Source organism: Chlorocebus sabaeus, chromosome 5 (genome assembly GCF_047675955.1).
Source record: "Chlorocebus sabaeus isolate Y175 chromosome 5, mChlSab1.0.hap1, whole genome shotgun sequence".
Taxonomy (NCBI): domain Eukaryota; kingdom Metazoa; phylum Chordata; class Mammalia; order Primates; family Cercopithecidae; genus Chlorocebus; species Chlorocebus sabaeus.
The window spans coordinates 9,393,891-9,970,606 of record NC_132908.1 but is presented as its reverse complement, the minus strand read 5'-3'; the positions used below and the strand labels follow the sequence as shown (position 1 = coordinate 9,970,606).

The 576,716-nt window shown below is 42.8% G+C and overlaps 1 protein-coding gene and 1 pseudogene across 2 annotated transcripts; one reads left to right on the top strand and one right to left on the bottom strand.

Annotated features, from left to right (window-relative positions):
- Nucleotides 1-106,935: 106,935 nt before the first annotated feature.
- On the top strand, nt 106,936-533,271 carry GRIN2A (glutamate ionotropic receptor NMDA type subunit 2A). Of its 2 annotated transcripts, XM_007985424.3 has the most exons (15): nt 106,936-107,040; nt 107,624-107,814; nt 109,280-109,711; nt 351,470-352,062; nt 400,624-400,738; nt 441,493-441,698; nt 450,054-450,222; nt 450,374-450,527; nt 456,920-457,045; nt 461,447-461,676; nt 468,652-468,812; nt 492,232-492,419; nt 519,958-520,196; nt 526,842-528,018; nt 528,362-533,271. In XM_007985424.3, the coding sequence occupies exons 3-15, from the start codon at nt 109,298-109,300 to the stop codon at nt 528,433-528,435; spliced, it is 3,846 nt and encodes a 1,281-aa protein (XP_007983615.1). In that variant the 5' UTR covers nt 106,936-107,040; nt 107,624-107,814; nt 109,280-109,297; the 3' UTR covers nt 528,436-533,271. The 2 variants fall into 2 exon arrangements, with proteins under 2 accessions (XP_007983615.1, XP_007983587.1); XM_007985396.3 differs by having other exon boundaries at nt 526,842-533,271.
- On the bottom strand, nt 177,649-179,618 carry LOC103228068 (inosine-5'-monophosphate dehydrogenase 1-like; annotated as a pseudogene).
- Nucleotides 533,272-576,716: the final 43,445 nt, after the last annotated feature.

The window sequence follows — 576,716 nt, the reverse complement described above, 5'->3', positions numbered from 1 at the left end:
AATGTAAGGAAGAATCATAGATAGGTTAGAGGAAGGCAGTGGCGATGTCAAATGGAATTGTGGGGATGGGGGCATGCAGAACTCAACCTCTGGAAAGAGGAATAGAAAAGAGAAACTATAACTTCTCATTCTTAGGCTGCCCTTTCTTTTGTGACAGCTTCTATCTTGTACCTTCCACTCATTGGTACTTTGCTACATAAACAAAGGTTTTATGCTGTTCTGGTGATTAAAAAGTTCATGATAATTGTAATAATTTCCTTTGGTTCTCTTGAAATTAGTCTAGATATGAGATTTCATTTGATGTACCTTTTATTCAATTATACCAAGCTGGCTTTGATGATGCTAAACACAAAATAGTTAATTATCAATTATAAAGCACATTTACATAATTACCAAGCAGATTGAGTTCATCCTTTTAGAATGAACTTCAAAAGGTAGCCTTGAGTTTCCGTATGATTTTCTTTACTTCCCCAGTTCCCTCAAAATAAAATTGTGTTACCCTTATAATGGCATTTTGAAAAAAATAGACTGAAAAAATAAATCAATGATATATGTAACTTTTTCTGTTCTAATCACTCTAAAAGTTTTGGGCCAATTGCGTATCACCAATTGAAGAAAAAAAAAACAAAAAACAAAAAGAGAATTTCCCCTGTTACCACAAAAGAAAAGAGACCATATCCTCCTCCTCTTAGAGTATTCCTGAGAGAAACCAAGTGGTCGTAAATTCTTATTTTATTCTTGTGGTGTCTCTATAAATCTCTTCGGAGGCAAGTAAGCCTCTTGCCAGCTTTGCAACCCAGAAACATTTTTTCAAAGGTCTTGGATTTATCCCCTTTGAAATGTAAATGTCTGAGGAAACAATATCTTGGTCACCCAGTCACTGTGGGCCCCTTTCTCTGAACTAGTGGAGGTGGTCATGAGAGAGGAGATCACTCCTCATATTGTCTTATACTTAATTTCTTGTTTGCTGAAAAGGTAGAAGTTAAAACAATAAGCAGAAGTGAAATTCATAGTCAGACAGCCTGCTGCCACATTTCGGGCCTGGTAGCTAAAATTCAATCCCTGACCTTACTGCTTGTGTTATCTATAGATTCTAGACATTGTAGGAGGAAGCATTGTGAAACTTTCCATTCTGTTCTGTTTCGTTGTAGTTACTGGTGCATGCAGCCCTTAGTCACGTACCCCTTGCTTGTCCAATCGATCACAACCCCTCCTTCATGCAGCCCCTTTAGAGTTGTGAGCCCTTAAAAGGAATAGGAATTACTTATTCAGGGAGCTCAGTTTCTAAGACTTGAGTCTGCTGATGCTCCCAGATGAATAAAGCTCTTTCCTTCCACGATCCAGTGTCTGAGAGATTTTTGTCTACGACTCCTCCTGCTACAGTTAAAGAAATTTTACTAACTTTCCAGTCCACTTCAAGCCCAATTTCTTCGCCATTGTTGGGAGTCAGAAACCGATACCCCAAAATAGGGCACTTTGACGGACCGAACTGAGGAAGACCCAAGGTCTCTCCAGCCTCACCCCACCCACTTCTCAGCACTCAATCCTCCGTGTCTCCCAAAACACAGGATGAAGTTGTCCTCTGAATTTCCCTTATCTACCTAAAGCCCGAACCTGCAAAAGAAGAAAACAATGACCCCAGTCCCTGAGTTTTCATTAGCTGAACTCACACCACAGGAAGACTGACTGAAGTCTGCCAACACACCTGAACAGACTTGTCACAAACCATCTTCTGCTCTGCAGACCCAACAGACTTTGTTCCAAGCCATTGTGTGTTCTCAAAGCCCACTGAATTCCCCTAAAAATCCTTGCGGCTGGACACTGTGGCTCACGTCTGTAATCCCAGCACTTTGGGAGGCCGAGGTGGGTGGATCACCTGAGGTCAGGAGTTGGAGACTAGCCTGCCCAACACGGTGTAACCCCATCTCTACTAAAAATACAAAAATTATCTGGGCGTGGTGGCGGGCACCTGTAATCTCAGCTACTCAGGAGGCTTAGGCAGGAGAATCTCCTGAACCCAGGAGGCAGAGGTTGCAGTGAGCAGAGATCACGCCACTGCACTCCAGACTGGGTGACAAGAGCAAAACTCCATCTGAAAATAATAATAATAATAATAATAATAATAATCCTTTGCTACCCTTCTAAAATCATTCACACTTCCCCATGATCCTTTCCCCTAAGAAGTTGGATATAGAAGCATCTGTATCCCTTTGGCATACCAGGCCATCACTCTGAGATCTTCCCCAGCACACAGTAATAAATGTGTATACCTTTTCTTCTATAATTTACCTTTTGTTAGTTGATTTTCAGGGAACTTTCAGAAGGCGAAGGTTTTATTTGAATGGATAATATACCTTAGCTCATACATGATCTATTGGAATAAAAAAACTTCAGCCCCTAAATATAATGTCAAACTCCCACATAGTCAACGCCATCTGGATAGGGATGAGATTCTGTACACTACTTCTAGAGGTTGAATTTTTTTTTTTTTTTTTTTGAGACAGAGTCTCACTCTGTTGCCCAGGCTAGAGGGCAGTGGCATGATCTTGGCTCACTGCAACCTCCACCTCCCAGGACCAAGAAATCCTCCCACCTCAGCCTCCTGAGTAGCTGGGACCACCATGTCCAGCTAATTTTTGTATTTTTTGTAGAGATGGGATTTCGTCATGTTGCCCAGCCTGGTCTCAAACTCCTGGTCTCAAGTGATCTGCCCACCTTGGCCTCCCCAAGTGCTGGAATGATAGGTGAGCCACCATGCCCAGTCTCAAAGTTTGAACCCTTCAGGCAAAGATAGAGAACACCTACACTTGAGATTCCTAAGGTTTACCTGAGAACCAGGAGTCCTGGGCAGTAGTTTCAGCCCAGCCACTGAGGAAGGGTGGGAACAGACCCTCAGGCTCATTACCTCTCAAAGGTGATCAGTTTCATCCTTCAGGAAGAATTGGTTAATCCTTTCCATGTAAATTACCATCACATTCACTTACCCTTAGCTGGGCCAGTGTTCCTGGGATCTTTTCTTTCCACTTCAAGAAAACAATGGATCAAATCCCCAACCAACATTAATATCCTACAAATCTCTGCCAAAAATTTGATTAATTCCTACCCCAAAGCACCACAGACAAATAGTGCAAGAAGAATGCCTTGGAGGGTTGAAGCCACTTTGATGAAACCTCCCACTCTGGATCGTGTCTTTTTGAATACACAAATAAGGCCATTACGCCAAATAGATGGCAGATTTCCTTTCTTGTGCAAAACCTTAGACAGTAATTCTTGGCCAAAAGACGCAAAAAGAAAGCATGAAAGGTGGCATCGTTCAGATTGTGTCTGCAAAGCCAGCACTTGGTGATAAGTGAGCTCATTAATGCCGTTATAAATATTCATTGTGTTTCTGGAAAATCCAATGTAGGAGAAATACAAAAAAACAACAGTTGCTAAAATTCTGGACTCGGTAGTTTCACTCGTGTCCGTGTGAAGAGACCACCAAACAGGCTTTGTGTGAGCAGCAAGGCTGTTTATTTCACCTGGGTGCAGGTGGGCTGAGTCCAAAAAGAGAGTCAGCAAAGGCAGATGGTGGGGAGGCGGTGTGTTTTATAGGATTTGGGTAGGTAAAGGACAATTACAGTCAAAGGGGGTTGTTCTCTGGTGGGCAGGGGCGGGGGTCACAAGGTGCTCAGCAGGGGAGCTTTTGAGCCAGGATGAGCCAGGAGAAGGAATTTCACAAGGCAGTGTCATCAGTTAAGGCAGGAACAGGTCGTTTTCACTTCTCCTGTGGTAGAATGTCATCAGTTAGGGCAGGAACCGGTCATCTGGATGTGTATGTGCAGGTCACAGGGGATATGATGGCTTAGCTTGGGCTCAGAGGCCTGACATTCCTGTCTTCTTATATTAAGAAAAATAAAACGAAATAGTGGTAAAGTGTTGGGGTGGCCAAAATGTTTGGGGGTGGTATGGAGAGACAGTAGGCAATGTTTCTCAGGGCTGCTTCAAGTGGGATAGGGGCGGCGCGGGAACATAGAGTGGGAGAGATGAAGCTGAAGGAGGATTTTGGGGTCAGGGGTGATATTGTGGGGTTGTTAAAACGAGCATTTGTCGTATAGAGTGATTGGTGACGGCCTGGATGTGGTTTTGTATGAATTGAGAAACTAAACGGAAGACACGAGGTCCAAATTAAGAGAAGGAGAAAAACAGGTATTAGATGACTAAGAATTGGGAGGACCCAGGACACCCAATTAGAGAGTGCTCAAGGGGGTTCGGCATAGCCCTGCCAGCAAAGATTATTTATTTACTTTAAGAGGGAGTTAAGAGTGGAGGTTTGGGGATAGTACCAGGAGATATCAGCTGTGATGGCTTGGAGAAACAGTGTAAACCTGCAGTGTAAACAAGAGCAGGGCATTTATGAGTAGTTGAGAACGGTGAATAGGAGTATGACTAGACAGCAGAAAGTAGGGATGACAAGTGTTTTGGGGAACAGTCCAAGTTGGTCTGGTGTCTGGAATGAGACTGGGATCTAATAAAAAGGAGCATCCATGCAGGAGCTCAAATAGGCTGTACCCTGTAGCATTCTGAGGACAGGCCCGAGTTCTGAGAAGGGAAAGTGGTAAAAGTATTGTCTAGTCCTTTTTAAGTTGGTGGCTGAGCTTGGTGAGGTGTGTTTTTAAAAGACCATTAGTTCACTGAATACCAAGAGCCTGAGAAACTGCTTGGGTCATTTGACTAATAAAGGCCGGTCTGTTATCGGACAGTATAGAGGTGGGAAGGCCAAACCGAGGAATTATGTCTGACAGATGGGAAGAAATGACCGCGGTGGCCTTCTCAGACCCTGTAGGAAAGGCCTCTACCCATCCAGTGAAAGTGTCTACCCAGACCAAGAGGTATTTTAGTTTCCTGACTGGAGGCATGTGAGTAAAGTCAATTTGCCAGTCCTGGGCGGGGCAAATCCCCGAGCCTGATGTGTAGGGAAGGGAGGGGGCCTGAACAATCCCTGAATAGTAGTAGAATAGCAGATGGAACACTGAGAAGTGATTTCCTTGAGGATCGATTTCCACGATGGAAAGGAAATGAGAGGTTCTAAGAGGTGGGCTAGCGGCTTGTAACCTACATGGAAGAGGTTATGAAATGACGACAGAATAGAATGGGCCTGTGAGGCTGGAAGGAGATATTTTCCTTGGTCGAAGAACCATTTGCCTTGTGTGGGAAGAGATTGATAGGTGGAAGTTTCAGCAGGGGAATATGTGGGAGTGGCCAGATGAGAAGGAGAAAAACTGCCATGAGGGATAGAAGTTGGAATGCTAGCTGCTTTTTAAGCTAACTTATTAGCAGAAGCATTGTCCTGAGCGATGGGATCTGATGTCTTTTGATGGCCTTTGTAGTGAGTGACTTCAGCGGCTTTCAGAAATGTTTTTATTAAAGAGGCATTAATGATGGAGGACCCTTGCATAGTGAGGAAATTTCTTTCAGCCCATATACCAGCGTGGTGGTGCAGGATATGGAGGGCATATTTAGAGTCAGTATAAATATTGATGCGTAGTCCTTTTGCAAGAGTGACGGCTTGAGTTAAGGCAATGAGTTCGGCTTGCTGAGAGGTAGTGGAGAGGGGCAGAAAGATAGGTCCATTGAAAAGGAAGATTCAAAAGACTCAGCGATGCTTGGGGTTGGGACTGAGAGGACAGGCAGGAGGGAAAGAAGGAGGATTTGGGATGAGTTACATTGGGAACAGAGAGTAGGGAGGGACCCATGTGTAAAAGAATGCCTGGACATCAGGCACCTCAGATCGTTTGCCCATTTTACGACAAGAATTATTTAGGTCTTGTAGGATAGAGAAATCCAAAGTGCCATTTTCTGGCCATTTAGAGCCATTATCGAGTTTGTATTGGGGTTAAGCAGTATTGCAGAAGAAAACAAGGCGTTTAGGTTTTAGGTTAGGCGAGAGTTGAAGAGGTTTTAAGTTCTTGAGAACACAGGCTAAGGGAGAAGGAGGAGGAATGGAGGGTGGAAGGTTGCCTATAGTGAAGGAGGCAAGTCCAGAGAAAACAGAGGGTAGCGACACAGACAGAAGGTGTGGGTGCTTGCCCCCCAAGAAAGTGGAGACGGGGTAGGAGGTGCTTGCTCCCCCCCACTGAAAGCGGAAAAGGGGTGGGTAGAGACATGGAGAGAAGGGGTGGGTGAGCAGCCAAAGCAGGCGTCCCCGCAATTGACTTGCCACCAAGAGAATGTGGGTGAATGACCAGGGCAGGCGTCCCTGCAGTGGTCAGACACCAGTGAAATGTGGGTGAATAATCAGGCAGGCGTCCCCATGTGATTAAACACCAAGGGAAGGCTGCCTTCCCCAGTCCGTGACCAGCGCCAGAGTTTGGGGTTCATGCATAAAATGCGCCTCCTTTGACTCTACCAGAAAAGGAAAGGAACTGAAATTAAGAGAAGGGAGAGATTGAAGGGTGGCGCCAAGATTGAAAGGAGAAAGAGGTTGAGGGATAGTAAGAGAGGTTGGAGAAGAGAGTAAAAAGAGGCCGCTTACCCGATGTAAAACTGGTGAGATGTTCCTTGGGCTGGTTGGTCTGAGGACCCGAAGTCGTAGGTGGATCTTTCTCACAAAGCAAAGAGCAGGAGGACGGGAGATTGATCTCCCAAAGGAGGTCCCCGATCCGAGTCACGGCACGAAAATTTCACTTGTGTCCGTGTGAAGAGACCACGAAACAGGCTTTGTGTGAGCAACAAGGCTGTTTATTTCACCTGGGTGCAGGTGGGCTGAGTCCGAAAAGAGAGTCAGCAAAGGGAGATGGGGCGGGGCGGTGGGTGGCGTTTTACAGGATTTGGGTAGGTAAAGGACAATTACAGTCAAAGGGGGTTGTTCTCTGGCAGGCAGGGGCGGGGGTCACAAGGTGCTCAGCAGGGGAGCTTTTGAGCCAGGATGAGCCAGGAGAAAGAATTTCACAAGGTAATGTCATCAGTTAAGGCAGGAACCGGCCATCTGGATGTGTACATGCACGTCACAGGGGATATGATGGCTTAGCTTGGGCTCAGAGGCCTGACAGGTAGGGGTGAGGAAAAACTTCCATTTGGCCCTCTGAAGGTTCAATGAAAATCAACTGACCAAATGCAGATTAATAGGAGAAAAGGCGACTCGGTGTGGTGGCTCACACCTGTAATCCCAGCACTTTGGGAGGCTGAGGCAGGCGGATCTTTTGAGGTCAGGAGTTTGAGACCAGCCTGACCAACATGGTGAAACCCTGGCTCTACTAAAACTACAAAAATTAGCTGGGCATGGTGGTGCACGTCTATAATCCCAGCTACTCGGGAGACTGAGGCAGGAGAATCACTTGAATCCAGAAGACAGAGGTTGCAGTGAGCCAAGATCACACCACTGCACTCCAGCCTGGGCAACAAAGCGAGAGTCTGTCTCAATCAATCAATCCATCCATTTTTAAAAAGATTTTTAAAAAATCAAAGGGGAATGTTATGTGTGGTCCTGAAAGAAAGCTCATTGGCATTAGTAAAGCAACAGGCAGCTGACAAGCACCAATTGGTAGGTGACTCCTGTGGGCAAAATGAGTTCTAGAGTTGTAGCAAGTTATCTCAGCAGCTATAGATAAAACTGGCTTCAAGTTACAACAGGCAGTTTCAGCCACCGGACTTGCAGAGAATAACATTTCTAGAGAAATATTAGGTGCCCTGAGTGCTTTTTGTCCCTGGCCCATTGACTCTGATTTAGTGGGGTATGACAAGAATGACCCAGTTTGTATAGCCCATTTTCAGATGACCTACAATCTAGCAAGGTAGGTCAGACGATTTCTTTGTGGCCAGTTCTTACATGGAAGTGGAGTTGGGAGAGGTAGAGTAATACCTGTAGGTTTTATGGCTGGCTTTAGAAAGAAGGAGTTCTGGTTTCTGTGACCTACTTTGGGGAAGAGAGAATCCAGTTTCTTTCTTTCTTTTTTTCTTTTTCTTTTTTAAATTTTAGTGGAAGCATGGTTTTCACCATGTTGGCCAGGGTAGTCTCGATCTCCCCACCTCGTGATCTGTCCACCTCGGCCTCCCAAAGTGCTGGTGAAAAGAAATCAGGCACATTCCTCAGCCCCGGGCTCAAAACAAACAAGCCCAGTACAAACACATCCCATCCTCCCATCCCACCACATATCGCCATATATCTCTCAAACTTCCTGAGCCCAGTACAAACACATCCCATCCTCCCATCCCACCACATATCGCCATATATCTCTCAAACTTCCTGAGCCCAGTACAAACACCACCTGGAAAGTCTCCGATAAGGAGGCAGCCGTTCAAAGTTTTACTGAAAGCGCGGGAACCAAAAGAATTCCTTTGTTCCCCTGTAACTTTCGGGCTATAAAAAGCAAACACTCGCATTGTTCAGGGCCCTCTTGTATGCTGTGGAATGGAGGGACCAGGTTCGAACTTGTAGTAAAGATCCTTGCCGCTTGGCTTTGACTCTGGACTCTGGTGGTCTTCTTTGGGGAACAAACGGTCTGGGCACAACACTGGGATTACAGATGTGAGCCACCGCACCTGACCGGGAATCCAGTTTCTATGGGGGAAAATGAGGGGAGAGAGACAGGAGGGCAGAAGAAGGGCAGAGGGAGACTTTTTCTGAGGTTGTTTGTAGGGCCTTCATTTTAGGGTATCATTTTCTGAGCCCCAACATCTCTTTCCTCAGGTTAGTGGTCTTTGTAATAAAAACCACAAAAAAAGAAATAAATGACAATAGACTGGGCACAGTGGCTCACGCCTGTAATCCTAGCACTTTGGGAGGCCAAGGCAGGCGGATCACCTGAGGTCAGGAGTTTGAGACCAGCTTGCCCAACGTGGCAAAACCCCGTCTCTACTAAAAATACAAAAATTAGCCCAGCGTGATGGCGGGTGCCTGTAATCCCAGCTACTGAGGAGGCTGAGGCAGGATAATCACTTGAACCCGGGAGGCGGAGGTTGCAGGGAGCCAAGGTTGTGTCACTGCACTCCAGCCTAGGCTATGAGAGCGAAACTCTGTCTCAAAAAAAAAAGAAAAAGAAAAAGAAAAAGAAATACATGACAATAGAAAGAATGAGGGAAGGTCAGGTGCTGTGGCTCACACCTGTAATCCCAAAACTTTGGGAGACTGAGGAGGGCAGATCACTTGAGGTCAGCAGTTTGAGACCATCCTGGCCAACATGGTGAAACGCCATCTCTACAAAAATGAAAAATTAGCCAGGCATTGTGGTGGGTGCCTGTAATCTCAGCTACTTGGGAGGCTGAGGCAGGAGAATCACTTGAACCCAGGAGGTGGAGGTTACAGTGAGCCCAGTTTGTGGCAGGACATATCTCATTAACTCAGGCCTCCATATCAGCACTCAGTGGTTAAGTTAAATATTAAAAGCCAGTGCCCTTATGCAAAGACTGGAATGTAGCAAAAGCCCTAAGAGTTTTGCCTGGGCCTTTCCTGGGCCTTAAAGCATGACAAAATAATGAAGGACAGCCTGGCCAACATGGTGAAACCCGAACTCTACTAAAAATACAAAAATTAGCTGGGTGTGGTGGCATGTGCCTATAGTCCCAGCTACTCAGGAGGCTGAGGCAGGAGAATTGCTTGACCCAAGAGGCGGAAGTTGCAGTGAGCTGAGATCGTGCCACTGTACTCCAGCTTGGGCAACAGAATGAGACTCTGTCTTAAAAAAAAAAATAGATAAATAAATAAAAATAAAAAATATAACAAAGGAATTCTTAACAGGACCCGTTTAGGATTAAACAAGTTTTACTGAGGGTTTGAAGAAACTCTCCAGGCCTCCATAAATAAGTTTATTGGGGGGTCTGAGGGCACTCCCCAAACCTTCGTGATTTAGCAGGAGACAAGAAAAGGGTAATCACCCCAGGACCTGGACCCATTTAGATTAAGTAAATTTACTGAGGATCCAGAGGAAGGTCTTCCGGACTCAGACTTTAGTTACAGATTAAAGGAAGTTAGGCTGGGCATCCCAGCACTTCGGGAGGCTGAGGCAGGCTGATCACCTGGGGTCAGGAGTTTGAGACCAGCCTGGCCAACATGGTAAAACCCCGTCTCTACTAAAAATACAAAATTAGCCAGGCGTGGTGGTGGGCACCTGTAATCCCAGCTACTTCGAAGGCTGAGGCAGGAGAATTGCTTGAACCCAGGAGGTGGAGGTTGCAGAGAACCGAGATTGTGCCACTATACTCTAGCCTGGGCAACAAGAGTGAAACTCTGTCTCAAAAAAAAAAAAAAAAAAAAGGCACTGTCAACTAATGAGAAATAAAACTAACACCGTGGAGCCACAAACAAAACAGAAAATGTTTTAATCAGCGTTTTTACAAATTGCAATTCGTTTTTACAAATTGCAAATCTAGCAAGTAGCTAAATTGTGTTCGGTCCAGGTGAGGTAGGCAGGGGTTTGTAAAGGTTTACTGCAAGTTTACACAAGTGGAAGATTTTAGCACAGCCCAGAATTGATAATAGCTGGTTGACAGCTTAGAAAGTCTCTAGGCCATGATCAGCTTAATTCGGCACAGCTGTCTCCTTGGGCGCTTCGTGATCTGCCCCGGTGTGAGCAGCTCAAATCCAATGCAGCTGCTTCTCCAGGACGTTTGCGATTTGGCCCAGTTCAAACAGGTGAAATCCCATCTGGTTATGTGCATGATGCGTGACGAGGGGCTAGCTTCTCCTGCCCTCCTGGCTCCTTTGTAGAGACCTCTACATAATCATCTCCATTTCTGATTTGTTTACATAGCAGCCACGCTCATATGTGCCAGGAATTTTGCAAGACACAATGAAGTGTAGAGGTCTCCCCACCCCCATTCCCACCTCCAACCCTCTCCAGGTTTCTCGGGTCTCCACCTGCAGAGCCAGTCACAGGAAGTCTTTTCTAAGGCTCCAGGAGGAGAGAAGGAGGAGACACGTTCAGCATAATGAAGCCCAGGTGTTGGGAAGTGACCACGTCTGGCCTCCTGAAAGGTCTCACTGTTCAGATGCTTTCCCAGGAAATGGGATGGAGGCTTCTTTTCTTCATGCTCCAAGGGGTCCCAAGTCCCCTCCACATCTATCCTAGGTAACCAGATGCCATGAAAGCAGTGAAAACTGGCCCAAGGCAGAGAAGACACGGTCACAGGTAGGTTTGGGGAGCAGAGCGGGCAGAGGTAAGATTGCCAGATACACTGAGGTGGGTCACCCAGGACCAAGAAGCCAGGCCAGAGAGAGGGAGCCTCTGGGTCTAGATCTCAAGGTGAGTGAGTGACAGAGGCTGGATTTGAATCTATTCACTGAGAGCGCGGAAAAAAGCAGAGAAGGGACTCTCGTGACCTTCCCTTGTCTGATTTGCAGAGCGCTACTGGGTGCTCTAGAAAAGAGCTGCTGCTTTGCATTCTTTGAGACCTGAAAACACATTTTGTTTTTTGAGATGGAGTCTCGCTCCAAAAGCAAGTACAAGTATTCCTCACTATCTAAGTTTATTTGCATAGCAGGTGTTTGGACAGAATGGGATACCAGTTATCTGAAGTCAGACCAGCCTGAGTTCAAACTCTGGCCCTCCTACTTCTAACTGGGTGATATCAGACAATGTATTCAACTTACCTGAGCCTTAGTTTCTTTATCTATAAAATGGGAATAAAACCTACTTCAAGAAGATATTACAGTGAGAAAATGCATTTGAAGGGCTCGGGAAGTTTTCAGTAAATGTTAACTATGCTTATTGAGTTATAAACTACTTAATGCAACTACATGGGGCTGGCCTTACAGTTCAAGCTGCCAGTGCAGTATAAGCTGCTGTCTGTTAGGAGACAGTTCTCCACAGGCCTCTTTTATGAAGCAAAGTACTGACTGCCTTTCCAGAAGAGTTCTGAACTTTTTCTTTTCTGAGACAGGGTCTCACTCTGGCACCCAGGCCGAGTGCAGTGGTGTGATCACAGCTCACTGCAGCATCAACCTTCTGGGCTCAAGCAATCCTCCCAACTCAGCCTTCTGAGTAGCTGGGACTATGGGCGTGTGCCACCATACCTGGGTAACATACATTTTTTGTAGAGATGGGGGAGGTCTCACTATGTTCCCCAGGCTGATCTTGAACTCCTAGACTCAAGTAATTCTCCCACTTTGGCCTCCCAGATTGCTGGGATTATAGGCGTGAGTCCCTGCATCTGGCCAAGCTCTGAACTTTTCAAGGATGTTTGTGTAATGAGTAGCTTTGAAAAACTGAGACAGGGCCAGGCACGGTGGCTCATGCCTGTAATCCCAGCACTTTAGGAGGCCAAGGTGGGAGGATCATGAAGTCAGGAGATAGAGACTCTCCTGGCTAACACAGTGAAACCCTGTCTCTACTAAAAATACAAAAAATTAGCCGGGCGTGGTGGTGGGCACCTGTAGTCCCAACTACTTGGGAGGCTGAGGCAGTAGAATGATGTGAATCTGGGAGGCGGAGCTTGCAGTGAGCCAAGATCACGCCACTGCACTCCAGCCTGGGTGACAGAGCAAGACTCCATCTCAAAAAAAAAAAAAAAAAAAAAAAGAGAGACAGTATCTTCCTCCAGAGCAAAGTTTAGGTTTGCTTACTGCCTATTATAAAAGATTCAGGATCCCTAAGCTCAGGGTTCCTCTCCTATATTGCAACCTAGCGTGTGTACAGCAATCATTGGACCCTTTTGGTGTTACTCTTTGGAAACTGGGGCTTGGGGAATGGGCACAAAAAGTGCTGGCTACTGCTATTGCTGTGAGTAATAAACTGTCTTTTATCTCTGACCCAGGAGCCTCATGTCTTTTTACCAACATCCATAGTCTACCCAGTAGGGCAGGCTAATTTGTTAACATGCAAGTAGGGCAAAATCTGAGATCCCTCACAGTCCTTGATGCTGTGATCATACTAGACAGGAGAAGAGGGGGAAGTAGGAGGGCAAATCTTCCTCTTCCTGGAATCTTTAGTCAGTGCTATATTTCTTTCTAGAAGGCCCTGCTTTCTCTCCAGGGCCTGCAATTGTTCTGGAACAATTGGTGAAAGGGAGAATGAGAGATGTAGGACAATATATCAGCTTTCACCTTTGCATAGAAAAATGTTTCCTGGCCGGGCACGGTGGCTCACACCTGTAATCCCAGCACTGTGGGAGGCCAAGGAGAGCGGATCACTGAGGTCAGGAGTTCAAGACCACCCTGGGCAACGTGGCAAAACCCTGTCTCTACTAAAAATACAAAAATTAGCTGGGTATTGCGGCACACGCCTGTAATCCCAGTTATTCAGGAGGCTGAGGCAGGAGAACTGCTTGAACCCGGGAGGCAGAGGTTGCAGTGAGCTGAGATCACGCCACTGTACTCCAACTTGGGCAACAGAGTGAGCCTCTATCTTAAAAAAAAAAAAAAAGTTTCCCAAATGCCAGCCATTTGGGTACCACCTTGATTTTTATTTTTATCATATCTACCTACAATCTACATAATTACTTTCATAATATCATTTTTAATGGACTTTCCCTTTTATTTACGTAGATAATTCTGAAATCTTTTTTGAGACAGGATCTCACTGTGTTACCCAGGCTGGTCTCAAATTCCTGGGCTCAAGCAATCTTCCCACCTTAGCCTCTTGAGTAGCTGAGATTACAGGCAAAAGCCACTGCCCCCAGCCTAGATAATTCTTTTGCAAAGAAATCTCATATCACTGATAAATGGAAAACTCACAATTACTCTGTAATTGGAAGACAACTTTGCAAGCAAATGCCATGGAAATAAAAATAATGCTATCAAATAATTGCCAGATATGGTTATCTGAAGACCTTGGTCCTATTCTTAATGTTACAAAGGGATATTACCCAGGATTTGAGAAGTCTTACAGATGGAATACCACCAAACTTTCTCTTTGATGTAATGAGCAGTATTGGAAGATAAATAAAAAACTAGGACCATCTTAATTATAAGGGCTCAGGGAAAACTTCCTCTTCACCCTCTGGAGGTTCATTGAAAATCAACTGATGAAAGGCAGATGAATAGGAGAAAAGGCATATACATTTATTAATGTGCACAGGAGAGAATCACAGAGCAATGACCCTGCCATGCAGTGAGGTACAGGTGGTTATATACACTTCTTAGGGCAAAGGGAGATGGAGACGTGTGGATGATTTTAGGGGATAGTGGTAGTAAATGCATTATCAAGGGGCTTGCAGAACATACAACATGCCTGGGACAAAGTCTACTGGGCCTGCAGATCAGACAATGGTTTGTGACAAAATTCTGTCCAGGAATGTTGATAGACTTCATAGAGTTCAGTCTTTCTTCCTGTGATAGGAGTTCAATTAATTAGAGCTCAGGGAGGGGATCAGAGGTCATTGGGTCTTCTCTGGCAGGTCTGGACTTTAGGTAGCTAAAGGAACTTCACAGAACAACTTCATCCTGTGCTTTGGGAGACACAGAGAAATGAGAGACAGGAAGTGGGAGGGAGGAAGTTAGAGGGCCTTCGCAGCTGCTGCTTCTTCCATTCAGCATGTCAGAGTGCCACATTTTGGGGTATCGGTTTATTTATTTATTTATTTTTGAGATGGAGTTTCACTGTTGTTGCCCAGGCTGGAGTGCAATGGCGTGATCTTAGCTCACCGCAACCTCCGCCTCCCGGGTTCAAGTGATTCTCCTGCCTCAGCCTCCCAAGTAGCCGGGATTACAGGCATGTGCCACCACGCCCGGCTAATTTTGTATTTTTAGTAGAGACGGAGTTTCTTCATGTTGGTCAGGCTGGTCTCGAACTCCTGATCTCAGGTGATCTGCCCACCCCGGCCTCCCAAAGTGCTGGGATTACAGGCGTGAGCCACCGCGCCTGGCCCAGTTTCTTTTTTTTTTGAGATGAAGTCTCATTCTGTCTCCTAGGCTGGAGTCCAGTGATGCGATCTTAGCTCACTGGGTTCAAGCGATTCTCCCACCTCAGCCTCCTGAGTAGCTGGGATTACAGGCACCTGCCACAACACCAGGCTAATTTTTATATTTTTAGTAGAGCCGAGGTTTCACCATGTTGGCCAGGCTGCTCTCAAACCCTTGACCTCAAGTCTTCTGCCCGCCTCAGCCTCCCAAAGTGCTAGGATTACAGGTGGGAGCCACCACACCTGGCCTCACCCGGCTAATTTTTAATTTTTTATAGAGATGGGATCTCTTTATGTTGCCCAGGCTGGTCTCGAACCCCGGGTCTTCGGTGATCCTCCCACCTCAGCCTTGGCTTTCTTTGGAATTGTTCTAAGGGTGGCTGCAACCAGGCCCAGAGTACAAACCAACTTATCCAACCTTTACCCTCCAAGGCTTCAAAACTGCATGCTGTAATATCCAGCACCTGAATTTGGCCAGAAAGCAATCCCGTGTTTGTTTTTCCTATGCAACACGCTCTAATTGCTGGGAATTGAAAGACTACTAGCCTGAAAATAGAATGTTAATGACTAGAGGAGAGACTACAGCAGAATAAATAACCCAGCAGACTGGAGGCCCGTTTCAGGCGGGGGAAAACAGTGATTTCCTCAGTGTTTGATTGAGTGCCCTTTGAGTCCTTTGGAGAGAGCTGCAGGGGCAGTACTGAAATAGGCAGGTCCATAGTCTTTTAAAGCTCAGGCCACCTACTGACTTCTGGTTTTCTTTTTCCTTTTCTTTTTTCAGACAGAGTCTCGCTCTGTTGCCCAAGCTGGAGTGCAGTGGGGTGATTTCGTAGAGACGGGGTTTCATGATGTTGGCCAGGCTGGTCTCGAACTCCTGACCTCAGGTGATCCACCTGCCTCGGCCTCCCGAAGTGCTGGTATTATGGGCATGAACCACAGAGCCCAGTCACCTACTACTGGCTTCTTACATTGTGTGGTAAATATTTACAGAGCAACCATGGTGTGTGAGACGCTGTTGCTGGGGTAGAAATAATGGCTGGGCTGAAAGGAAGCCTCCCTAGGTGACTTTCTCCTTCACCCAGGGGATAGAAGTCCAGGGTATTTTCACAGCATGCTCTTATTCTGCTGTGTTACTAGTTCCTTATCCATTCCCCGAAGTTACCTGCACATTAAAAAATTTCTTTTTAATTTTTTAATTTTTAATTTTTTTGTAGTGATGAAGTCTCTGCAAGGAGTCCTCCTGCCTCAGCCTTCCAAAGTCCTGGGATTAAAGACGTGAGCCACCGTGCCTGGCCTAGCTGCACTTTTCTTTGAGGTAAGACAGCACTTGTATACCCTTCTATCGTAACACCTTGTCAGATACATGGCAGATGCTCAATAAATCTTTATTAGAGGCCAGGAGCAGTGGCTCACGCTTGTAATCCCAGCACTTTAGATGTGCGGATCACTTGAGGCCAGGAGTTCAACACCAGCCTGACCAACATGGTAAAACCCTGTCTCTACTAAAAATACAAAAAGGCCAGGCGTGGTGGCTCACGCCTGTCATCCCAGCACTTTGGGAGGCCGAGGTGGGCGGATCACGAGGTCAGGAGTTTGAGACCAGCCTGGTCAACATAGTGAAACACCATCTATACTAAAAATACAAAAATTGACTGGGCATGGTGGTGTGCACCTGTAGTCCCAGCTACTAGGGAGGCTGAGGCAGGAGAATCGCTTAAACCCAAGAGGTGGAAGTTGTGGTGAGCCGAGATCGTGTCACTGTACTCCAGCCCGGACAACAGCAAGACTCTGTCTCAAAAATAAATAAAATAAAATTAGCCAGGTGTGGTGGCACACACCTGACATCCCAACCACTTGGGAGACCGAGGCAGGAGAATCGCTTGACTCCACAGGGCGGAGGTTGCATTGAGCCAAGATTGCACCACTGCACTCCAGCCTGGGTGACAGAGTGAGATTCTAGCTCAAAAAAACAAAACAAAACGTCTTTATTAGAGGAATGCCCGGAATTCTACCACTATTCATTTATTCCATTTGGTTAAACATTGCATTCTTTCAAGAGGCCTCTTAAAATACAAACCACTTCAGTGACAGAACTATATTCAGGTCCTAGGTACTTAGATATTTAATTTTGTTAGTTTATTTAAAATAGGTGATTTATTCTCATGGATCAAAGCTGTAAATGGATTTAGATAACTCAGCATCCTGATAATATTAGGTATCTATTAAAAAAGGGCCTGAAAGTAGAGAGAGAGAAAACAGGGAAAGAGTTGGCTGGAGTACGAATGTATGTGCCTTCATTATTTTGCTGTCTTTTCTTTTTTCTCCTACTCTGTCTCTATGTTATAGCATGTGGTTAAGTAAGTAAAAAACCAACAACACGCTTACTATCTTACCAAAAGTCATTGGTCTCATTACATGATTAGACATGGTAGGACACCTTTGTATTAGTCATATGTTTCTAAGTTGCAAGTAACACAAATCCAAATATTAAAAAAACACATAGGCCAGGCACGGTGGCTCATGCCTGTGGTCCCAGCTCTTTGGGAGGCCAAAGCAGGAGGATAACTTGAGCCCAGAAGTATGAGACCAGCCTGGGCAACATAGTGAGACCCCGTCTCCACAAAAAGAAAAAAAAACTGCCAGGCACAGTGGCTCATGCCTGTAAGCCCAGCACTTTGGGAGGCTGAGGCAGATGGATCACTTGAGGTTGGGAGTTCAAGCCCAGCTTGGCCAACATGGTGAAACTCCATCTCTACTAAAAATACAAAAAATTAGCCAGGCTTAGTGGTGCATGTCTGTATTCCTAGCTACTGGGAGGCTGAGACAGGAGAATCACTTGAACCCGGGAGGCGGAGGTTGCAGTGAGCTGAGGCTGAGCCATTGAACTCCAGCCTGGGTAACAGAGGGAGATTCTGCCTCAAAAACAATAAGAAAAAAAAATTAGCTGGGCATAGTGGTGCATTCCTGTGGTCCCAGTTACTTGGGAGGCTGAGGTGGGAGAATTGCTTGAGCCTGGGAGTTAGGGGCTGCAGTAAGCTGTGACTGAGCCACTACACTCCAGCCTGGGTACAGGACCAAGACCCAATCTCAATAAATAAATAAAAATAAAAAAGGCCTACATAAAAATAGCACTGACTGGCTGGGCGCGGTGGCCCATGCCTGTAATCTCAACACTTTGGGAGGCCGAGGCAGGTGGATCACGAGGTCAGGAGTTCAAGACCAGCCTGGCCAACATGGTGAAACCCCATCTCTACTAAGAATACAAAAATTAGCTGGGTGTGGTGGCGTGCATCTGTAATCCCAGCTACTAGGGGGGCTGATGCAGGAGAATTGCTTGAACCTGGAAGGTGGAGGTTGCAGTGAGCTGAGATCACACCTCTGCACTCCAGCCTGGGGGAAAAAGCAAGACTCCATCTCAAAAAAATAAAATAAAATAAAATAGCACTGACTAACCTAACCAAAAAAAATTTTTTTTTTTTGAGACGGAGTCTCACTGTGTCACCCAGGTTGGAGCACAGTAGCGTGATTTCGGCTCACTGCAGCCTCTGCCTCCTGGATTCAAGCAATTTTGATGCCTCAGCCTCCCAAGTAGCTGGGATTACAGGCATGTGCCACCATGCCCGGCTAATTTTTATATTTTTAGTAGAGACAGGGTTTCACCATGTTGGCCAGGCTGGTCTTGAACTCCTGACCTCAGGTGATCTGTTCACCTTGGCCTCCCAAAGTGCTGGGATTCCAGGCGTAAGCCACCACGCCTAGCTCCTAACCAAAATGTTTATGAAGCTTCAGGCACGGCTGGATCTTGGTGCTTAGGCAATGTAAAAAACTATTATCAGCATTAGTCTTTGTGTTCCAGGCTGGGAAACCTAGAACAACATATGTATTTCCCAATAATTTCATGAATAATTTCAAACCTGGTACTAACATGAATTATTTCTGGTTGGCCAAGCCTGGATCTTATATTCATTCTTAGAGACAGAGCAAGGGAAAATCAGGATGCTGTTAGCAGAAGAAGGATGGATTCTGGAAAGGCAAAACTACATTCTTCCGTGACATCTTAACACTCATAAAACTCATCCAAGGCCTGGGTCAAAGCCTAACCATCCATTTGGCTTTCGATGTACTTTCTGAGTGCTCATAGATCAGACATGACTCAAAATTGCTGACACATCATTAGGAAAATTAAATTACAAATTCATAGTAGAGAGAAGTATTGATTAAATAAGTTGATTTATTACCAACGAGCCCAACTTCTCTTCAAATCAGAGCGTGGAAAGGAGGGTAGGGATAGCCTGGTTGGATTCACTCCCAAGCCATCACTCTACGGATGTCATTTTTACTGTAAATGTGTTGGTGTTTCTCACCTCCCTACTTTGTTTTCCATCATTGCATCCCACTTTCCCTCTAGGGACAGTACACAGCGTTTTTGGCAGCTTCCTTGGTCATGTGTGGACATATGACCCACCCCAGGAGATAATATTCTTTTCTTTTGCTTTTTTTTTTTTTTGGAGAAAGAGTTTCACTCTGATGAGTGCAGTGGCACAATCTTGGCTCACTTGAACCTCCGCTGCCCAGGTTCAAGCAATTCCCCAAAAAAGATATTCTGACACTTGTTGAAGAATAGTACGAAAGTCTTTGTCCAAGAAACCACTGCAATGGGGTTTTGCAGTAGGGGAATGAGATTGGGATCACTTTCAAATACAACAAGGAAAAATGGGGGTTTATAGCCAGAGGGCAGGGTCGTGGTGGGAAGGATTAGTGGATGGAAAATTACTATTAATAAGAGGATAGAGTATTTCTTGCTAAAATGACCTAACAGGGTTCTTGCTAAAGCCAGGCTACGGTGATCAGACATCACCTGGGGGTGGTGGGGAGGACGACTTTGATTAAGTATTTGAGGATTGTCAGCGATCACAGGTGGGGATGCTGGCTAAACCACCATGACAGGAATTTTACTAAAACTGGGAGATGCAAAGACAAACAGGGAAGTCCAAAGGTCAAGGCCAGTTAAGAAGCGGGTTCAGAGGAGCCTGACTAGAGTTTGGTCAAGGAGAGAATCTTTGTCAACAGCTCAGGGCAATACATTCTGAGGACAGTAATATAAAGTTTGCAATAAAAATAGGGCTGTAGAGCTACTCTGATTTCTACTGTTTCAAGCCCCAATTTCCCAGCCTTTTTTTTTTTTTTTTGGAGACAGGGTCTTGTTGCCCAGGCTGGAGTGCGGTGGCATAATCACAGCCCACTGCAGACTTGAACTCCCGGGTCCAAGCCATCCTCCCACCTCAGCCTCCTAAGTAGCTGGGACCACAGACATGTGCCACTGAGCCTGGGCTGATTTTTAAAATTTTTGTAGACATGGACCCCATGTTGCCCAGGCTGAAGCTTCCCCTCTTGTTGACAGTCTGGTTTCTCCAAAGTTGTTGCCAGGCATAATGGGATGGGTGGTCAGCAGGTGTCTACAGATAAATCATTGGGAAGGCAGATGTAGAGAAATGGCTGATAGGCTGAGCGCGGTGGCTCACACCTGTAATCCCAGCACTTTGGGAAGCTGAGGCGGGTGGATCACCTGAGGTCAGGAGTTCGAGACCAGCTGGACCAACATGGAGAAACCCCATCTCTACTAAAAATACAAAATTAGCTGGGCATGGTGGCACATGCCTGTAATCCCTGCTACTCGGGAGACTGAGGTAGGAGAATCGCTTGAACCCGGGAGGTGGAAGTTGCAGTGAGTCGAAATCATGCCATTGCACTCCAGCCTGGGCAACGAGAATGAAACTCCATCTCAAAAAAATAAAAATAAAAATAAAATAAAGAAATGGCTGATAGACGGTTGGTGCATTCTTCCAACCCCCTCTGAGCAAATGGCATCCTAGTTTGGGGGGACTTGACTGATTTCTCTTCCCCAGACTGTGTAATTACCATTGCTACATAAACGAGTGCTTTTATTTTCCACTGATTGTGGTGGTAAGAATGATACAGAGCCTAGATTGGTGTCTGGGCAGGTGTGAAGGTGGCACACTCATGCTGTGTGTGTGTGATTGAAAGTGAAAATGTCTCTGAAGGGAGGACAGTTTGACAATGTGAATCAGAATTTTAAGAATGAATACCTGTTTTATTTTACTTTCAAATATTCAATTAATTTCAGAAAGATTTCTTTCACTTTCAAAATTTCAAGTAATTCTCATTTGGGAGAAAATTTTTTAAAGAAAACTGTGTTGACATGAGGAATTGACTTGTCAAATTAGATTTGTGAATCATGCATCTAATCTAACACTAAACCTAACCAATGATTAAAAATTACAAGCAAGGTTGGGCACTGTGGTTTATGCTTGTAATCTTAGCAGTTTGGGAGGCTGAGGTAGGAGGATCACTTGACGTCAGGAGTTCAAGACCACCCTGGGCAGAAAAGTGAGACCCCATCTCTACAAATAATTTTAAAATTAGCCACGTGTGGCAGCATGCACCTGTAGTCTCAGCTACTTGGGAGGCTAAGGCAGGAAGATTGCTTGTGCCCAGGAGTTAAAGGCTGCAGTGAGCCATGATCACACCACTGCATTCCAGCGTGGGCAACAGAGTAAGACTCTGTTTTAAGAAAAAAAAAAAAAATTACAAGCAGGATGTAGCAAGAGGTGGGCACAAACATGGCATTCCCTTATATGAGATCCCGTATCTGTCAGATGCTGCTTTCTACTTATTCTGAGTTGTTTTGGATTAATCAGTGAGTACCAATGATGACTATGGGTCATTATCTTCAGAGGAAGCAATTATGGAATAATATTGATTTGTTTGTTTATTTATATATATATTTAAGGATGGTGTCTTATTCTGTTACCCAAGCTGGAGTGTAGTGGTGCAATCACAGTTCACTGTAGCCTTGGCTTCCTGGGCTTAAGCCATCCTCCTGCCTCAGCCTCCTGAGTAGCTGAGACCACAGGCTTGCTACCATGCCCAGGTAATTATTTATTTTCTCTAAAGATGGGGTCTTACTATGTTGCCCAGGCTAGTCTTGAACTCCTGGCTTCAAGTGATCCTCCCACAGCAGCCTCCTAAAGTGTTGGGATTACAGAAATAAGTCACCATGCCTGCCCATAATTTTCCAGTTTTATCCTCCATTAATTACATGGATACAAATGTCTTGGTGATTACTTCCCATTCTCTAGCCAGCCATTATCCACAAGTTGGCATTGCAGGCAGGCGAAATACAACCTGCTAAAAGCATTTTAGAGATAGGTACTCCCTGGCCTCTTTCTTCTAGTCACTACCTGTTTTCAAGGAGGTATAGTGGAGGCCATTCACTTCCAGGTATTCTCTGGTTGGGAAAGAGTAGGTTATGGGCTGTTGTATTTCCCTTCTTCCCAGAAGTAATCTGGAAAGTGTAAAAAGTAATATGTAGGAGGGTGGTTGTATTAGTCTGTTTTTGAGCTGGTGATAAAGACATACCTGAGACTGGGTAATTTATTAAAAAAGAAAAAAAAAAAGAGGTTTAATAGACTCACAGTTCCACATGGCTGGGAAGGCCTCACAATCATGGCAAAAGTTGAAAGGCACGTCTTACATGGCAGCAGACGAGAAAAAATGAGAAGCAAGTGAAAAGGGTTTCCCCTTATAAAACCGTCACATCTCTTGAGACTTATTCACTACCACGAGAACAGTATGGGGGAAACGCCCCCACAATTCAATTGTCTCCCACAGGGGTCCCTCCCACAACACATGGAATTGTGGGAGTTACAATTCAAGATGAGATTTGGGTGAGGACATGGCCAAACCATATCAGTGGTGATTGATATATTCTTTATAATTGTTAAAATGTAATTCTCAAAATGTTAGAAAGCATAGTTGTCATACAAATGCATCATAAACATGTGTAGAATTTTATTTAATCAATTAATTCATTTATTTTTGAGACAGAGTTTCGCTCTTTTTGCTCAGGCTGGAGTGCAATGGACCAATCTTGACTCACCGCAACCTCTGCCTCCCAGGTTCAAGAGATTGTCCTGCCTCAGCCTCCTGAGTAGCTGGGATTACAGGCATGTACTACCATGTCTGGCTAATTTTGTATTTTTAGTAGAGACGGGGTTTCTCCATGTTGGTCAGGCTGGTCTCAAACTCTCGACCTCAGGTGATCCACCTACCTCGGCCTCCCAAAGTGCTGGGATTTTTTTTTCTTATTTACTTATTTTTTTTTTTTCCAGACAGGGTCTTGCTCTTTTGGCCAGGCTGGAGTGCAGGGGTGCTATCATGGCTCACTGCAGCCTCAACCTCACAGGCTCAAGCTATCCTCCCACCTCAGCCTCCCAAGTAGCTGGGACCACAGGTACATGCCACCACACCCAGCTAATTTTTAAATTTTTTGTAGAGACAGGGTTTTACCATGTTGCCCTGGCTGGTCTCGAACTCCTGGGCTCAAATGACCCTCCCACCTCAGTCTTCCAAAGGGCCGGGATTACAGGCATGAGTCACCGCGCCCGGCCTCCTCCTTTTATAAAGGGATCCATCAGTCTCTGATTTTAAGGCCCACCGAATCCGGTATAACCTCATCTTGCCTTGATTATATCTATAAAGACTTTATTTTCCAATAAGGTCACCAGGGGTTAGGACTTGACTATATCCTTTTGGGGGACACAATTCTACCCATTCCAAATGTTAATTCGTTTATTTAATTTATCTTTTAAAAATCTTTCTTCCTGCCCCACTAGGATATAAGCTCTGTGGAAGCCACCTTGGTCCTTTTTCCCTGGTCTAGCTCTAGTGTTAAGGGCAGTGTTTGAGACAAAAAAGTTGTTCAAAACCAGTTCATTGTGCCAGGCATGGTGGTTCACACCTGTAATCCCAACACTTTGGGAGGCTGAGGCAGGGGAAATTGGCTGACGTCAGCAGTTCAAGACCAGCCTGGCCAAAATGGTTAAATACTGTCTCTACTAAAAATGCAAAAATTAGCTGGGCGTGGTGGCTCATGCCTGTAATCCCAACTTTTTGGGAGGCTGAGGCGGGCGGATCACGAGGTCAGGAGATCGAGATCATCCTGGCCAACATGGTGAAACCCTGTCTCTACTAAAAATATAAAAATTAGCTGAGTGTGGGGGCACGCGCCTGTAATCCCAGCTACTTGGGAGGCTGAGACAGGAGAATCATTGGAACTTGGGAGGTGGAGATTACAGTGAGCCAAGATTGCGTCACTGCACTCCAGCCTGGTGAAAGAGAGAGACTCCGTCTCCCCCCAAAAAAGCAAAAATTAGCTGGGCATGGTGGTGTGCACCTGTAATCCCAGCTACTCAGGAGGCTGAGGCACAAGAATTGTTTGAACCTAGGAGGTGGAGGTTGAAGTGAGCTGAGGTCACCCCACTGCACTCCAGCCTGGGCAACACAGTGAGGCTGTGTCTCAAAAACAAACAAACAACAACAACAACAACAAAAAACCCAAAAAACAAACAAGCAGAAAAACCCAAAAAACAAAAACAGTTCGCTGACTTAATAAACGAATTTTAGGCTAGGCTCTGTGGCTCACGCCTGTAATCCCAGCACTTTGGGAGGCCGAGGCAGGTGGATTACGAGGACAGGAGCTTGAAACCAGCTTGGCCAACATGGTGAAACCCCTTCTCTACTAAAAATACAAAAATTAGCTGGGTGTGGTGGCGCATGCCTGTAATCCCAGCTACTCAGGAAGCTTAGGCAGAAGAATTGCTTGAACCCAGGAGGCAGAGGTTGTAGTAAGCTGAGATTGTGCCACTGCACTCCAGCCTGGGCCGCAGAGTGAAACTTTGTGTCAGAAAAAAAAAAAAAAGAATTTTAAACTCTGACTCATATATTCAGATGAACATTCTGGCATCAACACATTTCTAACACTACTCTCACCTCCGCAGTTTGGGACTAGTGCGCTAGAAAACAGCAGTGACCTTGTAAAAATCCTGGAAGAAAAGCTTCACCTAGGGAGTCACAAATTTTCAGCCAGAACAAGAAATAGCTTGTAGCAGTCAATGCATTATTATTAGCCTTTCATGAGCAAGCATTGGTCACAGAGATTTTGTGTTTGAAAATGGCAAAATGTGCCTGTCTCCCAAAGAAATGAAACCCGCAGAGAGGTTTTATGTCTGTACTTGATCTGTATTAATATGGAAAAAATAATAAACTTATTTTTGCATGTCACACTGGTCGACTGGGAGGATCCCAGAAATGTCGCTACTAACACAATTCTTAAAAGTGCTGGCTGTTGGGAACAGGCCCCTCAAAATCTGGCCATAAACTGGCCCCAAAACTGGCCATAAAGAAATCTCTGCAGCACTGTGCCATGTTCATGATGACCGTAACACCCACGCTGGAAGGTTGTGAGTTTACCAGAATGAGGGCAAGGAACACCTGGCCCACCCAGGGCAGAAAACTGCTTAAAGGCATTCTTAAGCCACAAACAACAGCATGAGCGATCTGTGCCTTAAGGACATTCTCCTGCTGCAGATAACTAGCCCAACTCATCCCTTTATTTCAGCCCATCCCTTCTTTCCCATCAGGGATACTTTTAGTTAATCTAATATCTATAGAAACAATGCTAATGACTGACTTGCTGTTAATAAATACGTGGGTAAATCTCTGTTTGAGGCTTTCAGCTCTGAAGATGTGAGACCCCTGATTTCCCACTTCATACCTCTATATTTCTGTATGTGTGTGTCTTTAATTCCTCTAGCGCCGCTGGGTTAGGGTCTCCCTGACTGACTGAGCTGGCCTCACCGCTGAGCCCCCCACCCATAGTGAAGTACCATTATCTGTTCTTTTCGTCTGAGAGTCTTAGCATTATGGCTCAAAGCGCTGATCTGCCAATCTCATCAACAGGCCGGATGCAGCTCAGAACAGAGGAAATAGCTATTTAATTGGTCAGAGTTCTCAACTAGCAGCACTCAAGTTTAATAACATTTATACTATTTCCAGTTCTTTTTTTAAAATTAAAATGAATTTTTTTGTTGTTGTTTTGAAACAGAGTCTTGCTGTATTGTCCAGGCTGGAATGCAGTAGCACGATCTCAGCTCACTACAGACAGCATCTGCCTCCGGGGCTCAAGCCATCCTCCCACCTCAGCCTCCCAAATAGCTGGGACTACAGGTAGGCATGACCATACCAAGCTAGTTTTTGTGTTTTTGGTAGAGACAGGGTTTCAGCCTGTTGCCCAGGCTGGTCTTGAACTCCTGAGCTCAAGCAGTCCTCCTGCTTTGGCCTCCCGAAGTGCTGGGATTACAAGCATGAGCATGGCATCCGGCCTCCAGTTCTTGTAAGGACATTGGAATGTAACCGTTTTGGGTTTTTTTGTTGTTGTTTGTTTGTTTTTCCTTCTGAGGTTTGGGGGATTTCTCTGGTGAAACCACCTTGAAATACAGAAGGCAGCAGAACCTGGAGATTTTGAAAACAGACCTGTTTTAGAACCCTCTTCATGTCCTTGACTAGGTATGTGACCTTGGGCAAGACACTGAACCACTATGAACCTCAGTCTCCTCGTTTGTAAGATGAGAACTAATATATTTGCTTCTCAGTTTAAGCTAGGGATTAAATGAGATATTATAAGTGAAGTTCCTAATCCAGTGTTTGTAAAGGGATCAAGTCTCCTTTTTTTGGAGTAGGGGTGGGCCTGGAGGAAGTAAGGGTGAGGATATTACTGCTTTGAATGTTGTTTGGAATTGATTCATTAGAATTATGCAAGTTGAGCTGGCATTGCAGTTTACTCTTTGTTTTAAGCCTCTTCAGCAAATACAAGGAGCATGAAAAAAGGCAGTAAGAGGTATATTTGGAATAATATGGAATTGCTAAATGGTAGCTATTTCTTGCCTTTCATATCATTTAGTGTCCTAGGGTCTGGGAGTTAAGTGCCTCAGGAAAGGCTCTAATGTGTCTTGGATGTAGACACTTTTTCTCTCCATACCTCCTATACTTCTACCAGATAATTCACTTTATTTTTTTACTTTTTATTTTATTTTTTTGAGACGGAATCTCACTCTGTCACCCAGGCTGGAGTGCTGTGGTGCAACCTCGGCTCACTGCAACCTCCGCCTCTTGGGTTCAAGCAATTCTCCTACCTCAGCGTCTCGAGTAGCTGGGACTACAGGTGTGTGCCACCATGCCTGGCTAATTTTTGTGTTAACTACGGGCATGAGCCACAACTGGCCTTGTGATAATTAACTTTAGTATTAAAGTTATAAATGGATAACCAAAGTGCATATTAAAACTTCTTAAAAGTAGCATTGGTGATTACTGCAAATTGTTGAGGTTGTGGAGTGTAGGGTTAATGTGATACCCTACCTTGTTTTAACCTGATTGACTCTCACGTAGCTGAGAGAGCTGGACAGACTCCATTTTGGTTTCTTGCACCATTTTGGTTTGCTTGCAGCCCCTTATCCCCCTCCCTTAAGGACATAACTGGTGCAAGCTGACTCCAAGCACATCCAGGAATGCACTTACTGATAAGATACTGAGGCAAGCTGTACCAGCAGCTCCTGGGAATGTGCTCGGTTGATAGTACCCAAAGCCCTTGCATTTATCTCTTTGTGATACTTTAAACCCCTGCACCTAGAACTGCTTATTTTTCTGTAACTGTTTCTGTAACCATTTATCTTTTAACTTTTTGCCTGTTCTGCTTCTGTAAAATTACTTCAGCTAGGCTCCCCCTCCCCCTTTTAATCCAAGATATAAAAGGAAATCTAGCCCCTTCATTGAGGCTGAGAGAATTTTTGAGCTCTAGCCATCTCTTGGTCACTGGCAATAAAGGACTCCTGAATTAGTCTCAGAGTGTGGCGTTTCTCTATAACTCACTTGGTTATGACATTAAGACTATGATCCAATGCCAACTCCCACCCTTACTGGCCGTGTGTCAAGGGTCCAGTCACTCTACCTCTCTGAGCTGCGATGTGCTCATCTGTAAGACAGGAATCATAATAAGATCCACCCCCTAATTAGATGAGTTTGCCTGTGAGAAGTACGTAGAAGAGTATGTGACATGGAATGGGCACATTGCAAATATAAGCCCTCATTTTGGCTAAGGCTTCCCCCATTGCTATCGAAAAGTCTTTTGTGCCTCTTGAGTATGTTTTTCCACGATGACATATTTTGCTTACCGTTCATCTGGATGGAAATTTTAGATGCAAACAAGGGGGGCAGTAGTCTAAACACATCCCTTAAAAATCAGAAACTGGAATTGAGTTTGCAATAGGCAATTTTCTTGACTTTTGCCATAAGCATCGTTGGATACAATCTGTATGGAATAGAATCACGACTTGAGACAAATTTAATATTTTGGGGTGTGGGAGCTACAACCTTTGCAGTGACAGACATTTCTTAGGATGTGAGGAGTGAGACTGATGTCACTGTTAGCCCTCTGAGCCCAAGCTAAGCTATCATATCCCCTGTGACCTGCACGTATACATCCAGATGGCCTGAAGCAACTGAAGATGCACAGAAGAAGTGAAAATAGCCTTCACCGATGACATTCCACCACTGTGATTTGTTCCTGTACCACCTTAACTGATACATAGATTCTCCCCCACCCTTAAGAAGGTACTTTGTAATATTCTCCCCGCCCTTAAGAATATACTTTGTACACCTATCCTAAACCTGTAAGAACTAATGATAATCCCACCATCCTTTGCTGACTCCTTTTTGGACTCAGCCTACCCTCACCCAGCTGAAATAAACAGCCTTGTTGCTCACACAAAGCCTGTTTGATGGACTGTCTTCACACGGACACACGTGACAGTCACCTCTGTGGGGGATGTTTGCTTTACTGCTTTACTGCACACAAAATGGCACCAGAGATTGCTATATTTCTCTTTAAAATATAGAGTCTACTTGGCCAAGAATGCTTTTGCTTTTTCATCTCTTAGGGCTCATTTTGGAGCTGAATTAAATGTTTTAAATTAGGCCAGCCATGGTGGCTTATGCCTGCAATCCTAGCACTTTGGGAGGCTGAGGATGGCAGATCGCTTGAGGTCAGGAGTTCGAGACCAGCCTGGCGGACATGGTGAAACCCTGTCTCTACTAAAAACACAAAAATTAGCTGGGTGTGGTGGCATATGCCTGTAATCTCAGCTACCGGGGAGGCTGAGGCAAGAGAATTGCTTGAAACTGGGAGGCAGGGGTTGTAGTGGGCAAAGATCGAGCCACTGCACTCCAGCCTGGGCAACAGAACGAGACTCTGATTAAAAAAAAAAAGTTTTAAATTAATGTTAGCTGAAGATGAAACCTCTGTGAAACTCAGATCCCAGAAATGTGTCCTGTCATCGTCCTTGCTTCTCAGTCACTCAGTTTTGCTGTACCATTCTGGGAAAGGGTTACATTTTCCAAAGTGTATATATATATATTTAATTTTTTTATTTTTTATTTTTGTCTCTACTTTTTTTCTAAAGCACATCTGTACGGCTCCAGTCCTTGGGATCTGTGTGGTGCAGTGGTGGTCCATAGAGCTTGGAAAACACTGAGTTAAACTCAGCTAAGCTGACTTCTGTAATTAACAAGTTCACTCATGTAAATATTCAGTTAATTTATTCATTTATTGTAGGGTCCAGCCCTACGGGGCTTAGCAGGTGTTCTCCCCGTGTGTGGAGATGAGAGATCATAAGAAATAAACACATAAGACAAAGAGATAAAGAGAGAAACAGCTGGGCCCGGGAGACCACTACCACCAAGGTGCAGAGACCAGCAGTGGCCCCGAATGGCTGGGCGCGCTGATATTTATTGTATACAAGACAAGGGGCAGGGTAAGGAGGGTGAGTCATCCAAGTGATTGATAAGGTTGAGCAAGTCACGTGATCATGGGACAGCGGGCCCTTCCCTTTTAGGTAGCCGAAGCAGAGAGGGAAGGCAGCATATGTCAGCATTTTCTTCTATGCACTTATCAGAAAGATCACAGACTTTGAGACTTTCACTGTTTCTTCTACTACTATCTTCTAAGAACTTCAAAGAGGAACCAGGAGTACAGGAGGAACATGAAAATGGACAAGGAGCATGACCACTGAAGCATAGCACCACAGGGAGTGGTTTAGGCCTTCAGATGACTGCGGGCCTGCGTAATATCCAGCCTCCCACAAGAAGCTGGTGGAGCAGAGTGTTCTCTGACTCCTCCCAGTAAAGGGAGACTCCCTTTCACGGTCTGCGAAGTAACGGGTGCCTTCCCAGGCACTGGCATTACCGCTTGACCAAGAAGCCCTCAAGCAGGCATGACAGAGGGCTCACCTCTTGCCTTCTAGGTCGCTTCTCACAATGTCCCTTCAGCACCTGATCCTATACCTGCCGGTTATTCCTTTGTTATATCAGTAATAAAACAAACAGTAATATTAAAGGCCAATGATTAATAATGTCTATACTAATGATCGATAATGTCCATGATCCTCTCTATATCTAATTTGTATTACAACTATTCTTATTCGAACTGTTTTCTTTATTATACTGAAACTGTGTGGGCCTTCAGTCTCTTGCGTCGGCACCTGGGTAATCCTCGGCCCACAATTTATCACATTTTTATTGAGTGCTCCTCAGCATTATGCTAGGAAGGGGGATACTGTAATGAGCTAGATTTGACTCCTCATTTCCCAGAGCTTAAAATCTGATAATGATGACTGCAGGCCTTCTCAGAGTCTTAATTAACTGAATATACCTAATTTGCTCAAAAAGGAATTGGGTGTCCTGCATTTTCTGGCCTGAAAACCTTTTTAAATAAAAATACTTTTTGAGTTCAGTATTCCTTGGAACACATCTTTGGGGAATTCTTGAATTAGGCTGTAGTTGCTGACACTGAGGATACCGTAACCATTACTATCCCTTGTGTCCTCAGAGGCCTGGTGTTCAGTGAGTGTTTACCTTGTGGCCTTCGCATGTGTCATTGTCTTTATTATTTATTTTTATTTTTTGAGATGGAGTCTTGCTCTGTCACCAGGCTGGAGTGTAGTGGCACGATTTTGGCTCACTGCGGTATCTATCTCCTGGGTTCAAGCAATTCTTGTGCTTCAGCCTCCTGAGCAGCTGGGATTACAGGGACCCGCCACCACGCCCAGCTAACGTTTATATTTTTAGTAGAGACAGGTTTTAGCATGTTGACCAGGCTGGTCTCAAACTCCTGACCTCAGGTGATCCTCCCGCCTCGGCCTCTCAAAGTGCTTGGATTACAGGCGTGAGCCACTGGGCCCAGCCTTGTATTTATTTTTATTATTTATTAATTTATTATCTCTATTTTTAGAGACAAGGGCTTCCTCTGTTGCCCAGGCTAGAGTGCAGTGAATGATCATAGCTCACTGTAACCTTGAGCTCCTGGCTCAAGTGATCCTCCTGCCTCAGCCTCATGTAGCTGGGATTACAGGTGCACCACCACACTTGGCTAATATTTTTTTGTTGTTGTTTTCTATAGAGATAGGGTCTTGCTCTGTAGCTCAGGCTGGTCTAAAACTCCTGGGCTTAAGCAGTCCTCCTGCCTCAGCCTCCCAAAGGGCTGGGATTACAGGTATGCACCACTGTGCCTGGCTGGATCGCTGTGTTTAATTCTTACACTGATGGTAATGTCAATATTTAAAAATCCCTTCTTGATATATGAGAAAATGGAGGCACAGAGGAGTGATGTAGTCTGCCCAAAATCACCCAGTTGGGAAGTGGCAGAGCCGAGATTTGGATCCTGCTAGAGCCTGCAGAACCCCTTTAACCTAATGGTTTGCCACTGAGGGTGATTTTGCTCCCCACGGGACAGTTGGCAATGTCAGGAGACATTTTTGCTTGTCACTAGTTGAGATGGAAGTGCCATTGGCATGTGAGTGGAAACCAGGGACGCTGCTAAATACCCTAACATGCCCAGAACAACCTCCCATAACACAGAGTTATTCATCCCAAATGTCAACAGTTCCAAGGTTGAGAAACCCTGCTTCAGCTCATACATTATATGGGTGTTAGTTCTATGAGTACCTCACAATTCAGTAGGGAGACGGGACAAAGGCATATGTGAATTCTAGTACAAGCAAGAGGCATGCTACAGAAAGGGTATAAATCATCCTTATGGCCCTCATCAGACCTTTTAATTTCCTTATAAGCTCTTTATTGCCATGGCCACATCCTTGCTAACCCTGCTCAGGGCTGTTTTAGGCAGAGGGAAGTTACTGAACCAGTCCCCCCACTTGGCCTCTGGCGCCTTCTGGTGGCCTCAGGAGAAACTCCATCTTCCTCAGATACCCCACAAAGCCCTTCCCCCTCACCTGCCCCAACTCCAACCTCAGCCACATCTCCCTGTGGCCCCTCTGCACCCCGATATAGTCACTGCCTCCCGTTGGTGGTCACCTACTGGCCGCAGCCCAGGACCTCTCACAGGAGCTGCCCTCTCAACCTGGGACTTTCTCCATTCTATTTTTTTCCCCCAGCTTCTACATTGGGTACAGACTTCTTTTTTTTTTTTAACTCTCCACTGTATTAATGAGGACCATTCTTCTTTTGCTTTGCAAGCCCTGCTCACCCCTTCAGACGATGCTTAAAGACCCTCTTCTCCTGGACATCTTTCTGATTCTCCCAGCAAAAGTGAATGGCAGGGTCTTTTGTGCTTTCAGCCCCGGAATTTATGGTTAGGTTATAACTTACTAATTTGTGTCTCTCTGTTCATCCATCTGTGTGTCTGTCTCTCCACCTGTGGCTTCTAAGCCTGACTACAAAATGTCCTGGAGGGATTGCTAAAAACCAATAAACAAACAAGCAAGCAAGCAATCTCCACCACTGTATTTCAACACAATAGATCTAAGATGAAGCTCAAGAATTTGCATTTATTTTTACATTCCCAACAGGTTCTGAAGTGCCCTAACATCTGAAAACCACTCTGTAATGTTGCTCTTTCTTTTTCAGATCTAGCTGAAATGTCACCTCCTATAAGAAGCATTCCCTGATCATTCGTAGTATTAACGACAAGGTTGGAAGAGGTGGCTCAAGGATTTATCATTGGAGGCTTTGAATGCCAGGTTAGGCAAGGCATTGGGACGTGGCTCTGTGGGCTTCCTAGGGTTTTTGCCAGAGGGAGGGAGGTGATTCCTGGTGAGTGTTGGTGGTATTAGTCCAGCAGGTTGGTGCAAGATGGGTGCAGGAGAGGTGAAGGCTAGATGTGGGGAGTTCCTATTAAGAGTTCTTGCAGCAACTTGGGAATGAGGAAACCAGGGCTTGGGCTGGCTTCAAGGCTGTGAGCATGGAGCTTTGGGGAGAGGAGAGAATGGGACAATGTCAACACGTCTTGGACAGGTCCAGGCACTGAGTAGCTATGGGGATGGCTATGATGGATGAGTCAGACATGGCACTCAGAGTTCTAGCCTTGGCACCAGAAGGCTGGTGCTACTGCCAGAGTTAGAGAAGGCAGGGGAGAGCTCCTCTCCCGAGAGTGGATGATGAATCAACACTAGGACTCACTGAGTTTGAGATCCTAAGAGGATCATCTAAGAGTGGACTGAGAAGAAAGTCAAAAGAGGGGGAAACTAGAGAGGAATCCCTGGAAACACATGATGCCTCATTTCCTGAATTCAAGAAATAGTTCTTCCGGCATCTCCTACGTGCAGGCCGCCATGCCAAGTGAGCGGGTGAAGTGATGGATTAAACAGATGCCATTATTGCCCTCATGGAACTTCCCCTGTAGTGAGGGAGAGAGAGGAAAAAAATGTCCCAAACATTTTCCAAAATTAATAATGACTGGGCGCAGTGGCTCACACCTGTAATCCCAGCACTTTGAAAGGCCGAGGTGGGAGGATTACTTGAGACCAGCATGGGCAACATAGACCTCGCTAAAAAATAAAAAATATTGGCTGGGTGCAGTGGCTCACGCCTGTATTCCTAGCACTTTGGGAGGCTGAGGCGGGTGGATTGCGTGAGCTCAGAAGTTCAAGACCAGCCTGGGCAACACCGTGAAACCCCGTCTCTACTAAAATACAAAAAATTAGCCAGGTGTGGTGGTGTGTGCCTGTAGTTCCAGCTACTAGGGAGGCTGAGGCAGGAGAATTGCTTGAACCTAGGAGGCGGAGGTTGCAGTGAGCTGAGATTGTGCTACTGCACTCCAGCCTGGGAGAGACAGCGAGACTCCGTCTCAAAAAAAAAAAAAAAAAAAAAAAAAAAAAGTAGCCAGGCATGGTGGTGTGTGCCTGCAGGCTAAGGTGGGAGGATTACTTGAAACCAGGAGGCAGAGGTTGCAGTGAGCCGAGATTGTGCCACTGCACTCCAGCCTGGGTGAGTGAGACTCTGTGTCAAAAAATAAAATAAAATAAAATAAAAGTTAGCCAGGTATGGTGTCATGTACCTGTAGTCATGAGTCTCCTGAGGTGGGAAAATCTTTTGAGTCCAGGGTTCAAGGCTACAGTGAGCCATGATTGTGCCACTGCACTCCAAACTGGATGACAGTGTGAGATCCTATTTTTTTTTTTTTTTTTGAGACAGAGTCTCAGTCTGTCGCCCAGGCTGCAGTGCAGTGGCGCGACCTCAGCTCACTGTAACCTCCACCTCCCGGGTTTGAGAGATTCTCCTGCCCCAGTCTTCCGAGTAGTTGGGATCACAGGCATCTGCCACCATGCCCAGCTAATTTTTGTATTTTTAGTAGAGACAGGGTTTCACCATGTTGGCCAGTCTGGTCTTGAACGCCTGACTTCAAGTGATCCTCTCACTTTGACCTCCCAAAGTGCTGGGATTACAGGAGTGAGCCACTGCACCTGGTGAGACCCTGTGTTAAAATAATAATAATAATAATAATAATAATAATAATAATAATAACAACAACAACAACAACAACAACTGCTCTGAAAGAAACCAAGATAAAGAAAAAAATATATATCTTAAGTTCAGTTCCCTAGAGGCAGTCTGAGATGGCAACTCTTGTGCCGGTGGTTTATTGAGGGGCTGCCCTTAGTGAAAGGAGAGTCAGGGAAGCCAGGTAGATAATCCTTTAGAGAAGGTTTCAGGTATGAGCCCTAAGCAGCTGATACCTGCAGCAGTTGGGGGTGGGTCCACTGGCCTGGTGACAAGGATCTGAGTGGGACATCGACAGTATCTGCTCCCTGTGGTCAGGGAAGGCCTGAGGAGGTGGCATAGAAGCTGAGACCTGAAGGATGGGAAGGAAAGAAAACCCGGGGGGCACGTAGTTGATGGAGAGAAGGCAGGTCTCCGCATTCCAAGTGGAGGGGGTAGCACCGTAGTAGTCCTAGTGTAGAAATGAGCTTGATGTATTCTATATTAAATTTTAAATGAAATTATTTAATTTAGGTATTCAATATTAAATTTTAAATGAAATTATTTAATTTAGTACATTAAATAATTTATTCTTTATATTTTAATGATTTAAAATGAAATTTAATATTAAAGAAAGCCAGGGTGGCTGGGATTTCTGAACCAAGGGAAGCGTAACCCAACATGAGGTCAGAGTGTCGCCAGGGTCTTGTAAACATCATGTAGAGCCTCGATTTTATGCTAAGGGCAATGAGAAACCTTAAGAGAGGTTTTAGGCGAGCAGTTGACAAGGTCTGATTTATGTTTCAAGATCATTCTGGCTACTGTGCAGAAAACAGAGTAGTAGGGTGAGGCAGTCATGCAAGTCACAGTGCTAAACACTTCACAAGCATTCATGCAAATCCCACAGTGATCCTCGTTTCACAAGGGGTAACTGCCACCCAGTGAGGGTAAGCTGTCTGCCCAAAGACACACAGCTAGCAAGGCGGCAGAACCAGGATTTAAAAAAAAAAAAAAAAAAACAACTTTCATTTTTAGAGACAGGATCTCACTCTGTCAGCCAGGCTGAAATGCAGTGGTGAGATCATAGCTCACTGCAGCCTTGAATTCCCAGGCTCAAACCATCCTTCCACCTCAGCCCCCTGAGAAGCCAGGACTACAGGTGAGGCCACCACGCCATGCTAATTTCATTTGCAGTTTTTCATAGAGACAGGGGTCTCGCTATGTTCCCAGGCTCGTATCAAACTCCTGGGCTCAAGTGATCCTCCTGCCTCAGCCTCCCAAGTAGTTTGGACCACAGCTGTCACCATGCCCGGCTAATTTCGTTTAAAGTTTTTGTAGAGATGGGGTCTTGCAGCAAGAGTTAGGGTTAGGGTTAGGGTTAGGTTAGGGTTAGGGTCTCGCAGCAAGACCCATCTCCATGAAAAATTTAAATGAAATGAGCAGGGCCAATTGGCCTCTTGGATTGCTTAAGCCCAGGAGTTTTTTGTATTTAAATGAAATTTAATTTAATGAAATTTAAAGATAAAAAATGTAAAGGTTGGTATTTAACTGCTGGGCTCAAGCAATCCTGCCTCAACTTCCCAAAGTGTTGGGATTACAGGCTGAGCCACTGAGCCTGGCCAGGAGCTGGGAACCGATCGCAGGCCAGTGATGCTGCAGTCAGAGCCCCCACTGTAGAAGCTCACCATCTCCTTCAGGGTCCTCCTGCTCCTCTTCATGTCACAGGGCAGGAGCTCCATAAATGCTCATTGGGCGGAAGAGTGTGGGAGTGAGAGAATCTGAACAGGAAGGGCACACAATGGAGCGAGGAAGGCACAGAGGGGAGCAGGCAGGGTTCGAGGAGGAGGGAGTTAGCGGAGGGAGTGCTGCTGGGGTGGTGGTGGTCATCAAAATCAAACGTTCCCAAGTGACACACACGGACCAGACTGTAGAAAAGATGCTGGACTTGGTGCGTGGGAATCGTCAGCGACCCCGGCTTGGGCAGGTTTGGGCAGCGTAGGGAGGAAGCCAGATTGCAATGGATTAAGGAGTGAGGGGGTGGCGAGATTTGCTGTCCTGATTCAGCCGCCGCGGCAGCCCGGGCTGGCTCTCCTCCCACAGGTGCGGGCTCCACATGCGACGGGAACACGTGTGCCCACTCGTGCCACAGGCATGCAGGTGGGTGGAGGGGGCATCTGGGGAGGACTGAGGCCCGGGGAGTGCGGACAGCCAGGGTGCACAGTCTGAAATGGAGAGCAGAGGGCTGTGAGCTGCCGTGGGACCACGCACACAAGACCCCACGCACACAAGACCCCACGCGTGGGCTCCGCCTAGGGGGAGTGGAGCAGAGCGCAAGGGGTTCACTTGGGGGCTGGGATGCTTCTCTTTGGAGGTGGCAGAGAGAAGGAGGAAGTGAAATGGGAGAGAAAATGGTGAGCTGGGCAAAGAGGCCAGCCCCGTGTGGTTTTTGGAAAGGACCTGGTACGCCTGGCATGGTGGCGCACGCCTGTGATCCCAGTGCTTTGGAAGGCACAAGCGGGAGGATCGCTTGAGCTCTGGAGTTCGAGGCCAGCCTGGGTAACATTGTGAGACCCTGTCTCTACTAAAAATAATTTTTAAAAATGAAAAGCTTGCAGTATAAGTAGTAATGAATAACAGGGCCCATTTATTGAGGGCCTGCTCTGTGCCCAGCACTGTGCAAAGTAGGCTTAATTGTCCCGAGACTCTCACTCTGATGAAGAACATGTTAGTGGTATTATCGTCATGTTATGGATGAGGAAACTGAGCCTCAGGTTAAGTGACTTGATCAAGGAGTACTAGAATGGAACTTGGGCTGGACAGACCCAAAGCTCCTGCCCTTAACCCCTTTTTGGTGCTTCTGTCTACAGCTTCCTGGGAAGGGGTGACAAGTGGAGTTTTGAGCCAGGCAGACCTGTGTACCCGTCACTGCCCTGTGACTTTGGGTCATTTCCACCCCATAGGGTTCAGTTTCCTTTTTTGCAAAGCAGGGATACGGAGAAATTTTGGGAAGGCTAAGGTGAGAAGCATCTAGGTAAGGGCAATTCATTCATTCATCCGTTCATTTGTTCATTCAGCAACAGGTGTTTTGAGCATCTGCTGTGTGCCTGATGCTATGCTAGTTGCTGGGAATCAATAGTCATGAGCTAGATGAAGTCTGTGATTTCATGGAGCTTAAATCCAGGGGAGAGATATGGATAATAAATGAGTAAGTAAATTGACTAGGTAATTCTGGATCATAATAGATGTTACAAGGGAGAAAATGCAGTGTAATGAGAGAGCATGATGGCTGGGGGCCTCTGCAAACTGTTATCCATGTGGCAAGTGGCGGTAGCCAGTATGATGCTCCAATTTCTGCTCCAACAGAAGGTTCCAGAAACCTTAGCCAAAAGATGCCTGGAATCACTGGGGAACCAAATCAAAATGTGGATACCTGGGGATTTGGAATAAGACTCCCTGCCTTTCTGTTGGTTATGTTATCCTTGGCACGAAGAAACAGGCTCAGAGAGGTTAAGCAACCTGCCTGAAATCACAGAGCTAATACATGACAGGGCCAGGATTTGAACCTGAACGATTGGATTCAGGAACCTGTATACTTCATCAGTAGGCTGCTGGAGAGTGCAGACACTTTTTGTTAAAATGCAAACACCAACCCTGGGAAGAGTAACACACAGGCTCTTTGTTGCTGTTACATGGAATTTCCGTGTATGAGGGCCCTTAGAGATCATTTAGAGGAGTGAAGATCAGAGAGGTGATGTCCCTGCCCAAGGGCACACAGCCAGGCAGCCACAGAGCTGGGTTAGGAGCCTGAGGACAGATGTCTCTAGAGGGTATAGCACTGTCTGTCTCCAGCCCGAAGCTCGTTTCAGGTGGTGTTTGTCAGCTGATCACCCTGGCTCCATCAGCCATGCTGGCACTGCACAGCAGTCGGTCTTTATGGACATGGACATTTTTATGTCCTTTATTCAGGCAAAACTCATTCCAGAATTTGAGTAACTTTGCATCTGGGGACACGCTTCACCGAGCCCCGAGTGGCTGAGTTGGCTCATGCTGGGTAACAATGACTCACTTTTATTGCCCCGTTGCTTTTGAGCCTGTGCCCGCCACAGATAACCTTGCAGGAGGCTGCAGCTGCCCTGGAGGTAGCAGCTCTCCAATGCTCCCCCTCGCCTAGTCTGCAGCAAAGGTGCTGTGCAGCTTCCCCTCCTGCCCTCCTCAGCTTCCCCCTACCCATCTCTCTCTTCTGGCTTCTGCAATCTATCCTCTTGGGGAAGGAAACCTGCCACTATTTGGGCCCAGGAAGAGTAACTGGTACTTAGAAGACAAATAAAGATGCCAAACAGGTCCACACATTTGTCTGAGCGGCTCGGTTGTTCTTTCAGACCCTGATTCCACATGGCCCGGGGCACCCTGACTTGCTTTCTCAAGCACCATTTTCCACATTCCTTCGGGGGTTGGAGATGGTTGGGAACGAGAGAGACAAAGCGGACCCCTTAGCACTGAGGCACGAGATGATGAAGGTAAGCCGACAGAAGAAAAGCTGACCCCTCGGAAGGTGATGATGTAGCCCAGATATTTAAAGGCAGCTTTGATTTCAGCAGTCCTCTGGGCATCTCATATGTCACAGCCTCATTTGTTGGGATCCTGGTTCAGATAGTGCAGTTATTACTTACAGTCGTTTATTCATTCAACAAACAAGTAATGAGCACCCCAGCTCATTGTTGGAGATGCTGCGGTGGGCAGGACACGCAGGGGGCAGCTGGCATGGAATTTATGTTCCATGGGGGGAAATAGTCCTTAGATGATGATACCAATTGTTACTGAATTATAGTTGGAACAAGTGCTATGCAGAAGAGCAGGGTGTGTATAATCCCCGTCTCCCCTTCTTCCTCATTGGAAGTCTTCAGGGAGTGTGTCTCCATTCCCACTCTTTTCTGGGCATCTCCTTGACCCTACTTTCTTTTTTTGAGTTGGAGTCTCCCTCTGTCACCCAAGCTGGAGTGCAATGGCGTGATCTTGGCTCACTACAGCCTCCACCTCCCGGGCTCAATTGATTCTCCCATCTCAGCCTCTCGAGTTGCTGGGATTACTGGTGGGTGCTACCACACCAGCTAATTTTTGTATTTTTAGTAAAGACAGGGTTTTACCATGTTGGCCAGCTGGTCTCAAACTCCTGACCTCAGGTGATCCACCTGCCTCGGCCTCCCAAAGTGCTGGGATTACAGGCGTGAGCCACCGCACCCGGTCGACCTTACTTTCTTTAGACATGTAACAGAGACAAATGGAAATAAGACCACAGAGTGGCTTAACCACAGAGCCACTCGCCAGCAGCTCTTATGCCTAGTATGTGATCACATTTTTCTCCTGCAAGATTGTGTAACTCAGCTGGGTGTGGTGGCTCAGGCCTGTAATCCCAGCACTTTGGGAGGTTGAGGTGGGAGGGTCACCTGAGGTCAGGAGTTTGAGACCAGCCTGGCCAACATGGTGAAATCCCATCTCTACTAAAAATACAAAAATTAGCTGGGTGTGGTGGCACGTGCCTATAATCCCAGGTACTTGGGAGGCTGAGGCAGGAGAATTTCTTGAACCCAGGAGGCAGAGGTCACAGTGAGCCAAGATTGAGCCACTGCACTCCAGCCCGGGTGACACAGTGAAACTCCATCTCAAAAAAAAAAAAAAAAAAAAAAAAATTGTGTTACTCTGTTGGGGATGTGCTTGGTCCTCAAAGTAAAGTGTGAGATGGCTTGAGCTGGAAGTTTCTCTGTCCTTGTAAGTTGGTGACTGATGGCATTGGAGCTACCTGTGTTTCTTTCTATCAATCAATCAAATATCTATCTGTCATCTACCTATCTATCTATACATCCTTCCATCCACCCATTCATCTCTATTTTATCTTTCTACCTCTTCCCTGCCACACACTTAAAAAAAAAAAAAAAAATTAAACATATTGGGCACATTGGCTCATGCCTGAAATTCCAGTACTTTAGGAGGTTTAGGCAGGAGAACCACTTGAGGCCAGGACTTTGAACCAGCCTGGGCAACATAGCGAGGCCTCCATCTCTACGAAAAATTTGAAAAATAGCCAAGCATGGTGGCATGCGTCTATAATCCCACCTACTTGGGAGACTGGAGTGGGAGGATTGCTTGAGGCCAGGAGTTTGAGACCAACCTGGTCAACATGGTGAAATCCTGTCTCTACTAGAAAATACAAAAATTGGCTGGGCATGGTTGTGCATGCCTGTGATCCCAGTTACTTGGGTGGCTGAGGCAGAAGAATTGCTTGAATCTGGGAGGTGGAAGTTGCAGTAAGCTGAGATCACGCCACTGCGCTCCAGCCTGGGTGACAGAGGGAGACTCTGTCTCAAAAAAAAAAAAAAATGCTCTTGATGATAAGATGCACCAATAATTTAAACGTGGCCTTTGGCGGTTATGATAAAGGTAGGAGCTTGTCATGGTGGCTCATGCTGGTAATCCCAGCCCTTTGGGAAGCTGAGGCAGGAGGATTGCTTGAGCCCAGGAATTTGAAATCAGACTGGGTGATAAAGTGAGACCCTGTCTCTACCAAAAGTTTTAAAATTAGCTGGGTATGGTGGTATGCACCTGTGGTCCCAGCTTCTCGGGAGCCTGACATGGGAATAATCACACTTCTGCACTGCAGCCTGGATAACAGGGTGAGACCCTGTTTCTTTAAAAAAAAAAAAAGAAAGGAAGTCAGATTATATGAAATGTGTATACCTGAGGTAGGAAATTTCAGAAACAGGAAAATACGGTAAACTTTGATTTGGGGGTAAGGGGCTGAAAATACATGCCTAGAGCTGCAAAAATGCAACATGATTAGCAGCAGTATCCCCAAAAGTGCAGTAGCTGGAATTTTGTGAAAGCAGGTGTATTGGTTTCCTAGGGCTAAGGTAACAAGGTGTGATGAGCTTGGTGGCTTAAAACAACAGAAATGTATGGTCTTACAGTTCTGGAGGCCAGAAGATCAAGGTGTTCGCAGGGCCACACCCCCTCTGAATCCTCCCTTGCCTCTTTCTAGCTTCCCGTGGTTTCTGCAGCAATCTTTGGTGTTCTTTGGCTTGCAGCTGCAGAACTCCAGTCTCTGCCTCAGGACATCCTCCCCATGTGTCTCCTCCTTCAAGTGGCTGCCCCTTATAATAACACCAGTCATATCAGATTAGGGATGCAACGTATGCCACTAAGACCTCATATTAACTAATTATATTTGCAATGACTGTAGTTTCCAAATAAGGTCACATTCAGAGGTATTGGGGGTTAGGACTTCCATATATCTTTTATAAAAAAATTAAATTAAATTAAAAATAATTAGCCAGGCATGGAGATGCGTGCCTATAGTTCTAACTTCTCAGGAGGCTGAGGTGGAGGGTCTTGCTCTGTTGCCCAGGCTGTTCTTGAACTCCTGGCCTCCAATGATCCTCCTGCCTTGGCCTCCCTAAATTCTGGGATTATAGTCATGAGCCACCACATCCCATATATCTTTTTAATGGAGGTGGGGCAGCATATACAATTCAGTGCTCATAACAGTAGCTATCTGTTGTCTTCTGTTATTCCTATTTGTATTTATATCTGTTTCTCTGTCTCTTCTTTCACACTGCTTCCTTCTTCACATCTCCTCTTTTTTTTTTTTTTGAGACAGAGTCTCGCTCTGTCACCCAGGCTGGAGTGCAGTGGCGCAATCTTGGCTCACTGCAACCTCCACCTCCCGGGTTCAAGTGATTCTCTTACCTCAGCCTCCTGAGGAGCTGAAACCACAGGCACCCACCACCACGCACAGCAAATTTTTTGGTATTTTTAGTAGAGACAGGGTTTTACCATATTGGCCAGGCTGGTCTCAAACCCCTGACCTCAGGTGATCCACTCGCCTCGGCCTCCCAAAGTGCTGGGATTACGGGCGTGAGCCACCGTGGCTGGCCTACATCTTCTCTTGCATGAATGTAACACAGACCCAAAATATCTTTTTATTTGCTATTTTGTGAAGTACAGTTTTATCTTATCTTATCTTAGGCTAAGAAGCCCATTGTGTTATTTTCCTTTTGTTGCTGTGACAAATTAGCACAAACTTAGTGGTTTAAAACAGCAGGAGTTCATTGCCCCACAGTTCTGGAGGTTGGAACTCCAAAGTGAGTCTGAACAGGGTTAAAATTAAGGTGTTAGGCAGCTGTGGTGTCCTGTCTCAAAAAAAAAAAAAAAAAAAAAAAAAAAAGGGAGAGAGACTGATAATTCCTATTCCAAATAACTGAGTGACTTAGAGCAATTTTTATTTAATGTCTGGGAACTTCAGCTGCCTCATCTACAAAAGTGAATGGTAGAGATATGTTTTATATTCTTCATAGATATTTTCACCTCATCCTCTCTCTCTCTTTCTCCATCTCCATCCATCCATCTATTATCCATCTATCCATCCATCTATTATCATTTTTTAAAATTTTTTTATTTTTTGGGATGGTGTTTCACTCTTGTTGCTCAGGCTGGAGTGCAATGGTGTGATCTCGGCTCACTGGAACCTCCACCTCCTGGGTTCAAGTGATCCTCCTGCCTCAGCCTCCTGAGTAGCTGGGACTATAGGTATGTGCCACCACACCCAGCTAATTTTTATATTTTTAGTAGAGATGGGTTTTCACCATGTTGGCCAGGTTGGTCTCGAACTCCCGACCTCAGGTGATCTGCTCACCTCGGCCTCCCAGATTGCTGGGATTACACGTGTGAGCCAATGCACCTGACCTGATCCATCTATTATTGAGAGGTACAGGTGAACAATTGTTTGGCAGGAAGCTGAGTATAGTGGAAGAGTTCAGATGTCAGAGGGGCCTGGCTTTTAATCATGATTCTGCTGTTTTATCTTGTGCGACCTTGGGGGAAGTTACTGAACCTATTTGAGCCTCACTTTACTCACCCATAAAAATGGAGACACTAATAGTACCAGAAGAATTGAATGGAATTTTATATATATAAAGCACAGAGCCAGGACAGAGTAGCCGCTTTAAAAATGATAGTAATTAGCATTGCTATTATTAAAAACACTGGACAAGATAAAGTCCATGGCAGATACTTTTTTCCCTTTCAGAGACCTGTTCTCGGGCAGAGCAATGTGGTTTCCTTCCTACTATCCTAAACTCCTTCTCTCCATCAGTTCCCTATTCCCCAGCACTTGTTCTGTTCCGGAAACTTGGCAGATAGTGTGTGCAGTTATTTTCAGAGGAATGAGTGGGTAAAATCGGCAGCGTTTCCCCCGGAGTGTCTGTGCCCAGGGAGTATGAGTTTATGGCGCATCTGCTTTGTGTATAAAAGCCTTGTCCTCCCCCAGCACCACCCCCTTGCCTCAGAGTCAGAACAAGCAGGGACCCGGCTACTGCCTGCACCCCTCATTTCCTGCCGGTCAGCGGAGTCTTTGCCAGCCAGCCGCATGGTTGCTGGGGTGGTAAACAGCAACAATGGCTTTCCTTCCAGGTGCCTGGCTGGTCAGGGAAAAGTGGTCATTGCTGGAGGGGCAGCAGCTTTGGAGGGACTTGGGAGCAGAGTTCAGAGGATCCCTCACTAGTCTGCAGCCCAGCCTGAGATGATGATGAAAATGATAATGATGGCTGGGCATGGTGGCTCATGCCTGTAATCCCAGCACTTTGGGAGGCTGAGGCAGGAGGCTTGCTTGAGCTCAAGAGTTTGAGACCAGCCTGGGCAACATACTGAGACCCTGTCTCTACAAAACAGAAACAAAATTAGCCAGGTGCGGTGGCACACACCTGTGGTCCCAGCTACATGGGAGGCTGAGGTGGGAGTGACCCATGATCGTGCCACTGCATTTCAGCCTGGGTGACAGAGTGAGACCTTGTCTCAAAAAATAAAATAAATAAAATAAGAGAGATACTGACAACAACAATAGCTAATAGAATAGTAGCATCTGCTCCTCTCACTGTCCTAGCTCAGAATGCCTGTGTAGGCTCCCCTTTCCCCCCTATATAGGGGTGGGCGTCTTCCTCACTGCCCTACTTGGCATCCAGAGGTTGCCTTGGGTCTTATGGTTGTCTGGGGTGGTGGCGTGTTGTTGTTGTTGAGGGAGGTTACGTGCCCTTGGAGCATCTGTACAATGGTGGCAATGAAGACCTTGACCATGGGGCAGAGCCTCTTCTTCCCTCAATTGAGAAGGAGTGGTTGTCACCAGGAGACCCTTTCATATAGCAGAGACCCGGGGCATGCCAGTTGTTCCTGTCTGCACTCTCTCCACCTCTCACCTGGCATTTCCTGGGCATTGGTCTCATTTGAGATCTACGCTTGGCTCAAGGCGTCTGGTGTTGAATTTCCTCCGTCTCCTCTCCAGTCTGTCCTTTCCACCCTAGCCTTTTTCTCCCTCTATACCCCAGTCTTGCTAATGTCTTGTCTCTCGTAGCAGCCTTTGTGGCAGATCAAGAGGATCCTCACTGACCATTAACAACAGAGCTAATGTATTATTAGCAATAGAAAGTTCTTTCCTCTTTTCTTTTTTCTTGAAATGAAGTTTCGCTCTTGTTGCCCAGGCTGGAGTGCAATGGTGCAATCTCTGCTCACCACAATCTCTGCCTCCCGGGTTCAAGCCATTCTCCTACCTCACCTCCCGAATAGCTGGGATTACAGGCATGCACCACCATGCCCGGCTAATTTTTGGTATTTTTAGTGGAGATGGGGTTTCTCCATGTTGGTCAGGCTGGTCTCAAACTCCCGCCTCCCAAAGTGCGGGGATTACAGGCGGGAGTCACCACGCCCGGCCAGTTCTTTCCTCTTTTCTTAAGGGCAGGGAGGATTCTATCTTCAGAAAACACAGAACATCTAACCTCTACTTCCTGAACTCTAGAGCTGAGTTTTTAATGAAAAAACAAAAACAATCAGGTCGAATCATTACTTTAACCTGTTTTTTAAAATTTTTATTATTATTATTTTTAGTTTGGGCCTCATTCTGTCACAGGGTGTGAATATGGCTCACTACAGCCTTGACTTCCCAGGCTCAGGTGATCCTCTCACCTCAGCCTCCCAGGTGGCTGGGACTACAGGCATGCACCACCACGCTTGGCTAATTTTTGTATTTTTTGTAGAGACGAGACCTCGTTGTATTGCCCAGGCTGGTCTCGAACTTTTGGGCTTGAGTGAACCTCCCGCCTCAGCCTCCCAAAGTGCTGGGATTACAGGTGTCAGCCACTGAGCCTGACCTAACTTGTATTTGAATCTACTTCTTCATTTTGCAGGAGAAAAAACTGAAAGCTCAGAAGGGGAAGGAACTTCCCCAAGTGGGCATGTGGTTACTAAACAGCCACATCAAAATTTGAACAGTGGCCACTGACGCCGAAGCCTGTTGGTTTAGCCACTGGACTATTCCACCTTTTTGGCGATCTTGGGCAAATCCCCCTCTCGGAGCCTCAGTTTACCCTACTGTTCTCTGAAGATAAACACTTCTCTTGCAGGATGGCAGTCATAGTGATAGTTGTAGTAATAACGGATGATGGTGGTGACCGGTGCTTATGTATTCCTATTTGTCCACTATGAAACATATTTTATATGTTGACATGCAGGCCTCTGAATGGGCACACTGATGACCGGGATGGGAGAGGACGCATGGAATGCAATTGTTACAGTGTGTGACACACAGTGGGCTCTAAGTGGTGGGTCTTATTATTATTACTGTTATTAGTAGAAACATGAAGAGATTGATGCTGGTCTTGGGGGTCTGAGAGGCCTCATGAAAGCCCTGCCCTCAGCAGCAACAGCTCCCATGTTTTGGAAACTTTTCTAGCATGTTCTCTCCACTTTGGCATTGCATTCTCTTAGCACCTTCCAAAAGATAGGCAGTCCTAGACAGTTAGGAGAGAGAAATCATTTTTCTCTTTAAAGAATTCTGTTCTTCCTTTGGCTTTCCTCCCGTGTTGGGTAAGAGTCTCTGAGGGCAGCATGAATCCGGGGCGGGTCCAGTGGATGACTGGTTTCTGCAGTGAAGGACCCTGTACTTCTCAATGGAGGAAACAGGGAGAATGGCTCCCTGGGGAGAGGGGAAACAGCCTGTGTGGCCCAGCCGCCTGCTCCAGGTCATGTTCGCGCCTCTGGCTCCTAGCAGTGAGGCCCTGAGCAACACATGTCTTCCCCTGGGAACTGCTGCAGTTTCCCAAAGCACCGGCTCCCTTCTGTAAGAGAGAAATCTGGCATTGGGAAGGCAGCATCTCACTGGTTTCTGAGTGCCAGCTGGCGCCCTGGGACCAGCTACCAAACTGAGTTCTTGTTTCCTTAGGATCAGGTGGGAGGGAATCTGGGCCTCCAGCACCAAGGCAATGGGAATTATAATAGTGATGTGGATGATGACAACAATAACAACAGCAGCTACCATTTAGTGAGTGTTAGATAATCTGTTGGGGGCTTCGTGTTCATTGTCAGATTTTACCTGTGACGACCCTACGAAGTGGACGTCATTCCCCCGTTTTACAGATAGGGAGATGGAAGCTTAGAGAGCTTCAGGACACTGTGCCCAAGATCACATGTGATATGGTTCGGCTGGGTCCCCACCCAAATCTCACCGGAATTGTAATAATCCCCACGTGTCAAGGGCGAGGCCAGGTGGAGATAATTGAATCGTGGGGGTTTTCCCCCATACTGTTCTCATGGTAGTGAATAAGTCTCATGAGAGGTTTATAAAACTGATAGTTTTATAAATGGGAGTTCCCCAGCACACACTCTCTGGCCCGCTGCCATGGAAGAAGTCCCTCTGTTCTTCCTTCATCTTCCACCATGATTGTGAGGCCTCCCCAGCCATGTGGAAGTGTGAGTCCATCAAAACCTCTTTCCTTTATCGATTACCCAGTCTCGGTATGTCTTTATTAGCAGCATAAGAACAGACTAACATACGTGGCCACTGAGCAACCAAGCGAGGGTTCCAACCCCAGGTCTAGTTGATGACAGAAGCAGGGTTCTCACTGCGACACCATGTGGCTGTGTTGGTCCCAATAGATGGTAGCCCCTGAGAGCATGCCACCTGTGTTTGAATCAAGTCTCTGCCACACTTTTCTTTGTTTTCTTTCTTTCTTTCTTTTTTTTTTTTTTTGGAGACAGGGTGTCGCTCTGTTATCCTAAGTCATCATGGCTCACTGGAGCCTCCATCTCCCTGGCTCAAGCGATCCTCCAACCTCAGCCCACTGGGTAGCTGGACTACTGGCATATACCACCACACTCAGTAAATTTTGTAGTTTTTGTAAAAACAGGGTTTCACCATGTCGCTCAGGCTGGACTCAAACTCCTGACCTCAAACATGCTTCTCTCCTTAGCCTCTCAAAATGCTGTGATTACAGGCATAAGACACCGCTCCTGGCCTTTCTGGTACTTTCTTGCTATATGACCTTGGGCAGTTTGCATACCTGAGCTTTAGTGTCCTCTTTCGGAAAATGGGGCGATGGTGTTAATAATAGTGCCTCACTCATAACATCAGTATGGAGATTAAATGAGATAACACAGTCCTCAATGCCTTGGAATGCAACAGGGTTTCTCAGCCTTGACATTGACATTTTGAGTGAGATAATGCCTTATTGTGGGGGCTGTCCTGGGCAGTGTGGGATGTTTAGTAGCAATCTTGGCCTCTGGCTGCTAGATGACAGTAGGAGCCCACTCCCTTCCCCCCAGTGTGATACACAAAAATGTGATAAACGTCCACAGGGTGTATGTGTGGGGGGATTGCCTCCCTTTGAGAATCAATGACACATAGTAAGTGCCCAATCCATGTTAGGCATTTTATGATTATAATTCTGACAGGACCTTAAGCTGTCTCAAAGCTGGTCTGATAATGGAAGTACTTTGCGGAAGTCTTTAACCATGCTCGAAGCTAGGAGGGCAACCTCTTAAGCGAATATGGAGTTGTTGCCTGGCTAGGATTGTCTGAAGGGAAAACTATCCCAGACACAGACCTATACTTCCTCCTTGGTGATAATAAGCAGTTTTGTTTCCAGTTCCTTTAGTGGTGACCACTTAGAAGTGCCTGGGTCTTCTGTGGCACCATGACAAATCATGGGGGTCTTTTTAAAAACTAGTTTGAGTTTCCTATCATTTTACTAATCCAGACAGCAATAACTGAGCACCTCTTGTGTGCCAGATCTCGCAATATAAAGATCAACAGAGGCCGGGTGCGGTGGCTCACGCCTGTAATCCCAGCACATTGGGAGGCCGAGGCAGGTGGATCACCTGAGGTCAGGAGTTTGAGACCAGCCTGGCCAACATGGCAAAACCCCATCTCTACTAAAAATACAAAACTTATCCAGGCAAGGTGGTGCATGCCTGTAGTCCAAGCTTGGGAGGCTGAGGCAGGAGAATTGCTTGAACCTGGAAGGCAGAGGTTGCAGTGAGCCAAGACAATGCCATTGCACTCCAGCCAGGGTGACAGAGCAAGACTCCGTCTCAAAAAAAAAAAAGAAAAAAGATCAATATGATCAACAACTAACACTCAGCAGGCCTTTAAAGGGTGCCAGGCTCTGTTCTAAGTTTCCTAGCCGTGTCATCTCAGTTCAGCCTCTGTGATAGTTTTACATGTCGACTTGACTGGATCAGGAGTGTCCAGATATGTGGTAGAACATTATTTCTGACTGCGAGTGTTTCCGGAAGAGATTAGCATTTGAATCAGTAGCCTGAGTGAAGAAGATCCGCCTTCCCCAGTGTGAGTGGGCAGCATCCGATCTGTTGAGAGCTCAAATAGAACCAAAGGTGGAGGGAGGAGGGATTTGCCCCTTCTCATTCCCATCTTCTCCTGCCTCCGACTGGCATTCACTCAGCTCCTCTGGTTCTCAGGTCGTCCAGTTTGGACTGAATTACAGCACCGACTTTCCTGAGCCTCCAGCCTGCGGATGGCCAGGAGTGGGACTTATCAGCCTCTGAATCACTCGAGCCAATTTCTTCTTGTGCATCTCCTTTTTTTCTTTTTTCTTTTTGAAATGGAGTCTCGCTCTGCCGCCCAGGCTGGAGTGCAGTGGTGCAATCTCAGCTCACTGCAACCTCCGTCTCCTGGATTCAAGTGATTGTCCTGCCTCAGCCTCTGGAGTAGCTGGGACTACAGGTGCCCACCACCATACCAGGCTAATTTTTGTATTTTTAGTAGAGATGGGGTTTCATCATGTTAACCAGGCTGGTCTCAAACTCCTGACCTCAAGTGATCCCCCCACCTCGGGCTTCCAAAGTGCTGGGATTACAGGCATGAGCCACCTCGCCTGGCCCCCTTTTTAACATTTAACCTATGGTTCTGTTTCTCTGGAGAATCCTTATTAATATATTCACAAAATATCCCGATTTTCTTTTTCTTTTTAGAGATAGGGTCTCACTCTGTCACCTAGGCTAGAGTGCAGTGATGTGAGCACAATTCACTGCAACCTTAAACTCCTGGGCACCAGCAATCCTCCCACATCAGCCTGCTGAGTAGCTGGGACTGAAAGTGTACACCACCATGCCTGGCAATTTTAAAATATTTTGCAGAGACAGGGTCTCACTATGTTGCCCAGGCTGGTCTCAAACTCCTGGCCTTAAGCGATCCTCCCTCCTCGGCCTCCCAAAGTGCTGGGATTACAGGTGTGAGCCACTGCACCTGGCCAGAACGCCCACATAATATTATCCCCATTTTACAAATGAGAAAAATGAGGTACAGAAAAGTTAAAGCACTTTGTCTATGAGTACACAGCCAACAAGTGGAGGAAAAGACGTTCACACGCAGGTGGGTCTGGCTCCAGGGCCACTTTAATGATCTGAATTAGACAAGATGTTCTGCTCTTTGGGAGCCCACAGCCTGGAAGGGAAGCCAGAGGATGGTAGCAAAGAGGTGAGGATAAAAGTAAGCCAGGGGAACTGTGGGGCCCGAGAGTGGAGGAGAAGCATCTGCGTCAGTGTCGTCAGGGAAAGCATCTTTCAGAGGGCAGGCTGGGAAATCAGCTTTAAAAGTGCAGGTGACAGATGGGACAGTAGCATTCTGGCTTCAGGGACCAGATATCCAAAGGTCCCAAAGTTGGCTGGGTGTGGTGGTGCACGCCCATAATTCCAGCTACTAGGAAGGCTGAGGTGGGAGGATCACTTGAGCCCAAGGCTTCGAGCCTGCAGTGAGCTGTGTTCATGCCACTGCACTCCAGCCTGGGTGACAGAGCAATACCTCATCAATTAAAAAAACAAATCTCTCAAAGTCCAGAGCCATAGAACAACACAATATGCATATGGTGAACCACAAATGACTGCAGCCAAGAGTGTGAGGCAAGGAGAATTGGGAGATGAGAACCAAGAGGTGCTTCAGGACCAGATCACAAAGGCTGCCACACATAGGAACTAGAACATCAAAGAAACCCATTACTTTGCAAAAAATATCCAGGATGGATTGTGTTTGCAGGACCTGGTTAAAGTAGAAGAATAGCAGGTATGCGTTTATTAAGTTGAAAGAATGAAAAAAGCAAATGCCCTTAGAATCGCTGACCAAAAGCACAGACGGAATTGTAGTGAGCTCCAGGAGACCTGGGCATGAGTGATCTGGCTCGTTGTGTCAGGATTGCTGGATTGTACAGCTCCAGGGAGCACCATCCAGTCTGGGTCAGTAGCGCTCTCTGGAGCCATGCTGTCCACTAGCACTTTTTGCAAAGGCAGACCTGTTCTGTTTATGCTGTTCATTACAACAACCACTGGCTACACGTGGGAATTAAGTACTTGAAATGTAGCTAGTGTGACTGAGGAACAGAATTTTAAAATTTTATTTATTTTTAACTAATTAACATTTAAATACAAATAGCTGCCTGTGCCTAGTGGCTAGCATTTGGACAGCACAGCCCTGGAGTCTTGCAGTGCCCTGTCAGTGTGGCTGCACGCTGTGGCATTGAACTATATGCTCCTTGGGGAAATCACTTGCCTTCCAGAACGCTGTTATTTTTCTTTGTGTCTTTGAGACTCTGCTACAGTGAAACATGAAACAGAACAAATTAGCAGGCATCTCAGAGATAATTAATGGTTTGAATGATATGAAAAAGACAAAACCAACCAACCAACAAACCAAACAATAAACAACTCAAATGACCAGTCAGTGGGAAAGTTGGCATGCTTGATATCCATGGAACAAAAAGTCTTGGCTGGACCAGGCGTAATGGCTCACATCTGTGAACCCAACACTTTGGTAGACTGAGGTGGGCAGATCACCTGAGGTCAAGAGTTCAAGACCAGCCTGGCCAACATGGCGAAACTCTGTCTCTACTAAAAATTACAAAAATTAGCCAGGTGTAGTGGCAGGTGCCTAAAATGCCAGCTACTTGGGAGGCTGAGGCAGGGAGAATTGCTGGAACCTGGGAGGCGGAGGTTGCAGTGAGCCAAGATCGCGCCATTGCACTCTAGCCTGGGCAACACAGTGAGACTCCGTCTCAAAAAAAAAAAAAAAAGTCTTGGGTGGGTGGTTTTGAAGATGGAGTTGGAGGAATCTGTCTCTAACTGAATAAGAGGCCTATGAAGTCATGATTTCCAACTCACAATATATGCAAGCATCTTTCCCCTAGGATAGTGACCACTGGCAAATTGAGTGAATGGCTCAGTTTTTCATTCTTCTCTGTAACCATGATCTTTGACTTATCCCCTTGCAGTTTCTGCCATTGGAGGCAGGACTGCCCCTTAATTTTGGGTTTGATCATGTGATTCACGTTAGCCTATGGGACAGCAGCAGGTTTGATACCACCAAAAGCTTGAAAAGCAGTTGCATGATGGGGCTTGCTGTCTTGTGCCTCTTTCATCACCATGAGAAGAACTTGGATGGCCACCTGCCCCCTGGTCCTGGGAGAGGATGGGAAGCAAGTGGAACAAGACACTACACCACCCAGCCCAACCCACCCTAGTCCCAGCCTAGCCAGAGATACACCAGTGAGAGCTCAGCCTAGATCAGACAGCTCCAGTCAATTACAGACACATGAGCTTTTTCTTTCTTCAGTGGAGATTTTGTAATTGTTATATAGCAGAGGTTAACTGATACATGACTGTTAATTTGATTTGAAATGTCATCATTCTCCTGGATAATTGAAATTGCAGTATATAATGGTTTATATTACCATGTGTCTGCCCTTTCAAACTCTGGTTTCTCTTGATGACATTTACAGGTTAAATATTTCTTTTTGGGCTTTTAAGGCCATTACATACTCAATTTAGAAAGTGATATGGAAAAGCAAGAAAATTTAAAAATTATGTATAATATCGACCCCTAGACATAATCACTGTTAACATCTTGTTGCATATTTTTTTCTGATATAAACCAAGATAGATACATACCTGTACAGGCATATACAAACATGCACACAACTATAAATGGGATCATATTATATAGAGAACTGTGTTCTGCATTATTTTACTTAGCTCAACATTACAACATCAGCATTTCCCTATGTCCTTAAATTTCTCCAGGCACATGATTCTTAGCAGCTGCATATTAATATTCTATGGTATGGCTGTATCATATTTTATTTAAGCATTTCCTACTTTTGGACATTTAAATTCTTTGCAATTTTTCACCATTACAAATGATGCTACAATGTTCATCTTTGTACATAAATCTCAGTGTGCTTCTGTGATTGTTCCCTTAGGCTGTGTTCCTAGAAGTGAAATTCCTTGGTGAAAAGGTTCAAACAATTTTAATAAGGCATTGCCAAAAAAAATTTAAAAAAGGCAATTTATCGCCCTGCCAGCAGAGTAAGAAAGAGTCTGGTATTTGTAATTTTCAAAAGCACACTGGGGACATTTTAAAGTGGACAGATTGGGACTGGGGTCTCTACACAGGACCATCAACTTGGAATCATGTGAACTCCATTAAATGTGACATTGAGGGGTGACCTTGAAATGAATCATAGGACCCCAGCGTTCTTTTTTGTTTTCCTCGAGACGAAGTCTTGCTCTTTTGCCCAGGCTGCAGTGCAGTGGCATGATCTTGGCTCACTGCAATCTCCTCCTCCTGGGTTCAAGAGATTATCCTGCCTTAGCTTCCTGAGTAGCTGGGATTACAGGTGTGAGCCACCATGCCTGGCAAATTTTTGTATTTTTAGTAGAAATGGGGTTTCACCATGTTGGCGAGGCTGGTCTTGAACTCCTGACCTCGTGATTTGCCTGCCTCAGCCTCCCAGAGTGCTGGGATTCCAGATGTCAGCCATTGCTCCCAGTCAACCCCAGTGTTCTTGACCTGCCCAGTCACTTCTAGCTGTGTGATTTCTGGCTAAAACCTGAGTAGTACTGTTTAGAGAAGGTAGACACAATCTGATTTTTAAAGTTCAGGATAATGGCCCAGGAGATATCTTCCATGTGGACAGTACCTGCGTCTGTTAAATATCCCAGTCACCTAAGAGCAAACTCCAGATCCATTCCTTTGTAACCTTGAGACTTTGCCAATCCACATATTTTCTCTGAACACAGGATTCCTTGTCAGTAAAATGGGAGCAAAGCTATGATTTAAACTGGCAAATTATCTAGCAAACCCAGTCATTTCCAAACTGGTTTTTTGACTCTTGCATTTCCCAGAGGGAATTTTCACGGGGCTGTGAAAAACAATGATGTAGGCTATTATGAATGGAGAGACATATGTCTGTAAAGGCTTGTTCCATACTATGACATACGTTTTCTTACGAGCTAAACACCCTTTTAAAGAGAAATGTGGAATTTTGCTTCTGATAATGGCCAAGTAGGTGCGTATTGGGCGGACCTTCCCTCAGATAACAAATATAATGCCTGAAAAAAAAAAAAATCTCAACTACCTAATGGATGGGTGTTGGTGGCTAAAACTCCAACAGAAGATCTGCACTCTATCTGGCCTGAAGAGCCAGAGAACATGGTTACAGACATCTGTTCTCATGGGAGAATGAACTGGAGATGGCAAGGTTTAACTCTGTGTGTAAATTCTGCCCCAATCTCTGGGTGATTTCTGAAGTATCTATGCACCAGGCAAACCATAAGTAGCCCAGATAAAGCTAAAAGAGATGGTCTGAGAACTAAGCTGCTGCCCTACTGGTAGAATTTGCAATTTGAGTCCAACCAAGTTAATTGCCTCCAAAAACAAATTAAAAAATCAACACTCTTCAGAGAAATAGCACAGAATCCAGAGTCTCTACAATGCAATATTCACAATATCTAGGATACAGTCTACTCTAAATGCAAACAAATGGGAAAACGAGGCCCATTCTTGAGCAAAAAGACAATGAATGGAAGCTGACTCCAAGGTGACCCAGACTTTGGAATTAGCAGACAAGTTTTTTTTTTTTTTTTTTTCAGATGGAGTTTCGCTCTTTTGCCCAGCTGGAGTGCAGTGGTGTGATCTTGGCTCACTGCAACCTCCACCTCCTGGGTTCAAGTGATTCTCCTGCCTCAGCCTCCTGAGTAGCTGGAATTACAGGTGCCTGCCACCACATCTAGCTAATTTTTACATTTTCAGTAGAGATGGGGTTTCGCCACGTTAGCTAGGCTTGTCTCGAAATCCTGACCTCAGGTGATCCACCAGCCTTGGTCTCCCAAAATGCTGAAATTAGAGGTGTGAGCCACCATGCCTTGCGCAGACAAGGGTTTTTAAAGCAGCTATTCTAACAATACTTAGTGATGTAAGGGAAACTCTGCTCACAATAAATGAAAAGATAAGAAATTTCAGCCTCAAATAGAACAATAAGAAAGAAACAATGGGAACTTCTAGGTCTAGAACATACAATGTTTAAAATAAAACATTCACAGGAGGGGGTTTATTGCAGAATAAAGATGACAAAGGAATGAATTATGAATTTGAAGATGTCAATAGTATTTTTTGAAATATTCATTGATGTACTTTCTCCTTGTCTTCCTTTTTTTTCTCCATGATCCCTTCAGTCCCAATCTAAGCAGATGGCTGGGCTCATTGCATAAGGGAGGAGATGGGACTATACAAAAAAAAAAAGAAAGTCTGCAAGTACCTGTCTTTAGTGTCCCAAAGTCTAAGTCCTTAGGAAAATTAAAAAGATTAGGGATTCTGTAATGTTTATCATTAGAATTAGAGTTTAAGAAGAGTGAGGCTTTTCCCTAGATTGAGGAGGAAGGAGAGAAAGGAGAGAAAAGGGAGTTGAGCAGAAACATTGGTGCCTCCTGGAGAAAGACAATGCTATGCAGAGCTCCGGAGGGTCTTGCACTGCCACATAGATGCTCCAGACAGGAGTGACACAGATCACTCTGCTCACAGCTCACTGAGCAGAACTAGTCACATGGCCCCACTCGACTGCACAGGGCCCAGGGAATAGTATCCCATTATGAGCCTAGAAAGCTGAAAATATTGCTAAGCAGTGCTGATGATTACCGTGGTATGCATCTTTGGGACTCAAATCTTCTCCCACTGGAATGATCATAAATGCCTCCTGCATGGACTGAATATGTACCCTGCTAATTCATATCTTGATGCTCTAACTCACAGTGTGATGGGAGATAGGGCCTTTGGGAGTTAATTAGGGTTGGATGAGGTCAAGAGGGTGGGGCCCCTATGATGAGATTAGTGCCCTTGTAAGAACAGACATGTGAGAGCTTGCTCCCTCTCTCCCTCTCTGCCATGTGAGGTCCCAGTGAGAAGGTGGTTATCTATAAACCAGGAAACAGGCCCTCCCTGGAAACCAACCATGCTGCACCTTGATCTTGGACTTCCAGGCTCCAGAACCACAAGAAAACAAGTTTATGTTGTTTAAGCCACTCAGGCTATGGTATTTTGTCAGGGCAACCTGAGCTGACTAATAAAACTCTCCCAGGGTCTCCCTGGCCAGAGTCTCCTGACCTTTAAGCATTCTTCATCCAATCATCCTTCTCCAGAAAGCCATTATCATGGGAACAAACTAGGCAGTCTCAAACAAGACAACTTCACCTAACTCATTTGGTTTTCTTTGTGGATCTCTTTTGGGTTGAGCATGCTTCCTGGTCTGCTGGTCCAGACCTACAGTGGTCCTCAATTCATCATAGGAAACAATCGTTCACTCTTTCTTTATCTTTTGCCTTCTTGGCACGTGGGAGGTTTCTTCCCTTTGGCAGCTACAGAGAATCATTCTTCTCTTATCTCAGGAAACCCTGGAAAAACCAAACCTACTGCTTCCTTCATCACTCAAGGAATGCAGGTGCAGAGGAGAGTTGTGGGGACCTGTCCAGTTGGCAGGGAAAACAGGGATAATGGAAAACTGCATCCAAGTGTCCCATCTCCTTGCCTCTCCTACCCATCTCATGCCTTTTCTGCCCATACACATTGTTCTCTTAGCATACCAAACAATTTGTGACTCTCCAAGGGCATCAGTATTTTCTGTGTCAAACTCTGCTGGGAGACAGGGCCTTTGGGAGTCAGTCAGAGTTAGATGAGGTCATGAGGGTGGGGCCTCCATGATGAGATTAGTGCCTTTATAAGAAGAGACATGTGGCCAGGTGAGGTGGCTCATGCCTGTAATCCCAGCACTTAGGGAGACCATGGCAGGCAGATTACCTGAGGTTGGGAGTTTGAGACCAGCCTGATCAACATGTTGAAACCCTGTCTCTACTAAAAATACAAAATTAGCCAGGCATGGTGGCACATGTCTGTAATCCCAGCTACTCGGGAGGCTGAGGCAGGAAAATCACTTGAATCTGGGAGGCGGAGGTTGTGGTGAGCTGAGATCGGGCCATTGCACTCCAGCCCGGGCAACAAGAGTGAAACTCTGTCAAACAAAACAAAACAAAACAAAACAAAAAGACATCTGAGAGCTTACTCCCTCTCTGCCATGTGAGGTCCCAATGAGAAAGTGGTTATCTATAAACCAGGAAGGGGGCCCTTGCCAGAACCCAGCCATGCTGCACCTTGATCTTGGACTGCTGGTCTCCAGAACTGCGTGAAAATACATTGTTTAAGTCACCCAGGAAGGCAGAGTCTGGGCACAGTGACTCATGTCTGTAATCCCAACACTTTGGAAGGCTGAGGCAGGCAGATCACTTGAGGTCAGGAGTTCGAGACCAGCCTGGCCAACATGGCAAAACCCTGTCTCTACTAAAAATACAAAAATTAGCTGGGTGTGGTGGTGCATGCCTGTAATCCTAGCTACTCAGGAGGCTGAGGCATGCCCTTCTCCTCTGTCTTCTGTTTCTTCCATGAATAAATCTGTCCACAGATTTATTCACCAACAAATATTTACTGAACCCCTACTGAGTGTTAGGCACCCACGCTAGGGTACAGTGATGAAGAGGACAGAAGTAGTCCCTGCCCTCATGGAGCTTACAGTCTAGTGGGGGAAACCCAAAGAGTGGGTGCTAAGACAGGATGCTTACAGAAAGATCAGCAAGAAGGACCTAATTTGGATGAGAGTGGATCTGGGAATGCTTGGCTTGAGTAAGCGGTGCTTAAGCTGAAACCTGAAGTGTGGGCAGAAATGAGCCAGGTGAAGAATGAAGTGTTTTATAGAGAGAGAGAGAGAGAGAGAGAGAGAAAGAGAAAGAGAGAGAGAGAGAACATCATCTAAAAATCAGAGCATCCGGAGTCATAAGGAGCCTAGAGTTGTTGAGAAACAGTAAAGGCACCCTAAACAAGAGGAAGGCCAGCCCGTCAAGGCTCAGCTCAAATATCCTCTCTTCTCTGGAACCTTCTCTACCACCTCTGGGGTCTCACAGCATTTGGTACACCCTTCCCTCATGCACACTTATGTCAACATCACTTGTTTGTGTCATCCAAATGCCTGTTGGAGGTCCCCTGTCACTCAGGGGCTCATTGGGTCACTCCACAAATGTTTGTTGACCTACGATAGGCCAGATTCTGTAGACACTTTGGTAAATAGAAAAAGGCCCCCACCTTCATGAGGCTTATGTTCTTGGAGGAGAGAGAAAACAAACATATGAATGCATGAACCAACAGTTCAAGTTCAGGGGATGATAAGTGCTATGAAGAAACTGATGTAGGATTGTGTGGATAAATTGAGGCAGGGGCTCAGAGTAGTGGCTCATGCATTTTGGGAGGCTGAGGCAGGCAGATCACTTGAGGCCAGGAGTTTCAGACCAGCCTGGCCAACATGGCGAAACCCTATCCTACTGAAAATACGAAAGTTAACTAAGCATGGTGACACACGCCTGTAATCCCAGTTACTCAGGAGGCTGAGGCATGAGTATTGCTTGAACCTGGGAGGTGGAGGTTGCAGTGAGCTGAGATCATGCCACTGCCCTCCAGTCTAGGCGACAGAGCAAGACTCTGTCTCAAAAATAAATAAATAAATAAATCGAGGCAGGTGCTAAAATTCACAGTGGTAAGGAAAGACTTGAGTGAGGAGATGATATTTGAACTGAGAGCTGCATAATGAGAAGGACCCCACCGTGCGGAGATTGGGGTAGGGGTGAGAGAGTTGTCTAAGCAGAGCAAACAGCCAGTGCAAAGGCCCTGGGGTCAGAAAAAGATGGGTATGTTCAGAAGATCAGAAAGACAGATCTTACAGAGTCCATAAAGGCGGGGTAAGAAACGTGGATTTTGTTCAAAATGCAATGGGAAGCTATTGGAGGATTTAATTTAATTATTTAATTAATTAATTAATTTAGAGACAGAGTTTTGCTCTTGTCACCTAGGCTGGAGTGCAATGGCGGGATCTCGGCTCACTGTCTCCACCTCCCAGGTTCAAGTGATTCTCTTGCCTCGGCCTCCCAACTAGCTGAGATTACAGGTGTGCACCACCATGCCTGGCTAATTTTGTATTTTTAATAGAGACACGGTTTCACCATGTTGGCCAGGCTGGTCTCCTGACCTCAAGTGATCTGCCATCCTCAGCCTCCCAAAGTGCTGGGATTACAGGCGTGAGCCACCACGCCTGGCTTTGAAGCTATTGGAGGATTTTAGAGGCACAAAATGACCTGGCCTCGAGAACTGAATACATTTAGGTGTCAAGACCTAGTTGCATTTTAAAGGCTCACTCTGGCTGCTGGTGGGGAGTCCATAGTGTGGGAGGGGGCAGGCATAGAAGCAGGACACCATGTAGGAGGCTGCTGTAGTCTTCCTGGTGGGCGTGGGTGGCAGCTTGCAAACTGGCCTCAAATGTCCCTGATTCTATGGCTTGAGATACTCCAAATCCCTCCTTTAGATTTCTCAAGAGGTCAGTTCCTAACTGTCTCTTCCATCTCCAGTCCCTGTGCCTGCGTGCTGTTCACCACCTCACTGAAGATGAGAGGTTTCACATCACACCACGCATGTCCTGGCCTCCCCTCCAGGTCCCGGCACTCCCCTTCCTGTTCTGCTCTGGGGAACAAACAAATCCCTCTCATTTTCACACACAGAGCAGTTTCCTCCTCTTCCCTTGAAGTCTTGGCATCAGCAGCATTCATACCCTTAGGGAATCAATTTTGCCCTCAGTGAACTTTTTAAAACATCCTCCCAAACAAATACAGCACTTTCCCCAAAACTACGTCTGGCAAATGAAGCATTATCTGATTTGTGACACATCAGCCTCTCCAGATAGCTGGAGAGCTCCCCGAGGGCAGGGCTGTGTATGGATAATAACAATGTCTGTGCCCTAGGTCAAGTTTCTCCAGAATCAGGCCCTGAGATGAGGGTTCATCGGCAAGTGATTTATTAGGAAAGTGCTTCCAAGAGAAACTGACAAAAAGATCAGAATGGGCAGTAGCCAAGCAAGGGTGAGTTTTCAGATCAAGTTCAGCCTCAGCCTGATTCTGCAGGATGCTCTGGGAGGGGGGTGGGTACCTGACACCTTAGAGTTTGTGCCACCTCGAGTCCAGGAGAAGCTGGGCTTTCCATCCCGCCCCTATGAGTCAGTGGTTAAAGACTACCCTGGTAGTGATGTAAATTCCCAGATATGAGTGGCAGGGCTTCCATGGCCCAAAGTCAGTCTTCAGAGAAAGGCAGCAGGTGTACAGAGATGGGCACAAAGAACTCGCCAAAATAGTGCAGAGCACCCACCCTATCCTCTCCAGTAAATATCCCCAGTTCCCAGAACGACTGATGCAAGGTGTGTGCTCAATGGTGTTTGTTGAATGAATTAGTGAATTTAGTGTCCGAGGCTACATACGGGCTGGTGTGGATTACAGTGGGTGTGAAGAGACTAGAAAGTCAGAGAACTCTACCTGTAGAAAGCTCTTCTAAGCTTCAGGATTAGGATGCAGACAGGCAGGGCTTGGATTCCTAGTGACAATAGCGGTGGGGTCTCAGATGTCATCGTGATGGTTAGCCATGTCCTGTTCTCTGAGAATGTCCATGTTTGTGCAGTGTTTTGACATTGACAAGTTGCTTTTACATTTAATTTCCTCATTGGGTCCTGAAAACATGTTCATGAAAGACATTATTTCCATTGTGAAGATGAGAAAACTGGGGCTCAGAGGAATGAACTCATTAAGTTTCATATAGTGGAGGAGTAAGAATGGGGACTTGAATTTGTCCCTAAAGGTGGTTGATATTGACTAGGTTCCTAAGGATGCTTAAGATGATTATTTAATGTGGTTGCTCTTTGCTTCTTTAAGAGAAAGATTGCAAACCGTGAGCCCGCATGCCAATTCCAGTTATCAGATGTGTTCTGGGTAGCACGGTAATATTTTTTCATTTCAGAGATGTTTTACTATTGAATGATTTCATATGACTATCTGGATGTCTGACTTTTCTTGAAAACTGAACATCTGGTTTCACATTCCCTCCTGGCTGGGATTGTGGCTGCCGTCCCATTTTAGATGGGTCACCCTCTCTCCAGTTTTCAACATTCCCTATCACTGCATATAGCTGTACTGTTCAATAAGGTAACCACTAGTCATATGGGGCTATTGAGTCTTGAAATGTGGCTAGTCCAAATTGAGAAAGCTATTAGGGATAAAGGAATCTGGGAGGTATTTTTCTATTTCTATTAGAAAATTCTTACGGGGTTTACATTGGATTTCCATTGGACCCTAGTGGCCCATAGTCTTCACATCAAGCCAGCTTCTTGCATTTCTGCTCCCTGCCTGACCCTGTAGGCACAGGAGTTTGGAACCCCTGATGAATGGGAAGGAAGTATGACCTGGAGTCAGCAGGCCAAAGTTCAAGTGCTGGCTCTGACACTTACTGTGTGACTTTGGGAGAGTTACCTCCCCTCTCTGTGCTTGGTCTCTTCAATTGTACAAGGAAGACTTTGGACTGAATTTCTAACTTTCTCCAATGGAAATACAATGGAAGACTTTGGACTTAATTTCCAACTTTCTACAATGGAAGGAAACTTCCCCTCCCACACACCTCTGAATGTACCCTCTTGTGGTGGGGCTCTGCTGCTCTCAGCTTTGATCTGAGCTTCCCCAGCTGGGCACCCCCTCCTCTTGCCCTGATTCTCTACACTCCAGCTGCTTCTATATCTTTGGGGAGCCCTGTCTCCATCAGGGGCCTCCCTCCTCATTCCACAGGGGGCTGCATCCTGGATCATTCTGCTTGGCTTGCTTTGACAAAATGAGAGGTTGACCGTGTTTTCCTTTGCTTTTTCATTAATATCTGCAATTTGCCCTCATTTAATTCACATAGTTTAGCTATTAGTTTGCTCACCTTCCGCAATTATTTTCATGCACCCTTGGGCTTGTAAACCATTGTTCCAAGTGGCGTGTTGCCTATTTTAAGAACTTAATTTGTTTATAATGTGCACATCAGCTGCATGATTTGTTTCTTGCTGGTAATTAACTTTTAAGCTGATGCCATTCCCCCGCCAAAAGTGAAACTCAAGGTAAAGTTGGTAAGATTAATCATGCTGGCTGCATCCAAATCTTCCGACATCTTCATCAGACTCAGCAAGTTTGGGGAAAATGATATTTTTTTCTTCCACTTCCATCTGTTACCCTGCCGATCTTGGAGCCAATCCATCCATTAGTGGGCTTGAGTGTTGGAGTTGGAATCTGAGACTTTTCAGTTTCTGTACCAAGACAAGCAAACTTTTCCTCCAAACCCTCACCCTGAAACTTGAACCCATCTCTTCCTTCCTGGGAGGGTCCCTGGATACTGATGAATCATGAAACAGTTGTATAATACCTCCCAGATTCCCTTAGTGCTATTGTGGAGTTAGTTGCTGGTTTCCACGGTCTTTTGCAATTAGACAAATCAGCAATGTCTTAGATTGCTAATCTCCATTGGTGAGGTGGGGGTGTTTGGGTTGTAAATAGCTAACTTTATTAATCTTTCCATTTAATGATTCTCTGTCTGTAGGTCATCGGTGACATAGAAATTTCAGACCACCCTCCTTTGTGGCAAACCTTTAGAAATTAGGCTGTACCGGGTCAGTGCTTCTCAAACCTGAATGTGAACCGCTGGGTGAGATTATGATTCAGTTGGTCTAGGGTAGGACCCACAAATTTGCATTTGTCATGACACGTGCCCAGAAGAGGCCAGTGCTGCTAGCCCGGGACCATACTCTGAGACGTAGGCATTAGCCAGCCAGCTTTGTGAAGACTGGAATGATATCAGTCTTGTTTCTCTTTTTTTTTTCTCTTTTTGAGACAGAGTCTCACTCTGTTGCCCAGGCTGTAGTGCAGTGGCGCGATCTCAGCTCAGCTCACTGTAACCTCTGCCTCCTGGGTCCAAGTGATTATCCTGCCTCAGCCTCCTGAGTAGCTGGGATTACAGGCATGCACCACCATGTGCGGCTAATTTTTTTTTTTTGCATTTTTAGTAGAGACAGGATTTCAGCATGTTGGTAAGGCTGGTCTCGAACTCCTGAACCCGTGATCCACCTGCCTTGCTCTCCCAAAGTGCTGGAACCACAGGCATGAGCCACCACTCCAGGCCTCAGTCTTGTTTCTTATTGGCATGTGGACACCCATAACTATTTGGAGACTGAATGAGTGAATGACTGAATGAGCTGCACTCAGGAATGTAGATAACGCTCTCCCAGATCGATCTTATTAGAGTGAGATGCCTTCCTTCTTATTCTCACACTACCAAAAAAAAAAAAAAAAAAAGTAGTAATTTTATATTTTTCCAAATTTAGGAAGGGCTAAATGTCATACGCTGATTTATCTCCTCCATAGATATGGTATTTATGTGTGTGTGCACACACATATGTTTGGCTTTTGGAAGTGAATTTATAGTAACAGAATGCTCTTCACCATGGATCTCTTTCTAACTATAGCCTGCCGCCTTCATCCGAAAGGGCCCGCTTCCAGAGAGCCCTGCAAATTGAGAAATCCTTGTTCCTGTTTTTAAAATTCTTCAGAGAGCTGCCTGGTTTTCCCTCTAAGGCACTGTTTTTTTCCAGTGTTTTTTCCAGATTTCTGATCGCATCAATGGAGGAGCTTCAAATAAGTGCTGACTTTCTGTAACACTTCTCTTGAATACCTTGAAGCTTCTGTCATTCTTCAGCTACCATGAATGGGTTGTCAATTTTTCATGAGGCCAAGATGGTAAATGCGCGCACACACACACACACACAGTATTTTCGATACTAGACGGTCAGGACATATGACCTGGGTACTCATTTAAAGAGACAGAGGGGCAGAATATTTTAAATTGGATGTAGCTGTTTTCACATTTACACGGAATTTCATGTTCTGTTACTGCAGGAGGTCCTCCAGGCTGTTTCAGCTTCAGGGTCCTCCTGAACCTCTTCCTCCAAGAAAGGCTGTGAATTTTCCTGGGTGTCTCTACCAGCCCCCCTGGACTCTTGTGGATTTCTGGGGTTTCCTGCCTAGCCCCACCTGTGGGACGTGGGAGAAAGCTGAAAGGAGAAAACGAGAGCTCCGACTGTCATTTGCCCGAGGCTTTGTGGATAAGAAGCGGGGGCGACACCCCACAACCTCTGACCCAGGGCTGACAGTCTTAACTATTATGCTCCACTGTTGTGCATCTCAAACCGAAAGTGCCCAGGAGTCTCCTGGGACCTTGTACAAATGCAGATTCTGATTCATTAGGTCTGAGGTGGAGCCTGAGATTCTGCAGTTCCAACAAGCTCCCAGGCGATGCCGATGCTGTCCACCTGTCCCCTACACTCTGAGAACAACTAATCTAGAGGGTCACGCCCCTGACTGCATTGAAATCACTGAGGATCTTTTAAAAACTGCCACCTTGGCTGTACCTCCAGAAATTCTGATTGAATTGCAGCAGCCTGGGCCTCATGAAGTTTAAAAATTTTTTTTTTCTTTTTTCCTTTTTATTTCTTTTTCTTTTCTTTTTTTTTTTTTCTGAGACAGAGTCTTGCTCTGTTGCCCAGGCTGGAGTGCAGTGTGGCATGGTCTTGGCTCACCGCAACCTCTACTTCCCGGGTTCAAGCAATTCTCCTGCCTCAGCCTCCCATGTAGCTGGGATTACAGGTGCACACCACCACGCCCGGCTAATTTTTGTATTTTTAATAGAAACAGGGTCTTGCTATGTTGCCTAGGCTAGTCTTAAACTCCTGACCTCAGGTGATTTACCCACCTTGGCATCCCAAAGTACGGGATTACAGATGACAGCCACCGTGTCCAGACAAAAAAATTTTCATTTTTAAAATAGAGATGGGGACTTGCTATGTTGCCCAGGCTGGTCTTGAACTCCTAGGCTTAAGTGATCCTCCCACCTTGACCTCCCAAAGTGCTGGAATCACAGGCATGAGTCACTGTGCTTGGCCTGATCATGAGTTTGAAAAGCTCCCTGGGTGAATCCAGGTGCTAGCTGGGCTGAGAACTACTGTTCTAGGGCTTTTGTTGAGACTTCATCTGTTTCAGGACCCCCTGAGATTCCTGCCCATCTGTTCTCCTGCAGAACAGTCCAACCCCCACCTCTGGCATAGGGGAGACCAGACTGGGATGGACTTGGGGACTCCCTTGACTCTCTGTCCTGTCCTGAGCTAGTTGATTGGACCAGAGACGCTCTGGGTACCACGCCAGTGGGAGTAGGCAGGTGCAAGGCCACATCTGGCAGGATACAGCACAAGGAAAGGAACAAAGTCTCCTCTGGGGGTCCAGGAGACACTTCCAAGCTGCTCTTTGCTGAAATGTTCAGCTGCCAAGCTGAAAATAACTTCGGCATTGCTGAGGAGACTACCTGGGATTCCCCTCCTGCCAGGAAGAGGGGAAGTAGGGGCCCTGGAATCCCAGGGAAGCTGATCCCACCAGGCTGGGCTGTGTCAGCAAGTCCTGAAGTACCGAGTGTCTACCAATAACTGTGCAAGAAAAGGGGTAGAGGACTGACCTAGTGACTCTCAGTCCCTTCATGATCCACAGTGATGAAGCTCATCTAGCCCAGCTGTGCTTCAGTGACCTAGGGCTTTACAGGAGATGCTTCAGAGGGTGCATTACTTTCCTCTGGCTGTTGTAACAAAGGACCACAAACTGAGTGGGTAAAAACAACACAGGTTTGTTATTTTCCAGTTCTAGGGATCAGGAGTCTGGCACAGGTGTTAGTGGGCTGAAACCAAGGAATTCTTTTCTGCAGACTTTGAAGGAGAATCCATTTTCTTGTCCTCTTCAGCTTCTACAGGCTGCCTGTATCCTTGGCTCGGGGCCCCTTCCTCCATCTGCAATTCCAGCAACAGTGGTGTGAGGTTTTCTCACATTACATCACTCTTCTGCTTCCCTCTTCCACTTTTTTTTTTTTTTAACTTCTCATTCCATAAATATTTGTTAGACATCTATGCTGTGTCAGGCACTGTTGTAGGCACTTTGGATCCAGCGTGTGAAACAGACAAAATCCCAACTTTTATGGAGTATTTTCCAGGAAAGAGGACAATAGAAACAATCCATACATCAATATGTTGCCGGGCACCATGACACGTGCCTATGGTCCCGGCTACTGGGGATGCCGAGGTGGGAGGACCGCTAGAGCCCAGGAGTTCTGAGCTGCAATGCACTATGTCTATCGTGTGTCCGCACTAAGTTCGGCATCAATGTGGTGACCTCCTGGGAGTGGGGGACAACCAGGTTGCCTAAGGAGAGGTGAACTGGTCCAGGTTGGAAACGGAGCAGGTCAAAACTCCCATGCTGATCCGCAGTGGGATCACGCCTGTGAATAGCCACTGCACTCCAGCCTGGGCAACACTGTAAGACACTGCCTCTAAGAAACCAAAAAACAAAACATAAGTGTATATATTATAAAATATATTAGAAGATGAGTTCTATGGAGGAGAAAATACAGAGAAGGCAGATAGGGACTACTAAGTGACTCTGTTCCACTTTTAACACTCTGTTCTGATTAGATTGGGCCCACCCAGATAATCTCCCTATTTTAAGGTTAGCTGATTAACAACCTTAATTTCATCTGAAAACGTAATTCCCCTTTGCCAGGTAATGGAACATATTCACAGGTTTTGTGGGATTAGGACATGATGTCTTTGATGGGGTCATAATTCTGCCCAACTCAGGGATTTAGGGGTGAATCTGAGTCTGAGACTCCGGTTGTCCCATCCTTTCTGAACCCTGACTTTAATCAGAGTAGTTTTGTTAAGTATCTGTTTCCATGCAACATTTCCTTTATAGAAAGTATTGCAAAGCTAACAAAAGCTTTTCAACCAATGGTCTAGTCCCTTTTCCTGGACCAGCAGCAAGAGAACCTGGCAGGTTGTTAGAAATGTCCAATCTCTGCCTGAGCCAGGGTCTACATCTTAGCACAGACCAGGATGATCTGTGCCTACAGTGAAGTTTGAGAAGGACCTGGAAGGGGAGGTGGGTAGTTTCCTGCCACCACGGCTGTTCGTTGAAACCATACAGAGAGCTTTGAAATATACTGAAGCCTGGGTCCTACCAAAGATTCATTGGCCTGGGAGTGCCACCTGGGTGTTGGAGTTTCTCGAATCTCCTGGGTGATTTTAATGTGCAGTAGAGTTTGAGAACAGCTCATCTGGTCTATCCTTCCAGAAGAGGAAACTTCGCAGGGAGTGAAAGTGACTTGGCCAGGGTCACACAGAGGGTTGCTGGCCATCCTGGGAGAGGATTCAGGTCTCTTGACTTTCTAGATTGCGGACTTCTGCTCCTACTAAGAAAACGAAAACAACAGCAACAACAACAATTTGGGTGGAGAGATGGGAAAGAGGAAGAGGACTTTCCCCTGTCTTTATCCTTCCTTAAAGTTCGAATTATTTTTAATGTCAAGCATTTTGTAATTTTAATACATAAAAAGTATTAAGGACTGGTTGATATGGTTTGGCTCTGTGTCCCTGCTCAAATCTCATGTCAAATTGTAATCCCCAATGTTGGAGGAGGGGCTTGGTGGGAGGTGATTGGATCATGGGGATGGATTTCCTCCTTGCTGTTCTCAGGATGGTGAGTGAGTTCTCATAAGATCTGCTTGTTTAAAAGTGTGTGGCACCTGCCCCCTTCTCTCTTCCTTCTGCTCTGGCCATGTAAGACGTGCGTCCTTCCTCTTCACCTTCTGCTATGATTGTAAGTTTCCTGAGGCCTCCCCAGCCATACTTCCTGTACAGCCTGCAGAACTGTGTGCCAATCAAGAAGCCTCTTTTCTTTATAAATTACCCAGTCTAAGGTAGTTCTTTATAACAATGTGAGAATGGACTCATACGCTGGTTAAAAAATAAATAATAAAGAAAACTCAGGATTCTAGTAATAGTGACCATTTTGTTGAGGCCCTTTCATGGCTGGGAACTCTGTACACACTTGTTCATGTTATCCTCACTGTGTCTTTACAAGGTGGGAAATTATTGTTCCATTTTTCACTTTTTTGGGGAGGATCTCCAGGGTTCTATGGTTTAGGCACTGGAATCTTGCTGACAGCAGAAAACTTGGATGACCTGTGGTTAGCCCTTGGCTTGGCTCCTGTTATGAGATGGGAGGTGTGTGTGTGTGCAGCAGCTCCTAAAGATCTTATCACAATTTCCTGTTTCTACTTATGGCTTGCTCTGTGGATCACTGAACTTTGACCAGGAGCAGAGAACCAGAAACAAGGTGATATGTGCCCCTGTTTACCTTCCCTCTCTCCCATCCCCTTCCTTCCCTTTTCTTCCGCTTTTTTTCCCTTTCCTTTCCTTCCCCCTTCCCTCCTCTTCCCTTTCTCCCCTTTTCCCTCTGATCTGGGTGGAGACAAACCACCTGCCTTTCCCTTTTTAATTCTGGTTTCTGAATCATTATACAAAAAAGATACCTGCACCCATATGTTTAATCACAGCACTATTCAGAATAGCAAAGGTATGGAATCAACCTAAGTGGCCATCAATGGAGGACTGGATAAATAAAATGTTGTATATATACCTATGTATATACACACAATGGAATACTATTCAGCTGTAAACATGAATGATTTTTTTTTTTTTGTAGCAACACAGATGGGACTGGAGGCCATGATCATAAATGAAACATCTCAGACACAGAAAGACAAATGCTGTATGTTCTCACTTGTAAGCAAGGGCTAAATAGTGTGTACACATGGAAGCAGAGTGTGGGGTGATGGGCCGTGGAGACATGAAGGTGTGGAAGGTGTCAGGTGAGCAGGCGATTGGTGATTGCCTGGTGGATAAAAGGCATGTGGCGGCCGGGCGCGGTGGCTCAAGCCTGTAATCCCAGCACTTTGGGAGGCCGAGACAGGCGGATCACGAGGTCAGGAGATCGAGACCATTCTAGCTAACACAGTGAAACCCGGTCTCTACTAAAAAATACAAAAAACTAGCCGGGCGTGGTGGCGGGCGCCTGTAGTCCCAGCTACTCGGGAGGCTGAGGCAGGAGAATGGCGTAAACCTGGGAGGCGGAGCTTGCAGTGAACTGAGATCCGGCCACTGCATTCCAGCCTGGGCGACAGAGCGAGACTCCGTCTCAAAAAAAAAAAACAAAAAAAAAAAACAAAAAAAAAAACGCACGTGGCTCCAGTGATGGACGTACTGAAGGTCCGGACTTCAGCACAGTGCAACACATCAGCGTAGCAGAAAAATAAATTTGGTTCCGAAATAGTCTTGCAGTCTATGCATTAGAGATGAAATGATTAAAAATGTAATTATTATTTTCATTTTTCAACAAGCCCAGTGGATGTTTGCCTACTTTATTAGATTAGTTGTAAAGGTAATAAAAAATAATAAATAGTTAATAGCATTTTTTGAAGCTTACTCCTTGCCAGACTCTCTCCTTCACCTGTTTAAACTCATCTATATCTCACAAGTCTATGAGGCATAGCCTCACAGCCCCATTTTGCAGATTGGAAAATCGAGGCACAGAGACGAAATGAGTTGGTGCTTGGAAATGGCCCAGTCCGTGGCTGCCAGACATCTGGGAAGTGTGCATTCATGGGTTTCCTCTCACTCTCTCTGACAGCTGTCTAGTCAAATCCCGGTGCTTGCTGTGAGAACACTCTGCAAGGCTTCCTTGGCTGAGGGTCCTTAACATGAGAGATGTCGCCCCGTCGCTTCACCTCAGTTTCCCCTGCTTGGCTCTGCCTTTCTCTCTGAGGTGCTGGGAGGATTCTGTAAATAGTTCCCTCGAGGTGCTGGAAGCACTGGGTGGAGAAACTCACTATAAATACCCGGCACTTATAATTAGCCTTCATGGCGGCACAGTTCTGTGTGTGGGGGAGGCGAACACCTGCAGGGGCAGAAAGTCAAAATGCCGGGGACCAGGGCTCTCCAGAACTGCTTCTTGGCACCAACTGAGCCAGAGAAGACCCATGCCGAGTGAAGAAACCCAGATAAGAACACAGTGGGGCCCCCTGATCTTGCTGCAGCTGCAGACAAGAGCATTAGGGGCTGGTAGGAGCTCCCGGCTCCATTACTCCCTGTCTGTGAGACCTGCAAATTAGTGCAGTCCTCCGAGCCTCAGTTTCCACATCTGTAAGCTGGTGTAGTATACGATAAAAGACATCTAGGGGCTATAAGATTAATGGTAGCCATAAAACCTATCTGAGCATCTTGAGGGGCTGAGACTACCTGTCACTTAGTGTGATGCAGCCTGGCCCGGGGATTTCCAGGAGACAAAGTTAAATCGGCACAGATATAACTTTCATAAATCTTAAAATAAAGCTTATTCTCACAAGAATAGCTTAAACTCCTTTTATGTAAGAAACACCTGGTAAGGGATTTGGACTGAATACGGATAGAAGGAAGGGGGAAGGATCCCCCAAACTTTGATAATGGTCTCTGGATGGACACCTTCCTGGTCAGTCAGTCATCTGACCTGCGGCTGTGTCTGGCCATGCCACCAGCCTCCTCCCACTGTCTGTCTTGTAAGAACATGCCAGAGTAAGCTCCTTAAACATCAGACTCACGTGCTAAGACTCATCTTTGGCATGGATCAAATGGAGGGAGAGAAGTTACCCCTGGGGAAATTTGTCAGCTAGGACCACCTGAAATCCCTGATCATGACGGATGGAGATAATCCCTCCTACTGTGAATAATTAAGAATAATGCATATAAAGCTCCCAGTATTGGTGTATGGAGTAGACACTTAACACATACAAGGTTCTTGTTCCCTTTGTGTGCACAGCTGGGCAGATGGCATCTAAGGTGCAATCAGATGGCCCTCTCCCACTTAAAGACTGTCTTAGGCTCCCCATTGGTGGCTGAGGTACTCCATGCCTATGTCTTGCCCCCATGCTCCTGCTCTGCATTGATACTAACAACTTCTTATTCTTCTTCTCCTTCTCCAACTTCTCCTTCTCCTCCTTCTTCTCCTTCTTCTTCCTCTTCTTTCTTTTCTTTCTTTCCTTCTTTTTTTTTTTTTTTTGAGATGGAGTTTCGCTCTTGTTGCCCAGGCTGGAGTGCAATGGCATGATTTCTGTTCATTGCAACCTCTGCCTTCCAGGTTCAAGTGATTCTCCTGCCTCAGCCTCCTGAGTAGCTGCCATTACAGATGCCCACCACCACACCGGGCTAATTTTTGCATTATTAGTAGAGACAGGGTTTCACTATGTTGGCCAGGCTTGTCTTGAACTCCTGACCTCAGGTGATCCACCCACCTCAGTCTCCCAAAGTGCTGGGATTACAGGCGTGAGCCACTGTGCCCGGCCGCTGTTAGTAACTTCTCACTTCACCTCAGGAGTGTGCCCTGAGTCTTTCTGCTTTCTGCCCTCAAGTTTTCTTGGATGCTGTTGAAACCTGCTTAGTCTGTGCAAAAGTCTAGCCTAGAAGTACTGAGTTAACAGCCCAGGAGGTGATCATCAAGATAAATTGTGCCACTATCCCTCCTTCAGGTGGAAAATTCCAGGGGGCTTCCTGCATGCTTTTTGCGAGGTCCTTGCAGCACAGAGCTTTGTTGTTCTCAGTGGTGACCTTGATGATGGACATGTATATGGCTTTGTCTCCTAAATCTTTTCCTTTCCTTGTTCCTGCTTCCGGAAATCAATTTCCAAGTCAACCACCAGCACCCAAATCCTTGTCTCAGGCTCTGCTTTTGGAGAAGTCAACCCATGAGATCATCACATCTGGAATAAGTTCCAAATTCCTTGCTGTGGCTGCAGGGCCCTGCACAATGCTCTTCTGCCGTTCCAACCTCACATCTGCTACCACTCTTGCCCACACCTGCCACATCCAGCCACACTGGCCTCCAGTCACTTTTCTTTGACTTGCTGAGCAATCCCTCCTCAGGGCCTTCACATATGCTGTTCCCTCCGCCTTCCCCTTTTTCTTTGTCAATCAGTCCTTCCTACAGCTCTCAGCTTAAATACTAGTCCCTTAGAGAGTGTCACTTCCTCCTGGTCTCTGATCTCTTGCAGGTTCCAACACCCTTTATTCTCTCTCACAACAAATTGTTACCTTTTCCTTGTACTATTTGAAGTTGTGTATTCATTTGAATGTTTATTTGTTAATTACCTGCCTCCTTTTAGATTATAAACCCCACATGAATAGAGACAACTTCTGTCTACTTCCATGAGCTCTAGAGTATCCTCAAGCTCCTTACATATGAGACATGAATATTCATTGAATGAAAGTGTGATTCAGGTTGGTCAGTTTCTCCTGCATCTCAAGCTTACTCTACTCTGTTAGGCTATGGGATATTGGCAGAGGACTTTAAGGGAGGTGGGGCATGGGGGAGGGTTAAGAAGTAAGGGAAGCAAGAAAAGCCAGTCTCCATCCTCACCTTCCTTGCTCCCACTTCTCCAGGATCAGAGCATCAGTGGCAACTGAATGAGCCATGCTAGTCTGGGCTCAGGCTCTAGGAGGACATATCCAAGCACATCTCCATGACCAGGAGGTTCATGCACTTGGTCCTCTGTGCATTGAGGGAGCTTGGACATTTATCCATGACTTCGCACACCTGGTACCCAAGCTGTCATTTCAGGATTCTAGGTCTTCATCTGGAGCAAAGCTGGGGTGTGACTCCAGGGGCCCAGGAAGGCTAATCTTCATCCTAAGCCTCTGTAAGAATAGGGCCAATTTGAAGCTAGTCTGTGTAACTCTGTGCATTTTCTCCAGAGACATTGGAACCAGAAGCTTGGTGAAGAAAGGATGGGATGTACTAATCAGTGATTTATAACATGCTGTCAGAAGTCCAAAGCTGCCTGGAGGTGCCCTGCACCAACTTGCTAGTAGTTTATTGGAAAAACACAGATGGATGGTTGGCACCTGGTTTTAACTACTATGCTTGGTTACTTAGTGTGGTTTGGGCTATGTGACCAGAGGGAAATAAGATGAGCAAAAGTCTCATTGAAGTTCCCTGAAGCCCAGCTCTTCCCCATGCACTAGGGTGTTCACGATGCAGAGGCCAAACCAGTCCCATGCAACTGAGGGGGACATTAGCAACTGCTCATGGATGCTGTGGATCTTCCTGAAGTTGCTCTGAGTTATCTTACTCTTATTGTTCTGTATCCTTTGCCTGTAATAAAACCATTCAGGGCCAGGTGCAGTGGTTCACGCCTGTAATCCCAGCACTTTGGGAGCCCAAGGCAGAAGGATGGCTTCAGCCCAGGAGTTCAAAACCAGGCTGGGCAACATGGCGAGACTCTGTCTCTCTTTGAAATATAAAAAAAAAAAAATTGAAAAGAAAAACCTTTCAGGCCTTTTACTTTGTTGGAGTCTTGTAGGTCCTTTTGATGATCTGACCCAGCGTAATTGCTGCAACCTCTCTTTTTTTTTTTTTTTTTTTTTTTCCAGATTTCAAAACTAAATTTATTTTTCTTCTATCCTAGACTTTTTCTTTTTTTTTTTTTTTAATTTATTTATTATTATTAAACTTCAAGTTGTAGGGTACATGTGCACAACGTGCAGGTTTGCTACATATGTATACTTGTGCCATGTTGGTGTGCTGCACCCATCAACTCGTCATTTACATCAGGTATAACTCCCAATGCAATCCCTCCCCCCTCCCCCCTCCCCATGATAGGCCCCGATGTGTGATGTTCCCCTTCCCGAGTCCAAGTGATCTCATTGTTCAGTTCCCGCCTATGAGTGAGAACATGCGGTGTTTGGTTTTCTGTTCTTGTGATAGTTTGCTGAGAATGATGGTTTCCAGCTGCATCCATGTCCCTACAAAGGACACAAACTCATCCTTTTTTATGGCTGCATAGTATTCCATGGTGTATATGTGCCACATTTTCTTAATCCAATCTGTCACTGATGGACATTTGGGTTGATTCCAAGTCTTTGCTATTGTGAATAGTGCTGCAATAAACATACGTGTGCATGTGTCTTTATAGCAGCATAATTTATAATCCTTTGGGTATATACCCAGTAATGGGATGGCTGGGTCATATGGTACATCTAGTTCTAGATCCTTGAGGAATCGCCATACTGTTTTCCATAATGGTTGAACTAGTTTACACTCCCACCAACAGTGTAAAAGTGTTCCTATTTCTCCACATCCTCTCCAGCACCTGTTGTTTCCTGACTTTTGAATGATCGCCATTCTAACTGGTGTGAGATGGTATCTCATTGTGGTTTTGATTTGCATTTCTCTGATGGCCAGTGATGATGAGCATTTTTTCATGTGTCTGTTGGCTGTATGAATGTCTTCTTTTGAGAAATGTCTGTTCATATCCTTTGCCCACTTTTTGATGGGGTTGTTTGTTTTTTTCTTGACTTCATGTCTAAAACACCAAAAGCAACGGCAGCAAAAGCCAAAATTGACAAATGGGATCTCATTAAACTAAAGAGCTTCTGCACAGCAAAAGAAACTACCATCAGAGTGAACAGGCAACCTACAGAATGGGAGAACATTTTTGCAATCTACTCATCTGACAAAGGGCTAATATCCAGAACCTACAAAGAACTGCAACCTCTCTTGATGCTGGGCTCTGGCTCCTGGCAGTTTCCTCTTGACATCCAAATTGTAGAATCCTGAGAGCTCATGGGCTCTGGCCCCTGCTTCTTAAGGAGGAGAAAGTGGAGCATGGGGGCCTAACCTGTATCTCGTGGAGGTGATGGCAGGGCAGCAGAGCCTCAGCCTGAAGGTGAATTACCCATAACCACTGAGCAAGTTAGACGGGGAGAAAATAAATGTGACTTATAATCCCATTACCCAGAGACAAGAATGGTCAACATTGTAATACACCATCTTTTTTTTTCTCTACATATATATTTACATATAACTGAGATATATTGAACATACCATTTCATATCCTACTGTTTACCTCAACATTGCATTGTAAGCATTAGCTGATGATTTTTATAAAGACTCAATTTCTTCACTTGTGAAATGAGAATAATAGTAATAGTGATGATGATGATAATACTAGTACCTATATTATGGGTTATTGTGGGGATTAGATGAGAAAATGTGTGGAAAAGCTTTTAGCCCACTGTGTGGAATATACTAAGTGCTTAGCAAAAATTATTATAACAACATACTTTAAAATCGTAAATGGTTGCAGAGTAGTCTATTGAGTGAATATGTCATTATTCATGTAACTATTCCTTTATTGAACTTATAGGTGATGTTTAAGAATCTTGATATCTTAACTTTTTTTTTTTTTTTTTTGAGACAGAGTTTCACTCTTGTCGCCCAGGCTGGAGTGCAATGGTGTGATCTGGGTTCACTGCAACCTCCGCCTCCTAGGTTCAAGTGATTCTCCTGCCTCAGCCTCCTGAGTAGCTGGGATTACAGGTGCCTGCCACCACGCCTGGCTAATTTTTGTATTTTCAGTAGAGACAGGGTTTCATCATGTTGGCGAGGCTGCTGTCGAACTCCTGACCTCAAGTGATCCGCCCACCTCGGCCTCCCAGAGTGCCCAGATTACAGGCATGAGCCACCGCACCCAGCCTTGACATCTTAACTTTTAACTCAGTGGTTTTTTTCTATAGCACGCCATATTACCTTCTAGAAACGCAAAGCGTCAACACAGAAGTCACCAGATTCCATGTGGTTGTTGATAATGATCACAACTGCAATAAAAACAAGGGTGTCCTGACCTACTTGACCCTCAGGTGACCAGGAGACTGTCTTGTCCTGTGAACACCTTGGAGCTGAGTGGGGCACGAGCTCACAGATGCACTGTGACAATAGGATAGGATGTGTCTAGCATGCAGATGTCAGCACCAGATGTTGGACAGAGCAGGAGAGGCAGGATCAAGTCGGCCTGGGGGAGAGGCCAGCAAGGACATCCTGGACCAGGTAGAGAGGTGGTGCTGCCAGGTTTATGTCCTAGTTTGAATTCTTCTGATATTGGAGCCTGGGACAAGGACATTGGTACAGGTGTTTTATTTGGGAGGGGACCCCAGGAGGCAGGAGTGAGGGAGGAAGTAGTGTAAATCTCCAAAGGGGAAGAAGCCAATAAAAGGCATGTTATTGAGTTGTGGGAAACTGGGTCTCAGTGCCTCTGGGGACCTGGAGAAGCCACCAGAATAAACTTCGGAAGTGTTCCTCTGTGTGTCGAGGGAGCTTGGGCATTTATCCATCGATGGTTGAAGGTTGTCCAGGGCGTAACTCTGCAATTCTAGGCTGCCTTGTGCGTGGAGGCCCAAAGGAGTGAGATTCTGTAGTTCTGGAAAAAGCCCCAAAAGAGAAATGTGGAGGGCTGTGGAAGGCTGTGGAGGAACTGTGTCAGGTGCACGGGGACCAGACACACAGCTGCAGCTGAAGCTGAAGCTGGCGGGTCAAGGGAAGCAAGAGTGGACGAGAGATTTGTTTCAGAAACGAGGATGACACCGTGCTATGGTGCCCTTGTCCTGTGATTTCACATCTTCCGCTGTGCTCAGAAGTTTTCCCTTATTCTACAGTGAATTTTGCTTGCTGCATTTTCTTCCTGTTTCTCTTCTTGCTAGCCCTAAAAGGAGGTGCAGAGCAGCTGGCCACGGTCAGAGGGAAATGCTACAAGAGCTACACTTCTTGGCAGTCCGACCCTGCCAGGCTCCTTGCAGGCTAAACTAGTGCTTTTTCTTTCCTCATCCTCATCATGTCTTTTTTCTTTTTCTTTTTTGTTTCTTTCTTTCTTTTTCTTTTTTTTTTTTTTTTTGACAGAGTCTTTCTCTGTTACCCAGGCTGGAGTGCAGTGGTACAATCTCAGCTCACTGCAACCTCTGCCACCTGGGGTCAAGTGATTCTCATGCCTCAACCATCTGAGTATCTGGGATTGCAGGCATGCACCACCACATCCAGCTAATTTTTGTGTACATTTTCAGTAGAGTTGGGGTTTCACCATGTTGGCCAGGCTGGTCTCAACCTCCTGACCTCAAGAGATCCACCCACCTTGGCCTCCCACAGTGCTGAGATTACAGGTGTGAGCCATAGCCTCATCACATCTTAATCCACTTACACAGACTGTGAGCCCAGGCCATCGCTAGATTATTGCTCTATCAATCAGGTGACCCAAATGCTAATGTCTCCCCTATGACTGGCATTAACTGTTTCCTGTAAGCCAGGTCCTGTGCTAAGTACTTACCTTGTTTCACTTAATTCTAACTATTGCCCTTCATGCTAGGTTCTATGAACACTCCCATTGTATGGATGAGGAGATTGAGGCTCAGGGTATGCCACCTTTTAGCATGACACAGAACTGAGCTCCAGTATTCACCACATCACTTGTTCCCCTCTTTAAGCAAGTGTGCATTCATCTCTTTGTAACGTGACTTGTACATAGAAACTCACACCTCAGGTGTCTTCTTCTTCTGTTTTTTTTTTTTTTTTTTTTTTTTTTTTTAGACAGTGTCTGGCTCTGTCACCCAGGCTGGAGTGTAGTGGTACAATCATGGCTCACTATAGCCTCAAGTTCCCAGGCTCAGGTGGTTCTCCCATCTCAGTCTCCTGAGTAGCTGGGACTACAGGTATGTGCCACCATGCTGGGTGAATTTTTTGTATTTTGTATTTTGTATTTTTTTGTAGAGATGAGGTCCCATTATGTTGCCCAGGCTGGAGGTTTCTTCTAATAACTTCACTAGAGGTTGTTTCCTGAGGGCCCTTTACTTACCTGCTTGGTCTTGAGTAGGAGACAACTCTTAGCACTTGGGAAAATAATAAAGTAATAGTAGGAGTTACTGATGTCCGATGAACGGTTTAATGTACTATGTACGGTTGACATGTGATTGGTTTGGTTGATATCCAAGGGGTGGTGCATGAACTTTGGAGGAACGTGTTATGTATTACTGTTGAGTTGTCCATTAGGGTTCTTGCTTGTAAGCATGCTTTCGAGAAGGTTGGGTACTACTATATGCTTGTCATTTCTGTACCTGTTCAATGCCCATTGGACAGATGAGGAAAAACTGGGCTCAGTGAAAAGAAGTGGAGATTTACCCATGCCACATAGGTGGTAAGTGTGGGAACCAGGTATGGAATTCAGCCTACTTGATTGCAAAACCCATGAGCTTCCCCTCTAGCCTTTACAGGGTGCTGTTTATAGAGTGGCCATAAAGTCCAGCAACAGTGGTAAACCTGCATAACAAATGGTTTACTGATATTAACATACATGACCAAATGTATGGTACCAGCTGTCATGGCCCCCTTGTACATGCCTGGTGCGGGGAGGGATTGAGAAAGGACTCATGATCACAGGTGACTGACATAGCCCTGGGTGATGAAAATGATGTTAGGGGCAGAGGGAAGTCTGCACCAAAGTGCCAGCCTGGAACTGGGGGAGAAAGAGGGTGGGGTAGACCGAGGGTGATGCAAATTTGTTTTCTTTACGTAAGACATGTGCCTGCCAGTTAGAGAGGACCTGAGCTCCTCTGTCACTTTAGAGATGGGGAAATGGAGGCCTGGAGAGAAGCAATGAACAGTCCAAGACCCCACCTCTTTTCAAGGCTGCGCCCACTGAATATCTGCTCTCGGTGGCACTTGCTCACCACTCTGCTTGTGCCCCACCTCTTGGGTAACTCAGAAAATACCACGGGGATGCGCGGTGACCTGTGCAGCTTCCCTCCTCCATTCCAGCGCCGCAGCCTCCCCCTACCCTGGTTTCTCCAGCTCTCTGACTAAAAGAAGCCCTGAGGCACCCCTCCATCTGTCAACCCCCACCCGCCCCCTCTCATTTGGAGCCCTCAGGCCTGTGAGCTGTGGCTCTGAGGAGAAGCAGGGCCGTGGGTGGGGCAAGCAGGATAATTATAATCTTGGAAGGTTTGACTCTCAGGCTGAGAAGCAGGGAGGCATTCTTCCTGCCTGGTTTGGGAGCTAGGTCTGAGTCAGAAACCATCTCCCACAGCCCAGCCTGCCATGGGTCTGCAGCAGCTGGTCCCCTCTTACCCTGGCACCAGACCTTAAGCCAGTTCATTCACTCATGCAAGCATTTGTGCATTCATTCATTTACAAAATGCTGATTATGTACTTACTGCATGCCAAGCACTGTGTGGAGCTCGGGGACACAGACAGGGATGGGGCAGGGCTGATGTGGTGTTGTGTCAGTCAAGCTTCATCAGTTGCAATCTTGGCTCCACCATTTACCAGTAATACAATTTTTTGTGCATCATTTAAGCATTCTGTGCCTTACTTTCCTCATCTGAGAAATGAGTATTATCTCCCTTGTAACGCACCGGGGTGAATACATATAAACAGCTAAACAAAGCCTTTAACATACTTCAGGCATGTTAACAGCTAACAAAATGTTGCTGTTAGTATTGAAAAATTTTCATTAAAGAGATGAATCCTGTAGAGTTTCTGCTCTGGAAAAACTCCTAGTCTAGAGTAGAGATGGCGAAGGGGTTTCATCTCACATGTCAGCTCTGGATAGAGACTGCTTGGAATACTGTATCGAGAAAGATTCTGAGAATCAGTTTAGGCCCACTAGGAAAAAGAGAATGATTGATGAGAATTAGGTTCTAGAGAAGGTAGAGGTGGCACATATGCCTAGCATTGAGTCTCCTTGTTACTGATTTAGTCCTGGAGAGGAGAAGCGACAGGAGTGGGAGGGGAGTAAGGAATTTAGAGGAGTACAGAGTCAGACCTTATCAGGTATTTGGGGCAAATGTTGGAGGGGTCAGGGCCACCTAAGAGCTGTTCCTATGTGAATATTTCTTTTTTGTTTGTTTTGTTTTGTTTTTTTTAGATTGAGTCTCACTCTGTTGCCAGGTTGGAGTGCAGTGGCGCGATCTTGGCTCACTGCAACCTCTGTCTCCCCAGTTCAAGTGATTCTCCTGCCTCAGCCTCCTGAGTAGCTGGGACTACAGGCATGCACCACTATGCCCAGCTAATTTTTGTAGTTTTTTAATAGTAGAGATGGTGTTCCACCATGTTGGCTAGGATAGTCTCGATCTCCTGACCTCATGATTTGCCCTCCTCGGTCTCCCAAATTGCTGGGGTTATGGGCATGAGCCACCGTGCCCGGCTCTAAGTGAATTTCTAAGCATCTCCAAGACAGGTGGATTGTCCCTGCTCTAGAGTGGCAAGAGAGTTTTATTAGAAAATACAAATTTGAATCTTGGCTCTGACGCTACAGGCTGTGTGGCCTTGGGCAAGCAATGGACCTATCTAGGTCTCAGCTTCCCCTTCTGAATCCCCCCACCGTCACCCTGGATTTTGATGAGAATTAAATGAGATAGCACAAGTTAAGAAATTAGACACAGCAAAGGAAACCACCAATACAGTGAAAAGGCAACCTATGGAATGGGAGAAAATATTTGCAAACCATATGTCTAATAAGGAGTTAATATCCAGACTATATAAAGAACTCCCACAAGTTAGCAATAACAACAACAGCAAAAACCAAATGACTAGATTAAAAAACAGTCAAAGGATTTGAATAGACATTTCTCCAAAGAAAATATACGAATGGCCAACAAACACAGGAAAAGATGCTCAACATTGTAATCATTAGGAAAATGCAAGTCAAAACCACAATGAACTATCACCTCATGCCTGTTGGGGCCATTATCACAAAACAGAAAATAACAAATGTTGGTGAGGATATGGAAAAATTGGAACCCTGGTGCAGTGTTGGTGAGATTGTAAAATGGTGCAGTCACTATGAAAAAAGTACAGAGGCCTTTCAAAAGATTAAAAGTAGAATTAATAGGCCAGGCGTGGTGGCTCACACCTGTAATCCCAGGACTTTGGGAGGCCGAGGCAGGCAGATCACGAGGTCAGGAGCTCAAGACCAGCCTGGTCAACATGGGGAAACACCGTCTCTACTAAAAATACAAAAATTAACTGGGCGTGGTGGCTCGCACCTGTAGTCTCAGGTACTCGAGAGGCTGAGGCAGGAGAATCACTTGGACCCTGGAGGCGGAGGTTGCAGTGAGCCGAGATCACACCAATGCACTCCAGCCTGGGCTACAGAGTGAGACTCCGTCTCAAAAAAAAAAAAAAAAAAAAAAAAAAAAAGATCCAGCAATACCACTTCTGGGTATACAGATGCTCCTTGAGTCATAATGGGATTATGTCCTGATGAACCCATCATAAGTTGAAAATATCATTAAGTTGAAAATGCATTTAATATACCTTACCTACTGAATGTCGTAGTTTAGCCTCATCTACCTGAAACATGCTCAGAACATTTACATTTGCCTGCAGTTGGGCAAAATAATCTAACACAAGGCCAATGTTATAATAAAGTGTTGATTATCTCATGTAATTTATTAAATGTGTTATTGAAAGTGAAAAACATAATGATTGTATGGATACTTTTAGTATGGTTTCTATTGAATCTATACTGCTTTTGCACCATCATAAAGTTGAAAAATTTTAAGTTGAACTATTGTAAGTCAAGGATTGCATGCCCAAAAGAACTGGAAACAGATCTCAAAGAGAGATTTTCACACCCATAATCATTGCAGCATTATTCACAATAGACAAGAGGTAGAAGCAACCTAAATGTCCATTGATGGATGAATGGATAAAGAAAATGTGGTATATACATACAATTGAATATTACTCAGCATTAAAAAAGAAGAAAAGCTTGTCATATGTCACAACATGGATGAACCTTGAGGACATTACGCTAATCGAAATGTTAGTCACGAAACAACAAATATGCCACCGCACCTGTAGTCCCAGCTACTCGGGAAGCTGAGGTACGAGAATTGCTTGAACCCAGGAGGTGGATTGCAGTCAGTCGTGATCGCGCCACTGCACTCTAGTCTGGGCGACAGAGTGAGACTCCACCTCAAAAAAAAAAAAAGACAAATATTCATATTTCTGTTTATATGAGTGTCTTAGCCTGTTTGTGTTGCTATAAAGTAATACCTGAGACTGAGTAATTTATAAAGAAAAAAAGGTTTATTTGGCTCATGATTCTGCAGGCTGTACAAGAAGCATGACACCAGCATCTGCTCAGCTTCTGGTGAGGCCTCAGGCTGCTTCCAATCATGGTGGAAGGTGAAGGGAAGCTGGCATGTGCAAGATTACAGTGTGGGGGAGGAAGCAAGAGAGAGAGGGGGAGATGCCAGCCTCTTTTTAACAATCAGCTCTTACAGAAACTAATAGAGTGGAAACTCATTACCATGAGGATAGCGCCAAGACGTTCATGAGGGATCTGCCCCTATGACCCAAACATGTCCCATTAGGCTCCACCCCCAATCTTGGGGATCAAATTTCAACATGAGATTTGGAAGACAAACATTCAAACTATAGCATGTGAGGCATCTAAAGTAGTCAAGCTCATATAAATAGAAAGTAGAATGGTAGTTGCTGGGGACTGTGGCGAGGGGCAAAAGGGGTGCTGTTGTTCAATAGATATAGAATCTCCGTTTTGCAAGATAAAAACGTTCTAGAGATTGTGCATGTGAACTATATGACAGTGTGCATATAGTTAATGCTACTGTGCTGTACACTTAAAAATGATGAAGATGGCCGGGCACGGTGGCTCACGCCTGTAATCCCAGCACTTTGGGAGACTGAGGCAGGTGTATCACCAGGTCAGGAGTTTGACAGCAGCCTGGCCAGCACGGTGAAACCCTGTCTCTACTAAAGATACAAAAAATTAGCCGGGCGTGGTGGCACACACCTGTAATCCCAGCTACTCAGGAGGTTGAGGTAGGAGGATCGCTTGAACCCAGGAGGCAGAGGTTGCAATAAGCTGAGATCGTGCCATTGCACTCCAGCCTGGGCAACGGGGAGACTCCATCTCAAAAAAAAAAAAAAAAAAAAAAAATTAAGATGGTGTATTTTATATTACGTGTTTTTTGTTTTTACCATAATAATTTACAAAACTTAGCACAGTGCCATATGAAGCACTCAAACACTGGTGGTTAGCCATCAATATTTTGTTTGATGAAAGAACTGGAAGGTGGGACAGAGCTTTCTTTGCAATCCATTATTAGTCAAATAGTTCTACTCTTTGTGAAATCTGGAAAAAATCAAGAATTAGTTGGAACAAATTGTTAAAAAATAGAGGATTAGTTGGAAAAAGCTTAACACTTCAAACAATTGGTGAATTGCTCAAATAAATTGTGGTAGGTTATACAACATTATGTAAAATGCGATTCCATTTTTATGAAGAAGTATTAATTCACATACGACCAGAAAAAGATTTGGAAATTTGAACACCTTGGAGTTAACAATGATCCTTCCTGAGTAGGTGGGGTGTAGGTGTACCCACTGGGATTCTTAACAGAAGCCAACTTAGGCTAATTAAGCAGAAAAGGAGTTCATTAAAAGGATTTGAGGGAGTCCCAGTCCTCAAGTGGATGTCTCTGGGTTTGGGAACATTACCTGAGCTTGTCTGGTGAGGGAACCACTGTCACCGCTGGCAAACCCCAGGGTCTCCAGCTTGCCCAGAGCCCTGTGTGTACTGGAAACTCAACCCTGAAACCACCATAATTTCTGAATATAATTAGCTCAACTCTGTACCTGACATAGGTCCAAGACTAACCATCTTTATGACTAACTGATCAGTAGTTCAGAAGAATGAACAAATAAGTCCTTCTTTCAATTCTGAGTCATTATCTTCCAACTCATAGAGTCCACAAGTGGGTAGATCCTGCATCCGGCTCACCTTGGCCCTTACTCCCTGGTGGGCAGGTTCTGCCGGCTGAGTGCCTGGGGCTTCCCACTACGGTCAAGTGTGTTCATAGTCATTAGGAAACAATGTCCCCCAGCCCTTACCGGCCCCTTTGGGCCCTTTTACTCTTCTTGCTGACCTCTGATATAGGCTGTCTGTCTTTGATATCCAACCAGTATCAAGACCATCAGACCCTTCTACTATGCAGCACGTTTGAGCATAAAATGGTTTTGAGGCAAGGGTTTTAGGGGAAAGTGGTCCCAACAGGGGTCAGGGTGAACCTAGAAGCTTCGTGGAGGAGGAGGTTCTGAGATGAACCACAAAGAACAATTAGGATTTTCACAGGCGTGGATAGGGAGAGGGAGAGAGAAAAGCAATGTCACTCGGTGACTGTGATGAGTCAGACAAGACAAAACCACTCCACAGTCATGTCAGAAAACATGAGCATTGTCCAAACCTCAAAAATAACCAAACAATCTTCATCCTGGCTCCTCTGAGTGACGGCCACTTCTCCACCAATTACAGCTTTAACCTTACTTCCTTTTTTTCTTGCTAACATTTATTAAGATAACCCAGTTAGAGACTTATCTCCTGCTTCCTGATAGCATTCAAACCAGAACAAAGCCCCCCGCGCCGCCCCCGACTTTCTTTTTTTTTTTTGAGACAGGGCCTCGCTCTGTCACCCAGGCTGGAGTACAGCCACACAATTATAGCTCATTGCAATCTCCAACTCCTGGGCTCAAGTGATCCTCCCACCTTAGCCTCCTGAGTAGCTGGGACTATAGACACCAGCCACCAAACCTAGCTAATTTTTAAATTTTTTGTAGAATTGGGGTCTTGGCTATGTTGCCCCATCTGGTTTTGAACTCCTGGCCTCAAGCCATCCTCCCACCTCAGCCTCCCAAACGGTTGGGGTTATAGATGTGACCCGCTACACCCAGTCAAAGCTCTGCTTTCTTTTTTTCTTTTTTTTCTGTTTGAGATGGAGTCTTGCTCTGTCGCCCAGGCTGGAGTGCAGTCACGCGATCTCTGCTCACTGAAGCCTCTGCCTCCCGGGTTCTAGCAATTCTCGTGCCAGGAGTTCAGGCCCCTCTTTCTTAAACCCTCCTCCAAACTGCCTAACAGGAGTCCAAGTTCTATAAGTTCTTTCGAACATGACCCTACCGAGATGCCCTAAGTGGTGTATGTTACCCTTTTTACAACAAGCCAACAAACCCAATTTTGTTGAACTCTGGGTATCTTCTGGTGGTCTTTGGCTAGAGGGCATCCATACTTCCCTTCCATCATTCACAGCCCCACATCTTTCATGCCCCCAGGGATGTTGCCTTTTTGGGGGAATGCCTGTTCCCTCCTCCTTCACTTGACTACCTCCTCCTCCTCATCCTTCACGATGCATAGTAGTTGGCCGGGCACGGTGGTTCACGCCTGTAATCTCAGCCCTTTGGAAGGCTGAGGCACGTGAATCACTTGAGGCCAGTCTGGTCAACATGGTGAAACCCCGTCTCTACTAAAAATACACACACACACACACACACACACACACAAAGTTGGGCATGGTGGCTCACTCCTGTAATCCCAACTACTTGGGAGGCTGAGGCATGAGTATTACTTGAACCCTGGAGGTGGAGGTTGCAGTGAGCCGAGATTATGCGGCTGCACTCCAGCCTGGGTGACAGATTGACTGTCTCAAAAAAAAAAAAAAAAAAAATGCATAGTGGTAGCTACTGTCTTTTGAAGCTTTCTCATGCTCCAGGTACTGCACCTTGTATTATTACTTATATTAAAATCTATATGTTTATCCCCATTTTGCAGATTAAGAAATTGAGGCCAGAGAATTTAGGTAACTTACTCAAGGCCACACAGATTTAAGATGGCATGTTTATAACCAATACACTGACACATCTCAAATGTTAGCGGACGTAAGAATCACCCAGGCATCTTACTCAAAATGTTACATCCTGGGTCCTATCTTTAGAGATTTGGATTGAGCTGGTGTATTAGTTTCTTTTCTTTCCTTTTCTTTTCTTTTCTTTTTTTCTCTTCTCTTGTCTTTTCTCTCTCTCTTTCTTTCATCTTTCTTTCTTTCTTTTTTTTGAGGCAGACTCTCACTTTGCCACCCAGGCTGGGGTGCAATGATGTGATCTTGGCTTACTGCAACCTCCACCACCTGAATTGAAGCAATTCTCCAGCCTCAGCCTCCCGAATAGCTGGGATTACAGGCGTGTGGCACCACATCTGGCTTGCTTTTGTATTTTTAGTAGAGATGTTAGCCAGGCTGGTCTCGAGCTCCTGATCTCAGGTGATCCACCTGCCTCGGCCTCCCAAAGTGCTGTGATTACAGGCATGAACCACTGTGCCTGGTGTTGGTGTATTAATTTCTATTGCTTCAAAACAAATCACCACATAATTAGCAGTTTAACACAACACCCACTTACTGTATCATAGTTTCTGTGGGTCAGGATTCCAGGTATAGCTTAGCTGGGTCCTCTGCTCAGAGTCTCATAAGGCTGCAATCAGGGCATTGGGTGGGTTATGTTCTTATCTGGAGGTCTAACTGGGGAATAACCAACTTCCAGACTCATTTAAGTTGTTGGCAGAATTTATTTGCTTGCAGCTGTATGTATGATGGAGAATCCTAGATTTTTACTGGCCATATAAGGTAGAGGCCACTCTCAGGTCCTGGAAACATCCTGTAGTTCCATGCCATGTTGCCTTCTCCATAGACAGTTCACACCATAGCTGTTTGCTTTTTTGGGGCTGGCAAAAAAGTATCTCTACTATGCTAAGACTGAGTCTTATAAAACGAAAGGTAATCATCAAATATAAATGAAAGGTGGGATACCCTGTCACCTCTGTCATCTCCGATTGATTAGGAGCAAGTCTCAGGTTCTAACTGCATTTAAGGGGAGGGGGTATACCAAGGTGCAACACCAGGGGGCAGAGCTCATGGGGGACAGTTGAGGCTTCTGCCCACCATGGCAGGTCTGGGTGGGCCTGTTAATCTTTATGTTAATGCACTCCTCTCCCTGCCCAAGTGATTCAGATGTAGGTGTAAGGTGAAGACCTATACAGGGGACAGTGTTATATAGTAGAAAGAATGTGAACTCTGCCTGGTCCAAAGCCTCTCACTTGGGACTTGGAGCAAGTTACTTTTTATTTTTTATTTTATTTTACTTATTATTATTATTTTTTTGCGATGGAGTCTCACTCTTGTCACCCAGGCTGGAGTGCAGTGGTGCGACCTTGGCTCACTGCAACCTCTGCCTCCTGGGTTCAAGTGATTCTCCTGCCTCAGCTCCTGAGTAGCTGGGATTACGGGCACCCACCATTATGCCCGGCTAATTTCTGTATTTTTGGTACAGATGGCATTTTACCATGTTGACCAGGCTGGTCTCGAACTCCTGACCTCAAGTGATTCGCCTGCCTTGGGATCCCAAAGTGCTGGGATTACAGGCGTGAGTCACTGCCTGGCCAAGTTACTTAAATTTTATTTACTTACTATTATTTTTAAAAATTTTATGGATTGATTGGTTGAGACAGGGTCTCACTCTCTTACCCAGACTGGAGTGCAGTGGTGTGATCATAGCTCACCACAGTCTCAAACTCCTGGGCTCAAAGGGATCCTCTTGCCTCATCCCACTGAGGAGGTGGGGCTACAGGCATGTACCACTATGCCTGGCTAAATTTTTTTTTTTTTTGTAGAGACAAGGGTCTCACTGTGTTGCTCAGGCTGCTCTCAAACTCCCAGCTTCAAGTGATCCTCCCACCTTAGCCTCCCAAAGTGCTGTAATTACAGGCATGAACCATGATGCCCAGCAAACTTCAACTTTAAAAGTTCAGTGCCTCATAATAGATGTAGGAGTGATCACCTTCATTATCATAACTATGTCATAGGGCTGTTTTGAGGATTAAAGGAGATAATACCGGTAGACCACCTGGAACACAGAAGGCAATAAACAAATGTAAAGTACCATTCTGTTGTATAAAACTTTCTCCAAGCTCAAATGGAAAGGCACCCTTCCCCCAGTCCTCCCTGGCTAGATCTGGTGCTGGTCTTTGGGACTTCAGAAGCCCCTATCACAGTCCTTATCTGCTGATTACATTTTCCCATTGGGCCGAGAGCTGGTTAAGGCAAGATGCTGCATCAGTTACAATAGGCTAGGTTTAGCTGCTGTAACAAATGACCCCCAAGGATCCATGGCCTCTGACAGCAAATGTCTATTTCTTCCTCACGTTGCACATCCGTTGTCAGTTGGCAGTGACTCTGCTCCGTGCCATCTTCACTCTGGGACCTGGCAGATGGGAGAAACTCTAAGTGGAATATTGCCAATCTCATGGCAGACGGGAGGAAAAAAAGACATAGTGAAAAATGTGTTGGCTCTTAAATCTGCTGGCAAGTGACACGTGTTAGTTCCACCTGCCTAATAGTGATCCAAAACAAGTCACATGGCCCTTGCTGAGTTCAACAAGGTGGAGATCTAAAATCTTCTTGCAAAGAGGTAATCCAGAATATTTGGCAAATGGCTTTAAAGTCAACCATGGAGACCTCATAAAATTCATTTTAGGAGAAACAATAACAGTAACAACGCTGCTAAGAGTAGCAAAACACCAGGTACTGTTCTAAGTTTTTTATGTAAATGAACCCATGTCATGTTATCATCATAACAAGCCTGTGAGGAAGGGGCTATTGTGATGCCCATTTTACAGATGGGCAAACTGAGGCACTCAGTAGTCAAGTCCCAGGTCCAAGACTGCACGGCTTAGGTGGAACCTGCAGGGCAGTGCAGCTATGATGAAAATGAAGTGGCGGACCTGGAAACAACCACAGTACAAAATTCTCAGATCCAGTTGTTTCCATCAGGCTCCTCCCTCCTCTGGCTGCTCCTCAGTGACCTTCTCCTTTGCCCAGGGCTCTGCAGAGCTCCTCCCCCTTCCTATCATTTTTATCCAGCTCCACAGCTGAAAAATCCTGTGTTCAGATCTGCTGAACACCATAAAAACATCAATTAAGTTGATTTAAAAATGCTCCTAGTCTCATTAACAACAAACTGTCTGTGCCAGTGCAGCCAGACAGGGCTAAGAATAAATAATATGAATATTAAAAGGTTTTTGGTGTCATTAATTATCAATAATAAATCATTACTACCCCCCATCCCTTCTCTGGCTGCCAGGGATGCTTTTTTCCTGGGCAGGATGAGTTATTACTAGAAGGCTGAGATGTGACTTTCTTATTTTCTGTGGAGAAGGAATGCAGGCATTGTAGACCACGGCCCCAGGAATCACGGCTCTTGTGGTCTTTAGTCCGACAATCTTTTTTTTTTTTTTTTTTTTTTTTTTTGAGACAGATCTCACTCTGTCGCCCATGCTGGAGTGCAGTGGCACAATCTCGGCGGCTCACTGCAACCTCTGCCTCCTGGATTCAAGCAATTCTTCCACCTCAGCCTCCTGAGTAGCTGGGATTACAGGCACCCACCACCACGCCCGGCTAATTTTTGTATTTTTAGTAGAGACAGGGTTTTGCCATGTTGGCCAGGCTGCTCTCGAACTCCTGACCTCAAGTGATTAGCCTGCCTTGGCCTCCCAAAGTGCTGGGATTACAGGCATGAGCCACTGTGCCTGGCCTAGTCTGACAATTTAAAATCATTAGTGTCCTGCAGCAGTGTGAAATTCTGGTGTAGGTTACAACCCAGTCCAACATCTGACTCAGGGCAGGTGCCCTGTCAATGTTTGGTGAATGAACAAACACATAAAAGTAAAGGGCTGGACTTACATTTGTACCTCATAGCCTGAGTATGGCCTGGGTTCTGCTACTCCCTAGCTGTGTGACCCTAGATGTGTCACTTAACTTCTCTGAGTGTCATTTTCTTCTTCTGATAATAACAGTAGCTATTAGCCAGGCATAGTGGTGTGTGCCTGTGGTCCCAGTGGGAGGCTTAGGCAGGAGGATCACTTGGGCCTGAGGTAGAGGCTGCAGTGAGCCATGATTGCACCAATGCATTCCAGCCTGGACAACACAGTGAGACCCTGTCCCCCTCAAAAAAAAAATCTTAACTACTTCACATGTTGTGAAGATGAAAAGAGATAATGCATGTTAGAGCTCAGGCATGTAATAAGTGCTCAGTGAATATTAGCCATCATCATCATTTTAATTATAATTGCAATTCTGTGGTAGAAGGACTTATGACTTCTCCATTTTATCTCCTCAAAGGAATATTCTGCAACCATTAAAAATGATTGCATTTTTTTAATAACAAGGAAAAAAACTTATACACATAAGTTAAGAAAAAGTAAATCACAGAATTTTTTTTTCGAGACAGAGTTTCACTGTCACCCAGGCTGGAGTGCAGTGGTGCCATCTCGACTCACTGCAACCTCCACTTCCCAGGTTCAAGCAATTCTCCTGCCTCAGGCTCTCGAGTAGCCAGGATTACAGGTGTCTGCCACCATGCCCGGCTAATTTTTGTATTTTTAGTAGAGACAGGGTTTCACCATGTTGGCCAGGCTAGTCTTGAACCCCTGACCTCAAGTGATCTGCCACCATCAGCCTCCCAAAAGTGCTGGGATTACAGGCATGAGCCATGGCACCTGACATAAATTGCAGAATTTTATGTGCCTTCTGATTGCAGTAATTTTAAGGCAGTCAAAACTTGGAAGGAGATACATCAAAACATTATAGATGATTTTCTCCTAGGTGGTAGAGTTACTATGTTTTCTTTGGAATGTTTTCTGTAGCTTTAAATTTTTACAATAAACATGTTTTGTTTACTATAAAAATTTTTCCACATGCACAAAAGTGGAGATACTAGTATTATGAACACCCATAAACCTATCACTTAAATTTAATGATTGTTAACATTTTGCTATATTTGTGTCATCTTTTTTTCTTTACTTTTGGGTGAAATATTTTAAAATTACTAACATCAGGATATTTTATCCTTAAATATTTCAGTATTTGTCTCTAAAAAAATTTTCCTACCTAACCACAGTATTTTGATTACATCTGGCAAAATTAAGAATAATGTCTTAAATGTTATCTAATACATTGTTCATATTCAGATTTCCCCAATCATCCTTCAAAATGGTTGTGTGCGTGTGTTTGTGTGTGTGTGTTTTGAGATAGGGTCTGGCTCTGTTGTCCAGGTTGGAGTGCAGTGGTGTGATCTCAGCTCACTGCAACCTCTGCTTCCCTGGTTCATGTGATCCTCCCAGCTCAGCCTCCTGAGTAGCTAGGACTACAGGCATGTGCCACCATGCCTGGCTATTTTTTGTAGTTTCTGTAGAGATGTGGTTTTGCTATGTTGTCCAGGTTGGTCTCAAACTCCTGAGCTCAAGCAATCTTCCCACCTCGGCTTCTTCCCACCTCGGCTTCCTAAAGTGCTGGGATGCCAGGTGTGAGCCCCTGCACATGGCCATGTTTTTACAAAGGGCTTGTTTGAACCAGGATCCAACCAAGAACCACACACTGCATTTAGCTGTTGTGTCTTCTAAGTCTCTTTAAATCTAGAACAACATACCCCTGCCCTTTTGTCCATCACATGGACTTGTTGAACTAGCCATGCCAATTATTCCATAGATGTCCCTGCTTCTGCCTTTGCCTTTTCTTTGTGGTTGTGTTGCTTGTATAATATGAAAACAAGCAATACAAATTTGCCCCTATCATTCCTAGCCACTCTCCTAGCCATATAAACGATAATTGTAACTACGCCTTCCACAAGCCGGGTGCTGTTCTAAGCGCTTTATTTTCATGATTTTATTTAACCATTTCAATAAATCCATGACATAGGGACTCTTTTTATCAAGGATGAAAATGAAATACACAGGTTAAAACTTGCCAAGGCCATATAGCCAGGCAGACTAGCTCTCAAGCCAGCACACCTAACCACCGTGCATATTGAAAGAGTAGAAAGAGAAGCTGCAAAGGACGGAAGACAGTGAGGTCAACCCTGCCTTCCTTTGGGGATACTCAGTGAAGACCGAAGACCAGATTCTCTGTGGGGTCCAGGGAGTGTCCTGGAGGACGTGATAAAGTGGTGGCACCAGTGATGGCATCTGTTCTGCGAGACTGTGAAACTGTTCTGGGCCCTCTCCAGGGTTTCCTCCTGTCTCCTTTTCTTCCATTCTCAGCAGGTTGGAAAGGTCCCTAAGAAGCCTGTGCTTTTCCCTCACTGGGCTTGAGAGTCCCTGGGTCTGCTATTTATAGGCAAGGAGACATCAGAGCCAGAAAGCCGCCTCAAGGGAGGTGCCTGCATAGCTACCAGGGTGGGGGACACATGGGCCCTACCAATGATTATATTCTTGGGTCTTCATTGATGAACATTATGGAAAAAACAAATATGCAGTGTGTTTTGGGAAAGACCACTGGAAGAGGCTAGGTGTAGTGGCTCATGCCGGTAATTCCAGCCCTTTAGGAGGTGGAGGCGGGAAGATGGCTTGAGTCCAGGAGTTTGAGACCAGCCTGGGCAACATTGCAAGACCTCATCTTTACCAAAATCAATCAATCAATCAATCAATCAATCAATCAGCTGGGCATGGTGGTGTGTGTCTATAGTTGCAGCTACTTGGGAGGCTGAGTGGGAGGATCATTTAAAACCAGGAGTTTGAGGCTGCAGAGACCTATGATTGATTGTGTCACTGCACTCTAGGCTGTGTGACAGAGCAAGATGCTCCTGTCTCAAAAAAAAAAAAAATAGAAGAAATACTGGAAGAGAAGTTAAAATACCCAGGTTCTTAGCTGGATTTGCCTCTGCCATGGTCAGGCTGTGACTTTGGCCAGGGCACCCAGCTTCCCTGAGCCAAAGGACCCTCTAAATTATGTTGGATTTAAGGCTGACAGCTGTTTCCATTGTGAGGTTGTTATAAGGATTATAGGAAGGTAAGAGTGGACGTGCTTTGCAAACTAACAAGAGAAATATAAAAGCTTCCCTTTAGGGTGTATTGCAGAAGTTGCAAATTCAGATGTGCAGACTGGCTAGGTAGGTAACACATGGTTCCCAGGAGAGCTGCTGTGGTCTAACATGGCCCCATCCCAAAGCCATGACTGACTGGCCATGGAGTTGGCAACTGATCCACACTGGGCCAATGAATCCCCACCCTGGGGTTTTTGAACTTAGGAAGGGAGGGCAGTCAGTCATTCTTTCCTGTGGGTTTAGGTCTAAACTGTGAAATAGGAAGCAGTACTATGAATGTTCCCTGAGTGTGGAGGAAGACAGTTTGTGAGGGAGGGTGAATGCAGCAAGCAAGTGAAAGCAAAAGAGGGGGAGAGAGAAGTGAGACCCAGACTCCAGCTGTTCTTGGAGTCTAGCTGCATCCGTGGGATTTGACCATTCAACCACAGGTTTGGTTTCTCTGAGCCAACTATTTCTTATTTTTGGCTTAGCCTCTTTGGGATTTTTTTCTACCATTTATGTCTAGAAGAGTGTCTTGTATATTAGGCAATAGGACACTCTTAGCAGTCTAAAGAAGGGAAGAGCTGGAGTGAAATTAGCTGGGCATGGTGGCATGTGACTGTAGTCCTAGCTTGAGCCCAGGAGTTTGAGGCTACAGTGAGCTATGATTGTGCCACTGCACTCCAGCCTGGGTGACAGAGTGATACCCTCTCTTAAAATAAAATAAAAATAAATAAATAAAATAAATAAAAATAAAGAGGACCAGCAAGTTAGTGACTTAGGCAGCTTAGAGAGCACCTCCTAATCCTTCCACCTCAGTTTACAACTAAAGTTCAACATCATCAACTACCTCGTCTCAGGTATCCAAGTGATATGGTTTGGCTGCGTCCCCACCCAAATCTCATCTTGAATTGTAGCTCCCACAGTTGTGGGAGGGACCCAGTGGGAGGTAATTGAATCATGGGGCAGGTCTTTCCTGTGCTATTCTTGTGACAGTAATAAGTCTCACAAGCTCTGATGGTTTTATAAAGGGGAGTTGCCCTGCACAAGTTATCTTCTCTTGTCTGCTGCCACATGAGACGTGCCTTTCACTTTCCACTATGATTGTGAGGCCTCCCATCCACGTGGAACTGTGAGTCCATTAAACCTCTTTCTTTTGTAAATTGCCCAGTCTTGGGTATGTCTTTATCAGCAGTGTGAAAACAGACTAATATACTGAGTAAGTGAATTGGTGGCAAAACCAAAACAAGAATTCAGATCTCTTGACTTCCATCCCAGGGTCTTTTTCACCTCTATGATCTGCCTGTTTGTTTATCTGGGCAGCATATAATCATACCACGTTAAAAAACAGTAACTTCTACTATTTATTGAGTACACATTAAGTTTCTTCCCATATAAGACAGTTGCATTACCTTAACAGCAACTCATTAAAGAAGTTCTTATTGTTCTCATTTTGCACAGCGGAAAACTGAAGTTCAGAAAGGTTAAGCAACTTGCGTAAAGTCACACAGCTAGTAAGTCATAGAGTCAGGATCCAAATTCAAGTGGCCTGACTCTTGAGTCCTCATGTGGAATTATGATGCTCTGCCCCATCTTTGGCTTTCTGCTCCACCAAGAGTGACAGTGCCCATGCACTCTTTCAAGCCAGGACCTTGCTGAGTCTTTGACTGAGACGGAGAAATCCTAAGAGATCTGTCATTTCCTGCACTTCATGGCTACTGGCATGGGAATATTGTTCTCAGCCTTGTGTTATTTACCCAAGAATTTGCAAGGCTGCACCTTGCTTAAGTAGCAAACACCTCTGCAAATATGGATGGGAAATTGGGTTTGCTTACCCAGGAGTGGAGAAGGATTCAAGCATTCTTGGAAAAGGTGTTGGTGCAAACATGCATGGGTGCCAAAGATGCTCAAAGTTGATTGGGTTTCACTTATCAACACAGTGGGGGAGGAAGAAATTCTTTTTCAAAACATTAGCTTTACTGAGGCATAACTGCATATAAAAATAACTACACATGTTTAGTGTATAGAATTTGATGAGTTCAGATTTATGTACATATCTATGATACCATCACCACAATCAAGGTAATAAGAGTCCCATTCCTCTGATAGATGGGACTCTTGTTTTGTTTTTTAGAGATAGGGTTTCACTCTGTCACCCAGGCTGGAGTGCAGTGGTGCAATCACAGCTCATTGCAGTCTCTAACTCCTGGGCTCAAGTGATCCCCACCCTCCCCCCTTAGCCTCCTGAGTAGCTGGGACCACAGGCATGCACCACCACATTTGGCTAATTTTTTAATTTTATTTTTTGTAGAGTTGGCGGGGGCGAGGGGTCTCACTGTTTACCAGGCTGGTTTTGAACTCCCGGGCTTAAGCAATCCTCCTGCTTTGGCCTCCCAAGCTGTTGGAATTATAGGCATGAGCCACTGCTCTTGGTCAGAGAAGCGGACTTTTGAAGTCTCTCTGCAAACATGGCTTTGGCGCTTATAAACAGAAACTCTGCAATGTGAGGGGCAGAAATAGTTAACTAATGTTCATTCCACATCCACAGAGATCTGGCAAAGGGCAGTCTATTCCACACTGTAGACTTGTGATCGCCTGTGATGGAAGCACCTGGTGAGGCTTGTTAAAAATGCAGAGTATTGGTTATTTATTGCTGTGTAACACGTTGCTCCAAATTGTAGTAGCTTAAAACAACAGCAACTAGTTTCCCAGTGAATCTTCAACTTGGGGAGAGTTCATCAGGACTGTCTCTGCTGGGTCGGCTCCACTGGGGACTGGGGGATTCTCTTTTGAAATGACTCACTCACATTGCTGGCAGGTTGGTGTACTTGGTTGGGATTTCTGCCAGGGCTGAGGGCTGCGGGCCTTGGTTCTTCTCTATGTAAGGCTCTCCAAAGGATGCTTGGGCTTCCTCACAGCATGGTGGCTGCGTTCCAAGAGAACAAGGTACAATTATATTGCACTTTTCTGATCTACATCTCTGCTGTACTGTATTGGTTGAGGGAGTAAAAAAGGCCCACCAAGTTTCAAGAGTTCATAAATTCATCCTCTTGATGGGGGAAACATCAAGATTCAGAAAGAGCATGTGGGATGGAAAGTATTATTGTGGCCAGCTTTGGAAAATACAATCTGCCACTTAGCAAATTCCCATGACCCCACTGCAGAGCTGCAGGATCAGAATTTATAGAGGCAGGGCCAAGGAATCTGCATTTCAATCTCTTCCATATAATTTCTATTGATCACTGAACTTTGAGATTCCCTAAGTGAGGATTGACATGCAGCCTCCATAAGACAGTGCTAACTTAGCATTTGGTGTAGCTGACTGGAAGATAGAAAACAGGCTTTTGTCCTGGCCAGGCACCGGAATTCCTGTGTGACTTTGGGAAAGTAACTTACTATTTCAGGGTTCATTCTTCTTAGCTGTTTAATAATTATACACAGCTCAGGGGGTCATTCTCAGGACTAAATACTACAAAACCTAGAATATGCTTAGCCTAGTATCTGTTGCTGAGTGAGTATTCAATGAATAGTATCATATTCAAATGACATTATTATGACTGCTAAAGTCTTTGTCAATTTAAAGTGCTCTTTTATTATAATTATCATAGCTACTGTTTGTTTACAGCTCTCTCAGTGCCAAGCCCATTATTACTTAGAATTTGCAGGTATTACTAACCCCATTTCACAGAGAAGGAAATTGAGGTTCAAAAAGGTTGAATGACTTGCCCAAGGAATGGGGAGAACTTGGATTTGAACTGATTGTAATTTGGTTCCAAAACCCCTACCCCTACCATGTCACACTGCCCCTTGCTATGTGATAACAGAAGCCTTTTTTTTTAAAAAAAATTAAATATGTCTTATTAACTCATCTTGAAAATGAGGTCTATAACACCTTCCTTGCCAGAAGGTTGGTGTTGGGGTTTATTGTCCTTCTAATATCTTGTCTTCTGAGACAGTGCTGAGATCCATCCCGGCGGTTAAACCCCTGGCTGCTGGCCTCTATTGGTGTGGTGGGAATGCAGTTCTGGGAGCCAGAGAAGAGAGACGCTTCCTACCTACCCCCTCCTCATTCAATGGGGTCCCTTCCACCTGCCAAAAACCAATGTGGCCATCTCACAAGGAGGCGGTAGCTTCCTTACAGCCTGACAGCTGTGACATTATGAGGCTCAGTGGGTTGAACTCCAGAAGCTTAACTCAAATCCCAACTCTACCACTTCGTACCAGTATGACCTTGGGTAGGTACTTAGGGAGCACTTTACCACTCTAGGCTTCTGTGTCCTTCACTGTAACAAGGGGATACCAACTCCAACCTTTGGGTTTGCTCCAAGGATTAGATGAGCTTAAGTAGAATAGGCATCTAAGAAACAATTTGGTACACAGAAAGTTGGGTGTGTTTTGCTGTCATGGAGGTGGGGTCCTCAGCGCCTTGCAGACCTGGATCTCTTTCCACTTGCAGAGGTGGATCAAGTCAGGCAGAGTGCAGCTCTGGGGGCTCAGCCCAAGGCCCTGCCATGATTGTGGGGGCTCATTCTTCTTTGCTTCCCATTGCAGTTGTTGCTTGAACTCTGCCCTGACACCTAGGGGCACACCAAGACACACACAAGCACACCCACTCACTACTCTCTACCATCTCAGCTTTTTACTCATTCTTTAAGCAGGACGGTAATATATGTGCCTGCCAAAAGCAAACCATGCCTCACAGTGAGAAGGAATCCTCCCTCTTTCACCTGTCTCTCTCCACTTTCTCCCAGTCACCTGTGTTCCCTCGCTGGCGGCAACCATGATCGCTAGTTCCTTGGGTACCTACCCTTCCAGAGATAATCTATGCATAGATAAGCATATAGGTAATTTTCTTAAGCATATATTGCTTTTTGTGTTTTTAAGTAAAGATTGTTTTTTGGAATGTTTTTAGATTTACAGAAAAGTTGCAGAGATAGTACAGTGACTTTCTATAAACCCTTCGACTGGTTTTCCCTCACGTTAACATCGTACACAACGCAGGTACATTTGTCAAAACTAAGAAGCTAACACTGGTACATTGTTGTGGACAAAACTTCAGGCTTTATTAGGATTTACAGGGTTTTCCCCTAATGCCCTTTTTCTATTCCAAGACTCAATTCAGAATCCCACGTTGCATTTAGCATATATGCTTTGTCATTGATGGAAATCACACAATTCCTTCACCCTTTTGCAAAGAATAAAACAAAAATCAAAACCCCAAACGACTGCTACAACAAGCCCTACGAATTCCTCACCCAACCACAAAGGCTGTGAACATAATCATTTCTACCATATATTAAAAACTCAATATACACAAGATGTTTTATCTAATTTCATTCTCACAACAACCCTGATTTTGCAGGCAAGGAAATTGAGGCCCAGGAGGGTAGAATGACATGCCCACAGTCACCCAGCAAGAGAGATGCTGCAGAACTGAGGTCTCAGCCGGGTCTGTTGGCTCTCAGGTTTGGTCATTGAACTAGTCTTTCTTCTTCTCCCTGTACCCTGAATCCTTGGACAACTTTGCCTAATTAAGAGAAATTTTTTTATGCAGTTTGGATCTGACTGCTGGACTTGGTGACAATTTATTTTGTGGCTTCCTACTACAAATGGAGTTCTTTTTTAGGAACAGTGACTCTCAGAGGGCAGAGCCAGGAATTTTAATTGGGTGAGAGGCAGCAGTGAGTAGCAGAGTGAGTACCAAGTGGCAAGTCAGAAAACACCTATTTAAATCCTAACCTGCTCTGTGACCTTGGGCATTCCTATCAATGCTAATTAGTCATAGTAATCACCTTTACTTATTGATTTCTTATTATGTATCAGGTGCTGTGCTAAGCAACTCGTGTGCATCACCTGATTTAATCTTCTCAGCAATTTTGTGGGAGAGGTACAAAGAATCCCTTATTTTGTTTCTTATTTATTTATTTATATATATATTTTTATTATACTTTAAATTCTGGGATACATGTGCAGAACGTGAAGGTTTGTTACATAGATATACATGTGCCATGGTGGTTTGCCGCACCCATCGACCTGTAATCTACATTAGGTATTTCTTCTAATGCTATCCCTCCCCAGTCCCTCACTCCCCGGCAGGCCCTGGTGTGTGGTGTTTCCCTCCCTGTGTCCATGAGTCCCCCCATTTTATAGATGAGGAAACTGAGGCTTCAGGCATTGAGCAGCACGCCCAAGGCCACACAGATAGGAAGAGGTGCATCAAAGATTTGAACCTGGGCGGAGGGGCTACAGAGCCCGTATTTTTGCTACTGCTATAATACCGATATAGGGAATAGCTAATATTTATTTTCTACGTGGTGCACACGATTCCAACCACTGTATGCAATATATCATTGAGTCCCCACAATGACTCTATGGAGTCAATACTATCATCTCCATTTTTTTCAAATGAAGAAACTGCTTTCTCATTTGTTCAGTGAAGCAATCATTTCGTTTCTGCTCCATAGTTACTTTCTAAGAGCTGTCACTTTCAGAAAAAGGGTTAAGACAGGCAAGGACTCAGGTAATGTGGAGAGGGGGCTGACTTTTGACTAAGTCCCTCCCTCTCCCTCTCAGAGAGAAGCCATGGGAGCCACAGGAGCTTGGGGAGGCGGCTGGACTAGTGCCTCACCTGTGCCTTCTCTGGAGGCTGGAGGCACAGTCCGAGTTCCCTGGGGCTGGCTGTGCCTGTTGTCCATCAGTCCAGGCTGGGCAGGCTGCCTCCTTGGCAGAGCAGGCTACAGCTCAAGGCTCCTGAGCACTGCGTGGCTCGGTGAACTGTGCAGGGAAGGGAGGCTGCCAGTATGTCACCGGCCAGCACCCCCATGGGCACCATCTGGGACACACTGAGCTGGAGAGCTAGGCCTGACCAATGGCTGCCCCCTCCGCCCTGCAGACCACACCTTCCTGAACACACACCAGGAGCACTCAGCCCAGGAAAGGTATCTGAGCATCAGGGGACCGCAACATCTCAGTGGAACCCTCAAGGGCCCTGTAAGACAATAATAAGCATCCTAATAACTGACATTTATTAAACCCATGCTATGACTGGGCACTATGCTAAACGTTTTATATGTATTGCCTCATTCAATTTACCCCTTAGAAACCCCTAAATGGCAAGTACTATTACTATCCCCACATTATAGATGAGGAAACTGGAGCACAGAGAGGCTGAGAGATCTACCCAGTATCATGCAGCCGGTAAGTTTCAGAGCTAAGGTTCAGATGCTATTTTTAAAAGTCCAGCTGTCTGTGATGAGTCCTGGATTCTAATCTTTGCTCCATCTCTAACTGATGAGTGATTCTATTTGGTCTCTTACTCTTTCTGGTTCTTGTTTCTTCTGTGTCATGCAGAGATTGGACCATATTTTCAAAACATGTTCATCAGAATCCCAGAGTTCTGTGATGAGCTTTGGTGTGGGTGGGAGGGAGGCTAGGGGTGAAGCAGAAGTTAAGGAGCATCAGACTCCAATCTCTTACCCACCTTTTCACCTGAGATCAAAGCTTCACTTTTAGCTTCTTCCTATATTAGGGCAATGTAGGGGAGTTGCCTTATGAAAGGGGCTCTGCTGATTGAGGCAAGCTTAAACGCAGGAATTGCTAATCTGACATTCTTGCATCCTAAGAGTGAAGAAAAAGGAGCCTCAAAGATGTTAAGTGACCTGTCTAAAGAGGCCCAACAGTCTGGGCACAGCGGCTCATGTCTGTGATTTCAATACTTTGGGAGGCTGAGGTGGGAGGATTGGCTAGAACCCAGGAGTTCAAGACAAGCCTGGGCAACAAAGTGAGACTTCATCTCTATTAAGAATATTTTTAGCCGGGCGCGGTGGCTCAAGCCTGTAATCCCAGCACTTTGGGAGGCCGAGACGGGCGGATCACAAGGTCAGGAGATCGAGACCAGCCTGGTTAACACGGTGAAACCCCGTCTCTACTAAAAAATACAAAAAACTAGCCGGGCGAGGTGGCGGGCGCCTGTAGTCCCAGCTACTCGGGAGGCTGAGGCAGGAGAATAGCGTAGACCTGGGAAGCGGAGCTTGCAGTGAGCTGAGATCTGGCCACTGCACTCCAGCCTGGGTGACAGAGCAAGACTCCGTCTCAAAAAAAAAAAAAAAAAAAAAAAAAAAAAAAAAAAAAAAAAAAAAAAATTTTAAAAAGCAGTGGCTCATGCCTGTAATCCCAGCACTTTGGGAGGCTGAGGCAGGTGGATTGCTTGAGTCTGTGAGTTTGAAACCAGCCTGGGCAACGTGGCAAAACCCCATCTCTACAAAAACTACAAAAAATTAGCCTGGCGTGGTGACGTGCCTGTAGTCCTAGCTACTTGGGAGGCTGAGGTGGGAGAATCGTTTGAGTCCAGGAGGTGGAGGTTGAGGTGAGCCAAGATCATGCCACTGTACTCCAGCCTGGATGACAGAGTGAGACTGTCTCAAAAAAAAAAAAAAAAAAAAAAAAAAAATAGCTGGGCATGGTAGCATGCACCACCTATAGTCTCAGCTACTTGGGAGGCTGAGGCAGTTGGATCAGTTGCAGTGAGCTGTGATAATGCCACTGTATTCTAGCTTGGGAGACAATGCAAGACCCTGTCTCAAAAATAAATAAATAAACAAGTAAAATAAAATAAGAAAAATAAAGAGATCCAGCAGGTTAGTGACTTCGGCAGATAACATCGGATTGGTTTAAACTGCAGGTTCTGGAGCCAGACAAAAATAGGTTCCAATCCTACCTCTGCTAATTACCAGTCACTGGGCAGAGTCAGCTCTTGACTGGTAGACTAAGCCTGTTTTACTACCACTAAATGCGCTCAGTAAGATTGCTAATGCCCTGAGTCATTTTTCTGATGGAGAACTCAGTAACTGAGTCATCTTTCCTTTCCCTCTTCACCCCAATCCCAATTCCCCTCCCAAAGAGCACAGGGCACCCAAATATCTTTTGACCTGCCCAGCTATGCTGCATATACCAGGGGCACCCAAGGACGATCACCTCTTGAGGAATAATTTGCTGTGACTTTCTACCTGGCAACCTCTACTGGAAGTCACATCCAGTGGAGAGGTCTGTGTTCATGAATAGGAAAAGGGCTGTGCTTGTGACAGGAAGGTATGAAAAAGAGACCATATGTGACTCTTAGTAGCTATGTGACCTTCAGTGCCTTGAGCTTTGGAGTCCTCTTTTTTTTTTTTTTTTTTTTTGAGATGGAGTTTCACTGTCACCCAGGCTGGAGTGCAGTTGCATGATCTCAACTCACTGCAACCTCCATCTCCCATGTTCAAGTGATTTTCCTGCCTCAACCTCCTGAGTAGCTGGGACTACAGGCACATGCCACCATGCCTGGCTAATTTTTGTATTTTTAGTAGAGACAGGGTTTCACCATGTTGGCCAGGCTGGTCTCGAACTCCTGACATCAAGTGATCCGCCTGCCTCTGACTCCCAAAGTGCTGGGATTACAGGTGTGAGCCACTGCGCCTAGCCAGAGTCCTCATAAGAGGAAAAAAAAAAAAAAGCAGTGTTGGGGGTTGGTTTGATTATCCCCAAGGGCCTCCAAAGTTTCAAGATGGCACGCCTCAATGATCCCTGGTACCAGGAAATATGACCTCTCTCCTTAGCATCCAGACATTTCCCTGAGAAGTTGTTTTTTCCATAGGCACAGACTCTGACAGAATCTTTATCTGTGGAGTGAATGATGAGACTTTTGGGCACTGCTGGCCTTGGGAAATTGGCCTGATATGCTCTGACTTTAGGGCCATCAAAGCACTATCTTGAGGGATTGCTCTGACCAGTCACGGCTGAGTGACAGAGCTTAAGATGGAGCCAGCTTCCCTATACAATTGCGAGTGAACCTACAAGAAAGACATTTCCTACAAGAGAGGCCTGGTCTCCTCCAGACATGGAAGCTGCCCTCCAATGGTGAGTGTGAGAAGAGGTACCCAAGGTGCTTCCTCTCAGGGTGTAGCAGTGTGGCCCGCCCAGGTATGTGGAAGAACTGCTCCTTGTTCTTTCTCTTAGAGAAGTCTTTATCGGTGTGTTAGCCAGGGTTCTCTAGAGGGACAGAACCAATAGGATAGACGTATATATAAAGCGGAGTTTATTTTATTTTCGTTTTTATTTTACTTTTTTGAGATGGAGTTTTGCTCTTGTTGCCTAGGCTGGAGTGCATTGGCACAATCTCAGCTCACTGCAACCTCTGCCTCCTGGGTTCAAGTGATTTTCCTGCCACAGCCTCCCAAGTAGCTGGGATTACAGGCATACGCCACTATGCCTGGCTAATTTTTTTTGTATTTAATAGAGCCGGGGTTTCACCATGTTGGCCAGGCTGGTCTTGAACTCCTGACCTCAGGTGATCCACCCATCTCGGCTTCCCAAAGTGCTGGGATTACAGATGTGAGCCACCGTGCCTGGCCTAAAGGGGAGTTTATTAAGGAATATTGACTCACATGATCACAAGGTGAGGTCTCACAATAGTCTGCAAGCTGAGAAGCAAGGAAGCCAGTCCAAGTCTCAAAGCAGAAGAACTTGGAGTCCGATGTTATAGGGCAGGAAGCATTCAGCCCCAGGGGAAAGATGGAGGCCAGAAAACTAAACCAGTCTAGTCTTTCCATGTTCTTCTGCCTGCTTTTATTCTGGCTGGGCTGGCAGCTGATTAGATGGTGCTCACCCAGATTGAGGGTGGGTCTGCCAGTCCTCTGACTCGAATGTTAATCTCCTTTGGCAACACCCTCACACACACACCCAGGAACAATACTTTGCATCCTTCAATCCAATCAAGTTGATACTCAGTATTAACCAACACAGTTGGTATAGCTGCTATGAAGGTTTTCTTACCATCTGAAACTCTTTGAGCAGCAAAATTCTGCTTAGCATCCTAAGCTGCATTGAGAATTAAGCTTTGCAGCATAGATGGAGTAAGGCTGTCGTGATCCTATACACGCTGTCATAGTCTCTGCATGTATGGTGAAGCTCCAGGTGCCTGACACACGACATGCTCTACCCTGGTGACCTGTCCACTCCAGTGAAACTCCAGCTGCCTGTGCCTATGTTTAGAGGCACACTGTCCCTTCCAATGAAGGGCTGCCATTTTTCTCTATTCAAAAGAGGCCATATCTGTTTGATTTATCTTTCTATAAATCTGATCATGAATAACTTAAAACCCTGAATACCAATAGTTTTCAAGAAAGACAAATCCAGTTTCAGGGTTGGCATCAATTTATGAGAACAGCAAGTGCAGAGGCATCATCAGAATCCCCTATGGATTTAAAACAAATGTCCGTGCCTGGCCCCACACCTGGAGATCCTAATGGAGTAGATCTAGAGTGGGCATAGGTGTCTGTGTTTTATTTTATTTTTTTTTTTGAGACAAAGTCTCACTCTGTCACTCAGGCTGGAGTGCAGCAGTTGAACACCTGGGTTCTCTTCATGTTGCCCAGGCTGGTTTCAAACTCCTGGGCTCAAGTGATCCTCCTGCCTTGGCCTTCCAAAGTGCTGGGAGTACAGGCGTGAGCCACTGCACCCAACCACATCTGTATTTTTAAAAGTCCCATAGATACAACCCACATATCCATTGCAGGGGACTGGATACACAAAGTATGGCTTATCCATGCAATAGAGAGCCAACTGCTCAACGATAAAAAATAAAAAAGCTGCTGATACATGCAACAACACAGAGGAATCTTCTAGACATCAGGGTAAGTGAAAAAAGCCAGTCACCAAAGAATACTTAGTGTAAAATTCCACTTACATGAAATTCAAAAAAGGGAAAAACTAATACACGGTATTAGAAATCAAAACTGTAGTTTACACTGAGTGGGGAGAGTGGGATTGACAACAAAGGGATACAAGAAAACTTCCTGGTGGCGATGAAAATACTCTGTACCTTGTTTTACATGATGGTCTGTGTGGATACACAGATTTTCAAAAGTAACAAACTGGCTGGGTGCAGTGGCTCACACCTGTAATTTCAGCCTTTGGGAGGCCAAGGCCAGACGATTTCTTAAGGACAAGAGTTTGAGTCCAGCATGGACAACACAGCAACACCCAGTCGCTACAAAAAATAAAAAATTTATCAGATGTGGTGGCATGTGCTAACCACTAAAGTCCTAACTACTTGGGAAGCTGAGGCAGAGGGATCACGTGAGCCTAGGAGTTCAAGTTCACAGTGAGCTACAACTACACAACTGTACTCCAGCCTGGGCAACAGAGCAAGACCCTGTCAAAAACAAAAACAAAAATAAAAACCCAAACACCTAAAAACCTTCACAAATGAAACCCTTAAGAGGTATGAATTTTATTATCTATAATTTATAGCTCATTTAAATAAAATGGCCTAACTTCCCCTTTAGACCCCAAGCCAGAGTCTTGCATGGGTGTCAAGGAGTGGCCTAATCAGTTCAGCCCAGCCATAGGCTCAGGAAAGGAAACACTTTCCTGCTCCCTGCCTTATATTATACAATCCCCCATTTTAATGTACTTTCCAGGATTTCCCTCACCCTTTCTCTGTCTTTTGGATTAAAACAACAACAACAACAACAACAACAACAAAACAAAATCCAGGAAACCCAACATAGAACAACCAGCTCAATAAGGAATCCATTTGTCTCCAGACACTGTGGCCCTCTCCTGTCTCCATTTCAGCAGCCACATCCACATTCCTGGAGGAAGTTCCCCTGCTTCCAGGCTACTTCAAGGCGCATGATGTTGATTGAGCATCTACTATGTGCCAGACCTTGCTTTACTAAGGCTGCCTCCTTTTCTTTTCAAAATAATCCTTAGAAGTAGATGTTTTTACTGCCCCCCAACTCCAGATTAGTGATCAACAAGGGGATCACTAATATAATGTCCAAAAGCGATGTTTTTAGTTTGATCCAGCTTGCCATAGCAAAACATCATAAACAGCAGAAGTTTATTTCTCTCACTTCTTGAGGCCAGGAAGTCCAAGATGAAGTGGCCTCAGACTCAATGTTTGGGGAGGGCCTGGTTCCTACTCATAGGCCGATGCCTTCTTGATTAAGCCTCACTTGGTGGAAGGACCTAGTTGATTCTCTGGCGTCTCTTTTATAAGAGCACAGATCCCATTTTACTCTCATGAAGCCATGAAGTCACCTCCTAAAGGCCCCAATACCATCTCCTTGAGAGTTAGGATTTTATCCTGTGAATTTGGGGGTGGGAACACACACATTTAGACCGCAGCAGGTGACATTAAGTTAAGAGGAGGAGGCGGGCTTAGAACAGTGATTGCAAAACCTCTTAGAATTTAAGACCCCTTTCCTTCCAAGGCCTGAAAGGCAGATAGGCATTGGAGATACAGGTGAGTATAAAACGGGCAGAGCTCCTCACTCGGCCATGCATTTCATGCCCAGTCGCTAGAATTTAAGTCAACCGAGCCCTCACACACCCAGGCCGTCCCATGTTCTCTGGCTCATCTCTTCTGGTAGCTTAGAAGTCGCAGCCTCAGGGAGACTTCTTTTTGGTGCAACTTAGAAGGAAGCAAGTGGGAAATGCAGAAGTCTTTGCTTTTAGGATTCTGGCTCCCTAAGATCAGAGGAGTGGGTTCCCGTACGGGGGTGGCGAGGCACAGGGAGAAGCATTGGAGCAGGCTCTGTGCGTGTGTGTGTGTGTGTGTGTGTGTGTGTGTCGGCGCGCCTGTGCGTGGAGGGGGATAGCTGTACCCAGCGCGAGGCACTGGGGGAGGAGGAAGCGGTACAGAGATCTGAATAATTGATTCTTCAGCCGCACCAGACGCCCGGGAGCGGGCGGAGAGCGTGGTTCCAACACCACGGACAGCAGCGCGCGCCGCCGCAGGCGCCCCCGTCGCCAGCCAGCCACCTATCCTGGCCTTATTTGCCGCCGTGCGCTCTCGGAACGGGTGGCCGCGCTCCGCGTCGCCGCCGAGGGACTGCAGGGTCTGTCTCGACCCACCTAGGAGAGAGGCTGCGCGCAGGAGACGCTTTCGCCCGCCGGAGCTCCAAGCCTCTTGGGCTTGCGCGGGGGCTACTGCGTCTCGCCGGCTGAGAACAAGTCCCTAAGTTGGTGTGGAGGGCGCCCCTGCCTTCCCCCTCCTCTTCCTCGGAGGCGACCGCAGCAGAAACACGCCCCGGGAACCCGGCTTTGCCAGTGCTGTGAACTAGGGTGTCCAGGCGCTCTCCGGACTCCCGCTGGGAAGTGGGGAGCCGAACGCCCTGCGCGGAGCTGGCCCCGCAGCGAAGGGCCCGGAGGGAGCTGCCTTTCCCCGCCCGCGCCTCTCTCGGCCGGGGACCGCGGGGATCCCCGGCCACACGCGCGGGCGCGCTCCCACATTCACTCACACACATTCGCCCTCAAACGCACCAGCCCGGAGCTGGGCTGCGGAGAGGGTGCTCCGGCGCGCTCAGAGGACCGGGCAGTTGCCGTCCGGAGTGGGGCAGGAAGCACAGCTAGGACTCTTGGAGGGGAGCTCCTAGGGCTTGGCCGGATCATGGGACCGGGTGAGCGCTAAGAATCGCGGCCGCAGCCATCAGCCCTGGAGATGACCAGGAGCGGCCACTGCTGAGAACTATGTGGAGAGAGGCTGCGGTGAGTGCTGGCGCGGGACGCCGGGCCTGGAAGGCCCCCTTGGGAAGGGGGAGGTGGGAGGCCTGGAGAGGGAGGGAGCAGCAGGATCTCAAGAGGGTCGCTGCGTGGGAACGATCCACCTCCCTCGGGGAACGGGACCGCGGGAGCCCGTGTCCTTCCCTCCCCCTCTCCTACTGCCGGCTCGTCGCAAACTCAGCCAGCGCCCCCCCACCCTTGTTACCTCCTCTTTCTCTCCCTACCCCCCTCGCTTAGCAGCTCCCAGTCGCACAACTCCCAGCAGCCGGCGCTGGGGAGGTGGTAGGGGGTGCGGGTGGAGGTGCCCAGTTAGCTTCTCGTGGGTTGCCAACCTGGGGCTCCCATTCTCCTGTGCACCCTGGAGTGGAGCTCCTGCTATCAGTCACAGGGGCTGAGGATCCGCACTGGGGGCGTCGTGGGCATGGGGCTTCAGCTTCCCCCTCTTGTCTAGCCCCCCTGGGCGCATAGGGGGGCTTGTGAGCGCTGCAGACTGCAGCCTTCCCCTCAACCCTCCCTCCCCTCGCTGGTGGGCTGACCCTGCCTCTCCTTCTCTCCTCCGGCCCGGTAGAGCCCTGCTGCAGAGCCTCCGGCTGGGATAGCCGCCCCCCGTGGGGGCGATGCGGACAGCGCGGGACAGCCAGGGGAGCGCGCGGGGGCCGCAGCATGCGGGAACCCGCTAAACCCGGTGGCTGCTGAGGCGGCCGAGATGATCGTGCGCGCAGCGCGCCCCACTGCATCCTCGACCTTCTCGGGCTACAGGTACGTCCCAGCGGGAGATCAGGGCTCTGTGGGCTGGGGAGGAGGGAGACTCGACCGGAGGGAGAGCGGGAGAGGTGATGATCAGGCTAGAGAGGGAGCGGGAGGGAGCCCAGCGGCGAGGCGCAGTAGGGGCACCAGGGGGCGCTGCGGCTCCGCGCTCAGCGGCGCTCACCCAGGAACGCCGAGGCCGCTTGGAGTTCGCCTCAACTTCCCCCGGCTCCAGCAGCGCCCGGTCTGAGAGGCGCGCGTCAGGTCACGCGTGCACGACCGCGCTGGTATTTTCAGGTACGCGGGGCTGTGCACTTGCCGCCGTTCATGCGTATGCCCCACCTGAGGACGTGTGAGGACTCCGGCTGGCAGTGGGCACCGCTTCAGCAGCCTGAGGAAGTGCGCAGAAAAGCGCGCGTGCCTATGAGCGTGTGCGGCCCACTGCCCACGTGCACCTAAGACTTGGCAACAGCGCCCGCAGTAGAAAGGCTAGGGAGGGGCTGTACAGTCCACGTCCGTCTGGGAGCTTCTTGGGAGCCTACCTTTCCCCCTACGCACGTTCTTTGCCAGCTCCCACGCGCTGGCCCGCGGGGGGACGCGCCTACTCTCCAGAATTCAGCATTGCACACGGCGCGCGTGAGAGAGGGTGTGTGTGTGTGAACATGTGTGTGTGCATGTGCGTGTGTGCACGCGCGCGTGTAGGGGGTGGGTCCTGGGCCTACTTGCAGTTGAGTGAAGGACTCTTCACGGTCCCTCGGCGCGAGGTGGGGCGAGCCCCAAGTTCCCCCAGGCACCGCGGAGCCTGGGCCCACCAGGCAGCGTCCTCACTCCCAAGCACCTGGGGCGTACTCTGCCTGAGAGGAGCCGGGTCTGTAGTTGGGGCTGGGCGTAGAGCCAAGTGTGTGGCGCACGCGACGGGCTCGCAGGGGGCGGGGTCAGCCAACTAGCTCCACTCTCAGGCCTGGACGCGGGGTCTGGGCGCCGCCTCCGCACGCCCAGCCGGGTCTGTAGTTCGCTCTGCGCCAGCAGGGGGCGGGGTTGATAACTTGGTCCTCACTATCCCAGGTGGGAGGGCTTGAGTGGAGGGTTTATTCTGTGCACCTACGAGCTTGGTGGGGTAAAGAACGCGCGCGGCGCTTAGAGTCTGTGGCCCTTAGCGAACCTGGGGAATGCGGTGGGGGATATGGACAGAGCTGGGGATGAGGAAGCGCGTGGAGACAGGGGATGAGGAAGCTGGATGTGAGAATGGCCTGGGGGATGCAGAATTAGCTCGGATTGGAGTTGTAGATGGAGTTAGAGATGGATGGATCGAGGGACGTGGATGACGTCGGGGATTGGGAATGGAGTCCGTGATCCCAGCAGCCTATCCAGCTGCTGAGTTCCATCCCTGGCTCGTAGAGCAGGGGCCCCGTTGGTAATCCCTTCCTTCTGGTCGTCTTGCTCACCGCGGCCCTGCGTCTCACTCTTCACTTTGCAGGGACCGTCAGTGGCGACTATGGGCAGAGTGGGCTATTGGACCCTGCTGGTGCTGCCGGCCCTTCTGGTCTGGCGCGGTCCGGCGCCGAGCGCGGCGGCGGAGAAGGGTTCCCCCGCGCTGAATATTGCGGTGATGCTGGGTCACAGCCACGACATGACAGAGCGCGAACTTCGAACCCTGTGGGGCCCCGAGCAGGCGGCGGGGCTGCCCCTGGACGTGAACGTGGTAGCTCTGCTGATGAACCGCACCGACCCCAAGAGCCTCATCACGCACGTGTGCGACCTCATGTCCGGGGCACGCATCCACGGCCTCGTGTTTGGGGACGACACGGACCAGGAGGCCGTGGCCCAGATGCTGGATTTTATCTCCTCCCAGACCTTCATCCCCATCTTGGGCATTCACGGGGGCGCATCTATGATCATGGCTGACAAGGTAAGGCCGGGATCTGATGCCCTGCCAGAACCCGGGAAGCCACCAGCTGCAAGGCAGCTGCTGCAGGTCCTCGGACACCCCTAGAATCTGTCTTGATGTGAAGTAGGGGTGGGGGTGGGAGGGTCGTGGCAACTGGCCCAGGTCTTGCCTCTCCAACCCAGAAATGAATGCAAATGCCTTTTGCCTTGTTTCTGAAAATGGTGTACACAGGAGCACTTCGGTGTGGGTGTTCCAGGAAGAGCTCAGAAAACTGAGTAGGCTGTGGGGTGGTGGTGGTGGTGGTGGCATGTTTGGAGATTTACAAGTACCGTGGGGCACAGAGGTGGGCCCAGGAGCACTGGAGATAAATGGTTCCTATTTCCACAATGCCAGTTTTACCTGCTTATTTTTTGGGAGAATGTCCATTTTATCCTTTTATGGTAAGTGACTAAAACTATTTCTAAAAATTATTAAATGTGGGTAGGTTCTGGAAGAAAATGCAAAGTTTTTAGGTGAAGCACAAAAGGGCAGAAAAAATGTCATGCTTCCTCCGACTCTGCAATTAGAGGAACAGAGGTAGGGAGTTTGAGAACCCTGGGCCAGAGGAGCGGAGGAGATACCCCTTTCTCAAAGGGAGTGGGTGGGAGTGGAGGTAATTAACTCCAAAGCCAGAGCATGGAGGGCCTGGCATTTTCCTTACACGTTCTCTGTCTGGGGCTCCAAGGCCCTCAGATGAAAGAGTTGGCTCCTGAACAAAGATGGGTCTTGGTACTAAAGTTGGAGGGTCTCAAAATGCACGAAAGAGTGTAAAAACGTCTGTTGACTTCGAATGAGAGAGGGTCTTTTTTTGTGGACAGCCTGGGAGCATCGGTTTGGAGAAGAAGGGAGAGAGATTGAAGATTTGAAGGAGATGTTAGGACAGCTCGGTTTGGGAATTACACAGAAGTGGAGGGAAGGAAGAAGGCTGGAAGGAAGAAGTAAAGTGAGGAATAAGAAAAAAGGGAAAGATTGGAGTTGTGTGTGTACTGTCCTCTAAGTCCTGAGAAAGGATTGGGAGTTCAGAAGGGGAGAGTAAGTGTACTTGTGTGCCATGGTCTCTAGCCCTGAGACCTTCTTGAAGAATGTTCCTTAGATGGCAGGAGATATTCTAGTGGGGTGAGCAGACATTCACTGTAGCACTTACCTTTTGATGCTCTCAAAGCACTTTTATATTCATCACATCAGCTTTTGCTTCTGTTTCAGCAATTCCCATCAGCTCCTTTGGGAACCGTATTAATTCTTTCGGGTCTCCTGGGCTACAGCACATTCAGCTGAAGCACACAATTGATGCAGTATCTTATTAAACATTCATTTTAAATGGTTTGCAGCCTAGCAGAATTCTTGTGTGTGGTTGAGCGTTTTCCCAGTCACTTCTCAGTTTTGGGGGACTCCTTTCTGGGAAGAAGATAGTAGGGACTAGCCATGCTCTGCCACCACTGACAATTTCAGAACTGGAGAGGACCTTAGGGTTTCCTGGAGCATCCTGTAACTTTCAGATGAAGTGACTGAGCCATAGGGGAGTTAAGGGACTTTGCCAAGACCACATAGTGGGTGATGTAGCTAGGTAGCTGAATTTCTGGTCCCAAGCTGTGATCTTCCATTCCACTAAATCAAGCCCGTACTTTAATGATGTCATCCATCTTCAGGAGGGCCAAGGAACCAGTCTTGTTTTGTGGGAGGGGCTGAACATGGAGAGCTGTGACGAATCACAGCCTAGAGGGCTTTTGTATAGGAGGCACCAATCTTCTAATGAAGGCATTGAGGAAGAAGAACAGCCGGTTTCCAGCCAGGCCTTGCAGTGTGATTTTGGGATTTAAATATTACCACAGATCCCTTCTTCCTTCTTGAGTTTTTTCTGAAGTAGCTATAGACAAGAAACAGTAGCCGTATTGAAAGTGAAATTTCTGGATCCATGAGGGTTTGGCACAACCCATTGGAGAAATCTGGGAAAAGCTGAATTGGAAAAGGTGCTATGAGATGGGGAGGTTCCAGGTAGGCTTTGGCTCTTACTTCTAAGTCTCAGCCGATAGGTGTGTGGCTCAGGCTCTCATGTGATGCATTCATCCAACTGTAGGCAGAGAGAAGTAGGAAGAGTGTAGGGTCATGGATAGGAACCCCCTTGATAGGCAGGGACCCTGCCTGCTAGTGAATCTTGACCCAGTGAATGGCAGGCTCTGACCAGCTAGACCAGCAACTGTTCTTTCCTTGAAGGAAGCATTAGAAAGAAGGTTCTGAGAAGTCCAGGGAGTATGGGTGGAAACATTCTTTTCTCCTCTGTGATGAAACTGCCTTTTGGGGATGTGGACCAAAATGTGACCTCACTTAAGAGTAAGAAGAGAAAAGGAATCAGGAAAGGACAAGAGGAAGATGAGAAAAGACATTTCCAGAGAAATCAAGAATAGAGGTTTAAGAGGAGTTGGAGACAGAAGAATGAAAGGGTCCATTAGTTCAAAAATGGGGGAGGGGATTTGATACTCCCTATTGTTGGGACTTTCAGAGTTGGTCTTGGAGAGATTGGCCCCTCTCTGTGATTCTGGTGGAACTGTAGGGAGATAAGGCAAGGTGGCAGGGAAGCAAAGAGCTCAGTGGAGGTAACATCAGGGCATATGTCTAGTCCCTATGTGGAACGGTGATATTGAGAGGAGTTGGGTGATATTGAGAGGAGCTGGGTGATACTGAGAGGAGTTGGTTTAAAAGGTGGTATTTTGAGACACTGGGGATGTGTTTAGAAAGGAGATTGTCTGAGATGTGAACATCACTTCCTTCCATTAGTAACATATGTAGATGGCTTGCGCTTCTGCCACCTGTTTCATTTAGAGCTGAACACTCAGTTTATTTGGCTCCAAAGAAACAGTCATGGTGCATTGCTTAAAACTCTGCCTAGCCTGGGTGTGCCAATGGTATTATGACTACAGCCTCAACCACCCTAGATTGATAAGACCTCTGCCTCCTGATAAAATGATGTTGATTTGGTAAAGCCACCCAGAACACACTTTTGTTATTTTTACTTCTAAATTGGCAACATGATAGTGCCCCTGCCAATAAGAAAGGTAGTCAATTTGGTTATCAGTTAAAATGAACACACACACATTTTTTTTTTTACCCTTCTCTCTGTCTACTTGACCCTTAAAGAAAACAACAAAGCCTTATGACAATCGAAATGTCATGCAAATGTGGCAGATTTTTGTGGTGTTAATTTAATTTACAACTGAGGTGTTAATGTTTTGCTTGCATTGTTGGGTGGTCTTGCAATACAACTAAATTAGAGGTGAAAATAAGGCTGGTTGAGGTGGTTCACGCCTGTAATCCTAGCACTTTGAGAGGCCAAGGCGGACAGATTACCTGAGGTCAGGAGCTCAAGACCAGCCTGACCAACATGCTGAAACCCCATCTCTACAAAAATACAAAAATTAGCCAGATGTGGTGGCAGGCCCCTGTCATCCCAGCTAATCAGGAGGCTGAGGCAGGGAGAATTGCTTGAACCCAGGAGGTGGAGGTTGCAGTGAGCCAAGATTGTGCCACTGCACTCCAGCCTGGGCGATAGAGTGAGACTTTGTTTCAAAAAAGAAAATAAATAAATTAATTAATTAATTAAAGGTGAAAACAATGCTCGATGTAAAGTTCTAATCTTATCTTGGCTTGGCCATTTTGACCCTGTCTAAGTGAAATACACTCCAGCTGCAGTAATAGTCCCTAGTAAGCCCAGCATATGGGTTAGATCTTTACACTTCTACTCAGTGTCCTCAACCCCTCTCACCCCCCACCACTTCTCTCCTTATTCCTAACTGCTCCGTGCAGGAAAAGACGAGGCTCAGATTTTAGCTATATCCATCCATGCCAGTTATCACTTAGGTTTTGTTTTCTATGTTATTTCTATGCAAACCTCATCTGTCCTACTGGAGTGTAAGTCGTTTGAGGGCAGATTTTTTTTTTTTTTTTTTAAATCTGTGTTTATCTGTGTATGTGTATTTGACGTAACAAATGTTTCCTCCACAGACATATAAAAATAATGTCTTTTCACTGTAGAGCACTTAGGAAGTACATTAAAATTTAAAGAAGATAAAAATCTCTCTCCAAATCCTATCACCATAGGTAAATACTACTGACACTTTGGTGTATTTCCTTTTATCTATTTAGTCTCAGGCTCAGGATTTTATAGTATATACGGTTTTTCTTATTGTGCTTTGCCCTCTGTGGACTTCCTTGGAGGCTTCAAGATTTTCTTTAATTCTGGAAATACCTCAACTGCTGTTCGTTGGATATTTCGTTTCCATCATTATTTCTATTCTCTCTGTCTGAATATATATGCATATATATAGTCATGCGTTGCTTCATGATGGGACACGTTCTGAGAAATGCACGGTTAGGTGATTTAATTGTGTGAACATCACAGAGTGCTCTTACACAAACCTACATGGTATAGTCTGTTACACACCTAGGCTATGTGCTATAGCCTGTTGCTCCTCGGCTATAAGCCCCTACAGCATACTCTACTGTATAAATGCTATAGTAAATATTGTACGTAACTGTAATACAATGGTAAGTATTTGTATATCTAAACATATCTAAGCATAGAAAAGGTACAGCAAAAACTTAGAATGCTGGTCTTATGGGACCAGCATTGTGTACTTATGGTCCATTGTTGAGCTAAACCTCCTTATGCAGCGTATGACTGTACTCTATATATATATGTCATTTCTCAATCAATTCTCCATGTATCTTAAGTTGTTTTTCTTTTTTCAGTTCTCTGTACTGTGTTTGGGAAGGTTTCCTCAGTTCTATACTCCAGTTAACTACATCATTTCATTTGTGTCTGGTCTATTTTATTTTAGAAAGAAGCAGCATGGATGTTCTATTATTTTGACTATCAGTTGAGTTATGGATTTCAACAAGGATATACTTTATTTCCAAGATAATAATTGGTCCCTTTTTATACCTCCCTGTTTTTTTGCTTTATAAATAACAAAAAACTGTTCTCATTTTGTGCATGTAACTCCCTCCCCTATCCCTTCAAAGATTAAAAAATATGTATTATAAAGTTCTTCTCTGATTGCTCTAGCATCTTTGTTTCTACAATTGTGAATTCCTTCATTTGTAGAGTCAGTTAGTTGGATGTTCACATGTTCTTTAATTTTTGTTTGTGAACTTATTTTCAAGGCAACTTTATGATTACTTATGCCCTACATCTGTGAGGGTGTGTGCTTTAAGCCAGAGCCCATGTCAACAGCTCAGCTTTGTACTCTCTTCCCATTCTACACTGCCTGTGGTGCAGGCTTGGGAGTCCGTCTCATGTAGATGACTTCATTTTGGCTCCTTGACACAGATGGGGTCCTGCTTTTTGGCTGTGACTATTGGTGGATGGTGCGGATGTTCCAGCGCCATCCACAGCTAGCAGCATAATTCTAGGTCCACTTCTTCCCCTTTTTCCCTGGATGGACATTGACACTTCTGTTCTCACGGCTCATATTGGACCTACCCTCTATTGATTATGTGGCTTTGATTCCTACTTGAAACCCTAGAGTCCCGTCTTTCAGTTCATTTATTTTTAGGGATTGCTCTCTATTTTTGATCTGTGATTCCCTTTTCTTATTTCCAAGCAATACTATGTAAATTTAAAAATAACTAAAGATTTCTTTATAAATTCTATGTCTTAGGAGCAGAAAAGGAAGGTTACTGAGTGTGTTCACTCAGCTTTTGACCCAGTTTTATTTCACAACCTGCTTTTATGTATTTTTTTAAGCTTGATTATATATTCTTGGAATTTTCCTTTATCACTACATAGACTTCTCAAACTTGATTTTCAATGGCTGCAGAGTGTTCAGTTCATACCACAATTATTTCTCTCTTTTTCCACCATTAATAAGATTCATTTGTGCTCCATAGGGACATCTCCTTTTCGGCACCTTGCACTTGTCCTGCCCTTTGCGTTTGTTACACAGTAAATGTTTGTTGATTGAATGAATTAAGCCATTGGCTCTGATGCCAGCTTATTGGAGCTTCCGGATGAACATACCACAATATGGTTCAGGGCATTCGTGCAGTGTTTGTTCCCTCAATGCTGACTGATTTCATAGGTGTTTGCCAATTTTTTTCTTCTCTCTAGTAGGCAGATAATTACCAGCCATCCTAAGGATTAACATAAATTGGGGGGTTACATACAAAAGGCCTGTAGAGAACTGCTGAGTAACAGCTCATCAGCAGGAGGTGAAAGTTGGTGCTCTTGTAACCTGGCAGCTCCACAGTTTGGATGCGAGTGACAGGCCTTCCCGTTAAACACTGAAAGCTCTCGAAAAGGGCAGACGCGCAGATCAGAATGTTGGTGGAGCCCACTCAGCTCCTGCTAAAGAGGCATCAGGTAGTTCCTGGGAGAGTGGGGAGACCTATCTTTAGTCTTTTCCATGAGGCATGTCAGATGCGATCATCAACACCTCCTCACATAAGTCATCAGAGACCAACAGGCATCCTCCCAGTAGCGTGACTCACACTCTAAGTAGCCGTCAGGGGTTGCTAGTAATTGTTTGGGCCCTTAAGAGCTGTGGTCTGGTGGGTTTGGAGGGGTGTTTATCTTATTTCTCATGGCCTCAGATGGAAAATGCTACTGTAGGCAGAGTGAGTGGGGAATGAGAGAGAAAGAGGGCTGTGCAGAAGAGAAACAGGAACTGAATCTCTGGTTTGTGATAGAGAGTTGGTAGCCTCTGATAAGACATCACATAAGTGAGACATTATATGGCTATTAATTGGTGTCTTTTGTTTGTCCTGCATCCCGCACCCTTGATCTTTCAAATCCTAATTCTTTGCCAACGTTTTAAAGTTGCCAATGTTTTAAAGACATCCCATTGAAAAGAAAATCCAAACTTCATGCTGCTTTGAAACAGTCAGAAGGCCTGGCCACACTGGCCCTGATTCCCCCCAATGGCAACAGTTGGCTGGAGATGAATCTCATCCCCCACCCCACCTGCCATGATCCCTGCCCTCCCATTGCCATCCTGGGACAAGACAGGTGCCCCTCCTTTCTTAAATTCCCAACAATCACTTCACTTCACTCATTTATGTTACATACACAGTGTCCTGAAGGCACTGGACTGTGAGGCCTATGATGTAGGTGAGGGAAGTAGCTCTTCTAGGGGCTGCTCCTGGGTAAGACGGCAGATCTATGGCGTGTATGTGACCATAGATGCCATGTTCACTGCTGCCGTCATTAATCTCCTGTAACGCCTGGCCTGGTTGGGCCCACTGGCCTTCTCAACACAGTACTCCAGGCAGCCATGATGAATCAATCTGAGTTGGAAGATCCAAGAAAACCTTGGACAAAGAGTCTGAAGAATGAAATTCAATTTCCAAAAATACCTGTGTGACCTTAGAAAAAGCCCTTTACCTGTCTGAACCTCCGGTTCTCCTGCAAAATGAGGATTTGGGACAAAATTATCACCAAGATCTCTTCCAGCTCTGAAAATTTTATGCCCTATCAAGGAAAGATTGGCAACAAACATACAAAAATATGAATAGCAGTTATCTTTGGGGTGGTAGACTCATGGCTGCTTTAATCTTTTAAAGAATGTCGTTATCAAGTGGTTAACATATTGTACTTTGAGTTAGATTGCCTGAATTTAAATTCAGGGATTCCACCTCTTGCTGGCTGGGTGATCATGGGGAAGTTCTTAATATCTTGAGCCTCAATGTCTTCATCTCTAAAATGGGAACAATAATAGCATCCACTTTATAGAGTTGTGAGATTTAAATGACATCATGGATATTAGTCCATGTCTCAGTGCCTACCTTATAATAAATGCTTATTACAGGAATGCTATTGTTATTGTGTCCACATTTTGTAGTTTTTATTTTTCTCCAGTGTGCATATAATTTTTAATAACCAGAAAGAGTGATTAAGGATGATGTGGTTACATGAGGGTATGCTCTGCAAGAAACTGGGAGTGAATCCCACAGAACTGTCAGAAGTGGAGGGTCTAACGTGAAATGATTTATATTTTCTCAACGGGGAAAACCAGAAGCTTCCTTTGCCTTCGTAGGACTTGCTGAGAGTTTTATCCTGGCAAACCAAAGCTAAATGTGGCCAGCGTGAAAGTGATCGTAGGAGAAGACTATCTCATTGACCTTTGCACTAAATGACTCCACCAACTGGACCATATGTTTGCACGGGGCTTAGGGATTTAGAGTGTGGACATATACAGTTTCTCATTTTGTCTCTGCCAGGGATTAATAACTCAGTGATAGCCTGGGGAACCTGGCAGCTCCAAAGGTATTTGTTTAAAGAATCTCTATTTTCAGATGAGGAAATAAAGGATCTGGGAATTGCAGTAATTTGTGCATTGTTCAAAGCTGTAACTGGAACCTAGAGCTTTGGCTTCTTACTCTTACTCTTTTGCTTTTATTTTATTGCCCTTTCAAGTTAATGACTACGAATCCATTTGGTTTAGGGAAGGGGTTCAGATTCAAGACAAATAATAGATTTTGATGTTCATATTGTGGTTGTCTTGACTAAAAGGATTAAGATATTGAATGATGGAATTAAAATTCAAAACTTCAGATTGAAGTGATGGAGCCACGCTAAAGACTGCACTGGAGGTTCCCTCCATACCCTGCTCAGCTTTAATGAGGTTAAATGACAAAGAAAAATTGTATGTATTAAAGGTGTACAACACAATTTTTTTTTTCTTAAAGAAAACAGGGTTTCACTCTGTTGCCCAGGCTGGAGTGCAGTGGCATGATCATAGCTCACTGCAGCCTCAACCTCCTGGGCTTAGGTGATCCTCTCATCTCAGCCTCCCAAGTAGCTGGAACATAGGTGCATGCCATGATATCCAGCTAGTTTTTAATTTTTTGGTAGAGATGGAGGTCTTACCATGTTGCCCAGTCTGGTCTCGAACTCCTGGACTCAAGCAGTCCTCTTCCCTCAGCCTCCCAAAGTGCTGGTATTACAGGCATGAGCCAAAATGATATTTTGATATACATGTAAATGTGAGATGATTGTCACAATCAAACTAATTAACATATCCATTACCTTACATGGTTACCTTTATTGTGTGATGAGATTACTTAAGATGTATTGTCTTAGCAAATTGCCAGTGTACGATATATTTTTGTATTGTCACCATGGTATCACCAGTCACCATGCTATACGTTGGGTCTCTAGAACCTATTTACCTTATAACTGGATGTTGGTGCCTTTTGACCAACTTCTCTCAATAGTTTTAAGAAGAATTTTCAGTATTACAGAAAGGGGGATATGAGACTTTCCAACTCACTTAGTCACAATGTGGCTGCCTCGGTTCCAGCTATCACATCCAACTCACTTGGGAATGGTTTTTACAAGGGTCATGAACTGGTGTACCGCACACTGAATCTGGCTCATAGATGCATTTTGTTTCACCAGTACAGCATTTTTAAATGCTGAAATTTTAATGTCTTTAGACAGGCATGCATTTTCAAATTTGCTATAGCCGCCCCCACTCTGTTATCCCATATCTAGGGTGATTCATACATTTATGTTAATGATATAGTTTCTGTGAGTATTTGAGATCATGGTACTCAAATACAGACTTCATATTTGTTTGCTTGTTTGTTTTGTATTGACCAGAAGCTCAGCAGATCCTAAGTGGGGATATGTGGAGGCCACATATCTAGAAATACATGTGGAGGCCACATATATTGTGGCCTTATAAAAAGTGGAGGCCACATTTATAGAAACATAATGTTTAAATCAAGGGAGGTGATAGCTCCGTTATACCTCTTCTGTTGTTTGGAGTGCTTTCAGGTGCAAGTAACAGAGTATTTGACCAACAGTGACTTAAACCATTAAAGACATTCAGTTTTTTGCTTAGTAAGGAGCCTCAGGTCTAGCTTAGTGACTTAATGTCCTATTGAGGACTCAGATCCTTCCCATTCTTCTACTTTGCCTTCCTCAGCTGCTGGTTTATCTGAGTCACAATGTGGCTGCTTCTGTTCCAGCCATCACGCCTTCATCTCCTGGCATTCAGAACAGGAAAAAAAGGGAGAGAAAACTAAGCCTTCTTCTAGGGCCTCTGTCCTTTCATTGGAGTGGACTTCCTCTTACATTTCAGTGGCCAGAACTGGGTCACATTCCCACCACTCAAACAACAATGATAGAGATCCAGGATTCCTCTCTGAGAATGGGTAGTTGCCACTGAGCAAAATTGCTTCTGTTAGCAAGGGTGTGGGGTGATGCCTCAGTGGTACAACTAGTGATGTCTCCAGCAACACTAACACCATTATATGTAGAATTGCACTTAGTTCTGAGGAGTAATATCTAAAGATGATTGTTGAAAAATTGCAATGCATGCAGAAGAAGGGCCTTTAGGATTGCATAGACTCTAAATGAAATATATTAAGAGTTTCAGAGGAAGCATTTAGGGATGTTTAGCCTGGAGAAGGGAAATCTCAGAGGGGATATGGGAGAAGTGTTCAGATACCCCATGAGCTGTTACAATGTAGAAGGTTAAGTTTTAATTTTGTTATTGTTGTTCTGGGGACAGAGATGAGAGTGAAATAATAATAATTATTATTATCATTGTTATTATTTGAGACAGAGTTTTGCTCTTTTTGCCCAGGCTGGAATGCAATGGCACGATCTCAGCTCACTGCACCTGTTGCCTCCTGGGTTCAAGTGATTCTCCTGCCTCAGCCTTCCGAGTAGCTGGGATTACAGGCACCTGCCACCACCATCAGCTAATTTTGTATTTTTAGTAGAGATGGGGTTTCACCGTATTGGCCAGGCTGGTCTTGAACTCCTGACCTCAGGTGATCCACCTGCTTCAGCCTCCCAAAGTGCTAGATTACAGGCATGAGCCACTGCACCTGGCCAAGAGTGAAATTATAAGGAGTAAAGTTTCATCTTGATATGAGGAATAAGCTTCGGCAGTTAGCTCTCTAACAGAAGACTGTGAGGTGTCATGGAATAGGAAGGATATGACTGAGCTAACAGTGACTGTCTGTCCCTCAGGAATGGGGTGGAAAATTGGGCTTGCAAGGTTGGGTTGGGTCACCTCTGAGGCTGTTTCTTATTCAGACACTCTGTACCTCTCAAATCCTTGATTTACCAAAAAAAAATAAAAAAATAAAAAAAATAAAAAAAGTCTCCAAGCCTTGGTGCTTTAGGCCGAGCATTTGGCTGAAAACCAACATCCTCACTTTTTCCAAATGTGTGAGTAATTCAGTATAAATTTGCCTGGCATGGAGGAGGAATTTATAATCCCTGCATCATCACCTCAAGTTCCCAAAGGACTTTACATTATCGTGAAGGTAGAAGATATTTGAAAAGCAGGAAACCTATGTATATATCAACTCTCACACACATATATAAATATAAACATAAGTAGGTCAGCCGGCGTCATATTTACTAGTGAAAATGTTTTTGGCTAAGAAGCTCATCTACAGAAGACAATGTTTAGAAAAATTGCCAATGATCTTGAAATGGGGTATTTTTGCACTTGCATCAGGTTAATCATTATTACCTAATAAAGTATTTTCAGCTTGTTCTGCACATCTTCCTGTAGTAATATGTTTGTATTCTAAACAGCCAGCCAGACTCCTCTCTGGTTTTTCAGTTGGCAAATTATTCTTTTTTGTCAATTGTATTCTCCTGCATTTGGAACATCTGCTTGTGGCAGAAAATGCTCTAGATACTATTCTGTTGTTTATTCACTTCTCCTATTCCTCCACATGCCCCTAAAGAAAAATGAACCTGAAATTGCTTTCTAAATGGTTTCTCTTTCCATTCAAATTTTGTAACTTTCCATGGGATGGCAATTGATATATTGTCTCCATTTTTAAAATTTTGAAATAGATGTTGATGCACAGAGTAAAAAAATCTAAATAATACAAGAGAGCATTCAGAGGAAGAGTATTTGCTCCATTAATTCACTGCAGATCTTCGGACTCAGGTTCCCTTCCATGGAGGTGGCTGTTTTACCCATTTCAGGAGGGAAAATATTGATTGGAATGGCAGTTTATTTCTGTTTGTGATTTTTTTTGCTGAAGTTGGCATATCAAAAGGATCTTCTCTTAAACTTCAATCCCTGACTTGAAACAGGTTGTTTCCATTGGTCCCTAATAGTGACTTTTTTGCCAAAACAAAAATAAACTCACTCTAAAATGTAAGTTGTGATTTCCAAAAATCACTGACACCTTGAAGCTTGGCTCACAAACTCACTCAAGGAATTTAAGATAATTTGGGGTGATCTGGGAGGAGTCAGGGACCACTTTAAAATCTAATGAAGACTATGGACCCTTCCAGGGGATTGAAGTTTAAGAGAAGATCCTTTCGATATGCCAACTTCAGCATAAACATGCAGTCAATATTATGTGCAATTTTGGGATCACAGACCCTCTGAAACCCATTCATAGACTTCCTTGGAATTAATTTATTTACTGGTTTATTAATACAGTTGATCCTTGAACAATGCAGGAGTTAGGTGCATTAAGCCCCATGCAGTTTAAAATCCATATATAACTTTTGACTCCCCATCAACTATAGCCCACTGTTGACCAGGAGCCTTACCAATAACACAGACAGTCAATTAATACCAATTTTGTATGCCATACGTATTATATAGTAGCTTCTTAAGTGCTATAAGTAAGCCATAGAAAAGAAAATCATAAGGAAGATCATGAGGAAGAAAATGTTTGCTATTCAAATGGATGTGGGTCATCATAAAGGTCTTTATCCTTGTCTTCATATTGAGGAGGCTGAGGAGTAGGAGGAAGAGGAGGAAGGGTTGGTCTTGCTGCCTCAGGGGTTGGCAGAGGGAGAAGAAATTAATGTATAGGTAGACCCATGCAGTGTGTTGTTAATGGGTCAAATGTATGTTCATTCTTCATACATTTCTTGGCTTTGTCCTTGGGCCAAAATGCTTTGTGGATGCATCTGTGATCAATTTGTTTCAGGATCTAGCTGGGGAGACTCATAATGCAAGTCCAGTATGATTGTATTCATGGGACCATGGGAATGCAGAGGAGGGGCAGCCTTATCCACAGGTCTGAGGGTCAGGATCTGGGGTCCAACTGGAGAGCTGGTCTAGCAGAGGCTGGTGTCCTGAGTTCCTGCCCCTACAGGTTGTCATCCCCCATGGCTGAGGATGAGCTGTAGAGGGAAGGCTGTCTCATGGAGAAACAGGAGTGAGTTCACAATCTAAGCCTTCCTCTCCTCTTAACCTGTTCCTCAAGGCTGCCAATCTTGAGTGATGTCTTGATAGCTTCCAAATTCTCCTCTGGATGGCATTTCTTACCATCAAACATTGAGCTTTTTGCAGATTTCTGTTTTGTTGTCACAAATGGCTGAATGTCTCCTGCTCTATCTTGTCTCTTCAAATTAGGAATACCTGCCCAGGAAGAGTGAGTGGCGTTTGAAATCCATATTTTCTTGCCAGTCTGCCATCCTAGGGGTGAAAGAAAAAGACATATTTTTAAAGCGAATTGTTTTAATGCTAAGATATCTGTAGGCTGAGGAAATGTAGTATTAGCTGACTTGGGTGAATAGACTCAGAACCGTGTGAATAAACTGTGGAGCTGTGGACAAAGGCAGGCTTGCTGTAGTTCTGGTGCTAGGGTGAGTGTGTGACTTCCACGAATGGGATTTTGAAAATGGCAGGCCTTGGGTGAAGACCTCAGCTTCATGGGCAAATTTGCACTTTAGTTAAAAACAAATTTGCTATTGGTTTTGCCTTGGTTAATTGATACTAGTTTTTCCTCTTCTCTTCTCCTCTCTTCTTTTTCTCTTCTCTCCCCTCCCCTCCCTTCTCCTCTCCTCTCATCTTCTGTCTTCTTCTCTCTCTCCTTCTCTCTCTCTCTGTCTCTCTCCTGTTTAGCAGCATTAAAAAAATATTTTTATCATGGACCCACTGCTGGATCATTTTAAAGCAAATCCAAGACATCATTGTATTCATCAGTAAATATATCAGTATTATATGTATGTGTATATATATCAGTATATATATGTATGTGTGTATATATATGTATATATATAAAAGATAAAAACTTTAAAAACTGTCAAAATAATCACAGCTAATGTACAAGTAATCTAATGCTTATGTATTTTAGAGGATTTTGTGAGAATCAGGGCAGTATAAAGAAAATAAAAATCACCTTTACTCTCACCATCCACAGACAACTGCTATTAACGTTTTGGTTTATTTCCCTCTAATCTGTTTTCCTATACCTTATTTACAAATATACACTATATAATTTTATAGATAGCTTGTAATTTGCTTAACATTTTATCATGAAACTTTCAAATTACTTGTAAATATTTTTATATTCTGTTTTCCATTCTGTGGATATATCATGATTTACTTGATAATTTAGATTTTCCCCATTTTTTGCTATGAAAACCAACACCTGGTTTAACATCTTTGTAATGAAATGTCTGCATCACAGGTTATTGGCTTTTAATATAATCCATTACTGAAATTAAAGAATTTTAAAATTATCAATACAGAACCAATTAAGGTTCCGTTAATTGGTTCCCAGAAAGATTGAACCACTGAACACTTCCAATAACTAAGTCTTAAAGTATCTCCATCACTTAACTTTGGCTGGCTCTTGAAACATAACTTTTTCTGATTGGCTAGACAAACATATTATCTCATCGTTATAATTTGCATCTCTTTTATGACACCTGCCATGGAATATATTTTAATTTAATCATCGCTTTTATATTCCCTAGGTATTGCATATTTTAACTGCTTTGATATTTCCCATTGTGTAAATGGAAAACCTCAGAGAACAATGACTTCCAATATAAAGTACAGTGGAATAATTTGAATTTCTAAAAAATAATAAATATTTTGAAGCCTGGCAGGGAGTTCTATGATTACTCATTTTTCATCACCAGGCATTGCTCAACCGTTGTCTCCGTATCAATGTTGTTTCAAGAATTGCTTTAATATGTAAACCTTCCCAGCAGAAAATCATTTTATGGGACCCCACTGTTATGATTTGCCAGGAGTCTAGGTAGAGACTCACATCCAAGTGGGCTGGAGTCATGTTCGTGTCCCAGCTTTGTGGGGAATGGTAGGGATGGAAAGCCCTTGTTTGTTCCTTTCTCTAAAAAAGCAGAGGCAGGGTGAGGATGTGGGGGGTCCGTCCTGCAGACTCTGACCCAACGACAGATGAATAAAGTACACTGACGCACAGATATTCTGCTTTGCCAGTCCAGCTGAGTGTCCGTGCCACTTACAGACGCCGAGGAAGGTACTGTATGGAGTCAGTGGCCATGGCCTTGACTTGCCAGTGAAACTCACATTTATTGAGTAAAGATTAATTGACAAAGGTTGTGAGTAAACACAGCGGTGGGTAATTAATTTGGTCACCCCCACCCCGGAGAGAGCCATCATACACCCGAGAATGATCAAAGGTTGGTCTTAAGACCACGTGAGTAAACAAGCTAGTTAGACAAACTACTCTGCCTTCCTTTGTACCCATTTTAAGCTGTTTACTCAAGGTAAGGATTAGGTTGCCTTCAGTCATAACCTTATCCTGAGACTTTTGCAAAAACCTTCAGGCCTTCCAAGAAGGTTTTTGGTTATTCTCCATAACTAAAATTTTTCCCACCAGCCTGCCTGAATCCCCACAAGGTTGTAACAGGAACTGCCTTGCGATAGGAAAGGGATATTGCCCGGGTGGCAGGGGGGCAGTAAAATGAGTTTTAAACAAAAGTGGGAGAGATTTAGGTTTGATATTAACGGCTGTGAGGAATACTTAAAATATTTAAGCACTACAGCATGATCACAGCTGAATCAGAATAGACACTCTAGAATCCCAGAGCACCTATTATGTGAGGTGTTAATCCTTTAGTGGCTGGTTATGGGGAGGTGGGGGGTTCCTGAGGGAGGGGCTGAGTGCCAGGGGGTACTTGGGGCTCCTGGAAGATGTGGCTATTCACAAGCAAAACGGAAGCATTTCAGTTTTTAAATAACCAGTTCTGCTGCACCAGTGCATACCAGCCAGGATATCAGCGAGATCTCACGTGTCATTTATGCCAGTGTGTATGCAGAAGTTTTCTCGGGGAACTGTCTAGAAAAGGATGCAAGATGGCTGTCTCCTCTGCCATACATTAGCCATGCCCTGAAAAAGGGAGGTAGGGCTGAGAGCATTTTAAAGATCTCTTTCCTAAAATATGGAAATAGAAATGTGCTTCCTTCTAACCTTCCACCTTCTGAGCTTGTTGCTTTGGCTTGTCTCTTATGGGTTAATTTTCTAGCTGTCTGTCATAAGCATGCCTTTCTTCCATGAAAAGCACAGGAGCTGAAGCCAGCTGTCCATTCTACCACCCACTCCCCACTCCCATGTTCCCTGTCTTCTAGGGCAAGAGATTCCCAAACAATTCCTATTTTCATTGGGGTTGAATGAAGAGGCCTGTTTTAGTCTCTGGTTTTGGGGTGTGATGTGCTCATTTGCAGAAGCATAAAAATAATCTTGTAACTCACCAAAAAATACTCCACAGCCTAAATTAACTTTGTTAAAGATCAACTTTCAAAAGAGAGCCTTGGATGTGCCTTCGTGGGATCATGTGCTTAGTTTACTTGTAGAGTCTGTGTCTTCCTTCCCTCCTCTGAAGTTGGAAATCCTCCATCCCTGTCCTGGTTCATGGAGGTTTTCAAATGGGCTTCAGGAGAAAGAAGCACATTTCTGGTTTCATCTGATGGTAGGAGAACCCTGTGATATGTTGTTTATTGCTTGAGAATGCACTGAATTGTATCTCCCTAAAAGTCCTATGTTGGGTCCTAATCCCCAATATCTCCGAATGTGACACTTTGGAGCTGGAGTCTTTAAGAGTAATTATGGTAAAATGAGGGCATGTGGGTAAGCCTTAATCCAACATGACTGGTGTCCTTATAAGAAGAGAAGATTAAGACACACCATAAACACACAAAGGGAAGACCATGTGAAGACACAGGGAGAGGATGGCCATCTGTAAGACACGGAGACAGTTTTCAGAGGAACAATCCTGCTGCTCTCTTGTCTTGAACTTCTAGCTTTGAGAACTGTGAACAAATTACATTTCTGTTGTTTAAACCACCTTTGCTGTAACAAAGACTGTGATCCTTTGTTACAGCAGCCTGGGAAAATGAATACAGAGAGGTTGGGAGGTAGTTGGAGCTTAATTCCAAGCCTCCTCCTCACTCCTCATCTATAACTGAGCCTCAGGGGAGTCATGACGCCTCAGCTCAGAACCCAGACTTCCAACTGCTCTAACACTGACTTTGTTCTTCTCATGTGGGCTCTCCCTTTCTGGACACTAGGCTCTTGCTTTGAGGAACTGAGTCCCTGTCTTAGAATCCTTCCCAAAACCCTTCTAGGACTTCCAGGTTCAGTGCTTCTCAGGAATTTTTACTCAAGTAGCCCTAGGGGGTGTGGTAGACAGAATCATGCCCCCCACCACCCCCTCTTCCCCACCCAGAGACATCCACATTCTAATTCCTGGAACCCATGAATACTCACCTTATATGGCTAAAGGGACTGTGCAAATGTAATTAAATTAAGGATCTTGAAATGGAGAGACTGTTTTGGATTAGCCTAGGTGAGTCCAATTTATAATCACTCCTTATAAAAGGCAGGCAGGGAGGTGAGAGTCAGATAAGGAGATGCGGCAACAGAAGCAGAGATTGGAGTGATGCACTTTGAAGACGGAGGAAGGGGCTGCAATCCAAGGAATGCCAGCATCCTCCAGAAGCTGGAGAAGGCAAGGAGATAGATCCTCCTCTAGGGCCTCCGGAAGGAATGCAGCCCTGCCAACTGCTTGACCCATTTCAGACTTTGGACCTCTGGAGCCGTAAGAGAAAGAATCTGTGCTGCTTAGAGCCACTAAATTGGTGGTAATTTGTTACAACAGCAGTAGGAAGCCAATACAGGGAGAGCGTCTGATAAACACATGCTCTGCACATCAGGCTGTGCCCTTTGTGGTCTCTTCTCTGAGTTTTGTCTTAAACATTCATGCAGATTTTGGTTCGTACCTCATAATGTAACTATGATGGTACTAAGGTGAAATAATGTAAAACGACTCACAAGATATGTGTGTCCATTTTCCCCTTCACCAAATAGTCAAGTTGTATTAGTTCGTTCTCACACTGCTAATAAAGACATACCGAAGACTGGGTAATTTATAAAGGAAAAAGGTTTAAGTGACTCACAGTTCAGCATGGCTGGGAGGCCTCTGGAAATTTACAATCATAGCAGAAGGGGAAGCAAACACATCCTTCTTCACATGGCAGCAGCAAGGAGAAGTGTGAGCAAAAGGGGGGAAAGCCCCTAATAAGACCATCTTGTGTGAACTCACTACCATGAGAATAGCATGGGAGTAACTGCTCCCATGATTAAATTACCTCCCACCAGGTCCCTCCCACAACACGTGAGGATTATGGGAACTACAATTCAAGATGAGATTTGAGTGGGGACACAGCCAAAGCATATCACAAGTAAAAGTAATGCTCTAGGAAGTTCTACTGTATTTGTGCTCTGCACGTGTGTTCTGCTGGGCTGTGTGTGCCTCTGAGAACTCTGGGGTGGTGTGTACTTTGAACCCTAAAACCCCAAAACCTGGCTCCATGAATGTGCCTCCACCAAATTCTTCCCAAGCAAAGTTTCCTCATCACTTGTGTGCCTGGAGGGGAGAAGAGACTCAAGAAATTCAGGATAGCTGGAGAATAGAGTAAGAGGAAGAGTGAATTAACAGTGAGCTCTCTGTTAGATTGAGCATTTCTCTACAATATATTGAGATCAAGTTTTGTTTCTTAAACAAATCTTAACTTTTACAGTCAATTTGGGGTGGTGCAATGGGTTAGAAGAATTCATTAAAGCAGCCAAAATCTCTGGCACCGCTGAATGTGGGAAAGTCTCTGATGCCCTCCAAGCAGTTGTGTGAAAAAGATGGATTGTCAGCAATGCAGAAATGACATGAGAGATGCAGATGGGGCTTTGATCCTTCTTGTTACCAAAATCCTACTTAGAATGTGTTATCATGAGGTCCCCATTTCATGCAGCCATATTATAGTTCCTAAAGCCAGGTCTGGGGTGGAATTTAGAAGCTAGAAATGAACCTGCCCAAGTCTACATCCCATCCACGGTTCACATACCCTTGGTCCACACCCACTTGTGCTGGGTGCTCCTGTTCTCTTGGTTTGGGGAGACCATATCCCACTTGTATGGATGACTTCATCATTCTATACTTCCAGCACTCAGAACATTGTTTTGGGGGAGAGTAGGTACTTAGTAGATGTTCAAACAAAATAGTGGGTTAGGAGAAGGGGCTAGGTCCAGGACTGTATTAGTGTACTACAGCTGCTGTAACAAATTATCATTACAAACATGGTGGCTGAAAAAATGCACTTTTACTCTCTTACAGCCCTGGAGGGCAGAAGTCTGAAATCAGGTTCCCTGCACCAAAATCAAGGTGTCAGCAAAGCTGTGCTCCCTCTGGAGACTCTGGGGGAGCATCTGTTTCCTTTCCTTTACTAGCTTCCAGAACTGCATTCCTTGACTTGTAGCAAACTCTGAATTTCAGTTTTTCCTGCAAGTAAGAAAGTTGGGCTAAATGCTCTTCCAGATTTCTTTAATATCTGGGCTTCTTTGAATGAGTTCCACATAATAAGAACCATAGCTTGTATTGCTCAAATATGGAGGTTTGACTTAGGCAGATCTGGGATGGAATCTGAGCTTTCATATTCTCTCTCACAAAGAATAATATATTTATCTATCATTTATCTATCTATAAAATAATATTTATTATCTATCTAAAACAATACTTTCATAGTATATCTTCTTCCTTCCTCTCTCCCTTCTGGACCTTACCTTTCCTCATCTGTAAAATGGGATTGGGCTAAGGTCCACTCCGTGATAGACTCCACTGCTTCTTGGAAGTCAGGAGTCATTCCAACCTGGTTGATGATGATCTGCCTTTTGCCTGCTTGGGGGACCTACACCTCTGTACAGTGAGACAGGGCTTCCTCCAAGCATCCTGTCAGCTCCTCTTCTCTTGATATAGTCCTTAGTAGTTGGAGCTTTGCAGATGCCTCCACAATCTACACTTGTAGCCTCAACCTCTTGCCCTGAGTTCCTGACCTGTTCCCCTAGGTGCTTGGTGGGTTTTTCTCCTTGACATGGCCATGTGTGCCTCAAACTGAACCTGCCCAGGCATGTCCCCTTTGATTCATGCTTATTCTCCATTTCTTCTCTCTGTCAATGATATTCCTGTTGTTCAAGCCTTCCTTGCTTGGAAGGAAAATGAAGGACAGATGTGTGTTGAGCTCCCTGATGTTCAGGCAGAGTGTTGCAGGCAGGGATCCGAGGAGCACCACCCTCATTGTAGAGAGGAGGAAAGTGAAGCTCAGGGAATCACAGAAGCTTACTTTTGGTGACACTAGGCAGGTAACAGAGCTGGGCCCTGAACTCAGGTCTCCTGACTCCACAGCCTCTGTTTTTTTGATCACAAGAATTTCTTAAGTTTCATTTCCTTCCATGCCACCTTCACAATATTTTGGCCACTTTGACTAATTTTTTTATTATGATATAATACACATAATATAGAATCTGCCATTCTAAACATTTTAAAGTGAACAATTCAGTGGCATTTAGTACATTCAAAATGTTGTGTGACCAGCACCTCCATCTAGGTCCAGAACATAATCACTGCAAAAGGAGACCAGTAACCATCAAGCAGTAATGATCCATTTCCCCACCCCTCCAGCTCCTGGAAACCATTAATCTGCTTTCTGTATCTGTGGATTTACTCGTTCTAGATGGGATAGGATCATCTGTTATGTGATCTTTTGCATCTGGCATCTTTCACTTAGCATGTTTTCAAGGTCCATCCATGTCGTAGCATGAATCAGTACTTTATTCCTTTTTAATGGCTGAATAATATTCCATTGTATGGATATACTACATTTATCTATTCAACCATTGATGGGCATTTGTGCCCATTCCACCCGTTGGCTATTGTGAATAGTGCTGCTATAAACATTTATGTACAAGTTTTTGTTTGAACACCTGTTTTCAATTCTTTTAGGTTTATACCCAAGAATGAAATTGCTGAGTCATATTGTAATACTATGCTTAACTTATTGAGGATAGATATCCCCCCTACTCCCACCACCAGAATACTTTTCTTTACATCTTAAAATAAAATGATGCCAGGTACAGTGGCTCACGTCTGTAATCCTAGCACTTTGGGAGGCTGAGACGGATGGAACTCTTGAGCCCAGGAGTCTGAGACTAGCCTGGGCAATGTGGTGGAATCCTGTCTCTACAAAAAATGTGAAAATTAGCTGGGTGTGTTGGCACATGCCTGTGGTCTCAACTGCTTGAGAGGCTGAAGTAGGAGGATCACCTGAGCCCGGGAAGTTGAGGCTGCAGTGGGCTGTGATTATGCCACTGTACTCCAGCCTTGGTGACAGAGTGAGACTCTGTCTCAAAAAAAAAAAAAAAAAAAGAAATATAGTTTAAAAGAGAATGGTATATCACTGCCAATAATGAAAACCAGTTTCACTTACGATAAGTAGAAGATAACAGCAAACTAACAATCAGATAAACAAAATCCTGCCACTAGGAAAAAAACTAAAAATAAAGATTACAGTAGTAATATTAAAATATAACAAACTACTCTTCCTGCCAAGTCTTACTTAGCATATGATATGGTTTGGCTCTGTGTCCCCATTCAAATCTCATCTTGAATTGCAATCCCCACGTGTTGAAGAAGGGAAGTGATTGGATCGTGGGGGCTGTTTCCCCCATGCTGTTCTAGTGATAGTACGGGAATTCTCATGAGATATGATGGTTTTATAAACGGTAGTCTTTCCTGCATGCTCACACTCTTTCGTGTCTCCCTGTGAAGAAGGTATTGGCTTCTCCTTCATCTTCTTCCGTGATTGTAAGTTTTCTGAGGCCTCCCCAGCCATGTAGAACTGTGAGTCAATTAAACCTCTTCCTCTATAAATTACCAATCTCTGGTAGCATTTTTTTTTTTTTTAGCAGTGTGAGAATGGACTAATATAGCATATTATTGTCTCCTTTAAAAGATTAGCAAGTGTTAGAAAGGTGTTGAAGACCTATTAGCACCAAAATGAGACGTCCTCACTGACTAATTAGAAGGATTGAAAGAAATCAGAGTTTTGTACTGCATACTTTAATATTATTTTGTGTCTCATCTATGTAAGACATAAAACAATCTCTGACACTATACCTGGCCCTCTGGTTTTGTCCATTCTTCTACTGCCCAACTCTTGGTGACCTCATTCCTCTCCATCTCTGGCACCTGGTCCTTATCACCTTCTACCTGAACTTTGATTCCAGGCTTCTAACTTTCCTGCTTATATGGGAAGCATTCCTGCTCAAAAGGGATCTTCGAACATGTTACTCTCCACTCTTAAAGCTTTGGTGATATCAACGTTATATTCAGGGTAAATTCTAAACCCTTAGCCAGGCATCCAAGAATCACCTCTATCTGCCCCGCATCACCACCAGACTCTGTCTCCTACAGTGCACCCATCGGGTGAATTAGATAATTTCTTCTTTCTTTCACGTGCCCATAGTTCTAGCTCTATCGCTGAGTTCTTCCTCCCACCTCCAGCTTCACTTTTGGAAAGCACAGCTGAAATCTATCTCTCAGGGTTCTTATTAGGATCAAATGAAATAAGGTGTATGAAAACCCTGAAAACGGTAAGAAGAAATGCAAGTGCGAAACATGTCATTGTTATCCCTACTTTGCCTTTAAGTCTTTTAAGTTTTAAGTGTCAAGGTCTCTAAGGTGCCTTTTCCATTTCTCAGGCTTGAAGCAATCGCCTTCTTCTGCCTCCTATGCACTCAGTCTTTTTTTATTCCAGAAGACAGACAGAATGGCCTCCCCACATGGCTGTGAATTTATTCCTCTTCTATACCCTTGCTGTAGCCATTTTCATCTTCCTCCCCTCAGTGCCCAGTATACGTGGGTTGAAAGAGCAAATCTGTGCCTACTTGCAGCAGAAACCATCTTGTTGTCAATCAGAAGTGGAGAAAACTGTAGCCACACTGCCTCTGTCAAACATACTTTCTTTCCTTATTTCTCTTCCCTCATTAGTTGCATCTTGGAATGTGCTTTCTCTAATAGGAAGTGGCAGTTTAATCGTTTGGGTTTTTAAAATTTATATTCTGCTACACAGCTGACCACATGTGATGATCAGGCAGCCCAGCATTATGGCATGAGTCCATTCCACTTTCTCTTTGCATCAGAAGATTTGGGTGGAGCCATGAAATGGTTGACCTTGTCCACAGCAAGAATGTTGAAAATCACTGTAGGGGACAGGAGCTCTTCTAGGGAGAAAGAAGTCAGGTAGGTGTGCAGGTGCAGAGCAGGCAGAGAGGCGGTAAGACAGAGCGGGCTGACAGTTTGCCTGGACCCTGGGCTAAGTCATCCCTTTCATTGTCCAGTGTCCCTCCTATCACTTAAAATGGATTTCTGCATGATTATTTACTCTTGTCTCTTCTTTTGGAATCCTTTGAGCCTTTGAACTTGATATGGCTTGGCTGTGTCCCCACCCAAATCTCATCTTGATTTGTGGCTTCTATAATCCTCATGTGTTGCGGGAGGGATTTAGTGGGAGGTAATTGAATCATGGGAGCAGGTCTTTCCTGTGCTGTTTTCATGATAGTGAATAAATCTCACAAGATCTGATGGTTTTGTAAATGGGAGTTCCCCTGCACATGCTCTCTTGCCTACTGCCACGTAAGATGTGACTTTGATTCTCATTTGCCTTCTGCCATGATTCTGAGGCCTCCTCAGCCATGTGGAACTGTGAGTCCATTAAAGCTCTTTCCTTTATGAATTACCAGTCTCAGATCTGTCTTTATTATCAGTGTGAGAACAGACTAATACAGAGCTCTTTCAGTGGAAAAGATAGTACCTTAAATCGTTATACCAAACACTATAATCATGGATGGTGTTGCAGTCACATTATCTGCCAGGAGAATTGCCAGGGACTGTAGAAGGGATGTCCGCTATTTAACTTGAACCATCACACAGATGTGAAATATGATGATCAGAGAGGCTCAGGGACTTGCTGAGGGACACACTGCTTCCTGAGTACCAGTCCCATGGGTCTCCTGGCCCATCAAATGTTGATTACTGGTGCTGATGAAAAGACCAACAAGGACATTCATTTTCTGTGATGGGGGATGGTAATAAAACTTCTCCCCACAGACTCATCACGCGCACTGCGTTGCCTTCAGATGTAAATGTAAACTCCTAGCTGCACAAATCCCTGATTTCTGACCCCTGCTGACCTTTTGAGCTTCAACTCAGTTCTCTCCTCATTTTACAGTTTGCTCTAGACTTTCCCAAAGAGGGCTCTGAGGAATACTACCCTATAGAAAAGAGTTTAAGCCAAAATAAATTTAAGAGATGCTGTACATCATGGGATCCTCGGATATTTACAATGCATATTAGCCTCTTCAAAGCTCTGAGAAGTCCTGCACTACATACAGACATGGTTTAAACTTATTTCTTGCTGTTTGAACGAATGTTTCCCAAATCTATTTGATCACAAGACTCCCCTTTTGTTTTTTTATACAACACTTGTTCTTGTTGGCTTGATAAAATATGACAAAAACCATTGCCCTGATTGCTAAAATATAACAAAACCCCACATTGCTCTAAATGTGCCTCTTTCACATTTTCTGGCACTTGTCTGTGCTACCATTTCTTTTTGTCTCGTATCCTTCAAAACTCATCTCAGAAGCCATGCCCTCTGGGAAACCTTGGACTGCTGCCCCCCGACAGGCTTAGGTGCCATATTTGTGCTTTTGTGGCTCCTGCATTCTGATAATTTATTTGTTGATTTAGCTTCTCAGCTGTCCTCAGTGAGGATCAGAACAGTGTCTTATGTGTTCATTCATTCAGTGAGTCATTCCATAAACATGTACTGAGCCTCCTCTATGCAGGCACACAGTTCAGGGCTCTGAGGATGCTGGGGGAACAATGTCCCTGCCCTTATCAAACTTATATTCAAGGGGATAGGGACAAAATGTAAACACAATAAATATATAATGTTAGATCGCATTAAGTGCCACAGGTAAAGCACGGTAAAGAGACTCAGAGTGACAGGAGATGCCCTTTAAGATAGGGTTTCAGGAAAGCTGGATCAGCTAGGATGGACGAGGCTATGCTGCACAAATAGCCCCTGTATCTTAGTGGCTTAGAACAATAAAGGCTTATTTCTCGTTCATGCAATGTGCCCACCGAGGGTTGGCTACAACTTCTGCACCACATCACCTCACTTGTGGGCCCAGATGGAGCTTGGCTGGCTGTCGTGGAGTAGGTGGGGAGGGGGATGTGGTGAGTCATACACTGGCTCTTAAGGGCTTCAGCTCACATTTGATTGCCACAACTCATTCAAGGGGCCAGGAAAGGGCTCTCCTGCCGTGTGCCTGGAATGAGAGGAAAACTGGACTGTGGGGTGGACGGCATTAATGAATGCACAGGAACCGTCTCTGATATGAGGACTTTTGCACAGAGACCTTAATGCAGAAAGAAGAGGAGACTTGTGAATATGTGGGAGGAGGGTGGAGGAAACAGTACTTGCAAAGACCCCAACACCCCTCCAGCATTCAGCACAGGGTTTGACATGAAGTAGGTGACCAGAGCTGGGGGAAGATTGGCACATGGTATCCATTGAGTCGAACCATCATTATGTCCATGTTAAGTGCTAACTTTGGCAAAAATAAACAATTTCCATGAGCTTCTCCAGGCGGTGACCAGACAGTGTTTGTTGAATGAATATCTTGAATTCCAGGAGTTTCTGCATTAGTGAGATCTTTCCATCTCAGCTGTCTAAGTGGCAGGTCTAGATGAGGTGAGCGTTCATTTGTAAGAGTGGAATATTTTAACGAGCCCAAACAAAGATTGTTTGGTATCGGAGTCTCAATCTCAATTATAGGACTTAGAGTCAGTATACTGAACTTATCTCTGGCTACATAATCTATTTTGACTTGTCCTCTGACTAAAGGCCAGGATCTTATGTTCTAGCACAAGAAACAAGGCAGAAATATGTAAAATCACCCTAAGTATAGAGCGTTTAGAAAAATGTTTATAAAGTACCTATAAAAATGAAAACTAGTTTTTCTCCTTGTGTATACCTGATGGGTTTATCATATTTGAAATGACTTGATCACTGTCCGGATTCCCTATTAAACTCCAACTGGGCAGGAGCATATCCCCTTCATAGAGTATCACCAGCACCTAGATACTGCCTGGCAAGTGATGGATGGCCAATATATCTAGTACTTGCGGACTGGTTGGCAGAGGGAGGGAAAGCTATGCAGCATTTTTCAGACTTTATTTTTAAGAGCAGCCTTAGGTTCACAGCAAAATTGAACAGAAGGTACAGAGATATCCCAAATACCCCCTGCCGCACACATGCATAGCTGTCCCTGTGATCCACATCCCCCACCAGAATAGTACCAGCTTGTAACAACATCAGTTGATACAATTGATAGGCCTACATGGACACACAATTATCGCCTAAAGTCCATAGTATACATTAGAATTCACCCTTGGTGTTGTACATTCTATGCGTTTGAACAAATGTGTAATGACATGTATCTACCACTATAGTGCCGTACACAGTAATTTCATTAAAAAGTAATCTATGCTCTACCTATTTATTCTTCCCTAAGTCCCTACCTCCTGGCAACCACTGATCTTTTCACTGTCTCCATAGTTTTGCCTTTTCCAGAATGTCATATAGTTGGAATCATACAGTGTGTAACCTTTTCAGATTGGGTTCTTTCACTTAGAAATATGCATTTAAGGTCCCCCAGTGTCTTTTCATGGCTGGATAGCACACTTCCTTTTTGCATTGAATAATATTCTATTGTCTGGATATACCATCTTTTAGGGTATGGCTATGGGGAGAGTTCTGACCTCAGCACTATTGCTTGTCGAGAAAGTGAAATGGGTTTAACTACAGGAAGAGTGGGTTTATTAATAAAGGCAATGGTGAGCTGAACATAAAACCAAGAAGGGTGATCAAGCTAGAGAACAATCAGCTGAGACTCCTGGAGAATGAACGAGGTCAGAGTGAGTGATGGTGGGGGGAAAAACGGACTGGACTCGGTGGATGTGTAGGATTTCGATAGTGGAGCGGGGGGAAGATTGGCACATGGTATCCATTGAGTCGAACCATCATTATGTCCATGTTAAATGCTAACTTTGGCAAAAATAAACAATTTCCATGAGCTTCTCCAGGCGGAGAAAACAGCATGAATAAAGACATGTAGGTGGCCAAGTACATGGTGCGTATGGAGAGCCATATGCAGATCGCTTTGGTTGGAGCATGGGGTGTTTGCATTTTAACCCTAACTCTTTTTAACTTTGATGCTAATTTTGAGCAAATGGAAATGGCACTAGCCACATTGTTGGATCTCCCAGGTATCTGGATTTTTGGGTTATAGTGCTTAATATTTTTGCTCAGTCCTAGGTCCTCCCTTGCTGAGACCACCATTGTACTGGCTTCCCTGGTGGCTGCTGCCAGGGGCAGGGTGTCTGAGATAGTCTCACTCAGGCACACTGTGACTCCTTCTCAGGATGAAGGACAAGAGCAGCATCTCTGTAGACATGATGCTAAGTCAGCAGAAGGTTCTGATTGTGCAGATTCAGCATTTCTCTTCCTGCTGGTTTGAATGAATGTCTCACCTGCAGCTGCCTTGGGAAAAGCTGCAGTGTCAGATGAGGAGGGTCGGAGGTCAGACAGAGGCTGGGCTGTTTTGGTGACTTGGAGATTCTTTTGTTTATAACAGGTTGGTAATTCCATTTGGGGGGCCTTTAATGCCTCAAACTCGGAGGCCTTGGTAGACACTCTTAAGTTAACGGATTTGAAATTTCTTTGAAAAGCTGAACTTACTGGACAAACACAAGATGGTAGTCATTATAGTAATTATGATAAAAATGATAGGAAACTTTAAATTTTCCAGCCTGATATGACTTGAAGGATGCAAAAATTGAATCTGATGTTGGTCAAGCATTGATCTTGCAGAAAATGTCCTGTTTTCCTGTAGCAAAGAGATGTCCTAAAAATGGCCCTGTAACTTTTGAATTGAGTCCCTAGGGAACCTTGGAGTTTTAGGGTGATATGTTTGTACCTTGAAGGAACATTTGATTTTCATGCCCCGTTGTTTCCTATCGCTTCATGCTTCAATGCCTTGGTGCAAATTGTTACCTCTGTCCATCTAACTGGCAATGTCACGAACAGTTCTTCACTTGTAAGCACCAGACACATTCTCTGGCTAGCTGAAGTTGAAAAAGAAAAGAGAGGGGGAACTCACAAACTTGAGAGGCTGAGGGGACCAGGCAGGACTCTGAGGACATGCCACTCAAAATCCAAAAGGCTGTTGGACACAGCTTGCATCTTGCATCTCGGCTCTTGATCAAGGAAGTGCATTTAATAGACTCATCAAGATGGCGGACAGCAACAGTGAGGATTCCCCGAGGGTATTCGTGACAGTGGTGGTTGCTATGCAGCCAAAGAAATTAACACATGCCCGTTTCATCATGTTCAGTCCCCAGCTCAACAGTCATCTCCTCGGGAAACTTTCTTTGACTTCTTCTGGGTAGGGTTCATTCAACATGCATGATATTCAAAAGATATATTAGTATCTACCATGTGTCAGGCATGTTCAGGGCACCAGATGCAGCCATAAACAAGATGGACATGATCTCTACCATCAGGAAGTTTACCTTTCAGAGAAGCTAGATGATAAACAGAATGAAGGAGCACATAAGTTAATTTTAGGTAGTGTTAAGTACTAGATAGGGAAATAAAGCAGGGAGAGGTAAGAGACAGAGTGCTGTGGATGGATAAAGGTGGAGTATTTAAGAGAGGCTGAGCAGGAAAGGTGTCTCTGAGGAGGAGAGGAAGTGAGCCATGTGGAGTATAGGCAGCAGGTGACCACAAGTGTCTAGACCCTGGGTGGGTAGGGGAGGGTGAGCTTGCCATGTCTGGGGAATAGTAAGAAGACTAGGGTGGCTGCAGGAGAGTGATCAGATAGAAGTGGGAGGATACAGGTTCTGAGAGGTAGAGAGAGGGCAGCTCTCCTGGGACTTGGCCGTGAAAATACTTTAAAAACAAATAGATCTTAAAACAAACCAGGTTTTGTTTTTGTCCTGAAAATAGGAGATTCCAGGTCAAGAAGGTTTCTTCTGCTGTAACCCTTATGAAAAATAACCTGAAGCCCTTGTTCCCACCTTATAAAACCCACTGTTCTGCTATTTGCTAGTGGGATTTGAAATCAAATAGTGACAGAGGGATGCCAGTACCTAAAGTTTTGGTCAGTCTCTCAACTGAGAGGTTGATCAAAAGGGGGAATTGTTAAGTGTAGCCAAAAGCTGCCTTTTTACATACTTTAAAGGTTTCTCCATAAGTAGTGAACTGCGACCTAACTGGATGTGTAAACAGACTGTAACCCACTATTGTCCAAACAACTGAGTTTCAGCCAATCGAGGGTGGTCAAATGTTCAAACTGGGCTCAAGTAAGGCAAACACCAAGCTGTAATGGATCCAGCTGTTTCTGCACCTCGCTTCCATTTTCTGTCTGTCGCTTTCCTCCTTCTGTCCATAAATCTTCTTTATGGTAGAAATGGAGCCTCTCCAAACCTGTTCTGGTTCGAGGTCTGCCCAATTCTTGAATCATTCTTTGTTCAATTAAATACTATTAAACTTTTTTAAAAAGGAGTTTGGGTTTTATTTCAACTGTGATGGAAAACCATTGGAGGGGTCTGAACAAAGGATTGATCTAACTTGATTTATGTTTTTAAAAACTATCACTCTGGATGCTGCATGGATTGTAGGAGTTCTGGAGTGAGGAGGGGATAGAGGGCACCTGGGAGGCCAGTTAGGAGGATATTACAATAATCCAGGTGGAGACAGGACAGGATGGTTACTTGGGTGAGGAGGTGCTGGTGGAGGTGGTGAAAGTGACCGGTTTGGGGATGTACTTAGAAAGTGGACTGCTCTGTACTTGCTGATGGATTTGATGTGAGGAGTAAAAGAAAGAAAAGAATGAGAGAGAAAGAATGACTCTTAGGGCTTTTACTTAATCAACTTTAAAATTTGAGGATAATTTTAGAGTTATAGAAAAGTTGCAAAAATAGTTCAGAGAATTTTGGTATATGCTTCACTTAGGTTGCACCAGTGGGCAAAGTCCTAGAGTTCTTTCTTATATTTTTTAAATGTTTAATTATTATGCATACATAGTAGGTGTATATGTTTGTTAGATATATGGGACATTTTGACACAGGCATGCAAATATGCAATAATCATATCAGGGTAAATGTGGTATCCATCACCTCAAGCATTTATCCTTTGTGTGACAAACAATCCAATTACACTCTTTTTTTACTTACTTAAAAATGTATTTTACTTACTTAAAATTGTACAATTAAGTTGTTGTTGACTACAGTCACCCTCTTGTGCATTCAAATACTGTATCTTATTTGTTCTTTCTATTTTTTGTACCCATTAACCATCCGCATTACCTGCCCCCACACTCCCAGTACCCTTTCCAGCCTCTGGTAACCATTGTACTACTCTCTGTGTCTGTGAATTCAACTGTTTTCATTTTTAGCTCCCACAAATGGCTGAGAACATGTGAAGTTTGTCTATCTATGTCTGGCTTTTTCCACTTAACATAATGACTTCCAGTTCCATCCATGTTGTTCCAAATGACAGGATCTTATTCTTTTTATGGCTGATTAGTACTCCATTGTGTATATATACCACATTTTCTTTATTCATACGTTGGTAGACTTAGGTTGTTTCCATATCTTGGGTGTTGTGAATAGTGCTGCAATAGACCTAGGAGGGCAGATATCTCTTTGATACACTGATTTCCTTTCTTTTGGGTATGTGCCTAGCAGTGGGATTGCTGGGTCACATGTTAGATCTACTTTTAGTTAGAATTTTAATATAGTATGGTTAACATGCTGGATGGAGTTGACATTTGTTGAGATGGGGAAGACGGAAGAGGGAGATATCTCTAGCTCTGCTTTGGCCATGTGAGCAAATCATTTCACATTCAGGTGGAAGTAGATATCAAACAGGTTGGTTAGATATATGAATCTGGAGTTCAGGAGAGAACCTGGGTAGTGGGTGCAGCTGTCGACATTTAGATAGTATTTGAGGTCACAGAATGCTCTAGTCTTTTATATTTGGTCATTTTCATAATAAAAAATTCATTTGAAAATTGAGTCAGTTTAAGGAAATATGATTCAATAATAACTTAGGTCACACTTTTCTACAAATGACCAGTAGAAAATGTTTTAGGCTTTGCAGGCCATAGGATCTGTTGCAAGGACTCAACTCTCCCATTTTAGCACAAAAGGAGCTCTAGATAATGTATCAATGAATGGGCATGGCTGGGTTATAATAAAACTCTATGTACAAAAACTGGGTGGTGGATTGGATTTGGCTCACAGGCTGTACTTTGCCAATTCCTGGGCCCTACAATGTTGAGAGGTTGGGAAGATGAGGACAAACCATCAAGGAAGCTAAGAGAGAGCAACCAGTAGGGTAGCAGGAAAACCAGGGCAGTGTGAAGCCCAGGAAGGCAAGTCCAGGAAAGGAATTCTCCATCATGTCTGATGCTGGTAGGACAAGAAATGAGAATTGTCCTGTAGATTTGACAACACAGAGGTTGCAGGAGACCTTTCAGTAGCACCGTGGTGGCCACACCTGACCAGGGTTTGTAGAGGAAAGAATAGTACAGAAGTAGGCAGGGTGGTTAAAGCCAACTCTAGACCATTTTTGCTATAAAAGGGAACAGAGAGAAATGGAGAATTGTCTACAGAGGGACTTGGGAGTCACATAAGGGTTTTCATTTCTGTTTTTATGGTAGAAGCTATGCTTGTATTTTGAGGTGAACCTCCTCATGCTTTTACTATGGTTGTACCCTGTATACACTTCTTTCTTTCTTTATTTTTTTGAAGATTGGGCCTCACTCTGTCACCCAGGCTGGAGAGCAGTGGTGCAATCTCAGCTCACTGCAACCTCTGCCCTACCAGGCTCAAGAGATCCTCCCATCTCAGCCTCCTGAGTAGCTGGGACCACAGGTGTGCACCACCATGCCTGCCTATTTTTTTTTTCTTTTCTTTTTTTTTTTTTTGTATTTTTGGTAGAGACGTTGTTTCACCATGTTGCCCCAGGCTGGTCTCGAACTCCTGAGCTCAAACGGTCTGCTTGTCTCAGTCTCCCAAAGTGCTGGGATTACAGTACACTTCTACAATTAATTCTTTCACATTATCATTTGTTTAAAATCTGTGTCTTCTGTTAGCAGGGTTTCTCAGTCTTGGAACGTGACGTTATGGGCTAGGCAATGATTTGCTGGGGGAGGGCCCCATTGCTGCTCATTAAACTACTAGAGTGTGGTACTAGATTTACTCTTCTTGGTCTCCCTGGTCTTTAATACTATGCCTGGCGTACACAGGGGGTGCCATAAGTATTTTGTTGAGTGAGTTGGTGAATAGAGGAGTTCCTTTACAAAGTACTGTTTTGATCATCTGATAAGAAAGTCACATGGTACCTGGGTGGCCTGAGGTAAAAGCAAGGCAGGTCTCCAGGGTTGAGTTTAGCATGCCTTATCTTTGCTGAGATTCAGGATTTCCAATTGCACTGGAGAGGATTCTGTAGTTATTAGCAAGAGGATGGCTAGCTACATTTAGCTGACATTTCTCATGTGGCTTCTGGACTATCAAGGTCTCTTTCTTCATGCCTCCTCATCTGCTTGGGAATGTTGCTTATGTAGTTTCTACAAGAGCAAGTGGACACAAGGGATGGGGAAGCTTTTTATCTCAAGCATGATTATTAAATGTGGATTCCATTATTTAGGCAAATGCTGTCTACAGACGCTCCAGGAGCCACCTCCCAACACCTGTCCTTCACCTCTTGCCAGAGACTCAAAGATGAGTGGACTTTCAGAGTTGGAACAGTAATAATATTAGTAGCCGTCACACTGAAATAGACATGGCAATTTACACTCTGTGGGGGAGTCTTTAGTCCCTCACTGGATAAGCACAGTGGAAGGCCACCTGTATGTGAAGTGATCTCATTGGGAGCTAAAGATGGTGAGGAATAGGCTAAGTACCTTCTTCCCCTTGTACCTCCCTCTGATGCAGACAAACATGACCTCCACCTTTAGGGGATTCTATAAAATGTTGTTGAATGGGCAGGGCGTGGTGGCTCATGCCTGTAATCCCAGCACTGTGGGAGGCTGAGGTGGGTCAATCACTTGAGGTCAGGAGTTCGAGACCAGCCTGGCCAACATGGTAAAACTCTGTCTCTACTAAAAATACAAAGATTAGCCAGGTGTGGTGGGGCACATCTGTAATCCCAGCTACTCAGGAGGCTGAGGCAGGAGAATTGCTTGAATCCGGGAGGTGGAGGTTGCAGTGAGCCGAGACTGCACCACTGCACTCCAGTCTGGGTGACAGAGTGAGACTCCATCTCAAAAAAAAAAAAAAAAAAAGTGTTGTTGAATGAAAGGATGAGTGGATATGTATCCGTGCTCCCGTCTTGTCCCTGTCTTCCTTTTATTTGTGTTTCTACCTGGCACCAAAGGTGTCCTGTAGCTGTCTCCAAGTAAGACTGAATTGATAAGAACTTATTACCCTAAAGGGAGGAGACAAAGTCCCAATAATTGAATGCTATTCTTCTTTCAGTCTTTCCTGTATCACCTTCATGGATTTTGCCATATCAGGGTATCACCTACCTTAGGGATCTATAAACTATGGCTGCCACCTGTCTTTGTAAATAAAGTATTATTAGAACAGAATTGCACCCATCTGTGGATGTGCTTTCTATGGGTGCTTTCGTGTTACAACAGCAGAGTTAAGCAGTTGCTATGGCGACCATATGGCCCATAAAGCCTAAAACATTTACACTCTGGCCCTTTACAGAAAAGCATGCTGGCCCTTGATGTACATTATTATTTAATCAATTTTCTTTAAATCAACTCAGTTTTAGAATAAACTTATTATGGAGATTAGCAAACAGGCAAGAATAGAGAGAATGTGTAATGAACACTCATGTACCCACATTCAGCTTCAACTCATGGTCAATTTTTTTTTTTTAAATGACTCCATTAACATCTAAATAATATTAAAAACTGCATGTGTTTAATATACATAACTTGATGAGTTTGGACGTATGCGTGCGCCTGTGAAACCATAGCCACCATTGAGATAATAGATATATCTTTCACTTCAACAGTTTCCTTGTGTCTCTTCATTTTGCTTTTGTTGTAGTGAGAACACCTGAGATGAGATCTCTCTTAAGAAAATTTTAAGGGCACAATACAGTTTGTTAACTATAGACACTATGTTGTCCAGCAGATCTCCAGAACTTATTCATCCTGCGTAACCAAAACTTTATCGAACAGCAACTCCCCATTTCCCTGCACCCCCAACCCTTGGCAATACCATTCTATTCTCTGTTTCTATGAGTTTGACTATTTTAGATATCCTGTATAGGTGGAATCATGCAGTTTTTGTCCTCTGTTATGGTCTTATTTCACATAGCAGAATGGTACAGTTTCGTCCATATTACTGCAAATAGAGGACTTTTTTTTTAGGTTGGACAATTTTCCATTGTATAAATATGTCACATTTTCTTTATTCATTCATCTCTCTCTCTCTCTCTTTTATTTTATTTATTTATTTATTTATTTTTTTGAGACAGGGTCTTGCTCTGTTGCCCAGGCTAGAGTGTAGTGGCACGATCTCAGCTCACTGCAGCCTCCACCTCCGGGGTTCAAGCAGTTCTCCTACCTCAGCCTCCTGAGTAGCTGGGATTACAGGGGCGCGCCACCACAACTGGCTAATTTTTGCATTTATAGAGACGAGGTTTCACCATGTTGGCCAGGCTCCATTCATCTCTTGATGGACATTTGGGTAATTGCCATATCTTGGCTGTTCTGAGTAATGCTGCAGTGAAACTTCTCTGAAGCAAAGGAAACAATCAAAGAATGAAAAGGTATCCTATGGAAAGGGAGAAAGTATTTGCAAATTATATATCTGATAAGGGACTAATATCCAAAATATATAAGAAACTCCTATGACTCAGTAGTGAAAATTATTAAATGGACAATTAAAAAATAGACAAAGGACTTGAAATACATGATTCTTCAAAGAAGACATACAAATGGCCAACAGGTATTAAAAAGGTTCTCAACATTACTAGTCATCAGGAAAATGCAACACAAAACCACAATGAGTGACTTCACAAAGTCATCTCACACCTGTTAGGATAGCTGTTATAAAAATGATCACACCTCACACCTGTTAGGATGGCTGTCACAAAAATGACCAAAGATAACAAGTGTTGGCAAGGATGTGGGGACATTGGAACCCTTGTACACTGTTGGTGCTAATGTAAAATAATGCAGCTGATAGGAAAAACTGTGTGGTGGTTCCTCAAAATTTTTTAAAATTTTTATTATAGGTTGGTGCAGAAGTAATTGCAGTTTTTGCCATTAAAAGTAATTTCACCAACCTAATAGAACTATCATATGATCCAGCAATCCCACTTCTGGGTACATATCCAAAAGAATTGAAATCAGGATCTCAAAGAAATATCTGTACCCTCGTGTTCATCCATGTTCATTATGGCATTATCCAAGATAGCTAAGTTGGGGACAATCTTATTTAAAAAAGTTTTTTTTTTTTTTTTTTTTTTTTTTTTGAGATAGAGTCTCACTCTGTTGCCCAGGCTAGAATACAGTGGCGTGATACTGGCTCACTGCAACCTCCACCTCCTGAGCTCAAGCAGTCCTCCTGCCTCAGCCTCCCTAGTAGTTGGGACTACAGGTGTGTGCCACCATGCCTGGCTCATTTTTGTGTTTTTCTTGTAGAGATGGGGTTTCACCATTTTGCCCAGGCTAGTCTCAAACTCCTGGGCTCAAGAGATCCACTTGCCTTGGTCTCCCAAAATGCTGAGATTGAAGGCATGAACCATCGCACCCCACCCAATCTTGGTTTCTTAATACTCCCTCTTCCCTAATACCTTACCAACCCCCTGATTATTTCAATGCAAATCTCAGAACTTGTATCATTTTAATTTAAAGTTTCAGTAAGTATATTAAAAGACAAGAACTCCTGTGTTGACTGTAACTACAATTTTATTATTCCTCTTAATTAATAATTCCTTAATATCATCAACTATCCTTAAATAGCTCAAGGTTTTTAAACACAAATATCTACTTAAGCTTCGTTCCAAGCAATAATTTGCTTGAAATTATGGTTCAGATATGCTATTTATATTTTTTAATATAGTAGAATGGCTCCTGAATTATTGAAAATGTAAGAGGAAAATGTATCCCTGCACCATCTAAAATGATCTTGTACACCATCAGTATACCTCACACTGGAGTACACCATGTTAAGGAGGCCCTTAGCAGAAGGCGTTGTCCACTTTCTTCTTTGAATCCTGTGGAAGGTCTTACGGTGTCCTTGTTTTCACAACCCTGACAGAGTTAGTCAGTGCCTGGAGCAAACACCAGGGACATGCAAATCAACCATGAAGTCTGAAGGAACAACAACTTTATAGTCACCTTCACCAGCTCAACACAATTTACAGTACAATTAAGACCGACAAATCTAATTGGATAAACAGAAAATAGAATTAAGGTAATCTATCCTAAGTGTACCAAATTCCTATAATGAGTTGCTTTCAGCAGTTGTGGAAACATATAATTACCAAACAAATTACATGTTATTTTTATCTAAGAAGCTAATTAAGTGTTCTGTGCAAATTATTATGTGGTGGCACCAGGATCAGAGTTGTATTAAATACCTAATTGAAAAAGGGACGAGACCCGAGAATTTTCCATGGGAATGCGATTGAGAGAGATCATAGCAAGAGGGTCTGATTCAGAGGCAGGGACTTGAGAGAAGCTGGGTGGAAATGGGAGAGAGTTAGGGTGTCTTTGGTTAGTTTAAATTTGTGTTTTTAGAGACAGAGTCTTGCTCTGTTGCCCAGACTGGAGTACAGTGGCATGATCTCAGCTCACTGCAGCCTTGAACTCCTCAGCTCAAGCGATCCTCCCTCCTCAGCCTCCTGAGTAGTGGAGACTATACCACCACCACACACCACCATGCCTGGATAATTTTTAAATGTTTTGTAGAGACAGGGTCTTGCTGTGTTGCCCAGGCTGGTCTTGAACTCCTGGCTTTGCATGATCCTCCTGCCTTGGCCTCCCAAAGTGTTGAGATTACAGGCATGAGCCACTGCACTTGGCCACTTTAGTTGGTTTAACTTGAGCCTGAATGGTTGAGTTTAAGTCAGGGCTCTGACATTTATGGAGCCTTAGGTCTTTTTAATTTATCTGTTCTTTAAACTTATGCTTCTTCCTAAATGTAAGCTGCAAGGCTCTGTATGCTGCAGCTAACCTTAACCCTGGGGTTTTTTTTTTTTTTTTTCTTTTTCGTAGCCCTTATATAACTTCCTTACTTTGCTCTCATTTCCTCATTTCCTTGTGACTCAGTAAATCTTCTGATATCTTCTTTTGGGTTCGTGCTCTTTTGCACCCTGGAATGGTTAGAAATGGGCACTTTGGGATATTTCCTATAACTCAGAAAAGGTAGCCTGGAATAATTTTGCAATGAAGCTTTGAGCTGGAATGAGCCTCAAGAAACATATCCGTGTTGAATGTGATAGGAGAGGCAGAGCCTTTTCCTAAGTTGAGGCAGGTGAGGAGAGAGTGAAGTTGCTGCATTTCCACCAGGTTAGACATAGTGCTGTGGTGGAAAGCACTCTCAACTGGCGTCATAAGACCAGATTTATTGTCCCTGTCCTGCTGTTGGTGAGCAGTGTGACCTCTGGCAATGCATCACTCCCCTCTGAGCTCCGGTATCTCATTTGTAAAATGTGGAAAATAGCCCTTGGCCTATTTACCTCACAGAGGTGCTTTAAGGATGGCATGCCATAGTATAAATGAACATCATCTGTAAAATCTCAATTTTTACAACAGAAAGATATGAAAAGGTCTGGCATTACGGTTGTTATTAACCAATGGCAGCTGTAGGAAGTCAGACAAGGTGGGTGATGTAACTGAAAATAGCGAGAATCTTCCAGCCTGGCTAGATCCAGGTATCATTGGGATTCGGTCTCTCCTGCTTTTCCGCTTGATTCTTCTCTGTATTCACTGTATTTTTTATTTTATTTTATTTTATTTTATTTTATTTTAATTTAATGTAATTTTATTTTATTTTATTTTTTTTAGATGGAGTCTTGCACTGTTGCCCAGGCTAGAGTGCAGTGGCATAATCTCGGTTCACTGCAACCTCTGCCTCCAGGGCTCAAGCAATACTCTTGCCTCCAGCCTCCCAAGTAGCTGGGACTACAGGCACAGACCACCATGCCTGGCTATTTTTGTATTTTTATTAGAGATGGGGTTTCAACATATTTGCCATGTTGGTCTCAAACTCCTGACCTCGTGATCCACCCACCTCAGCCTCCCAAAGTGCTGGGATTACAGGCGTGAGCTACTGCGCCTGCCTATTTTTTAGTTTTTTTTGAGACAGTGTCTTGTTCTGTCTCCTAGGATGGAGTGCAGTGGCACGATCATGGCTCACTCCAGCCTCAACCTCCTGGGCTCAAGTGATCCTCCCACCACAGCTTACTGAGTAGCATGGACTACAGGCGCACACCACCATGCCTGGTTACTTATTTTTATTTTTGAAGAGGTGGGGACTCACTATGTTGCCCAGGCTGGTCTCAAACTCCTGGCTCAAGCAGTCCTCCTACCTTGGCCTCCCAAAGTTCTGGGATTACAGGCATGAGCCACCACACCCAGCCTGTATTGGTTTTATTCAGGGAATGTCTTCTCACCCTGACTCCCAGTGTGGCAAGACAGTCACTAGAAGAAGTGCTGCATCTTTATTCTATCAGTTAAGTGACTCAGGGGAAATGGAGTGCAGAGTCCACTTCCTGGTAGCTTCATCAGAACTCCCAGGGCTAACTCTGATTGGACTCCTCTTACTCATTGCCCATAAATAAACCAATCACATTGTTCAGGATAGGAATACAGTAATTGACCAGGCTGGTCATGTGCATATCCTGAGAGCTGGAGATGCTGAGGTTGCCCCACTTGAGCTACATGGAATGAAAAGTGGGGACAGTTTGTTCCCCAAAAGTGCCAGAAGAAAGAGTGTTTTCTGGACCGGAGAAAACCAAAGATCTCATTCTCCCATAGGCTACCTATTTGAATTACAATAGAAAAATTTACTAGATTGAGAGTCAGGGAAGACTTGGATTCTAGTCTTGACTGTGTCACTATCACTCCGACCCTGGACATGTCACTTCTCTTTTTGGGAAGCCAGTTTCCAAATCTTTGAAAGAGATTTGGGCCTGAATTATTCTGAAGTTCCTCACCTTTTCTTCACCAGGGACTCTTCTTATCCTGTGGCTTTTTATCTTCATGGTATACTGTGTGTTTTGCCAGTGAAACAAAATACATTAAGTACTAATCGATTTTATTTAAAAAAATGAATTAACAGCATGCAGTCAATTGCCACTTAGAAATGCAGATCAACAGAACATAACGTAATCAGTGGAACTACACTGAGTTATATATATTTCAACCCAAAGCAAATAAACTTAATATTTCTTTAATCTTGCCTGGGTTGCCTGGGACAGCCTGATTACAGGGCAGAATTTGAATTATGCCAGGCCTTATGAAACATTCAGCATGGCTATAGATTCCTGTTTCTCATTTACTGGATCTCAGGTGCCTCTAATCCCAGCTATTCTGGAGGCTGAGGCATGAGAATCACTTGAACCTGGGAGGCGGAAGTTGCAGTGAGCCAAGATTTTGCCAGTGCGCTCCAGTCTGGGGGATAGAGCGAGACGCCCTTCAAAAAAAAAAAAAAAAAGATTATTTATCTCATTTGTCTGGGTTCTGCACATATTTGAATTTGCTGCACCTGATACAGACCAAATCAGTGTTTCTGAAACCTATCTGATATTAAAAATAACCTGTGGAGCTCTTTAAACTTATAGCCTCTTGGGTATTCCCCCCAATCCCATTTTGATTCACTGTATTTGCGTATGGTTGGATACGTACCTTTTTAACAAGGTATCCCCAGGTGATTCTTATCTTAAAGAAAGTTTGGAAACGCTGGACTAAGTAACATCCAAGGCCTTACTACTCAAAGTGTGACCAGCCACATCTGTATCCCCTGGGGTGTCTTGTTTAAATTGCAGAGGCCAGGCCCTACCCAGACTGACAACTGGAATCTGCATTTTAACAATGGAAACAGATTGGCTTTTGTTTTTAGTTGGCTTTTAATTTGATCTATTTTCTGTTTTCATCGTAATGAGGCTCTCAGCTGCCCCTCTTGTCCTAGGCCTCTTCAGAAGAGACACTTCCCTCTCCTCTCCTTGCCTCCCCACAGGGTATAATAAACACCTCTTGGGGTTTGTGGGGGAAGCTCACCCTGACCTCCTGTTACTGAGACAGGAGATGCAAAAGTGTTCTGCACACAGCCTCTCAAAGCAGACTTGACCCCCAAGCTTCCACCCCTAGGTCTTGGGAAGAAATGGCCTCAGCAGATTCCAGTCCTCCAGGGCTGTCTGTTTCATGCTCTCAATTTTGACTTGGCCTGATCCGTGCTGTCTCCATCAGGTGTTCTGAGGCATTTCACACATGACTGGTCTTAGGCAACTGGGCCAAGCCTGTTCTGTTCTTTTTCAGTTTTCTTAATTGCAAGGCTTTTTGTTTCCCCACTGGAGAACTTCCATATCAAGAATTCTGAAATTTAGGTACTCAGGCCTTAGTGGATGATGTTCTCTCAGCACTTAATTCATTCATCATTCAGTAAACTATCCTCAAGCAATTCTATATTCAAAACATTCTGATAATGATGGCATAGTAATAATAATAGTTGGCATGTATTGAAATTTTATTATGTGCAAGAAGCTGTGCCAGGTACTTTAAATATCTCATATAATCCTCACAGTAACTCTGGGATGCTGTTCTCATCCCCGTTTGACAGATGGAAAAGCTGAGGCTCATAGAAGGAAACAGAGTGCACAGTGTCTCTGATATGGTTTGGCTCTGTGTCCCCATCCAACTCTCATCTCAAATTGTAATCCTCACGTGTCAGGGAGGGGTCTGGTGGAAGGTGATTGGATAATGGGGCAGGATTTTCCACCTTGCTGTTCTCGTGATAGTGAGCGAGTTCTCGTGATAGTGAGTGAGTTCTCGTGAGATCTGATGGTTTAAAAGTGCGTGTCAATTCCCCTTCTTGCTCCCCCTCCCGCTCCTTCTGCTGAGTGAGATGTTCCTTGCTTCCTTTTCGTCTCCCACCATGATTGTAAGTTTCTTAAGGTCTCCTTCCCCAGCCATGGGGAGCGGTGAGTTAATGAAACCTGTCTTCCTTATAAACTACCCAGCCTCTGATAGTTCTTTACAGCAGTGTGAAAATGGACCAATACAGTCTCACAGCTGAATAGTGATTGAATCTGGTTTCAAACCCAGCCCTCTCTGACCTCTGAGTTTTCAGTGTTAACCATGTCACACACTAATATGATTTAGGCTTTATGGAAGGAGCTCATTTTTCATGAAACATCTACAGAGCCTTTAATTTCTACTAATGCCATGAGGAAAGTGCCTTGCCCACCTGGGTGATGTCAGAACTAGGGTCTGGGAGTGGATTCATATGGTCATAGTCTCGTGGCCAGGGATTGGCAAAATCCAAATTTGGAATCTGGCTTCTGGTTATAAGCCCAAAGTTCTTTCTGTCATCCCGGACGGTACAGCCCATTATCTCAAGGAGCTGGCTTCTCAGAGTCAGAGAGGTCATGTTCAGTATCTAGAAGTTTGTGACAAGTACTATGTGGCACATCCCTGGCTCTGAGGATAAAGTCATGACTCTTGGGTGAGCTCATGATAATGTAGGCTTGCATTACTTCAGTACTTACTTTGTGCTAAGCATGTCACACTCTCTCATTTAATGCTCTTAACCCTACAAGTACCCCCATTTTACAGAGGAGGAAGCTATAGTGGCTCACACAGAATAGGTGCACAGTGAGTTTTTATTGAAAAGAAGAAAAATGGCACGTGAGTTGAATTAAGGAAATGTAGGGCAGGGCTGGGGCAGGAAGGCAAATGGTGGCCATAGGCCAGCTCATGGGAATAATCGAGTGCCTGAATAAGGAGTCTGAACTTCGTCCTCTGTTTTGTAAGTAGCTAAGGAAGAGAAATGAAGTTCAGTGTGCAGGAAGGTCTGGAGGCAGGTGAAAGCATTAGGTCCTTGCAGACCTCCAGGTGTGGGTGATACGGCTCGAACTAAGATGGAGAAAATAGGAACACCTGTCAGCATGTGTAGTGGGCGAGAATGTGACTTTAGGGTCAGACCTGCTTACAATCCAGCCTCATTTAAGCAAGTTGCTTTATCTTCTCTGAGCCTCACTTTTGTTCTCCTTTTAAATGAGGGTGCTACCACCTACTTATTAGGGTTGTGTAGCATGTGCTGTTGGGGCTTTCCCATGTGCCCGCAGTCCTTGCCTCCATATATGGAAGCCTGATCACTATGAACCCCTCCGACTCTGTCTTTTCTGGCTTTGGAAGCAGGTTTAGCCCACCTGCAGGGGGAGCGAAGGTGCTGGAAGCAGCCAACGGTAGGGATTTGTGGATAAGCACTCCAGTCCTTTGTCTTGTAGGCAGGATAACTGTGATGTAGAGTAGATATTTTATGCTATATCCCAGATGTGTCTCTAGTGATCTTAAGGCCCAGTTGCCCTAAGCAGTCACTTAATTTAAAATCCACCATTTATTGTTTCCTTTTACTTTCCTGTCTCACTTCTCTTTCCTCTTACCAGTGTTTCCTGGGATCATTTCTCAAACCACTGGAAGCTCAAATTCTTTTTCAGGGCCTCAGATCATAATAATGATAAAACCAAACATTGTATATAAAATGCTTAGCACAGTCGTGTGGCCCAAGGTTAGTTCCCCGATAAATGGTAGCTGCTATCAGCATCATCATCATTATCATCCTTGTGAAGGTGGAATGAACTTATTCTTTCAAGACATTTCCACTGACAGATAAATTCATCCAAAATATGAAGAAAAATGTGAAGGAAAAGGTCACCTAGAATATGCGGAGCAAAATATTGCAATGATTTCTTTTTTTAATGAGATAGTTTATTAATTATTAATCAGTATCTTTAACCTTTAGTCCTTGTCTAACACCATGGATAACAGGTCTACAATTGAGTGTAATTAGCCAAATGCGTCTTGCATCCTAAATTGGCTATTCTGAGTTACACAGTTTGATTTTCTTGGAAGGAGGACCTGGTTTCATTAGAACCTAGTTGCAAATGAGTCTCCTCCTTGAAGTTCCTGTTGCTATTTGAGCTTGTGTTTGTAGCTGGAGATTTACTCTTGGATTTTAGTTGTTTTAGCCTTCATCTGTTGGAGAGGTGGGATGATGTGTGTGTGTGTGTGTGCTGGAGGTTATGCTTCCAATATTTACAATATTGGTTTTCCAAAGCAGAAGATGATGGGCTTTCTGGGAGGGTGGTTCAATAGGAAACCTTCAGAACCAGTGGGGTTGGATGGTGGAGCAGAGGGTGGAAGGGAGGGTGATGGAAAGTAGAGTGATTGAAAGGATAAGCCCACTTTATCCTTTAGACTTGCCCACTTAACTTATATGTGCTTATCTGGACCTGGGCCCCGGGGGAGGAGATAGAGAAATGCATGAGAGGCTGTCTTGAGTGTTAGGGACGGAGCATGATGAATGCAACACCTGTCAGTTCTATGTGTCAACTTGGATGTGCTACAGTCTATAGTTACCTAGTCAAACTCTAATGTAGGTGTGTTGTGAAGGTGTTTTGTAGATGTGATTAAAGCTTATAATCAGTTGACTTTAAGGGAGATTATCTTACATAATCTGGGTGGGCCTGATTCAATCAGAGGACTTAAGAGTAGAGCTGAGGATTCTGAAGAATAAATTCCACCCAAGGAGAGAAGGTTTAGCTCATGCCCGGAAGTTCCAGCCTGCCCCGTGGATATTGGACTTGCCTAGCAATTCCCCACAATCATGTGAGCCAATTCCTTGTCATATGTTTCTTAATGTATGTCTCCTGCTCGTCTGTTCCTTTAATTGAACCCTCAGTAATACAGACTTTGGTGCCAGGAGTAGGGTTCTATTGTAACAAATACCTTAAAAAGTGGCAGTGGCCTTGGAATCGCGTGTTGGGCAGAGGCTAGAAGAATTAGGAGACACATCAGAGAAAAAGACTAGACATCCTTCAACAGACTGTGAGTGAAAATATGAATGCTAACAGCTCTGTTTCTGGGGACTCAGAAAAAAGTAACATGTTAGAGAAAGCATATATCATTTTAGAGAATACCTAAATCATCATAAACAGATTTTTGGTAGAATTATGGATGTTAAAGGCACTACCAGTCAGGGCTACCTAAGAAGGAAATGTTACTGAAAACTGGAGTAAAGGACATCCTTGTTATACAGTGGCAGAACGTTTATCTGAATTATATGCTACAGTTGTGTGGAAATCTGAACTTGCAAGCAATGAACTTGGTAGTGTTGAAGGGGCAGCCTGGATTCTTCTTACTCCTTTTAGTGAAATGTGAGAGGAAAGAGATAGATTGAAGGAAGAACTGTTAAGCCAAAAGAAACCAAGATTTGATGACTTGGGAAATTCTCAGCCTATCTGGATTGCAAAAGATGCTAAAATTAGGAGATTTACTATCAGGAAAGCATGTCAGGAAAGGGTATGGCTGAACAGCTTTTTTTGCTAGTTCCTTGGAAAGATAAGAAGTCCCAGTGTTCAGCCACACAGAGGGCTGTTTGAAGAGATTAGGTATGAGACTCATGTACCCCTTGGCCATTTAACCAGAAGTGAAGAATAGATATTAGGATTATCCAGGAAAGGACTGTGAATAACCTTTTTTTGTCTGATGGAGTGAATCCCCATGACATACACAGGAGACTCATGAGGTTTTTGAAATTTCCTACCAGCATAAACACAGGCAATTTGGACCCAAGGGAACAGAGAAGATAGAATGAAAGAAGGCCCGTTACACTCCCCCAAATTATTTTATTATTATTATTATTTTACTTTAAGTTCTAGGGTATGTGTGCACAACGTGTAGGTTTTTTACACAGGTATACATGTCCCATGTTGGTTTGCTGCACCCATCAACTGGTCATTTACATTAGGTATTTCTCCTAATGCTATCCCTCCCCCAGCCCCCCACCCCACACACAACAGGCCCCAGTGTGTGATGTTCCCTGCCTTGTGTCCAAGTGTTCCGATTGTTCAGTTCTCACCTATGATATAATCCCCAAATTTTACAGGCAGGAAATGACTTAAAACTCTTAGGCTGCAAACACATGTTACCCTTCATGAGAAAGGACCTGGTTTCTCAAAAGGTAGAGCCTCAAGCTCAAAGGACAGAGATGGGAGAGGATTATTTCTAGACTTTGCAACCTAGTGTTTACCTAACTGAATCTCTCCTCTCCTTTTTAATTTTTTTTCTTTCTGGAAACAGTGTCTCACTCTGAAGGCCAGACTGGAGTGCGGTGGTGTGACCACTCCTCACTGCACCTTCAACCTCCTGGGCTCAAGTGATTCTCCCACCTCAGCCTCCTGAGTAGGTTGAACTACAGGCATGCACCACCATACCCAGCTAACTTGTTTTTGTATTTTTTTTCTTTAGAGGTGGGGTTTCACCACATTGCCCAGGCTGTCTCCAATGTCTGGGCTCAAGCATTCCACCTATCATGGCTTACCATAGTGTTAGGATTACAGGCATTAGCCACTGCATCTGGACTGCCTAACTGAATTCCAAAATTGCTTGGATGTGGTGACTTGTTTTTTCTTTTCATTGTTTCCTTTTTTGATCAAAAATGCCTATAACTGGTATCCCATGCCTGTTCCACAATTACATCTGGGGAGCAGATAATCCGTTTTCTAGTTTTACAGGTCCACGATTGGAGAGAAACTTTGACCCAGGAGGGATCATGCTCAGATTCTTATAAGTACTTGATTTAGGTGATTGAGATAAGATTTTAGACATTTGAGCTGATGAGATTTGTTTATTTATTATTTATTTATTATTTTTTTGAGACTGTGTCTCACTCTGTCAACCCAGACTGGAGTGCAGTGGCATGATATCAGTTCACTGCAATCTCCACCTCCCAGGTTCAAGTGCTTCTCATGCCTCAGCCTTCAGAGTAGCTGGGATTACAGGTGCATGCCACCATGCCTGGCTGAGTTTTGTATTTTTAGTAGAGACGGGTTTTACCATGTTGGCCAGGCTGGTCTCCTGACCTCCAGGTTGAACTCCTGACCTCAGGTGATCCACCCGCCTCGGCCTCCCAAAATGCTGGGATTACAGGTGTGAGTCACTGTGCCTGGTCTGATGAGATTTTGATGAAAATTTTGGACTTTGAATTGACACTATCATGAGTTACTTTTGGGCGGATGGGGTGAATCTTTGGGAGCAAGAGGGTGGCCTGGCAGGCAGAACTACAACTTCTCAAAGATGTTCACCTTCTAAACTCTGACACCTGTGAAAATGTTATGATTTATGGCAAAAGGGATTTTGAAGATGTGATTAAGTTATGGATCCATCTTGAGATGAGAACCTCATCCAAAATTATCTGGTGGGTCCAATATAATCATGAGTGTACTTATAAGAGGTGGGCATGGAAGAGTCAGAGAAGATGTGACCATGGAGTTAGAGCTATGTGGCCACGAGCTAAGGAATGTGGGCAGACTGTACAAACTGGAAAAGAAAAGAAATGAATTCTCCTCTAAAGCCTTAAAAGGAAGCAGTAGGAAGCCCTGCTGGTCCATTTTAGATTTCTGACCTCCAGGACTTTAATTTTACATCGCTCTAAGCTGCTAACTTTGTGGCAATTTGTTACAGCAGCAATGGGAAGCTTATAACCTGTTAAGTGCCAGGTCTTCTGCTACACTGCTTAAACATTATCTTGCTGCTTTCTGCAGTCCTTCAGGACATAGGTATTAAAATCTCCACTTTGTGGTTGTAGAAACAGAGGCATTGAAAGTTCACATAGCTTGCCTAAAATGACAGATCTAGTTAGTGGTGGCTATGGGATTTAACTCTACATCTGAATGATTCCAATGTCTATGGACTAGATCTTGCATGATAAATGTCAAGGGACACGAGAAGTAGGTACGAAAGCCATCACGACAGCTCAATGTGTGACTTTATGTTAGACGTAGGATGACCTAGTGGTAAGGGGTATAGCACCCGTTTAGGTGCACTGGAGACATGTTGCATGGCCCCAGATCCAGCTTTGCCACCTGTTAGTGTCTGAGTTGACTTTGGACAAGTTGTTTCACCTCTGTTCTTTTCTTTTCTTTTTTTTCCGAGACGGTGTCTTTTTCTGCTCATTCTGTTGCCCAGGCTGGAGTGCAGTGGCACGATCTCAGTTCACTGCAACCTCTACCTCCCAGGTTCAAGCGATACTCCTGCCTCAGCTTCCTGAGTAGCTAGGATTACAGGCATGCACCACCACGCCCAGCCAATTTTTGTATTTTTAGTGGAGATGGGATTTCACTATGTTGGCCAGGCTGGCCTCAAATTCCTGACTTCAGGTGATCTGCCTGCCTCAGTCTCCCAAAGTACTGGGATTACTGGCGTGAGTCACTGCGCCCAGCTTATTTCGCTTCTCTGAACCTTAGTTTCCTCACCTATAAGTGGGGATTATAATAACACTTTTTTCTAGGGATATGGAGCTTAGAGGAGAGTAATGGTGGTAAAATGCTTAGTGCAGTGCCTGACACATCATAAGTGCTCATAAGTAAAATAATAACAGTAGTGGTAATAATAACAATAATAACATGCTAATAATAAAGGCAAATTATTCTTCCTGGTGTGCCACTCTAGGCAGAGTGATATTAGCAAAGAGAATACAAGATCCATGGTGGGTCAGGGGCACAAGTGTGTTACAAGCAAAGAGAACAGCAGGTAATCAGGCCATTGCACATGACATGTTCTCCATACGACCTGCTTTTGCCCACCTCTTAAACTGGCTACTTCCATTCAAAAGCCATGTCTCCCAGGAAGTCTTCCCTGATCTTCTTGGCTGAAACAGACACCCTTTCTCTGAGGGCGTATCACAGGAAGTACTTTCCTACTCTGGTCTTACCAATGCGTTCGAAGCTTCTCTCATTAGCCTGGAAACTCCGAGAGCAGAGGTGCCCTCTGTCCCTCTCGTATTTATTGTTACACCCTGAGCATTAAAAAAAAAAAAAAAAAAAAATGGGATAAGTGGTGAGAAGAGACTGGAGTGGCAGGCCTTGGCCATGCTGGGAGGGACCCTTTAGCCTCCAGCTTCCCGACAAATTTCCCCCGAGTTGGTTTGCTTTTTCTTTGTAACTGAGAACAGCCCAGGGAGAGGCATGGACATGGGACTGGTTGCTTTGCATCTCCATGGCCCCTCACTACTGCAGCCCACTCTACATGCTGTTCTGGGCCTCATTAAAACCTGTTCTCCACTAGCCTCGGTGTTTAATATTTATCGATCACCCACAGCATGCAAGCTGGTCAATAAGTGTTTTCAGAAGCCTCACTCCACGCCATCTTGATCAGCCCCTGCCGCTATTTTCTATCATGCCAGCTCTTGAAATCTTGTGGATGTGCCTTGAATTTTTTTTAAGTGCTTTTCTAACAAAAGTCCCGACTGCAGAGATGCAGAAGCTGAAGTCCATTTCATTTGCCTCCTGAACCTTGAAGGCACTGATTTTTATACTGCTGCCTCTGTCCCTCTTAGTCCTCAGTCCCCATACCTCTCAGGATAGCTGAAGAGATGAGCCTGTGTTTGGCTGTGAGTTCCAGCTCCCTGACAACTGTATCTGTGTTAATAGCATCTCTGTTAGCGTAATCCATTTGACTCCCCCAGCTGTTTGCTTTCCTGGGGACCTGCTTGAGCTAGTCTGCTCCCAAACTTCCTTAATGAAGACATGACAGTGGGTGGCTGGAGATGGGAAGTTGCAGGAGAAGCAAGAAAGGGAGAGAGAGTCCCCTGGGTTATATCCCTGTTACTCAACATTGTTGAATTAGATCTCAACATTCCATCATGTGATGTTTGGATGCTGGGAGGGGAGTTAAATATAGAATTCCTCCTTTTGGCATTTCAGAAGGTTTATATAATGTCCTGTTCCTTTTGACAGTGGGGAGAAAGTGAATAGGATGGCTTGGAAGGTGGGTCTGTGTCCGGAGCTCCATTTAAAGTAAAGTCTACTCAGCAGCCTGACCCATCTGCCTACTCAGGGGATATTCAGTGAATCATGTTTGCAAAGGTGCAGATGCCCTTTTGAGCCCAAGGATCTGCTCAGCTCGAAAATTCTATTAATTCTAAGATTCTACAAGTAGCCTTCACAAGAGTGGGTGCTGAAAATAGATCAGCCATGTGGTATGCCCTGAATTTGCCTGGGTTACTGATTTGATTTTCCCCTCAGTGTTTCCCTGAACCTGGCCTGGAAATTCAGCTTGCTTTACCATTTGAACCCTGCCCTGGAGTCCCAGGGACCAGCGTCCCAGGTCTGCCTCCATCATTTCCCAGCCATGTAACCTTGAATGAGTCTCTTGGCTTTTCTGAGTCTCATTATCTTTAGCATACCTCTGCCTCCTCCTTCCTTTCCTGTCTTAGTAAATGACTTCATTTTCCATTTAGCTGTTCAAACTACAAACCTACAAGTCACCTTTGATTTCTCTCTCCCTCTTACCTGCTATGTAGAAACCATCAGCAAGTGCTTCCAGCTCTGCCTTTAACACAGATCCATGAAACATGCTTCTACCTTCACTGCAACTCCTTATGAAATCTGCATTCAGTGACAGCAGCATCTTCTAAACTGGTCTCTGCTTCCAGCCTTGACATCCTACGATCAATGCGTGACCTCACTGGTTGAGTGATTAAGAACAATTACAAAAACCCACATCTTGAATCGTACGCATCTTTATTAAAATCTTCCTCTAGCCTTCTATTTTACCTAGAATTAAAATCAATTTCTTGCTGTGGCCTAGAAGGAGTGCCGTAATCTCCTGCTTATATCTCAGACCAAATCCTGGTGTCTTTTCCCTTGGTCCTTTTTCTTTATCTTCCTGGAACTTTCCTCACACTCATCTTTGCACTTTGCTTGGGAATTTCTTCCCCTGGACCTTTCTGTGGTTGTCTTCTCACCATTCAAGTTTCATCTCAAACATTGCTGCCCGTCACAGGCTGTTCATGGTCATCCAAGTTCAAGTAGCCTCCACTCCAGCCACTATCCCATTACTCAGCTTCATTTTCTCCTATAGCCTAGCTCTATCTAAATATTATTTGGGGTGTGTGTGTGTGTGTGTGTGTGTGTTTAATCAAACTCCTCTCGTTAAAGCATGTGTCCTTTGAAAGCAGGCAGATTGGTCATTTCTGTATCTTCAGGGAGTCATCACCAGCCTGAGCAATGCAGAGAGACTTTGTCTCTACTAAAAACTAAAAAAACTTCACCAGGTGTCATGGCTTACACCTGTAGTCCCAGCTACTTGGGATGCTGAGGTGGGAGGATCACCTGAGCCCAGAAATTTGAGGCTGCAGTGAGCTCTGATCGTACCACTGCATTCCAGCCTGGGCAATGGAGTCAGACCCTGTTTCAAAAAAGTCAAGCACATAGTAGGTGCTTAAAAAAAAAGGTGATGCACATAGTAGGTGCTTAATATCTGTTAAACAAATGGATAAAGATTGGTTATGGGGATGAAATAAGAGTGTGCCATACATGTTCGTGTATACAGGCACAGTCATGCACATATGTGCATTGAAACTGCCATGGTAAGAAATGCTATTGTTAATAGCTGGGAGCCAGACTTCCCATGACTCTCCAGTTGCATCAGGCCTCCCTTGACTACATTATGCTCCTCAGAAACTTTTTCTGCCTTTTATTGAATTAAAATACTTTAACTTCTCAGCTATCTCATGGATCTTTGCATCTGTTTTGCATCTGTTTCTTAGCAGCCTGGCTTGGCACATGGTGCTTTTTAGAGACATTTAGCATGTAAAGATATTTATAAAGGAGGGATTCTCTTCTATTTTTGCCCAGTCATCTGTTGGAGAGAGGGGGAGCAGCAAGCAGGCCCACATGATTCATGCTCTTGCCTGGAGGGTGCTGCCCACCTCTAGCTTGAAAGAGTGGGGTGTCAGGAGCCCTCTGCATTCCAAGGCTGGTTCCTGTGAATGGAGCATCTACAGTGGTGGTTTGGCCAATCCCAACATTCTGTAATGGCCTCCTCTTTATGGTTCATATTTCCCAGATAGGTTAATATTATAGTTCCTTCCATCAGAATGTCCTTAAGTGTAGAGCTGCAAAGTTGAGGGGCACATTTCTGACATCACTTCCAAGATTGAGGGCTGCCAAGACCGCCCTTGTCTTTGATAATTCACTAGAAACTCATAAAACTCACTGAAAGCTGTTACACCCACGGCTATGGCTTGTTATAGCTGAAGGATACAGACTAAAATCAGCCAAAAGAGGGACACATAGGCAGAGTCATGAAAGGTCCAAATGTGAGCTGCCAGTGGTCCTCTTCCTATGGAATCATGGACAGTGCCACCTTCTCAGCAACAATGGATGAAAATAAGCATGGAACTTTGCCAGCCAGGGAAGCTCACTGAGCCTTGGCATGCACAGTCTTTTTTGGGGTCTGCTGTTGAGTTCTCACATGGCTGACCTCGGCTTCCAGGTCCTCTGGAAGTTGAGCTCATGCTATATGATTCTAAGCCCCCACTCTAAATCACACTGTTAGATTCTGTGGTGTACCCAAGTCCCCTACAAGCAAAAAAGCACTCCTATCTAGGCATGGCATTCCCAGGGCTTAGTAAGACACCAAGGGCAAAGACCAGACTTCTTTTTGGGCAAGGTTTAATTCTTCACTATGTAAGAGCTCAACTTGATACTCTTGGTATGGATGACTTATGTAGATAGCAGTGGTGCTGGCCCTCTTCTAGCTTCTAGTACCTGAATTCATCCATCAATTCCACAAATATTTATTGATTGTGAGCTAGGTGCCAGGCTCTGTGCTCGTTGCTAGGGATACAGTGGTGAAGGACATAGTTCATGCTATGAAAAGGCTGGGGAGACAGATAAACAGACAATTATTCTTATACATAATTATACCATCATGATGCTAGAAATGATACTAAAGGCTCTTGCTGCACAAGGGTGGCTGGCACAGTTGCTGGTGAAGACCTCCCAGGGTGGTGGTAGTTAGGCTGAGATTGGAAAGATGATTAGAAGTTGGCCAACCAGGGTGGAGTATGGGTGTAGGGAGGTAGTGTTTAGGTGGAGGAATATCACATGTAGAGGTTGAGTGATGAGAAAGTTCTTTAGGATGGTAAGGAGCACCACACTTTCTTGGATGCCACAGCTCACAGGTGATTCTTCTTGAACATACAACCAACAAACACCCAAAGACTTTCTTATCTTGTACTAAGGCAGGTGGATTTTATTTTATTTTATTTTTTTAAAGACTGAGTCTCACTCTGTTGCCAGGCTGGAGTGCAGTGGCACGATCTCAGCTCACTGAAGTCTCTGCCTCCCAGGTTCAAGCGATTCTGCCAAGGCAGGTGGATTTTGAAATCAAGAAAATGGGGTTCATGAGAGAAATTCTTGGCACCTGTTGCTGTCAGGAAGGCTTTTAGACTAAAAAGAGTGGAGCTAATGAAAGCAGTTGGATGGGGCAAGAGTATGAGCATTGGCTTTCAGTGGCTTAGGGCAGCTCCAACTCCCCCAGAAATGACTCTTTGTTTATGGTGGGCTCAGGACTTCAGACTGTGACCCAGAAGGTCCTCAGACCTGGTAAAAAGCATAGACTGGTGCTGTAGGCCAAAAGACAAGGTTTATGAAGGCAGAAGGATTTCTGAGACATTTTGGACATGTGAGCAGGTGACTCATAGACATTCTAGAAACCATATTTCAAAGACAGTATTTTTGGCAGAATCAGATGGTTGCTTTGTGGTCCTTTCAGGGAGTTCCAGAAACAATATGAAGAAAATTAATAGAAACTAACAAATGGTAGGGAAAAAAGTTGGTGATACTTGCCAAAGGGTTACTATCTTTAATTCACAAAGATGACTTACAAATTAAGAAAAAGACAAAACACCCTAAAAGAAAAATGGAAGTGGAAAAATTAACATGTGATTAGAGAATAAAAACTCAATGGCTAATAAATGCCCAAGAAAATATTAAGCCCTGCCAATACTGCAAAATGTTTGAAATAAGATAGTGAAACTGACTGGGCACTGGCTTTTGCCTATAATCCCGTGCTTTGGGAGGCAGTGGCAGGAGAATTGCTTGAGGCCAGGAGTTTGAGATCAGTCTGGGCAATATAGCGAGACCCCCCTCTCTACAAAAAATAATTTTAAAAAATGAGCCGGGCATGGTGGTGCATGCCTGTAGTCTGTTTCTTGGAAGCCTGAGGCAGGATCACTTGAGCCTAGGAATTTGAGGCTGCAGTGAGCTCTGATTGTGCCACGGAATTCCAGCCTGGGTAACAGCGCGAGATCCTATCTCAAAAAAAAAAAAAAAAGAAAAAGAAAAAGAAAAAAAAATCCATCAACTAGCACAAAAATGTTCTTGATGAGACTTTGCATTCTTATAATTAAGAAAAGCAAAATGAAAATTCAGTAAGCAAAACAGTACAGCTGGAAGGAGCGCTAAGCCTCCCTACTTCATTTTGGTGAAGGCAGGGAGTCGGGAAGGAGTCTGGGGCTCCTCCTGTCTGTGTCCTCATTTTGTCTCCCACCCCCTCCCCACTGGCCCCCAGTTTTCCTGCAGGTGTGAGTGTGTCAGACCTCCTTCTGTTCTGAGTGGGAGAGAACTCGCTGTACTCTACGGAGCTGAGTTTGGGGAAAGACTGGCCCTTAAGCATCCTCCCACCCAGCCTTTACCCCCAACTCTCTCTCCCTGTAGGACGCCTGATTTTCTTGGCAGAGGAAGAAGCTACCCCCCCTCCCCTTTCCCAGGGCTCTGTGGTAGGCAAGGCAGCCTCTTCCTCTGGGCCATCCAGCCTCCTGTAGGCCTGGGGTTTAGCAAAACAGCCAGGGAGAGGGAGATTCAGGACAGTTTTTTTTTTTTTTTTTTAAACTCCCCCCGTGAACAGTGTGAGGATGATGCCTTAGCTCCGTTGCTTTGCTGTCAGCCTTCAGACTTGCTGGAGGAGAATCTCTGCTGAACCCTGTCATGTTTTGGATTTGTGTAATTGAGGGAGGCCTCCCGGGCAATTTAAGTAGGGATTTACTTATTCCTTGGGAGTGCTGAGCTCGTAGTGGAGAAATGGTCTACTCAGTAGTGTATTTACTCGACTTATCCTAACAAGAGCCTTTCCACTTGGGGTTGCTCTGTCCAACATCCCTTGGGACTTCCAGGGAAAGCCAAATATTCTTTGCTGCCCCGCTGTTTCGACAATAAATGTAAAAAGTTTGAAAAAGTCCCATACTGGGGTTGTGTCCCCAGGGTCAAAGACCTCGAATCTCTCGTAAGAAGTAGAAGGCATCAAGAGATCAAGTTCTGACTCCATAGTCTCAGGACACTGTGGGACTTGATTGCTGCAGTGTGCAATTGATGGTTTTGTAAGACAGATGTATTTACAACCCTTTCATGGCATCTTGTAGCCTTTGGAATAAAATTCAACATCCTCACTATGGCCTATGAAGAGACCCTGAATGATTTGAGCACTATGTGCTTTTTTGGGGCTTTGTTTGCTGTCATTTTCCTCCTTGTTCTTTCCAACCCCCGGGGTTTGTACTCATGTTTCCCTATGCCTGGAATGCTCTTCCCACTATTCTGCACTGGTTGATGACGACGACTTCAAAACTTGGCTTAAGGGTCATTTCTTTTGAGAGGGCTTCCTGACAGTCCTGCTAACCTTTTCCATAAGAGCCCTCATGTCATTAGCTGTACCATATCTTTAACTTGTATGTGTTCATTTTCATGGTTTTGTCTCTTCCATGAAATGGGTGCTCCATGAGCGTGGGGCCTCTGCTGTCTCGTAGAACACCTGACACATAGGCCAACTTAAAAATATGAATGAATGAATGAATGAATGGACAGCTCTCTAGGAATCAATTATGACTGTATCTTTCCCTGCCATCTACCAGCCCTGTCTCACCTGGACCACCTGGAGAAACCTCTTGCATCCCATAATTTCGGTGCCCCTGTCTGTATCTGAGGCTATGGAAAAGCTCTCCACCCAAGCTCCAAGGAATCCTGCCCTTTTCCACTTGCCCTGGATAAGCAAAGAGTTTTCAAGGCTAAGTTGCCAGTTATGTTGGCTGCTTCAGTTTGCTCTTGGGAGGATAGGATTTTGATTACAAGCATAACAGCCTCCAGTTATTGAGCATCTACTGCACATAGGGCAGGTACTTTGCCTACATGATCCCTGATCTTCATAGTATCCCTACATGGTAGGTTTTATTATCCCCATGTTGCAAGTAAGCAAACAAAGGATTTCAGAGGTCAGTTTGCACCCTGGGCCACCTGACCCCAAGACTGGTGCTCTTTTTTCCCTATACATCGTGGTCTAGGTTTTGGAACACACACCGGCAAGCACACGGCCCTTCTCAAACTGTGACAATATGGTGCACTGAAAGACCTTGCTTTTTTTAACAATCTAAGCTGATGGGCTGAGTTGTGAGGGTCATAAGCTTGCAATTTCGTTTCATCTGAGGACTATTCTGGGTTTCTTCTGTCTGGAAAGAAGGTGGGCACAAAGGCTCTGTGAGGGATGATTACACCAGGGCAGAAACAGCTCACCTCTTGAGTGCTCATGTGCCATACACTGTGCCAAGTGATTTATACATATAGCTTTATGTAACCCACAGAGCAGCTCTATTTGTATTATTATTTTGAGCACTATTCTGCAAATGAGGAAACTGAGGCACACAGTAAGAAAGGGTAAACAGTGGAGGCTGGATGCAAACCCAAGTAGTCTGACTACATAGTTTGAAAGCTCAGCCACCAGGTGCCTACCAACCAGCTAAATAGATCCTCGCCATTCAAAGTGTGGTCCATGCACCAGCAGCTTTGACATCTTCTGAGAGCCTGAATGCAGAATCTCAGGTCCCAGCCAGACTGACTGAGTTAGAATCTGCCTCTTAACAAGATCCCTCACTGTTTCGTGTGCATGTTAAAGTTTGAGAAGCACTGCCCCAGAAATTCTACAAATATAAAGTAAGTGCCATTTTCCTGAAGTCAAAAGCTGGAGATTTAGGACATCAGTGTTCTTAGAAACAACGTGCAACTTCAGTATCTTGCAGACTATGGCATCGACGAGGAGCTGCTCCTTTGCTTGAAGGAATTAGTGATGACAAATTAATTTAGTATTTTCAACAAAAATAAAAGCAAGTTGAGCTTGCATAGTTGATCCAAGGCTTTAAAAAAAAGAGGCCGCTTCAGCCTGCAGGATGTTGTTGACAGAGTATTACATCTAAGCAAGCAGGGAGCCCTGAGCCAGGGTTGCTGAAGTGGCCCTGTTGAAGGTGAAGTTTTGGCAAACAGAATCTAGGGATTGAAAAAGTAACTCCTTCATTAGATCTGCCTGGTATTTACACATCTGCAAATGTGAGAGGACAAAAAGGACTTTTGATCCAAGAGAGATTGGCCCCATCTCCTTGTGCTGGGATAAAACTTTGATTTCCTTCTTTGATGTGAAGCATTGCCACTGCTAGCTATATATTTGCTCGTAGTCATTGGACAATTTATTCAGCTCTAGTTCTTTATTAGGTCCTCATGACTGCTTTCTTAGACACTGGAATCCTTAAAAACAAGGAGAATTTTGTATTTTTAAAATCTTTTCCAGCCTATAAATGCCCCAGGGACCTGGAGATGTACATGTGGACTTTACCAATTATGTGTGTCATTCTGTTTGAGTCAAAATAGTGAGTGGTTGCGTGGACGATAATTGATATTGTATATTTCAGAGTCACCTCATTTTAGGGGAAGGAATATGCTGATCGTGCGTCAATTTCCCTCACTCAGGTTGGCTCTCCAGCACCCTTTTCATATTTCTTTGCTACTCCCTCTCATCTTGCCAAGTTACATTTAGCAGGATATTCATCTAATTCCTTTTTTGAAATTTTAATGCTCCCCATTTTTTGGGGGGAGACAAAAAGAGCCTTTTAGGAAATACGCATCAGGAACTAACTAATCAAAGCAGAAACTTTCTGGGAGGAATCTGACAGCCACATGTCTCTAATGACCTTCAAAAAGATCACATGCTCCAGGCAATTACAGGATTTGGGAGAAAATAGCTCATTCTGAATAGCCAAACCTGCTGCAATGTTCATCACTTTGCAGCCGTGCCCCTACCTCCCCCCTTTTGTAGCTTCCTTACCCAGGAGTCTCCTGAAAGATTTCACTTGGATTAAAACTCCTCCAGCTTTAACAAACTGTAAAGGGGACAGCTGATGCTAAAAAAGGGGATCTTGTGCACAGTGCCAGGTTTCTCCTGTAGCCAGAATTTTTTTGGCTCTGGCTACAGAAGGTGCATAATGCATTCTGACTCATGGCCAAATATTATCAGGGGACTTTGCTGCTCAAGCTCTTGAATATGGGTGCAGCTGGAAAAATAACCTATTTGTCAATAGGTTACCAGTTTCACAACTGGTATTGCCCAGAAGGGCACTGAATAAACTTCAGTGGGATCCATGCTGCTTGGTGCTTGAAGTTCATCTGACGTGAAGCCTTTGTGAAAAGAGTATTCAGGAACCCGGAAGCAATCTTTTCCTTTATTTTAATTAGACCATGCTTCTCTCTTGTTTGCAGGGCTGTATGAGATTTTTTTTGCAGATTTTTAATGTTTTTGCCTGTCAGTATTTCCATTATTTGAAATCTTTCATATTAAGTAAAATTAGCCAAGGCCAGTGCTATATTAAAGTATCCAAACTTTTAGCATTTGCTCACCCTCGTTTCCCAGGGAGAACAGATTTCTCTACATGATTGCCTGTATGCTTTGCTATGACTCACAGTTTAGAGAAACTCCCCACGTTCCTGTGCAATGAAAGAAGCAGCATAATGATCTCAACTCAGGCAGAATGGCCTGGAAACGCATGATATGTGGCTGCACCCAGTCGGTGCCTTTGCTTTGCTTGTGTTGGAGGTCTCTTGCATTGGTGTTGTGAAAATAGATGATGAGCTTGTGCCTTTGTGACTTTGTTTCTTGAGACCTGCCTGATTTCCATGGTCACAAGAACACAGAGAAAGATGCGTGGGCCCTTGGGGCTCTGCCTGACACTGTTGTGAGTGATTCCAGAGGAGAAAGCTATCTATGGGGTAATCTTTGGATGTCATTCTGAAAAGCCCCAACTTCTTCCCCATAACAGCTTCTAAGCTTGAGGACCAAGAGTTATCCTCTAAAAAGGTGTCTGCAAACAAGGTAGGTGACTTTCCCCCAGTGTTTCCAGGAGTGTGAGCCAATACACGGGGCAAAATGATTAGGGTACCTCTTGGGTCTTGGAAGTGGTTTAATCCTTCTTGTAGCTCAATGTGACTCTGTCTGTGGTCGATGTCACTCAGAGTCAGGGGTAGGAGTGTGTGTGAGACAGCATAGTAGAGATGCCAATCTTTGTGGTTGCCCCACCCTTCTTGCTGTGGATTGCTGCTTTGACCAAGAGTGTTGGACTGATTAAAGTATATACAGTCCTCAGTCTGACATTTGACCTCTGTGGCTGAGTTTGAAAGGATAGGCTTGAATGTGGGCTTTTGAATTAGAAATAGAATAGGATTTTTCAGTTAGCATTGTTGATACAGGGGCTAAAAAGATACCATGATGAGCTGAAGTTGGGGAGGATCAGGGGACACCTGTGGGAGTAGGACTATGTGGGGGAGACTAGAGGGGAGTGGAAATAGGGGACCATGGGGCGGGGGAGTAGGGAGAGAATATGAAGGCTTCTGGTGGCAATCTGCATGTGTCCTTAAGATAAACAGTTTCTCTTGAACTAACTGGAGTGGGTCTCTTTCCTTGACCATGCGGAAGACCTAATAGAAGAAAGGAGACAAAGAGATCACAGGTGTCTTCCAGAGAGAAGATCTGTTTTCCTGTGTGTTTTAATGTGGAATCTCTTTCTGGTCTGCTTACCCACTCTTTGTGCCCTGCATTCACCCCCCTTGTGTATTTTTCCCTTAGTGAAAAAAAAAAATAGAGATCATTTTAATACAGAGGTAAAACTCCAAGGCCTCCCCAGAAAACTGTTTCATGAATGAGGAAGCTAAGAAAAAGGGCCACTGGCTTTAAAGCCCAGTAGGGTTAAATAGGAGGAGGAGAACTGAGAAAGTTATAAAATGATTCATTGGTCAAGTTGGGATGGGAACCTTAGGTTATATCAAGCTCTTTTAACCTTGGCACTATGGACATTTTGAGCAGGAGAATTCTTTGCTGTGGGAGGGGCTTTTCTGTGCATTGTAAGACATATAGCAACATCCCTGGACTCTGTCCACTAAATGCCAGTAGCAGTCCATAGTTGTGACAACAACAAATGTCTCCAGCCATAGTCAAACATTCCCTGGTGGTAAAAATCTCCCCCAGTTGGATGTAAATTTGTTCAGCCATTGTGGAAAACAGTGTGATCATTCCTAAAAGAACTTAAAACAGAATTACCAATCAACCCAGCATCTCATTATGGAGTATATACCCAAAGGAATGTAAATAATTATATAAAGACATATGCATACATATGTTCATTGCAGCATTATTCACAATAGCAAATACATGGAATCCACCTATATGTCCATCAATGGTAGACTGGATACAGAAAATCTGGTATATATACACCATGGAATACTACACAGCCATAAAAAGAATGAACTCAAGTACTTTGCAGCGACATGGATAGAGCCAGAGGCCATTATCCTTAGCAAACTAACGCAGGAACAGAAAACCAAATACTACATTTTCTCACTTATAAGTGGGAGCTAAACAGTGAGAACACAGGGACATAGGGAGGGGAACAACAGACAAATAGTTCTAATTGAGGGCAGAGGGTGGGAGGAGGGAGAAGATAGAAAACTACCTGTCGGGTACTCTGCATATTACCTGGGTGACAAAATAATCTGTACACCAAATCCTTGTGACACAGTTTACCTATAACCTGCACATGTACCCCTGAACCTAAAATGAAAGTTAAAAAATAATCTTTCCCAGTTGAGAACCATGGGGTTAGACAAAAAGCCGCCTTCCTTCCTTTCTTGAATGAGGCTTTTGTTTGTTTGAATCTGATTATGAAGTGCTGTGGAGGCTACAGGGATGACTAAGGCACAGTCTCTTACCTGTATGAATTAACAGATTCCTGGAAAATATTAAGCATGAAAACAACTGATCAAATAAAGCTGAAAAATACTTTCTTCTTGCTGTTGAGGAACAGCAAAGATATCCACCTGTGTCATGGGTAAAGCTCATTCAAATTCAAAGTGTAATGAGGATCTAACCTGAGGTTCCCACCCAACTTGATCAATTATTTTATTACTTTCTCCATCTTCTTCCTCCTACTGAACTTTACTGGGTTTTAAAGCCATTGGGCCTTTTTTTTCTTAGCTTTGTAATTCAAAGGATAATGGTAAATGCTATAACAAATAAGCCCTCAAATATCAGTGGTATAACATAGTAGAAGTTTGCTTCCTGCTTATGTAATCGTGTTCCTGGTTGGTGAACAGCTTTCCTATGGCCATGCAGTGATTCAGGGACCCAGATTTCTGCCATATTGTGGCTCTTCCAATCCCCTAGATCTCACTGTCTTTTCTTTCCAATCAGCAGAAAAAGGAGAAAATATGCCCCTTTCTTAAGAGTCCTGGCCTCAATGTGACTTTGTTTATGCTGATCTTCCATTAGAAAGGACAATTGGACCACTGACAATTTCCGATCAAGTAGAATAAATCGATATTGAATGGCTCATCTTGGCTCAAATTCTGTGACAGTCTCTGGTTATGAAAATTTACCATCAGGATCCTGTTCACGTAGGACACTTTCTTCAGCAGCAGGGAGAGTTTTGCAGAATTGTCTTTGTGCACAGTTTAAGGTGGAGCTGGGAAAAGAACCCAAGTTTTTAGATACAGCAGTCTGTTTGCTACTTGTATCTTTTCTTCTACTGCATACCAGGACTGGAAGACATAGATTGTGCCTAATTTCTATATCCTAAGTACCTACCAGAGGATTGGGCATGTAAAATATTTTCAGAAGGGATGAATGGATGAGAAATATTGTTCACAGGCTTAGAAGTATACACTCAAGGAAGATTTTACTTGTTAACCTGAAAATTGCAACACAGGTGCTTGTAGAGCTGTACCCACAGCAATACATTGATGTCGCAAGTATCAGGGCAGGAGAAACTACAGTTGCTGCATGGGATGGGGTGGGGATGATGGTAGTTTCCTTTATTAGCTAGAGATATAAGTGACGGAAGTCTAAATGAGAACCTCAAGCCAAATAGGGATATTTGTTTGATCAGGTAACTAAAAAGTTCAGGATATCTGGCTTCTAGCAGGGCCAAATACAGATATATAACAATGTCATCAGGAACCTCTTCCTGTACCTGGGCTCCACTTTCCTCTGTCAGACTCAGTCTTTGGCAGATTCTCCTTAGCCACAACAGATGTTTGTCCTTCAGCTTGGCCACCTCAGAAGGAAGAAGGGCTCCAGAGAATGCCCCAAGATTATCATTGGCTGGTCCAGTGCCATGTGCTCATCTCTGCACCCATTGCCATTGTCTCCCTCTCATTGTTCAGACCAGGTGACTTGTGCAGCATTAGCACAAGGGGTGCCCAGTCCACAGGGATAAAGGGGCAAGCAGGGATAATTCTTCAGTAAAAAACTAGAATGGATGCTGGATGAGGAAAGATATTCTATGTCCACTATATTTCCATTCTCCTTATGGAGTGGACCTGTGCATTTTTTTATCTTAATACTCATTTACATACTTCTGGTAATTGTATGTAATCAATCTCTGTTAAGCCCTCTTCCCCAGCTGTAGCCTGTGAGCTTTTTGTAGAGATTCCTCCTGGTGCAGAGGTAGAGCATATGGTTCAGTCTTGGACCACTGGGGTCATTATATGCCCCTGGTCCCTGTGAACAGTTTGGGGATGGTTATCTGGTCCAGGAAGACCCAGTGAGGTGAAATGAGACTTTAGCTCAAACTTGAGTAAGAAGGATTGTTTTCAAAATTAACTTTTTATTATGATGATTTTCCAAAATGCATGAAAATAGAGGTAACTCTAATCATAAGCAGAGATAACTCTCCTATACTCACCATCCAGCTTCAGCATTTATCAACTCATGGACAATCTTATTTCATTTTATAACCACCCACAGTAGATTATTTTGGAGCAAATTCCCAACATCCTATCATTTCATCTCTATAATTTTCAATATGTTTCTCTAAAGATAAGAGCTCTTGGGGGAAAAGTCTTAGTATTTTCTATTAAAAGTGAATCTGAAAAGATGTAGGGAATAAAATCACTGCTACCATCTTGCTTCCACTTGGAGCCAACAACTGGAGCCAACTGTGTGGCAGCAGAACAGCAAGAAGGAGGAACACAAAATCCAGACGACAGATTTTGGGTCCTGAATTCACCTGTGCATGGAGTAAGGTTAGCTACTTTTTTTTTTTTTTTTCAGTCATGTGAACTAGAATATTCCCTGTAGCTGTGTTGTTGATGCCCCACTCATATCCTCTTGGCCCACCCTGTGGGTCACCCCGAAGCTTAGATGGACAGTTCCCAACACAGTGATGGCTTCTCACCTCAAGCACAGGCATCTCTCCACCTAAGAACGTTCTCTGGCCATAAGATTGTGCTTGGCTCCTGCATTGGCAAGCCTGAAGTGGCAGGGGATAAATAAATGCCGCCCAGAACTGTCTTTAACAATGAGGGATATAAGTTGGCATACCCTGGCTTCTTTGCTGCTCAGGGAGACAGTACTGAGTACTGAGGTGTGTCCTACACTGTTACTGGAGGGCCCCTGGTGGGCTTGAGTCCCCGTTGTCCCCAACAGTAACCTTCCCACAAATTTCCCTGCTGCTGGCTTCTTTTCCTTTCCTGTCTTATTTTTCTACTTCCTCACCACACTTCTGTGATCACCTCCCAACTAAACCACATCCCCCCAGTTTCTTGCTTTAGGGTCTGCTCTAAAGTAAAACCTAACTGAAGTCATTCCCGTTTCCTTCGTTTTGCGTAAGCTTCCGTGGTTCTATTTCTTTAAAAAAATTTTTTTTTTTAAGTTACGGGATACATGTACAGAACGTGCAGGTTTGTTACCTAGGTAAACATTTGCCATGGCAGTTTGCTGCACCTGTCAACCCATCATATAGGTATTAAGCCCCACATGCATTAGCTGTTTATCCTGATGTTCTACCTTCCCCACCCCCAACAGGCCCTGGGGTGTGTTGTTCCCCTCCCTGTGTCCATGGGTTCTCATTGTTCAGCTCTCACTTATGAGTGAGAACATGTGGTTTTTGGTTTTCTGTTCCTATGTTGGTTTGCTGAGGATGATGGCTTCCAGCTTTATCCATGTCCCTGCAAAGGACATGATCTCATTCCTTTTTATGGCTGCATAGTATTCCATAACGTATGTGTACCACATTTTCTTTATCCAGTCTATCATTGATGGGCATTTGGGTTGATTCCATGTCTTTGCTATTGTGGATAGTGCTGCAATAAACATACATGTGCATGTATCTGTATGACAGAATGGTTTATATTCCTTTAGGCATATACCCTGTGATGGGATTGCTGGGTCAAATGGTATTTCTGGTTCTAGATCCTAGAGGAATCACTACACTGTCTTCCACAATGGTTGAACTAATTTACATTCCCATCAACAGTGTAGAAGTGTTCATGGTTCTATTTCTGGTAATTCTTTTTTTTTTTTTTTGAAAAAAAGTCCTGAGTAATTATGCCTCATAGTTCCATCCCCAGTATTTGCTTGAGAAATGAAATAATGAATACTTCTGGGAAACAGTGTCCCACGCCCCCATACCCCATTCACACAAAATGTTTTCAGCCTGAGAATCCAGTTACAGAAGCCAAGTTGGGTATCAGGAATATCTGGTTTGCACTAAATTTCACCTGCAGGATTATAAAATTCAGGTGCTGTTGCCTTGGGCACAACTGCTCTGCTCCGATAAGTAGAGTGGGTGCCCCAGCAGCCTGTCCTGTTGGTTCAGATAATGATTTATGGGGGGGTGCAGGCCCCAGGGTGTGCACATGGAAGGATGCTCTGCTTATCCCCCCCACCCCCAGGAAGGTTTCTGGCATCTAAGACAAGGGAGGAGTGGGGACAACAAGGAGAGTTGCTGTCTCTTCCTGTTCAAGCATCTCTCCTACTACCTACAAATGAAAAATACAAACACTATGTCAATAATAAAGCAAGTAACTTTAAAGAAGGCCCCAGAAACACTTCACTAATTGGAAACCATTTCTCCAGCATTATGAAACCATAAGGAAATTACAAAGTAAGATGAAAAAAAAAAAAAAACTTAGATCATGCAAAAGAGTGGTCAACAAAGTCCATGTACTCTACTCAAAGGAGAGCCTTCTTAAGACTCTCTCTCTCCGGGCTAGTTTACTTTTACTTTATACATAATTGCTACAGAATGTCGAAAGCAGCACATTTTAAGCAGGGAAGGAACACACACAGCAAGGACTGCAAACCCAAAAAATTAAATGAACCCAGACAATAATTTTAAACAAGTGAAAGAGGCCAGTCGATGGATCAACGCCATGCGGGAATGTGGGTCGACTGTTGACAGTTCTTCCATGTTTTCAGGAAGAAACTGAAAGTTGGAATTTTAAGTGAAATAGCCTTAGTTTTACATAGAAAATATCTAAAGAAAAAATTTTAAACAGCATGCAGACCTGGCACATTGGGGTCGTGACTTTGCCCCATTAAATAAAGCATAAATTCTCTATTTTGCCAGTGTTCCTACTTGGCTCATATAGGACACTTTAATTTGTGATTCTTTGGTTATTAGATCACTAGACTTTTGAGCACAGGCTTTGGGCTTTGTTTGCCTTCTTGGGAAATACTGTCAGAGAAATCAATGGGTTCATAACCTTTTGCAGAAGTCATTCTTATTTTGGTTGAGTGGGCAGTGTTCTTAGCTACCCAAAACAAACTAGCTATTCACATCCTGGGATCGATGGGACTGGTGCCTGGGGGTTTCTGGGGACACAGAGGATACATCTTCCTCCTCCCTCTCTTGTGTTTACACAATATACTTTCAAAGGTTACGATTCCTCTGTGGGTGACTGGCCTACAGCATCTGCCTGGTTTGCTTGATTTGGTTCATCTCATCGAAGGCTGACACCTTCGAGTCTGGGGTCTTTTTGGCTTTGCCCACACATAATCTCTTGGGTGGATCAAAACCTCTTCAACTCTCTCTGTCTCCAAGCAGGCTCCCCTGTGGGGCTTTTCTAAGAGTGTTTAGCATTGGCATTGCTGCAGAGCACACTCCCATTGTGTGGTTTTATGAAGGATTTGTTTTTTTAAATTTATTTTTTATTTTTATATCTTTAGAGGTAGAGTCTTGCTCTGTTGCACAGGCTGGAGTGCAGTGGCATGATCATAGCTCACTGCAGCGTCGAACTCTGGCTCAGACAATTTTTCCTGACTCAGCCTTCAGAGTAGCTGGGACTACAGGCACACATCACAATACCCGGCTAATTAAATCTTTTTTTTTCTTTCTTCCTCTTTTTTTTTTTTTTTTACTTTTGAACGAGGGTTTATGTTATCCAGGTTGGTCTTGAACTCTTTGCCCCAGCCTTCTGAGTAGCTGGGATTACATGCGTGAGCCACCATGCCCGACTAAGGTTAAAAATCTTTGGTTTTTTTTTGAGATGGAGTCTTGCTCTGTCACCCAGGCTGGAGTGCAGTGGCACAATCTCGTTTCACTGTAGGCTCCACGTCCCAGGTTCACGCCATTCTCCTGCCTCAGCCTCTCCAGCAGCTGGGACAATAGGCACATGCCGCCATGCCTGACTAATTTTTTTGTATTTTTAGTAGAGACGGGGTTTCACTGTGTTAGCCAGGATGGTCTTGATCTCCTGACCTTGTGATCCGCCCGCCTCCGCCTCCCAAAGTGCTGGGATTACAGGCGTGAGCCACCGCGCTGGGCTAAGGTTAAAAATCTTAAGATACAGGCCGGGCGCGGTGGCTCAAGCCTGTAATCCCAGCACTTTGGGAGGCCGAGACGGGCGGATCACAAGGTCAGGAGATCGAGACCATCCTGGCGAACACGGTGAAACTCCGTCTATACTAAAAATACATAAAAAACTAGCCGAGCGAGGTGGCGGGCGCCTGTAGTCCCAGCTACTCGGGAGGCTGAGGCAGGAGAATGGCGTGAACCCGGGAGGCGGAGCTTGCAGTGAGCCGAGATGGTGCCACTGCACTCCAGCCTGGGCAACAGAGTGAAGACTCCGCCTCAAAAAAAAAAAAAAAAAAAAAGAAAAAAAAAATCTTAAGATACCCTTCAAGACTCTACTCTTCAAGGTCATGAAATAGTCTTTTACATAAAAAGCTAATTTACCATAAAAGTGTACAGCTAGGCATAAAACATATATTTAAATCATTAATTAATAACTCCAAGAAATGCAAGAAACAAAAACATTGTTTTTCTGTTTTGTTTTTGCTTATCAAATAAGAAAACTGTAAGAGAAGAATAACATACAGAAAACAGTTAACACTACCTATACTGCCATTGGGTATATATTAGTACAACCTTTCCAAAAATAATATGGCAATATATACTCAAAATCTTTTATTGTGTGGAGCTTTTGACCTAGGAATCTATGACTACATTTAATGAAGTTAATTCAAGGAAAATAATTATGGGTGGACCCCCAAAATTATGCAAAGGGGTTTCATCAGTGTTAGTGGCAATAGAGGCCAACTGGGAACAATTTAAATGTCAAATTACTGAATGATCAAATGTATTATGGTACACCATTGTACGATGAAGTATTATACAACCAATATAGATCATGTTATAGAAGAATTTTTAATGAATCTGGAAAGGAGTCACAATATTTTTGTGACCTTTCTTTATTACGAAAAATTTCCCCCAAAATAAGAAAACCCATAAATTGGGGGAAAAAAATAGTCTTTTAAATTTGTTAAAAATAATGCTGAGTGTGTATTATTTTCATCTGGTCCCAAGAGTGTTATGATAATTGTTTTAGAAATACAGAATCAAATTAAAATTATCACTAATGCTGTCACACTTTTAATAATGGCATTTTCCCCTTTATTTCCTTCTCCATATATACATATATGTGTGCATTGATGTGCATGTGTATGTATGTGTATGTATACAAGTACATAAGATATAAATGTATTCACACATATTTGTAATTGCACACAATTTATACATGCAGTAGTATATAAACTGCATGTTTCACTTACTGTCAAAATCTCTGGAAGCATAATTTTTATTTATTCCGATTATTTAATACACAATGACGCAACTGTGATCCCAAAATGTGCTAAGTTAAAGCCTTCAACTGCAGCTGAGGAGAGGGCAGGAACGGTATACGGGGACAGTGGTGAGTCAGGAATGACGGGCAGGTGGCCATGACCAGGGCATCCTCCTTCCCAGGGCCAGGGACAGGGGAATGGCCTGAGGAGCAGGACCCAAGGCTAGCCCAGGGCCGGGGAAGGGGGCAGAGACCTCCCCTTGGCCTAGGTCAGGAGCTCAGAAGTAGCACATGGCTGAGGGGGCAGCAGCCTGGGAAGGGCCAGAGGCAGGGAGGCCATTTCCTGGGGGATTAGGGGCAGGGAGGTGCCCTGCAGGAGAAGCCAGCAGGGGCCGCCTGTCCCTAGGGTGGGGGCCATGCTGGAGCATGCTGCAGCAAGAAAGACCTGAGGCAGGTGCAGGGCCTGATAGCCCAGCTGGCTGGGCTGGGGGGCGCTTCCAGGCAGCCTGGCCCAGGGAGCAGTCCTGACTCTGCAGGGGATGCCCAGCGATGGGCTGCAGAGCCCTCAGGACCTCTCTTCTCTCCTTGGAAAGGAGCTGAGGAACCCATAGTGCAAATCTGTGGACCACTCAGTTATGCAGAGAGGCTGTGCCTGCAGGTGGACACTGGGGTGTGCCCCCTCCACCACCTCAGCCTCCACCGCTGTCCTCAGTACAGCTGCTTCTGGTAAGAGTGCAGGCCGAGGGCGCCACACCTCCATCTGGGCTGACATGGTCCGCTTCTGAAACTTGAGCTCTCCTAAGTACATCATAGACCGAAGGACAGACAGGCTGTGGGCCCCGATATCCTGGCAGCTGTGCTGGAAGGCTGCTGTGAGGTAGGGCACGAACTTCTGAATGTACCCTTTGTCTTGGATGGAGCCCAAGACACCCTGCACGATCTTTACCTTATCTTCCTCGCTGAAGTATCGTTTCTGGCTGCTGCTGCTCTTCTCCATGGCATCCAGCAAGCTCATGCCCCCGTACTTCTTGAGCTGTATCCCATCTGCGAAGTACTCGCTAGGGGCCTCCATGATGGCAGCCATCAGGGAGCCCATCATCACTGTGGAGGCTCCAAGGGCCAGGGCCTTGACCACGTGCCCCATGGTCTGGACGCCACTATGATGGACACACCAGAGTGCTGGGCATACTTGGCCACCTTATACACAGCAGTGCCCTGGGGCTGACCTCAGGCCATCACTTCCTGGGCGATGCAGATGGAGCTGCAGCCCATGCCCACATGCAGTCCGTCCACACCAGCATCAATCAGATGGGGCTGCTGTCACCACATTCCTCCCAATCACCTGGAGGTGGGGGTATTTCTGTTTGATGTAATGCACCATGGTGATTTGATACACCCAGTTCCCTTGGGAGGAGTCCAAGACTATGATGTTGACGCCTACCCAGGTGAGCAGGTCCAGGCGGTATTCGTCATCCTCATGGGTGCTCACAGCTGCCCAGTGCAGCAGCTGCTTGTGGGAATCCTTGGAGATCAGAGGGTAGTCTTGGTTCTTCAGGTCAGTGTGGGCGATGATGGCCACTAGCTCATGGCGATCATTGACTATAGGCAGCTTCCCTTTCTTGCTACACTGAAGGATCTCATTTGCCTCTTTCAATGTCACACCTGCTGGAGCCACCATTGGCTTGATCCTTGGCTTCATCACCTCACTGAGGAGGGTGGTGTGGTCCTTCTCAGCAAGAAAGTCGATGTCTTGGGAGGTGACGATGCCCACCAGCTTGCTGCCCATGGTGCCCGTCTCAGTGATGGGAATGCCAGAGAAGCCATGCTGGATCTTGGCCTCCAGCTCGTCACCCACAGTGTGCAAGGGGCTCAGCACCACGGGGTCCCTGATGAAGCCCTGTTCAAACTTCTTGACCTTGTGTACCTCGTTGGCCTGGAACCCTGGGGTACAGCTGTGGTGAATGAAACCAGTACCTCCCATCAGAGCCATCGCTATGGCCATGTTGGCCTCTGTCTCAGTGTCCATGGGGGGAGATCAGCGGTGTCTTCAGCGTGATCTTCTGGGTCAGGGCTGAGGTCAGGTCCGCCTTATCAGCTATGAAGTCTATGAACCCTGGGAGAATCAGGAAGTCGTTGTGGGTGAGGCCATAGGCGCTGACGAAGAACTGCTGCGTGGTGAGCCAGTCCTCGGGCACGTAGCTGGTGCCACAGCTGGTCAGGTAGTCCGCCATACTGCTGCAAGACCCTGCGACTCGACATAAACCCCCGCGCGGCCGCCTGCGGCTGCCGCCTTCGCTGCTGCTGCTGACGCTGCAGGCCAGGGGACTGTAAGCATATTTTTAATGCCCATGTAAGGTCAAATCATAATGGTGCTTATTTAACCACTTAGTGTTGGGTGCCTTGGTCACTTTCATGGAAACTTTTACTAATATAAATAACACTAATATAAATATATTATAAATTACTAATATAAATATTAATACAAATAAATATAAATAAAAACAACACTTTTACTAATTTAAATAAATATGTATTAGTAAATATATATTTACTAATATAAATATAAAAAAATTATAATATAAATAATATAATTATTATATTATTTATTTATAATATATGAGCTATTTATATTATATATTTACTAATATAAGTAACACTGAGTTCATCTGCATTGAGCTGTGAAAGGAGTGGAGCCTGGGAGGTTTTTTATGGACTAAATATTCCCAGGAGGAAAAGGGAGTAGGATTTATGATCACTTATCCAGATCCTGCTATACAATTTCTCCTTATCTCATACTTGTAGTCCGTCAGCAAATCTTGTTGCTTGTATCTTCGAAATATCCCTTGACTCACCCACCTTTCTCCCTTTCCCATGCACCCCCCCAGTCCTGGCTGGTGCCATGACTCCCCTGGATCACTGCAATAGCTTCCTCACTGATATTTCTCTTCCACTTTGCCCTTGCTTCTCCATATTCTGTTAATAAATCTTTATTAAAACAAACAGTCCCATGACATTCCCCAGATAAAAACCATGTAATAGCATCCATTAGAATTTATTAAAAAATCCAAACTATTTACCAATCCAAACTATGAGGTCCTGTGTGATCTAGCGTTGTCTATTCTCCAATCTCATCCATTATTACGTTCCCCTAACTCATTAAATGCTATTCCAGATGGTCTCTATTCAACTTTTCAAATTTGCCAAGCTTTTTTACCCTGTAACCTCTGAGTATGCCACTCCCTTTGCCTAAAACTTTCTTCTTGTTCTTCACTTGACAGGTTATTTCAGTTTTTATTTAAAATTCTTTTTATTTAAAAAATTATTTTTATTTTTTGTGGGTACATAGTAGGGGTACATGAGATATTTTAATACAGGCATGTAATGTGAAATAGTGACATCATGGAGAATGAAGTCTCCATCCCCTTGAGCATTTATCCTTTGTGTTACAAACAATCCAATTATATATGTTTTGTTATTTAAAAATGTACACTTAATTCATTATTGACTATAGTCACCCTGTTGTGCTATTAAATAGTAGGTCTTACTCATTCTTCCTTTTTTTTTTTTTTTTTTTTTTTTTTGTAGTCTGTTTATTTCTTGTTCTTTGAATTTCAGCCTACCTTCGTGGTGTGAACTCACTTGGTTATAATGCATTGCCTTTTGATATATTTTTCTATTTGATCTGCTCATATTTTGTGGGGCACTTTTGCATGTATGCTTGCGAGGAAAGTTGGTCTAGAGTTTTCTTATGATGGCTTGCTCTGGTTTTGGAATCAGGGTAATACTATCATCCTAACATGAGTTGGGAAGTATTCCCTCCTGAACACTAGTTTCTGAAATAATTTGTGTAGGACTCGTTCTTTTTTTCCTTGAGTGCAGCAGAGAAGACATCTGGGCCTGAAGTTTACTTTGTGGGAGGATTTTAAACTATGGGTTCATTTTCTTTAATTGATACAGGGTTGTTGAAGGTTTCAATTTTTTTTTTTTGTAAAAGCTTTGATAATTTGTATCTTTCCAGGAATTTGTCCATTTCATCTAGGTTGTCAAATTTATAGGCATAAGGGTTTTTTAATCCTTTTAATATCTGAAAAGTCTGTAGTAATGCACCAGACTTTATTTCTGATGGTCTCTTTTTCTTCTTGATCAGTCTACCTAGATTTATCATTTTTATTTTATTTTTTAAAAGAGAATCAGCTTTGGGTTTGATTAGTTTTCTGTTATTTCTTAATTAACTTCTCAGCCTGAATGTCTCCTCCGATAGGATGTTTCCCGACAGTTCTACTTCAGGTGGCTTCCCCTTTCTCTTGCCTTCTCCTCTGATTGTTTTCTACCTCAGGTCTATGTATAATTATTTTTGTTAAGTGCTTTTTTCTTCTATGTTACTTGCAGATATTGGAGAATAGTAATAAGTCTGCCCAACATGGTAATGTGCCTGGTGCATTTCTAAGAACATATATGGTGGTTTTCAAATATGCTAGCAGAGCAGTATCTATAGTGGTTAGGAGACTAGGGTCTAGAGTTGGCTCATCTCAGCTTGAATTCTGGCTACACCATACACTAAATGTGACCCTGAACATGTGTGACCATGAACACAAATTCTGATCCCTTCTAAGATGAGGGCTGTGCAACATGGCAGCTGTGATCAGGAGGCCTAGGGTTTTAGTTCTGGCTCTCTTACCTGTCGGCTGTGTGATTCTTGCGGCAATTACTTCTCTGAGACCCAGTGATATGGTTCGGCTGTGTCCCCACTCAAATCTCATCTTGAATTGTACTCCCACGACTTCCCCATGTTGTGGGAGGGATCCAGTGGGAGGTAATTGAATCATGGGGGTGGGTCTTTCTTATGCTGTTCTCACAATAGTGAATAAGTCTCATGAGATCCAATGGTTTCAAAAAGAGGAATTCCCCTGCGCAAGCTCTCCCTCTTTGCCTGCTGCCATCCATGTAAGACATGACTTGCTCCTCCTTGCTTTCCACCATGATTGTGAGGCCTTCCCAGCCATGTAGAACTGTAAGTCCATTAAACCTCTTTTTCTTCCTGTTTCAGTTATGTCTTTATCAGCAGCATGAAAAGGGACTAATACACCCAATTTTCTCTTCTTTAAAATAATCTGATGCAAGGAGTACCTAATCATGGGATTACTGGGAGGAACTGGATAAGACAGACATGAGTAGGATCTAGCCCAGGGTTGGCCTGTTGCATATGAGGCATTCCCTCAAACTCTCCTTTCCCAGAACTTCAACTCTCCCCACCAGAGGGTAAGCATCACTGTAGCAGACACTTTACATGTTTTGTGCACCTCTGTACCCCCACTGCCTTGATAAGTGTGGTCAGACAGGCACTGAAAAATGCCTGTGAAATGGATTCTTCTTTTTTGTTGCTTATTAAATCTGCAACCGTGAGTTGAGTGTCCTGAAGCTCAGCAGGGCAACGATGGCTTCAACAATCTGGGCCTTGCTTGTCTCAGGTGAGCTGCTCCTTTTCCTTTTAGGAATCTTCTAAACTGCTGGGATTCCCAGGGTGAGGACAGGACCTTTAGGGATCTTGCAAACCCCAACAGACTATCAGTTTCCTTCACAGAAGTGGGTCTACCTTCCTTCAACACTGGTTTGCAAATTCCAGACATGACACTGTGCTATTTGCTAACTTGGCCTGGCAAGAGCACAGGTGTTTATTCAAAGGCTGTGGGACTCCATGATAGAGAGTAGCAACAGAGCCAGCAGGACCCTGTAAGTACTCCTCATGCAACTACCTGGGGTGGATTTAAAGTCAGCTCAGGGCAGTTTCAATACCAGAGTTGGAGGAAAGAGGTTGTGTGTACATTGTCCTCTGCGGATTGCTGCTGTTGTTTATACCTTGTGGTTTCCTTTGGTGGAGACAAATCCACCCTTCTTTTCTCATCCACCTTCCTACACAAATATATCTTGTTATCTAGTGCTGAAACGGAGCATGGAAACAGGGGCTGGGTCTAGTGCTGAGATCTTCTGCTTAGCTCTTCCAAATACAGAAGGAACTTCCCTGTGTATGGTTAGGACTGAAGTACACGTGCTTGGTTCAACATTCCTTCAATCAATAGGAAATCCAGTCATCATCCCTAGCCCTCCATTCCATTCTTTGTCTCGCTTCATGGTATCCCTTAGGGGTAAAGATTTCTGAATTCAAAGCCAGCTGAGCTGGGTTCAAATCTCCACATATCTATTTATGAGATGAACATCATGTCTTCTGTCTGATTCATTTGTCTTAGTTTCTGCCTCTGCAAATGGAGATAATGACAATATGTACTCTGGCATGTTCTCGGGAGGCTGAAATAACACCCAGGCTTGCTGCTCATTGCACAACCTAGCTTTCCTACCTTCCTTTTCTCCCTTCATGAATTCCCCCATGTCCTGCTCTACCTGTTGCCTTTCTGTTCATAAGAGTATTTTGAATTCCTGCCTTATTCTCCTTCTCTAGAAGTGAAGGAGCTGACTTCCCTAAAGTCTATGGAATGCCATTTTACTTTGTTAGAAAAAAAATCACATTTTGTCATGTGCATTCTCATCTATCCATTCAACGGACGTCATCGGAGCACCTTCTGGGGGTCAGACCACTTCCAGCTACTAGGGATTCAGAGACAAACTAGTGGCCGGGCGCGGTGGCTCACGCCTGTAATCCTAGCACTTTGGGAGGCTGAGACGGGCAGATCATGAGGTCAAGAGATCGAGACCATCCTGGCTAACCCAGTGAAACCCCGTCTCTACTAAAAAATACAAAAAACTAGCCAGGCGAAGTGGCGGGCACCTGTAGTCCCAGCTACTCGGGAGACTGAGGCAGGAGATTGGCATAAACCCGGGAGGCGGAGCTTGCAGTGAGCTGAGATCTGGCCACTGCACTCCAGCCTGGGCGACAGAGCGAGACTCCGTCTTAAAAAAAAAAAAAGAAAAACTAGTCATGCTCCCTCTCTTCAAGGGACCTAGAATCATCCCCAGAGGAGGATGCTGTGAACAACCTCAAGTGTGATGCTGTGGCCAGCTTGGTTGTACTAGGGTGGTGGGATTTGGGAGCTTTTTCTTATTTTTATTTATTTATTTTAAATTTTTTTAATTAAAAAAATTTTAAATAGAGACAGTGTCTCGCTGTATTGTCCAGGTTGGTCTCAAATTCCTGGTCTCAAGCAGCCCTCCCTCCTCAGTCTCCCAAAGTGCTAGGATTACAGATGTGAGCCACTGTGCCAGGCCACTTTTTCTTATGTTTAATTTAAAAAAGAATTTGAACTGAATTAAAAAGAAAGTGAAAAAAAAAATCCCCAAACAAACAAACAACACCTCTTTCACGAATTTCTTTTCTAAGAATGGTCATCATAGTGGATATTTCAGATGGGTGAGTATGCATGCCCCATTTTATCCAAGTTTCTCACAGTGCTTGGGAGTAAGTCTTTTTTCACACACAGTTCCATGCATGAAAGGTGGCTGTGCAAAAAACTTCTTTTAACATGTCTGGCTATACTGTACATATATCTATACACATGTATGCATGTATGTGCATATGCATATGTGCATATACACACATACCTTTGCATATATATATATGCATACATTTTATTTTGCTTTATTTAGAATTATTATTTTTGGAGATAGAGTCTTGCTTTGTCACCCAGGCTGGAGTGCAGCGGCACGATCTTAGCTCCCTGCAACCTCCGCCTCCTGAGTTCAAGCCAGTCTCCTGCCTCAGCCTCCTGAGTAGCTGGGATTACACGTGCGCGCCACCAAGCCCAGCTAATTTTTCTGTTTTTATCAGAGATGGGGTTTCACCATGTTGGCCAGGCTGATCTCAAACTCCTAACTTCAGGAGATCTGCCCACCTCAATTCAGCCTCCTAAACTGCTGGAATTACAAGTATGAGCCACCATGCCCAGCCTTATTTGGAATTTCATAGGGAATTCTTATGTTATTAAAACTAAGGCTTATAAGGGCTGCCAAATGGCCTGCCATATGGCTGGTCTCAAATGCATTTAAACACCCCCTCCCCCACTGATTTTTTTTTTTTACATAGTTTTCTTATATTTGAAAGTTAGTATCTCTGTTAAACATTGGGCCACGTGATTCTACCGCCCAGGAGACGCAGGCAACACCTCAAAAGTCCACAGCTCCCTTGGCCCTGATGTGACTGTTCTATTTCATAGCTCATTTTTCTGTGTCTGCAGAAAGACAAAGTACAAACTGTTAACTTTGGAGGTTTTTGTCAGCTTCATTAAAGGACAAGGATTTTCCTCTCTGTGGGACTGGCTTCATGTTTCAATGGTCGTGGTCAGCATTGCTGGGTGAGGATCCTTAGGCTTTTTCTCAGGGATTCAGGGCCTTCTGGCTTCTCCAGGCTTCCATCTCTAGAGAAGACTCGGGATGAACTCTGAATTCTTCTAGACCATGGCTACCAACTCAGCTCCAGACCCAGAGCGGCACTGCTTTAATCTTGGCAAAGAAGACTAAAGACTTTTTTGTGTAACTAATTAAAAGTTTGCTTCAGGCTTCTTTCATTTTATGCCTCTGCTGTGCTCTTACAACGTTTAGCACCTCCCCTGTTGTCATATCATTTATCATATTGTGGAGTTTCAGGTATTTTATTTTGGTTTTCCTGTCAATCTTCCTCCTAGACTCTGCACTCACGAGGGACGTAGAAACCTGACCTGTTTCTCCTCATAGCCCTGCCATCAACTGCAGCCCCTGCACACGGTGGGGTCTACAATGTTGATGGGAGCCAAGGGATTGTTTTAGTGATTTTTAAGGCTGGATATTTATTTACTTTTAGGTATGCTTTGCACTTTTTCTCTAGGGAATCAGGACTCAGTACAGAAACTTGGCATTGTCATGTGGGCACTCTGGAGAATCCAATAATTGGAAAAAATAAAAATGCACATGGAGAACACCATTCCTTCCCATAGCCAGGTAAAATTGTGCTCATGCAAGCTTCCCACATGCAAGAGTGCTTTTAATCTAATCAGATGGAAAGCCAGAGGCAGAGGGGAATGAATGTTACTTACATTTTGACTATTTTTTTTTTTTTTATTTTTTTTTTTGAGACGGAGTCTCGCTTTGTCATCCAGGCTGGAGTGCAGTGGCCGGATCTCAGCTCACTGCAAGCTCCACCTCCTGGGTTTATGCCATTCTCCTGCCTCAGCCTCCTGAGTAGCTGGGACTACAGGCACCCGCCACCTCGCCCGGCTAGTTTTTTGTATTTTTTAGTAGAGACAGGGTTTCACTGTGTTAGCCAGGATGGTCTCTATCTCCTGACCTCGTGATCCGCCTGTCTCGGCCTCCCAAAGTGCTGGGACATATTGATTATTAAGTCATTTATTCTAGTAGTATTTGTTGGACTCTTACAATACTCCTTCCTCAAAGTGGCCCTCCTCCAGGGCATGGTACCACCATCCTCCCAGACGCCCAGGCTAAACTTCTTGCTACCGCCATTTTCCTCACACCCCTCACCCTGTGACTACACCTGCTACATAGTATTCATATCCATCCACTTTTCTCTTTTCTCCACTGGCCCAAGTCCCTCTAATCTCTTACCTGTACAGGTTCAATAACAGATGAACAGATGACAGAATGAATACATCGAACAGTTTCTTCAAACTGGTTTGTGTGAAGAGAAATGGCATTTATATTTTTATTTAGTCCTAGAGAAAAAATAATAACCCTTTGCATCTGCCTACTCTCATTTTCACAGTCCCTTCACAAATATTGTATCTTTGGCTATGCTCATGTGTAGGTTCTGTATTTTAAGAAGGACATTGATAAACTGGGCTTGTTAAACGGAACATGACTAAGGGAGGTACAGGCTGCTGGAAGTGGTTCCTGATTAACGTCAATGAAATGATAAATGTTTGCATTTCTGAGAGTAGAGAGAAATGGGGAAGTGAGAGGGGTGAGTTGATTGTTATACTCAATTATTTGAAGGGCTTCCATCTTGAATACAGAGCAGATACATTCCATGGTGCTCTAGAATCTAAGGGAAGAAGTAGAGCCCATAGAGAAAGAATCTGCCTCCAAAAAGTATGTGGAAGAGCTATGAGCTGGCAAATTAAGTCTAGAGTTCTGTCATTAGAAGTAGTCAGCGGAGTAAACATGTTGGGGGCAGGGATTCTGGCATACATATGGACTCTTGTTTTGTAGATTCTGTGAGGTTATCAGGACTTCTGGCGATATTCTCATTGTAGATGGGTATTGCTTCAGCTGCCTAAACCCGTATCTCCCTGTACCCTCAAAACATTCAAGAGCCATGGCCATAAAACTTCAAGAAGATGAAATATTTTGGGGATTAGTAATACCCTTGATGGTTAGAGTTACATGTGGCTGTGATTCTTCTTGTATCTATTCTGGTCTCATTTAAGATGTCTGTCTTTGGACAAGTTTACATTTTCCCATCTTCACTTTCTTTGTCCTTAAAAAAAAGTTGCAGTTTGCTCTGCAAAATGTCTGCAAATTGCTTCCCAACTTGTGCGAGGAGAGCCCTTCCCCCATCCCCAAGTGTGTTGTTTGTTTCAGTGATGGTGATTCAGAGGCTGTGATGTATCGGCTTATCTGGTTTGGGTGTCAGCTTTCTCATGACTAGATGTATGTCTTTGGACAAGTTTACATTTTCCCTTCTTCACTTTCTTTGTTTAAAAAAGAAGTTGCTGTTGCTGCTGATAGTATCTACTCCACGTAGTTGAGAGTGGGTCTCCTATTAGAGAAAATAAAAGAAATTGCTATATTAGCATCTTCCCAGCTAGTCTTTGAGTTTCTTGATGTCAAGGATCATTCATTCTTTTCTTCCCAGTGCCTACCATAGGGGATGGCACAGAGTAGACAATAGATGCTTGTTAAATGACGCAGCAACTGAGGCATCCACTCCATGTCTGTGAGTGGGGTACATCTCTCAGATTAAGAGTGTCCCAGTGCAAGAGTGATCTAGAACAGTGGAGGAAGGGAGGATAAATGTAGTCTTTGATTCTCAAGATTCTGGAGAGACCTAAGTTTGAATCCTAGCTCTACCTCTTGCTAGCTCTGTGGTCTTAGACAAGTTGCTTAACCTCTCTGAGCCCATGTTAGTCCATTCTTGTGTTGCTATAAAGAAACACCCAAGGCAGCCTGTCATGGTGGCGCATGCCTGTAATCCCAGCTACTTGGGGGGCTGAGGCACAAGAATTGCTTAAACCCAGGAGGTGGAGGTTGCAGTGAGCAGAGATCATACCACTGCACTCCAGCCTGGGCAATGGAGTGAGACTCTGTCTCAAGAAGAAGAAGGGGGAAAAAAATACCCAAAGGTAGGTAATTTGTAAAGAAGAGAGATTTAATTGGCTCATGGTTCTGCAGGCTATACAGGAAACATGGTGTTGGCTTCAGCTTGGCTTCTGGTGAGGCCTCAGGAGGTTTCCAATCATGGTGGAAGATGAAGGGGGGCAGCATATCACATGGCGAGAGACAGAGCAAGAGAGAAGGGGATCAGTGCCACACTCTTTTAAACAACCAAATCTCATGTGAACTAAGAGCGAGAGCTCACTCATTACCAAGGGGTTGGTGCTAGGCCATTCATGAGGACACTGCCCCCATGATCTAATCACCTCCCACCAGGCCCCACCTGCAACACTGGAGGTCCCATTTCAACATGAGATTTGGAGGGAACAAACATCCAAAGCATATCAGAACCTTTGTGTCCTCATTGAAATAATTGGTGAAAATATCACCAATGTCTAGGAGTTCCTGTGATGATTAGGTGAGCTGATTCTGTAAAATGTACCCCTCACAATCTACAAACATACTCATTGCTCCATAAATACTAACTGCTATTACTGTCATCTTTAGGATTTCCACCATGTTGTCAGCTTTTCCTGTCACCCTTGCCTCCACAAAAGTGGTTTGATGTTCTAGAAATTGAGACTAAACTAAACTTTGAATAGGTTTTCCAAAACCTCCAAATATCCTTCAAATTATAGCAATAACCATTCCCCCCTAGAGTGGGGCAGTCTCTCCAATGGAAGACCTGCGGATGTGTGAGGGATGCTTTTTCTCTTGTCTTCCTCTGCTTTTAGCCTGAGATCTATAACAATTTCCAAGGCAGGGATGGTAAAGTAGACTGAGAGCCCAAGTCTTCCTTGCAGGGAGATTAGGCTCTTGTCCCAGTTTTATAATTGGTATCCCAAATAATGGATTGAGAGGTGTTGGTCAGAGGGGAGAAGAACTGGCAACATCACCGCCCTAAATGACCCCTGGGATTCTGGCCAAAAACGGGGAGCAATCTTTCTTGAAGGCCCAACATCTGCTGTTGCTCAGAAAGCTTCCTGGCAGTTTGAGCCAACTTAATTAGACTGTTCTCTTACAGTGTTCAGAGGTTTTAATCCTTTGGGACAAGAGATAGCTCTTAGTTACTTAACTTACCTGGTTCTTGTGTATGCTTCTTCATGTTGTGGTGTTTAGTTTCTTTTCTCTCCAAGGTGAGCCAGTTGTATCCTCCAGGAAACAGATACTGAGATGGAGTTAGGGGCACAAGAAGTTTATTGAGGGGGCATAAGCACCTGGGAAAAATAAAATAGGGAAGGCAGGAAGCAGAATTGTGCAATGGAGAGCCTCAGACCACCATGCAGACTGGACAGTCTGCCAACCTAACCAGAAAGCTTTGGAGCAGAGGTCGCCCATGAAAGGAGCCCCATGTTGGGCAGAAGTTGCCAGGCCCCATGTCCCCATCACTCCCTGTCACTGGCTGTGGACTGCTCTGGCAGAATGTGACTTCAACTCAAAAATAAAAGTGAATCCTGAGGGCTCTGAAGCCAGAGGATGTCAGTAACCTGTACCCAGTGGCTGAACGACACATTCTTTTTTGAAGGCAGATCGGATCCAAGTGTCTCCTCCATGGAAGTCACACCTGGAGAATCACACATTGCAAAGCATTGGCCAGCACGTCTGTGATGGATTAACTCAAGTGGTTAGGGAGCCTGGCTGACTGCCACCATCTGGGCCATTCAAGTCAGTTTTCTCCACAAATATTTATTTACACTTACTGGGTGCTAATCATCCTGGTGGGAGAACTAATTTGTTGTAAAGTGAATCCAGCAGGAAGGGACTATGCCTTCAAATAACATAAAGCTGCACAGATGGAATGAACGGTGTGGACAAACAACCATTTTAAAAGATGTGAACTGAAAAGCATCTTACAAGAGTTACAAAGATCATCACTGTAATGATGGCTATCACTTATTGAATTATCAGAATGTGCCAGGTGCTTTCCACATGCCATCTCATTTCACTGGGAGGTGAGTGGGCTTATTACTCCCATTTTACAGACGAGGAAATGGAGGTGCAGAAAGAAGTAACTTGACCAACATCAGTCGTTGAAGTGCATCTCCCCATTTCCATCACCAGCTCTGTGATCCAACAGTCAACATCTCTTGCCAGGACAACCAAAGGTCTTCGAATTACTCTACTTCCCACAAGCATCTTTGCTTTTTGCTCAAACTCCATCTTCTCTACTGAAGCCAGTGGGATCTTTCAAAATGCAAACCCAATCATGTTGTTTCCCTGCTGAAAACGGTTTCATGGCTTCCCATTGCTATGGGGATAGGAATAAAATTTTTCTCTGTGGCCTTCAAAGCACTTCATGACTGACCTCTTCTACCTCTGGAGCCCCACTTATCACCTGCTCTTTGCAAAAGTGATATTGGCCTTCTTGCAGTTTCCCTCATGTCCCCCTTCACCTGTCTGACATGGGCCATTTGCACCTGCTGTTCATTCTGCTGATACTTCTTGACTAGTAAATTCTTCTCATGTACTTAAATAGCACTCGCTACAATTTGTGATGTTGCATTTACTTTTGTGATTATTTGACTAACTCCTGCCTCCCTGAACTCCCTCAGTGAAGCTCCATAAGAATGGAGAATTATCCGTCTTCACTGTTGTATCCCCAGCACTCGATACAGTGCCTCTTGCAACCTCGGGAACTTCATGGAATGAGTAGGTGTTTCAGTACTGGTGTTTGAAATAACAAACATTCTGAGTTGAATACCATGTTGAAAAAGAGTTCCTTCTATTTGGGAGTGAGGGAGGGTCCTGAAGGTATCTTCTAGGAAGTAGCATTTGAATCCAGCCTTTGAAGTGAGTTACCTTTATTCTGTTTCTGACTCCAGTAAACAAGCCAGCAAACCAAACCCTTAGAGATGGCAAAACTACGTTAGCAGAGCAGGTGCAGATCTCTTCTGACCCATCCTACTCTCGGAGGACAGCAGCTCCAGATAGTATCATCCTTGTGAAAAACCAACAACTTCCACATTTTCTTTGAGCCAGAGGAACAGTGGTTAGCTGAGAGGGGGGTACAAGGGAGGGAGACAGGATAGTATCCTCTTTCCTTTTCTCAGTTACTTATTTCTCCCAGTGCTGAATCTAGGCACTCCAGAGACAGGGCCCTGAATTCTGAGCTCTAGTGATTTGCATTTAATTACTAAGAATGTGTGTTTTTTTTTTTTTTTTCCTCTTTTAAAATTGTAATGCTGCTTACAGCATTAAAAGGAGTTTCTTCTGGAATGAAAACACCAAGCTTTTGAGTAAGTATCTTTTATGCTGAACGTGGGGAGTCATCCAAAATAGGGAGTTGATTTTCATAATGGTTTTGCAATTACTCATAATGATGTCCTTTGTAAGTCTTGAAGGTCAAGGAAAAAATCATAGGTCAGATGCACAAGGTATGGGGAATGTTAGAAATTGCTTTGATCTAAATTCCTCTAAGATGGGTGGTTTTTTGGAGCATTTTCTAAATTATTTTGAACAACTATTTGGAGAACACAAACTGAAATAACCCAAATCAATACTAGTTTTATTTATTTATTTTTCCTTTTTAAAAATTTCCATAGGATTTGTTTGTTTGTTTGTTTGTTTTGGGGGGGACAGTTGGTATTTGGTTACATGAGTAAGTTCTTTACTGGTGATTTCTGAGATTTTGGTGCACCCATTACCCTAGCAGTATACATTGAATCCAATTTGTAGTCTTTTATTCCTCACCACCCTTTCCCCCAAGTCTCCAGTGTCCATTGTGTCATTCTTATGCCTTTGCATTCTCATAGCTTAGCTCCCACTTATAAGTGAGAGCATACAATGTTTGGTTTTCCATTCCTGAGTGACTTCACTTAGAAAAATAGTCTTCAGTTCCATTCAGGTTGCTGTAGATGCCATTAATTCATTCCTTTTTATAGCTGAGTTTTATTCCATCATGTATGTATGTATATATGTATATGTATGTATGTATATATACACATTTTCTTTAGCCACTCATCAATTAATGGGCATTTGGGCTGGTTCCGTATTTTTGCAATTGTGAATTGTGCTGCTATAAACATGTGTGTGCAAATGTCTTTTTGGTAGAATGACTTCTTTTCCTCTGGGTAGATACCCAGTAGTGGGATTACTGGGTTAAATGGTAGTTCTACTTTTAGTTATTTAAGAAATCTCCACACTGTTTTCCATAGTGGTTGTACTACACCCACCAGCAGTGTAAAAGTGTTCCTTTTTACCACATCCATGCCAACATCTATTTTTTTAATTTTTTGATTATGGCCATTCTTGCAGGAATAAAGTGGTATTGCATTGTGGTTTTGATTTGCATTTCCCTGATCATTAGTGATGTTGAGCATTCGTTCATATGTTTGTTGGCCATTTGTATGTCTTCTTTTGAGGACTGTCTGTTCATGCCCTTAGCCCACTTTTGTTTGGGCTTGCTAATTTGTTTTCCAATTGTTTTTTTTCCCTTGCTAATTTGTTTGCGTTCCTTGTAGATTCTAGATATTAGTCCTTTATTGGATGTATGGTTGTGAAGATTTTCTCACACTCTGTGGGTTGTGTGTTTACTCTGCTGACTGTTCTTTTGACTGTGCAGAAGCTCTTTAGCTTCATTAAGTCCTGCCCATTTATCTTTGTTTTTGTTGCATTTGCTTTGGGTTCTTGGTCATGAAATCTTTGCCTAAGCCAATGTCTAGAAGGGATTTTCCCATGTTCTAGAATTTTTACAGTTTTAGGTCTTAGATTTCAGTCCTTGATCCATCTTGAGTTGATTTTTGCTTAAGGTGAGAGACAAGGATCCACTTTCATTCTCCTACATGTTAGATGAAGGGTGTTAAGAAAGAAGGTACAGAAGGGTTGGATGCAGTTTAGGGATCTGCTCACATTTATCAGCCATCCCTGTCTCTACCACTGCCCACCTCTGGCTCACCAGGATCTAGGATATGCCAATAGCTGCAGATTTAGTTAGGATCCCTTTCCAGTCCCTGGGTTTCAGGAAGGCCTAGGGACCAGGAGGAAGAGCAAAAGTGGGCTCTGCCAGCCCCTCTAATGGAACTGGTGATCTAGTCTCGCCAGAGACTCCATTCCTTTCCTGTTGCTTCATAGATTAGATCATGGTAGGATGCAGTTTCCAAAACACCAAAATGATATATGTGGGGTGAAGATTTCGCAGGGAAGAAGCCCAGGTCCTCATTCTCTGTTTTCCAGCTTCAAACATCTCTACGATTATTTGTTTAGTGTGTGCTTTAAACCACTTGCATTTTAATTTAACCACATTTATTTTAAAAAAGCAACTTGGCATCAGAGTCAGAAATGGAAAACCAGTATCACTTCCCACAAATAGAAAGTAAGTTGCAAAAATACATACAACGAAGACCAAACAGTTCAGAGACTGCTGCCTAAGGCTCAGAGCCTGAGGCCTGATCTCGCTGTTAAAAAGGGAGATTAGCGAGTGTTGTAGGGTGTTTGGGACTTTTCCCCTGACGTTTTCAGAAGATTTGAAACAGACTTGAAAGGGAACAACTTTCGCACCATGTGACTTGATGTTATTTAATTCTGTCTCCTTGTACCACCTAAAAATTGTCACAGCTAACACCATGGTACAGCCTCACACCTGGAAAAGGGATCTGGTCTTTTTCAGTAAATTGTTAATTTCGCATTGGTTCTTTGTCTCCTGGGCAGGCTCAGAGAATGTGGCTTGAGAGCGATGGAGAGGACAGATTAGTTTCAAGGAATTAGTGTTTGTAGCAGCACTATGTATGGTGGACCGACCAGTAGGGGAAGTACAAGGAGAATAGGGTACGTGGCACAGGTAGGGAGGAGGGCAGGGTAATGAGACCACCAGCAAGAAAAAACTGATAATTAGAACAGTGGAGTAAAATCTACACTTTCACTGTTGTGTCTGGACTTGGCCCCTTGGAAGATATTTGGGAAAGGTGATGTGGGGCTGGAAGTCTATGCTGACTGGCCAAGATAGTACATTGTGTGTGTGTGTGTGTGTTTTACCACAACTTAAAAATATTAAAAGGGAAAAGAAGAACACTCTTAGTTACCTGGGAAGCAACACATACCATGGTTCTCACACTTTAGTGAACATCAAAACCCCCAAAAGGCCTGTTTAAAGCACAGACTGCTGGTACACCACCAAAGTGTCAGATTCAGTACGTGTGGGTGAGGCCCAAGAATCTGCATTTGTTACAAGTCTCTGGGTGCTCAGGTGCTGCTGCTGGTTGGGAACTGCTCTAAACCATTTACTTTGCTACCCACAGGTCCAGAGAATGTCAGAATGTCACTATCCTCTGAGCCTTGTAGAGGCTGTCAACCTAGGAGGCACATTATAATCACCCAAGGAGTCTAAAAAACAAACATAGAAACAAAAACATGGATGCCTGGGCCCTAAACCCCCGGTGAATCTGATTTTATTAGTCTGGGGTGGGGCTTGGGCTCATATGTTTTTTAAACTGTGTATGCATTTAGATATATTTTCTTTTTTTTAACTTTATTTCAGGGGTGCATGTGCAGATTTGTTACATAGGTAAACTTGTGTCATAAGTAGATGTATTTTCAAGCTTATAGAAAAGTTGAAAGAATAGTAGAAAGAACTCTTATATTCTCTTTATCCAGATTCACCAGTTGTTTGCATTTTGCCCTATTTCTTTCACACATTGTTTTTTTGTAGAAATATCACTGAAGTGACATTGTGTTCTTCTTGGTGCATTGTATCAAGAGATGATGTCAGTTGGTCTTGATATTGGTGATATTAATTTTGACTACATGGTTAAGGTAGTATCTGCAGTCACTACTGTAAAGTTGCTATTTCCTGTTTGTAGTTAACAAGTAACTTGTAGGGAGTTCTAATGCTTTCTGCTTAGAAACTGGACTAGGATGATGGGAGACCAGGGTTTCACTGTAGTTCCTATATTTGTAGGGAGATACATTGAGACTGTGTAAATATCCTATTCCTTTTCATGTTTTTACTCACCAGCTTTAGCATCCATTGATGTTTTCTAACTCCATCGTTCCTTCTCTTTACTAGTGTTCTGCTATAAGGAAGAACATTTATTTTTACTTTTATGCTTTATATTAGCGTGGGCTCAAGATTCTTAATTTTTCAGTGGGTTATAATCCATTACTGTCATTATTTATATTTATGCTTAAATTGTCTCAGATTTTGTTGGTCAGCACTTCAACCTGGCTCTTGTATTCTTTTGACACATTCTTGTCTTAGTGATCTCCGCCTGCTATGACAAAATATCATAGACTGGGTGTCTTAACCAACAAAAATTTATTTTTTTTGTGGTTCTAAAAGCTGGAAGTCTAAGGTCAGGGAGCTGGCATGGTTGGGTTTGAGTAAGGGCTCTCTTACTGGTTTGTAGACAGCTGTCTTCTCTTTGTGTGCTCATGTGGCCTTTTCTCAGTGCATGCTGGTGGAGAGAGAGAAAGAGAAATCTCTCTCTTCCTCTACTTAAAGGTTCACCAATCCTATCGAATTGGGGTCCTGCTCTTATGACCTCATTTAACATTAGTTACCTCCTAAAAGCCCTATTGCCAAATATAGTCAATATATAGTTTTTTTTGTTTTTTTTTTTTTGTTTTTTTAAGTGCACGTTTCCTTACTTTCTGAAACAATAAGATGCTCTAGGTTCATTTTATACTTTGCTTGCTTCAACCCCGGAATCAGCAATCAGTCATTTCTCCAAGGGTCTGGGTTCCTCTTTTAAAAAATGCTTTCTGGGCTGGGCACAGTGGCTCATGCCTGTAATTCCAGCACTTTGGGAGGCCAAGGTGGGCAGATCACCAGACGTACGGAGTTTGAGACCAGCCTGGCCAAAGTGGTGAAACCTTGTCTCTACTAAAAATACAAAAATCAGCCAGGTGTTGTGGTGGATGCCTGTACTCCCAGCTACTCAGGAGGCTGAGGCAGGAGAATCACTTGAACCCAGGAGGTGGAGGTTGCAGTGAGCCGAGATTGTGCCATTGTACTCCAGCCTGGGCAACAAGAGCAAGAGTCTGTCTGCAAAAAAAAAAAAAAAAAAAAAAAAAAAAAAAGCTTTCCAGGTGAGAATAATATGCAGTCAGAACTGAGAACTAGAGTTCTAAAAGAATCCCCTCATGTATACCCACATTCTGTAGATGAAGAAGCTGATATTAAGAGATAGGGAGTGACCAGCTCAAAGTCACACAGTACGCGAGTGGTGGAACTGAGCCTATAACTCTCACCTTGCCTTAGTCCAGCACTTTTTAAAAATTGCACCCTCCTGAGCCCTCACCGTTTTGTTTGCAAGTGTCTTGTTGATTCAGGGGTATCACCCATTCACTCCATTACAGATTTAGGACATTATAACCAGGGACCCAGTCATCTTCCTTATTGGTATCTCCTCTTTACACATGGCTTGGTGCTGAGCAGAGAGTAACTGCTCCATGAAACCTTGGGGCTTCAGATGATTTTTCTGACAGCCAGGTTCTGATGCCTCCCGTTTAGAAACGTGGACTAGGAGGACAGGAGACATGGGTTTCACTGTAGCTCCTATATTCACTCACTGGGTGATGCATCAATTCTCCTCTTTGGGTCTCATTTCTCATTGACACAAGGAGAGAAACCACACTACGTGAGCTCTCTGGTGATGTCTGGGGCAGAGTTTCCTAGACAGTCTCTTATCTGCAGTCTTAGACACCCTGGGCAAAAGCCAAAACTGACACAGTGGCATGTCTCCCTCACGTAATTGGCCAAACTAAGTCACATGATCAAACTCAAAGTCAAGGGATGAGGAACTGTATCCTGATTTTTAAGTGGCAGAGACCACAGAATCATATGACAGGGACATGTTTCCAGTAAGGGATGAGGTATTGGGCCAATTGTGAAATCATGTAATCTACTGCAAAAGGCTTTTTCCCCCACACTTTGTGGCCAGGGTATTCCCTAAAATACCTGGAGACTGTGGTTCTTAAATATAAGGCTGATTAAAGCTGATTGATGCCACCTGACTATAATACTGTCACTTGAGTGAAGGTGCCAATGCTACACGACAAATATAGGAGAGATGCTGTATATTAACTGTATGTTTTTAGAAGCTATGGAGGCCCAGCCCCTCCCACAAGTCGGGGCTGAACCCAGTGGTCCAGTAAGATGGAGAGGCCTGATGAGAAGCAGGACACACACCTGGGATGTGCCTATGATCATTGAGATCTTCTGACAGAGGCTGCTCCTTTTGGAGCGAGGCAAGATATTAAAGGACAGTTTCCTATGAGACCTGCAGGCTGCAAGAGCAATAATACCTACCCCCATCTGTTATTATGACATACTGACCCTGCCTGCAGTGCTGAGTAACTATGACTCTGAGCCCCACTTGCTCTTCTTCCCTCTGGGTCTCAGAAAGGTTGGCTGGGTGTGGGGCTCACACCTGTAATCCCAGCACTTGGGGAGGCTGAGGTGGGTGGATCACTTGAGCCAGGAATTTGAGACCAGCTTGGCTAACATGGCGAAATCCCATCTCTACTAAAAATACAACAAATTAGCCAGGCATGGTGGTGGGCGCCTGTAATTCCAGCTACTTGGGAGGCTGAGGCAGGAGAATCACTTGAACCCAGGAGGCAGAGGCTGCAGTGAGCCGAGATCGTGGCATTGCACTCCAGCCTGTTTAAAAAAAAAAAAAAGCAACTTTTCATGTTGCCTTTTACCTTATCTTTTATTTATAACTTGAGATTTAATGCCTCTGAGGACATGAGATGGAAGTCTTAAGAGAAGGGACTTGAGTTATCTGTTTAGTTTGAATCCCATCTCCATTATACTAGCTTGCTGTGTGATCTTGGACAAGTCACTTAACCTATCTGCTCTAGTTTACTTATTTGTTAAAAGAGATAAAATAAGAACTGACCTCATAGAATTGTTATGAGCATTAAATTAGGTAATACATTTTCTATGTTTGGAGCAGTGCATGGCACATAGTAAGCAGTCTGTGAGAGTTACTATAAAAGGCAAAATCATTGAGAGAGGAAAAAAAATGCTTAATTTTCCTTCTGTTCTTGAAAGAGAGAAATTCAGACTCTTGAAGACACCCTGATCTCTTTCCACTGCCCCCTGAGACCCCTGGAGGCAAAGGTGATGCTGTCCCCTGTATTCTGACTGCTAACGTGGGAAGAGCTCACACAACGTTGCATGTCTGCTGAAATGTTAATTTATAATTCAGTGTAAATACTGATTTTCGTTGGACTGTAACAAGACTCCCTTTCTAGAACAGAAAAGATTAAAAATATGTGCATGTAATTATGGTGTTTATGCCACTTAAAAAAAATTATTCCTGAATATTGTTTGGGTAGAATTATTTAGAATGAGGCTAGAACCATTCCAATCCCAAAGACTCCTCATTTGACTAAACTCTTCTATCCTTTGTTGAAAGCACTAGACTGGAGGTATATCAAGGCATGTAGATCACTAAACTATTGCGTGGGCTGTTAGAGGATTAATTATTTTAATACCTTTATTGATATAATTTACATATCATAAAATGCACTCATTGTAAATATGTAATCCAGTGATTTTTAAAGTAAAGTTACAGATTTTGCAACCATCACCCCAAATAAGTTTTAGAACATTTTCGCCAGCCCTAAAAAAATCATCTCAGGACTGTCAGTCATTTCTCCTAACCCCAGCCTCAAGCAACGACTGATCCACTTTCTGTCTCTATAGATTTTCATTTTCTGGAAATTTAATGTAAATGGAATCATACAATATATAGTCCCTTGAGTATGGCTTCTTTCACTTTGCATAATGTCTTTGAGGTTAATTCACGTTGTCACATGTATCAGTGTTTTCTACATTTCTATTGCCAAATAACATTCTATTATCTGGATATATAATATTTTGTTTATTATTTTTTTTTGAGACAGGGCCTGTTCCCCAGGCTGTAGCTCACTGCAGCCTCTGCCTCCGAGGCTCAAGCAATCCTCCCACCTCAGCCTCCCAAGTAGCTGGGAGGGACTACAGGTACATGCTACCACACCCAGCTAATTTTGTGTGTGTGTATATTTATATATTTATGTATTTATACATATATACATAAATATATGTATATGTATGTATAATATACATATTATACATAAATATATTATACATGTATATTTATATATTTATACATACATATTTGGTAGAGATGGGGTTTCCATGTTGCCCAACTTGATCTCAAACTCCTGGCTCAAGTGGTCCGCCTACCTTGACCTCCAAAGTTATGGACGTGGCCCACTGTGCCCAGCCAACACTTTGTTTATTTACCAGCTCATGGGTATTTGGGTTGTTTCTACTTTTTGTCTGTTAGGGATAATACTCCTGTGAATATGTGCCAGTCTGTGGATGTGTGTTTTAATTTCTCTTGGGTTGATACCTAGAAGTGGAATTGCTGGGCCACATAGTAAGTGTATGTTTCAGTTTTTAAAAAATTGCCAAACCGTTTTCACAAGTGGTTGTACAATATCACATTCTCATCAGCAATGTACAAGGGTTTCAGTTTTTGTGAATCCTTGCCAGCACTTGGTATTGTCTGTATTTTTCATTACAGTCATTCCAGTGTGTATATGGAAGTGGTGTCTCATTGTGGTTTTAATGTTCTTTTCCGTAATGACTAATGTTCAACTCCTTTTCATTTCCTATTGGCCTGTGTATTTCATCTTTGATGAAATAACTATTGAGTATTGAGTTTTTTTAGCTCATCTTATTTTTGAGCTGTTTGTTTTATTATTGAGTTGTAGGAGTTCTTTACATATTTTTGATATAGTTGTTTATCATATGTATGATTTGCAAATGTTTTCTCATAGTCTGGCTTGTCTTTTTATTCTTAATGGTGTCTTTGGAGTGCAAAAGTTTTAAATTTTAGTAGAGACGAATTTGCCTGGGTTTTCATTTGTGTCTAGGAAAAGAATAATGAATGGTTTTGTGTCTAAGAGCTTTTTGCTTAACCCAAGGACATGATGGTTTTCTCTAATTGTTTTTTCTAGGAGCTTTATAGTTTTATTTTTATATTTAGGTCTAAGATCTATTTTGAGTTAATTTTTGTGTGTGGTTTGGAGATAAGGATTTAAGTTCACTTTTTCACATATGGATACCATATTTTCCCAGCATCATGTGTTGAAAAGACTATCTTTTCCCTATCAAATTATCTTGTCATGTTTGTCAAAAATCAGTTGACAGTGTCAGAGCTTATTTCTAAACATTCAGTTATGTTCCAGTGATTTATTTGTCTATCTTTCCCTTAATACCCCACTCTCTTGATTACTGTAACTTTGTAATCTGTTTGAAATGAGGGTAGTGTAAGTCCTTCACCATTGTTTTTCTATTTCAAAATTATTTTGCCTGGGTATAATTTGTTTTGGCTACTGGAAACCCCTCCCTCTTGGGTCTGATAGGGCTGGAGATAGATATGATAAAATAGAGTACAGGGGACAGAGAGCGGCAGACTGTGTCTTGGTCACCATTGTGTCTTTAGCACTTCATATGGTGCCTGGTAGGTCCTAAATACTAAAAAAGCTGTTAAATAAATGAATAAATATATCTTAAGATTTTTTTTAATCACATGGTATCATCCACGTCTTGGGATTGGGAAAATTTCCAGGTCAAATTAAAGAGGTAAAATTCACCAAGGTTTTGATATGCTCTCATGTGATCACTACTACTTGAGCCTCCCCCTCATCAGTTTCATTTCCCACCCGTCACAGCTCCTGGAGGAGGATGGAATTCATTTCAAGGGGATTTGGGAAGTAATTGTCTTGTTATAAATTTTTGAGAGATGGTAGAACCTTATCAAGATAGCTTGCTGTTGAAATCATAGTTTGCCGTTTAGACCTCTGTTGTTATTATCTGATTATCTGATTATTATTATCAAAGGTTTTATATGCCTAACAGTATTAGATATTGAGAGGACCTTCCTACATGTTGCCTCTTCTGCCTGAAACAGAGCCCCTCAACCCTCCCAGAAGGAAGCACACATACCCCAAACTCTCTCATAATTCTTAGACATTCTCCAGACCTCAACCTCATCATCATTCCTTAGAAAAATCATTCCTAAACCATAACCTGTATCAACTGCCCTCCTAGAACCCACCATATGCTTCTCCTTGGTAACACTTATGGTGGTTGCATAATTAACATTCATTGGTGTGCTTATTTTTTAAAGCTTTATTGAGGTATAGTTGACATACAAAAAATTGCACATATTTAATGTAAACATTTCGATGAATATAGACATATGCATACATCTGTGATACCATCACCAAAATCAAGGAGTACTGAACATATCTTTAACCTCCAGGGTATGTGATTAATGTGTATTTCTCCTAGGGGATCATCGGCTTCATAGGGGCAGGAACTGTACTAGTTTTCACTCACTGTTTTGTCCCTAGTGACTACCACAATAGTTGGCAAAGTACAACTAACATTTTACCAAGCCCTTGCTTTGTGCCAGGCATTATTTAAATGCTATGGATATATTAATATACTTAACAACTACAGTAGCCTCTTGGGTTAGTCCTTTTGTCATCCCATTTTGTAGATGAGAAAACTGAGGCATGAGGAGAAAGATTATGTAACTTGCTCAGAGTCATACAAAGCATATGAAATGGGGCATACAGAAGGGTGTCAATAATTATTTGTTAAATGAATGAATGGATGAATAAGAGAAAGAAAAGGTGAATGAGGCTATTCCCTTGATCCTAGTTGGAAGCAGGGCCTCTACAAGAGCACTGACTTTTCTTTTCTTGCGAGATGGATGGGAATACAAGGCTATGGGGAGCCCCTGGACACTGGTTTGGACTCCAATGCTGCTGACTCCAGAGTGAAGAAAAGGTGGGGATTGGGATAGTCTAGGAAATGCTGGCTTCACACAACAAAGCCGAGTGAGTGGGAGCCAAAAATAGCCAGTCCTTTGAGTAGAAACTCCTCCAGGGAGGAAACATTTCTTTGAAATTGGACACACAAATTAGCTAATGATATTCAGACACTAAAGAACTGCATGTTCCCCAGACAGCCCGTGGCCTCAGGATCAGACGCTGATCTTGTGGAGTACAGAGTAAGAGATGCCACAGGTCTGGGGTGGGTATAGATTGTTGTGTCTGCCATCCTCACTCACAGCCCTGAGCGCAGAGGTGAGGACACAGCCAGGGCCAGCACTGTCCTTCCATGTCTGCCAATCTCTGCCTCCCTGAATGTCCTCGGCTGTTGGTCCAGGATGGAAAGTGGCGCTGTGGCATTTTTACCTGTCTGTACTCAATGATAATTGACATGACACAGAGTCTATGTTGGCAGTATTTCCAGACTTTAGGAAGAGTTTTTCAATCTGGGAGCTTCTAACAAAGGCTCTGAGCCTGGAATGTGCAAACTACCTGCACTTATCTTCAAAATTGTGTCCAAATGTGCATTTCTCAAGGGAGAGGATCCAAACTTTCATGAGTAAACAACAACAGAAAAAACTCTCAACAAGGTATGGGATGTCTCCAAAAGGATGAGAACCCATGATGATGATACTGATAATAGCAATAATAAAGTAACTTTACTGAGTGCTTGGAAATTGCTAAGGCCAGGCGTGGTGGCTCACACCTGTAATTTTAGCACTTTGGGAGGCCGAGGTGGACAGATTGCTTGAGCCCAGGAGTTTGAGACCAGCCTGGGCGACATGGTGAAACTCTGTCTCTTAAAAAAAAAAAATTAGCTGGGCATGGTGGTGAATGCCTATAGTCTCAGCTACTTGGAAAGCTGAGGTGGGAGGATCACTTGAGCCCAGATGGAGGCTGCAATGAGCTGAGATCATGCTACTACACTCCAGCCTGGGTCACAGAGTGAGACCCTGTTCCCCAACCCTGCCCAAAAATAAATAAAAAAGAAAATGCCAGCTATACATTAAGTCTCTTATATAGATGATATAATTTAATTGTTGTATCAGTTTAAGCAGGTTCGTGCTACAGTAATAAACAGCTCCAAAATCTCAGTAGCTTATGAAAGTTGATTTCTTGTTCCAGTTATGTGAGGTTAGTTGCAGCTCTGCTTCATATCTTAGATGCAAGACTCAGACTGAGGGAGAGCTCCTTTCTGGGTCATTGCTAATCTCATGGAAGAGGGAAAAGAGAAGGAGGTAGATGATGAGATGGATCTTAAAGGTTCTCCTAAAGTGTCACCGTCACTTCCAGTTACATTCCACTGGCTCCCAGCCCAACATTGGCAGGGATTTCAGTTGTCCAGTAGGGAGGAGTCCTGTAGAGAGGAGAGACAGTGGATGTTTGAAGAATAACATAATCTATTACATTCCTTATAAGAACCAATGCGGTAGATAGATAGTGATTATTATCATTGTCCCTTTCTTACAGGTGTGGAAACTGAGGCTCAGGTTAACTTTCTCCCCAGTGCTGTGTATTTATTAAGTGATAGGTTCAAGATTTGCATGGACTCGGTCAGACTCTTGAGCCTACAGCTTTAGCCACTGCATTCATCGACTTCCATTGTTATAGCAGGAGCTTCTCCTCCACTCCTTGTTCTTCCTCCCCAATTCATGGCAATCTACACACACCAGTTTTCTTAAAACTTCATTCATGCTCAAGAGAAAACCATATCCCTATCTGGATCCTATGTTTGCACAGTCCCCAGCCTCTGGGCTCATTCTGGATTGTCCAGCTAGGTAGGCATTTGTTTGGCAGGATTTCTGCCCACTAAGAGCTCACCATGCATGTCATGGTGGGAATGAGCTGGGTATTTTTAGAGCTTGGCAGCCTAGCACTGCTGCTTGCTCTTCCCCGAGGTCCGCGGATTAGCCCAGGGGTAGCATATGCCCACGCTTTGCTTGCCTGGTCCTGGTACATGGTCCTGTGTGCTGTTAAGAAAACAGATTGTCCCAGGTAGGTATGTAGCCAGATATTTTTTTCTCTGCTTCTTTTTTTTTCAGAGCTGCTCCACCCCCTGGTATGGTGCAGCTTCTCTTGGGGTTCCTCTGTAATTTTACAGCTGCTTCTGAGCTAGTGAAGAAGGTGGGATTTGCTCACTTGCAGTTAAGTCTGGCCAGACAGCTGCTGGTTATTGCCACAAACATCTTATGTGTCTCTGTAGTCTTGCCTGTCCTCCTGGGTAGACAGAATGCACAGTCCCTCCTCAGGGGAAGTGAGAAGATCTGGAAGGCCCAAGGAACCATTATTTTTGGCATCATTGCTCCTCCAAACTCATTATCCACATCTGTTGAGTATTCCTGTGACCCAGAAGCTGATGGCAGTGTCACTGTGGCACCCTAGCTTTGATGTCCTTATTGTCAAAAGCTCTGGATAGGGACTGCCAACAAGGACTTTGCTGCATAGGTGCTACGAGTCTCCATGGGAAGGAAAGCTGGAGATTTGCATTAAAAAAGTATTTAGAAAGTCCAGAAGTTACAAACTCAGGTGTCATCCAATTCAACAAACACTTTCTGAGTGCCTACTGTGTGCAGGACATAGGATTTTGCTTCATGTAGAGGTTATAATGTTCAAGAGGACACCTGTGGAGCACACAAGCACATCCCCCAATAGGGCCCCAGGCATTACAGAATGTGACAGACATGACATTTTTTGTTTGTTAATTAACAAATTCATTCTAGTGTTGTGGTTAAGAGCATAAGATTTGGGGCCAGACTGGTTGGTTTGAATCCTAGAAATAAACCACCCCAACTGATTAAATGGAACCCCCTCTTGGCCAGGGGGATCCCAGAGAAACCTTGGAAACTGAGTTCCTAGCCATAACCAGACAGGAGCTCAGACTTACCTCATCATATCCTCTCCCTTGCTAACCATCATTTGGCTTTCTTTCCTAAGGGTTAAACAGAAACGGGCCATCTCAAAAGACTTGTTCCATCACTGTTTTCAACCAACCACCTGACTCTGCCCCTCGCCTTATGCGGGTTCGATACCGCCAACTAAGCAACATTCCTTCCTGATAAGATTGGCACACCCAGAACTAGCTTCTGTTTGCATGAAGTGGTTCTGGTCAGTTTACGGAGGCTGCGCACTGAGTGCCTTCATGTCCTCTGATTCACCTTTTGACACACAGGGCTGAATTATAATACACTTAAATGTTACGTTTTCACTCCAAAATGAACATGGCATGTATATGACATTCATATTAATTTACTATGCATTCGTGTGCCCCTCTTTTGTGACTATTCATAGCTCCTCCTATAACTTGTTGACTGTGTATACTTAGCCAACCTGTTAGCATAAATTCCTATCTCACCTTGCCTCCTTTGAGGTGCCTGCTTCTGGTTTCTGTTGGATGCTACGCTCCCCAGCATGTGAGATGGTCAGCTTATAGGCTGCAACCCCTTAAGAGAAATATCTCCTTTCTACATGTATGAACCTCGTGTTTCTTCAGTTGACAAATCCTTGCTCTGTAACTCAATGGCTATATAACTGAACAAGTGACCAAAACTCTCCCTGCCCAGCTTCTTTCTTCCCAAAATGGGAATGACAACAGTACCTAGCTCAGGGAGCTGTTGCAGGGATTATATGAGTTAATATATATATAAGGCCCTTGGAATGATTCCTGGTGCATAGGAAGCTCTATCAAAGTGTTGGCTGCTACTAACACTATTATCATTTATGCAATGGATATTTACTGATCTCTGTGTCAGTAGACTGTCATCTACTGTGTGTCAGGCACTGACCTAGTTCCCAGTTGCAGAACATTGAGCTCACTCCGTATCCTTTTACCCTTATGGAGCTTGCATTTCAAAGGTTGGAGGCAGAAAATAAATAAATAGTCAGGTGGTGATTAAGACTTGAATGAAAAATCATACTAGGAAAGTCAGATGAGGGAGATTAATTCCTAATTGAGCAGAGATGATGAAAAACTTCCCCAGAGTATATGACACCAGCTGAGATGAGGCATGGTAGTGAGAAGGAGGCGCCCAACATGTAATTCCAAAATGAGATTTTGCTAGAGAATGGGAATATCCTTCTTGGGGGTCATATTGTTACATCTTTCTTTTTCTTGCCGCCTATGAACAGAAATTCTAAATGAGGTCAGAGACTGGGGTTGTTTTCTTGGTCTTAGTGACCTTCGTGTTGGGCCCAAGGTTCCAGGAAGTCTTTTATCCGAGCAACAGTTTTTCGGAGAGAGGACTCACTCACTTGCAAGACTGATGTGAAAAGGGGTTTGCTCTGTATGAGGCTGTGAGCTCAGCCCCATGCTTAAAATACTGACTGGGAAAAAAGGCAGAGAATTTGCCTGTTTTCTATTCAAGGGGCTGGTACAACATTTGGTTTTTTGTAGGTGCTCAGTAAAGAATATAAATAGTCATTGAGTGTTTACTGTGTGCTGAAGACATGCCGCCAGGTTGTAAGCCTTTGGTATTTGTCAACTTACTTAATTTTTACAACTGAATGCCTGTTGTTGTTGTTGTTGTTAGACAGGGTCTCACTCTGTTGTCCAGGCTGGAGTGCAATGGCACGATCTCAGCTCACTGCTGCCTTGAACCTCCTGGGTCCAAGCGACCCTCCTTCATCAACCCCCAAGTAGCTGGGAGTATAGGCATGTGCCCCATGAATGACCCATATTTGTATTTTTTGTAGAGACAGGGTTTCACCATGTTGCCCAGGCTGATCTTAAACTCCTGAGCTTTAGTGATCCACCTGCCTTGGCCTCCCAAAGTGCTGGGACTACAGGCGTGAGCCACCACACTCAACCCTGAATGCCTGTTTTTGTCCCTGTTGAACAGATGAGGAAGCTGAGCACAGGCCATGCTGGGGCTATCTAAGGACTCTTCATAGAATTCAAGAAGACTTCTTAGAGAAGGTGACTTTATAAAGCATGTCTTGAAAGACAAATTCTTCAGGTTGGAGAGTAGGGGTGGGGGGTGAGGTGCAGAAAGGAGCATTGTAAAGAGAAGCAGCTCAATGAGAGTGCTTGGTAAGTTCAGTCCAGGATGCAGACAGGGGAGGAGCTGGGGAAGAGGGTTAGAGAGAGGTCAGGGTGAAAGCAAGTGAGCCTCATAGGCCTTACTCAGTGATTTAGATCTTTATCTTGACTGCATCAGGTAGCTATGCAAGTAATTCCTGAAAAGGAAGTGTCCTGAGATCAAACTGGCTTTACTCAAAGGTCACCATTTAAACCCAGCAATGCACAGTCTGGCACTTCATTAAATACTGTGTCCTAATGGTTGCTGCCTTTTCCCGGGAGCGACACATGTCTTCTCATGTACATAAGCACTTGTGGAGTCTGCAGTTGGAAGAATTCACACAAGGACTGGTTGTGCCTTGCACTCCTGTCAGAGATTTGCACACCCAGAACTAGCTCCTGTTTGCATAGTCTCTCCTGTAGCTTCTGCAAATGACAAATGGTGGGGGTTTCTTCTTGGATGAAGTTGTTTGAGGTTTGAGACTTGGATGTTTTCTTTGAAAATTTTTTATTTTTTATTTTTTGGCAAAGAGAAACTTGTTCCTCTTCCTTTGCTCACTGAGTCTTTTCCCCAACTTCTAGAGGAAGTGTATTTAATCATGCTGTGATCAAGTCAGCCCTGGGTACCCATGTTGGCTTTTAATTTTAAAAAAGAGAATGACAGGAAAAGAAAATGGGCCAGTTAGGTTTTGAAGTTTTTTTCTGTTTTATTATTATTAAAGGAAACCCATGTGGGAGAATGTCTGGTGCTAGTTTCTCATCTCGGCACTGACATCATCCCTATCTTGACTGATATAGGAATTATTTGTTCTTGGCTTGTGTATCAGCTATCTACTGCTGTGTAACAACCCACCACCAACTTAGCAGGTGACACCCATTTATTATCTCAGAGTTTTTGTGGGTCAGGAGCGTTGGCACAACTTAGATGGGCTCTCTGCTTAGGGTCTCACAAGGCTGAAATCAAGGTGTCAACTACAGCTGCAATCTGAGACTCTGGTTTCTTTTCTAATCTCACATTGTTGTTGGCAAGATTTGTTTCCTTGAAGCTGTAGAACTCAAAGAGGCCTCCTCCTTCAAAACCAGCATTGGAGAGAGAGAAGGAAGGAGGGCTCTGCTGCTTCTAGTCTCTGAGCACAGGGAAAGTTTAAGCCTTGTTTTAAAGGGCTCACCTGATGAAGCCAGGCCCACCTTGGGTAATCTCCCTTTTGATTAACTCAAAGTTAGCTGATTAGGGACCTTAATGATATCTACAAAATCTTGTCACTTTTACCATATGATGTAACATAATCCTAGAAGTGATGTCCTATCATATTCACAGGTTCACCTGTACTCAAGGGGAGGAGATCACACAAGAACATGGGTCATTGGTGGTCATCTTAGAGTTCTGCCTACTGTGGCTGGTAATCTAAATCAAGTATTCTTCCTGTGGATTAAGACTATCACTTCGGGAACATCTTAGAGTTCTGCCTACTGTGGCTGGTAATCTAAATCAAATATTCTTCCTCATCTGTGTATTAAGACTATCACTTTGGGAACAGCCATTTTCCAAAGCCCTCTCATAATTCCATTGTAAGCAGAGATGGAGCGTGGCCATACAACGTTTTGGAGGCTCCAAGTCTAGGTAAAGTGGAACCACTGGAGACAGAGTGCCATCTTGTTTGTGGAGTCAGGTAAAGACACTGTGTCTAGGTGGGATTTGCTTGGAGCTGATTTCTCTGCTGGATAAAATAGACCAGTGGCTTCATAACCCTGTGAAAAAAATAAGGGTTCTGGAAGTTGACACATTTTGGAAGTGGAGCTCAACCCAAGGCTGACTCCAGGTCTCAACTGTTTCTACTTGGTGCCCTTGAGCTATGTATTTTTCCAGTACATAGGTCTCAGCTTACCAATCTGAAAATGGAGAGTGGGGACATAGGGTCTTGGAGGTTCCTACTTATTTTAATCAGTTCCATAGCCTGACCCTGGTCCACTGAGGATCAGATTTGGAGCCTGTGCCATTTATGAAACAGGCAGGTATTGGAGAGACTCCAACAAGCTTGTCTCATGTGTGCTTCCCTGCAAAAACAGCCAGTGCCAGCTAGAAACTTTTATCTTCATGAAAGTAAAGGAAACTTCTAGGCAGAGAGTTCTATTTGTTTTTACAACTGTCCCCAGTTGTATTTGAAAATGGCAAAATGTTGGGCTTAAGGTCCCCCTGCCCCCCGGGTTCATGGAGCTTGCTTTCTTAATGCCTCAGTCGTACTTTTAATCAGAACAAATTTAGAGCGTTAATCTTCAGTGCTTGTTCTTGCCATTTCCAGCCACTCGACACTTTTTCATAAACAAAGTGACAGTTTGATTGAATGTGGTTTTTAATTAAGCTGCTTTCACTTGGAACAACTTTCCGGGGGCATATGTAAGGAGCAGAACTTAGAAGTGCAAGCTGAGACTGACTTCTTCATACCTTCATCGCCAGGCAGAGTTTGAGAACAAAGGAAACCAGGCAAGTGGAATTAACCAGGCACCTGAATCCGGGGCATCAGCTCACGCTCCATCCTAGCTCTCTGTCCCTTGGAATAAGTGTGGGAAGGCTTAGCAGTGAGTGCAGTTGCCTCATGCTAACCTCAGGATGAAGCATGTAAGAGCCTCGGAAATTGCCCCATGGCAGATCTTTATGTTAAGGACATTTGACCTGTTTGTGGCATGTCACTCTCTTCTGCGGTTGGGACTCTGCAAACACAAAATGCAAAAAGACCACTCTGATTCTGCCCTCAGGTACAACTCAGAATTTTATGAGCAACAGTGGATTATGCAGTACAAGATCTCAGAGTCTAACAGGGAGGCGAAGACATTCACGGGGGCAGAACATACGAGACAGGAATGGGCTACCTGAGCTTGGAGGGTGGAGATGTGCCTGGGAAACACTTTGCAAGCTCTTCAAAGGCTGTTCAGGTATAATGGGGACAGTATGTCATATGACAGGTCTGGGCCTCCTTGAGGTGGGTGTTTGGATGATAAGAGGGTCCCAGGCATTGTCATCTGGCTGCAATGCAAGGATCTGGGTGAGGGTGATATTGCTTTAAGTAGCGCTGAATCTGTACTCCATCACTCCCTTTGTGTTCTGTGGTGTATAGATCTACCCTGATAAATAGCTGCTGCCGTGGAGAAATCCATCAAGCCTTCAGCCTCTGCATGACTCATTTCCCTGTGGCAGGCGTGTTGCTCGGCTTCCAAGAATAGCCTAGCCTAAAGGATCCAAGCTCGGAATCCCTTCCAACTTTCTGGGCTCTGAAGTTTGGCACCCACAGAGGTCTGTGCTTAGGTAACGGGGTGCAGATGGCTTGATGTTTGCAGAGACAGTGGCTAATAACCATCTCCCTTCCACCTTTGCATTCTGCAAAAGCCCAGGGCCTGGCAGAGTCACACTGCTTGCAAAGGAAGCCTAATCATAAAAAGTTGCCTTTTGGTGGCTTAAAGGTAAGGTAATCAGGAAGCCCTCTCATTGATTTATTTGCTCATTCAACAAATATTTGATGACTGCCTTGGGAGTGAGAACCACAACAAGAAACTTAACAGGGGACCTTACAGAGGCAAATCAGGTCTCAGTGCTAAGCCCTGAATATACTCTGCTGTGGTGGCAACCAGGCAGGGAGATGATAAGAACAGTAGTTGGCATTTATTAAGCACTTACTATATGTGGTGTATTAAGTACTTTACATGAATCAATTTGATTAATATTCACAAAAATGCCGTAAGTTCAGTTCCATGATCATTCTAATTTGCTGGTTGAGAGCAACATTGCGCAGAGGGTAACTTGCTCATTCTCATAAAAGTGCTCATGCAATTCTTCATACAGGAATTGCACCCAGGGTTCTCTGATACACATAAAAATCACAATGATGATACCATTGCGTTATCATAGCAACCTTCTTTCTGTCGCTTCTTCCCAGCCTGTGCCAAGCTCTTTCCTGCTTTCTTAGTCTGTTTGGGCTGCTATAACAAAATGTCATAAACTGGGTGGCTTGTAAGCAATCAAACGTCTATTTCTTATAGTTCTGGAGGCTGCTAAGTCCAAGATCAAGGAACCAGCAGATTCATGTCTGGTGAGTGCCTGCTTCCTTGTTCATCGACGACCGTCAGCATTTTGTTTTGTTCTTCAGTGGTAATGGAAGGGGCCATTGATCTCTCTGGAGCCTTTTTTATAAGGCAGGAATATCATTTATGAGGGCGTAGCCCTCACGACCTAATCACCTCCCAAGGGCCCTACCTCCTAATACCATCACATTGGGGATTAGGTTTGAACGTCTGAATTTTGGAGGGATACAGACATTCAGAACATAGCACCTGCCCCATGGGTTTAGCATTTTTCTCTGCCTGAAACATGACTGCATTGTCTGCATCTCATTCTTCGGGTCTCCCCTTAAAGGCCAACAGCTTAAGAGGCCTTCCCTGACTACCCAGTCAGTTCTCTCCTGTTATTCTCTAGCCTACACTTTATTTCTTTCACAGCCTTTATCATATTGTGACATTATCAATTTTTTTTTGGTTGTTATCCATATGCCCCTCTCCTCCAGTCCCTACTAGAATTTAAGCTCCCAAAGACATGGGCCTTGTGTATCTTATTTGCTCTAAGATAGTGCCTGACACCTGGTGAGTCCTCAACGAGTTTGGTCTGGGTGGTGGGAGGTAGGAGCTGGGACCTTCAGTCCTCATGGATGCAGAACAAATCTCAGTTGTTGTTGCATGGCTGTTTGAAGGAATGGAGCTATGAGCATAAGGCTGTACTGTTATTGTTGTCACTGTCATGATCATGGCTGGTGAAAAACAGAAAGTCACTGGGGATTCAGAAAGCACAACAGTGTTTGCAATTGCAATGCAGAGATGGTGACCTGGCAGGCAGGCAGGCAGTCAGCATGCTCCCTTTCCAGAATCTGCCAGCGGAGTGCACTGTGCCCCATGGATGGCCTTTGGAGGGGGTAGTGGTGGCATCAGCTCCGCAGCAGCTTCTCACCTTTCTTGGCCTGAAGGGGGCTGTGCCCTTTGTTTCACTACAGCTACTACAGACAGAGAAAGGAGGAGATTCCCAGCTTCGAGGTTGCCTGGCAGGCAGTAGTGACTGAGGGCAGAGCACAGAGGAGCAGCTGTATTCTCCTTGGGGACATGACTATGTGGCCTGGCTTCTCCTGCCCCCAGCGGCTGGGGGCCTGCCAGGTGCTCTGAGGATTCCCTGTTGCCCTTATCTCCCTCCCTCCTGCGTCTCAATTTGTCTCCACCCAGACTCTGCTTTTTCCCCCTTGTTTTGCCTAGTCTGCCACAAGGACATGCTGGAAAGAGGACTTTCTGTGTTCTAGAACATCTACATGTGTAGATGGCCCCTGAGTCTCACTTTGTTCACCTGTGAAGTGGGCATTATACCGACTGATAGTGTGGTCACGAGGAACAGACGAGGCTGTCGTTTCCCCAGCACGGTTCCAGGCACTTGACTGGTAAAGCTCTGTGGTGTTTGTTCATCCCACCGAACCACAGAGCAACAGTGTCTTATATTTTATGAAGATATTTCAATCCCTGGACTAAGCACTTAATTATTGTTGTCATTAAGGCATTGACTTGCAATAAACCGCACAGGTGGGTGAGTGCTGATGTAGGCATATACCCATGGAACCATCACCACAGTGGTATTCAGCCCTTACCATAACCCCATTTTACAGATGAGGAAACAGGCTTAGAGAGAGAAATACCTTATCCTGGTTCACGTGGATGGCTAAAAGCAGAGCTGTCTGATCCAGGCCTGCATTTACCTTGGAGACAAGAGACATTACAGATAAGGCCACAGTCTTAAATACGATGCCAAGGAAAGTATCACCAAAAAAATGATATTTGGATAAAGACCCTAAAGAGGGTCTGATCCAGGCCTGAGTTTACCTTGGAGACAAGAAACATGAGAGATAAAGCTGAAGTCTTAAATATGATGCCAAGGAAGGTATCACCAGAAAAATGATATTTGGATAAAGACCCTAAAGAGACTTTAAAGGGAGTGGGCCACACAGAAGAGCATTCCAAGGAGAGGAAACAGCATATGCAAAGGCCCTGAGGTGGGGGCGTTTTCTGGTGTGTTTGAGAAGCATTTAAGAGGCCCAGCTGGCTTGGGGATGGAAGGAGATGAGGGCAGAAAGGTAACCGGAGGCCAGACTCTAAAGGGCCTTGTAGGACTGCGCAAAATCTTGCCTGAAACACCATTGCAGGGTTTGGGGCAGAGAATAAACGTGGACTAACAGGGCCATCTGGCTTACCTGTTGATACTGGATTGTAAGAGGCACAGGTGGAAACAGAAGTCATCCAGGTGAGAGGTGGCATGGACCAGACTTCTAGTGGCAGTGGTGAGAGTGTGAGGTGTAGTGGATTTACTGATGGATTTGTGCAGAATAAGAGAAAAAGGAGAGTGGGAGATGCCACCAAAATGTTTGGCCTGAGCAACGAAGTCAGGGGCTGCTGCGGCTGAGATGGATGATAGACTTGAGATGCCTATTAGACGTCATATTAGTATTTTTTTCCCTTTGCTGCCATAACAAATTACACACAGTGGCTTAAAACACATCAATTTATAATCCTACTGTTCATCCGCGTCTCACTGGGCTAAAATCAAGGTACAAGTCTGTGTTCTTTCTGGAGGCTCTACGGGAGAATCCATTTACTGGCCTTTCTAGCTTTTAGAGTCTGCCTGCACCCTGTGACTTGTGGTTGCTTCCTGCATCTCCAATGCCGGCAATGTTGCATTCCTCTGTGCCTTTCTTCTGAAGTCACATCTCCCTCTACCCAAGGTCAGGAAAGGTTTTCCACTTGTGACCCTGGTGATGATATTGGCCCCACCCAGGTCATCCAGGATAAATTCCCCTCCTAAGATCTTTAACTTAATCACATTTGCCAAGTCCCCTTTGCTGTGTAAGGTAACATGCTCACAGGTTCCAGGAATTAGGGTGTGGACCTCACTGGGGACCACTACTCTGCCTACCACACATATATCCTAGTGGAGATGCAAGGACAGACTTAGATGTTTGAGTCTGGCTTTCAGAGGCGAGGGTGACTGCAGATGTGATGGTCACCGTGCTCTTGACTCTTCTATACTTTCTGCATTCGTTCAGTACTCATAGCTCTTTCTCCTCCAGACTAGGAGCTGCTTGAGATAGAACTTGGGTCTTTTCCTCTTTGTGTGTCTCAGGCCACACACCAAAGAGTGCTCTGGATTGTCTATGACATGAATACAGTTTGAGTTCAAATTTAAACCAAACTCATCTCTTAAACGAGGAGTATGATACAGATCCTAGCACTTGGGATGACTGCAGACGTGTGTCTCCACCCTGCCTTGCCTGGTAGGAGTTTATAGCAGACCCTGACCCTGCTGAACTTGTGTTTTAGCTTTTAGGTTCCCAGTGTCGCCACTCTGGATACAAACTTGGCATTGTGGCTAGGGGTTTTGTGGGATGGATGCAGCAGATGTTGGCTTGTGAACATTCTCCTGTGGATGGTTTTTGGGTCAAGGCCCACTGGATCCTGTTGTGAGTTAATTTGCAAAGCTTAGCAGTGCCTAATGCAGGAGAGAGGGTAAACAAATACAAGCAGCAGGACAGACTTTGCACCAATGACTCAGAGGAAGGCCTGTAGGGGTGGGATCCTCAACACACTTTGCTTCCTGACATCCCAGGTGCTGGGCTGGGAGAAGGGTCTGGTTAGCTCTATGTCCGATCCTAAGGAACATTCACATTTTGCCATGCTTTCTACAGGTAGCACGATGGGCACATTTTTCACTCTTGCAGATGGGTCTTGGAATGAACTTCCTTACATTGAAAAAGGGAGTGGTTTGGATTTTCTCGCTGTCTAGAAGTATAGTGGCTAAGGGAATTTCTGGAGTCCCTCTGTCTGGGTTATACAGGGCCCAGAGTTATACAGAGCTCAGAGTTATACACACTAATTACAGGATTTTATTTTTTAATTTTTAATTTTTTTGGCATATTAATTATATTTAATAAATTCTCTGTTTTGGATATTTAGAGCAGCTAGAGGCATTATTTTAGATGTTGCTGAGATGAATGACCCTCTAACACTTGTCTGATTATTTTCTTATGAGAAATTCCTAGTACAGAATGTGTTAGTCAAAGGGCTTATTCTTAAGACTTTGATATGTGTCATCAAGGTACCCTGTAGGGTGACTGTCCTGGATGACACTCATTTTGATGGACTGGTTCTTTTTTATTGTGGTAGAATATATATAACCTAACATTTACTGTTCTAACCATTTTTAAGTTCAGTGGCATTAAATACAGTCACACTGTTGTGCGATCATCGTCAGTATCCATCTCCAGCACTTTTCCATCATTCCAAATCGAGACTCTGTACTTACTAAGCAATCACTCTCTATTCCGCCCCCCTGCTTAGTCCCTGGTAACCACTATTCTACTTTCCATCTCTATGAATTTCCCTATTCTAGGTATCCCATATAAGTGGAATCATACAAATTTGTCTTTTTGTGATACGGGACTTTAGACAAGTCATGCCATCTCTCTGGGGCTCAGTTTCCTAATATGATTTTGTATGACTGTGAAAATCTCAAACTCAGGATGAAAGGGAAGGAGGGAGGAAGACCTTTAAGTGATCAGAATTTACTAGCGGCTGACTGTGTGCCAGGTGCTAGATACTATTATATTCCCCAACATATAGATGAGGAAACTGCATAGGTGAGAACCCTTGCAGTGTCCCAGCAAGTTCAGGGCTAGGATTTTAACCCATGTGGCCTGGCGTCAGAACCACATTCTCAACGCCTACACTGGTCTGTCCTTTGATAATAGTGGAAACTCCTTCATAGGATTCTTTGAAGGATTGAGCCAGAAATTTTATCTATGTATAGCACTTAGGCCAGCGAGGAGAAATTGGTCAATAAGTGATACCTAGTCTTATGTTTAAATGTTTTTGAGATATGATTCACATAAAATTTACTATTTTAAAGTTCACAGTTCAATGCTTTTTAGTATATTGACTATATTGTGCAACCATCACCACTCCCTAATTCTAGAACAGTTCCAAAAACCATTAAAAGAAACCTCATATTTTTAGCAGTCACTCTCTGTCTCCCTTTTTTCCCAGCCCTAGAAACCATGGATCTACTTTTTGTCTCTATGAATTTGCCTATTCTGGAAATTTCATATAAACAGAATTGTATAATATGTGGCCTTTTGTGTCTGGTTTCCTTCACTTAGCATAATGTCTTCAATGCCTGTCCATGTTGCAGAAGGTGTCAGTACTTCATTCCTTTTTAGGGGTGTATAATATTCCATTGAATGGGCATATTATATCTTGTTTATCTTTTCATTGATTGTAGGATGTTTAGATTGTTTCCAGTTTTTGGTTGCTATCAGTAATGCTGCTATGAACATTTATATACAAGTTGTTGTTTGAACATCTGTTTTCGGTTCTCTTGGGTATATAAATACCTAGAAATGGAATTGCTGGATCGTATAGGAGTTCTATGTGTAGCTTTTTGAAGAACTGTCATACTGTTTTCCATAGCAGCTGTACCATTTTACATTCTCACCGTCAGTGTACAAGGGTTCTTACTTCTCCACATCCTGGTCAGCATTTTTTATTTCCATTCTTTTGAGTTTAGCCATCCTGATTAGTGTGAAGTGGTATCTCATTGTGATTTTGATTTGCATTTCTCTAATCACTGTTTGTATTGAGCATATTTTCATATGCTTATTGGCTATTTGTATGCTATCTTGTGAGAAATGTCTATTGAGACCCTTTGTTTTTTTTAAAAACTAGGTTGCCTTTTTATTGTTGAGTCGTAAGTGTTCTCTATGTGCCCTGGATACTAGACTCTTATCAGATATGTAATTTGCAAATATTTTCTGTGTGTTGTGTTTTCACCTCGTTTTGTTTGTGTTTTTTTGTGTGTTTTCACCTCGTTTTGTTTTTCTGAGACAGGGGTCTCACTCTGTTGCCCAGATTGGCATGCAGTGGCACCCTCTGGGCTCACTGCAACCTCCGCCTCTCAGGCTCAAGCAATTCTCCTGCCTCAGCCTCCCGAGTAGCTGGGATTACAGGCACGTGCTACTGCCTCCTGGCTAATTTTTTTTGTATTTTTAGTAGAGACGGGGTTTCGCCATGTTGGCCAGGCTGGTCATGTTTTCACTTCTTAATAGTGCCCTTTGATAAATAAAAGGTTTTAATTTTGACAAAGGGTGAAAGACGTCTGGTATTTTGTCTATGATCCATTTTTCACCTCTAGGCCCACTTTTTTGACCCTCACATATCATGGTAGATTAGGAATTTCTTAATGCTATACTGGTTTTCGGGGTAAGGAAGATGGGACCAATCCACTTTGCTTTGTCAGGCTGAGAAGGAAGAAGTGATTCCATTGAGCCAGGACTTTAGTGGCCAACACCACCTCCCCTGGCTTCAGAATCCCTTCCCCAGACCAACCCTGCATGATATTAGCATGTGGTAAAACACTCCTGTGTCTTTAGAGACTGCAGTCTATAAATGCTTTTTCTGTCTCCCATGGACCTTGCCTGCAAGCGCTTTCAATCTTTCCCTAGGTTTCAGGAATGTGCACGAATTATGGGATCTTGGCTGGGCATGGTGGCTCATGCCTGTAATCCCAGCACTTTGGTAGGCCAAGGCGGGTGAATCACTTGAGGTCAGGAGTTTGAGACCAGCCTGGCCAACATGGTGAAACCCCATCTCTACTCAAAATACAAAAACTAGCCAGGCGTGGCGGTGGATGCCTGTAATCCCAGCTACTCGGGAGGCTGAGCGAGGGGAATCTCTTGAACTGGGGAGGAGGAGGTTGCAGTAAGTCGAGCTTGCACCACTGCACTCCAGTCTGGGCCTGGGCAATGAAGAGAGACTGTCTCAAAAAAAAAAAAAAAAAAAAAAAAAATAGGGTCTTGTCACTGAGTTTCCTCAGCCTGCCTCTGCCTCTGAGCTCATTTTCCCTTCTGTTTCTCCACCATGATGAAAAACAGTCACAGACTTTGACTACTCTCTGTTCTCTAGGGTCCCAAACTTCAGTGAGCCTAGAATCATCCAGATAACTTGTGAAATATGTGGATTCCTGGGATATTCCCCAGAAATACTGAATCTGAATGTAGGGATAGAGCCTAGCATGTGCATGTTTAAGCAGATTCCGAGGTGATTCTGATGTCAGGGGGTCCACAGACCACATCTTGAGAGGCACTGCCTTACCCTAGAAGCCTACCTACCCAGACTTACTCTGAGATCCCAAGAGAGGCTATGTCCAGTGGTCCTCAGACTTGACTGCCTGCTATAATCACCTAGGGGAACTTGACAGCTTCCCTCCATCCTAGGGTACAGTGCAGACCAAGCAAACAGAAATTCAGGACCTGGGACCCCAGCTTCAGTAGTTTTTAAAGCTCCCTGGGCGCTTCCAAGTTGCAGCTGAAGCTGAGAGGCATTGGAGCCATAAAATTGTAGGTACTTGTTTCTCTTTGCTAAGTCATTTAACCCACACAGGTCAGCTGGATTTGGAAGTTGACACTTCACTCTTTTAAACACACTTCAGCTTGTTCGTTATTCTCGTGCTGCAAGTGGAAGGTACAGAATTGCAAGGGATGGAATGTGCACGTACCTCCAAGTTCCCTACCAGCAGGGAATGCAACAGCCTCATGATGCTTAACCACAAAGGGCACCACTTGAGACATCTTTGCTCACTCTCATGATGGTGCAAGATTGTCTTGGGCTCATTGAAGGAGCCATGGATGTTCCCAAGTCCCCAGATAGAGGTATCATCGCTTTCTGATCATGAACCTGTGGCACCAAGGTCATTGTGGTAAAGAATCTTTCTTCTAAGTAATGGCCAAGAGTGTGGGCTTTGGAATCAGGCTCCCTGGTCTGAATTTTAGCTCTATCACTTAGGTGGGCAACCTACTGGCTGTTTCTATGCCTCCATTTCCTCCTCTGTGAAATGGAGATAAACAATAGTACTGTATCTATAGGGTTGTCTTAAAAATTAAACAAGGTGATGCATATAAACAATTTAACCCCTGCCTGGTGTCAGCTCCCCTCCACTTCTCCTCTTGGGTTGCCTTTCAAGAAGTGATAGTGGCAGGCAGGGCTGGTGCTTGGGACCACGCTGGTGATAGAAGCAGCAGCCAGGTAATGTGCCCAAGATGCTTTCAAGAGTACAGGCTCAGTACATCCTTTTCATTTACCACCTAAGCCCTGTTTGGTGAGATGCATCATTTGTCCTCTATGCAATGGCCTTCCCAAACTCCACTCCGATTCCTTTCTCTAGGCACAGCTTATGTTAACAAGGTATAGCTTCATCCTGGGGGCATAATGCACTTGAAGTTTTTCTCAGTACAGTGTAATTAGGGTGAGGAAGGGACGTACATAATCAGGACAACCAGAAGAGATACATGCCCAAATTCTTAACAAGGCTCGTGCCTCATCCCATAAGACTCCTTGACTCTATTACTGCAGTTTTAAGAGTACAGACTCTGCGGTTTTCCCCTTACTTCAGCTGGATCTGTCAGTAATTCAGATGAATGACAATGACACATTCTTCTTGAACCAATATGCTTCCTACATTGCATTTCTGCTAATAGAATGTTCAGAATATTTCCAGGTATATGTGTCTGCATGATTCTACCTTTATAAACCCTCTAACTAGAAATCCCAAGTTTCCATGCAACAGTATTCAACATTCAACCATGTGCTAGGCATGGTTCTTTTATGTAGGTATTACTTAAGCTGGTTTATCAATTTTAACACACTGGATTTCCCCTTCTGATCAATACTGCCTATCGGCTGGCATGAGGAGAGTTTTGGAGAAATGGTAGTCATTACTCTGGTGAGGGCATGACCTTTCCATGCTCTGAAGTGACCAAGGCGCTCCAAGAGTTGTTGTGTTAATCTGACTGCTCTCTCAACAAAGAGAAGTAGGGACAGGAGGAGAGGAAAAGAGGAAAGTAGACTCCTTAGAGGGCAAAGTACCCATGAGAAAAGTGCGCAAAGGAAAGAGGGCACTTGAAACATGCCTCCCATATAAGCTAACCATTCCAGATGGCCTGTGTGTGAGGCAGTCTGCCGAACCGTCTAATCCAGCTGCTGAACAATTCATAGCCATTTCACAAAACCTAAAAGAGGCAGCCCAGAGGTCTACACAGGAGTAGAGGGAGAAAAAGGGCCTGCTAGAAATTTACCATCTGGAAAATCTGATGATGAGAGGAGTGGTCAGAGAACACGAAGGGAAAATTTATAAATATATTAGTGTCACTAGGATTTTGGGCTTCAAGCAGCCCTTGAAGTTTAATAACAAATCATCCCCGGCCACGCTGTTAGCATATTTTTTTTTTTTACCATAATTACAAATAACTGACATGGCAATGTTGTAGATGACTGGCTTCTGAGCTGTGGACCAGTAATTCTCAAACTTTAACGCGCACGCACAAATCACCTGGGATCTGGTTAAAATGCAGATTCCGGTTCAGCAAATCTGAGCTGGGGCCTGAGACTCTGCACTTCTAAGAAGCTCCTGGGAGATGCTGATGCTGCTGGCCCACAGACCCCACTGTGAGTACTGAGGCTAGAGACATGCTTGGTAAACAAAGTCAGGAGGCCTAAATGGAGGTGCTTCGAGGTGGTGCAGGAACACCTGGGGCACCTAGAAAGCATTGCTGGCATCTCGGGGACCCATGTCCAGGGAAGGGCTCCAGGACTTCCTCGAGTTGAGGATGAAGACTCAGACTTCCTGGCTACCACTCAGGTAGAGAAGAGCAAGATGTTGCCACTGAAGTCCCAGGGATGAATAAATTCTAGAGCTGCTGGAGGGGGGAACGTTGTCATTGAGCTTAGAGAAAGAGAAGTTGGAGGGAGGGGTTGATAGGCAAGAGGGAACCCACAGGTACTGAGCATTTCTTGATTGTCTTCCTCTTGCTCCCCACCCTTAACTGTCCCTTCCCAGGTCTTTCTCTCTTTAGTAATTGCACTCACCATCCACCTAACTGCCTAAGCCCAAGACGTGGGATCTGTCCTTCACTGCATTGGGGAAGGTGGTCACGCACAGCTTGTTTGACCCTGTATGGCTGTGTGAGTCGCCTTGGGCCTGAAACATTTCCTTGACAAGAGATGAAGAGCCCTCCCAGCCTGGGCTGGGCATATCTCTTTGCCTGGAAATATCTTTCCCTGTTCTGGGCTTGATGTACTTTGTTCTGCTTAAGTGTGTGCATCTAATGGCCCCTGGCCAAATCCACTGCTATATCTGTCCCTGGTGGAAAGGGATCTGGGTCCTTCTACTGCAGCACAAGGTGGGTGCATGTAGCTGCATTGCCTGGGTTGACTGCAGAGCAGATCCACTGGCTGTGGAGGACCGATGCGTTGCAAGGGACTGCATCTTGTACAGTCCGTCTCTTCTTGCTCTACCACTTGAGCCTAGTGCGTATGTTGTCTGTTCTCAGCAACCTCCAATGATGTGATGGTCTCTTCCCTGGATGACACTTAGCCTTTTAACCTTGGCTGCCCAGCCTGAATACCCAGTGAATGGTGGAACACTTTCTCTCATCCCCACAAGAGTCTAGTGCAATATATGATTATTCTCCTTCAAATCTGTATCTCAAATTCTTCCTCATCTCCAGTGCTACCACCATCATCACCATCTGGATCTGTAGATGAAGCAGCCTCCACTGGTCTCCCTGCTTCTACCTCTACTCCTCCCCAACTTCATCCTTTCCTTTGCAGCCAGGGTAAATTGGATCAGGTCACTTCTCTTCTGAATAGCCTTTAAGGGCTTCTCATGATATCTTGGCCAGAACCCAGGTGCCTTCTCATGAACTGCGGGATCCTTACCCACCTGTCTTATCCCTCTCCCCTTGCCACCTGCTCCCCACCACGCATCTGTGCTCTGCCAGTTGTCACCTGTGCTCTCTGTCAGTTTTGAACATACCCTGTTTTCTTTCCTTCTTGGAGTCTTTGTATATTTGGTTCTGTCTGTCTGGAACCAGCACCAATCCCCAAAACTCTGCCATCCTTCAGGTCTCTGCTTCAATGTCCCTTCCCCAGAGACAGCTTCCCTGATCACCCTGGATTAGATGTTAGTCTCTGACCTCTGTCCTTTACTCTCATGATGCTAACCTTAGTTTGGTTTGTACATTATCTATTATCTACCTCTCCCAATAGATTAAATGATCCATGGGGGGAGTGATAAGGTTTGGATGTCTTGCCCAAATCTCACGTTGAATTGTAATACCTGGTGTTGGAGGTGGGGCCTGATGGGAAGTGTTTGGATCATGGAGGTGGATCCCTTGTGAATGGCTTGGGCCACACTCTTAGTAATGAGTGAACTCTTGCTCTGAGTTCTTTTGAGATCTGGTCACTTAAAAGTGCATAACACTTCCCCCCACCACTTACTCTCTCTCCTGCTCTGGTCATGTGACGTGCCTGCTCCCCCTTCACCTTCCACCATGATTGTAAGCTTCCTGAGGCCTCCCCAGGAGTCAAGCAGATGCCAGTACCACGTTTCCTGTGAAGCCTGCAGAACTGTGAGCCAATTAAACTTCTTTTCTTTATAAATTACCCAGTCTCAGGTATTTCTTTATAGCAATGCAAGAACAGACTAGTACAACGTCCCTGCCTTTCTTATCTGTTGTTGAATATCCAGCACCCAGCTCCAGGCCCAGAGTAGACACTCAATAGGTGTTGGTTAAAGAACTGAGTGAATTAGTGAATAAATAAGCTTTGGGAAAGCAGAGGACCACAAGGAGAGCATACAAGGGGTGAGCATTCATGGAAACACCTGCTATGTGCATTGCACATCTGCCATCTCATCTCATCTATCCCGCAGATGGCTTTCAGATTCATCTTGCAGCCTAGAGAGTTTAATTAACCTCCCCAAGTTCCACAGCCACAGAGTAGCAGAGCTGATTTGCACTCTGCTTCATCTTAGCCTGGAGTTTTTTAGCCTCGGCATCATGACATTTGGGACCACATCATTCTTTGCTGTGGGGTGGAGGGAGTGGCTATAACATGCATTGCAGGACATGTAGCCTCTACCCATGCCATGCTAGTAGCACCCCCTGCCCAATTTATGACAATCTTCATGTCTCCAGACATTGCCAATGTCCCTTGGGGTGGGGGTGGGAATGTGTCCCCAGTATAGAACCACTGGCTTAGCCTGTGGGTAATCTCAGCCTCCCATCTGCTTCTACTCCAATCCCTGCCCACCCCACTCCTCTCAGTTGCTGTTTTTCTCCTGAACTCTTTCTCACCCTGTCTTCACGCAGTCCTCCCTGGGTGTCCCTCTGGGCATGCAACACATGGATGGCAGTGTTCTGAGTGTTGCAATACACATTTGTGTTTCTGGTTTCTTTAATATCAGCCCCATGTCCTGATGTTCATGTCATTGGCATGGATGCTAGCAGGCTGTCTAGAAAATGTGCAATATATTTTTTCTTTTGCCTAAATAGCACATCTAATTGTTTAGCATGAGATAAACCAGTATGTTTACCGGGAGATAACTTGTCAAAACAGACTTGTGGCTCCACCATTGGAAAAACCTAGCCTCCTCATTCAGAGATGGAGTGTGACTTTTTCATGGGTATTTTATGTGGATTTAAACAAAAAGTTATTTCCTGCTGTTTTGTGGACAGAAAAAAATGAGGGAAGAAACAGCTTCAGAAAAAGCCCCAGATGCAAGTGTCTTTCTAAGCATTGGTGATGAAGGAAGAGAATAGAACAGAAAAGAGGAGAAAGAAACAGCACAAAAGAGGGAATTTGCTAGGGAAAAAATGTGAGAGAGTTCATAGCTAGGGGATCCAGTTAGAGATAGGGCACTCTTTTATTGCTCATTCATTTATTCATCCACTTAAAGTATGGTGAGCTAGGGAGTGTGCTGGTGTAGCAAGCGTCAGAATGTCCTCCCTTTTTGAACTCTGGCTAACATTCCATTGTATGTATTTACATTTTGTTTACCTATTCTTCTGTCAATGGACATTTGGGTTGTTCCCACCTTTGGCTATTGTGAATAATGCTGCTATGATGGACTGGTCTTACATATCAGTATTAAAGCTGACAGTTCCCAAGTGCCTACTGCTGAGCTGGGCACCTTGCTGGCCTCTGTACACACGGTGTCTCATTTAACCTTCTCAGTATCATGGGAGATTGACCCTCTGCCATGACATTGAGCAAACATTGGGAGGGGAGGCTTAAGATGCTTCAGTCACTCATCCTAAGGTCTCAGAGTGATAGATCCTGGGTGGAAACATGGGTCTTTTTGTAGGTCATCATTTGTATAATCAGAATAAGTGGTTGTGAGTGAGGTCTTACTCAATGAGGAACGCGAAATAGCCCACAGTTTTGTCCCTGTTGACTTTGATGCCCTCTTGGATTTGTATGGAACTGCTATTTTGCAGCATACATCTGTCTTCAGATACCATTTTTACTCTGCAAACATTGGCTAACCTTGAAACTCTCTGCCGCTCCTTCCTCCTCTCTTTTTATGACAGAGATAAATAAGTTGGTGATGTTTCCAGAAGAAGGACATGATGAGACAGACAGAATTAGACTCCAGGAAGGAGCCCAGCGGCCACTTCGTGAGCTAGTGTTCAGGCAACCCTCCCCAGATGTGCAGTGTAGCAGAAGTAAAGGCCCCTGAGAGGCACAGAGAGGAAGACGCATCCCAAACTTCAAAGGCTCCCACTCCAACACCAGGGGATATGAAATTCTGCCATGGTGAAGAGCATCGTCTGCTTTATAAAGTCTGAAGAATGTTTCCACTCAGCTCCTAAAATGGGTTAAGGGTGAGATGGACTATGGCAGTGTCAGGAGGACAGATAAATGAGCTCTTGGTTGTTGGATTCATGATGTCTAAATCCATTTCCGAAAGCCCTCTCTCAAGGAACACTCTTTAAGGTATGGGTAGGTGACTTTCAGCTCTGTAATCATAAGAGACCCATGTTTCCACCCAGTATCTGTCACTCTGAGACCGTGGGAGGAATGACGGAAACGTGTTAAGCCTCCCCTCCCAATGTTTGTACAATGTTGTGGCAGAGGGTCAACCTCCCATGAAATCGAGAGAGTTATAGTCTTGGCTTGAGAATGGGGTTAGAGTAAATAATGTATCCAATCCTCTTCCAGCTTAGCATTCACTTGGCAGCCAATGAGATCTTCCATAATGATTAATACTATTGGGCACACGCTACAAGTCAAGAACTATGCTAGATGCGCTTCATCCATGCTGTCACTGAATTCTTTTAAAAACCCTATGAGGTAGGAGCTATGAATAGCCCCATTTCACAGATAAGAAAATTGAAGTTCAATAACTTGCCTGAAGTCACACAGTGAGCAAATGACTCAAAAGAGATTTAAACACACATTAAATGAACGTTATGAAAGGATGGATTCTGAAGATGTGACCTTAGAGAGATGGGCAGTGATTAACCTGAAGTTGAGAGACTCCTGTGGCATATGTATTGTCCTAGATAGAGAAAGAAAATCGTGGTTGTAACAAGGAAGCTGAAATAGAAAGGCGTAAGAATAGATGCTCTGGGTTGCAGGTACATTCTTTTGCTAACAAGTTTTTTCTCATGTAACTTCCCACAGCATGCTCTTGGCTGGGTGGCAGCAGGCTATCATTTTAATTATGACGGTTAATCATTTAATGATGGTTAATATTTCTCCCAACTAATGCCAGGCAGGCAAGGTACCTTAAAATAAAGCACAGAACTTACTGGCATGTATGAATGCCCAGTTGTATCAGAGATTAATTTTCTATTTGCGTAGAATGCTGGGTGGAGAGTCTATGTTATCACCAGACTGCCAAATTTCCGTGTAATTTTTTGCGTGGTTCTGACTCTTCTCTTTCATTTATACGCATGTGGATTCTCCACTTTACAGTGTCTTCTGATTTTCTTAGGTAGGTGATATTGAAAAAGTTTAACAATTGACAAGGCATGGGGACTGGTCAGTTTGGATGAATGCACTGACCATATGAATGCTTGCCAGCCATAAACAACCAGCTGAATATCAATCTTGCCCTGAAACAATGGAGATTCCCCATAGTCTAGTTCATGGGATGAAACAGTAATTTGCATTTTGCTGAAACACATGGAGAAGTCAAAACAGGCTGTGCAAGTAAGAGTCAGTATCGCATGTGAAGCAAAGATTTGCACCTGGGGGGTGTCGGTAGCAGGGTCTATTGAACTATGACATCTCATGATATGTTTTAGTCACCATATTAATTTATCTTGCAATTTCAAACAGTGTTAGAGGAAAATGTGAGGTTAAAAATGTTTATCAAGGAGTACTGGGTCATAAAACCTTGAGAAACATCAATGTAGAGGCAAGAACAGTAGAAACAAGCATAGGTTTGATGGAGTCGCTGGGTTAACATGGAGTGAAGCTGTCCATCTTTTTCCCATTGATAAAGTCCTAGTTGAAAATGTTTGAGGATCTCTGGTGCGGGGCTTTGGGAATCAGGCCAGATCTCAGTCCCCAGGGAGTGAAGATGAGGTTAGACCAGTGACAATGCTGTTCTGACACATCAAAATGGGCGAATGAGGGGAAGTGCCTGGGACGCATTCACCAGCATTCAAGTACCTGTTGATACACCCCCCTTGCATGGTGCTGTGGCTAGTTTTGGGGGTTGTTTGAAAAACAAAAGAGTCAGTGTCTGCTTCTGAAGGAATATCTGTTCTCGCAGAAGAAACAAAACACTCACCAACGAAGTCAGTTCAATTCTATAGACATCGATTGAGAACCTACCATAGGTAAGGAAAGCTCTCTGCTTGAGAGTAACTTAAGGATCATTGAAAAATGACACATCAGTGTGATTCGAGTAAAGCAGAACAGAACAATTCTGTTGTTCTCATCATACTGCTGAGACACACAATCCCAGAATTCTAGGAGGGCTCTAGTTAGGAAAGGCTTCCAGGAGAAGGTGACTGTAGGGTCATGGATAAAGTGGCAGCCTCCTCAGGGGAGCCTGGGAAGAGGGTATTTGCTCCATTATCAGCCTGGCTTTTGGCAGTGCAAGAAAGGAAGGCTACTGTATGTCTAGAAGTTTCCAATGTTTTCACCACCTAGTGTTCTTTTTTATTATTTTGACTTCTATGGACACTGTGTTTAGGAGGATTTTATCTGCCGATAAAAGTGTATTGAAGCAGCAGTTCTGTACTAATCAAATCTACCTGTAATGTGATTTAGAGCCTCTGATTTGCTTGAGAATGATTTATTCATTCAACAGATATTCACTGGATACTAAATCAGTTGGATTCAGTTTGGTGGTTTATGACAGAAAATCCAGATTATCAATGGCTTAAATAAGATAGAATTTTATTTCCTTCTCATGTAAAAGAAGGAGAGAATAGATTTTTGGGTGGGAGGCTCGTGGTTGCTGTCAAAAGCATCTACAAGAAGCCAAATACCAGGTTATGTACTAGAAATGGCTAGGCAGGTCTCATGCACAGTGATTTACTCTGATTCTAGCCCATTTTTAAACTATAATTTCAACTTTTATTTTAGATCCAGTGGATACATGTGCTGGGTTGTTCCATGGGTGTATTCTGTGATACTGTGGATATGAATGGTCCCATCATCCAAGTAGTGAGCATAGTACCCAATAGGTAGTTTTTCAGCCTTGCTCTTCCCATCATCCCCAGTGTCTATTTGTTCCCATTTTTATATCTATGTGTACCCAGTGTTTAGTTCCCACTTATAAGTGCGAACATGCAGTATTCGGTTTTCTGTTCCTTTGTTAATTTGCTTAGGATAATGGCCTCCAGCTCCATCCATGTTGCTGCAGATAACATGATTTTGTTCTTTTTTATGGCTGCGTAGTATTCCATGGTGTATATGTGCCATATTTTCTCTATCCAATCCACCACTGATGGGCACCTAGGTTGATTCCATGTCTTTGTTATTGTGAATAGTGCTGCAGTGAACATATGAGTGCATGTGTCTTTTTGCTAACCCAATGTTTCTTTTCTTCTTCTTCTTCTTTTTTTTTTTTTTGAAATAGAGTCTTGCTCTGTCACCCAGACTGGAGTGCAGTGGCATGATCTCGGCTCACTGCAACCTCTGCCTCCCAGGTTCAAGCAATTCTTCTGCCACGGCCTCCCGAGTAGCTGGGATTACAGACACGCACCACCACACCCAGCTAATTTTTGTGTTTTTAGTAGACATGCAGTTTTGCCATGTTGGCCAGGCTGATCTCGAACTCCTTACCTCAGGTGATCCACCTGCCTTGGCCTCCCAAAATGTTGGGATTACAGGTGTGAGCCACCACACCTGGTGTGTTAACCCAATGTTTTTCCAACTTTAATGTGTGTCAGAGTCACCTGGAAAGGTTGTGAAAATAGATTTCTGAATGTTATTTCTGGAGTTTCTGTTTCATTAGATCTGGAGGCAAAGAGACTGACAATTTGCATTTCTAGAAAAGTCTGGATGCTGATGGTCTGGTGACAAGATGGACTCAGTGACATAGGTCAGGGCATGGCCATCTACAGCCTACAGTTCAAATCCAGCTGGCTACTTCTGTACATAAATTTTGATTGGACTGCAGCCATACTTTTTTTGTTTCTACTGTCTAGGGCTGCTTTTTACTATGGCAGCAGAGGTGAATAGTTGTAATCTGAAGTGTTTCCTATTTGACTTTTTACAGAAAAAGTTTATCAACTCCTGCCTTAGGTAGAAGTAGATACTCACAATCCATAAAGAAGGTATGTACATCAATGGAGAAGCCAGCAAGTACAAGACCTGGGTTTCCATCTCATCCCAGTTCAGCCATTCATTTTTTATGTGACTTTGGTCCGGCCATTACCCTGCCTGATCCTCAGTTGCCTCCCCCATGTAATGGAGGCACTGAGCAAATGGTTTCAAAAATCCCTTTTAGTACTTCTCTGATTTCAGCAGAGAAGCTGACGGAATGGCCTGTTGCCATTGTACAAAGTGACAGGCTATGGCTGAATACGTCCCATTTTGCTGTTGAGTTAGATTGGCCTTTATGTTCTGTTTATGAAGGTGTCCCCTCTGCCACTTTTGGAGGGAACTCCCTTTCTTCACTTTTGATTGACATGTGACATTTACTGGAGCTGGCGTTCATTAATTCCTACTTTCTCAGCCACTTTCCAACATGTTCTATTCATCACTGTGACTTTTTTGTTGCCTTTGCCACTACTAACCTTCTGAGAGTTCGGAAAAGAGTCACTTAGAGTTTATAATGACATATTTAATATCACACCACTTCTCTCTGCCCCAGACTGACTTCACTGGGTTTGGGAGTCTTTTTCAGAAGCAACAAGGGAGAAAATTTTGCTTTTGATGGCACCCTATCAATCAAAGTGAGACACACAGTTGACTGTATTTAAATCAGAGTGAATGAGTGGAAATGAGTATGTAAAGGAATCTCTATTCATTTGGATTTTAGTATTAGGGCAGGTGCATACATTGGTTAGGAATTGTGTTTGCCAATAAACAGGCCTGGAAATGCTAAAACAAAACAGAAGTTTATTTCTTTCTCAGATTAAAGCAGCCTGGAGGTAGGTAGTTGAGGTTGCCAAGGTGGCTTCATGGTGTCCTCATAGATTTAGCCTCTTTTTGTATTTCTGTTGTACTCCTAAGCACATGGTTTGCATCTTCACAGTTGCTTCATGATCCAAGATGGCTGCTGGAGCTCCAGCCATCACATTCACACTCAAACCTGGAAGTAAGAATAAGGAGGAAAAGAGCAAAAAGGGCACACTCCAGCTGTATGCCCCTTCTTCAGGAGCTCAGAAATCCTACCCCATCATTTCAGTCTAGTCATCTCTGATAGGGAAGAAGGCTGGGGAATAGAATATTTTACCTAGAAACATTGTTTCAGAATTAAACTGGAGTTCTGAAAAGGAAAAGGAGAACAGACATTGGTTGGGAAACCAGCAGTTTCTGCTGTGATGTCTTTCAGAATGAATACTTTGATCGATATGGTAGGAAGTTAGATTTGGGAATGGTTTTTGGCTTGCACTTTTGTGGGTGTGTTATGAATGGAAGGCCATATAGCTTGCACTTGTAAAGAGGAAACACAGCTTTCATTAGATATCCCTGGCTTTGAATCTGCCATTTACTAGCTGTGTGACTTGGGGCAAGATATTGAACCTTTCTGAGGCTCAATTTCTTCATCTGTAAATTGAAAATAATAACAGTAGCAAAGATGATAATGAAGATGGTGCTAAAAATAATCATGACTTTCTTGCAGGAACAAATGATATGTTGAAGATCAAGCACTTGGAACAGCTTTTAGCATGCAGTTAGCATTTAATGAACAGCAGATAATCTTTTTTGAAGAACAATGGGTATCAGAGGAAAGACTATAAATTTTGCATTCCTCCAGACATAGGTTTAGGTGCCAGCTTAGCCACTGACTAGCGGAGGAACCTTAAGTAGGTTTCTTAATCTTGGTGACCCTTAATTTTCTTATCTATAAGATAGGTCACAGTGGGGCTAAACAGATAATATGTGGGACAGAACTGAGGCAACATCAGAAAACGTCAAGCACAGACCCTGGCATATGGTTCGTGCCTAGTACCTATTGATTTTCCTTTTCTTTCTTGTCTAGAGGATTGGGCTGTGAGGACTTTGTTCCTGGGTCTGCTCTGCTAGCCTGATTGTTCTCAATCCATTCTCTGCCCTTTCCCTTCTCTGTTCCATATGCAAGGACATATTTTATCCAGGCTGCAGGGGATTTCTCCCTCACTTCCTCTTCCTTGGGAATGTCTCCATCTGGCTCTTGATGGACAGCCTCCAGGGTCCCAGTTCCTATCAGGTGGTCCCTGCTGTGGGATTTGCTACTGCCAGGCGACCCAGCTTCTGAGCTCTGGTAATGTCTCCTAGATCTGCTTTTTCCTCCATCCCTAGGATATTAATGGCTTCCTGTTTTCCTTTTCTCTCTGTGTCCCAGTGGCTCCTGTGTAATCGATTTTCTGTATTATCTCTGTTGGAAACACCTGGAGTGGTTTCTGTTTCCTGACTGGATCTTAACTCATTCATGAATCTAAAATTGTATAAACACATAGTACCCAAACATTCTCTTCACTGACCTCTTACCTCTCACTACCCTCTAAAAATCTTTAGGTTTTTTTTTTTTTTTTTTTTTTTTTTTTTGATCAGGATGGTGTGATTTTGTTTCTTTAATTCCACAGTCCTTCATTAGCTACAGGAGAAAGTCAAAAGTCCTTCCTTTGTTGTTTAAGACCCTCTATTGTCTGTGGCATGGCCTCCTTTCTACAGTTATTCACTTCTGAACTTCAGAAATTTTGAGAACAAATTTGATTTTACCTCCAAAATACATCATCAACCTACCCATTTCTACCACTAGTCCAAGCCAGGGGTAGCTGAATCCTGCACTTGCATGGCCCTGAGAATGAGTGCTTCCTTGAATTCTGTACCTGTAGATGCCTCAGTAGCCCCAACCCTGGATCAAGTCACCACTCTTACTTGTATGAATGCAATGGCCTCTAAACCGGTCTCTTCTGTCCATTAATCTTTTTCTTTACAATGCATTCTCATTCGGTGTCCAAAGAAATCTTTTAAAACAATATGATGTAAATCTGTTACTCCCCTGCATACACTGCTTCCATGGCTACCCACTGCACTTAACGTGCAACCGAAATGTATTCCCATGGTCTATGGGGTCCAGTACATCTGCAGCTGCTCCATCTTTGTCTTCATTTCCTCTGTCTCCTATTGCTGTGTTCACTCTAGCCACGTAGACCGTCTTCCTGTTCTTCTGATGCCCAAGTTCCTCTCCTGTTACAGGGCATTTGTCTGAATCCCCCTTCCATGTATTATGATTCCCTATCCTCCTGCATAGTGTGTTCCTCATGGGTACCAACACCAGGTGAACCTCCCCTTTCCCCATATCACTCTGTTGATTCTTTTTCACCATCTGTTGTTTTCACAACCTGTAACTGTCTTGTTTATCTGCTTATTGACTGTCTCTGCCCACTAGAATATAAGCTCATTAGGGAAGACACCACATCTGCCTTTTTGGCCTTGTATGTTGCTAGCACTAACCGTATTGTCAGGAATGTCACAAACATTCAGGATTTGGGGGACGAATGAGCGAGTAAATGAATGGACAAATACATAAATACCTAAACATATAAACCACATAAACGGGCCCCTAAGGGGTCTATGGATGGAATTCAGTGGTCTGTAAACTTGGATGGGGAAAAATTGCTTATTTTCACTTACCTCTAACAGAAATTTTCATTTCTTTTTATTTTGAATTGTAGCAAGAAATCACGGTAATAACAGCTCTGATTTTTTCACCAAGATACATTACATATTTCTTACCACATTATCATTGTTGCAGATATTTCAGAATTATTTACTTTTACCAAATTATTTTGAAATCATTGTGGTTAGTAGACACAGCACAGATCTTGTGATTTAGCATGTTAGTACCAACATATATGTATCATAATTTTGTTTTAAAGCATCATTATGATTGTATTTTGATATAATTTTGTTTCTTTGTAATCTAGTGTTTTTTATTTTTATTTATTTATTTATTTATTTATTTATTTATTTATTTATTTTTGAGACAGAGTCTAGCTCTTGTCACCCAGACTGGAGTGCAGTGGCTTGATCATGGCTCACTGCAACCTCTGCCTCCCAGGTTCAAACAATTCTCATGCCTCAGCCTCCTAAATAACTAGAATTATAGGCCTGCACCACCACACCCAGCTAATTTTTGTATTTTTAGTAGAGACAGGGTTTCAACATATTGGTCAGACTTGTCTCAAACTCCTGACCTCAAGTGATCCGTCCTCCTTGGCCTCTCAAAGTGTTGGGATTATAGGCGTGAGTCACCATGCCCAGCTGTGTATTTTATTTTACTTGTTTGACAGCTCTGTTCTGAGAAGGAATTTGAAGGCTTCACCAGCCTGCCAAAGTGGTTGTTGGCACATGAAAGTGAAGATCTCTTAAAATGAACTAGTGATGTCTGCACTTTTGTTTATTGAAGACCACACTAAAAATAGGTATCCCTCCCATTACTTAACTGTCATTTATCCTTCAGAATCCAGGCAAACCTTTCTTCAAGAAAGCTTTGCAGTCTTCAGTGGTTTCCCTGTCCTCTGAGAGTGTGCAGCACTTATCCAAAGCCCAATACCTCCCTGATGCTGTAAGCCTCTTTGGGAAGTGATTTTTTTTTTTAACTACTTATGAGTTTGTTTTGTTTTTCCAACTTATAGATGCCTTCTGTTACTCCCTAATCATAATTAGTGCCCTGAGCCCTGCACCATTGTTATTTTCTTTGTAGAGTTGTATTTTTTCCTGTGTAGAATTCAGCAAAATTGATAAATATATATTTATTTGTATGATTTATTTAATGTCTATATATCCATTTGGGAAGAGGCCTGGGATATTTTGCTCCTCATCTAGTGGAGACCCCAGAACATTTATATTGGAAGGGCCTAAGTGCTACCAATATAGTTACAAGTGGCAGGAATAGCTAGGGAACTTAACTTGAAGCTCAATTTGCATAGCAAGTCCATTGTATTTACAATAAATACTTAGATTGTATTTATTCTTGAGGTCTGGTGATATTAGTGGAGATATTCGCATATGTCCGAGGAAGAACCCATGATATCTTGTTGCTACTGTTGTCACCATTGTACACTTAGCACACAGAACAACACTTGGCACATAGACCCTAAATAAAGTATGTGTGAATGGATGAATGATAGATGGTTGGATGGGTGGATAGATGGATGCATGGGTGGATGGAATGAATGGTGAATTGGGTGGATGGCTGGATGGATGGATGTAGGGATGGATGGGTGGAAGGCTGGAGGGGTGGAGGGTTGGATAGTTGAGAAGATTACCGACTGGGGATTGGAGAGATGGTGTGGTTGGTAGGGGAGGTAGTATATTAGTTTCCTAGGGCTGCTCAACAAAGTCCTGCAAACTTGGTGGCTCGAAACAAGAGGAATTTATTATATCACAGTTCTAGAGGCTAGATGTTCAAAATCAAGGTTCTGGCATTCCTGTTCACTTTCTAAGGATGCTAAGGGAAGACCCTTCCCTGCATCTTATAACTTCTGGTGGTTGCCATCAACTCTTGGAGTTCCTTGGCTTGTAGGTACATCAGTCCAGTCTCTGTTTCCATGTTTATATGGCCTTCTACTTGTATGTGTGCCTGTGTTTTCTCCTCTTCAGGACACCAGTCATTGGATTAGAGTCCAAATTCAGTTTGACCTCCTATTAATTTAGTTCATAACATCTACAAAGGCCTTCTTTTCAAATAAAGTCATATTATTAGGTTCTGAGTGAACATGAATTTTTGAAGTACACTGCTCAACCCAATGCAGGTGGTTAGAGGATTGAAGAGATGGATGTATGGAGGAATGGAAGGTGGCTTACTGGGTAGGTGGAGAATGGAAAGGGAGGACCAGACTGGCTGGAAGGGCAAGAGGATGGATGGATAAAGGAGTTGTTGTATAAACAGAATGGTAAATGAATTATTTGAATGGATGAGTGGAAAGATTTAGGGTTGAATGGATTGAGGGTGGAAAGGAGGATGAGTGAAAGGGTAAATGGGTGGAGGAATGAATGGTTGGTTGCTTGGACATATGTATGGATGAATCAATTATATGATTAATTTCTTCATAGTAGAATTTCCGGCATGTATATTTATCTTCTTTGTTATTACTTGGCATGACACTGCATTTAGGAAATGCTCATTAAATATTTGTTGTCTGGTTTTCTCTGCATACAGAAATGCTGTTAACTGGAATGACTGCTGCCAGCTGTCCTGGGCTGTGAACTTCTAGGGGGTGAGGGAGTGTGAATTCATTTCGTGCAGCATCCAGCCTGGATCTGTCTCTAGCCTGGAGTATGCCTAGTGAAACTCTGAGAAAGAACTTACATGTTGGGTATAATTCCTACTGTTTAGGGAGTGACAAAAATATACATATATAGACACCACTATTTCATATTTCAATTATTATTTATTTAACATTTGAAACCTGATGGCAGAAAAATATGCCTCAGACAGGCACAATTGCTTTTATTATTTCAGATTGGATGGGTAAATGTGGTGTGGGTGATCCTGAATTTGGGCTACATTGATTTCTGTTGAAGGTTTTATCTTACTTACTTAAGGAAGGGCTTAGTTGAATTTAAAAGCACCTATTCTGATGTTGTCTATTGAAGTGACTGAGTTTGCCAGTGCACTGTTAATAGGGAGTTTGCAGCTTGGTGCCAGATGGAGTCCCTTCATCAGATGCTAGAGATCTTCCCAGATGTTTTGTCTGCTCAGAGTATCCTTTTACATTGATCTGGCTATCTCCAGTGAGCTAAGGAGTCTCAGAGAAGTCATCCTATTACTGTGTTTAAATCTTTTCTTTTTCTCTTTCAAAACCAGGATTGACCAATGGTGGAATATTTCAGACATACTGATAAGTACAGAGAATAAAATAACAAACACCCATGTACTGACAATTCAGATTTAACAAATGTTAATATTTTTGTCACATTTATTTCAGATTTTAAAAATATAAAGATGCTGCTGAAGCCTGCCACCCTCATTTCATTCCCTTCTCTCCTTCCTCAGAGGAAACCACTAACCTGAAGCTTATACATGTGTTTTTCTATATGTACCCGCAAACCTAGAGTATAATGGTATTAGTATGTTTTATGCTTTTTATAAACAGTACTATATTTTTCCAACTACTCTTTTTTTTCTTTCTTTTATTTTTGTTTTTTTGAGATGGAGTCTTGCTCTGTTGCCCAGGCTGGAGTGCAGTGGCATAATCTCAGCTCACTGCAACCTCCGCCTCCTGGGTTTAAGCGATTCTCCTGCCTCAGCCTCCTGTGTAGTTGGGACAACAGGCGCATGCCACCATGTCCGGCTAATTTTTTGTGTTTTTAGTAGAGATGGGGTTTCACTGTATTAGCCAGGATGGTCTTAATCTCCTGACCTCGTGATCCACCCACCTTGCCCTCCCAAAATGGTAGGTTTACGGGCGTGAGCCACCGTGCCCAGCCCAAATTACTCTTTTTTACTCAGTATTGTGTTATTGAGATTCATCTGTGTTTATAAAAGTAGCTTTAGTGGATTTAACTGTTTATATTTTAAATATCCTCTCTATGGATGTATAAAAATTTTAGTTATCCATGAACTGAATGATGGGCACTTTGTTATTAAAGCAATGAAACACAGAACATCTTTGCACAGATGAGAAGTTTTCTTAATGATATATGCCTGTAAGTAAAATTTCTGGGTCATAGGATGTGGGCATCTTCAGTGTCACCAGAGTTTGCCAATTTGTTCTGCAAAAGGATTGAGCCTATTTATGTTCCCACAGCAAGGAATGAAAGATGCAACCTTCCAATATCTCTTTAAATCTCCATGTTCGTCCTGTTCATTTTTGCTTACATGATAGATGTAAAATGGAATCTAACCATGGTCTCCAATTTGCATTTATCTTACTAAGAAGTTGAACGTATTTTCACATTTATTGGCCATTTGGGTTTTCTTTAGTTTGTTTTTCTTGAACAGTCATATCAGAAGATTCATATTTTTCCCTCAAAGATCAGCTTATAGTTTTATTTGGCTTCTTTTTTTTTCACTTGGTTTATTTTTGTTTTCTGCTTTATCCACGCAGGATCTTTTTCTTTCTTTGGCTTTGTTTCTTTATTCTGTTCAGTTTTTTAAAATTAAATTTTAACTTACTGTCATTCCATATTCAAATATATCTATTTATGGATATATTAGGTTGGTGCAAAAGTATTTGCGGTTCTTGCCATTACAAACCACGATTACTTTTGTACCAACTAATACATCTCTTGTGTGGTGGCTTTTATTGCATTTCGCAGGTGACCCTGATAACAGAAGGACGTTGTAACACCAGGTGGCAGGATTTAGACAAGGCAAAATGGTCTAATCCTGGCTACATTTTCTCCCCAGGGCAATCCACCTTAGTGCAAGATTTGCCCTCCTAAAACTCCCTATGAACTTGTCACCACCTGCTAAAAAGGTATCAGTGACTCTGCTTCATTCATCACTCACAGTCCTTAGGAGAGATGGTGTGTAGTGGAATAAATATGGGCTTCAGACAGGCAAACATTCAGGTTTAAACTCCAGTTCTTCTCTTACTAGCTGACTGACTGGGTAAACTAAAGTGGGAATATTCATAGAGGGCTGTTGTGAAGATTAGACAAGATTAGAATCTGATCTGTGGTAGACGTTCAACAAAATACATTATCTTTTAGCCTGACATTTAAGGTCCTCTAGATCAAACCACCTCTTCCACAGGATCCTCTGCTCCTCACCTACAGAAACCATCTGTTTCAGTCATCTGATGTTCTTCCTGAATTTGGAAAGCTTCAGGAAAAAGCTTTCTGTCTCCATCCTACTCTTCTCCATCCACTGTTGTGGCCCTGAACTGTGGCAGAATTACTAACGGGGCTTGTTCAAAGTTCAGATTCCCAAGTTTTACTCAGACTCACTGTCTGTGTTCTTTTTTTTTTGAGATGGAGTCTTGCTCTGTTGCTCAGGCTGGAATGCAATGGCGTGATCTCTGCTCACTGCTACCTCTGCCTCCCAGGATCAAGCCATTCTCTTGCCTCAGCCTCCCGAGCACCTGGGACTATAGGCATGTGCCACCACACCTGGGTAATTTTCGTATTTTTAGTAGAGACAGAGTTTCACCATGTTGGACAGGCTGCTCTCGAACTCTTGATCTCAGGTGATCTGCCCACCTCGGCCTTCCAAAGTGCTGGGATTACTGGTGTAAGCCACCATGCCTGGCCTCACTCTCTGTATTCTAAGGATAGGGCTCAGGATCTCCACTTAGGGGAAGCTCCCAGTTTGGGTGGAATTTGCTCTAGTTGTTGAAGCTTCCTGCTTCAACAGATCTTTTCTTTATGTCCAGCACAGTACTTACATTTTCCAGGAAGTCTTTCCTACCAGCCAGCCCTGGTCACACTTACCCTCCCTGCAACCTAAAGGTGGGATATCTTAGCCCACCCTTCTCCCTGGCTAGCAAGCATCATTCCTGTCCCTTAGGGCAGATGGCGATTCCTTAAGGACAGGGCCTAGGTCTTGCGGACTTGACCCTTCCTGTTGGAAGTTCAGTGCATGATATGTAAAAGGACTTAGAGAGAGCATGGGAAGGAGCACAGGCTTTGTGGCTGCCCAGGTTCAAACGTGAGCTCTGCAAAACTGTGAGATCTGGCCCACGGGGCTCAGTCTCCTTAACTGTAAAGTGTTGATAGCACGTCTACCCGACAGGTCTTTAGGGGAAGATTAAATGTGATCAGCTCTTTGGAAAGTCGTTTCTTTTTCTCTTACTCCAGATGGAAAAGAGCTTGAATTATCATGAGAATACATCTATCATTGGGATCATCTTTGTGTTTATTTCTTCCTACAGTAGGATTTAATGACCTCTCGAATTTCCTGATGATGTTGTTTTGGGCATATGTGTCATTGTCTACTGGCCACTATGCTTGTCTTTTAGGGACATTTCCTTCCAGGCCATTATGATTCTATAGTTTCCCCCTTGAAGTCTTCAGTAAAAGAGGTAGTTTGAGATCTCTCAGCACAAACAAGACTTTTTAGTATGTGACAATGATCTGACAAATGAAAATGCATTGTTATGGTGTCCACATAACAATGCAACTGTAGTCTTTACAAAATACCTACCTAATCACATTACCCTTCTACTTAAATGTCTGAGCTGGCTCCTGTGGCTGACAGGAGCAGGCCAGCCTGGCAGAACAGGCAGGGTCTGGCCAGTCTCTCTGCCCCATCTTCTGTATCACCTGCACAGTATTGCACTCACCCTGGCATGCTCTGCATGCTCTGCTTTCCTTGGTATTTTCTACCTCCTTCCTTGCTCTTGCTCATGCAGTTATCTCTCCCTAGAATGCCATTTCTCTTTGCCAAGTTTTGTGAATTCTGCAGTATTCAATTCAAATGGTCCAGTCCCTGATACAACCTCTCAGACACACACATGTGAGGCAGAATTAATTCCTTCCAGCTTTGTATACCTGGAGCACTTTAAAAACTACTTTGAGTTACTACTCATTCGTTCACTCAACAAATATTTATTAAGTACCTACTATGGGTCAGGCATTGATCTTGGCTCTGGGGATACTCCTGTGAAAAGGCAGTGCCCTGCACCCATGGAGTTTTTCTTCCCAGTGTTTTATTACTACTCACTTATGACTACCCTTTCCATCAAACTCTGAGATCCATGCAGGAGGTGTCTTGTTCATATCTGTGCGCTTTTACAGCTGGCTGCAGTTATTTGAACTGGGAATTCCATGGAGAGGAAAAACTAAGTCCCAAAATACAGAGTGGTTGCTGAGGAGATTGCAGGGTGAAATAGTCATGGCCTTATAGCACCAAAATCCTAGGAACTGAGTGTTGCACACAGTGTTTCTTATCGTTTGATCAACTCCCTTGACTTTGTATGGAGGACAAGAGGAAGAGTGTGGAGTTAAGCTGACTGCATTTCCATCTACATCACCCTACCACCTAACTACCTGGGGGGCCTGGGACCTGCTCTCGAATCTTACCTTCCTCATCTGACTAGTGGGTCTATGACTTTCCTATTGCTGCCATCACAAATTACCATGAACGTCTTAGCTTGAAGTGGCACGTATTTATTATATAAGTTATATGTTTTGGAGGACTGAAGTCCAAAATGGGAAATTACTGAGTTAAAATCAAGGTTTGTGAAAGCAGGGCTGTGCTCCTCTGGAAACTCTCAGAATATGGTTCACTGCCTTTACAGCAGTGGTCCTTAACCTTTTTGGCACCAGGGACCAGTTTTGTGGAAGACAATTTTTACATGGACTGGGGTTGGGATGATGGTTTTGGAATGATTCAAGTGCATTCCATTTATTGTGTACTTTATTTCTATCACTACATTATAATATATAATGAAATAATGATATAACTCATCATAATGTAGAATCAGTGGGAACCCTGAATTTGTTTTCTTGCAACTAGATGGTCCCATCTAGGGGTGATGGGAGACAGTGACAGATCATCAGGCATTAGATTCTCATAAGGAACATGCAATCTAGATCCCTCGTATGTGCAGTTCACAATAGGGTTCACACTCCTATGAGTATCTAATGCTGCCACTTATCTGACAGGAGGTGGAACTCAGGTGGTAATGCAAGCAATGGGGAGCAGCTATAAATATAGATAGAACTACACTTGCTCACCTGCCACTCACCTCCTGCTGTGTGGCCCAGTTCCTAATAGGTCATGGACTAGTACTGGTCTGTGGTCTGAGGTTGGGGATCGCTACTCTAGAGGTCACCTGCATTTGTTCCTTGGCTCCTGGTTTCCTTCATCTTCAAAGCCAGAAGTGTAGCATCTTCAAGTCTCTGTCTCCCTCTGCCTTTTTTACCTCCCTCTTAGAAGAATACTTCTGATTACATTGGGCCAAACCAGGGACTTCAGGATAATCTCCCCATATCGAGATCCTTAATCATTTCTGCAAAGTCTTCTTGGCCATGTAAGTTAACATATTCACAGGTTCTTGATATTGGGACATAGACATCTATTGGAAGATCTTTATTTTCCCTATCAGGTAGGATGGTATGGGTGTGAGTATAAATATGGGAATGGTGATAACAGTGACTTTTCCACTGGGTTATCAGAAAGATTCCAGGAGATTCATTTATTCATCCTTTCTGTCAGCAAATATTAATTGAATGCTTCCTATGAGCTGGGCACTGCTCACAAAAAAATTGCACAAAATTTTCTGCCATTGCAGAACTTGCATCTTAATCAGAAGAGATAGACAAACACATCATTATATAACGTATTGGAAGGTGCTAAGTGTAATGAAAAAAAACCAGGAGGGAAGAGGACTGGGGAGTCCCAGGCAAGTTGTGGGCCAGGCACAGTGGCTCACGCCTGTAATCCCAGCACTTTGGGAGGCCAAGGCGGGTGGATCACCTGATGTCAGAAGTTCAAGACCAGCCTGGCCAACATGGTGAAACCCCGTCTCTACAAAAAATACAAAAAATTAGCTGGGCGTAGTGGTGGGTGCATGTAGTCCCAGCTACTCAGGAGGCTGAGGCAGGAGAATCGCTTGAACCTAGGAGGCAGAGGTTACAGTGAGCCAAGATCATACCACCACACTCCAACCTGGGCAACAGAGCGAGACTCTGTCTTGGAAAAAAGAAAAAAAGTAAAAAATCAATAAATAAGGTGGTAAAGGTGGTAATGCTGGACAACTCATTTGAGATAATGAGTCTAAAATGCTTAGCCCAGTGCCTGAGACAGAGTAAACACAGAGCGTTTAAAGGTAAATTAAAAATAAATTTAAATAAATAGGCAATCCATCTCTTCATTGTCATCCCACCATCCATAAAACAAAACTCTGTTCTTTCTGGGTGGTATCATTCGTGAAATTCACTGGGCTTTTGCCAAGAGGAACTCTGATCTTTGGAAGGGTTATTTCAGTATGGAGTGTGTCATATCAGGAAATTACTGTTACAGATTTTCCTCCCCTCTGGCTCTCTTTTGGAGTAACAATGACTGGGAGGTAAATAGCTTAGAATAGAGACAGCAAGTTTCTGATGCATGAATGGGCAGGGGCTGGGGCCAGAGAGATCTCTCCCTCGGCTTCTTCCTCCGTGTCAGCAGGAAGGAGGCTTGTAGAACTTGACCCTGGAGCTTGCACTGATCCCAGCTGCCATATAGAATGGCTTTAGGAAACAGAAACCCTCCAAGGTTGGGATGGAGAGAAGAAATGGGGAGAGAAGTCTTTTATGGGTTGAGACATGTTGAGCCCCTTGTGGCACCAGCCCAAGGGAGGCCAAGTGTGGGGTATTACTGTCTTTCAGAATGGAATACTGCTTTAGCCATTCAACAGCCTGAGGAATGCTCGTTTCCTGGAGGGCAGAGACCTGGGCTATGTCAGTGTTGGGAGACACTAATATCTCTAGTCTTCTTCCTAGGCCAGGAGAGATTGAGCAAATGTAGACTTATTCAGGCATATTTCCTGAATGTTAATTCAAGTGGAGGAATCCAAGCAGTTTGTAGGCAACATGTCCCCACATATGTCTTCATCAACAAAGTCTGGAATTATGCTTTGGGCAAATAGGAGAAGCTTTCTTTTCGCTGTTGACTGTTTTTGAAAATTAGATTCTTAAATAATTCCTGATATGTTGGCTTGAGGTAGTAGGCAGCTCTCCCAAGTCCTAGAAACTTGACTTAGGCTTCCAAGGAGACTAGGATTGATTACGAAGGAATTAAAAGGCATGATTGCTTACATAGGGCTTACTAGGTGCCAATCACGATTTTAAGTATTTAACAAATATTAACTCATTTAGCCCTTATAATAACCTTGTGAAGTAAGTATTATTATCTCCATTTTACATAAAGAAAACTGAGTCATAGGTGAAATAACTTGCCCATGGCTATAAAATTAATACATGTTTGAAAAGGGATTCTAATCAGGGAATATAACTATTGAGTCTGAACTCTTAATCATTAAAGTAAAGGGATAGTGTCTTAGTTGGGTCCCTCAGAAACATTATGATTAAATATTGAGTGTACCTAGTTTATCTGGGACATGCAGGGGCACAGGCAGGGGAGACAGGAGGTGATAAAAGGAGAGGGAGTCCACCAGTGAGGCATATGTTACTAAGCCAGATACCAAGGTGGTGAATTGAAACTTAACCCTGCAGGTAAGCTCTGAGAATCAATGTAAAATGCACACCTGAGAATTATTCCTGCCAAGGAGTGGAGGAGCTGAGGTATTTATACTCCTGTGCCCATTAATCATCTTTCAAAGCCTACTCCAGTGCAGAAAAGGATATATTAACTCTCAGACACTTCTGACCTACCATGCATGCTGGCAATGTGGGGTCCAATATTCAGAGGGGTTTCTCTCCTACAAAGAGGGAGGCGCTGGCTATTGGGAGTCAGGGTGGCTTTGCAGAAATAGTAAGGGGGTCTGAGGCAGTTCAGGTGGAACACCAACAACATTTATATCAGGTATGGGACTCAAGTCTGTAAGTTCATAGAACAAAGCAAAGAAGATTAACAGGAACTGAGGTCCTAATTCTTAAAACCAGACAATAATCTTTGAACCAAGAACACAGTAGTATGCAAAGCTAACATTTATTGAGTACTAATTGTTTGCCAGGCATTTTGTTAGGTGTTTTGCAGTCATTATTTTCTTGAAGTCTAAAAATGATCCAGAGAGGTAGACTTTATCACCCCCATTTTCTGGATGGAGAAACTGAAATTGAAACAGTAATATCCACAAGCTAGTGGAGAGTGGAGCCTAGATCTATCTGCTACCAAATAATGATTGTGGTTGTTTTATGCTATAAAATAAATGATCATTTATAGAAGAATGTAAATTCCTTGAGGGCAGGAAGCAAATCTTTTTATCTGTATGTCACCAGGGTATACACCAATGGTTTCCAATGAGAAGTAATTTTATCCTTCAGGGACAAATGCTCCCTGTTTGGCAATGTGTGGAGACAACTTTGGTTGTCATGACTGCAGGTGAATGCTACTGGCATCCAGAGTGTAGAGTCCAGGGATGCTTCTAAATATCCTATGGTGCGCAAAACAGCTTCCTACAACACAGAATTATCCAGCTCCAACTGTCAACAGTGCTGAGGTAGAGCAACTGATATACAGAGTACTTAGTATATGGTTAGGCTTAACAAATGTTAGCCGAATGTCTGAGTGTTGGGTGGTGAATATGTAGATGTGCCACCCTCTGAAGGGTAGTAGGGACTGAAAATGTAATGATACCCACAAAGCACTTGGAGTTTATTATGCATTTTCGTACACACTATCTCATTTGACCGTTATATAATCTCAAACGGGTGCAGAATTGATGGTGTTATCACCATGGAAGAAATGAAGGAAATTAAGAGAGCTGTGTGTGTATAGCTGCTGCTCAAACTTAGCTCTGTTTGCCTCAGTTTCCAGGGCTCTTTAAACCATCCTATACAACATTTGAATGCATTGAAAGGTGATGCTTTGACTAATAAGGAAGAGAGGCAAAGTAGGTTTGTTATGGAAAAGATGGGAAGCTGTATATATTGGGATGCTTTTGGCTGCAAGTAACAAAATCCCAACTCAAATTTATTCCATCAGTAATGAAATGAATTTCATTTATTATGTCATGAAGAGTCTTAAGGTATGGTGACCCTAAGGTTGCTTAAGTTAACTGGGAAGCCATAACTTTAAGGAAAAAAAAAAAAACACTTTAACAATCTTTTTCATCCTTTTTTATTGGCTGCATCCTTGGGGTGGTGATAAGATGTGATCTAGATATGCCAGCAACCAGAAAAAGAAGAGACACTTTCAGTTTTGTATCTTTTTAGGAGTGAGAGAACATTTCTTAAAGGCCTCAAGATGACTTCCTCTCATGCCCCATTGGTCAGAACTGGATCACGTGCTCACCCCTAAAACCATCACTGACTAAGGCAACCATATTGGCTTAGAGCAGTGTTTTTCAAATGGGGACAATTTTGTCTTTCCCTTGCCAAAGGATAATAGTCTGGCGATATTTTTGGTTTTCACAGGTAGGTGTTTGTCAGGAGATGCTACTAATATCTAGCATGTAGGGACTAGGGATGCTGCAAAATATCCTGCCATGTACAGGACAGCCCACCCAGCAAAGAATGATCTGCTCACAGAGGTTGAGAAACCCTGGCATAGAGCAAAAGAAGATTTAATCCTGAGCCTCCTGTAGGTGGGTGAGCACTTGAACAAAATGAGGACTCCATCAGCTTGGAAAAGGGTGTCATGGAAATTGAATGGGGCACCCCAAGATCATCTGCTTCAGGAGGACTTCGTACATTTTTCATGACTGATGTCATAGGAGGCAAATACAGCTCTTTTCTGCAAAACGTTTCTGGATGCCTCTGTCAGACAGTGCCATGGCCTGAACGGACCATTGGTCTGACCCAGTCTGGCATTTCTTATCTTCATCAGGCTCACTGCCAAACCCCGAGGATAGGATGTCACCTCTGGCAGAAGATCAGTCAGGATTAATTGATGGTGAAGCTGTGTCCCACTTTGAACCTCTCTCTTACGTAGCCAGAGCAGTGCAGATTTGGAGTCTTAGGAGCAGAGCGTTCGAAATCCAGTGCAAAAAAATTTGCAAGAGGCCTGAGAGAGAGCCTGCTGTATAAAAGGATGTAAACTAGCCAGAGACCCCTGGTAAACATTCTTGAAGGAAGAACATGTTTAACTTGCTTCTATGTGGGGAAAGAATTTAATACTTTTCTGAAGTAGGCCATCTGTATTCTTAACAATACTGACTGCTTGGTAGTTTTGAGCTCGCTCGTGGTATTCATTTTCCTGGCCAAATCTTACCAGAAATCCTTGAATCATGTCTGCATCCTGGTGATGGAAGGCACCAAGGAAGACTTTGGCCAATTGGCAAGGAACTGTTACCAACTTGAAGAAGCCTATGACATCAACTAAAGATCCCCCCGGCACCAAATATTTTCAAAAGAATATTTTGAACAGATACAGGGTTTTTTTTTTTTTCTTTGCCAGGTGATTATGTATGGTAAATGTTTTATTCAAGACCAGTGTCTTTGAATTGCTCAATAATTCCCTGGTCATTGACTGGGGAATAGTAACACAGTTAACCCTTGACTAAATAGATCACAGTTGTCACACATTTATCTACAAGTATTTGAATGCTCGCCTTGTGCTCTGTAATTTATGTTAGAGACAAGAATGGTGAAAAAATCAATTTCTTGTCCTTGGTAACTTACAGTCTAAAAGAGAAGTCTGATTTGAACACATGATTGGATTGTCGTGGGATGAGAGCTGTCATAACTGTTGCAGGAACACAGCAGACAAGGGCTATCCTTTGAATGATAAATGTGTACTTCCCTTTCATAAGATTTATTGAGCATCTAGTGTGAACCAGCCATTGGTGCTTAGGGAACTTTTAACACATCTGATTGTCTAAAAACTTTTCAAAAGCAAGTAATCTTAAAGCAATAGGATGCATGTTTTATTAAAGATATGTACAGAACACAATGACAGCCTAGATGAAGAGTGACTTAATTTGGGAGTTTGGGAGTGACACTAGGAAAGACTTGATAAGGACTAAGCAAAGACATCAACAGAGGAAAGAAAAATCATAAAGGAGGGCAGGCAAGTCAAACTTTTCTATGCAACAACAAGCCATGTACACATGATTTAAAAAATAATATTGCAGGCTTGGTGTGGTGGCTCACACTTGTAATCCCGAACTTTGGGAGGCCAAGGTGGGCGGATCACGAGGTCAGGAGTTCAAGACCAGCCTGGCCAACATGGTGAAACCCCATCTCTACTAAAAATAAAAAAATTAACTGGGCATGGTGGCCAGTCTGAGGCAGGAGAATTGCTTGAACCAGGACCTCGGAGGCAGAGGTTGCAGTGAGCCGAGATCACGGCCCTGCACTCCTGCCTGGGCTACAGAGTAAGACTCTATCTCTGTCTGTCTGTGTCTGTCTCTCTCTCTCTCTATATATATATATATATATACACACACACACGTATATATGTATGTATATGTATGTGTGTGTATATGTGTGTGTATATATATATTGCAGCCCCTTTCCATTGGTCAGGCAGTGGGCAAGTGTATATTAAGCACCAAATGCCGTAATATCTAGGCTCCGGGGCTGAACAAAAAGAGTACTTGGCACAGGGATTTGACCTTAAGAAGGAGGCAGCTTGGCTGATGGGGGCAGGTTAAGATGCTTGAAACAATTTGAAAACCCTTGAGCACTAAGCTATGTGGTTACGGTTATCAGTACAGTGGGGGGTTCAGAGCAGGGAGCCTTCACTGTGGGCTAGAATGGTTGCAGAAGCTTTCCTAGCTGAGATAATTGAAGGTTGGTGGCATCTTTGTAGGATACTGAGAAATAATACCATATATAGTGAGAAGTGGAAAATCACATCAAGACCTGCCCCACTTTGGGAGGCCTCATAGCAGAGGGTAATGTTCAGCTCTACGAAAAGATAAGGAGTTAGTGAGTTAGCATTTAAAGTTTGGGCTTGCTGCTGATGTGATCCTGGCTGCCTTTCTGAGCAAATCCTGGGGTGCTTTCTTAGCGTGCCACTTTGATCATCAGCATGGTGGGTTGGAACGAATGTCAACTTTGAGTTCAAAGGCCTGTACTGAATCCTAGCTGTGCCTCTCATTAACTATGTGACCTGGGAAAAGTTATTTAATTGCATCAAGCCTCAGTTTCCTCATCTGTAAAGTAGGCATGATAATACCTAAATTGTAGGATACTAGAGAGATTAGAAATAATCTATAAAAAAGTGTCTAAGATAGTGCCAAACATAAAATGCAGACAGCCCATTAGAAGTAGCTCCTTGAATGAGTTGGGTTGTGTTTAGCTGCAAGTAATTATGAGAACCTTGACTCAAAGTAGCTTATACAGTGTATAAACTTATTTATTTCACGTGACCAGAAACTCTGAAGTAGATCAAGGTTGGGGACTGATGGATTCAGTGGCCCAGTGGTATCAACAAGAATCCACCTTCTTGAGTCTACTCATAGGCTGGTTCCAAAAGGGTTCCTGAAGTTTGAGGCATTGCATACGGACACAAATGTGCTGTGGCAGAAGAGAGATTTTGTCTTCCTATGGCCCCCTTAGGTGTGACTTAGTAAATGTTTCCCCATGCCCCCTCCATCCCAACCTCAGCAGATTCCTCTTAATGTATCATTGTCCAGGATTGGGTCAGCATCAGAACTATGTACTGATGGGTGTGTTGTGTATTAGTTAGCTATTGGTGCATAACAAATCATCCCAAAACTTAGAAGTTTGAAGCAACAAGCATTTATTATCTCACTGATTATGTGGATCATATTCGGAAGCAACTTAGTTGGGGAATTCTTGTCTAGGGTTTCTTGTGAGGCTGTGGTCAGTACATTGGCCAGAGGTGCAGTCATCTAAAGGCTGGACTGAGGCTGGAGGACTGGCTGGTATGGATGGCTTCTTTCCAAGGCTGCTGGCAGGAGGCCTCATTTACTGACTTTGAGAACCTCTCCATGGGGCTGCTTGAAGTCCATCATGTCATGGCAGCCAACTTCCTCAGAGTGAGTGATCCAGAAGAGAGGAGGAAGCCATCTTAGAAATCATCTTAGAAGTCATCTTAGAAATCACAGAGTGTCTTTTCTGCCACACTCTGTGAGAAGAGAGTTGCCAAGCACACAGGGAGGATTAAGCTTTACCTTTTGAAGAAGGGGAGTATTGAAAAATTTGCAGACATATTTTAAAACTACCTTATGTGTGGTACAACAGAAAATTCCATGGTTATCTGGTGGTCAGGCATTTTTTGGAGCCAGCTACAAGGTCTACCACACTATTGCTATTAATCACCTAAGGAACATTTATGGAGCCCCTACTGTGTGCATGTCATTGCACACAGAAGACTCAGACATGAGTCCTGTTAATTAGGGTGTAAAGGGAGTGTAAGACGCACTGGGACTACATTGTGATATACAAAGCTAAATGTGGAGAGGGACAAATAAAGTACCAGGGGGTGACTGCAGATTGCAGAAGGAGATGATTTACTTCCAATTAGCATATTCATGGAAAGACTTCACTGAGGAGGTGGGCTTTGAACTGAGCTCAACGGAGTAGGTTAGATTTATCTGGGTTGGTCAACAGCATGGTCATACCAAAGTTATCAGCTAGCGCTTATTGAGTACCTAGTCTGTACCAGACACTGAACATATATTATCTTTAACCCTTATTACATCCCTGGGAGACAGGCAATATTACTCCCATTTTACAGATGAAGAAACAAGCCCAGAGACATTAAATGACCCCGTGAGACCATGTAGTTAGGAAGAGGCCCCACTCAGAGCCCTTACCTAAGAGATACTTGTGTTTTTAAAGAACTCAGGGGACAGCGCCTTGCCTTAAGGAACTTCCCTAGCTTGTTCAAAGTAAGGCTTTTATATAACAATTTAGCTTCAGGGAGTAGGTACAGCAGAATGAGTAATCTCTTTACAAAAGAATTTGTCATTTTATTGAACCTTTACAGAAGATTCTCCTTAATTATCAAGCCCACACCCCACCCAATACATTGAAAATATGATTCAAAATTTATTAAGATTTACTTTGCATATCTTTCCCCCTGGAATTCCTACTCCGTGTTATACCTTTTGTAGGCTGAGTTGTTGGAAGAATTAGCTGGTAAAAAATTAGCTTATAAATCTGGGAAGGTCTCATGGAAGAAGTAAAGTCTTACACATTCCCTTCACTTTTTTGTGATGAAGGTTACAAGATTTATCAAAGTAAAAAGACATTAATTGTTGCTAATTAACACCTGGAGCTCCACACACTCAGACCACCACCTGTGTATTGGAGGTGAGGGGGTGCCTTAACCTGGGTTACTTTGCCAAGGGGCTTTGACGTCAGGTGGAAGCAGGGAAGGAAGGGCTTAGGGTAAGCACAGAGAAAGCCACCTCCTCCAGCCTGTGGCAGAGGGGAGTCTCCTGGCTGGGGCTGCTTTCTCAGAGAACAGATAGGACAGCTCACCAGCACAGCCCCGACCTGCCAGCCTCCCCCACAGCTGCCTCCAACCTCCAGAGCAGCTTATTCAGGAACAGAGGCAGATGCAGAGTCAGAGCGCAGCTGCGTGAGGGTTGCGTGGGTGTGTCTCCATGGGAGTGTGTGCAAGTGTGTGCAGTGTGCCTATGGGGTGTGTATGTATGTGTGGTGTGAATGTAAAGGTTTGTATGTGCACATGTGAGTTTGTGTGTATTTCTGTGTATGCTATGTGTATTTGTGTGTAGTTGTGAATGTGTGTGTTGTGGATGTGTTTTTTGTGAGTATGTGTGTGTTTGTGAATATGCACCTGGTCCTTGTATGTGTGCTGTGAGTGTGTAGCATTATGTTTGTGGTGTGGATGTCTTGTGGGTGTGTGTGTGGTATGAATGTGTGTTCATGTATTTGTGTGTGGCTTGGATTTGTATTTGTGACTGTGTTCATGTATTTGTGTGTGGTGGTGTGTTTGTGGGTATGTGTATTTGTGGTTTGGATGTGTGCGTTGTGTATTTGTGGTGTAGGTCTGTGTACATTGTGAGTGCAGGGTTGTGAGTGTGCATGTGTGGTGTGGATGTGTGTTGTGCATTTGCATGTTCATGGTGTGGATGTGTTTGTGTATCTGTGTGTGGTGTAGACGTATGCATGGTGTGAATCTGTGTGTAGTATATTTGCATGGTGTGAATGTATGTGTTCGGTGTATTTGTGGGTGTGTGCGTGTGCACTGTGAGTGTGTGAAGTTGCGAGTGTGTGATGTAGTGTGTGTTATGTATTTGTGTGGTATGTGGATGTGTGTAGTGTATTTGGTGTGGACGTATGTGTTGGGCATGTTTGTGGGTATGTGCGTGTGCACTGTGTGAAGTTTCAAGTATGTGTGGTGTGGATGTGTGTTCTGTGTGTAGTTTATTTGCGTGGTGAGGATTTGTGTGTTGGGTGCGTTTGTGGGTGTGTGCATGTGTACTATGTGAAGTTGCGAGTGTGTATGTTGGTGTGGATGTGTGTGTTGTGTATTTGTGTGGTATGGTGTGTGTGTGCAGTGTATTTGAATGCATGGTGTGGATGTGTGTCTTGGGTGTGTTTGTGGGTGTGTGCGTGTGTACTGTGAAGTTGCAAGTATGTGTGGTGTGGATGTGTGTGTTGTGTATTTGTGTGATATGGATGTGTGTCTCTAGTTTGTGTATGTGATGTGGATGTGTGTCAGGTGTTAGCGGGTGTGTGCGTGTGCACTTTGTGCGAAGTTGCGAGTATATGTATAGTGTGGATGTGTATATTATTTATGTGGTGTGGAGGTGTAGTGTGTGTTTTTGTGGATGTGTGTTTGCGTGTGCACTGTGAGTGTGCTGGATTGCGAGGGTGTAGGTGATGAGTGTGTGGCTGTGCACCACTCCTCTGAGCGATGGGGACCCAGGACTCCCTTCTCTCATGTAGCCTTGCTCATTTATTCAGGCTCCTCATCGCTGAGTGAGGGAGGGGGTTTCTGCCCAGCACCCGGTCCTTCGAAAGGCTCCTCCCAGGAGCCGAGCGAGCAGCCGCCCCGCCCCTCCCGAGTGCAGACCCTCGTTGCGCCCACCGCCACCGGCCCCTCCCGCTGCAGCGCAGTCCTTGCTGCCCTCCGTTCTGTAGGTGGCAGTCTTGGTAAGCCTTGCTCCCATCCTGCCCCTGGGGAGAGGAGCTTCAGCAAAAGACTTTTAGACTTTAGCGTCTCGATTTTCAAATAAACAACTCTATCTTTTACAGTTTAAAAATAAAAACAAGATCCAGAGAATGCCCTTTTAAACAAAGCCACATTTACCTGAGACACTGGGGATAGAGAGCAAGTTTTTGGTGCAGGTTTGGAGTGCAGTTCATCCCTGCCCCCGCTACGAATGCACATCCGCATTCGCCTTTGAGTCGTGAGCAAGAGAGCATCTGAGAAAACACGCTAGAGGCAGCCAAACCTCTTTAAATCCTGGCACCAAGGGACAGGAGTGGGTCCTCTGTCTGCCTTTCTTTTCCACTCACTTTCTATCATCTAGTTGATCAACAGACATCAGTGGGGACACTGGGAGGTGAGGAGGGGTGTCTGCTCCCTGCCAGGTGGGCGCTGTGCTAGCGTCAGGGGCACAAAATAGAAGCAGACCTGGTTTCAGTCTGATGTGGGAAAGAGCTAAAGTAAACACACAGTGAATTTACTGCTGTTTAGGGATATGGGGCCTGGAGGAGGGGCCAGGGGGCTTCCTGGAGGAGGTGACACTGCCCTGATTTTTAAAGGACTAGTTGGAATTATCTAGGCCAGGGGACATTTGGCAATATCTACGTTTTTCTGTTGTCCAAACTGGGGATGTGGTGGAGTTGCTACTGGCATCTAGTGGGTAGAGGCCAAGGATGCTTCTAAATACCCTACAGTGTGTGCAGGACAGTCCCCTCCAATGCAGAAATATCCAGCCCCAAATGTTCACAGTGCTGGGGTTGAGAAACATAGGTCTTGACAAGAGGAAAAGTGCTGTGGTTTGAATGTTTGCATCCCCCCAAATTCATATGTTGAAATCTTGATCTCCAAAGTGATAGGCTGAGGCGGTGGAGCCTTTGGGAGGTGCTTAGGTCACGAATGGGATTAGTGCCCTTATAAAAGAGGCAAGACAAAGATCTCTAGACCCTTCCACTGTGAGGACACAGAAGGCAGCGCCTGTGATCCAGGAAGCTGACCATCACCAGACACTAAATATGCTGGCACCTTGATCTTGGACTTCTCAACCTCTAGAACTGAAGAAATAAATGTCTGTTATTTATAAGCCCAGCTTATGTGTTTTGTTACAGCAGCCTGAACAGACTAAGGCAGAAAAGCATTCCAGGGGATTATGATGTGGACTGGGAGAAACTGTAGACAGCTGGGTTTGTCTGGAAGGACTGCTGGGTGTGGGAGAGGGCTTAGAAATGGGAGTAGAGCCAGCACAATGGTTCATGCCTGTAATCCCAACACTTTGGGAGGCTGAGGCAAGAGGATTGGTTGAATCCAGGAGTTTGAGAGCAGCCTGGGCAACATAGCAAGACCCTGTGTCTACAAATAATACAAAAACTAGCTGAGTGTGGTGGCATGTGCCTGTTGTCTCAGATGCTCAGGAGGCTGAGGTGGGAGGATCACCTGAGTCCAGGAGGTCGAGGCTGCAGTGAACTCTGATCACTCCACTGCACACCAGCCTGGGTGACAGTGCAAGACCCGGTCTCTAATAAATAAAAACTAATAATAAAAGAAATAGTAGAGAAGCTGTCAGATGGAGATGAATGAAGACCCTTGAATGTCATACCAAGGGGCTTAGACTTTATCTTAGGGAAGGGGAAACATGAAAGAGTTTTAAGCAGTGGAGTAACATAGTCCGATAGCTTTTTAGAACAATCACTCTGGATACAGTATGTCAGGTGTGGTGGAGGGTGGCAGGGCTGCACACGAGGGGTAGAGGTTTCATATGTGGGCTGATAGTGCATGCAAGCAGAGAAGTGATCACGATGTTTCCACAAAAGAACTTAGAACTGGTTTAGTTAATGCAGTGCAATGGAATGCAGTTATGCAACAGAGTCATTTTTATATTTCAAGAAGAAAGCTATGGGAAGAGAAGCATTAGGGATATAGAGTTTTGCATGGCTGCCATGCCCTTTTATTTAAATGACCAACTAGGTCAGCACATTGCATAAGGACATGGGCAAATTACTTCTGCTAACCGAGGCGGAACTCTCCAGTAGTCCAAATTCCAGTGCTCCATCCATCCAGGGAGGTGTCTATGAGATGACAGGTCATCAAGACAAATAACAAGTTGTTTGTCTCCTGGCATGGATCCTTCTGGGATTGGAGGTGTCTTCTGACAAGGCATCATGGGTTGTATCCCTCACCAAAACAAAGTATATGTTGAGGTCCTCACCCTCAGTACCTCAGGATGTGACCTTATTTGGAGAGAGAGTTTTTACAGAAGTAATCAAGTTAAAATGAGGTCATCAGAGTGAGCCCTAATCTGGTAAGACTGGTGTCCTCATAAAAAGGGGAAAGTTGGACACAAAAACAGACATGCAGATAGGAGAGATGGTATGAAGATGTATACAATCTTTACAAAATAGTAAGTACTAATATTTTTATTATGGCATCAATGGAAAGGACGCTGTCTAGGAGCCAAGGAACGCCTGAGGCTACCAGAAGCTAGAAGAAAGGCATGAAACAGATTGTCCTTCAGAGACTCCAGAGGGAACCACCAACACCTTGATCTTAGACTTTTAGCCTCCAGAACTATGAGAGAAAAAAATCGTATTGTTCAAGCCACCGAGTTGGCAGTACTTTGCCACAGCATTTCTAGAGAACTAATGCTGATACCAATCATATGAAGTGATTGAAAAGGGGAGACGTTCTGGTGAATTTCAGAAAAACCCCTGATCTCAGTTATGCAGGTGAGATTATCGGGGGAATCTGAATCAATCATCCTTTTTACCTGGAAGCAGTAGGCAGAAAGGAAATTAAATTCCATTGAAATCCATTAATCATCCGGGCATGGTGGTTCACGCCTGTAATCCCACCACTTTGGGAGGCCCAGGCGGACGGATCACTTGAGATCAGGAGTTCGAGACCAGCCTGGCCAATGTGGCGAAACCCCATCTCTACTAAAAATACAAAAATTAGCTGGGCATGGCGACAAGTGCCCGTAGTCCTAGCTACTGGGGAGGCTGAGGTATGAGAATCACTTGAACCCAGGAGGCGGAGGTTCCAGTGAGCCAAGATCACACCACTGTACTCCAGCCTGGGTGACAGAGTGACACTGTCTCAAAGGAAAAAAAGAAAAAGAAAAGAAAAAAAACTTTTGATCGTCCAGTGTAGTGGTTCTCAAAGTGTGGTCCCTGGACCAGCAGCATCAGCATCACCTGGGAATGGGCTTCCCCTGAAATCTCCTGGTTGGTGACTACAGTGGGTGGAGAGCCCCTGGCCTAGGGTCTGTGAGACCCTGGAGAAGTCAGAGCTTCACAGGGGAGGTGACACATGAGATGTGCCTTGAGGGGAAGGTAGGGCTTTGAAAGGAGCCAGGGAAGGACATTTGAAAGGGAGCAGAGGCAAGGAGGTATAGACGCGTGAGGCTTCTTCAGAGAGGCAGTGCAGTTTGGAGGGTATATGGAGAGGAGGGTGAGAGAAAGGGAGTACAGACATATGGTGGGCAGTGAGGATGGGTGGGGAGTGGTGGCTCACATCTGTAATCCCAGCATTTTGAGAGGCCAAGGCAGGAGGATCACTTGAGTCTTGATATTTAAGACCAGAGTGAGCAATATAGCAAGACCCTGTCTCTACAAAAAATACAAAAATTAGCTAGGTGTGATGACATGTGCTTATAGTCCCAGCTACTCAAGAGGTTGAGGCAGGAGGTTCACTGGAGACCAGGAGTTTTCAAGGCTGTAGTGAGCTATGATGGTGCCACTGCATTCCAGCCTGGGTGGCAGAAACGAGACCCTGTCTCTAGACACGTTAAAAGAAAGTGAAGATGAAGTCAAAGATGTGGTCATGTTGTAAAGGATTTGTGAGCCAGGATGAGTTTATAGTTAATGGGGGCCACTGAAGAGTTTTAGGAACATTACTGTAGGCTGAAGTATCAATGTGTAATTTGGGTATGTGTGTGCTATTCAGATTAGCTGACCTATTAGGACTGTCTCAGCCAACAAATCACTGATTGCAGATACTCAACCATGCTTTCTTAAAATGCAAACTCCTAGTGGTTCTTCAGATGAGTGGAGGGGTCACACCAATACCAGGAGAACTCTAGATTTGGGGAATCTTTAAGAAAGCCAAGGACCAGTAAGTCTCCTGAATAGATAGACCAGTTTTCTCCCACCTGGGGCTATTAAAGATGAGTGACACCTTTCCCTCTTGACCTTAACTATTCGTTAGCCAGCGAGTCATCATCCTTCTCCAAGTCTGGCTCCATCAATTCTGAGCCAGTTTTTTTCTTTTCTTTTCTTTTTGAGATGGGGTCTCTCTCTATCATCCATGCTGGAGTGCAGTGACACAATCTTGGTTCACTGCAACCTCCGCTTCTCGGGTTCAAACGATTCTCCTGCCTCAGCCTCCCAAGTAGCAGGGACTACAGGCATGTGCCAACATTGCAGCTAATTTTTTGTATTTTTAGTAGAGATGGGGTTTCACCATATTGACCAGGATGGTCTCGAACCCCTGGTCTCAAGTGATCTGCCTGTCTCAGCCTCCGGAAGTGCTAGGATTACAGGAATGAGCCACCTTGCCTGACCCTGAGCCTGCTTTGCCCCAAGTTGCTAAGCTTCCTTGATCACTGACCCAGTCTGAAGGCGGAGAAACACAAAGTCTTTGTCTATGGGAAACTTACGATTTAGTTGCACAGAAGGTGGAGCTTCTGCCCTTCACGCTGCCAATCTCAGTTCTCATAGCCGCCTGGCATCAGGAAGGCATTAATCTCTGCCAAGTCTCTATCCTCTTCACCTTTCAGCAGGTATTCCTTGCTGGTTGTTTGGCCTGGGTGATAGGAAAAAGCAGAAGAGAGAGTGGACCCATGTGCCTCTGTCTCCTCTTTGCTCAGTGACCCAAGAAGGCAGGAAAAGGAAGACACTTCTCAGCTGCCTTTCTTATGGTTGGCTGCTGGGCTGGGATGGAGCTGGGGAACTTACCTCTTGTGACAAACAGTGAAGAAGCAGGGATTTCATGCAGCATCAGCACATGCACGAGGATGTGTTGGGAAGAACATGGACAGGGCTCCAGAGAGGACTGAGGGCAGCTGCCCCTTTAATGCTGGTCACACATGCTTGCTTCTGTCTGGCTTCCCTCCTGGACTGCATGGATAGCTTTGTTCACACCTGAATGCCTGGTGCCTGGCTTCAGGAAAGGCATAGCTTGCATTTCTGAGCATTTTACATGTGCCGTGAGATTTACCGTCACCACGAATAGATTTGGAAACAAGTTTGGAGGGATTATGAGACTTGCCCAAAGACATTCGGCTTGATGGGGAGAAGATCATGGCCCTGTTCTAAAGATCTCTCCAACCCCTCACTCTCAGTTTCATTTTATCACGTCATCCTGTTTATTTTCATCATAGCTTGTATCACAATTGCCAATTTTCTTGCTTGTTGATGTGTTTAGTGTCTGTCTCCCCCTCCAGGATCTGGGTTCCTGATAGTGGCACCTGTGTTTCCTGGGTTCACCTTGGTATCCCGAGTGTGTAACACAGGCTCATCATACAGCCAAAACTCTACAATATTAACAAAATTAATGAATGATTTGAACCCAGACCTATTTGGCCAAAGCCTCACTCTGTAACCTGTGCTCACTGCAGAGTTCCATGTGGTACAGTCTTGCTTGGTAAATGTTGATGGAATGGAATTACAACAGTTCAAGGTTGGTAGATGGGAGTATCAGATACATGCATCTGAGAAAGTCACAGAAATGTACCCCAATATAGGTATAATCATGTGCCCAGGAATACAGGGCAAACTTTGCCCACAGGTGCAAATCAGCTGGGGCACCTGTGGTATCCCAGGAGCCTGGTGTGCTAAAAGACATAGTATGGTCATGGGTTCGAGCAGCTCTCCACTGAGTAAGTGCACTAGATATACGGTCACAAGAAACTCTCCATTGGTTAGGACACTGGTAAGGACTAACTCTCCACTGGGTGAGGACACTGATCTCTTTCACATGAGCAGAGCCTTATGTTAAGAGTTCCAGCTGGGAGTCAGGCAGAACATGTGATGAAACATCTCTGGGCCTCAGTTTCCCCATTTTTTATTGGTGTGTGCTCCACCACTGTTGTTTAATGGCTTAGAGTGGGGACTGGCATTAAACTGTCTGTGTTCAACCCTGAATCCACCACTTTCTAGGTGTGTGCCTATTGGAAAGTTTTCATTTTCCTTCGTGCCTCAGTTCCTCATCTGTGAAATGGGGATAATGATAGTATTTACCTTTGAAGGTGGGTTGCAAGGGCTGAAAGTTAATGTATATAAAGCACTTGGAACACATGGCAAATGTCTGGCTTACTGGTTTGATGAGAAGATCCAATGAGATACTGAGTTTTCATAATGCAAAAAGTGCTGAAAGAAACTCAGCAGAGGTGGGGTTTGGATCAAGGTATCTCTGTGGAAGGTATCAAATTAGATGAAAGGCTTAGAGGTGGGTAGACCCAGTTTCTTTTTTTATTGTACTTTAAGTTCTAGGGTACATGTGCACAATATGCAGGTTTGTTATGTATACATGTGCCATGTTGGTGTGCTGCACCCATTCACTCGCCATTTACATTAGGTGTATCTCCTAATGCTATCCCTCTCCCCATCCCCCCACTCCATGATAGGCCCTGGTATGTGATGTTCCCCTTCCTGTGTCCAAGTGTTCTCATTGTTCAATTCCCACCTATGAGTGAGAACATGCAGTGTTTGGTTTTCTGTTCTTGCGATAGTTTGCTGAGAATGATGGTTTCCAGCTGCATCCATGTCCCTACAAAGGACATGAACTCATCCTTTTTTATGGCTGCATAGTATTCCATGGTGTATATGTGCCACATTTTCTTAATCCAGTCTGTCACTGATGGACATTTGGGTTGATTCCAAGTCTTTGCTATTGTGAATAGTGCTGCAATAAACATCCGTGTGCATGTATCTTTATAGCAGCATGATTTATAATCCTTTGGGTATATACCCAGTAATGGGATGGCTGCAAGACCTACATTTTTAAAAAATTGCTTAATTTGTACAATGTGTGCCAATTGGTATTTATAAAGTATCATCTATTTTATCTCATTGAGGTCCCCCATGTCTCTGTGGCCTAACCATCATTACCCACGCCTCAACCAGCTTGAAGTAGCTTGTTTGAAGGTTTCTTTAGTTATTTGTTCATGGATTTCTTGAAAGCCGACTCTGTGCTAGGCTCAGCATAAAATGGGGTCCAAAACCAGGTGCTCTTTCTGCTCATGTGAATCTGACAGTCTAGAGGGGTAGGCAGATATTTCAAAAAAGTATCATGCAAGTAAATGCGATGCACTGTAATAAGTACTGTGTGACCCACCCAGGAAGGTCAGAGAAGGTTCCCTGAGGACATGGGCTGAAGCTGAGATGTGAAGACTAGGGCCGGTGACAGAGGGAAGGGAAGAGCATTTCAGGAAGTAGAAACAGACTGGGCATAGACCCTGTGGCAGGAGGGATCATAGCAATTGTTTGATGTGAAAAAAATTGCCTGAGAAGACCCTGGTGCTTCGAGGGGAAGAGTGAAGAGGTCAGAGCAGGACCGTGCTGAGACCCCCAGGCCACATTTGGGTGTTGCATCTTTGTTGTAAGAGCAGAAAGAAACCACTGAAGATTTTAAAGCCAGGGTGGAGGGTGGTGAACATCAGATTTACCTTGCAAAAGCATCCTCTGGTGGCCACGTGGAGAACCGGCTGCAGGGGAGAGGAGAGCGGGCAATAAGTTACAGTTGCTAAGAAGCATTCACCATTCCTTGGGTAGTTACTGAGCACCACTGTCTACAGGCTCTGTGCTGGGTGCCAGGAACACAGCACTGACCACGACAAAGCCCCTGCCTTAGATGACATTTCAGTACAAGGACAGAGATGGCAAATAGACAAGCAAATGAAAGAATGTGTCAGGTAGCAATATGGCTGGGAAGAAATACCTAAAAGCAGGGCAAGAGAATAGAGCATATTGGCTGCCATTTAGGCAGGAAAGACCTCTTGTGCTGACATTTGAAGTGAGGGGACAGCCATGTGAATATCCGGGGGAAGGGCTTTGCAGGAGGCGGTAGAGCAATGGCAAAGACCCTGAGGTGAGAACAGGCTCAGGGTGTTTGAAGACCATCATAGAAGTCAGTGTGGCTGCAGAGAAGGATTAAAAGCGGCAGATTATAAAGGCCACATTGAGGATTTGTGTATGTTATTCGGAGGGTGAGAAGAGGCCATTGGAAGCCAGAGCTGGGAAGTGACGTGAACTAAGTGGTGATTCCAGTGTAGGCTTCTTCTCTTCTCAAATTCTAGGGCCCCCACACCACTTTCCAGAGTTCAGATTTCTCCCTGGCCTCGTGACAGTAGCAATTTTAACAAGTCAGCAGCCAGTATGGCAGAGCCTATCCCCTAGATGGTGCATGAGACATACCAAAGAAGCTTTATTTTTCACTTTTTTAGGGCAACAAGTAATATATCTATTTATTGCTTTTCCCACTAGAATGTGGGCACCTCGACAGCAATTTTGCTCACTGCTGTATCTCTGAAGCCTTAAATAGTATCTGAGATTGTAGCTGTCAATTTGCTGAGTTAATAGATGATCACCCTGCACTCAAGTTTCTATGTAATGACTCCTGGCCAGAGAGCAGAGATTCAGCAAAGAAGGTAAAAAGAAGATAAAGATGAGGGAGTCCCCTTATAACTCATCAATGTAAGAAAACACAAAATAAAAAGTCTTGGGCTTAACACAGAATGCAAGTAGAAAACATCAACAACAAAACCCTTCTGTCTGAACACGCCTGATTCTTGTGTGAGACCTTTCCAGGATGCGTGGATTTTCAGGTAGCATCTTAACCCCCAGCACAAGAGTAAGTGCAGGCAGGAGACCAAAACCAATACCCTTGCCCTCATCCCCATAGCAGGGGTGAAGTCTGAGCACGTGACTGGACACAACAGCCACACGACTTTGGTGCCTTCCAAGGAGACAGTGTCTCAGCTGTGCACATGCTATTCCTACAACCACAACATGGTCTGGAGCAGAGAAGGGCGTAGGAAACTCAGCAGGGGTATATTATATTTTCTGCCAGAACTGACAGTAATATTGAATGATGAGAGAAATGCAGTAATATTGAAGGACGAGAGAAATGAGAGTTGTATAACATTTAATGGTTTTTAAAAAAATCACCCAAGAACATGAAGATGACTTGAAACGTCTCTGAAAATGATCCCTTCCCGTCCATAGGCAGCTCAGCTTGCATATTGCTCATGTTTGCTTTCCATCATCAGTGATAAACTTCGAGGACGCTGCAGCCTCCATTGAGTTTCTTTTTGTATATATATACTTTTTCTTTTTTTTTTTTTTTCTTTTTCTTTTTTTTTTTTTAAGACAGTCTCACTCTGTGGCCCAGGCTGGAGTGCAGTAGCTCAATCTCAGCTCGCTGCAACCTCTGCCTCCTGGGTTCAAGCGATTCTCCTGTCTCAGCCTCCCGAGTAGCTGAGATTATAGGCGTGCACCATTATGCCCAGCTAATTTTTGCATTTTTAGTAGAGACGGGGTTTTACCGTGTTGGCCAGGCTGGTCTTGAACTCCTGACCTCAGGTGATCTACCCCACCTCGGCCTCCCAAAGTGCTGGGATTACAGGTGTGAGTCACTGCGCCAGGTCTGAGTTTCTACTTTAACCGGCTGTCTTGCGCACATCACGAAGAAGCCACTGCATAAATAAGGCAGGACACTTGTTAGTTACAGATGAGGTGAGACATGTGCCGTATCCCCAAAATAAATATTGGGGCATTAACTTTTAAGTGCTGCATTGTTTTACTGTTTAATGTTTTATACAGCATTCCTGTTCTCTTTTTTTAAATACTGTTTTTCTTTTGAGTCTACATGACTGCAGCTTTTACGCTTCTAACCCCAGCACTTTGGGAGGCCAACACGGGAGGATCACCTGAGGTCAGGAGTTTGAGGCCAGCCTGACCAACATGGAGAAATCCCGTCTGTACTAAAAATACAAAAATTTGCCAGGCATGGTGGTGCATGCCTGTAATCCCAGCTACTTGGGAGGCTAAGGCAGGAGAATGGCTTGAACCTGGGAGGCGGAGGTTGCGGTGAGCCGTGATTGTGCCATTGCACTCCAGCCTGGGCTACAAGAGCGAAACTCAGTCGCCAAAAAAAAAAAAAAAAAACAAAACCAACAACAACAAAACAACAATAACAACAAAAAGGGTGTGCAATTGGGGTGGGGAGGTATAGTGCTCTTTTTGTAGACTCTGTCTTCCAGTTTTCCATAGATAAATGGTTTCAGTGGGGACAGAAAGAGGGCCACTCCAGCTCTGGGGAGAAACAACGGAGTTGGGAAAGTGAGATCCGTTTGCATATGGCTGTGGATGATTAGAAGACTAAGAAGGAAACCAAAGAGGACTCCCCCTTTCCTATATTACTTGATTAACATTAGCTGTAATAACAAATAATTCCTGCACAATTTTAATGCCTTAGCACAAGATTTGGCAAGCTATGGTTCTCCAGCCCAATTTGAGCCTTTGTTTGTTTTTGCAAATAAAGCTTTATTGGAACACAGCCACACCCATTTGTTTACAGATCGTCTAAGAAAACTTTTATGCTATGATGACAGAGTCGAGCCATTGTGAGAGAGACTGCATGGCCTGCAAAGCTCAAAATATTTGCTCTCTAGCTCTTTACAGAAAAGTTTGCTGACCTCTGGCTTAACAGCAAAACTTACTTTTTGCTAACCTGATGGTCCAGTGGTGGGTATTCCTGGAGTCAGCAGGCAGCTTCTCTGGGGAATTTAAGAACTCAGTCTCTACTATCCTGTGGCTCTGCCATCTTCTAATAACTTAGGATTTTCTGCAAGCAGCCAGTGGAGGCAGGAAGGAGAGAAGAAAGGGTGTCCTACCTCTCCAAAACTCTGGTCTACATCTTGTTGGATGAATAAGTCACATGGCTACACCCAGATGCAGAGGTGCTGGGAAGTGTCCATGACTGGGCAGCTGCCTCCCGGTGACAATGCCACGCTATGTAAATGGAAGCACACATTTGTTTTGGACCCATAGCCATCACCACCATGCTCTTACCCTACTATGCCAGATACCTGCTTTTGAATCATTGCTCTGCCACTTACTGACTGTGAGACTTGGGGGAATTTAACAAAACACTCTGTGTGTCTCAGTTTGCTCATCTTTGAAATGGGCACAATCACAGTTCCTGCCTCATAGAGTTGCTACAAGCAGTAAGTGACATATTGTTTACCGCTCAGCACAGACCTGGCATGGGGCACACGTAGAACATATGTCATTGATCAAGGATGATGCCGGCATTTTCAGTGACTTGACAAAAAACTAGAGACACTTGGCAACATCCTTCAGAGCACTTTGTAATAAGTCCCCAGCATCTTGCACTGTTCTGGGAGAAGCCAGGTAGATGTAGAAGGAGAGGTTCCCTGAAGAGATGAGTCCAGGCCAAGGCGGTGGGGACAGCTTGAGGGTGGAAAGGGATCTGCCCAAAAGACAAGGGTGCTTCTCGGAGTGTCTTGGATGAGGGAGGAGAGAGGAGGAGCACGCAGGGCAGAGGAAGCACTTGGTTGGTGGGTGCAGCAACATTTCTGGTTTAGTCCTTTACTGCATCAACATCCCCTTGCTTGTGACGAATAAGGGTAGGGACAGTGTCTGGATGGGAAGTCGCAGAGGCACCAGGCCAGCCCATGCTGAAAGCTCACCAACTCCAGCACTCACTTTAGGTAATACACCAGCAAGGACTCCTCATGTCTCACTGGGTTCCCTTTCCACCATCAGAAGCCAAGGAAATTTCCAAAATATTCCACTGATGTCCAGAGCAGCACTGGAAGGTAGTAAGAGCAGGATTTATCATCTTATTTTGCATATGGCTAGATGGAGTCACTGAAAGAGACACCAACCTCACTCAGCTAATAAATGCAGACCCAGGACTGGCAGCCATGCTCCTATGACGCTGTGGCTGTGGCTGAGACAAGGCAGGAAGAACATTCCTTGGAGCACTGGCAGGGGGGACATTCACTATATTCTAACGGTAATACTTGGGTTTTCTTGATAGCTGAGATGCTAAACTTTGCTATGTGAGCTTGGAAAAATCCGTTCTCTCTGAGCCTCAGTTTCTTCCTCTATAATATGGGCAACTCCTTTATAAGGTCCCTTACACCTTTTTGTGGATGCTAGGTGTTGGGGAGGGCTATAAACAGCTTATTTTCTCATGTAACAAATACTACTTGAGCCTTCAATGGGTTGTGCATGCTGGGGATATAGCAGTCAATAAACCTGTTGTCTGTGTGTGAGCAGAGGCCAACACAGACATAACAAGTATTTAATGTGTCAGCTGATAATAAGCACTAGGCAAAAAGTGGATTAGGGAAAGGCAAAAGGGAGGCCTTGGGTGGCGGTGCAATGGGGTTTTGATTTGAAATAGAGCCATCTTCACGGGAGGGTCCACTTGAGAACAGGCAGGTGGTATAGGAGAGAACATGATTGTTTCTGTGATGAGAAAGAGAGGGGACTGGAAGTGCACATGTTCCTGAGGTTCCTTCACCTGAAACGAGGAATCTGAAAGCACCTGTTTTCAAGTTCTGCATTTTTGGGGAGTGGGAGGAAGTGTTAGAAAAACAGACCTGGTTCTTGTTTGGCATGTTTCTCACTGAGTGGAGCTACTGGGCTTTCCTGGGGCCATTGTTAAGAGCTGCCATGGCCCACGTCTGCTGGTGGTGGTCGTCTTTCCTTGTTCTCTGCAGTGCCCCCCAGCTTGACTGTGCAGCAAATGGAGCAGATCCATGTTCTTCTGTTGACAGAAAGGGAGAGTTAGAGACGGACCCAATGCCCTCCTTAAATCAGAGGGCGAAGTGATCTGAAGTTCGAATTTAAATTTAGGAAGGGCTTTTTTTTTTTTTTTTTTTTAAATGGCTGGGAATATCCTTCAGGCTATGTTGGGTACATTGCATAGACTACCTTCAAGATGCAGAAAAAGGAAATGCATCTAATGCTGTTAGTAACAATAATAAACAATAGCAATAGATTCCCTGTACATGCTGGACAGTGCACCAAGCATTTTATTTTATTTTTCACAATAATACCATGAGGGAGCTACTTTTTATCACTCCTGTTATGTACAGGAGGAAACTGAGGCTTAGGAAGGTGACGTGACTTGCCCCAGCTCATCCAATTAGTGAGAACCTAAGTTGGTATTTGACTTCGGCTCTCAACCTCCAACCAGTCCTGTGTCCAAGTGGTTACCTCTAGTGCGGGGATTCTGGAAGTCCTTTCTGCATCCTTATGCTCTGGATATTTTTTTTCTATAGTGAACATATAGAGATTCTACAGCCAGGAGGAAGGTTGGGCTGAGAACAGTGATGATGTAGCCAGATAGTATTGTGTGAGTCAAAGAGGCTGCCTTGAGGTTGGCTCCAGAACGCTGGCTACCAAGCTTGCTGTGCCTGACTTCCTCAAGCCACTTGCCTCCCATGTTTTCTTTAAAGGAAACTTCCACTGCCTCAGATACATAATGTCATTGCAATCCTGTCTAAAGTCTGGTCTCCAGGGTTTGCAGTAAGATTTCTCTGAAGCAAGGCTGCATCTCTGCCTGTGAGATTTTGCATCCCCTAGCCTACCTGTCACTGCCAGCCAATACAGGGAGGCAGGGGATGGCTCACATCCGTATCCTTGAGTGGACCCCGCTCTGGCGTCTTTATTTTCATCTGTGAGAAAAAATTATATTTTCCCTGGAGTCAAATTAGAAGATATTCCAGCCTCCTTGCTTAAATATGTCTCAAAGGTTCTGCTGTGTCAGGCATGGTGATTCATGCCTGTAATTCCAGCACTTAGGTAGGCCAAGGCAGGAGGATCACTTAAGCCTAGGAGTTCAGGACCAGCCTGGGGAACACAGGGGGACCCTGTCTCTTCCCGCAAAAAATAGCCAGATATGGTGGCATAGGCCTATAGTCCCAGCTACTTGGAAGGCTGAGGCAGGAGGATCCCTGAACCCAGGAGGTTGAGGCTGCTGTGAGTTGTAATTATGCCACTGTACTCCAGCCTGGATGACAGAGCAAGACTCCATCTCAAAAAAAAAAAAAAAAAAAAAAAAAAAGGACCCTGCTGCTTCCCTGATCTGGCAAATTAAAAATATAATATAATACCTGTTGTTAAACCCTGGAACCACAAGTTTCCTATAAACATGATCGTTTTATGATTCAGCTGCATCATTAGTAATCTCCAGTTTTTTTAGCCCCTCCCATCTCCCTGACACCTCTTTCAGTTTTCTTCTTCACTTGTTCCTCTCTTCTTTCCTCCCTTTTCCTCTCCATCTCCTCTCATCTCTTGATTCCTCTCTTCCCTCTTCCTACTCCTTTTTCTCTCCTCTTTGACTCTTCCGTGATTTATCTCCATTGCAACTATGCTTTTTAAAATAATTCATTTAAAAAATTTTTGGATGATTTGGTGGGAGGCTGTGTTTTGAATTTAGTGCTTATTTTATTTGCTCAAAAAATGAGCAGCCAGCCAACCAGATAGCCATTCTATGTCTACATGTGGTCTCTCATGCCATCCAGCAGCTCTTACTTGATGTAATTGTGAAGCCGTGGGAAAGCTATTGTGCCTACCTCTTCAGTGAGGAGTGAGTGGGAAGTTATGGCTGAACGTGGGCCTTCTCTGTGTTGTTTAGGCTTCTCATCTTGACACTACTCTAAATCCATGGCTTGAATGGGTCTGCAAAATGAGAGTCTCTAAAAGCCAGACCCATCTTGGCATATTTTGTGATCTCTAAGCAGCAATGGGAGACAGAGAAAAGGTGGTAAGGATATAACTTAGCTGAGACTGAAATACATTTTTGCTTAAAACTGTGCATGACATCAGCCGGGCATGGTGGCTCACACCTGTAATTCCAACACTTTTGGAGGCCGAGACGGGTGGATCATGAAGTTGGGAGTTTGAGACCAGCCTAGCCAACACGGTGAAACCCCATCTCTACTAAAAATACAAAAATTAGCTGGGTGTGGTGGTACGCACCTGTAATCCCAGCTACTCAGGAGGCTGAGGCAGGAGAATTGCTTGACCTGGGAGGCGGAGGTTGCAGTGAGCTGAGATGGTGCCACTGCACTCCAGCCTGGGTGACAGAGTGCTCCGTCTCAAAAAACAAAAAACAAACAAAAAAAAGGTGCATGACATCAGTGAGACCACTTGTGCTTCCATTAGTCTGCAATGAGCCAAAAATCCAAATGAACTGGTAGATAGCTGATGGAAGCCTCATGGGCTCGATTTGCACCCTCGTGTGTCCTAGGGAGAGGCGAATGCCACGGTTCTTAAGAACATGTCTTTGGATTGGAATTCTGGCTCTGATGACCAGCTATATGACTTTGGATGAGTCATTTAACCTCTCTGAACCCCAACCTGTTCTTCTGAACAAGAGGCACAATGACAGCTCATATGATTGGATTAAATGGCGTAATATGTGATGTACCTGGCCTAAGGTTCATGCCTTAATAAATATGTGTCATCCCTGCAATGTTTTGGGATGTTTTCTCTGTATGTAAAATGGTGCCCATGCCCACCTCCCTGTGCTACTGGAGGATTAACTGAGACATAGCATGACAAAACTCTTTGGAAGGCCAGTGCAAATGAGTGGACTTGTGACCTCTCACATTATTTCTGTCTGTAGGTTCAGCTGGCAAGCCAGTCATGCCCATTTATAGCGACACGCACTGAAAACTTCCTTCTCACAAGAGGTTATTGAACCAAGATGAGATGAAATACCAGAAGGCTCTTTCTGGTGTTTTAATTCCTTCACATTTATTTCTTTCATCACCAGTTAATGAGGACTTAGTACTCACATCAGCAGTGAGAGTAGAAAATGGTCTCATATTGGTGTTCAAATCCTGATAGGTTCTCTTACTGGTTTTAAGATTTGTGCCAGGTTAGTAATCAACTCTCAACCTTAGTTTTCTCACCTATAAAGTTGTAGTTATAATACCCACTTCGAAGGGTCATTGTAAAAACCATACCTGAATGTTCCCGCATATACACAGACACAACCACTATAGAAAATAGATTATGTAATATTTGTTCAATGTATTTTGCTTGTGTGTTGTGTATAGAGCCCTGCCTCATTTGGGTGAGTTATTCCAGATTTGGAAGCGCCTCGTTCTCTAGCTTGGGAATGCAGCTGAACACTGGGGGCAGCTGTGGCCCTCTTTTTGTTTGTTGCTAACTTGGTCTAGGATCAGCCTGAGTGGACTCAGTTGGAATCTACGATCTCAATATCAGGTGGTTCACTTCTCTTTGGTAGAGCCCTCTTTTTATGGGCTTGGGAAGGCTGGCTGATCATCTCAGGTTGTTTAAGCAAGAAAGTTAAGCTCTATCACCCTGATTAGTAGGATTTTCTCCTTTAGATTCATGTATTAATCTACAAACTGAGGAGTTTATCCCTGGTAGACGTTGGTATACCAGGTGTGGTAGTCATGCTGCTTATGCGTGTGTAGAACTTTCTAGTGGTGCCTCTCTTAGGCCACATTTTCACTTCTTAAGAACAGTGTTGTTGTTGTCATTTTTCTCCGAAAGAGCTGGCATAATACTCAAAATAAATGGGGTCTTATTAAGTGCTTGTTCATTGACTGATAGGAAGAGAACTGTGGGAATATATATTTATGGAAAAACAGCTCCCAGGTATTCATGCACTCATTCAGTCACCAAATACTTCTTTATCATCCTCAAAATGTCAGCAACTGTGCTAAGTGTTCAGACCGAAGAGAAGAATAAGACCTGCTATGGGGAAGCACTCAGTCTGAGGTGAGGGAAGAGAGGCTGGGAAATAGACTTTGGTGCAGCAAGAATGTATGTTTTATTTTTTGTTTATGAAATATTGTAGGGATGTAGAGGAAAATTAAACTAGCATCAGTGCTGGACTTTAAAGGGAGGCTAAACCTCCACTGGTGAAGGAGATAGGGGAGGACATTCTAAACAGAGGGAAGAGATTTGTAGAGATGTCGAGGTGGCACATGGAGGAACAGCAAGATGTTCTGTGTGGCTGGGATGGTGCACGTATGTGCGTGCTTGCGTGTGTGCGTGTATGTGTGAATATGTGTGCATGCACATATGCATGTGTGTGCACGCATGTGTGTGTGAATATATGTGCATGCAAATATGCATGTGTGTGACTGCATGCATGTGTGTATGTATGCATGTGTAAGGCTGAGCTGGAAATCAAGGTTTGCATTCTGTTCTGCTGGGGAGTTTGTATTCACTTATTCAACACATATTTACCAAGCACCTGCTATATGTTAGATGCTATGGTGTTTTGCACGTGCGCCTCATGTAATCACAGTAAAACCTCCACAGGTGAAGGATATAGGGAAAGACATTCTAGACAGAGGGAAGAGATTTCTAGAGGTGTCAAAGTGGGACATGGAGGAACAGCAACGTGTTCTGTGTGAGGTATTATGAGATAGGTATTATGACCATTACTTTCATTTTACCAGTGAGAAAACAGGCTCAGAGAGGTGAAGTGACTTGCCCAAGGTCACACAGCATGATGATCCCCATTGCTTGGGACAGCGAGTTCATTGAGCAGAGAAGTGGAGAGGATGGGGCAGAATGCAGCCTAAGGTCACTCAGAGTGTCCTGAACGAGTTTGATGGACATTGACCTTTGGCAGCCTCCTCATTTGCTCCAGCCCCATCGACGCTGTCTCAGTTTCCTGACAACCCCATGGTCTCCCCTGCTTTGGGGCATTTGCACATGCTTTTCTTTCAGCCTGGAATGCTCTTCCCCTCATTCCTTCCTTGGCTGGCTATTTCTCATTATTATCCATCATCTCCTCAGAAAGGACTTGCTTCTGCTCCTGTCAATCCTCTCCCTCTCTTTGCTGTCAATATGGATTTCAGCTTCCTTTTTATTTCCCTTTTCAAACTCTACCATTGGTAATTGGGGGAATGTATCACACTTCACTGAGTGGCGAGGAGCTTGGAGTCTGCGGTAGACTGCTGGGGTGAGAATCCTGGCTCCAGCATTTACCAGCTGCTGGGATATTGGGCAAGTCCTTCACCTTTCTGGGAGTCATTTTCCTCTGCTATAAAATGGGAGCAATAGTAGATTCTCCTCACAGGGCCATCCAGGAAGGATTCCAGGACGGCAGAGTCTGACACAACATAGATGTTCAATAAATATGTGTTGAATAGAGCCGTGCTTGACCAATCCATTCATTCACTACCGAGGTCTCATGGCTGCCTTAGAGCTGGGAAGGTACAGGCTGCTTAGGGGACCCAGTTGTGGTCTTCCCTCTCCCACCCACCCAGTGGCTGCTCTCCAAAGGCTGTGGGCTTGCTTCTGGGGATTCTGGCAGTCATCTGACCCCCGAAAGGACTCCTCCTGCTGAATTGCAGCCAATTAGGGCTGATTAGATGTTGATGAGTCTGAAGCTGCTTGGTAAGCTGTTTAGCACAAACTTGGAGGTGAGAGGAAGAAGCCGGGAACGTGGTGACATCATGCACAGCCTGGAGAAGTGCAAGGGCCTGACCAAGACCTACAGCATCTCAGTTGTCTGTCCAGCCTCTGTACTGTGGCTCTTTATGTTGGAGCTGGTACAGGTAGGATCCTTGCTATACCTGGCGAGGGAGTAGCAGTGGTAATAATGATCATAATTATAGTAAAATAATGCTTTTTGCTGAGCCCTTAACATGGGCCAAGCACTATGCTTGGTGCTTTATATGTACTTACTTTTTTTTTTTTTTTTTTTTTTGAGGCGGAGTCTCCCTCTGTCACCCAGGCTGGAGTGCCGTGGTGTGATCTTGGCTTGCTGCAAGCTCTGCCTCCTGGGTTCACACCATTCTCCTGCCTCAGCCTCCCGAGTAGCTGGGACTACAGGCACCCGCCAACACGCCCAGCTAATTTTTTGTATTTTTAGTAGAGACAGGGTTTCACTGTGTTAGCCAGGATGGTCTTAGTCTCCTGACCTCATGATCCGCCCACCTCGGCCTTATATATACTTATTTTTATCTTGTCCTTACAACATCATAGGCAGCACCATGATTATTTATCCTCATTTTGCAGCTGAGAATCAGAACAATTAATTAATCTTGTATTATTTAGCTAGTACAACTCTCTTGAATCCAGAGTTCATGTTCTCCTTGGTTTTTTAGAAATTCAATATGGAAAATTCTAATTTTACATTTATTGCACACACAGCTGCAGCCTCATGTACTGAACTCCCACCTTGTATTGAAATCATAATATGCAGAACTCCCTTTTATATTTATTGATCATCTACACTGTGAAAGGTGGTCTTTTATGCAACTGATTTCTGAACTTCTTGGAAAAATTATGTAGGGTAGGTATGAGAATTCGCATTCTCCAGATGAAGAAACTGAGCCCAAAGAGTTTCAATGAGTATGCAAGTATGGGCAGCCAGTAAAGGGTAGAGTCAGGGTCTGGATAGAGGCTCACCTGACTTCAAGGCTAATCTCTTTCCACCACCCTAGATCTTCTCAAATAGCAGTGGTGGGCTCCACATTTTTGTTTGTTTCTTTTAATGATTAATTCTTTATTGTCAGATACTTTGGCAACACACAATGAAAAAATAATTACTAGAAAAATGATTTTGTGTTTGGACATTGCAGTAATGCTGCATTGGTATAAAAGTTTCTAAATGCTTATTCTTAATTTCTGTATTTATCGTGTTGTGGACCCATAACTAACAAGTCCATGGACCAAACTTTGGCACTTCTTGCTCACAACACTTTTCCACCACCTTATGTTTCTGTTGCTTAGTGGCTCCTACCCTTGCATGCATGTGAGCATCCACAGAAAGCTTTTCTGACCTAATTGCTCTGGAGTGGGCCTCCTGCATCTGCACTTTTGGAAGGTGCCTACGTGGAATTAAAGTTCAGCCTTTGAGGTGGACTTTGAGTGTTTACACCCATTAGTTCACTTAAAACCATCCTTTAAGGAGGCTTTGGGAATTATTCCCAGTTCTGATTTCTTGCAGGCTGGGAAGCTGAGGACCATAGAGATTGGGTTTGTGATAGAGTCAGATCTAGTACCTGGTGTCTTGGGTCTCAGCTTAGGGCTTTTTCTGTTCTTCCTGTGCCCCAGAGAAGGCCCTCTTCTTCCTAGGGGACTCAGGAAACCCCTTTGTTGAATCAGATGCTGGATTCATAAATTCTCTAGAACACTTAGCTGGATGGTAGATAGAGAAGAAAATAAGGAAGTCAGTCCCCGTGGCAGGAAGGAAAGGTGTGAGCAGCCCCCAGAGGCCAAAACTGCATCTGAAATTGTGAAGGGAGTTTGCATGCATCCTCAGTGACTCGCAGAGAAGCAGGGCTTGGACCAAACAGTTTGATGAGACCCCTTGAAACTGTGAGATTTTGTGATGCCACATAGTGGGCTCCACAGCCTGGATGGCATGAGGCTGCTTCTTTCTTCCTCTTCTTGTCGCCCTCCATTGAATCCCATTGGCCCAAGTTTCTGGCCCAAAGCAGGGTCTATTAAAGAGTTTCCTATAGGCTGGGTACGGTGGCCCATGCGTGTAATCCTAGCACTTTGGGAGTCTGAGGTGGGAGGATCATTTGAACCCAGGAGTTTGAGACCAGCCTGGGCAACATAGCAAGCCTCTCAGTCTCTGTTTCCCGTAAGACCTGAGACTAAATGTTCTGAACCAACCACCCATGGGGAAAAAGTACAATTTCGTAGTTTCGGATTGTGAGCCCTGAGCTAGGGAGTCTTGTCTTTTCTTTTTTTTAAGACAGAGCCTCGCTGTGTCACCCAGGCTGAAGTGCAGTGGCGTGATCTCTGCTCACTGCAACCTCCGCCTCCTGGGTTCAAGCGATTCTCCTGCCTCAGCCTTTCAAGTAGCTGGGACTACAGGCACCCGCCCCCATGCCCCCATGCCCTGCTAATTTTTGTGTTTTTAGTAGAGATGGGGTTTTACTATGTTGGCCAGGCTGGTCTTAAACTCCTGACCTTGTGATCCGCCCATCTCAGCCTCCCAAAGTGCTGGGACTACAGGCATGAGCCACCACGCCCGGTCCGTCTTTTCATTTCTTTGAGATACTCTGTTTTTCCTCCCAGCTTTATTGAGGTTTAACTGACAAATAAAGTGTTTTGTATTCAAGGTGTACAATGTGATGTTTTGAAGAGTGTGTAGACTGTGAAATGATTACCATCATCGAATTAATTAACACATCTGTCACCACTGTTGGTTACCATTTTGGGTGTCTGTGTATGTGGTGAGGATAGTTAAGATCTAACGCTTCACACATTTCAAGTGTGTAGTACAATATTATTAACCGTAGTCACCATCCTCAGAACTTATTCACCTTATAATGGAAAGTTGGTACCCTTTGGTCAACATATCTACTCTAGGGCCATTTCTAAGTCAGCCAGGAAATCAATGTAAGATGAATCCAGGATCACTCCTTCTGACTCCGGTAGTCCTAAACCTTCACTGAGTTGACACAGACCTGGCTGCAATCTCAGAAGAAAGCACTTGCCAAACAAATGAGTAGTAAAGAGGCACTGGGGTACTGGGCAGGGGTGATTTAATCTACTAAGAGCACACTGTTTTCTAACCTTGGGTAGATAAATTGTTTATGTACAAGTAATGCTGCTAACTAAAAACATGTTTTATCTTTTCATTAAAATGGGTCCACACATTTTTGCTTAGAAATACTATTTTAGCTTCCCTCTTTGAAATGCTTACAGATTAAACATTTCCTCCCTGCTATCCTTGTGATGATATTTTCCATTTATTGTGCCTCTGCCGTATGCCAGACTGTGATAGATGTTTTCCATGCATAATCTAATTCTAATTTTTACAACTTAATAATAGTGATAATTATAAAACAATGATAAACAGTAGCTCTCATATATCAAATGCTTGTCATATGCCAGACACTGTTGAATGCTTGTATCTTATTTTATTCTTATACTTGCCACACATGAAGGTACTGTTAGTGTCCTTATTTTACTAATGAAATGTTAGCGGTGAGGTGACTTCCCTCTTTTTATTGATGGGGCAACTGAGGCACAGAGAGATCCTGCAATTTGCTCAAGGTCACAAACTTACGTCGAGATTCAGTTTTGTTTTGTTTTTTAAATTTTGGAGATCTCCACCTCCTTGGACTTATTGGGAAATGGGTGATGATTGTTAAAAACATGTTTTCCAAAATGATATTTTTTCTTGAGGTTTGGGGGAACTTGGGAGAAAAAGTGGGGTCTGAGCCACTGGCACGGTCCAAAGTCACTGAAGGCAGGCCACAGCCAGTGCCCAGATTGGGAAGGTGGAGCTGTAACTCTGGTGCGTTCTTGCTTATGACAATGAGGATTTCCAAGATGTCTGCAACTCAGAGAGTCTGAGACCTAAAGAATCAGAGTTGCGTGAGGGTGGGAGATGAGTTTCTTTCCTGCTCATCTTCATGGTGCAAGCAGAGCTGGGGTACATAGTGTGTGTGGGGTGACTGGCAGTACAGGCATGCCCAGCTGAGTGCCATGGCACCAGTACAGTCACCTCCCTGGATAGAGTTTCCCTCGTGCAGCATCAGCAATAGCTGGACCAGAGGTTCACCTCTCTCGGCAAAAGTATCGCCAGCATTGACAGCCTGAGATAGCCTCTAGGGTTCTCTCAGCCATCTGTAAGCAGGTCAGGCTAGAGCTGAGCTGAGAGCCACACCACCTTAGCGCACAGCTGCTGGAGTCCCCTTTCACATTTTGGTGAACTCTTCTCCAGGGGCTTCTGGTCATATCAACTATAGTGGGATTGCTGCCTCCAGTGTGTGTCTTCTGGTGCTACCACAGAAACTCTGCCTTCTTCTCTTCTAACTGTTTCTAGAAAACACCAGCCTCCTCTTCTCTTGCTGGGATCAGAATTCTTATAACACCCACTGCTGTGTCATGTAATGGGCCCTTTTCCACATACAGTCTTATGGTTTTCTGTTTGAAATGGCCCACGTGCGTCTGCTTTGCCTCCTAAACGAAGCTAAATGTCTTCTGATCAAGTCTCTTTTTAATAATTCATCTCTTTAAAAAAGTCATCTCATTTGATTCTTCTAAATATAAAAGTAACTACTCACATAGTAGAAAAATTGGAAAGCCATGTATCAAGGCCAGGACAGACAAGGAAGAGGAGATTAAGACTCCCTCCTTGGGTGCAAAATTTGAAAGGCTGTCAATTCAGTTATCAAGGTAAATACTACTTCAATGCAATATTTTAGAGAATAGAAATTAATGCCAAGAATTCCATGATTAGTGAAATACTGGAGGATCCAGCAGGGCTGAGACTCAGGTTGGGCAAGTACAGAGTCAGATCCTGTTTTTATTTGAAATTTTGATTTTTTTCTTTTTGCATTTTTTTTTTGCATTGGTTTTGATTTGAAAAAATATCATATTAAAATATTACTTATCTTGACTGATGAGTCATTTGTCATCCTCTTAAATGTTGCACCCAAAGGAAGTGCTTCGTTGGCCTTGCGGTACTTGCAGTCCTGGTTATGATGACCAATGTATACTGAGTACTCATGGTGTCTCAGGCTCATTCTTACGCATTTCTTATGTTGTGCTTGTTCTTTTGTACAACCCTCACAACAACTCACAACACCTGGGAACTGTTACTGTTCACATTTCACAGAGCACTTGGAGACCCTCAGAGAGTAGTAACTCACCATTAACATAGCTCGAAAGAAGCCGAACAAACCAAGATGCAACCAAAGCTGTTTGGCTCTAGAACATGTACTTAGGCTACTATAACCTGTGCAGAAATGATTTCCCCTCCTGCCTTCTTTCATGACCCCTCTGACCACCCCCACCAAGACTCATCAAGTACCCTATCATGCTGCCATTGTAGCACTTAACAACATGTAATGATTATTTATTCTTGTGATGATTATCTATTGATCATGGTGTAATGATTACCTTAATGTGTAATGATTATGTGTTTCTTCATCTGTATTCCTCATAAGGTTCCTTTTAAAAAAAAGGGCAGTCTCTCCATGTTCCTATGGTGCTTCTGTGGTCAGAAGATGAGGGGCTTATAGGCCATTTCACTTGGGGCTTGATCACCTGCTCATTGTTGGCTCTGGACTCAAACTCATTTGCCCCAGTAGCAACATGCTCTTCAGAGGACAGAAAGAGGCCCATCGGCTCTGATCCCTTAGTTGGTAAACAATCATTTCTCTAGATCTGTGTTCATCCATCATGGCCCATTAAGCAGCAGTGGCCTGGGGCCATTTTCCACTGTGACTGATGATATTTGAAGATTTGGCAGAGGAGGTGTAGGAGGCTTGTCTTCTGTGCCAGCTCCAACCTGCTGCTCGTGTGAGTGATGATGGTGGGGTTGGGGTGGTTCTGGTCTGCACTAATCAGAAGTATGAGGGGTAGTGGGATGGTGCCCACTTGTGCCAGTCAAAGCTGGGAGGCCCAGAGAGCAGGTAAGAGAGATGTGAGCTCACTTTGCCCTAATGTGGAGAAGCAGTGCATTAATAATCACCCAAAGGGGGAGAGACACTATTGCAAAAACCCAACTACAGTAAATTATTGGTCTCTCCGTTGTTATCCATTTATCCTATGGACAATTACTGGGTACCCACCAGGTGTGGGATGCTGTGCCAGATAGGAGGCACAGGGTTCTCTGCCCTCACAAAGCTCTTGATTTAATGCTTACCTGTTGCATTGTCCACTGAGATGGGTCTGTGGTTGGCAAGAGGCTGCAGCCCCTTAGGAATACTAGATGCAGTGAATCTGTGGGGCAATAGTCCTTCTTTTCTTTCCCATACATGTGTGGAAATTCAACGTGCATGAAGTGGAGACCTGACCCTGTCTTGTTTGAGCCGTGTGCTGATTGTTGGATGGGGTGACAGATGAAACACATACCGTGAGAAGTCCACAGACTAGATGGGAAACCAAACAATGCTCAGATATCTAAGGTGTCTTTCCTGACTGTCCCCCACTTCACTGCACCATTGCAGGCTGAATTAGGGGACCTCTTCTCTCTGTGCCTCTCACATTACCCTGGGTTTCCCTTGCTCAGCCCATGCCTACCACATTGTGTTTTTTGTTTTGTTTTGTTTTGTGTTGTTTTGAGATGGAGTTTCACTCTTGTCACCTAGGCTAGAGTGCAATGGCGTGATCTTGGCTCACTGCACCCTCCTCCTCCTGGGTTCAAGCAATTCTTTTGCCTCAGCCTCCTGAGTAGCTGAGATTACAGGCGCTCGCCATCACACCCGGCTAATTTTTGTATTTTTAGTAGAGATGGGTTTTTATCATGTTGGCCAGGTTGGTCTCAAACTCCTGACCTCAGGTGATCCTCCCACCTAGACATCCCAAAGTGCTGGGATTACAGGTGTGAGCCACCATGCCTGGCTACCTACCACATGGTTTAGTGAGGTTCTGCTTGGCTCTCCATTTCCCACACTGATGGTGAACTCCCTCATTGCAGGGGCTGAGTTGTTGCACCTCCCTGTCCCCTGCAGTTGTCATCACCTCATAAATAGTATGTTCCCAATAAATGTTTGCTGGGGGAATGCAGCCAATGGGTGATGAAGCAGGTGAAAATGCTTAGGAGAAAGCTTACACTGCAATGTTAAATACATGCAAATGAATCTAGTGCAAACTGCCTATCTTGCAAAATGATTTTCCAAATGTAAGGATGTTCAGAAATTTAAAGCACATTCAGAAGCAGGGAGTCTTTTTTTGAAAAAATATTTTTGTTATTATTTTGCTTGAGTGAACTAGTTGTTGTGTCACTGAGTTAAAATAAGTCACCTGGAAGTAGGTCTCCGATGGTAGGCCACAGGTCTCTGTACTTAGATCTATTTTATAGACATTGTGGATCTTTGAAGTCTTTTTCTTCCTCTCTATTCTTCCCTCCTACCCTTAGTAAGATTCCAGTTATTTCTTTTTTTTTTTGGAGATGGAGTCTCACTCTGTTGCCCAGGCTGGAGTGCAGTGGCATGATCTCAGCTCACTGCAACCTCCGCCTCCCAGTTCAAGTGATTCTCCTGCCTCAGCCTCCCAAGTAGCTGGGATTATAGGCCTGTGCTACCATGCCCAGCTAATTTTTGTATTTTTAGTAGAGACGAAATTTCACTATGTTAGCCAGGCTGATCCCGAACTCCTAATCTCAGGTGATCTGCCCACCTTGGCCTCCCAAAGTGCTGGGATTACAGGTGTGAGCCACTACACCTGTCCAGTTATTTCTTATTTGAATGATTATAACAACCTTCTAATTCCCTCCTGCTTTTCTATTCACTCATCCTCCTGTAGACGCTAGATTTTTTTCTGAAATATAAATGTCATGCTCCTGTTAATAACCCATTACTTGTTGATAAAGTCCATATTGCTTAACTCACTGCATGAGTCTCTTTGTTCATAGCCTTCCAGGCTTGTCTCTCTTCACTCTGACCTATGTTTAAATGACTTAAAACAGTTGTCACTTCTTGAGACACCTTCATTTCTTGGTAATGAGTTTCCCTTTGTCTGGGATTCCTGTGCCATCCTCATCTCGTTAACTCCTACTTACACCACAGAACCCAACTTTCTTTATAATGACATTGAACACTTGGTTTCAGAGTGGTCCATTTATGTCTCTGTGTCTCCTGCTAGACTGAGTAATCTAAGGGTGGGGCTCATGCTTTGTTTACCTATTTATCTTCAGCTACCCTCTGAGCCTGGCTCATAGTAGCCACTCAAGACAAGTTTGTAGAATGAATGAAGACCCAAGTATTCTAATAAATTTTTACATTTATTAGGCCAGGATAAAAGAACCTATTGTGGCCCATGAAATCAAGCTTCAAATATGGGTCACTAAACTAGAATGCAGGGTGAAGTTGTCAAGGTATCCTTTAAGAGACATACATACTGAAGTCTTGCATTTAGGTTTCAAAATTTATTCTACAAGTACCAGGTTGAGCAGGGGAAGGTATCCAACCATATGAAAATGACCAAAAACTGGAGTTTTCATTTGTTCTGATAATAAGGCAGAATATTGACAAGTCAGGCTCCCCCACACATTTACTCACAACTCATCACCCACCCGTTTATTAGCTGGGCTATGCTATACAGGCTCACACTCTGCTGTCACAGAGCTTATAAATTTAGAGGGGGACACAGGCATCAAATAACGAAGTCACAGTAACTGTGTATAATTACAGACAGAGCTTAATGTTCTAAAGGAAAATATCATTCAACAAAGGAGCTTGACCCAGACTGGTAGCTGGTCTGATATTGCTTCCTTGAGGAAGTGACGCTTGAGCAAGAGATTGCAGGCATGAGTAGAAGCTGACTCAATAGCTTGATTTCTAGGAAGAGGAAGGAGGCCAGAGAGAGAGGTGTGGGTCAAACCGTTTTAAGCAATTTTTCTCCTCACCAAAGAAAATCTCTTTGCCTGGGGAAAGAATGAATAATTTTAAGCAGCGTTTAGATGATTTGTAGTTGGAAAGAAACACATCAGTGGTCATGGTTTCGCTGTCCTTGGTCCTGACCCAGGAGGATACTGGTTGGGACCAATCTTTGCGTTTTAGAAGGGTCAGTCAGAATGCACAGAGAGAAGAGCTGTGATTCCAGGAAGGTCTCAGGAAGAAAGGCAGAGAGGATGAGAGAGCAGTCTTCAAACATATGAAGGGCTGTCCTGTGGAGGAGAAACAAGAGCCCCTGGTTACTGTCCCGCAGGGAAGAGTAGGACCTGTGGGTAAAAGTTATGAGGGAGAGAGAAATTATCTCTGCTTCAGAGCAGACCCTTTGAAATATTAAAGCTCTTATTGGGATGATGATCAGGAAGGCAGTCAGCTGCCATCATGTGGATGCTTAGAGGCTGGATGGCCATTCTTCAGGATGAAGCAAGGGGAAGGCTTTCGTGGGAGAGGAACAGAAGAAGAAGGGCAGCCTATGGGCTAAATGCAGCCCACAGATACACCCTGGGCCTCAAAGTCTGTAAAAATCCAATGAGTATTCACTAAACTATCTAGAGGTAGATTTCTTTTTAAAATTCAGATTTTTGAAACTTTTATTTTAGGCTTGGGGGTACATGTGAAGATTTGTTACATAGGTAAACACGTGTCACTGGGGTTTGTTGTACAGATTATTTCATCTCCCAGGTATTAATCTCAGTACCCAAAAGTGATTTATTCTGCTCCTCTACCACCTCCCACCCAAGAACTGGCAAGTTGGGCCAGCATTCTAGAACGGCAACAGTTGTTTGCAGTTGATACATGGTGTATTAGTTGCCTGTTGCTGAAATAAATTACCACAAACTTACTGACTTAAAATAATACAAATGTATTATCCTGCAGTTCTGCAGATCAGAAAGCTGAAATGGGTCTCATGGAGCTAAAATCAAGGTGTTAGTAGGGCTGAACTCTTTCTGGAGGCTCTAGGGGAAGAGACTGATTTTTCCTTGCCTGATTTTCTTGGCTCATGGCCCCTTCCTCATCTTCCAAGGCAGCACCAGAGCATCTTCAAATCTCTTTCTCAGACTCTACTTTCATATGTCCTTTCTCCCCATCTCAAGAGCCTTACCTTAATCACATCTGCAAAGTCCCTTTTGCCGTGTAAGGTAACATATTCACAAGTTCCAGGGATTGGGACATGGACTCCTCTGGGGGCCATTGTTCTGCCCTGTCCCACATGGCCACCATTTTAGAATCGATTGAACAAGGTTTACATATTTTCTTTACCTGCTTCTCCATGCTAGATGTTGCATTTGTGATTCTTGAGTTAAAGGGCTGGGCTCAATAACCATTCTTCCTTTGGTTATCCTATAATTAGAAATGAAATTTAGCATATGAGGGTTAAATGCGTTAATAAAACCTTTCTCTCTTGAGGGGCTGGAGATCAGGTATAAAAGGTGTGAGAAGGACCTTTTAAGTTCTTTAAAAATGATGCTTTTATTGTTTGCAGGATGTCACATAATCAGTTCAATTCAACATTGAATCTGTGCTCTGTTCTGTACAGGATTAAAGAATATGTAAGACAAAGCATAACACATTAAAAATTTCTTCATTTTTGCTCCCACTCAAGAAAACATTTCAGAATGTAAATGAGTAAGAATGATGGTATTATAGAAATGACCTTGAATGTTCTGTAACTTACAAAAAAAGCCAAAATCATTTCCAAGTATCACTGATTGGAATTGGATTCTAACTAATTAGTTGCATCACACTTCATAGTTTCTCATGATTCATTAGTCTTGAAGACCTCTTGTCTATGATACGGTCTCCAGCCTCCAGAAAAGCTTTTGTCTGTCTGCAGAGACAACAGTTACAGGGTGAAACTATGAGCAGTTTGGTGTAGCATGTGGATTAAGTACTTACGTATGTGGTATAGACAGTAGGTGCTCAGGGATTTGTACAGGCATCATGGTGAACCAGCCCTGAAGGATGCTTGGTGAACATCATCCCACCACAAAGCAGATTCCCACTTTCTGGTTCTGCAATAGGGCAGCTTGTAGATGAAACCAACGCTGATTAACTTAGATTAAAAAATAATTCATTAGCATGTTTCAAGGATGCTCTGCAAAAAGCACGCCTCTGCAACGAATAAGGAGAGCCTCTCTAGGGATCCACAAAGGAGGATCTGACAGGCAGTTACTTCAGCACACAGCAGTCAGTGAATCAGCCCTGACCTTGTGTCTTTCCTCCTGTGTTGGAAATGTTTGGAGAATGACTCTGATTGGTTGAGTTGGGTCCTGCCTTGGTCCTGGGAGAGTAGACACCTTGACTGGACCAACCAAGACAAAAGGAAATAGAATATTGCTACTTATAGAAGAATGGTTGGATGCTGATGTCAGCCGTAACTTTTTACTTGCAATGTCTTAAGAGTCACAACTCAGGCAATCCCACAGGTTCCTTAGCACCTTACTAAATACTCATGGGGAGAACTGGTGTCCACTTATCTCCAAATCTAGAATTCTTTCTAATGTAAACATCTGGGAAGGTAATCTTAGCATTTGAAACTGAATTTAACATATACCTGTAATTGCTGATAGGAGCCATCTTCAAAATGCAGGCACAAATATTACCCTATACCTTCAAATTGATTCATAAATAAGAAAGAGTGGGGAAGGTAGATGAGTGTTATTCCCAGTTATTTGTGGGGTGACTGATGCTAAAGAAGAGTGTAGCATTGGTGGCTGGGAGCCTCGGATGTCATCATGAAAAGTTGGACTGAGATAGAGAACAAATTTTACGGGAATAACCCAGCAAGCCTGAACCTTTAGCACGTGAGGACACCATGTTCCACAACTTTAGGTGAAGGGTGGGGTGGAGGACTATGCTCACGGGATATAATATGGTTGCTGCCTCCCTGGAGTTGTGCAGCATAGCAGTCCTGGTGAAGAGACCAGTACAATATAAATACATGGCCTCCCTGGAGAGACAAGGCAAGAATTCTGAAGGAGCAAGGGGAGACATTCCTGTTTCAGCAGGTACCTGGGAGTGGAGGCACGAACCTTCAGTAGCCTCTCCTCTTTTCTGTCTTAGCTGAGTCCTAGTCATCACTTGTTAATGCTACAAATCCACAGTATTCACAGTGCAATAATAATGGTGGGAAACATTTGTTGAGAACCTATGAAGTACTATGAACTATATTAAACAGTTTCTATACATTATCTTATTTAATTTTACAAAATTTTTACAGGTAGGTACTATTGCTAATGCTCTCCAGACTCCAAATGTTATCTTTTTAAAACTTTTATATTAAGTTCGAGGGTACGTGTGCAAATTTGTTATACAGGTAAACTGATGTCCCGAGGGTTTGTAGTACAGATTATTGCAGCACCCAGATATTAAGCCTAGTACCCATTAGTTATTTTTCCTGTCTGTGGAACAACTTCTCTCTTGAAAACTCTGGAGGACTCGGAAAAATAAGGTGGTGGAAACTCACCTAGGTGAGGATTCTTCTTGTATTAGTGTACAAAGTAAAAGCTAGATGTATGTGCTGAAATCAACAGCTTGGTAATAATAATATGAGGAAATGAACCAGGTAGGCCTTGCTATTCTCTACCCTTATCAGAAAGGAGAAAGGAGCTGAGATGTTCATCTGTGTGCCTGAGGGTACAGTACTGAGGGAGTAGAAAGCAGGAATTCAAACAGAATTCAAAGTTGTGCTTGTTTCTTTGGGCCTTGCTGCTCACTCATAGAGTAGAGGGGACTAGGCTTTGGTCTGGCCCAAGACAAGCGACTATGCAATGCTGGGCCAGCATCTTTAGGAACCTCAGGTCCAACCTCATTGTGCATTTGGCCGTCGTCTGGCCTGTCTCTGCCTCTTGTTCCCACGTGACCTCTTTCTGCTTGGTTTGCCTCTGGTCAGGTGATTTAGCTGCCTGGACTCTTCTGTTCTGTGCAGGAACGATGCATTAATTTTCACTTATTGCAGGAAAGACCAGATTGGCAGGTTGACCTTTTTTTTTTTTTTTTTTCTTTCTTTCTCATTTGAGCAAGGCACTGGGAACACTGAGGGTGATAAAGGGAAGCCATAGTTTTGCAATCTGTGCTTATATCACTGAGCTGCCTGCAAGCAAGACCCTTGAGGAACACGTGGGGTAGGTGCCCAGGTGAGCTCAGGCACAGACTCTATTGCCCTGAATAGACCCCCATCCTGCCCAGGTCTTCCCCTTCGTTATCATGCCATTCCTGGTCTGAACCTAGGGGCTGTGCTGTCCTTGGGGATTGAGCTGAATCACAAATAAAAGGGCACTTACGGTTTTGAGTGGCACATACTCTATTACAGTGTGTTGCTCTCACCTGCCTACTTTTGCATTAAAAAACATCACCTCTTCTTAGATCTTAATCCTCACTTCATCCTTACCTACCTTCTACCTCTCTGTGTGTCAACTCTATTGTGCTTCAATGATTACATATTTAAAAATATTTTGTTTCGAATAGGCAATACCCATATGGGATTGCAAAAAGTAAATCAGCTCCCCTACGTGTCTAGCGAGTAGTTTTTCTTCTAAGCTTCCTTCCTGGAGGAATTTCTGTCTGTTTCTTGTACATCATTTTGTCTGAGTATGTATCTGGTTAAGTCTTTGGAAATCACCTTCTTTATGTGTCAAAGTGGTCACTTACCAGCAAATTCACATGATTCACCCAAATTCGAGCATAAATATGGGACTTTATCAGCACTTGACATATAACGTATTTCCATGTGTATTGGTGTGTTGTCTGTCTCTCTCCATCGCAATGTAAGCTAAATGGAGCCAGGGCTTGTTTTGTTTACTGCTAAATCTCCAGTGTCTGGCACCAAAAAAGACCCAACAAATAAATATACTACTTTTTATCTACAAATGGTAGCCAACTCTATACTCTGTTCTATACCTTACTTCATTTACTGCCATGTTTTTCAAATTATTATTTGTTGGTCCCTGTAAATCAGCTTTGTTTTCTAACAGCTGCATGGAACGTGCATCCATGGTGACAATGTACCCTAATGGATGTGACCAATTCCCTTCTCGATGAACACCTAGGTTGTTCCCAATCTCTTACTATTACATACAAAAATGCCTTGAACATCCTTGCATAGATCTCTGCCTAAAAGTGTGAGTACCTATAGGAAGTTACCTACATGTTGGAACTGCTGGTTCTGAGATTATGTTGCTATTTTGGGTAAACATTGCCTAGTTGGTTTATTGTATGCTCAGGGAGGAATCACAGTTCTCATGGGTCCGGTCTTTGGTCCTTTGATTGTTATTGTTGGAAACAACTCCACCCACTTCTTATGCTCTACAAAACAGCAGCAGTAGGGGAGTGACTACACGCTGTTCAGGCTACTTAAAGTTTGTCTTGCTATTCCCTGTGGTCAACAGCAGTCCATTCTTTGTATGCTAATCTGTTACATTTGTATTAGAAGATGGATTTCTCAGCATGACACAACCAAATTAGTTTTGCTATTGGAAGCCACCATGGGGTGCTAGTTGGGGCACAGCTGTCGCATAGCCATGGGATATCCAAATAAGGGGAGTGGGGAAGGCAGTGTCTAAGATCACAATCTTTCTTAGGAGCGGGAGCTGTCAGGACTCAAGGGGACAGTTCTCCTCCATTACCTTCATCTCCTACTCCACTCTGTGGTGTTATTACTTCCCCCCAAGATGTTTAAGTTCAGCTCATGTTCATAGAGTGCCTACTGTATGCCAGGTACTTTCTGTCCAAGATCTAATTTAACTTTAAGAGCCCTTTGAAAAAAGAATACTGGTTGTATCTTATAGAGAATGTACCAGAGGCTCAAAGAGGTAGAATGACTTGCCAGAGTAAGTTTTTTTAAAGATACAAATAAGACTGTCCTTCCCACTTAGGACCTTCCGTTCTAAAGTCCTCTTGTGTTCTTATCTGCCCCCATCCGTGTCTCCAACTTAATCACATTTTCTTCCTCTCAAATCTGCCTCCAGCTACATAGCCTCTTGCCACTTACATCTACGTGCTCATTCCTGCCAAAGGCCATTTGCATTTCTATTTCCCTCTGCTGAAAACATTTAGCCCCCAAAATTAAAATGTACGTGGACCCCAAAAGCACAGCCAACCAAAGCAAAATGGGCAAATGGGATCATATCAGGTTCAAAAACTTCTGCACAGCGAAGAGTCAACAAAGCGAAGAGACAACCCAAAGAATGGGAGAAAATGATTAAAAACTATCCATCTGGCAACAGATTAATAACCAGAATATTTAAGGAGCTCAAACAACTCAATGGGAAAAAAAATCTAATAATCCAATTTTTAAAATGGGCTAAAGATCTGAATAGACATTTTTCGAAAGAAGACAGACAAATGGCAAAGAGGTCTATGAAAACATGCTCAACATCATTAATGGTCAGATAAATAAAATTCAAAAGTACATTAAGATATAATCTCACCCCAGCTAAAATGACTTTTATCCAAAAGACAGGCAATGATGAATGCTGGGAAGTATGTGGAGAAAGGGGAACTCTGTAAACTTTTGGTACAAATGGAAATTAATACAGCCACTATGCATAACAGTATGGAGGTTCCTCAAAAAACTAAAAATAGAACTACCATATGATCCAGCAGTTCCACTGTCAACTGTATACCTAAAGAAGGGGAAATCAGTATATTGAAGAGATACCTGCACTCCCATGTTTATTATAGCACTATTCAGAATAGCCAACATTTGGAAGCAACCTAAGTGTTCATCCACAGATTAATGCATACAGAAAATGTGGTACAAATACACAATGGAGTATTATTCAGCCATTAAAAAGAATGAGGTCCTGTCATTTGCAACAACATTGATGAAACTGAAGGTCACTATGTTAAGTGAAGTAAACCAGGCGTAGAAAGACAAACTTTGCGTGTTTTCACTTCTTTGTGGGAACTGAAAATTAAAACAATCGAACACACAGAGAGTAGAAGGATGGTTACTAGAAGCTGGGAAGGGTAGTTGTGGGAGAGGGTGTTGGGAAATAGGGAGGGTTAATGGCTACAACAATATAGGTAGTATACGTAAGATCTAGTGTTTGATAGCATAACAGAGTGACTGTAGTCAGCAACAATTTGTTGTACATTTTAGAATAACTGAGGGAGTACAATTGGAATGGTCATAACACAAAGAAATGATGAATGCTTGAGGTGATGGAAACCTCATTTACCCTGATGCGATTATTATGCATTAAGTGCCTGTACTAAAATACCTCATGTACTCCATAAATATATATACCTACTATGTAGCCATAAAATTTTTTAAGAAATAAAATGAAATTTACATGATTGGATTCTTCTAGCCACAGCCAGAATGTCATCTCTTTACGGATGATAGATCTTCCTTGACCACTCCCCCTCAGCACACTCTATCTCATGGTCCATTTTGTCTTGCACACAGCTCTTCTCACTGTCTTAAAAAGTTGTTTTGGTTGTTCACATGGTTTATTTGTTGATGCAAATGTTGGAGTTGCATTGTAAAAAACTGGGTGTAAAAATCTGGGTGCATGCTTCTTTGCCTGAGACGGTTTCATTCCAATCCTGACCAACGGCTAGGAGAGCATAGTTGCTGACTTCTACAACTGTAGTTAGGATGGTGTCCAGGTTCCTGGGACAATTGTGCTTAGATCGACCACTGAGGCTAATCACATTGTATTCAGGAGCTTGTTTTCTCTTTACAACAGCCTACATCCTTACATAGATCTTCACTGAAAGGAAAACAGTCGTTGGTCAATACTGGCCAAAGCTGTAACGTTGAGGTAAAAAGCTATCCCTTAAGAACTTATGGTTTCAAAGGTAGTTTATTCACACAGTCAGAGGTTTGTGTAAATGTGTGTGTCAGTATATATATGTGGTTACATTAGAAATAAATTCAACACAAACATGATCATGTCATTTCACTGGATGAAAACTTCTTCTTTTTGTCTTAGGTTTAAAAAGTAAAAAGTACTTAATAGAATTTATAATGGAATTTGCAAAGTGATAGGCCGCAGGATGAATGAGTTTTATTCAGCCCACATGGTGCTTTGACTTAGTCTGCAACATTTACAAATCAGGAGATGTTATGTGAAATTCTGGATATTTGACTTCTCTTAAAGATTTAAAAGCTTCAGTGATACTGTCTGTTGAAATGGAAGTGAGTAGCAGCTTTTTCTCCAGGTAGAGCGTGGATCCCCCCAGTTTACCTCTTTACATATCTGGACCACTTCACTCACTCATGAGACACACTTGGCCCCTACAAAATCTGGTTTTGTGACCATCGCTCTAAAATTTCTCCTTCATTTTCCTTTGGAATGAAAAATAGCAGGTAATGTGAGTAATAAAAAATGATATACTCATGTTTGTTAATTTGTGGAATTGCACAAGCTTACAAATACAAATAGCAGACGTCTGAGAGAAAGCAGGTGAGAAATCAACTTTTAAGGGTACATTGGCCCAGAAAATAAATAGCTTCTGATATCTAAATCTTCCCTGTCACTTTTTATACCAATACTTATTTAAAATAAGTGCTGGCAAAGAAGTAATTTCTTAAAATACTTTGATGCATGTTGCTAGATGCAATTTTTTCAAATGATTATTTTATTTGATTCATGCTTATAACGTATATACATACCAGTGCCCTATGTATTCTAGCCTCAAAACTGTGTAAATTCAGAGAAACACAATCAAGAGTTTTTATAAAAAGAAATTTTCATTTTACTTTTGTCTTTTCAGTAAAATTCATGCACTTTATAATGCACTTTAAGTAGCAATTCTTAAAATTGTCTTTCCTTTCCACTTTTACTCTCTCTTGCCCCGTGTAGCAGGCTGAATAGAGGGCCCTTAAAATGTTTAAATTCTAATTCCTTGACCTTGTGAGTATGTTACCTTATATGACAAAAGGGACTTTGCTGATGTGATTAAACATCTTGATATGGGGAGATTTTCCTGTATTATCTAAGTGGACCCAACGATATAATCACAAGTGTCCTCATCAGGGAAAGACAGGGATTCTACTACTAGAGAAGACGATAGTGTGGTGACCGAAGGAAAATGCTGTGCTTCTTGCTTTGAAGACGGAGGAAGGGGCCACGAACCAAGGAATGCTAGGATTACATTTCTAGAAGCTGGGAAAGGCAAGGAATTGGATTCTTCCCTAGAGTGTCCACAGAGAATACACCCCTACTGACACCTTGATTTTAGTCCAGTGCAACTGATTTGGGAATTCTGACATCCATGACTCTAAGCAATAAATGTACACTGTTTTAAGCCAACGGGTTTATAGTAATTTGTTACAGCAGCCATAAGAAACATCCCATAATTGTCCTTTTTTTTTTTTTGAGATGAAGTCTTGCTCTGTCACCCAGGCTGGAGTGCAGTGGTGTGATCTCGGCTTACTGTAACCTCTACCTCCCGGGTTTAAGTGATTCTCCTGTCTCAGCCTGCTGAGTAGCTGGGACTACAGGTGCACACCACCATGGCCAGCTCATTTTTGTATTTTTAGTATAGATGGGGTTTCACCATATTGGCCAGGCTGGTCTCAAATTCCTGACCTCGTCATCTGCCCGTCTCGGCCTCCCAAAGTGCTGGGATTACAGGTGTGAGCCACTGTGCCCGGCCTAATTGTCCTCTTTATTTGTGTGTTCTCAAGCCTCTCTGTGAAACTTTCTCAGCCCCCCTTTGATTCCCTTTTATGGGTAATAGTGAGGCAGCGCACACACAGGGAACCAGGACAGTAAACAACCTTCTTTCCCTTTTCCAAGATTTCTTCCCAGGAGAGACACAGTAAAACAGAGCAGGTAAGGCAATGTGGACATGTGACTACATGATCCATTACCTGAAATAACTTGACCAAAATCAATGGGAGAACCAACAAGTCTGTGGAACCCACAGTCTTTTTCAAGCACTTATTACTCTTATTCATAGCTCAGTGTCTTTGCTTTAATGACCTCATTCTTTGCTGCATAAGCCCACTCAGACTATTCTGTAGATATTCTGCCGACATGGCCTCATCTAGACTCCATGTGGCTCTGCCTCTAATTACTGTGTGCTTCATTTGCATAAGGTTTTACTCATTCTCATGTCATTCGTATAAAGTGGGAGTCTCATTGCCAAGGTAACCAGAAGTGGGAGTGTGCACAATTTCAGCCTCGTCCAAGAACTCAACTCTGCTTGGTATACTCCCACTGTGTTCTTGGTTTCCTGCCTTCCATATCCAAAATAATGCAAACAATTCCATGGTCATCTCTGTTCATTTTTTCTCTTTTTATTAATCTTTTAGCAGGCCTATCCAGCTTTTTCCTGAATTCAGTAACTTTATTCTTTAATTTCCCCTAGCTAATCTTGATGTCTTTTCCTTTTGCTGCATAATAGATGTCTTATCTGGAATCCTTTATGGTAATTACTGCTGTGAACACTTTCCACATGGGTTTTTCTCTTTCTTCCACCCTTTTGACCATTCCATGCCTCTCCCATTGGAATCAGAATCCAGGATTTCTGTTTATGCTCTTCATCTGGACAGGGCCACTCAAAAATAGATGAAGGATCAGAGACTCCAAACTCCCCATGTAGGAAGACAGATGGAGGCCTCTAAGAAATGTGGTTCTAATTTTAAACTGATTGCCTCGTATTCTCTTCCCATGCATCAAGAGCTAGTTTGAGTTCTGTCCATAATTGTCAGTTGCTACATACTCACTCAGCAGCAATATGCCAGATTTTTCTGCTAGTTAATGCTTAGAAGTTTATTCCATTTTACAAAGTACTGATGAATTTTGACAAGAATAAAAGGCCTTATGGTTTACAGTAGGAAAACTGCCTTTCTCCTAAAGGCCATGAAGTGGTAGTCCATTGGGTGACTCTGGTTCACAAATGTGTCCTACAGAAAATCTTAAATGTGCATGGATTGCCAACTGTTAAAATAGCAAGATTTAACACAAAATCCTGATTTCTGGATTGTCTTGAAATACTGAAAGATCTGGCAACATCAAGTTGTATTCTTCTATGGCCACAGACAGTTGGAGTTGTGTAGTCATTGTCCTTGGGATAAGGTGGTAATCCTTGGCTCATCTCACACTCTACACACCCTACTTTGCTCAATTTTGTTACCTGCCTGATTTTTGTCAGCATCTCAATTTGCAACTTCTCTCATGGAGTTCCAGGCTTACTGGGAGGAAGGAACCTATAGATGACTACACTGTCTTCCTTCTCTTACCCACCTAATTCATGAAACAGGTCGTTTAGCTTCCAGAGGTGAATTTCTTATTGTCTTCCTGCATAGCCATTCCATCTGTGGTCAGCTCTCCCTAGGAGAATGTATTCCATGGATTAGAGTAGGTTTTTCGTCTATTATGTCTTCTTGTCCCTTAGTTGGAGATCTATTGGCGATAACCCATTTGGATTATTCTGTTTCTCCAAAACTTGATTTCCATTGTATTCCCAAGGGCTCAGTGGAACTTTCAGTTCACCATTTGCACTGAGCATCAAGGAACCTTGATGCCTCCTCATCCTGTACCATGTTTTAACTGGTTATTTTATGCCATTTGCAAGCTCTAGTGTGATGCATGAGGCCACCTCGGAGATTTCTCAAGGTTCACCTGATAAGAGCCAAAGGAAGTTGTGTTAGTTTCTATAGCTTTTTCATATATTCATATATATATATATGTATATAAAATACTTTAAGTTCTAGGGTACATGTGCACAATGTGCAGGTTTGTTACATATATATGCATGTGCCATGCTGGTGTGCTGCACCCATTAACTCGTCATTTACATTAGGTATATCTCCTAATGCTATCCCTCCCCGCCCCCCACAATAGGAATCGGTGTGTGATGATCCCCTTCCTGTGTCCAAGTGATCTCATTGTTCAATTCCCACCTATGAGTGAGAACATGCAGTGTTTGGTTTTCTGTTCTTGCGATAGTTTGCTGACAATGGTTTCCAGCTGCATCCATGTCCCTATAAAGGATACGAACTCATCCTTTTTTATGGCTGCATAGTATTCCATGGTGTATATGTGCCACATTTTCTTAATCCAGTCTGTCACTGATGGACATTTGGGTTGATTCCAAGTCTTTGCCATTGTGAATAGTGCTGCAATAAACATCTGTGTGCATGTGTCTTTATAGCAGCATGATTTATAATCCTTTGGGTATATACCAGTAATGGGATGGCTGGGTCAAATGGTATTTCTAGTTCTAGATCCTTGAGGAATCGCCACACTGTTTTCTACAATGGTTGAACTAGTTTACAGTTCCACCAACGGTGTAAAAGTGTTCCTATTTCTCCACATCCTCTCCAGCACTTGTTGTTTCCTGATTTTTTTAATGATTGCCATTCTAACTAGTGTGAGATGGTATTGTGGTTTTGATTTGCATTTCTCTGATGGTGAGTGATGATGAGCATTTTTTCATGTGTCCGTTGGCTGTATGAATGTCTTCTTTTGAGAAGTGTCTGTTCATATCCTTTGCCCACTTTTTGATGGGGTTGTTTGTTTTTTTCTTGTAAATTTGATTGAGTTCTTTATAGGTTCTTGATATTAGCCCTTTGTCAGATGAGTAGATTGCAAAAATTTTCTCCCATTCTGTAGGTTGCCTGTTCACTCTGATGGTAGTTTCTTTTGCTGTGCAGAAGCTCTTTAGTTTAATTAGATCCCATTTGTCAATTTTGGCTTTTGCTGCCGTTGCTTTTGGTGTTTACATGAAGTCCTTGCCCATGCCTATGTCCTGAATGGTATTACCTAGGTTTACTTCTAGGGTTTTTATGGTTTTAGGTGGAACATTTAAGTCTCTAATCCATCTTGAATTAATTTTCGTATAAGGAGTAAGGAAAGGATCCAGTTTCAGCTTTCTACTTATGGCTAGCCAATTTTCCCAGCACCATTTATTGAATAGGGAATCCTTTCCCCATTTCTTGTTTTTGTCAGGTTTGTCAAAGATCAGATGGCTGTAGATGTGTGGTATTACTTCTAAGGGCTCTGTTCTGTTCCATTGGTCTATATCTCTGTTTTGGTACCAGTACCATGCTGTTTTGTTTACTGTAGCCTTGTAGTATAGTTTGAAGTCAGGTAGCCTGATTGCCTCCAGCTTTGTTCTTTTGGCTTAGGATTGTCTTGGCAATGCGGGGTCTTTTTTGGTTCCATATGAACTTTAAAGCAGTTTTTTCCAATTCTGTGAAGAAAGTAAAGCCCATTTAGAATTTATGACCTCAGAATTGCAGAATAATAAATGTGTGTTATTCTAAGTCATTGTGCTTGTGGAATTTGTTACAACAGCAAATGGAAACTAATACCCCCTGTGTCAGAGCCTGTGATCAGTGATTTGCCTCCATGTCTTACTTGATGTTTTTCTTTTTTAAAAAACTTTAAGTTCTGGGGTACATGTGCAGAATGTGCAATTTTGTTACAGAGGTATACACATGCCATGGTGGTCTGCTGTGCTCATCAATCCATCACCTACGTCAGGTGTTTCTCCTGATGCTACCCCTCCCCTAGCCCCCAACCCCCGACAAGCCACAGTGTGTGATGTTCCCCTTTCTGTGTCCATGTGTTCTCGTTCAACTCCCACCTATGAGTGAGAACATGCAGTGTTTGGTTTTCTGTTCTTGTGTTAGTTTGCTGAGAATGATGGTTTCCAGCTTCATCCTTGTCCCTGCAAAAGACATGAACTCATCCTTCTTTATGGCTGCATAGTATTCCATGGTGTATATGTGCCACATTTTCTTTATCCAGTCTCATTGATGGACAGCTTGATTCTTAACAATTCTTCATTTTAGAAATTGCAAAATGCTGTTTAGAGTGGTAAGTTAATATGCCAACGTCACTTCTTGAGTTAGGCAGTCAAGTCAGGATTTGAACCCAGGCAGTCTGATACCAGAACTTAGATTCTTAACCACTGACTCTACTACCTCTCTAATATAGCTGGAAACTCTTTGACATAAGAACATCCTTCTTGGGCCAGTAGGTGCCTGAGAAGCTGCTTTTAGTGTAAGTTTTGTGTGCTGTTTGGAGGAAAATACTACATTCATATAAAAGGAATTATGAGTTGCTGGAACCTCTAATGTTGTTTGTTCTGCTGATGTAGTGCTTCCATTGGCTCTGAGCTGACTAAAGAAATAAGGATTCTGTGTATATTGCACACCCCGTACCCGCACCCTTAGGATGTTTATGTCCCTCAACAAGCCATCCAGGAAGTCCTGAAGGTGAAAGCAGTGCATGTAATTGAAACTGATACATGACTCGAAAAGTTTTGCAGGAGCGGGAGGAGCAGTATTTGCGACTATTGTCAGAACCATTAGAGAGTTGGAGACGAAGGCATTCCCCACTTTCCTGAAAAGAGAATAGAAAGAGCAAGGGGGAGGGAAAAAGAGGGGGGAAGGGAGAAGGAGAGAGAGAGAAAGAGAAGAGCGAGACTCATTCTGAAATTAGTTGAGAAAGATACATAGAGATATTTACAGTAATACAAAAACATAAAAGGAGTAAGATTTTGCAAGGCAATTTGCCAATTTTTATAAAAATTTAAAAAGAGCATATTTTGTGATCTGGCAGTTCTATGTTTTGTATTGCAGTAAAGTGTCCATAATATAGAGTTTACTCTTTTAACCATTTTAAAGAGTACGATTCAGTGGCATTAAGTACATTCACAGTGTTGTGCAAGGATCATCGATCTCTACTTCCAAAACATTTTCATGACTCCAGATGAAAGTTCTGTATTTATTAAGTAGTCACTCAACATGCCCTATCCCTCCAGCCCCTGGCAACCAATAATCTAACTTCTGTCTCTATGGATTTGCCTATTCTGGACATTTCATATGAATGGAATGATACAATGTTATGCCTGGCTCCTGTCATTTATCATGATGTTTTCAAGGTTCATGCCACTCTTGTATAACAACGGCTAGATATGGACTAAATATCAATCGCAGTGCCATGGCTAACCCATGACACATCTGCACCATGGGAAGGATTCTTCTGGTAAAATAAGATAGAGCCTCATACTGGTGTGGAGAGGTCTCCAAGACATGTTTTTGGGTGAAAACAGACAGGTACAGAATAAAAAACATAGTCTATTATTTGTGTAAAAAGTTATGGAATGAAGTGTTGTAATTCTATAAATAAATGTAGGTACATGTATTAGTCTATTTTCATACTGCTATGAAGAAATACCCAAGACTGGGTAATTTATAAAGAAAAAGAGGTTTAATGGACTCACATTTCCACATGGCTGGGGAGGCCTAACAATCATGGTGGTAGGTAAAGGAGGAACAAAGGCATGTCTTACATGGTGGCAGGCAAGAGAACATGTGCAAGGGAACTGCCTTTTATAAAGCCATCAGATCTTGTGAGACTTATACACTGTCATGAGAACAGCACAGGAAAAACGCACCCCCATGATTCAATTATTTATCTCCCACCAGGTCTCTCCCATGACATGTGGGGATTATGGGGGTTACGATTCAAGATGAGATTTGGGTGGTGACACAGCCAAACCCTATCAGCACATCAATGCACAGAGGTTTGAGTGGATACACAACAAACATGTAACACAAGAGTGGTTGCTGTGGGGGATGAATTGAGATTAGGGATGGCGGTCAAGAGGGCTTTAGCTTTGTCTCTTAATGTTTGAATTTATCAAAGGAAAATATATTCATATACTGAAAATATGTATATAAATGAATCATATTGAAAGAAAACATGAAAAGGAAGGAAAAACAGAGAAAAGGAGACCAGTGATACCAAGAAAAAGTATAAGGGGAAGGCCACACACAGGAAGACATCCCCGGGGATGGAATCTGGAGGGACCCATCATAACACCATTACTGTACCATTTGGAGTGGGAACATTGTGAGTGGGGAGTGTTGAATGGTGAGAGCTTTTAGAGTCAGCCTTTTCCCTGTTGTCATAAGCTGACTTTAATTATAGCATCTCCAACACTAGTGATTATTGGCTTGTTCCAGTGTTAGAAAGTCTACAGGCCAGTTCAGGACAGAGCTCCTGTTTTGAGTTTTAACTCAGCAATCAGTGTTTCGATTTTGGAGACATTTTTTCAAGATTAATCAAGTTGTTTTTTCTTCTGTGTTGTCAGGATGATACATTTTTGGGCTGGTGGTGAAAAAAAAATCATGGTTTGCTTAAAGGAACGAAAGAGCATGACTTAAGTTGTGTAAAGGTTGGCGTTTTTTTGTTTGAAATGTCATAGCAATTAGCTACTTAATATGTGAGAGATAATTTTATGATTTAAAAAAGCACCTGCTGTTAGAGGAATCAGATCAGAAAAATGAACATTTTATTTTTATTTTGTTTTCTTTGTTAAGAACTGTGAGTCCTGGTTTGAAATCCCCACCCCTATTCATTTATCCATCATTGAGAATTTTTGATGAGTGATTAGCCTATGTGCTAGGTGCTGTGGTGTTAAAAAATAGGTATAGCCTCTTCCCATGAGTGGAGCTAATGGTGTATTGGGAAAGACAGATATTCCATAAAAAAACCCAACAACTATGTGCATATGATTATAAATCCTGACAAGGGAAATTATGTGTAGACAAATGAAGTTGGAATATTACTTACAGGTGTGCCCACCACAATCCACTCCGGGACAGGTCACTTGGGAGGAGATGTCTAGTTGGATTTCCACACTCTGGCCTCAGGCAATTAATTTTCTCTCTTAACGATTACGGTAATGGGTAGTAGGAGCGGGTCTTCTGGAGTTCAGTTTGCATTTAGCTGAACTCAATTTTCATGTGTGCCTGAGTCTGAAAGAATATCCGCTCGGGGAGCCCAGGTAGCCTGCATCATGGGAGGGAGTGGCAGCAGTGGTTTCACACAATGCAGTGTGGTAGAAGAGAATGAGGTCTGCTCCTTCTGGAGGATGAAAGAGGCAGGTTATGATGAAGGTTGGGGTAACTGTTGGAGATGCCCTTCCACCCTACATAACTCTGCCATTTTCTTGGTTGGCTTGCATCTTCTCTTTGTGACATTCACCTATCTCCCATTCTTTTATTATTTTATTTCCATACTTTTTTCTCCTTTCTTTCCTTTCCAAATCCTCCTTTCTCTATTTCCTTCTGTTCTCTTCCCTCTTACTCCTTTCTTTCTTTTTTTGTTTTGATTTTGTTTTTGTTTTTTTTTTGGCCACCCTCTGCCTGCTTTCCTTCATTCCTCCCATTCATTTTCTTCCTTGATCTATTGTTTTACCTCTTTGCTCACTCTTGGTCAATGCACTTCTAGCTCTCCTAGTTTATTTCTCTACCTCCCCGCAAATCCCTCTGTTATTATTTTAGACTCACTGATGATCCCATGCAGATCCCCCAAGCCTTACTTCTCTATCCCCTCCTTAAATGGAAGCTAGTGTTAAATGGGTCATTTATCCCTTGCATTGAAAAAGCATACTGAGGATATAGGGGGACCCACTCAAAGGAAAGGGGGCGAGGGCTTTGGAAAATCTAAGTGCAAGAATCACAAACATTATAAGCATAGCATACACTGGGAGGTCAGAGGTGTTATTAGATGACTGGGACCTTGGGTGATTTATGTGTTTGGGGAAGTTTCATTCTGACTGGGAGTGAATAGACTGGTTTGGACCCCTCCTTCCTTTGTTTACTTGTACCCAGGCCCTCCTTGGAAATTGTGTTACTGTAGCCTGAAAGGGCTGGGCTTCTTCACAGTATCTTGGCCAAAACACCACCAGCATCACCACCACCACCACCAACAACAACAACAACATTCTTGTCTTTATTAAACCTGAGGGGATGCATACTTAGAAATCCATTTAAAAATCCTAATTCTTCGTCTATCCCCTCCATGAACCTGCTTAAAATGTCTCTTCTCTTGTTCATCCCCCAAATTCTCTTGACCACATCTGGCTTGTGCTATCTCCCCTCTTTGTCTCTTAGATGGCTTAGCCTTGCTTTCCCTCTTTCCCTTTCCAAACCTTCCCCAGTCTCCAGGGGGCTGATTTCTTATCTTTCAGGCCTCAGTTCAGATGCTGCTTCCTCAGAGTGGCCTTCTCTAAACATTCTGTCTTGCAGATACTCTTAACCTTATGGGGACGATAGGAGGAAATACATTGAAGAATTTGATGAAACCAAGGACTCTTTCACAGGAAAATGCTTATGTACCCAACAGTCTTCCTTTCCCCCAATCTCAGGGGATTCTTCAGCTGTCCCTGGACTTTTCAGATGTCTGTTTCACCGAGTCAGTCTCCAAGAGCTCCCCCTCTCTTGTCACACCCTATCACCTTAGCTTGCGTTTATTTGCTTCTTAACCTTTAAAAACGGCTGAAATGAGGTTTTATGTTTGTTTGCTTATTCACCATCTTCAAGGTCCCAGCCAGGAATACCTCTAATTACCATAGCAACAGGAGACACTGGAAAAAGGACTTTCAGGATAAAGGAGTTCCAATGGAGATAGTGAGCTGAGAATTCCCCCTTACGTTTTTCCATGCTGTGATGATGCAGGTACCTCTGACCTGAAACTTAATTGAGAAGCTCCCAACACTGTGCCTGGTGGTTTCCATTTGTATTCAAACCCTTCCCTGCCCGTGGTCTTCTCTTCTATTTGCTTCTTGTCTTTTTTGATGGAAATCAATAGTTTCCCTCATCTTGCCCCTGCATTTAGAAAAGTGAACCAACTCTCCAGTTTCCCTGCTTCATTGACACACAAAATTAACATCTTGGGGATGCCAATCCTCAGGGCAGAACTTAGAGAAGAGAATGTTTTCCTCCTAATTGATGGGATCTCATTGCTAAGACTCTCTTATTTCACCTCCCACCTGGGGACGAGGAGGGCTCCACAGTCTCCGGAACAATGACATTTTACTTTATTGCCTTAGAGAGAAGGAGCTACAAGGCCCAAGCACAGGGAAGATGAGGGCAGTAACCCAGGTCACCTCTTGAAATAGCTGAAAGAAACTATCCAGGAACCGACAAATGGGCTTTGCGTTCTGACAAGTGCAGGGCCCTCTTCAGCAGTTTGCGTTGGAAATTGGAAAAATGAGCCTATCGTTGAAGATCTAGAGCGTTCATTCCATTTTTAAGTGAGAAAGGAGGTATTTCACAGTATTACCTTTACTGCCAAGTGTTTGTGCCAAAGATGTAAGATAACATGGAGGGTGATATTCCGTGTGATGGATTTCTTCTTCCCTTGCCTCACTACAGAATGTTCAAAAATAAACTTTCCGTCTTCAATTCCTGTAGAATATCAGACTACTCTTTGCAAATGAGAAGACGTGATGGTCCAACCGAAGACCCCAGGGGATTACAATGATGTGTCCGAAGACTGAGTCAGGAGCAAGAACAAAGAATGCATCCTTTTTCCTAAACAAGCCCTCTGTCCTGACTCATGATGGCCCTGGGATCTCTTGCCTCTGTTGATTTGGAGACTGGGGTCTTTACCAATAGGGGTTGGAAGTGGGGCAGATTTAGGTTTTAGTTTGAGTTCTCTCTCTGACAGTGTTTTTGGGTGACTTTAAGGAAGTCACTCATTTCCTCTGTGTCTTTGTTTCTCAACCTGCAATGTAGGAGGGAAGCACGCCCATTGCACAGGAGTGATTTAAAATGGAAGAGCCTCAATTTTTAGGGAAAACAAAACAAAACAGATGTATTCATTATATATTTATTTTAGTGATGGATTCTCACTTTGTGTCACCCAGGCTGGAGTGCAGTGTCAGGATCGTAGCTTACTGCAGCCTTGAGTTCCTGGACTACAGTGATCCTCCTGCCTCTGCCTTGCGAGTAGCTGGGATTACAGGCGCAGGCCACCATACTTAGCTACTTGTTTTTAAAAAAGTTTTTGTGGAGGTGGGGTTTCACTATGTTGCCCAGACTAGTCTTGAACTCCTGACTTCAAATAATACTCCTGTCTCAGCCTCCCAAAACAGTGTGATTTCAGCATGAACCCCTACACCCAACCTTATTTTATATTTATTTATTTATTTATGAGATAGAGTCTTGCTCTGTAGCCCAGGCTGGAGTGCAGTGGAGAGATCTTGGCTCACTGCAACCTCTGCCTCCAGGGTTCAATGATTCTTGGGCTTCAGCCTCCTGAGTAGCTGGGACTACAGACGTGCACCACCATACCTGGCTAATTATTTTTGTGTTTTTGGTAGAGATGAGGTTTTGCCATGTTTGCCAGGTTGGTCTCAAACTCCTGACCTCAAGTGATCCACCCACCTTGGCCTCCCAAAGTGCTGGGATTACAGGCGTGAGCCACCGCCACCAGCCTTATTTTTTACTTATTTTATTTTTTAGATATGAGAGTTTATCACTATTATGGCAGGAACAGGTAGTGTTGGAAGCAAGACTGAGGAGATAATTTCCGTCCCACGTAGTATGCACACTGTACTTTATGTTATGCACTGATTGAATCACATAGCTGAATATCGTCTCTCTGCGTCAGATTTGTCCACTGTCTACACTTTGCTGTGAACTGTATGTCGCACCACTGCTTGCACAGCTGTGAACTGTATGTTGTGAAATGTATGTTGCACAGCTGATGATTTCTCTTCATCCTGATTTATTAGCCCTGGTTGATGCAAAGGGAACCTCTGCATAAAATCAACAACAATTTATAACCTGCCTCATCAGCAAATATCCAGAGCATTAGTCACAGAAAATGTGTTCGTTGGTCCTGTTCCTTGCTTCTGGTGGAAGGAGCTAAAATGGCAGGTTCATTTCACCATGGACACCCTCTCCTTAACTTTGGGAACTGAGAAATATATTGGCCTCTTTCTTATCTAGGACACAAACAGTTTGCTGTTTGTGAACAACTGGCTGAGAATGAACCTGGCTTTTTCTGCTGAGCAAATAGAATCTGTCTTCCCTGTTCCATCTTCACATGGGAACATCAGCTTGAGAGACACTACACATATAAACCTTCCTCTTTCCCTCATCCAGCTTCCTCTATAAACTAGCCTATCCTCTGAGAAGGCTTCGTATTAAGAACCAGGATTGCAACTTGAAAAGATAGGGAATCGACCCAAGTGTCCATGAACAGATCATTGGATAAAGAAAATGATATAAACATACCATGGAATACTACTGAGCTGTAAAAGGTAATGACAGCATGTCTTTTGAAGCAACGTGGATGGAACTTGAGGCCCTTATCTTTTTTTTTTTATTATTATACTTTAAATTCTGGGATACATGTGCAGAACATGCAGGTTTGTTACATAGGTATACATGTGCCATGGTGATTTGTTGTACCTATCAACCCATCATCTAGGTTTTAAGCCCTATATGCATTAGGCATTTGTCCTAATGCTCTCCCTCCCCTTGCTTCCCCACCCCCCGACAGGTCATGGTGTGTGATCTTCCCCTCATTGTATCCATGTGTTCTCATTGTTCAACTCCCACTTATGAGTAAGAACATGTGGTGTTTGGCTTGCTGTTCCTGTGTTAGTTTGCTGAGAATGACTGTTTTCAGCTTTATCCATGTCCCTGCGAAGGACATAAACTGATTCTTTTTTATGGCTGCATAGTATTCCATTGTGTATATGTGTTGAGGCACTTATCTTAAGTGCAACAGCTCCTAAACAGTCAAATATGGCATGTCCTCACTTATAAGTGGGAGCTAAATAATGTATACACGTGGACACAGAGGGTGGCATAATAGACACTGGAACCTTAAAGGTGAGGAGAATGGGAGGAGATGAAGAATGAGAAGTTATTTAATGGGTACAGTGGACACTTTTGAGTGAGGTTACACTAAAAGCTGAGACTTCACCACTACACAATATATCCATATAACAAAAATACAGTTGTACCCCCTAAATCTATTTTTAAAAGAACCATGATTGCAACTTGAAATCATATCATTTATTTTACCAGTTGGACCACTTACTAATTCAGAACTGAACCCTGGAGCCAGAGGACGAAGATTCAACTGTTTCTCCACCTTGGGGATGCCATTTTCTCTCTCTGGGACTTGGATCCCTTCTTTGCAAATGGAGTGAATAATACTACCTGATATTAAGTTGTTGGACGCATTAAATCTGAAAACTCCTATAATGTGCTGAGTGTAGTGTCTCATTAAGAAATACCAGGCATTTGCCTTTTTCCATTTTCTTTTTTTTTTTTTTTTTTGAGACAGAGTCTCACTCTGTCACCGAGGCTGGAGTGTAGTGGCACGATCTTGGCTCACTGCAACCTCTGCCTCCCGGGCTCAAGCCATTCTCCTGCCTCAGCCTCCTGAGTAGCTGGGATCACAGGCGCCTGCAACTGTACCTGGCTAACTTTTGTATTTTTAAGAGAGAGGCGGTTTCACCATGTTGGCCAGGCTGGTCTCGAACTCCTGACCTCAGGTGATCCACCCGCCTCGGCCTCCCAAAGTGCTAGGATTACGGGCGTGAGCCGCCGCACCCAGCCCAAGTTATTTCTTAAAATAAGAAAATAGTATTATCCAAAACCTACCTTACAAACTCTGTTAGCCAAAATTTCTCCTGCACTTGACCTTTTGAGGAGACAGGTGAAAAAAAATGCCAATATAGGAATATAGTTGAGACTATTTTGAGTCAGTATGTAGACGCAGCATTCATTTTCTGCCAACTGTGTGTGTGTGTGTGTGTGTGTGTGTGTGTAGAGAGAGAGAGAGAGATTCAAGTGGTGCATATGCAGGTTCATTACATAGGCACATTATGTAATGCTGAAGTTTGAACTTCTAATGTTCCTCTCACCCACGCAGTGAATGCACTACCTGCTAGGTAGTTTTTCAACCCTTGCCCCCCCCCCACCTTCTCCCTTTTGTGATCCCCAGTGTCTCCTGTTCCCATCTTTATGCCTGTGAGCACCCAATTTTAGCTCCTACTTATTAGTGAGAACATGTGTTATTTGGATTTCTGTTTCTGTGTTAATTCACTTAGGATAATGGCCTTCAGCTGCATCCATGCTGCTGCAAAGGACGTGATTTCACCCTTTTTATGGCTGCATAGTATTCCATAGTGTATATATAGCACATTTTCTTTATGCAATCCATTGTTGATGGGCATGTGGGTTGATTCTATGCCTTTGCTATCGTGAATAGTGCTGTGATAAACATACGAGTGCAGGTGTTTTTTTGGTAGAACCATTTATTTTCCTTTGGGCTTATACCCAGTAATGAGATTGCTGAGTCGAATGGTAATTCTATTTTTAGTTCTTTGAGAAATCTCCAAACTACTTTCCACAGGGGCTGAACTAATTTACATTCCCACCAGCAGTGTATAAATGTCCCTTTTCTCTGCAACCTTGCCAACATCTATTATTTCTGACTCTTTAATAATAGCCATTCTGACTGGCACCTCATTGTAGTTTTGATTTGCTTTTCTCTTATGATTAATGATGCTGAGCATTTTTCATGTTTGCTGACCACTTGTATGTCTCGTTTTGAGAAGTGTCTGCTCATGTCCTTTGCCTGATTTTAATGGAGTTATTTTTTTTTCTTGATTTAAGTTCCTTATAGCTTCTGAATATTAGCCCTTTGTTGGATACCTACTTTGCAAATATTTTTCCCCATTCTATAGGTTGTCTGTTTAGTGTATTGATAGTTTCTTTTGCAGTGCAGAAGATCTTTAGTTAATTAGGTTCCGATTGTCAATTTTTGTTTTTGTTGCATTTGCTTTTGAGGACTTAATCATAAATTATTTGCCTAGGCTGATGTCTAGAACGGTGTTTCCTAGGTTTCTTCTAGGATTTTTTATAGTTTGAGGTATTACATTTAAGTCTTTAATCCATCTTGGGTTAATTTTTGTATATAGTAAAAGATAGGGGTCCAGATTTAGCCTTTTGTGTATGGGTAGCCGGTTTTCCCAGCACCATTTATTGGATGGGGGTCCTTTCCTCATTGTTTATTTTTGTTGACTTTGTCAAACATCAGTTGGTCGTAGGTGTGCAGCTTTATTTTAGGGGGTCTGTATTCTATTTCACTGGTCTGTGTGTCTTTTACAAGTACCATGCTGTTTTGGTTGCTGTAGCCTTGTAGTATAGTTTGAAGTTAGGTAATGTGATGGCTTTGGCTTTATTCTTTTTGCTTAGGATAGCTTTGCCCATTTATCAACCCTATATTTTTTATTTGGGGACAAAAGAAGATGGATGTTCAGAGAGCACTAAAGCCTTACCAGGTCACATATCAAGATTCAACATTGTTTCATTTCCTTATTGAGGCAGAATAATGGACCAAGATATCAAGTCTTCAATATTGGCTTGAAGAGAAAATGAGAGTTAGTTGTAGGACCCTCCTCCTCTCTGGTTATCATGGTTCTGTTTGGGGGATCTTGGGCTACATTCCATCAAAGCATGGAGGGACCTGCAGTATTGTGGAAAGAAGCTAGGCGGATAGTGAGTCTTATTTGAGATTAATCATATTTTGGTGTAGTTCTAACCATCTCAACCTGGGGAAGTTACTTAAATTCCCTGTTCCTTATAATGGAGATAATAATGGCTTCTTGAGAGGGTTGTTGTGAATATGATATTGTTTAAGGCACCTGTCACTCAGCCTGGCATATGGAAGATGCTCTTTGAATATTCACTGTCCTTGCTAAAAATGTGTGTGTGTGTTAGAGAGAGATTAGTTGGTACACTCAGAGAAGGAAAGAGGTGGCTGGACGGCCGTGGTGGGGAATTGATACAGACTTGCAGGAGCTGGAGGAAGGTTTCTGGTGTTCTGTATCTTGAAGCTCGATTTGGAAAATGGTTGTATCGATGTATTCAAATGGTAGAAAATTGAGTGGTATACTATAATTTGTCCACTGATTTTATATATTAAAAATTTAAAAATGTGTGTTTGTAAGACCTCTCTCTCACACACACACATACCCCTATGGATCTCTTTCCTTCAGCTTTCGGGAGAGACACACTCCCCAGACATCTTGGCATCTCCTTTTAGTCACTCTTGATTCCTGCCCCTGACATCAGTGATGTAGGCTCCTAATTCTCTTGAGATCTGGTATTCTTCTATTGCCTCTAAGTGGTAGGTTGGTGTTGTGGGAGCCATATGGGCTTTGGAGGCAGAAAAACCAGAGTTTGCATCTCGGGCTTATTTTTCACAAGCTGCAGGTTTCTTGTCCACAAAATGGTTGCTGTGAGAATTAGAGATGATTCAGGTAAACCACTGAGCATGGTGCTAGACACGTCCAAGTATTAGCTGTACAGTCTTTGGATTTATCTCCTGGCTAGAGAGAACTTCCTGCCCCAAGTCTGGAAAGATGTCAGTTTTTGTAGAGTAAACTCTTGAAATGTATTGAATTGATTCCATGCTTGGGAATTTTCTCCATTTAGAATGGGTGTTTCTATCCGGTTTAGAACTGAGTTCAACCTAGATCCTCCTAAAACTATTTAAGACCATTGCCTCTGACATAGGCTGTGCAGAGTAAACAGATCTCACGTGAATGAGAGCTTCTCCATCTTTCTTTGTTTTTATTTAAGCCAAATATACAGAATTTGAATGTCTAATAATTTTCTTCTATTGGGGTCATTGGTTTAATTTTCTTTGCTTAAGGGAGAGGTGACTAGATATGTTTTGTATGCTGCTCTTGAAACATGTTTTGCCATATTTGTTTGCTTTCTTAGGCCCTCATTTATTTTACTGCATTTGGATAACTGGATATTATCAGGTAACTACTATTCTTAGTGAATAGGCGGAATTCCACTTCCGTGCCTAACAGCATACAAAGAAAACAGCATTATTCTAGCTGCATTTTTTTCGTCCCATAGTTTCCGAGTTAAAAATGGGAGTTGGCTTTCATATGCACCTACAAAATTAATGTTTTACAAAAGGAAGAAATATAAATTCTTTAGGCCATCTTTATTGGCCTAATGCCTAGAATCATTTAGAGAGGTCTGGGCCAAGTTAGGGTTAGGGTTAGGCTTTGTTTTTTCATAATTAGTAATCTAGTTGTGGGAACCAGACATGCTCTGCAATAACAAACAGCCCTACCAGTAAGTATCAAATTATATGCCCAGTGAAAAGTGGAGTCCCTAATACAGTGTCTCAATGTGGAGTCTATGGACCTCCTGCATCAATGATGCCAAGTATGCTGGTTCAGAATATAGATTCCTGGGTACCATAGCCAGAGATTCTGATTCCATGGTGCTGGAAGGAAACTTGGGTATATGCATATTAAAAAGATCGTTAGGGTGATTTTGATGCTAAGTTATTGAATTACTAGCAGTCTACACAATTGGAGGACAGAAAGTACCTAAAGTACGTATGTGAGGTTGTAGTATTTATGGAAGAGGGAAAAGGTGATAGCTAGATCTTGAAAGATAAAACACTGACAATATAAACTTTTTTTTTTTTTTTTGAGATGGAGTCTTGCACTGTTGCCTGGGCTGGTGTGATCTACAGCTCATTGCAACCTCTGTCTCCTGAGTTTAAGTGATTCTCCTGCCTCAGCCTCCCAAATAGCTAGGATTACAGGCGCCCACCACCACGCCTGGCTAAGTTTTTGTATTTTTTAGTAGAGATGGGGTTTTACTATGTTGACCAGAGTGGTCTCGAACTCCTGACCTCATGATCTGCCCGCCTTGGCCTCCCAAGGTGCTGGGATTACAGGTATGAGCCACTGCACCTGGCCCATTTTATTTCTTTAAAAGAGCCTTTTGGTTATTGTAATAACATATGTACATTGTTAAAACAGAAATATACTATAAAATAAAATTGACAAAGATCACTTGTAATTTCACCACAGCTGTAACTCTTTGGTGGAGTTTTTCAACCTTATTTTTTTTTTTACAAATATTTTTATGATTGGCTTGTGTATACATTTTGGTTTCACTTTTATTATTCACCTAACATCTTAATTTCAGTTCATCATGTTATGACAACTTCTCCATAAGCACTTTTTCTTGGTGGTAGCATATTCCTTTTCCTTAGTTGTAGGATTTTCTACAAATTTCCTTTCTTATCAGTATATCTTGGTACCCAGGCAGAAGGAACAATGCTGTTAATGGTGTCTGTTTCCAAAGGAGGTTGGGTAATTTTCTTTTTCTTTAAAGTTGTGTGATCATTCTGTTGTATACGTATATAAAAACATAGTGTACCTATAAATGTGTATAATTATAAAATATCAATTAAAAATAAAGTAGGTATATGTGTTTCTGGGGTACATGAGCTATTTTGATACAAGCATACAATGCATAATAATCACATCAGAGTAGATGGGGTATCCATCACCTCAAGCATTTATCCTTTCTTTGTGTTATAATCCAATTATACTGTTACTTTTTAATGTACAATAAATTGTTGTTGACTGTAGTCACCCTGTTGTGCTATTAAATATTAGATCTCATTCATTCTATCTAACTATCTTTTTGTACTTATTAACCATCCCTACCTCATACCACCCCCAGCTACCCTTCCCAGCCTCTGGTAACCAACACTCTACTCTCTACCTCCATGAGTTCAATTGTTTTAAATTTTTTTTAGCTCTCACAAATAAGTGGGAATATGAAGCTTGGCTTTCTGTGCCTGGCTTATTTCACCTAACATACTAACCTCCAGTTCCATCCGTACTGTTGCAAATGACAGGATCTCCTTCTTTTTCCTGGCTCTATAATACTCTTTTGTGCATATGTACCACATTTTCTTTATCCATTTGTCTGTTGACAGACATATAAGTTGACTGCAAATCTTGGCTATTGTGAATAGTGCTGCAGCAAACATGGGAGGGCCTTGATATTTTCCTCTTAATTCACTGACTAATAAACATCACTTCTTAATGATAAAGGCAGATAGAAACCAAAAGAATAAATTAAAATTTCATTGTATTCTAAATGCAGAACCATATAAAATGAACATATAAATAATTGGCCCCATATCTGGATGTTGTAATAACATCATTAGGTTTGTTCTTACTGATGACAAGGAAGTTAACATCTTTAAGTTTGGATCCAACCTAACTGAGAAGCACGCCTAGAGAGTTGGGCACATCAGGAAGCTTTTGTCAATAGTTTGGTTTCTGGCAGAGTCTCATGGAGAGTTACTCTGTGTTTGTGTAACACAAGTTACTCTGTGTGTGTCTGTGCGTGCGCGCATGCATGAGTGTGTGTCCACCTGTGAGTGTGTCAGAGAGAAGGAGAACATACTGGTGTGTGTGTGTGTATAGCTGAAGGAGTGTCATATCACAGATACTTCTATTAGGGAAATCTGGAAGATAGCAGCAGAGCTTTTGATTATCTTTGAACCTCAAAAAACAAACTAACAAAAGTAATAAAAAACCAAAAACTCATGGGTAATAGCTACAAAAAATTATGGAACAGGATGTCCCCATGAATTCTAAAAATAAGCATGTAGATAAAAATCACAACTACAAATCCCATGTGGTATTAGAAACTGCGTGTGAGAAAGTAAAGACCGAATTACTTGTGATGCCTCTGAGAGTTTGGGAAGTTCAAGATCATCATCAGGTACTACTGGAAAATAAGAGAGACCATTCTGAGGATAATAGCTACAGCAGAAATGGTGCTTGGAAAAGTGGATATTCATATGCAGAATGATGAAACTAGGCCTCTATCTCTCACCATATACAAAATACACTCAAAATGTGTTTAAAACTTCAATGTAAAACCTAAAACTATGAAACTACTAGAAGAAAACAGGGCAAACTCCAGGGCATTGGTCTGGGAAAATATTTTTATAGAGAAGACTCCAAAAGCACAGGTAACACAAGCAAAAATAGACAAATATAAAAGCTTCTGCTCAGCAAAGGAAAAAAGAGAGTGAAGAGACAACCTGCAGAATGAGAGAAAATATTTGCAAACTACATCTGACAAGGGATTAATATGCAGAATATACAAGGAACTCAACAGCAAAAAAATATAATCTGATTAAAAAATGGGCAAATGAGTTAAATAAACGTCTCTTAAAGACATGCAAATGGACAAGTTTCTGAAAAAAATACTCAACAAATGAGAAAAATGCAAATCGAAACCACAACGTGATATAATCTCAGCTCAGAAAAGATATTATCAAAAATACAAAAATACTGGCAAGGATGCAGAGAAAGAGAACTCTTTTTTTTTTTTTTTTTTTTTTTTTTTTTTTTTTTTTTTTTTTTGAGACAGAGTCTGGCTCTGTCGCCCAGGCTGGAGTGCAGTGGCCGGATCTCAGCTCACTGCAAGCTCCGCCTCCCGGGTTTACGCCATTCTCCTGCCTCAGCCTCCGGAGTAGCTGGGACTACAGGCGCCCGCCACCTCGCCCGGCTAGTTTTTTGTATTTTTAGTAGAGACGGGGTTTCACCGTGTTCGCCAGGATGGTCTCAATCTCCTGACCTCGTGATCCGCCCGTCTCGGCCTCCCAAAGTGCTGGGATTACAGGCTTGAGCCACCGCGCCCGGCCAAGAAAGAGAACTCTTACACATTGCTGGTGGGAATTTAGAACAGGCATGATGAAAACCGGTATGGAGATTCCTCATGCTAAAAGTAGAACTCCTGTATGATCCAGCAACCCCACTAGTGGGTAAATTTTAAGAAGAAAGGAAATCGGTATGTTGAAGAGATATTCTTTACCCACTGCAGCACTATTCACAGAGGCCAAGACATTGAATCAACCACTGAATTAACAGATGAAGAAAATGTGGTGTGTATACACAATGGAATACTATTCAGCCATTAAAACAACATCTTGTCATTCATGGCAACATAGATGAGCTTGGAGGACACTATATTAAATAAGCCAGGCACAAAAAGCCAAATATCACATGTTTTCATTCATGTGGAAGCTCGGAACGTTGATCTCATGGAAGTAGAAAGTAGATTAGTGGTTACTAGAGGTCAGGAAGGGTGTAGCCACAGGTTGGTTAAAGGATAAAAAATTATGCTAGACAGGAAGAATAGGTTCTAGTATTCTATCACACTGTAGGATGACCATAGTTAAAATTATATTGTGTATTTTTAAATAGCTAGAAAAGCAGACTTTTTAATGTTCTAAACACAAGAAATGACAAATTTAAGGTGATGGATAAGCTAATTACCTTGCTTTGATCATTACACATTGTATACATGTATTGAAATATCATACCGTACCCCATAAATATTAATATACAATAATGTCAATTAAAAAATAAAGTATCAGTATGAACTTATGATACATTTTCACTTAAAATACATATATCCTAGAACAGTAACCAACCTAGTAAAAGTAAGTACCCCTCCACTCAGAGTTTGGTTTTTAAACTATTTTCCACTGAGGGGGACCACTGGGAAAGTGGGTGATTCAAGGTGTAGGGTGGAAATGAACTAGATAAACCTTCCTAGAGTGCCTTGTTGCTGCAATGAGCAAAGCAGTTACCAAAGACTACAGGTCAAAGGGACTCAGAAGCCAATCTGAAAAGTATCAACTGGCCAAAGACGAAACAGTTTGGGCATCAATGAAGGTACTCATTGCAAGGGATTGAAATGCATAAAATCCATGAGTTTTATAATAATACATCCATGAGTTTGTAATAATAAAATATTATAAAAGATAACTAATTGGTAACCCTTGGAGGATGCTAGGGAACCAATTCAGTGTTCTGAAAACATACATGGGGTAAGAAGCACGCGTTTACTGTATTCTGCCCTTCTTATATCAGCTTTCCCTCAGGCCAACCAAATAGCTGACAAAGGAAGATTTCTCTTTTTGGCATAGTTCCAGGTAATAAATGAAGAAGGAATAGTAGAATTGGAATATCCCTACACTGCAAACTTTAATGAACTAATGGATTCAGGCAATTATTGTCAATGCCTGCGAATGTTACAAAAGACAACCAGAACATTTATTTTTTAAAGAAAGTACACACATCACTTATGAAGTATCCTTGGCAAAATAAATGAGATCTGCATCTGCCTCTGGCCTGAACTGCCAGCAAATATGGGAGGGGGCATAAGCATGTTAGATGACATCATGGGCATGTCATCGGCAAAATCCAGACTATTGGAAACTGCAACAAAAGACCCAGTTTTTAAAACCAAAAATGGAATGAAGTAAAAAGAGTCTCAAGAGTCATATTAATTAGAGTGGCTGCAGTGGCTTACACCTGTAATACCAGCACTTTGGGAGGCTGAGGTGGGCAGACCGCTTGAGGCCAGAAGTTCCAGACCAGCCTGGATAACATAGCGAAACCCCCATCTCTACTAAAAATGCAAAAATTAGCTGGGCGTGGTGGCACATGTCTGTAATCCCAGCTTCTTGGAAGGCCGAGGTAGGAGAATTGTTTGAGCCTAGGAGCAGAGGTTGCAGTGAGCAGAGATCACACCACTGCACTCCAGCCTGGGCAATACAGCAAGACTCTGTCTCAAAAATAAATACATAAATAAATACCATATTAATCATATAGACCTAGTGTGTATACAAAGTCAAAAGAATAAGATTTTTCTAAAAGTATACAGAACAATCAGGGAAATATGAACACAGATCAGACACTTGATAATATTAAGGATTAAGGTAAATTTTGAGTGTGATGATGGTATTGTGATGATATTTGTAAAAAGGAGTCCTTGACTTTTAGAGATGCATACTGAAATATTTACAGATGAATGATATGATGTCTGGAGTTCACCTCAAAATAATACATTGGAAGGAGGACATTGGTAAGAATATAGACAAAACAAGATCAGTCATGAATTGAAAATAGTTGAAATTGAGTGATGGATACATGGGGGTTCATTAAACTATTTTTTTCCTTTTCTATGTTTGACATTTACCATAATGACAAGTTTAAAAAGAATATAAAGTGACCCAAGTTTATATGAACCTTTCTGGAAATAACCTAATTGCATCACAACTAAGCTTTGCAGATAGGAAAACGTCTACCAGTCCAATTACCTTGAGACATTGTTGGAGGCGCTGAGCAAGCATGGCAGTGCTGCCTTGAGATCATGGAAGGAATCCTCCCAGCCAGGAAGTGAACAACAGACAGCATGGATGGCATTTTCAGTTTTTATTCTAATGCTAATTTGTGCATTTCCTGTCTTGTAGTTCTTTTAGCACCTTGCGGGTGCTGGACAGCTACTGTGACTGGTAGAAACTATTCTCTCTCTCTCTCTCTCTCTCTCTCTCTCTCTCTCTCTCTCTCTCCTTTTCTTTATGGAGACAGAGTATCTGTCTGTTGTTCAGGCTGGAGTGCAGTGGTGTGATCTCGGCTCACTGCAACCTCTGCCTCTTGGGTTCAAGCAATTCTCATGCCTCAGCCTCCTGAGTAGCTGGGACTGCAGGTGTGCACCACCGTGCCCACCTAATTTTTCTTTTCTTTTTTTCTTTAGTAGAGATGGGGGTTTCGCCATGTTGACCAGGCTGGTCTTGAACTCCTGGCATCAAGTGATCCACCTGCCTTGGCCTGCCAAAATGCTGGAATTACAGGACTGAGCTACCATGTCTGGACTGTTCTCTAGTTATATAGGAGAATTTTCCAATATCACCAGAGTCTATGGTTTCACTTTCAATATAATATAAATATCTTAGGTATATATACTTTTATCTCATACATATATACACACACAATATAAGTCATATATAAATATATATATATATAGTCCCATAGTCCCTTATATATGTATAGGACTGTACAGCCCCCAAGTGTTTCTAGTACAGTCATTCATTCAGTGAATATTAAATGCTTAAATGTCTGGCATTGTACTAGAGAATGAGGATACAGTCTTTTCATGTCCAGATTCTAAGTACATTCTAGTATAGGGAGACATCAATACACAAGTGAAAAAACTAATTACAGATTTTGGAAAGTGCTATGGGGGAGGTGATAAGCAGAGCTGTGATGAAGACTGATGGACAAAGACCCTGCTCTAGCAAGAAAAGGCCTCTCAGAGCATGAGACATTTAAGCTGAAATCTGAAGGATGAAAAGGAGGTCCTGATGATGGGAAGAGCAGAGGGAAAAGCATTCCAGGTATAGGGAACAGACAGTGCAAAGACAATGAGGAGGGAAAAAGCTGGTGACAGGAAACTGTCAAGGTCTATCATAGAGTAAAATGAGAAAGATGGAGAGTGGCCCAAGGGATAGGAGCTGATCTTGTCTTCAGAATAACCATGTGGCACTGCCTTCCTTGTTTCTTCCATTTCACAGATAGGACAACGGAGGCAACTTTCTGTGTCATTGCTAGTAAGTCACAGAATTAGAGCTTGAATCCTCTTCACCAGACTCCAGATCTAGTGTTCCTTTTGAGTAGATAAAATAAACCTGTTAGAATCTTAGTCTCCTCTTGGCTTACTTTGTCACAACCAGAGAGGTCAGTTCAAGCTGTGCTTGGCTTAACCAGAGTGAGGGACCTGCATTGTAAGAGAGGCAGGATCCCACGTGCTCCTGAAATCAATGTCAGGATTTCTTGGCAGGTTTCGTTGTGGGAGTCGGAAATGTGGGCACCACTTTTTAATGTCTTAGAAGTGTCTGTGGGTACATAGCAGAATTCACTGTCACATCCATCTGCTTCTCTCCCTCTGTCTTGCTGAGTAACCTGCCATTTGAGATGAGGAGCTTGCACCACGTTATGTCATCAGGGTCCATTAAGACATTACTCTGATTCCAGAGGAACATCAGTTCCGAACACATAGCAACTTGCTTTCATCTTCCAAGGGATGCCAATTGTTGATTCCTTGCTCCTCTTCAAAGGGAAATATAATACAAATCCTTCTGGAGGAATTTTCCTACTGGCAGTGATCATCTTCATAGTGAACTTGAGCCAGGTCACAGAGTGGAAGAAATTTAATGTTCTTACAGAGGGAAGATCTTGCTTCATTGAGGAGGAAGAAGAGGAGGATGGAGAGGAAGGGGAAGAGGAGAGAGGAGGATGGGGAAGAAGGGGAGAGTGAGAGGAGGAAGGGGATGGGGGAGGAGGAAGACAAGGACTAAGGAGCAGACAAAGTACTAACCACCTTCCATACTCATGTTCATCATCACAATAAACCAGCAAGGCTGGGAATTATCACCTTTCTGGAAATGAGCAAATTGAGGCTAAGCAAGGTGAAAGACTTGCCCAAGTTCACACAGATAGGAGGAGGTTGAGCCAGGTCCCTGTAACTCTGTTTCCCTGAATCACACAGCTTCTCCATGGACGCTTTGAAAAGTGAGTGACCCTTGCTTTCTAGATCAAATCACACACAACTCTAACTTGCATTGGGAGCTGACCACCCATTGCTTTTTCTTTATCAGTTGGCGCTTTAGTTATGCTGTAGCATTGTCGTGTTTTATAACATCCAAGTGCCTCATTTTGCATGGAGGAAAAGGCTCAAAAAGGCGAAGAATGTGTCCAAAATCATCCGGTAAATATATGGCACAGGCAGCATCCAAGTTCTAACTCCAAGTCTAGTGCCCTCTTCTCAAACCACAGCTGTCTTGTTCTTGCTCAAGATCTTTTTCTTCATCTTCATTGTTAAGCTGTGGGTTGACCTAATTAAAAACAGCGTTTTTTTTAAATTTTATTTTTATTTTATTTAATTTTTTTGTGAATTAGAGATTGCTTGGAGCTGAGATTGAGGCTAAGAGAGGTACTTACTCACCAAAGTCTACTCCCCCAGGAAAAGGCGACTGAATTAAAGTGTGTGTGTATGTGTGTGTGTGCGCATGTGAGTGCATGTACACATGGATGTGCACGTGTGCATATGGAGTATGAGGAGGAGAGTGAGGCACTTTTATATATGTACTGGTTAAAATTTAGTGACAAAGCTGCCTGAACGTGTGCTGTGGTTAATGATTGCTTGAGCTCTGCCTTCCACTCTCAGTTTTGGAGTGGGTGGTACGCTGTATACAGAGCACCTAGCGTGCGCACAGAACTCTCCTTTCATTTCTACACATAAAGGGCTTAACATAGTATCTGGCAGATGGCATGCAATGAATTTAACTTTAATTATAATTATCTCATTTAGGGTGAGGTAATACTATTTTTTTCAGTTTTACAGATTAGGAAATGGAGACTTCAAGGCTTAAATAACTTCCTAAAATCACTCAATTAGCACATGATAAACCCAGGATTCAAACTCTGGTCAGTTCTCCCTCCCTTTCTCCCTCCCTCCGAGGGTATTGCTCTGTTGCCCAGGCTGGAGTGCAGTGGCACAGTCATGGCTCACTGCAGCCTTGGATTCCTGGGCTCAAGCGATCCTCCTGTCTCAGCCTCCCAAGTAGCTGGGATTACAGGCATGTGCTCCCACACCTGGCTTGTTTAATTTTTGAAAATGGTATCTTGCATGTCAGCTTTAGATTGAGTAGGACTATGTAATAAACTGGCTGGTGAGAGATTAATCGCTACAATCAGAGAAGGGGGAGAGTCAACTCTTGCTTTGTTGTTGGAATCAGAACCAAAATTATTTTGGGCCCTCCTGTTTCAGGTCTCCAATGAATCTCATTTACAGCAGTGAACTGAACACACACAGGAAAACTATTTTGTATTCCACTCATGTGGCAGCCTTTGCCTGGTAAGGCTTGATTCTCCGATCTCATTTGTCACCCGATGTGGTGTCAGGCTGGCCACCCGATAGATAGTGGCTTCCCTCGGAGGGATAAATCTACAAGTCATGCCAGCTGAATGGCTTCAGAGAATGCATCATTTGTGAGGCTCCTAAAGGTGGGAGCTGCACGCCTGTGATTTCATTACTGGAATTAGAGTGCCGACTTTCATTTTTCTGTAATTTCACTGATGATATTAGTCGTGTTAAAAAGACAGAACAAACTTGGCTCTAAGTGTTTTTGGATGCTGAATGCCACCAGCACTTCTGACTCTGAGTTGGTTCAGGGTCCTGGAGCTTGCAGTTTTCTATTGGGTTTCAAATGCCAACTTTAAAGAGGAGGCTTAGGTTCCACTGTTACTGCTAATAAAAGACTCACAGAACAGAGGAAGGAACGTTCAACAAAGGATCGGAACACCGGAATCTGGCAGCAACTCGTTTGGTTACAGGAGACCAGTTAGTGTCCTGTTCTCCTTTGGACATGTGAGAAAGTTAGGTTACATAAGTGTTTCCCAGAATATGGGGCTGCATATCACCTCGGGTAAAGGAGATGGCTTTAGGTGGTACACAGCCCCAGTTAAAGAACACAGACTCACATAGTAGTCATGCCATGATGTCTGGCTAGGATTTAATGATATGGTTTGCTATATGTTCATGGTGATTATGTAAGTGACACGAGGCTTCCCATTTATGTAAGCTATAAAATTTCCCTTAGAATAGCTTAATTACATTTTAAAAAGTGAGTTGGTTTATAGACTAATAATAAATATTGGGAAATATCTGTGATTGAAGTTGAAGAGGAACTGTGATTGTGGAGTTGCCTATTTTTCCTTTTAGTTCCATTCTATATTTTTGGGGTTCTGTTATTAAGTTCATCCACATTTATGGTTATTATATCTTTCTGATGAATTGACCCTTTTCTCATTATGAAATGCCCCTCTCGGAATAGTCCTTGTTTTAAAGTCTGTTTTATCTGATGCTAATAAAGACGGTCCCATCTTCTAACACTTTCTGGTTGTGCGGTGTATCTTTTTCCATTAATTTACTTCTATCTGTCTGTATCTTTACATTGAAAGTACATCTCTCATAGATAGAGAATAGTTGGTCTTGTTTTTCTTTGATCCATTCTGAGAATCTTCAACTTTTAGTCCACAGTCATTTAATGCAATTATCGATGTGTTTGAGTTTTTTTGTTGTTTATTGTTTATTGTTGTTTCTATATTTCCCCTCTGTTTTTCATGTCTCTCTCCTCCCTTTCCTGCTCTGTTAGTTTTCTGTTGCTGCTGTGATGAATGATTCGCAAATCGAAGAGTTGTGAAACTGAGTTTCCCATTTATTTGCAGTCTATGGATGGTGGGCTGGTCTTTGCTCCTAGAGAATTCTTTCTCATGCTTTCCATGAGCCCTCCAGCAATGGTGAGTGAAGATCCTCTCACACTTTGAGTCTCTCTGACTTCTTCTCTTCTACTTCTCTGACTCCAGCTGGAGAAAGTTCTCTGTTTTTCAGGCAACACGTAAGTAGTCTCCATGGAATAAACCAGGATAACCTCTCCATTTTTAGGTCCATAATCACTTTTTTCACATAACACATTCAGAGATTGCAGGGTTAAAGGTGAAAATCTTTGGGGGATTCATTTTGCTCATTATATCTGCCTTCTTTTGGCTTTTTTTTTTTACACACTTTGTTTTAACTTATTTATTGGCTTTTAATCAATACCTCTCATCTCAATAGATGCAGAATTATCTTAATAGATGCAGAAAAAGTATTTGAAAATTTTAATACTTTTATTCCTATAAAATTTAAATTAATTCCTCCTATAACCAGTTTGCTAAGTGTTTTCCTGATAAAAGTATATCTGATAAAGGTCAAATAAAACAAGCCCACAACAAACACCATACTCAATGGTGAAAATTGAGAGCTTTTCGTCTACGATCAGGAACAAGACAAAGATGTTCAATCTCACCACTTCTATTCAGCATAGTACTGGAAGTCCTAGCCAGAGCAATTAGGCCAGAAAAAGAAATAAAAGGCATCCAAATTGGAAAGGAAGAAGTAAAATTATCTCTATTTGCATTTTTAAAGTGATTGCTCTAGGGATCACATGAAACATCTTTAACTTTTCACAGGCTACTTAGGGTTAGTATTGCATTGCTTCACATACAATGTGTAGAAACTTTTCAGTATAGGGCCCACTCATTCCCCTTACCATCCTGTATGCTATAGTGTTATAAGCATTGCATCTGTACATTAATACCCAAGAGGCAATGTAAGGATTTGTGCTTTAAATAGTCATATGCATTTGTATTTTTTAAAAATTAAAAGAATAAATCATCTTTTATGCTTACCCAGATATTTATGCTTCTAATGCTCTTCATTAATTCCTGAAGGAATTAGAGTTTTCTGGTATTATTTTCCTCTGATGTCAGCTTGAATAACTTCCTTTAGCATTTCTTGAAGAGCTGGTCTGCTGGAAATGAATTCTCTTAGTTTTCTTTTATCTGAAAAGTCTTTAATTCTTTTTCATTCTTGAAGGACATTTTCACTAAAAATAGAATTTGGTGTGTTTTTTTTTCCCCTAGCACTTTTAAAGACATTATTCCACTGTCTTCTGGACTCTGTAGTTTCTAATCTTAAGTCTGTGAAAAATTTGAATCATTGTTCTCTATATATAATGTGCTATTTTTCTCTTGCTAATTTTGAGATTTTCTTTCTTTTGATTTTCATCAGTTTGACTATGATATGCCTAGCATGGTTTTCTCCACATTTGTCCTATTTGGGATTCTTTGAGTTTCTTGAATTTGAAAATTTATGTCTTTCTTCTTTTTGGCCATTATTCTTCAATATTTTTTCCCCTTCTCCATTCTCTTTCTTGTAGAAACTTTTGAAACCACCTTTGCAAATATTGTAACTGAGAAATTATGGCAGTGAAAGAGATCTGACTTAAGTAACTTCATCTTGCTTCTAACCTCCAAGTTGTCCTTGTTTTTCCTGGGCGTAGGTGTGGGCCAAAATAACCTTCAGAGAAACTTATTTTATAGTTTAACTTTGAAACAAAGATATATTAGCCCTTTCTCAAAACAAACACCCTTTCTGCCTGGGGACCAGACTGCCTAAAGCCACAGGATGAGAAATTATGGTTTAGGAGTTATGCAGCTGAAGGCTGCAAGACTCTAAACCTCCCCAAATTGCTCCTGGGGATAACATCACTATTGTAAAACCTAAGATCAGTACTTGAGATATTTTGCAGACCCTGCATCTGATGGATCAGTTAGCACCACCCAGATTGATAAACTGGCTCATCTGGCCTTGTGTCCCCCACCTAGGAACTGACTCCCAGCAGGAGGACAGTTTTAACTCCCTGTGATTTCATCTCCAGCCAGCCAATCAGAACTCCCAACTCACTGGCCCTCAACCCACCCAATTATCCTTAAAAACTCTGATCCCTGAATTCTTGGGGAGACTGATTTGAGTCATAATAAAACTCTGGTCTCCTGCACAGCTGATTCTGTGTGAATTACGCTTTCTCTGTTGCAATTCCCCTGTCTTGATAAACTGGCTCTGTCTAGGCAGTGGCAAGGTGATCTTGGGTTGTTACACTTTAATCACATGTATGTTAGACCTCACTCTGTTAATTTATAAAAGCCCCTCTGCTTACGTCATTTCTATTGATCTATCTTCAAGCTCTCTGACTCCTGCCTCTGTCATCTTCATTCTCATATTAGTTCTATCCAGTAAATTCTTTATTTCAGATATTTTATTTTTCAGTTCTAAATTTTTTTAAAATTTTCCTCTTATGAGAATTCCTACCTTTTTCTTTGTGATGAGCATATTTTCCTTTACCTCATTAAGTATATTGTTAGAATAGCAGCTTTAACTGTTCTAACAATATACTTAATATTGGGGTTGACCTCTGTTGATTGTCTTTTTTCCTTGAGAATGGGTCAGATTTCCCTATTTCTTAAATGTAAAGTAATTTTGAATTGTACTAGCACTTTGTGAATGCTGTATTGTGGGTTACATTATATTTCTTTAAAAAGTATTCATATTTGTGTCTTAGCAAGTAATTAACCTGGTTATACTTAAATTTTCATCTCTGTCTCTTGGATGAAGGCTCAGTTCTCAGTCCTGTTAGGTTTAGATGCAAACTACTTTGAGCCTTGTCTACTCACCCTTTGTTCAAGGACTGACCAGAGACTTGGGCAGAGTTTACATATATATGCCAAGAATTCCCTTCTCTAAGTCTCTTCTTTCTGGGGTTTTTATATTCTGCTGGCCATGGACTTCCAGGTCTCTAACTTCCACCTTTTCAGGCAAGAAAGACGGTGGCTCTTCCATTAGATGTTGAGCCACCCAGTGCCATTTTGGTACAGCAGCATGCTGTCAGACCTAGGTGGCAAAAATGTAGAACTCACTCTATGATGAGCCCTTCTTCCATGTTTCAATGTCCCTTTGAAATCTACTGGCTGTTTTTATTCTACAGAGCCTTCAGGTATCTTTTTTCCTTCTAGCTTTAAGTGTTACCTGTTTGGGTGTGGGAGGGAATCTGTTAAGAGATTTCCTACCATACCAGAAGCAGAACTCTGGCTATCTTCTGTTACTCTCTTACACTTCTACACTACTGGAACTATCTGTGCAGATAAACTAGATCAGATAATTTTTATGGTGAAGTTAGACTGACATGTCATCATCTTCAGCCATCTCATTTTCTTACCTGACATTGGCAATTTTACATTCTTATATACTGTTGCTACAAGATATAGGAGCTAGAAACAAGAATCATTTTATTGTCAGTCACAGTTCTGTGGGTTGACTGGGCCCTGCTAGGTGGTTCTTCTGCTCCATGTAATAATAGCTGGGGCTGCAGTTCCCTGGGAGCACAGTTGGGCTGGAATGTATGAGATGGCTCATGATATAGCTAAGTGGGTGGAGCTGGCCACTGACTTGGGGGCTTAGCTCACTGCCTAACGTAACCTTTCTATGTGGCTTGGATTTCACAAAGCATGGCAGTTGAGTTTTGAGTTGACATACCCAAGGGCAAGTGTTATATGAGGGAAGAAGTGGAAGCTTCTGTTTTACTTAAAAGTTAGGCTTTTCTATTGGTCACACAGTCATTGTGCTGGTCAGATTCAAGAGGAGGATAAAGCAATCTACCTGTCAATGGGAAGGATAACAGAAAACAGTGTGGACATCCTTAATTCACCCCTCTTCATACTGCCTGCTCTTATTTATCACCCATGACCTTTGTTCGTGCCTTGATCATCTCTTTATAGAATTCCTGAAATAGCCTTCTAGCCTGTCCCCTTCCCTCCAGTCTTGCCTCTCAAATGGCTATCTACACAACTGTGTCTTCTCCAAAAAGCTTTCCTTTATTCCCAGGGTGAATGATCCTTTCATCTCTACATTATTCTGTAGCATTCTGTAATACTTTAACATTTACTACATTGTTTTGAAATTATAAAATATATTTGTCTCTCTCACCAACCAGTCTGAGTTTCTCAGGGGAAGAAACTATATTTGATAAATCCAATATTTCTCCTGTTGAGAGTTTACCAGCCTGTAATTTTCTTAAGGTAGGAGACTTTGCCTGCTTTATTTATTTTATCTTCAGTACCTGACTTTGTGTCTAGCTCATCAGAGATCCTTAATACATATTTCTTGAACAAAAATGATTTAAAAAAAAAAAAAATTCACATTGTCAGTTAAGGCAGAGCAAGAACTGGATTCCAGATTTATTTCCCCTCTAAGTTAATTCTTTCTAGGGCCCTCCAGCAGCCAAGTGAATCTAAACAATCCTCAAGGCCTCTTTTCCTTAGCAGATCTATCGTATCTTTATCCCCATATCTCAAAAGCACTTTCTTTCATATGTTTTAAAATATAAACTGAGCTTAATAAGATGGAAAGGTTTGAGGATTTTCCTGCATTGGTCTCTATTCCAGTCTCTCTAATGGGCAATGCACCAAAACACTGGTCTATTTCCTAGCTTTAAACTTGAAGAAATAAGCTCCAAGCTCCAGGACTAAGAAAAGGATTGTAAATTAAAGACTTGTTGCTTTGGACCATGATCCTTACAGGTCAATTTTTTCTGGAATAGTGCTAATAAAGAGAAAACAGAGTTAAATGATTCACCTGGAGGCCTAGGAAGTTGTATTCTGAAGGCTGAAGTCAAGTGCTTACTCAAACATTGAATTTTAGCTGCTTTTTTCTGTATCAGCGATCCCAGTGCTTGGTGCGGAACAAGAACTTAGTGGATTTCTTTGACGTCAAGGTTGGCTCTACCTAGAGTGGTGATTCTTGAACTGTAGTGTGTATAAGATTCACTTGGAGAGTGTGTTAAAACACCAACCCGGGCCTCACTTCAGAGATTTCTAATTCAGTAGGTCTGAGATGGGGTGTGAGAGTAGACGTGTCTGTGAGTCTCCTGTGAGCTACTGATGCAGTTAAGGCTTTAAGGCAGAGTTGCTCAACAGTGGAATTCTTGACATTTTGGGCTAGATAATTCTTTGTTATAGGGAGCTTTCTTGTACATTGTAGGATGTTTAGCAGCATCCCTGGTCTTTACCCACTGGGTGCCAGTCATACCCTGCCCCTAGCTGTGACAGCTAAATGCGTCCCCAGGCATAGCCAAATATTCCCTAGTGGAGCACAGTCATTGCATGTTGAGAACCACTGCTCTAGGGTTTCTGGATGGCTGTGGATTGAGGTATCACTAAGTTTGGGTGGTGGATGACAAGTTCAGTTTTAGAGTTTGTTGACCTTAACTCGCTTATAGGGTACCATGAACATCCAGTTATTTAAATATCAAAGTCCAGTGGAATGATCTGGATCTGGAAGCCACTGGCATATATTTAAAACCATAAAGGATGGACAAAATGTCCAAGTAAATGATGTACCCAGTGAGGAACAATGGATGCAACGCAGAGCCTTGGGGAACACTAACTCATTCAGAGGCGAATGAAGAAAGTGTGCACATAAGAAGGAATGATCAGGGGGACATAAGAGAAGGACAAGGAGAAAAAGATGTTTCAGGCAACATTGGAGGAGAGTGTGTCAAAGAGAAAAGGGAGGTGATGTCAGTAGAAGAAAGATTCAATAACACTAAGTTCAAAAAAGGACCATGGGACCAGGAGATCACCTTGACCACAGAGACCTGTTTTGTGCCACTGAATCCCTGTGTCTACTGAGCATTTGAAGTGTGGCTAGTGTGAGCTGAAATGTGCTATAAGTGTTAAATTCACTCTGGATTTCAGACTTGCTGTGGAAAAAAAAAAAGAATGTGAACTATCTCATTAATAATAATTTTTATATTGATTGCACATTAAAATGATAATATAGTGAGTTGAGTAAGATACATTATTAATATTAATTTCAACTTTTTCTTTTTACTTTAATATATGTGGTTTGAGGGCAGGGTGCAGTGGCTCACACCTGTAATCCCAGCACTTTGGAAGGCCGAGGTGGGCGGATCACCTGAGGTTGGGAGTTCGAGACCAGGCTGACCAACATGGAGAAACCCCATCTCTACTAAAAATACAAAATTAGCCAGGTGTGGTGGCACCCACCTGTAATCCCAGTTACTTGGGAGACTGAAGCAGGAGAATCTCTTGAACCTGGGAGTCAGGGGTTGCAGTGAGTCAAGTTCGTGCCATGGCACTCCAGCCTGGGTAACAAGAGCAAAACTCTGTCAAAAAAAAATAAATATGGCCAGGTACAGTGGCACATGCCTGTAATTCCAGCACTTTGGGAGGCCGAGGTGGGTGGATCACCTGAGGTCAGGAGTTCGAGACCAGCCTGACCAACATGGTGAAACCCCATCTCTACTAAAAATACAAAATTAGCCGGGTGTGGTGGCACATGCATGTAATCCCAGCTACTTGGGAAGCTGAGGCAGGAGAATTGCTTGAACCCAGGAGGCGGAGGTTGCAGTGAGCCAAGATCATGCCATTGCACTCCAGCCTGGGCAACAAGAGCGAAACTCCATCTCTAATTACATACATACATACCTACATACACACATACAAGTCAATAGAGGCAAAGAAATAGATACGGGGAGAGAAGAAAGAAGGAAGCAATACAAAGCTTAGAGAGATTGTTGTTGAATGGGTAAGGCGAGTGTCAGGGAGATTAACTTGTGTCTATTTTCAACCCCTTTGAGCCTCCTCCTTTTTTCCTGCAAAATGGGAGTAAGAATCACTTTGCAATAATAACGCCTACCCACTGGGTTGTCTGGAGGTTTGTCTGGAGGTTTACATGAGATAATAGATGGGGGGACTAACTTTGGAAATAATGAAGCACTGTATGAAAGAATTCCAGCCACAGTCATAAGTGTCTTTCTTTTTGATATTTCACTGTCTGCCTCCTAATGTGTTCATAATTCATATTCTTTTTAAAAAAATTTATTCTTTTGACTTAGGATTGTCTTGGGCTCTTTTTTTGGTTAGGAACACTTTTACACTGTTGGTGAGATTGTAAACTAGTTCAACCATTATGGAAAACAGTATGGCGATTCCTCAAGGATCTAGAACTAGATGTACCATATGACCCAACCATCCCATTACTGGGTATATACCCAAAGGATTATAAATCATGCTGCTATAAAGACACATGCACACGTATGTTTATTGCGGCACTATTCACAATAGCAAAGACTTGGAATCAACCCAAATGTCCATCAGTGACAGACTGGATTAAGAAAATGTGGCACATATACACCATGGAATACTATGCAGCCATAAAAAAAAAATGAGTTTGTGTCCTTTGTAGGGACATGGATGCAGCTGGAAACCATCATTCTTAGCAAACTATCACAAGAACAGAAAACCAAACACCGCATGTTCTCACTCATAGATGGGAACTGAACAATGAGATCACTTGGACTCGGGAAGGGGAACATCACACACCGGGGCCTATCATGGGGAGGGGGGAGGGGGGAGGGATTGCATTGGGAGTTATACCTGATGTAAATGACGAGTTGATGGGTGCTGATGAGTTGATGGGTGCAGCACAGCAACATGGCACAAGTATACATATGTAACAAACCTGCACGTTATGCACATGTACCCTAGAACTTAAAGTATAATAATAATAATAATAATAATAAATAAAATTTATTTTGATTTCAGTAGTTTTTGGGGTATAGGCAGATTTTGGTTACAAGGATAAGTTGTTTAGTGGTGATTTCTGAGATTATGGTGCACCTGTCACCCAAGACTACTCACTATGTAGTCTTTTATCCCTCGCCCCCTCCCGAAGTTTCCCCACCCCTAAATCCCCAAAGTCCATTCTGTCACTTTTTTTTGAGATGGAGTCTCACTCTGTCGCCCAGGCTGGAGTGCAATGATGCAATCTTGGCTCATTGAAACCTCCACCTCCCAGGTTCAAGCGATCCTACTGCCTCAGCCTCCCCAAGTAGCTGAGACTACAGGCCCATGACAGCATGCACGGCTAATTTTTGTATTTTTAGTCGACACGGGGTTTTGCCACGTTAGCCAGGCTGGTCTCAAACTCCTGACCTCAAGTGATCCACCCGCCTTGGCCTCCCAAAGTGCTGGGATTATAGACATGAGTCACTGCGCCTGGCCTATTATATCATTCTTGTGTCTTTGCATCCTCATAGCTTAGTTCCCACTTATAAGTGAGAACATAACGATATTTGATTTTCCATTCCCGAGTTACTTCGCTTTGAATAATGGCTTCCAGCTTCCTCTAAGTTGCTGCAAGACATCATTTTGTTCTTTTTTATGACTAAGTAGTGTTCCATGATGTATTTCTACCACGTTTTCTTTATCCACTCATTGGCTGATGGGCTCTTAGGTTGGTTCCGCATCTTTACAATTGTGAGCATAATTCATATTCTTTATTGCCACAGAGTCTCAGGAAGAATTCACCCAAAATTTCACAATGTGGGACCTGCTGAACACAGAATCTACCGCTGAAGTGTGGAACATGAGTCAGTTAATAGTGCTGAACTAATAGTGAGAATTTAATCGTGAGACCTTAATAGTGACTCAGGTTCCACTACTGCTAAAGTGTGGAAAATGAGTCACCATTAAACCAGGATGGGCACTGGGTAACCTTTGCTCTGTGGTTCTCAAAGTGTGGTTTCTGTACCAGCATCATCAGTATCACTTGAGTTAGGGCCAAAATATGCACATTCTCAGGCCCATATGCATCCTACTGAATCAGAAAGTGAGGGACAGGGCTTGTCAATCTGTTTTAACAAGACTTTTGGGTGATTCTTATCAAGGCTCATACACTGTTGGTGGGAGTGTAGATTAGTGCTGGTGTTGTGGAAGACAGTGTGGCAATTTCTCAAAGACTTAAAGACAGAAATACCATTTGACCCAGCAATCCCATTTCCGGGTATATACCCAAAGGAATATAAATCATTCTATTATAAGGACACATGCAAGTGTATGTTCTTGCAGGACTATTCACAGTAGCAAAGACAGGGAATCAACCTAAATATTTGCCCATCAGTGATAGCTTGGATCAAGAGAATGTGGTACATATACTGCACACAATATTATGTAGTCATAAAAAAAGAATGAGATCATGTCCTTTGGAGGGACGTGGATGGAGCTCGAGGCCATTATCCTTAGCAAACTAACACAGGAACAGAAAACCAAATATCATATATTAATACTTATAAGTGGGGAGCTAAATGATGAGAGTACATGGACACATATAGAGGAAAAACACACAATGGGGCCTTTCAGAGGGTGGACGGTGGGAGGAGGAAGAGAGTCAGGAAAGTAATAGGTACTAGGCTTAATACCTGGGTGATGAAATAATCTGTACAACAATCCCCCATGGCACAAGTTTACCTGTGTAGCAGACCTGCATGTGTATCCCTGAACTTAAAAGTAAAAAAAGAGAAAAGTTTAGAACCCTGCTGTTGTGAAATCAGATCACTTCTCTTTCAGTGCAAGGATTGGGAAACTAGTTAAAATTCAGATTCTGGGCTTAAGCTGCTGCATATTTAAAAGATCCCAAGATTGTTTTGATAAACTACCAGAATGCATTATAAAGCAGCGATTGGCAAGTGTTTTATATAAAAGGCCAGATAGTAAATATTTTAGGCTTGGCAAACTGAGAGGCCACATATTCTGCTGCTGTAGTACAAAGGCAGCCACAGACAATACATTCAGGAAAGGGCTTGGCTCTGCTTTTGGGCTATATAAAAGAGGCTGTGGAGAGGATTTGCTCCACAAGCCATAGACTGTTAACCCCTGCTTTAGAATCTAAATATTACCCTTGACTGTGGTCCTGGGTGATTTCCTATGCTTTCATTTATTCTTTAGTTCCACACGTTTTATTTTGTTGGGTCTCAGCTGTCTGCCAGACATGGACTGGACATCAGAGATTGACTGTTGGCTTCCTGGCAAGACCCTTGCTCTCATGGAGCTCGCCGTCTCATCAAGTGTGGGGAAATTATTAAGTGGGATCAAAATCGTTTGTGATTTCTGCTTAAAATGGGGGAGGTAGAGTTTATTCGCTATCACAAAAGTCTTTTATTCCATAGCTCAGCCCAACATGCTTTGTGTTCTATTTCCTGGCTTCCTCACTGCCCAACTTTTAATGATGTTGAGGCAGCTTTCGGCGGGGGGTGGGGGGGGGCATTTTTGTTCCATCTCTCCAGTTGCCTGAAATTCTTTGCAAATGGTTGACCAAGTTCCCTTTACCACCAGGCTATAGCCATTTGTGAGTCAGACCAGACCAGCTGGTTGATTCGGCACAGAGGGTTAGGAGAGGAATCTGTTCTAGCTGTTGGTATGGAGATGCTGAAACACCCTGCAGTCTTTGTTCTGCCAGCATGTGAGTATACAACTGGTAGTATTTAGTGAAGAAGTCTTACTTTATTAGAAACTTTTGTCTAAATGGAAACTAGGTTTGTGCATCGTTTGGAGTAGTTCCCTAAGACCTGAGTATTCCCAGGATTTACACCTAAGTTGGTTTATATTTGCATGCTTATTCGTCCAGAGGATTTGTTGTTTCCTTCTCATATTCTTGAATCATATTTAATAATAGTAATATAGTACCTAACAATTATTAAGCACACACTATAAGCCAGACATTGTGCTAAATAATTTCATGCGTGATAGGAAGAATAATGGCTTCCCTAAGATGTCCATGCCCTCATCTCCAGAGTGTGTGAATATGTTGCTTATAGTGCAAAGGGGACTTTGCAGCTGTGAGATTCAGGGTTTAGCACCTTGAGATGCAGATGATCCTGGATTAGCAAGGTGGGACCAACTTAGTCCTGTGAATCCTCAAAAGTGAAGAGCTTTTGCACGATGTGGACAGAGAAAGATGTGAAGATGGAAGAGTCAGAGAGATGCAGTGGTGCTGGATGATGAAGATGAAGGAGTCATAAGCCAAGGAATGCGGGCGGCCTCTGAAAGATGGAAAAGGCAAGGAAGTGGATTCTCCCCTAGGGCCTCCAGAAAGGAAAGCAACCCTGCTGACACCTTGATTTTAGTCCAGCGAGACCCATTTCACACTTCAGAACCACAGAAGTGTAAGAGAGTAAATGAGGATTATTTAAGCCACCGCCAAGTTGATGGTAATTTGTTATAGTTGATGGTAATTTGTTATAGCAGCAATAGAAAATGAACACACCATGGTTGATCCCGTTAAATCCTCGCAAAAACCTCAATTAAGCACTAACACTGGTCACATTTTCGGGAAGAAGAATTCAAGGCTGAGTAATTGTGCAAGGTCCCATATTTATCAAGTGGTAGATGCAGGATTGGGTCATTGGTTCCAGGGCCACACTTGTACTGTAAATTCACGTCAAGCTCCATGGTATGAAACTCCATGTGGATATTTGAGGATTCCCTCCAAGTCCGTGCAGCAGTGCCTTTGCCCACACACCTTCGAGGATGCTCTTGCCTCCTCCAAAGAGTCACCTGCAATCTCTGCTGCTTCATCCTCAGACTGTGTTTTGTTTTCTTGGGAGCCCTCTCCAAATTTGCAGTCAGCCCACATGGCTCCTTCCTGCTATGCATCAAGACACCACATGCCCTATCACAGCACCACACGGTGCGGTGTGACTTTGTGTCTGTCTGTCCACTAGACTGTGAGTTCTTCCATTCCCGCACCACAAGCTCTTCGTCTCCTCCACCAGGACATGGCACTATGTCTGGCACATAGTTCTAAAATGCACGCCCCATGAGGGCAGGGAGTTTTGTTCATCATTGCTATACTCCAGGGCCTAGAATAGTACCTGGCACAGAGTAGCAATACAGTAAATATCTGTTGAATGGTTGAATTATCGAATAGCAGATTCTCAATAAATTTACAGAGGCTGAAGGTTGATAAACCTGTAGTAATTATCTAAAAGCCTTTTGTTTGTTTCAGTAGTACTTTATGGAAGTATAGTTTACATATAGTATAATGCATGAATCTTAAGTGTAAATAAAGCCCAATGAATTTTTACACATATATACAATTGTGACCACACAGATCAAGATGCAGAACATTTTTAAAAAATTGTTTAACACCACGTGTTCTCACTCATAAGTGGGAGTTGAACAATGAGAACACATGAACATAGGGAGAGGAACATCACCCACTGGGGCCTGTCAGGAGGTGGGGGACAAGAGGAGGGAGAGCATTAGGACAAATACCTAATGCATGTGGGGCTTAAAACGTAGATGACAGGTTGATGAGTGCAGCAAACCACCATGGCACATGTATACCTAGGTAACAAACCTGCCCATTCTGCGCACGTATGCTGGAACTTAGAGTAAAATTTTTAAAAATCTCAAAATTTTTGTTTAATCGGTACAAGTGCAGTTTTATTACATAGATATATTGCAAAGATACAGAACGTTTCTAGTTCCCTATAAAGTTCTTGTTTTCTCCCTTCTCACCAACCCCAAGATAACCACTATTCTGAATTCAATCATCATAGATTAGTTTTGCCTGTTCTTGCACTTTTATAAAATTTCCATTCTGTTCTGTTATAAATGGGCTTGCATAGCATGCCTTTGTGGCTGGCCTCTTTTGCTTCAGCATGATGCTTTTGTGGTTCATTCACTGATTGAGTGTAGAAAGCTTTTTACTCCTACCCTCTCCTAGTGATCTCCCACCCCCACACCCCCATATCATTAGATGAGTTCCCTGTCTGGAGCATGTGACCTTCTATTGGATTATAGCTGCATATTTCCATCAGAGTGGTACCCAGAGATTCAGACTTGGAATGTCTTCCTCCTGGACCTCAGCTTCATTGAGATAGTAGTTCTTGGTACATGGTTGAGGCTTAATAAAGGGCCATTAAGTAAATGAGTACATCAATAAGTACTGTACTTCTCTAACAATCTATTGGGTGCTAAAGTCATACATGTTTTGAATGCTTGCTGTATAGTAAGCAGTGTAGTGCTGAGTATTTTACATCCATTAAATTGCACATAAGTGAAAACAATAATAACAAACTCACTTGAAGGGTAAATGTTATTAGCTCTAGTGTATAACTCAGGAAATTGAGACTAAGAAAATTATAGCTGAGGGCAGTGGCTTTCGCCTGTAATCCCAGAACTTAGGGAGGCTGAGGCAGGAGGATCACTTGAGTCCAGGTGTTTGAGACCAGCCTGGACAAGTCGGCAAAACCTCATCTTTGCCAAAAACACAAAAATTATTCAGGTGTGGTGGAACACACCTGTAGTCCCTGAACTTGGGAGGTTGAGATGGGAGGATGGTTTGAGCCCAGGAGGCAGAGGTTGCAGTGAGCTGAGATCATGCCATTGCACTCCAGCCTTTGTGACAGAGTCAGACCCTGTCCCAAGTAAATACATAAATAAAAATAAAGTGTATAAAAAAAGAAAAGTTACACGTTAGGAACATGTGATACAATTAATAAAAGATAGTTGTTTGTCTTCGCAGCATATGCTCTCCCTACCTACCTAGGCTGCCTCATTTTCAAATTAATTTTTCATTTATAAAAGAAACAGGCTATTTATAGAAAATTTGAAAAATACAGAAAAGCAGAAGCAAGAAAATATAAAGGCATCCATATGCTACAATCCAAGGACAGTCACTCTTAGTGTTTTGAGGTGTATTATCTTTTTGCATTGTTATCTGTGTATAGTTTTGTATCTGTTTAATAAGGTTATGATAACAGTATACGTGCAAAATTATGTCCAACTTTTTCATGTAATTTCTTCTCAGGTTGTTGTAAACTCAGTGTCTGCAGTCTAGTTCATTCAATATTTATTCAACTGATATTTATGAATTGCCTACTATGGGACATTGTTGATTAAGCCCCTCCTATGTGCAAAGCTCATGTTTTTTCCTTTTTTACTACCAGGCTCTACTATCTATTACCTGGGCCAGATGGTTGGGTCTCAACCAGGAAGCCACATCATCTCTGCCTTTAATGTTGCTCAATTATGTGGTTTCAGTGAGTTTCTAGGTTTGCTGGTATGTGCTATGGTTTTTGTTGTTTTTTGAGATGGAGTCTCACTCTGTCACCGAGGCTGGAGTGCAGTGGCCCGATTTTGGCTCACTGCAGCCTCTGCCTCCTGGGTTCAAGCAATTCTCTTGCTTCACCCTCCCAGTAGCTGGGATTACAGGCATGCACCACCACGCCCAGCTAATTTTTGTATTTTTAGTAGAGATGGGGTTTCACCATGTTGGCCAGGCTGGTCTTGAACTCCTGACCTCAGGTGATCTACCCACCTCAGCCTCCCAAAGTGCTAGGATTATAGGCGTGAGCCACCATGCCTGGCCAATGTTTTTACTTAATAAAAGAATAAAACCACAAGAAAACCATTGGCAAGCCCTCTGGTTCTTTGGGCTCCTTGTTTAGCACAATGGAAAGCCTGTGTGGCAAGTCAGAATGGCGACTCCTGGAATAAATCATTCCAGGTGAAGAGTTCAGACGTTGCACATCGGTAGCTTGGGCGGCATATTTAAACGCTAACCAGGCTCACTCTGCAAATAGATTGAGGTGATTCCAAAACCTCGGTGCCATAACTTAATAAATAACTTGATAATACAAGCCTATTATGAGCTCCTATGGGGAGACATGCAGGGCACGAGGAATTGAAATAGGAGGAGGAGACAGAACATCATAATGTCGCTCTAGGTTCAGGGATAGAAGCTGGTTGGTGGGTCGGGGCAGGAAAATGAGTGAGGCTTTTTATCTCTTAGGAGATTGGAGATATTTTCAAGAGGGCTGTGAGTCATTTGAGGCTGATTTCAGGGCACTGTGACAGATGGGTGCAAATCCAGCCTATTTCTCTGGTCCAGATGAATACCTGTCCTTGTGACACTGAAAACGAAGTATTTGAATGGGAATGAGTGTTCTGGGGTATTCTGGGGTAGCGTGGCTCAGAGGTTCCTAGCAGTTGTTCATTGACTTGAAAGGAAGATGGTTGTAAAAATTTGGGGCATAAGCTGAACATTTGTCTGATTCAACATAAATTAGCACCAATTCTGCTCATTTTGTGCCTTTTCCCTACCAACTCCTCCATATTTATTCATTAATTCATTTATCTAGCAAATATTCACTGAACACCTTCTGTACAGCCAGCACAAGGGATGTATCAGTGAACAAGCCCATGCTTGTATGAATTTTCTAGTCTGTTGAGGCAGTTTATGCTTTAGTGTTTGTTTAGCACCTACTATATGTGGCTTGGAGAGAGGTGGAGGTATGAAACTATTCAGGTTCTAATTTCTGCCCTCAGTAGCTTGCAATCTGGTATGCAAACGAATATATGCAACTGAAACCTAATACACAGCAAGCATTCTTTCCCCAGGTCTCTGTAATTCTTGATGGTTCACTTTGGCAAAGTGTTTCCATTCCACGGGGTCTGTCCTGGGACCAATTTGCTGACCATTTGCTTCAGAATCTACTTAAAAATACAGATTTCTGGGACACACCTCAGACATACTGTGCCAGATAAAATCTATGGGAACAGAGCCCCAGGAGACCATTGCTAAAGATATGGAAGTGGAGTTGAACCTGTGTATGTGTGTGCATGTGTCTGTGTGGTCATTGATGGGTATGAGTAGTAGTAAATTTGGCAGTTCACAGTCTGGTTTGCCAAGAAAGATGGTCTTAGAAAACCAACATTGCCCAAATCAGCAAGAGGGAGCCATGGCTTTGTGGCAAGTCAACATTCAAGGAGGATGGATTTGGTAGTAAGTTCAGATCAGGCTGGATGTTATTAATGGCAATTATGATAACAACTAACTGTATTAGGAGTTAATTGCGTGCCCGGTGCCTTTACATCCATTGCCACTTTTAATTCTCACAGTCACTTATGCGGAAGTGGTAGTTATCTTCATTTATGGAGGAGGAAGGCAGACACAGAGAAGCTAAGCAACTAGCTCAAAGTCACCCAGCTTGGAGATAGCAGAGCTGTGATTCTAAAGCAGTTTATCACTATCTCTCTTTCCTGGTATAACTGAGAGGAAAAACTAGAGAAGCATGCACAATCAACATGGAAAACAAGCCAACCTGTTCTTTTGGGGAAGACCTTCATATCAGTGGCCAAGTGTTGCTCATGGGGGCAACCAGTGTGACAACCCTAAGAGTGTGGTTGCCCAAGTCTATAGAAGAGTTCTCAGGTGAGGTTCAAAGAGGTCCAGGAAATATGAGAAACCAAGCCCTTCAGAGTCATTGAGGGGCATCTTTCGGTTGTTAAATTTCCCAATTATAGAAGAGTTGAGATAGCCCCATTTTGATGTGCTTTGCTGTGGTTGGGAATTCTGGTCCTATTGCTAATTATGATGCAATGACATCATTTGGGTAATCTCCCTTCCTATTGAAAACTGCCTCTTAGGTTTTATATTTGCTTTATTTCCATTCCACTCCTCTGGCCACCCAGTACATGCAGAGAACAACTGGATTGTGGTATCGTTACTGATAATGTCTTTCAAAGTGAATTGGGGTTTCACATGGGAAGGCATGAAAAAGGTTGATTAAAGAAAACCACAGTATCAGGACCCAAATGCTGAGGAGTGCTCACAGAAGTGAAGGAGCTTGTTCCTCCTTGGGTGGTCCATGCGATAGGGAGTGGCTGTGTCCCACAGTGAGAGTAGCCCTGGGTTTGGAACTCAATCCCAGATCCGTTGTGTGTGTCCTGAACATGGGCAGCTCCCTTAAATAATTTTCTCTGAGTAAAATTAGGGGCTGGCACCAGGTGAGTGCTGGTCCGCCTGGCTGAGAACAAGCCCTAGGCAGATAGCACACAGGACCAGAGTGAAAGCCAAGGGCATTCCCAGGGAGGAGGAAGTTAGGAGCATTTTGTGATCACAGAGAGGCAGAGGTATGCTAATAAGGGAATTAACACCTTTTCTCTGATTAGCAGCCAGGGAATTATTGAAAGGGATTAGATGGAAACTGTGAAAAGATTCTTGGGTAACTGAGAGGTGAGAGGAAGGTAATAGCCTCTTCTTTAGATACAAAGGAATACAAATACAAATACATTTTATTAGCAGAGAATCAGTCTCTTTTATCCTTACCCCAAATGACTTTCTTAAAGACCCTTACACTTGGGTCCTATCCGGGCACCTTTGCATGTGAAGGACCTTCTTTGCAAGAGGCATTCTTTCCTCTCCTCTTTGCCTAACCCCTACTCCGGCATCTCCTGTTTGGAGAAGTCTTTGATCATCTAAATTGTTGTTTCCCCCATTGTGCATTCTTAACGCGCCATGAGTTTTTCTTACAAAATGTGAATTTCAATAGCAATTTTGCGTGTGTGGTTGTTTAATTAATATTTGTCTTTTCCATCTGGATCGTAAGCTCTGTGAATGCAGGTTTCATGGATGTTTTTGTTCACTACTGGATTCTCGGCCTTCAGCACTGTACCTGGTCCAGAGATGAATAAATAGTAGGTTAAATGAATGAATTAATTAAAGAAAGACACAGTTAAGTGATAATTGACATCTGGCTCACTGTGCAGTTCTAGAAGTTGGTAAGACTCATACTATTTGTCATTCCTGTGAAGACTGAAGCTCTGAAGATCAGTGAAATGAAGTGAGTTTCCCAAGACACACGGCCCATACGTGATAAACCAGGACTTGCATAGAACCCCTGAGAATCTGAATTTTTATTCATCTTTGCTTTAAGTATGGGTATTAGGTAGCTTATAGGTAGAGGTTTAAAATTTTTAAAGTTAAGACAGTAGCAGAAGCAAAAACAGAAGGCAGACAGGAAAGCCCACAGGACAGTGGATTCTTTCCAAACATCTCACTTCAGTGGCAGCTACATTTGAAGAAAGTCTACATGTTGCATTTAAATTACCTGTCACAAATCACAGTGTTCACCCAGTAGCAGCTAGGAGGGGCTGATTCAAGGCCCTGGGAATTGTTTTGTGTCTTGATCATGAGTCTGAACAACAGAACTTTACAAGGATGATGCAAGCTGCTTTAAGGGGTGGTAGAACCAATGATAGGAACATGCACCTAACACCTGGCAGAGACTTTGCCAGCATGATGCCCAAGCCCCTGGGGTTTTCTGCCCAAAGGTGACACAGCCTGATGGGGTCTCCTGGTTTATTGAACCTGGCGGTGAGAGAGAGTTTGGAAGAAATGACTTGCTTGATACTGTGTGACACAGGGAGCTCATTCACCTTGATGCACTTAGGCAAGCTGCCTAACCTCATTCAAAACAAGCCAGTAAACCAAAACAAAACCAAAAATGGAATTAGGCTCCTACAGTGCTGGAGATATAGTGATTAGTAAAACAAAATGAAACAGCACACATAGCCCCTGCCTTTCTGGACCATTTAGGTAAGTGGGGGACACACACATTCATGAAAGAAGTCTATAAATCAATGTTGATTAACAGCCACATTAAGTGCTATGAAAATATTAGGTTGTTGTAAAAGTAATTGCTGTTTTTGCCATTAAAAGTGGTGGCAGTAACAGCAATTACTTTTGCACCAACCTAATACAAGAAAGAGCATAGAAGAGAGGAAATTTGCCTAATCAGTGAGGGTATGGAAGCCATCCCTTAGGAAATGATGATCTGGAAATGAATGAAGGAAGAACAGGAGTCAGACGGAGTAGGGAAGAACAGTTCAAGGAAGCTGGAACAAGACAAGCAAGGTCTCTGTGGTGGACACAAGGTGGCCGAGAGGTCGTTGCATCTGGAGAGGAGAAAGCAAGGTGGAGAGGCTGTGGTCTGTGACAAGACTACGTACCCTGCTGGTATCTGCAGGCCATGTGGTGATCTGTGGTATTTGTCCTCAGTGCCATTTGACACTGAATGGTCAGCACTGGAGTAGTGATAAACTCAGGCTGTTGAGAGAGTGAAACCCTCGCCTTAACTCAGGCAATTGACTGCAAGGATTTATTGATTGCCCACACGGATGACGCCAAACTCATCCCCAACTTCTGCAGAATAAGTACAGTCTGATCCCAGGTAATGGGAAACTACATAATTACAGTCACTATGTGCATAATAACTGTAGAGTAAACCTAACACTGCTTGCTACAAACTTATCACTCGACACAATGAACAGAAAGGACGCTGGCCTGGAGAAAAGACTTTGACTCATACTGAATTCTGGATTCATCCCACTGCATGACTTGCTTTGTCGATGCATTTCATTTAAGTCTGGAGAGGACTTGAGTGCCGGGTAGAGAGATTCATTTAGAGGCAGAAGGCTCATTAAAATCCTAACCTTTTTTTTGGTTTGGTTTGTTTTAAGCCAGGGGTACCTCTAATTTGTGGCCTGAAAATTTTGCTTGGCAAGGGATTGAAAAATGGAGAAATGGGTTTGTATGCCGGGATTGTCTAATCACCATCTTGTGTGAACTTTAGAAAAGGACTCATTCTGCAGGCTATTAATGAGGTGAGTGTTTAATGGCCCCTTGATGCTCCCCCATCAGATACAGTGTCTTGGGTTTTTAATAAGCTCTGTTCTCAGTCCTTTTCAAATCAGAGAGTGTTGGAACAAGTCCTTGAGGAGACATCAACAGAAAGATGATGCAATGTGTGTGAGCTGGAAAGAGCAGCCGTCTTAACTCCAGAGAGTGTCTAGGAAGCTGTCTATCTCAATCTGCCGACCACGTGCACATCTAATTTTCGCTTCCTTTCTGTTCTCTGGGGAACAAGACACACTTAGGTTTTATGTTTTTTCTGTAAAGAAAAAGTGATGTCCAGGGTGAAAAACTAAGGAATCTTGTTCTTCAACATTGAAGGTATATTGCAAGCATGATTTTGGAATTAAAAAGGAAAAATGTTCACTTCGTTTTCCTTTAGCATGTAGGGAGTTATTTTAGGATATCCTGTGTTTTCTGGCACAAGTTTCTCTGTCCAGGACAGAAGGATTGATGTAGAGGACCTGGTGAATGGGGAAAAAAGAAGGCAGGAGGAGGAGCCCCCTGACCCCGTTTTGAATCCCAGTATTCAGAGAAATTCTTCTCCATACCTCTAAAATACTGTTGTGTTTGAGAAGAAGCATGGGGCAGTTGGAAAGTGCTGGGGCCTCCTCCACTGTCCCCTTTACTTCTTGTGCCTCCTTCACTTCTCCGGACCACTCTGAGGTTGTGCTTCTACCTACTCCACTTGACTTAAAGCCCCAGGTGAACGTCTCACTGCACCACGCAGCAGTACCTTTCAGCCTTTGTCTTCCTGGACACTAGACACCTTTCACCCCTGCCTTTGTTTTCAAGCTCTCTATTCTGGTGGCTTGTAAGTTATTACATTCCCCAGCTTTCTCCTTGTACCTCTCCTACACTCCTCTGCCTCCTTTCCACACATACTTTCCTTCTCCTAGTCCATGCTTTCTAACGTTCTTCTAACTCCATATATATTAGGAGATGCCATCCACAGCTGTCAACAACCACCACCCCCAGCAGATGGACAACTTCTAAATCTCAAGCCTCAGCCCTGACCCCTTTCTCATCTTCAGACCTGCATATCCAGCTTCTTGCTGGACTCCCTGCAGGGAGGTCTCAAAAGCAGCTAACCCAAACCTGAATTCCATGTGCATTTCTCTGTCCCCCTACCTATACCCACTTCTACCCTTGGTCACTCATTCATTCAACATTTACAGAGTGGCTACTGTATGTCAGGTACAAGGCTAGCTGCTGGAGCCATAGTTGTGAGGAAGAAAGCAGGTTCCCTAACCTGTTCTTCACTTTTGTAAGTGACATCACCATTCACCTGGCAATCCTCCTTTACACCCCAATACCTCTGCCAATCTGATCCATGAGTTGCCAAGACCAATTGAGTGTGCCTTCTAAACATCTCTTGAACCTCTCTTTTCTGTATCTGTATTGCAGCAATCCTAGTTCAGGTCTTTCTCTCTTTTCTGGAGTTGCTTCAGTGAGATTGCTCTCGGCCTGCTTTCCTGCCTTCATTCATTCCCTCCTCTAAGTCCTTCTTCATACTCAAGCTCAAGTGGTCCTTCCAGAAGATAAAAACCTGCTCATGTCACACCGTTGCTAAAAAATGATCTCATTGGTTCTTCTCATCAACCCCAGAAAGCATTAACTCCTTATCTCTTTTTTCACTCCCTTGCTGTGTCTCTCCATCCTTCCTCCTTTCCATGCTCTTTCTTCCTGCCTCTTTTTCTTCCTTTTTCCCTTTTTCTCTCACTTTCTTCTTGCCTGACTTTCTCCCTTTCATTCAATAATTATTTGAATGTCTTTAATCCAATCCCATAAATATAAGCATTGAGTTCCTCTCTTTGGCAGGCTCTGTCACATGTACTTGGGATCAATGAACAAACAAATAGGCAGACAAACAGAATATCCCTCATTTCATGAAGCTTATATCTATCAAATAGGGCATTGAACAGACAGAAAATGTTAACATGCATTGTAAGTGAATCATATGAGTTATATGGAATGTAAAGGTGACAGATACTATGGAGCCAGATCCAAAGGTGTTTCTCATTGTGAGCCAGACAGACAAGGACCTAGCCTTGGGCCTTGCCTCTTCCCCTAGCCGCACACTTCTCTGGCTCTTTTTTCTTTTTGTCTGCATATGTTTCTGTAGCACCAAGTTGCTGACATTCCCAGTGGGCGCCTTGTTCTTCAATCTCTATATGTCTGTACACTGTCTTTGCACACTGTCCTCCCTCTCCAGAACTTTCCAGCCTGTGCCAGGTTGCCCTCCAATCACGAGGAGCTTGGGGTCGCTGGGAACCCTTTCACCCTCTTGCTGGGTTGGGTGGGTCCCCTTCCTCTGCATTCCCTTGGTGCCCTGAGTTTTCTTTGGCTACAACTCTCACTACTGGAGCATGCTGAGGGTGGGCTGAGTTCTGTGGCTCCATGACATTTTCTCTGGGTGAGTCGTGGAGGCTATTGAACCCTCCCCACTTCCAGCCTTAATTTTTTCAGGTACAAAGTGGCAAGAAGGAGAGCCTTCTGTTTGTTTCTCGTGGTTGCCACAAAGTTTTCAGCAAATATGAAATACCCAAGGGTGAGCGGTATCGTTGGGGGCTGGGAGGTCACTGGGCAGTGAGTGTCAGGGCTTCCCTGTCCTGTGAGCCCTGAGGAAGGAATCCCTTCTGTGTTCAACAACACTGGAGAAGACAAACTTACCTGAGGTTGAAGAACACATGGGCTGACTCGGGCTCTTGCCTGCAGCCTGCTCTGAGTGTGACAGGAGCCAGGAAGACCTGGGGCTCAGCATGAACACAAATGGACCTCATTCGATTATGTTTTTCTCGTTTCAAATAGTAATTTGGAATTCTTTTCAGAGGCTGACATTCAATTTCTTTTTCTGTGTCACTTCGGAGAAAAAAAACAAACCAACATTTTTTTTTTCTGTTAAAATCTCTCCCTTTTCCACCCCTTGTTTATGCTCCTAATTCCTTTTGTGCTCAGAGTTTAATTGTAATGGTTGAACTCTGGTCACATTCAGTTCATCCTCTTCTTTTGAGCTGCAGGTGGGTCTTGCACAGGCTGCCCGGCTTAGTACTTGCTGGAGAGAACAAAAAGATATTAGCTTTTTGACATGCATGCCTGTGCGTACATACACAAACACAAACACAAATGTGCCCTTGAGAATTTAGTGTTGCTCTGTTAAAGGGGCGGATGATATTCTGTGTTTGGTCTACTGATCTCCAAAGCTGTGAGAGATGAATAAATCGGATGCCCATAAGATGCTTAGTTACGTAAGTTATAGGATGCTCTGTATTGTGTTAGCTTCAGTGAGGGAGTGATTTGCAAGCAGAATATTATGCTCCAGGAAAACAGTGCAGATTAGGTTGCTTAATCTCCTGGCATTAGTACAGGGTGCATTCTTCTGCTGTGGATGCATTGCTTCCAGAGGAAGAAGCTGGTGATGGAAGAAACACTGCATTGGGGAAGGGTTGATTTTCAGGTGGTATCTGAATATATGAGAGAATGACTGGGTAAAGGAAAGGGAGCTCACAGGTTAAGCACTGATAAGGAGGAGGCACATGTTGCCAGTGGTGAAGAGCATGGGTTTTGGAATCCAGTAAAATTTAAATTGATTAGTTTTGACATTGGATATTAATAACACCTTCACGGGGTTTCATTAAAGATTAAATGAGATAATATGGAAGAAATGACTGGAATGCAATAAATAATCAGTAAACAGCTACTCTACATGAGCTCATCTGATCTATGAGGTTGGTGGAAATTGTTTTTCCCATTTTACAGCCTAGGACATGGAGGCTTAAAGGGGTTGAGTCAGTTTCTCAAGGCCACATGGGTAGCATGTGGAAGAACTGAGGTTTGAACTTAGATATATCTTATTCCAGAATCTGTGTGTCTTCTGCACTAAGCCACCTCCCATGATTTGACTGGGACTCTGCTCCTGCAAAGCAATTATAGCTGTCCTGTTTGCTACCTGCCTAGTAGCCTCGTTAGAGAAGGCTGTCATTATAGCCTATTCAAGTTGTAGGGCTCTGCAAAGTGAGAGGGGTGAAAATGATGGTTGCAGAGCTTCCTGGGAGCTTTGGATACCTAGGAGGAGCAATAAGATGTGGGTCTCCAGGTACCAGTTGATGGGTAGTGACCTCCTCCCTCCTAGACCCTTAGTAGTTTCTTTTTTCTATCTTGGCCAGGGTCTCAAGTAGCCATGAGGTCCAAGGGCTCCCTGGGGGACCCCCTCACATCACCTGCAAGACTAAAGGTACCTAAGAAAAGCCTTTGCTGAGGATATGTAGCTGGGAGAGGAGAACACATAAAGGGGCTTGGCAGCGGGCTAGAGATTCGGGGAGGGAAACAGTCTGTCCCTGTGCTCACGAGAGCCCTGATTCAGCTCTGACAGCAACAAGGACATGGGCTCTTTTTGGAATCAATTCCTTTCCTGGGTTTGGATAGATAGGGAGTCCACTTTGCCTGAATCTGTTTGGTTCCTGAGTCCTAGAGAGCAAGTAGCAAGGGTTCAGACAGTGAAGAATGCCAGCCCAACCCACTTCAGAATTGTGTATTACTTTTCTGCCTTCAGATTGTGAGAGTTTGGGTAGCAATGGATCCTCACACTTCAGACACTCAGTTCTACCTCTGAGCCCCCTCATCTCACATCCCCCATTTATGCAGCTCTCACTTATACCCTGCCCTCTCTAACCCATCACTGTGCTACTAACTCAGCCACTCCCTTTCTCACTGGATGTTTATTTATTTCTTCAATCTCTTATACCCACAACTCATGTCACATTCATCCATCCATCCATCCGTCCGTCCGTCCGTCCGTCTGTGCATCCGTCCATCCGTCCATCTGTTCATCTGTTCCTCTGTCCATCCATCCATCCATCCACTCACCCACCCACCTCTCCATCCATATGTCCATCCATCTACCCATCTGTCCATCCATCTACCCATCCATCCATCCATCCATCCACCCATCCTTCCATCCACCCATCCATCCATCCATCCATCCATCCATCCGTCCGTCCGTCCGTCCATCCGTCCATCTGTTCATCTGTTCCTCTGTCCATCCATCCATCCATCCATCCATCCATCCACTCACCCACCCACCTCTCCATCCATCTGTCCATCCATCTACCCATCCATCCATCTGTCCATCATCTACCCATCCATCCATCCATCCATCCACCCATCCGTCCGTCCATCCATCCATCCATCCATCCATCCATCTGTTCATTTTTCTGTTCCGTCATCCATCCATCTACCCTATCCATCTATCCACTCATCTGTCCATCTGCCCATCAATTCATTCATCCACCCACTCATCCATTAATCCACCCACCCATCAATCCACCTGTCCATCCATTTGTCCAATTTGTCCATCATCCCATCCCATCCCATCCATCCATCCATCCGTCCATCCATCCAATCTGTCCGTCCATCCGTCTGTCAATCCATTCACCTGCTTACTTATACCTTCATGAAATGTGTTCTGAGCTCCCCATGTAGTGGGAGCTAGGCTGGGTGCTGTTACTGTACAGATGAATTAGCATTAATCTGGTTGCATGGAGACAGCTATTTAAATAGACACCTAAAATACCTGGTGACGATTGACAGTAAAGACCTGGACAATGTGTTCTGGGAGCACCGTGGGGGTGGAGGGGAGAGAGGAGGCAGCAGCTGTTTCCTATTTCCCCAGTGAGCTCCCACATTAGTCCCCTACCTTTCAGTTTATGGAACTTTTGCTCATCACTCTGTTATGGATGCCCCAACTCCCCTCCAGGTAATTAGAAAACTGCCAGGTCCATTTTATAGATGAAAAAATGGAGGCTCTGGAAGACCCAGCCACTTGCATACGTTTGTGAGCTGTAGCGCTGGCGTGCAGGCTTCCCTGCACAGGGAACACCGTGGGGTCATTTTCTTTGCTTGACAGATGGCCATGGGCATCGTAGGACTGGTGCTTCCTTCTCTCTCTCTCTCTACTCTCCTCGTTCCTGGGTGGCTTCAGTTCTCTCCCAGGAGTGAGGCGGTTCACCCCAGGGTGGCCCCTCTTCCTTCACTCCCACGCAGTGCATTCTGACTCAAAGCTGAAAGTGCTTTGCTGGATAAGATGATGGGGACTGACAGGGGTGACATACCTGTGACATGCTTGAAGGAAACACACAGTGGTGAGAATGTCAGACATCAGACACTATCTTATGTCATTGCCTAGTCCTCCCTGGGATGGACAGAGGTCACCTGGCACCAAGACCCCTGGGTCAGAACTATCACTCTGAGAGATGCTTGCTGCGTAATGTTGGACATGACATGTGACTTGACCTCTACAACTTTGCTGCTGAAAGCTTGGTCCATGGACTAGCGACAACTGATGCCACGTGGGAGCTTGCTTGCAATGCCCCAGACCCCACCCACTGTGTTTTAACAAGATCCAAGGTGATTCTTAGGTTCATTAGAGTTTGAGAAGTGCCTCTTTCTAAGCCTCAACTTCCTTAACTGTAGAATGGGAATAGAAATACCTTCCCTGAAACATTAGTGTGAAGATTAAATAAATGTACTTGAAGATCTCTGTGTGATCGACTGATTGTCCTGATTTGCCCAGAACTGAAAGGGTTCCTGAAAAACAGAACATTCAGGTTTAAAGTTGGGATGGGTTGTCAACCTGCTTTCACCTCGGCGCTTGACACGCAATAAGAGTTCCTTTGCCATGGTGCTGCAAAGTTGTGGCATTTAGGAGACGTGGATTTAGGATTTCCACAGGGAAACTGTTTGTATTTGCATTAGTGCTGTGCTGGTGGGTTGTAGTGTTTTGGGTTTTGTTGCTGTCATTGTGGTTGATTCTTTCTTGATTACAATAGCCACCATAATCACAGCTCTCATTAATGGAGCTCTTGGTATGTGCTCAGAGTAATACATGCATTATCCCATTCACAATAACCTCTTTAAAGTAGGGAATAAAATTCCCTCCATTTAAAAACAATGAGAAAATGGAGCCTGAGAGCGAGTAAGGATTTTGTCCAAGGCCCAGACACCAGTAAGATAAAGAGCTGAGATTTGAACCCTCTATTTGGCACTGGTGTCTGTGCCTTTAATAACAGGAACATACAGACTCCCAAAGGGAGAAGAAGCAATTTCTTCTGAAACTTGAGCATTCAGAGCTGTTTGTAGACACTTTTTCGAGAACAGTGGGGTATTTTCGAAACGGACATTTCGACTATAATGTTTACCACCAGGGCCTGCCCCTAGCAAGTGTTATGGGAAAGCCTGAGACACTCCTTTTTATTCCAGAAGTAAAGCTGCTTCCTTCAGTTCAGCAGCAACGCCTCTATGTATGACAGCCGGAGACGAAAACTTAATGAACAGGACTGGTTTGCTTTTTCTCTTTGCTGGAACAGCTTAATGACAAGCGATTATTATTGGTGGCAACTTGTCATGTCTTAAGTCTGGGTCTTGGCAGTTGTGGCTGTCAGAGTCTTTGAAAAGAAACCAATCTCAGCACATATTAGAGGAAAACAAAAAACAATGAGGAAAGATGAACAGCTCATGCAGGGAAAAGTGAGATTTGTGAAGAGAGGTGGGTGTCCCAGGAAAAAGAGAAGAATGGTGAAGAAAAAGAGAAGAATGGTAAGAAAAGGGAAAGATGATGAAGAGAGATGCACTACCCTGTAGTCTGAATTATTCTGATCCAAGTTCAGGAGCATGAGTTAAACATGTTACATTATTTTTTTTCCTAGCCAAAGTGGCATCAGTAATCTTTGATTGTAAGTGATAGAAAAGCTAATCAAATTGGCTTAAGCAAAATGAGATAATTAATTGGGACATGCAATTGACAACAAGGTAATTTGTCTTCAGGTGTAGCTTGAACAAGGTGTTCAACATGGACATCAGAACTTGGTAACTGTCCATCTTACAGCTTAAACTGTGGGTCTGATAGCTTTCTTATTAGGATGGTACATAGTGGTTGGGTAGCTGCCAGAAATTCTGGCTGAACATCCATCTAAGCTCAAGTCTAACAGTAAAAGTAGCTGTCTTTTCCTAGTCCCTTTCTTCATAAATCCAGGAAGTCACTCTGATTAGATCAGGTTAGGACCTGTTCCTACCCCCGAATTAATTACTGGCACTATGGGCCAATTGGCTTGACTGAGAGAGAGGAAAATGACAGTTCTCAGGGGAAATTCACTATTACCAGTAAAGGAAGAAGAGATGCTCAGTGGTCAGAATAAAAAATATCCACCACGTGGATCAGGGAGGCCCATGCTTCATGAAAAAAAAAAAGGAATCTGAAGAAAATAGCTTCAGGGGCACAGAGAAAGTCAGTGGGCCAGTCACAGTTGGGACTTGCAAAATAAAGATGTTTCCTTGTACTTAAGTTTATCAGCTCCTCAGACACCTGACCCCGGGGCCTCTGGTTCAGTAGAATTTCCTTCTGGCTTTGGTGGGAACCAGGCTTGCTTTCTGTGTGAGAATAGCTGGACCTAGCCCCAGACAATCTATAATTGCTAATGACCCTGTTTGGAAGCCTGGAGTCAGATGCTCACCTGCAGGTTGACAGAGCACCAGTGAAGCCAGGTTGGGCCTTTGCTGTGCCCTTGCATAACCATAAGGGTCTAAATCTCAGCGGGGCCTCCTTTTGGCCAGCCCTGCTAATGATCTAGAAAGCAGGACTGAGTTCAAGAGCAATGATCATTGTGTGGTCCTAATTGATGTACAGTATGTTGTGCTGTCCTAAATTAGCTGCAACAAGAATCAAGAAATACATTTCTCCATGCATTTATATGTTCTTTCCTCTGGCATTGCAGACTTGATAGTGGGAAACTTGGCTCTGGGTGGTAAGCTGGGACAAGATCTGAAATTCCCAGGAAAACATGGAAGTTCTAGCCACAATATTTGAAGTTAGAGTACCAGTTGACTAAATGATATAGCAAACGAAAGATGCTGGCTGCATCTTTCAAGTCATAACCCAGCAAGTGTTATGGGAAAGCCTGAAACACTCCTTTTTATTCCAGAAATAAAGCTGCTTCCTTCACTTCAGTTCAGCAGCAACCCCTCTATGTATGACAGCCCCTCTATGTAAGTCAATGTAGGCTTACCTATTGGCACAGATCGGAATTCCAAAGGGAAGAACAGGGTTATCTTACACAAAATCCCCCAAATTCCAGGTTTCTCCCAGGTTCCCTGTTGGGAGACACTGGTGGCACATTTAGCAGAGGAGGAGTTTGCAATACAGTTGACCTAGGAATTAGATACAGATGCCTTTAGCAGAGGAGTTGTTTGCAATACAGTTGACCTAGGAATTAGATACCGATGCCTTATCCTGAGCTACAGGGCGCTCACTGTGTGATGTGGCCTCTGCTTCCCATTCTAACTCATTTCTCACCCCTCTCTCTCTTGCTCCTTAAACTTCAGCTGTTCTGACTTTCCTTCTGTTCCCTGAACTTGATGAGCCCTCACTTACCTTGGCATATGTGTCATCTTCTGCTGGAATGACTCTCCCTACTCTCATCTCACCCCTAATCTTTGCCTGGATGAATCCTTCTTCATATACTTTTGATCAGCTCCAATGTAGCAGATCAGATGACCTAGAGTGGGGCTCCTCTCTCAACCCCACTCCTGAACTGTGACATCATCTGATTTCCTTGAAATTATTCTATTTGTTTTTTTAATTCAAATTTTTAAAATTTGAGATGAGTCTTACTCTGGGTTTGGCCAGACTGGTTTTGAACTCCCGGCCTCAAGCAATCCTCCTTCCTTGGTCTCCCAAAATACTGGGATTACAGGCATGAGCCACCATACCTGGCAGTTGTTCTATTTATTGTTGTGCTTCTTTGTTTGTCTCCTCCCCTAAGAATGTAAAATTCATGGAGTGGGGGGCCTTCACTTTGGTAACCTCCTTCCCTAGGTTCACTTTCCTGGAAAAAAACCTGGCACAGAGCTGGAGTTTGTTAAATTTGTTGAATAAATGAAAGACAATCCACAGATGAGTGTCTCTTTCTAGAGTGGTAGGTCTGGCAAGTCTCTTTAAGTACATAGAGCATGGGATCCTTTCTTGCCCACGGGCAGTCTTGCACTCTAGGGGGATGCTTGTGCCAGTTTCCTTCCCAAAAAAGTGGCCCAGTGGTCTGCAAGGTGCTGAGCAGGACTCAGGAGGGCATGGTGCCCTACCCTCAAGAATTCTCAGTCTGAAGGACATGCAAGATTCACACCTCTCCGCAACTAGGCAATCATATATGATCCAGATTAAAATCTTTGATGGAGGCATAATAATAAGACATCTCACTGTATGCTATATAGAGCTACATATTGGGTATGCCCAAGAGAGATATTGGCTATGATGATGGTCATGATGATGATGGTGAGAAGGAGGATGGATGTGATGATGATGGAGGATGATGATGACAGAGGAGGGAGGTAGGTAGTCGTGGAGTAGTTATTTTCCAGTGGGACCGATTCAGCTTATGTGCACTTGAGAATGCTATCCGTCTCAATCCTCAGACTTACAAGGCTTATTTGATGCTTTTAATTTTCCTCTCACCCCTGGAAATTGAAATAAAATATGTTGAAATGCTCAACTGATACACTATGAGAGTAAAAGAAAGCACATCAGGACTTACCAGGGCTCACAAGGGCAATCCTCAACAGGAGAATGCAAATTCCCCAGGAGTCTCTCTGGACTGTTGCTGGGTTACCTGCATTATTTTAGCAGACAACAGGAAAATAAGTTGTGGAAATGGGTGTGGGGTTGACAATACTGACCAATTAATTCTTTCATGCTACTTGGGGGTAAGCCTCCTGCCCCTCTCATCCTTCCCCAAGTACTTATCAGGCCCCTACTGTGTGTCAGACATTATACTAGGCTTTAAAGATTCTAACATGAATACCTACTTCTCAACCATACTGCTGTTGAGAAAAGACAGAGGAAAAACTAATAAATCAGCTTTAAAGTTCAGATACTCAGGCCACAGAGATTCCATTTCAATCAGACTGGCATGGGGCACAATGCACAGGTTATTCTTTGATAACTCTCTAAGGGATTCAGATGTGCAGCCAGGAATGAGAGCCACTGATGTGAGCAAGGGAAAACTGGATGCATCTCATGATGACTGCCATCACCATGGGGCCATGTGGATCTCAGGGAAGTCACTTAACCTCTCATCCTGTGTCTTTAGGAGAAACGCCATCCATGAGGGTTATGCCACTTGCCTTATTTCTTGATTAGTTGGGATCAAAGAGATACTGGGTGTGGGTGGGCTTTGTAACCTTTATGAATGGGTAAATGGAATGTAAGTTGCTGTTAGGCTCTAGGAAACACCAGGGTTTGGTACCCATGGAGTCAGGTGTCACCCTGGGGACCCAGCAAGCTCTGGAACATTCTGGAGCAGGATTGAATGCTCCAGACCTGATTGAATGAGACCTCAGTTATGATGGGACTAAAACACAGAGTTTAGAGCAGACACCCAGAATCCCACACCCTTCTGCCTCCCTCGCTCTGTGTTTAAAACAGTTTGTTCTGTCTTCCGCAGAGCAGTGAGCATGGGGAGAGAAGTGCTTTTGCTTCAAAATCAAAGTGGGTGTATGAAATCTGTTCCTCTCCCCCGGCTGCACATTCTAAGGAAGCCGAGTGCCAGAGGTGGTCAGAGGCTGATATGTAGAATCCGAAAAGTACAGGCTGAGCCGTGGCAGGAGGAGGTAAGTGCAGGAGAGGTGGCCTCTACCATCAAGGCAGGGAGTGGAAAGGACGTTCAGGGGCTTCAGGCGATTTGGCGTATTGGACGCCAGGCCCTGGGAGTGTGGCCAGATTCCCCATCATGTCCTGCCAGTCCGTAAAATCACCTTAGAAAATCCCAAAGCTAAATGTGAGCCTCTTCGTTGCTTTGCTATGCTATTATATTTTGCAAATAGGCCCTTGCTTCTGTCCCTCCAAGGGGTAGATGATGCTTTTGGTCCACGGCGGTTTTTGGGTTGAAGTTTAAGATGCCAATAGAAATAAGAGTGATACAGGGTAACTGCATGATGCCCAGGAAGGACATTAGGGATGGTTTCTCTCCAAGGCATGGATTCATTGCTGTACGGAAAGGCAGTTTTTTCTTTGCATTATGCAGGCTCCTTGGGCTCAGAATGAATGAGCTGGTTTGCATGGGGCGGTGGGGATTTGAAACTAGCATGTCAGTGGACCTAGAGAGACCAGTTCCTGAAATAGGATGAGGACCCTCTTAGGTTTCTGACGATGTCTGTGTGATCTGTAGGACCAAGGATGTGGAGACAAGTACCCAAACTGTCAAAGTCAGGCATGGACAGATGAGTCTCCCACTTCTACCATTTCATCCCATTTTCACAGCAGCCCCAAGCGATGGAGGGGTCATTATTCCTGTCTTATAGGGAAAGAGACTCAGACCCAGAAAGATTAAGCACTTTCCCAAAGCCACAGGGCTGGCTAGGTTAGCCACAGTCCCTCAAAAGCAGGACTTGAACTCAGGTTCAGTAGACCCTAGAGCTCACGATATTTCAACTATAAAGCTGATACACATAGACGGGTAGGCTAGGGAGTCTAAACTTAACGTGGCAGGCCTCTGGGAGCTATTAGTGACTACAGAGTAGGACAGTGGCATGGTTAAAGGGATGCTTTAAGAGTTTCAACAAGGCAGCTCTGAACAGGTTGTGTTGTTGAGATGCTCCAAGTCCAGAGTGTGGATTACCTCTTGGAAAAGATAGCATAATCTCCTGATGTGAAATGTTTGCTGAGTACTTCATACGTGATGGGCACTACACTGGGTGCTTTGCTACAAGGGAATCATTTAATCCCTACAACTCAATGAGAAAGCACCATTATTGGCAACAGCAGAGTGCAGAGATAAAAAGCTGGAGACCCTGAGGGCAGGCAAACCTGATTTCTACCTGTATGATTTTCTACCTGAAAAATCAGCCTATTTCTGGGTCTTTTTTCATTTGTAAAATGGGCATACTACTAGTGCCAACTTAGTAAGGTGGTTGGGGGTGACATTAAATGAGATAGTACCTAGAAAGTAAGGAGCAATGTGACTCTCATAGACTAAGTATTTCTAGCATGTTTTACTATGGTCATTATCACCATAGCCACACCCATTTTATAGGTGAGAAAACTGAGACTTAGAAAGGCTGAGTGGTTTTATCCCCCCCTACCCAAAGTCACATAATGAGGATTGGAGCTGGGTAGTCCGACCCCAGAGGTTCTAGTATTCTCCATTCTAGGGAGAGGCCGCGAATGGGGATTAGCATAGTGGGTAATGGGAGAGATTCAGCTTGGGCTGAAATTTGGCATGACAGGGAGTGGATACAGCACAAAGCAAGGGTTTTTGCACATACTCTTTCACAGATGGCCTGTGCCGAGCTGGCTCTGGGCCGATTAACTGCTGTCCCTATAATTATCTTTCTTCTGAGGAAGTTCACAGTGTAGCCATGCCCTCCTCTACATGTGGAGAACCAGATAAGATGCGTGTGCTTACAGCTCTACTCTGTGCACAAACCTTTGCATGGATACCCTGGTCATGTCTAGCTCAGAGTACATAGAGCAAGTGTGTTGGAGGATCCCACATTCCATCACCATCTGGCATGTCTGACCTTCACCTCTCCACCAATACCAATCTTCCCAAGGAATTGTCTCATAGACCCTTTTTATTGGGTTCCAGTGGTGCCTTTAAGGTGTGTCCTGTTAAGAGCTTTCTCTGTTCCTTGTGTACTCAGTGCAAGATGCCGATCCACTGCCTTTTGCAGTTAGAAAGTAGCTCTGGTGACTGGCTTCCTTTGAGGCATCATTTCCATGGGAGTTACCACATTTCTTTGGTAATTTAGAACATTTTCGCCCCATCCCAAGAGGCGTCTCACAGTGTGTGAGGTTGGTGAATATAATTGCCTTTAGACTCTACTTCTGTGTTGCCTTCTGTTGGTGGTTTCTTTATGTTGTTGCCCTATTTTGACATTTAATGAAGTTCTTTGGATAACTGCTGAGGTTTATAGGTCTTCTATATTCTCCTCTTTATCGACAAATGACACATTGAGATATAGGTGGGTATTGGATGGTTGGGTAATTCCTCAGGGTAGGAAGGTGTATGTGATGATGTTGAAAGTTTCGTTTTGTTTTGGTCACAATATTCAGAATCCACACAAAATACAATCTCAGTTACTGAATTCTCCTTCTTTCCATTTATGGTCTTAACCAAGGACATTCCTCTTAGGCTTCATTCACATATTCATTCCCTTGTCATCCATTTATGGTTGTGCCAAGACTTCTGCCAGGTTCTGGGGACATAAAGATGAAAACGACAAAAATCTCTGCCCTTGAGGAGCTCACAGTCTTGTTGAGATGTGATTTAAAATGGTTAATCAATTCAAGAATATTAGATTTCTGTAAAAGCTACTGTAGGGAAAACAATAATTATCCAAAGTCTTTAAATCTATTACCCACTTTAATTGATTTAATTAGGTAAAATTCATAGAACTGTAATGTTGGAAGGGGCCCAGAAGACATTTATTCTTGTTTCTTTTCTCTGCCTTCAGGCCACGCTTCACTCAAATTATCCCCCAAACCCATGCATTTCAGAAAAGAGCAGTATTTCGAAGAACTATAGCTTTTGGCCCGTTCTGATAAAACTTTTAGTGAGCACCCACAGAGAAAGCGATGTAAGCTTGTTGACAGAATTGACATGCACAGCTACAAAGTATTGTTCTGAAAAACCTGAATGGAGCATCCACCCTTCTCACACACACACACACACACACACACACACACACACACACTCTTGCAGTGGAATCCCCATAAGTTACCCTGTTGAGGTTGTGTTCAATACACATGGTAAATACAGAATGCAAAATAAAAACATGGCTGTAATATGATGAGGATGATTTGATAATTTTTTCAGTTACCTGAAGGAAATACATCTCAGCACTTGTCAAATCCTGTTTTGCTCCAACACAGAGGCATACTTTCTGTTCTGTTTAGTTGGTATTTTTGCACCATGTCCACAAGTCAACAATGTGATTTAAGCATCTGTTCCATACAGATCTTCAGTGATCCCAGGAAGGCTGTGGTTGAGTGTCAGAAAGGGGGCAGGACGTAGAGTCATGGCACCGAGGTACGGATGCCTACTTGCCATGTGACCGTTTTGAGCCTCATTTTCCCTGCCAACAATACCAGCTTTGTAGGATCACTGTGGGGATTTGACGAGTTAGGGGGTATGAAGGCAGCTTGTATATTGTACCACTGTATGCATCACTTGCCTTTTCTAAATGGAAATTTGTTCTCATGATCGTAGATTGGTGGAGATGTTAGGGCTAATAGAGGCCCTTTAACACAACATAAGTTACCATGCCACTTTCTAGGGTGAGAACATTCAGCGACTCTCCCTTATCCTCTGAATAGAGTCTAACTCTCCGGACATAGCTCCTCAGGCCCTATGTACTGGGGTTTCTGCCAAGCTCTTCAACATCATATCGTACCCCTCCTTTGGGTGCCATGATGTATTCATCTACAGCTTCTGAAATAGTTGTAGTGCATCCTCGGGATTCCTCTGACTGTAACATCCATGCACTTCTCGTATTCCTCACCTGGATGCTCCTTCAGCACTTCATATGCATCTTTTAGCCCTTAGTTCATGGAAGTTGTCTTCCACTTAATTCTTATTAAGAACACTTAATAAGGTGTTCGATAAATGTTTGTTGATTGAAAAGGTAGATGTCCACATGATATTTATGATACTCTATTACGTGGGAGCTGTACGTTCAAGTGACAGAAACCCTACTCAAACTGCTTACATGAACATAGAAACGTACTGGTTTCTGTAACCAAGGGGTCCAGGAGAAATGACTTCAGACTTGGCAGACTCTAGGGCTCTAAATATATCGTTAGAAAACTGTCTGTCTTTGTTGATGCTGTTTTGTATCCGTGGCTTGATTTTTCCAGTCATGAGCCGGGGTGGGGGTCAGATAGAGTTTGTTCTGTTAGAACCATATAGACTCAAAGGAGGAGGGGGAAGGATGAACTAGAGGAAAATGAGAAGAATAGATGATAAACAAGCAATAATAACAGACATCCTTCCAGGACCTGGCTATAAGCTCCTGAGTACAGCGGCTTCTTTCCTCTCTGTATTTGCAGGATCTGTTCTGGAGTCTGGCATATAGTAGATGCTCAGGAATATCTGCAAATGATTGATGTGTGATTTACTTTCCTTACTTCTAGGATGCAGTTTCGTGCTTCTGTATAAACCACCTCCTGCCTCATCCTTTGTTTTACTTTCTTTTCACTGGCAGGATCCGACGTCTACCTTCTTCCAGTTTGGAGCGTCCATCCAGCAGCAAGCCACGGTCATGCTGAAGATCATGCAGGATTATGACTGGCATGTCTTCTCCCTGGTGACCACCATCTTCCCTGGCTACAGGGACTTCATCAGCTTCGTCAAGACCACGGTGGACAACAGCTTTGTGGGCTGGGACATGCAGAATGTGATCACACTGGACACTTCCTTTGAGGATGCAAAGACACAAGTCCAGTTGAAGAAGATCCACTCTTCTGTCATCTTGCTCTACTGTTCCAAAGACGAGGCTGTCCTCATTCTGAGTGAGGCCCGTTCCCTTGGCCTCACCGGGTATGATTTCTTCTGGATTGTCCCCAGCTTGGTCTCTGGGAACACGGAGCTCATCCCCAAAGAGTTTCCATCGGGACTCATTTCTGTCTCCTACGATGACTGGGACTACACCCTGGAGGCGAGAGTGAGGGACGGCATTGGCATCCTAACCACTGCTGCGTCTTCTATGCTGGAGAAGTTCTCCTACATCCCTGAGGCCAAGGCCAGCTGCTACGGGCAGATGGAGAGGCCAGAGATCCCGATGCACACCTTGCACCCGTAAGAAAGGGCTTGTTGTCTCCCAAAGAGGGATGAGAGTTTTGCTGTTGTCATTGTTTGCTCGCTTACATACTCATTGTTGGAAATATGCACTGAAAATGCACGATGTTGTGTGTTTACTTACGGGATTTTTATTTTGCTCTCCTCTCTTTCTCTCATCTCCTTTGTAAGATAAGTCACATCAAACTTTGTTTCCTACAACTTACCTTTTTTTTCTACTCAACAATATATCTTGGAAACCTACACCTGGGATCAATCGATCTGTCTGTCTATAGCTATATCTCAAGTGTATCTATATTTTTTGTAACTCATAAACATTTGAACCCAGGCAAGTCTAACTTCAGAGCCCACATCACATTCTTCAATATGGTATCATGGTGTCATGATTTAGTTATCCAATCTGCATAATGATAGAAATTTAGGAGTTATTTTTCTTTTATTTAAAAAAATGTTGTGGGTACATAGTAGGTGTATATATTTATGGGGTACATGAGATGTTTTGCCACACGTGTGCAATGTGAAATAAGCACATCATGGGGAATGGGGTGTCCATCCCCTAAGCATTTATCCTTTCAGTTACAAACAATTCAATTATATTCTTTAAGTTATGTTAAAATATACAAGTAATTTATTATTGACTATAGTCACCCAATTATGCTACCATATAGCAGGTCTTATTCATTCTTTCTTTTTTTTTTTTTACCCTATTAGTCATCCCCACCTCCTGCCCCAACCCACAATACAAAAATGTGTTTATTTATAGGATAAGTGAAGTATTTTGGTAGAGGCACACAATGTTTGATAATCACATCAGGGTAAATGGGGTTTTCATCACCTCAAGAATTCATCATTTGTGTTATAAACATTTAATTTAGGGATTTTGTCAGATTGTTTTCCTATTAGAAGCTAAACAGCAGTGATCATCTTAATACATGTCTATGCACATGTGCAAGTTTTTTTCTAGAGTTGATTCTAAGATACAGGATTTTTGGGTCCTAATTCATGTGCATTTTTCAATGGAGGCATCTATTGCCAAATTGTCCTGCAAAGTAACAACACCAATTTATAGTCACACCAACAGTTTGTGAAACCACCCGGTTTCCCACGTCCTCACCAACATGTTATGCTTTGGGGAAACTTCCCACACTAGTGCTCCTGGTCTCTGTTTGATTTTGCATTTGATTTTTTTCCCTTCTTATATTCTAAGTACTTTTGTAGGTCATTGGAAATCTTGGCAAACGTTACTTGCAGAACTGCATTCTATTCCATTATATGAATGTATTATAATTTATTTACTCCCATCTTGGCGAACATTTAAGTTAAATTTTAGGTTTCTGAGAAGTGTCATTGTTCCTTGTGGCCCATCATTATGGTTAAGCTGTTGAGATTTAGAATGATCCCTCCTATCCCCATTTTGCATGGTTCTGCCTGATGTTCACGGATTTAATTCATGCTTTATTCCTCAGATAATGAGCATTGTAGAACTCTGATTAAGGGCCTCAACTCTGGAGTTAGACATGTCTGGGTTCAAAGCTTGTCTTGTCCACTTTCTATATCACTTGCACAATCATTTTACTTTTCTGGGCCTCAGGTGTTTATTGCAAAGTGATGATAATAGCACCTAATTTCTAGGTAGCTGTTCTCAGGCCTCAGCAGGCATCAGAATCTCTGGGAGGACTTGTTAAGACACAAATTACTGGACCTCAATCTCAGAGTTTCTAATGTAATAGAAAATATGGGGTGAGCCCCAAGAATTTGCAATTTCTTTCAAGTTTTGGGGTGATGCTGATGTTCGTGTTCTAGGGGCTGTGCTTTGAGAACCAGTGTTCTAGAGATTGTCGTATTCATTGAGTTGCTGCATGAAAAGTACTGTTTAGCACAGTATTTACCACCTAGTAATATTAAATAACTTCCAGAGTGATCAGTGAAGTTTTTGGTCATCAGAAATTGTAGTCAGCAGGCTGGGTGTGGTAGCTCATGCCTGTAATCCTAGCACTTTGGGAGGCCAAGGTGGGTAGATCACTGGAGGCCAGGAGTTCAAGACCAGCCTGGCCAACATGGTGAAACCCTGTCTATACTAAAAATACAAATGTTAGCCAGATGGTGGTGGAGCATGCCTGTGATCCCAGCTACTCAGGAGGCTGAGGCAGGAGAATCACTTGAACCCAAGAGGGAGAGGCAGAGGTTGCAGTGAGCTGAGATCGCGCCACTGCACTTCAGCCTGGGTGACAGAGTGAGATTCCATTTCAAAAAAAAAATAATTAAAAAAAGGAATTACAGTCAACAAACCACGTTGGTTTATTGCCAGCAGGGTACTATGTCACTCTGAAACATTTGTGGAAGGTTGTAGGACTTTGAATCTGCTACAGTTCAGAGACTATCTCTGAACTGTGGCTGGAGGGGTGTGTGTGTGTGTGTGTGTGTGTGTGTGTGTGTGTGTGTGTTGAAGTAGACAGAATATACTTCTTTACAATTAACGTAAATCTGAAAAAAAAAAATGAACCTTGAATTGAGAAATCGTGTTCCTTTGACATTTCTCCGTCCTCTGTCCTTTTACCCTCTTTAGTAATCCTGTTTCTACACTGCCACTTTCAGCGTTTAAAATAATTGTCCAGGTATCAGGAAGGAACTCAGATAAATCAGCGTGAGACATGGGAGTCTCTTACAGAGGCAGGTTTGCTGCCAGCCCAAAGACATAAGCGAGGCTAATGAATTCTCACTCCCATAATAAGATGTGCCCTGCAGCTGGAATATTCAGAAATGTATAATTTTGATGGAAACATAACTCAATTTTACGGCAATATATATTATATTGAAATATAATATATACAGGAAAAGGAATTCTAGAAGGATAATTGGTAAGACATTTAGATCCCTTTCCAGTGACCACCCTGGATTCTATTCTTTTTTTAAAAGAATGGAATTTTTCTGCTGCTGTGAAATGCTGTTGCGCTATTTCCCTAAGTTATGCCTTTAAATGCAGCAATTTTGTAAATGGTATTTCAGTCCCAGAGAAGCAATGCATGAAGTGTGGTAAGTCGCCATCCACTGCTTGTTGTTTAATGAAACATCTCTCCATCCATGCAGGGTTGGTGGTGTCCACCCAGTGTGTAAGTTTGGATAATGCATAAGCAGTCTCTCCTTCCCACACTCTCTCACAGTCCCTGATGCCCACCCCAGGGAACAGTGGAAACCTGCCAGGCTGCCCTTGACAGGGAGCTGGAGAAAGCCCAAAGAAGGCATTTAAAAAAAAAAAAAAAAAGGATTAAGGTGTGTGTGTGTGTGTGTATGTGTGTGTGTATATATATATATGTTTTGTTTTGTTTTTGAGACAGAGTCTTACTCTGTCTCCCAGACTGGAGGGCAGTGGCGCAATCTCGGCTCACTACAACCTCCTCCTCCTGGATTAAGCAATTCTCCCACCCCGCCTCCTAAGTAGCTGGGACTACAAGCGCGCACGACCACATCTGGCTAATTTTTGTATTTTCAGTAGAGATGAGGTTTCACCATGTTGGCCAGGCTGGTCTCAAACTTGTGACCTCAGGTGATCCACCCGCCTTGGCCTCCCAAACTGCTGGAATTACAGGCATGAGCCACTGCACCCGGCCAAGGCACTATATTCTTCTATTCTCCATCTATCATTGCTTCCAACCAACAGACTCTGTGCTAGCCCCTGGGATACATAGATGAATTAAGATATAATTTCTCTCCTCAAACACAATACAGTCTGATCAAGGTGGGGGAAATTTGTCTAAAGACAAACTTAGGTAATAAGAATTCTTTTTTTAATATTGAAAAAAGAGTAGTACAGAAAACTACAGAATCTGATAAAATACCCAACTCAGTATTCATCATAGAGAACAAAGTTAAGGATGCCAAAGGTTAATGTTTGTTTCAACGTTTTAAAAGAAATAAAACACTAATGATAATGTAGAAGTTCTGATTATATCTGTTTCCCTGTCCCAGTTTTGTCCTCTTCTCTCCATAGAAGGGAAAACATGTACATGGATTTGGATGTAAACCAAATTCATCATCATGTTTTCGTACTTTCAATGCACATATATGTGTAACCACATTCCCAATGCATACTTCTGTCTAATGTACACAAATGATATCTAATGTATTAGAACTTCCTTTACCTCAACCTTATGTTTTCAAAATCCTTCTATGAAGATAATTAATTGCTTTATTTTATTGATGATATTCTGTTGTATAAATGTTTCATCTTTAATAATTCCTCTTTGATGGACATTTAGGTTTTTTTATAGTAAGATATTTTTCAGTCTGGATAGCTGAAAGCAGAGAACAGACCTCTCTGTAGCCTGAGTTAGATCTATTAGCTTGTTCAATGGAAGCCCAGGACTCTCGAGTTAGGAGTTCCTCACTTCAAGCTTAAAAGTTACATTTGCAGCTGGATTAAAGTCTTATTCTGCAAAGCATCTGGTAAACAAATAGCTCTCACTATTCCTCCTATGTAGTAGGGAGGTTGCAAATAGCTCCAGAAGTTCAGATGAGGTCATACCTGATGTCTTTGTGGTGAGTTACTGAGGGGATCTGGGATCCAGCTTTGACTGGCTGAAAACAGTCATGGGGCCAGCTAGACATGCCACTTGGTGGTCATCATGGACTTTATTTATAATCTCATGCAAAGAACTGGTGCAGTTAGGATATTGAAATGTTGATTTATTGCTCATGGGCTGGGCGTGGTACCAGGGTCTGCTTGCAAGGGAAGGTATGTTCAAGACCTTACCACCAACCTGTTTCTGTACATAGAGTTTCAGGGGAAAAAAAAAAGTACAGGAAAGGGGGACATTTTCTTCATGTTTAATATTCCTGATTTTACAGAAGACACTTTGAAAAGAGCAGTCAGCATTTTCCAAAGTTCAAAAATAGCTCAGCCATGTTATATAACCTCCTCCTTGCTACTGCAAAGTTATTAAACATCTGTTCCTTCACCAAGCACAGAGCATGTCACAGGTAACTCCCAAAATTGTGAAGGTAAACCATGACCTGTTTGGCCGGTGGAATCCCAGCTGTTGTGTCCAGTTCCATTACAAGAATCTGTCCAGTTCATGAGTGGCCAGGGCTCCCTGGGAGGCAGTGTGGCATCATGGTTAAGAGCATGAGCACTGGGGCCAGGCTGCGTGGGTTCGAACCTGATCTGTACTTTTTTAGACTTAGGACTTTGGGTGAGTCACTGAACTCCTCCACGTCTGCTCCCTCAGGTGTAATTTGGGGATAAGAAAAACATTTGCATCTTAGACCAGTGTGTGGCGCATGCAAAAGCAGTCTGTAAATGGTTACTACTGTGGATGAAACTTGTAGATCTAAAGTTATTAGGTCGGGCGTGGTAGCTCACACCTGTAATCCCAGCACTTTGGGAGGCTAAGGCAGGCAGATCACTTGAGGTCAGGAGTTGGAGACCAGTCTGGCCAACACATGGTGTGAAACCCTGTCTCTACTAAAAAAAAATACAAACATTATCTGGACGTGGTGGTGCACACCTGTAGTCCCAGCTACTTGGGAAGCTGAGGCAGAAGAATCACTTGAACCTGGGAGGTGGAAGTTGCAGTGAGCTGAGATCATGTCACTGCATTCCAGCCTGGGTGACAGAGCAAGTGTCTCTTCATGCCACAGCCCATGATATTACCATTCGTTCATTCAAAAAATTTATTTGATGTCTTCTATATGCGAGGCACCAATTATTTGTAGTTGGAGAGACACAAAAAGGCCATCATGTGATTATCGGGCAGGGCAGGGCTGTCATTCGTCTATTGTTTGCTCTGAGATTTGGGGGCCGGTGGAATATTCCATAGTAGAGGCCCAGCCTCCCAAGTTGGAGGTATAGGAGAAAGAAAAATGTCCTTATGCTAAAGCACAGCACCTAATAAGAGGAGTAGGATCTGAATGACTCAATGCTCTGTGATTATTTTCCAACCTTCTTTTTGGTAGCTTTTATTTATTTCCTCTGGTGCTTAAAGCTCTAGTCATTAATGCCTATTTGGGGCTTGGTTCAAGCATGAAGACCCAGGTGAAATCCATATCACATTTTAGCCTGTGGTTTTATGAAATGCAAAGCATTAAGTTTGTGCTGTGAGTGCTATGTATTTGTGTATGTCTACAAGTGTTTTTGCACACATATATGTGCATGGGTATGTATATACACACGTATGCACATGTTTACAAGCATTTTTGGTGCATGTGTGTGTCTTTCTCTCTGCATGTGTATATGTGTTTCTTCTTCCACAAAGGAGGGGACACATTTTATACTTATTGAAGAGGAGATCATAGAGCGGAGAGGGTGGATGTTTTTCAGACCGAAACCCTCTTATCAAAGGATTACCATGGGCGAAATATGGCCATTGGGAAGAGGGCAGTGTGGCATCAAGAAAAGTTCATGGGCTAGGTAGTATGACAGACTTGACTATGAATTTACCACATATTTACCAGGTATAAGTTATTAACAACTCTGAACCCAGGAGTTTTCCTAAAGTAAGATAGACATCTCTTCTTATTGTAGCATCTTAAAGTATATACATTTAACATAGTGCCAGGCATGGAGTAGGCATTTTACAAATAACAGGTCAGTATTATAATTTTCTTTTTCTTATTGTGGTCATCATCACCATTATTATTATAACTTTATACTTGTTACGCTGCAAGCTCTGCATAAGCTAGGAAAGCAAGCAATGGAAGTGTATTTCAATTCTCGTCTTTAATTACTGAATTACAACTGTATGTTCTGTGGTTTCCATTTAAGTTAGGGAAGTAGGAGATGGATAAGTTACTGCACTGGAAATCAAGTAGCAGAGCTCGAGTAGATCTATAGCACAAATGAGGGAGCAAAAAAAGTCTTATCCCAGGAGAATTATGAATTAGTATTAAAGGGAAGCTATTTGGCCTTCATTGATAACACCTGGCTTGACCATTTATGTGTTTTGAATTGACTTCTTGATTTATGAAGTCAGGCTTCGGCTTTAAAAACCAACAACATTGTAAATTATTACCCTCGCAGGAAGGGAAATAGAAGGAAGATATATATGTGAGAAAGCGTTTTATTCATGTCTAAGTTATATTGATACTACTTTAAATCTTCATTTCTAAAATAACATAGGAAAAAATTCTTGGTTTAATGACCCATTAAGAGACTAAACCTGGTCGACGTATTTTTATTTAATAATTAGAATGATCACTGTTGGTTTTTTGTAATGCCAATAAAAGTGCCTGCTCAGTTAATTCTCTGAGCTTGACCAGAGTTAAAACTTCCCTAGGTGAATGTGATTAACTCTTTGCAAATATTTATCTGTGGGATCACCATATGCTCAACAAACACTTCTCGCAGTGAGATCAGGCACCTCAGAGGCCAAGCTGTCCTGTGGGCCTTTGCTGTGCATCTGATTCGGACTCTGAACTCAGAATTGTGAAAAACAACTGAGTTCAAAGTAAATCAACAAGAGATATGAGGTGAGAGAATCCAGAGGAACACAAAGCACATTTCCCAAGGCTATGTGACTTTGTGGAATGTGGATTTAGACAGTGCTGTGTTCAAAACCCTCTTATTACCTGGGTTATTCTGGGAGAGTTCCTTAACTTCTTTGAGCCTCCATTTCCTTGATTGTAAACAGAGAAAATTCCAAGAATAGGGAGGATGATGACACAAAATACAGGTATTATACTTAGTTAAGCATCTAGGATATAGTTGGCACTCTACAGGTGTTAATTCTCCTCCTTCCCTGGACTAGAGGCACAGCTTGATCTAGTCCTGATGGACCCGTGAGAGTGGGCTGAGCTTGCTGGGGGTTCAGCCTGAGCACTAAGTCAACAGCCTCTCTTCGGCATCATCTCTGTTTGTGGCATCTCTCCTGGAACACAGCCCTCCCTTTTATGGCTGGAAGTCAAAAGAACCGTATGCCAGCCCTGCAATGCAAGTCAATCATTTCCAGTTGGCATCCGATGAATAGCTCGACAAATGGTGGAAACCTGATGCTGGCAGCTTGGGAGGACCAGAAGTTGGCCGTGCCTTTACCTTGAGGGAAAGGTGGTTTGGGTTGCTTTGGGGTCACACATAAAGCACAAATATTGTTCAAATTTGCCTTAGGCCAGATGTAAGTCTTAGGATTTTGGAACCAGCATGCCCAACAAAAAGACACATTGATCTATTTCCTCCAGGGTTGAAAACTAGAGAAGTTTTCATTTTGAAATTTGGTAATTTAGTGACATGTGCTAATTATTTGCTGCAACTCTCTTTTGTGAAAAAACAAAGCAAATTAAAGCCCCATGTCTATTTCTCTGGTGCCTTCTGACAGAGTGTATGTTGGGGCTGGGAGGCTTTAATGTGTAGAAACATAGGCTGATCGGGAGACCATGGCGTAGGTCTAGGAAAGAGGAAGTGGTGACTTGGATTACAGTAATAGCTGTGGATTCAGAGAGAAATGGGCAGGCTTAATGCATATTTGGGGTATAAAATTGACAAGACTTGACAGACGAATATGAGGTGTTAAAAGAGCTCTAATAATAATTTTTCTCTTGTATAGCCGAGTAGATGGTGGTGTCTTTTACTAAACAGAAGAAATGAGGAAAGAAATGTTGGGGAACAGAGTCAGGGACATCCAATTTTAGACACGTTAAATTAGACATACTTTTGAGATATTCAAGTGGAAATCTCAAGTGGGCAGTCAGAAGAGTGAGTACAGACCGAAAATGCAATACACAGGATTTGAGCTTCTTGATGGCAGTCAAAGCCCTACAACTGGGCAAGGTCTTGCAGGGGAGAATGATGACTCAGGAGGGCCTGGGTTTAAACCATGAGGAACTTTAACATTAATTGGTAAATAATCCTCCAAAGGGAAGAAGAATGTTGGAGAGAAAGAGTTAGGCTGTAAATTCCAGGTGCTCTTCCCACATGGAAACTCTGTTCCCAATGTTGATTTTGTTTTGATGCCTGGTGGGCATCTGCACAGTGTTTGTTCCATGATAGACATCATAGTAGGTCCTGTAAGCCCTCCAAAAATGTGTAATCTATGGCTATGGCGAATATATCTGGGTTTGGTGCGTCCTTGCAGAGTTAATCATACCAGCAGTTTTATTTAATCAGTACATTGAGAAAGTATATACATATGTATATGTATATGTGTGTGTGTGTGTGTGTGTGTGTGTGTGTGTATATATATATATGTATTTTTTTTTTTTAGATGGAGTCTCACTCTGTCACCCAGGCTGGAGTGCAATGCTATCTTGGCTCACTGCAATCTCTGCCTCCCGGGTTCAAGTGATCCTCCCACCTCAGCCTCCCGAGTAGCTGGGATTACAGCCACCTACCACCACACCTGGCTAATTTTTGTATTTTTGTAAAGACGGAGTTTCACCATGTTGGCCAGGTCCTAATCTCCTGACCTCAGGTGATCTGCCCGCCTCAGCCTCCCAGCGTGCTGGGATTACAGGAGTGAGCCACCACACCCGGCTGAAAATAAAACTGATTACACAATGAATTGCCTGGCAAATCATCCCAGCAGTGAGCCCTTTGAGTTTTGAGAAATGAATATTATACTGGGCTTGAGACATGACTCAGATGGCAAGTCAAGTTTTGGTTCTGGAGAGATAAGGAAGTGATGAAGCTTTGGGTCTGGATGGATGAGGAGGTGATGGTTGGTGGAACATTGGGTCCAGAGAGATAAGAAGGTAATGGAACTTTAGGTCTGGACAGATGAGGAGGTGATGGGGCTTTGAGTCTGGACAGATGAAGAGGTGATGGAACTTTAGGTCTGGACAGGTGAGGAGGTGATGGGGCTTTGAGTCTGGACAGATGAAGAGGTGATGGAACTTTAGGTCTGGACAGGTGAGGAGGTGATGGAGCTTTGAGTCTGGAGAGATGAGGAGGCGATAGAGCTTTGGTCTGGACAGATGAGTAAATGACGAGTGATGGAACTTTGGATCTGGAGAGATGAGGAGGCGATGGAGCTTTTGGGGTCTGGAGAGATGAGGGAGTGATAGTTCAGACAGGGGGAAAACCTCTGTCTTTGTTTCATTCTGGACATGATTTGGGCAACATCTGATTTTGTACAAAAAGACAAAGTTAAAAATCCTTTGTACCAAAAGGGAGAAGCATGCGGCAAAGTATAAAGGGGTAGGTGCTCACGACCGATTAACTTATGAGCTGTCCTTGGTTTGCTTTCCTGAAAGAGTATCTGTCTGTGCACCTCCATCTATATATAGGCCAAAAGCTCTCCTGCTCATCCCTTCCAGGTGGGAGCAAGAGAGCCAGAACAGGCCTCTCCACCTGTTCTCTGCCTTTGTCTCCTTGCTTCTTTGCTTCTCTCACCTCTTGCTTCCATGTGGATGCTGCCTGCCTGCAGGTGTGACTGAGCCCCCATCCAGGTTCCTGGTGCCTCAAATCCTGGCATGAACCTCAGGGATGGAGGAGTCACGGTCCAGCGTGATGGTGCTAGCTGTGTTCTGCGTGGGCATGGGAGGCCAGCCACATTTCTACACAGGCCTCAAAGTTGGGTAAATGAACTGGCAGATCTGCTGGTGTCTGGTGTACCGTTGTCCAAATCCCCACAGTCAGCTTCCTGAGGATCTGCTTCATTTGGTTAAGTCTTGGCCAAACACAAAGAATAAATCCACACTGCCCAGTTTTCCACGTGATAGAAAATAGCTCTCCTGAGAAATATGCTCGTTTCCTTTTCATTTCCATCGCTATTAATAAGAGGAGGTTTTAAAATTTTAATTTAATTAATGCATCATTATGTATGTGGGGGTGAGTGGAGAAACTTCAAGTTTCATAGGTTACATTATCTAAGCATATGTATTTTTAAATGTGAAATATTGGAAATGTGAAAGTATTCTAAGGATAAGACCATGTATTGACTGCCTCCTGTGTGTCAATCAGTTTAAATACATTATCTTTCATCCTTAGATGTGAGTTAGGATGTTTTGATTGCAGGTAGCAATCAAATTAACTCAAAGTTATGTGATTGAATTATTTCCCATAACAAAAATTCCAGAAGTTGTTTGGATTTCAGGTGCAATGTAATCAAGCTTCTAGTTCTTTTCTCTATGATCTCTTGACTCTGCTTTTTGGGCAGTGTGTGTGTTTTTTTTTTCTCTCTAACTGGCTTCCTCATTACCTCAAGTTTGCTGTTAGCAACACCTGGGAAGACTTCTTTGTTTGTGGCCAAATTAGGTCATGTACTCATCTTGGGCCAATAATGGTGATTTTGAAAATGCCAGGTACTGACTGGCTTCACTTCAAACTCCTGACCCAGTCACAGAGAAAGCAAACAGGTTAAATCAAACCGGACCTACTCCTGGAGCTGGGAATGGAGAAAACTTCCCATGAGTTCCATAGATTGTTACAGGAGGCATGAAGTCTCAATAAAATTTGAGTTCTGTTAAGAATGAGAAAGAGATAGATGAATGCTAGATAGAGTACCAGCAGGACAATTATAAATAATAATTCATATTACAGATAAGTATAAATAGGACTAGAGAAGTTATAGAAGTTGAAAAGAGCCACACAGGTAATGTAAAATGGAACCAGAAGTTAAATCCAGTTTCCTTTGGTTCCAAACCCCACATTACAACTTTCAGAGGCTGCAAATTGACCGGCGTTGTGTGCATGTTTTTTTTTTTTTAACTTAGAGTGTTTTTCCTGTTTCCATAAGTCAAGTAAGCCCCAGTGTTTAAACATTATCATCAGATTTCACAAAAATTATATTGTTGTTTACCATGAAAAAGATGGAGTTAGTGATAATAATCCTATATCCTGACCTGATAATGATCAACTGGAAGTTGGAAGTGACTGTCATCTCTGCGCAGAGCACGTTAGTCCCCATCTGGGTTGTTTCATTTATCCATGTTACCTCCAGGGCTTCTTTAAGTATTTTATTCCAGGTTGTCTTGTACTCATTTTTATTATTTTTATCATAATCATCATTCTGTATATTTATTTCCAAAACAAGAACTTGATTATTAAGATTGGCAGATATTAGAATGAGCAATAACAGGGAGTTTTGATAGTTCACCTCCAGAGATCTTCATACCTGAGTTAGTACAACTGGAACCATGTACAACATAGATCTCTCGTATCCTGTATGCTTACCGCATTACTGGTCAAACGTTCTTACTTAAAGCTGCAGGTGAAATCATAGAAAACACTGCTGGTGTATGATTTTCTATGATTAGAGGCTTCCCAAGATTGGAGAGGTGCCTCTAATCTTTTGCCGACATTTTCTCAGAACAAAATAAAATGAACTTGGCTTTCAAAATTACAGCTGGGCATGTCTGGGACATAGTCATCTGCGACTAAGTGATCATTTCATGTGGCTGTAGATCATAAACCTCCTTCTTGGTTCAACTTACAGGTGAGAGGTTGAGTTGTTTGTGCCTAGAGTGCCTTACCCAAAGGCAAAAACTTCCTGACTTACCCAAGGAGAGTTCCCCCTTGACAGATTAAATTAATTTGTAGATATTATTTTAAGGCTGGAAGGAAATATTTGCTCTGCTTGGGTGTGCAGTGGCAGTATGACATTTGTCAGGTGAATGGCAAACGATGGAATGGAGCCTGATGGAACCCATATTACTTGTTTAAGAAATTGTGCCGAAAATTTCCGTTTTGTCATTTAACCCAGTAAACTATTTGGTTCCAATCTGCTTTCATTTTCTTAGTCATACTGGGGGTTTCAATATTTGCTTTAAAAATAAATTTGGGGTTTGTCAATTCTAACTGCTAAGGATATGTTTGACAGATTTAATGGTCTTCTTGACCTTCATTGAATTCCATTCTGTTGACTTCTCCTTCAGACCAAGATGTACTGTAATATCCCCTACAGACTGAAACAACCAAAATGGACAAAAAATTTGAAATGATGATTTTTAAGACCCTGAGTATTGGAGTAAAGAAGATAGAAAATAAAATAAGTGAGTTTATATATGGCTCCACTCACCACCTTGAGAGAGTTTCCAAGCTGCAACTTAAGGATAGGGGACTCAAGTCTGGCAGACTCCCTGAATGGAAGAGACAGAGATGAATCTAAGAAAACAAAGGCAGCTGGATTTCACAGGACAGAGTAACTGAGAAAAGTGATCTGCATAAATGGAGAACCCTGGAGATCTGCCTAAGGCCCACCTTAGTGTTGAGCTGAGTACTGCTCAATATAAGGTTGAGGACACCACCTAAAGCCAAAGAAAGAAGCCTCCCAAAGATTGAAAATAACAGAGCCCAGGGCTCACATGGAGTGAGGATTAGCCACTAGTCAGGCTAGAAAACCCCGTTATTCCTGGGCACTGAGTTGAATACACAGAAAGTGGTTGTCTCAATAATGGAGAAATAATTAGCTGTAGACTATGAATTGCTCTGACTCTGCCTAACAAATATCAAAAGCAAAATCTGAAAAGATCAAACTGCTTCCAAGTAACTTAGTCATTCTAGAACAGAGCTCAGTGATATTTATAGGAATACAAAAATATCGGCACAAAAAAAGTTAAAATTTATAATTTCTTCCATCCAATCAAAAGTTACCAGGCATGCAAAGCAGCAGGGAAATATAATCCATAATGGAAAAGATATCATGTAACAACTTACCCAGATTTAAATGGATATTAGAATTCGCAGATGGGGCTATTACTATAGAGAGTAACTCTAACTTTCAACTTTATAGGTTCAAAAGTTCAAGTGGAGACATAGAGAATGTTTTTTGAAGAGCCATATCAAACTTCTAGATATAAAATCTACAATGCATGAGATGAAACCTACACTGGATGGATTAATGGCACGTTTGACATTGAAGAAGAAAAAATTAGTGAACTTGAAGGCAAAGTAGTTTCCCCAGATGAAACTCATAGAGAAAACACAATTTGAACTATGAACTGAGCATGACTGAGGATATTAATATATGTTTAATCTGAATCCCTAAAGTGAAAGGCGGCAGGAAGAATATTTGAAAAATAATGGAATGAAAATTTTTCAAATTTCATGAAAACTATATAAACCCTCAGTTCAAAAAACTTATATCCTGAGAATGAGAAATATAAAGACATAGCATAATCAAATTTCTCAAAATCGGTTTTAAAGGTATATCAGCTAAAAAGATATACCAGAGTTGAAAGCTGTCAGAGGAAAAAAGATATCAGCAGACTTCTTGTCAGAAACAATACAGGTTAGAAAAGAGTGCAGAAAAATATTTTGTACTGAAAGAAAACAATGTAAACCTAGAATTCTTTGTACAGTAACAATATCTTTCCAAAGTGAAAATGAAATAAAGACTTTTTAGACATAGAATAACTGAAAGAATTAGCAGCAGATCTGCATTACAAAAATTTAAAGGAAGTTCTTAAGGGAGAAAGAAAGTAATACCAAACAGAATATGGATCATCACAAAAGAATGAAAAGCAATTAATTGAAAACTACATTGTTAAACACATGAGGATTTTTTTTTTTTTTTTTTTTTTTTTTTTTTTGAGACCAAGTCTCACTCTGTTGCCCAGGCTGGAGTGCAGTGGTGTGATCTCGGCTCACTACAACTTCCACCTTCTCCTGCCTCAGCCTTCCGAGTAGCTGGGATTACAGGCACATGCCACCAAGCCCAGCTAATTTTTGTATTCTTAGTAGAGATGGGGTTTCACCATGTTGGCCAGGCTGGTCTCGAACTCCTGGCCTCAAGTGATCCACCCACCTCGGCCTCCCAAAGTGCTGGGATTACAGGTGTAAGCCACCATGCCCAGCCTCACATGAGGAGTTTTAAACAATGAAATCATTTTAAAAGATAAATTACTTTTAAAACAAAAATACTAACAATGTAGCATGAGGTTTACAGCTTGTTAAAAGTAAATTTAAAATAAGTATGACAACAATAGCACAAAGGTTAGCAGGGAAATCAAAGTATACTATTTTTGAAGGTCTTATGGTATACTTACATAGTATAGTGGTACAATGTCACTTGAAGATAACCATAAGAAATTTAAAATATATACTATAAACCCTAAACAAACCGCTAACATGAAATAAAGCCCCAATGCTCTGGCTAATAAGCCACAAAGGAAATAAAACAGAATGATAAAAAAATATTCAATTTATCAAAAGAATGTAAGTAGAGCCGGGCGCGGTGGCTCACGCCTGTAATCCCAGCACTTTGGGAGGCCGAGGCGGGCGGATCACAAGGTCAGGAGATCGAGACCATGGTGAAACCCCGTCTCTACTAAAAAATAGAAAAAAATTAGCCGGGCGCAGTGGTGGGCGCCTGTAGTCCCAGCTACTCGGAAGGCTGAGGCAGGAGAATGGCGTGAACCCGGAAGGCGGAGCTTGCAGTGAGCCGAGATTGCGCCACTGCACTCCAGCCTGGGCGACAGAGCGAGACTCCGTCTAAAAAAAAAAAAAAAAAAAAAAAAAAAAAAAAAAAAAAAAAAAAAAAGAATGTAAGTAGAAAGGAAAAAGAGAACAAAGAACAGATAGAACAAATAGCAAGATGATAGGCTTAAACCTACTCTATTAATAATCACATTACATGTAAATAGTATAAACATCTCAGTTAAAAGGCAGAGATTATCAAATTGAGTCACAAAGCAAGAACCAACTCTAAGGTGCCCATAAGAAACCCACTTTAAATATAAAAACATAAATAGGTTGCAAGTTGAAATGGAAAAATATGTACACACACACTAATTTTTAAAAACTGGACTTGCTATATTAACATAGTAGGTAGATTTTCAGATCATGAAGTTTTTTGTTGTTAAATATTGTCATTTCATAATGATAAATGAGTCAATTCATCAAAAAGACTTCAAACTATGCATCTAATATAGCTTCAAAATAATAAAGCAAAACTGATATAACTGCAAAGAGAAATAAATTCATAATTATAGTAGGAGATATCAATACTCTTAATAATTGATACAATAAGCAGACAAAGTTAGTAAAGATAGACGATTTTAACAGTGTCACAACCAAGTTGACCTAATATTTGCTTGTAGAAAACTCCACCCAGCAACAGAATACACATTTTTCAAATGTAAACAGAAATTTTGTAAGGATATATCATATTCTAGGCCAGAAAACAAGTTTTAGTATATTTAAAAGGATGCACTCACACAAAGTATTTCTGTGACTACTATGAAATTAATTAGAATCTAATAACCGAAAGATCTCTAGAAATTCCCTGAATGTTTACACACTAAATAACATACTTCTAAACCTATGGGTAAAAGAATAAATAAAAATGACTCTTTACTCAAGTTGTCCCTTGGCAGAAATCCAAGCCTCTTTGGGAAACTGTTCTTCACTCAGGCATGTGGTATATCTTCAATTAACCAAGTCACAGAGACATGTGGCTCTTTGCTTAGTTGCTGCTCAGAACAGTCAGGAATTGATGTCCACAGAGAGGTTTGTGGGTATGAGGGCATGAAAAATGTGTTTCCTCACAAAAATAATAGAAAACTGGGTCCAGATGGGTGCGGATGTAATTCTCAGGCAAGCCACATTCCCTGCCTTCATCTGAGTTTTCAATGTGATGGTGGAAATAGGACCCAAACTAAGATTGAAGACATTGGGTTTTAATGCTAGCTTGCTCCTGTGTATGGTTGTACTCTTTGTTCAAAGAGTCTTAACTTTTCTGGTTCTCCTTGTTTTTTTTAATCTGTAGATTGATGGTGTTGGTTACAATAACCTGGAATTGTATTTCATGATGTCAGAGCAGGAAGGGATGCTGGAGATCATTTAGGCCATTAACTTTTAATTATTTTTCTCCTTTGTACATAAGTAGTCTGGTGGGTGCTTTTGCATATCCTCACACTTCCTAGGATGTAAGTGGTAGCGGCAACCCTTTTCTTCCACCTAAGAAAGATTAAAGGGCAAATGAGTGATGATAGTTAGTCTGGTTTAAATTAGATCAAAGTCTAATTTATCTTTTTTATGTTTTTAATAAATAATGTATAAAATTTGCCTCAAAATTATAAAATATATTATTAGTTGTAACAACTTAGTTTCAACTAGTTTTACAAAATCAAAATAAATTACATATCTGTGTTATATTATAGATGAGGAAATTGAAGCCCCAAAGAGACAGGGTTAATGTTTTGCTGTCTGGCTCATGGCAAAGGCGTGATAAAAGCACAATTTTTTCTGTTTCCCAGACCTAGGTGCATTGCTTCCACTACACCTTCTAGGTTCTTTGTGGTTATTAATAATAAGGTGATGATGATTGATGATGATGATTGATGAAGATGATGATGATGAACTCCAGGAACCTTGTCCATTTTGCTTTTGTGCACCAGAACCTGGCATAGTGTAGACACTTAATAAACATATGTTGAATAAGTTGATAATGATAATTGCTACCACAGCACTTGTTCTGATCTAGGTGCTATGTTAAGTATTTTTATATGCACCATCTTATATTATTCTCACAACATCTCTGTGAAATAAGTAGTAGTGTTATTTCCATTTTCACATGAGAAAAAGATTTCAGAGAGAAGAATGACTTTCCCAGGCTCAGTTAGTGGTAGGATCAGTATCAAGATGACCTATCTGGCTTTAGCACCCGATCTTCTGATTCTCTGGCTTCTCAGGGGAAAGAAAAGGCTTCAGTTGTGTTTTCATGAGTCCTAGGATGTCTTCCAATGCTGCGAAGCTGGTACAAAGATCTCTCCCTGGTGGGTAGGAGACATTTGCTTGTCTTTAGACTTAATTCATCATGAAAGTGTGATTGATGGAAATTCATTTTACAAACTACAAAACCTTTCTGAAAGTGTTAATGTTGTCATCAGTACTAATTATTATTATTATTGTCATGATCACAGGGATCTATGTTTGGCGTTGCCAATAATAAAACAGGCAGAAGAACAAAGGGACTTTCCTCGGAAAATGTTTATGAGAATCGTCAAAAGCTCAATTGCAGAACCATCAGCTCCCTTTAAATTAGTTCTGGAATGAGTCCCTTGAGACATTGTGCACCCCTGAAGAGGACCCATAAATGTTAACTCTACAGAGGACTGAGCAAAATCCCCAGCAAGGGAATCGTAGTAATTCTGACTAGGCAGAAGGAAGGAAATAAAAGGTAGAAAGAAAGAAGGAAACCAAGATTTAATTGTGCAAACCAGAATTGTCTATAATGGGCTTGTCTGCCTGGATTTTAAAAGTTTGGGAGGCTGAGGTGGGGGGATCACGAGGTCAGCGGATCGAGAGCATTCTGGCCAATGTGGTGAAACCCCGTCTACTAAAATACAAAAAATTAGCCGGGAGTGGTGGCGGGCGCCTGTAGTCCCAGCTACTCGAGAGGCTGAGGCAGGGGAATCGCTTGAACCTGGGAGGTGAGGTTGCAGTGAGCCGAGATCGTGTCACTGCACTCCAGCTTGGTGACAGAGCAAGACTCCATCTACAAAAAACAAAAAAACAAAACAAAAAGTATTCAATTCACATATATGCAGGGAGGCCAAGACACTGGTAAATATTTTCCATTCAATGTAAAAGACGACAGCAGGGAGGAGGGATCCATCATACTTCGTAGCTATTTACTTGAGTTTAAACTTGATCTTGAGTTTAATAAATCTTTCAAAAGAGAACATTTCTTAGACTCAGAGCTCTGGATGCAGGACTGGGAGAGGTTGTTTGTCTTCAGCTGACGAAGTGAAAGCAAAACAAAACAAAACATATAGAATAAAAAGAGTCCCGTGGCATCTGTTACCCATGTTAACCTAGCAGTTTCCTGGAATTCATTCATTCATTCATTCATTCATTCATTCATTCATGTATTCACCCGTTTTCATTCATTTACCCTTTCATGTATTCATTTACCCTCAACAGTCAGCTATTGTGTACTCGCTATGGGTGAGACCTTATAGTAAGCATGAGACACACACAGTGATGCACAAAACAGAAAAAAACATGCTGCTCAAAGCTCCTATTCTAGTGGGAAGAGCGAAAATAAATGAATACACACAACGTCAATTTGCTATTGATATGGGATGGGAAGAGAAACAGAGCAGAGGATAAGGGGCTAGAGACTGAAGGATGGTTATTTTAGACAGAATGGTTAGGAAGGTGAAATTTGGCAGATACCTGAATGAAGTGAATGAGAAAGTAATATGACAATTTGAGGAAAGAGCGATTTGGATTGGGGGCTGCCAAATGCAAAGGCCTGGTACTGGGAAATTGTTTGGTGGAGGGTCTGAGGAGCAGCATGATGGTCAGAACGGCAGGAGCAAGAGGAGCATGCATTTCGAGAGATGAGCCAAGTTCTGTAGGTCCTCAGAGACCACGGTGGGAGTTTGGAATTTTGTTTCAAGTGTTATGAAAAGCCATTGGAAAGTTTTAGGGGGGAAGTAAGGTACTGCCGTGACCTCTGAACTTGCGCAAGTTGTATCTGGAGCCTCATTCACTCTCTCTTTTCCCTGTGACATTTCGTCTCCTATTAGACACAAGCTTTTTCCTAGTGTGGTACAAAATGTACTTGCCTTTCCAGATTCCATTTCTCTTCTCATCATGCAGGCCTTGGTGGGTTCTATTTGGCCACAGCTAATCAGAATAATCCCATGCATGTCACTACAGCGATTGGTTCAGGAACGGACACACTATCTAATTTGGTCTAATATTAAAAACTTCTGAGCTATTTGATATATGGCAAGTGTGTAAATGTGAGACTTGGAATTTCTGCTGCCATTTTTCCACCATGAAATAAACTAGGCTGATGATAAAGGCAATTTACACATGGGGAAGAACTAAGAGAAGCATGGTATGAAGAATGAATCAGAGCCAAGATCTGACTTTATCTGAAATCTACCCTATCACTGATCTTTTCAGAGATATATATGTTTTGTTTTTGGTTTTTTTTTTTGTTTTTTTGAGATGGAGTCTCATTCTGTTGCCCAGGCTGGAGTGCAGTGGCATGATCTCGGCTCACTGCAACCTCCGCCTCTTGGGTTCAAGCAATTCTCCCGCCTCAGCCTCCTGAGGAACTGGGATTACAGGCACACACCGCCACGGCTGGCTAATTTTTGTATTTTCAGTAGAGACCAGACTTCACCATGTTGGCCAGGATAGTTTCAAAGTCCTGACCACAAGTGATCTGCCCGTTTTGGCCTCCCAAAATGCTGGGATTACAGGCATGAGCCACCACGCCCCTCCGTTTTCAGACATTAACCACTAAACGTCCATAGTGGTTTAATTTTCTTTAAGCTAGTTTTTTTTCATTGCAACCAAAGTTCCTTTGGTTGTATAATTTACAGTGAATGTATAGTATTATGTTAATTAGTTGATGTATTATACCCTTTAATTTACATGGTTACATTTAACAAAGCTGAATGTTAACAAAGTGATATTATAAGTAAGAATTTTAGAAACATTGTTTTGCACAAGATACTTTGGACTTTAATTTCAGACAGAAAACTTCTCAATGGACATAATTTGTGCTTCGTATATATTAGTCGCTTTTGAATGATTCGAACCTATATGGTAGTCCCCTCTTATCCTTGGTTTTTCTTTCTGTGGTTCCAGTTACCCATAGTCCAAAAATATTACATACAATACAATATTTTAAGAGAGAGACCACATTTATATGTCATTTATTCTAGCATATTGTTATAATTGTTTTATTAATTATTGTTGTTAATTTCCTACAGTGTCTAATTCATAAACTTCATCATAGGTATGTATGTCGGTATAAGAAGAAACATAATACATACACAGTTCTGTACTATCTGCAGTTTCAGGCATCCACTGGGGATCTTGGAACATATTCCCTGTGGATAGGGGGATACTGCAGTACATCACAGGATTTGGAATCAAATTTCAGCTTTTTCTGCCACTTATTAGCTGTGAGACTTTGAGCAAGTAACAAAATATATCTGAGCTTCATTTTTGTCATCAGTAAAATAGAAATAATGCTGGTCCCCACTCACAGTGGGGAGTTTGGGAGAATTAAATAAAGCATGTAAAACATTTAGCTTAGTACCTGGCCCACAGTAAGTGATCTATGAATGTTGGCTCTTATGTAATAATATAATTCTCAGAATAACCAAGGAAAATAGAACAAAAAATGCCACCTAGATGGCAGGATTGCTTTGCATAGCTTAATTAAGTATGTTTCATTATTCCAACTCCCTGGAGCTTTTGGAAATAAAGTTTTGAAACATGTACAAGGACAGTCTCATTAAGACAGTGGGGAAGGGGCAGTCTCTAGGCAGGAAGTGAGAGGGAGGATACGTTGAAATTGTGGAGCAGAATGCATGAGCACTGGTGTAAACTTGGTCCTGAAACAGTAAATAGACACATTGAGCCACACGATCATGTCTTTCCAAAGGAAGTTTTTTTTTTTAAAGTTGGAAGAACTTGGGTCCTGTATAAGAGTGAGATGTTAACATATTTCATTTGAAGATTCCAGCTATTATAAGATGATCTTTATTTCAAAAGAGTTAAAGTGCAAAAAATGTGCATTTTAGAACTGATGCCATAGAATGGTGGTGTATTCCACATCCAGTTTTCCAACTAGCTGTGAGGTAGGCAATATTATCCTCCTTTGAGATGGAAGGAAATCGAGGCTTAGGAAAGTCAAGTGCCTTTTTCGAGATCACATTGTTAGTGGACAGCAGTCACAATCGTGTTCATCCATTCATCTGAAGAATTTCCCTAGTTCAGTGCCAAACCCCACAGGGGATATACCAGTGAAAGCAACAGAGCATGACCCCTGGGCTTATAATCTCATAGAGCATTTAAACAAAAATGAGTAAGGAGTCAAATACATAAAATAATTGCACCGTATTACAGCTCCTGTGAAGGGCAGATATAGGGTACTGAGATGGAAAACACGAAGGATGAAAGGAGCGCATCTCTTGCCTCTTTGCAGAAGTGATGTTTCCACTGAAAGCTGAAGGGTGAAGAGTCAGACGTGAAAAGAGCCAGAGAAAAGTCATTCCAGGCAAAGGAAGCAGAGTGTGCAAAGTCCCTGAGGTGGGAAAGATTTTAGTGTTTATAAGGTAATAATAACACGTACTCACATGGTAGACTCAGTTTCAGGTCTTCCTAACTTCAGACTGCTCTGAACCACTAGGCAACACTACCTCTGCAAAAGGGCAAGCTGGGCGTTTGAAGGCCAAGAGATACCATGGAGCAGTCCCTGTCAAAGGGATGCTTATCACTTCCTCACATCACTTACTTAACTCCCCAGAAGAAAATTCCTTTTGTACGTTAAGTGACCAACTCCATCCCTGCCCTGTAAAAGCTGGAGGAGATATTTGAAGGGCTTCTGTTAATAGATGGGATGTGGGTGGGGGAGGGGAACTGGTGGAAAAGAGGTCATGCCTTGAAAGGCTGGAAGAGGGAGGATGGCGGAAGAAGAGCTAGGAGTGGACCGTTGACTCAGGCCAACCTCCTAGTCAAGAAGGCTGCATCACCGGCCACCTCCGAGGTGGAACACCAGGTGTCTGTTAATCCGCAGCAGGGTACTATTAGAAAGCCCATTTCACTTGTCAGTGTATCACCGTGGCTCTGAAAGTTGTGCCATTTGGTTCCAAATTGTTTTTATCTCAGTACCTTCCTTCCCAGGAAGAGGTATTGAAAATAAGGGAAGAATGAGAAGACCTCGATTTATATGTGCCAGCAGATTCAGGGTGTATCCAATTGCTGATTCTCTTGAGAAGTTGGGTGATGCTTTAATGCAAACTTCTCTTTTTTCCAAGGACTCATGTCATGAAGCTTTTGACTGTTAGGAGGATCTGTGGGGTCATGGGATCATCATTTTGCTTCATTACCCTCCCTAATTAGACATAATTAATAATTATTATAATAATATTATATAGGGTTTTAGGCTTATATATAAAATCTTTAATCCTCATAGCAATCCTATGAGTTGCATGGGATGATTCCAGTTTTACAGATAATGTTCACAGAGGTGACGTCATATAACCCAGATTACCCAACTTTTATGCCTCCAACTCCAGAAGACAAAGCTGGCAAAGAATTGGCAGATGAGAAATTGTTGCACCACTCTTAATAATCCCAGGAAGGAAGTAAATATGTTGTTTAATTAACAACAACCAAAGGTATTAGCCTGTCTATAATAATTAGCATTTATCAAATGCCTAGAATGTGACGTACTGTGCTAAATTCTATGAATCAATCTAATTCTCACAACCACCCTGTCATGTAGGTGCCATTATTATCTCCATTTAACAGATGAAAAAACGGAGGCTCGAACAGGTGAAATAACAACTTATGGCAGTTTATATAACTAGCAAGTGGCAGAGACAGTTCACAAACCCTCATAATTTAACTCCAGAGTCAGTGCTTGTCACCACCACCTAAACTACCCCCATTAATGGTGTACTTCTAATATTAGTAGCAATGACACCAATTACATCAATTCATTGGACAGAGCCACTGTGAGTTGAGTCCCATCTCTTACCATTGGTTAAAAAAAATCCAAGTTTTAGGAGCAGGATTCCATCATACTGTCTCTGTTCAAATAACTAAGTAGAAACAAGTAATTTGGGGTAATGGCCTGGATAAATAATCTTACTATAAAGCTGCTATCACAGAAAAACCCTTATTTGTATGTATTTTCTCCCTTCATTAGAACATTTGGATAGTTGTGTAGGTCTATGCTGTTCTTCTTAAGGAAGGTGGCTATTATTAAGGGTGGTGGACTTGGTTCAAGTCCTCCCATTTTTGATGTGTTCCTTAACCAGTTGATTCTTATTTCCCTGACTTGTAAATTGCTGTCAACTTCAGCTTCTTCTGCTTGCCTTATTAAGAATTCTGTATAGTCAATAGGATGCAAATAAATGGAAACATATGCACCTTCCCACATGTGGGGAATGTTGCTGTTGGCTCTTCTGCCCCTTAGCTGTCTTGCAGCACAATGCTTCAGCTTTCAATTGAGCCTCTTCTTTTTCGTGGCTTGTCTAACTGCTGCTATCATACCCAGGTGATTGAGCTGTTATAGCCTTAATGGCAAGTTTCAATTCACTGTCTTCTTCCTCAGCTTTGGGTCTGGGAACCCCTTAGGTTCCCACTTTGTTCACTCTGGGACCATCTTTCCATCTTCAATAAGCCTAACTTCTGAGCCACAGCAAAACAAATGCGTATGCGTTGAAGATAGTTTCAGAACTTATGCATTGGGAAATTTTCTGCTGTGGTTTAACACGGTGAGAAGAACTGGAATAGCCTGTGCTGTTCAGAAGCCAGATCTGATATTGAAAGCAGGTGCAGGCCTGTCAGCCACACAGCTGGTTGAGTTAACTCTATTAGACACTATTGGACAATTTTGTTATCTGAAATAGAAACCAGTATGGTGGCAGGCTGTCCCTTTGCCAAATGGTGCCCCTGCTAGGCTGGTTTAGGTCTGCCTTTCTTGTTGGTGCATCTGCTGGGTATTGCTGCCAGTATGTTGAAAACTGGCAGTTCTGTAAAGTTTTATTGTCTTCCTAGGTGTTTTTGTCCAGGAGAGAAATACTAAGATTTGCTATTTTTTAAATGATGACTTGGCATTTTGACTCTTGACTCTACTTTAGCTGGAAGAAATTAGTCTCTGATTTTATTCTAATACTGGAACTGCATCATTTGTTTTAAACCAAGAATGATTTTCTAGTTCTCTCCAAATCATACGTTCTTGGGAGCCTCTATTCTAAATTGTTTTTCACACTCAGTTCTAATGCCTTCGCATAATGGATTTTTGTAATTTTGTTCTTTTCTTTTCCTCTTTTGAAAATCAGCAACAAGTAAAAAGAACCCCTGTGGGTGAAATACAATATCCCTCCCAAAGGAGAAATGGAAAAAAAAATGTTATTGCAAACTTCAAGCCCATACGAACATTATCTGCCTTCTACATGTTAAGCAGGCTCAGAGCCTTTGAGGATTGAGTCAGAGAATGCAAAATGTGACCTCTTAAAGGCAAAGGCGAAAAAAAAAAAGGGACCTAGAACATCAAATAGCTCTTACCAAAGAGTGTTTTGATGAGTGAAGTGTAAATGAAGCGGAGAATATAGCTCTTTTCCAGGATACGAGGCCCAATTTACAAAACATGCAAACACTCTCTCAGTTGAATGCATTAGCTGCTTAGTTTCAGAGCTGCTGAAGTATAAAATGTGATAACTTATATTAAACACCCAGCCACTGCCTAGCCCATGTTAGGCCCTCAATTTAATATCATCATTAATTATTCCTATATAGAGGGGAAACATAAAGAAACTTGTTTCAATTACTTATTTGACCTAAAATATAAGGTTGCACAATGTGTTGTAGCAAATATCTATGAATCTTTACATAAAGGTCCCTGGAATCTCACTCTGCAAATTCAAGATCCTGTTTGGAGAAAAAGAGTGAAGACTCTATATATGTATTTTTGAATGAAATAGAGCACCCATATCTACTAAGTGTCTTATGAGGAATGGTTCCCCAGAGGAGACTCGTAAGGAGTGACCCAAGAACTGGCTTCAGAGTTTTAACAGACTGCCATCTGGAAATTGTAGTAGAATTAGTCTCCTTTGCTTACAGTAGAGAACTAGAGCTAGTGGGTTGAAGCTTCAAGGGAATAACTGTGGCTCAGTGAAAGGAATCCCTTGCAGACACTTTGAGCTATCAGTGGAAGGGACCCTCTGAAGAAGTGGAGAGAAATCATGCGGACACTGGAATCTTCTGGCAGGAAGACTGGGAAGAGTTTCTGCAATATATAGCGAGGCCAAGGGTGGAGGGAGCAGTTCTGTTGGTTTAGATAGATAACCTTAAAACTCTTCTACGTGGAGACTGTTTGGGTCCAACTGAACTCTCTGCCTTGGAATCCTCCCATCCACTTTTGCTGAACAGCACAGCTATTATGCCTTTTAGATATGAAATTCAATAGCATTTGTTCCTTGGCTCAGATCATTTCACCTTTAATTGTGCCCGTTAATAGCAGTGATAACTAATGTTTATTCTTCAGTTACTGTGTTCCAGGCTCTGCACAAAGTGTTTTGTGCATATTGCCCTTTTAGTAATCAGAGATACTCCATGTGAGTATTTTTATTATCCCCATTATGCAGATTTTAAACATGAATCTCAGACAGGTGGCACAATTAACTCAAAGAGGCAGACTCATAACTAGCAATACTGAGATAAAAAGCAAGGACTCTAAATCCAAAGCTTCTGTTCTTAACCACTTCTTTGTACTACCCCCCACTCTGGCTTACTCTGAATTGTGAGAAGAGTGCTTTGTCTTCTCATTATTCCTTTTGCAGCTTGATAAAGCTTTCATATGCATTTCATCAGGGACTGAGTTCTGGAAATGGTGTTTCTGGAACCATGGTTCTGGAAAAGGCAGAGACGAAATGGTGCCAACGTTGGTATCATCATCAACATCATCATCAACATCACATAATCACCATCACCATTTATAGCACCATCTTCATCATCACTATTACTATCACCATTGCTATCAACATCACACCATCACCAACGTCATTATCTATCATCATTGCCATCATTACCAACATCTTATACCACTTCTTCCTCTTTCTCCCCTATTCTTCCTTTTCCTTCTCCTTTTCCGTTATCATCATCATTACCATCACCATCACTATCACCATCATCATCACCATCACCATCACCATCATCCTCATCATCACCATCACCATCATCCTCATCACCATCACCATCATCCTCACCATCACCATTACTCTCATCATCACCATCACCATCATCCTCATCATCACCATCACCATCATCACCATCACCATCATCCTCATCCTCACCATCACCATCATCCTCATCCTCACCATCACCATCACCATCATCCTCATCATCACCATCACCATCATCCTCATCATCACCATCACCGTCATCCTCATCATCACCATCACCATCCTCATCATCACCGTCCTCCTCATCACCATCACCATCATCCTCATTATCACCATCGTCATCACCATCACCATCATCCTCATCACCATCACTATCATCCTCATCATCACCATCACCATCATCCTCATCCTCATCCTCACCATCACCATCATCCTCATCATCACCATCACCGTCATCCTCATCATCACCATCACCGTCATCCTCATCATCACCATCATCCTGATCATCACTATCATCATCACCATCACCATCCTCATTGTCACCATCCTCATCATCACCATCACCATCATCCTCATTATCACCATCGTCATCACCATCACCATCATCCTCATCACCATCACTATCATCCTTATCATCACCATCACCATCAGCCTCATCACCACCATCACCATCATCCTCATCATCACCATCACCATCATCCTCATCATCACCATCACCATCAGCCTCATCACCACCATCACCATCATCCTCATCATCACCATCACCATCATCCTCATCATCACCATCACCATCACCATCATCCTCATCATCACCATCACCCTCATCATCACCATCACCATCATCATCACCATCACCATCATCCTCATCATAGTTAACATGTATTTTGTGCTCACAGTATGTCAGCACATTATAGGTACTAACTCATTTAATCCTCCCACCAACACTGTGAGGTAGGGTTACTAACCCCATTTTACAAGATCTTGAACTAAGATGCAGAGAGAATAGATTGCCCAGTCATGCTGTTAAGCACAATACCTAATGCGTCTCACCCTTTAGGGGCTGATTTTCAGCTTGACTAAGGGTGGGAATCATCACTTGAGTAAGTCATAGACACTTCCCAAAAGTATAGAAGTGTTCACTCAACCTTTATACTCAGGTCTTATTCCGTAGAATTATTTAAAATTGTCTAGACATTATAATGATCTGCTTCTCCCTGTTACACGATGGGTAAATGGCCATCACAGCTTAGGAGACCTTTGTAGAGCTATGTTTTTCCAAATGCACTTCCTTGTTCCTAAGTTGGAGGGCATTGTTAACATTCATGGGCTAATATTAATGAGAGCCAGTGGCATATTTAAGCACCTAAGAAACACAGGCATTGGGATGGTGCTCAGGAATCTCAATGAATTCTCATTTTATACTCATGACAAACCTATGGCATGGCTGCTATGATTATGCCCATTTTACTGATCAAGAAACAGGCTAGGGATTGTTAAATATCTTGCCCAAGATCGCTAACACTAGGAATTAGCTGAGTTAGCATATAAACGTAAGGTTTTCTGACTCCAGAGCTAGTGCACATAATCACTGTGTTTAACTGTTCCTTTCATTCATTTTTTGACCATTTTGTTTGTTTATTTTAGAGATGAGGGTCTCTCTATGTTACCCAAGCTGGTCTCAAACTCCTGGCCTCAAGTGATCCTCCCACCTTGGCCTCCCAGAATGCTATGATTACAGGTGTGAGCCACCACACCCAGCTTATGGTCATTTTGGATTCTTCTCTACATGGCTGACCTCCACTAACTCTTTGCTGTCACTCCTCTGTTAAGGCTGTTGTTAGCTCCCGTGCAGTTAGCCAGGCACATAGTAGGAATACATTATTTTGGATAACTCTGGGGACTGTAGGATAAACTGTGAAAACTACAGATGAATTTTTTTTTTTTAGTTAAAGTGAAGAAGAACTTTCTAAAATGTGTATCTATACAGCAGTGATATTGGTTGTTTCGGAGAGGTACTGAGGTCTTTACTCCATGGAAGCAGACAAGCAGAAATACAGGCCCACCTATCTGCGAGAGGTATTGTAGAAATGATTCAGGGGCAGAAGATTGAATGAAAAGAACTCTGAAGCTGGGTGCGGTGGCTCACGCCTGTAATCCCAGCACTTTGGGAGACCAAGGCGGGCAGATCGTCTGAGGTCAGGAGATCTAGGCCAACCTGGCCAACTAGGTGAAGCCCTATTTCTACTAAAAATACAAAAATTAGCTGGGTGTGGTGGTAGGTGCCTGTTGTCCCAGTTACTCAGGAGGCTGAGGCAGGAGAATCGCATGAACCTGGGAGGCAGAGGTTATAGTGAGCTGAGATCGCACCACTGTACTCCAGCCTGGACAACAGAATGACCCCATCTCAAAAAATACAAAAAACAAAAAACTCTGAGACCTCATGTGAGACTCAAATATGAGTTTAAATCTCGTATCTCAGATATGACTACTTTTAAACTACTTATTGTATCCTCCGAATTAGCTCAATTCTATTCAGCCATCTGCTTACTTTCTTTGTTACTTTCATTTGAAATGATTCTTTGTTGTGGAAAAATACACATATCGAAAATTTTGGCATTTTAACAATTTTGAACTATATAATTCAGTGGCATTAAGTGCATTCACAATGTTGTACAACCATCACCACTGTCTAGTTCCAGAACCACCTCATTACCCTACCCCCAAAGGATTCCACTTCTGGTTAGATACCTCCCCAAATTAAAAATAGGTATTCAAACAAAAACTTGTACTTAAATGTTCCTAGAAGCACTATACACATTAACCCAAAGTGTAAACCTAGATGTCCATCAACAGGCATTTGATGGATGAACTTAATGTGGTTTATCCATACTATAGAATATGAACCATATAGGAATGAAATACATTTTCCAACATTGATGAATCTTGAAAACATTAGGCTATGTGAAAGAGGCCGGGCACAGAAGGCCACATAGTGTATGATTCCATTTACATGAAATATGTTTGTTACTTTTTGTTGTATCTGTAAACCCTCTGTGATATTGTTAACATAGTACTTTTTACAAACCCTCTGTGATATTGTTAACATAGTACTTTTTACCTACATTGACCTAATCTTTTAGAGACATAAAATTCCACCATAGCCTCTTCTTAAGCAATGATATATATGAAACAGTGAATTTGAGATGCTAGTTCCATTTTTCCAATATACATGAAAATAATAAAACCTCATTCTAAGAATAAAGTTCACCCATGTGCCATCTAAACGCATTTGTGTACCAGCTCAAATACACTTAAGACATTTCAGAAAACAGCCTTTTGGGTTCTTCTTGACAATCAATTTTTCCTTGAATGTGATCCACACAGCTCTTTTCTCTGTACTTAAGCTATCTGATATGACAACCAGCCACTAGCCATTTAAATGGAGATTAAGTAAAATTAAATAAAATGGAAAATTCATATCCTCAGTCACACTATCCACATTTCAGTCACTCAGTGGTAACAGGTAACTAGTGGCTGTCATACTGGATGTGACAGACATATTGCCATTGTGCTAGAAAGATCTACTGGACAGTATGACCTAGGGTTGGCTTTCATTCTTTCTGTTATGCTAGGGAAGCTCCCTGATATGGTTTGGCATTGTCCCCACCCATATCTCATCTTGAATTCCCACATGTTGTGGGAAGGACCCGATGGGAGGTAATTGAATCATGGGGGCGGGTCTTTCCCATGCTTTTCTTGTGATAGTGAATAAGTCTCCTGAGAGCTGATGGTTTTAAAAAGGGGGTGTTTTCCTGCACAAACTCTCTTTTTGCCCGCTACCTTCCATGTAAGATGTGACTTGGTCCTCCTTGCCTTCCGCCATGATTGTGAGGCCTCCCCAGCCACATGGAACTGTAAGTCCATTAAACCTCTTTTTCTTCCCAGGTTCGGGTATGTCTTTATCAGCAGTGTGAAAAACAGACTAAGAACACTCCCCATCTCCCAGATCCCATGCTCAAGTCAGCCTCTCACTCAGCATCCTTAATTCCCACCACTTGCTGCTGGCTGACCATTCATCCCCCAGCCAGCTCTGAAACTGACCTACTTTCCCAATGTCACCAGGGAGGGCCTGGTGCCAGGCCACTGTGTGGTGCCTCCCCTCACTGCTCCCTTCCTGTTTGCTGCTTGCCCAGCTCTGGACGCAATCCATCTTGCCACTCTCTCTTGCTCTGATCGTACTGACGTGAGGATCTCCTCCCACACAGCCCTGGCCAGCTTTCCTGAAGGGCTCTGCTGGTCTTCAAGCTCCATTTTGTTTCATTATCAGGTGTAAGAAAACAGCCCTTTTCCTTTTCCCACGCTTCTCCTTTACTCCCCTGTTGGTCTTTCTTCTTCTTCTTCCCCTGGGGTTTTCTTCTCTTTAACTTCTTTTCCTCTTTCCCCTCCTTTGTTCCCTCTTTCTCTTCCTCCTACTCTCCCCACAATTATTGCTCTGTAATTGTAAAATTAACCCTTTATAGCTACTTGAAAAACAAACTGGAAGAAGGACTATAGTCAAAACAAAACAAAACAAAACAAAAAAACAAACTCCTCCTCCACTTAGCAGTTCTTCTTTTGCTCTTTAGATGGTAAACACATCATTCTCTTCTCCCACCAAGAAGGTGACCTTGCAATTATGGATGAAGATATGAATATTAGGGCAGCGATTGGGGCTTGCAGAGCTTAGTCTTTTAGGGAACACATTTCCACACCAGAAATCCACGTCGGAGTGTGAAACGTTGTTACTGCTAATGTACACAGTGCTGTCAAGTTTCATTATGAGACCCGGCTGCATTCAGACCTCTATTTAGGCCAGAATACAGTTAGCTCTATCCTGATGGTTCTCATGTGTCATCCAGCACACCAGGACATTCTCCACGCTGCCCAGGACTCCAGCTCCGGCCAGATGAAAATCTGCTCCTGTTCGTTCTGCATACGGTCACTTACCGCCTACCATATGCCAGACACTGTGCAGGGGTGAGGGCATGCAGCGAGGGCTCAGACACGATCCCTGTTCCCCGGGAGCTTCCCCTCCAGCAAAGAAGACAATGTATGTGTTTGAAAAATTCTAAGGTGGAAATGGAGATGCAGAGGAAGTGATGGGAGTTTTGAGGAGGGAGTGGAGGCCGGAAGTTCAGTGAGCCTTTTGGGAAAAGGTGGACTTTCTGCTCAGTTTTGGAGGATTTGAACATGTGAATATTTAGGCGAGACAGATCTTTGTATTTAATTGAGACTTGTGATTTTGCTTTTTAATTTTTTAATGAAAATTTAAAATTTTATTTAAAAAAATAATATCTAGTAAAATTGACTGTTGGAGGAGTGACTGTATGATTCTTAGCACACAGATAGATTCATATAAATCATGACCACAATCAGGATTCAGAGCCGTTCCATCACCCCACCCCCCAAAATCCCTTACATATGTACTTACAGCCACACCTTCTGCTCTAGCCACACAATCACTGTCTGTGTCTGTAGTTTTGGCTTTCTGAGAATGTCATATAAGAGAATCACACAGTGCATAACCTTCTGAGGATCACTTCTGTCAATCAGTAGAATGCCTCTGCAATTCATTCAAGCTGTTCTGTGTTTCTATAATTCATTGTTTGTATTCCCATATTGTATTTCATTGTATATCCATACAATGATCTCACTCTTAGGTATTTAACCTATGGTCACACAAAAACCTGTGCACAAATGTTTATAACCTCTTTTCATAATTGCCCCAAACTGTAAAACACCTAAATGTCCTTCAATGGCTGAATAGAAAAACAAGACTTTTGTGGTCGGGCATGGTGAGTCATGCCTGTAATCCCAGCAGTTTGGAAGGCCAAGGTAGGCAGATTGCTTGAGTCTAAGAGTTCATGACCAACCTGAGCAATGTGGTGAAACCCTCTCTACAAGAAATACAGAAATTAACCAGCTACTAAGGAGGCTGAGGTGGGAGGATCACTTGAGCCCCGGAGGTTGCAGCTACAGTGAGCGGTGATTGTGCCACTGCACTCCAGCCCGGGCAACACAGCAAGACCCTACCTTGAAAAAAAAAAGAAAGAAAAATAAAACTCTGTGATTTTCACTGAGAAAAAATAAATTCTTATTAACTTAGGCACACAAAAAGGTGCAAAATGATTTATTGGTTCATTCATCTAGAAAGGATGGACTTGTTATCTTGCGTGTCTAGATCCGGGCTCAAATGGTGTCTTCAGGTCTCCCTCTGCTTCACATATTTCTCCCTGTTAAGGTGTGTTGTTTGCCTCTGGAAGATAGGGAATGAACTCATGTAAACTAAGTATTGACTCACATACTTTTAGCACTGTATCTTTTTAAGTCCAGAAAGACAGTGATCCCTTCTAGTTGCAATAAAAAATTCCCAGAGAAGAAATGTGATTGAATGAGATTGAGTCATGTGCCGATCCCTGAACCAATCTCTGTGGCCAGAGATGCCCTTCAGGTTTCGTGGAGGAAGATCTATTATCAGAAAATGAAAGTAACCAGAAACAACACTATGACTGCATTTCCAGTGGAGGAAGGTGTAGGAACAAAAGCTAAGAAGTGGAAAATCACAAGACTTTACTGGGATACCATGAGTGGTTTGGGTTTGCTCCAGTGCAGGATACTGTTAGGAACAGTTTTAGGATGGAAGGTTGGAAAAATTAAAGTTGGCCGAGGAGCATGGATTTTATTTTTGGACAATGGGGATCCATTTCAGGGTTTTGAGAAGGGTGGCACATGATCAGAGCTGAGGTGTGGGAACATTCATCTGGCAAGTGGGCTTGATATGAGTGTGGAGGATGAAATGTAGGAATCTGGATAGCAGTACAGATGTTATAGTCCAGGTAGGAGCAAAGTGAAAGACATTTTGGTAGCAAGCAACAGAAATAAACCCCGATTAGCTTAATTTAATTAAAAGGAGGTAATGAAGGAGAAACAATAGAAAATATTGCTTGGGGCTTTATTAGGCCTTTTAAAAATCAAAGTATAAGTTGAGCAACTAATCTTTGGAAAGGTCATAATGAGGCAACATTCTTGATGAAGGAGAGTCACTATTACATTGGTTTTGAGTCAACAATTCGTGGTCTTTGTGTCTTACCTATCAAGTTTCAAATTCCTAGGAGAGAGAATCTAATTGATCCACCATGGGACAGGTGCACCTCTCCCCCTTGTATATATTTTTATGACCAGGGAAACAAGTAAGTGTTCAGGTACACATAAGGGAGGACTTTTTCAAAGATTGGGGCTTATTGTATGTCCATAGGCACATCCCTCCACCCCAGAAGGGATGTAGTCCTGTGAACTGTACTAGTATAGAAGGAAGCCTAGGTTTTTGCTAGAGGAAGGAACATGAATATTTTTCAGTTCATTTAGAACAGACAGTCCAAATGAGCAGCCAGTAGATCGGTTTTATTTCATTTACATTTAAATGAATTTGAATGCCTTTAGCTAAGATTTTCACCACTGTTATCATCTTGCACCTGGCTCATTTTACTCATTGATGTTATCTGCCCAGTCCTGAAAAGCATGAGAGATTTGTATTCTTTCTGATAAATCAACTTGGTGTTTGCCCTGAAGAAAAGCAAGTAGAAATGGAGTAATGGAAGATTAACCAGTATACTGATGGGCCAGATCCCCCTCCTAATGTTCTTACAGCAACAGGAATGTTAGCTGCAGATGTATTGCAATTTATTGTAATTATTTGCATAGGATCTGCCTTTCCCTTAAACTCTAAATTATTGCAGAGAAAGGACAACACAATTTTTACTTACCACTTTATTTCCTATACTTTGCTAGCATAAAGTAGATGTTCAATTAATGTTTATTGAATTGATGTGTTTACTAAGGTTTGAAACCTTTCTATAGATGTCCTTTTGGTATATTTCTTAGTGGATCAAACTCTTAATTTGTGGTCCATAATTTATGGTTTTGGTTTTAGCACTGAAATTTTCATGCCACAGGAAACACCTCAGTGCTGGGACAACTGGGATGGTTGGTCACACTACTACTGGATGTCAATCAAAAACAATGTACTACTGGATGTCAATCAAAAAAATGTGCTTATCATAGGCCCCCTTCTAACTCTCATGATGCCACCATGAAACTTTGCAACAATGCTGTGTAGTTGTTATGGATTGAAAGTTTATGTTGAAACCCTAATCCTCAATGTGATAGTATCTGGAGGTGGGGCCTTGGGGAGGTAATTAGGGTTAGATGATGTCATGAGGGTGGGTCCCTTGCAATGGAAATAGTGCCCTTATAAAAAGAGGAAGAGCCAGGTACAGTGGCTGACCCCTGTAATCCCCGCACTTTGAGAGGCCGAGGTGGACAGATCACTTGAGGCCAGGAGACTGAGAACAGCCTGGCCAACATAGCAAAACCCTGTCTTCATTAATAATGCAAAAAATTAGCTGGGCTTGGTGATGCACACTGGTAATCCCAGCTAGTGGGGAGGCTGAGACATGAGAATCTCTTGAACCCGGGAGGTGGAGGTTGCAGTAAGCTGAGATCACGTTGCCGCACTCCAGCCTGGGTGACAGAGCATGACTCTGTCTCAGAAAGAAAAGAAAAGAAAAAGAAAAAGAGGAAGAGACACGAGATAGATCTCTCTCTACCATGTGAGTACACTTTAGGAAGACAGTCTTCTATAAATAGGCAAGAGGGCTTTCACCAAATCTGCTGGTGCCTTGATCTTGAACTTTCCAGCCTCCAGAACTGTGAGATGCAAATATTTGTTAGTTAAGCCACCCACACTATGGTAGTTTGTTACAGCAGCCTGAACTGGTGAAAACAGTGGCCTTACCCCCACTGACACAGAAGTGAGCTGACTCTCAAATAACTTGATTTCCTTAAGGGCATAAACACCAACAATTGTGGATTTAAAACTCAACTTCAGTTTGCCTGTCTCTAAATCCACTCTTCTCTGCAATTCACAGTGTTCCCAGAGTTCAAGGTACTGGGCTATGAATTCTTATCCTCAGGGAGTTGACAGTCTGGGAGAGGTGATAACATTGTTCAGGCTATGAATTACACAAGTCCAGGGGCAGCCTTCATACCGGCTTCATCAAAGATTTGTATTTTATTTTGACAGTTGTTCTGGCAAATGGTAGTAAAGGGTCTTCAGAAAGAGATGTCTTTTTAAAATTAGTCCTGAGTGGTTGGGACTAACATAAATAAAGAAGGTGCCCTCTAAGAGGTGTGTGCCACATGAAGAACAGGGGTTGAGAGTGGAAGAGGATGCATCTAACTTGAAGGAGTCAGGTAATACTTTGTGGAGGAGGTATTATTTGCGATGATCATGAGGGGTGGCCAATAAGTCTGATGCAGGGAATGAACAGGAATTATAGCTGCAGAAAAATAATATGGACAAAGATTTGTGGCCTGGCTTATTGTCCTTCCTCAGCCTTCCTTGTGTTTGGTGTCAAGTAGGGAAAAAGGTGGTCCCGAGGTGGAGATTAAGGTATCCCTTTTTGAATCAAGTCAATAAATGGTGAACATGCTGTGCTCAATGGCAGTTCTGCTGGATAAACATAAATAACAAAAGGGAAGATCTGACCTTTGCTCCTGGTGGGACCAAATGTGTGAATGTGGAATCCTCAGAGACTAGCAGGAGACAATGTATTGCTAAGTGCTGATGCATGAGGAATGGATTAAAAAATCCGAGAGAGGCTGGGCACCGTGGCTCATGCCTGTAATCCCAGCACTTTGGGAGACTGAGGTGGGCAGATCATGAGGTCAGGAGATTGAGACCATCCTGGCTAACACAGTGAAGCCCGGTCTCTACTAAAAATACAAAAAATCAACTGGGCGTGGTGGCACGTGACTGTAGTCCCAGCTACTGGGGGAGGCTGAGGCAGGAGAATTGCTTGAATCCAGGAGGCGGAGGTTGCAGTGAGCTCAGATCGCACCACTGCACTCCAGCCTGGGCAACAGAGTGAGACTCCATTGCCCATCCCCGCTCCCACCCTGCCCCCACCCCGCCCCCACCCCCACAAAAACAAAACAAAACAAAACAAAACAGAACCAAGAGAAGGAAAGATTATTAGGAAACCCCACAACGAAGAAACAGCTTGAAATCAGCCTTGTTAAAAACAAATACTGGGTTTAGACTGAAGAAGATGAGGCAGAAAGGCATTCTGGGTGGGAGGAACAGCATATACTAAGAGATGGGGTTAGGACCAAATGCATTGTGTATTCACAGGGGTGGGGGAAGATAAGGAGATAAAATTAAATATTGTAGAGTTGGAAAAATAAAGAAGTGTGTGGTACCACTGCCCCATTTATCAGAGAAGGCAACCGAGGTGTAGGGAGGTTAAATGAGTGCTGGTGCACCTTAATTCAAAGGCTTTGAAATCCGAAAGATTTTGGTTCAAATAACCAGTTGACTGCTTAAGCCAACTAAAATTATTATTTTTTTAATGACAGAAATTCTAAAACATAAAAGTAGCTTAAAGAAGATAGGCACTGAATTATTTCTTGTGCAAAGGTTGTCTAGGGCTGGTGTGGTATTCCACAGTGTCAGGGACCCAGGCTCTTTCTACCTTGTGGCTCTGCCACCCTCAGCCAGTGGCTTCCACATCATAATTCAAGATGGCTGCTACTGCTCCAGCCATCATATCTGCATTGCAACTAGAAGGAAGGAGGAAGGAACAAAGATGGGCTCACCTCCTCCTTTTACAGTACTTCTTATAAGTTATACATATCATATCTTCTCTCTTCCTATTGTCCAGAACATTGTCATAGGGTCATGCCTAGCTGCTAGGGAAGCTGGAAATGTAAGCTTTATTATTGGAGGTTCTGTGCCCCTCTAAAAATAGCATTTCTGTTACTAAGGCAGAAGAAAAGAGAGGATATTGATGAACAACCAGAAGTCTCTTGACACCCCATATAGCTTTTCACACCATTATAAAACCCACCTCTGTTTTCTCTCTGTAAAATGAGAAAATCTGCACTTAGTTCTTAGGGTGAGAATTCAGGTAACATATGGGAAGTATCTGGCACACCATTCAACACGTATTAGAGGCTAAATACATTTTAGTCCCTTATCCTTAAGTGATCGCTCTTACTCACATATTCAGGGAGATAGGACAAGATTCTAGGTCTCCTGATTTGAAAACCAGAGTTCTTCTTTTGTAGTAGCATGGATGAGCAAATATCTTAATTGTTTCCTAGTTTATTTGTTTAATTGATTAATATAAAGATATTTTCCCTGGTCAGGCATGGGATGTGGTAGCTCATGCCTGTAATCCCAGCACTTTGGGAGGCTGAGGCAGATGGGGCATTTGAGGTCTGGAGTTTGAGACCAGCCTGACCAACCCCTTCTGTACTAAAAATACAAAAATTAGCCAGGCGTGGTGGTGCACACTTGTAATCTCAGCTACTCGGGAGGCTGAGGCATGAGAATCACTTGAACCCGGGATGCAGAGGTTGCAGTGAGCTGAGGTCTCCAGCCGGGGTGAAGACAAGACTCTGTCTCAAAAATAAATAAATAAATAAAAGATATATTTTCGCCAAATAATACCATATAAAAAAGAACAACATATTAACGATGTAAGTGGAGTTAGGAGTGTTAGAGTCCCATTGGCATATCACACCCAACCTTTCCTCTCTGCCTTTGAGTTACCTCACTGGATGTCTAGTAGTAATTCACAGAGCACAGGTAGACACCTACTAGACAGAGAGACAAAGTAGGGCTCATCATCAAAAGCAAAAACAAAAGAAAACAAAAAGAGAGCTGAGACTTGCATTCATTCCATGAATTTGCATTGAGCATCTACTCTATACCAGCTACTATTCTAGGTTCTTCAAGGGAGAAAAAGCAGGGGAAAGAAAAACCAGGCAAAATCCCTGCTTTTATGAGTTCTATATTCCAGTATGCAAATATCCAGAAATTCTAGAATAAAAATCACACCTGGAATTGAATGTCAATTGATCCATATCATCTCATTCTATAGTTTTTGGTAGGAAGAGCAACATGCATGCACATCTGCCCCTTTGAGATCTTGAATAATTTGGCAGCATAGGCACAGGTGATTGAGTGAGCTTGGAAATGCTGGTCATGCTACATACATTTTTTTCTGCTGTTTTGGATTAGAAGCTCATTATGTGAGCTGGTTTCACTGGCTCTTGTGCCAGCCAGTTCAAAGTGGTTAGGTGAGCCATAGTCATGAGAGGTTAATGGTGACGTCTTTGGTGCTATTTTAACAGTTCTGGTAATATAAATACTACCCAGAATTTCCAGATTCCTCATCCCAGGTTCCTGAGAAAACTCCAAATAGAGGGAAAAAGAGCAGCCTGGGATTTGAAGAACCACTTTATTAATGGTCATTCAGAGTTCCAATAACTCCCAATAAAGTAGAATTAGGAAATGCATCTGAGACCCTACTCTATACGCCCTGCTTCTAGTTGAAATCTTTGGCCAGCTGTGTCAAAGGTTCAGGTATGCTGTCTGGAGTTGGGAGGAGGAGAGCCATATTTACAGGAAAGAGCTTTGTCCTAACTTATCTCAAGTTTTAGACATGGAGGTTGTATTACAAAAGACAACATGTAGGGTCCTGTACTTAAAGAGTCACCCTTGACTCAGGTGTGCTCCCTGAATAGAGTTGGAAGCCCAGGCTGGCACATGGATTACAACCTTTGTACCATAGAAGCTTCACTCAGCAGTAAGCCCAGTCCAGGGGATGCTGTGAGCTCTGAACAATCAGATGAGCTCCTCCTCTCTCCTTGGGGTAGTGCCTAGATGAGCTCTCATTGCCTCCTTTGCAGGACTGGAATTAGCAGCCAAGATGATTCTCCAGCATTTAAAAGAAAGCTTTTGACCCAAAATTTTAGGAGGAAGACAACAATTATATGAAATCATGACAACTACTGCTACCCCTACCATCGTTTAGCAGACAGCCATAATGTGCCAAGCACTCTGCTGGCCGTTATCACGTTCTGTATCTCATTAGACATCATTTAATGTGATCCCTATAATTACCCAGTGACATGGCTGTTATGACCTCACTTTTACAGAAAAGGAAACAAATCTGACTCTCAGAACTGAGGATACTTGGCTGAGGTTGAAAGCCACAAAACTGAATTCTAACTCAGGCTATCCAATTCTTGCCATATTGCCTCTTGGCAGTTGTTGCACCGGAATGGAATATTTAGTGTGCAGGATCCTAGAGACCTATGTCTGCTCATTCATTTGTTTATTTATTCCACAGGTACTTTTAAGATCCAGCTTAAAAGTCAGGACACACCCTCTTCTAGGTGTTTTAGAGTTGCAGTGATCAGAACAAAGACCCCTGCCCTCATCAAGATTTTTATTTTCTGTCCTAAAATCATTAAAATTCAGTATTGCTCAGCTAAGACAACTAACATTATTTTTTTAATTGGCCACAATAGAATTTGTGTTAAAGAGTAAACAATACTTTTCTCCTTATAAAAGTCCCTTTCTTTTTTCTGTTTCTTTATGCTGTGGTTTCTGAGCCCATTTTAGTGTATCTCTGTGTTGGAGTTATTATTTTTCTGCCTCGACATTTTTTTTTTTTTTTTTTTTTTTGAGACAGAGTTTCGCTGCGGTTGCCCAGGCTGGAGTGCAATGGCGTGATCTCTGCTCACCACAACCTCCGCCTCCTGGGTTCAAGCGATTTTCCTGTCTCAGCTACGTGAGTAGTGGGGATTATAGGTGCCCACCACTACGCCCGGCTAATTTTTGGTATTTTTAGTAGAGACAGAGTTTCACCATGTTGGCCAGGCTGGTCTCAAACTCCTGACCTCAGGTGATCCACCTGCCTCGGCCTCCCAAAGTGCTGGGATTACAGGAGTGAGCCACTGCACCTGGTCTTCTCTGCCTTGACATTTAAGTCTTGGCTCTATTGTCAAGCCTTTTTAATTGTTCATGGGGAACCGGAAACCACCAATAAGTACTGTATATAAAATTGAGCACCAGGGCAAAGAGAAAGGTGCTGCCATCGAAAGACAGCACAAGGATGTTCAGAGGAAGAAGAGAATGAGGAGGTGAATGAGTTGGGAATTGAAAACTGGCAAAAGTGGAGTGAAGTTGTGCTAAAGAGGGATGAGGATGCATTTGTGCCCATGAGGGAGTAGTTAATGGAAGATGAGAAAGCACTAAGACAGACATCAAAGTTGAAGGGATTTGCAAACACCAGGAGAATGCTTGTAAGAGAAAAAAAAAAAAAAAGCCTCTAAAAATGAACATGTCTTGAGAATTGAAAAGAGGTTAAAGAAAACGGCAACTGTGTTTTCAAAAACATGTAAATTAAATGACAGACTAAGAAACTGTGACACCTCAAGCAGTTCAAGGAGGCATTTAAGGGACACTGTGATTCAGGAAATGTCCCTGGGAACTTCAGAAATGGCAAAGCAGATGGAAAATTAACCAAAAATTGAGAAACACTAAATGGGTTATGGTGGCATTTGTGAATCAGTAGGAGAATTAGAGTCTAAGGGAAAATAGTGAATAATAAATACATCTAGAGAACATCTCAAATAATTCGATTTTGGAAGTTAAAGGATACTTATGACTGTAAGGCGAAAGAGATAAAATAGAAATCTGGAGGAATGAGATATTTTAAGTCATAGTTAAAGAAACTTATGTAGCCCATTATGGTTGGCTGTTCACACAAGGACAGAGGGACTCTGGAAATGAGTATACTAAATGGCAAGGGGAAGCATGGTTTTAAAAAGCATTGCATTTGTAGTAGGGTGTTAGAAAATATGACAGGGTGGAAAAAGAGTGAAAACTACATGGAAAATTTGCATCAATGTAACTACTGTTTATTAATAGCTGTATGCCAGGCATTGTGCTAGGCATTTTATATGAACTATGAAGTTAGGTTAAACTGTATGAAACTGTCATGGCTAGTTTATATGGTTTAACTTAATCCATTTTTGCAAAAAAAGGAAATGGAGGCTCAGTAGATTTTAAATATGCTGCCAGGTACTGTCTCACTGTAAAGCCTCTTCTCCTTCCTTCATGTCATGAAACCTCGACAACACAGAAGCAGCAAGTTATTCTTTTATTCATTCTGCACATGTTCAGCACCAGCTTTGTGCCACACACCCTGTTTAGCACTAGAAATATAATACTAAACAAGGCAGATGAGGTCCCTGCTTCCATGATTCCAGTCTACCAGTTAAAAACAAAAGTAAAGGCACAAAGACAGTCTAGAACAGCTAGCTGTCCATTAGGAATAAAATGCGAGTCACGTGCAACTTAAATTTTTTGGTAGCCCATTAAAAAAGTGAAGAGAAGCAGATAAAATTAATTTTAATAATATATTTTATTTAACCCAACGTGTCTAAATGAACATGAAATCAACCTAAAATTATTTATGAGACCTTTTACTCTTGAAAAATACAGTCTTCAAAATTCTGTTTGTAGTTTTACATGGATGACACATTTCAATTCAGACTAACCACATTTCAGATGCTCAATAGCTACATATGGTTGGTGGCTATCTAATGTGATAGCAGGCCTAGAGAGAATTGGACAATTCTGGCCCTATTTCTTTTTAATCATAATATAGGAAATATTGCCTGCCTATTTTTCAGTGTTTTCTCTGATCACCATGGATCACCATTCATACAGCACAAAACACAAGGGGAAGAGAAATGTTTATTTCACCTGGACTTCAACTTCATACACTTAACACTGTAAATACCAGAGGAAATGTGTATGTATATGTACATATTTTATGTATTTTATATATGTAATATGTAAACATATATATAATATATATATATATATAGTGTTGTGTCATTGACAATAAAAAACAACTTAGCACTTTACCACTAGTGACTGACAACACAGAAGTGGTCTTGGCAAATCACTAGAGTCTTCCCCTTCTCTATTTGCCAGCATGCTTCTATGTACTTATTGCTCCTGACGGAGATATTGAAGCTGTAATTTGAGGCTTAGAAGCAGTCAGAATTTCTGACATTTTATCTGACCACTAAAGGTTTATGATCAATTTTGTAGAGATAAGCAAAACAATGATAAGATTTTACTGTTTAATACAAGTGCTCAGCAGGTGTTAATGGGAACTGATCAATGTGGTGTAAAATGGTATTTCCCTAGGTAAATAACTCTGCTCTGGAGCAAGTTTAAATGGGAAGAAAGCCCATGGAAATATGGATTGTCCTTTCTAGAAATTGGATGGGGGAATTGAAGGTAATAGGTACTTGCTCCCTGCCAACTTCATAATGAAATTACTGTTCAGCAGAAATTTCTGTTAGAGGTTGTTTTTCCCCCCCTCCCAAGGGACTGAAGACTTTTAATAGAAAAAGAAAGACAATATTAACATTAAGTATATGGAGTCATTTGCCCAGAATATTGAATCTTAAAGGAATACAGAAAAATCTGAAGCATGAGGATTTCTGCATAGTTATTTTCATATAATCTGAAGAAGAGTGTTTGCGTCTCAATTATCACTCTGCTAATTCCATCTGATTTTGCTACAAAATGGAAGAAAACGGAACAAGTGGAGAACATGGAGATGGGAAATTAAAGAAGGAGATTTTAAGTAAATTCAACTGGCAAATCCAAAGAAAGGTGCTCAACTGCGTCTGCTACCTTCTTGATTAAAACAATAACTGTGTTGACTGGGTGTGGTGGCTCACACCTGTAATCGCAGCACTTTGGGAGGCTGAGGCAGGTGGATCATTTGAGGTCAGGAGTTCAAGACCAGCTTGGCCAACATGGTACAACCCTGTCTCTACTAAAAATATAAGAATTAGCCAGGAGTGGTGGCAGGTACCTGTAATCCCAGCTACTTGGGAGGCTGAAGCAGGAGAATTGCTTGAACCTGGGAGGCGGAGGTTACAGTGAGCTGAGATTGCACTGCTGCATCCAGCCTGGGTGACAGAGTGAGACCCTGTTTCAAAAAGCAAAAACAAACAACCCCCAAAAAAGTTGCTGTGACATTCAGTTCATGTTATGTAACCTCGTGAATGGCTCTCCCCAGGACCAAGTGTCTATATCGAAACCAAAACATTTGTTCCCTAATCCAGCATTTCCAAACAGATAATAAACTGGATATTTCTAAATTTCTTGATAATTTCCTAAATTTTTCAGTTTTCCCACATTTGGGACACTAGGTAGACTCAACCTGAACTACATTCACCCCAAAGTGTTGGATAATTGAAACCTGGTTTAAGATCTCATTGTACTCAATAAGAAACACCTCAGTGAGTTGGTCACCCTAATTATGAACTTAGGGCAGCAGGTACAGAGTGACTGGTAACTTATCTTCTGCTAGCTGAGGTCAAGGCCACTGGTGGTCTTTGTCAGCTGTTTTTGTATTGAAATTCCATTGCAGTTGCCTGCCTATCTCTCCAGTCTCTTCATTCCAACTGTTGCTTTCTTTGACCGTTGTCTCTATTCCTTGCTTGGGTTACTACAAAGCCTCATCTGTTTGCCCATCTGCATCTTACAAACTTGCAATTAAAGTCTAAAGGGAAATAGTGAATAATAAATATGTCTAGGATGAAGTCTAAACTCCATAGTACAGTCTATATAGTACTTACTTACCTGACTCCTGCGTCTGTCTCTAGCTTCCTCTCCTAAGTTACTTTCCCACTTGCCCCCCACTTCCCTGCCATTCTGAACTGACTGCAGCTCATTGAACACGTCATGATGTTTCAGGATTCTCTGCCTTGGACTTTGCATTTTCTCCATATGCATAAGCAAGAGCTGCTCAACTTTTCCTTCCTCTTCCTTCTCAGCACAACCCAAATCCCTTCCACTTTGTTTCCTTATTCCAGTCATGGAATCACCATAGAATTAGCCACTCCTTCTCTTATGCTTTCCAACAACTTAGTCGAAATCTCTATTTTTACACTTACTATTCTTTGTTACATTTATTTTGTGTGTCTCTCTCCCCAACCTTGAAAAATTAAGTATTTTTGGTCTTTTTTGTATTATTTTCCTAGCATAGTTCTGCTACAGGGTATGATATATAGGAGGTACTCAAACATGCCTAATGGATGGAAGAATAGATGAATGTATTAATGAATGTATTGATGGATAGATGGATGAATGGATGGATTAATGAGTGGATGGATGAATGTATTGATAGATGGATGGATAGATGAATGGACAGGTAAATGTATTGATGGATGGATGGATAGATGAATGACTGCATTGACAGATGGATGGAAGGATAGATATATAGATGGTTGAATGTATGGATGGGTGGATATCCCTTTGGTAATGATCTGTCAACATACTCAGTTCTCAGACATTAACTGAGCCCCCACAGTATGCCAGACAATGTGACAGAGCTAAAAATAACCATGGGAAACAGAACCAAAATGTCAGCTTAAAAAATAAAAACAGCTTAACTTAGGCTCAATTAGTTACTTTGAAAGCCTGCTGATAATGAGGAATTTGACTCCAGTTCTCCACTAAACACTCAGTCCATGCAAATGTCTTCTTTAGAGTCTCAATAAGGAGTGTGAGGTGGAGCACCCCTAGTTGTGTGTATCTGGACCATGTTCATTTAGTTCATCAAACTCGGGCCAGGAAACATCAAAGGGAAGAAGGAAGAGAGAATAAAAAGTTTCAATTGTTTAAATAATGAATGGTTTTTAAGCCGTGAACAAAAATGTTCAAGTCCCCTCAAGTGCAGAGAAGCATTTTCACTTCTGCCCCTATTGGCCGCAAATCTGAGTGTATCGCTCCTCTACTTAAAATCTTTCCTGGCTCTCCGTGACCTTCTGAACAAATCCAAACCCTTCAGTGTGTCCATTATGATCTGGCTTCAGGGATCCTCTGCAGACTCATCCCACTGCACATAATATAACCGTCAGCTTTACTAAGCCATTTCCTACTTCCTCTAGCCTGTGTTACTACCTTTGCTGACTCTTTACTTAAGATGATCCCTCTGCCCAGAATGCTTTCTCCTGCCTCAACCCCTTCACCCATTAAGATTCCCTGGGAAGTCCTCCCCAGATTCCCCAGGTTGAGTTAGGGACCCTTTTGTCTGTGTTCTTTCATCTTCTTATATTTACTCTCCATCAGTGAATAAGTGGCATTATAGGTGCTGTCATTGTTTATGTGTCTATGCCATTGTATTATAAGAATGTGGGTAAGAGAGAAGACAAACACTGTGTTTTTTATTTCTGTATCTGGAAGACTTACTATAAGCCCTGACCTATATACCAGGCATACAGTAAATAGTTGTTAAATCAAGAAAATATCTTTCGGGCAGGCGTGGTGGCTCATGCCTGTAATCCCAGCACTTTGGGAGCCAGAGGCAGGCAGATCACCTGAGGTCAGGAATTCAGAACCAGCCTGGCCAACATGGTGAAACCCTGTCTCTACTAAAAATACAAAAATTAGCTGGGTGTGGTGATGGGCACCTGTAACTCCAGCTACTCGGGAGGCTGAGGCAGGAGAATCACTTGAACCTGGGAGGTGGAGGTTGCAGTGAGCAGAGATTGTACCAGTGTACTACAGTCTGGACTACAGATTGAGACTCCATCTCAAAACAAAACAAAACACAAACAAACAGATGACAACAACAACAACAAAAAACCTTTCTAGGAAATGATAAGAGATACCCCAAATAAACCAAATAGAATAGTGATTATCCTTTGTTCCTTCTAGAATAGCAGTGTTTTAGTTTTCTGTTTGTTAAAGTATTTGATTGCAGAGAACTTGAAGAATACAAAGATACATAAAAGAAAATGAAAAATACCTGTAACCCTTTTAGACATAGATAAGCTCAGTTTTTATCCTCTTTTCTGCTTCTTTAACATTAAGTAGTAAGCGTTTTCTCTGTATCATCAATTTGTCTTCAAAAACATGATTTTCAATGACCCAGATAGTCTATTGAATAAATACACAATATTTGCTCTTTTCCTTTTCCCCAATTTCTTCACTTTGTCCTTGGAAACCAAATTCTCCCCCGTACAACACCACCGTCAGTCTCTTCTGCACCATGCTGGTCCGGGGATGTACGTGTGACCCAATAGGCCAGTGTCTCTTTTTGAAATTTCTTGTAGCCTAGTTCTCTTCTTCTTCTTCTTCTCCTTCTTCTTCTCCTTCTCCTTCTTTTCCTTCTCCTTCTCCTTCTTCTTCTTCTTCCTTCTTCCTTCTTCTTCTTCCTTCTTCTTTCTTCTCCTCCTTCCTCCTCCTTCCTCTTTCTTCTTCTTTTTTTCTTTTCTTTTTCTTTTTTTTTAACTTTTTAGCATCTCTGGATGTTAATGGAATATGAAGCGAGAGACACAGTATCTTTCTGGGGAAGTCTTTGAATGCTTCAATCCACCATATTATATTTATCTTGTGTCTGCTAAGTGGCCACCACCATGTTGTCTCAGATGTCTTTAATGATATCACCTTTTTCTCAAGCTGGAAGGAGAGAAGAACCCTTGGGGAACCTCTCACCTGAAATCTGGGAGATGAAGTCTGCCTTGGCTCCCTGACTTCAGCCTGAGTACAGGCCAAGGTGGCTTTGAGGAGTGATGAGGGTATAAATGTTGTAAGGCAGAAAGACGTTACCTGCAATGAAAACACCTAGACCAAAAGTTAAGTTTATACATGTTACATAAGGTAGATTCTAGGAGTCATCCTTGATGCCTCTTTCTCCCCTCCCCTCATCTAATCTTTCACTAAATACCTCCTAAATCTCTCTCCACTCAGTCTTGTTTGCTGTCGCTTTTTCTCTTCTTCTTTGGCCACAGCCAGAGTCAAAGCCACCATTATCTTTGACCTGGATTATAAGAATAGCATAAGTAGTCCCCCTGTACCTGCTCTGGTTCCCCTCCAATCTGTTCACTACACAGTCTTCAACTAATATGATCTGTTACCTCTTTGATGTCACCCTTGCTTCTATGTCTTCCCATAGTTTTTGTTTGTTTGTTTGTTTTTCTGAAATGGAGTTTCACACTTGTTGCCCAGGCTGGAGTGCAATGGCAGGATCTCAGCTCACCGCGACCTCCGCCTCCCAGGTTCAAGCGATTCTCCTGCTTCGGCCTCCTGAGTAACTGGGAATACAGGTGTACACCACTATGCCCAGCTAATTTTTTTGTATTTTTAGTAGACATGGGATGGTCTTGAACTACCGACCTCAGGTGATTCCCCTACCTCAACCTCCCAAAGTGCTGGGATTACAGATGGGAACCACCGTGCCTGCACCTTCCCGTGGTTTTAAGACAGACATTTAACATAGTCTCTAAAATCCTGCACTTTCTGTTCCTATTCATCTTCTCAGCCTCGCCTGATCTCACATTTTCTTGTCTTCCTCTGCTTCAGCCTCACTGGTCTGCATTCAGTTCCTTGTATGCACACCACAGAGTCTTTGCACGTGTTGTCTCTTTTGCCGGTTTGTGTCTTTTCTTGCCTATGAATGCCAACTCATCCTTCAGATCAAGCTGCACTTCCTCAGCCTTGCCTCACCCCATTTCACTTTTTTTTTAGCATACTCTCCTCTCCCTTGTAGCATTTGTCATAGATCTGTGATTAATTAATTAATGTCTATCCTCCCCCTTAGACTCTAAACTTCATGAGGGTAGGAATCATGTTCATTTTCTTATTTACCCTGAACCAACTAGCTGAGTCCTGGCAGGTAGCAAATGCTTAATATATATTAGTTGAATAAATAATGAGTAATGGAATGTCATTTTTTCAACACTGAATGCCATGTGGTTTATGAGCAAGCAGCTTCCTTCAGGGAAGCTTGTTAGAGTATAATAGAATGTGCTTTCAGATCTTCCTATAAGAAGATCATTTGAATATAGGTCTATGGATCTGGCAGCACAAAAAACTTACATTCCATGTGTTAATTACAGTCCATTACTAAAGCATGGTCAACTAGCAATGGTTGCACGGGTATTAATACTTCTACAGAGAGGCTTCTTGTGATGAATATAGGTTTGTAAGTTTATAATTTTTCAGTATTCCATTAATGGTGGCATCTACTTAATTGTTTGATTACTCTAATTATTTCCTAAAATTTTGTCTTTCTGTCTTCCCCTTTCTAGGTTTATGGTCAATGTTACATGGGATGGCAAAGACTTATCCTTCACTGAGGAAGGCTACCAGGTGCATCCTAGGCTGGTGGTGATTGTGCTGAACAAAGACCGGGAATGGGAAAAGGTGAGCATCCTTCTGTGTGCTGAATGCAGGGGAGGGAAGAAAGCATGGGCAATAAAGGGGCTCACAGTGCTTCTTTCTCCCACGCATTTCCTGTTGAGCTGCTCTAGATCCCATCTCACAGCCGAGAGCACGTCTTTCTTCCAACAAGGCCGACTAAATGTTTAAGGTGCAATTGGAATGCTTTCCCTGGGTGAACTGTGGTACTTGTGTGATGTTCTCTATGTCTGTTCTCAAATCCCAGTAGGATAGATCTGAACTTAGGATAATTTAAAGACAGTGAAGTTTGGGTTGCAGCATTATACTAGTAAGTGTTGACTATATAGAAATGATCACACAAGTTTGCCTAAACTTCCTAATTGTGTACCATAGTCATTGCCATATGAATGAACCCTCTGTATTTTCATGTACTTAGTCTTTCGCTTTAAATAAACTCATTTTAAAAACTTAAATGTATCACTTCTGTAAATCATGCGTTAGAGAGGGAGGTTATTTTTCTTATAAAGCATATTTTCAACTACATGTATATTAGCTATTGAAAAATACAAAAAAATCAGTGTGCAAAGAAAAAAATCATCATCTTATGTACCATACACGTCGTGACCTGGGTCAGAGAGGAGAGACATCACAGGAAATTTACAGATGATCTCATACATACAATGACAATATCTGGTCCAGCTGCCCTCCCTCCTCCTGCATAATTAAATGCTTAAGTTAGTTGCTACAATTTCATATAAAGACTAGAATAAAAGAGATCAGAAAGCCTATGTTGTTATGTTGTTATCTTTTTTTTTTTTTTTTTTTTTGACAATCAATGCATGACCTCTGAACTACTTTAGCATCTTGAAATTTATCGTCACTTAGTACATCAAATGGAGGCCTGAGTGACCCTAGAGGGAAGGAAGATATAGGATGTGCTGTGGGAGACATAATGTAATTGACTGAAATCAGGGGGAAATACTATGCAAACAAAAGCATTGACTTTGGGGAGACAATGACAGATTCCTAGAAAAGAACAGTGAGGAGGAAGCTTAGGAAAGTTTTGCATGCTACACCTAACAGCTATAAAATGCACAGCCTTTCAAGTGCACGTGGGAAATCCACCAAAGTAGACTACATTTTGGAGCATAAAACAAAAGTCTCAATGTGTTTAGAAGAACTGAAATGATGGAGGATGCATTCTTTGATCATAACAGCATGAAAATAAAAATCAGCAACAAAAATATATCTAGAAAATCCCCAAATGTTTGGAAATGGCAACACACTTCTAAACCACCTATAGGTCAAAGAAGAAATCAGAAAGACATTAGAAAATACTTTGGCCGGAATGATAATGAAAACACAAAATATCAAAATTTGAAGAATAAGATTAAAGGCATACTAAGAAATTCATAGCTTTAACTGCTTATAATATAAAAGGAAAGTGTGAATTCAGTGTCAATGATTTAAGCTTATAAATTTAGAAGTTAGAAAAGAGCAAAGTAAACAAATGAAGTAGGAGAAAAAAATAATAAATACAGGAGTAAAAATCAACAAGGTAGAACACAAGCCATAGAAAAAAATCAACAAAGCCAAAAGCTAGTTCTTTGAAATGACTAATAAAATTCAGAATCCCTAGCAATAATGATCACACAAAAGTGAGAAAACACAAATAAGCCAATATTAAAAATGCAAGATGGACTATCACTTACACACACTACAGATCCTACAGGCATTAAAAAGATGAAAATAATATTATGAAAAATTTATGACAACAAATTTGACAATATAGATAAAAAGGGCAAATTCTGAAGGAACACAATTTTCTACAACTGACATGAAGGAATTGACAATCTAAGTAGCTCAATATAGATAAAATGGGCAAATTCTGAAGAAACAATTTTCTACAACTGAGATGTAGGAATTGACAATCTGAATAGCTCATGTTTGCTAAAAAACTGAAAATATACCTAAAAACTTTCCCATTTTAAAAAGACAAAAGAGAAACTCCTGGCCCAGATGGCTTTGCTTTGTACTATAACAAACATTTAAAAGAAATAACAGCACTCTATACAAAGTTTTTCAATATGTTACTAATCATAATCTAATAATTTTTTTAAAAAGGATAATACATCATGGATAAGTGGGAGCTATCTTAGGAATGCAAGATTCATTTAACATTTAAAAATTAAATTGATTTACCATATTAATAGAGTAAAGGGGGAAATATGGTCATTTCAATAAATGCAGAAAAAACATTTGACAAAATTCAATATCCAGTTATGAAAAAGATGATAAATTCCTCAATCTGATAAAGAGTATCTATGAAAAACCTATAATATATATTATATATCTATTTATATATATTATGCATATAATATATATTATATGCACATATGCATATCACAAGATTATTTGATAATTTTTAAGTTTTTCTATTCTAAGTTTGGTACTGTGCATAAAATATATATATTAAATAAGCTTATATCTTATTTAATGATGAAATAATGAAAATAGATCCACATAGGGACATTCAAATGATTTTTGATGAATGATTATGACAACAGGGAAAAGGAAAGCCTTTTTAGTAAATGGTATTGGATTAACGGGCAATCTACATGGAATAAAAAAAAAACCTTGACCCATTGCTCACGTTATGCACAAATAATTACTTGAAGTAGATTGTAGGCTTAAATGTAAAAGATAAAACTATAAACTTTCTAGAAGAAAATATAGGAGAATAGTTTTGTGATCTGTGAGCCTCAGATTTCTTAAACCAAATATGAAAAACCATTAAGTAGTAGATAAACTGTGCTTCATCAAAATTAAAAACTTTTGCTCATCTAAAGACATTATTAGAAAATAAAAAAGAGGGCTGGGCATGGTGGCTCACGCTTGTAATTCCAGCACTTTGGGAGGCCATGGCAGGTGGACCACCTGAGGTCAGGAGTTTGAGACCAGCCTGACCAATATGGTGAAACCCTGTCTCTACTAAAATACAAAAATTAGCTGGGCACGGTGATGTGCACCAGTGGTCCCAGCTACTTGGGAGGCTGAGGCACAAGAATCACTTGAATCCAGGAGATGGAGGTTCCAGTGAGCCAAGATTGAGCTACTGCACTCCAGCCTGGGCAACAGAACGAGACTCCACCTCGGCCCCCAGAGTAGCTAGGATTACAGGTGTGTGCCACCACACCGGCTAATTTTTTATATTTTTGGTAGAGATAGAGTTTCACTATGTTGGCCAGGCTGGTCTCAGACTCTTGACAAGTGATCCACCCGCCTTGGCCTCCCAAACTGCTGAGATCACAGGTGTGAGCTACGTTCCTGGCCAGAAACTGTGTGTTTTCTAAAAATAAATTTAGACATACACAAATCTTATCCAGCAATTTTACTCCTACTTATTTATCCCAAAGAAAGATAAACATATATCCAAAAAGTAATACTTGTACAAGAATGTTCATTGCAACTTTATTCATTATAGCAAAACATCAGAAATAATTCAAATGTCCATCAACAAGGAAATGGATGAACAAATTATGGTATATTAATAAAATAGAATGGCCTGGTAATATGTGCAACAACATGGATGAATTGAAAAACATTATATGGAACCAAAGAAAGACATGAAAGATTGTATTGTGTGGTTCCATTTACATAAAGTTCAAGGGGAGGCAAACCTTCCCTACAGGGTTAGATACCAGAATAGTGGTTGCTTCTGTGGTTGAGTGCAGTTGACAGGACAGGGCACAGGGAATTTTCTGGAGTGATGGCAGTTACTTCCTGTCTTGAACATTTGTCAAAAGGCGTTAAATTATGACACAAAATCCATTCATTTTGTTGTATGTCATCGTGCTTAATTTAAAAAAAAAAAAACTAAATCTGTTCTGGGTATGGTGACTCACACCTGTAATCCTAGCATTTTGGGAAGCCAAGGCAGTCACATTGCCTGAGCTCAGGAGTTCAAGACCACCCTGGGCAACATGATGAAACCAGGTATCTACTAAAATATAAAAAATTAGCCAGGCATGATGATGGTGCCTATAATCCCAGCTACTCGGGAGGCTGAGGCAGGAGAATCACTTGAACCTGGGAGGCGGAGGTTGCAGTAAGCTGAGATCGCACCACTGCACTTCACCCTGGGTGACAGAGCAAGACTTTGTCTCAAAACAAAACAAAATCTTAAATCCTTCAAATTGGGATACCCAGCACAATTAGCTAACAGTTTTCACAGCATTCATATTTAACCCCCTGACATGAATACCAATTATAATAACAATATGCATTGCTTATTGATCACCTCTTCTTTTGATCCTTCAGTTGATCCACCAAAGCCCTGACTTCATGGTTTGTCTATTCATTTTTTCATTCAACAAATAGTTATTAAGTGCCTACTTTGTGCCAGGCACTATTCTTGATGTTTGGAGTCCATCATAAACAAGAGAAAAAATATTTTCTGTACTCAAGAAACTTAGATTCTAGTGTGTATATGGAGGAGATGGAGTAGGCTGGGATTCTATGGACTTCTGTCATGCTTAAGGAAAGTGTTAGCATCTAGTTCACTGTCCTTGGTTTTAACCTCCTTTCTTCCCTCCTATATACCCTGTAGTCCACCATGCAAGTGATTTGCAACTCCATGAATGTATATACCGGGTTCCTTCATGCATTTGGGACTTCGAATATGCTTTTGTTGTTGTTGTTGCCTATAATGTTTTATTGTATCACTACTTTCTTTTATCCATATTTCAAATCCTGATTTTCTTTTCTCTTACACATGTAAAGCCAAAATGCAATTCATGTTTTTTTCTAATCAGCCATAGGAGGTAGAGAATTGGAGCCTTTCTGCCTTATGTTGTTGGGTTTTAGGGTTTTCAACCTTTTGATGTTACACAATCTGCGATTCACTTTTGGAGCCGCCACATCATTCCCTTTGGTTGGTTTTAACCAGTCCTGGGGCAGGCTTGGCTCACACCTGTGAATTTTCTGTGCTACCTTAGAATCTGACTCATCTTCCAGGGAGCCGGTACACAAGGAGGCCACTGCAGTGCAGGTGACAGCTGCCCTTGATACACTCCATTTCCAAATACAGAAAATGCCTTTTAATATTTTGTGGGCCCTTCTTCAAATTCCTGTTGAAACATAGCAATTTCCCATAAAAGGCAGCTTGGGGAATTGCTGCTGAGTTGAGCTTAGAATGCACAAATGCTGCCTGTAGTTGTTCTATTCTCTTGGCACTCAGGGGATCTAGTGCTTCAGAAATAACTCTGTGTGCTTCTGTCGCGAAGAAAGAGAAAGCCAGTGGAGCAGGTAAATACTAGTCATGTTATCCTTAAAGCTGCCCCCCAGCACTACACGCTGGTACAGCAGGTCAACAGAGGGGAAGGACTGCCGAGGAGGGAGCTGTTATTCTGGGACTCGGAGGCAATTTCTTTTCATCTCTGAGGTCACTCAGTGGCGTCACTGGAAGCAGCAGCGTGTAATGAGGGTGTCTGGGAAAACATGACAAGCCCTTAGAGGGGTGCTTGCTTTTTGCTGGGCCTTTGTATGTGGCTGGTGTGGATTATACAGACGCCGAGCACCAGGCCTGCCTGTGTGCTGCAGACACAGAACTCAGGATGGAGCAGGCTTTCTCCTACAAATCGGGACTTTCATACCTTTTCTCTCTCCCTTTTTCTTCAGTGATTTTGGTCTGCCTTGGAGTTTGATGAGTCCAAGGCTTCCCAGAGATGCTCAAAAACAAAACCCTAGATGCCTCAGCCTCAGCCTCAGAAGACCCTACAGCCTCAAATTCCTGGGCGTGAGGGGTCTTCCTGCCAATTAGCAGTCTAGGCCAGTACAACCAACGCCCTGTGTATGTCAGCTCTGTGGCCAGCAGTTCATTAGGTACCAGGGATACTACAAGGATGCATAGGAAACCATCTCTCTTCTCAAGTAGCTCATAATAGAGAATTAAGCCAACCCTGGGACAACTGGATATAAGTGCTACTGGCCGTAGGACCATCCCCAGCACAGAGGGGAGAGAAGGGTGAACTTGGCCCAGTCAAGAAATTCTCTAGCCAGGTGTAGTGGTTCACACCTGTTATCCCAGCACTTTGGGAGACTGAGGCAGGTAGCTCATGAGGTCAGGAGATGGAGACTATCCTGGCTAACATTTTGAAACCCTGTCTCTACTGAAAATACACACACACACACACACAAATTAGCTGGGCGTGGTGGCGGGCACCGGTAGTCCCAGCTACTCGGGAGGCTGAGGCAGGAGAATGGCATGAACACAGGAGGTGGAGCTTACAGTGAGCCGAGATCCCACCACTGCACTCCAACCTGGCTGACAGAGCAAGACTCCATCTCAAAAAAAAAAAAAAATTCTCTAAGTGAGAATTTCTCACTTAGAGAAATTCTTTTTAAAGCTAGAAGCATTGGAGTTGGGTCTTGAGTAATAAATTGGATTTCTCTAGGCTGAACTACTTATTCTACCTGAAAAAAAATGATTTGAGGATAATTCTATTTACCATTTTAGGGTTACAGTAGCTTTATTTTATTTTATTTTTTAATTATTTATTTAGAGACAGAATCTCATACTGTCACCCAGGCTGGAGTACGGTGGCACGATCTCGGCTCACTGCAACCTCCGCTTCCTGGGTTCAAAAAATTCTCCTGTCTCAGCCTCCTGAGTAGCTAGAGTTACAGACATGTGTAACCACTCCTGGCTAACTTTTGTGTTTTTAGTAGAGACGAGGTTTCACCATGTTGGCCAGACTGGTCTTGAACCCCTGACCTCAGGTGATCCACTTTGGCTTCCCAAAGTGCTGGGATTATAGGCATGAGCCACTGCACCCAGCCTTACAATAGCTTTAAAATGAAAATATATGTGTGTTTATGCATACGCCTATATACACATACAGGCTAGCTTTTAAAAATTTGTTTAAGTTAACAAATAAAAATTGTATATAATTTTACTGCACATGATGTTTTGATATATTTGTACACTGTGGAAAAGCTAGATTGAACTAATTAGTGTATCCCAGACTAACTTTAAAAGAGATATATATTGAGAAAGAGATATATAAATATTTTTGAAGTTTTGACTTCAAATATAAATAGGACAAAATACATAAATATTAAAGTAAAACAAGCATTTTATTCCCCAGAGAAGATCTACTTAAAGATGATACCGATGTTCAAGAAGACATAAGGGAGACCCTTCCTTGTGTCTTCCTGAAGGAAATGTCCCGTTCTCGCTCTGATGGGTCTGTTTTTCTTTTTGTTTTCATCACTCTGTTTACATTTGGTTTCAGGTGCATTTTGCACAGAAACATGACCAGATCTCTCCCTCCAGCCCAGATCTGTCTCATGACCTCCAGACTTGCCTACAGCACCCCATGTGGCTGACCCACAGACACCCAATATCATCTTGTCCGAAGCCAAACTCATCATCTTCCTCCCACGAATATGCTTATTCGCCCGTGCCCCAACTCAGAAAGCTGTCTTCTTATTCCCCAAGCCCTAGTATTCAGCTGTCACCTGCTCCTGATGTTCCTGCCCCTTCAAACATTTTTCCTCTTTGTCAAGGACACCCTTTCCATTGATTCTGTATCTGGATAGCTCAAAGTGGGTCTGCCCTTTTCCACTTCATTTCTGCAGACCTGTATACTAACTCGTAAGAGTGTTAACAGCTTGCTTTGGCATTGTTTGTTTGCCTATTCATCTTTGCTTAGACTAGAAGCCCCAACAGGGGAAGGTCTGTTCCTTTCATCTGCGTTTTTTCAGCTTCACCACAAGGGTTTGGGCCTAGTGCACAAATGGACCCCTCTATGATCTGTTGGTATCGACGACTTCAGCCGCCATTTATTAAGAGCTACTCTGTATCAATAACTATGCTGAGAATTTTACATTCGTGATCTCATTTAGTCATCTAAGCAGGTATTCATTTAATGGCTCTTCTAAAGTAGGTATTCTTCTCCCTGCTTCAGAGATGGAAATTCTGGTTCAGAGAAGCTAGTGACCAGCTTCAGATCCCCCAGCTGCTGTGTGATGGTAGAAGGATGTAAGTGGAGGTCTGCCTGACCCCAAAGGCTGTGTTCGCCACCACTACATCATGTGGAACAACTGGCAGTGGGGTGGAGGTATTCTAGAGGAGAAATTTAGGGAGATCCTCCTACCCTTAGAAAGGTGTCTGCTTCCTTTCCTCTTACTGGAGGCAGTAGATTCAGCCTGAACCCAGCTAATGAGAACTCAGGGTATAGGCATTTATTGCATCTCCCAGACCTTGTAATTTTAAATTTTTTTTAGAGACATGGTCTCACTCTGTTACCAGGCTGGAGTGCAGGCACAATCATACCTCACTACAGCCCCAAATTCCTGGGCTTAAGGGGTCTTCCTGCCTCACTCTCCCAAGTAGCTGGGGACACAAGTGCACACCACCTTGCCTGGCTAATTTTTATTTTTTTTGCAGACACAAGGTCTCGCTATGCTGCCCAGGTTGGTCTCAATCTCCTAACCTCAAACAATCCTCCCATCTTGACCTCCCAGAGTGCTGGGATTACAGGCATGAGGCACCGCACCCGGCCCCTTCTATTTTTTGGTCTACAGTAGTTTCATCTTCCAATCTGTCTCATTAAGGGAGGGGATGCACCCCGTATGTTGTGTCTTGTGTGAAATAAAGTAGATTCCAGTTATAGGATTCCTAGTACAGATATGATAAAGGAGATCTTACAAAAGCTGTGATTACTCTCTCGAGTCTGTGGTTCTGACTGTGGCGTATCAATGTGCTGTCAGGTCTAGTGAGGCATGGTGATAAATGGAGTGCAATTATTACATGATGTGATTTTTAATTATAGAATGCCATAGCTCCCTCCTATCTAAATTATTGTATTTTAACTTTGCCATCACTACTACTACATTTAGCCTAGAAGGGCCCAGTAAGTGTCAAGATCTCAATAAAACATGCTGGTTATTAGTGTGAGTTTGCCCCTGTGTTTGTGTGTGTGTATGAGATATCAGCAGTCTTCGAAAAAGTTCATCCAGCCAAAGGATGGAAGTATTTTTGCAAACATGGTTCTTGACTTCTGTGCACACATTCCAGTGAAGATTATGTAAAAGAAATCATGAAGAAAAATTGTAGTTGTGAGGACACCCTGTAAATGACAATTGATAGAATGATTATGTGGATTGCTAAAATTGAAGTGCATTGTGACACATTCTACCAGCAGGCAGAAACATTACAACTCACTTTGCTTAGAAAAACAATAGCAACCCATTGGTAAAGCCATGAATTCTGACCACGGCTAGCACTGAGAGCTCACGGTGTGTTTTCAGTTTCTCCTTTACTGTTATATCTCTGTCAATAGCAGAGGCTCAATAAGTATTTGTAGAATGAATGGAAAGGCCCTTTTCCCGTTAACTTCCCCAAGTGAGGAGCATCTTTCATTATGGTCATTTTATACCTGTGGTTCCTTGGGCTACCTAGATTAGAATCACCTTGGGAAAAATGTAAAGGCCTTAGCCCTGCCTCAAATCTATGGAATCAGCATTTCTGATTCTGAATCTGCATGTTTTTTTTAAGCCTCCCTAGTGATTCTCATGCCCATTAAAGATGTAAAGCTACTGCTTTAGGGCATGGACTTACTCTGTGTAACCCTGAAATGCTTTTATCTAGGTCATCCTGTTATCAAGATTCTTGCTTCTTAGCTTTTGTGCCTCTTTCTTCCTTTGGAATACATGGCTCAGTAGCAGTGCTTAGGCGAAACTATAGAGGGAAAAGAAAGAAGGAATTTGGAGTCTTGTTGCATCTTGAATAATTTGTGGTAAACGAGAGAATAACAAGGCAAAATAAAACGCTGTTTATAGATGTAGCTCAGTACATGTTATCTAGATTTTTCTCAATAAATATTAAGTTATTAAATGATTTTTTGTTAACATTTTGTCCCATCAACAGAGATAATAGAACTTAGGTTGCCATATAATCCATATTTATTCACACACTTATTTGATCAAAGAAAATTTCCGAGCACCCACTATGTGCAAGTCATATCTGAGGGTTGCAAAGCAGATAATCTGGTTTTAGAGTCTAACAGGGCCCTAAGAGATGCTCATAACTGCAGGAGAACATGTGAAGTGCCATAAAGATGTTTTGGAAACTCCAGGGTATTTAGAGAAGAGAGATGTTATAGGGAGGCAGAAGAATCAAGGGCGTTTGTATGGAGGACTTCTCGTTTGAACAAGGTCTCAGAGAATAAGCAAGATTTGGATTTCTGAATATGTGTGAGAAGGCCATTCCATGTCTTCTCACACATACGTGGGAAGACTGAAAGTCAGGCTCAGAGGCAAGAGTGCCCAAGGCCCATCTGGAGAAGAGTTCAATGTGATTGAAACATAGCTGTGTGGTATGCAGAATTCTAAGAATGGTCTCCGATGACACTCGGCCTTTTCTAGCCTCTCCTCTGGGAGTATGTGATATGATGAGCTGTCACTCCTGTGGTTTTATTAGGCCACATGGCAGAAAGGACTTCTCAGTTGACTTTGAGTTACTCAAAAGGGAGATTATTGGGGCGGGCCTCACCCAATCACATGAGCCCTTTAAAAGTAGAATGTTTTGTGCAGCTATTAGGTTGGTGCAAAAGTAATCACAGGTTTTGCCATTTAAAAAAAAAATGGTGAAAACTGCAGTTACACTTGCACAAGCCTAATAGTTGCAGAAAGAAATCTGGAGTGTGAGAAGGCTTAGTCTGATTTCTACAATTGAGGTTGGAGGGGGCTCCATGATAAGGAATGCAGGAGCCTCTGGGCACTGAGATCAGTCCCTAGCTGACCTCAGACATATAACCCCAAGGAGCTGAGCTTGCCCAACAATCTGAGTGAGCTTGGAAGTGGATTCTTCCCAGATCCTCCAGATATGAGCCCAGCCTGGGTAGGGCCATGATTTTGGCCTTGTGACACCCGGAGCCAAAACTCAGCTGAGCTCACTAGGACTTCTGACCTGCAGAACTGTGAGATCATAAATAGGTGTTGTTTCAAATGGCTAAGTTTGAGGCAATTTGCTACACAACAATAGAAGACTAGTACAAATCCTTTGAAGGAAACTTTATGGGGGTAAAGGGCTATGCTAGAATTTGAATGATAGGTTATGGCACTTAATTCAGTAATCTTCAGGGCAATTTTGAAGAGCATGAGATGAGAGAACAACATAAAAAAATAATAATCACTCACATTTGTTTAACATTTATTAGGTGCTAAGCATACATCTAATCCTCATATCAGGACTGTAATACAGATACAACTATTACCCTCTTTTGCAAATGGAGGGAATGAAGCTCAGAGAAATTCAGTAACTCGCTCAGAGTCACAGAGCTAGTAACTTTCAAAGCCAGGATTTGGAACCCAATCATCTGCACTCTTAAACATGAACCACACTGCTTCTTTAAAAGGAAAATGGTGATTGTCAAGAATCTGGGAAATTTTCTAAGGGTCTATTTAAGTGGCTTGGGCTAGAGGGAATAGAGATGTGGGGAGAATAGTGGCCACGGAATCTGAGAGAAATTTCAGAAACAGAACTGAAAGTCATGGCATTGGCTGCACTGATTCTCCAGGAGATGCATGACAGAGGGGAATTAGATAGGTTAAAAAAAATTTTTTTTAGGTGTAAGTCTCTAATTAGGTATATTCAGATTAGGTATTTCTAGAAGAGCTTTGCTATGCCTGTAAATAACATTGTTCATCTCTCACCCTGCCCTGTCATCCTCCTTCCTTTCCTCCCTTCTTTTCTTTTCTTCTCCCAAATCCATATTTAAAGGCAAGTTCCTTTTTATAAAATGGATTTGGTAATATCAACCTTAGCAGAGTCTGTGTGGAATTTAATTTGTTTCCTTATATAATGATCATTAAGTTTCTTAAATAATGTGAGCCCTAGAGAGGGAAAATTGAGCCATTATAAAACATTTAAAATTATCCGTGCATCAGGATTTAGCAAAGGTGAATATAAATAAAATAATCATCTGACTTCCCTAGAGTCACGCATAGTGACTATTTTAAATACTCACACAGTACAATATGTTAGGTCACAGTGAGGAAAATAGAGTAGATCTCTAGCAAATTAACACATTCAACTGAAATAAGTGATGCCATCTCCTAAAGCATGTGTGCGTGTGTGTGTGTGTGCATGTGTGTGTGTGTGTCTGACTTGCACTGGTTCTTTTGTTGTTGTTGTTGTTGCAGTTGTAACCCAACTCCAAAAAGAACAGCAGTTGAACAGGCGCTCTCCTGCGGAGCAACATTCTGCTGAAAGTTTTTCAGATTTGAGAAGTTAAAACAAAAAAAAAAATGCAGTTCCTAGAAAAAACATCTCTACGGGAACATACGTTGACAGGGATACTAATGATAAAGATGATTGATGATGATGGCGATGATGATTGATGATGGTGATGATGGTGATGTTCTTGATGGATGGGATGATCACGAGGGCAGCAGCTACCATTAGTTGAGCTCCCACTATGTGTCAGACACCGTGCAGAGTGTTTTCAATGCATAATCTTGTCTCATAATCAGTCTCCCAACATTCTCTGCATTTTCTCATATCTAAAAGGGAGGCAATAATAGTACTTACCTCCTAGGTTGTTAGGATAATTAAACAAGGTAATATATCAGGTGCTTAGAACACTGACACATAGATGCCAGTTCCAAGTATAATTATTTCTATCCTCATGTTATAGAAGAGAAATTGGAAGCAGCATGGGTTGAATGACTTGTCCAAGGTCATACAGTGGTAAAGGCAGGACTTCAGCTCAAGCAGTATTTCAATAGAGCCAGAGTCAAACATTTGGTCATACGGAATATCCATCTCCACCCCAGTCACAACCCCAAATTGTTAAGGATCTCTCTGAGGGTGATGGGAGCATGATTAAGCTGACAGGTGGTATAAATGTAAGACAAAAGCTGCACCCTTGCTAGTTTTCCATTGCCATCAATTATGAAAATGAGTGAATAGATTATTTAAATGATCTCAGATGAGTAAATTATTCAAAGAGCCTCTCAGAAGTATTTCTAGAAACTCCTGAATAGACCGACAAAAACCATTTTCATTTTCTGACAGGGTCATCTGCTCATCTGTGTCGTAGAGGAACACAAAGCCCTGAGGAAGCAAGGAAAGTGGGAGAGAGAGAGTGGGGAGGAGTGGGGGGGAGAGGGAGGCAGGGAGAGGGTAGGAAGGGATAGCAGGACACGGAGGGGGAATGGGGGAGAGGGAAAGAGGAGGAAAGAGTAAGGGGGAGAGTCAGAGAGGGAGGGGGAGAAAAGAGGGGAGAGGGAGAGGAAGGGAGGGAGAGGCAGAGAGGTGGGAAAGGGAGGGGAATAAATAGAGAGGGGTTGGAGTGGGGGAAGAGAGAGTGGGAGAAGGGGAGAGACCGAGAGAGAGAGAGAGAGAGAGAGGAAGATGGAATTGGGGAGAGGAAGGGGGAGAGAGAAGGGGGAAGAGGAGATGAGGGAGAGTGACAGAACAAAGAAACCGTGAACTTTAAGGCAAATTTTCTTTTCTAACTATATTCCCTGGAATGCTGATTCCTTTCAGAACCTTGAGTGCCACCAGGATCTCTGGGTGGGTGGGGGGCTTATGAGGTAAGACCCAGCTTCAACTGGAGATGGCAAAGCTTCATCTGATTGATATGTTGAGGTTCAAAGTGAGCTTCCATTTGGGGAAAAATAAAATATTTGTAAAACAAGTTTGAAAGCAAGTAGAGGAAGGGGATCCACTTTAGTAATTGTCTGAATATGATGTAAATAAATAGTAAGCATTTGTTGAGCATCTATTCTATACCAAACCTTACAGTATGCCCTTTTGTACTTATTGTTTCACTTTAGCCACATAATTACCCTATGAAGTGAGTCTCTGATTTCATATTTGAGTCATGCAAACTTACAGATATTCTATGATTTTTAAAAAATTAATAACTGAGAAAAGATTCAAATTTAGGTCTTGTGAATCTCCAGGTTTGGTGCTTATTCCAGTACTTTCCACAGTTCCTAGGATGAATGATGGAAATTTTCATATAGGATCTGGAGATTTGTAGGGATAGTATCTGCCTTGGAGGTTGAGTGGAAGTTGGGGGCATGAAGATACCTAGGCTTTTGTGTGGACTTACTCTTATTCTTTAGGACAAAGTAACTATAAACTATGACTGTCTCTGATGGGATTGAACCATTTTCCCATCCATTTATCCACCCATCCACCCAGCTAGTCATCCAAAAATTAATCATCTAATAAACCATCCATCCTTTCATCAACCCATCAGACCAACTGTAATTCATCCAGCCATATGGTCATCCATTCATTCTTGAACCCACCCACTTACCCACTATTGATCTGTTTACCAAGCATTCACTGATTACTGACTCAGTGCCAGGCCTGTGGTAGGTACAGATGAAGCAGAGATGACTAATAAAATATCCCTGGGATTTTAGGGAATGTTGGGGTGATCAGACCCAACACCAGGTCATGGAGGCTATGAAGTCCAGCAGAGTCAAAGGAATAAGAAAAGACAGGTTAAGAGTACATAAGGTGGGTCCAGGGGGCCAATGCTAGTATGGAGGCTGTGAAGACCCTGAGCTCTGGAAGCCCACAGTATTTATTGGTGATCAAACAAAGAAGCAAGTGGTGAGGACATGCAGATGTGGGGGTAAACAGGTGAGGATGTGAGGATGTAGGGGTAGAAAGGTAGCAGTGCATCAAGTGTAGCTGTGACAGTTTAGCATTTTCTTTGATGCATATGTAATATGCTCTGCTACCTGAAGTAATGGAGAACATATTTACGAGCCTGGGAGAGTAAGAAGCAAGGAGCCAGCAAGTCCGTGCACATTCCAGAGGCCCTGAGGGATTTTATGCCCTGAGTCTTGGATTGCGTCCAAGCCACTAGAGGTTTTATGCCCTGGGCTTAGATTGTGGTGCAGCAGGGCAGCCTTCCACCCTTTGGCACAGAGCTTGGTGTTCCAAAGGCCACGAGGGGGTTTAGACCCTGGCCCCAGGACATGTTCCAAGACTCTTTTACATTGTGACAGACAAGCTAGTCCTGCCTCAGCTCTTCTACCAACAGGGAACTTATAACGTAGTGGGAGAGACAGGGAAATGCACTGCTAGTTATGGCATTGTGAAATGAGTGGGAACAGGAGAGGTGCACATGGCACACTGTGACAACTACTCCAGCCTGGGCACTGGGGAGGTGAAAAGACTTCCTGAAAGACCTAAGCTAGGACCCAACTCCTAAAGGATAAAGAAGAGTTATCCAAAGGGTGACAGTCATCTGATCCATTCTAGTAACTGAACCACAAACATTATTTTTCTTTATTTCTCATTGCATCTGATAGCAGCAGCTAGATTTTTTTCCCCTACCCCACCCACAATTACCAGAGCTCAGTGGCTGCTGTCTGGACCTGTTTCTCATTTTCTTTCCATTGTCTCTGTTCTATTATTTCCCCATTTGCCTGCTGATGGAACAGACGAGAAGGACATCTGTCCCTAAGAAAAGGGACAGAACAGGGAGGTGCTGCCCCCAGCAATCTGCTTCTGGCTACAAGTGGCTCTGTCAGGCTGCCTCTGTAGCTACAGTTTGGTTTCCTCATCTGTGCCATTGGCAGCAGAAGCTTCCCATTCCACCACCCTGTTTTTCTTGGCATTGGAACCTGGCTTGGAACAGGGGGAGAAATAGAGATAAAAAGAGGTTGCATATTCTCAGCATTGATCTCTAAGCTGTGGAGGATTTAATGTGCTTTCTAGACTCTTAAGACCTTGTACCTTGAGATAATTATCCATATTTTATAAAAAAAAATGATGATGATGATTGTGGCCTATGGGCTATAGATTCACTACTTTGATTCCCCCACAAACACTTTTGTAAGAGATGGGAGGCTGCAGTGAGGAGCCACCTGTAGTCCCAGCTACTTGTGGGGGCTGAGGCCAGATAACTGCTTGAGCCCAGTAGGTCAAGGCTGCAGTGAGCCATGTTCATGCCACTGCACTCCCTGGAGTGGCTCACTGCAGGCCTTGGCTTCCTTGACTTGAGCAATTATCTGGCCTCTGCCCCTCAAGTAGCTGGGATTACAGGTGTGTGCCACCACACCTGCCTAAATTTTTTTGTTTGTTTTGTAGAGACATGGTTTTGCCAGATTGCCTAGACTGGTCTCAAACTCCTGAGCCCAGGCAAACTGCCTGCCTTGGCCTCCTGAAGTGCTGGGATTACAGGCGTGAGCTACCGCGCCCAGCCTTGATCCTCTTTTAACAGACATTCAAGATGAGTACGATCACTCCTTCCCCCTCCCTCCAGTTACATATGAAGACAATGAGGCTCTAAGATGATTGCTGATTTGCCCAAGGTTACAAAACAAGTATATGGCAAAGTCTAGATTCTGGCTTAAGTCTGCCAGACTGCAAAGTCCATTTTGTTTCTACAGTACCTTATGGTAGAGATGGGTGTTATTTGTATATCAGTAGTGAACGCTGTCAGTGCTTTAATTATGAAACCTCCTGTTGGGGGTCCCTCCATCCCTGCACAATTGATGTGCCCCCAGCGTTGGCAAGAAGGACTATTACAGGTACAAGATTCCCCGCTGAACCACATGTCTCTTTCTGAGCTTGGCTCAGAGCATCCCGCTGAGCTTTATGCAAATCTGCCTCCTAATCAGTCTCTTGCATCTTTGTGCAAAACGAATCAGCATTCCTCTGCACATCTGAAGATGTAAATCGGTCCCCACCCCTGCAGTAAACTGTTCCTTTATTCCTTATTACTCCACCATATGGTTAGTTATCTAGCCATTGTCTTTTGAAAACGTGCTTTAAAACTCATCAAAATCATATTCCTGGAGTCTATATTCCTTCTATTTAAATTATAATTCTGCAAATTAGAAAGACTGAGTGGGCCTGTTTGAGATGGGAAGAGTAGAGGCTGAGCCATCTTGATTTCCCTGGATGTGAAGAAAGACTCCGTCGGAAATGCCCATGAGAAAAAAATCTAAAGTTGGGGAAAAACAGGGGAGTCAACTCTTACCCCCTTGAAGGGAGTTGTAGAATGACTCAAAGAAACCAATGGCCTCTCACTTATGTTGTCTTTAACTTTAAAATTGAAACAATCAAATTTGAATGAAAAGAACCCTAATTCCTATTGATTCCCACCTTGCTGGCCTCTATGTGATCTCGCAGATTATAGCTGATGACATATTTTTTCCTTCCACAATTAAAGTGTGTTTGAAGAAACTAGGACAGGCCGATCTAACATAGGAAAGGGGGGCAACAATTAGTTTTGGGTGTCAGATCCTGGCATCCATGCTGTGTACAGGGAAAGCAGAAACATTTAGCTGCTTTTACCAGGTGAAGAGACTGAGATTCAGAGAAGAGACTTGTTCAACCTTCTTCTGCAAGAATTGTAAACATCTCACTCCACTTTTTTGTTTTGCTTTGTTTTCTCTAAGACCAAGAAAGATTCCACAGATGTTTCTTTTCTATTTGTTTGTTGTTGTTGTTGTTATTGTTGTTTAGAGATGGGGAGGGTCTCACTTTGTTTCTCAGGCTGGTGTCAAACTCCCGAGCTCAAGGGATTCTCCTGCCTCAGCCTCCCAAAGTGCTGGGATTACAGGTATGAGCCACTGCACCCAGTCTCACTCCACTTCTGGCATTCAGGTTGGTAACTGGAATCAACACAGCAAGATTTGGGTGTTTTGTTTGTTTGTTTGTTTTGTTTAAATGTATGGGGTACAAGTGTAATTTTGTTACATGCATAGATTGTGTAGTAGTGATGTCAGGGCTTTTTGAGTATCCATCTCACAAATAACATACATTGTATCCATTAAGTAGCCTTTCATCAGCCTCTTCCCTCAGCGTCCTCCCTCACACCCACTTGCCTTTCTGAGTCTCCACTGTCTATCATTACACATTCTGCATCTAAGTGTATGCATTATTTAGCTCCCGCTTACAAGTGAGAGCATGCAGTATTTATCCTTATTGCTTTTTCTTTCATTCATTCTCTTTTTTAAAACCCCTGACACAGGGTCTTGCTTTGTTGCCCAGGCTGGAGTATAGCGGTGCAATCACGGCTCACTGCAGCCTCAAACTCTGGGGCTCAAGTGATCTTCCCACCTCAGCCCCACAAGTAGCTGGGACTATAGGCATGTGCCACCATGCCTGGCTAGTTTTTCTGTTTTTGTTTTGTTTTGTTTTTGTAGAGATAGGGTTTTGCCATGTTTCTCAGGCTGGTCTCAAACTCCTGGGCTCAAGTGATTCCCCCACCCCTCCACTTGGCCTCTTTAAGTGCTGGGATTAAAAGCATGAGCTAGTCTGGCCTAGTATTTGTCTTTCTGTGTCTGAGTTGCTTCACTTATGATTGTGGTCTCCAGTTCCATCCATGTTGCTGCAAAAGACGTGATTGGATTCTTTTTTATGGCTAAATAGTATTCCATTGTGTATATATACCACATTTTCTTTATCCAGAGATTTGAGTTTCATTACCAAAATGACTTGGAGGATTTGCATTGAGGCATTGTCATCTCATTGAAAACGGATGAGGATTCAAAAATTACAGATGGGACATCTATCAAGTCATACTATAAATCAGTGGGGACAGAAGCTGGAAACACATGGTCTGATCAGAAGCCCAAAATACAAAGTCAATGCCAAGAGATAAAGTGACTGGTCTATGCAGACAAAGAGAGAACAGCATCGTGGTCAGGAGAAATGGGCTGGTGCCTTCCTCCCCTGTTTCACTGAGCATGGCACCGATTAGGGGAGCTGAGCTATCTTGGGGTAGAGAGTGAGTTTGATCAACATCTACGCTGTTGAGTCTGGCCAAGGGTAAGAGTTGTGAGACTCAGGCTAACTCTGGAAATCCATCATTCTTTGTTTCCAGCAGCAACATGGAGCTAATGATAATACCCACCCCTTGGGGTTCCTGTGAGGATATTAAAGCCACCATTTATTAAATGCATTTTTTAAGTCAGAACTTTAGATGCACGATCTCTCTTAACTCACACAAAATCCTGATGATATTGGTACTATTATTGCCCCGGTTTTATAAATGAGAAATCTAAGGAACAGAAAACAGGTTAATTTCCGCTAACCTGAACCATATTCTGAACCCCATTTGTCTGACTCCGAAGCCCATGCTTTGACTGCTAACTTTGCTACTTTCTTCAATCAAATTCTACAATGCAGGTGAAATCATGCCATGTTGTGGGAAATGGAGAATTTAAGTGGGAAACAAATGGAGCTAGTTTTCCTATATCATTCCAAAAAAAAAAAAAGCCTAATAGTTTTTAAACTGTGACTCCATCACAGGTCCTGAGCCAGCCACATTATGTACATTACCACATTTTATGTTCACTGCAACCCCAAATGGTACGTATTATTTTACAGATGAAAAAAATGAGGACCAGAGAAGTGAATTAATTGGAACATGGTCACCCAGCCACTTCATAGCCCAGAGGCATCATAAATGATATACATGCCAAGTATCTAGCATGAGACTCGGAACATGGCTAGAAAGATCTTAATAAACAGGAACTATTATGCATATACAAAGTGCGATCTAGACTGTAGACTTCTAGACTTTTAAATGGCACTATTAGGGTTGTTTTATCTTTTTTTTTTTTTTTCTCATTTTCAGTGGATTTCCAAAAGTCTATTGACAGCATTCTCTTTTCTCAAAGGACCTGGGTCCAAAGTTTTAGAGACAAGCCTCTTCAAGGAGTTCTTTAAGTCCTGCATATGTATGAATATATTGCAACACATACAGTTAAGCAAGCCCTCTTCCAGGAGCCAGAAAAGTGTTTCTGGTTCTTTCACATATTTGCTGCAATTTATGAATGAGGCTTGGTGGTTGACAGGTGAGGAAGTGGTGGGTTGACTCAGAGTTGGGGGGAGGGTGGTGCCAGGTGGGTGTGACAGGAGGACAAAATGGGAGCAGGAAAATTGCGGGCATGGCAGGAAATCTGTTGCTGTGATAAAGAGATCTGGGTTGTAATAGGGAAGAAGTGGAGAGTCACAAATGAGCAGATTGATTGGGAGAAAATAGAGGAGTCCAGAGCCCAGAGGCCAAAATGACACTGGAAAAGAGACATGAGAATAGTCTTTAAATTTGAAAGTTACTTGAGCCGGGCGCAGTGGCTCACGCCTGTAATCCTAGCACTTTGGGAGGCCGAGGTGGGTGAATTGCCTGAGCTCAGGAGTTTGAGACCAACCTGGGCAACACGGTGAAACCTTATTGCTACTAAAATACAAAAAATTAGCCAGGCATGGCAGTGTGCACCTGTAGTCCCAGCTACTTGGGAGGCTACGGCAGAAGAATCGCTTGAACCCAGGAAGTGGAGGTTGCAGTGAGTTGAGATCACACCACTGCACTCCAGCCTGGGCAACAGAGCGAGACTCCATCTCTACAAAAAAAAAAAAAAAAAAAAGAAAAAAAGTTATTTGAAGGAACATCAGTTTACCACTCTGCAAAACTGTAATAATATCTCTTTCATCTGTATGTGACTCTGTGGTGATGGTCAAGTGAAATGAGAAAATAACCAGCAACTTGTAGCCCATAAAGAGCTATATTAACTCTAGGACTTTTGTATTATTATCCACATAATGACACACAGCTTTCTGGCTAGGATGCGTTTTCCAGTGTGTCTATTATCTGAAATTTCCATCTTTTTTTTTCTATGTCTTTTCGTTTTTTTCTCCAATACAGCTTCTTAGCCAGGTGAACACTAGCAAGCGTATGCATAAGATCACACCGTTTGACACAAGGATCCAAGACAGCTTGGGTTACATTTATAGTTATGAAATTAATGATATGTGTTAATCATGCAGAACCTGAAACTAGCAAATGGAATTAAAAATAATTGCCAGGCCTTTGGATTTATTGGTAGAGTGAAAATAACACCCAGTGGCTTTTGGCAGGGCCTTCTTCTCTGTGCACAGAATTATATTAACAGATGATATTAGTTCTATCCAAAATAGAGAGCACTAAGTGAAAAGCAGATCTGTCTCCTCTTAGAGCAGGGGAAGAAAATCCAAACACATTTCCTTAGTGTCATTTTGGCATACAAGCCCTGGGCCTGGAATTTTGGTAAAAGCAATGCCTTGCTCTTGCCTGTTCTGGAGTTGTGCCAGTGTCCTCTACTCAACTTACAAGAACATACACATCGTAGGTGGGAAGGAACCTTGACTAAATACCTTCGGTGGGCCAGACATCTGACTGCTGGTTCACAAACATGAGTTAATGTCATCCTTCTAAGATCCCCGTGTATAATAAAACACCTAATCCTGGTTGAGTAGGGACTACGTGACAGATAGTTCAACAAGTGCCTTGCAGTTACAACTTTATTTATTTCCATGAGAATAATATCATGTGATTACGCCTATTACGCCCACATTACATATGAGGAAACTGGTGTCCAAGAAGTAACGTTTGTCAAGTTCACATAGCTGATAAGCACAAGAGCTGGGAATTCAGGTCCAGATGTGGCTGACTTCAAAATCCACATCATTTTCAGGGCCTATGACCGGAAGAGATCATTAAAGTCGATAATTGACTGCAGGAAGATCATAGTTATGGTGGTCATATTGGTACCTCTGTGTGTTAACTTGTCTGTTTTATTTATTTATTTAGAGACAGAGTCTTGCTCTATTGCCCAGGCTAGAGTGCATTGGTACGATCTGGGCTCATTGCGACCTCTGCCTCCCGGGTTCAAGTGATTCTCATGCCTCAGCCTCCCGAGTAACTGAGATTGCAGGCATGTACCACCACATTCAGCTAACTTTTGTATTTTTAGTAGAGACAGAGTTTTGCCATGTTGCCCAGGCTGGTCTCAAACTCCTGGCCTGAAGTGATCCTCCTGCCTCGCCTTCAAAGTGCTGAGATTACATATGTGAGACACCACTCCTGGCTAACTTATTCGTTTAGTAGGTATTTGTGCGTCTATTATGTTAGCAGCCCTGGGCTGGGTGCAAGGGACACAAAGGCAAACAGAACACAGTCCCACCCTCAACGAGTCCGCTAGCGCAGACGGATGAGTGTGCGGGTCTCACAATACCTGGTGAGGTAGGGAAAGGAGAGGCCACCTGCCCAGTTTTATGGGATTGGAGGCTGCTTCCCAGAACAGCTGCCCTCTGTGTTGAGTTCTGAAGGACACATAGGAGAGTGCCAGGCAGAGAGTGGGAAGGGGTTTTCTAGGCAGGGTGAGTAGCATGTTGAAACCTGGCACTGAGAAAAAAGCTCGATGTACTCAGAAGCCTGTCATTAGTTCTGTGTGATTCATGAATTGATGTGGGGCAGGGCTGGAACCAGGAGTTGGTTGTTAAAATGAGGCTGTCATGATTGCAGAGGGATAGGAAGGCCTGGGGAAGAGGCCAGGTCCTTAGACCATGGTCAGGCATTTTCACTTGATTCCAGCTGCAGTGGGGAACCATTAAAAGGCCATAAGCTGGGAGTAGAAGGGCCAGATACACAGAGATACACAGTGATGGTTTGGGCTAGGCATGGTGGCTTATGCCTGTAATCCCACCACTTTGGGAGGTTGAGGCGGGCAGATCACCTGAGGTCAGGTGTTTGAGGCCAGCGTGGCTAACATGGCAAAACCCCATCTCTACTAAAAATACAAAAATTAGCCGGGTGTGGTAGTGTGCACCTGTAATCCCAACTACTCGGGAGGCTGTGGCATAAGAATTGCTTGAACCAGGGAGGTGGAGGTAGCATTGAACTGAGACAGTGCCACTGCATTCCAGCCTGGGAGACAGAATAAGACCCTGTCTTAAAAAAAATAAATAAAATATGAAGTGATGGTTTGGGCTGCTGCTTGGAAGATGGACTGAAGAGCAATCTACCAGAAGCAAGAAGGCCAGCTAAGAAGCTGAGGCATAAACTAGTGAGAGAGGTGAAGGCCTGGATGAGGGTGGTGGCTGTGAATTACGAAAGAAGTAAAAAATGTTCAAATATTAGAACTATCAAGGCTTGGTGATTGATTTAATATATATGGGGGTGGCAGAAGAGAGATGAACTAGGGGATATTTCCATGGTTGGGATTTCAAGAACTCCTATATGGCAGAGGGGACAGAAACTATTTTTTATGATGGAAGATAAGAGGCTGAGTTCTTCCCTAAGCTTACTGAGTTTGAGGTTTCTTGGAGGCAGTAGAGAAGAATGGGGGAAAGGCAACAGAGCAGGGGCTATCAAAAGAGGTGATAACTGGAGACTGTGGAGCAGAAGAGGCCTGAACCTGGATGTCTGGGGGCAAGAGGGAGAGGAAAGACAAGTCAGATGTGTTCAGAGAAAGAGAAACTTGCATTTTGGCAGAGATGAATCAGCCAACGAGGTGGGAAACAGTTGGGTGATGATAGTGTCATGACAGTCTAGGGCAGAGAGACTCAAGAAAGATGGGAGTAGTCCCATTGTCAAATGCAGAGGAGGGGCTTATGTGCAGCATACCTATTGGATTTAGTGAAAACCACTGGAGATCTTAGGTCAGTTTGAGAGGCAAGGAGAGTGCAGAAGGGAATGTGTCTAGAGCCCAAGGGTTGGGATGCGTGTTAGCCTAGAGGAGAGATGTCTCCTTTATTTCTGAAAGAGGGGAGAAGAAAGATATGTGTGCAGAGGCAGGTGAGTTTGTGGGTGATGTGGGTTGTCCATAGAGTCTGAAATAAGAGGCAGATTCATCAGCTGGGAGTGGGGCTGGAGCTGGCAGCTTTGCAGTCTTGTGGGCAGGTGTGAAGGTTTGAAATAGTTTCTAGGGAATGGGAGAGATGCAATTAGGAAAAAGAGAAAGATTTTTAGCCAGAGAGGGAGTCCTTAAATTTGAAATGACATTAATCTATGTGGTTATATGATATTCTCCACCTGTACTTGCTGCTTTACAGGTGTGGAAGTGGTGGGATCGACTCAGAGTTGGGCATGGTGGTGCCAGGTGGGTGTGATAGGAAGACAGAGTGGGGGCAGGAAAATTGTGGGTATGACAAGAAATCTGTTGACGTTATGGATAAAGAGGTCTAAGTCGGAATGGGGAAGAAATGAAGGCATGAATGAATAGACTAATTGAGAGAAGATAGAGACCAGGGATGATGCTGGAGAGGAGACATAAGAATAGCTGAATGAGAGCTGTATTTAGCGTCATTTGAGTCAAGCAATTCTAAGTGAATTTCCTTCATGGGAATGGGTGGCTACAGTGGACTGGAGGTTCTAAATTTAGAGTCACTCAAGTCAAGCAGTTCTAAGTGAATTTCACCCATAGGAATGGGTGGCTACAGTGGACTGGAGGTAGTCAGTGGAGAGATGGTCAAAAAAACTGGCATTCAGTTTTATCCAAATGCTCTGACAAGTATGGATGTGTTTATGAAGGACATGACATCAATTACTTGCAAATAGGATAGTTTCAAAATATGTGAAGAGTGCTAAGTCCTAGCCACATGTGGATAAAATCATCAATATTATCCCCAGGTGTTGAGTCAGAGGGATTCTCAAGGCCAATTTCCAATTTGAACTTAAATGCAACCAAATTCCAATGTGCATAAAGGGATTGTAGCACAGTATCCAAGGGCTTCTTCAATCTTGTCCCACGGTATCCCTTTATTCCTCTTTCCCTCTCTTCTCCTTTATATATTTGTGTTTCTTCCTGTTTGGACAACTTCCTAGTTCACAAACACATCACTTAAACTCAGCTTCTAAGCTTTTGCACGTGCTGTTCTCTGATCCTACACGTTCCTTCTTTCCACTCTGACTTTTCAGGTCCTTTGCAAACTGCAGAACTCCCCTCCATTGCACTCCTTCATGATTTCTTCCTTCCCTCGTCAGATCTGCCTCTCACGTCTGAAAGTCTCTGCATTTCTTGCACCTCTTACCCTTTGGCTCTTAGCATTTTCTGCTTTCTTGTACAATTAATTCAGAGGGCATTGTATTTTATCTTCCTCACTGGTGAGTGGATCCTTTACAGATAAGGACTTAGAGCAGGGGTTGGCATAACCGCTAACTCTTTATATAAAGGGCTGGCTAGTAAATATTTTAGGCTTTGTGGGCCATACTCTTTCTATGGCAAGCACTCAACTCTCCTTTTTTAGTGCAAAGGCAAGTGTTGAGGCTATGTACAGAAATAAGCATGGCTGTGTTCCAATCAAACTTTATTTATGGATACTCACATTCAAATCTTATGTAATTTTATAATTGTGTCACCAAATATTACTCTTTTCATTTTTTTCAACAATTTAAAAATGGAAAACCCATTCTTAGCTGGTGGGCTGTGCAGAAACAACTTGCCCTTGGGCTGTGGTATGCTGACCCCAGGTTTAGAGTCTATTCACTGCTGTGTCACCAGTGTGAGAACAGTTTATGGCACATAGTAGGCACTCCATGAATGAATGAACCAGATGAATGCATGTGATCCAACCCTAAGAAACTGAAAACCTACAGAATAGTGCTGTTTATTGGTTGTAACACTTGGAGTAATCAGGAATCTTGAGATTCTGCTTTTGGCTACAATTTGTGTGAGCTCGAAAGGTTTTGATGTGACATAGCTCATAAGTATCAGAGTTGAACTTGAACTTGGGTCTTCCAACTCCAAATGCATGGTTCTTTTAAACTGCTGTGTTTGGCAGTATATTAATAATTCAGTGGAAAAAGCAATGCTGAGAGGCTGCCTGATTGGTCACCATGATTCTCATTTCTCCCAGTGGCTCCATAGGGCTCTCAAATTGTTGATTACTGTCTGAGATGGGAATAATTGGTTTGGGCGAAATTGGATTGACAGTGGTGGGTCACTTAGGCTTAGTTTTCAAAAATAGTAAGTCTTATCTGTCCCATCCCAAGGGAAACCTCCTCCTCCCCCACTGCCTTAGAATAATCACGTTTTTAACTGGGCAAATCTGTCATTAAGCTTATTACTGTTTTCTCACTATTAAATCTTCTGTTGGCTTTAGTATTTCAAATGATCCTCTTGTTGGAATACTTTAGATCCCAGACAAGCCTGGAGCAATGTAGTTTTGGGCCAGAGATGAGCAAAGAAACATGATTGTCAAAATACCATCTCATCTAAGGGAAATTGAAATTCTCATCAGTGTGCATTTCATCATAACGATGGATTTCACCCATGCACAAGGGCTTTGGTTAGCATCCTTGTAATAACTAGCAGGGCCTTAGGCACCAACCCCTTTCATTTGGAAGAAGGAAAATGTCCATCTCAAAAACTTAAATGTATTGTTTTGCCCCAGATAGAGAAGAACAAATGCCCATCAGAGACCTGCCACCAAGTTCCAGACATTTCAACTCCCACAACCCAATAACTTCTCATAGGCATGGGGGATGAAATGCTGTTCACTGATTGATACCTCCAAATTCTGTAACCTTATTGCAAAAACTCTGCAGACACAGTCAATGAGGTTAACTTTGAATGTTCAGGGCTGAGATCCAAATGGAATTGGCTTTTTACATAATGCTGAGTGAGGAAATCCATCAGCTTTTGACTTGTTAGATCCTTCAAGTCAGGTTTGATGCATTGAAGCCTCATGCTTCCTTAGCCTGCAGTTTAATTACCTGGAACTTATCTCCTTTTATAAACTGTTACACACTCAGCCCCAAATTTTGCCACTTTTCAAGGTTTTCATTTTTAAAAAAAACTTGCCATAGAGTAAGAGAAGTCGTATCTATAGTCGTGTTCAGTCATACTTTTCAGGCTGGTAAGAATGAATTGATTATCCCAATAAATAAAAGGCTCTCTCAGCTGTCAGCCCAGGATCAGAGTCTACCTCTCTTGGCCACTTTCTAACTCTTATTGGCAAGTTTGCTGAGGGAACAAGAGCTGCTTAATATCATTCAGGTAAATACTCCCCAAAAGAGCTATTTACTCTGCCAGATTGCAAATGGCATTTCATTTATTTTACAATTGGATGCTATGCTGATCTTTGAAATTTACCCAGAAAAAGTACATTGGAAGGTCAAACAAAAACCTTTATCATATTTCTAAATTGTCTTTATGCAGGTGTTAAAAAATAATAATAGTTATCACTGTTATTGTAATAAAGGACTGGCCTTAGGTCAAGTTCTCATCCAATGTTATGTGTTTAACCTTCCCCAGTCCCAACTCCTGTTTCTGTGATTGTCCCAGTTGCCTTCACATCTCCTCCTAAACTTTTTTTGCAGACCTATATGCATTCTAGTTTTCTCCTCCAAGAAACATCCTCTTAAGAAGTCCAACCAAGTTTATGTTTGGGTTTTGATAACAACAGATGCAGATATAGAAACAGAATTGTGTTGTCTTGGCCAACAATATCTCAAATATAACATGATACAGAAGGAAGATGAAATCCTCCCTTCTAAGGCCCCTTATGTAATGGATGGAGATGACCACAGAGGCAAGTAAGAAGTCCAATCAGCTGCTAGAGCCTTAATAACATTCCTCTTGGTTGAAACCCCCAGATTACCTAATTGTCACACGGTTCACATTTGACCAGTTGATTTTCTCTCCCTGATGTGCTATTCTAATTGCTTTTTGGATGTCCGTGTTAGTAGCGGTGAAATTCAGCATCAAGCCTGCAAAGTAGGGCTCACTGCACCTCTGCTGTTAGAGGCATTTTCTGTGGTGAAATTCAAGGTCCTCAGAAGAGTCAATTCATGGGCAAATGGAGGAAGTAAAACTGTCATGCATAAAAGCAAACTGCAAGACCACCTCTGGCTGCTTTCTCCCCACTTCCTGTGCTCCGTATGGAAAGAAAATGTTGCCCCTTCCCAAAGTGGAAGATTGTGTGTATTGGGGCCAGAACCCGGCTTCTCCAGCTCTCAGGACATCACTCTGCTGCATGGTGCTAATTATTAATGCTCTCTTCCCAACTAATCCATGAAATATTCCCTCAAGAAAGCAAACTGCTCATGTTTGCCTTAGTATTTCCCAAAGCAAATAGAATGTCAGCCTTGGAAATATCAGGCAGTGGTAACAGCTCTTGCCCTGAAGTCCAAGCTCAGATTCCAGGTCTTCTCACTCGCTGTTTGATCTTGGGCAAGTCCCTTACCTTCCCTGTTTCCCAATTTATAAAACAAGGCTAATAATGGCATTTTTTATCAGAGGATTATGAGGGTAAAATAGAAAATGCCCATTGGGGTGATCACAGTACCTCAATAAATGCCAACAATTATACTTGTTAATTATTTAATAATTATCATTGCAGCCTATGGAAGACGGACTGATACGGAACTTGCACAATGAAGGACTCCCAAGAGCAAGTTCAAAAAATTAATCCATGATTATGAAAGAGCTCCTTTTTTATTTTTGCTGATTTTTCAAGTCTCTGGCATTATATTACTCCAAGGTAGAACCAAAAGAGAGAGAGAAAACACTATTAACTTTTTAGCTAATTACAAGAACCCATCACTTTTAAGAGCACACAAAGAATTAAAAGTAATCCAAAGAAATAGGACTCCTATCTATCCCCAGGGATCTGGCAACAAAGGAACTCTGGAGGACTGAAGATTATACATGAACTCTTGAAGAAAATGATGGCTCTTTGTTCCGAAGATTTTTCCGCTTTTAAATTTGAGGTTGAACAAGCATTCAGCTCTTCCCTTGTTGGCTGAGCCTCAAGAGGAGAATGGAAGCAGAGACGCGGGTTGTTCATGGAAATAACAATCAAAACACGTTTCTATGAATTACCAGATCAGTTCTGGGTTCTAAGACAGTTGATGCTGTTATCCATAAAGATACTAGATTATCTTGAGAGCAGTTATGGGAGGAAAAAAAATCTACTGCTCCAATGTGAGCTGTGTAACAATTAGGCAATTCTGAAATTTCAACTGAGAGGAATTTAATTAAGGCTCTAATAGCTGATTAAACTCATTTAGATCTGCTGGCAATTGCCACTGGTTATATAAGTAACCCAAGAAGAAAGATTTCTATCTTGTTCTTAGGCTGTATTTAATCCCGTTTGTTAGTCCTAGGTCTTCTCCTCCTGCTGCTCCTTAAAATGGGGTCCTTAGACCACTCAGAGCAGAATGACCTAGAACGCTGGTTGAAAAGTCAGGATCCCACACCTTATCCCAGATCTACTGATTCCAACACTTCAGAGATCTGGGGGTCTGCATTCTCAATCAGCTTCCAGAAAAGGCTCTTATTCATGCCAAAGCTTCATAATCCCACCACCTCCAATCGTTGCATTTAAAACAGTGCATTCAGAGGAAACAGGCCCTTTACCTCAATATCTGAAAAGCAGTTCTTGGTTTCACTCTGCCGGTAGCCATCCAAGACTCGTGGCAGTGAAGACAGAGCAGGTTTGACCCACACCTGCTCTTCAGCAATTTCTTCATAGAAACTTGTTTGTGCATACCACACGGGGAAAAATTGGGTCCCAAAGTGACAGTTGATTTCAGCAGACTAGTTTTTGTGGATACTCTTTAGATCAGGTATTGGTTTAAAAAAAATCACTGGACTCAACTGCAGAGTCCTCCAGATACAGCATATGTCAACCTAATATCAAGCCACGGTAGTGGCTCCAGTATCTTTATTGTTGTTTCCGGGTCAATTACATTTAGATCTGCTTTTGGTTTCAAGCAGCAACCCAAGACACAGAATTACTTACATGTTAACCAGCGATCAGTTTGTTTGTGTGTCAGATGTGCATGCAGAGGCGTGGAAGTGATGCTAATCGATGTTGTTACTTATGCTAAATATGGACAGTAAATCATTTTAAATTTCCTTCACGGCCATTTATCTCATGTCCTTTGGCAGACTTTATATTTCAGGTGGAGAGAAATTGGTCTCCCGTTTGCTTTGTTTTTCCTCCTTCACATAATCTTCCTGAAGAGTTAATTACTCATGTTTTCTCCAGCTTGGGAGTAAATCACTGCTTATTTTCTGGAGTGAAATGTACTCCGAAGGTTTGCAAGCTTGAAGTGTTTGTTTTAAAGCCTGTTTCCCCATGGTTCTGAAACCACCCAGTGAATTAACTGGGCCCAGCCAGACTAGAGCACAGGCAGCCTGAACTCTGCTTCTGTTGTTGTTTTTAATAAATCTCCTCTCTGATTTTTAATTTTGCAATTCCTATTGTCTTGTCTCCAAGGAGAGAAGATGAGTAAACAGACAACTTCCCTTTTTAAACTCTGAATTCTAAGTACAAATCGATGATATGCTACAGTCAGAATTGAATTCATTTCAACGGATATTTCTTGAACTGCATCGTGGGTGAGCACTATACTATATCGAACATGGATCACGTGGTTGAGGAAGACGGGCCAGCCTTGACACTCTACAGAACCGTAATTCAAGGCCAACTGGGCTCTTATTCCCCACCCCTACAGCCCATCTCAGTTCTGTTGATTCTACACTTTGAGTTCACACCAGCCTGACCACGATGGTGATGGTCATCTGTGTCATCCAGATTCCTGCAGCCACTTCCCAGCTCGTCACTCTGCCTTCTGAATCTTCTAGCTAGAAACACTGTCTCTGCACTACATTGAGAAGAAGTGTTTAATCCACTTCTAATTCAGGGAATGATTTCAATAGGTCTTCGATAAATCCTCATCCCCATCCCTTACATATGTCACTTGCCCATAGGATAAAGATAAAACCCCATAACAGGCAACCCACTAACTCCCTTGGTCCTTTTTTTTTTTTGAGAGACTCTTGCTCTGTCACCCAGGCTGGAGTGCAGTGGCGCAATCTCGGCTCACTACAACCTCTGCCTCCTGGATTCAAGTGATTCTCATGCCCCAGCCTCCTGAGTAGCTGGGATTACAGACCCACGCCTGGCTAATTTTTGTATTTTTAGTACAGATGGGACTCCTGACCTCAAGGGATCCACCGACCTCAGCTTCCCAAAGTACTGGGATTACAGGCGCGAGCCACCACGCCTGGCCTGTTTCATATTTGGAAGCCACTTCCTGTTAGAAGCATTTTTTGATTCCCTTCCAGATTAGGAAGCTGTATTCTTCAACAGCATCCTGTGCTTGCTGCCGGCATAGCATTTTTCTCACTTCATTGCTATTGAGCTTTGACATCTCTCCACCCAGACTGGAAACTCTAGGGATAGGATAGTCCTCTCTGAGGACTGTTCACCACTGTAGCCCCAGGGCTTCCAGCAGTGCCCTGCACAATGGAAAGCACTGAAGGCATGTGGGCTTATGAATACACAAGTGAGGGGAAAGTGTGTTCTAAAGGCAAAGAAAATGCGAAAATGAATTCCAGATGGAGAATTAGGTTCCATGGGAGTATTGGCATTTGAGCTAGGCCTGAAAAGAGTGGGTGGGATTTCAGTAGGGGGAGATAATAAGAAGAAGAATTCCAGGCAGAAGAAATAGTGTAGGCATAGGCAGGAAAGTGGGTGTTGTTCAGGGTGTGTTTTATGAAAAGTGTATGCATCATTGTAGCTTCATATTCTGTGTGTGTGTGTGTGTGTGTGTGTGTGTGTGTATGTAAAGGTTTGAGTGTATGTGTTTGTGTTAGGTATGTATTTGTAGTTGTACGTGTGGGTGTGAGTGTATATGTGCATAATGTGAGTGTAGGTAGGCATGAGTGTACCTGTATATAAGTGTGCTTTTATGTAGAGGTTTATGTATAGATGTGTAGGAATATGTATACATACATGTGTAGGTGTGGTGATGGTATTGCTTGAGTTCTTATAATAGTAAAAATTGACATTCACTGGACACTTATGTATCAGACACTTATGTATGCACCATATTTAGTGCTATTTTAATTCGAATAAACTCCCTATACTAAGAAGTTAGGGAAATACTTTTTATCTCTATTATGAATTTTTCCGTGTTTAATTGTGAATATGTGTAGGTATAAGTGTGTGTGCAAAGGCAGATGTGTGTGTGTTTTAGTGTGATGTGTGTGTGAGAGAATGAGAGAGAAAGTGAGAAAAAGAGAATAGTGAGGTTGATTGGACCTCTATTATAGAGGAGTTTTTACTTTACAGGGCAGTCTGGATTTGGTTTTGTGGGCAGCATGAGACATGGAGGGACTTGAGCACGGAGTAAATCTGTGATTTTGGTGTTTAGATATTTGTTTTTAGGAGATGGCTTCAGAGACCAGGAGACCTGTGATGAGGTTATTTTAATTGTCTCTTGTAAGCATTTCATAAATAGATCAAATAAGATCAAACGCTCAGATCTGTTTGAAAGAGCCACGCACATCTATTAACCTAATTTCTTCTAGCCTTTTGCAGCCTCGGCAACATCCCTCTGAATTTATCCGGACATCAGAGGTGTATATTAACTTGAGACATATAATTTCTGGAGATGAAATTATCTCTGCTCTGAGAACATATTGGCTGAACATTTTGATAAGTAATCACTGTCCTTTAAAAAAAACTCTTTCTAAGAGCTGAAGAGCAATTAGCTTCCTAAAAGGACTGTATTTAAATTTTATTAATAAGAATAAAAAATCATTATAAAGTTAATCTACCCTTTTTATATTTCTTTTAGCAAAATCACTTTTCTCCATCAGAGGTCAATATTTTTTGTCTTCACAACGTCAGTATATTTCTGCAAACACTCAAAGACTTATCACCAAAATTCAGTTTATTTTAAAGGTAAATATTTTTTTTCCTCCTCCCACACAACCTATTTTGTTGAATTGAGGACTGTTTTTAAGTACCAAAAAAATTCATAATAGAGATAAAAAAGTATTTCCCTAACTTCCTCTTCTGTATAGGGAATTTATTAGAATTAAGATAGTGCTAAGAATGGTGCCTGATACATAATAAGTGCCTAGTGAATGTCAATTTTTACTGTTATTATAAGAACTCAAGCAATGCCATCCCCACTTTAATGCTATCTTCTCTCAATTTCTTATCTCAGTATTCATTTTCTGATAAGTTGTTCTCTCATGACTGCCCTGTTCTAATAGTTCCAGCAAAAGTCCCAGGCAAAACTCTCATTGGCTTAGCTTAGGTCACATGCACATTCCTGAGCCAATCAGTGTACTGATTTGCCAAATAAAGGACACATGCCTATTCGTGAAATTGGGGCAGCATCTCTCCAAGGGAAAATCAATATGCTGTAACCAAAAATCTGATAAATGAATGACAGATAGGCAAAACAGCATAAGGCTATTGCAGAACCCTTGGGGGAAATGTGGAGAAAAGCGTGATTTATGGCTAAAACTACTAACGTGGTAAAAACTGTCTAAAGTAAACTAAAGTTAGTATCAAGAACAGCTCTTATGAAGTTAAAACACGAAATAATCTAAATTCCACTCTAAAATTGTTTCTCCCTTGATTTAAACAATGACAAAATAGCGATACATAGCACATAGTGTTGGGCATTTCTCTGTGGACTTTACATACATTCACTAATTTAGTTCTCTCAGCAATCCTGTGAATTATGCTATTAATATCATCCCACTTTTCAGATGATGAAACTGAGGCAAATAGACATTAAGCAGTTGGCCCAAGTGGCACAGCTCATAGTACAGCTGGGGTTTGAAGCCAGAGTAGCCGGCTCCAAAGTTTAAACTCCTGGCAAATTTACTACTCTGTGTCTGAGAACATATTTGCTGTTTTTTAAAAACTCTCCCTTTTGAATTCAAAAACAGTTTTTAAATAAACTTTTTAGGTTAGACTAGTTTTATATTTACGGAAAACTTGCAAAGATAGTTGAGTGACTTCTCACATACCTAATGCCTAGTTTCTCTGATCATTAACACCTGACATTAGTATGGTATGTTTGTCACAATGAGTCAATTCATATATTACTGTTAACTAAAACCCATGCTTTATTCAGATTTCCTTAATTTTCATCTAATCTTCTTTTTCTGTTCCATCCTGATAGTGGATCCAGGATCCTATATGACATGTAATCGTAATATTGTCTTAGGCTCCTCTTGTCTGGTATGCTTTCTTAGACCTTCTTGTTTTTCAATGACCTTGACAATTTGGAGGAGTACTGGTCAGATATCTTCTAGAATACCCCTACACTTGAATTTTTCTGATAGTTTTCTTATAATTACACTGAGGTTATAAGACCACACAGGTAGACCACCATGCTATTATCACCACATCATAATAAAGATATGTACTATTAGAATGATTTATCATTGTCAACATTGGCTTTGACCATTGGGCTGACATCATGGTATCTGTCACATTTCTGCATTGTAAAGTTAGTCTTTTTTTTGTTCAGCAGAAAATTCTAGTTGCATTTTTTCACTGACTTAAAAATGAGTCCTGGGTTCAAATCCTGGTTCTACCACTCTCAAACCATATGAATTGGACAACTGCTTAAACCCCAGGCCTCAGTTCCCTCATCTATGAAATGGAGATAATAAAAGTAGCATGTTATTCATGGGTCTACTTTTAGGATTACAGAAATTATTAAAGCTTTCAGAAGAGTAGAAACAGAAAGACTTATTTTTATCATCTCGTGTAATCTTTATAACAACTCTGTGACCTTGTTGTAACCTTTAACATATGAAGAAACTAAATATCAAAAAAGGGAGGTAGTGATTAAGCAGTGCTCTAGAGGTTTTCACTGAATGAGTTTAAATTCTTACTGTGACCCTTATGATCTGACCTGAGCAAGAAACATAATATTTTTAAGTCCCAGTTTCCTCATCATGCAATCATACAGTTGCCTGGAGGATTGAGTCATATAATGAATGAAAAACCCTTAGCACTGCTCCTGGAAACATGTAGTAAAGCCTTAATCAATGTTAACAATGGACTTTTGTCATTATTGTCCACTGTGCCCCAGCTAGGAATGGACAAGTCAGGATTTGAACTCATGCCCTTCTTTAGAGAATGAGGAAGAGCCAGCTTTGAGAAAAGCCTCAGATTTGAGTACCACTTTTTTGTTTTGTTTTGTTTTGTTTTGTTTTGCAGCATGGAGAATTGCTGTCCAAGAGGGCTCTGTTGACCATGTTTCTTTTTCCTCAGTCTTCTAACTGGTTCTCAGAACCATCCTGCCACTTTTTTGTAGAGATAGCTTCCGTTTGGCTGTTTTCTGCTGTGCTTTCACCCTGGGTGCAAGACTGCCCTAATATATGGTTGCCATCCAGAATTAAACATCAAGCGAGGAGTGTTACCTTTGCCCCTCTTCTAATTATGTACTCATTACCCTGATCTCAAATCAGGAAGGATTTGGGAGGGCAGCTTATCCTTGCATTTTACATAGAGTGCTAGACCTGAAAGACCTTAGAGATTATGTAATTCAAACCCACTCCCCTCATTTCTGTTACAGTGAGGAGAATGAGACACAGTCAGTGAGGTCAAAAGTCAAGGGAATGCCATAGAAGAAACTCAGATCTCCTTTTGTCAATTAGTTCTTCTGCTACGGAAGCTCATTTTCCTGAAGATAAGTTTAACAAATATTGAATTAATGATAATAGCACCACGTATGGAGAACTTCCTGTGTGCCAGGAACTGTGCTTCAGAGATGTTTGTTGTCATTATCTTACAAGTAAGCCTCATAACAGCATATGAAATGGAAGTGTTGTTTTTACTTGGTGATCGAGTGAACTGAGGTTCAAAAGGATTATGTGGCTTGTTCAAGGTCACATGGCTAAAGCAATGACAAGATTTGAACCTGTTCATCTGTCTGATCTCTAAGCCTGTGGTATTAATTATTCTGAACCCTCTTATCCTCTGCCATGTAAAGGAGAGAAGAGAGGGGTTCTGTAGCAATGAAGTTGATTCCTGAAAAGTCAATGGGATCCATATGTGCATATACATGTACATCTATACAACACACACACACACAAGTGTGCTTGCCTATCCTGATTGTGTATAAATCTAACCAGAAGTTTGGCAAGGTGTCCTGGAACTTCATTTTCCCTCCAAGCTCCAAAAATAGGAGCACGTGATTGACAATGACTGTATGATTTCACTTGCTCTGATGCATTGAAACCTTACTCCTGGAAGCACTGCTGGAGGAAATGGATTGAAACCTTACTCCTGGAAGCACTGCTGGAGGAAATGTGCAACCCTGGCTCACTCTTCAGAATAGCTTATGTGGGTCAGGAACTGCTGATCTAAAGTTACAGACTCAGCTGACTGTGGTGTTCACTTTTATGGAGGGGATTGGGAACAGGAAAAAGGTCTAGTTTGGAGAATAGCAAAAGAGTCACCATCAGTTCCAAGGTGGGAGCAGAGAAATTGTTGGCTGCCATCTTCAGAGTGCACAGGGTTCTTCCATTTTGGATATAACTTCTAAATAAAGGCACTTGGAGCATACATACTCCATGCCACTGTGAAATGGAGACAAGCAGAGACAATATGACAATTGAAACTGAGGTCTTCAGGATTTAACCCATTGGTTCTTACTTTCTCCCTGAATACTTCAGAGTGACTGGAGTCCCTTTTTAAATGGTGTTAGGATGATGATATTTGCTTTCTCTGGGGAAATTTAATACTCAGAGGCTATTCAGACAGCTACCCTCAATGGCTCTAGGTCTGGGAGGCTGAAGTTGCAGTAAGAGCAAGGGAGAGAATACAGGTCCTTGATACTTCCATATTTTGCCTAGGGTACAGGATTCCAAAGCTGAGGCACATATGGACACATTAATCATTCTAACATTTTCTGACTCATACACATTTGAAAAATACAGGCTGCATGTTTATTCACTCCACCAAAAACTACCCATTAAGTTCCTCCATGTGGCATGCCCTGAGTTAGAAGCTGTGGACATAGAAACCAATCATTATGCATACAAAATTCCTACTAGGCTGGGAAATCATAGTCTCATAAGTAAAACATATACATAAACACATAGATTGTTGTAGATTATTGAGGTATAACATTGTGAAGCAAATGAGGTTTAGATATTTAAATCAAATTACGGATTTATGAATAAATTATATGATGTGGGTTTCTTTGCTGTGATATGGAAGGAGTGAGTGGGAGTATAAATGAAACAAGATTGGTCTTGAGTACTAATTATTGAAGCTGGATATTGGGAATATGGAGGTTCATTATATGATTCTACTCTTGTATACATTTAAACATTTCCACAATAAAAAAAAAAAAAAATGGAGTAGGCAAAGAAGCTTCCACCTTCAGGCAGGTTATATATGGACATATATCCATGGTAACTTCTATAAATCTTTTTCCATTCTGACCATTGAACTAGATTGACTGTTAGTCCATTTGGGTTGCTATAACAGAATACCATAGACTGAGTGGCTTATAAACCACAGAAACTTGTTTCTCATGCTTCTGGAGACTGGGAATTCCAAATCAAGGTGCCAGCAGATTTAGTGTCTGGTGAGAGCTGTGTCCTGGTTCATAGACAGCAGTCATCTTGTTGCATCCTCACATGGTGGAAAAGGCAATGGGTCTCTCTGGGGCCTTTCATAAAAGCACTAATACCATTCATGAGGGCTCCACCTTCATGACCTAATCACCTCCCAAAGACCCCTCCTCCTAACACCACCACATTAGGGGTTAGGATTTCAACCTATGAATTTTGGAGGAACACAAACATTCAGTCTATAGCAAACCCTTACGGCAAATCCCAACTTCTTCACTTGATCTTAGCCAAAAGGCTGAGAAGTGATAAATCCCAACTTCTTAATAGAGCCTACAAGGCTTTGCATCTTCTGGTCTCCACCTATCTGAAGTGCTCTTTCTTTCTCTGCTCCTCCACAATTCCTTCCCACAACTTCCATGGTCCAATTCATCCTGAATTTCCAATTTCAACTTAAGTGTCACCTCCTCAGGGAAGACGTCTCTGATATCTTTTCTCCTATATGCTTTCTTAGACCCATGTTTCATTTCTTCCTCCAAGTTTGTATGAACATATGTTTTTGTGTAATCATTTGACTCATGTGTCTTCTCAATTAGCACAAAAATTTCATGCAAGCAAACATTTTATCACTTAAGTTACAGTATTCTCAGTGTCTAGCTCAGTGCTTGGAACCTAGTAACTACTCAACACATATTTATGGAATGAATGACTCTGCTAAACCTGTCTACAAACACTGGACTCAGTTATAGTCCCTTGTAAATAGGAATATGGGCAGGGAAAGTGAAGAATGTCTGTTCTCCTTTATCTGGTATATACAATTTAGTAGTTGAGATTTTTGGTGTTTGCAGTGGGGTGCTGAGGGGCCTATCAGATCAGATAAGAAGATAAGAGCTCTTAGGATCTAAGGCAACGCTGACACAGCAGTTTCAGCTCCTGATTGAGTTCTCTCCACCTACCAGTCACCTTCAACCTCCTTGGCTGACCCATGGATAGTTTACCTGGATGTGTCAGGAATGGGGAGTAGAACTTGGAGAAGATTTAGGAAGTTATTGCACTCTTGGCGCTAATAAACCTTTTCAACTTTCCTTGAGTCAACGTTAGACTGAAACATTTGCCTGACTCCCATGGTGTGGGGGTTGTGATGTGGTCAATTACATCATCAAAGATTCTGCTAGCCTTTGCCTTAATTTACATTATCTTGGGACTTTAAGAAACATGTCTGCAAGGAAGGAAGAGTGTCGGAGCTATAATGTGGTTCCTGCAGCTCAATTCACAGAAGCACTATGTACATAGTGAGAAAGCACCTTTGGGTTCAGAAAGAAGCCCCATGATATAACTCTGGTTCCACCACTTCTTGTTGTGTGAGTTTGTGCAAGTCACATAACCTCTCTGTATTTCAGTTTCCTGAAGTATGAAGTTGGAATAATAATGCTTACCATGTAGAATTTGTAGGAATTAAACTAAGTGGTGATATTGGCACATTTCCTGACTATACAGAAGTGCTAAAAAGTTATGTCATTAAAATTATAATATTAAAATGCTATGGTGGAGGTATGTGCAAAGTTCTATATTACTAGGGAAGCAGGAATGATTTTACAGATAAGGTGATAGTTCAGCTATATCTTAAATGCTAACGACAACAGCAATAGTAAAATAATAGCCACCATGTGTGTTACATGCCATGTCAGGTTCTGTGCTCTGTATTTTTGGTACTTTTTGGCTCATTCAAACCTTACTGCAGTCCTTAAGGTCATACGCTGTTGCTCTTTTCATTTTACAAATGGAGAAAGTAAAGCTCAGAGAGGTTGAATGACTTTCCCAAGGCTACTCAGCTAGTGGATGAAGCCAGGATTTACACCTAGTTCTGTTCGACTTCAAAAGCCATTCTCTTACCCACTGAACTCTCCAACTTCTCTTGAAGGTTGTGTTTGAGACTTCCAAGGCAAATGGAAAGAAAAGGGATTGGTATAAAATGTTCCAAAAGGGAAAACTTGTATATTTCTTTGTCTATTTGCATATTTTAGTATTTTTGCTTTGATCTATGTCGTACAACTGACTGACAGTTCCAAGAAGGCAAAAGCCATTCTGTTTTAGCCATCATTATTCCCAGGCTGGCACTGGGACATAGTAGGTCTTCAATAAATCTATGTCGAACAAATGAAGAATTTGATGGGTTTAACATTCTCCCCAGCCTGTTACATATCATAGCATGAATAAATGAACAATGTGTATGTGTTTAACCAAATTGCTGTACTCGCCATCCTATCTTAAAAAGAAATGTATCAGCAATGCTGGACAATTTTGTAATTAGCCACAGGAAATGCTTCTTCACAGCCAGCAAACATTTTCCAGCCCATATGATGAGGTAATCTTAGAGAGCACTGATTCTCTTCTCTCCTCCCACCCTGTCACCTCTCCTGGTGTCCGGCATGTTTGAATTCTCTTTAAGGGCTTGAGATTCATTTCTGGCGACACTTAAACATTACAGGAGGAGAGGTGAGTGGGTCATGTCAACACAGACAAGCCTGGATTTGGCACTTAGCTTTTCAGACGAGGTGTTTTCCTCGAGGCTGGTATTACACATAAAGCGGTGACCTGTGGTGTCAAGCAATCGCGTGTGGGAGCAGGAGGAGAAGGGAGAAAGAGCAGCGCGGGGGCAGCTTCCTCCCGGCGTGTATGTGAATAGTGCCAATAAGCTGTCAAATAAAATTAAGGTTCAAAATATACAGCCTTCAATTTGATTGCACTAAGATGCCGACTGCTGCTCCGAGGGAATACAATCGATTCTATTTTGACAGGTCTTGATGTACGCTAAGCAGTAACAGTCTCCCCTCTGTGCAGGATTAATAAAAATTCACCTTAATTTGCAACTTAAATAGAACCGTATCTGGGGTCAAAAACGATGCTTTTAATTTCCCCACCTGCTCCATCTTTCCCGTGTGTTATCTTAGTCCTCCTCCTCTTCTTTTCACTCTCCAGCTTCCTCTCCCTTTTTCTCTTTTCCTTCATCATAGTACCTTTTTTATTTCTTTCTCCTTTTCACTTTCTTTTCTTTATACTTAAAAACAATATGGAGTCCCTATGATGTGCCAAGCACTGTGCTTTTGCCTTTCATGCATTGCCTTATTGAATTCCCATAGCATCCTTAAGAAGTAGGGAGAGTTGTGTTCGTTATACAGATGAGAAAACAGAAGATCTTAGGATTAAGAGCTTGCCTAGAGTTGTACAGCTAGTAAGTGGTACAGTTGGAGAATCAAACCCAGACCTCTCTGATTCTAAAAGTCTGTGCTGTTTCCCTGCCATCATGGTCCTGAACTCTGGCAGAACGTTACAACCACCTGCGGGGCTCTAAAGGTATCAGTGCCTGGGCACCACCTCCCGAGATGCAGTTTGATTCTTCTGGGGCTGAGGGGGGCTGGAATGGAGAACTGCCCCATATTCTGTTTTCTCTTTATGCCCGTTTGTCTTAGCACAGAAGTAGATGCATATGTTGAGGTATGTGGCAGAAAGACCCTTGAGACGGATGGATGTCTCGGGCAGGGAAAGGATTTGCCTCTCCGGAAATCAGCGGCGGAAGAAAGCACAGCTGTGTCTTTGTGTTTGTGCTGCAGGTGGGCAAGTGGGAGAACCAGACGCTGAGCCTGAGGCACGCCGTGTGGCCCAGGTACAAGTCCTTCTCTGACTGTGAGCCGGATGACAACCATCTCAGCATCGTCACCCTGGAGGAGGCCCCGTTCGTCATCGTGGAAGACATAGACCCCCTGACCGAGACGTGTGTGAGGAACACTGTGCCGTGTCGGAAGTTCGTCAAAATCAAGTGAGTGGCAGGGATGCTGTCGCCTGAATGTGCCCAACCCTTTGAAATAGCTTGGATCATCGATAGTAACAATATCTGTACTTGAATCATAAAATGTCATAGAAAATACACTCCATTATAGTAGAGATAATACAGTAATCAATTTTAAAAAGACTTAGATAAATTCCTGGAGATGTGCCAAACTTGCGTTCATTTAATTCCACCAGCAATATGAGGTGGGTAGTTTTGCCCGTTGTAAATATAATAAAACCAACTTATGGGAAGATTATGAAACATGTTCAAAGCCATCTAGCTAGGAAATGGAAGAGGTAGGACTCAAACAGTGGTCCAACTGACTCCACAGACATGTTTTTAACCCTTATGTTGAATCGATCCTCCCCTTCAGTATTTCTAGTTTAATTTAATTTATTCATTTATTTATTTTTGAACAAACATATTCAAAAAATATCTTTATATTTTTAATATAGAAAACACATTTATGTATTAAAATAGAAATATGTTTATATATTAAATATATGAAATTATGTATTTTATATATTTAAAATATATAAAACATCATATATTTTTATGTGTTAAAATATAAAACATTTTTATGTATTAAAATATAAAACATTTTATGTATTAAAATATATAAAACATATTTTTATATATTTAAAATATATTTTTTTACTTCAAATATATGTAAAACATATTTTATACATTCAAAGATATAGTACATTGTATTTTTTATATATTAAAAATATATATAGCTGGACACAGTGATGCACGTCTATAATCTCAGCACTTTGGGAGGCCAGGCTGGGCAGATTACTTGAGGTCAGGAGTTGAAGCCAGCCTAGGCAACATGGCTAAACCCTGTCTTTGTTAAAAATACAAAAACTAGCCAGGTATGGTGGTAGCCACCTGTGATCCCAGCTACTCAGGAGGCTGAAGCATGAGAATCACTTGAATCTGGGAGGTGGAGGTTGCGATAAGTCGAGATCGAGCCACTACACTCCAGCCTAGGTGACAGAGCGAGACACTGACTCAAAAATAAATGAAGAAATGAAAATAGAAATATATAAAACATTATACATTTTTACATATTGAAATATATAAAGCATATATTTTTATATATTTTATATATAAACTACATAGTTTATAGATATAAACTATGTAGTTTATATATAAACTATATAGTTTATAGATATAAACTATGTAGTTTATATATAAACTACATAGTTTATATGTTAAAATATAAACATATTTTCATATATTGAAAATATGGAAACCAATATGTTTTTATGTATTAAATGTATATAAAACATACATTTTTGTTAAAATATATAAAACATTTTTATGTTAAAAATATATAAAACATTTTTATGTTAAAAATGTATAAAACATATTTTTTATGTTAAAAATGTATAAAACATTTTGGTATGTTAAAAATGTATAAAACATATTTTTATATGTTAAAATGTATAAAACATATATTTTTATATGTTAAAATATATAAAACATATTTTATATGTTGAAAATGTATAAAACATTATATATTTTTGTATGTCAAAAATATATAAAACTTTTTTTTTATATATAATGACAGGATCTTGCTCTGTCCCCCAGGGTGGAGTGCAGTGGTATGATCACAGCTCACTGCGTTCTTGAACTCCTAGGCTCAAGCGATCCTCTCACCCCAGCCTCCTGAATAGCTGAGACTACAGGCCTGCGCCACCAAGTCTGGATCATTTTTTAATTAATTTTTTTTAGAGACAGGGGTCTTGCTGTGTTACTAAGGCTGGTCTCAAGCTTCTGACCTTAAGTGATCCTCGTGCCTTGGACTCCTGAGTCACTGGGATTACAGATGTGAGCTACTGTGTCCAGTTTCCTTTAGTCTTTTTAAAAATAATTATCTCATTTCCACTTTTCTGGCTGTCTCTTCGCTTTCGCCCACACATTCTTCTTCCTTCCATCTCCTTTATAGATCCCAGATTCGTGCTTCTCAAAAACGTGAAAAACATCTCTCCATTTGGGAGTGAACACACACCTTGCATGTTACTTTCAGAGACAATCCAGGTGCAAATGGAACTTCTGGCCATTTCTCAGCTCAGCAACAGCTAGCAGGCACTGCATCTGTGTCATTTCTCCTTTTGTTATGATTGAAGAAAGAGCTGGCATTGTCTATTATGAGGTCCCCCTTAATCTACAAACCTTCTGGGGACACAGAACCTCCATGGCCACCTCCGAGGCCCTGATTCTGGTATTTCCTAATTCAAACATAAGCAAAAACACCACCTCATAGGCGACTCACAGAAGAAAAAGGCCTGCTGTTGGATGGAAACTTTATTTTTTTTCTGAGTCCTTTCTGATCTGTTTCTTTTACCTACTTCTTACTCATCCTTTAAGTGTAGCTCCTGCATCCCAAGCTGGGTTAGCTCTTCTTACTTCCACAGTACCTGAGTCTGTCTCTCTCTACCCTCATCACCTGTCTGTACAGTGTATAGTGTATCTGTCTTCTCCCTGGCTTCTGAGCCACCTACATATAGGGAATGTGACTTACTAATATTTGCACCCTCAGTTACAAGGGCACAGCATGACACACCAATGTTTGTTTCATGACTAGGAAGAGAGATTTTTACTTCCTCGTTTCAAACTCCAGTCTCAGCCATTAACACACAAGATGCAAGTCCCCAGATCTCAATCCTTTAGATCAGGATTTTAAAGATATAATATGTAATTGCTAAATGTACTATGAGGGCCTATTTTGGTTTGGAGAAAGTTTTATCAGTGGGGTCACAAATGTCAGCCTCTTTGAAGTTGAAATCCTGAATACATTGTGGAATAAATAAATATGCCCCTCCTATAAAGGCCTTTCCTTTCTCCAATGTCCCCACTGTGGCTCCCTGGGATGAAGCTTTTTTTTGATAAGCAGTCCCCCAGCCTCCACTCTCCTGGAGATGAGGAAGAGGTGGGGCCCACCAAGGAAGGGCAAGTGTACATCCCGTGATTCATCATTCATGATTCATCATGATTCATAATTGTGTGAAACAGACCATGTTTTGGGGTCATGAATGTTTTAATGATTTTTGCTGAATTCCTTTACAGTGAAATAACACCGACATTGTTATAAATCAAATTGTTATAAATAAAATTGTTTTAATACAGAATGAATGAATGTGCATTAAGCACAGTTTACATGTTAGGCACATTGCAGGGCACAGGGGATACATTGATGAACAGGGAGAGCAAAAGACTAGGACCTTTCCGTCATGGAACATATGTGGTTAGAAAACAATTCAACCAGGAAGAAATGGACAACCCCATGTTGTAATAAACCTTGTGATGAATAGAAAGAGAGTGGTATGAGAAGAGAGGAAATCGGGGTATGTGGGGTTACTTTAGCTCACACAGGTAAGGTTTAAGGTGATATATACAGGATGAGAAGGAGCCACACATGTGAAGATCTGGGGAAAGCCTTCCAGGTAGAGACAATGGCAGGTGCAAAGGCCCTGGGGAGGAAAGAAGCTTGGGAGTTTGGGAAACAGAAGGAAACCCAGTGCAATGCTAGAGAGTGATGAGTTACAAGAAGGACAGAGGAGATGATGTGGGAACGTTGTCAGAGGATGTTCTAATTTGGGTGGGTGTTCTTTGAGCAGAACTTGGCCCGACGAAGAAAGCAAAGTGGCTAGCACAAAGCAGAGTCTAACTGCAGTGGGACACCTCCTCTATGATAACAATACCCTCCGTGTTTCAATAGGGTAATCAAGTGAGGCCCCTTGTGTTCCAGAATCAATAATAGTTTAGAATCTTTAAAATCCAAAGCCCTGGAGCTGAAAACAAGTAGATCCCCAAGTACTGAGTCACATTTGTATGAAGAAGAGAAATCAAAATAAGTTGCTGTCTTTAAAAGAATTGACTTTTCTACTGAAGACTATCCACAGCTTAACAGGTTCAAATTCACGTTTTTGGTTTCTGTGAGGAGACAGTAGCTTGCAGCTTTCCTTCTTCCACTTGGGGATATGAGGAGTTTACTGTGTGTCTAGATGAAATGAAAGTCTTTGACTCATGTGAGAGCAATAGAGAATTGCTAGGATCCACTAATCCCAACGTTAAAGAAGATTAGATCAATTGCATTTCCTACAGGGAACGTCTTTGAGACAGGCTGATCAGTTGCAAAAAGGATTCCTGTTAGACAACGTGATTGTATGAAACCTTTTTGTTTCTCACTTCTGATAAATGGTGGGGTCTTCTAAGAATACCAGGTAACAAGAAATGAGCTGAGAAATCTTTCTCTCTGCTCTGTTAGTTGGGTGATAAAGACATGCAGAGAAAATTGGAAAAATCATTTGGCCTGATGTGTAGCGAGAAATGGCCATACTGTCAATTAAGCTCCCAAACTGTCAAATCGTTGGTGGGAAGAAAGGAAATTTATTTTTAAGTGCTGGATGAGATTTGTCTGAGTCTCCATGGTGGACAGGAGCCAACCCAGGACCTGGACACAGCTCTGACTCGCATGGCTGTGCTCGTATCCACTGGCTATACTGGGAAATTGTAGAGCTGGTAAACTGGACAATTTATTGGATCCCTTTCCCCATATTTGTTTTTATGAGTCATTCCCTCTCTTGGGTGGTGGTGGAGCACTGAGAGAGATCACATGGGGACCATTTCTCAGTCTGTGTAGTTAAGTCACATCCCCTGCACGCCCACACAAGGGCTGTAATAGGAACCAACAGACGTTCCCAATTACAAGCTGGTCTGCAATTCCATAATTACTGTGATAAATTCAACTATTGAATTTGCTGCGTGCCTTTTTCATCCTGTGTCCCCAGGGCCCAGTTCCATGTCTTGTGCACAGTAGACACTTAATGGGTGCTTGTTGGGTGAAAATGCATCAATGATCATTTGTACTTAGAAATACACCTGGTGTTCAGGGATATGGGTGAGATAACTCATAAACTGGCTGAGGTTTCCAGGGAGACCAAAGAATGCCACTATATGCCTGTGACCCTTAATCTTAAACCTGGAGCATCTAAAACTTCTGTCTAATCTCCCAGAAATCTTGACCCGGTGAAGGAAGAGCCTGTGACAGGGGAAGAAGGGAAGGAACATAGAATGAAGGTGATAAAAATGAACACAGGTGGGGAAAGAGTGTCAGTGCATGGCCAACAGCGACCAGAAAGAAAAAGAGAGAACTCGATTTTGACACATTTTTCAGAGCCATGTATATTGAGAAGGAAGTAGTATCTGGACATTCCATCAACTTTAGTGTACTTAGGACACATTTCTATCATATTTGTGGCAGTTTTAACTCTAGCCCAACCCCCTCCATTCTGGGTAATTGGTGGAGATGGAGCTGGCACATACCCCATGACTGTACAGTGTTGAGGTCACTAATCATCACATGTAGATATACACAGATGTGGCCTCCTACTACCCCCACGCTAAGGATGCTGGATCACAGCAGGTCATCCAACCTCTAGGCAAGAGAGTAAAGTCTCTATGGTGGTCTGGGTTGACAGAAGCAGAGTGGTTGAGTACAAATCACTGACAGGATGTGGGGGTGGGGTGCAATGGTTAAGAGAGTGATTCAAGACAGGCAGTCTTTGATCCTGAGATAAAGAAAAGCATTGATAAGCAGGCGTCATTTACAACCCACTTCTGTTACTCAATATTATGTTTTCCCACTTGAGTATGGTGGCTCACACCTGTAATCCCAACACTTTGAAAGGCCAAAGTGGGAGTATCACTTGAGGCCAGGAGGTCCAGGCTGCAGTGAGCCATGATCGCATCACTGCAACCCGGTCTGGGCAACAGAGCAAGAGTGTGTCTTAAAAAAATTGTTCTGTCAAATCTGCCTACCTTCATGGATATAGAGATGATGTATATCATATAAATCAATGTTGTTTGATGTGTGTGTGTTGTCAATTACATAAGTAGTATGTACTTACTAGATAATTTGGGGAAAAAAACCCTAAAAATATAAAAAAGAAAACATGTTTTTCACCATTCCAAAATAGCTATGCTTGCTTCTTTCTCCTTTCCTTCCTTTCTCTTTCTTTTTCTCTTTCTTTCTTTTTTCCTTCCTTCCTTCCTTTCCCTCCCTCCCTCTCTCTCTTTCTCTCCCTTTCTTTCCTTCTTTCTTTTCCTTTTTCTCTTTTTTCTTCCTTCCTTCCTTCCCTCTCTCCCTCCCTCCCTCTTTCTCTCTTTTTCTGTCTCCCTCTTTCTCTCCCTTTCTTTATTTTCTTCCTTTCTTTTCCTTTCTTTTCTTTTCTTCTTTCTCTCTATCTCTCTCTCTTTACTTTCTTCCCTCCCCTCCCCTCCCCTTTCCTCCCCTCCCCTCTCCTCTCCTTTCCTTTCCTTTCTTTCAATAGAGTCTCACTCCGTCACCTAGGCTGGAGTGCAGTGGTATGGTCTTGGCTCACTGCAACCTCTGCCTCCCAGGTTGAAGCTATTGTTATGCCTCCTACATAGCTGGGATTACAGGTGCATGCCACCATGCCCAGCTCATTTTTGTATTTTTAGTAAAAATACAGTTTCTCCATGTTGCCCAGGCTGGTCTCAAACTCCCAACCTCAGGGGATCCACCCAACTTGGCTTCCCAAAGTGCTGAGATTACAGGAAAGAGCCACTGTGCCTGTCCTATGCTTCATATTTCATTGTTTTTCCATACAGTTATTTCATAAGCTCATCTGCTTTTATATAGCTGTGATTATTCTGTTTGTACTACTGTGTAACCTACTTCTTTCATATGACATGGAAACATAAGAATTTTCCTGTGATGATGTTGGATTTCCATAGACATCACTTTAGTGCTTAGGTAACACTTCAATGTGTGGATGTGCCAAAAATGGGATATTCAAACAGAGAACATATTCATGAAATGCATGACTCAAAGACAGGGTTGAGCTAATGGGATATCCATTAACCAAGCATATTGCCCAGAAAGGCCTTGATGTTATGTGAGTTGTGTAAGTACTTTTTGGTATCAGTTGGATAGACCAGTATTTCCTTTCTTTTCTCTTTTCTCTCTCTCCTTCCTTCCTTCCTTTTTCTTTCTTCCTTCCTTTTTCTTTCTTTCTCTTTCCTTCCTTTCTTTCTCCTTCCTTCCTTCCTTCCTTCCTTCCTTCCTTCCTTCCTTCCTTCTTTCTTTCTTTCTTTCTTTCTTTCTTTCTTTCTTTCTTTCTTTTCTCTCTCTCTCTCTCTCTCTCTCTCTCTCTTTCTCTCTCTCTCTTTCTTCACTCTTGTCACCCAGGCTTGAGTGCAATGCCATGATCTTGGCTCACTACAGCCTCCGCCTCCTGGGTTCAAGTCATTCTCATGCCTCAGCCTCCTGAGTATCTGGAACTACAAGCCCCTGCCACCATGCCTGGCTAATTTTTGTATTTTTAGTAGAGACAGGGTTTCGCCATGTTGGCCAGGCTGGTCTTGAACTCCTGACCTCAGGTGATCCACCCGCCTTGGCCTCCCAAAGTGCTGGGATTATAGGCGTGAGCCACCATACCCAGCCTCCTTTCTTTTTGAAGGTATTTTTCTGGTTTGCAAGGGTGTCCTTTGAATATGTCTTATTCAGGTGAATACAGCAAGGTGGCTGGTCCAAAACAATAAATATAGCCTTGGTAGAGTGTACAATAGCCTTTAAGATAGCTTAAATTTTAATAGGGCTTTTACCTGATCAAGGACTTTGTTTTTAGAGGTGTTTCCTTTTATACTACGTGTCACATATGTAGATAGGGAAGACATTATTAATGAGCCCTCATGTAACATTTGGCTCTATCAAGAGAAGTTCGGTCCACAAACTCAGGCATGGAATAGAACCCAGGTCTCCTGATTCTTGGTTGAGGTGTTCTCTGGGTACCTTCACTTCTCTCCTTTGGTTTCAAGCCTCTGTAATTATAAAATGAAGCAAAACCCTGCTTTCTCTGAGAATTTCACATCCTCTTCTCTTCCATTCTCTAATAAGTTTTTATGACTCAGTTTAGATCAGATGACTAAACTCTAGTCTAAAATTGTATATGTTATAAACTCTTAAAAATTTAAGAGTTGGTAATTTTTACCTGTTTAATGGGTATACAAATATCACCTAATTCAGAAAATGTTATGGAGATTAATTCAACAATTAGCATAAAGCCTTTAGGATAGTGCCTAGCAAATAGTAATTACTCAGTAAGTGTTAGCTCTTGTCATGATAACTGCTATAATTAAGGACATTTTCTGCTTTTGCTGTCATATACTCACTGTGGGTCCTTGGGAAAGCCACTTCCCCTTTTTAAACTTCAGTTTACTCATCTGAAAAATAGGAGAAGAGTACAGCTAATGATTGTGAACAAACCTTCCGGTGCTAACATTCTGTGATCCTGGGATTTTTCTTTACAGCAATTCAACCAATGAGGGGATGAATGTGAAGAAATGCTGCAAGGGGTTCTGCATTGATATTCTGAAGAAGCTTTCCAGAACTGTGAAGTTTACTTACGACCTCTACCTGGTGACCAATGGGAAGCACGGCAAGAAAGTTAACAATGTGTGGAATGGAATGATCGGTGAAGTAAGTTATCTTTTCATCCCCTGGACTCTTATTCAGACAAAGTGCCTGCAGTCCTCAGGAATGTTGGCAGGAAAAGTAAAGGTACTGTTCTTCTTCTTCTTTTCTTTTCTTTTTTTTTTTTTTTTTTTTTTTTTTTTTGCCTTGCATCCAGGTGGTCTATCAACGGGCAGTCATGGCGGTTGGTTCTCTCACCATCAATGAGGAACGTTCTGAAGTGGTGGACTTCTCTGTGCCCTTTGTGGAAACGGGAATCAGTGTCATGGTTTCAAGAAGTAATGGCACCGTCTCACCTTCTGCTTTTCTAGGTGTGTGAATTTCATAATGACTATTGCTTTCCTATAAGAAATTGTAGGAAATCTTGTTTGCTCAGAGGATGGGACCGGAAAGGAACTTGTTCAGTTCCGTTTGGCCATGGCAGCATTTGAATTATCCTATGAGAGGGTTAGGCTTTGTGTCCCTACTCAAATCTCATCTGGAATTGTAATCCACAGCTGTTGGGGGAGAGACCTGATGGGAGGTGACAGGATCATGGGGAATGTTTCTCCCATTCTGTTCTTGTGATAGTGCGTGAGTTCTCATGAGATCTAATGGTTTAATAAGGGGCTCTTCCCCCTTCGCTTCACTTCTGTCACGTGCCACCATGTAAGACGTGCCTGCTTCCTCTTTTGCCATGATTGTAAGTTTCCTGGGGACTCCCCAGCCATGTGGAACCGTGAGTGAATTAAACCCCTTTCCTTTGTAAATTACCCAATCTCAGTTTTTTTTTAGATGGAGTCTAGCTCTGTTGCCCAGGCTTGAGTGCAGTGGTGTGATCTCAGCTTACTGCAGCCTCTGCCTCCTGGCTTCAAGCGATTCTCCCACCTCAGCCTCCCCAGTAGCTGGGATTACAGGTGCCCACCACCATGCCTGGCTAATTTTTGTGTAGAGATGGAGTTTCACCATGTTGGCCAGACTGATCTCAAACTCCTGACCTCAAGTGATTCTCAGGCAGTTCTTTATAGCAGCGTGAGAGTAGACTAATACATCCTAATTCACTCCCCTCCACCCCCAGTTCACATCTTTCATTTGTCTTAAACTTGGAAAAAGCTGCTGAAAAAAATATGATCACATATTCAGATACTGGTCTTGACTCTGTAGAATGTAAATTAATAGATATATTGCTTAGAATCTTGAAAACATTTAAAAAATAAACCTGTCTGTCCACAGTTATTTAAACCAGCTCATAAACCTTTATTCAGCATCTACATATCCATCCTCCATCCCACAAAGAACAGCAATCATTTATTTGCTCGATGTAAGAGTGGAAATAATGATGACTGTACAATGATTTATGCCAGTATTCTGCTAACAGAAGTAGTCTGCAAAGTATATGCTGATTTAAAATTAATCAAATCATATTTTAATTGTGACTACCCATTAAGCCAAATAGTTTGTAAAGAAGGACATTCTTTTGATTTTTTTAACCATTTCATAAATTTATGTTTTCACATAAAAGATTTTTTTTTTTTTTTTTAAATCAAGAAAGAGATATATTTTCTATCATCTGCTTTTCTCTAGCACTCGGACTGTATTGGGTAACCTGGCTAGAGTAGTTGAAACTTCATGGAACATAGTAAAGCATTATTTTTGTCTTTAAAGGAAAGTGTTGTATTAACTGTTTGGTTATCATAAATGACTTTTGACCATAACTATCTTGTTGAATATCATGAAATTCAGATCACTAATTCCCCCTTGGCACTCCTATATAAGTGGGTTTGTCCCAAATTAGGGAAGGTTAAGACAAACCTGAATCTCTGGAGGAAAACAGAGAGAGGCCAAATATTATATATTTAATTTTTTAAAAATTTAAATAGCTCAGGGGTACAAATGGTTTTAGGTTATATGGACGAATTATATAGTGGTGAAGTCTGGGCATTTAGTGTACCTGTCACCTAAATAGTGTACATTGTAGGTAATTTTTCATCACTTATCTCCCTCCCATCCTCTCCCTTTTTGAGTCTCCAGTGTCCATTATACCATTTGTGTGCTTTTTCATACCCATAGCTTAGCTTTCATTTAGAAATGAGAACATGGAGTATTAGATTTTCCATTCCTGAAAAACCCATCCCCCAGTTCACATCTTTCATTTATCTCAAACTTAGAAAAAGCTGCTAAAAAAATAAGATCACATATTTAGATACTGGTCTTGACTCTGTAGAATGTAAATTAATAGCTATATTGCTTAGAGTCTTGAATACATTTAAAAAATAAACCTGTCAGTCCACAGTTTATTTAAATCAGCCCATAAACCTTTATTCAGCATCTACGTACCCATCCTCCCTCTCACAAAGAACAACAGTCATTTATTTAGATGACTAGCAAATATTTAGGATGATGGCCTCCGGTTTCATCCAAGTTGCTGCAAAAGACATTGCATCATTCTTTTTTATGGCTGAGTAGTATTCCACAATGTATATACACCACATTTTCTTTATGCAGTCATCAGCTGATGGACACATAGGTTGATTCCATATCTGCAATTGTGAGTTGTGCTCTGATAAACATATGTATGCTAGTGTCTTTTTGATATAATGACTTCTTTTCCTTTGGGTAGGTACCCAGTAGTGAAATTGCTGGATCAAATGGTAGATCTCCTTTTAGTTCTTTGAGAAATCTCCACCCTGGGAAAACAGTTATATTAAGGTCAACTAACTTTCTTATATTTTTCCAGAGACAAAAATAACTTTATCTTTTAAAGCAAATTGTAAACTCAAACCAAATTGTGGACACCAACTCCAAGCCCATTGTCTTATTCTTCCACTGTCTTCATTTATATGTAATGTTAGCATCCAGTGAAACTTTTGTGTTTCATTCTCTTCAGTGAAATATTGACTAACAGGATTTTGGACACTGCCTTACATTCAGAGCTCTGTGGATTTACTGTTTTCATTTTCAATAATCCATTTAAGCTGTTAAAATCCTTGCCACTCTCTGGATTTGATTGTGCACTAGCTGCTTCAATTTTTGTAACCTTTGTTGGAGTAATGTGGACCCTGACAAATACCTCATTATGTTCCTTTTGTCCCTCTGTCTGACATGGATTCAGATACTCATATCTTAATAAGAGAGCCTCACTATGCCAGGAAAAATGCAACCAGCTGATACTGACAACACATGCAGAATCTTAATAATTCTTAGGTGGACATTCACTAAGTCCACCTAAGAATTTAGGTGGACTCTTCAGTCACTCCTAGTCATGTTTCCCCTCATTCCCTTTCAGACTCTTTGGCAGGAATCCTTTGCCTTGGAGGTTAACAAAGGGTTAGAGGAAGTGAGTTCATTGATCAAAATGGAAAGAAATCGTTTCCTTTTTTAGAAAAAAAAAATATTATATTTCTTTAGTGAGCTAGAAAGAATTCTTTTTCCAATTCAGTCAGAGAGAAAAAAATATCAATTGGCTTGTCTCATGAAAATGGGTCGCTAATATTGAATCTGGCCTCAACCCAGTTTCTCTAGATTTTTATCTTACTTGCATTTGTAAAACATTTCCATAAAAAAGTCAAGTATTTTGCTAAATTTAGCAAAACCTCTCTTTCCCCACACTTTTCCTGCTGCATTTTTTAAAGTAAAATAAATTGTAACCAGAGGAAACTATTTTCAAAGCTGTTTTTACACAGTCGGCTTAATATTTTTCCTAGTCACTAAATTACATCCTTATTTGATTGACTGTGCGCCCCCTTATTTACGGTCATTATCTACAAATTTTGAAAGTCATAATGAGCCATGCTAAGCTACATTTTTCCATTCACTGGCTCAGTCATCTGGAAGAGCCAAAACATTCAAAATCTGATTGTATTGCTCTTCATTATTTCCTATTCTCTCTCCTCCCTAGACTCCATTAACTCACATCAGAAGCACTTGCAGGTAATGCCTCTAAGCTTTTTGTGTAAAAATGTAACCAGTGGCTCGTCAAGGACAGAGATGGCATCTCCTGTAATATTTCTATCTAGCTAATTCTGAAGACTTTCCAAACAAGTTGGATTCTTTGATCCAAAGAAATGCTGACCTGGTATCTCCTCAATTGCAGTTCCTTCATGGACAAACATTGAATCTGGTTTAAACCATCAGAGGATGTAACAGAGAGTTATTTAAACTATTTCTGGGTCACTCCTTAGATACTGTAGTCATGGCTTTAACGATGTTCTAATGTTTTTCTTTGTTTTGGGGCGTGTGTCTGCACGCATACATTCACGTGTGTGGTATCTTAGAATAGCAACACTTCGGGGCACTCATACGTACTTACTTTACTAAAACCATAGTACTGCAGCAGATATGTGCTGTGCTCACAAGTTAAGGAACAGATGTGGTCAGTTCCAAGTGGGGAGACATCTGGGATCAGTTGCTTCATCAGTTTCCGCCTGATTTTCTGACTGGTGTGTTAGTGACAAGTATGTACCTGTCAAAAAAAGTTCACTGCAAGTTTACAGTTTCTTGCATGCACATAGAATAATTCAGTTATGGTCCCTTCTAATGTTTAAAAATAATGTTTTCACAGCCTGCGGAGAAATAGAAGTTACTAGATTAATAAATGTGCTCTTTCAAAAACCAGTATGCCCTTTTCAGAACCATGGACAGCGTATTGTTGCCCCAGTATTTCTGGCTTTAATCCTGGAATTAAACAGCTATTCCACTCAATATATTGTCGTATATTGTGTGCCTCACACACGAACAAACACTTTCATGTATATACCCATTTACTCATCACAATGATCGTCCTCCGATAAGACACACTATGCAACTCGGAGAATTATTTTATCTCTATTCTTGAATATGAAGTACTTTTAAATCTCCTAATCATTTATTTATCTAATTTCCTTTTTGGATACAACTCAGTATTAAAGTGCTGTTATTTCAGGGACATAATATTGTTTATTACTCAAGCTAAATTTAAAATAAATTTCAGTTGCAGTCTCATTGATTTCTTGGAGCACATCTTGTGTTACTTAAGTTGTGTTACCTGTTGCTTTTTAATATATTTGCACTATCAAACTGCATTAGAAAGCATTCCTTACAGCTTTTAAATTATCCAATATAGCCAAAGTTAAGTTCAGACATATTCGTTTCTTGTTATACATTAAGCTCATTAAATTGGATTTTGTGATGACTTCTAACCGTGTTAAGTAGTCATACTCTAATAAGAAGGTGGCCTGCTATCAACCTAGTTCTTTATTATTATAAGTAGCTTCATTAGGAAAACAATTTTAAATAATATGTTTACTATTCAAGAGGTATTATCGGACTTATTTTAACCCTCAGAAAATATTTGCTTATGAGGAAAAAGGTTTTAAGTTCATTGGTGTCTATAGGCAGTTTCTTCCCCATGATACATTCAGGTGGAGATGTATTCATTTTAAAAATTTATTTTCTGTTGACTTTGTAGCAAATCTATACCATAAATAAAATGGCTTCAGTCAGCTAATTTTCATATCCTCAATAAAGCTGAATAGAAATCTTATTTTACATCATATTTCTTACCTTTCTAGAGTGTTATAAGACTTAGAGCCTTATGACTTGGCCTGCCCTTCTGACACATCTACCTACTGCTTAAGTTACATGCAAATGAGCTGATGAAAACTACTTTTGGTGGAAATAACCATCTATCCATCTACTATTTTGTTGCCTCTACCCTTTAAGTGATGCTTTTTTTATTGAATTATCATGTGAAGATAATATTCTCAATTGACTTTCAATTGCATTTAAGGCTGCTACCAACATCAACAAGATTAATAAAGCGTAGCAATCTCATCTGTCTGAGGCAGGAGGTGAAATGGAGAGTGTGCTAGATTATAACTTTCCAATATTTCTGTCACCCATGATTTTATGATTCTTTTCCAACAGGTTATAATTCTCCCTTTATTTTCAGAATTTCCTGCATATCATCTTTCTAGCATGAAAAAATAACAAAAATAAAAATAAAAACCACAACAATTTGCAGGAGCCTATGGTTAACTATTAGGGCCTAGTCTTCTTTTTTTCTTCCTAGCTTTAGCCCCCTGGATGGTTCTATAATTGCAAAGGAACCTATGGCCAGTCTATTTGCATTCTAACTTGCTCCCTCTTTCTTATCACTCTTTTTTCTTCTGATTTTCCTTGACCTAATTTGTAAAATGTCCTATGCTCTTGTCTATTTTTATTACATTATATGCAATCTTATACCTCAAATATTTTGTAGAATAAAGAATGATTTAAATTGATGAATAAAAAATGACTGGCTGGCCAGGAGCAGTGGCTCACACCTGTAATCCCAGCACTTTCGGAGGCCGAGGTGGGCAGATCACCTGAGGTCAGGAGTTCGAGACCAGCCTGGGCAGCATGGCAAAACCCCATCTCAACTAAAAATACAAAAATTAGCCAGGTGTGGTGGCACATGCCTGTAGTCCCAGCTACTCGGAAGGCTGAGGCAGGAGAATTGCTTTAATTTGGGGGTAGAGGTTGCAGCAAGCTGAAATTGTGCCACTGCACTCCAGCCTGGGTGACACAGTGAGTGAAACTACATCTAAAAAATAAAAATAAAAAGCGATTAGCTTCTTTTGAAGGATCAGATTCAAATTAGAGAAAATATTTTTGGTGAGCCTGCAAATGTATGTCTGCGCTTCCTGCTGGAAGTGAGGAAGAGATAATTGACCACTTTTCCATTCCTCCATCTGTTTATTTGCAGAACCATTCAGCGCCTCTGTCTGGGTGATGATGTTTGTGATGCTGCTCATTGTTTCTGCCATAGCTGTTTTTGTCTTTGAATACTTCAGCCCTGTTGGATACAACAGAAACTTAGCCAAAGGGAAAGGTAAGGATACCTTCATGAGCATGATTCAATGTTGATGCAATTTCATTTACCTTTAATGAACATTTCAGGTTTAGAATACATTACTCTAGACCAGGCGTGGTGGCTCACGCCTGTAATCCCAGCACTTTGGGAGGCCGAGGTGGGTGAATCACGAGGTCAGAAGTTCAGAACCAGCCTGACCAATATGATGAAACCCATCTCTACTAAAAATGCAAAAATGTGCTGGGTGTGGTGGCACACATCTGTAATACCAGCTACTCGGGAGACTGAGGCAGGAGAATCACTTGAAACCAGGAGGCAGAGGTTGTAGTGAGTCGAGATTGTGCCACTTCACTCCAGCCTGAGTGACAGAGCGAGACTCCATCACATACACACACAAAAGAATATATTGCATTGGTGTACCACTGTATGAATGGTGTTTGGTCACTGATATTACTTGTAATGCCAGAAAAGTATGGTTTATATACTTCAACTGAAGGATAAAACAGAATGAAATATTTTAATCTTGTTATCACCTGAAGTCAATAGTTGTTAGGTGGAAACCACCGATGTTCAATTGGTTGGGAAAGCAGATTTGAAGGAGCTTTTCTGGCAATTAATTTAAAAGATGCATGTCAACAGAAATGCTAAAATTGTCATGGGTTTCAACTTCAGTCTATGCAAAGAAAATGACTTTATAAAATCTAGTTTAAGAACATTCCTCAAACTACTGAATCAATTTACATTAGTTTGACAATAAATATAACTATGAAGTGATATCTTTCCCCCTAGAGTTATATTTTCCTCTCGGTGGTGCCAAGAAGAAATTAAGTGTGCTAAAACCAAGTGCATTGATCTTAGTGCACTGTAGTTGATAAAGGGACAATCAGTAGATGGGAAATAAAATTGGGAGGCATTCGTTGGCTATAACTCATTAAAAAGGATCCCACTCTAGCCAGGGTTTATGTCATACACATTATGCCATTTCGAGTGGGCTTTCCTCAGTGGGCACTACCTTATAAGTGGGTGTTATCAGAAAACTGTCAGGACCAAATCTCTTTCCCAAAAAATGACTTGATATAGTAGAGGATGGAACTTGAAGTCTCATATCCCCCCAAAAGCAGAGCACTTTAATGTGATTGATACATATTCATTTTACTTGGATGTTTTAATGTTGGAAACAGTCAACAGGACGTGGGAATCTATTAGGAACCTGGTTTTATTGAAATCTTTCAACTTCTTCCTCACCATTGAAGAGTGGTGATTACCACATAAACCATCTTCAATCAACCAAATACTAAACAATGCCATAAATAATGTTGTTGTGTTTAATGGGAGAGTGCAAGCCTTCATTTAAAGGGTAATTTAACCACTAAGAAGATTTCCAACAGGGTGGAATCTGAGACGTTTCTGTGAGTGACTTTACTGTGAAACAGTAGTCCTTTACATTTGCATAATCGGGGCTTGTGCTGTTGTGAATTTACACATTTATCTGATGAATATTTATCAAATGGGTACTATGTGCCAGGAGGCACTATACTGCTGCCAGAGATAATGTGGTAAATCAAAGAGAGATTTTCTATAAGGGAGTTTAGAATTTAGTTGTGAAAATAACATGTAGACACACAAATTAATAATCACAGATTATAATAAATATCAAGAAGAAGAAGAAAACATAGTAACATGATAGTGATGGGGCACAGACACTATGTTAGATAAGATGGTCAATGGGAAAGGATGTTCATTGAGCTAGGACCCGAAGGGTGACATACGATTGTATCTGTGAAAAACAGTTACAATCATTTCATGTAAAAGGAACAGCAAGCAGAAAGGCTGAAATTAATCTTGAGATGTTCAAGAAACGGAAAAAGGCTGAGGCTCATGCTTGTGATCTCAAGGCTTTTTGAGGCCAAGGCAGGAGGATTGCCTGAAGTCAAGAGTTTGAGACCAGCCTGGCTAACATAGCAAGACTTCATTTCTACAATCAATCAATCAATCAATCAATCAATAAGTAAGCCAGGCATGATGATGTGTGCCTGTAGTCCCAGCTACTCAGAAGGCTGAGGTAGGAGAATTACTTGAGCTCAGAAGATTGAGGTTGCAGTGAGCTATGATCACACCACTGTACTCTAGCCTACTCAACAGAGCAAGACCCTGTCTCTCTTAAAAAATAAAATAAAAAGACATCAGTGAATGAGGGAGACAATAGTATAAGACGAAATCAGAGAGATAGGCAATTGATCATGGTAAGCATGTCAGACTTTCTTCAAAATACAATGGAGGGAGGCCAGGCACAGTGGCTCATGCCTGGAATCCCAGCACTTTGGGAGGCTGAGGTGGACAGATCACTTGAGGTAAGAAGTTCGAGACCAGCCTGGTCAATATGGCAAAACTGCATCTCTACTAAAAATACAAAAATTAGCTGGGCGTGGTGGTATGCTCCTGTAGTCCTAGCTGCTCGGGAGGCTGACACAGGAAAATCCCTTGAACCCGGGAAGTAGAGGCTGCAGTGAGCCGAGATTGTGCCACTGCACTGCAGCCTGAGTGACAGAGCAAGTCTCCATCTAAAAAAAAAAAAAAAAGGTAGGGCGAGAGGTGACATACATATACAGAGCAAAAAAGCCACTGGGGCTACTCTATCCAGATAGTGTGTGGGGACGACAGTTGGAAGCGGGGACAGGGAGGACAGTTAAGAAAGTGTCACTTTTTCCAAGAGAAAGGATTGCAGTGACTTGGAACTGGTCAAGAAAAATGAAAATACAGATAAGCAGGTAAATCTGAGTTACACTTCGGAAGGTGAAAACGACCCACAGCCCATCCTGTGCAATACGTTCTCCTTTGACTGAAGCATGCCAGAAAGACTATTGTAAAGGACAGCATCAATTATGCAAACTCCTCAGCCCTTCCATTCTCTCCAGGCTCTGTTCCCAGCTCATCTGCTGTGGCAGCTCTTGGGAAATGACAGTTTCTTGGTTTTTTGTACAAAATGGTTTTCTGTTACATTTCACTGCACTTTATGGGAAAAGTTATATGGCCCAGTAATGGTATCCATGAATCAGGAATTCCTAGAAGTCTTGGACCGATCCTTCTGAACTGCCTACATCTGATTCCCAAATAGCTGTCATTTCTGATCAACGTGCATCCCTAAAAAAATTAAGCAGTTCATAAAGTTGACTGGATTAACTCTAAGTTTCCCCCAAGAATTTCCTGCCTCTTGAGAATAAGCCCAGAAGATCATAAAACTAGCCAAATAGAAAGAGGAGAGATTGAGAATATGAGAATTAACTACCTTCTCTTTAATGGGTTGTGTCATGGATATTATAAGTACTGCTGTAGCCTGGGTTTGGCCTCCAATGCGCAGAGAGCTTGCTTTTCCTAGGCTTCCTGCCCAACACTTCATAACTTCCATTAATGTGAATTCGCTTCTGCCACTTTATTTATTGCCCACTCTGCTTGCATTGCCAGGTGACATCTGAGTAGATCATTTTTTCATATCTTCATTTACTTAAATGACATAAAAGTTAACCTCCTGTTAAAGGAAAACCTTCTTCCCTATGAAATGAGGGCATAAATTGATTTTTTTTCCTCGTGCAAAACAAAGACTTGAAAACCCTAATATGTGTGTTTTACAGCCTGCATATGCCCCATCTCCATGAATTTTGGCATATTGTTCTGTCTCTTTAGTTAAGTCTGTTGCAAGGAACATTTAAGAATCTTAAAAGGGCTGCATAGCTATTGCGAGGATATACTGGAAAAAAGTGCTGTGATATGACATCAGTGTTCATTTTCGATGCCCCTGCAATGAAATGTCTTCCATCTGTGAAGTGTTGGAAGAATTAAGATCTATTGTTCCATTCCTTGATGTCTCCATTTGGAGAGGGTTTTAGTTTGGTTTAATTCTTATGTTGTGCACACTTTACATCTGAGTTTGAACAGGAGCAATTGCTAGGGACAATCGGATTAGAATACCAAACATCAGTCCTGCTAAATTGCATGGTTCCTATACGATAGCACATCCGATGAATTTGGAAGCAGTCCCCATGCACACATTTTTGTCAGGCTCTCTTTATGCTTATTAAGAAGGTTGGTTTCCTCAAATGGGAATCAAATCCAAATTTAAAACAGGTCATAACACTACTTCTTATTCAAACCCCCATTTTGCATAAGCATTTTCGTTTCCTTTCTTTTTTTAAAGAAATGTGGCAAAAATCCAGTTGGATAGAAATATGAGAAGAATGCTAATTTTTAAAGAAAAAATAAGTTATTGTGGTTCTAGGGCAATCACAGGACACAGCTATGATATAATTCCATCTTCTGGCAATCTTCAGTGTTGCTGGTGGCTGCTGCATGGTTCTCATACACATACAAATAGACTTTTTTTTTTTCAGAAAATGCTGAGAATGTCCTTTCTGTCATCTGCAGCACCCCATGGGCCTTCTTTTACAATTGGAAAAGCTATATGGCTTCTTTGGGGCCTGGTGTTCAATAACTCCGTGCCTGTGCAGAATCCTAAAGGGACCACCAGCAAGATCATGGTATCCGTATGGGCCTTCTTTGCTGTTATATTCCTGGCCAGCTACACAGCCAATCTGGCAGCTTTCATGATCCAGGAGGAATTTGTGGACCAAGTGACTGGCCTCAGTGACAAAAAGGTAAGGTCACCTTGCTTTCGTCTCTATCTGAGGGTTGGTCTTAACTGCTCTCCTTTCAGGAGGAAGAGATTCGGGTGCCTCTCATTGAGATCCATCAACTCTAATACACAAAAACCAGAAGGTTTTTTTCCCTTTAACCCAAATTGGCATCTTTCTTATAGTTTTTGAAACACAACCTTAAGCTTAGCTTTCCTAGAGCTAAAAGATTCCAGATCTAATTTGGAAGCATGACTTCCCCGAGTGGTCATGTTTCCTATTTATGTGATCTTTCTGATGCTCATGAATGGCCTGTGACGCAAGTCCTTTTGAAAGTGTAATGTTGAGGAAGGCCCATTTGCCTGGATGAGAAGAAATTGGGGTGAAGGAGCACTGTAGGCTGTGGGTACCTCATCTATGACATGAAAAAAAGTCATCTCTAAGCCCTACCCAGAGATAAAGTTGTCTGACAGCTCCTCTTTTCCATACAGCCAAATCAGTCTCAGCGTCAGCGCTTCTGACTCACCTGAAATGTCTTCAAGGCACACAAAAGGAGCAGAGAGGTTTTTTTTTTTGTTTTATTTTTAATTTCCCACTGGTGCCTTCTACTCAGATATATCGCTAATCTTCCCTCATGGGGCTGTACTTCCCACAGCAGTAAGACAGGAGTAAAAACACCTGCTCTCTCATTCTCCACTGAAATGAAATGTAACAAGGGTTGCAGGGTTTGAGTAGCTATTCAGAAATGCACATTGAGGAAGAAAAGAGGTAAACTGGGTGCATCCTCCTATTGAGACTTTAGTTCGGGAAACATCCTGGCTTGCTATTGAGACTTTAGTTCGGGAAGCATCCTGGCTTGCTAAGCTCAGCAAGTGTTGAGATTGCAGCACCGTGAAGATTTTCTGTTCCGTGTGTGGGGGGATAATTTGTCTCTCATTATAAAACCTCACTAACATATCTGGTTGACATAAGTCTACATATATCCTTTTGGCATTCATCAACAAACTGCTGAATAGTAAAATCAATCCATGGAAAGCTTTTACAGCTTATCCATGGTACACACTGTGATTGAAAGAATCTTGTCAAGAGAGCTGATGAGGGGTTGGGGTTAAAGATGGAATCATTTCCACAAAGGCACGGGAGTGGCTCGCCTCTCTCTGATGGTTTCCGATTGAGGCTTGAGTAAGGGTCGCTCTACTTACCATGGCACACAAAGCCCTGTGTTATCTCACCTGCGCCCACATTTCCTTCTTCTTGTTCCATCCCTGTCACTAAGTTGATTTTCAGCTCAGTGTCCTTGTGCCTCTTATGCCCTCTGCCTAGAATGTTCTTCCCCAGTCTTCTCATGGTTGGCTCCTTCTGGAATTTCAGGCCATAGGGAAGACATTACCTCCTCAGGGAAGTCTTTCCTGGCTACTGTAATAAACTTGGCAGAATGAGCTCAGGTTCCCAAGAAACGTAAATTCTAGTAGGAAAAAATAAACAGTACACAAGTAAACATCAGGGAAGAAACAAATTTGGAAATTTGGGGCAGAAATAAGTTATAAAGAAGATAAAGCTGATGAGACTAAAATTGTCTGGGGGAAGAGAACCTCAGGAATGTAGTTTGATAGAGTTGTTTTGCACTTAGAGGTGCTCAGGACATTCTTGCTGGGTAAATGAATACACACATAGTATACTGGACACTGTGTATACCCCACCTGGATCTCCCAGGATCCCTTTTGCAGCCCTGTGTGCCCAGCCCCACCTTTCCATGCTTTGCTGACAAAGCCTCACTTCAGGGATCCTCAGCGGGCTTTTGCCTTGGGGCACTGGAATGGTAAATGCCTGGCAATTTAAGTTCCCTCAGTCTTTGTGGTCACCTGTAACCAAAGACTAATCGGTGTGAGAATACAAAGGCCCAGCTGCTCCCTCACTTTGAAGCAGGAGAAACTTTAAGGTACGAATCACTCTCTGGAGCTCCCTTCAGGACTGGACGGAGATGGAGACTTGACCTTAAATCAGACCTTTGGTTTCTCCCCGTTCTCCAGTCTTTCCTAACTTTATCCTGCTCCCCTGCTGACTTCTCCTGGAACCCTTCACTAGTAAATCATGCTCACCCCCAAATCCTTCACTTGGGGTCGGCTACTGTAAGATCCCCGCTTAAAGCGGGTGGTATCTCAGAGGCAGCAGATAACACACTGCGTTTAGAGTCAGAAAAGTTGCGTTTCCTCTCTGCCTGTTTCCTCTCTGCCACTCGCCAGCCATATAATGCTTTTAAAGCCATGTTGCCTCACGGTGCCTGCTTTGTCTGCTCTATACATTTGGGAGTCACAATTGCAGTGAGGATGAAAGAAAGCCACATATGTAAATGTGCCTTGTAGCATATGAATCCCTCTGCAGATGCAAAGTGCTATTATGCAACTCCATCGCCTTATGGGATCAAAAGTGCAATTCCTAGAAGTGATTGGAGGTATGGTGGAAGCAGCGGGAAGCCATGTCCTGGAAGAGAGGATTTTTCAAGAAAGTGATTGGCAGCATATTTTGCTTTTTGTTGCTATTTTCAAAGGCAAGGTGGGGAAAATCCTTACTACATAGTTTTGGGTCTAAATAACATGACCACTTGTGGGAAAACTAATTAAAACCACTAATAATTTGACTGACCTTCACTGACTTGGAAACACCCGGTAACACATACCATATCGTCAAGAGACACAGCTCAGTTTCCATGCTCAAAGCATTAGAGGCAAGCTGATAGCTCTTTTAATTAAATGTTTGATACAATGAGATAAACAGCAAAATTCCTGGAGTAAATAAGCTAAATGCTCCCAGAAGATTAATAGAAGATACACCAAGAAAGTCTGCAAAATAAAAAATCTATATTGAATCAATTTATTGTACACTGTGGTTGGTTTTGTTTTTGTTTTTTGTTCATCATGAATACCTGTGTAACAACTCGGGTTTACAATGCTTTTAAGCCATTAGTGCTTGCCGTGAAGAATCATACTGGAGCCCATGGTGTGCTCAGATGAGCTGGGACTTAAATTATAAATAGGTGAATTCATGGGTAAGATGCTTCCCTAGGAATTATTAACAGAAAATTGTAATGTTGATAGGGATGCTTTCCAAAATGTTGGGAATCACTCTGATAGAGGAAATCCGTCTCTGGGAGGCAGATTTATGTTGTGGAAAGAGCAATATCATGTTTGGGGTCAAATGGACCTGGGTTCAAATCCTGGCCTTGCCATATGATTGGCCTTCTGTATGTCAATATCCCCCGAGGCTTAATTTCCTGTAAAAGAGAAGACATTATCTCCTTTCTGGCAAGGTTGATAGGAGGATTAGAAATAATCCTCACACCATGCCTGGCACACGGTAGATGATCCTGTAATGTGTTATTTCCTTCTTCTACCCTCCTCCTTTCCACTCCCCCCTCTCATTCCTCCCCCTCTCCTTTCTCTTTGTCTCCCTTCTCCTCCTACTCCTTCCATCATCTTCATCATCGCCTGACTCGAACCATTCTTGGCTTCTGGGGCCTGAAATGTTACTGCACTGAGTTGGTCTTTTGTGGCAACCAATGGAGGGAATTGAGGGAACTTCTGTCAGTGGATGAGCCGAGGAATGTGTTCTCAAGGAGCCGTGCTGTCTCTGGGCACTGTGCTGCTGCTGCTGAGTGGCCCCAGTCCAGGCAGCCAGGCCTCCTCCCAGCTCATCCTCTCTCTGCTCAAGGACACACCTGCTTACTGCTCACATCAAGAAGCACGTGGGACTTCACCAACAGAAGATTGTACTAGAAATAGGGGCTCCAGTTGCCAGATGTCCCTTATTTACAGGCACAGAAGACAGATAGATATTTTTAATAAATGTGTAGCTTTTGGTTCATGAAAAAGAGAAAAAATGTCTTGGTTAATTGCTGCATTTTTCTGGAAATTTTATCTCCAAGTGTTGCCTGTCTACCTCCTCCATCATCAAATGCTTGCCATGTTTTAGTCACTCGGATGACCTTCAGACATGCTTCCATATTGGATGGAAAAAAAAATTAGAAAATAATCCTCTGTTCTCCAAACTATAAGGAGCCTGGCTTCATTGTTTGGCTGAAATGATGTGTGGGGAACAACAGGTGATCTATCCCAAGCATTAGAGGATGCCAGGTGTTCTTTCAAGCACTTTAAGATTCGTTGCAAAAGAAATCTCCAATTTACAGATAGAGAAATTGAGGCTCAGGAGCTTAAATGGTTGCTCCAAATGGTGCAGTTTCTAAGCAGCAGATGAGAACCTGAACTTGTCTCCTCTAAGTCCAAAGCCAGGTGAAACCAGTTAACCTACACAGCAAGGGAACCCTGCAGAGAAGCCAGGGGAGTTCCTCTTGACCCCAGATATTGTGATTACATTGTTCTGTGGTCTTGCTGACAATGGAGACCTCTGTCCTACCTCTTCCTTTGCTAAGGCCCATATTGGTTTCTTTCTGCTTGCACGTGGAACTCTCTGGGAGAAAGTCTTGCTAGGAATCATTCTCATAGGAAGCACGGAGTGTGTCCTGGATGTTGACCCTGGGACTTAAGAGTTGAGCCATCCTTGCCCCTTCACTGTTTTTCATGCTGTAGGTCATGGCTCTTTAGTGAGCCATGAAATTAGTCTAAGGATTGCAGACATTTTTTAAAAAACAGAACATAATGGATAACCTCAGAGTATATCACAGAAAGAATGAGTGCTGTGAAATTTTGCGCGTGTGTATGGAGTGGTGATGGGAAACGTATTGTGAGTCATGCTTTAAAAAGTTTGACAGTCTTTAGTCTAGTGGAAAAGATTTCTGGAGCTTGGTGTCAGGCTGAATTTTGTGTGGGTGATGGTACTATCCAGGCCAGAGAAGCGCAGAAACCATCACAGAGACTGAATATCTGTCTTTGTCACTGCGCAACCCAGAGGCAGGGAAGAAAGTGAATTTTTAAAGACCTATGCAGCTCCTCTGCAACAGATGGGGAGTGAAGTGGAAGGCATTTAGTCAAATAGGCCATCTCCGGATGTCTCTGGAGATTGGGAACGGCTGCTACAATGAGATTTATGAACAGCACTATTCCCTCTCTCCTCCCAAGCAGGCGGCTGCCATGAGGATGAGCCTAAACTTGGCCTTTTAAGCTTTTGGTGATGAGTTAAGGCACTGTTTGGCAGAGTGACTGCAAAAAGCATTTTGCTGTTCACCTACACACACATGCACACATGGACGCACATACTCCCAGGGCAAGGCACGCCCTGGCAGGAGGATCTCATTTGTCCAATGAATGGCCACTTCTCCCAAATCCAGTTATGACTGCTTATTAGGTAGCAGCATGCCTAATTTAGGGAAAATGATTTTCAACTGGAAATTTTAATTAACGGTGAAATGAAGTGTGAGTCTGGAAAAAAGAATAATGTTTCTAGCTGGTCTGACTCTTGGGTAAATCTGGATGCTTACCCTGGCGGTTCTTGGTTCCATGGAAGACACACTGGTCCCTGGAAGTTAGAGAGACTGCTGCACTGTGGTCCTGGTTCTGACACTGATTTTCTGGGTGTTCTTCCCCTCCTGGGGTCTTTAAATCTTTATGTCTAGATGAGGAGAGAGTCACTAGCAATGGTCTCTGAGGAACGATAGAGTTAAGACCTCCGCCTGCGGTCAGACGCATCCAGGTTTGAATTCTGGGCCACTGCTTGGTAGTTACATAATCTTAAATAGGTCACACAACCTCTCTGAGCCTCAGTTTTCTCATCTGCAAGAAGGAGCCTCTAAGATTAACTACCTGGCATGGTTTTGTAAGGATTAAATGACCTGATGTTTGTAAAGTTCTTGGCATAGTGCTGGACCCGACGAGGTTCCCGAAAAGTGTTAGTCATTGTTGTTACTACTTTCTAGTTCCAGAATTCAATATTTCATAGAAAAGTGACGTTCAGGTTCCTTTTTCATTCTTAATGACAATAACAAAAGGTAATCATAAATTTATTTTTGAATGCTTCCTGTAGTCCAGGCACTATTACAGTTACTTGACAAACGTATGTTGAGATCTTCCTGGTGGCCCCCCACTCTACAGATGGAAAATAAAGGGAGGCAGCATGAAGTGAATGTGTTATCTAGGGTTCTGTAGCTTGTATGTGATAGAACCTGATTTTCCAACCAGCCAGTTCGAGCTCCCACTTATAACCACAGCCCGGTGCCATCTCTAGTGTTTAGCTGTATTTCTGGAACTCAGATCCAGTTTTCTTGACTTCGACTCTCATTGAGTCACCTGAAACACTGAAGTGGTAGACAGACAGAATCATCCAGTCCATCAGGGAAGACTGGTGATGCGTGGACTACAGGCCTTTATGGGGGGCTTGAGAGCCGAGTGCTGGGCATCCCTGAAAGCTATAGATCAACAGGGACTCTGGCTCAACAAGTATTCATGGAACCTGCCATGCACTGGCAGTTACGCCTGGGGAATGTTAGGCACTAGATAAATAGTGCTTGCAGGAGTGAATGAATGACTGAGTGAGTGGAGAATGAATGAGTGGTAATATAGAGTCATTTTCTGGGTGAGGTGAAGGTAATTATAAATGGAGTTTAGAGAAGGGAGTGATTGGTGGAGATCACAGAAAATTTCATCATGAAGTGGATAAATGGACTGGACTAAGGTAGTACCTTAAGTTCAGCTCATTCAGCATTTCTAAGCACTGACTGTGTGCCTAACACTGTGCTAGTCTCTATAATGGCACTGAAAATTTCAACTTAACAAGTATCTATGGAGCACCCAGCCAGGCCCTGTGCTAGGACCTGAGCAATAGTACAGAAGAAAACAGATGCTGGGTCCCCCCTCCTGGAGCTCACAGACCGACTGAAGATGTGATTAAGTAGAAAGAAAGACCAAAAAGTAACATTTTATTGTCATCCTGCACTAATGCGTGTGTTTAACTCCTAACACCAGACGAAATGATCACTGATTTCTTATTTGTTCTCTCCTCCCCCTCCCTTCTTTTCCTGCTCTCTCTCTCCCTTTCTCATTCCCTCTCCAGTTTCAGAGACCTCATGACTATTCCCCACCTTTTCGATTTGGGACAGTGCCTAATGGAAGCACGGAGAGAAACATTCGGAATAACTATCCCTACATGCATCAGTACATGACCAAATTTAATCAGAAGGGAGTAGAGGATGCCTTGGTCAGCCTGAAAACGGGGTAAGGATGGCAGTTTCCTTTTCTCCACAGGTCTGCAGGCGATAAACCTTAGAGAAATTGACTCTTGGCATGCCTCAGTTCTTATCTGCTCCCATTGTTGTATTTCTGGAGAGTGACTGTGGTCCAGATGGGCCCCAGTTGAGGGCTGTTTTTGTTAATCTAATGAGCATCCCAGGTTTCCTTCTGAGTTGGGTTAAGAAAAAGCAAATCCAGGATGCTTTGAAATGCACAGAAACAGAGGGGTTTCTTAGACTGATAAAGAAGTTTGTCCAACTCCATAGGATATTTTAACCAAATAGAAAGATCCAAGAAGGCTGAGAGTTTAAAGTAGTGAAAACAAAGATTTTTATCTGATTTTAGGTAGGAGGTTTTCTGGGAGTGGTGAGGAGCAGCTTGCTAGTAGGAGCTTTATGAAAAAACTAATTGTATAATATTGATGAAAGAGAAAGAAAAGATGGGAGAAAAGCAATGAGAACTCAAATCATTGAACTTACAGCTAGCATTCCTGTCTGTCTGTTGGCATTGTGAAGTGTAACACAGACTCCATAGCTGAAGCTGTAAAGAAAAGATAGCACAGGGGTTAGGAGTTTAGACTTCGGAGAGAGAGTTTCTCATACTTCATAGCCTCATACCTAAGATGGGAATAATAATAGGACCTAAGAGAGAAAATCTGATGGAAAGCATTTTGGATGGGAAATAGACAGTACCTAAATGTGAGTGTTGTTATTTATTGTAAAGGTTAAATTCTATTCCGTGGACGCTTCCGAAAAGTCGGAAATGCATGAAATCCATTTTAGAAAGGATTAAATTCAATAAAAATGATTTTATTTTCAATGACAGAGTTGTTGAATGAGGGAATTTTGATTATCCAGAAAATTAGCTCATATGGGGCATTCCAGTTGTCACAGATTCCTGCATGGAAACGTGACTGCAGGTGTATTCTCCTTGTGGCTTAATAAATAACCTCCTCTTCAGCTATTCTGCAAGCCCATTGTGAAGGCCTCGCTGCTGGCTTTGTGTCTGGTAGGGGGAGACAGAGGCCCCTCTAAAGCATCAAAGCTCGGATTTCTGCATAGAAATCCTGGTCATTTTGGCTGTGAGCATTCTGTCCTTTCAGTCTGTGCCTTTGGAATCTCTTTGGCATCTCAGCAGGGGCTGGGAGAGCATTTATTTAGAAACCGAGTCTATGATTTCTGAAAAACTCATTCCCCCAGTGCTCATTCTGGCTTGGAATGATTTCTTTAAACTTTTGAAGTATAACAAAAATGCAGAAATTTCACAAATATTAAATATGCTGCATTATGGCTTTGTACAAACCGATCATCCAGGTCATCAATCCCTGGAACCCCACCCCACACCCTCTTTCAGTCAATATCTTCCACCCGCCTCCTGCACTTCTAAAGCTGTAGATTCTTGGTGCCTGCTATTTTAACATAGAAATAAAGCCGCACGCTTTTCTTTTTTGTCTTCTTTGGCTCAACATTGTGTTTGCAAGATTGTTGCATGTAATTTCAGTGCTTTCATTCTCATTGTTGGAACACACCACACATGGATGTCTCTCTCCTAATCTTGATGGACATTTGGGTAATGTCCTGTTTTGGGGCTACTATGAATAATGCTTCTTTCATTAATGAGTGAGTGAATTTCTCTTGGTATACACCGAAGACTGCAACTGCTGAGCCGTAGAATATTTGTGTCTTCCACTTTCATAGATACCGGAAAAGATCCATTGTTGATGACTTTACAGTTTAGCCATGGGGTTGGGATTTTTGTTTGTTTGTTTCCATTGAGGTCTTTTAATCAACATATACTGTCGTTTTGGACAGACCATGAGCGCAAATGCAGATGATAATGGTTGGAGACAATGGTTGATGCCTAGCTGACTTTCTCTCCCTCCATTTATTAACCAGAGTACAAAATGGGTTGTTTTCTTTCTTTTTCAATCTTTTTAAAAATATAATAGCGAAAAAAAAAAAGAGAGAGAGAGGGAAATGGAAACCATTCGTGACCATAAATTGTACAAATTGTTTTCTGGAAGCCATATAATAACTATAACATCCATCTTAGAAAACTTGGGCAGATGGCAGATTCACTCTATACTCAATCTCCTATGTGGGGGATGCCTTGCATTGTTACTTTAAACTCAGAAACTAGAGCTGAAGGAGTACAAGTTTGTTTTTTTTTTTTTTTTTTTTTTTTGGAGATGGAGTTTCACTCTTGTTGCTCATGCTGGAGTGCAATGGTGCAGTCTGGCCCCACTGCAACCTCCACCTCCCAGGTTCAAGCAATTCTCCTGCCTCAGCCTCCTGAGTAGCTGGGATTACAGGCGCACACCAACACGCTCAGCTAATTTTTGTGTTTTTGTAGAGACGGGGTCTCACCATGTTGACCAGGCACATTTTGAACTTCTGAGCTCAGGTGATCCTCCTGCTTCGGCCTTCCAAAGTGCTGGGATTACAGGCCTGAGCCACTGCACCCAGCCACAAGTCATTTTTAAAGAAATAATTCAATATACCCTTAGGGATGAGGGCATAGCAGTTCTCATTCCTGGAGATTTAATTTCATTAGAGTTAATATTTGGGGAAACCACATACATGTTTAACAAGCTCCTTGATTATTTAAGTAATTGGTTTTTTTGTTTGTTTGTTTTTTTGTTTGTTTTTTTTTTTTCAGACAGGGTCTCACTCTGACACCCAGGTTGGAGTACAGCAGTGTAATCATAGCTTACTGCAGCCTGGACTTCCCTGGGCTCAGTTGATCATCCCTCCTCAGCCTCCTGAGTAGCTGGGACTATAGGCGTGTCCCACCACACCTGGCTAATTGTTGTGTTCCGTGTAGAGACGAGGTTTTGCCATGTTACCCAGGTTGATTTCAAATTCAGAAGGCTCAAGCCATTCTCCTGCCCCAGCCTCTCAAAGTGCTGGGATTACAGGAGTGAGTCACTATACCCGGGCTAAATTAAATTTTGAATAGATAAGATATTTATATACTTCAAAAATAAAAAGGTACAGAAAAAGAAAAACAGTGAAAAGTTTTCTCTCCACACTATTCCTCATCTAGTACCCTTCCATGGTAACCACATTTGCTCTGTGTATCCTTCCAATATGTTCTTCTGAATCTTTCTATATTAATGCATAAAGAGCCATAAAGTTATTTTTATAGAGTCATAATCTTTCATTATGCAAATATACCATATTTTATTTGGTCAGGCCTCTACTGTTGGACATTTAGGTTGTTTCCAGTCTTTTGCTGTTGCAAACAAAGCTGCAGTGAATATCTTTGGATTGCGTCACATTCAATGTAGAATACATTTCTTGAAAGAGTGGGTCATAGTTGCAATTTTAACAGATATCGCCAAATCTCCCTCCAAAAGAAATTTGTACTTACCCATCAGTGTATGAGAGAGCTTATTTCTCCAAAGTTTTGCCAATACAATGTGTAATTAATCTTTCAAAATTTTGCTAATAGGTAAAAAGTGTGCTGAGATATAAATTTGCACTTATTTTCAGTAAATTTTGGCCATATTTATATACTCAAGAGCCGTCAGCAATTCCTTTTTTACTTTTATTAATATTTCTATTGGTTTGTTGGTCTCTTTCTTATTCATTAATATATTGGACAGATGAGCCTTTTGTGATGTGGTTACAAATATTTCCCTATTTCTTTTGAACTTGCTCATGATCCTTTTTTTTTTCATGCAGATTTTATCTTTTTTGTAGTGAAATACATCAACCATTTTCTTATGGCTTTTGAATTTTGAGACGTAATTCAAAAGTCTTTCATCATTCTGGTATTACAAGATAATTATCTTGTGTTTTCTATTTTGGTTGCGTTTGTTAATATTTGGAATTTTTCTTGGTGGACGGTATGAGACACGACGACTTCAACTCCTCAGATGATTATGAAAACCAAAATATGAGAATTACCACCACAGAACTACACCAAGATCTGATCAACTTTGTGTTGGTTGTGTCTCCTCAACATCCCACCACGAGACTGCGGTCTTTCAAGTGTCCACGTCACCACACTCATAGGCCTTTTCCTTCCTTTTCACATCTCTTGTTTCCTTTTTAAATTGTTCATTATGAAATATATTGCTGTTTAAGGAATAATAATAATACAATGAAATCTTCATGTACCTACCACCGAGCCTTTAAAAAAAAAAGTCATTCTCGTCCTTCACCACATCCAGCATCTGTAGAAGATTCCATCCCTCTGGAAGGTTGAGGAAGGTAACCTCATCTGCTCCTGAATTGCTCAGCTTTAGAACATTCCCCCAACACCCTAGAATCCAGCAGGCCTTGACTTAGAACATCCAGAGCACGTGGCTCAGCTGCTGGGTCTCACTGCTCCACCCACACGTTTCAGTAACATCTGCTGCCTAGCAAAGCCACGTGCATGTACACCAGGGTCAGTGAAATTATGGGTTGTAATTTTCTGGGAGAGTCTTGAACACCAGACGGGCTTTGGATTATGGTCAAATGACAGTCCCAGCTGGGTTTGAGTCTGGGCTCGAGCATTAGCTAGCTGTGTCCTGGGACAAGTCATGTCACCTCTCCAAGTCACTTTCTAGTTTCCCCATCTAAGAAGTGAAACGGTTGAATTCTTTGATCTCTGAACTAGTTCTGAGATTCTTTTATTTGTGTCAAACACTTAAGAAAACTCAGAGAAACCTCACATACAAACAACTGTCAGTTTTGCAGAAAGGATTTAGAATCATGCCCCCAAATTGGGTGCCTCCAAGCCTGGCCAGTGGACCAGCTGTACCTGAATCACATGATTACCTGTCAAAATGCAGACTCCTGGGCCCAGCACAAGGCTTTCTAGCCATGGAGCCTGTGAATCTTCATTATAATAAGCATCATTCCCCTGACCACGCCACACCACGTGATTTTGAGACACATAAATATTTGAGAACTACTGTTTTAGAAGTCCAACACACTATTCATTGTGCAACAGAGCTCAGAACTATTTTAAAGGAGTTTAAGAAACATGTTTTATTGGGATAGGCATATACAGAGTAGACAGACCAAATGCTTGTCTTTGGAATCCATAATTTTTTGAAGAAAGGCTTGGGCAGAGAAAAACTTGAAAGCTAAGTTTTACTGTTTATTGAAATTCATAGCAAATGGAGATAAATTATCAGACAAATCAGAAAAGAGGGTTTGACGTGTAAACATCAACAGAGATGGGATTTTTCAGGCACAGATCTGTTGTGCCTTGTGGGACTCCGGTGAACCAAAGGTGGATGAGCGTCAGTGACCCCAGGTTTCTAGACGAATGCTTCTCAAGGTAGCCTGAGTCTGAATCAGAATAGGTGCTAATAAAAATGTAGATTGCTGAGCCCCACGGAGCCAGTTCAATCAGAATCTCTGTAAGGAGGGGTCTGAAGATCTGCGTGGTTTAACAAGCTCTTCAGGTGACTCCGATATGCCCTAATCAAATTTTAAGAACGTCCGCCCTAGAAGAGGGAGCTGAAGCTGAAATGAGTGGAGACAGATTTAGATTTACAAATGCTCAGTCATCAGAAGCTGATGTCCTCCAAGCCGTTTTGGCATGGGGGCAAAACTGCAAGCGTCGCACTTATGCCAGATTTAAATTAAACAACATCCCTAGAACTCCAAAGAGCCTAATATTTCAAGACACAGTGGGATAGTTTTTTATTTTAATTGATTTTCATGTACAATTCCGGGTGTATACATTTATGGAAAAGTCCCAATTTCCTTAGAATAGAAGCCTCAGTTTTCAGCTCTCAGGGTCCCCAGTCCCCTGTGTGATTTCATTCTCAGTACTACAGTGTTGAAAAACAGGCAGGTCTCTGCTGGTTTCTTTTTACATGTTAGAAGAATTGGAAGACAGGATTGTCTTTTTTCCTTATTGTGATAAAATATACATAGCATAAAATTTGCCATCTTCACATTTTTAAGTGTATGGTTCAGTGGTATTAAATGCATTCATCATGTGGTACAACCATTACCACCATCTGTCCCCAAAGCTCTTTTGTAAAACTGCAACTCTCTACCCACTAAACAAAAACTCCTCATCCCCCTTTTCCCCAGCCCCTGGCAACCACCATTCTACATTTCATCTTTATGATTTTGACTACTCTAAATACCTCATCTAAGTGGAATCATACAGTATTTGTCTTTTTGTGACTAGCTTATTTCACTTAGCATAACGTTTATCCATGTTTTAGCATGTGTCAAAATTTTATTACTTTTTAAGGAATATTTATTCCATTGTATTCAGGTACCACATTTTGCTCATCCATTCATCTTTCAGTGGACACTTGAGTTGTCTCAGCATTTTGACTATTTTGAATCATGCTTCTGTGAACATAGATGTGTGAATATATTTTTGAGACTTTGGGTTTTTTTTGGGCATATATGCAGAAGTGAAATAATTGGATCATATGTCAATTCTATTTTTAATTATTGAGAAATAACCATACTGTTTTCCACAGTCCCATTTGCATTCCCACCAGCAGGGCACAAGGGTTCCAATTTCTCCACATCCTCACCAATACTTGTTTTCTGTTTTTCTAGTAGTAGCCATCCTACTGGGTATGAGGTGGTATCTCATTGCAGTTTTGATTTGCATTTCCATAATGATTAGTGGTATTGAGCGCTTTTTACCTGCTTATTGGCCAATTGTGTTTCTTCTTTTGAGAAGTGGATATGCAAGTCTTTTGGCCATTTACATTTGGGTTGTTTGGGTTTTCTTTTTGTTGTTGTTGTTAGGTTTTAGGAGTTCTGTATATAGTCTGGGTATCAATCCCTTATCAGATATACAATTTGCAAATATTTTTCCTATTCTATGGGTTGCCGTTTCATGTTCTAGCTATTACACTGATAGTGTCTTTTGATGCACATTTAAAAAAATATTAGGGAGTATTGTGTTTTGACCAATAAATATTTTTCTAAAAGGGCTTCAGTTGTCCTCAGTGACTTGTCTGTAAAAACAAAGGAACAGTGTAGTCCCATCTCCCTGCACATGTTTGAAATGTCTTCATAGAAAGTTTTGCATTGAAAAACAAATGAGCACTGAATTCCTGTCCTAGAGTACAGGTTTACAAAGCCTGTGGGATTTAGGAATGTACCTTTTTTTTTTTTTTTTTGAAATGGAGTTTCGTTCTTGTTGCCCAGGCTGGAGTGCAATGGCACGATCTCGGCTCACCGCAACCCTTGCCTTCCGGGTTCAAGCGATTCTCCTGCCTCAGCCTTCCCGAGTAGCTGGGATTACAGGCATGCACCACCATGCCCTGTCAATTTTGTATTTTTTAGTAGAGACAGGGTTTCTCCATGTTTGTCAGGCTGGACCCAAACTCCCAATCTCAGGTGATCCACCTGCCTTGGCCTCCCAAATTGCTGGAACTACAGGCGTGAGCCACCGTGCCTGGCCAGGAATGTCCATTTTTATTAGCGCTTCTAGTGATTCAGATGTAAGTAGTCCATGTCTTTGAGAGGTTAGCTAGTTGACTGTTGAGAGATGGAGTTCTGTAGTGACTAAACAGGACAAGGAAGAGGAAGGATATTTCAGGAGGAGGGTGCAGGATGGGTGGAGATGTGGCAAAATGTGAGTTTAGGTTTAGGCATATTAAGTTGGAAGTGCCTTTGGGACACCATCATCATATCTTCAGGCATCTTTGCACTTAATGCGACCTTACAATTAGTGAGCTGCAGCCCTGAGCACTTCACCTGCCTAATCTCAATTAATCCTCACAACACCCCTACGATGTGGATACCATTAATATCCCTTTTAAGAGATGAAGAATCTGAAGTTCAACATTGTTAACCTAATTACCCAACAGGCTATTCAGCTAAGTAACTACATTGCAGAATTAGTTAGTATGGAAGTTAGGCTTACTTCCCCACTTGGAAATGCCACCTAAGCAGTTGGAAACGTGGGATTATGGTTCGGGGGAGAATTGAAAACTAAAGTTAGATATTACATATGTGCACACATGATAGAGTACATATCATATTAATTGATGATCTGAGAACTGGTGAAATCACAGCATTATTTCTATCCTCAAAAGAAACTGGTTCTGGGATATTGGCATTCCCAAGGCAAAGGTGAACGAGAAGAGTATAAGGATCTTCACTGAAGTTCAGTTGCTCAGCAGAGCAAATTTTTTCAAAGATGTCATTTGAGTGGATTTTATTTGCTTTATTTTATCAGCCAAACAGAATCAAACACAAATGGTTCATTTACAGCTGCTGAATTCGAAAGCGACCATAGACATCAGGGTTCAGTGAGCTGTTCTAAATGGGATAGCATCATCTCCAGAGAAAATCAGATCGACAATGACCTGGTTTCCGAGATCTACCCCCACACTGCAAACAAAGCTCAAAAAAAATTGCTTCCACATCATAGAGTTAAGAAGTTTTTTCCTTAATAAAAACTCAAATAAACACAGACATCTGTTTTTTTTTGTTTGTTTGTTTTGTTTTGTTTTGTTTTGGTACTTGGAATTATTTCTTGGTAAGCTCTATTAAAACTACGTTAAAGGATTTTCAAGGCCACCTATAAAACCTTTTTTAAAGTAGAAAAAATTGTTGGGGGGGAGTTAAATAAAGTGAGATCATAATTCTTTAAACTCAGAGATGGAAAAAAGGTAAAAAGACTAAAAAGAAATATATCAAAATGTTATCAGAGATGCTGCTAGGTGATTGGGATGATGGACTTCACATTCTTTCACATTTAACAAATTTTCAGCAACACAGTATTACTTGCAATAGCTAGAAAAAAGTTTCTTCTGACTATACTTCTGTAGTTTTTCCTGCATTTCATTCTTGTATTGTCAATGCGTGTATACAATTCATACAAGTTGAATCAGTGCATATGCAAATTTGTTTTGCTTTTCGCAATCAAAGTGGACAGTTCTGTTGTTTAGTTTCCACATTTAAGGACCAGGTGATAGTTTCATTGAGCTAGAGGAATATTAATTAATTTAGCTTTTACTGCTTTGTGTTTTCACCATGCCTTAACTAGCACTGAAAGGTATTACAAGAAATAGTTATTTTTGAAAAGGTTGCTGATATGGTTATTACAGGACAGCTTGTGGAGAATGTTGTCCTGTGGCATCCCTCACACTTCTGTACAATGAAGAGCGTTGCTTTGTTCTGTTTGAGGCATGCTTTGATCTTGTGAACAACACAATTCTTGTAACAACTTACAGTTTTCTTTTTGTTTGGACTACCGCACAATTCAGAGCTTAATGCATGATTCTTTTTTCATAATTGTGGAGCCTGTGGCCTGAGTATCTGTTTACTGACTTTCCCTAAGGCCGAGCTACTATTCCACTTCTGAATTCACTTAACTCCAATTGCTTTATCCGTATGTGTAAACCTTATTCTATTACAGTGAATGTGAGCTACCTGAATTGCTTTGGACACAAAGCAATTCTTTGTTTTTTATTTTTTTTTATTGTTTGTTTTTATTTTTATTGTTTATTTCTTTTTTCTTTCTTTTTTGTTTTTGTTTGAGACAGAGTCTTGCTCTGTTGCCCAGGCTGGAGTGCAGTGGTACTACCTCAGCTCAGTGCAATCTCCATCTCCCAGGTTTAAGTGATTCTCATGCCACAGCCTCCCAAGTAGTGGGATTACAGGGGTACACCACCACACCCAGTTAATTTTTGTATTTTTAGGAGAGATGGGGTTTCGCCATGTTGGCCAGGCTAGTCTTGAACTCCTGGCCTCAGGTGATCCTCCCACCTCAGCCTCCCAAAGTGCTGGGATTGCAGGCATGAGTTACCACGCCCGGCCCAAGTGAGGTATTTCTAACCAACAGGTACCATTTATTGGGAGCTTACCTAAGTGCCAGGTACTGTTTTAAATGCTTTGCCTCCATTATGTAACTTAAACATCATGACAACCCTATATGACGGTGACTATCATGATTTTCATCCACCTTTGAGGTAACAGGCATTGAGAGATTAAGCAGCGTGTCTGGGATCAATCTTACTGCAGAGCCCATGCTTTGAGTCCCAATGTAAACAAAATAAAAAATATGACTGTTCTCATAATATTCCACAATTAAGGCCGTTTCTAATTGCCCACCATTATACAAAACCTAGTACCAATTTTGTTCATATTTTTACTTCAAAAGATCTCTTTTTTTCTTTAAAATCTTTACTACTGTTTCAAAAGGGTTAATGTTTCTTCTTCCATTGAGATGAGGAAAATAAATGAATGCATGGAGCTAGAGGGTGGAGGAAATGAATTTCTTCTATTCCAGCCAAGCCACAGGAAGCACATGGTCAGAAAATTCCTCTTGGGGAAGAACTGTGAAGAAGCAAGAACTCCGTGGCAGGTTCTATATCCTTAGGGATCACCTCTTGTTTGTTTTTGTTTGTCTGTTTGAGACAGAGTTTCACCGGGGCTGGAGTGCAGTCACGAGATCTCAGCTCACTGCAACCTCCGCCTGCTGGGTTCCAGTGATTCTTGTGCCTCAGCATCCCGAATACTGGGACCACAGATGTGCGCCACCAGGCCTGGCTAATTTTTGTACTTTTAGTAGAGACAGGGTTTTGCCATGTTGTACCAGGCTGGTGTCGAACTCCTGACCTCAAGTGATCCGCCTGCCTCAGCCTCCCAAAGTGCTGGAATTACAGGTGTGAGCCCCCACACACCTGGCCCACCTCTTGTTATTGCTTGCTGAACTCACATGGGAACTTCAAACATGTGATCTCATTTCCTCTGGATTCAACTCTGCCAGACAGTCATTTTCTCCATTTATAGAGGAGGACACTGAAGTTCAGGCAGAAGCCAGAGCTCATCCGAAGGTTAACATCTAGTGAGTAGTAGTGGCAGCATTCAGTTGAAGACCCAACATCTTTTCTGACCTGTGATGTTGTGCTAACCCCTGCCTGTCCTGAGAAGGGAACAGCTTGGCAAGGGTTGTACCTATCTGTTACAAGGTCGTGGGGTTAGGAGCTGGGAAGTTGCTCTTGCCCATGAAGCATCGCAGATTTGGAATAGCTCAGCTTCCTTTCTCCCCACCGTAAAATTATAAACACATCTCCACTGACCCAGGTGCTAAAAAGGTCATGGTGTTAATGTATCAGCCCTGTGTGTTCTCTTGCTGCAGGGAGAAGTGAGTTTTCCTGGTACTGGCTCACTCAGGCCACCGAAAGCCTCTAGCACAGGTTAGAAGACACTGTTTACACCCCATGGAAAGTGCCCGGGGCCAACCCCAGACAGCCGCCTCTCCCAAAGCAAGCCCTGCCTCCTTCCTCCTGTAGAGAAATGCAGGTGGAGGAGTGATAGGAACTCAGGCACTGCACCTTCAGGTGTCCCCAGTGAAGTAGTTTCCTAGAGTGGCCATAACAAATGACCACAAGCGTGGTGGGTTACAACAACAGAATTTTATTATCTCAGTTCTGGGGCCCAGAAGTCCAAAATCAAGGTGTCAGCAGGACCTTGCTCCCTCTGAAGGCTCTAAGTGAGGGTCATTCCTTGCCTCCTCCAGTTTCTGGTGCCTCCAGGTATCTCTTGGCTTGTGGCTGCATCACTCCAATCTCTGCCTCCATCTGCAGGTAACCTTCTTCCCTCAGTATGTCTCCTCTTCTAAGGACTCCAGCCGTTGGAGTTAGGACCCACCCTAAATCCAGGATGACTTTATCTCAAGATCCCTAAATAATTATATCTGCAAATACATGATTTTCAAATAAGGGCATACTCTGACGTCCCAGGTGGACATGAATTTGGAGGTATACTCACCTAGGCTGTAGTGTGGTTTTCCCATCATCACCTCCTGATAGGTGTCTGACATCAGCACTGACAGAGGAGGCTGTCCTCAGTTGTCTTGCGGACCGGGGAAGAGGCGATGCTGTCCAGTACTTTATCTGGGTATGCTGTGAGGAGTGGTGTTGTATTCCACAGGGATGCACAGCAGAGAGGTATGCAAAGTGGAGTCTTGCTTGTGAACTCCCACCATCACGTGGTAATTGTGCTGGCCGATTTCTCGTACCATCCCTATCCCCTGCCTCCTGGTCTTGGTTGTTTAGGTAGCCATCATTCCATGCCAGGAGGTATTTTTCTTTTTGAGACAGAGTCTGGCTCCTTCACCCAGGGTGGAGTGCAACAGCACGATCTTGGCCCACTGCAACCTCCACCTCCCAGGATCAAGCAATTCTCCTGCCTCAGCCTCCAGAGTAGCTGAGATTACAGGTGTGTGCCACCATACCCAGCTAATTTTTGTATTTTTAGTAGAGATAGGGTTTCACCATCTTGGCCAGACTGGTCTCAAACTCCCGACCTCAGGGGATCCACCCTCATCAGCCTCCCAAAGTGTTGGGATTACTGGCCTGGCTCCAGGAGCTTTTATGAGTGCATTACCTATAACTCTTCGTTTAATCTTCACAGCTCCTCCATGAGGTTGGCATGCCTGGCATCTCCACTATATAGACAGGTTAAGTCATGACGCAGGCACAGTGCTGGTAAGCTTCAGAGCTGGGATTTGAACTGGCTCTAGGAGTTATGCCCTTAACCATTTTGCTATATTGCTTCTCATTAAAAAATAGATCCTCATTGTAAAAAAATGAAAATATGGATAAGGAATCATTCCTTTGGCTTGGCATCTCAATGCCAAACTGTTGTCTGTTTGCTGTACGTTCCATTTCTCCCAGACTTTTATTATATGCATTTGTATGTGTTTTTGTTTTTGTGTGACAGAGTCTTGCTCTGTTGCCCAGGCTGGAGTGCAGTGGTATGATCTTGGCTCACTGCAACCTCCCCGCCTTCCAGGTTGAAGTGATTCTCCTGCCTCAGCCTCCTGAGTAGCTGGGACTACAGGGGTGCGCCATGACGCCCAGCTGATTCTTGTATTTTTAGTAGAGATGGGGTTTCACCATGTTGCCCAGGCTGATCTCAAACTCCTGACCTTTAGTAGTCCACCCACTTCGGCCTCCCAAAGTGCTGGGATTACAGGGATGAGCCACTGTGCCCAGTCTGCATTTGCATATATTAATATGTCTGCACATAAGAATACAATTTTATTCTGTGGAATGCTATCAAACTCTATGCAGTATGTCGCAGTTTGGTTTTCAGTGAACGATATATTTTGGAAAGCTTTCCATTTTTTGCCTTCATTCTCTTTGACTGCTGGAAAGAATTCTATGATATGCATGCATCAGAGGTTTTTTTAAGCATTTTCTTCTTACTAGATTTTTTTGGGGGATGGGATGAGGGCTATCAGTCATATGACTATGTTAAGGATCATTGGGGATTCCTCGGTGTACCCCTACAAGTGGTTTTCTAGGAATGAAACCAGGACATAGAATTTCTTGGTGTAAGTATTTATATTTTCTGAAAGCCTTCAAACTTATATAGTCAATTTATTTGATTTGCTTATTTTTATATTTTCTGAGTGGATTTTGGAGTAAAAAATGCCTACTTTAACATTCTGTCTCTAATACCAGCTGTGTGACCTTTGGCGAATTAAATAACTTCCCTGAGCCTAATTCCCACATGTGTAAAATCCCACTTCCTGGAATTCCTCTGAGAAATAACTAAGTTGACTTATGGAAAGTACCCTGCACTCTATCTAACACATAATAGCATTTTCACAAATCTCGATGTTTTTCATAATCTCTCTTTCACTCTCATGTTTTCTGGCCCCTGAGAGTCCCTGTCTTTCAGTCCTCTCTGTGTGACAAGTTCTGCGGTATCATCGCTATTAACAGTATGATGGGGTGCTTAAAGGCTAAGCATCCTGGATTCTAATTCTCACTCCAGTAACATCCAGTGTTAGGACCTTGGACAAATTAATTAACATCTTAAACTCCAGTTTTCCGCTCTTATAAAATTATACTAATTGTGCTGCCTTCCCTTAGAAGTGCATTGCAAAGATTAAATGAGATATTCAGGCAAAGAGTCCAGCACATAGTAAATGTTCAAGAAAAGTCTGAACAAAGGAAACCTTTTTGAGCCATCTTTCTAATATTATAAAAATGCTATGCTTCATGAAATCGGCAGCAGAATGGTTAGCTCTGATCCCAACCATTGAAAAGTCCACTGTAAGAAGCTCCATAAAGAGTAACATTCCAGAAAGAACCAATACTGTGCCAATGTCAGAGCGTGAGTTGTGGTGAAGAAAATACAGTATTGCATAGTGCTTTGCAATTCACCAAATTTATGACTGTGACTTCATTCAGCCAGTGCACCAACATAGGAGACAGATTATGTTTTCCTTCCTGTCAGATGGGGAAATCAAGGCTTAGAGAAATATTTAGACTTGCCCAACTTTCCACAAAGTGTGCAGAGCCAGTTCTCTGACCCTGCGTCCCAGCGGAGGCCTTGCACTGGAGGAGCCCGGCAATGGTGTCTTGAAGGCGCACTGCTTTGGTGAGTGACAGACCGGTCTGGAAACATTAAGCAGAGATCTCTGGGCCTCAGTGGCCTCATCTGAAAAATGAAGAGATTGGATTACATACTCTGTCAACTCCTTGGGCATAGTCAGTTTGGGTCCAACATTAAATTTAACAGAAACAAAGTACTTACAGCTAGATGGATTTGCTCAAGCATTTCAGTCCTTCCCTCTCTTTGAAATTAGCAGTCAATAGACAAAGTGGGTACATTCCATCTCTTGGGTATTCTTTCTGTCTCTCTCTCTGTCTGTCTCTCTCTATCCCCACCCTCCCTCTTTCTTTCTCCCCCTCTCCCTCTCTCTCTCCCCCTCCCTCTCTATTAGCCCATTTTCACACTGCTGATAAAGACATACCCGAGACTGGGTAATTTATAAGGAAAAAGAGGTTTAATGGACTCACAGTTCCATGTGGCTAGGGAGGCCTCACAATCATGATGGAAGGTGAAAGGCATGTCTTACATGGTGGCAGGCAAGAGAGAATGAGAACCAAGTAAGAGGGGAAAACTCTTCTAAAACAATCGTATCTCATGAGATTTATTCTCTCCCACAAGAACTGTATGGGGGAAACTGCCCCCATGATTCACTTATCACCCACCAGGTCCCTCCCACAACAGGTGGGAATTATGAGAGCTACAATTCAAGATGAGATTTGGGTGGGGACACAGCCAAACTATATCACTGTCCTTCTCACTCCCTCCTCATCACCTTCTTCTATCCTCTTTCTCTTTGTTTCTTTCCCTCCTTTTTTTTCTTAGTTTCTTGCAATTAATATATCTCACTTTTTATTCTCTCCCTCTCTGTACCTCACTACTATCTCTTTCTCCTCTGTTTCTCTTTCTCACTTTCTCTTTCTCATCTTTTCTTCTTTCTCTCTTTCTGTCTCTGTCTTCCTGTTTTGCTTGGTACCTCCTTCCATCTGGATCTCTTCCTCTTGCCTAGTTCTCTTCCTCTCTTTTGTCCTCTCCTCTTCTCTGCTTCTTACCACCTCTGTCTTATAAAATCGCTCAGGATTTATTCTCAGCTAAAAAATAAATATTAACCATCCATCTTTTTTGCCCAATTCACAGTGAATATTATTGGTAGAAATAACCCACACAAAGTAAACTGACAAGAGCTGAAAGCACATAGGGTGAAATTTGGTATTGACTAAAAATCCATAGATGACTCAAATCTTCTCAGCTAATTTTGGTTCTCTGTACAATTTTGACCCAGGAGAATTGGACTTAGTGAGAATAATAACCACAAAAGGGAACTCAAAATGTCAGAAGTTATAAATTAGTAAAATTTGTTGTGGTCCAAATGCTGATTGATGAAGCAAATATTTATAAAATTTAAACACAAAAGAATTGACCCCAGTAAAAATGTTTCCAAAAAAATTGGAAACGATTTAACTATGCTATGCAAGACATCGATCGAGGAATTAAATTAGCTTAATGGAGTTTGCTTTGAAAAATGCTTCCTTTGTGAAAATTCATCCATGTTGGTATAACTCTGACTTTAGAGTTTGCATTCACAAACCCAGAATCAAAATGTGATTCTAGGCCATTTTCCCAAAGCCAGTTCTAGGCCATCCTGTGCTGATGGCAGATAGTCTATGTATAGGTTGAGTGTCTCTTGCCCAAGTAAACAATTTCAAAGGTTGTCATGCCCCAGTGGTACCATTTCTGGGCATCATGAATGCCCTTCCCTGATGGGTACCTGGTGGTGTTCCACACCTCCACTGCTTCTCTGCATAGTGATACCACCACTGCCAGACAATCTCCTAAATCCCATCGGCATCTGCAATTACAAACAAAACACCTTCACTTCCATTGTAATCCATCCAACAGCCAGTCCTGTAATAAGGTATTATTTCCCGTCTTGCAGATGAGAAAACTGAAGCTCAGAGAGGTCCCATGACCGGGCTTCACTCATGGAGCTGGTGAAGGTAAATCTGAATTGTGTTCCCTGTTCCACAGTTGCCCAAACATGCCAACTGACCTCACGTGTTAATGTGTTTCTCTTCCTGGCAAGTGTTTGGTTTGACCTGAAAGAAATACATTCAGTTATCATCAAAGAGATGTTTTAATTTTCAGTAACATACACACACACACACACACACACACACACACGCACACGCTGGTTTCATTAATTCATCAAGACAAGCAGTGTCTTGTTAAAGGCTTCTTGAATGTTAATGAATGAATAATTAACTTTAACTATATAATTAGCCTTTAAATGTGCTGAGACCCCCAGAGAGCATCTGCAAACATGCATAAGAAGATGATGAGCTAAAACCGGAAACTTTTGATTAGGAAATGTCAAGTCACTTGACAATACAAATTCCCATCCCTAACGTGTCCATGCTTCGACTGTGGGGTATGGTCCTCCCCGGTGTAGGGACAATTAGATTTGCCAACAAGCAGTCTTGGGGCTAGGATTGGACTTTCAAGGCCATTGTGCATGTATAAGAGAGACTCACAGACTGAAGGAATGGGGTCAGATCTACACACTTGTGAAAGCTGTAGCAGCTCTTGAGGGCTGTCAGTAAGTCTGGCAGGAAACCACTAGGTTAAAGTAGCATGGGGCACATGTGACATCCCTCCTTACCTTGCTTCTTTGCTAATTTACAGAGAGGAGGTCTTATTTCCCCCTCTCATTCTGAATTACTGTCATTTCTAATCATCTGTGCTCCTTGAGGAACTGCCGGTGATGGAGAAGGTAATGGCACCCGCACAGCCACTAAGACGCCTGGCAGGGGGTGAGCCTGTCATGCAGCCAGCATAGCGTGGAATTCATTTGGGCTCCAGCACTGCTCTAGCCCTCATGATGGAAAGCCAAGGTGTCTTTGGTCTGTCACAGACATTGGAGAAGAGTGATCACTCCTCTCCAACATCTTCTATAGGGAGTGGAGGCAGAAAGGTGCCATGGACCCAGGTGTGTCAGATGGGATCTCTGTCCTCATCATGGGCAACATCCCACAGTTCTCAGACCTGACCTCTGAACCTCCTGCTACCCAGTGGGAGAAACACAACCCTGGTACCTGGTAGGAACTGAGAATGTGGCACAAAGACAATTTCCTCTTGAAAAAAGGAAGAGAACATGCACCAAGCAGAGAAGAGTAACTGGGTTCCCTTAGCTGTGTGTTCTTAATTGGGCTTTCAGTTGGCTGCTCTTGGTTCTAAGGAACCAGCCCCTCAATGGTGTTCCAAGCCAGTGCTGCCAATACCAGGCTGCAGCCTAACAGATCACTCTGCATCCAGCAGTCGCAGCTCAACCCCTCTAAATGCCGTTGGTCCACATTGGACCAATACTCTGACACTGTCTACTATGGAAACTAAGCACTTGAAATATGGCGGGTTTCTATTTCAGGTGGCCTTTTTTCTCTTTCTTACCCTCCATCTTCAACAAGAAGCTATGGCCACCTACACGTAAATGTCTTCTGATGGACTGCAGTAGACTATGTTAGGGGCAAGAGTTTTCTATGAAGGTAACTCCAGCCCCTTAGATGACTGTGCGGCTGTTAGGAACGAGACAGATGAAGTGGAACAACCCACCACAACTATTGAAATTCTGGCTGCTCTGGCCCCATCCTTGCCTCTTCTTTCAAAACATTTGGCTTGTTTATAGCTAAAATCCCCAATCTGAATTTCCTAAGTAATAGAGTTGCCTCCACTTACTCCACAAGTCTTATGGATAACATGGCTTGGTCACAGTGGTTATGTCAGTTGCCTTTGGTGTCAGACTGCGTAGGTTCCAATGCAACGTTTGACATGTATGGGCTGGGTGATGGTGCTGAGTCACTTTAATGCTCAATGCCTCAGTTTCTCCATCTGATAATAGGGAAAGCAGTAGTATGCCCATCCCTGCACAAGGAGAAGGACCAAAAAAATATAATAATGCATATAAAGTATGCAGAACTGGATTTCTTCTATAGGATCCATAAAATTGGTGAGCCCCTTTGCCATAAAATCTGAATTTGATCAAATGCATTTATGTGTTTTGAGCATTTGTTTTGTTCTGAGCATTGCACACATACTTTACTTATATCACTTTATTCCCAACAGCCCTTTAAGGGCAAATAATGTTGGCTCTATTTTTCTTTCCTTTTATTTTTCTTTTTTTTGAGATGGAGTTTTGCTTTTGTTGCCCAGGCTGGAGTGCAATGGCGCAATCTCGGCTCACTGCAACCTCCACCTCCCAGGTTCAAGTTATTCTCCTGCCTCAGCCTCCTGAGTAGCTGGGATTACAGGCATGTGCCACCTCGCCCAACTATTTTTTTTTTTTTTTTTTTTTTTTTTTGTATTTTTAGTAAAGACGGGGTTTCTCCATGTTGGTCAGGCTGGTCTCAAACTCCTGACCTCAGGTGATCCATCCACCTCGGCCTCCCAAAGTGCTGGGACTACAGGTGTGAGTCACCATGCCCAGCAAGTTGGATCCATTTTTCATAGAGAAAACTGAGCCTCAGAAATACAGGTGCTTTGCCCAAAGTCCCTGATGACGAATCTCAGAGATTTAGGGGATTTTTATTTCTAACAACAGGAACAATTATTTTTTCCAATAGAAAACAGATCAAAAGTAGACTTTTTGGGTCAGAGCAAGAAGGGAGACCCAGAGTCCTGCTCCCTAAGCCTCCCCCTTGCTTGCCACGGAACATGTAGGGCTGTGCCATCCACTGCCAATAGTCCATAGGCACGTGGGATTCCCCTATGTTAAAATCTAAATCAATGAAATTAAATGAAATCTACAACTCAGTTGCACTAACCATATTTCAAGTGCTCAACATTCATAGTAGACCGTGTCAGAGCATTTCCAGCATTGCAGAAAGTTCTATTGGACAGTGTGGTCCTAGAGGGTTTTATAATATAAAGTCCGGAAATATCACCATGGAGCCCCAAGCTGCCTTAGCCTCTCTGAAACTTTTCTGCTCATAGACAGAATAGGAAAATAATAACAACAATAATAATCATATCTTGCTACTGGATAGTTGTGAGGCCTCAGTGGGATGATGTCTGTAAAATGCTAAGTATTTTATAAAACACCTTGCAGACAATGGCCATCTCTTTTTTTCAAAGTGATTATTAGTGATTCCATTTGCTATTATTTTAATTCATAGTTTGTTCCTGCATCAGTTTGCTCAGGATAATGGTCTGCAGCTCCATTCATGTCTCTGCAAAGGACGTGATCTTGTTCTTTTTATGGCTGCATAGTATTCAATAGTATGTATGTGCTACATTTTCTTTATCCAGTCTATCACTGGTGGGCATTTAGGTTGATGCTGTGTCTTTGCTATTGTGAATAGTGCTGCAGTGAACATATGTGTGCCTGTGTCTTTATAATAGAATGATTTATATTCCTTTGGGTATATACCCAGTACAGGTCTTTGAGGAATCACCACACTGCTTTCCACAATGGTTTCACTAATCTACACTCCCATCAACAGTGTATAATCATTTCTCTTTCTTCATAACCTTGCCAGCATCTGTTATTTTTTTGACTTTTTAATAATAGCCCATTCTGACTGGTGTGAGACGGTGTCTCAGACAATGACCATCTCCCTTAAAGGGGACTGTGTATGCCCCAGGATGTTTTTAAACATGCAGCTATCTGTAGCCATTGTGTGTAGGCCCCAGCTTTCTAGAGTCTAGAAACCAGTTCGTGTGGCCTTACAGTTTCCTTTCTGTGTTGTCATTACTTTGGTTCTGACATGGCCCTAAGATGACAGTCAGGCCATGGAGGGCTGGCCCATTTGTGCCCCTCCATGGCCAGACCCCTCTGAGAGCATGACCACCAGGCCACCCCACCCCAGTCATGCCAATGTGTAATTGCATTGGTCAGAGTCAACCACATCTTTTGCAGCTGTCCTGCCTCTGACTTTTCAGCATTGTGCTTTTACAAACTTCGTTCCCAAAGAAAACTTTCTTTATTCCTTGTACTCATATGTCTGTTTGTTGCTCAGCTCAAAAAGACCTGTCATGAAATATGCTACTGATTTGCAGATGTCTATGCCTGTCCATAAAATACCAACTTAAACTGCTTCTGGACAACTCTCATGTGGTTGCTAGGTACATAGTTAGATTTCCAGCCCAGCAGCACCTCAGTACACAGTGGCTTAGCAGGATGGGAGAAGGTTTCACCCCATGAATTCCAACAGAGGGCCTTAATGTTTGAATGTGCCTGTGTGTACGTGTGTGTGTTTATGTTTATTTTTTGAGGAATGGAGAGATGAGTGTTGGGTGGGACTTAGAAAGTCTAAATAAAACCAAGGTTCTGTATCTCCATGGCAACTTGGATATGGGAAGTATTGACGTTGCAAGTATCTCAGCTTTTTCAAGAGACCAACACCTTCCATGGCCCTAAGTCCTCGGGATACATGTGTTATCCAGAGTTTCAATTTCCCTATGGATAGCCACAGAAGATGTCTATTGGCTCACAGAATCTTAGAATGCCACAGCTGAACAAGTGTCTCAGCAAGACCACAATGACCACCTCCTCTCACAGAGGAGAAACCAGAAATCCAAAAGGAGAAAGTGACTTTCCTTAGGTTGCACCATCATCCTAGCCTAGACTAGAACTCAGGTCCCTTTTACCTACTACTCCAGTGTTCTTGTTACACACCTTACTCCCACGATACACAAATTCCTTTTGACCTTGTATAACTCTCCATCCCATATTTCTATAGGTCTCACTATTGCTGGCTGTTCCTCTTGACTTGCTGTCATCAAGCCAAGCTCTAGGTTGCTCTAGGCTACAAATGACAGTTCTAGGTTACCATCACTGTTGCCAATCAGTGCCCAGTTCTCTTCTGCTATTTCTTGATCTGATTCCCTTTAAATACTCTCAGAACTTAATACCAAGTCTCTGATTCCCCCACCTTGAGATCAAAGCTTCAGAGTGTTTCTATGGATGAGACAAGTCCTACAGTTTTGTGCCACCTCAAACCATTATAGAAACAGAAAAATTAAAATGAAGAACATGGCTGTAAACCTGCCAAATAGTTTTGTTCCCATAGGGAGTCCTTCGGCAGCTATCTCTGAAAGGATGCAGTATTTCACATCCTCTCTTTGCCATTTTTATTTTTATTTTTTTGCTTCACTGTTTTATGTTTTCTTGTTAAAGAAAGAAAGGCAATAAGGTTGAGAAAGTGTCATGAAATTGAGTCATCTCCAATTTAGTTTTCTTACTCATTTTAGAGTTGAGACATTCATCCCTGCATTCCACAGTGATCATTTCAGCCTCGTTAAATAACTTTAACATTTGGAAACGATATCCAGGACCACTGATAGGGATCTAATCATTATTAGGGCCTGTAATCCCAGCACTTTGGGAAGCCAAGGTGGGTGGATACTTGAGGCCAGGAGTTCAAGGCCAGCCTGACCAACATGGTGAAACCTGTCTCTACTAAAACTATAAAAATTAGCCAGGAGTGGTGGCAGGCACCTGTAATCCCAGTTATGTGGGAGGCTGAGGCACGAGAATCACTTGAATCCGGGAGGTGGAGGTGGCAGTGAGCTGAGATCATACCATTGCACTCCAGCCTGGGCAACAGAGTGAGACTCCATCTGAATAATAAAATAATAATATTTAGGCACAATTGTGCCCTTGGAGAGATTACCTAATGCTTGTTTTCTGGGGCGTGCGTAGGATTTCTAAGGAAATGATAACATTCCACATTTTGAACTGCGTGGTGATTTCAAGGATATATAAGTATGTAAAAATTCATCAGGCATTTTATTGCACATACATTATACCTCAATAAAAATAAATATATCAAAAAATTTAAAAGTGCTACGTTTATTGACGTGGAAATACATTCACTATGGAATGACAGAAGAAAGCAATTCGTGAAATAGTTTGTGTGGCATAATAACATTTTCAGGATTAAAACAAGGGTTGGCAAACTACAGACCATGGACCCATCTGTTTTCCTAAATAACATTTTATTGGAACAGAGCAAAGTTCGTTTATTTACACATTCTCTATGGCTGCTTTGGCGCTATGTCTTGGTTTCCAAGGGCAGCCATAACAAAGGAATACAACCTGAGTGGCTTAAACAACAGAAACGACTGTCTCGCAGCTCTGGAGGCTAGATATCCAAGATCAGGGCATGTGCAGGACCACGCTTCCACCAAAGGCTCCAAGGAGGGATCTGTTCCAGGCCTCTCTCCTGGCTTCTGGTAGCTCTTGGCTTGCAGCAGCATAACTCCAGTCTTCATATGGTGTTCTCCCTGTATGCATGTCTGTGTTCAGATTTCTCCTTTTTATAAGGATGCCAGCCACAGTGGATTAGGGGTTCATCCTACTTCTGTATGAATGTTAGGGGTGGACACAGTGCAGCCCGTAACACCCTAGAACAGCAGAGTTTAATAGCTGCAACAGAGACTGTATGGCTCACAAAGCCTCAACTATTTATTATCTTGTGTTTACAGAAAAAAGTTTGCCAATCTCTGTGTATGCGTGTTTGTGCATACTCATTAAAAAGTTTGGAAGGCTATTCACTAACAACAAAGGTTGCATCTGAGTTATAGAATTATAGGTAGTTTTAATTTTAATGATTTTTAATACTTTTCTGTATTATTTGGATTTTTAAACATTCTGCAATAATTTCTGTATGATAAATAAGCAGCACACGTATTTCTCTTGGGAGGAAAAAATATCATTCCTATTTAGTTCCTTTCCCCTTCACATACACTACCATCAAATTCTTCTGCCCCTTAGTGGTTTATTTTGTTCTGATGCAAACCTTTCTAAATAGGCCAGTGTTCTCCACTGTTGGGAATGTTAAGGACAAACACTTAGCAAACCAGCAAACTCGACTGTTTACTCACTTGGGTATATGGATCCTTCATGTCTTTATTTAGCTGCCTCTTGTAAGTTGGAGAGAAAAGGTTCTGGCTTTTATCTCCTCATTAAAAATAGATCCTTTTATGACGAGGGGATGGAGAGGCCATGAGTCATCATCACCAGCATGAAAGAAAGTGTGTGATGCTTTCAGGATCAGGCCTCAGGAGCCAGACCCCGAGGTGGTACCTGGCCATCCCTCTGACCCCTTGGTTTCTTGTCATTTCAGGAAGCTGGATGCTTTCATCTATGATGCTGCGGTCTTGAATTACAAGGCCGGGAGGGATGAAGGCTGCAAGCTGGTGACCATCGGGAGTGGGTACATCTTTGCCACCACCGGTTATGGAATTGCCCTTCAGAAAGGCTCTCCTTGGAAGAGGCAGATCGACCTGGCCTTGCTTCAGTTTGTGGGTGATGGTAAGACCCCAGGTGACCCCTTTCTTTAGGGGGACTTGAGACCCTCGCACTTGCTCTGTTTGTTCCTGGGCTTCCCAGTAGATCTTTGCATGATGAGTTTGCTCCCTAAAAATATTTACTGAGTTCCTGTCACATGAAACCATGGTTCTTTAGATTGCTTATAATGGAAAGCAATTCTAGATAACTAAATTTAACAAACAAAAGTATTCTAAGGATACAGTCTCTCTCGGGGGATTTAGGAAAGAGTTAAATAGGTTTAGAAAAAGACAGGAGACAGGGCAGTCCTGGTGCCTTAAGTGGGAATTCATAGGCCTTATCTCTAGGGCCGTGGTTCTCAGAGGGTAAAGGGCAATTTTGTCCCCCAGGTGACATTTGGCAGTGCCTGGGGACACATTCAGTGATCACAGCTGGGAATCTGCTTGCTGATTTCATGGGTAGAGGCCAGGGCTAGAAGATGCAGGGAAATACCTTACAGGGTTCAGGACAGCCCCCTACATCACAAGACACAGAATTATCCAACCGCACATGTTGGTAGGCTGTGGTTGAGAGACCCTGCTGTACAAAATTACATAACTAGGCTGTAATCAGTCGCAATTTCATTCCAGAGAAAAGATTCCTGATGCATTTTGAGGTCAAAGACTCTTTCCTAGGCTCACCAGGCATGACTCAGGGTGGGGTCAGGTTGTACCAACTTGGCAACTCATGTTCTTCTCCCGTGGAGGAATGAAGGAAATTCAATCTCTGTTACAGCCTAATGAGACTGTGGCATTTATAGAACTAAACAGCCACTTGGGCTAGCTGTGTCACCAGAAGCATTTCCTCCTATCTGCCCTTTCTACTTCATAGCTGGTAATCTCACTATAGCCCAGAGTTTCCTGGCATGGCCTCTAGAGACTGGCCATGGCTTGGACTGGCAGGTTGGTTTCCTTTGCATTAATAACACTGAGGACATGGAAAAAGCAAAGTCAGCTCAGATAGCAGGTTAACACCAAAAATGAGCTCAGTATGAGGGGGAGAGAAAGACTCAGGCCAGAGGGCAGAAGCACCATTCTAATAGGTGGAGGCTATATTCAGAGATGGTTACTGAATGTGCTATGCTGGGCTAGAGGTGGGAGAGAAAAATCTAGTTACCACTACGGTGAAATGCAATATCAAAATAGGCAGAGGTTAGCTAGTGCGTAGGGTTGGTGTGAATTTGAATGAAGTGCACAATTACTTCTGGCTTCTTATCTGCTTTCTATTCACAGAATTAAATCCTAGATTCTCACAGTGCCATCAAGCATGCGAAAGGTGTTTTATATTTAACTCCCAAATAAGAACATCTGAGTCTTTGAATTCCCCTTAGGGCATTCGTACCTTCGTCAGATCACTGGCCATGTTCTCTGTTGTGTAATAATGGTTTGTGGCTGTGTTGCTCAGCTTTTTGCTGTGAGATCTTAGAGGCATACAACAATAAGTATTTCATGGTAGCACAGGTTGAGTGGAAAAGCTCTGCCTGGGGTGGGGATAGTGCCTCTGCTTCCTACCACAAGCCCATGATTCAACAGTGTGGTCTCTGCTCCACACGTGTTTATGCTGTGTCTCAGGCTGAAAGGGTAGCAGCTACCTGGGGAAACTCTTTTCCTGGCTATGACAGAAGCACAGAGAGGAATGCCTAGCTGCACAGGCACATTTCAAGCCACTGCTTGGTCATGTTCATGTCTGCTAATATCCTTCTGTCCAAAGCAAGTCAGGTGTCCAAGTTCATGGTCAAGGGATTGCGGGTATACTCTACCTTTCATATGACAGATTTTGAAGTTTTATGGCAAAAGTGTGGACACTGAGAGTACACTGAAGAATTGGGGCCAAATGTTTTGCCTGTCACGGGGGTGGATAAACACCCTTACAGGGGGTGAACTACTCAGCAAACAGGAGTCTTGTTTCCAGCATTAAAACAAAACACTGAACATCACAGGTAATTGGTCAATAAAGGGTTGAATGAATAAATACGTGTGTAGATGAATGGTTGATATTAAGATGTATTTCATTCGGCAGGAAACTTTTAAATGTGATAGGTATCTGTCAAATAAGTGAGTTCTAACTCTAGCCCCACCCACCATTGGTGTCACTCTCGAACCATCTATTATAAAACAGCTAACATATTTAGGGACTTGGATATGTCAATCATCATACTGGATGCATTACATATGTTCCTCAGTGTAATCTTCGTAACCTTATGAGGTTAAATGTTGCTTATTCCCACTTTACAGAGGAGGAAATTCAATCTCAGAGGGCAAATCCCCTAGCTAGTAAGGGGCAAAGCTTCTACTTCAGGGACCTTCCTCTGGAAGGGGACCAATTAGGGAAGACTGTTGTTACATTTAAGTCTCTAAGATATCTATCAAAGATGACTAATTCAACTCTTGAGATGTGTAAATCCTTTAGGAAGGAGTAATTTAGTGCACATCTGAACTAAATCTGTTGCATTTACAAATACTTCTGTGAAAGAAGTGATCTTTTTTAGCCTCAGTTTATTCATCTGTGAAAGGATACAGAAATATTTACCAATAAGGTTGGTGTGAAGATGAAATGGGAGAATACATGTCAAGTGCATAGCTTAGCATAGACCCTGTAACATAGAAGTGGTTCAATAAATGTTAGCCATCACCATCGTTGTTACAGAAGAGGGGTGCTGATGTAGACCTCAAGAGAGGGTTCTTGGATCTCATGCAAGAAAGAATTCAGGGCGAGTCCATGGAGTAAAGTCAAAGCAAGTTTATTAAGAAAATGAAGGAATAAAAGAATGGCTACTCCATAGACAGAGCAGACCCAAGGGCTGCTGGTTGCCCATTTTTATGGTTATTTCTTGATGACATGCTAAACAAGGGGTGGATTATTCATGCGTCCCTTTTTTAGACCATGTAGGGTAACTTCCTGACGTTGCCATGGCATTTGTAAACTGTCATGGCGCTGGTGGGAGTGTAGCAATGGGGATGACCAGAGGTCACTCTCTTTGCCATCTTGGTGTTGGTGGGTTTTGGCTGGCTTCTTTACTGCAACCTGTTTTATCAGCAAGGTCTTTATGATCTATATCTTGTGCCCACCTTCTATCTCATCCTGTGACTTAGGATGCCTTAAGCCATTTGGGAATGCAGCCTCGTAGGTCTCAGCCTCATTTTACCCGGCTCCTATTTAAGATAAAGAGTTGTTGTGGTTCACACACCTCTGATATCATTATTATCATTATCATCATCATCACCATCACCATCATCATCACCATCAGTCATTATCATCATCATCATCATGACCAATGCCATCATCCTCATTACCACCATCATCACCACCATCATCATGGCCGTCACCACCACCCTCCTCCTCCTCTTCATCCTTCTCCTTCTCATCATCACCATAGTTGTCTGTGCACTACTTTAGTATCAAACAACTTCTTTAGTGTTGCACTGGCAATAATATAGTCAAGTTAGTAACACAGAAACAACGTTTGTGGTGCTAAACAGAAAAGGTCTTCTTTGCATCAAATAAAAAATAAACAGTAAAAGCATCCAGATGGGCCAGGGGTTTGTTGATATATTTACAGAACATCTAGGTTCTCACAGATATTTTCTGTTCTGGCTCATTGCCTTCCTGGTCAGACTGTTGGGTTTGGGAAGTGTGTCTTTTCAGCTTCATCTCTTGAGGCCATCTGGAGGCAAAGACTTGGGAGAGAAAATGCCATTGCTCCAGGGGGTGTCTCCAGATGATCTTCCCGGAAAGCCATGACCAATTCTGAATGTCTCTCTAGGAGTAAATACATGAATTAACACAGCTGCATAAATATTTCACTTATCGTATGCAGCTTCAGCAGGATTAATTATGCTCTAAAATTAGATGTGTAAAGAGCACAGTGCTGAGCAGTACCTAATTATTCATCTAGAATGGAGTGTTTATCTCTTGTTATACAGTAGCTTCAGTGGACGATTATGAGTCTAATGAGTGTCAAAAGTATAAAAAATTTTCCTAATGAGCTGTGTAAATATAACCTTTGAATGGAGTGTTTGGTTATTGAGGGAACCTCTTACATGAAGCCTGCCATGCATTTCCCTAGGAAAAAGACTGCTCATCTGCCTGGAAGCATACACAAGATCCTAGCAAGATGTGGCCTTCCTTTTCCCATCTAATTGTCTGTGGTCTTTCTAAAATGATAGAGTGCACCATGGCATCTTTGACTCTCAGTCCTGGAGTAGCAGTGCTCATTGGCATTTTCCGGCATTGATCAGCATCGATACCCAACATTTACTGAGAAACAGATGCCTTCGTAGGCACTGATGTTCCAAGAAGGGGATGTCATGGTCTTTTTCTTCTTACCCTCAATGAACTTACAGTCCAGTAGGTTAACAGATGTATAAATGCAAAACATCTTATCCTAAAATTGAAACGTGTCTAGTAATTCACATATATAAATTTATATCATATATATATACACACACACATATGTAGACATAAATACATATATACATACATGTGTTATATATGTGGCATATATTCTTATGTATGTATATGTATATACATATATATTCTTCTTAGGTGTGTTGGGTAGATGATAGAGTGGTCAAGGAGAAATATGAGACATAACTGGTACCTTTAAATATAAGAATAAAGGACAGAATGATTCATAAAGAAAACAAGTGTGGCAAGATTTAGACAAAAAATAGAATGGGCCAGTGTTCATAGAAGCCTCTGCCATTTATTCATCCAGCACCCAGCAACTCTTTATTGAGTACCTCAATTCTGCTTGGTCCCTAAAAGGTGACACTTGAGTGAGAACCTGAAGACTGGGTAAGCCTTGGACTTAAAGAATGGCATTTCTGGCTTTGAAGTAAAGGTGAACAGAGGATCCCATAGGTCCCATCTATCTCATACATTTTGTGATTTTCAAAAAAATGATTCTGGGATTTGAAGAAGCGGAAGAAAGACCATAAAGGTCAAACCCTTCTGATATCTAGGGACCAGAAAACAAGATACCAAGAAGAACAAGAATGCCTAATTTTATTGTTCAGACACAAATGGTGCTGAGAAAAAGGAGGGAAAAAAATTGTTTTGGGGCCTCTCATCTATGGTTCAGCATTATGCCAAGCACATCACATATAATATCCTAGTAAGCCTTTATATAACATTCTGAAGTAACTCTTAGTATCTCCATTCCACAAAGCAGGACAATGAGGCTCCAGTGGGTCAAGTGAACTGTAGCAGAGCTTCTTTAGCTTTACCATGAGCAAGAATCACCTGGGGATCTTCCTAAAACAAAGACTCTGTTTCAGTGGGTCTAGGGTGGAGCCTGAGACCTAGCATTTCTAACAAGCTCCCAGGTGATGCTGATGCTACCAGCCAATGGACAACACCCTGTTCAGACTTTTATAGAGGTAACAATTGGCTCTAGTTCATCTGAGTCCAATTCTGATCATTTTTCCACTAAACCAAGCTGCAAGGAGAAACCTGGGTTGCAGGTGGCCGGGTCAGCTTAGCTATAAGTAATACTTTTTAGCATTGAGAAGCATTTATTCTTCTTTGTATTTGGCTCAGTTTTAATGGTTGTGGATTTATTTTTAAACTCCAGTATACATTACTCGTCCCTGACATCTAGTCTGAGTTCATATAACACATAAAATTAGATGTATATATTATATATTTTTAAAATTATGTATATGGTATATTCAATTGCACCTATATCATATTTAGGTGTATATAATGGATTATATATATATATAAAATATATATAGTATATGTGAAATATTTGAAAGATATGGCACATATATCTCTCTCATTGATATTCTATTAGGCTAGGTGCAGTGGCTCGTGCCTGTAATCTTAACTACTCAGGAGCGTGAGGTGGGAGGATTGCCTGAATCCAGGGGTTCAAGATCAGCCCAGGCAACATAGCAAAAACCCATCTCTACAAAATCAATTTTAAAAATTAGCTGAGCATGGTGGTACATGCTTGTAGGGCCACCTACTCAGGAGACTGAGGCAGGAGGATTACTTGAGCTCAGGAGTTTGAGGCTGCAGTAAGCCATGATCATGCCACTGCACTCCAGCCTGGGTGACACAGTGAGACCTTGTCTCCAAAAATAATAACATGAATAGAGTGACCAATTCAACCAATTTTGCCCGGACTCTCCAAGTTTTAAAACTAGTGAGTGACCCTAGTTATATCATATTTGGACATATAATCATATGTTAAATATTTGAAAAATACAGATACACACACACACAATTTTAGTTCATCAGGTTCCCTCTGTTCCTTTTGTAGTGCAACTTTTGCCAGCAATAATTCAGATTGGAGAGGACCACAAACCCTGCTCTCATGCTAATAAGGAGCCTTGCTGCAATGGACTCTAGAGCTTTAAAAGCACCGTTCAGCATAATGATGCTCACAGATCTTGGAGTCGGGGAGCCTTGGCAGGGAAGTCAATGGAGAAGCTCACTTTCTCCCTCTGAGTGGGTCAGTGTTGGCATCCTGAGTCCTTTTTTTGTTGGTCGCTCTTCCACTGAAGCATACAAGATAGCTTTTGACAGCAGGGGACCCCATGCTGGCAGACAGAGTAGAGAGTGTTTGTGTGGTTACAGAAGTCCTTGTATCTAATTAGAATTCTCATAAATTGCTCTGGGCCACTGGATGGGTTGCTAATATCCTCAACACTGCCCTTGATCAGCTTCCCAGCTTAATATCTTTGGGCTGACATTCGAGTCTAGGGTAGAGCTGGACAGTCCCACAGCTCAGGCAGTGATGACCACACATGCGTCCATTCTGAGGATGGCATATGCCTGAGAGGCCTTCACAGCCAGTCTTCTTGGGGCTGGCTTAGGAATGGTATGGCAGTGTGGATTGGGGAAATCCTTGAATGTCCCTTACCCCTGAATATTTTTTCCATTCAACTTTCTACAGCATCCAAAATTTCACCATTTGAAATTTTTTTTTAGATAAGTGTGGATTGCTGCATGCAACACCCTATAAAAATGGAATTCCTCCTTCCTTCTTTTCCTAACCCCATTTCCTGATTTGACATCTCATCTATCCTTCAGCCTCTGTGCTCCTCTGTGAAGACTCCCATAAAGACCTCTAAGCTGGATGCCCTGCCTGTGAACTCCGTTATCTCCATGTTTGTGGCATTTAGCAAAGCAAGAGAGGTGAAACAAGTAAGATGAAGGTTCTACAGTTTCCTAGTGGTGTGACCTGGGGCAAATTAATTTCTTAGAGTCTCAGTTTTCTCATTTTAAAATCAGAATTCTTTAAGAATTAAGTATGAAAATAAACATAAAGAAGCTAGCCCTGTGCCTGGCACACATTAGATGCCATTGTTGACCTCTCCATGTCCGCTGGCCACTTGAGTGCACTACATTATAGGTTCCTTGAGGGCATACACTATCCGTGTCCATCCTTGTTGCTATTCCCTTACTGCAGGACTCAGTGGAGCTTGGCATACAGCGGGTACATAAACAAAACTTGTTTAATGAATGAAAAAATGAATGAATGAAGTAGAAAATACTGCAGATATACTTTTGCAAGACTTATGTCGTCGATTTAATATCTTCTCTAATGAAAGGGACCATATTTTCTTTAGAAAGGACACTAGATACCTCTAGAGAGATGCAAGGAGGTAATCACTGAATTACTGCCAAACTTTTGACAGTCTTTCCAAGCATCTTACCACTGTATTAACTACAAGATAGAGGCAAATTCCTCCATTGTCTTACTTGTATATTATAATAGTCAAATATCCCTATATTAAGCTCTTTAATGCAATATATGCAATATGCGTATCAGGCATATCTATGCATATATGTAATATATGCAATATGATGTATATAACCAACAGAATTATATATTCCCTGGCTTTTACAACTGTATTGGATCATAAATTGCTACTTAGTCCAGTAATAGGGAAACCCGAAGCCAGAGAGGGGATATGACCTCACCTAAGGATGCACAGTGAAGCAGTGCAGAGTTGAGGCTCAAACCCAGGTTCTCTGCCTCCTAGACAAATTATATATTAGAAACAAAATAAAGGGAACACAAAACCAGTGATGATCCTTTGTTCTGTTTCTTTGGAAGAGACTTGACCTCTGCAGTAGGAGTAAGGGTCATAGAGGACAGTTGGGGTATCTCCAGGCATATTGGTCAGCAGCCCTATCCAAATCATAAAGCTTCCAGTAGAATGAGCCTTGCTGTCTCCCAGGACCCCCTCCTTCCCTGCAGCACAGTAGAGGCAAGAGATAGGAGAAACAGTGTGGACTCCAAAGCACATGCTTTGTTTATTTCAGGCAAGACTGCATACTTAAGCGGGGGACAGTAGGCAACTTTCATGTCCATAATGTTCCCGGGCACACACCCTTGGTTTATGTCTTTCTTTGACAAACCAGCCCTGTTCACAGCTTCTCCCTTTCTTCCATGCAAACCTCTTCCAAACTCTAGCTCTAATCCCTTCCCTAAGGAGGAGCTTGTGAAATAAAACTGTGTTGCTCTACCCTTGATTTTTGCTGTACTTCACTGATGTGGTTTTGTTCATTGCAATGTCATTATGTCATTAGCATGAATAGAGAATTCTAAAACCCCAACAACCAGGAGTGATAATTGCACAGTTGTCTTAGCCAGACCCTTTGCCAAACTGGATCGAGCTCCTACTGTGTCCTTTGCTAAACTTGCTACGGCAGTCCTAAGAATTTAAACACTCAAAAGCGTCCTCCTTAATTTATTTGTGTGTGTGTGTGTGTGTGTGTGTGTGTGTGTTTCATATATCTTATCAACCAAGGTTTGTTTTCCAAATTCTCTAACCTTAGACAGGAATTCAGGTGTTCCCACATAGTAGTCAGCAACATAAGTCAGAACTCATGATTCTTCCATGTCCACCAGATCTAGGGAGGGTTCTGGAATATGGGATTCAGTCTCTTTAATCAAGAACCTGGGAGAGAGTGGCCAGGAACTTCAGAGGCCCAGAAATCAGGACCATGAGGCTGAAATCTGTGCTTTATTCTGCTGGTTTATGATGAAGAGGGTGACCAAGAGAAAATGTATTTCCTTTAGCATTTATCAAAACCTATGACCCAAATCCCACTTACTGCCTGGTTTTGAAAATAAAGTTTTATTGAAACCCAATTGCATGTAAAGCCCAGTCATTGCAATAGAAACTGTAAGGCCTGCAAAGGCCAAAATGGTTATTATCTGGCCCTTTACAGAACAAGTTTGATGGCACCTAGTCTAGACTGTCTGGAGAGAGATAAGAAGGGCAGAGAAGGCCGGGCGCAGTGGCTCGCGCCTGTAATCCCAGCACTTTGGGAAGCTGAGGCAGGTGAATCAGGAGTTCAAGACCAGCCTTTTCAATACAGTGAAACCCTGTCTCTACTAAAAAATACAAAAATTAGCCGGATGTGGTGGCGGGTGCCTGTAGTCCCAGCTACTCAGGAGGCTGAGGCAGGAGAATCACTTGAACCCAGGAGGCGGAGGTTGCAGTGAGCCGAGATGGTGCCACTGCACTCCAGCCTGGGCAACAGAATGAGACTCTGTCTCAGAAGAAAAGAAAAGAAAAAAAAGAAAATAACAGAGTCAAAAAGTAAGGAAAGAGGGGAGAAAGGAAGAGATAGCAAAAAAAAAAAAAAAAAAAAAAAGAGTAAAGGGCGAGAAAGGCAAAGAAAGAAGGAGTGGGAGAGGTAAGAGACGTTTGCTAAATGGTAGTTTAGGCAGTGTTTAGCCTGTGCCTCCACAGAGCAAGCTGGTTTTATTAGATTGAGAATTAGCCATGTTGCAGATGAAACTGAAGATGTCTCAGAGCCGTCCCTGCTTCTCCTCGGCTCCAGTGTGTTAGTACAAAGCACAGACCACCGGGTGACTCACTCCTGCCTCGGAGATGTCTAATCTGTCTTTTGATGGCTTCCCTGCCAGCAATTCTTCCTGACATAGGTCCCTGTGTCCTCAGATGACTCAGCAACACCCATTACAACCAGCAGCCTCAGCCCAATTAAAGAGATAAATGCAAAATAAAAATGGACAGGAGAGGAATTGCAGAGCATCTGAAAACCTCATTTAAGAGGATGGGACAGTTTTCCATTTCTCCACATGGAAGTAGTTCAACAGCTACCATGATTGTTATAGATATTTATCATAATAAGTACCACTTTATGAGAAGGATAACTACATGTCACAAAAATCATCTCATTGCTTTATGTATTTATCCACAAAAAGAGTCAAACTTTGTAAAATACTCGAAGAGATCTATTCTGAGCCAACTGTGAAGGCAATGACCCATGACACAGCCCCCCAGGAGGTCCTGAGAACAAGAACATGTGCCCAAGGTGGTCGGGCTACAGCCTGGTTTTACACGTTTTAGGGAGACAAAAGACATCAATCAATACATGTGAGGTGTGCATTGGTGCAGTCTGATAGGGCAGGATAACGTGGTGTGGGGTGGGGGAGTGGGGCACAAGTGAAAGGTAGAGTCAAAGTCCAAAGATTTTCTGATTTGCAATTGGTTGAAAGAGTTAAATTATTACAGAAAGGCCTGGAATCAAGAGAAAGGAGTTTCTGGGTTAAGAGAAGGGGTTGTGGAGACTACAGTTCTCAGGTGCGTGAAGCCTCAGTGTTTTCTGTTCAGACCTCTAAAAGATCCTGGCCTGTCAGTCTCTTCAAGATCGGGAGGGCCTGGAATGGGGAAAGATCTTGTTATGTTAATAGAGAATATATATAGATGCAATTTTCCCCAACAAGGATGGCTTTGCAGGCCATTAAAAAATATGGCAAAGAAACATATTTGGGGGTAAAATGTTTTGACTTCCTTCTTTATCTGTCATGTGATGTTCTGCCAGAGTCAAGTTGGAAACTAAGCCATGTTACATAGCATAGAATAAAACTCCTCTGATGAGACTTTGTGGTTTGTAGGGTGTGACTCTTCAGGCCCCTTAGATAGGACTTTGGGCAAGAGAAGAAAATGGTCGAAGTTTAGTCCTTATATTAATTTCATTTGCTCCTCACAATGACTAAATGGCATGGAGTTATGATTATTCATTCCTATTTACATATGAGGAAACTGAGTCACAGGTCAGTTAAGTAAGGTGTCCAGGATTTATCCAGCTAAGTGGGAGACCTGAGATTGGTACAATTGGTACCTACGCAGGAGGGCGCCAGGATCTTTGCTTTAACCTTTATGTGATATTACTTCTTTAGCTCCTATAAACCCTCATAGACTTCTTGCAAGACAGGTTTTCTCATCTGGAAAGGGGCAAGGCTGTGATTTAAACACAGGTAGGTCACACCCCAGAGTCAGTGCTCCTTCCTCTTTTACTAATGAAACAGCATCATTCCCCTGCAGATGGTACTGGGCAAAATCGCTTGGCAACAGAAGTTTAGGGTGGGAGAGAAAGTGACCTATACTTTTTTTCCGTTGTTCCATGGTGAAGGAGACTCGTCCATGCCTCAGGCCCCAGCACCATGGGAGCAGGCCCAGCCTAATTTTTGAGATCATTCAACCCTGCTAGTTTGGGGAAAACTAAGGACCCAGAAGCAAGAGATGAGAAGGAATGAAACAAGGACAGAATGTAATTAAGAGAAGTCAGATGTTTGGCCTCGATACAGGCTTGCAAAGCAGCCTCTCCAGGTTCACAAAGACCTGTCTTGGTTGCTGGAATTGCTTGTTCCCCACAGAGCTTCTTGGAGCTGTATAATCTCCAGAATTTCGGAAAGTTATTGTTCCTTGCTAAACGTGTTTTAATCAAATTGAGACTTCAAAGGCAGAAATCACAGTTGGGCATGAGCTGGGCTAGTCTGTAAATTACTAACTTTCTAATCAAGTTAGGAAGAACTGGGTGCCATTGACAACCCCTTTCCCATTTATTCACCCATTTGTTCATTCATTCTCCCCTCTAGTCGTTGATTCAACAAAGAACAACTGAGCAGATTTTAAACTCCAGGTGGTGGGATATAAAAATGATTAAACACTCCTGCTCTATTGCCCTTGCATGTGGAGATGCTTTTGACATTTTTGCATCCAACAGAATCACTTGGCAAGCCAAATGAAAATACAGACACCTAACTTTCACCTCCTGTGGGGTATTTCTACATCCTTTCTGGATGATTCTAATGCACATTAAGGGTTTTTTTTTTAATTGAAACTTAATACTTTTTATCTAGTGTTCTAAATTGAATCTCCATGTACATAATTTTATAATATTTTATAACTTTTAAGTGAAAATTCTTAAAGCAGGCATTTGCTCCCTTTGCGTGCGCGCGTGCGTGCGCGCGCGCGCGCACACACACACACACACACACACACACACACACATATATATATATATATTTTTTTTTTTTTTTTTTGAGACAGAGTTTTGCTCTTGTTGCCCAGGCTGGAATGCAGTGGTGTGATCTCAGCTTACTGCAACCTCTGCTTCCTGGGTTCAAGCGATTCTCCTGCCTCAGCCTCCTGAGTAGCTGGAGTTACAGGCACCCACCACCACGCCCACTAATTTTTGTATTTTTAGTAGAGAAAGGGTTTCACCATGTTGGCCAGGCTGGTCTTGAACTCCTGACCTCAGGTGATCTGCCTGCCTCGGCTTCCCAAAGTGCTGGGATTACAGGTGTGAGCCACCGTGCCCAGCCATATAATTCTTTTTAAAAAACTGGAAGTTCATGGGTACATGTGCAGGTTTGCTATATAGGTAAACTTGTGTCATGGGGGTTTGTTGTACAGATTATTTCATCACCCAGGTATTAAGCCTAGTACCCATTATTTGTTTTTCCTGATCCTCTCCCTCCTTCTGTCCTCCAGCCTCCATTAGGCCCCAGTGTGTGTTGCTCCCTTCTATATAGCCATGTGTTCTCACCCTTTAGTTTCCACTTGAAAGTGGGAACATGGGGTATTTGGTTTTCTGTTCCTTTGTTAGTTTACTAAGAATAATAGTCTTCAGCTCCATCCATAAGGTTTAAGAATCACTCTTGAACAATATTTACCATTTAGAAACATTTTATCCTCTGATTGACAAATGCTGAGTACAAACATCTCTGGCCATCCAATCACTCAGTTGCGGTCCATGATATTGAATCTTTGCCCTGTGTTTTATTCATTCTTTTTCTCTCAGGGCTTCTGATTAGGTTTACACAGAGACCTTGGTGATTGTGAACACTAGAGGCATAAATGGTTTGGCACTTCTAAGCATCAGTCCACATGCCAACCACAATAAAGAACATAGGAGATATGAGGGTAGGCTATGAATGGAAGACGTAGTCAGATAAGCTTTAATGTTAAGCTTCCTCATTCAGGAAGGATCGAAATAGACATGAAAGCCTTTATTGCTTCCAAAGATTTCATTTTCATTTATTGACTATAATAACAGTGTTAAAAATAAAGCAGGCAAAACTGAAAACCCCACATTTGGGCAAAGACTGAGCCAGCACTTCTATCAATTAAATCGGATCTGGAACTAGATTTGGACACAATGGCTCTCCTGATTCCTTATACATGTAGACAAGGTCTCATTTGAAACCATGGGGAAAGTGCGGCTAAAGACCATTGATTGAGTCTAATTTTTTATATGGATTTCATTATTGCTCCCATGTACATGGATGACTTTGGCATGCATGTAAACATCATGTATACACAAGGATAATATACTGATATAGATGGCAGAAGGGGGTGATCATTAATAACCATTTTGATGCCCCAACAACTAAGTCACTTTTACTCTCCTATGACCTAAAAACTGTCTAGGGCAAACAATTTATTCAGAAATGCAACGTTTTTAAAGAAGAAAAATGTCAGTTCTAAGCATAGATTAGCAATAAAGGACTTAACTGCTTCTCCATTGGCCTGTGACCAGATGGTACCATAAAAATTAGACTTGTTTATTTCCCTCCTAATTTTAACTAGAGACATATTTGGAATAATAATGGAACAGTACTTACTTAAGAAACAGATAAAATCCATAAATATCCTGGAGAGCCATTGACTCTTCCTCAGTGTTAAAACTCCAGGGGATTTTATCTGCGTAAATTTGCAGTGATTTCCCTAACAGGCCTGTTGAGATTCAGAAGCTTAGTGTCTGTTATCAATCCAACACCAGGATTAGTACAAGGTCAGCATACCAGGCCCGTGCCTGACAAGCAGTGAATTGCTCAAACCAGGGAAAGTCAAATGTCAAGAGAACCATCAAAGTGGAAATAAGACATAATGAATGGCTTGTTGGTAAGTCAAACATTGATGTCACATAGGCTCGTGCAAGATTTATGGGATGGATAAAGAGTGGCCCCAAATCCCTCTCAGTCTATATTTTTTAAACGCTTTCATTTGGAAAGGCAATGTATTATATATACAGTGGTCCCTCGGTATGGTGAAGGATTGGTTTGAGGACCTCCTACAGACACCAAAATCTGTGGATGCTCAAGTTCCTTATATAAAATGGTGTAGCATTTGAATATAATCCACGCACATCTTTTCTTATACTTTAAATCATCTCTAGTTTACTTATAATACCTAATGCAATATAAATGCTATCTAAATAGTTGTTACACCATATGGTTTAGGAAACTGACAAGAAAAAAACAAGTCTGTATATGTTTAGTGCAGACACCATTTTTTCCCCAAAATATTTTCAATCCATGATCATTTGAATTCACAAATACAGAAAGGGCTGACTGTACATATAATCACCCTGACCTGTAACTTTAACATAATTATTTTTAATTTAGATATTATCTCCTGATCCCTGTTGCTTGCAGACACATTTCTTTAAATAATTATAATTATTGGTTAGATACACTTTTATATTCCATGATTTTTCACTTATTATTACATTTTAAGCATTCTTAGGTAACTACATTATCTGCTTTCACAATTATTTTGATTTTTTGCATAAAGTATCATCTTTATTAAACCAGAAACCATTACATTATTTTCCAAATGCTACACATTTTGGTATTTTGCTAGTATAGATAATGATGGAAGAAATATCTTCATGCCTATTTCTTTTTTCTTTTGAACTATTTGCAACGAACCCTTAGATGTTGAATTTAAAGGGTTAATAGTTCTAAAGATCTCTGGGAGTCTTGATATATAGCGTCATATTGATGCCTAAAAGGTTTGTTTCCTCTGGATGCAGTGACTCATACCTGTAATCCCAGCACTTTAGGAGGCCAAGGTAGAGGGATTGCTTGAGCCCAGGAGTTCAAGATCAGCCTGGGCAACATGGTGAGACCCCTTCTCTACAAAAAATAAAAGTAATATCTAGGCATAGTGGCATGCACCTGTGGTCCCAGCTACTTTGGAGGCTAAGGTGGGAGGATCCCTTGAGCCTGGGAGGTTGAGGCTGCAGAGAGCATTGTTCCTTCCACTGCACTCTAGCATGGGTGACAGAACAAGACCCTGTCTCAAAGAAAAAAAAGTTTTGTTCCCATCTAAAGTACTAGTAATAGTGGATCAGTATACCAATGTTACCACGATCTAGCAGCATTAGGCATTACAGTTCTTTTTGCTGTTTTAGAAGGTACAACATGCTATCTCTTGTATATAAATATAAAAAGTTATTTCAAGTTTCATGTTTTGATTGGTTAAATCAGAATTCTGCAAACTATGGCCCATTGTGTATTTTTTATAAATAAAGTTTTATTGGAACATAACCACATTCATTCCTGTATTATGTATTGTCTATGGCTGTTTTTGTGCTACAAAGGCAGAGTTGAGTAGTTGTGGTACAGACCGTATGGCCTGTAGTGCTGAAAATATTTACTAATTGGCCCTTTACATAAAAAAAAAAAAAATTACTGACCTCTGGCTTAAACAATAAAAGTGACATGTTCTTTTGAAACAATTCCAACAATTGGAAGAATTTAACTAAACATGACTCATATCCCCTTATCCTTAAAGAAATTTTCTCTTTTTGTAAAGAAGTTTCACACTTTAAAAAAAAGTTTTTATTTTTCTCTCTGGTTTAGAAAGTCTGTTTTCTTCAACTTTCCTTATTACCTCACTTAACCCCCAAAGTAAAAGATATACTTATACCTGTACTATGCCACTCACTGTTTTTTTCTATTTGTTACCTTCTATAAACTATGACATACATTCATTATATTACACAAATCCCGATGTCCAGTTAATTTGTATACAGCTGTGCAACTGCCACCCAGATTGAGCTATAAAATGTGAGCAGTATCCTAGAAAGCTTCCTCATGGCCCCTACCAGACAGTACTCCCCCGACAAGTAATCAACATTCTGTCCTCCGTGACCATGGGGTGTTTTTTGCCTTCTTTTGACCCTCAAATAAATGGTGGAATCATACAACATGTATTCATTGATGTCTTTTATGACATTACTATATATTACTACATGTAATCACAGCTCATTATTTTTTTCATTGCTGGGTGGTATTTTATCGTACAAATTTATCCATTTTGCTGTTGATGGGCATTTATATCACTTTTAGTTTTTGTCTGCTTTGGATATTTTTATACCTTTTTTGTGCACAGAGGAACTTACTGGTTTGGAAATATACCTAGGAATGAAACTGAGGGTAATAGAGCGCGTCTACTCAGGTTTAGTAGATACTTTGAGCCACTGTTCCGAAGACGTAAACCAATTTACATTCCCGCCAGTAGCACATGTAACTTCTCCAGTTTCCAAGTGCTCCTTTTCTACCTTCTGTGAGAGGTAAAGCTGGCTTATGCAGCTGAACTCTAGGTGTCTTCATCAGTGGCTGTGTGGTTGGCTGTTGCTGTATGATCATAACCAATCATTCAGAGATCCAGATTCTTTCCCCAACATCCACATTGCCTTATTTTGTGACCTTGGTTCATGTAGCCTGACCTCCGATTTAGCATCAGTACAATGGGGGCAGAGGACTGCGGAGTCTGCCCCACCTACTTTCCTGAGTTAGAATTGATATCTTGCTTTTCTCCCACCCCCATGTGCTCTTCCGCTCATCCTTGGCCACGATCTCACCCCATCTGGTGCCTTAGACCTGGGATAAGGGAGAGGAGGTGAGAGGAGCACCTCCATACCTGGGGAGGGGGAAGATGTTATCAAAGGGAGAGGGAGAGCTCTCCTAAGTCATAACCCAGCCCTGCACACCACCCCTATTACCCTCTATGGAAAGAAAAACAGGGTCTTCCTTCTGCTTTAGTTACAGATGGTTCTGACAGCTGATATGGGGTCCTTTCTGTAATAAGTTTTATTTCTCACTTTCTGTCCTTCTCCATTCCCCTTCTTCTTTCTCCTCCTTCTCTTCCCTGTCTTCTTTTCTTTCCTTTCTACTCTCTCCTTCTCTTTTCATTCCACAACCAAGTTTCCGGTGCCCATTAAGCTCCTTGTGTATACTAAGCAATGGGGAATAGTGATCAAATGGAAGTGATCCATTTTGCTTCTGGATTTTACAGCTTCAGAGAATTTGTTGACAACACTTCAATAAAAAAGAACCTGAAAAGCAGTGAGATCATTTTACTTGCTGAAAGGAAGGAGCTATTTCTTGGCATGTAGAACTGAGCAACACAGCACAGGTTGCCTTGGCGTCACAAGTGAAGCATCACACCCAAATGGCTCAAGCCCCTGGCCAGAGATAAGAACTCAGAGGCATCTCCCCCAGCTGGGAGACCAAGCTCCATGCTTTCCCACTACTTCCTTTAAACGGATCATTCAGGCATTTGCCTGCAAACTTAAAGTGACCCGCACCCTATTTCCTTTCATGTACTACTAGTTGCCACATTCTCTCTTTCTCGGGTTGACTCTTCATTCTTGCCTTGTGTGGTGCAGGAGCAGAAAACCGTCCTCTTGATTCATTGCACCTTCCCTGCCCAGGATGTGCAAGTAATACATCTTTGAGCTTATTTTCTATATTGTGGTGTATTGAATTTGCATCTTTCATCTGAAGAACTAGGAACTGCTGCAGACTGGGTTTTCCCTTGGGGAGACTACAGGGTTGGACCTCCAGTGCCAGAGTGATGATCAGGCAGACACAAACTGAACATAGGTCAGACAAGAGCTGCAAGGGCATCAGCAGTTATAAACAATTCCTCCTGGGAGAGATCCCCTGGTCATGGATAAGAAAACTAGGCATAAGACTGTCTACCAGGTAAAAGAAGCATCCTGTGAAAGGCACATGTAAACACCCAGATTTACCTCCCCTCATTGACCATTAGGGCAGGGTTGTTAGCTGCTATAGTACTGGAACCCCAGTTTAGCTAGGGGCTGTCAAAACAGCACGGGATCTGAAGTTATTGCTATCTTTTTTTTTTTCTTAAATCTATATATGTTTAAAACACAAGAACCCCTTTGTGATATTAAAAAGTCCTCATATCCTTCACATAAGTCATCAGGTTTTGAGGACTCTTGATTAACAAAATATGCAATGGCAAAAAGTCACTATGAATTCATTTGTGCTCACAAATGCATGTGACTTTTAAGCCATGTCAGCTTCACCATCTTTATTTGTGTGAGGCAAATTGGTTAAGCAGATTCCAGAAGAACCTGGTATATAATAAGATTTCCTGGATTCCTACAAGGTTTCTGCCATCCTACTTCAAAGAATTATATCTCTCCAATTTCATCCGGTAATGGAAAATTGTGACCATGCGTATTGTTTGATGTTCGATAGAGTTGTCCAATCCTCTATTGTTCAATCCTCTTTTTAATTTTTCTTCTGAAAGAGACACTGGTTGGGAAACTGCACACGTTGTAGTTGGGTTTCTTGGGGTTTTTTTGTTTTGTTTTGTTTTTGTTTTTGTTTTTTTGAGACAGAGTTTCACTCTTATTGTCCAGGCTGGAGTGCAATGGCACGATCTCGGCTCACCACAACCTCCACCTCCCAGGTTCAAGCCATTCTCCTGCCTCAGCCTCCTGAGTAGCTGGAATGACAGGCACCCACCACCACACTCAGCTAATTTTTTGTATTTTTAGTAAAGGCAGGGTTTCACCATGTTGGCCAGGCTGGTCTTGAACTCCTGACCTCAGGTGATCCGCCTGCCTCGGCCTCCCAAAGTGCTGGGATTACAGGCATGAGCCATTGCAACCAGCCGGAGTTGGGGGATTTTATGGTTGGGAACCTGTGTGCATAAAATCCCCCAACTCCATCCAACTTGTGCAGCTAATCACGTGGCCTGTGAAATCCTGCAATGTGACAAGTAGCAATGAACTTGACAATACTCAAGTTTCTTCCATGGAGCAGAAACCTCAGTTGGAAGGTGGCGGTGAAACGTTTATGCCAAAGACAGCCTGTCCCTGCCTCTAACTGGATACATTTAAGCCTAGCCCTATTTTTATTTTGGTTTTGTGACTTCTCAGCATTATACAGAAATGGAATATTCTGACATTTAAATAAGGAATATTTATCTCCCAAATTCAATCTATTTGTGTCCAGAATCTTGTACTATTTCCTATCACCACCACCATCAAAAGTAGTTTTTCTCTTCGGCAAATAGTTCAGTGATCCTCTGAGATCATAAGAACAGAGGGCATAGGCTCCAGAATATTATTTCTGAACCCAAGGTTACTTGGGTCTTATTTTTCTCCAGCTCATTTTTTTTTTCTTGTTTATCAGATTTATTGGGTCTTTATTTTGTCCTTTTGAGAGTTTTTAAATTTGTCTTTAAAAAAACATGGGTGTTGGGTCACCACAGGGAAGAGAGAAAGGAATGAGTTGCTCATTGCTGCATCTGGGAGGGTGGACTTGCCTCACATGGCTTTGAGTCAAGACGGTGGAATTAGTGAAGCTAGGCCCTCAAGGTCGAAGCTCAGATGGTTTAACTAATCTTACTCGGCTCCAGGACCACAGACCACATCCCCAAATCTGATATGCAACTTCTTTCATCTACAGGACAACTGGGCAAGGAGAGGATTTGTCCCTGATTCTGTGTCCCCCCATGCCATCCCCAATTGCAGGACCACCGTTCAGAACTCACAATGACCGAGTCTGTTGTCATTGAGAACACGAGCCTGCCAATGAATCTGTGCCCTAGATTTCCCATAAAAAAGTTGTTCCTTTGCCATTTCCAATTCCAGTCGGGCTTCTGAGAAGCCCAAAGTACCCAACCTCTGGGCAACACATGAAACAGGATGGAAATGGGGTCAGTTAGCCTCTCGGTGTTCACAGCAAACCCTAATGAGATCAGCAGCAACAACCTTCTGACGTCTTTCAGCTATAGATGGAAATCTGTTCCCTGTGGGAAACCACCAGGCTCTATTGCTAGGATCTTTGATTGGAATATACTCGCCCAAGAGCCAGCCTTGATTTCTGGGTTTCAGAATCTATGCCTCACCCCTTTGCCTGGGGCTTCTCAAATTTCTTCCTTTCTTGGGCTCTGATTGATCCTCAGATCTGTGGATCACAAACTAATCAAGGAGGCAGAAGCCTTGTGTTATCCACAGTTGGTGCAATGTTATGAACCACATGTGCCAAGACCAGTGCCACAGATTGGGGGTACAAGGAGAATAAGACAAGATTCCTGCCCTGAATAAACTCACCTCCCAGTGACAATTACATTCCAGTGTGACAAATTCTATGCAAAAAAAAAAAAAAAAAAAAAAATCCAGGATGTTATGGTAGAGGAAACCATGGCCTCGTATTTACATTCCTGTTCATTCAGGGAAGACTTCCTGGAGGTGGAGACCTCTGAACTATATGCCAAAGATAGCTATTGCCAAGTTTTCAGCACAATACCATGCAGCTGGTATATCCAGAGTAGACTGTAATGGGTGATGATGATATTGGTGACAGTTTACAATGAATCCTTGTGAGCAGTTTCTTGCAAGTGGGTTTCTTCTCCCAGTCACTACATAATCTTGAAACAGGAAAGCTTAAGCTACATCTTCTATCTGACTCTGAAATCAGGACAGGACTCTAATAGTGACTGTGTCACCCAGATAGAGTTGACTGGTGACCTTCCTCCACATGGTAGCACCATTGTACACATTTGCAATTTGAATGAGACATTGCACACCCATCACAGCTTACCTTCTATTGTATGTGAGGAGACACTGGATTTCTAATCGGGGACCATGACTGGAGAAACATGAGCAACAACTGAAGAATCTTGGGTCCACTAAGAAAATAGTAGGGTGTTCACTACAGGTGTACATCTGATGGCCTTATTGTTCCCTGGGTACCCCAGACTTCTTAGCATGAAAATTGAGTTCTTAGCATTCTGGCTTCTAATCCTCAGGCTCCTCCTTTGATTCCTTCTTCTTTCCCAGAAATCCTGAACTGCTCTCTGATCTCAACACTCCCTGTTTCTTCCTGCCTCCAGCCCTGTGCAAATCCAATCATCTCATTTTGCCATAACTACTGGTTTTCATGACTCTCTCTCACAGAAATGAGCTCTTAGAGGCCAAAGACTATTTGTAATTCATCTCTATATGAAAATACAAAGATGCTTGCCACGTGTTAAGTGCTTTAGAAATATTCTCTTTTCAATGAATGAATGAATAAGTAAAGAAAAAACAAATGAAGTCCTCAGAAAACCAAAAAGCAACAGCTTCCTTGACCAGACACGAAATAGAACATTGAACTCAGCTTCTCAGAACCCCATACTCTCTCTCTTCATACCATCACTGCCTTGGGTCAGGTGCTTTGGCAAGAAACCAAGAAAAAAATAATATGTAGACGTGTGCCCGTGGAAGCTGATTTTAGAAGATACGTTTCAGCAAATTTTGGACAAAGCCTAACGGGTACAGGTTCAAAATGGATTTTTCACAACTGACCTCAGGGGAGAGGTACTTGGGAAGTTTGAACGCTAGTCACATTGCTTGCTATAAAGTCTGTTCCCGAAAACTGCAGTTCCTCTGGAAGTGCTGAGAATGAGTCAGGGCAAATAGAGAAATGATTTCTCTCATTTTGGATGTAACAGAGTCTCCATGGGGAGCTGAACCTTCTCCCTGGACTTGCATTCTTGGAATCATAGATAGAGTGAGTTAGAAGGGCACAGAGAGCATTATGTGGTCCATCCCACCCACCAGCTTCCCTGATTTCAGGCAATAATAATATCTCCAGAAATACTTATTTTGTAATTAGTATATGCCAGGCACTGTGTGTATGCAACATCATTTAATTCTAACAAAACTCCTATAAGATAAATACTGTTGTACTCCCATTTTCTAGATATTAAAACTGAAGCTTAGAGAGATTGAGCAAATTCTAACCTCTGTGCACCTGCGTGCCCTCGTCTGTAAAATAGACCAGCCACATTAAGGTTACATGAGTTAATTTTTTAAAACTCTAGTATAGTACCTGAAGGACAGTCTATTTTATATAATTTTGTTAAATAGAAAAATAGATACATGAATGGATGAGTAGTTGGATAGATTAAGTAGAGTGGCTGGACCATGATCAAAGAGCCAGTACATGTGGAAGGCAAGAGTCTAATGCAGGCCGTCTGACTCAGATATTGACTGTAGTATACCTCCATGTTACTATCTAGACCTTACCGGATGACTGGACGTGCTTCCCAAACTCTTCAGGGAAAGGTGCTTTCTTTTATACCTCCTTCTGGTGTTTTCTACCTGAAACATTCTTTCTTGTAATTTGCTGAAGAGTATCTAGTTGAATTTTCTTTCGTTCCTTTTTGCAAATATAAAACCTCTGGCTTCCTCCTTGCCGGTGGGTGGATGGGTAATGGGATAAACTCCTGCACTGTCTGCATCCTATCTGTACCTTTTGTCTAACCAGCCTTCTTACAGACTCACCCAAGCAGCCAATGGAAGCAAGCTGGAGACACACACAACACTGCCTCATTATCCTTGCCTGTTCCCTTTTAGATTCTGCATCTCTCTGACGGTTGACACCTGAAACTCTATTACTCTGTCTTTTAATGTTGCAAGCATTAGGAAAAGAGTGACCTTGACACCTTGCTCCTTCTACTGAACTTACAGCTTTCCTCAGGATGGTGCAGAACTAAGTGGTTGGCAGAGATACTTGTAGCTGGAAACATCTCCCCTGAAAACAGATACAGGAAGAACAGGTGCAAGTTCCCACGGGCACAAAGTTCTGCAAATGTGCATGAGCTTACTGTCATTGGAGGAGGTGGAAACACAAAAGGAGAGGGCTTTGAGCGTTACATGGGGACCAGTTCTCTCCAGTGGGGAGACAAAGGCAGTGTGGTTTGACTGCAACCCCAAAACTTCCCAGGCTCCATCTGTTCCCAAGAGAGCATTTAGCTTGTGTCTTCCCAGCAAGAATGTGTCTGCCTCAGGAAAGGGATTTAATTGTCCCATTTACCAGCTCTGGTTCACAAGATCACACTGACAAAGATCACGGCCTTTTTAATAGGAGAAACTGACAGCAGAATGAATATCATAGAGCCACTCCTTGGAAAAATGACATTTGATGCTTCACCCTACCTAAAGGATGCACATTTCCCAGCCTTTTACTCTCAAGCCCGCTGCGGGTTCCCCTTTGCTTTGTATTCCATCTATTTATATGGCAGAATAACTCACTAAACAGATTTGAACACTTCTGCAATGCTGCCCAATTTAAGCCTGGGGATATAAGAAAAGAAACAGAAACAGAAAATATGGATTCAATGCTCACTACGTGCTGCAGGCCATGAAAAATATCAAAACCATAAAACATGGTCCCTGATCTCCCTCCAGGAGATTACAATATACTTGAGTAAATTAAAAATGAAATAAGAAAGTATTTGAACTATAGTTCAGTACACTAGTCAAAGAGGGCCACGAGGCAGGAAATGATTGATTTGAAAATGATTGGAACAGGCTGTAATTGGTAATGAGAAATGTGCATTTGCTCTTTTTTTTTGAAATTGGAGTCTGCTTTACCAGGTTGACTTCCTCTAAAAAGAGGTATTGTTTGGGCAAAGGGCAGAAGGAAATCTTTATTTACATCCTGAAAGGAATCAAGATGATGTTTCTTGTATCAGACTGCCTTCCTCACAGGCTTACAAACCTGGCTTTCTTTGGGGTAACACCGAAAGGAAGATGTTCTGGGAATCTGATGAGTCATAGCGAGAAGACCCATTTTTGTGTCCTCACAGACTCCAAAGGGTCTGAGCACAGTGGCTCATGCCTGTAATCCTAGCACTTTGGGAGGCTGAGCCAGGTGGATTGCTTGAGCCCAGGAGTTTGAGATCAGCCTGGGCAAGATGCTGAAACCTCATCTCTACTAAAAATACAAAAACTTAGCACAGCATGGTGGCGTGTGCCTGTCGTCCCAACTACTTCGGAGGCTAAGGTGGGAGGATCACCTGAGCCCAGGAAGTTGCTGCCGTAAGGAGTTATGATCGCACCACTGCACTCCAGCCTGGGTGACTGGAGTGAGACCCCATCGCAACAAAACAAAACAAAACACCTCCAAAGGGAGGGGAAAGTCAATAGCACATTGTATTTTGAAAGGAATGGCATTGGTGTTTTTGTGAGAAGAGGAAGCAGTCGTGCAGGTCTGAGGTACATGGTGGGCAGAGAAATCTGGATGAGTTTGAGACAGTGTTGGTGGACAGTGAGATATTATTTCAAAGTCTCCCATGACCTTTGTGATTGTGTGGAAGTATGGGAGGCTGTTGGAAGAAAAGGAATTGAATCAAGATACTCTCTTCTCATCCCTTTACCTACATGACTGAGCAGCACCCATTTTTGTGTGTGAGAAACTCGAAAGGGGATGGATTTCCTATTTTGTAAAAAACCTCATTAGCATGTATGCTTTTTTCTGGTTAATACATTCGAGACCTTTCATGAGTCACTTAGTCTGTAAAAAGAAAACTAGGAAAATCTCTGTCCATCAAAGTGAAGAAAATGCAAGGAGGTTTACCATCTGTTTGAAGCTCTCGGTAAGAAAGTAAAGCCCAAATGAGCATGTGAGTTCAAATGCATGCTACTTAAATGGTGTAGTAATCAAAGTAAAAATTTTTCCATACAAAAACTCATCCATTGAAAATTCCTGGAACCATGGAACTATGGCAGAAGCAAACCCAGAAACTCTCTGTAGGGATGTTTCTATAGCCTAGTGTTCTTGGGAGTCCCATGGGGCTCAGAGGGAAAATAATTTGGCAGAAGATTAGCTCATGGTCAAAAGTTACAGATGTCACAAGGAAGTAACCCACCATGAGAGTCAGAACACGCAGCAAACAGAGGGATGAGAATCCCAAGAACTAAGGTGGGGGTTGGGGGGAGTCATCTGAAAGACTAGAGGTTTAAAACTATTAAAATATAGAAAAGTTTTGAAAATCATAAAAGGGTGGGATATTATGACAAAAAGAACAGGCAGAACTGTAAAAAAAACCAAATGAATATCACAATTAAAATAAAATTAAAACATAAAGCTAAATATTACTAACAAAAGAATAAATTAATGTGAAAATTTATCTATTGGAAATCACCCAAATGCAGCACAGAGAGAAAAAAAGAATGCAAATATTAAAACAAGGTAAATAACCTAGAAGAGAGAATGAAAAGGTCTACAGTATTTTAAAATTTTCAGGAAAAAAAAGAGATGGGACTATTAGATGCCATTAGGGAATTGCGAATTGAAAAAATGAGCGAGCACTACATCCCTATGAGAGTGGCTAAAACCCCAAATGCTAACACGAACACTGACAACGACAAGGGTGGTGAGGACTTGGAGCAACAGGAGCTCTCTCATTCATTGTTGATGAGAGTACAAAATAGTACAGCCACTTTGGAAGAAAGGTTGACAGTTTCCTACAAAGCTGAAACACAGACTTACTGCATACTCTAGCAATAATGCTCCTAGGTATTTACCCAAATGAATTGTAAAAACTGTACCACACTAATGCAAGATATTAATAGGGAAAACTGAAGGGAGCGGGGAGAGGTAGTATATGGGAACTCTCTGTGCTTTCTGTTCAGTTTTTCTGTAACTATAAAACCACCCTAAAAAATAAAATCTATTAACTTTTTAAAAAAGATATGATGGGGAGAAGTAATGTTCAAAGCCACAGTAGGTGAATTTTTGCCAGAACTAAAGTTGTAAGTATTCAAATTGAGAAATCATACTAAGTCCAGAGCTGAACCAATAAAACAAACCACACCTAGACTTCATACCAAAGACAAAGTGAAATTCTCAAAAGCAACTGGAGAGAAAATATAGATTACATAGAAAGTAACGATAAGAAGATGATTAGCCAACTTTTTAACAACTGCCATCCAGATCAGAAGAAAATTTAACATCCTCAAAAGGTCAAGGAAAAATAATTGTCAACTTTGATTTTTATATTCAGCCATATCATTCAAGAATGAGAACAAACCAAAAACAATACATGCTAATTTCACATAACTTAAAGACCAATATTAAATCAATCATTATGATTGACTTCTTCAAAAAGAATTGATATAAACAGAGTATTTCCTTAATTTTTCTCAGCATGTCCCCATTACATCTTAGACATCATGTATATACATATACATATAAAATATAGTCATACTTTTCATTTAACATATGCATCTTCCTTGATTTTTACTGTCCTTGAAAGATCATTTTTAAAGGCTGAATCATAGTCTAAGTACCATAGTTTAGTGAATTGCTAGACAGTTAGTATATAATTGCTAGATGTTTAGATCAGAGGATTTTCTCCTAAATGGCAACGGGATAAAATGCACATAGAAGAGAGAGAATTATTCTAAGCATGCCTACTGTTTTCTTCCCCCATTGGAAAAAACCACCTGGTTATTTAATTGCCTACTGAAGTTGGGGGGTGGGGATACTTTAGTTTGCAAGGGTCCATTCAGAGCCAGCTGGATGTCTCTTTTCAATTAAAGTTTTGTGCTCTAAGTATACTGCTCATGTGTGACTTTTCTAAGTAATCCTGAATGTTCTAAAAAGAAAAAAAAGAAATATATTTGAGGATTGCCATAGGCCAGGCACTGTGTCAGGCATTTTCTTCACAACAATAAATAGTAGCAAACATACTACTTATGAAACTTACTATGATCTGGGTCCTTTAGGGATTTTACACATTCTCATGTCATTTGATCCTCATGGCAACTCTATAGAGGAAGTATGTTCTATTATTATGCCTAGTTCACAGACAGGATAACTGTAGCTCTGAGGCCATGCAGCTAGCAGATGATGAAGTCAGAATTGCAATGAAGTCTTTCTATTGCACATTCTGCGCTTTTATTCCCATGTCTTGTTCAAAGCTTGGGTGGGTGTTGGGGGCAGGGGTAGGGGAAAGCAAGGTCAGAAAAACATAATAATGACCAAAAAAAAAAAAAGACAAAACTCCAAAAACCGAAACCAAAACCAGGAACTGTGCTAAGTTATATATATTATGTATGTATATAATATATAAATATATATTAATAGAGAATAACCTTGCTGTACTCTGTCTGCTATATATATATATGTTCTCTATTTTTATATATAAATTTCATCACTGCAACAATATTAGGTAGGCTTCGTAATCACTATTATCTTCACTCAAAAAGTGACCAAATGGAGAATCAGCAAACTCAGAAACTTGCCTTATAGGTTACATAGCTGTGAGTTGCACATCGTCTGTTCCAAACCCAGAAGCGTCTGCCCCAAAATGCATGTTCTGGTCCTCACTGCCTATGAATGTTGTGTCCTGTCTAGGTGAGATGGAGGAGCTGGAGACCCTGTGGCTCACGGGGATCTGCCACAACGAGAAGAATGAGGTGATGAGCAGCCAGCTGGATATTGACAACATGGCGGGCGTGTTCTACATGCTGGCCGCGGCCATGGCCCTTAGCCTCATCACCTTCATCTGGGAGCACCTCTTCTACTGGAAGCTGCGCTTCTGTTTCACGGGCGTGTGCTCCGACCGGCCTGGGTTGCTCTTCTCCATCAGCAGGGTCAGTACCCCTGGGGGCTACTTCCTTGCACCACAAGCAGGTTTAGAAAAACGCGTGGGTTCTTGACGTCTCAGTGGGGTCTGCACTTTCTTCCCTTGCCAGCCTTTTTGGGCTTGTCAAAAGAGCATCCAGATTTTGTGCATTCATAAGCCGGGAGCTGCAAACCTTGATGACTATGGAAGGCAGAAAGGAAATGGGAGTGGGTGCAGCAGGCGGGACATGAGAAAAAATAGCACAAATGACGTGAGACGGCAGCTAAACCTCAGTATCAAAGTGAGAGAACGATAGGGAATACTGAGGACTGTGGCCAATCGCATAATGTTTGCCTTACCAGTAGCGGGCAGCCGTCCTCAACTCCTGCTGAGTATTGTCTTATGGGAAAGTAGGGTCAATATTATCAGGTCGTCTAGTTTTTTAAAAAGAGAAAATGTCATCTGATTTTGCTAGAAACCTTTCCATTTTTAAATATTAGTAACTAATTCCATTAAAAAAAATTTTTAAAACACTGGGCCAGATACAGCCATCACTAGTGCTCAGGTATGTTGTATAACACTACTAATGCTGCTATGCAAGATGCTACAATTTGTGTATGCATTGTAACGGAACATGCACAACAAAACAAAATCTACTTGCAATGCTATGCATTATGTATCCACATCTAACAAAACACAAAGAGCATGTGGAATGCAACAGCACATGAAACGAAACACAGATGTAACAGAAGAAAATGCACACATATCAAGCAGAAAACAAAGTATACCTTCAACTCAACATAAACAACAGCACAGAATACATATCTATCTGCCTTCTTATCTATGTATCCATTCATTAATTTCAGCCATCTACGCATCCATCTGTTCATCCACTCATCTCTCTTATTTGCCCACCTTCTTTTTTGTTTTGTTTGATTTTGGTTTTGCCTTGGAAGAACTTCATTGATTAGGATTTGAAAAATGGTGAAAACTTTTTGGTTAAAAACATCTAATTGCAGCAAACCAACACAGCACATGTATACATATGCAACAAACCTACACGTTGTGCACATGTGCCCTAGAACTTAAAGTATAATAAAAATAAATAAATAAAAAACATCTAATTTTATATGCTATTGTTTACTGAGAAAGCCAAATAATTGCTTTAAAACAAATTTGTATATTCTTAGCATTTGCTAGTTTCAAGAACTGTGGAGATTCGGAAGGTACACGTTAGTTTAGCGAGGAAGATTTATTTTCTCCAGTTGCACTCCAAACTCGGGTTCTGTGCAAATACATATTTCCTAATTAGCTTGATGGCATCTAAACACATAGATTGCTTAAAAATAACAACGTACGTGCATAAAGCTAGGTATTATGCCAACTTTAAGCTAATTCTCCCAGTCAATTACCAAAGGCGTTTCATATCCAAATGATTCTGGGATTATCACCAAACAAATGCACACTGTTGCGTTTACTTCTAAATCCTGCTTGTTTTTGGAAGAGCATTTCCTCTATCTAAAACACCGCTAAGGAAGCCAAGTTGATTTATCAACATTTTAAGAAATGAAGTAAACCCGTATCTTCCTTTCCAAAGGATGGAATGGAAGGCAAACTGGGCAACACAGGGCAGGCATTGTTGGTGGAGTTCCTCGATCAGCTGGAATTTGCACTTTGGCCACTCCATCCCTAGGGGAGAAGAACCCCAAATTTTATGGGGAGCAATGTGCTTTTATTTATTATTTTATTTAATTAATGTATTAATTTTTTAAATGGAGCCTCCCTCTGTTGCTCAGGCTAGAGTGCAGTGGCGTGATCTCGGCTCACTGCAGCCTCCACCTCCTGGGTTCAAGCAGTTCTCCTGCCTCAGCCTCCCAAGTAGCTGGAACTACAGGCACCCGCCACACCTGGCTAATGTTTGCATTCTTAGTAGAGATGGGGTTTCACTATATTGGCCAGGCTGGTCTTGAACTCCTGACCTTGTGATCTGCCCACCTTGGCCACCCAAAGTGCTGGGATTACAAGCATAAGCCACTGCACCTGGCCAAGAGCAATGTGCTTTTATGGGAACTTCTGTGCTCCCTTGGGAACTCTCAGATACCATTATTGCTTCAGCGGTTTCAGGGAGCCCTACTTATGGGGACCCTCCTTCTCCCCAGATAATATTTGCCTTTTCAAGTAAGTGCAGCCTGCTGTGTCTAAATAGGAAGATGTCATCCTGAGTGATACTTTCCTGCCTTTCTCAGATACTTTCCTGCATTTCTCATTAATTAGGGGTACTCAAAATAGGCTCAGCCCCTGATGTGGTGCACAGCAAAGCTCTGAGTTTCTTAAAAAAAAGAAAAATAACCTTCCTTTCAGTCAAGGGCTACTGCCACCACTGAAGCTTGTCTTCTGTGGACATTCACACATATGTCATCTTACATGTTGGCCTACACAGCACGGAGAACACACATGGAAACACAATCATTTTCTTTAACAAAATCTGCAGTGAGGAATTCCCAGGCAAAGAAGCTACTTTCCACAAGTGCGAGATCACAACTACAGAATGAATTATGCCTCATGTGTGGATGAGGACTTGTTACTTCTAATCCTCACGATGCCCTCTGAGGTTGACATGACCAGACCCATCCTGAAATTGAGTCCCCAAAGGTTACCTTTATGGTTTTACCTTATGTTTCCTTAAAGCAACAGGAAACATCTCACTTCATCTATCACACTAGAAAAAGATGTGAAAGAGGGAACTAGTCTGTTTATGCAGGGTTGGGTTGCAGGCTTTAGTCTACTCTAGAATTTAAGTGTTTTTTTCTTCTTAAAGACACTGATCCTGGATGCTCTGAAATTTACTCCCTCCCCAAGGTAGGTTTGGTTCTGCACAGAAACTGGATCTCTCTATTACCAGTTATTCTCCTTGCAGCAAGTTGAACATCAATAGATGTAGAGCTATTACCATGCAGCAGACTTACATAGCCCTCCTTACAGGCTCAACATCCCCAGGGAAGCCTCTGCACAGTGCAATGCAAGTACACACAAGAGATACGTGCATGCCTGGCACTGCAGAGGGAGAAGTCCAGCACTCCAAAAAGGCATTTGTTTAACATTGGAACCAAGCTTCTCCCAGGGCGGTGGCCCTTGGCTTTTACGACATCCAAAAATGCATCCTCCTGCCTGTGGGATGCTCTTAACTTTTGTTTTCTCTCCAAAATGCTTTCCCTCCCATGTAGAATAAAATAATTCATTGTCATCAGCAAAAAGAGCTGCCTCCATGAGGCATGAGAGACATAGCAAAGCCAAAAATGAGGGGAATGAAAATGGGCAGCGTTTCCAGCAAGATCTGATGAGGGAAGCTTGGAGCAGAATGGACAAAGCCTCACGCTAACCCACAATTGGGACCAACGGAAATCAGATGCTTTAGGGATGGGGTCCAGGCTCAAAGGGACTGAGGAGGACATTGCCCCACGGATAATATTCTGAGAGGTCAGGTGCCCTTCAGGAGAGCACAGAAATTTCCTGGAACAACACCTTGAGTCATCAACACTGGTTTTACCTGACTCTGAGCCCACTGCGGGACCAAGAGGGCATCTTATTTCCACAACCCATAAAATGTAGCTGGGATCTATAAATAATAGAGAAGAGAAACTAAAGACAGAGCTACTGCAACTAAGAAAGAAACTCTAGCCCAGGGATTTACTTGGTTCCCAAGGTAGAGTTTGGTCTGCCTATCTAAGCAGAAAGTCAGAGTGGCTACCAAGAGCAAATCTTAAGCAGCAGAGAGTGGCATGCATTTCCTGCAGCTTCAGCCATATGGCTACTGCATGCTTAAGCTCCTGGGAAAGGGACAAGGTAATGGTAAAGAAGGGAAGGTCAGAGATGACTGGGCAGCTTGTCCAGCTCACATGTACTGACCACCTATGGTGTTAGGGGCTTTGTTTGCATTATCTTACATTGCCCTGGTGCCCACCTTAGGAGGGCATAATTCCCATTTTTTAGATGCAGAAACTGAAGCTCAAATAGACGTGGCTTATGCAAGGTCACAGAGCTAATCCATAATGGAGCCAGGACTCACATCTAGTGGATTCCAGGCCTCTGGCTCTTCATGTTATTCTGTAACATGCATTCCCTCTCCTCAACAGCCCTTCCAGAAGATGGATCAAATCAGTTGGAGAATGCTGTCGCCAAAACCTGGGGTACACCAGCTTGGGCAATATAGCAAGACCCCATCTCTACAAAAAATAAAAAATCAGTCAGGCATGATGGTTCGTGCCTGTAGCCCTGGCTGCTCAGGCCGTTGAGGCAGGAGGACTGCTTGAGCCCAGGAGTTTGATATTGCAGTGAGCCACGATTGCCCCACTGTACTCCAGCCTGGGCAGCAGGGTGAGACCCCATCTCTAAACAAACAACCAATCTGGGGTAGAGACTGGGTCCACCCCTTTGACTTTTTCCATGGCCTCACCAGGCAGATCAACACCTGGGAACTGCCTTAGCCATGTTGCATGTGTCTCACTAAAACCAGGGATGAGAGAGAGCCATCAACAGCCATCCTCCCATCTCCTGCAACATAACTCATCTCCCTGATCACTTCTGTGGGCCTCCTCCAAATAGAAAGACAGCCAGCACATCTTGGCAGTCAGGAGCATGTAGCTCTGAGGGTGGAGGGGTGGAGGGCAGTTCTTAGAATCTCCAGGTGGCAGAAGGGAGTGTGTTGGAATCAAAGTACAAATTTAGGGGGAAAAAATCTTAAAAACTTCTATTTTCATGATACTAACAGGAAGAAAAGGCACAGACCTAGGCTGATTCTGACAAATAGAGTCACACTAATTTTCAACCATAGTGGGAGAATCCCTCTGGGTCAGAGTATAAGATTATTATATTACAAGGTTAGGTGAGAAAACCATAGGTTAACATAAAAGGTTAAGCAACTCTGTACTATGTGAAATACATGACTCATTTGTAAGATTTCCACATCCACAGTCTGGATGCTCCAGCAGCTCTGGAAGCAATGAGGGCAGGGGCAGATGTTATTTTATGGCAGGACAAACAGCCAACCACACATTATATATAGAAGAAGATCACAGACAAGTTTGCAGGAAGGCAGGAAAGGGTGTAATGCCAGTGCCCTGGGCCTCAGGGGGCCTTCACCAACCATGAAGCCTGGGGTGGAGAGGATCAGAGAAAGAGCAGCTCAAACTTGCAATTGTAGGCTTTTGTGTTTATGGTTCCTTGAAGGCTAGAGTGGAAAGACTGTCTACTACAAGAAAAATGTAGCAGTACAAATGAGTTGAGGCTGTCATAGTTCCATGAGCATCCCTGCAGGGTGAGTGCGTCCCCACCATGGGGGACCAATGGAGCCACCATTATCAGAGTCCACAGTTAATCACACATACTTTCCTGCAGTTTATGCCAAAGTCAGCAGCAACTGCCAATTCTGCCCTACAAACCCCTTCGTGGTTTGGCTCCCTGTCAGCCTTGGGAAGACCAGGTCAAATCCTGCAGCCTTGATCTGACTGTTTCCTGTAGGTATGGCTGCTGAAATCTGGGGTAGGAGTAGGGAGAAGCAGGGGAGGCCACAGATCAAAATGTTCCAGACGTCCTTTTGCCTGTTATTGTGGTATGAATCAAGGGCTCTTCCCTTGATGAACAGTTAAACAGCTACTTTTAAGTGAACGTAAACAGTTGTTTTCTAAAAGGAAGAAAGAGTAGAAAATGAGGAGACATATAGATGGAGGTGCTTGTATTTGGACTGTCCAGGAGCTCCTAAGTCATTCAGTTCCCTGGATGGATTTAAAGGTGGTGTCACTGTGTCACCAGAACTCTTCACTATGACTACTAACTAAAACCCAGTTCTAGCTACATTGAATAGACTCACACACAAACAAACATACAAGGAATAGATTGAGTGGATTAAGTAAAAAAGTTCAAGGGAGTGGCTCCAGGGGTTCAAACCATGTCTTTCTCTATCCCTTGGGCTCTACTTTTCACTACAATGGCTTCACTGATAGGCTCACACCCCCACATGATGGTAAGACTGCAACTCCTTCTATCCAAGCTTCCATATCTATCCCCACAAAAAGAGTATGATGAGTCTTACATGAATTTCACGCCTGCCTTTAGATGAATCAATGTGTGCATGGAGAAGAGATTTTCTGATTGGCCACTCAGGACACATTCTTTGGTTGTTAGCTTTCGCATAACAGTAGGGGTAATTCCAGCAAAGAGTTAACAATGGATGATCCTTTCATGCTGACTGTGTTTGTCAGTAGTTAACTCTCTGGTGCCTGAACTTCAAAGATGATGCTGGGAAACTTGAACAAAAGCTTGGATTGGTGACCCGGGTGCTGGGAAGCTCAGTTATCTGTCCTTATATGCCACTTTGGAGACACCGAGGCACTGACAGTTGTATGAGCATCGGTTGATACCTTTTCTCAAACTCCACGTGTGACTTTTTGCAAAGGTGTCAGCTAATCTTGAGCCAGAGCAATAAGGTAAACCCTATGCTTTGCAACTTGTCTCAAACCTTTAAGATACATTATCAGGATTCAGACTGAATTTCGCTGTTTCTCCAGGGCTCCTGCAAGAAGTACAAATCTCACCTTTGCAGGTAAAGTTCAAGTGCAAAGTGGTTTCACGTTCACTGCTGCTGCTGCTGATGGTGCTTTATGTTACTCCCCTACAGGGCATCTACAGCTGCATTCATGGAGTGCACATTGAAGAAAAGAAGAAGTCTCCAGACTTCAATCTGACAGGATCCCAGAGCAACATGTTAAAACTCCTCCGGTCAGCCAAAAACATTTCCAACATGTCCAACATGAACTCCTCAAGAATGGACTCACCCAAAAGAGCTGCTGACTTCATCCAAAGAGGTTCCCTCATCATGGACATGGTTTCAGATAAGGGGAATATGATGTACTCGGACAACAGGTCCTTTCAGGGGAAAGAGAGCATTTTTGGAGACAACATGAACGAACTCCAGACATTTGTGGCCAACCGGCACAAGGATAACCTCAATAACTACGTATTCCAGGGACAACATCCTCTCACTCTCAATGAGTCCAACCCTAACACGGTGGAGGTGGCTGTGAGCACAGAATCCAAAGTGAACTCTAGACCCCGGCAACTTTGGAAGAAATCCATGGATTCCATACGCCAGGATTCACTATCCCAGAATCCAGTCTCCCAGAGGGATGAGGGAACAGCGGAGAATAGGACCCACTCCCTAAAGAGCCCTAGGTATCTTCCAGAAGAGATGGCCCATTCTGACATTTCAGAAACGTCAAATCGGGCCACGTGCCACAGGGAACCTGACAACAGTAAGAACCACAAAACCAAGGACAACTTTAAAAGGTCAGCGGCCTCCAAATACCCCAAGGACTGTAGCGAGGTCGAGCGCACCTACCTGAAAACCAAATCAAGCTCCCCCAGAGACAAGATCTACACTATTGATGGTGAGAAGGAGCCTGGTTTCCACTTAGATCCACCCCAGTTTGTTGAAAATGTGACCCTGCCTGAGAACGTGGACTTCCCAGACCCCTACCAGGATCACAGTGAAAACTTCCGCAAGGGGGACTCCACGCTGCCAATGAACCGGAAGCCCTTGCATAATGAAGAGGGGCTTCCCGACAACGAGCAGTATAAACTCTACTCCAAGCACTTCACCTTGAAAGACAAGGGTTCCCCACACAGCGAGACCAGCGAGCGATACCGGCAGAACTCCACGCACTGCAGAAGCTGCCTTTCCAACCTGCCCACCTATTCAGGCCACTTCACCATGAGGTCCCCCTTCAAGTGCGATGCCTGCCTGCGGATGGGGAACCTCTATGACATCGATGAAGACCAGATGCTTCAGGAGACAGGTAACCCAGCCACCCGGGAGCAGGTCTACCAGCAGGACTGGGCACAGAACAATGCCCTTCAATTACAAAAGAACAAGCTAAGGATTAGCCGTCAGCATTCCTACGATAACATTGTCGACAAACCTAGGGAGCTAGACCTTAGCAGGCCCTCCCGGAGCATAAGCCTCAAGGACAGGGAACGGCTTCTGGAGGGAAATTTTTACGGCAGCCTGTTTAGTGTCCCCTCAAGCAAACTCTCGGGGAACAAAAGCTCCCTTTTCCCCCAAGGTCTGGAGGACAGCAAGAGGAGCAAGTCTCTCTTGCCAGACCACACCTCCGATAACCCTTTCCTCCACTCCCACAGGGATGACCAACGCTTGGTTATTGGGAGATGCCCCTCGGACCCTTACAAACACTCGTTGCCATCCCAGGCGGTGAATGACAGCTATCTTCGGTCGTCCTTGAGGTCAACGGCATCGTACTGTTCCAGGGACAGTCGGGGCCACAATGATGTGTATATTTCGGAGCATGTTATGCCTTATGCTGCAAATAAGAATAATATGTACTCTACCCCCAGGGTTTTAAATTCCTGCAGCAATAGACGTGTGTACAAGAAAATGCCTAGTATCGAATCTGATGTTTAAAAATCTTCTATTAATGTTTTATCTATAGGGAAACATACGTAATGGCCAACGTTCTGGAGGGTAAATGTTGGACGTCCAATAGTGCCCTGCTAAGAGAAAGAAGATGTAGGGAGGTATTTTTTTGTTGTTGTTGGCTCTTTTGCACATGGCTTCATGCCATAATCTTCCACTCAAGGAATCTTGTGAGGTGTGTGCTGAGCATGGTGAGTCCTTAACCAAAAATAACTAACTACATAAGGGCAAGTCTCCGGGACATGCCTACTGGGTATGATGGCAATAATGATGCATTGGATGCCAATGGTGATGTTATGATTTCCTATATTCCAAATTCCATTAAGGTCAGTCCACCGTGTAATTTTCTCATCAGAAATGCCTAATGGTTTCTCTAATTCAGAATAAGCAATATGGTATGCATGTAAACCTGACACAGACAAAATAAAAACAGTTAAGAATGCATCTGCACTGTAGTGAGATTGACATGTGCAAGAGATTAGGAAGTGTGGCTCGTAACAGTTTCAGCTTTCTCGTTATGCCTTCCATCACAGCCCAGGCTCACCCCAAGAACTCCAGGCTCCCCCAAAGAATAGCAAATCAGTGTGTTCGTGGTGACTATGCTACCTTCATTATAGTTCATTTCCAAGACACATCTGGAGCCAAAGGCCCGAGGGACCCTCAGGTGGAGACAGCTACAGGAATCTCTTTGGATGTTGATGTGTGTTTCTCTCACCCTCGGCTTCGATGGTCTTGTTCAGAGCTGCATAAACTAACACATTTATGTCTCCGAGATCTAAGTGTGGATCTTCTGTCTGTGACACAGTGGCCATTGTAGTTTATCCCGAAGACGCCTATGTACGTAAGTTTGCATTTCCTCCCTTCTGGTGATGACTCAGGGTTGTATAGTATCTGTTGCCCCTTCCCTCCTCAGAGTAACCATAACTCGTTCCGTTTCCAAACAGCCATGGTGGTGTCCAATTAGCTGTGTATCGCTCGTCCCAGAGTTGTGAATGTGGTGACATGCACCAACAGCCGTATGTGTACTGTGCTCTGTAAGAAGTACAATGCCATCTGTCTGCCGAAGGCTAGCATGGTTTTAGGTTTATCTTCCTTCACATACAGAAATTCTGTTGGACACTCACTTCCACCCCAACCTCCTCAAATGAAAAGCCTTCAAAACACGAAACACTCTTGGATCCACCCTGAGTATCCTCCAAACTGTGGATATAGACTTTAGTGAGACAAGTGATTTCTCCCGAGTTATTCTCTCTGTGGGTGGCAAACCACTTCATAGCACCAACAGAGATGTAGGAGAAACTCCTCAAAGCATTTGTCATTTCTGAATCACCTGCATTGTCTCATTCTTATTCTACTCAAACCTGTGCATATATGACATGAAATGATACCCATTTTATTTTAAGTTAGAGACAGAGAGGGGAATTCGTATGCATGGGGAGCCTGTTAGCACAGTGCCTGCCACCAAAAACAAAAAAACAAAAAAAAGTGCCCCCGACAAGATAGTTGCTATGTTATGACACTTTATCAGATCAGGATTTTCTAGTTTAAAGATTAAATACCATAAAACCAGCAAATAATATTAACTAAACCTTTTATATAGTTCTACTCTGTTAATTAGTGTATTTCATATAGATGAGAATTTTGGATGTATTTGGGATAACTAGCCATCAGTGTTTGCAGAAGACCTCAGTCTGTTTCGGGCCATGCTACGGAAACACTAAGCTAATGTAGACTCGCCTGACCATTTCCTGGTTTCCTCCTGCATTCTGCTTTACGTTCTTGAAGAAAGGGAGAAAGTGGCAGGTTGAAAAATTATCGCGTTTCTTCTCCTCATGGTGTGCATTCTCTTTTGTAAGTATTATTTTCTTGCATGTGGGCAAGTGCCAGGAATGATTCTCTTAAAGCTCAAGGATGCATGGAATAGCTCCATCTTTGGGAAAGTGCGCCTGACCTGCAGTATTCCTATAATGATGAAAAGTGGTTGCAATAAATTTCAGGGTCAGTGGTAGAGAACAGAGGGAGGCAGTGGGTGAGAGGAGCTTCCTTTCATTTTTGAAAGGCAGAAGGGACTGACAAGGTCTTGGGGATGCATATGCTTGAAAATGACATTTTATTTCCCGGATGCTGTATCTCTGCTGTCCCAAGACCCAGCCATGGAGAAGCTTGGATCGAAGGGCCTGGAATAGTCATCCCAACTTCTGATCCTAAATCTGAATTTCCATGACTGTGTAGCCTTTTAGCCCTTTCTACCTTCTGCCCTTCTACTGCGCTCCAAACCTTTATCCACCCTAGCAAGGATCACCTCCGTTTCCTCACAAGTCTGGGATGTTTTGACATGAATGAATTAAAAAGCCTCTCCAGAACACAGAAGAGTGATTTGTTGTCAAGCCAAAGAGGTTTTCTGTCTTCGTCTGGTGTCCTCTAAACCCAGAGGGCTGCCAAATGCCACAGAGACCTCCAGGGAGACTGAGAGTTATACTTGCACTGACTTAATCGGTCAAAAAGCCTTCCCCTAATAGCAGCATTATTTCTGCTATTAACCCCATACATACATCTCTGGATAAAGAAACTGAAAATGTGGCCTTTGGAATAATCAACAGTAATGTTGCGAAAAAAGTCTATAATTCTTTTTACTACCCAAAGTGTTTTTTTAAATAAATAATCAGAAATTTTATGCTACACAAAGTTTATGGTTTCCCTTCTCTACTAATTCATTGACTCTTCAATGTGATGATCCCAAGCAAAAAAAAAAAAAAAAAAAAAAAAAACAAATCAACTACTGATCAGATGGTCAATTTCTAAGGAAAAGATGCAGAGTTATTCAAAAGTCATCTAAGTTCAGTTTTTGCAAAAAGAATATCGGGAATGTAACGTCCAGTGGTGAATGGAAACCACAGTATGAGAAGTAACAAGAATTAAATAGGAAGCCCTAGACTATAGATCCATCACAGAAGATTCCTGTAACATATCCCAGCTCTGAGGTCTTAGATTTGTGGATGGCAAGGAGCCCAAATCTCTGAACACAAATGCCTGAGTTTCAGCTGGCTTAAGTCAGAACTGGCATCCATAATGATATTTTGTAAATTCTAATTGGTTTTTCCCACTCGAGAAGGACCCAACAGGTCCTCAGATAGGTACACTTGAATGCAAATGGTTGGGTCTCTGTCCAAGGGTAATAGCATGCACATGCAACCAGTTTAAAATACTCTGGGTAAGAGAGTATTCTAGAACATGAACTGTACTTGAGAAACCTTTGTGCTTCTGGAAAATGAGTTTCATCATCCTTACATCTGCAGGTTCTTAGGCCGCTTATGGTTTCAATGCTCTGAGCTGGCAAGTCCCTATAGGTCTATCTTTCTGCCAGGGAGACAGGCAGGATTATAATCTCACCACACATGACTGTTATGTCCTCTGCAAATCTCTCTGCATTATTTATCTGTCTGCCCACCACCATGACTGGGCATCCATGGATTACTCTTGATTTTCTCTCCCCTGATTCACAGGGTGCCAGAGAGTCTTCGTATTTAGCTTTTCTAGTGAAAGCATTAAAATTCACCCATTGCAGCAAAATCTGTCAAATCATTTCACGCTTATTTTCTGGGGAGAAGAAAAAGAAAATTACACCTTGTTTACAAATGAAATAGTTTCACTTAAATGGAACTCTAGCCAAAGCAGCTAATTAGTCAAAAGATCCACGGCTGTCATATAGTCACACATTGTTTATTCTATTTGATATGTCGACCACTGATGTGTATTTAATATTCTGCATCCTTCTCAGGAAATGACAAATGCCCTGAATTATTTGCAAATAGAATTGCTAATGAAAAAGAAAAAAAAATGTTGATGTTAATTAAATGGTGATTAAAAATTTATCTCCTTTAAATCTAAAAAGTGCAGCTTTAATAATCAGTTGTCATATAAATAAGTACCTTGTACTGAAATCCCTTGTGGTTTAAGACCTAAATAAACATTAATTTGAGAAATCTAAAATACCTTACAGAGGAGCTGGATATATTCGTTAACATTATGCACATTCCTGTACTGTTTCTTTGTGCATTGCTGTCGTGCATGAATCCTTGAAAAGGGGACATGCGTTGTTTCTGAAATGGAGCCTGTTTGTATTAACCACGGCTATAGTAGACATAATTGGACTCAAAGAAAAAGAAGTTCGAGTAGGTGGAAGCTAAATGTGTTGGTTGATATTTAATGAGTGAAGGGTTCTATGTAAAGGCAATTTTCCTTCCAAAAGTACTGTTTATTTTCACTGGAGACACAATTAGACCTTTCCAGATACCCCATCTCTTTTTGGTGAACAGGGTTGAAAGTGATGTGGGGTCTATACTTGAAAAGTTCTCCCAATATGCAGTTACTGTTTCCCATTCAATCCCTACACATTGTACTGTGTTCATACCTAATTGTATCAGATGAGGTCAGCTTGCCACTTGATATGGATCAGAGATGATCAAATGCACTTATCCTGTGAATACAACTGCTTGTGTACACATGTATATAATATACATGCTTGATTTCTACCATTCACACATAAGTGTATTATCCAAATAAAATTGTACATATTGTAAAGTTTATGTTAAAAATTAAATGGTGATGATGGTATTAACACATGGAAAACCCATTCTGGTTATTTTTATGGGAGGATATTTCTGTAGAGAGGGCACTGTATTTTTTTAATCTCAGTTGTAGGGAGGATGACAGAGCCTAAGTAGAATTTGGGTGTTGGTGTTCTTGGCCCCTTCTTTAAAAAACAAAACTCTGGGATGAGGGGTATAGAATCTATTCTGCTCGCATTTGCTTCTGAAGACAATGCCGATATGGACTTGTGTGTGAATTTCCTTAAACATGTCAAAGGGCATAGATTTCCTATTTAAATACCTTATCCTCTTTCCTCACCTGCACTCTTTCTGTGCCCAGCAGTGCTTTCAGTATAGTATTAGCTAGAAGTGCCTGCCCAGAAGGGTCTTAGAAAAAGAGAGTTTGTAGAACCACACCAAAAGTTAGGAGAAGGGGAGGAGAGATGAGAAAATGAAGTTTACAAATGGGCAGTTGCCTGTTTAAGATCATCAAGTTAGAGTATCAGAGCAAGGATTAGATCCAAGACATGGTTCAATTTCTGGCTCGATTCTCTGACCGGGCTGACTTATTTCTAGGTTTCTTTCTAGGGGACACTCCTGACTACTTCCGGAATAAGAGCCAGAGATCCCATAAAGCTGCCCTGGCTTTTTTTTTTTTTTTTTTTTTTCTCTTTTTTCTTTTTTTTCACCTCTTGCCCTAGAAAGACCTACCCATGCTCCCATGCTTCTTTGAATTTTGTTTTCCTTTAAACATCCTCACAATCCCTGTCTTAAAGTTCTAGAAGAGAGAAAACTTTTTTTCAGAGACTGTCTCCTTAGGAAGAATCAACAGGGATATTGTTTAAAACCTCCAACTGAAGATAAAAGGCTGGTAGTAACCGTTGAAATAATTGAGTTCTATGTACCATGCACTGAGGAAGAACCAAGCACACTGACCAGCTAATAGGATTTCACTGAATGTCCACTTTACTTTGAAAGCCAGTTTGGGATTGTGGGGGAGGGGATGCAAAATAAACAGAAAATATAGTCTCTTCCCATAAGTAGCTTATGGTTTAGAAGTTCAGTTCTCTAATCCAAATGATAACCAAGGACCGTGAAATGCAAACAGAGACTAAACAGCAAAAATTAGAAATGAGCCAGAAAAAACAAAATCTGATTCTAGGAGCATACTTTTTTTTTTTTTAAAGTCCTTCCCTAAACCTTTAAGTAACTCTGGAGAATAGAGTTAGTGCTCCTGGAAATGCACTTGATTTATTTTAATCTTCAAATAACGTGCTTAGGAGACCCAGGAGCTGCTAACCAGGTGAACACACTCACACTCCTACAATTTTGCACAGGAAGGCTTGGGTCTGGTTCCAGCCAGTTCTCCAATCCTTGCCAAATTATGCCTCCTCCCAGCCTTGTGTTATGACATGTGCCTCAAGAAAAGGTTGAAAAAATTCCCCAAAGGATTAGAAAATAGACCATGATGTAAAAAGATGAAGCATTTCCCTAAAGCTTTTTTGTTTGGTTTTGTTTTTGACGTTTGAAGAACCCTTTTGATAGACCAGGGTAGGAAGGTATCAGGGAAGGGTGGAGGGAGAATTCTTTATCGAGTTCCAAGTGCCTACTGTTGTGGCTGACAAAAGAGAAAGCATCAGGTTCCCTAGAGAGCAAATGGGGCAAAGAGATGGGGAAAGGAATATAGGTGTATTTCAGGAAGGATGGCGAGGTGGGGAGGGAGCTTTTGTCACTCTGTCCGTCCCATTCTGTGCATTCTTGGGATGCTAGATTTTCTGCTTATCGCAAGTACTTGCCATGGATCTGCACCTGAATTTGAGAATATCAAAATATATCTAAATTGAGTGTAGGCAGTATTCTAGGCATATCCTAGAATGGGATCCTCAAAATAACCTTAAGATATAAATATGATTGCTCCCATTTTACAGATAAGGAAACTGAGGCTCAGGTTTTTCTCAGCCTCATCAGTAACTAGAATTAGTAAATCCCTAATGTTAGACATATTCTCAAAGTGCCTGGTCTCCTTCAGGGAGATCAGAATAGAAGTCAGAAAGAGAGATCTGCTCTTTTGAGGTTCCTGGGCTTACACCCTTGAGTGTCAGCCTCTGTGACAGGGAAGTTTGTTAGGGTCTTACCCCTCATTGCCTGATTTGGGTGTATTGAGAACTTCTGGGGATCTCACCTCTGTTCATAGTTCCTTCTGAGACTTGAACACTGTTTGTGTCTCCCTTTCATATGCTTGCACTCAGCATTTTAAAAAAAATTCCTGGGGAGTTATTTTCTCTACTTAGCATGTGCCTATTCTTAAATATCTCTTTCCTAATGTCTCATCTTTTTATCACTCAACATCAGGGCTAATTCCATTAAACATATGTACATAGTACATGCTCTCATGTGTGTGGGTATGCACACACACGCAGCCATGTGGCCCTCCATTAAAGTCTTCCTAAATATTGTGACCCATGTTCAAAGAGGTGATATTATTTGCAAGTTGACTGTTCCTCCTATTTCATCTCTATGTTTGGTTATCTTTGCCAAGCAGACGGAATGAGTTTCAGAGGTGGGACAGGGAACAGGAAATAGAGTTTCTGCATGAATGATGGAGAGCTTTGGTAGTCAGAATGTTTGAGGACCAGCTATTAAAAAGTTGTTGTTTTCCTTCTTGGTCTGTTCTTTTTTTTTTTTTTCATTTCCAAATTGTCTTAGAGATAATTCGCTGCTCACTTAGCATTAGGATAGTGATGGTTATTCTGTCCCACTGAAGAGTGTTGAATTGGAATGCTTCCACCGGGCTTTATAGGTACCCAGAATGGCCTAGTATTTAACGTACTCTGCAGGCATAGCGCTGAGCACACACTGCCTTTCCTGCATTCCCCCCTCTCCATGTTCTAAGCCACATTTCTTTCCTGGCATTTATATTTACTGAGAGGTGAGGGGTGCATTAGGCCCATTTGATGGTTGAGGACACTAGGGGGAATTTGAAGGAATGTCTTTCTGGGAGTCTCCATGAATTCTCTGGAGGGTTAGCTAACTTAATGCAAGTTAAGTGCTAGTCTCTGAGAAAAAATTTCTCAGCTGTTTCATCTTTCAAGCTTTTTAAGACAGAAAGATTATTATTTGTTATTTGGAGATCCTGTTGTTGGGTCTACAAGTGCATGACAATGTTCTCCTTGGAATGTTGAACTATGTAGAAATGGAGCACTCCAAAGAACAATTTGACCAATAGCATTTCTTCTCTAGGGGTTGTATTTCAAAGCATGCAACTCTCCAGGGAACCAGAACTAAATTGCTTAAAATGAAGTCATTCCTCAGATTAACTTCCTCAGATAAGGTGTCAGCAGTCTGCAGAAACACAGAAGACAAAACTGAGATTATCACTCATAATTCTCTCTTTCTTACTGTGTCAGTGAAACAATGAGTTTGCATTTTTGCAATCCTAGAACATTCTTCATTAGCCCTGGGTCATGACCTCTTCCAGTTAATTCTCTTTCATACCTTTAGGAAAGATTTAAGATGAACCCTCAATAGGATATTAACATAACATAGCCAATACCACAGCTGCCTTTTAAATTAATAAGGTTAATTGTTCTCCAACAAACATGAGTTTGTCTTTAGCATTTTAAATGCCTCCCATTGATCTGACATTTTGCTGTTTCAAGTTTTAAAGGGCTCAAATCAAAGACTATTGATAACTGAGCAAAGAGCGAAGGTCCAGAAATACGAAAACATTGTCATTTTTTTTCCATGAAAAGCAATCATAGCCTTTTGGATTCAATCGAAGTTTCTACATTAGCCATCTAAGACTTATTGAATTATTTCCATTCTCAGTCAAGCTAATTCAAGTGAATGAACAGTACTGACTTTTTAAATATTTTAAAAATTTTTTTAAGTCTTTATTAAGTTTGTAGACACAGCTCTGGGGTCATGACCACTTATAGAAATGTTTCAGTTTAAAAACAAAAGATTAAGCCCTCTAATTTGAGCCAAATCCAGGTGATCTTTTTGGAAAATTTTGATGAATATGAAAAGATGAAAGTGGAACTTTTAACATTCATGTTCCCCAAATTTTTGACTGGGAAGGGATGCTAATTGCCTACTTAAGATATAAGTTCAAGAATAACATTTTCATAGAAAATGCAGAAAACTGCTTGACACAGCAATGGCATAGTTAGATGTGGCTCAGATGCCTTCCAAACCTGAGGGTCCCCAAAGATTTCTTTACCAGTTGTTTTTTAACTGTGAATCTTAATCTTGTTCATTCCCCTGCCAAAACAAATTTAAAAGCATAAACCTGCTGAATTAATTGGCAGAATTCACCATAGTTTATATCACCCCAGAATGTTTATGTGTATGTGTTTATGTAGAGCATATATATTTCAAGCTGAATGTTCAGAAAGAATAAGGTGAGTTTTTTGGTGGCTTGAATAAGAATTAGATCATAAAAATTATAAATAATGGCCTTCTCAGACAGAAAAAGAGGATAAATGATTCATTTTTCACTCATGTATTAATAATAAGACTTGTTGCATAATACACAAGCTGGTCATTGCCTGCAAGAAAGTTATTGAATTAAGCAGCTATCCAGGTTTAGGTCTGAGTCCATTTTTAATCCAATATGGTTAGGATTGAACTCCATATGCAGAGGGTTTCTATTCACAGCTACATTCAAACAGAATCCAAAACCCACATCAGAACTGACTTGATCTCTTGTATGGTGGAACTCAAAGCAAGCTGTGTGCTCTATGCAATGGTCTTCATTTGGGAATTAATGTTCACTGATCAACTGCAGCAGTTTATATCTGTCATGTTTTAATCCACTGCATGAGGAAGTGCTAATAACTGTATTAAATATTTCCAAGCATAGCTACAAAATTACATGTTTGCTTAACACCTTTCTATGATAGAGGAAGTATATACTATGGTTGTCTTCTTGTAGTATGTCTTTTAATTTTGTTCAATGTGTTATCAACTGTTTTAAGGAATGGGGATTGACATGTGTGTGCAAACTGATATGTACATAACTCCTGAGGCAACAGAAGTGCCCGGTCATATGGTGTAAAAATGTAAATACAGGAAAATTTCATTTTTCTAATAAAGATAATTTCTGCCAATTGATATGAAAATGAGAAATTGAGTTGTGGTCTTTGTTGTTGTCATTGTTGCTGCTGTTGTAAGCATCACTGTGTTAGTCTGTTTTGCATTGCTAGAAAGGAACACCTGAGGCTGGGTAATTTATAAAGAAAAGAGGTTTATTTATCTCATTGTTCTGCAGGCTGTACAAGCATGGCACCCGCATCTGCTTGGCTCCTGGTGAGGCCTCAGGAAACTTTTAGTCATGACGGAAGGGAAGAGGAGCCAGTGTGTCACATGATGAGAGACAGCAAGAGAGAAATGCCAGGCTCCTTTAGACAACCAGCTCTCTCATGAACTAATAGACAACTCTCTCATTACCATAGGGTGGACACCAAGCCATTCATGAGGGATCCGTCCCGATGACCCAAACATATCTCACTAGGCCCCACCTCCAACTTCTGGTGATCACAATCAGCATGAGATTTGGAGGGGACAAATACCCCAACCATATCAATTGCTAATGTTTCAGGCAGGCTTAATGTTTGTACACAGGGGAAATAACGAGTTCCCCACTTTGGCAAGGGGAGAGGGTAGAGGGAGGCACGGAATTCAGGACAATTCTTGGCTTGGCTTCAGGATTTCAGCCAAAAGCTTAGCCACTGTCCCACACCTAGCTCTTGTCTTCCTGTGCAGTTCCTGTGCTTGTAGACTTGACCCTGATAATGTTGACTTTTACCAAGAAGCACCCTTATGGCAAGAGGGAAAAGGGGATTCCTGCAATACCCGGAGGGGAACTATTGCAATAGGGAGAATTCTCTGACAATAAGTCTGCAAGCATCTCAGGGTAAGGCAAAAGGGTTTTTCTTTTACAGGGAGAAGTAAATAAAGCTAGAAAGAACAAGGTAAAGGAAAGTGAGATGAACAGGAGTAGCAAGAACAGGAGTCTTACCTATATGACTTAGTTAAGACTCACAGATGCTCCCACTTGTTTACCCATACCAAGGCCAGACACACGCCCTCCCAATGCCTATTCTTTGCCTCATAAATGATTAACTGAAATGTTGATCCCTACTGATCAGTTGGAACAAAATGCTTGTTAATCAAACGGTTAAGCTTCCCTCCTTTTCCAGGTCCTTGAACTCTGGCCAAACCTCAGCCCAAGCCAGCCTAAAACCTCTCCCTAACAGCTCCTCCTGGGAATAGGCAAGTCTTAAATGCCCCATCTATCCACCTTCTGACCAATTGTGCCTCTCCTGTTCATCTCACTTTCCTGTACCCTGTTCTTTCTAGCTCTGTTTACTCCTCCCTGTAAAAGAAAAACCCTTTTGTCTAACCCTGAGATGCTTGCAAATCCATTGTCAGAGCATTCTCCCGATTGCAATAGGCCCTCTTCCTCTATTGCAAGAATCCCTTCCTCCCTCTGCAATAATCCTTTTGAATAAAGTCTCTCTTTACTAAATCCAGATTTGAATTTGGTTTGACAACCCCCGTCTTCAGATCAAGTGACATTTCTACAACCCAAATCTGACAATGTTAGTTCCACCTCTCCTTAACTTAAAACCTTCAGCTTGGTCCCCTGTGGCCCACAGGGAAAGCCCAATTCCTTGCCATAGTGCACAAAGCCATTCCAACCCCTGCCATACCCCTTTCTACCATGCATCTCATGCTGTAAGGAATCAAAGATATTTTCACCCTTCCCCAAGGACACCATGAGCTCTTATGCTCCCATGTTTTTGCTGACGCTGTTCTTTCTTCCTGGAATGCTGGTCTCCTTATCAATGCTTAATTCTTTTTTATGGTCTATTTTAAAGATAAACCTCTTCTTAGTCTTTCCAAGCTTCCTCCAGAAGCAGAGTTGACAGTTGATTTCTCCACGATCCATAGCCCCATGTACACACCTCTATAATATAATGCATCAAGCTTTACTACATTTTTAGGTGTGCTACTTTTCCTTAGAACGTGAGCTTTTCCAAAACAGGGGCCATAAAATTGTTCACCTTTAAATCCTAGCACCCAGTACATCATGTGACACTAAGCATTTTGGGATGAGTAGAAGGACAGCTAGATGAAAGAGTGGATGGCTGGTGGTAGTGGATAGATGGAGTGCTTTGGAATCAGTTCTCAGCTTATGGTACTCTTCTAACTAGCTTATTTTACTCAGTCCTGTGACTTTAAATGCCACTCCCACATTTTTATATTCGGATTCGACTTTCTCCATAAGCTCTATACTCCCATCCATATTTCCATTGAGAGATCTTAAAGACATCCAAGACCTAAGATATCTTGAAAAGTACTGTGAACAGCCCATCCTTCCAACAGAAATCTGGTCCTCTGCCATTGTTCCTCATCTTGGAAAACTGCATGGCTATTGACCTGATATCTCAAGCCAAATGTCTGTATAGTGATTCTTCCCTATATCCTATATTCTTCCCTATATATTCCTATATAATAGGAATTCTTCCTCTATTCCCCTTCACATCCAATCATGTGTCTTTATGACCTTTATTTTATTTATTTATTTATTTATTTATTTACGAGATGAAGTCTCACTCTGCCACCCAGGCTGGAGTGCAATGGCACGATCTTGGCTCACTGCAACCTCCACGTCCCAGGTTCAAGCAATTCTCTGTCTCAGCCTCCCGAGTAGCTGCGATTATAGGCATGCACCACCACACCTGGCTAATTTTTTGTATTTTTAGTAGAGACAGGGTTTCACCATGTTCAGGCTGGTCTCAAACTCCTGACCCCAAGTGATCTACCCGCCTTGGCCTCCCAAAGTGCTGGGATTACAGGAATGAGACACCGAGTCTGGCCTTCATGACCTTTAAAATACATTCAAGACCCATCTATTTCTCATCACTCCTTCCCCGTCACTCCAGTCCATCATCTCTGATTTATACTACTGCAACAGCTTTCTAACCCATCTGCCGGCCTCTCCCCTGGCTTCCTTCTTATCCATTCTCCAGACAGAAGACAGGGCAATCTTGTAAAAACATCAATTAGATGATATGATTCATCTGTTCTCAGGCCTTTAGTATCTTTCCATCACAATCAGAATAAAATCCAAATTCTTCCCTATGACCTCAGGGTGCCAATTGGTCTGCCTCATCTTCCATCTTGTCTACTACTGTTCTGCACCACACTCATTAAGATCCAGCCACACCGAACTTCTCTCACTTCAAACAGAGGTAATTCAGGGTCTTGGTACTTTCAACTGCCTCTCCCTGTAACTCTACCCCTAGATATTTCTGTGCTTTCCTCCTTTATTATACCTAAAGGTCTGTTTAAATGTCATCTCAGGAAGGCACTGTCTGACTACAGTTTTTTTTTTTTTTTTTTTTTTTTTGATACAGGGTCTCACTCTATCACCCAGGCTGGAGTGCGGTGGCATGATCAGAGCTCACTACAGCCTCGAACTCCCGGGCTCAAGCGATCCTCCCACTTCAGCCTCCTGAGTAGCTGGGACTACAGACATGCATCACCACACCTTTTTTTTTTTTTTTTAAAGTTTTAGTAGAGATGAGGCCTCGCTATGTTGCCCAGGCTGGTCTCGAACTCCTGAGCTCAGGTGATCCTCCCGTCTCCCAAAGTGCTGAGATTACAGGTATGAGTCACTGTGCCCAATTTGGCCACACTATCTTAAATAGAATCTCCCCCATCACTCTCTGTTCCCATAACATACTTTGTCTTTATAGCACTTAACACTATCTGTAATTTTATCATATATTTGTGTGTATTTGTTTATTGTACATCTTCACTGAATAAGAATAGTGACTTGATGTATCTCATTCACTGTTCAAGCACCAGCAGTGTCTGATACATGGTGGGTATCCAGTAAATGTTGCATGAACAAATGAATGAATGGATCAATAAGTAATAGTTGATGGATGAAAAATTGGTTGGATGAATGAGTGGACAGACAGAGGGAAAGGGTAAGTACATGACTGGATGGGTATGTGGCTAAATGGATGAAAGTAGGAATGCAGGAAGGGTGGGTGAATAGAATGCCATTGATTAGGACAAGTAGTTCCTAGCCTCCTAGCTCATCCCACCTTGCTCTTGGGCACTTTTCATATGGCAAGGTACACTTTTTCCTTCAGAATTAAAACTAAATATATAACTAAAAGTATATTCTCAATGAGGGGTTGAAAATATCCTTCACATCTCCTCCGTTTTTCCCCTAATCTCTTTAACCTTCCCAAGGATATTCAAAGGGCAGTTTATGAAGGATGCCTTATATACCAACCCCTATGAACCCGGGACACATACAAAAGGGTTCATGGGGACCCCGCTGAAATAGTAACAGAGTTCAGAAAGTCACATATAAGACCGCAATACCTGGCTCTGGCAACCAAAACTCTCTGTGTTTTCTGAGAGGCAATGCAACTAGGGGAAAAAGCAAGTCTCTCGTTCTCTCAAAATCCACACATGCACCGTGTACTTACTCTGTACAAAGGCCCATTCTTTGGGAGATTACAGTCTAGTGGTCACTTCTGAATCTTTAAGACGATGGTGGCTTCGCATAGAGACTTTTTCTTGGGGCCTGGGCTAGATTGCAGCCTCCTCACAGTCGGGTAAGGCTAGGGATTTCCTCTTCAGGAGCCCCCAAATGGCTGCCAAGTCCCACAGCCTTCTGGGAAGAAATGGCGGCTGCTCAAGTCTGAAGAAGTCACTGCCTTCCTTCTGCCTCAACAAGGCAGACCATCTTCCCTGAGGCTGCAGAAGACCCAAGCCCTTGCAGTAGACCCTTCTCTAAGTCTGATGTAACCTGAAGGAGTGGAGAAAACCCTTGAGGAGAGTTTCTAGTGGGGCATTGCCCTTGTGTTCATGGTAAGGGCGGGAAAGGGATAGATTGTCATTTGCACTGTGTGGCAAATAGCTTCACCCATGGGAAGATTTGATCTAGGAAAGTTTGTCTGGGGCAGAGTTGTAACTTCCAGAAATGCTGATTTGTTGGAAGATCATGAAGATAGAGCTCAGGTGAGTAACAATCAGGTGGGGGTCCCTAAGAATCACGGTTTGTGGTCCTTAAGGAGAGTGAGGTAGACGGGGCCTCAGGCATAGGTCTCAAAATCTTTCTAGGTTTAGGAGCCTCAGACTCTCACAGAAATGGATGGTTTTATAAGGGTTATGAAATAATGAGAAGACACATGGTATCCAGGAACCCCCTTTCTTATTTTTCTGCCTGGCCCAGACTGTAATGAATTCTGTCCCCTCTCATCCCCTCTCATTATAGATGAGGAAACTGAGGCTGGGAGAAAGGGTATATGTCATTCAAGCTCACTAAGATCTTAGCAATCAAGACTTCATGGTTGAATCTGGCACCAGGTGCTGAGATGGGTAAAGAAAATCAACATTTCTTGAATCCTTACTATGTACCAGTCTGAGCCAGGTTCACAAACATCATAATATTAAATTCTTCCAACCAAACAAAAGCTCAGGTTCAAGACTCTTTCCTGATTCAATGCACTTCAAACTACAACCTGTGTGTCTACCACAGGGCCAACAGATCAATTATATCCTGAAGCAAATGTCATCATGCACAAGAAAATACTTATTTGATCCCAAAATAAGTAATCTATAAGGTATGAGGATCAGAAGAACACAATGGCAACTATTTGTGTGCTGTTCTCTGTTGCTGTAGAAAAGAGCCCTGTGAGGCAGGTTATATCGCAATTTTTATTCACTTCCATGTAACAGATAAGGAAATTGAGACTCAGAGATAAAAGTGACCCAGCCCAGATCACTGAATTGATATGCGGCAGAGAAAGGAGGCCTCAACCCAGATGATCTGACTCCATACCCCAAACCACCCCCTAAACTTTTTTTTTTTTTTTTTTTTGAGATGGAGTCTAGCTCTGTCACCCAGACTGGAGTGCAGTGGCACAATCTGGCTCACTGCAACCTCCGCTTCCTGGGTTCAAGCGATTCTCATACCTCAGCCTCCCGAGTAGTTGAGACTACAGGCGTGCACCACCACACCCAGCTAACTTTTGTATTTGTGGTAGAGAAGGGGCTTTCTCCATGTTGGCCAGGCTGGTCTCAAACTTCTGACCTCAGTGATCTACCAGCCTCAGCCTCCCAAAGGGCTAGGGTTACAGGCATGAGCCACTGTGCCTGGCCCTTGAACTCTTTATAGCACAGTACCTCCTTCAAGGAAATGGACAAAGGCTTTTCTTTTTTCTTGTGTCGTTCCCTGTCTTCTGAGCTTCTCCTTAACCTCAGCTTTTTCTTTGGAGCAGCTGAAGATGGGCCATTTTCAACACATTTTTCTATTAACTGAAGTGGCACTAAATACTATTGCTACTATGAAACTAATCAGCAATTTGTGGGATGCCTTAACACCCATGTAGCCCCATTTGGGGCCATAATTATTTCCTAATTGGGAGGTGATTTATACTTGGGACTTGGGACATGTGCTTCTGCCAGTGATGTGGCTATGTAGGATGGCTTGATTCTTTTTTTGTCCCCCAAGATTCTGCTGTCTAAAGCCAAATGGCCATACAGCTGAGCAAATTTAATTAACAGACAGTTCTGGTCCTGTGAGAGGGAAAAGCTTTCATTTCCCAGTCAAATGTGCAGTAATTCCGAGGATAAAGCCAAAGAAAGTTTTATCGTGCAAGATCCTGTAGTCTTCTGCTAATAATAAGAGTTTTTGGGGTCATTTATATTTTTTTCTTAGAGTTCTGACAAAATTTGTCAAAGTTCATTAAACTACCCCCCTTAAAAAGAACCCTTAAAAATATCCTTGGAGCACTCCTTTGCAGCAAGGATTATAACCCCCATTTTATTTTCTTTTATTTTTTGAGTAAAAATAAAACCAGGTCTTTCTGTTGTCCAGGTAGCAGTGGCACAATCACAGCTCATTGCAGCCTCGAACCTCTGGGCTTAAGCACAACTCCTGCCTCAGCCTCCCGAGTAGCTGAGACTACAGGCATGTGCCACCGCACTCGACTACTTTGTTATTTTTTTGTAGAGATGGGGTCTCGCCGTGTTGCCCAGGCTGATCTTGAACACCTGGGCTCAACTGATCCTCCTGCTTCAGTCTCCCAAAGTGCTGGGATTACAGGCATGAGCCACCATGCCCAGCCACGTTACATATGAGGAAACCAAGGAGAGTCGAAATGACATCCTTAAGGCAATAGGATCAGGTGGTCATTGTGAAGCTGAGGTTGGGAGGTGAACGCATGTCAGCTGGACTCTAAATCCATCATCTTGTACCTTTACTGCCATGTTCACTGTTACCTAGATTCCAATAGAGTGCAGGCAGAAACTGTCCTGGGTCCCTAATCCCTTGTACACTGTAAGGTCTCAATACATATTTTAAAATAAACAAGCAGCAGAAAGAAGAGCCAGGAATCCTGGGTTCTTCTCCATATCCTAGCTGTGTGACTCTAGTCCAGTCACTCGACTTCTCCAATTCTTCTCATGCATGTCTGTAAAATGAGGATATTTACCCCACTTCTGACTGCTTCATGAGGTTGCACAGAGGGATTATTACTATACAGTACAAAAGATAATTCCTTTTGTAATTTTTTTTAGTTCCAAAACGTAGTAGTTGTGTTCAGGTTATGTCCACAGAAACAATAACTTACTTCCTGGAAGTTACCTTCCAGGCAACTTCTAGTGCCTGGAAATCCTAGGGACCGTGTCTTTTCACAAAGGTGAGAATTTTCCATGAATTAGAGGTCATATGTCAGGCCTCTCTCTCAAGTAGATGGAAAAGTGGCCACAGGTTCCAATTCTGTGCTTTCGTGGGTTCTGAAGTTTCCAGAGAGGTATGTGCAAAACCTTCGTTACCAATCTCTTAGACAGCAGTTAGAAAAGAAGCACATATTTTTTACTCCTGGAATCTCCAAGGTGCTAAAAGTTCTGAGGACATATGTGCAAAACTTTCTGCACTCTGGCTTGATAAAAACTTCCATACAACGTACAGGCTGGCAGAAGCCAGGAACAGACCATGCTGTGACTTTCTATTTGAAATTCTTTACTTTCCCTTAAAGAAGTGTCCAACTCTCTTCCATTCTCCACCTCCCACTGACATGCTACAGTGTCTCAGAAGTCTTCTTTCTCTTGCCTTTCTCTCTGTCTCTCTTCCTGCCTGAGGAAAAAACAGCAGCCTTGCCCTTCTTAACTCAGTAGTACTGCAGGCAGGCCTGCCCTCTGAAGAGTAGCCTCCTCCTCTTCCATTTCTTCCAAAGTCAGCAAGAAGTCCCGGTCACTCTTCTAGGGCTGGGATCCCAGGAGCTGGTGACATTGTATGTACTCAGGGCTCCTGTTACTTATGATCGCTTGGAGCCTCTAATGCAAACAAGAGCCAAGGAAGAGGAAGGTGCAACAAGAGATAGAATGAAGAGACAGCCAGGCGCGGTGGCTCATGCCTTTAATCCCAGCATTTTGGGAGGCTGAGGCAGGTGGATCACATGGTCAGGAGTTCAAGACCAGCCTGGCCAAGATGGTGAAACCCCATCTCTACTAAAAATATAAAAATTAGCCAGGCATGATGATGGAGGGCCCCTGTAATCCCAGCTACTGGGGAAGCTGAGGCAGAGAATTGCTTGAACCTGGTAGGTGGAGGTTGCAGTAAGCCGAGATCGCGCCAATGCACTCCAGCCTCGGCAACAGAGCAAGACTACATCTCAAAAAAAAAAAAAAAAAAAAAAAAAAAAAAAAGATTGAAGAGACAGTCATCCCTCATTAGACAGCACCCAGGTCCCACTTTGTTCTTCCTATCACCAAGCACAATGAAAATCACACAGACTTCTCAGTTGGAAAATTATAAGGCTGTGGCTTAAGAAAGTGACTATCTGTGGTTTCCCCCTGGCATGCTCATAACAATAGAAAGAAATCAGGGTCCAATCTGGCTCACAGAACCATAGCATACGTTACTGACTTCAAGGTGCAGAAACACCATCGGGATAGGTAATGTGGTGGCATGAGCCTATTTCAGTGCAATCTGCATGCACAGGAGACTTTATAATCTTGGGTATTCCAAATCCACGATTGTGGGTAAAACTGCAAAGCAAATTCTACATCTTTCCCAATTCTCTCCCATCATCTTAACAACCCACATTCCATCATAAGCTGCAGGGAAGAGTCATTTAGAGGAAGAAGTGTGAGTGTTGATATTGCCATTAGTACCAGAAAGCACTCACCTAATTTAAGGTATTTTTTATGTTTGGCTATAAGGAATCAAGCTCAGAGTCATGAAACTCACATTTATTTGTCAAAGATAAGGTAAGCAATAAGAATACACAGATATGGGCCGGGCGTGGTGGCTCACGCCTGTAATCCCAGCACTTTGGGAGGCCGAGGCGGGCGGATCACAAGGTCAGGAGATCGAGACCATGGTGAAACCCCGTCTCAACAAAAAATAGAAAAAATTAGCCGGGCGCGGTGGCAGGCGCCTGTAGTCCCAGCTACTTGGGAGGCTGAGGCAGGAGAATGGCGTGAACCCGGGAGGCGGAGCTTGCAGTGAGCCGAGATTGCGCCACTGCACTCCAGCCTGGGCGACAGAGCTAGACTCCGTCTCAAAAAAAAAAAAAAAAAAAAAAAAAAGAATACACAGATATGTAGTTTCAGCTGCCTCCTGGATATCTTGAAGGCACCCCTAAACCCAACATATTCAGCACGAAATGCATCCTCCACCAGCACTTACTTGCTTTCTCTTCTAGAGTTTTCTTTCTCAGATTAGAGCATCATCATCCCCTAGTCTCCAGGACAAAATCCTGGCAGTCACTTTGACTCTTCTCTCTCCTTTCTTCCCCCAGTCTGGCTAATTTCTCTGCGTGTATCCTCCCGTGTACCTGCTGCTCTTCATTTCCACTACCCAATATCCATCTCTCATCTTCTCCTACATGAATGATTGTGACAATCTAATAACAGGTCTCCCTGCCTTCAGTATTGACCCACCTTTAATTCTCTCTTCATATACTTGATGGAGTGATGGTTCTAAAATAAAATTATGACCATGTCATCTGCAACCAAAAGCTATTTGACAGCTCCCCATTGCCTAGAGTATAAAGACCAAAATCTTGGGTATATCTGACAAGGACTTTCCTGGTCTATTCTTGCTGATTCGAATTTTCTAACCTCATTTCCCACCACTTCGTCACACACAGGTGCTGATGCAGCCACAGGAAACTTTTTGTCATCACCTGAATAAGTCCTTAAAAATGTTTTCTTTATGAATACTGTTTAGCCATTTGGCAAATATATAATTATCTTTTAAGGCCTGGCTCACACATCACCTCTGTGAATCCTTTATTGGTTCCCCCAAAGACAGTCAGTGGCACCCTCCTCTAAGCTCCCATAATGTTTTGGAAAAGCACTCCAGTGCAGCATGTTATGTGCCCCTTTATATGTCTACTTGCCCCTCCTGTGAAGTTCCTCTTAAAGATAATGGCCTCTTTGAGGTACAAGAAAGGGATCGAGCTAAAGATAATTTAGGAGTCATCAAGATCAGGTCATAATTAAAATCACGGATGTGGATAAGACCATGAGAGATCGTATGTTGGATTCATGCCATGTCAATCTTCTAATTAGAGTAGGGCCACAAGAGATATTTTCACTGGAGATTTGGAATGAAAAAGCAACCATTTGTTTTTATGCTTGGATGGTCGGGGCAGGACCTTCTGTAGCTCACACACATTGTGTATGTGCTGGCTCACCTTGTTGGTGTGAGGTGGCAAGCCGACCTCCACCGGTTCTGCCATCCACAGGGTCCTCCTTCAGTTTCTCCAACTCCTGGGCCAGGTGTGTGTTTAACGCCATGACAAAGGGTACCAACCTCTGCAGCAGGACACCCACATCAGCAAGATATGAGGCAGTGAGAACTGACATGGGTTCCAGTCCCTTGTCATGAATTCCAGCTCATTCTCATGGGATCCAGGTGCCCTTGCTGTCTCCCTCCCCTGTACATCAATCTGCTCTTCCTGATAACTTCAGTCTTCAAACGTCAGCATTGGACCTGAAGACCATAGCCCTACAGACATTGATTAATCAGCTCCCACCATTGCATGAGGTCAAATCCCTGTAACAAATCTATCAGCTATCTATCTATCTATCTATCTATCTATCTATCTATCTATCTATCTCTATCTATCTCTATCACCTATCTATCTATATCTCTTTATCTACTACTATCTAGCTAACTAAACTATCTTCTAGTTGACTATCAACCTTTCTATGTGTCTACCTATCTAATCTATCTGTCTTCTATCTGACTATCAATATATTTTCCAGTGATTCTTCTCTGATTCAATCCTGACTAATACAGAATTTGGTACCAAGAATGAGGTGATGCTCTGTATTAGTTATCCACCATTACAAAACAAATTTTCCCAAAACTTAGCTTCAAACAACAAATGCTTATTATCTCAAAGTGGGTCAGGAATTTTAAAGCAGCTTCTTTGGGTGGTCTGGCTAAGGGGCTCTCATTAGGTTATATTCAATATATATAATTGGTTATATAATAGGTTGACTAGGGCTGCAGTCATCTGAAGGTTTAATTGGGGCTGGAGGATCTGCCTCCAAACTCACTCTCAAAGCTGTTGGAAGGAGGCCCCAGTTCCTTTCTGGCTGTTGGCTGGAGGGCTCAGTTCTTCACCATGTGGGCATCTCCATAGGGCTGCTTGAGAGTGCCAAGCACATGACATCTGGCTTGTCTAGGAAAAGCAAGTGATGAGACAGAGAGAAAAAAATCTACAATACCTTTTATAACAGTCTCAGAAGTGAACTACCTGCTCTTTCATTATATTCTAGTCAAGTGAGTTACTAACTCCAGCCTACACTCAAGGAGAAGGAATTAAGTTTCACCTCTTAATGGAAGGCATCTCAAAGAATGTGTGGCTCTATTTTAAAACCACCGTATATACAGAAAGAGCTGAGTACAGAAAAGGGCCAAGTATGCCCAACCTCACTTATCCCAGGTGGCTCAACTATTTCTCGGTTTCTCATCTTTTGCTGTGTGTGAGCATGTCTTGCCTCCATCCAAGCCCTGGCCATAGAAATTTAAATATCAATTTTATTCCCCCCACCAAAAAATTGAAAGTCTTTCTAGCCTGGAAATATTTTCTGTTCCTGTAGCCACATGCTAACAACTGTATTAAGTTGCACCCTCTAATGTAACTATCGAGCTGATTTGAAACCCAGTAAATGTATATTTGTTGAATGAATAAATTGATTTTGTCATATAAATATTTGCTCATTAACTCACATATTCATTCACTACACATTCATTGAGCAGGTATTATGTGTTAGGCCCTGTACTAGGCTGTGAGAAATACAAAGACGAATAACATCTCATTCCTATATTTAAGGAGCTCTCATTGTGCCTAAATGTCAATTAATCTCCCACATGAGGACTCAAGGGTGAATTTGCCTTAAGCTCTTAAGAGCACAAGCCCAGCCTTCTCACAGTGATGACTTCTTGAAATTCTAAATCAGAATCTTGGCGAGGGTAGGCCAAGTGTTCCTGGGGTGGATGTCCTGGCCAGAGTTGAGGTGCCCTTCTTTTGGGGCAGCCACAAAGCTGGGTCTCCCAGGGTCAGCTTGAGCAGGTGGGGTGTGCTCAAGGTGAGATGCTGCAGAAAGTCCATGGGTGGGTCAGAATAGCTCCCCAAGTCTCTGCTCCCATCTGGCCCAGTGACATACATGAGGAATGTGCCAAGGGGAAGTTGATATGTACAAAACCCCAGCTCCACCTCCTGCTTGACTCTCTCGCTATTTTTGGAACAGGTGCCCTAGATCTACCCTACATCACAAAAAAGTGGTCACTTCAGAGCCGATGTGGGGGGACAGAATCAGATTTTCACTTTGAAGGGCACCCGGAGGTTGCATAACTCAATTTGACGAGCATATCCTTCCTATGACAACTCCCTTTTTTTTTTTTTTTTTGAGGCAGAGTCTCACTTTGTTACCCAGGCTGGAGTGCAGTGGTGTGATCACGGCTCACTGCAATCTCCACCTCCTGGGTTCAAGCGATTCTCCTGCCTCAGCCTCCCGAGTAGCTGGGATTACAGGCACACACCACCACATCCAGCTACTTTTTGTATTTTTAGTAGAGACAGGGTTTCACCATGTTGGTCAGGTTGGTCTTGAACTCCTGACCTCATGATACACCGCCCGCCTTGGCCTCCCAAAGTGCTGGGATTACAGGCATGAGCCCCCGGCCTCCTTCCTATTATATTTCTACAAGTGGTTGTCTGGCCTGGATTTGGGAAACTCCTGTGACTGGGAGCTCACCACTTCCTGAGGCTCTTCCTTCTACAGGGAGTTGTTCCCTTCAAACACGGAACATTTATACCTGTTTGAAAGACCCTCCTAACTCCATTAAGATGAAACCAACTTCTCTAAAACTGGCCATTTGCCTTTATTATATCTTCTGGACTCACCTAGAATAACTTCACCACCTTTTCATCAACAAAATCATCATCAAGTGAAATAATAATAATGGAAATAAAAGCTAACTTTCGGAAGGGCTATTTGCAGAAAAAGTACAGAATCCTTTACCTGAATTACATTGCTCATCCCTAGAGCAATCCTATGAAGTAGGTACTACTATTACTCCCATTTTACAGATGAGGAAACTGAGGCAAGAACCAGAAGATAAATATCAAGTTTCACCAAGTCTTCCCTTTCAAGGCTAACTATCCTTCCATTTTATCTGCTCTTTCTATTTTGTCTTGAGAGAGACAATGTAGTAGAGGGGAAAAAGCATAATCTTTGAGTCAGGCCAACCCAAGTTGAAATTCCCCTTTTGTTTCCTGTACCACCTTCAACAAGTCACTTAACCATTTGAGCTGCTGTCCCCTCATCAGAATTGACATGTTAGAAAGCCAAGAGAAAAATGGAAAAGCTGTGAGTGTGAAGAGCCTAGCCAAAGCCTAGTACAAAATAAGCTCTTGATGCTAAATGTTTCCTTGTCAGCATCCTGAACACCACTAAGACTGAGTGGGTTCTGTAAAAGTTTTGAGTGTATGACACACAGGATTGCATATGTCACAGTCTAGGCATCTTCTGATAATCTCAGAGACAATGATGATATGTGTTTCCTCCTACTGGGGAGACAGTCTGAGATAAGCATCTTTTGGTGGCCATGCCATGCAGATGAGACACACTGCATTTTCAGCTGACTCAGACCCCAAAGCCTTTCTCCCCTAAATGCTCTAATTAGAAGTAACACCCCTACCATGTTTTTGGACAGTAGGCATTTGGGACCCAATTGCAGGAATTTATACTTAACCCAGTTAAACTACCATCTATTAAGGCATTTTAGATCACAAACTGTTGATCTCCCTATTTCCTTCTCTTCAAATGAATCTTAGTTTTGGTGAACAGCTCACTGGATGACTGATCCAGTGAAGGGCCCACGGGCTCTTCATAGTCCACCTCTGCCTTTCTTTCAGTACCTCCTCTAACCTCGCTTTTCCTGTCTCCCTGAACTCCAGCTCCACGCAGCAGTATTGGGTCCCAAGTGCTCTCTGTGCTTCCTGCTGCAAGAGGGAATCTGTGTCTGCTGTCCTTCTGCCTGCAGCAATGCTACCCCTGCCCTTTGCCTCGTGAACACCTGTACATCCTTCAGACCTCAGCTTGATTAGGAGTGTCAGCTCGGCAGCCAACCTCCTGGCCCAGCTCTGCCATTTGCTAACTGTGTGACCGTGGGCAAATAAAACACTTAACCTTTGTGCGTCTCTGTTTCTTTGTCTCTAAAACGGGCGTAATAGCAGCAATAACAGACCTGTTATGAGGATAATATGTAAAGCATAAAAAAGCTCTCACTGTCTGACATATAGTGTTATAAAAGTATTAATAATTATTATTACACAATAATAATTATAATTACTTAGGAGAGCCTTCCCTGAACCCTCATACTAGATTAGTGACTCAAGGGGTGTGTTTGTGTGTGTCCCTATTATATATATGTGGTGTGTATATAAAATAAAATTTAGGCTGGGCATGGTGGCTCACACCTGTAATCCCAGCATTTGGGGAGGCTGAGGCAGAAGGTTTATTTGAGGCCAGGAGTTTGAGACCAGCTTGGGAAAAACAGCATAACCCCATCTCTAAAAATAAAAAATTAGGCGGGCACGGTAGTGTATCTCTGTAGTCCCAGCTTCTCAGTAGACTGAGGCGAGAGGATTGCTTGAGCTGGGGACGTTGAGGCTGCAGTGAGCTGTGATCACACCACTGCACTTCAGCCTGGGTGACAGAGTGAGACCCTGTCTCTAAAAATTAATTAATTAATTAAAAATGAAAAATAAAATTAACATATATTTATAACAAGGACCTTAGATTTTTTCATCGTACATTTATTTGTTCATTATTTGGATTATCTCAGTCCCTTCCACGAAATTGTAAGCTTCATGAGGGCAAAGACTTGTGTTGCGTCTTACCAGTTTTGCTCACTTCAGTGTCTGGGCCACGTCATGGCACTTCCAGGAGTATTCACTAAAGGTGTAAATGCAAGTTGCTGAATGCAGCAGGCACAACTTCGGGTTAATCGTGGTTCTTTGGCATACCCATTCATCCATACGCCCATATCTGTAATACTGTCATTCAGTCAGTTCCAAGTCTTCATGACGGCTCAGTCATTAATTTTCTGGCACTTGTTCAAGGTTATGGATGTAGCAGATAAAACACTGCCTTCAAGTAAGGAAGGCTTAGTCTCAAATCCCAGGTCAGCCACTTGCTATGTTTGGGTCTTCAGATTAGTCCTTTAAGCTCTTTGAGCCTCAGTTGGAGTATGCTGGAAAAGAGGAGAGAGAGGAAGAGGTGATATTAGCCCCTGCCTTAGAGGGCTGTCGTGTGAATTAAATAAGATAAAGGCTACTGACATTTATGAGACAATCACCATGTTTCAACTAAACTCCTGAATCTTTTACATGGGTCATCGCATTTAATACTCACAACAAAGCTCTGAGGCAGGTAGTATTATTTCCTCCATGCGATAGAAAAAGACATGTAAGCCTAGAGTGATTAAGTATCTCTATGCAGGAAAGGGAGAGACCATGTTTGAACCCAAGCTGTGTAGACCTGTTGCTCCTGGACCACACCAGGTTCTTGACTTTGCTGCACAAAATAATTTGAGAGTGAGTCCAAAGTCAAAGTATGCAAGAAAGTTAATTGCAAAGTGAAAGTACATTCTGACAGCTGATCAGAGCGGGCTGCTCAAAGGCAAGACAGCACTGACTCACACTAAGGTAACTGTCTTTATGGGAGGCTTTCATGATTACTCCTAAAGGGATGGGAAGGGTTGTTGTCAGGAAGCATGTTATGGGCAGTTTTCTGTCGGTGCATGCTCTGTGGTTGTACATGCTAGTACATACATCACATGTCTCATTAGCATCTTAAATCTCTACCCGGGAGTGTGCTTTTAAATATTTTCATGTCCATAAATCAGCCCAAGGACACTAATCATGGGTTTCTGCACTTGCACAAATTTGGAGATTCTCTCTTCTGCTCTTCTACCTCCTTGCTGCAGGGTATCCTAACCATGAGCCTGGGATGTGGTTTGTACACTGTGGGGTGGTTTGTTCTCTCCCTTTATTTAGCAAGTGCGTTCTCCTTTAAGGGAGCCTGTGACCATCCTGTCCAACCTACCTCAGACCCAGAACCTGAGCTTTCAACTCATCTTCCACTCTGCCTCACGCACAGTATTTAAGATGTGTCTGGTGCAGGTCACGCGTTGGAAGTACTGGTTGAAAGATGCTGACTTTGAGAATGGCCCACATGAGAGATGCTTGCATAATACTCTACTCTTCGCAAACACATTCATTCTCATTCTGTCTCCTACAGCTTCCCCAAAACACCCACTGACATCATCTCAAGACTATCTACTGACATCAACAACTATCCAATAGGCACCAGGGACTAATCAAGAGAGAGATTTTCTAAGAATAGCTTTTATTTTCTCCACGCCACTGGCTAATATTGTCCCCATCTACACGATCTAATCAGAATTCTTGCTGATTTGAAAGCAAATATAATAACAATAAGAGCACCACTTATTAGCATGCAGCTTAGAAAGTGGCTCATCCCAAATAGTCTATTTTTTCTTTCCACATGAGAAGTTTGGAGATTGCTTAGATGAGCCAGATATTACTTGGAGGCAGGAAAGGGGAGGAATATCTGAAATCAAAGAAATTCCACAGAGAGTTATCAATGATCTTCCTTTTGCTGCTGGGAGTTTGGAATGAGATTAGGAAAGAATGTGGTAAGAATCAAGGAACTGTAGAGTCAGGACACGGGCTGAGGGACCAGGGAGGGGCCTAGGAGGGAAAATAGCCCTGAAGCCTGCTCTCACTTGCAGTGACCTTATGATGTGATTGGGACATTAACACGTATCATTTTTAATCCTCATAAAACCTTGGGCTATAACATTCTTTTATTTTATGATAATAGAAGCAGGGCTTGGAGAGGTGGGGTAACTTGTCAAAGTTACAAAGGTTGTCAAGGGCTGAGGCAGAATTCAAATAGCTGTATTCTCCAGCTCATTGTCCAGATTGTGTATCCATGTGTGTATGTGTGTTGGGGGAGAGGTATTGAATTACAGAGCACGTAAGACTCACTCTCTTTTTCTTAATGTATTATTTCTCCCTTTATTCTGTCTAGATCCCCACTCAGTCTCATGGCATTCAATACGATCTGTAGGCTGACAACTCGAAAATACGTATCTCTGATCTAGACCTCCCTTGTGAGATTCAGACTTGTAATTTTCATTTGCCTACTTGACATTTCCACTTGGATATCTAACAGCAATCCTAGACTTAACACTCCTAAAACTAAAATCCTGATCTCGTCCCAACATCCATTTATTCATCTTGCAGCCTTCCCCATTGCAGAGGTTGGTGCTACCATCTTCCTAGCCCAGAGCTAGGAGAGCAGGGAGTTATTCTGATCACCTTCTCCTCCCTTGGCCTCACACATTCCCAACCCATGGCTCCATCCTGCCTATCTCTCTCAAACCACTGCATTCCATTTCTACCATCACCACTGCAATGATTGCCTTCCTCTTTCCTGTTTCTTATTTCCTTTTCCTATTTCTTACTCAGCCCCTAGAATAAAATCCAACTTCCTCACATGACCTTTAAGGTACAATGTGATTTAATTGTACCCCTCTTCTTCACTGCACGCCAGGCACTCTGGCCATTCTTCAGCTCTCTGAATATATCAATCTTCTCTATGTCGTGAGAGTCATACAACCTGTATTTAATCTTCTAAGATTCATCTTCTGCTTTCTCCACTGACTCCTATTCATTCTCCAGATCTCAAAGTAAATGTCACCTTCTCAAAGAGACCCTCTCAAGCCAACTGAGCTATATAGAATGGGAAGAATTTTCTATATGTTATCTGTTTTAATCATTGATTCCTTTTTGCTCATTGAGTAGTCATTAATTACTCTTCCTTACGACTTAGTGAAGTAAGCATATTTTCCTCTGTATACACTAAAACTAAAAAATAGACCAGTTGAGTAACTTTTCTAGGGTCATAGAGCTAAGAAGTTACAAGACCAGAACTTGAACCCAAGTCATCTTAACTTCAGAACCAACGCCCCTATTCATGGCACCATGTTGCATTCCCACCATGCTGCCTGCGTGATGCTGGGTGCACAATAGATGCTCAATCTAATGTAGTGCTTACTCTTTTCCTCCTACCCTTCATTGAGTAAGTTACAGCTTAAGTGAATGTGCACATTACCAGTGTTCTCTGCTCTGTTCATCTTTCCTGTGCTAGTGAAAACAAATGGAATGTTTCAAATAATCTCAGCTTTTTGATAATGGGAGCTTCCAGGGAGTGCCACTCTTCTATTTACTAAACAATTTTGACCTCTTTATCTGAAGCTCTTTCTCTGAGATTGTTGCTATTTTTACAAATGTGCTCCCTGACAAGCCTTAGAAAGAGCCATCTAGTTCCCATTCCTTTACTGCATAGAAATGATGAATATGGAGCTGAATTTCCCCTGAATGAACGTCTTTGTGCTCAGAGTGCTTAAAATCTAGTTGGGGAGACTTACAAACAAATAGACAATTACTACACAATATGGTAAGTGCTCTAATAACAGGCTAACTGCCTAGAGACAGAGGGTCAAGCAGTTTGGGTCAGAGCATCCCACCAGCAAACTGCTTGACCCTGAGGCACAGTCAACCAAAAATGTCTGACTAACAACAACAAAACTGTTCTCTGTTCATCTGGTGCCCAAATCCTGGGTGCCAGTTGAGCCAGTTAAAGATGAATTATGTCATTTTGCATCATCCCGTGTTTAATGATCTCAGGACACAAAGACCTGAAGGACAATTCCTGGTGAAAGAACAAAAGGGAGGAATCTTATTTTTAAATGCCCAGGGCTTTCATTTTAGTTAATCATGAGCCTGCTCCCTCTCTTCTTTCCTCCTTCCTTTTGTTTATCCCTCCTTCCTTCCCCCCTTCCTCTTTCCCTCCTTTCCTTCCTTCCCTTCATTGATATTTATTACGCATCTTCTATTAGTCAAACACCACCCAAAGTTTGGGAAGTGATAGTGAGTGACAGCAGCCACTGTCCCTGCCCACATGGAGCTCCCAGTCTAACAGAGAAGAGCCAAACAATTGCACTAATCAGCATATGATTGCAAAAGATGGTAAGGCTTCTGAAGGAAAGAACATAGTTATGGGACAGAATAGTAACAGTCTGATCCAGACTAGGAGATTGAGAGAGTCATCTATGATGAAACAAAGGCTGAGCAGGAGTTTACCAGGTGAAGAGGGTTGGGGCAGATCATGTTGGATGGAGCAAAAAGCCTGTGCAAAGGCCCTGGGGTGGACGGAACATGATAAGCTCAAGGAAGGAAAAGAAGAGAGTGTAATGGGAAAACACAACAGTGTCCAATGTATACCCTGGTTCATAGTGAAGGTACACAGCTGTGCAAAAGATTCCTGCTCTGGTGAACATGCTGGAAAACACTCAGGGTGATGGTGATTATATAACAATGGCAATGATTGCCTCTTTGAATGCAAAATGGTGAATAAATAGCCCTGTCAACTTCTATCACCTGAAAATAATATGGAATTTGTATCCCTGCCCTTCGAACACAGCTAAGACATCCTATGGGGAAAGGAAAATTAATATATTGGAAGAAGTCAGCTGAATTGGGGTTTTTTGAACTGCATCCACTTTCAAATGAGATATGGCAATGTAAACAAGATGTGCGACACAGCCAGGGCAAAAATTTCATTTGGCCCCAAACTTACTGAGTGCTGTCAAAATAAGCTCTCACCAGACAGAGCCCGGGGCACTAACTGTCATTGAGCATCTATTAGGGGCCAAGCACAGAATTCAGCCCTTGGTCCATTGCTTAGTGTAATTCTCACTATAAGCGACGATGAAGGTACTGTTTGTTATGACTCACTGTGCAGACAAGCCAATGAAGCCTGTCCGGCCACCCCCACTCCCGTTCACTCACCGCCTCATGACCGCAATTTACTTTCTTAAGTTATCACGTGGATTCTGTGTGCACTTGCTCTGTCTCTCTTCCACTTCAATGCATGCTGCTCAAGGGCAAAGCCATGTCTCTCGTCTCCACCCCTGCATAACAGCGTGCTGTGCGGTGCAGTGCCAAGCAAGGAGAGGACAAGCAATAGGATTTCTCAACAAATTAAGTAACTTACCCAAGGTAAAGCAGTCCACTGTGGCCTCATACCCATGCACTAAAGACAAACAAAACAAACAGAATCCTGGCATGGCAAGGGTATGGGATGCATTCTATTACTCACTCAATCTCCTCTCTTAATATAGCTCCTGGCATAGAATAGGTGTTCAGTACATGTTTATAGAAGCAGTGAAAGATGCATACACTTTACAGTGGGGCTTGGTATTTCCCTTAGGGCTGCGTTCGTCAACATGGGCATCAAACCACCTGGGGTGCCTGTTAAAATGAAGATTTCCGGGCCCCTTCTATATATACTGAATGGAATCTCCTATTAAAAACTTCTTGAAGGAAGAGTTAAAAAGCTTATTGAGGCCGGGCGCGGTGGCTCAGGCCTGTAATCCCAGCACTTTGGGAGGCCGAGACAGGCGGATCACGAGGTCAGGAGATCGAGACCATCCTGGCTAACACGGTAAAACCCCGTCTCTACTAAAAATACAAAAAACTATCCGGGCGCGGTGGCGGGCGCCTGTAGTCCCAGCTACTCGGGAGGCTGAGGTAGGAAAATGGCGTGAACCCGGGAGGCAGAGCTTGCAGGGAGCGGAGATCGTGCCATTGCACTCCAACCTGGGCGACAGAGCGAGACTGTCTCAAAAGAAAAAAAAAAAAAAAGCGTATTGAAGGCTCTCACAAATGATTCTGAGGAACATGAAATATAGACGTTGATATAGTTTGGCTTTTGTCCCCACCCTAATGTTACCTCCCCACGTCTCAGGAGAGGTCCGGGTAGGAGGTGATTGGATCACCGGGGCGGATTTTTCCCTGACCGTTCTCGTGATAGCGAGTGAGTTCTCACGAGATCTGGTTGTTTGAAAGCGCGTAGCGCTTTCTCCTTCGGGCTTTCTGTCCTGCTCCACCGTGAAAAGACGTGCTTGCTTCTCCTTCGCCTTCTGCCATGATTGTAAGTTTTCTGAGGCCTCCGAGTCATTATTCCTTTTAAGCTTGTGGAACTGTGAGTCAAGTAAATCTCTTATCTTCATGAATGACCTAGTCTCAGGTAGTTCCTTATAGCAGTGTGAGAACGAACGAATACAGACATTTTCCCTAATCCTGTGCTTTTCCTCTTTCACTAGCCAGGACTAGGTTCTGTATTTAAATCAATTTACAGCAGACGGACTGCACTGGTGGGGATAGGGACAGGGTTTAATGAGGAACATCCTCTGGCTTTTCCCTTTTTCATTGGAAACCTTAAAAAGCACAAGAAACTACATCCAGTAAGGCAACAGAAGTGTCTTTAACTGTGGCACTGCCTCATCCGTAGAGCCCTGATCAGTCTCTGGAAGACGTTTCCGTTTTCGTATTTCAAGTTGAATCTTTGAGAGGCTCCATGGTGGAGTAGAAAGTCATACCCAAGTCCAATCTCCACCTTCATCTTTTACTAGTTATGTGGTCGTGGCAGTCAGTTAACCTCCCAAAGCCTCAGTTGTTTCATCTGTAAAATGGAGATCACACCCAGCTCCAGGACAATGGGGAGCATGAAGTGAAATGATATCCAAGAGCACCCACAATAGCGACTGGACAGGCGGGTACTTCATAATTAGTGCTGTATCTTTTAAAAAAATACTAATCATTATTTGAGTACTTACCATGTGTAAGACAGGAACTTTACTAAAGGTAGGTGATACACAGATAAAATATATACTGAATATGATATAGCATGTGTAATAAATACAATAAATATATAGTCATTATAAAACGTGAATACAAATATATAATCTAAATATATTTTGTATAACAATAATATATGTGTGTATATATGTGTGTGTGTGTGTGTGTGTATATATATGAGAGAGAGACAGAGCAAGAGAGAGACGAATACCTTCATGTAACAGGTTTCACCATCTGTCTTTTGCGTATACTGAGGCCCCGAGAGGTTCTGCAATGTGCCCAAGGCCACAAGGCAAGTAAAAAACAGAGCAGGGTTACAGGTTTTCTCTCTGCATTCTGACCAAGGGATACACTGTTTTGTCCTTTGCTACCTCTTAAGGTAAAGTTCAGAGGAGAAAATGATAACTAATGCTCTGGGGTGTTGGTCCTGATCTGGCTCAGCTTTAAAGTATTTGACCTGTTTACCAAAGAGAGTAACTCCTTATCTCCCAATTTATTGTCTGTGCCTTGATCCCTGTGGCCCTAGCTGAATGCTTCCTGGGTACAAATTGTTTAGGACACTGGTTCTTAAATCTTGCTGCACAATAGAATCTTCTGAGGAACTTAAAAGAATACCTATGCTTGGCCCAATCACATCTGAGTCCTTGGAAGCGGGACCCAGGTGTCAAAGGTTTTAAAGGCTGCCTGGGTGATTTCAATGTGCATTGAGGATTAACACCGATTTAGAATTTTCTGCCTTGACCTTCTGACAAATCCCATCTCAGGTGTGACAGCATCACCTGCAGAAAGTTCCTTAGCCTTTTTTTAAAAAAATACCAAATTGGAAATGAGTGCAAGGGGTGGCTGAGGAAGTCTTTGGGGTTATTGAAAGCATCGTTGCTCATCCCACAGATAGGAAGGAAGCATCAGCTTCCGAGAGTCTGAACCGAGAGAGATTCAGACATTTCCCAAGGCCACAACTAGTAAACGACAGTGTCTGCCAGAAATTCACATCCTAGGAATTTCCATGACGGGTTCATTCTCTACATTCAGGTTTTAGCTTCAAAGTCACCTCCAAAGAGGGAACTTCCCTGACCCTCCCCCCCACCCCAACAAAAGCAGCCCCCAGCCCCTCTGTCACCCCTACAGCACTCACTGCCATCTATTAGGTCCTTGCTTCTTTTTGCATTTCTTTGTCAACTTGACCAGAAACGTTATAAAAGCAGGGACCTGGTCGGACACGGTGGCTCATGCCTGTAATCCCAACAACTTTGGGAGGCCAAGGCGGGCAGACCACCTGAGGTTGGGAGTTCCAGACCAGCCTGACCAACATGGAGAAACCCCGTTTCTACTAAAAATACAAAATTAACTGGGTGTGGTGGTGCATGCCTGTAATCCCAGCTACTCGGGAGGCTGAGGCAAGAGAATCGCTTGAACCCGGGAGGTGGAGGTTGCAGTGAGCCGGGACGGCACCATTGCATTCCAGCCTGGACAACAAGAGCAAAACCCCATGTCAAAAAAAAAAAAAGCAAGGACCCCACCTTAGTGACTGCTATACTCCCAGCATCATCCAAAACCGTGCCTGGTACAGTAGGTGTATACGAAGTGTCTGCTAAATTAATGATAAATGAGCATAAATATAAATTCAGACATTCTGATTCAAGTTCTTTTTTTTTTTTTTTTTTTTGAGACAGAGTCTTGCTCTGTCGCCCAGGCTGGAGTGCAGTGGCGTGATCTAGGCTCACTGCAATCTCCGCCTCCCGGGTTCACACCATTCTCCTGCCTCAGCCTCCTGAGTAGCTGGGACTACAGGCACCTGCCACCGCGCCCGGCTAATTTTTTGTATTTTTAGTAGAGACGGGGTTTCACCGTGGTCTCGATCTCCTGACCTTGTGATCCGCCCGCCTCGGCCTCCCAAAGTGCTGGGATTACAGGCGTGAGCCACTGCGCCCGGCCTCTGATTCAAGGTCTTAGCCACTGCACAATACCTTATCTTTCCAATGGTTATTATTAGGGTCTTGTCACTTTGGGCTTTGATGCTTACTTAATTGCCTTCCAAGATAAAATGGAGCCAAACACCTGCAGGCAAAGTTGAGGAGGGGGAATCTGCCTTCCCCGGTGTGGGGTCCGCTGTGCACATGACTGATTTCCCTCTTCTAGATCTAACACATAATTCACACGGATGGAGACACATTGTTTATAGATTACCCCCACCGCCTTTTTTTTTTTTTTTTGCTTCAGAATGAGGAAAAAAATCCAAACTTGATCAAAAACTCCCAGACAGAAAACCATGGCGACCATCTCCTGGGTCTAATAAAAGTTGGATGATTCAGTGTCTCAAATAACTGTATCCAAATTGAGCCTGATCACATTCCTTTTTAAAAGGCCATGTTTCAGTTACGTCATTTTATGGAAATAATTGTTCTGAGGACACTCACAGCGTCATTTCACACAGGTGAAATATTCCTGGAGGTGGTCAGGAATTCCAGTCCTGTTTTCTCAGGCACGCTTGATACCTAGCATGTGAATTGTGACGCAACATATTTCAGTACCTGAAAGGTTACCACTGAGGTTAGGGAGCATTGTGAAAAACCACACGTGATACCCAGCCAAGTGTTTTTCAGCCTCCATAGGTTTCCCCTCCACAATCTGGGATGCCTGAATCTCCAGCAATGATTTAAAAAAAAAAAAAAAAAAAAAAAAAAAAAAGACTATTGTCTTTAGAGTCAGACATTGCGGACTCTGAATCTTGGCTTTACCTCTTTCCAGCTAGGTGACCTTGGAGAGGTTGCTAAGCCTCTCTGATCACTGAGTATTAGTTTAGTAGAAAAAAGTGTCCTTTCAGTCCTGCCGGAAGGAGAGACTAGAATCATATGGCTTAGATGTCACTTCCGGGGCCCATATGTTATCAGAAAAAGCTCAAATTCTGCAAATCTAAGAATAACCAGTGAGTCTCATTGTGTGGGGTTACTAGCAAAAGTTTTACTCTCCTTCATTTCCCTTTCTGGGGTTCTTATACAAAGATGTAATATATCTTCTACTGGAGGTTAGTTAGAAATATCGTTATTTGAAGAAAAAAAGAAAAATTACCTGTAATCCCACCAGCCACTGCTAATACGTTGGGGGCATTTCCTACCTGATATTTTTCTACACAGACATACTAAGGTAAAAATATTATTTTAAAATCTGGAGTTAATTTTCTTTTAGCGTCTTAAATAATACATTGGAGAGGCACTTGTTGTAGCAGGTGAGGCTGGGGAAATTGGTGTGATTCAGAGAGAGATGGAGGTGGGGAGAGAGAGGAGGAAAGTCACTCCTTGAGTAGAATGAGAGAAATGAGTACAGAGCCCCTGGGAGGGAGGGATAAAGAGATGAAAAGGAGGGGAGTGAGGAGTTGCCAAGTTCATGTGAGGCTATGGCCAGTGGAAATTTTCTTGGGAGATTATTAATGCATTGGGAAAAAAAGCATGCGTGTTACTTAAAGTTGTTTTTAAGTCGTTTTAAGTTGTCTTTGTATTCATTCAATTTTGTTACATTCATAAGTGCTTTCTATCTTTCTCTCTCTCTCTGTATGCGTGTGTGTGTGTGTGTGTGTGTATATGTGTGTGTGTGACTTTGTATGTGAGAAGGGCCTGAATTTCCCACTGCTGCAATGTAAGCTGAAACAGGGGCAGCCTGACAAAATCATGATCCTGAAGTCAGTGGTGACTTTGAAATCATAGCCACTTCCTTTCTGCCTGTCCCCCAGCTAATAACCCGAAAACTTGGGAAGGGCTCTAGACTTCCATGGAACATGAAACTGCTCACCCAAGCTCATCTTAACCTTGACTTCAAGGATGTGTAGGTGCGTGTGTGTGGGGGGGTGTGTGTGTGTGTGTGTGAAGTAGGATGCTGTCAGCTGCTCAGACATACAGCGAGAGCAGGTACCAATTTCCTTATGCCATGCCCCCATTCTTACCACTAGATTCTGCATTCACTGATATCCATGGAAATGTTATTTAGTAGCTGGGGAAGAAAGGAGTTCTGATTTGCATTTCTCTGATGACCAGTGATGATGAGCATTTTTTCATGTGTCTGTTGGTTGCATAAATGTCTTCTTTTGAGAAGTGTCTGTTCATATCCTTTGCCCACTTTTTGATGGGGTTGTTTGATTTTTTCTTGTAAATTTGTTTAAGTTCTTTGTAGATTCTGGATATTAGCCCTTTGTCAGATGGGTAGATTGTAAAAATTTTCTCCCATTCTGTAGGATGCCTGTTCACTCTGATGGTAGTTTCTTTTGCTGTGCAGAAGCTCTTTAGCTTAATTATATCCCATTTGTCAGTTTTGGCTTTTGTTGCCATTGCTTTTGGTGTTTTAGTCATGAAGTCCTTGTCCATGCCTATGTCCTGAATGGTATTGCCTAGGTTTTCTTCTAGGGTTTTTATGGTTTTAACAAATCAAAACCACAATGAGATACCATCTCACACCAGTTAGAATGGTATCATTAAAAAGTCTGGAAACAACAGGTTCTGGAGAGGATATGGAGAAATAGGAACACTTTTACACTGTTGGTGGAACTGTAAACTAGTTCAACCATTGTGTGAAGACAGTGTGGCAATTTCTCAAGGATCTAGAACTGGAAATACCATTTGACCCAGCCATCCCATTACTGGGTATATACCCAAAGGATTATAAATCATGCTGCTATAAAGACACATGCAAACGTGTGTTTATTGCAGCATGATTCACAATAGTAAAGACTTTGAACCAACCCAAATATCCATCAATGATAGACTGGATAAGAAAATGTGGCACATATACACCATAGAATACTATGCAGCCATAAAAAAAGGATGAGTTCATGTCCTTTGTAAGGACATGGATGAAGCTGGAAACCCTCATTCTGAGCAGACTATCGCCAAGACAGAAAACCAAACATTGCATGTTCTTACTCACAGGTGGGAATTGAACAATGAGAACACTTGGACACAGGGAGAGGAACATCACACACCAGGGCCTGTCATGGAGTCAGGGGAGTGGGGAGGGATAGCATTAGGAGATATACCTAATGTAAATGACGAGTTAAGGGGTACAGCACACCAACATGGCACGTGTATACATATGTAACCTGCATATTGTGCACATGTACCCTAGAACTTAAAGTACAATAGAAAAAGAAAGTGGGTCTACCCACCTCTAAGCCTTTCATCTAATTTGATACCTTCCACAGAGATACCTTGATCCAAACCCCACCTCTGCTGAGTTTCTTTTAGCACTTTTTGTGTTATGAAAACTCAGTATCTCATTGGATCTTCTCATCAAGCCAGTAAGCCAGACATTTGCCATATGTTCCAAGTGCTTTATATACATTAACTTTCAACCCTTGCAACCCACCTTCAAAGGTAAATAGTATCATTATCCCCATTTCACAGATGAGGAACTGAGGCACGAAGGAAAATGAAAACTTTCCAATAGGCACACACCTAGAAAGTGGTGGATTCAGGGTTGAACACAGAGAGTTTAATGCCAGTCCCCACTCTAAGCCATTAAACAACAGTGGTGGAGCACACACCTACAAAAAAATGGGGAAACTGAGGCCCAGAGATATTTCATCACATGTTCTGCCTGACTCCCAGCTGGAACTCTTAACATAAGGCTCTGCTCATGTGAAAGAGATCAGTGTCCTCACCCAGTGGAGAGTTTCCTTACCAGTGTCCTAACCAATGGAGAGTTTCTTTCTCCTTGTCCTCCTCCTCTTCCTCCTCCTCCTCCTCCTTTTCCTCCTCCTCCTCTTCCTCTTTCTCCATCTTTTCCTCCTCCTTTTCTTCTCCTCTTCCTCTTTCCCCTCCTCCTCTTCCTCCTCCTCCTCCTCCTCCTCTTCCTCCTCCTCTTTCTCTTCCTCTTTCTCCTTCTCCTCCTCCTCTTCCTCCTTGTCTTCCTCTTTCTCCTCCTCTTCCTCCTCCTCCTCCTCCAAACCTAAGCCTCTTTCCTGATTCCCTTTCACATAGATGCAAAGAGAAAGAACTCTCAATCAGCAGCAACAGGGAGTGTATGTTCAGTTCCACACCCTATCAGCCATCACCCTATCTCCCTGTGGACTGACTCTGAGTGTGACCAGGAAGTACATCTCTCACAAGAATGGGACTTCAACCTCTTAGAATTGGAGAAAGAGGTTGAGAGGGGATATGAGATTCACATTGCATGGGGAGGTACTCCTCTCCTTAGTCAGAAGAAAATACCTGGAAAGGAAGGAATGATAAATGGATGCTTTGCTCTTTGCTTGGAGGCTGCTGATGTCTCTACTCTGGAAGCTCTGGCTGTGGCTAATTGAACCCAGGGAAGAAGAAAAGGAGGAGGAGAAAGAGAGAAGCTCCTAGGATATTTTGCAGACTGAGTGATTCAGAGGCAGAAAAAGTTAGTAGCTTTCTCTTTGTGCTTTCTACCAGTGAGGCAAAGAGATGATCCTAGCCCCAGGGGTCTGGTAAAGGGAAAGTTGTTACCCTTGTTGGTCTGATGTGGCGTTCTAGAGCTTGAACTCTGGGCTCAGCCATCCTGGATTAGAATTCCAGAGCCTTGGGCCTCTTTGAGCCTCAGTTTCCTTATCTGTAACATGTGTATGCTTCATTGATTTTTAAAATGTCCCCAAGTATTTATCACTTCCTATATCCACACCTTTCCAATGTGACCGTGAAGCTTCTCTAATCAAGAGGCGGATTCTGGGTCTCACCCCTTGAATGTGGGCTGGCCTTATGATTTGCTTTATGTAGTCAGTAACATGGAGTGGGGTTAACCGCATGTGCCTGTTCTGAGCTAAGGTCTCAAGAAGTCTTATGTGCTTCTACTGTTGTTCTTGGACAAATCCAGGATAGCTTGCTGAATGATGGGTGACTTGGGACTCATCAACACCACCGCCCACCATCGAGCCAACAATCAGCCACCACCAGGCATGTAAGTGAGGCATCCTATGTCAGCCAGCCTTGGCCAACCAGCCAGTTGACCACAGATGCGTGTCCATGTCCAATAGGGATCAGTCAAGTCTGTCCCACATGAGCAGAATTGCCCAGTCAAGCTGCAGACGTGGGAACCAAATGAACACTTACTGTCTGAAGCATTGGATTGACTGTGTGTGGTGTGTGTGTATATTCTTTCTTTCTTTTATTTTTTTAAGACAGAGACTCACTCTGTCCCCCAGGCTAGAATGCAGTGGCATGATTTTGGCTTGCTGCAATCTCTGCCTCCTGGATTCAAGCAATTCTCCTGCCTCAGCCTCCCGTGTAGCTGGGACTGCAGGCCTGCCACCACACCCGGCTAATTTTTGTATTTTTAGTAGAGACAGGGTTTCACCATATTGACCAGGCTGGTCTCGAACTCCCGATCTTATGATCCACCCGCCTCAGCATCCCAAAGTGCTGGGATTACAGGCGTGAGCCAATGTGCATGGCTGTAGATTCTTACAATGGCATGTACTGTATGCGAGGCATAGTCCTAAACATTTTTCACCTATCAGGTTTAATTTTTAAAACAACCATGGGAAATAAGAGTTACTATTATCAATTTTTTTGGAAAAGGAATTTGAGTCTAGAGAACTCAAGGCTATCCGGTTAATAAGTGGCAGAACTAGGATTTAAACCGGGCAGGTTGGATTTAGAGATAATTTTTGTTATACTGGTGGTTTTTCCCAACTGTAAATTGCAAGTTTTGAAATTGCAGATATAATATAATCCGATTTTTATTTTAAAGCACATATGCAATCTCTATGTATATATGTATGTACGGAAATGAACAAAAAATTTAGGTCTGGAAGGGTGGGCTGTGACATTTTCACAGTACAGATAGTCATGCCGAGCAGAGGGGCTATGTCAGCTTTTACGTCCTTTTTTCTACCTTTTAAAATTGCTGGCTTATTTTTATAGAGAGTATGTGTTATTTTTATAATCAGGAAAAAAAGCAAATAAGGCGATTTCCACTTTAGGAAGAGAAAAAGCAAAGCAGGAGGCAACCATGAGCCTTGTCTAGAAATGATCTCCAATGCTGAGGAGCCCACTTTACACCCACGGGTGTCCTGCTGAGATTGTTCTGGGTTCTCATTTTTTACTGCCTATAGAGTCACGTATTTTACATCCCCAACTTCACCTGGGTCCACAGTGGGCCCCTCAGAGAAATAATACTCCTATGCTATTGCCCATTTACATAGAGCTTTAATCTGATCACATCTGACCTTCTGTATTAGTCCGCTTGGGCTGCCATAACAAAATGTCATCAACTGAGTAGCATATAAACAATGGAAATTTATTTTGTCACTGCTCTGAAAGCTGGCAAGTCCAAGATCAAGGTCCAGCAGGATTTGGCTTATGGGCATCTCTGTTTCTGGTTTGCACACAGCTGCTTTATCCTCACATGGCCTTTCCTTTAGGGAGGGAGAGGAGAGAAAGAGAGGGAGAGAAAGCTCTGTGTTGTCTCTTCTTATAAAGACACTAACCCTATCAGATCAGGGCCCCACTCATATGGCCTCATTTAACCTTAATCACTTCCTACTATCCTGTGTCCAAGTATAGCCACACTGGGGGCTAGGGCCTCAACCTACACATTTTGGAGAAACACAGTTCAGTCCATAGTCCCATCCCATTGACACATGAGGAGACTGAGAGTTCGTCACTTATCTCTAGTCACTGCAGCTGGAAGCTCACTTTTCTGGAAACTGTAGCTGAAGCCTTTAAGCTCCTTGTAAATTTTTAAGTATGTTTTGATGGAAACTTTTTATAAAACATTTTTTTTGACACTGCCCTGTCTTATAAAGATGGGATAAAGCCAGATATGATAAAACTTGTTGGATGATCAGTTTTCTTTTTTTTTTTTTTGAGACGGAGTGTTGCTCTGTTGCCCAGGCTGGAGTGCAGTGGCCGGATCTCAGCTCACTGCAAGCTTCGCCTCCCAAGTTTAGGCCATTCTCCTGCCTCAACCTCCCGAGTAGCTGGGACCATAGGCGCCCGCCACCTCGCCCGGCTAGTTTTTTGTACTTTTTAGTAGAGACGGGGTTTCACCGTGTTAGCCAGGATGGTCTTGATCTCCTGACCTCGTGATCCGCCCGTCTCGGCCTCCCAAAGTGCTGGGATTACAGGCTTGAACCACCGCGCCCGGCCGATCGGTTATCTTTTATTGGAGAGCAGTATGATGAGGCTGAACTATCTTAAGCTTTGGGGACAGACCCGGGTTCAATTCTGGTCACTCATTTACTATGTGGCCTTGGGAAAGTTACTTGTCTTCTCTGACTTTAGTTTCCTTTTCTGTGAAATGGAGCACACAGGTCAGTGCCTTCCTAGGATTATTGAGAGGATTAAATGGGGCTACAAATGTGACCATGGCAGAGATAATAATAGCATATGACACACAAAAATGCCCTAAACACTAGTTCTCTTCCTGCTTATATTTAAGAGTTTAGATTTATGATTGATCACTTAGGACAAGAATTGGCTAACTCCCAAATTCTTCCATCTGTCCATCCATGCAGGTAGACATGCATCCATGCATCCATCCAATACACATTTATGCATATGGAAGCTCAAGAGGCAGAACACTTGGAGAGGAAGTTGAGTTGGTAATCTGGGGTCATTCTGACTTTGCTTTAAGGCCTGACACTGAAAAGCAGGTGTGTAGCTTGGGCCAGTTTCTCAGCCTCACTACAACTGGTTCATCTTATAAACAAGAACATTAGTCTCCACCTGAAAGGAGTGTTATGAGGATTTAAAAAGCTAAAGTCATGTTTCTCAAATTCAGTCATTCACATAACAGTTCGTGATTTTTGCATGTGTTTCCTCTGTCATTATTACTTACTGTCTTTCTTATTTTTTCATTTCAAAATTAAACTTCATATACTGCTATAAAAGGAAAATTGTTACCACTTTTTATAGTAGCAGATGTCATAGGTAGAAGATATTCCCCATCAAAATAACAATAAAAATAAAGCAATGCAGTTAAAAATTTAGCTAAGAAATGTTACCTGCTGAAAGGCTGTAAATTTGAGGTGTGTTGTTTTTGTGTTTCAGAAAAAGTCAGTGATGAAAGAAGATGAGTAAATGGTGAACTAGCTTAGTATTAAAGAGGATGAGTTGAGTGGATGAGGCCCTTAGGTTGTGAGTTTTGGACTGATGCCTAAATGAATGGTCTTCCTTGGGTAAATGGTGAACAGATGGGTAAGTGGTGAACTTACAACAGCTGATGGCTCTCTTGCAATATTGCAGGTGCCAGGGGAGACATGAGGAAGACAAAAGATGTCAGAGCACCTCTAGATCCCAAACTCAAATATGCAAAAGACTTATAGAAAAACAAAATGTAGTTAAGTATTGGTGTAGGGTAAAGGGTGGCCTGGAAGAGAAGCGTGCTAGTGCTCACGGACATGGATAGTGCTGGTGGAGAGAGTCCTCATTAAGCTCTTTCCTCCTCCTGACATGCTGTAGAGGCAGTTACCCATCCTAGTTGCTATTGCAGGGCAAAGAAGCAGGAATACATTCTGGAAGCTGTAGGATATCTTCAGGGTAGAACTATCCATGAGGGGACATGGCCAGTTGTAATGAGTGTGAGTGGATTGGCTAGCACCTGAGCATGTTAGCATCACCCAACACAGGTTCACCCCCGTGGGTTAGTCATCTGGACTGGTAACCTACAGAGAGCAGCTACCGTCACTTCATCCAAAAATAGTTCCTATGGTGGGGATCTTGAGAAACAACTAAAGCTTACAAGGAAACTATAATCATAACTTCTGGTCAAACTCCAAAATAAAAACTCAGTGGATGGGTTGATCACTGTGATGGCAAAAAATAAAAGTAAAGATACACAGAATATTGGCTCAAAGGGGTTTCTCTGACATCATCAGGGGATGATAAATAAATAGAATGATAGTCACCAAGTTAAGAGCTTTGGAAGCTAGATGTAGTAGGAGTCTTGGAAGGAAATAAAATGGAAATGTAAAGGAGGATTATTTGAAAAAGAAATAACAGAGAAGAAAGAATTGATGGATGCATGCATGGCTACATGCATGGGTGTATAGAGGGGTTTATGGATTTATGGATGCATGGCTACATGCATGTATGCGTAAATGATTCATGGATTCAGTGATGCATTGCCACATGCATGGATGAATAGATAAATGCATGGCTACATGCATGGATGTGTGGGTGGATGCATGGATTCTTGGAAGCATGCCCACATGCATGGATGCATAGATAGATGAATGCATGGATTCATGGAAGCATGAATAGATGCATTGATGAATAATGGGTGGAAATTATGCAAAATATGAATGATGACTTCTAGTATAGCCTAGCTATTTAGGAAGGAAAGGAGAAACTTACTCTGGAGAGGCAAGGGCTCTCTGCAAGAGGAGAGGCTTCTGGTTCTTCTGAATGCAACAGAGGAGAAATGTTTTAAGGTATGGATAATAGGGGTCTGAGAAATGGGGGAAAAACAACCCTGAGGGACAAGTAAGTGGCTTAGAGAACAAAGTAAAACATTTTATTTTGGGCCTCACATCTGAAAACTGAGGCTTGATACTCCAACTGGGCTTAGCCAGTCAATCAAGAAACACAGTCAATATTTCAAACTGGCACCCACCAACCCACACACTTTTATTTTCCTGCACAATGTCCTTCCGCTTTGCCAACATTTTATTTTGGACCTCACATCTGAAAACTGAGGCTTGATATTCCAACTGGGCTTAGCCAGTCAATCAAGAAACACAGTCAGTATTTCAAACTGGCACCCACCAACCCGCACACTTTTATTTTCCTGCACAATGTCCTTCCCCTTTGCCAGGCAATGGGACATCTATCTTTACATATGCTAGTGAGGGTGGGAGTCATGTCTGATGTGACTCACATCAGTCCCAAGAATGGAAGTCTGCATTCTTTCCAGTCTCAATGAGCCAACGTCTTAAAAAATAGGTGTGTATTTAGGGTTTTCAAAAGAGATAATAAGCAATTGCTAATAATTATTTGAAACCATTAGAGTTGGACCCAGCACAATTAGTGCTAATGTTGAGTCTTGATAATACCAGAAAGATAATTTAAGCTTGGTGCAAGGATGGCTGCCAAGGCTTGCTCCACAATTGAACTGAATTTTCAAACATACAGATATAATTTTTTCAAGTGGTACAAATTCAAATGAATTGACTTACAACAAAATGATGGTCTCTTGTACATTTCCTAGAACATTCAGAATGGAGAAGCAGATGTTCTCAGGAGGGAACAAGTTTGTAAGAGCCTGCCCTCATTCCTCAGGAGTGGGATGGGGTGCTGACATGTAACATCAGTTTGGAGCAGAACCATGGAGGACTCTGAGTCATGACATCTGTATTAGTTTCCTGAGGCTGCTGTAATAAATTACAGCAAATATAATGACCTAAAACAATGCAAATTTATTTTCTAATAGTCCTGGAAAACCAGAAATCCAAAATCAAGATGTCACCAGGGTTGATTCCTTCTGGAGGATTCAAAGAAGAATCTGTTTCATGCATCTCTCCTGGCTTCTGCTGCCTGCTGTCAATTCTTGGTGTTCCTTGTTTTGTAGATGCATCATTTCAATCCCCACCTCCATCTTCATATCATCTTCTCCTCTATGTGTCTTGTCTGTTTTTCTTCTCCTATAATAAGACACGTGCGATTGGATTTGGAGTCTAACCCAGAATGAGCTCATCCTGAGATCCTCTGCAAAGACCCTTTTCCAAATAAGGTCACATTCACAGGTTCTGAGTGAACATATATCTTGGTGGGAACATCACTCAGCTCACTACAAATTCTAGGACAATAAGTTCCCACCTCTGATGCCATTTCTTACCCATCACTTTTTAACTCCAGGCACCAGGCCTCCTGCCTGTTCCTCAAACACACCAAGTTCATCTTGAATCAGGAAGTCTGCTCCCATGTCCTGGAAAGTTTTGCTGCCATCTAGCCATTCAAGTCTCAGTTGCAGTGTCCCTGCCCCAAAGCGAACTTCCTAGATTACTCTCTCTATGTTGGCATCTCAGCTTCAGTTTATCTCCATCACATTATTCTGTTTTATTTTATCCATGGCATTTATCACCATCCGAAATTATTTCAGATATCTGTTCATTTTTTGGTGTCTTTTTGATAAACTTTAAAGCTCCATGAGCTCAAGGCTCTCCCTGTCTTAACGACCAAAATAATAAGATCCCCAATGACCTGAGCAATTTCTTCCCCATTGTAGATATTCAATATTCAATGAAGAGTTGTTAAATAAGTGATTGACTATAAAGTGCCATCTAGGGCATCACAAAGTCAGGTTCATAACTTGAGAAATTGCTTGACCTTCCAAAATGAGAAGTTTTCAGAATCAAGACCACAAGATATGGGACAAGGAAAGTTCTCCTGACAACAGGGAAAACACGATATAGAAGAGGTGTAAAGACCATAGTCTCCAGAGTCAAACAGCCCAGGATAGTATCCATTCCTGCTCAGAAGTAATCAATGTGACCTTCTGCAAGTTCCTTTGAGTACTTGAACCTTAATTTCCTTATCTATAAAATCGACTGTATCAGTTGCCTGTCTAACAACTAGCCACGTCTTCCTGCTTTCCAGAGGAATCCTAATTTTGATCAGCCTCTTTTGAGAGGCCATGTAATTTAAGATCCTCAGTTCTGGTTATGAAGGCATATGAATCTTGACTAACTTAACGTTTGTGGACCTCCCATAGAACTTTGGAAAACATACCAATGGCCGGGCCCCACCTCCAAATGTCTGGATTCAACTGGTTTGTGATGGGCGGCGTCAGGCACTACCGTGGTTTATAAGGCTCACCTTGTAATTCTATTGTGCTGCCAGGATTGAGAACCATTGATCTAATCCAGTCATGAAAACTGTATTTTTTTTGGTCAAATGATTGATACCATGATTTGGGCATGTGACATAAACCTGACTAATAAGCCAGGAGGCTAAGTAAGCTGGAAATACTCTTGGAAAGTTTTTCTTCCAGTTAGAAAGAGGACACAGACAGACGCTGTTGCCACCCCAAGGATGGCACTGTCCTTGTAGACTATGGACCAGACCTTCCCTGGGTGACTGCAGAGAGACTACACTGCATATATCACTTCTTCTGCAACTTTTATCCATGTCTTACTGGAAGTCCTACAGAAGAAGTCTGGCCAGTATTTTATCATCCAAGGATATGGCATCATCTGGACAATACAGTTTTTAAAATTTGCTGTAATTAGTTATTTGTCATGTTATTACTTGCCATATATGAGATTGCTGTGTTACTTGTATTTCTGTGTAGGTAATAGAAAAACAGCGAATTTTAAAAAAGCAAAAGCTTTTGTTATCTCACATAATATGATATTCAAAGATAGGATGGTTCCAGGTCAGGGCTGAAAACTTAAGAAGCACGATGATAAGGGTGTTACCTTTCTCTATTTCTGATCTGCCATCCTCAGACAGGGTTCCTTCTTGCCTCATGGCCTCAAGGTTGCTGCTAAAGTTCCAGGCATCACACAAAGGCCATAACACTCAGGGTCGGAGAAGAGAAGAGAATACAAATGTCTTATGTTCTTTTTCTCAATGGAAGAAAAGCTTTCTCAGAGTCCACTCCCAGCTGACTTAGCTCCAGGACCCATTGGCCAGATTTATGTACATGCTTAAGTTATCACATCAATCACTTTAACAAAAGAAATGGAATTTCTGTGACTGGCTTAGGGCAGTGATTCTCAACCAACTAGGTCAGTTAACAATCATTTGCTACACAATGCTCCAGGGTACTGGAGGTACCACAGCGAACACAAACAGACATGACTCCTGCCCTCACTAGCATATGTAAAGATAGATGTCCCATTACCTGGCAAAGGGGTAGTAAAGCAAACCACCGCATTCATTCATTCCAATATTTATTGAGATCTTACTTGTACTGGATATGGCCTGAGTTCCCAGGGTACATCAGTGAACAAAAAGACTCCTGCCCTGGTGCAGTTTACATTCTAGTGGGAGAAGGAGATAATATGTAGTAAGCATAGTGAGTAAATTATGTAGTATTTACATGAAAGGCAGTAAGTGAAATGAAGAAGAAAAAGCAGAGTGGGGAGAGGGGGATTGGAAGGTCTGGGGTGGGTGTGTTTGGGTCTGACAGTGGGTGTCAGTTTTAAGTTGGGTAGTCACGGAAGACCTTGCGAAGAAGACAACAGAACAAAGACAGGAAGAACGTGAGGGAGTGAACCATGGGAATATTTGGAGGGAGAGCATTCTGGGTAGAGGGAACAGGCAGGGCAAAGACCCAGAGACTGGAGCATGCTGGGGTGACTGAGGAACCGCAAGAAGACCATACTGAGCAAGGGGGTAGAGGCAAGGGAATGAGGTTAGAAAGGAGATGGTCAGAGGCATGGGCCGTGTAAGGCCCTGGCTATTGGGAATAAGTATGTGTTTATGTGTATGACTTTTTTCCTTAGTCATTAATTATTTGGTTTCATGTCAGTTACCTAACCCTCTATCTGTAGTTTCTACATCCTTCAGTGATTGGGGAAGAACCTTGGCTTTCTCATCTTAAGTCTTCCCTGCTTCTGTATTATTTCTGGGTAGGAAAAATGTGTCTAAGGAGGAACATGCAGTTGACATATGTGTGCCAAGGTAAGCCTGAGCTGTTGGACAATGGTTCTTCAATAAACAAAGACTCCCAGACCCAGAGAAAAGACCCCTGGACCCAGAGGCCACAGTGTCCTGGGTGCAAATCCCAGCCCGGGCTGTTTTACCCACTGTGTGGCCTGGTGGCATCCCCAGGCTGCAGCTTCCACTCTGTAACATGGATAAGGGGCTTTCCTGGCCCTAGTTCTCTTTATCCCTGTACAATCTCTCATGTCTAAGAAGTCAGAACCCAGCAAACTGCAGTCAGTGGTCTTTGGCACCTTCAATTTTTCTCTTCAAGCTGCTCTGAGGTGCAAAGGAAACCAGTCATTAAAGAGAATTATGTCCCAGGCAGTCTGAGCATGTGCTAATTTACTAGTTAGAAGCTGGAAAACAATTCCAGCCAGATGGAGGTGCCCTGCCCCTGTTATCAGCCACCAAACTGTTCACATTTTATTTCTCAGAGGGAGACTGTGCTGTAAGATACCAGAAGGAAAATAAGGGTTCTTTGCTACCCTGCCTCAAACTCTTAAATATTTT

Bases quoted from the DNA above. Each gene is read 5' to 3' on its own strand.
- GRIN2A (XM_007985396.3), top strand. From the start codon at position 109,298: ATGGGCAGAGTGGGCTATTGGACCCTGCTGGTGCTGCCGGCCCTTCTG. The intron at 450,528-456,919 runs GTGTGTGAATTT...GTTTATTTGCAG, and splicing joins CTCACCTTCTGCTTTTCTAG to AACCATTCAGCGCCTCTGTC. The intron at 468,813-492,231 runs GTAAGGATGGCA...TTGTCATTTCAG, and splicing joins TTGGTCAGCCTGAAAACGGG to GAAGCTGGATGCTTTCATCT.